The following is a 576716-nucleotide window of genomic DNA, read 5'->3' on the forward strand; positions in this document are numbered from 1 at the left end:
AGATCTGGGACTAGAACCCAGGTCTCCTGAGTTCTAGTCCCAGTCATTACGAATAAGAGTATTTCTGGAAAGCTCTTTATTCAGTTGTGTTCTGCAGAAGATGTAACAACAGAAGAGTGCTAGGATTTCCTCACCCAATGAGAGAATGAAATGTTCTGAAATTCTTAAGTCCCAGTTCCTTACATTTTCATCCTTTCCCTGGTTGTTCTTGCACCAGTTCCTATGTTACCATCGTGTTTCAGACAGGTTAATTCTCCCTGTTTAAGACACACACTGCAGCAACAGGCACCTTAGAAATAACTAAAATTGATTATTATTAGCCGTAAGCCACGGTTGCACCCTTTCAATTCTGGGTCAGTGGGGAAATGGAACAGCCCCTGCTGTAAATCAGGCAGCCTATGGCAGCTCTACAGCCTGGAGCTGCCCAGAATGGCTGTAGCAATGTACACTATGGCCCCTTCCCCAGCACAGCCCCCTACTCTGGGACTTGTGAGGGGGCCTGTGCATGGCAGTCTATGGTTTCCACTGTTCAGTTGCTCTATAGCACAAATTCTCCCCTTTGTGACTAGGCACTGTTGTGTACAGGAGCTGGAACAGAGAGGAGAACCCCTCACAGCATGCTTACGCTTTTTAAAAGCCACATGTGGTAATTTAGCCACAGCCTTCCTCTTCCCGGTGTGTGTTACATCCTCATATGGCTGCCAGTGAAGTCTTTCATTTAGGGTCCAGACTAGTGCAACTCCGGCTGAAATTTGTGGAAAGATTCCATTTGACTTCAATGAATGTTGGATCAGGCCTTTAGATTGTATGTTATACAGGGCAGGCCTTCTATGTATTGTCTGTGAAGAGCCTCACACTACTGTGAGTGTGAAGGAGTAAAAAAATTGTATTTGATTTCTACCCTCCCCTTTTATTTATTGGCTTTTCTATGGCAGTTGGGACCATAGAGTCTGAGGTGCTCAGCCATTGATTTATCCTCAGAACTCCCCCACGAAAAAGGGGAGATTATTCCCATTTTATAGACAGGCAAACTAAACTGCAGGGATATTAAGGTCTATCACAGTAGTGGGTGGGCAAGGTTCTGTGCCTTAAATGTGCAGGAGCTCAGACTAGATGATCATGGTGGTCCCTTCTGACCTTAAAGCCTGTGGGGCTATAAGATCTTTAAAGGTGTCTAACTCCTACTGAATCCAATGGGAGTTAGGCACCTAAATGCCTTTGGAGATCTGGGTCTGAGGAACTCACCGAAGGTCACAGAGGAAGTTTGTGGCAGAACTGGGAATTGAGTCCAACTCTCCTGAGTCCTAATGCAGGGCTTTCATCACAAGACCGTCCTTATTCTTTTACAGTTCTTTTCTAAGCTTGTAAGATTTTATTGTGCTGTAATGTGTTTTCTGTAAGCCTCCTCCTGTTTTCACACAGACTTTTTTCCTTCATATCTAAATCTTTCCCCAGATGAGGGCAAAAAGTCTCACATGAGAACAGTTGCCAACCATCTCTCAGAGAGTTCAGTTTAATTTGGATGATGGCTCAACTTCTATATTAGTTTCCTGGTGCATGTCCTATTTGCCATCATCTGTTCCATAACACGTGTGCTATTATCAAAAACAGACTGTTGATCAAATACATTAAGACTGTTTACAGTTCAAAACACTTTTTTTAAACCTGTCACATATCTTAAACCTTGGTTTCTGTGGGACAATTATATCTCAGAAATGAGCAAAGCATATTACATTTTATCAGGTCATTTGGCATATGCTTTTCTAATCCTTCACTAATCTAGTTTTCTGGAAGGTAGGGCATTGTTAAAGCAAAACAAACCCAACCCAACGACTATAAAATAGTCTTAGCTATCTATTTTAATTGAGCTAAGTCTCTCACAAATTTTTCGTATAGCTAGAAGTATTAATTTCAGTGGTCTTTTTAGGATTCCTCCTTTTGAGATCAGGTTCTATGGGAACAGTTGTCAAGGAAACCCACATCACGTGACTTTTCTAGTAACTAGTTCATTCTGTTAGTCCCCAATATAGACAACACCACTCTTCTGTTTTTATCTTTGTAGTTTATTACAGGTTTTTTCCCTTTGTCTAATGTAGCAAGAGTATAGAGGCTACTTGGCAAAAAGAAAAATCCCTGTTTTGATGATGCTTTAAAAAAAACAAACACACCACATCTAGCTGTTATTTTTCTGTGACTGCATTTTAACAGATGCATCGTCTAACCATTATTTTCATAATCAGTTTCCCTGTTATAAAGCATACCTTTGTAAAATTGTGTTTCACTGTAATAATGAAATCCAAGACAAAACCATGAGAAATTAAACAGGATTGCAAATACTTAGCACTAATATAGGCCACCATTTTCAATAGTGGCCATTTGCTTTCACTGGTAGGTGGCTCAGAACTGGGGTGCCCTGCCCAGTTAGAGACATGTTCGGTCTAATTATCAGAGCTGTGACCTCTGCAACCCAGCTCCCTTTGACTCCACTTAGCATTTGGGCTCTCCACACTTCTGAAAGTAAGCCCTAAGGCTAAGACCTCAAAAGGTATTTTGGTGCCGAAATCCCGTTGAACTCCATGGAAGTTAGATGCCTTGTTAGTCTCTAAGGTGCCACAAGTACTCCTTTTCTTTTTGTAAATACCTTTGAGAATCTGGAAAAGTGTCTGAGTCTCAAAAAAACAAAACCAGTGATTTCTTGATGTCAATGACTTTCAGTGCATTCAGCTCCTAAAGGCTGATCCTGCACCACTGAATTCATCAGGTGCAGATTTCAGCTCCGACTGAGGGTGCTGGGAGTTCAGGGCATTCAGCCCTTTGGAGACCCAGACCTGCAGGATGCTGGACAGAGATCGGCACATGTGAACAACAACAATCCTGTCTATCGGGGGAGGACCTCATTTGTAAGAGCAGTGTGCCAAGGCATCTTGTTTTATATTATTATTACAGCAGAACCAAGAGGACTCAACTGACAGAGGGGCTCCATTGTGTTCGGTGCACACAAATGGACACAAACAGACCACCCCAAAGAATTTACTGTCTAAACAGACAAAAGGCTGGAGGGGATACAATTACAGGTGAAGAGCCTTGTCTAAATCACATAGATGAGCAGAAGCAGAGCAGGATAACAACAGAACAGCCATAGTGGTCAGACCAATGGTCCATCTAGCAGTCTTCTATTATGAAAGAATGTACCTGTATTCATGCCCTACACACTATGGCACAAAAGTACACCTTGTAAGGTATCATTTGAAAACTTATTTTACCAGGACAATAATGACCAGTAAATTGAATGTGGCAACATTGTATGTTTAGTTATAAAATTCCACTGTATGGTATTATTAACAAAATGTTCTAAACCACACAGCTCTGCCCAAACTGAGGTTTGCAAACAAAGGAATGTGTGCTCTGCTTAATTTGCATTTAAGCAGTAAACAGAGTCATTAAGCAGGGAGGGAAACAACAAAGGCTCAAACAGCCAAGAAAAAAGCAGCAGGGAACATCCTTCCACATAGATTGTCTCCTGATGCCCAGCTGGAAATATTTTTCAAGAGGAGGACTAAAACTATAAAAGGAGGAACAAACACCCCAAGTGAACCCTATGTATAGTTGGGATTATGTTTTTGCAATTTGCATTACTTTGCATTTATCAACACTGAAATTCATCTGCCATTTTGTTGCCCAGTCACCCAGTTTTGCGAGATCTCTTTGTAGCTCTTCGCAGTCTGCCTGGGACTTAACTACATTAAGCAGTTTTGTATCATCTGCAAATTTTGCCACCTCACTTTTCACCCCTTTTTTCCAGATCACTCATTTGTTAGAGCCAAGATTTGGATTCGCAGTCCTGAGCTTTATCCACTAAACCATACTGCCTCTCCTATTGGTATTTGCCAAATAGCCAACAGTTATCCTTGATGCTCAGAGACTACTGAACAAGTACTTGATCCTACAACACGGACCCTATACCCACATGGAATCCCCTTGACTTTAATCCTTTTGCAGAGCTGGAGCCTATGGCCACAGAACAAGTTATGAAGAGCGCAAGAATTTGAGGAAGATAGAGAGACTGCTAAAACCAGGCATAGGTCACATAAGAAGGGATCTCTGGCCATTGGAAAGGTAGGTAGCAGCATGGAGCTAGTGTAGTGGGAGAAATTAAGTGCCCAATCTTACAAACTTTTCTCTACGGGGTTATTTATGAGAATAAAGATTTGCAGGATCACACCCTGAGAAAGGCTGGTAGATGTGAACTGTGTTGGGAGATCTGGTGAGGAGTGTCTCCTGGACTGGGTGGGGGATAATGCAAGGGGCTTCTGAGACTGGTAACCCTGCACAATCCTGTGCTATTAACACTGTAGAGCACACCTGACTTCTGACATACTATACTGGGGGGGGGAGGGGAGCTATTTTAGCTAATTCATGTTTGTAACAGGCGTTAATGCATTTGAATACACAAACTAGCAAACCACCAGTATTTGTGGATGAAATAGATCTAACGCACAGTTCCCATGCTATTTTGATAAGGATAATATTGTTGCTGCTATCTGTCCATATTGCTTTATGTCCGTGTCATAAGGCACACAATATTCTTTTACCTTTGTCTGGTGAGATCCAAGAATATATTTGCAACATCTCTGTGCACAGTTATGCTCTGGAGCAGCCCTTTTTCATTAGACGGGGTTTTTTTTACATAAATCTTACAATTTAAAATGCGGTAAGAAATGACAACATGTAACCCCATTAGCCTGATACTAGGAAGTACTGAAATTAAAACAGAAATGAATCCGAAAGATTGGAGAAGCAGTAGTTTACAGTAATTACTAAAACATTTCCTAACTCCTTCTAGGATTCCTCTTGAGACCTGGGAAACATTATTATGTACATACACATACTCCCTTCTAAACTGTCCATTCCCTAGCTTTAAACTTTGAATTACCAGCCCTGGAATGGCTATAGAAGACCATTCCCTCTTTTATATATTTGTTTGCCATATCTTTTCTTAACTATACAATGAAGTGCTGTGCTCAGCTTTGAAAACTTGGAGAAATTCTACACCACTTCCTATTTCTGGGAATTGCATAAATAGTTCACTGTTTTCAAAAGGCAGTCAGTCATAGTTCCCCAAAAAATCATATCATAAGTGAAAGTGTCAAACATAGCTGTTTAGACCCTTCTCTCTGCCTCAGCACCTGGGAAGCTCCTGCAGTACTGTATGCTTCACATGGCTTCCCCCCCCCCCCCCCCAACCGCCTACTTATACAGTATTCAGGGAGATAACAGCGCTAATTTAGCCCCAAGTTTAGGCTTCAGGAAAACAAAATATTCGCATAACCAGTAAAAATGCTGTTTGGAGGTTTTAAAATTCCATGTGAAAGCTTTGTAAACTAATATACTTTCAGATCACACTTTATAACCCAACATTGCAGGACTGAGAACCTGAATTTAAACCCTACTAAAATATGAAAATTACTTGATTGATTTTCCTCACACCAGCTAAACAAACATACTATCAACCTGAAACTTCCCACGCTGACTGACGGTGATTCATCTTATTAGAGTCAGCCAGGCTGACTACTTGTATAAAAGGTTGACAGGATCAAGCTCTTTGGTTACAAAATAGGAGTTAAAAGGAATGCTGTTTTCTTCAGTAACTCCAAGAAGTGCTAGAAGTCAGAGTCTACATCTTTCATGGTGAAACCATGCCCTGTTTTTTTTTTAAAAGGTTTTTCTAATTCATCTACTGCTGCCTCGGTCACATTTCCCTTCTATTGATGATATTTGATCTGTTATCTCAGGATTACTGTCCTCCCTTTCCAACTCACACTTCTCTGATTTTCTTTGTAGCCAGGGGATTGAGTATCAGGGTGGATTAGTTCAGCAGCTAGGGAGTGGATAACACTGTGCAAATGGCTTTCAGGGCAGGCAGTTAAGATAAAATTTTTAACAATGCACGGAAGAGCCAGCTAAGAGCCTCTAAAATCAGCAAGGCAAAGCTGGAATAGCAACCACAGAGGCCCTAACCTGATTTCCCATTCATAGGTGTTGGAACCAGGAGTGCTACCGCACCCCCTGGCTTGAAGTGATTTCCATTATATACAGGGTTTACAGTTTGGTTGAATGGCTCTCAGCACCCTCACTATAAAAATTGTTCCAGCACCCCTGTTCCCATGATTTGAGGAGGCTGAGACATTTTGTATTGCCGAGGCCACAACTCGCAGTGCCATGTGCGCTGCACTTGCGGTTTTTCTTCTCGATAAAACCATGGAAACCCATGCCTTAGGGGTTTTTTAACAAATGAACCAACCTACCCTTACCAGAAGAGCAAAGCCCAAAACAAGGAAAAATGCACCCCCTTTGAGTTGCTCATTATTACTGTTTATTAGATGCAGTGTAGTTGTAGCCAGGTCAGTCCCTGGATAGTAGCGAGACAAGGTGCATGAGGCATAGGCGCCGATGCCGTGGGTGCTCGGGGCTGAAGCACACATGGGGAAAAGTTAGTGGGTGCTCTGCACCCACTAGCAGCCAAGCTCCCCCCCCCCCCCCCCGAGCTTGCCACGTCCCCACTCCTCCTCCTCCTACCTCCCAGCGTTTCTCACCCTGCCACTGTTTGGCAGTGTTAGCATGCTCCAGGAGGGAGGGGGAAGAAAGGCAATGTGGCGCGCTCAGGGGAGGAGGTGGGGCTGGGGCAGAGCAGGGGTCAAGCACTTAGGGGAAAGTGGGGAGGTTGGCGCCTATGGCGTGAGGCAATATATCTTAGTGGATCAAACGTCTCTTGGTGAGAAAGACGAGCTTTCAAGCCACACAGCGAGCGCTCTTCTTCAGGTCTGGGAAAGGTACAGCTAAGTGAATGGTGGAACAGATGATTGTTTAGCATAAGTAGCTGGCACATTTCAATGTAGAATGGTCCCTTAAAATGTGTGTTTGTGCTAAACAATCTGTTCCACCATGCATTTAGCTGTGACGCTCTGTGTACTTTCCCAGACCTGCAACAGAAGTTGTCCAATAAAAGATATTACCTCACTTACCTTGCATCTCTGTTTTATTAGACTTGGCTGGTTTCAGTTTCTCTCAGCATCACATACAGTGGGTGAAATGCTGGCCCCAGTGAAGTCAATGAGAGATCTTTCTTTTGATCAGTAGGTCTGTGGTACAGACCTTAGCGGGTTTGTATTTTTGTTAATCAGTATTTGTATCCATACATCTACTCAGAAGTTTTATCTCACTAGATTTTACAGTCTTTTAGCTGCAGTTCTGTACCCTCACTCCTATGCTATAATCTGTCCTTCTTGTGTACTTTATTACTAGGATTTTCAGTATTCAATCAAGAAAGTTTAGCGTCAAGTACAGATTAAGAGTGATTCCATTAACAATATGCCCCCAGAGAATGCTGCACAAGTGGGTCAGGCCACTGCAAATCAGTTTAGTGCCAGAGTACTCCCTCTGACCACGAGAGTAATGCTACTGTTCTTGCACAAAAACCCTCCATCTTCCATTGCCCAATAGCCCGGAACTTCCAAGCCTTAAAAATATCATGTTGGCACACTTTGGGTATTTGTGATTCTGACCTATGTCTCATTTATTCCTTTGTAATAGATTTACAGTTTAGTGTTTATTTAATGATAATCTAGCCACGCCAATATCCTGTAGCATTTCTCAGGCAGCTATACTGTGTTGAAGGATCTGTTCACATTATGCCAAACAACAATACTTACCTAGTTGAAATAGCAGGGGAATTTACTTATGGAGAATGTGATTACCAGAGTTGGAATTTGGCCTGAATAGCATTCCTACATTCGCAAGTTGTTTAATGAGATTGGTGTTCACCACAGTGGCCAGGATCTCATCTTTCAAAAGACCACCTCTCTCCAGCAGCACAATGCCTTATGATATGTTGGAGGACCCAGGGAAGAGCACCACTTACAGCAGGAGTCAGCAACCTATGGCATAAGTGCCAAAGGCAGCACACGAGATGATTTTGAGTGGCACTTTCACTGCCTGGTCCCCGGCCAGCGGTCCCAGGGGCTCTGTTGCCATCCTGGGGTTCCAGCCACCGGCCCGGAGCTCTGCTCCTGGCCTCAGCCCAGGGCTCTGCAGCTGCCCTGAGCTGTGACCCACTGGCCCCAACCTGGGACAGTGAGGGGTGCAGACAAGGGCAAGAGGGGGCACAGCTCAGCGCCCCCACCTTAAATATTGTTTCAGCATGACTGTACTGGGATATTTTTAGTCCTGATTTGCTGCTTACAGCACTATCTCGTCACGTGGAACAGCGCCTTGCATTTCATGTTGTGTGCACCGTCTGTCATGATTTTCACTCCCCCCCCCCCACTGTAAGTTCAGGGGTACATTTGACGAAAATGTCAGCTCCTAAGAAAGCAAAGTTAGATGTCTGTTCATTTCAGCTTTCTTGGACAGACACATTTGGATTTATTCAAAAGGAGGACTGTGCTGTTTGTGCTTTTTGTTGTGAGTGTTTGTCGCACATCAAGTGTTCGACGACATTTTCAAACGAAGCACAAGAAAACCTTTCTTGACAAAGCAGACAAGACTGAATCAATCAAAAAGGCAGTAGCAGGATATGAGAAGCAAAGCAGTGTTTTTAAATGCTTAAGTACAAGTAAAAATCAAGCCACAGAAGGAAGTTACAAGATTGCACAGTGCATTGCAAAAAACAGAAAGCCGTTTACAGATGGGGAATATATAAAGAAAGTTTCTCTCAGCAGTTCGGAGGTTTTCTTCAATGATTTGCCAAATAAAGATTCGTATCTAGAATAAAAGAACTGCCTGTCTCTGTCAGAACAGTTGAGACATGCATAAGTGAAATGGCAGAAAACATTAATGAAAAGCAGACAACTGCATTAAAAGACACAGCAGTGTTTAGCATTGCAGTTGATGAGAGCGTGGATATAAACAACGTTCCATGTTTGGCAATTGTTGCATGATATTGTGCTTCTGATGAAATCCAAGAGGAACTTTGTTGCCTAAAACCCCTGCATGGCACAACAAAGGGGGAAGATATAGCGGAAACTTTTGTAAACCATTTTGAAGAACAAGGAGTTGACATCAGAAAAATATTGTGTGTGTCAACAGATGGTGCTCCTGCCATGGTCGGAAAACAAAAGGGATTTGTAAAGTTACTTGAAGATCAAATTGGCTGCCCAACAGTCAAATTTTACCATACCATCCATCAAGAAAACCTAAAATTTCTAATTCAGAAGCTTAATGATGTGATGAATACAGTGGTGCAAATTGTGAACGTCCTTGTTGCTCGATCTGCTTTGACTCAGAGTTTCAAGCACTGCTAGACAAGATGGACAGTGATTATAATGACATTCCACTTCACAGCAACATTTGGTGGCTAAGTCATGGCAAGGTTTTGGTACGCTTTGTAAACCGTTTTGATGCAATCAAAGCCTTTTTGTCGGAAAAAGGACAAAACTACGCCGAACTGGATGGTGACAAATGGCGGTGTAAGCTCACGTTTCTAACTGACATCACCGCTCACCTAAATAAGCTGAACCTCTGTCTCCAGGGTGCAGGGCAAATGGTTCTGAATCTTTATGAAACCGGGAAGGCATTTGTTGTAAAACTAGCAGTTTTTTCTCGGGATATTCGAACTTTGACTTTCCGCTACTTCCAACACATAAAAGAGCTATCGATTCTGTGAGTGTCGATGAGATTGGATTGTACATGCAAGAACTGGAATCAGAATTTTGACAGATTTCAAGATTTCCAGTCATTTGGCCCAATGCTTTCTTTTCTAATTAAACCTGAAAAGTTCAACAAAAGCGACTTGGATTTGTCTGTATTTCAGAGGTTGGGTGTTGAAGATTTCGAAATGCAGCTCATTCAGTTAAAAAGCTCAGAATTGTGGGCATCAAAGTTCGGAGATCTGCAGAGTGTACTTAAAGCTACTGAGAGAGATCATGGGGCCTCTATTCTGACCTGCTGGACGTCCCTGCCAGTGAAATTTAACTGTTTGAAGAAAATTGCATTTGCAATGCTTTCAGCATTTGGATCCACATAGCTGTGTGAACAGGTATTTTAACACATGAAACCTGTCCTCTGTCCCTCTCCGAGCTGGTTAACAACTGATCACTCAGAAGTCTCTATGCAGCTTAAAGTATCCAAATACATGCCAGACATTGGAAAACTCAAAAGGAAAAGCAAGGGGAAGAATCACACTAAACTGATAAGATGGGCATTTTAATTTAATTTTAAATGAAGCCTCTTAAACATTTTAAAAACCTTATTTACTTTACATATAATAGTTTAATTATAGAGAGAGGACCTTCTAAAAACATTAAGGTATTACTGGCATGCAAACCTTACATTAGAGTGAATAAATGAAGACTTGGCACACCATTTCTGAAAGGTTGCTGACCTGTAACTTACAGCATCACCATACTACTTCTTGCAATACCCTACATTATCCCTAGAGATAATGTCTCTACCATGAGGGCTGATCTGGTTACAACACTCTCTTGCTTTGGAGCATCCACCCACTTACGGCTCAAGTTCCTTAACTGTGAGTTAAGATTTGTGTGCTTGTGTGACTGTCGTTCCTGTTGAACCAGTAAGAAACCCTGAGACAAGTTAGCCTCAGTCCTTTCAAGACACTAAAAATAAGGCTTTGCTAATCTGTTCCTAAAGCTATTACCTTTTTTGGCAGTTCTCCTGTCAAATAAATTCTCGTCCACTCTGGAATGAAAACTCAAGTCCATCTGACACCACTTAGACTTGAATTCATCCAGGCAACAGAGTAAGAAAGATATTAGTTTAATGGGCTGGAAGAAATCTCAGCTTAGTCAGTAGTCCTTCTCTCTTGCATTCGGCAGAGCTACTTAAACTAGTCTTCTACAAAGGGGTGGGGACTGTGTTACTGGAACATATATTAAACAATGCAAACCAGGACCCACAGGGATTATTAATCGATTAGACAATTTCCAATAGAAATTTGTGCTGTTTCAAGGCTGCTTCAATAGAAGAAATCAAAAATTAGTTTAAGTGACAGTCAAGTAGTTAGTCATATAAGGTCAACTACCTTCCTTCAGGAGACCTCCCAGAGCTTCATCATTTGTGAAGTACAAATGTTTATTAATATTACTAGGTTCTGGTGATATTCGTGCTAGAAGCAGGTATCTAGGTACCCATAGGTTTATTAGTGGTTGAACTGAATTTATATTTGAACATTGGCCTGATATTATTAGAGAGGCATGTTCTAGTGGGGTGAATATAGGACTGACAGCCAGGAACTCTTTACTTCTAATACCAGTTCTAACACAGACTCCCTCTTGACCTTGGGCAGGTCACTTTTAGACCCAGATCCTCAAAAGATATTTAGGCTCATCACTTCCAGTGAAATACCTTGAAGATCTGGGCCTTAGGGCCTTTAAATTAAACCATGTTGGAGGGACTGGTTACAGGATGATTGTCCCCCAGCACACTTAATGCATTGTTCCATGCTGCAGTATGGATAAGACTTGTGTTTCCCTGCAGTCTTGAACCTTGCTACAGAGCTGAATGTGTGTAGAGATATAGGTCCCAATTATACTGCAAGACAGAGCCATATTTTAACCCTATTAGGTTACAAAGGTGGAGGAAGAATAGGAGGTGGAAGAATTGAGGACAGGAATTTTCAGAATTGCTGGAAAAAACAGAGGACAAAAGAAGCTCTGCAAGCTGCAGTTGTTCCCAGAGATCCAGCCAGAAAACTAGAGAGAAAAAAAAAAAAAAAAAAAAAAAAGCAGTTTTATCTACAGGATAGCTGATTAGTGACTGATCTGTTAACTACCTCTACCATAGAAACAGGCTACCCTGTAGGTCGGATACTACTTATTAAAAAAGCTTTGCCAGTGTGTCCATATGACATTGTAGCATTTATTTAGAAATGGTAAGAAAAAAAGCTGCCTTCTAAAGTGTTCCTTGTAAGAGATTTAACTCCCCTTTTAAAACTGGGTGCTGAATCTCTTATTTATTAAGCATTATCTAATCTGGGTCCATAAAGTGTTCTCTTGTATGCCTTTCACAAATGAGAGGCTCTATGCCACCAACAGAGGAAGATAGTGTCTGCACTGAAGCACCTGGACTATGACCAAACTGGCAGTTTTCCAGAGCACTAAAACAAAAAATGTATAAGTTCAGAGCAAGCTGCAACCAGCCATTCACCTCACAGGCACTTCCCAGAACTAGTCACACCCTGCTGGTGCCAGTCAGTCTTTATTGACTTTGAACATCAGAGCTGTGCCCTTGAACAGTGACAGTTTTAAATTAAGAGAAAAGACATTTTTAATCAGGTACTTTCCAAGCTCAACTATAGTTTTATAGGATATTGAAACTTTGCCTGCCTTCCTTTTCTCTGTGATGTTTAAAGTCATTAGTTCACACCAGCTTCTCTCAGTCCTGCTAGAGGAGGATAGGAAAGACATGGAGTGAAAGAGTCTCAGAGTTACAGATTCTACATGTTCTTGGTCAAAAAACAACCCGCAAACTTTTGATCATAAAGTATGAAGTTTTCTTCATAAAGCTGAAAGAGTGTGCGGGAGTGGAGTCCTGAGGGAACCCTGGAAACAAAAATATCACTCTGTACAAATTTCCTTCCTATAATAAAAAGGAAGTCAAATTCTTTGCTTGAAGCACAGCTATGCTGTTGTTCAGTACATCCTCTCTGCTCCAACACCAGGAATTTTTTAAAATATTATCTTAGCGACAGCAGTAGCATGTGACTCAAGCCACATTAGAAAGGAGCCCTATGATTGCCTCTACAAACATATCTATATTGCCCATACAGGAATTATACAAATCAGGACCCATCTTGCAGTGATAATAATCAAGCACTCAAATGCTGGTTTTGAGGTCATGTTCTGGGTTCAGGCACAGGCATGAGGTTCTGATTGCCCTCAAAGGAAGCTCTTACCGACATATCCAAAACCAGAGATGGACTCATGATATACCCTGGATCTAAACTTCGGCTGCGGGTCCAGATGTGAACTTGAATGTGGGTCCATCCCTGTATTAGACTAGAACACAGCCATTTGTATCTTTGCACTAATTGCTCATTAGAGGGTACTGGGGGTGAAGACAACCTAGGTGTGGTCCACACTATAACATCTGCTGCTACTAGCACCAAAGGGGTGGCACCAGAGGTCAACTTTGCAAGAGCACACAAACCCAGACTGGTGGAGTTCTCAACCCCACCAGTCTCCTCCCAAGCTGAACTATGGAGAAAACTGGTCATTCATTTTCCACGTGGCTGACTTTTTATATATTGCACATCTCATCTGAACTGTTCTCTCTCTCATTCAAAATTCTCCCATACTTTTGGATTTCAATTTCCTGTTTGGCCAGCATGGCAAGCTGCAGGTGACCATGCAGAGCTCATCAGCAGAGGTGACCATGATGGAGTCCCAGAATCGCAAAAGAGCTCCAGTATGGACCGAACAGGAGGTACGGGATCTGATCGCTGTATTGGGGAGAGGAATCCGTGCTATCAGAACTACGTTCCAGTTTTCGAAATGCCAAAACATTTGTCAAAATATCCCAGGTCAAGAAAGGACAGAGGCCATAACAGGGACCCGAAGCAGTGCCACGTGAAACTGAAGGAGCTGAGGCAAGCCTACCAGAAAACCAGAGAGGCGAACGGCCGCTCCGGGTCAGAGCCCCAAACATGCCACTTCTATGATGAGCTGCATGCCATTTTAGGGGGTTCAGCCACCACTACCCCAGCCGTGTTGTTTGACTCCTTCAATGGAGATGGAGGCAACACAGAAGCAGGTTTTGGGGACGAGGAAGATGATGATGATGAGGTTGAGGTTGTAGATAGCTCACAGCAAGCAAGCAGAGAAACTGGTTTTCCTGACAGCCAGGAACTGTTTCTCACCCTGGACCTGGAGCCAGTACCCCCCGAACCCACCCAAGGGTGCCTCCCAGACCCGCTAGGCAGAGAAGGGACCTCTGGTGAGTGTACCTTTTAAAATACTATACATAGTTTAAAAGCAAACATGTTTAAATGATTAACTTGCCCTGGCATTCGCGGCTCTCCTGGATGTACTCCCAAAGCCTTTGCAAAAGGTTTCTGGGGAGGGCAGCCTTATTGCATCCTCCATGGTAGGACACTTTACCACTCCAGGCCAGTAACACGTACTCGGGAATCATTGTAGAACAAAGCATTGCAGTGTATGTTTGCTGGCGTTCAAACAACAGCCGTTCTTTATCTCTCTGTGTTATCCTTAGGAGAGTGAGATATCATTCATGGTCACCTGGTTGAAATAGGGTGCTTTTCTTCAGGGGACACTCAGAGGAGCCCATTCCTGCTGGGCTGCTTACCTGTGGCTGAACAGAAATGTTCCCCGCTGTTAGCCACGGGGAGGGGGAGGGTTGAGGGGGTAGCCACGCGGTAGGGGGAGGCAAAATGCGACCTTGGAACGAAAGCACATGTGCTATGTATGTAATGTTAACAGCAAGGTTTACCGTGAAAGAGTGTACCCATTGTTCTATAAAATGTGTCTCTTTAAATACCATTGTCCCTTTTTTTCCTCCACCAGCTGCATGTGTTTCAAGGATCACAAGATCTTCTCCTTCCCAGAGGCTAGCGAAGATTAGAAGGCGAAAAAAAACACACTCGCAATGAAATTTTCTCTGAGCTCATGCTGTCCTCCCACACTGACAGAGCACAGACGAATGCGTGGAGGCAGACAACGTCAGAGTGCAGGAAAGCATAAAATGACCAGGAGGAGAGGTGGCGGGCTGAAGCTGAAAGGTGGCAGCAGCATGATGAGAGGAGGGAGGACTCAATGCTAAGGCTGCTGGAGGATCAAACTAATATGCTCCAGCGTATGGCTGAGCTGCAGGAAAGGCAGCAGGAGCCCAGACCGCCGCTACAACCCCTGTGTAACCAACCGCCCTCCTCCCCAAGTTCCATAGCCTCCTCACCCAGACGCCCAAGAACGCGGTGCGGGAGCCTCCGGCCTCCCAGCCACTCCACCCCAGAGGATTGCCCAAGCAACAGAAGGCTGGCATTCAATAAGTTTTAAAATTTTAAAGTGCTGTGTGGCCTTGTCCTTCCCTCCTCCACCACCCCTCCTGGTGCTTCTCTCCTCCACCACCCTCCTGGGCTACCTTGGTAGTTATCTCCCTATTTGTGTGATGAATGAATAAAGAATGCATGAATGTGAAGCAACAATGACTTTATTGCCTCTGCAAGTGGTGATCGAAGGGAGGAGGGGAGGGTGGTTAGCTTACAGGGAAGTAGAGTGAACCAAGGGGCGGGGGGTTTCATCAAGGAGAAACAAACAGAACTGTCACACCGTAACCTGGCCAGTCATGAAACTGGTTTTCAAAGCTTCTCTGATGCGCACCGCGCCCTCCTGTGCTCTTCTAACCGCCCTGGTGTCTGGCTGTGCGTAACCAGCAGCCAGGCGATTTGCCTCAACCTCCCACCCCGCCATAAACGTCTCCCCCTTACTCTCACAGATATTGTGGAGCACACAGTAAGCAGCAATAACAATGCGAATATTGGTTTTGCTGAGGTCTAACCGAATCAGTAAACTGCACCAGCGCGCTTTTAAACATCCAAATGCACATTCTGTTAGGATATAGATATTCAGGCCTGTCGGTAAAGGCCAGTACTCTAAGAATTTAGGTGTATTCTTATCACTTAGCTAGTTATAGAGGTATAAATGAAAGAATCAAAATCACTGTCTACTGGTGTAAGGTCCTTCTCTTACCGTGACAGGCTGAGGCCCTGTTCTTAGGTTAAGGCCTTTGGCTAAGCAACAGAGGCAGCCATAAGCTGGGAAGTGAACGGTCACATCCTCACATTCCAAACTAGTCACATTGAAAGAAGGTGCTATTGGGCTGTTAGGAATACAATCCTGTCCTGATCATGCCGATCGAAAGGGAAGTGCCTTGAAGATGTAAAAGGAAACTTAGTTTGATAGCATCCGGTCTGGCAAGAACTCACTTATCAATAGCTGAGATGTGAAATCCTCACTTCTGTATTGTTTTGTCATTATAGTTCCCACTTTGCTATTGTTTGTCTGTATAATCTCTGTCTGGTTCTGTGATTGTTCCTGGCTGCTGTATAATTAATTTTGCTGGGTGTAAACTAATTAAGGTGGTGGGATATAATTGGTTACATAATCATGTTACAATATGTAAGGATTGGTTAGTTAAATTTCAGGAAAATGATTGGTTAAGGTATAGCTAAGCAGAACTCAAGTTTTACTATATAGTCTGCAGCCAATCAGGAAGTGAGTGAGTGGGTGGGTGGGTGTGGGGAAAATGGGAACAGGGAATGGGGGTAAGGAAATTGGAATCATGTTTGGCTAAGGGCAGGAATGGGAACAGGTACACAGGTAAGGCTCTGTGGTGCCAGAGCTGGAAAGGGGGACACTAAGGAAGGAAACTGGAATCATGCTTGCTGGAAGTTCACCCCAATAAACATCGAATTGTTTGCACCTTTGGACTTTGGGTATTGTTGCTCTCTGTTCATGCGAGAAGGACCAGGGAAGTAAGTGAGTGAAGGAATAAGCCCCCTAACACATTCTACCACCATTCTGCACTTGCTCAGCCTGTAGTTGAACAGCTCCTGACTACTGTCCCGGCTGCCTGTGTATGGCTTCATGAGCCATGGCATTAAGGGGTAGGCTGGGTCCCCAAGGATAACTATAGGCATTTCAACATCCCCAACGGTTATTTTCTGGTCTGGTAATAAAGTCCCTTCCTGCAGCTTTTGAAACAGACCAGAGTTCCTGAAGATGCGAGCGTCATGTACCTTTCCCGGCCATCCCACGCTGATGTTGGTGAAACATCCCTTGTGATCCACCAGGGCTTGAAGCACTATTGAAAAGTACCCCTTGCGGTTTATGTACTCGCCAGCTTGGTGCTCCAGTGCCAAGATACGGATATGGGTTCCGTCTACGGCCCCACCACAGTTAGGGAATCCCATTGCAGCAAAGCCATCCACTATGACCTGCACATTTCCCAGGGTCACTTCCCTTGATATCAGCAGATCTTTGATTGTGTTGGCTACTTGCATCAAAGCAGCCCCCACAGTAGATTTGCCCACTCCAAATTGATTCCCGACTGACTGGTAGCTGTCTGGCGTTGCAAGCTTCCACAGAGCTATTGCCACTTGCGTCTCAACTGTGAGGGCTGCTCTCCTCTTGGTATTATTGTGCCTCAGGGCAGGGGAAAGCAAGTCATAAAGTTCTATGGAAGTGCTCTTACGCAGGCGAAAGTTTCGCAGCCACTGGGAATCATCCCAGACCTGCAACACTATGCGGTCCCACCAGTCTGTGCTTGTTTCCCAAGCCCAGAATCGGCGTTCCACCGCATGAACCTGCCTTATTAGCACCATGATGCCCACATTGCCAGGGCCCGTGCTTTGAGAGAAGTCTGTGTCCATGTCCTCATCACCGCGCTGACGTCACCTACTCACCCGGTATCGCTTTGCCAGGTTCTGGTGCTGCATAATGCGTGTGGTGTTTAATGTGCTCCTAATTGCCAAAGTGATCTGAGCAGGCTCCATGCTTGCCGTGGCATGGCATCTGCACAGGTAACTCAAGAAAAAAGGCACGAAACGATTGTCTGCTGTTGCTTTCATGGAAGGAGGGAGGGAAGGGGGGCCTGACGATATGTACCCAGAACCACCTGCGACAATGTTTTAGCCTCATCAGGCACTGGGATTTTTACCCAGAATTCAAATGGGCGGCAGAGACTGTGGGATAGCTACCCACAGTGCAACGCTCCAGAAGTTGACGGTTGCCTCGGTACTGTGGACCCACTCTGCCGACTACATGCACTTAGAGCATTTGTGTGGGGACACACACAATCGACTGTATAAAAACGCTTTCTACAAAACCGACTTTTATAAATTCGGCCTAATTTCATAGTGTAGACATACCTTAAGATCAGATATTAGTTAAGGGGAAGGACACAGATATTCCAATACAATACCTATAGATTGAACTGAAGCAAAACTTGTTAGTATTACTTTGAAAAAGCAGCGTCACAAATTGCAGATTACTGGGTCTGAAAAGCAATCAATACTGCAGAAGTCAGAGGGGATGGATTCAGTTTGCATTGTTCTTGCTAGTTGAACAGGGAGATTCTGGATGTGGGTATCACCACTCACGTTTAAGACAGGAATGACAGGACTGTTGAAATGAATAGGAACTGGAAGTAACCTACCAAATAACTGATCGCTCCTCAGGGCAGTTTCCACAAAGTAATTCATCACTGTGATCCATGACTTAAATATCTTTGAACAACATTAATCACAATAGGACTGATCCTGCATCCTTTGAATAGCCATAGGTGCCACTGGAGTCAGGAGAGCTTTGGGTGCAGAGGGAGTACAGCCTAAAACCCCATATCTAATTGCAAAGAAGAATAAATCACTAAAAAGCATTTGGGAGCCTTGGCTGTATGTAACAGTCAGACAGGAAGTCTTCACCTTGAGAGCCCTAATTATGGAAAGTAGCACTGAAAGGGGTGGCTTTCTTGTTACAAAGCATGGGAAGTCAACTCCTCCAAGTTGTAGGCAAGTGCTGCAATTTAGTATTTTGTGTGTGTCACTTAATAGCCATTAAACTGATTGTTCAATTAATCCTACCGTTTTAAATTCCAGAGTTTGCTTTCAACAGTTTCTAATTCCTGCTATTTCTGAACTGCAAGTCCATTCCATTTATTTATTATTTGTATTCCAGTCGTGCCCAGAGGCCTCAGTCAAGAATGTACATGTGGTAGGAAACCAGCTCTGCACCAAGGAGTTTACAATCCAGGGCCCTGACCCTGCAAAGGCTAGTAGTCCCATTGAAGTTAAATTCATGCATAATCCCTTGCAGAGTCAGGGTCTGAAGTGACTGATAGAGGGTGGGAGAAAGGAAGTATTCCCATTTTATACATGGGAACCTGAGGTAAGAAGTAACTTGCCCACAGAGATTGTCACCAAGCCAGGAAGTGAACCAAAATATCCTGAGTTCTAATTCAGTGCCTTAGCCAAAGGGTCCACCTTCCTCTCATTCAGTTCTATTTTATATTATAAACAGGGGCATCTACTGGAAAGCATCATCGCTAACGTGATTGTCCCAATAAAAGGCAGCTCCCCTATTCACTGAATGAGCTGCTGAAACATTGCTGAGGTGGTTTGTGGGGGGTTTTAAAAGGAGTACATTGATACAGCACGCACAGCAGCACTCACACTGGTTACGTGTTTCCATTCCACCCCTTAGGTTTCTTTCATTTAACTTCTTGAAGACTTTCAAAATTGGGTCTGAAATTTTCCAGATTTGGTCCCACCTAGAGATCTGTTATAAATCAGATCAAAAATAGGTTTACAGTTTGAGATAGGGGGAAGCCACCTATGCTTTTCTACTGAGAGATTCTTGCAACCTTTCTTGAAGTACTCTGTAGCCCAAACAGCTAAAGTTAGATAGCTCAAATGTAACAGAGAAACAAGCCACAGTGAGGAGAAGTGCTTTTGAATATCTTGGAGAAGAGTTAGGTTTAATTCAACTGAAGGTATGTCTACACTGCAAAAAGTGTGATCTTAACTAATGTGGATTAGCTAAATGGAGTTAACTTGGGTTAGAACAGCAGTGAAGACACAGCAATTAATATTAACTCAGGTTAGCAGCTGAAGTAAAAGCCTACAGGGATCTTGGGGTTGAACTTGAGCTGCTAACCCATGTTACCATGTTTTCACTGCTATTATAACTCAAGTTAGCTAACCAAAGTGAAGAATGCTTTTTTTTTTTTTTTGGGTGCGGCGGGGGGAAGGTATATGCAGAGTTATGAGCCTTTGGGAAAATAGGTCACATTCGATACACACCTAATACAACTTTTTAGCCTTGTCAGGAGTGCAGACAGGAGAGGCTGTACACACCTGGCTAATTTAGCAGCAGCATTAAAGACTCCTTCCAACAGCCACCACTCTCAGCCAGTCCCCATCTCTTGAAGAAAGGCACCCTTCATTGGGGGTTCACAGGTAAAAGCTTCAGTCTCACCTTGTCATCCACAAGTGCTTCATCCACATCCATCTTCCTCCTTCGTTCCAGTTAAGGGGGCATCTACAGCCCAAAAGCCAAAGGGCTGCTTACATCAGGTTGCCATGAATAGAAGAGTCAGCAAACAAGCTCACCAATGCTAACTTCCAGCTATCCCAGTCCATCAGCTGATATACCTTGAAACCCCTCACATACACCTCCCCAGCAGGGCCCAGCCTACTTCCCGGCTCACCCCAGTGCTTTGGGAGCAAAGCCAATTTGTAAGAACAGGAGCTATACATGAGCCCAGCTGGTCCATCTCCTACCACTCATTGGGCTTACATTAACCCCTTCCTTACCCTCAGGGAGCATGGGCTTCCTACAGCCCCTCACAGACACACTACAATGTTAGGTCCAGGTGCAGAGTGAATAAACTAGGGCCCTGCGGGAGTCCTTACCTCATTCAGTGCATATTTATTTTGTAGGACAGATAGCAAAGGGCTCGCTGCTGTGGCAGGAGCAGGGATAGAGCATTCCAATGGGATTTATCCCAATCTGTCTAAAGCATAGAATTGCTGATTCCTTTAAAACAAAAACCTACCAACCCCACCTCCATAAAACTACACTAAGAACATTAGGGCGAATAGCGAGCAACTCAAGACCAAGGAAATGACAAGGCCTTCAACAGATCTATGTACATGCATCGTACTAAGCATTGATTTAAGCCTTAGCAGGATCAGGACCAAAACAAGGCCTGTCACGCTAGGGTGGTCCCCTGAGAATCCCTTTCAGCCTCAGTCACTCACCACAACAACTCCAGATCACCATCATCACCTTTTATTGGATTCTTCTAGCAGGCCATAGCCTATGGCGTTAGTAGTATATATTTACAGTCCATAGCCAGCTTTCCCACTTGCAACTAGGAAAAGGAATCATACTACCAGTATCTAGGCCTGTCTCTGCCAGGCTTCCTTCATGTCTGTTCGCATAATCCCAGCTGCTGCAAGGGGGGGAATCTTCCCCCTCAATTAGCCCTTCAGCTGTAGCACTATTCAGTTAATTGAGACCCTCTGTCAACTATCTGGCTTTGAATTAGGTCCTAATTACTATAGCCTGGTGGGTATTAGAGACAGGGTGCTGATTTCCCTCCTGATTTAGCACCCCTGTAGCAAGGACCCAGACCTGCAGCTGGTCCTATAGGGTCAGGAGCTCATGCAGAGCTAATTGCAGGACAAGGCAGGGCCTATGTTTGCATTAGACCCGAGCAAAAACTTGATGTTTTTGATTTGGGGGCTAAACCAAAATGTCTGAAAAATAAAAAATGAGTTCTGTTCAAACCAAAAGTGGGGTTGGGTTTTTTCCAGTGTTTCTCAGCAAAACAAAACCCATTTGGTTTTGGATCAAACAAAATATTTCATTTGACCCCCAAACAATTTTTTTTTCAGTTTTTTTGTTTAGTTTTGGGACGTTTGGGGATTATTTTTTTTTTAACCTTTTAAAAAAATAGCTACATTTCAAAATGAAACAACACTTCTGAACTAAAAGTTGAAACAAAACGTTTCAAAATGGCTGAGATGAATCATTTCAACTGTTTCAAAAAACAAATTCTTCTTTTTCTTTTTCAGCCTAAACTATTGACCGAATTTAATCTGAATTCACGAGTCGTGTCCGTGCCTGTCAAAATGAATATTCTGGCAAATGTACTGTTTCCTGAAAAAATGTCCTCAGCTCTACTTTGCATGTGCAATCTTCCCCTGGCCCATTGTTTGTGTGCATTATGATTTGGGGCCTGATTCTGCACTGAGTGCTCAATGGGTGGACCCCTGTGTCCATGCACAGCCCCACGACTTCAATGGGGCACTGTGTACCTACAGAGTCTGCTCTTCCAGAACTCATTGCAGGATCAGGGCCAAAGCAATACAATACAACACCATTTGTTTCCCTTACAAACTTAAGTGAAACTCTCTAGCATCTTGAAAGATGGGCTACATATGCCAGACAAATACAGCCGTGAAAGTCAAGCACACAGAAGACTGTGCTAATACAACGTGTAACACAGACTAAGTAGACAACATAGGCCTTAGCTACACAAGGACAGTTTTTGAAAGCGTTCCTACTCTTGTTTGCGGGTGAACCAAAATTAACAATAGTGGACAACTGCGCCAATATTTCCCTAGTATAGCCAAGGCCTCAGGGTAATGGAGAAAATGTGCAGCTAGTCAAAATCCATGTTAGTTATCTGCATACTTAACTGGTTCATCTCCTGCATGGCCACTAAAGAAGGCTGTGCTGCTGGCTGATAAGAGAATGTGTAGTACACAGGTCCTAATCCTGCAGTGAGCTCCACCTGTCAGGACCTTATTGCAAGACCTGGCCAAAATTAAAGAATAAAACAGATTAGAAAAGTGATCAGAGAACAACTGTCTAGAAATCTAGTGTGAAACACCGTGGCAATAGAATAGGGTAACCCCCAAAGGATGCAAAAATATGTCAAGCTGTTGCTCCTGTATTTAGGGTAGTAGAAAAATCCTGTTTCAGTGCATTATCTAATAGGCCTAAACTTGCAAAAGTGACTGATTTGGGGTGCTCAACCTGAGACACCTGAAGGGGCCCTAAATGCTGAGTAGCTGCCCTCTGAAAATCAGCCCTCTTTCAAACACATCAAATTGGACAACCTGAAGTTGAAGTACCAAAATCATTAGCCCGTTTTGCAAATGCAGGCCACAGTGTGCAATCATGTAATGAAATGAGTCGTTCCTGTATGCAGAGCCCTATTTTGGTGTTGAGTTATTACAGACAATATGAATTATTTCAAGAGCACAGTGAAACCTGCCTCACCAGCTAACCAGTCCCTCTGCCCTAACAGCCTGTAAGAGATTAACTGCATCCTGCCATGTAGCCAATTATATGGCCAAAATAACTGCAATGGCTGTTTTTCCAGTGTTAGACCTACGTGGAGAATGTAGTTGGGTCTACAGAACTCCATTCACCATGGTGTACTTCTGGACAGTGCAAAGTGGGTATATCTGACCACACCAGTTTGGGTTTTCTCTTTAACGTATTTTATTTTCCTATGCGTGCCTGTCACATCCTTCAGCACCCTTTCCCCTCCCAAGGTGTCACTCTGTTAATAAATTGTAATATGTCTGACATATGGCATAGCAGAGGTGTGTACACAATCTGTCTGTTAAGCATAAGGTATTATAAGCGTAATCCTGTCTGCCTGCAGATCTGGGAAAACAGAGCAAGCTGCTGACTGAGAAAGCTGGGAGTTGAACTGCAGACCCACAGAGAGCTATCCTGCTCATGTAAGTCGGCGTAGTTCCACTGAAGTGGCTAAAGAGCTGGCCCGCAGTTTGTGAGCTTGTGAAGAAGTCTGGCTGTCCAAATAGCATCTGGCACAGAGAGGAGATTGTCAGAAAGGATGTTTGTAACAGGGCAGGCTGTTACCATGATCTTGGGTCAGACTGCGCTCTTAGCCACTCGGCTGTATAGCAGGCATAACACTTGAAATCTAGGGAGTTACTGTGGGTTGCTGATGGTGTAACTGAGAGCAGAATCTGGCCCTGTGGCTCTGAACTACATGTGAGGGCCAGATTCTCAGCTTGTGTCAATCAGCATCACTCCAATGAACTCCACCGAATAAGAAGAAAGGGACTAGGTCTTTTGGAAATCAGGCACTCAGCATGAACAGTGTGTGAATACCAGGGGATAGTGGGCTGAATGAAGTCTGTTGGAGGACTAGGGAAAATCAGAGTTCAGGGATATGGTTTGGGTGACTATATTTTAAAACAAAAAACCCCATTGCCATTCCCTCCTAGGTTCTGTCCACTGGCATATTTTCCACCCTGTTCCCTCATACTACTTTTTTGCTCTTCATCCCACCTCTCCTCAAGTCCTACCTTCTTCCTTGCTTCTCCGCTCCAGTCTTCTGCCTCTGGAAAGTCAGCCCTAGCAGGCTGCATCACTGTTTCCACAATGGCTCAACGAGTCTAGTATGATGACTATTACAGGCCCCAGTTTAAGGGTAAGGAATCTGCCACCAAGGGAGGGACTTGGTGGTGTTCTGACTCGGGGGATTTCAGTCTGGTATGATACGTGTAGATACAGCTCGCGCCTACTCCGATTGAGATCAAAGGGAGCTCTGGCATTAGCACCTGTGAAAATCAGGCCGCTTTTATTCAGGAGCCTAAATATCAGAAGCCAGTTGAAATTTGTTCACAGAAATATTTCGGTGACCAAAAAATGGGTCTTCTGATCAAACTGAATGTTTGTCTTAGAAATGCCTTATTTTGATGGAAATTTTCTGGGCTTCTGATGAAAAATGGGAAACTGAAAATATTAACATATATATAAATTTTTTTTACCAAAAGCAGTTTGCAAAAAGCAAAACATTTTCCATTTCTGGTTGAAGATTTTTGTCAAAATCTTTCAAAATTTCCCAGGAACATTTTTGTTTTCCCCAAAAAAATTTCCTGTGAAAATTATTGGTATTTTTCAACCAGCTCTGCTGCATGCTGATTTAGGTGCTTATCTTTAGCCACCGAAATGCAAAGTAAAGAAGAAAGTAAAGCACAAAGAAGTACAAAGCACATTGTTTTGATGTAGTAGCCTTAATTTTTTTTTTTTTTTTTTTTTTTTTACAAAATCATGTTTCTTTGCTGGCTCTCGAATTCACAAAAAGCATCTGTCATTTGCAAAGTCTTAGGTCCTAGTACTGCTGAAATGTGATCTAGTGTGGATCTCTTACATCAGTGCAAAGTACCATTGAATTCAGTTTAACTCCATGCAGTCATAAAGATTCACACCAATACATCTATTTGCAGGATTGGGTCCATAATAGGAAGTAGTGAAGTTTTGCTCTATAGATGTGCTTGGAGAGAAGTGAACTCAACACAGTCCAGGGATAGTACTGGTATAATTTTGAGATCCTTCATTCCAAAGATTAACTGAAAGCTATAAACCCAAGTTTAGCTCTCCATTGAATTCATGTTATTTCCCCAACTGGTAAACCGCAATAACAACAGGACTTTTTATAAAGGGACAAATCATCTATGAGAGGCATATGTATCTCTTCCTTGCCACTCTCCCTCACATACACCTCATCACCTCCAAATCCACCGACCAGCTACATTTTGCACATGTGGGTTCCTGCTCATTTTAGCCACTCTTTGTTGGGCCCAACTGTAAGATTCAAGGAAGCGAGAAAGCAGGTGATGATCTTGTAGCTAAGACCTTGGACAAGGACTCAGGAGATTTGGGTTTTGTTCCTGGCTCTGATACTAATGTCCTGTGCGAACTTGAACAAGTCCAATCCCATAGCTTTGCCTCAGTTTCCCCACCTGTCAAATAGGGATGATGTGAGGATGAATTCATTGTTTTGAGGTGGTAGATATTATGGTAATGGATGGAGCCATGTTCAGACGTAGATGAGACTTCACAAAGGATTGTAGTAATCACTGGCCACAGAGCAGGAGTGTAATATTTTTGATCATTCATTCATAAAACCACCATTTAATGAAAGATCTTCAAATAAGGACCAGGCCACAGGCTAATTCATAGCTGTTTATTGTAAATTATTCAAGAGTTTACATGTCATTAATGGCAAATTAACACTGTTAAACACCTGCTGGATGAAGTACAGAATAAGGACAATTATTTTATATTGGCATCATTTAAAAAAACAAAACTAAAGAAAACTGAAACAAACCCAAAAGAACTGAGTTTGGTTTGAAAATTGTACATCTTTCCTGAAAATAACTTGGCCTGATTCTCATTTATACTAAGACCATCCCTCCCTCCTCCCTTTGCAGTGTAAATGGGCGTGAAAGTGGGCACATGCACGCTGCCAGAAAAGGGCAAAGGGAATCTTAGGCCTGGGCTACACTAGAAAATTAGACCGGTTTAACTATGTTGGTCAGGGGTGTGAAAAATCCACACACCCCAGAACATAGTTAAGCTGACCTAAGCCCCTGTGTAGACAACGCTAGGTTGATAGAAGAATTCTTCCATCGAGCTAGTTAGTGCCTCTCGGGGAGGTGGAGTACCTAACCCCTCCCATCAGCATAGGCCGTGAAGCGGTGCAGCTGTAGCATTTTAAGTGTAGACAAACCCTGTAAATGAGAATCAGGCCCTCTGTCTTCAAAAGTGCTCCAGTGCAGACAATATAAAGCCTTTCTCCTGCACTGGCTACCATCTAATACAAAGGGCTGTAGGTCCCATTAAATCGGACATTACAAGGCAACTGTTAAATCCAGAAGCTACATAACTTTTTTAATAAATATTTTGCTCTGAAACCAATAGAGGCTGCATGCAGTTGTAACATAAGGAAAAACTGTGATCTAAATAAAGGCCAGGTTTTAAAGACCTGATAGTGAAAGCTGGGAAAAAAATTAAGACACCTATTGTGCAGAAGTAGCTAAAATATGCATGCAGCTGTGGTTGTGACCTGTTAGAATATAAATTAGGTCTCCAAACATTTAAATCGAAGCTTTTTTTTGGTTTAAGACATAGTTGAGCAGTATATCATTACGAGTTACAATGTTTATGTGACAATGAACGAATCAGCTAAGCATGGCATCAGTTTGTATTTTGGCTTGTATAGTGTGTAGCTTTTAACACAAAAGCCTGCTTAGCAATAAATGAATTTCATATAAACAAAGACAGTGGAGCAAGGGTCTTGCAACCAGGATAAAGAAAAATAAGGAAACAGATTTTCAGACAAACATCTTTTTTAAAACTGATTTTTCCCCAGTACAGGGGATTTTTTAAACATTCTTTTCTGTTTGTTTTTCAACAGCATATCAGGCCCTATCTGCAACCCCCCTCGCCTCCCCCCCCCCAAAATTATGTCTCAAAGTATGTTTGGTCGACTAGTAAAAACAAAACAAACATTCACCTGGACCGCACTTTGAAAGGATAGTTAACTCCTCCATCTTGCCAGGGTTAACACGAACAAGCATATTACAGTGTACACTGGACTTAAACTAGAATGACTAAAATCAAAGATCTAGGATGTTTAACACTAATATTAAATAATATCCAATATTTTTACACTTAATAGTCTGGGATTTGGACATAAAACAGCTAATACGAAAAGAATTGGGACGAAATTCACCCCTGACATAAAGCCACTAAAGTAAACGGAGTTATCCCAGGGATTAATTTAGCCCATTTTATCTGAAAAAACTATTTTTCCCAAAGAAAAAATGCACACACACACACACACACACACACATACAGACACACACGACAGCATCGATTTACACAGAAATGTTACATTTTCAAGCACTGCCATCACCAGTCCTCTCTTTGCGGGCTAAGATCATCTCCTTGGGAGCCTGTTTTCGGTCAGTAACCAACCCCAACCAAAACATGAAGTCAATGAACCATGTGGTTGGGTTGAATTTCAAGCCAAGCTCGCTGGCTGAATAATCAAATGGAAAGGTGTGATGGTAATTGTGGAAGCCTTCACCTGGAAAAGCAAAAAGAGAGATTTTAAGTGCAGTGGCCAACATACGTCTTGTGATTAGATAGATTAGGGAGATAGATAGAAGATACCCGATCCTGTAACATGTTCTACCCTGGTGCAACCCCACCAGGTGCATCATTGATTTAAAATGCAGAGGGAAAAAGTTGCAGGATCGTGGCCTCATCTATCTATCTCTGGCTTCCCTTTTTGAAAAAGTTGCACCGGTTTCACAAATATTGGGTTTTACATTGATTTAGTTAAACTGGGCAAACTGCGGTGTGGATACTCATCTCAATTTACAGTTGGTTTACATCAGGGGCGGGCAACCTTTTTGGCCCGACGGCCACATCGGGCTGCGAAACTGTATGGAGGGCCAGGTAGGGAAGGCTGTGCCCCCCAAAACAGCCTGGCCCCCGCCCCCTATCCGCCCCCTCCCACTTCCCGCCCTCCTCAGAACACCCGACCCATCCAACCCCCCTTGCTCTTTGTCCCCTGACCGCTCCCTCCCAGGACCCCCCCGCCCCAAACCGCCCCCGCCCCCCGGGATCCCACCCACTATCCAACCCCCCCCCACTCCCTGTCCCCTGACTGTCCCCCGACCCCTATCCACCTCCCCATCCACCAACAGGCCCCCCGGGACTCCCACACCCTATCCAACCTCCCCTGTTCCCTGACCACCCCGCCCCAGAACCTCCGCCCCATCCAACCGCTCCCTGTCCCCTGACTGCCCCCCGGGACTCCCTACCCAACCCCTGCACTGCCACGAGCATGCCACCGCCACCCCCTTACCATGCCACTCAGAGCGGCAGGGGCCTGCAGTGCTGGTGCCCGTGCGGCAGCATGGCTGCGGGGGAGGGGGAACAGCAGAGGAGGGGCCAGGGGCTAGCCTCCCCGGCCAGGAGCTCAGGGACCAGGCTGGATGTGGCCCATGGACGATAGTTTGCCCACCTCTGGTTTACATTGATGTAGCTTAATTCAGTTCACAGGAAGCAACATCTTTATCTATACAAGGTTTCTGTAGCAAATTTGGTCATCACATCAATAAAATGCATTGTGGTTTTGCTTCCCCCATTGAGAAGGGGCAGCAAAGACATTTGACAAACAATCCCCTATTGCTAAACCACATGATGGAAAACAAGAAGGGCCTTGGGTGCCTACTTCACACAAGGTCGGAGTAGAGAGGAAGAGGCAATTAACCCTGAGACAGGCTGCACAGGGAGGCTGGAGAAGAAGAGTCAGGGCTGAATGTTTTTAATGAAGTAAATACTAATGGAAACTGCGTGATCATGGGAGACTTTAACTTCCCAGGTATAGACTGGAGGACGAGTGCTAGTAATAATAATAGGGCTCAGATTTTCCTAGATGCGATAGCTGATGGATTCCTTCATCAAGTAGTTGCTGAACCGACTAGAGGGGATGCCATTTGAGCTAATTCAGTTCAAACTGAACGGAAGGATTAACAAAAATAAATCTGCAACTAGGGTTTTTTATTTCAAAAGCGCTGACTTTCAAAAATTAAGGAAATTAGTTAGGTAAGTGGATTGGACTGGAAGAACTTATGGATCCAAAGGCAGAGGAGGCCTGGGATTACTTTAAATCAAAGCTGCAGAAGCTATCGGAAGCCTGCATCCCAAGAAAGGGGAAAAAATTTATAGGCAGGAGTTGTAGACCAATCTGGGTGAGCAAGCATCTCAGAGAGGTGATTAAGAAAAAGCAGAACGCATACAGGGAGTGGAAGATGGGAGGGATCAGCAAGGAAAGCTACCTTATTGAGGTCAGAACATGCAGGGATAAAGTGAGACAGGCTAAAAGTCAAGTAGAGTTGGACCTTGCAAAGGGAATTAAAACCAATAGTAAAAGGTTCTACAGCCATATAAATAAGAAGAAAACAAAGAAGAAGAAGTGGGACCGCTAAACACTAAGGATGGAGTGGAGGTCAAGGATAATCTAGGCATGGCCCAATATCTAAACAAATACTTTGCCTCAGTCTTTAATAAGGCTAAAGAGGATCTTAGGGATAATGGTAGCATGACAAATGGGAATGAGGATATGGAGGTAGATATTACCACAGCTGAGGTAGAAGCCAGACTTGAACAGCTTAATGGGACTAAATCAGGGGGCCCAGATAATCTTCATCTAAGAATATTAAAGGAATTGGCACATGAAATTGCAAGCCCATTAGCAAGAATTTTTAATGAATCTGTAAACTCAGGGGTTGTACTGTATGATTGGAGAATTGCGAACATAGTTCCTATTTTCAAGAAAGGGAAAAAAAAAGTGACCCGGGTAACTACAGGCCTGTTAGTTTAACATCTGTAGTATGCAAAGTCTTGGAAAAAATTTTGAAGTAGTTAAGGACATTGAGGTCAATGATAAATGGAACAAAATACAACATGGTTTTACAAAAGGTAGATCGTGCCAAACCAACCCGATCTCCTTCTTTGAGAAAGTAACAGGTTTTTTAGACAAAGGAAATGCAGTGGATCTAATTTACCTAGATTTCAGTAAGGTGTTTGATACCGTGCCACATGGGGAATTATTAGTTAAATTGGAAAAGATGGGGATCAATATGAAAACTGAAAGGTGGATAAGGAAATGGTGAACAGGGAGACTACAGCAGGTCCCACTGAAAGGTGAACTGTCAGGCTGGAGGGAGGTTACCAGTGGAGTTCCTCAGGGATCAGTTTTGGGACCAATCTTATTTAATCTTTTTATTACTGACCTTGGTACAAAAAGTGGGAGTGTGCTAATAAAGTTTGCGGATGATACAAAGCTGGGAGGTATTGCTAATTTAGAGAGAGACTGGGATATCATACAGGAAGATTTGGATGACCTTGTAAACTGGAGTAATAGTAACAGGATGAAATTTAATAGTGAGAAGTGTAAGGTTATGCATTTAGGGATTAATAACAAGAATTTTAGTTATAAGCTGGGGACGCATCAATTAGAAGTAACGGAGGAGGAGAAGGACTTTGGAGTATTGGTTGATCATAGGTTGACTATGAGCCACCAATGTGATATGGCCATGAAAAAAGCTAATGCAGTCCTGGGATGCATCAGGCGAGGTATTGCGTTACCTAGGGAGGTGGTGGAATCTCCTTCCCTAGAAGTTTTTAAGGTCAGGCTTGACAAAGCCTTGGCTGGGATGATTTAGTCGGGGATCGGTCCTGCTTTGAGCAGGGGGTTGGACTAGATGACCTCCTGAGGTCCCTTCCAACCCTGATATTCTATTATTCTATTTCCAGTAGAGATAATACCGTTAGTACCGTTATACAAGGCACTGTTGAGACCTCATCTGTAATACTATGTGCAGTTCTGGTCTCCCATGTTTAAGAAGGATGAATTCAAACTGGAACAGGTACAGAGAAGGCTACTGGGATGATCTGAGGAATGGAAAACCTGTCTTATGAAAGGAGACTCAAGGAGCTTGGCTTGTTTAGCCTAACTAAAAGAAGGTTGAGGGGAGATATGATTGCTCTCTATAAATATATCAGAGGGATAAATACTGGAGAGGCAGAGGAATTATTTAAGCTCAGTACCAACGTGGACACAAGAACAAATGGATAGAAACTGGTCATTAGGAAGTTTTGACTTGAAATTAGACGAAGGTTTCTAACCATCAGAGGAGTGAAGTTCTGGAACAGCCTTCCAAGGGAAGCAGTGGGGGCAAAAGACCTATCTGGCTTTAAGATTAAACTCGATAAGTTTATGGAGGAGATGGTATGATGGGATAACATGATTTTGGCAATTAATTAATCTTTAAATATTCATGGTAAATAGGCCCAAAGGCCTGTGATGGGATATGAGATGGGGTGGGATCTGAGTTACTACAGAGAATTCTTTCTTGGGTATCTGGCTGGTGAATCTTGCCCATATGCTCAGGGTTCAGCTGATCCCCATATTTGGGGTCAGGAAGGAATTTTCCTCCAGGGCAGATTGGAAGAGGCCCTGGAGGTTTTTTGCCTTCCTCTGTAGCATAGGGCACAGGTCACTTTCTGGAGGATTCTCTGCTCCTTGAAGTCTTTAAACCACGATTCGAGGACTTCAATAGCTCAGGCATAGGTGAGAGGTTTTTCGCAGGAGTGTGTGGGTGAGATTCTGTGGCCTGCATTGTGCATGAGGTCAGACAAGATGATCCTAATGGTCCCTTCTGACCTTAATATCTATGAATCTATGAAACTTTTAGTTGATGATGAAGCCCAGCTGAGCAAGAGGCAGGCTAAACTGCTCTAAATCCAGGAATTAGAGAATAAGAAGGGGGCTGCAGTAACTTTCTGGGCTTAGAGAGGGAAAGGAACAAATGGGAGGGGGGATTAGAAGCCCTGGGAAGAGAGTACCCAGATGAGGGTAGAGAAGGAGCTGGAAAGAGGTGAAGTAGGAAGCAGCTAAGGGAAACAGCAGCGAGGTCTGGGACAGTGCAGACCTTGCCCACTGGTTGTAGAAGTCCCTGGGCTGGAACCCAGAGTAGGGGGCAGGCCTGGGTTCCCCTACCAGCCACTGAGGAAGTGGCACAGACTGGGCAGTGGAGCAGAAGACTGCTTGAGTCAGTTTGTCCAGTAGGACTTTGAGACCCCGGAAGGGAAAGACTACAGTGACCTGGCCAGAGGACCAAGCCATGAAGAGAGAGCACCCTGAGGGATGGAGGGGCAGTAACCTGACTCCAGAGAGAGAGAAGAGAATGAGACAATGGGGTGAGAAACTGAAGGAGGGGGGCGTCAGATTGGTCATGAGCTAATCCCCAGCTGTGGCCACAGGGAGGTGCCCCCCGTGACAGGAGTGATCCAACGTGATTTTACAAGGACACCCCTGGATGAGAACTATGGAAGAAGTTCCCTTTCGGCCCTATCACAAAATTGGCCTATTCCAAGGCTGTCAGAAATGAACCAGAAGGCCCCACTGTTGAAAACAGCTTGACTGCTAGTGTAGGCAAAACAAATCTCTTTTCAGCTCAACCGAGACTTGAGGCTCAACCATGCCTCTATCGCAAGGCAGCACAAGGTTTTTTGTCTCACACACGCTATAAGCTAAACTGGTTTCAGTATTGGTTCCAGTCTCCCATTCCTGACAAGCTTTGGCAGCATCCAGCCCAGCTATTAGACAGGACATGCTGCCATCAGCCAGAGCCCCACACATGTATCTGAAGCAGAGCATTGAGGGTTGGACTAGGTGACCTTCTGAGGTCTCTTCCAACCCTACTCTTCTATCATTCTGTGAACCCAAAAGAATAAGTTTAGCAATTCTGAGGACAATAGCTCAGGTTCCCCATCAAACAGCTCACTGCTGAACAGATGTTTCAGTTAAGGTAACAGAGAGAAGCGTAGCAGTTCTTTCCTAACAGGGCTTGAGTCATATGCTGGTAGAACTCTTAAGACAGTTATAAGAGAGAGGGTTAAAAACTATGCAGCAGCAGGGAGCCGAGAAAACCTGCAGTGGGAGAGAGTGGAGGAATCAGGCAGAGGTGAGAGCAGAGATAAGCTCCCTGACTTCCTTTCTATTACAGAAAACACTGAACATCCCCTGTGGCAGCTAATAACCCTTCCTATTCATTTCATTGCAGCACTTGTTCAAGGGGAATGTGCCCAGGCCCTGACATTTGCATTCAAGGGTGTCTGACATTCATGCAGTATTTACGTGTGGCAACAGCGCGATTGACTGTCAAAATAGCCACTATACTAGTCTATTCAAATAATAAGGGAAGAGGGTAATCATATGGTATGAGGCTTCAATTAATGCTGGGTTAGCCCCAGGAAGTGGGAAATATCTGTTTTTATTGGTTAGAGTAGCAGGCCAGAGCTTTGGTTTTGGGACACAGATGTGTGCCGTCCAGTAGGCAAAATTATTGTGATTAAAAGGGGAGGAGGAGGAGATAGACTATCACAGGCTCAGAAGCACGGATAGTGGGAAGAGCAGAAGTGAGGTTCAGTTATGTATGATGAATACAGAAGCTAAGATGGTCCGAAGTAGGTACTTCATAGGAGCCTAAATCTACACTTAGCATCTAAGGGTGGAATCTGTAACAACTTCCCAACCCGAGCAACCTCTACATCACCACCTATTACTGTTCTAATTAGGAAGAACTGTCTAAGGAAACGGAAAAAAGAAACCCGATTTCAGACATTTAATGCCTACACACTGTACAAGACCCCTACTGAGGCAGGGACCAGAAGCAGGCAATACAAACTAAAGCTGATGATGAACAATGCAAGATTTTCCGCTAACAAACAACAAACAATATACAACCTCATCAGTGACAAAGTACCCAATATAGTCTGCATCCCCAAGACCTGACTGGATTCAGCAAGCCCTGTGCTCGCGCACCTCATTCCCTCAGGATACCAGGTACATCACAGACCTAGACAGAACAAGGCGGCAGACAGCCCTGCATTCATCTTCTCGGTAAACATCCAACGCAAGAGATGTGCCTCATGTAAGACAACTTCATTTGAATTGATGCATCTGGCAGTCGAAACCAGACCCAAAGCTAACATAGGTTTTATGCTCATTTACAAACCACCACAGATTAAATGATTCACAAAGGAGCTCACCGACCCCTTGTCAGTGATGGTGGTGAAATGCTGCTGACTTGTCATCCTGGGAGATTTCAACACACACATTCGACTAGGCCACAGATGCCAAAGCCCCCTAACTCATCTCCTCACTTGCCACCCTAGGACTTGAACTGCTCACCCCTGATCCAACCCATGCGCTGGTCACACCTTGGACCTATTTTTTGGCCTAGATGTCAAAATGGAGAACATCACAACACAGCCACTGTCTTAGACAGATGATCACCTCATGAAGGCAGTGGTCAGAGACCTTCCAGCACCCAGGCAACAAGAAGGTCCAATGATCCTGATTCAACCACGAAGACTCATGGACTCCAACCAGTTCCAAAGCCTGACAAAGGACAATAGCACTCCATCCACAAGACGAGGGGTTGAGAACCTTGTTACCTTTCTACAGTCAGCCACTGACACACTGGCCCCCACACAGCCCTTTCCTTCACACTGCTCACACTGATCTCCGTGGCTACTGACGCCTTGTGCTGGGTGAAGAGAGAGGGATGGAAATTTGAGCACCAACAGAAGAAAACAAAGGCTGATTTAGAGAGGATGAAACATAAGTTCCTCAAAGCCTAGGCCGAGGCTATATTACAAGCCAAGAGACTCTTCCTATCAGCTTCCACTGTGGCTGCCAAATCCCTCTCCAAGCAGTTATCCAGGATGGTAAACAGCTTCATTAATCCTGAATGAAGACAACCTGCTGTGGAGCAGAGCACCAAGTGCTGTGAAGATCTATCGTCCTACTTCACTGAAAACATCACGCAGCGTTAGGAAGCCTGCTCAAACAGCTGGAATCCACTCCACCTCCACTCACCAACCAAACAGCCCACCTGCATTCCCAGAGTTCATTCATCAAGAAGTTCTTGACACCTTAAAGGAGTCTCAGCCCAAGAGCTGTGAATCCAGCCCATGCCCTTCTTGACTTGTGAAAGAGTCTTGAACAACTGGTGCCACTCCTGACTGAAATGATCAATGCCTCATTCACAGAAGGAAACTTCCCTTCCTCCTTCAAACACACACTAGCCTGACCATTGCTGAAGTAACCCACCCTAAATGCTTCGGTCCTAGCCATCTACCATCCACTGTCAGACCTCTCATTCCAAGCTCATAGACAAGCAAGCAAAAGGTGAACTACAAGCTCATGTAACTGAAGCCAACATGACCTAGACCATCTCATTCTGGATTCAGGCCAGGACAAAACCAAAACTGCCCTAGTGGCACCGTTGGACGATCTCCTCCTGCCAGCGGATAGAGGAGAGACATCCATTCTCATCCTTCTGGATCTCTTGGCAGCATTCCACAATGTTGACTGAGATTCTGTTGTCTCACCTGAGAGAGATGGCAGGGATCCAGGGTAACATGCTAAAATGTCTTAAGCCCTTCCTGGAGGGGTGCATCCAACAAGTAGTGCAGGGAAACTCCACCTCTACTACCAGACTACTCACGTGTGGAGTTCCACAAGGATCAGTTCTCTCTCCAGTCCTTTTCAACATCTACATGCAATCATATTCACATATGACCACAGCACTACACCAAGAGGGCCTAGTGCTTGGATAAGATCAGCTCATGGGTGAAGAACAGCTAGCTGAAGCTGACCTCGAGCAAGACAGAGGTGATGCTAGTGGGCAGAGGAAAGTATCTTGAAGAGCTTGCAGCTATGGTGCAGTCTTCATTGGTTGAAGATAAACTCCCACAATTGGTCAGCTAGGTCCGTGGTCTAGGAGTACTCTTGGGTTCCTTGGAGACACTGAACTCTCAACTAGCAGCATCCATGAGTAACTCTTTTTACCATCTCTCCTTGGCTAGGAAACTCTGTCCCATGTTGGCAGATGAAGACCTGCCCTCAGTTATTTATGCCTTCATCCTCTCTTGGCTGGATTACAGCAATGCAATATACCTGGGCATGAAGCCTTCAGCACTTAGGAAACTCCAGCTAGTTCAGAACACTGTAGCACATCTCAGCAACACGGACTACAAAACCATGAACATATCAAACCTGTCCTCCACTCTCTATGCTGTCTTCCCAGAGATTTGCAAATTAAGTTCAAGGTCTCAGGCCCAGGGTATCTAAAGTTCTGGGATGAAGACTGTGGTCAACAACTACGCTCCTTTGGCACCACGGAACTCTCAACAATAAGGTTAAAGCTCATCGGTGCAGGAGACACAACTTTCTCTGGGGGCCAGTCCAAGCCGATGGAATGAACTCCCGCAAGGAACTAGGGGCCGTAGCAAACCTCATTTTCCTCTCCAAATGCAAGGCACATTTCTCTGGCCTTGTCTTCTCTAATATAAAAAAAACATAGCAACAGGGATATAAAATGCACCCTACCAAAACAAGACACTGCACTGCACAACACTTCTCCCTCTGGGGAGAGGATGAGAGGACAAACAATATATGCCAGATGTGTAGTGATGTTGCTTAATGCATGACTGAAAGGCGCTCAGATACGATGGTGATGAGCATGGTTTAAGAACCACCTGGAATACAATAGGCTTCCATAGAAACAAAGTTAGGCTTTTGAAAATCCCACCCCAAATACATGGTCTGATTTTCAAAAGTGCAGCATACCCAACAGCTCCCACTGGGATGGCCAGATGTTCCTGGGTGCTCAGCATTTCTTGAAATCAGCCCAATTACTTAGGCACCTACATATATGAACCAGGGGAGATTTTCATAGGCACAAAGGGCAGTTAAACACCTTACTCCCATAAGTGCTGGGAGCCTAACTGCCCTTTGTGCCTTTAAGAATCTTCTCTGTAAGCACCTAAGTTGAGGCACATATTTTTGAAAATCTTGGCCAGAAGCAGTGGCTTTATATAGTGGCCACAACGGTTTTGGGGCTTTGCTGCTTGTAAGCTTTGGTTGAATTTCATCCCACTTCTCCCTCAGAGACTGTAATAATTGTTTCATAACTGAGTGCCATGGGAGTGCCTGGTCTGCTGGAGACATGGATTTAGTTGAGCAGCCCTTGTGAGAGAAGAGAGACAGGGCTCAGGTCAGTGTAATAAAACACACAAGGAATCTTTACTTAGGATGCTAGACGCTCATGGCCTGCTGTCTGGCTCACACACTGTGCTGTACAGGATTACTGCAGAGAGACTGCCTAAATCCTGGCCAGGATTAAGCACTCAAGGAATGGATTGCTGACTATCCTATGTGCATGATTCTAGTGGCTGCTCTGTTTGCAGTGAAAGGAAATCCCATTGCTAGCTAGAGCTTGGCAAAGTGCAAAGTAACCCAAGTTAAAGCTTCAGAGAGACATTTTGCCTGGTACTCACCAATGGCTCCTAAAGTGACAAATGCATTCTGCCGGGGGCTGATGTACTTGTCATAGGGTCGATTGCCGTACATGTGAGCCGCGCTGTTGACCAGCCAGGTGACGTTGAGTGAGACGGTGTAACGAAGGATGGAAGCAAGGAAGTAGGAATTCCACAGACTCTCCTCCCAGATGTACCAGGGCACCAGGGTGGGAATCACAAAGCACATTAGCACTACTGAACTCTTATAGTACCTATAAGGAGAAAAACGGACAGGAATAACAGCATTACTGTGACCAGAGCGGGAGCTACATGGTTACTGAACTGGACTAGGATTCAGGATACTTGGGTTCAATTTCTGTCTCTGCGACAGACTCCCTGTGTGGCTTGGGGCAGGTCACTTCATCTCTCTGTGTCTGGATTCCTCATCTGTAAAATGCGAATAATAGAACTTTGTTTGACCGAGTAGTCTATTTAGATGATAAGCTTTTTGGGGCAGGGGCTGACTCTTGCTATGTGTATATACAATGGCTAGCACGATGGGACCCTGAGCTCATTCAAGGTCTCTAAGTGCTACTGTAATACAAAATAATAATAACATTATTATATGAAAAATATATTTTAAAAGAAAATCGGTCATGAAGTTCCTGTAATTCCTCCTTTCCTCTAAGCCTTGCACAGAGCTATTTACTGGGAGATTTATTTTCTTGAATAGAGAAGAACATCTGTATATTTCACAGGCTATTGGGCAGTTTACTCACTTGGTGCTGACCCAGGAGTTTTTACTTATTTCTGATAGTCACATGTGCTCGTGCTGCCTAGTGGACAGAGCACGGGGGTAGCATTAAGGAGCTCTTGGTTTAGTCCCAGCTTTGCCACTGGCTTTCTGCATGACCTTGGGTAAGTCACTTCCCCACTCTGTGCCTCAGTTTCCCCATGTGTAAAAGTGGAGATAAGAGAATCTATGGATAAGAAGCGTTATATAAAAGACAGGTATCATCATTATTATGCCAAAGAAAGTTCACTGGAACAGAACTGCAGCAGATGAGGAGCTCTGCAGATTACCAACTCACTCCAGCAGGGGAAAAATAGTCTAAAATCGAGCTGGTTTTCCAAACTGAAACAAATAGCATCACAGCAGATATTAGCTGCATTCAGCCATTTGGACCTTAATTTGTTTTTGCACAAAAAAATGGTGCTGACATGGCAGCATTAACTAAAGTAAATGCAATCTGCCCTCCATTTTACCTTTGAGTGCAGAGTTCTGCTTTATTAACACAGAGGACATTTTCAAACCATTATTCGGAATACTCAGAAACAGTTGCCAGCAACAATCATGCATTAGGAAGGTAAACAATTTTTCATTCTTAAAAGCTTGTTTCCTCCCTCCCTTGCTCCCCGCCTTTGTGGTTATGTTTCCAACAGCCCGCTCGAAAGAAAAGTGTGAAGATTAATTACTCATGAGCGGTAAGGCCAAAACACTGCTTGTTAAATGTCAGGAGCTTTTCTGTTCCTCCACTAGAATGTTAGTAGTGAAGTGTTTGGTCGTTTTGTTTCAGATCTCTCCTTGCCTATTTGTCAGCTGCTGTCAATAGGCTACATGGAAGATGTGTCAGCTTTTAATGGGAAGTTGCACAGGCTGACTAAAAGAGGAATAATTAAAAGACTTTGCTGAAGGGAAAAAAATTACCATAAAATTGCAGCTGTTTTCTGTCAGAGTGAAAATTGCATTCAACATTAATCTGTCTATGGAGAAAAGACAGGTAACATCAGCTAGGCCGGGGGAAGGCTGAACGCAGCAGGGGAAGCTCCAGATATGCATAACTCGCTTGTTTTGTGTTTCAAGGGGAAAAGGACTAGTGATTCAAGGTCCTATGACAGTCAGAGTATTTAAAGCCATAAATTACAATTGATCAAAACACTGGAGATCAAACTGTACAGCGCAAATCCTCTGTCTGAACACCCCGGAACTTTGGGAAAGTTCCACTTTGGCTGCAAACTTTGCAAATGGGGCCTGACTCTATGAAATGCACCAAAGACCATTTGCCCTGTGTCCCAGTACGGCAATTAAGGTATATCAGCTGGGCTGGACTGTCCAACTATGTTTGTGTCAAATGCACCATTGTCCTACAGCTAGCGAAGATTCTTCTTGAGCCCCATCCATAGGAAACGCTGCTTTTGGAACAGGGATATTGGCGTTCTCTCCCCACTGCTGCATGAAGCACCAAACGACTGCAGCGGCAGAGTGAAGACAGCCATGAAAAAAGGTCCAAAGAGGCTACAGGTCTGTTACAATACATATGAAAGTTCTGTCTAGGCACATTGAGCCATGATTAATTTCCCTAGCAAATCACAACTTGCACTGGCAGCAGTCCCATGCCCTTAGGTCTGCTAATCACTTGAGATTAGCAATAGGATGGACTGAGAACTTTGATGCTAAGGAATTAGCAGAGATTCAATGAGAGGAGAATTATCATGCAGGTTCATGTCTGTCGATATTTTGATATTGAAGCACACTGAGCATGTTGGCCACTGGCACGGTTTTTATTTTCACTTTCACCACTCAGATTGCAAAGGCACAAACTCCTCCATAAAGGAAGAAGAAAATTAGAGGATATGCTCTAGCTCAAGCAGAAGTGAAGGCCAAGAATTATTGGGAGAGGTTCTATGGTCTATGTTACAGATCAGACCAGACCCTAATGGTTCCTTCTTTCTTCAAAATCTATGACTGAAAATTCTGTCATTTAAGTGGGTAACACAGATGTAACTGCAAGAAGATTTTAGCCTTTTAAAAATCTTCTGGTATCTAGGCTGATTTGATTGGGCACCAAGTCCCCATCACGTCACAAACCTCACTGGGCCTGAATTTGCCTACCTGGCTATACAAGCAGGGCCTTAGCCAGCACCCACTCAAGTCAATGGGAGGCCTTCCATTGACTTCAATGGGCAATGTATCATCATCAAAATCTTTTACTTGATTTGTGGTAGCACTTAGGGTCCCTACTCACAGACCACAACTCCACTGTGCTAGGCCTTGTACAAACACAGACCAAAAAGACAATCCATGCCCTGATAAACTTACAATCTAAGCCATGTCTGTGGTCCGCCCACTTCTATATTTTTAATTATTTGTATTATCACATAATACAAAAATAGAGGAGGGATTTTCCTCAAACTTTCCAGTGAAAATCACCCCTTTGCTGAGGCTGCATAGGAGATTTCAGTCCCCACCCCGGGGCATTTTGGAGACAGTTATAGGCACACGTAAAGAAGAGATTATAAAACAGAGGCAGATACAGACCAGGTGTCTGAAGGTGAAACTCCAGTGAAGGCCAGGGGTTCGCACCCATTTACTTTCAATCAAGCCCCCAAATCTATAAGCAGCTGTAACTCTGACCGATCTATTTCTTCCTCAGAATTTCATGAGGAAAAGTAGTTTTCAAAGCCCTGAAATGTGACAACTTGCTCCGACAGTTCAGCCAAGTTTGTACAAGACACACACACAAAGGCGTGGAGGAAACAAAGCTGAATAGTACAAGAGGCAAAAAGAAAGGGAGAGCAGGCTGATAAGTGAAGCAGAATGCTAAACTAAGCCAGGAGGGAGACAAAAAGGTGTGTGTATGAAAGAGAGAAAAGAGTAGGGTTGCCAACTTTCTAATTGCCGAAAACCAAACATCCTTGCCCTGCCCCTTCTCCCAAGGCTCCATCCCTGCCCTGCCCCTTCTCCGAGGCCCCGCCATCACTCACTCCATCCCCTCTCCCTCCACCGCTTGCTCTCCCCTACTCTTGCTCAGTTGCTCATTTTCACCAGGCTGGGGCAGGGGTTGGGGTGCAGAAGTGGGTGAGGGCTCCAGCTAGGAGTGGGGGCCCTAGTATGTGTCTGGGGATGGGGGGTTTGGGATGCAGGAGGGGGATCCAGGCTGGGGGATGGGGCTGAGGGGTTCAGAGTGTGGGAGGGGCTCAGGGCTGGGGCAGGGGGTTAGAGTGTGGGACGCGGTGCGGGCTATGGGAGGGAGTTTGTGTGTGGGAGGGGGTTCCGGGCTGGGTCAGCGGGTTGGGGCGCGGGAGGGGGTTCTGAGCTAGAGCAGGGGGTTGGGGAGCAGGAGGGGGTGAGGGATACAGGCTCCAGGCAGCGCTTACCGCAGGCAGCTCCCAGAAGCAGCCACCATGTCCAGCTCCAAGGCGGAGGCGCGGCCATGGGGGTCTCCATGTGCTGCCCCCGTCCTCAGGTGCTGCCCTCGCAGCTCCCATTGGCCATGGTTCCTGGCCAGTGGGAACTGCGGAGCCAGCACCTGGGGCAGGGGCAGCATGCGGAGCCCCCGTGGCTACCCCCCAGCTGGAGGGACATGTCGCCACGGATCCGGGTAGGGATGCGCCACCGACCAGACATTTAACGGCCTGGTCGGCAGTGCTGACCATATCCACCAGGGTCCCTTTTCAATCGGGTGTTCCAGTCAAAAACCGGATGCCCGGCAACCCTAGAAAGGAAGAGTGAATGGCAGAAAGAGTATAATGTGACAAAGGAGCTGGCAAGCCATGTGGAATGATTCAACAGAGAGAGGAGCAGCAAAGAGGCACAAGAGGTGAGGAGAGAGACAGACAGAAGATAATGCGCCATAAGATGGAGAACAGGCCAAGAAGAGCTGAATAGTCTGAAGACAAAACAAAATGAGGGGCTGGCAAGAGAATTTAAAGGTGCCACAGGCAAGCCTGCTTAGCAGGGTAATGCACGGTGTCCCACAAGGGCTCAGCACTGGAGAATGAGAGGCAATTTATCCTCAGACGGACAGGCAAAGGGAGTCCAGGCTCAGCATCCCTCGGTGCTTAAAATTGTGGGGGGAAGGTTGCAAGGGGTCACACACAGACCTGGCAAAAAGAACAATTATAAAAAACAGGGTGGGTCATTGAGGGGAGCTCTTTGCTGTCTTACCAAAGTTGCTGCTCCCAGATTATGACAGACACCCACCCACCCACCCACACTTTTTTCAGGCCACTTTAAGCACGAGTATCCCTCTGAACTAGGCCTCCTCAGACAGGGCGCCTCTTATTTTAAACCCAAATTTACCCCCATCCATGCTGATCTCACAATATCTCGCTTTCATCACTGCAAAACAGTGGAACCAGAAATGCAGCTGTAGCTGAGGCAACATTATTGTTAGACCTGGTCCAAAATCAAAATAAAGAAAAACATTTCAAAGTTGTTTTTGTTTTGCCAGGATCAAAATGGATCCCATTTTTATTTTTGTGGGGTTTTTTTGTTTGTTTGTTTGTCAAGATGGTTATCAAAATGTTGATAGAAGCTTTTTATTTATCAACAATTTAGGCTTCAGCAAATGAAATGTGTCAAGACATATTTCACCAAAAAAATGCAATTAAAATTTCAATTTAAAAAAAAACACAAAAAGTTTTAGCAAAAAGTTAAAGAATTCAGTCATGGCGACCGTTTTTTGCAAAAATATGTGGTTTAAAACGTCAGCCATTTCACAAGAAAGAAAAGCAGTTACTTGAAATCTTTCAGCCAGCTCTGATGATTACTTGTGCAAAATAAGTGAACCTCCCTTTTCTGCAAACTCCGAGCACAATTGTGTGTGTGTATGTCCTTAACTCTGAGCTTTGGTCCCGTGCTGTGCAGTTAAAGGCCAGCGATTGTTGTACTTTTACGCACACAGAATTGTTCCTTACACCAGGGGGGCTCAACCTTTTTTTTTCCTGAGGCCCCCCAACAGGCTATAAAACCTCCACGGCCCCACCGGTGCCACAACCACTGTTTTTTTGCATATAAAAGCCAGGGCCGGCATTAGGGGGCAGCAAGCAGGACAATCGCTTGGGGCCCCATGCCACTGGGGGCACCATGAAGCTAAGTTGCTCAGGCTTCGGCTTCAGCCCCGGGTAATGGGGCCCAGGACCCTGGGCTGCAGTCCTGTGCAGCAGGCTTTGGCTTTCTGCACTGGGCCCTAGTGAGCCTAAACACCAGCCATGCTTGGTGGACCCCCTGAAACCTGCTTGCAGCTCCCCAGAGGGCCCTGGACACTGCCTGGCACGGAGTAGTTTCATTGCAGTTAATGGAGTTGATTATTCATGGACTAAGGCACGACTCAGTGGGCCAAGTTCTGCTCTCTGTTACAGCAGCGTAGATGTAGAGTAGTTCCATTGAAATTAACGGTTTTACTCCAGATTTACATTAATGCAACTGACAATGGAATTGGACCCAGAGTGAGTCAGGATGTCACATAATCTGGTCCTAAGAAATCCACTAGAGAGGTACAATTCACCATTATTATTACCAATCAGACGTCTTTTGTTTTTCCAGGAAGTAAATAATAACCTTCTGTTCTGACAACAATGTGGTGTTGACATAAACAGGTTTACTTTCCTGAGAAAAAGAAAATGTAAACTCTAAATTCACTAGACTAAATAGTCCAAAACTCAACTGTCAAGTCCAGAGCAATATCACTTGCTAAGGCCTTGGCTACACTTACAGATGTACAGTGCTGTGAGTTAAACCCACCTTCGTACAGCGGAGTAGGGAAAGAGCAGCAGTCTGTCCACACTGCCAGCTGCCAGTGCACCGTCTCGTGGCCACATTTGCAGCTGCATTGGGAGCCGTGCATTGTTGGCAGCTATCCCAGCATTCAAGTGGCTGCAACGTGCTTTTCAAATGGGGGCGGGGGAGAGAGAGTGGGTTTTTGGGGGGGCTGAGAGTGTGTCAGCGTGCTGACTTGTAAGTTCAGACCCTCCTCCCTCCCCTGCCTCTCTCTCACTCACTGACTGAAAGCAAAGGGCAGCTGTTTCTTTTTTTCTCTAGACAAGCTAAGCAGCCGCTCGCCGAAACAGACCCCAAACCCCCGGCACCGCCGCTCTCTCTTCAAGCAACCATTAGCTGTCGGCACTCCAGATGGAGCCCCCCGGCCTGCCTCTCGCTCATTCCAAGCCAACAGGGGCTGTGTTTGTTTTTTTGATAAGCAGCCCTAGAAATGGAGCTTTGAAACGGCAGTTCTGCGTCTGGAGTTCACAACAAAACAAGATTCAGAGTAGCGGCCGTGTTAGTCTGTATTCGCAAAAAGAAAAGGAGGACTTGTGGCACCTTAGAGACTAACAAATAAATAAAATTTAAGCATAAGGTTTCGTGTAGCTCACGAAAGCTTAAGCTCAAATAAATTTGTTAGTCTCTAAGGTGCCACAAGTCCTCCTTTTCTTTTAACAAAACAAGAGAGGACGCTTCAGTTAAAAGGCTTATGGGGAGTTTCCGGAGGTCAATAACGTTACTCCCTGTTTACACTGGAGCTGGAGCACCTCAGCCAATGCGCAACAGCTGTTAATCCTCTCGGGGGGGTGGAGTACCAGGAGCGCTCCAGCCAGGGAGTCAGAGTGCTCTATGTGCTTTGCCAGTGTGGACGGGGAGTAAGATGGAGCGCTCTGGGAGGCTTTACTGCAGTATAACGTGCAAGTGTAGCCAAAGCCTAAGACGATCTTCCCTGCACAGAAATGTACCTTATGCCACAGTTATATAAGCACTACAGAAATGCCTGTCTGAGATGGGAAATGATTCACTCAAGCAAAGGTGAGAAGACAGTTATGGAAGCTCAAACACGCTGCAAAGGAGACTTTGCAAAGTCCTGTGGAATTCTTCACTGCTCTCCAAAAAACAGCTAAAACAACAAGACCAACGCATTGCATCAGTTTCATCCCGGGTCCAGTCCCATTGACCAGGGATTAGTTCAGCCCTTCCTGGGGATTTCTGCAATGCAAAGATAGGCGTGACCACCCTCTCTTCCCAGTAGTGTCCAAAAATAACACTCTGGCTACCAAACAGAATTGATCCTATCCGGCTTTTAAAACCCCTCCTGGTCACACATTCACCACTGAGAATAGTACCTACACCCTGTGCAGTACCTACTCGAAAATATTATAATTTCAATACCGGCTGAAGCATCCAGATCAGTGTCCCCTACCATAGTGATGATAATGGACTGGGGAAGGCTGCAGTCTGGGCTGTACTAACCCAGCGGGCCAAGCTGATGACATCTCATTTTATAAAGGAATTAAGGTACTGGGAGAGGCAGCAGTTCAGCTCGACTGGGCCCTGTGGGTCAGGTTGGTGATCAGCGGATAATTCAGACAGAGGGATTCCTCATTGAGGCTGTTATTGATGATCATGTTTATTGCATTCATTGATATAATCCAATTAAAAGCTCCAGAGGCAGACTTTTCTTTTTTTCCATGTGACTGCATGCCCTGGTGTTTTTGGAAGAGGGGAAGGTAAGAAAAGGCTAGTTTGCTCCGGCAAGGGGGCCTGGAAGTAAGAGCTTGCAGGACTGATGTCCTGGTACCCAACAGGTTACCACTGTGAGGGGTGGGCTCTACTATTTCCAAACAAGTTTAGGGAAGGGCATGTTGGGGAGGAAAGAAAAGGAAAGTATAAAATAATGTATCAAAAATAGACTAAGTGAACTCCCCTCCCCCATCTCCAACCCTCATTCCCCCCAAACCTCCGCTCAGATCCCCCCTTGGGAGTAGTTCCAGAGCTTTCACTTACTTTCTTTGAAACCGCACAACAGGGTCATCCAGCAGGTCAGTGAAATCCAACTTCCTGCCTTTTTCTATGACATCGCGATGCTTGCGGACAAAGAGCCAGCCGATGTGGGAGAAGAAGAAGCCACGACACGCATTGTGGGGGTCAGCGTCCGTCTCTGAGTACTTGTGATGCACCCGGTGGTCTCGACACCACTCAAAAATGTCATTCTGTGCAGACAGCAAGGGAGGGGTGAGAGATGCAGACTTGGCATAATGACTTTGGTAGCACCTTATCTCACACCCCTCCACACACACCCCAACCACACCCTAATATATTTGAACCACAGAATGATTCTCTGTATCCGCTAAGAAAAATAAATCACGTAAGATTAAATCAGGGACTGAAACCACTAGGGGAAACGTGGGTTTATATACACAGAGGGTTGGCACTCTGATAGCCAGACCTGCTGTTTCCTAGAATCATAGAAGATTAGGGTTGGAAGAGACCTCAGGAGGTCATCTAGTCCAACCCCCTGCTCAAAGCAGGACCAAACCCAACTAAATCATCCCAGCCAGGGCTTTGTCAAGCCGAGCCTTAAAAAAACCTCTAAGGATGGAGAATCCACCACCTCCCTAGGGAACCCATTCCAGTACTTCATCACCCTCCTAGTGAAATAGTGTTTCCTAATATCCAACCTAGACCTCCCTCACTGCAACTTGAGACCATTGCTCCTTGTTCTGTCATCTGCCACCCCTGAGAACAGCCTAGCTCCATCCTCTTTGGAATCCCCCTTCAGGTAGTTGAAAGCTGCTATCAAATCCCCCCTCACTCTTCTCTTCCGCAGACTAAATAACCCCAGTTCCCTCAGCCTCTCCTCGTAATCTCCCTAATCATTTTTGTTGCCCTTCACTGGACTCTCTCCAATTTTTCCACATCCTTTCTGTAGTGGGGGGCCCAAAACTAGACGCAATACTCCAGATGTGGCCTCACCATTGCCAAATAGAGGGGAATAATCACTTCCCTCAATCTGCTGGCAATGCTCCTACTAATACAGCCCAATATGCCGTTAGCCTTCTTGGCAACAAGGGCACACTGTTGACTCATATCCAGCTTCTCGTCCACTGTAATCCCCAGGTCCTTTTCTGCAGAACTGCTGCTTAGCCAGTCGGTCCCCAGCCTGTAGCGGTGCATGGCATTCTTCCGTCCCAAGTGAAGGACTCTGCACTTGTCCTTGTTGAACCTCATCAGATTTCTTTTGGCCCAATCCTCTAATTTGTCTAGGTCACTCTGGACCTTATCCCTACCCTCCAGCATATCTACCTCTCCTCCCAGCTTAGTGTCATCTGCGAACTTGCTGAGGGTGCAATCTAGCCCATTTTCCGGATCATTAATGAAGATGTTGAACAAAACCATCCACAGGACTGAGCCCTGGGGCACTCCACTTCATACAGGTTGCCAACTAGACGTTGAGCCATTGATCACTACCCACTGAGCCCAATGATCTAGCCAGCTTTCTATCCACTTTATAGTCCATTAATCCAATCCATACTTCTTTAACTTGCTGGCAAGAATACTGTGGGAGACCGTATCAAAAGCTTTGCTAAAGTCAAGATATATCACATCCACTGCTTTCCCCATATGCACAGAGCCAGTTATCTCATCATAGAAGGCAATCAGGTTGGTCAGGCATGACTTGCCCTTGGTAAATCCATGTTGACTGTTCCTGATCACCTTTCTCTCCTCCAAGTGCTTCAGAATTGATTCCTTGAGGACCTGCTCATGATTTTTCCAGGGACTGAGGTGAGGCTGACCAGTCTGTAGTTCTCCAGATTCTCCTTCTTTCCCTTTTTTAAAGATGGGCACTATATTTGCCTTTTTCCAATCGTCTGGGATCTCCCTTGATCACCACAAGTTTTCAAAGATAATGGCCAATGGCTCTGCAATCACATCAGCCAACTCCCTCACCACCCTCAGATGCATTAGATCTGGACCCATGGACTTGTGCATGTCCAGCTTTTCTAAATAGTGGTGAAAGAACAGGTGAAGGACTGAGGGCTGCTCACCTCCTCCCCATACTGTGCTGCCCAGTGCAGCAGTCTAGGAGCTGACCTTGTTCGTGAAGACCGAGGCAAAAAAAGCATTGAGTACCTCAGCTTTTTCCACATCATGTGTCATTACGTTGCCTCCCCCATTCAGTAAGGGTCCCACACTTTCCCCGACCTTCTTCTTGTTGCTAACATACTTGTAGAAACCCTTCTTGTTACCCTTCGCATCCCTTGCTAGCTGCAACTCCAATTGTGCTTTGGCCTTCCTGATTACACCTCTGCATGCTCGAGCAATATTTTTATACTCCTCCCCAGTCATCTGTCCAAGTTTCCACTTCTTGTAAGCTTCTTTTTTGTGTTTAAGCTCACTGAAGATTTCACCGTTAAGCCAAGCTGGTCACCTGCCATATTTGCTGTTCTTTTTGAACATCTGGATGGTTTGTTCCTGCGCCCTCAGTAAGGCTTCTTTAAAATACAGCCAGCTCTCCTGGACTGCTTTCCCCCTCATATTAGCCTCCCAGGGAATCCTGCCCATCAGTTCTCTGAAGGAGTCAAAGTCTGCTTTTCTAAAGTCCAAGCAGGGCCATCCTCAGGATTTATGGGGCCCTACGTAGTATTATTAAACTGTTGCCCTTACGCCTGATGGCAGCCCAGGCTCACAGCCTGAGGGTTGGGGGCAGGAACAATGCAGCAAAGGATACCGTGACGCTCGGCCCGCCTCACAGCGACGGAAAGTCACAGTTCCCCGCAGAGACCCCGGTACCCTCTCCCTCACGCAGAATGGACATGCAGAAGGTACCTAATTAAAAGCACTAAAAAATGTCAGTTACAGGTTTTTTGATAGGCCCTGAAATTTGTCAGAGATTTATTTGCAAAACTTTGTAGTAAGGGCGAGTCAGCTGTCTTGCTGAATACAACATTAAATATTATGGAATACATGATGCAGCTCTTCTCTGTTTTATATTTTCTTAATCAGTATTTCTAAGCTGATTTTATATTTTAAATGTACTCTTAAGCCTTCATAAAATAATCATTCCAGATTACTACATATTTAACTCACTGAAACAAAGACATTATTTTAAATTAATCAGTCACAGAGGTTTAGTGTGTTCATTACAATGTTCATTGCTTTTAGAAAAAATGAACACTAATTTTCTTTGGGTGATCTCCATAACAATAGACATGTTTATAAAATTTCACCAACTTTAAAAATATGTTTCCAAAGATTTTAGGCATAACAAAGGATTTTATATCTTATAAGGTACTGATTTTGCTGGAGGGTTCTCTTAAAACTAGTTCATCAGATAGTCAGAAGTAAAGAAAGGGAAACTCTTTGTCCAGCTATCTGGAAGGAAAGGGATGTTGTCCCTTAACAGGGGGTGAACGGAGAAAGGGATGGATAGAAAGGATAGGAAGTTTTTTTTACTATAGTAATTACAATTAAAATGTGTATTTTAGATAAGGGTGGTCTTTTGAAGGATTTATTTAAAAACCTATATGTCTGAAGATCCAAGCATTTAAGGCTAAAGATGATTGTGCATCTAAAAAAAATCTATGCAAGGATTTTTTAAGAGATATGATTTTATAATCTTCACCAACTCACTAATGAAATATTTTTAAAGCAAGTTTTAAACTAAGGTCCTATAGACTAACATGTTCTGAGTAAATATTACAGTAATGCATAACTGTTTTTGTCAGTAAATTCAGAAACCGACAGTATATACCTGGGGTTTGGCAAATGCTTGTTAAATGGCTTCATTACCACTTGAATGGCTCTTTAACAGTTTCAGTGTTGTGCTAATAGGGCTGGAAGACTTTTTCACTTTTAAGTTACAGGATCCCCTCCAGAGTAAGAGTCACCAGGCTATAGCAGCCAGCTGTGGGAGCCTGCAGGAAGGGTCAGAACAGGGATAGGAAGAGCCAGGACGGTGGACACCAAGACCCAGTGGGTGCCCCAAATTTTCAGGTGCCCTCCTCAGCCTCGTCCAGAGTCCATATTCTGCTGCTCTTCTTTCTTCCTTTTTTCAGGATCCTGAACTCGACCATCTCCTGGTCACTGCTGCCCAGGTTGCCACCCACTTCTACTTCCCCTCCCAATTCTTCCCTGTTTCTGAGCAGCAGGTCAAGAGGAGCAGGGCCCCAAGTCGGTTCCTCCAGCATTTGCACCAGGAAGTTGTCCCCAACACTCTCCAAAAACTTCCTGGATTGTTGGTGCACTGCTGTATTGCTCTCCCAGCAGATGTCAGGGTGACTGAAGTCCCCCATGAGAACCAGGGCCCATGATCTGGAAATTTCCCATTAGTTGTCCGAAGAAAGCCTCGTCTCCCTGCTCCACCTAGTCTGGTGGTCCATAGCAGACACCCACCACCACATCACCCTTGTTGCTCTCGCCGCTAAACTTCACCCAAAGACTCAACAGGGTTTTCCTCTAGTTTCATACCGGAGCTCTGAGCAGTCACACTGCTCCCTGACATACAGTGCAACTCCCCCACCCCCATGCTTCCTGAACAGGTTATACCTACCCATGACAGTGCTCTAGTCATGTGAGTTACCCCACCAAGTCTCTGTTATTCCAATCACATCATAGTTCCTTGACTGTGCCAGGACTTCCAATTCTTCCTGCTTGTTTTCCAGGCCTCTTGCGTTCGTGTACAGGCACCTAATGTAACTAGCTGATTGCCCTGCTTTCTCAGTATGAATCAGGAGGCCTCCCCTTTGCACCCTGCTCCTTTTGTTTCCTCCCAGTATCACACTCCCCCACTTACCTCTGGGCTAAGGTCACCATTCCCCGGTGAACCTAATTTAAAGCCCTCCTCACTAGGTTAGCAAGTTTTCTTGCCCAGAGGAACCAGCTCTGCAGTGGAAAGAAGGTGACCCTGCAGAAAGGATTTTACGACTCTGCATTCCTGGAGCACTGTGGAGCTCAAGGTGTCCATGTCTCTTTCACCCTTGCTCTAAAATTGGCCCAAAGCCCAAAATTCAGAAATGGTTTCAGCCTCTCCTAAAGTTGCTGGACTCCAGAGTGTTTTCGTAGAGCCCATGATAGAGATGGGGCTTGTTGTGAAGTTTAGATCTGGATTCAAGCTTCCCCAATGGTTGTCTTATTCCAATTTGGGAGTGTTGATTCAGGCCCATCTCCAATCCTAGTAACAAGGACACTAAGGAATTTGTTCAGTGTCAGAAACCAATTTGTTCAGTGTCTGTTGCCTTTATCTGGATACATTTGATACACCAACCACCCATGGTGGCTGGTGCATCAAATGTATCCAGATAAAGGCAACAGACACTGGTGGTGCTGAAATCCAGAGTGTCCATCTTACTGAGTCAAATGAGACACTCAACAAATCTGCCCTAATCTTGTCCTTTTTAGTGATTTCCAAAAAGCCATACTGGAAAGTCACAGCTGCTGCAGGCCCAAATAAGGCATCCCTTTCATCATGGACATTCTTCTTTCCCAGGATGCAGATTTACTGCCCTAGGAAGAAACGAGTGTTTGCGAGACCCAGAGCTGAAAGAAATCAGATTCACCTTCACTGTGGTTACTGGAGCGCATATCCATGAGAGAGCTCAGAGGATGTTTTTTGAAGATGGTTTTTCCTGTGGGTCTCTGAGTCAGCAGCATCTGCCTGGAAACAGGTAATTCTCACTCTAACAAAATCAGACAGCTGTTCTACTGCTGGAGGAGATGCAGTTGGGAGGATGGCTTACTTCTGAGTTCTGGTTTAGTCTGCTCAGCAACAGAGCCAATGTCACTCCACTGTCCACGAACCAAACGATGGTACTATTCATTATAGCTCATCATCATCATCAACTTCTCTAGGGACCAACGCAGCACAGAAAATGGGTCAGATCTTGTGAGGTGTCAATGACCTTCTTCTCCTATTGAACTTATCAGGAGTTCAGCACCCTACAAGAGTGAGCCCAATGTGTGACAATGGACCAAAAAGACCTGGGAGAAGGAACAAACTGCAGTAGCCTATCCCTAGGCCAAAACAAAGCTCCAACAGAATTTTAAACTCCTTAGCTCGCTGTAGCTTCAGCACCAACAAAAAACTGCCCACAGATATGCTGGAAAATTAAGGCTCAGAAAAGGCAAAAATGATTTTCACTCACTGGACTTTTGTCACTAGTTTTATTTTCGTCTTCAGGTCTTTGTGAGAGTGACTTGGGAAGCCAGCTATAATGATGGTTGTTGTTGGAGGGAGAAGGTAGGACGTGTACCTGATTTAGGTATTAGAGTGCCTTTGTTATAGGATCTGGTTCCTTTGTGTGCAAATGGGCTGGGACAAAAACCTTAGATCTAAAAACCCTGAACATTGGATCTCAGGTCAGGGTACAAATTACAGCTCAGGCTCCTGTCTGCTCAAGCTGTCATGAGATATCAAGGTCAGTTAAAAGTCTGATGGCAAAGAATGGCTGTTAACAAGCTTACCTGTCCCATGGTAAGCATAAATTCTATAGCCACAGATTTCAAGAGTGGGTACTTAAAATGAGGCACTTGAAGGGACTGAAATACTTGTAAGTGGTCTGATTTTCAGTGGTCCTGACCATCCAGTGTCTGCAATGACAGCTGCTGGGTGCTGGACATCTCTGAAAAATCAGACCACTTAATTAGGTGCTTAACTATACATTTGGACTCCTAACTTTAGGCCCCCACATTTGAAGATGTTAGTCTGTGCTCTCATCTATAGCAGTGTGTTAAGCAAAGATCATTCAGCAGAGCGGCCTCTTCTTCTTTCCCCCTCTTGGCACAACATGGAAGGCAACACAGCATATGCCCTCCAAAGCAGCAAGTGTTTCAGGAAGGGCAGTAGCATCATCACTGTCAGTTGCAGCAGCTTTCTTTTCAGCAGGAGAACAGAGCAGACGGACAGCTGGGGGTTTCTGTGAAACATCCAGAGTGAGGCAATAACAAAAGACAGCGCGTGCGCTATTATTGTTGAAGAATGCAGGAAGTCCAAGAAGACAACTGCATAGGTCCACAGTTTGTGAACGGAGAAGCTTTTGTTGTCAGAGTTGGTAGACATCACTGCCCTGCATATCAGTTGCTGACTTCTAAGAGACTGTATGGTGTGAATGATCAGTACTGCTGAGGGGGACTGAGCCACAGAACCAAAGAACCCGTCTCCAATCTGTAAATGATGAAAATGTCATCATCCTGAAATTGTACCTGGAAGACTTCCAGGACTGCACATAAATAACTCCTTTTTGACCTCCGTTCCAGCAGAGAATTAAAGAACAAAGAGACACTGGAAAAACCCAAACTCAGCTCGACTATTGTCCCCCACTGTAGCAAAGTGAGACTTAAGTGACATTTGTATGGGAATGTTAACATACCAGTAACCACTGAAGTCCTGATTCCTGTCATGTGACAAGGGTATTAGTTTTATATAACATTAACCCATGTCAGGCGACTGGGACCAGGAAATACAGACAAGTCTCTTTCCAGCATTCCTGTCTGTCACACCTTTATTTCCATGATATCAGAAGAAAACGAAAGCTTTGGTAAAGTGAAGCATATTAAGTCACCGGAACCTCCGTCTGGCTGAGAACTATCGGAGATAGTCGCGCTGCTTCCAAAACTGACAGGAAGCAAGCAACATTGCAGAGAAACCACAGAGAGTGAAACCCTCCATAAAGCTACAAGGGGCAGGTCCAGAGGCACTAGAATTTTACATTACACTCCAGTGGGAGCAGGAAGAGGCCTGAGGACTGCTAGACAAAAATCATTTATAAATGACAAAAAGACACAGGAATGTCACTTGGCAAAAGGCACATTTTCTTTACCAAATGAAACTATTGATCACTATGTTAGAGGCCTATACAATAAAGCTATTTGTGGTTGAGCCAACAATCAGGTCAAAGCAATGTTAGTGCAAGAAATTAACTTGGTTTTTCATAGACCAAAGGATATTTGCAGGGCTGGTGAAAAACGTGCTTTCCCCAAATGAAAGTGTTAGCGAAAAAGAGAAAAAGAGCTGAAGTGCATCTAATTAAAAATGCATCATGACAGAATCGACAGGCAAATAAAACAGCAGAGACCAGAACGGTTTGTAACAAATACAGAGGCAATCACAACGTGACATGTAAAGACGTCAGACACGAGGAGTGTGGTGCCAGACATGTAGTAGCAGCAAACATCAGCACACATTTGAAGTAAATACAAGAGTAAAATACATATACGAACATACAGCTAGAAGACAAAGCTATGAGGAAGATGCAGACCAGATGTCTTTGCTGGGTCTCTTAGAAAGCTTGCAAAGTGAGGTTTTCTAACAGGTTGGTTTGTGACAGAGGAAATAATATGAGCTCAAGTGAAATTCCAGACAGATACTGCAGCTGAGTGCAAGGTAATCAGAGCAAAATGATTAGTGACCATCTGATGCTAAGATCAAAAACGTAGCTCATTTCATACAGTGGGCACAAAATAAACCCATGCGGTAGAGTCACAATGGCACATCTCAGGAAGAGTGGATATCACTCAGCAGGGTTTGACATAGTGAACGAAAGGAGCCAAGGAACAGGTGTGTGAAGTAAATATGACTCAGCTACTGCCCCATTTTTGAAACAAAAAAAGTGACTCAACCTTACGAGAGCTTGAGAAAGTAACTCTAGCTCAGGGGTGGCCAACCTGGGGCTCCGGAGCCACATGCGGCTCTTCAGAAGTTAATATGCGGCTCCTTGTCTAGGCACCGACTCCGGGGCTGGAGCTACAGGCGCCAACTTTCCAATGTGCCGGGGGGGTGCTCACTGCTCAACCCCCTGCTCTGCCCCAGGCCCTGCCCCCACTCCACCCCTTTCCATCCCCTCCCCTCAGCCTGCCGTGCCCTCGCTCCTCTCCCCCAGAGCCTCCTGCATGCCACGAAACAGCTGATCGGGAGGTGCAGGGAGGGAGAGGGAGGCGCTGATCGGCAGGGCTGCTGGTGGGAGGGAGGCATTGGGGGCTGGGGGAGGGGGCAGCTGATGGGCGCCTGCTGACGTATTACTGCGGCTCTTTGTCAATGTACATTGGTAAATTCTGGCTCCTTCTCAGGCTCAGGTTGGCCACCCCTGTCCTAGAATGGATGGTCAAGAGAACCCGCTCAGGTACCTCCAAGCATAAAAATCTACTGGGACTATCGAGATGAAATTGCTGCATCTGATAGGGTTTGTGCAAAAGACATCATGCCACGATAGTACGCAGCGTGAAGTATAATCCACAGTGCCCGTGGAGACGTGCTTATACTGAAATATTAGACATGGCGGGATGCTGTAGCTCCTCCAATGCGATCTGCTGTCCCTGAAGCCAACATAGGGCAATGGTCAGCAGTCATGGCTACCATGATAGTAGTCCTGTGACTGGCTATTAAGGGGAGTAGGGCTCAGCCTGGCCTGTGCCTGATCAGCTACCCCTCCACCCCAGACATTGGATCCTGATTGGTTAGGGATCATCTGGCCCTGCCCAGTTATAAGTCCCATGCAATGCCTGCAAAGGGTTGTGAGAGCTCAGCTGGATGGAGGGGGGTTGTAGAATGGAGGGCTGGTTCCTCTGGTAGGCCCTGGAGAAGGGACTCCCAAGCATGCCTGGGGAAAGACTAAGGAGGGCTGCATGAGGGAGGCTGGCTCCTGTGCCGGGCTCTGGAAGAAGGGAAATTCCCAGAGTGGGGAGAAGCCCTGAGTCACTGCTCTGTAGGAGAATGGGAAAGAGCGGAGAGCTGAGCCAGGAGGAGAAGTAGACCCTTGTGTTTACGTTGCACATGGGGCTAGGGTCTAAATTTGTTACCAGCACCTCACCAGTGGTGCTGAGGGAGACCATTGCCAGCGTGTGTGTGGCTGAGACAAGGTGAGTAGTGCAGTGGCAAGCCACATATGGGTGTTGTGGAGGGCGACCCTGCCACAGGCCCCCCACAGCTGAAGTGAATTAGAACAGCCCTCAGGCTGGTATAACTTCCACTGGGTGACCTGGATGGTACCACTGTAACTAAGTAGGGGTGCAAAGGCAGCACAAAGCCATTTTTAGGCACCCCACTTATCTGGATTTACACTGTACACTCTTCAGCCATCGCTGATAACTGAGGCCAATGTATCCAAGTGTGAAATCTGCAGGAACACAGGAAGCAGAATTCAAAAGAACCACTGAAACCATGACTGTCCTGATCATCTGGATCCGAGGTGGACGCAGGTCTACAGCAATTAAGTGGGGAAGATTTCCTCTGAATAGTGGCCAGCTGCTCCATTGATTCTTTGTTGACTGTTCATTGATTCAGCTTACAAGTTGAACTGTTGTTCAACACACCAAGCAGCAATGTCATGACACTTTGCAGGGCTGCTTTGCATCAGTGGAGTGGCAGAAAACAGCCAGTGCTCATACAGAGAGCGAGGGCAATATGATCAAATCAAACATCTCCTAAACTGCTTTAAACAACAGCTCTGCTGTGCTCTTTGTAATGGGAGGAGAGATTAAGGAGATTAGCGCTATCTAGTTTAGAGAACAGGATGAATAAGAGGCACCATAACAGAGGTATACAAAATAATGAATGGTATAGAGGTCCCTAGGGTGCTGTGATTCACCCTCTCTCATAATGCAAGAAGTAGAAGGTGGCCAATCCAAATGAAAGGAAACAGGCTGAAAACTGATAAAAGGAAATACTTCATAAAGTGTAACTTAACCTGTGGGACTCAATGCCACAAGATGTTATTGAAGCTGACAGATTATTTATATTAGTAATAAGATTATTTACAGTTACACTAAAGAAATACATGTAAGTGATGCTGTGTTGCCGAATAGATAATGCCCTGGACTAGGATTCAGGAGATCCGTGACTTGCCTGCTGTGTGACCTTGAGCAGATCACTTCTTATCCCTGGGCCTCAGTTTCCCCATCTGTAATATGGGGCTAGTGATACCTCCTTTGTAAATCTGCTGTAGAAAACCATGACATGTTGTTTGATTAACCAAGATAAAAAATGCGCCTAAATGATATCATAATCCAATCTTTAGTTGCCTGGTTTTAGGAAGAAACTTTATTATATGGGCACGGTAGCATGTAATTGTCCTCAGAAGCATTGGTACGGAGCACTTTCAGAGACAGGGTACTGGACTACATGGACCATTGCTCTGATCAGGTTTTCCCTTGCACTGGATGGTGCGTACAAATAAAGAGGTGATCACTGCAGCGCTGCTTTCGCACAGTACAGAAACTGGTGGACGTTTGGGTTTACTTGGAATTTTTAATAGTTGGCCTCTCTTCACAGAAGAGACTCTTGTGCTGGCCTGCAGAGAACACTGCACAAAGACCGAAGATCATATCTGACAACCTCATCCCTACCTGAAAAGCCATGGAGTTGGCTGCAGCCAGGAACATCCTCAAAGGCAGCTTGGCTTTGTAGGACCTATGACTCCATAAACGATGTGCACCAGCTGTCACCCCCAGAGCCGTCATTAGGAAACACAAATATGCTGAAAGACAGAAATATATATAAATAGTGCATATCAAGGGTCTGTTTTTATTCTTTTCCTTTGTTAAAAAAATTCCTTCTGCTGTCTAGTCAACCCTACAGGGAGATAGTGTCTCCTAGTGGAGAGGGCACTGGACTGGGAGTCAGGACAACTGGGTTTTCCTCCCAGCTCTGCCAGGTACCTGCTGTGTGACCTGGAGCAAGTCATGTCACCTGTGTCTCTTCTCCCACCCTTTGTCCACATATAATCTAAGCTCTTCTGGGCAGGGACCGTCCACACTGCCTAGCACAAGCAGCTGACGACGTTGGTTGGGACCTCTAGATGCTACTGTAATATAAATGGCATCTAAGAAAAGTGGATTAGTCTGGTGCATTCTGTACTGCACCAGAGGAGCCATTAACTTCCCTTCGTGATGTTACATCGGAAGGGAGGCAGCCACTTTTTTGACGGGCACCATCCTCTGCACCCTTTCCACGTCTTTTGTCGAGTCTAATTTGTCAGCTAATTGAACAGGTGCCATTCATACCTCTGTAGATAAAGGTTCTGTCACAGTTCCCATTACAAAACCCACTATACTCAAGGCTTTATAACTTGGCAATAAAAATCCACTCTCTGCTGAAGCTGGACATTCAAGGACTCTTAGCTTGCAGGCATTTTTTTCTCCCCCTTCAAAACTCTTCTGTATGCATTTTCCACTTCTGGCCCAGGCAGCAACAAAAGGGTCAGTTTTAAAGTTTGATTTTTTTTTTAAGCATCTGAAACAAAAATTAACTTCAGTGTTTTTCCTTTTTTTCTGGGTTAGGGGATTTTTTATTTGCCTCTGGGCCCAGTCAAACTCTGTTTTCTTATAATTTCCATTATGGAAGGAGCATATGGCATTTCCCCACCCATCCTTTGGCTATTTCAATTATAAACTCTTTGGGCAGAGACTATCCACCTAGCACAATGGGGCCCTGATCTTTATTATGGTGTCTAGATGATACTACCATACAAACAACGATAAAAGTAGGAATAAGGCAAGTGCTGAATAAAAATACATCCCTGCCCTGCCAGTCCTGGAACCAAGAGACCAGCTTGCACACTTAACCATTAACATACTGCCTTAAATCACCACCGTACTCTTCCTTTCTCCCTGAGGGGTCAGGCTTAAAGTTAGGCACATAAGTACAGTTGTCAGTGTTTACAAAAATACTTACATGCTCAGCACCTAGCAGGATTGAGCCAAAAGCAGCTCAGGCTCTATGAGTTATAGAAGAGCCCTCGTTCATCATCTTTTCTTCCTTTTTATTTATTTTTTTAATTTAACAAATGTTTCATGTATTTGTGACGAGAAAGCTGCTGCTGTGTACAATATATACACTAATGGACCACAGCAGCAGATTTGTTTTCCAGGTGACAAGAAACATACAAAAAATTTTCATCTGAAATTCCTAATTTCAAAAAGTTAATTTAATTTACAAAAGCACAGTTGTACCCAACTGAAGTCACTTTTTAATAATTGTGTGCAGTGACTATTTCAGACTTCCGAACCAGGAAAGGGCCCTTTCTTGTGTCAGGTTTCAGAGTAGCAGCCGTGTTAGTCTGTATTCGCAAAAAGAAAAGGAGTACTTGTGGCACCTTAGAGACTAACCAATTTATTTGAGCATAAGCTTTCGTGAGCTACAGCTCACTTCATCAGATGCAAAGCTCACGAAAGCTTATGCTCAAATAAATTGGTTAGTCTCTAAGGTGCCACAAGTACTCTTTTTCTTGTGTCAGTTTGAGTCATTCACTCATTTGTCTCCTGATGCCATACGCTTTGATCATCTTGTTATTATCCCCAGTATATCTGAATCCATTTGTAATAAATACTGCATAGATTTTGTTGTTTTGTTTTACAACAAAAGAGAAAAGGCTGTAAGAATAATAATACAGCTGTGCTGCTCATCTTCTGGGAGGAAGCTGGGGAAAAGGCAATTATATACAATCCATACAAATTGGACCAGTGTTCAAAAGCAAAATCCACTTAAACCTTCAAAATTCAAAACTACCCTACTGTCACAATCTATGGCATTTCTGCTCTCTTAAACAGGAGGCACTTATTTCACAAAACAATTTCAAAAGTGTAAACTCAAACAAGCTTCCACACAGCTCCAGGTCCAGCACTGTCTGTGTTGTTTAGCAAGGACCTCACCGTGCTGGGAATACATACATGTATGGTGACTATATATGCCTATTTCAGTCTCTGAATAATTTTATGCAAACAAAAAGAAAACAGATTCCATCTGCACGAGATGTTTTGTATTATTAAGAATTTTAATTTTAATTTGCCCTTTTAACAGAGAATATTAGATGTCAGTATGTCATGCATTTCTTCTCACCTGGAGTAAACACACATGGCTGAGGTTTCCTGTCTATTTGTGTTTATATCATATCAAGCAGCAACCCCTGCAGTGTGGTTGCAAGGAAATGACCTGAAATATTGGTGAAATTGATTAACTGCAAAACATCTACAGTTCCAAACTGCAAAGGTTATGACACAACCTGAAAAAGATTGCAAAAGTATCTATTAACTCTTGTCACGGAGTCCCCGGGTGATGCTCTGGAACTGCTCCCTATGAAGCCAGTCAGGACTCTGGGGAAGTCTCCTTTCTGTGAGCAGACTGTCTTCAGGACACATAGCTCACACAACTTCCACCTTCCTGGGTCTGACCTCGGAGCATTCAGCATCCTCTGCCCCTCCATGCGCTTCCCACAGTGAGTCCGCCCAGGCGGTGTCCTGGGGAAGCCAGAGGGTCCTGCACCCCAACTTCGTAGTCAGACGTGACTCTCAGCCAGCCAGTACAACAGGAGGTTTATTAGATGACAGGAACATGGTCTAAAACAGAGCTTGTAGGTACAGAGAACAGGACCCCTCAGCTGGGTCCATTTTGTGGGGGGCAGTGAGCCAGACAACCAAGTCTGCACTTCACTCCATGTCCCCAGCCAGCCCCCAACTGAAACTCTCTCCAGCCTCTCCTCCTCTGGGCTTTGTCCCTTTCCCAGGCCAGGGGGTCACTAGATTCCTTTGTTCTCCATCCCTTTAGCTCTCACCTTGCAGCAGGGAAGGGCAGGCCACCAGTTGCCAGGAAACAGGGTGTTGGCCATTCTCTGTGTCCAGACCCCTGCACACACCTGCCCTCTAGGGCTCTGCAATGATAATACACCCTTATCCCACCACCTAGATACTTAAGAACTGCATAGGGAAAACTGAGGCACCCCCACACTATTCAGAGGAAACATTAAGAACAGTCCCGCTTTGTCACAACTCTATAATCACAGTGGGTGAAACTGTAACATCAAAAGTTGTGACACTACTCAGGACTCTGGGGCTGTAAGTCATCTTGTTGCCATCTGCCTCCAGTGCAAGATTGTCTTGCCTTTGCCAGGTGGGTGTTAACTCCCTAACACAACCAGCCTGTCAGTCACTCAGGCTGTACCAGCCCAATCTTTGCCCTGCAGGTTGACCATAGATGCATCCCGGTCCCTTCAAAGTGTCTCTTTGTGATGTCCAGTGTCTTTCCCCCATCTAGGACATACTGCATCTGTTTTTTGTCTTTATTCACAGACATGCCACTCCCTCACTGTTGAATCATTCCTTTTCACATCCAAGTGGTTTTGATGTTTATAGCTTACCTTTAATGGCTTTCCATTGACTTTTTGGGTTGTTGGAATGGGGGGACGAGTGAGCAACACATTACATAATCGGCTAGCCAAGGAGGGTTAACAATTCCCTCCTGCTTGACTGGGCCATTACCAAGACATGATTCCCTAGTGACTCACTTTCACTCCAAGACTCTAAGGACATGACTGTCAATATTGTTACATTAGTCCTTAAATATTACACACATTTCACAAAGATTATGAGTATTAATGAGTCACAGGCTTTCAGTAGAGACCAAACATGCTACCCTTGATGGATAACTATCATGAAAGTGGTGTATTAGGTGGAGTGAGTTTGTCAGGTCTGAGATAGGAGCTGCTTGTTAAGAACTCTGAACCCTTTGCCAGTTGGCATGAATGGGCCTGAGTCATGAGAGGAAAATGCAATAAAAACTTAATTTGCCAAAATGTTTGCAGATTCTTGTGCTGATTTTCACCCAGGCAGCCCCACTGAAGTCAAAGGACCAAACAGACTTCAGTGGTATCACACCAACAATGGATTCAGCCCAATTTATTTGCCCATTGTGAGTCATGATCATACTGAATTTGGCCCTAAATTAGTTCCATTTTCCATGTTCCAAACCAACATAAGAGAAAGCAAGCAGAGTTTTGGGGAGGAGGGGATGTTGAACATTGGAGGATAAAATGTGGGGAGCGTTGAGGACTGGACTATGATATTGAGACAATGGCACCCTAGCTGGCTTTCAAACATCCTCTAATGGGGCCTAACCCGAAGTCAACTGAAAAACTCCCCATAGACGGGCTTTGGATCAGGTCCGTGACATGTAAAGCTCTCTCTGGGCAGCAGCAGTCGATAATACCTCAATTGTCTTCTAGACTACAGGGCAATCCTGGATGCATGCTTCTCCTCATCTAGCCTGTGCTCGCTCCGTATGATCCATTGAGGACCAACACTTGTCCAGTGGCCTCTTACCAAGGTTTGGTGGGCGCTGTTTGCAGCACTGATTTGGACCTCTGAGATAGGGTGGCTGCTGCTGTGGTGGCTCAGGGCTCCTTGAAGGCCCTGATTCTGCAAGGTTCTTAAGCATGTGCCTATCTTTAAGGCATTAGCAGTTCTGTTGGCTTCAACACTTAAACTAGGGGTCACCCAATGAAATTAATAGGCAGCAGGTTTAAAACAAACAAGAGGAAGTATTTTTTCCACACAACACACAGTCAGCCTATGGAACTCCTTGCCAGAGGATGTTGTGAAGACCAAGACTATGACAGGGTTCAAAAAAGAACTAGATAAGTTCATGGAGGATAGGTCCGTCAATGGCTATTAGCCAGGATGGGCAAGAATGGTGTCCCTAGTCTCTGCTTGCCAGAAGCTGGGAATGGGCGACAGGGGATGGATCACTTGATGATTACCTTACCTGTTCTGTTCATTCCCTCTGGGGCACCTGGCATTGGCCACTGTCAGAAGACAGGATACTGGGCTAGATGGACCTTTGGTCTGACCCAGTATGGCCGTTCTTTTGTTAAAATCAGACACATGCTTAAGTATATTGCTGAATTCAGCCTGTCTTTTGATTCCTGAGAGGGGGATACAAACGTTAATTGAAACTCCTATCATCCTTCCCACACATCATTGTAATGAGAATAGCTGCAAAGTATCAGGTCAGGAAAGATGATGACGTGATGAAGAGTCCAGACTCTTTAATTCTCACTCTAGGTTCTTTGAAGCTGGCTCTCCAGCCTTGTTCTAATTTTTTGCACAAGGTTTTTTTAAATGAGAGGACTGGGATGCCTATCAAATTAGAAAAATTCATTCCGTTATTTATGACATATCAACTTGACAGCTTATTATCCAAAAAAAGGAGAGCCTGGCACAAGTGTCTCTAAAAGGTGGCCTTCGAAATTGCCCCAAAATGCAATTATGGGAACAAATGTGTGACGAACAGGACATACGGCATATCCAGTTTATACAATAAATAACAATATGTTGCACAGGATCCTGTGGCCCTTGTATCATTGTGAAAAAGATATTGGTCATGGGTGTTTGGTTCAGCCCTTTCTACAAGAGAGGCTAGTCATGACATTTGGATCTAGAGCCAAATTCTGAAATAAAAGCCAAGGCCCTCCACATTTCAAGAGCAGTGGACTTGGTGTTTTTGTTTGGGCCCATCTCTAGCATGTCATTAATGGGGACAGAGGTATTGCTGAAAGCAGCAGCTGCTGGGACCTCCATCTAACACAAGAAGGGCTCCAATGATTGCAGAGGATCAGATCATTTCTGTATCCAAGGGCAGCATCTTAATGGTGCTCAGTTGTACAAAAGTAGAATGAAAGATAACTGGGTTCAGAGGGAATAAGTTCATTACAGTAATGGAGCATTGATTTTCCTTGTCAATTCACTATTTATTTCCCTTTCTGTGATGGGTACGGGGGGGGGGCAGGGGGAGGGAGAGAGAGAGACTATACTGGGCCAGATTCTCAACTGGCATATATTGAAGTAGCTCCATTTAAATCAAACTGTTTGCACCAGCTGGAAATCTGGCCCTAAGACTTTATTTAACACAGGGGTAAACAGCAGCAGGGACCCTGAAGAATGTGTGTTATGCTGAAATGCCACCAAGGACAAGAATTTTAAAGCTGAAAGAATGAGAACATAGTGCTTGTTTGTTGTTTTAATGTGGGAAGTGCCATCAATGTTCTTGGGCACTGTCCATCCCTTTATACAGTGGCTTCCATTCAGATGGTCACCAAAACACTTTAAAAGCTATCAGCCTCGCTCCATTCCCAATTTACACCCAAGTAACTTCAGTAAGATCCAGTGGGTATAAATGAGAGAAGGATTTATCCCTAACATTTTTCAGGAATTACTTTACCCACCACTGGAGTGCAATCACCTCTGGGGCAGAACGTGGTATCTCTGCAGCAGTGACTAGCAAGGCTGCACAGCAGGGAAGGATAGGAAGTGGCCAATGTAGTATCCAACTGAAACTCTGAGGGTCATTTTTAGGTAGTTTCACAGGCAGGGATTTAGCCAGGACCCCAGGCTCTTTTAAGACGTGCCACGGGATCTTTAATGGCCACAGATGGTCAGGACTTCATTTTGACAACTTAAATGACAGACAGATTAAAGAAAAAAAGTGTGCATTAAGGGCATGATCCTGACAGGTGCTCGGAGACCATACCTCCCAGGGACATCTATGGTGGTTGAAGGCTGACAGCACCTCTCCAAGTTGCTCAGCACCTTCCAGGAACAGGCTGTGACAGAGTCCAGTCCTGAGCCAGCTGAACCAATTGGAGATTTCCTATTGGCTTGACTGGGACCGGGATTTGTCCCTACAAAAAGTAGCCCACGGAAAAGCAGCCTTTCTTTCTCCCTTTTCAAGCTCCACAAGGAGCTCTCCAGTGTGCAACCCCCAACCTCCCATCCACAGCGATTAGAACAGCTGACGAGAACTGAAGGGCAAGACCAAGGAACTGTCTGTATTGGGGATACAGGTAGCGATATAGGTGTAGCAGATATGATGGAGCAAATCTAGTCTTACACCCATACAGCGCATCTACTCTGTGGGACTTACAGTGGGGCAGCTACACCAGCATACATATTCCATACATAACCCTGAGAGCTGAAATAGCCCAGCAAAAAGTCCCCAACAGCTCCAGGACCAGAGCAAAAGCAAATCTTTTCAATCAGATGTATTTCATGGTGAGAGTAGACGTGACCCTTGTGGGAAATCAGGTCCTTGCAAATGTTACTTCACCACAGCCATCTCCTGATTTATAAATAGCTAATAAATCATCGCAGATCTACAGTGAGAAGACTCTAATCCCCACCTTTCCTCCGCAGAATAAAATACCAACTCAATTTCAATTAGTTCACCAACTATTTGATTTTAAATGAACTACCTAAAATAATCAGAGTTGCCATAGTAATTATATGAGGAGATAGTGGCCATTTATATTCCTGGCTCGTTTTCAGAGCGAGACTGTCCTGACATATAAAAGGATTAAATTTAGAGCAAACCTCTCCTACTAGCAATTCCCCTATACTCCAGAAGCTCCCTTCTGGATTTGTAATTGACAAGATCACATAAGTAGTAGCCAACAGTAAGGTCATATGCTTGAGTAAGGAAAAGAGCTGGCCACTCCCGAAAACACCTGGAATCAAAAGATCACCAAAACATTAACGCTGTAACCATTTTATTTTAATGGATCTGTTAGTGCCTGGCACATGGTTTAGCTCAAAATGCTGGCCAATGATCATAGTTGCAAGGTGGCCTTTCATGTTTATTTTACTGAGCTAACTTCCGAAATGTCTTGTGCTGATTTACAAAGCAAAGCAAAATATTATATATATATATATATATATATTGTAATATGTAAAAAATATATATATCCCACAAGAATGTGCAAAGTACAGAGAGTGAGCTAGCGCAGCTAGATTTGGTGATACTAGGTTAAACTGGCATTCCCTCTTTGCTCCTCCACACCTCTGCAGCTCGAGCCATCAGGCCAGAAAGGACCAGCGGGATGGAGTCTGACCTCCTGCCTAGCACAGCTCGAGAAGCCTCCCCACGTGGTCCCACCCTGACCTCCTGGCGGAGCCAGCACAGAGCTCGGAGAAAGACTGGCCACGTGCTGGAGAATCCCCCACATCCCAGGCCAGTAGGCCCCTCGCTCTTAAACTGGCATTTTGAGTTTAACCTAGTTTGAGAAAATCCAGTGGTGCGCTCTCTCTCTGCTTCACACGTTATCGCGGGTCACCCCCAGTATTGGAGATTCTGGAATCAGAGCACGGGCGACCATTTTGTGGATGGTGCATAAAACACACGAGAGCACAGCTGCCTCTCCCACAGCTGGACTGCACTGCAGTGCGTGGAGCAGTAAAACACAGTAGGGGATCGGTGCAGGCTGCCCCCGCCACCGCAAAGAAAGATGTGGCACAGGCAGTCTTAAGCTGTCATAAACACGCCTTGGGCCATCCTCTCTCCTGCCTGTGGAAATAAACCCACGTACAGAAGGGAGGATTTATTTTATAAAGATGCACAACTCCCAGGCAAAGCACAGAGTGCTAACTGGGAGGCAGGGCCAGGAGTGGCACTGAATAAGCTGGGAGCATCGCCTGTGAAACAAGCGGAGGCTGATGATCCCTGAGGTTTGCGGAGGACAAGCCAATGAATCTTGGGCCACTACTACTCCAGCCCTGCTGCCAAGGCCAGTCTGCTGCTAGGTAGCCTCCCTACTGACCATGCATGTGTAACACCGACAGACCCTGGCCATCGGCGGGATCAAACCTGGGACCTACAGAGCTTAATGCATGAGCCTCTACTGCATGAACTAAAAGCCAGCTGGCTGTTAGCTAAGGCTATAGAGCAGATTCATAATCTCTCTCTCTCTCTCTGCCACTAGGTGGGACAGAACACCACACCCAAGAGGTGTGTAGGTAACACATGCACATCCCACTCATGGTAAATGCGGAGAAAGCTGGGCTGGGGGAGTGGAGTGACATCCCTGTGGCTCAGATCAGCAGTCACTGATGATGCGTATTGCGCTGTAAATTATCCTGCCATATGAGAGGAACATATGCACTAGGAGCTATATTCTTCCACACAGCTCAGCATCCCCAATCAGGGCCAGAGGTTCGAAAAGCACTCTGCTCCCGTTTAGACACCTAGATAAGTGGCTTGGCACGTTGTGTGCTGAGCACTTGAAAATCCAGGCCCGTGTGGCTCTTCCATCATTCTTCATCCTGCCTGGCAAGGAGATGGCAGGGACAGAGGTGGCTATGTAGAGGATGAGGAGGAGCTGGTGCTGTGAAGCTGCCTTTCACCTCCAAAGGACCCCACCACCAACCCCATTTGTGTGGCACTACTGTGCTTCCTTTCCACGCTGAACCTATGGCCCGTCACCCCAAACCACTTCATTCATCTATCTCCAACAAGACATTTCCTCTATCTAGCAGCCTTCCCAGACCCCTCTCCTTCTCTCACGTGCACTCGGCAGCACATAGCCCTTCTCGCCAGCTGGAGAAGGAAAGAAAGCAATGAATATAAAGCCCTTCCCAAGATGAAGATATGGTCAACGTGAGTTCGTGAAGCACTCCAAGGCATCAACGATACCACTTACTCCATGTGTGTGGGTGGTGACGAAACTTTCCCTTTCTGCAAATCAACAGAAGCTGCCCTCTCGATGCTTCATATGAAAATCAGTGTTTTAAATCTGCCTTACATCCAGCCTGCTTTCTGTTAGAGGACGAGCAGGAGGACCCAGAGGCAGATTGAATAAACGGGCTTCTTTATTGTGGTACATGTTCCCCTAGACACAATTGTTGAGTAAGCACAGAATTAGTTACAGCACACCCTTTTTTATTTAAGTTAGTATGTAAATACCTACATTTACTACAACACCCCTAAACCCCTTATTTAGTAATATCAACACCCATACAATGAATATTAATAGCTATATGCTGAATATAATTATTCCTGCCCCTGTTTACAGCATTAAGCATATTTTACAGACATTTTTACCTTGAAGATACATTTCTTTGCAGTAATTGTAGCCACAAGTTCCCTTAATTAGCAGTTCACAGGGGGGAAAAAAAGGGGGCCATGACCCCAAGCTCGTTTATGTATCTGGGAAAAAAAGGAAGGGTAAAAAACAACACTTTTTTACACAAAGGGTATTCTTTTTAGACAACCATATTCCTTATGCAGCTGCAACACTTATCAATCCTTAACAAACAAAAAACAGGGGGGGGAAATGGCACTTTACTATCAAGGAAAAAAATCGTACTTGTCTGTGCCTCACTCCCTATTGCCATGATAGCACACCAGCAGTTTCCCAGGTCTTTCCTTAACCCTTACATATCCCAACCCTTTCTACTAGTGCTATGCAGATGGCATCCTCATCCTGATCAACGAAAATGATGACTGCGGAATTAACATACAGATTTGCAGAGATCACCGTTACTGCAGAGAATGGGGCTGGGGAATAAAGAAACAAAGATCCAAGACTCCCCTTCTGGAAAACCTGCGTTTCTCTGTAACTACGTGAGACGGGCAGTGCTTCAGATGAATGAACATCAGTGAGCGCTACATATCCCACTGTGTCCTCCTGGCTCTCCTCTCATGCACAGTCCATGTAGAATATCTGCTGTGGTAAGAGTTTGTTTTAAAGAGGTGACAGGCAAATTTGTTACAATTACCACTATTCGAGGACAACATCCAAGTCATGGCACCAAACAGCAAAGGGATCCAGCCCTGGGGGATGAACCTGCCTCGGCATTTTGTTCCCTGTGTTTCACTGAGCTTCGGTTGGGCTTCACTTCTGTGTTCGAGCTCACTTTGGTATTGCCAGGGTCATTTCTCACTTCAGAAGTGTTGGGCTGATGTACAGGGGAGAGTTTACGCTACTTGGCTCAGGGTAACTACTGCTCTGCCGGAGACTTCATCCCACCCATGATTTCATCCCTCTTGGGGGGGTGCAGAGTTATACCAGACCTGAATTATACCATTACAAGGGGGACATTTTTAACTAACAAACAGCCACTGGTTTTCCATGCCCAGTGCAAAAACAACTGGTGTCAAGTTTTCAGAAGAATTGAAGACATGCCACTTCCACCAACTTCCTCAGCACCTCTTATTATTGGGTAAGGTGTTTGAATATGAATATATAGTACTCCAGTTAAACAAACAATGAATTCACACTGCTGTGGCTCTTTTGGGTAATGTTGATTGCTAATTTGGCTCCTGAAATTAGATCAGAGTATCACTGATCTAAAGCAAGCTTAGGTGCTTATCTCCTAATGAAAGTCAATGGGAGTGAGGCACCTAGGTACTTTTGAAAAATCCCACTAGGGGCCCACCTGCATCTTTAGGCACCTAAATACCTTTGTGAATCTGGCCTTTAGTCTCTCTGTGCCTCAGTGCCCTATTTGTAAATGGGGATAACAGCACTGCCCTGCCTCTCAGGGGTGTTGTGATACATGTTCACATTAAACACATTAAAGATAGTGAGGTCCTCAGATATGATAGTGGTGGGTGCTATGTATATAGGCCAAACCCTGCTGGCTTACTCAAGGAGTTGGAGTTTGCCTGAAAAAGTAAATTAAATAAGGGCCTTTAGATTTGAGCCACGCTGGGGAGAACTAATGGAGAAGGTTTTTCAAGGCAGGAGGAACAGGCAATGCCCCATGTTGTATGAAGGTGGACAAGGAGTCTAAAAGGGCTCTCAGGATCTTCTCACTAGTCACAGGACTGATGCTGAGGGGAAGCTAACAACGGAGCAGGATGAAGAGCAAAAGTCAAGGTGTGAGAGTGCTGGGAAGCCAAGGCCTTGACGTTTCAGACCTGGCCTAATCAGTAGCACAGCAGCGAAAGCAGGAGCTTTGAAGCCATCTGACAATAGGTTGTCTCGTGCCAAGATTCAAATCTACATACAGAGGATTTAAAAGGATGTGGGTGGAGGGGAGAAGAGACGCAGGGAAAAGATGTCTGAAAAGAAATCAGAGGAGAGAGTAGGAAACATTCCTATGCCTTAATCAGTGAGCAAAGTTGTTTTGTTCTGTGCAGGAGGCAATGGCCCATGTAGGCAGGCTGAAGAACAGGGGAGGGAAGGGGAATACCCGTGTTGGGGGATGAGGGGGATGAGACAGTTTCCCTTTAGTGCAGTGAAATGAAATGCAGAGCCAGGCAGCTATCAGTGTAATGTTATTAAGGCCAGGGGAAGAGGAGAACGATTCCCCAAGCCATTTCCCGAGAGCTGGCGTTAGCTCAGAGGAGTGCTCGCTTTGATCATGAATTCAAAGCTGCAGGCTGCATCTGGTTCACTCAGTCTTTGGCATGGTGCCATGCCTCAGGCTCTGGCATGGAGGGAAAGTGTGTTACTGTGGCTGTGAACGCAGCCTAACATTCACCCCAGCCTGAAAATTGTGCCCTGTGTCCAACTGCAGCAGATTGTTCTTCTTCCTCCATATGTGTGCCCAGCAAGCCATCCCAAGGGAGACCTCTTCCTAACCCCAGGCTCAGTTAGTAGTTGGCTTGTGCACTGAAGCATAAGAGTCTATATCTGTTCCATGGAACTATAAATGCTCTCATTATTAGTCATATACACATCCAAGCCTAAAAAAAAAAAAAACTGCTGAGCTCTTCGGATCCAATGACATCTTGTGGAAGTGAGTTCCACAGGTTTATAATGCACGTTGGGTGGGGAGAGGGACTGTTTTACTCTGTGTCACAGGATAGCTATTTTTGATAGAATGCCTTCACAAAAGATTAGATTAACTTCCTGGGTGGAAGGGTTTAAAAGTTACTTGCAGTAGGGGCTCAGTTTCCCATTCTCACTGCATATGGGGGGGAAACAGCCCTTGCCTAGGGGCTGTTTCTGTGTGAACACCTGAGTGCTTTTTGCCATGTTGGGTGGTTCTCCAGAGCAGCAGTTTGCTTGGGTCTGTGTAACACTGATCAGTTGTTGGAGGGCGGGATCGAACCTAGAGCCTCCGGAGCTTAGTGCATGAGCCTGTACTGCATGAGCTAAAAGCCAACTGGCTGTTTAATAAATTTGCTCTACAGACTTATCTCTCTCTCTAAGTGGTCTTGGTGCCACTAGATGGGACAGACTCCAGCGGGTATTTGGGTTACATCTGCAGGCCTATGCAAACTCTGGGATTATACAGGCCTGATCTAGGCTAACGGGATTAAGATGGCTCATTTGACCTTGGATATTTGTACTGTTGTGTGTTGGATTAAACCCCATTGGCGATGTAACCATCACCCTTCATTTAAGATAATTGTAAGACACCACTAAACTCCTTTATGGAACCAGGTAACTAAAATAATGGCAGCCTCCAACCAAAACACATGCACCATCCAAAACAAAGGCATATGTGAGGCTGCTCAGGAATTTGAGCTGTATGCGTGAAGGGGCTTCACGGGGTATTGTTTTGAGTCGAGGTGTATGACTGCATCAGAGAGGAGACCAAGACCACAACCACAGAGGCTGAGAGAAAAGCAGCTGAAAGCAAAGGACAAAATCCTGGGAGCATGGCCCGGAGGAAAATCCTATAGAAAGAGCTTTTGAGGCTGAGAGCTGACTGACAGAGGCTTGGTCTGCTGAGCAAAGATACAATTTCCTGTTTGATTCCTGCTGCTCTGTTCAGGAAACCAGGACTTCATATGTTCTAACCAAACAGGATTGTGCCAAAGAAATACCCAAGTCAATCACCAATTCCTTTTTCTGCCTGGAACAACTCACAAGACCCCAAATTTCTGCCTAACTGCTCGGGTCAAAAACAGGATTAATATATTTACAGTGGAGGGGGCAGGTGACAATTCCAGGCTGCTCTTGCTTCACCCCAACGCCAGTTTGCTGCTAGCAGAACATTGTCTTTAAGGGGGGCTCTTCTTCAACTATTTTAACAAAGTTATGGCCTCCGGACCACCCTTTACGGAATCTGGTACCTGTCCACATTGCCCTCTGCAAAGCTTTATAGCATTAGCCCAGCTCTGGCGCTCCATACCCCAGCTGTACGTCACCAGCCACAGAGCTTGTGCGCCATAGCACGCACATGAGGCTCTTCAGCACCTGCTCTTCATTCCTGTCAGGCAGTCGCAGGGTGTTTGTGCTGCTCCATTTGTGTGTGCAAGGAAAGGTTGCAGACCAATCGACTTAGCTACCAGTGCTGCGAGAGCACTCACTGGCGATGCATCCTACCACAAAGTGCAGGGCCTAGTTAGCTCTCCAGCACTCAGCAGCAGGGCAATACAGCAGTGCTGCTATTGTAGGCCTTGCTGTAAGGCCATGGCTCACTCTTACTAGACTCTTCCTTTTCCTCCCTCTCCCCATTTTCCTGACCCCTCACTGATCCCGGAGTGCTGGAATTACCGCATGGGTCCTTGCCAGGGAGGCTTGGGAGAGGGGTTGTGATACACCCCCATATGACCCATCCTGGGGTTGGCTACCCGGGGCTCTCTCAGCAGTTGCTGTGGCTGCAGGCACGATGAGCCTTCCATGCTCATAGAATCCTAGAACTGGAAGGGACCTCGAGAGGTCATCTTGTCCAGTCCCCTGCACTCGTGGCAGGACTAAGTATTATCTAGACCAGGGATAGGCAAACTTTTTGGCCCGAGGGCCACATCGGGGTGCGAAACTGTATGGAGGGCCGGGTAGGGAAGGCTGTGCTCCCCAAACAGCCTGGCCCCTGCCCCCTATTCGCCCCCTCCCACTTCCCACCCCCAACTGTCCCCCTCAGAACCCCCAACCCATCCAACCCCCCCTGCTCCTTGTTCCCTGATGGCCCCCTCCTGGGACCCCCTTTCCCAAACCGCCCCCCCCCGAATCCCACCCGCTATCCAAACCCTCCTGCTCCCTATCCCCTGACTGCCCTGACTCCTATCCACACCTCTGCCCCCTGACAGGCCCCCCAGACTCCCACGCTCTATCCAACCCCCGTCATTCCCCAACCCCTGACCGCCCCAGAACCTCCGCCCCATCCAACCGTCCCCTGCTCCCTGTCCCTTGACTGCCTACTGGGACCCCCCGCCCCTAACTGCCCCCTGCCTCGACTGCCCCCTGGAACCCCCTACCCAACCCCTCCACTGCTATGCACCGCCACCACCACCCCATTACCATGCTGCTCAGAGTGGCAGGAGCTCGCAGCCCTGCTTCCTGCATGGTGGCGTTGCTGCATGGGAGGGGGAACAGTGGGGGAGGGGCTGAGGACTAGCCTCCTGGGCCAGGAGCTCAGGGGCCAGGCAGGACAGTCCCGCGGGCCAGATATGGCCCACAGGCCGTCATTTGCCCACCTCTGATCTAGGCCATCCCTGACAGGTGTTTGTCCAACCTGTTCTTAAAAATCCTCCATGATGGACATTCCACAGCCTCCCTAGGCAATTTATTCCAGCGCTTAACCACCCTGACAGGAAGTTTTTCCTAATGTCCAACCTAAACTGCCTTTGTTGCAAATTTAAGCTCATTGCTTCTTGTCCTATCCTCAGAGGTTAAGAAGAACAACTTTTGTCCCTCCTCCTTGTAATAACCTTTATGTACTTGAAAACGGTTATGTCCCCTCTCAGTCTTCTCTTCTCCAGACTAAACAAACCGATTTTTTTCCAATCTTCCCTCATAGGTCATGTTTTCTAGACCTTTAATCATTTTTGTTGCTCTTCTCTGGACTTTCTCCAATTTGTCCACATCTTTCCTGAAATGTGGCACCCAGAACTGGACACAATACTCCAGTTGAGGCCTAATCAGCGCAGAGTAGAGCGGAAGAATTACTTCTCAGGTCTTGCTTACAATCCTCCTGCTAATACATCCCAGAATGATGTTTGCTTTTTTTGCAACAGTGTTACACTGTTGACTCAGATTTAGCTGGTGATCCACTATGATCCCCAGATCCCTTTCCACAGTACTCCTCCCTAGGCAGTCATTTCCCATTTTGTATGTGTGCAACTGATTGTTCCTTCCTAAGTGGAGTACTTTGCATTTGTCCTTATTGAATTTCATCCTATTTACTTCAGACCATTTCTCCAATTTGTCCAGATCATTTTGAATTTTAATCCTATCCTCTAACGCACTTGCAACCCCTCCCAGATTGATATCATCTACAAACTTTAAGTGCACTCTCTATGCCATTATCTAAATTATGGATGAAGATATTGAACAGAACCAGACCCAGAACTGATCCCTGCGGGACCCCACTCGTTATGCCCTTTCACCATGATTGTGAACCACTGATAACTACTCTCTGGGAATGATTTTCCAACCAGTTATGCACCTGCCTTATTGTGGCTCCATCTAGGTTTTATTTCCCTAGTTTGTTTATGAGAAGATCATGTGAGGCAGTATCAAAAGCCTTCCTAAACTCAAGGTATACCACATCTACCGCTTCCCCCACTATCCACAAGACTTGTTACCCTGTCAAAGAAAGCTACAAGGTTGGTTTGACACATCCATGCTGACTGTTACTTATCACCTTATCTTCTAGGTGTTTGCAAATTGATTTCTTAATTATTTGCTCCATTATCTGTCATCATCATCTATCAGTGAGTCAGTCTTCCTCACAATCATGGCACGTACCAGTTGTCTCCACTTATTGCTGAATACGTACAGGCCACTTTGAGCCCAGATTAGCCAGGGGAACAGTAGCTGGTTTGTTGTGCTTTCATTGTGGTGAAGCAGTTCAGGGGCTGTCTGCCTGTGATTGCATTTCAAAGGCATGGTAGCGTATTTCAGTCAATTAGAATGAGCACCTTTATGCTGAGAGGAGAGACTGCAGGCTCTGTGCAAGCAGCTCTTTGATCTGGAGCGTTTAAACGCTGTGATCTAGTGCTGCCTTTGTTTGGTTTACTTTCAGTCTAGATTTTCAGAGGGGAAAAACAACTGTGAATGTAAGCTACTAGGATTGCAGTTTCAATTGGAATCCTCTGGCCTTCTATTGATTTTATTTCCTCTCTTTTTCTGAGGAATCATGACAGCTCTTTCCACTTCGACAGGGATGTCGGCCTAGGTCCACACATAGGTATCTAAACTGGTAATTAGGTACCTAAAACTACATTACAAAATTTAGATCCTCAAAACCCCTGCCAAGTTGCCACCAAACACCAAATTCTCTAGGCTCCTGAATTTCCCCCAGTAAAGTCCCCGAGGTACCTGCTAGTGGGCATGTGCAGAGCTGCCTGTGTCCTCAGCCGCTCCGCACCTCACTCACATCTAAACCCCGGTAGGATTCTCAAACTAGGCACCCCCCACCTAATTCACCCGCAGGGCCCTATCCGGTAGGCATGCTACAAGCACGCCTAACCCACACAAAAGACAACCGTGGTACCACCCCTTGCACCCCAGTGGTTACAGCACCTGAGATGTGGGAAACTCAAGCAGCATTCTGCCTAAGCAGGTACCCAAACCCAGGTCTACCACCTCCGAGATAAGTGCACTAACCACTGGGCTATAGGGCGAGTCTCTCTCTAGTTCTCCCATTGAAGCTGTTCCACTTTATATAAGCTACTTAAACATTCCTTGGAGCAGGGACTGGAAGCTGGGTTTCCCCTAAGTGCAAGTACGTGAACCACTGGGCTACGGAGTAAATCTAACCTCGCTCTCTAGCCCAAGGTCGGTGACTAAGCCCTTTGAGGGGCAGGGCCTAAGCATTTCCTACTGGCTAGTTTAGGCAGATCCCTGCTCAGCATGCTGGCTTCTGATTTAGGCACCTAATTCACCCAATGCATTGTACAGGAACCTGAGTGTCTCAAGCTGGAGCTGTGGATTCCACTAGCACCTAAACTGATCAGCCACTGCAATGCTGAGCCGACATTCTCTTTGTGGATTTAGCCCTTTGTCTTTCTACAGCAGTTTTAAAAGCTACTATAGTACACAGGCTTGATGCTAATGGAAGAAATTGGTGCTAGATTACTGCAGTGGGGCTCTGGGCTACAGTCCTGCGATTTCATCCTTGTGGATGGAGCTTTATACCCACACGGAGTCAGTGCAAAAGTACAATTAAAAATCGCAGAATTTTGAACCAACTGCAGGATCACATAGGGTTGCCCTAGATGGCTTCTGAACCAAAAGTCCGGTTATCATGGGGTGGGAGGAAGCACCAGATCATGAACCCACGCGAGCCCCTGCTGAGCTGGGGCAGCCTCCTACCTACAGGCAGGCTCTTAGAGAGGATCCAGTGAGCAACAGTGGAAGGTGGTGCAAGCAACAGGGGTGACACCCTGGGGAAGAGGCAGGGCAGAGGCGGGGCTTTCGGAGGGAAAGAGGTGGGACAGGAGTAGGGGTCTTGGAGGGTCCCGTTACCAGCAATTAGAAAGGTAGCAACCCTCGGATCACAGCCTTACTTTATAGAGCGTATTGTATACAAAATGCCTTTATATGGTAGCAGAGGGAGAGGTCCTCCTTAAGAGGCATACCAAGCGAGGAGATCTGAAGATTGGGAAGTGTCTGAGATGGAGAGATGTAAGCCACCGGTTACACACGGCAGAAGCCGAGGGAACATTCTTGCACCAATGGTAGTGACACTGTGTGATGGGCAAAGAGAACAGTGGTTCACAAGGAAAGGGAAGTGGGAGAGGATGAGAGAGAGTTTAATCTCCAGGGTCTTTCCTCATATGCAAACCAGAAGCCGGTGACTTGCCAGGCTCTGAGTTATGTTGTGCACGTGGGCAGATGCTATTTATGGGAATATTCCACAACCAATAGACAAAGTGGTGTTGTTTTAACATTTTTGTTAACGATCTAGAACAAAATTAAATGACATATGAATTACAAACTACAGAAGATGCTGAATTTGGAGGAGTTTTGAACAGCAGGGAGGACAGATAAACGCAAAGGGACCTGGGCAGGATAGGGACATAGATAATGAAGAATAAGATGAGATTCAGTCTGAAAACAAACAGCAAGGTAATGCATCTCTGGGAAAATAACCCCAGACAGGGATATTCAATGGGGAAAAGAAACCGGGGAAGCAGCAGCCTGGAAGAAGGCTGAGGGATGTTTGTTGACAGCAACTAAAATATTCTGAGTTTGCAGTGCGATATGGCAACAAAAAACATCCATGCACTTTTGAGCTGCAGACACAGGGCTATCATATCACACACCTAGAGAAGCAGCATAAACCATATCAGGTGAGTCCTTTAAAAATGGAGCGGATTAGAGGTGAACAGCCTAAAACATTAGGGCCAAATATTTCAGGGGGCTGAGCGCCCATGATCAAGGCTCGATTTTCAAATAAGCTCAGTACATCGGGCATGGGGCTCTTAGAATCATAGAACTGGAAAGGACCTCGAGAGGTCATCTAGTCCAATCCCCTGCACTCAAGCCAGGACTAAGTAATCTGGCGTTGGGTGCCAAGCAGTTGTAAAAACCTGGGGTGAAATTCAGGTTTCACTGAAGTCCAGAGCAAAATTCCTACCGACTCCAGTGGCCCAAGATTTTACCCTGGCCCTTAAGTAGTTGCCTGAATGGAAGCTGAATTCTTTTGAAACAAATCTGGCCTCTTTTATGGGTACTGATCTCCTAAACATCTGACCCTGGGCTCTTTTGAAAATCTGTCCCCACCTTGTCCAGTTAATAGGCATTTACTAATGGCTGAACCTGCACAGTACATAATGAATATTACAGATCAATTGGGATCATTATCTGGTTCTAAGATAAGCTGGATAAAAATGTTAGTGCTTTCACGATTCTACCCTCTGCCAAAATGGACGAGTATCAACTCTGCTGGCTCCTGAAACAGAGGAAATACCTGCACATCCTTCTTAACAGAAGATTACAAAACGCCGCAACAGATAACATCCATCCACGTACTGCCAAAAATCCAACATAACCTAGTTACATCGAGTAAACTGCAATTCTCTCTCCGAGGGGCAAAAACACAAGTTTTAAAAATAGGAGTTGTGAGACAAATCAATTAGGCATTCACAATGTTGCCATTGATAATCTGTAAAACATGCTTTAAAATAATGAGTAATGTCATGTGAACATTCCTGTAAGAAGCCAAGGCTGCATTAACTAGACATCAATCGCCTGCAAGCTCCCTCTCCTGCTGAAAGATATGAGCTTGCAGATAGGATAGGAAGATACGGAATATCAGCACAGGAAAACAGCATCAGAACTGGCTTCCCCCTTCCCATGACAGCTGGATAATAACCCTACTATTACAGTACTACAAAGGGAGTGGATATGATTTTCAAAGCTCCTAAAAGCCACATGAGGCACCAGTCCCATTTTCAACATTGACTTTGGCATTCCTCAGTCCCAATGAGATGAACTGTGTTCTTGGAATTCAAAAGCAACTGCAGTACAGTCCCATTTTCAAAAGTGACTTAGGCACTTCTGAAAGTATTATTTAGACTATGAAATTGAACAACTATCTTTTAGGCCCTGATTCAGTGAAGCACTTAAGCATATGCTTAGCTTTAAGCACATAAGCTCAAGTCAAATTACTTGAAATCCTAGCTAGCCAGAGATTTATTACATTATATTATTTATTATGGAAAAATAAAATAAACACACTTTAATCAAATGGGAAGAAAGACAAGTCTAACAAAAACAAATAAAGGCTTATTAGAGAACTAGAGACCCTCCCTTCCTAATGCTGCACACAATTAGCATCCAAAGCAGCAAAAAGTAGCAGAAAACCAATCAGGGCAGAGGCTAAGGTTTAATTACTGAAGGCATTCACAGGAGCAAGGCAGACATTAGCTTTTCTGAATAAGATAGTTATTTATAGAAGTAACTAAGCTGCATAATTTTAAAATGCCAAGCACACAGTTCAGCTCTTAAGAGAAATGACGTTCCTTGACGCAAATCCAATTAAGTGAATCTTTAAAGCACTGAAATGACTCTAAAGTATAAAGGGTGCGGAGGTGGGAGAATTCACGATGAGCTTTCATTTTGAGGTCACTGCTTTAGGGAGAGTAAGCTATCTGTCCAAAGGAGAGCGTACTCAGGAAGCAGAGAATACTTTTCACATTGGAATCCACAGCACTGATGTATATTCCAGTCTTCGTGCACCTGGCACCTGACAAATCTTTTGGAACGTGCAGTATCATGAAAGTGGACAGGAGTACAGCATGTCTGACGCACAGAGAGAAACTGACAGACATAAACCATCGCTATGTGGCATTAAGCTTGTGGCTAAAGCCAGGAGATACAAAGGTAAGGCTCCCACTCCTGTTTACATCTCATCACTTTGAACCCTGTCACAGTACAGGCAGTACCTTGTGGGAAGGGCCTCAGATCAAAACACACCTGAAGCAGGCTCAGAGCTTTTGCACTAAAACCTCTGGCTTTTATCAGCGGGTAGGAATTTTTTTTTTTAAGTCAAAACTGCTTAAAATAAAATAAAAAATAAAAAGAGAGAATAATTCCTCACAAACGATCTTGCCTTAGGAGCCATTGACAGTCTCTTGTTTCAATTATTACAATAGGCTTTAAAAACAAACCAAGGACCAGGTCATACGCATGGGGGAGATTTAAAACCACACAGTAGGGACAGAGGAGCTGTTATGCCATCACAGAGGTCCAGTGGCTGCTGCACTCACCACTCTGGTTTGAAATAGCCCAAACCTACTGACCTGGAGGGTATGCTGCAAACCATGGGCTTATGGGACACAATGACGGTTGATCTTGGTGTGGTTTTTTTTCTCCCATTGATTACTGTTCTTAAGGGTTAATTGTGATAGGGGAGGGCTGGAATTGGTGAGCTGGATTTGCTTCTGTTTAAAATACAATCCATGTAAACACTCTCCCATTCCCCTTACCCTAAGGGGAGAGGCTGCGAATAATTTTGCCTGCCAGCCTTTGTCTGTCTGATCTATTTAGCCTGTCATTTCTCTGGGGCAGAAACTGTCTTTTGCTATGGTGCTAATGGTGCCAGTCACCACCATGTTCCTTGACTTCTCCCCATCCCCAAACCTTCACCTGTTTTTCATAGAATCATAGAATATCAGGGTTGGAAGGGACCTCAGGAGATCATCTAGCCCAATCCCCTGCTCAAAGCAGGACCAATCCTCCTTACATCCGCATCCTGCAACAAGCTCCATGCAGGCAGAGCCCCACGGGCAGCTTTGCCATTCACTCCAGTGGGAGCAGGATCTGGCCCATTATTTACGTGCATTTCCCACACATACCAAAGGGAGGGGCATACTCCTTAAAAATGAATGCAAATTCTAAGGTGCCTGCTGCAGAGGCCCTTCTCAAGGGCAGACGTGAAGATAAACATCAATTCATTAGCTTGCTGCTGCAGACTGCAACACAGAATGCTGTTCTGTTACTGTGAATGAGAAATATACAGAGCCATCTACCACTGTCATCAGATCCAGTATATTACGCAGCTCCATCCCTAGGAGTCTCTCTCACGCATCCCTGCACAGACCCCTCCACTCCATATAAAGCTTTTCACCTTTGAGGACCCGATTCTCCTTTACACTAGTGCCCTTGCACTGCTCTCGCAGCATCAAGGAGGTTGTTAAAGTGGCTGCCAATGAGAATCGGTCCCCAAATCCTGATGCCCAGCTTCCTACTGAAGCACCTTGCGCGTTCTCCCCTCCCTGTGCAGCTCATGATCGGACACTGAGTTCAATTCTCAAAACCCTGCAATGCACTCAGAGGACAGTGCTGTCTATGGTCGGCGCACGGGCACAGAAGTGAGGGCACCTGTGTTTACTCCCATCTTGGCCACTGAATCTGTGCGACCTTGGTCAAGTTACTGAACTTCAACCTCTCTGTTTCCCCAACCGTTAAATGGAGATCGTAATATTATATACACACCTACCTCACATTGGAGTTGCAAGGGTTAATTAGTGCTTTGAGATCCTCTGGTTAAAAATGAAGACTCCAAAGCGTAATTTAATGCGCAGTTTGAATGCGCAGGTGGCTGTTCCTCAAACAGGGTGTAAATACCTGCTTGTGTGCTAACACTAGGGGGCGCTACCACACACGTGCACAGTGTGAGTTTTAATTCCTGCCGGACAACTTCAGAAGAATGAAAGCGATGACTAGCAAACACCTAAAGTGCATACAACACCGTTTATCCCAAATAGTAATAATACGACCTAGTTCTTACAGAGCACCTTTCCTCCATAGACCTCAAAGCACTTTACACCAGAGGTCGGGATCATTATCCCCACGTCACAAACAGGGAAACTGAGGCACAAAGCGATTTGCCCAGGGTCACCCAGCATGGCAGTGGCAAAGCTGTGAATAGAACCCAGGTCTCCTGAGTACCAGCCTCGTGCTCCACCCATGAGGCAAGACTGCCGAAAAGGATCTCAACACACTGTAAAGACTAGGTGAGATTTTGTGCGGTACCACCTTCAAGGCCCAGTACAAAACTGGCAGCCTGAGCACATACCTGCCAATTCCATGGGACTTTTCATACCAATTATTTATAAATATGCAAAATAGCCCATTAAAATCATCTGGATATTTGCACATAATTTGTACGTGGCCATAAACTGAAAGGTCAATATTCTGCCCCAAACAGTTGCGGGGTCAGGGCACAGAGCTGCCCAAAACCTGGCAGCTGTAGAAGATGGCAAGGGAGAAGAGGGCACTGTCAGGGGAGCAAGGGGAAGCTGGGTTTGTGGGGGGGTGTCTGGGCAAAAGATGGGTGTTGTTGGGGTGGGGGTTGCTGGATGGAGCGGGTGCGTGGAGGTGGCTGGGGGAGGCTGGGTTTGTGGGGGTGTACAGGATGTGTGAAGGGGAGGAGATTAAACAAAATCGGTGGCTGAGGGAAGCAACGAATAGCTCATGGGGGCGGGGGTGAGGCTGGACAGTACCTAGGGTTGGTAGTAGGGTAGCTTGGTGGAGGAAATGGAGACAGTGGCGTTTGTGGGAGGCTGGTGGGTGAAGTGTCTCTGGGCTGGGCGCAGGCTGGCAGGTTTCTGGAGCCAGTACAGGCCATGTCCCTATTGCCTCCTCCACTAGCTGCTGCTCACTTACTCCTGCCAGCTGCATTTTCCCTGCTCAGAGCCGGCAGGGGGAGCAGACACACAGAGGGGCAGCAGAGCCCCACAACTCTAGTAGCCCATTCCTGCAGCCCAGCTCAATGTGGGACATCGAGTCTGGGTGCTGGGAATGCGTGAGTGGTGGCCTGGACATGTGACCCTGGCATGCCTGCAGGGATGGGGAGGACAAAGGCAGCTTTGGGCCCTCTCAACTCTGGGCTCCTTTAGAGATCAAAATGGCCTCTAGACATCTAAGTTACAGCAGCACCATCCTGAGCGGCCTATGGGCAGGAGCACCACCCAGAATCCCCACTCTGCTAGTCGCCCTGGGCCTTTCCCCCCCTGTTCTCAGCATGGCCCCCAGCTTACAGAAGCCCAATGCAATGCCTAGGCTCAGGAAATCTCCCCTTCCCCCCGCCTGCTGGGTGGCTTTTACAGCTCCCTTATGTCACTGCAGCAGCATATACCCACTGGAGCACCAACACAGTTCTGCAAAGTCCCACTCATGAGCAATATGCAAAATTCCTCCCTCGCTTGGTAAGTCAGTTTTTGAAAAAAATATTCAATTTTTTTTTCCTAGGCAGTCATCATGATAAAGGGCAGACAAGTCCTTTTTCTAGCTCGACCAGTACACTTTTGGAACAGTTTCACAGGGCTGCAACACCTGGGTTTTACTGGAAGTCTCACCTCCAAATGATGACAGGCCCCACAGTGCTTGGCTTATGAGATCTGATGCGTTCACAGCCCCAGGCGGTACAGCTGCAGGCTAGATTGCATAAAGGTATTTACATTTTTACCAACACTGTAGGACTCTAACCATTCATTTGAACTGCTAACGCCTCAAGCATTTCAAGGATCAGGAGGTGAGATCCCATGGGCATACGATAACAGATAGAGCAGCTATTTATTTTGCTTCTTATGAATGAAAAAGTTCTTGATACATGTATGACCATAAAAGATTATCTTCCAGCTCTGAATGATGATTTGAAAAAAAGTCAGACGCAGAAGTTACACGTCACCTGTAATGACAAAAGCTACATCATCTGTAACCTTTTACACAAGAGGCCAACTGAACGCAACGTTAGTGCTGTTCTAGGCAGAAATCGTTCCTGTGCTTTACTTTGTTTTGATGGACAGCTGCAATGGCAATTCGTGCATGAGTTTAATAAGAAATTTTAATTTTTTTCAGTTCTAGGAGCTATAGATGGAACTATATAGGTGTCTTGAGTAAACCTCAGTACGATGAATCATTTCAAGAGATTTGTGCCTTAATCACAAGACCATCCTTCCCCACCATTTATGAGAAGCCTAGGTCGTTACACATGTAAATGGTAGGGATGCAATCATTTGAATCTGTAAACACCAGTTTTAGTGTGAAAACGGGGGGGGGGGGGAGTGGTTGTGTGTACATTGTTGTAGATTCACCTGTTGACATATTGCCTCTACTCATAGAGCCAGGGCAAAATTGCTTGCCCATGAGTTTTGAAAATCTCGTCTGTAAAGTTCTTGCTTTTGAATCAGGCTAGAAGAGTTGTATTAAAATTGACTTTTCCAAGGACAAAACAGCATCTCCAAGGTGATGGAGACAACCATATCTTCATTTTGAGCAATTTTTATACCCAAAATTAGGATTTCTTTTTCTAAATTCAAGGGCAGGGTAACCTGTATCCCCCTCAAAAATAAGCTTCTAGACTTTGGGGGTGGTGGGGGGAGTTTATGGCTCATGAAATGTACAGGACTATTTGACCCAGGTGGAGGCAAGAATGGGCTTTTCAGAAGTGCTCAGTATTGGCCTAACTCTGCTCCTGCTGAAGACAATGGAGTGTTTTACCATGGACTTTACTGACGGCAGAGTTAGGCAAACTGTGAATGCTTCTGAAGCTCTCCGTTGACTTTCTTGGGAGCAGAGTTAAGCCAGCATTTTTGAAAATCCACCCAAAATGTACTGACTGAGATCAAACACCAAGTTAGTAGCAGAGCCAAGACTAGAACCTAGATCTCCTCTACCCAAGTCTGATACCCCACCTGCAGCACCAAGCTACCTCCCTCCAGGCTTGTTCTGGCTGGACAGCTCTGGAGCGTGAAATCCTCTACCTGAAGAACAGGTGCACAATGGGTAATATAGTGCAAGCTTCTCCACCCTGTCCTACCAATAAGCCTCACCCACTGACCAGGAAGTAGCCGTTCTTTAGGTGGTATTGGGTAGTTCAGTCTCCAGGCCCCATTTAGTGTTTGGTTTGCTGCTGAAATTGCTGGGGAAAAAAAAAATCAAGTGGGTACTAGTTAACATGATGATTCATGTGATGTACACATCTTTATTTCACATAAGCCATTGCACAGCCACCAAAGAACAGCAAACATTGCTATCAAAGTGACTTTGGACTGAGTTCAGACTAGCAACCAAGAGGCAAAAGGCATTCTATCCTATTTAGCACCCCCTCACTCCCACCTCCTTCCCATGTTTCAAAGGAAAAAGCATATTTGTTTGCAGGCCAAATGCGTGACATCTCAGAACGAAATCGACTGAATCTAAAAGGGGACCTCAAAATTCTTTGAACAGCTCTAAATTAAGCTCTGAGAGATGGAAGTCACAAGCACATCAAAGCAAAACGAGAAGCAGAGTTTCAGACAACAACAGAAGAGGACTCTCCAGCAATTCCTCACCACCACCTCCTTACCATCCTGGGAAGAATTCCAAAGAGAAGCAATCACACGCTTCTTCTACCCCAACAATCACCAGCTAAATGAAATAGAACAGTCTCAGTCTCTGTGCACACAAGCTTTCTGGGATGGTCCACAGATCAAAACCTTTTGGTTGCACATATATAAAAGCTTCTGGCAACTCCCCAGGGCAGGAATAGTAAGATGTCTTAAGTTGAAGACGAGTCATGATTCTAAATTCATAAAGCCAAATGGGGAAAAATCATGGGGACAGAATATTTTCAGTATCCACTGGTTCGGGTTCCTTCTCCACTTTGAAAGAAAATTCCAGGATCTGGGAAGGTGACTTCTGCACCTACTTCTGCATTCCCTGCTGAAAAGGCCCTATGGGAAATGGACACTGGTGCCCAGTTCTAGGGCCAACTCACGTCTTCCACTCAAGAGTCTCGGAGATTTTCATGGGAGTTGGGTGCCTAACTCCCTTAGGCCCCTTTGAAAAGCCCAGCCTTAATAAATACCTACATTTCGCAACACTCATGGAATAAAAACTCATGCCACTGTCCCTAAGGAGGGATGATATTACTTCCCATTTTCCAGACAGGTCAACTTTGACACAGAGGGCCAGATTCTAATCTCAGTTACTACAGTGCAAATCCAAACTAATTCCACTGAAGTCAGTGGAGATGCTCCATATTTCCACCAGCATACCTGGCATCAGAAACTGGCCCAGATGCTGTTAGCGACATACCAAAGGTCCCACAGGAAGCTAGGGACAGAGGCAGAAACCGAATCTTCCTGATCTCTCTCTCTCTCTCTTTTTTTTTTTTGAAGGCTAAACCACACTGGCAACTGGAATTTGCTCCAACAAGTTGAACAATTTAAAGATTTTTGAGGTTACAAAAAGCAAGGCATGACAATTTCCTAATTTCTCTGAAGTTTCCAATGTTCCCTTCTCTCAGTTCAGTAAATAACATTTCATCACATCACTGAAAACACACAGGACACAGATTTTACTGACTCCCCTGTGGGCAACCGCACTTGTCCTTAATCAGTGGTAAAACACCACAGTGACAAGTGCTTTATAAATGCCGATAGATAGGTGAATTAGGTCTTGATACTGGCTCATGCCACGAGCAGTTTTCAAGGGCAGAAGGAAAGACAGTCTTGTGGTTAAGGCATTAGACTGGGACTGTGGAGACCCGCATTTAATTCCCAGCTCTACTAAAGCCTCCGTTTGTGACCTTGGACAAGTAACTTAATATACCTGGTGATTTCAGGCATAATTCTGCATTGCCGTGCTCCATGTGACGTATTTGTGAACGTCCCACTTGCTTTGCATGGGTGCGAATGACTACATAAGGTGGAGGACCCTGGAGAACCAGTTCCATATATGTAAAAAACATTACTTCTTATGTCTGTCTTGTCTTTGTAGACTGTAAGCCTTCCTGGGCAGGGATTGTCTCTTACTAGGTCTAGGTGCAGTGCCTAGCACTACCGTAATCTACTAGGGAAAAATAGAGGTTGGTCTCCAGCCATTATTAGCTTGCCCAGTGCCCCTTGCTCCAGCTTATTTATTTAAAATAGGTGTCTTTGTACACAAATGAAATTTGTAACAAACAAACAAAAACCCCCACCAAAACCAATCCTGGAAAATACACACCCACACACAATCACACACTCTTGAAGTTGCTAAGTGACGGCCATCTACCACATCATATACAGAACCCAAGCGCTTCACAACAAGGAAGTGACTCATTAAAGGAATTATCAAGCTGACACTAGTCACATGATAAATAGAAACACAATGGACTAGAGTCTGTGCTGCATCTTCTGACAGGTGCAGTGCAGAAGGCTAACGGGGGCAGGGGGCGAGGGGTCGCTTTACACCACCTTTGTGCCACATGGATTACACCTGCACCAAGGACGAACACAGGCCCCTCCTTGCCAACAGCTGCTCTGATTTACAGAAGGCTCCCTATGGCTGCCCATGGGCTGCTCCTCCACCCCTGCCCCCCTCAGCACATGCCCTTCCACATCTGACTCCATCCCTGGCATATACCCTGGAGTGGACCATGCTGGGGCGTGTATGAGCCAAGGTGTGGTGCAGAATCTGCCCAGTCATGCTGATCTGTTGTCACTTAGCAACCTAACTGGTTTTTTGTTTTGTTTTTTTAATTCAGGGGTTTTAGGTTTTGAACTATTTTTATGTCTAACAATATAGCACCCAAGTCCTTCCCTCTGTAGGAGGATCCCACACCTAAAACCTGTAAGCCTACCTGTGTATTTTATGTACATACTGCATTTAACTCCCTCGGAAACAGAGCCAACAGTTCAAAAAGTCAGCACTAAGCTGCTTATTCTCATCATCATGGAGAACTTCTGACACAAATGGGGTCTCCCACTTCTCCATCCTTTTGTCCCTTTATCCTAACAGACAAACTTAGCGCAATCTTGCTCATAAAAAATTGAAACTGCAGCCTTTCACCCAGAGCTGAATGTGTATCAAGCACGGCCTATGGTAAATTACACTGAGCAATCCCATGTAAGAAGATCAGAGAACAGAAGAACTCTTTTGTCTTAAACATAAAAGCCAGCCCACAGAAGCAGAGAAAGCTGAAACAGTGAGTGCCGGAGTTAAGTTTGCAGCATGGTTTCAGATATAAACCCACTGTCCCTTGCTCATAACTTTCTGAAGCACTCCTCTTTGAGATAAAATTGTCAAAGCTTGGCTCCTGGTGCACTGCAGTGCGTTATGTGTGGGTGCATGGCTCACTGAAGGATCAGGACCTTGGACTCCGCCAACTGGTGAATTTTAATTTTTTGGGGGCAGAAAATTTTAGCATATGATGTTCAGCCATCTCTGTACACAGAATGCAGGAACGGGCCCAGTTTTGCATGCATAGTAAAAGACACCAGCCAGCCTATGACTGACTTAAGCACATGCTTAAGTCTAATCTATGGTTCAGCAAGGGCCTGATCCAAAGCCAAGTGCAGACAATGGGAGTCTTCAGTGGGCTTTGGATCAGGCCCCAAAACACTGATGTACCTGCTTGACTTTAACTAAATGCTTTCGTTCCATTGACTTCAACGGAGCAGGAGCAGGCCGATGATAAGAAGTATATACTACAGTGAAGGCAACTGATTTAAACTTGTGTAACCCTTCTGCCCGTCAGAGTTGGCAGCAACAAGGGCCGGGTTCAGTATCTAGGGGTTCCATTCCAATACACAATGCAAAACTGACTCGAGCCCCAACCTAGTGACCTGGGACAAATATATACCACCCCCGCTGGGCGCCTCCAAGAGGCAATACTTCCCCTCTCGCAAGCACCTAGTCTGAGTGTAGCAAAAGCCTTTTAATAACAGAGAGAAACAATGTGGCATTATGTTGGGGAAACACCACCAACAGGATTCATAACACAACCCAAAAGCAAAAAACCCACCCCAAGCAATTTGGGGTGTGTCCTTTCCCTTTGGTTCTTGAGTCCAGCAACCCAAAGTCACCCAAAGTCCCAAAAGTCCAACAACCCAAAAGTCTCTGTCCTGGTCAGTGCAGCACCAGAGCTTGAAAGTTTATCTGCAGAGTTTTACCTCCCAATCTGGGTGGAGATGCGGGGGGAGTTTAAGGGGCACCTTACGTGGTCCAAAGCCGATTGCCCCACCTCCCCATGGGGCTCCGCTCCGCCAGCCGTGCCCCATGAGCCACTCCAGCCATCCCACAAACTGCTCCGCTCCACCAGCCGTCCCACGAGCTGCTCCAGCCGTCCCACGAGCCGCTCTGCTCTGCCAGCTGTCCCACAAACTGCTCCGCAGTATATCTTCAGGCTCCCCCACTACTTAACACAACACTCAGTGATTTCAGCTCTTAGTAAGTTTAGCTCTTTTGTGATTTCAGCCTGTAGTAGGGGAGCCTCAGTGCTGGTGCACCATTGGCCCAAAGTGAATTCAGTTCAGCAGCCTGTAACTAGACTCCTAATGGAACCAAAATTAGCTCTGATATTCCACAGTGGAAAGAGGAGGAAGTGCAATTAGCATGTAAGGCCCTCACCAGGGGGCCCGTACCACCATGTATAACTTAGATAATATTTTTACTTCACAGTCCAAGAGACACAGACAAGGTTTTCATCTCAAGGCCAAAAGACAAAAAACATCAAGACACCTAATCATGGCCTTTGATAAATATCCCTTCAATTCACTGAGTTTTGGAACCCATGTCCCTTGCCTAGCAAGTGCTACTTAGTTGATGGTGAGTCCCTCCATTATAACAAAAGGCCAAGTACAGTTCCACTGTCCTTGATTCACATAATCAGGATAATTACAATTTATTCTTCCTGCCCCAATAACAGAGAAACTGGGGATCCCACAGCAGCCAAAGTGACCATTTGGGCAGCTGTGGGCTCATGCTAGGTGGGGTGGGTGTGCCTATGCAAATGAGATCAGCCCCTGAAGTTCTTTTCCACAACTTGACACAACTCACCACCAGATGTCAGGGTGGAGCTCATCCTGACTCTGCTTATACTTGTGTTTAATTTTTTTTAAAAATATCATATTTTTCCATATTGAGAGCCAAATGAGCGCTTGGAAGAAGTTACAACAAATCCAGTAGAGTTGGTTCCACCCCACCTCCCTTGAAGCTGCTCTCCATATAGGGTGCACCTCCTCCATCCCCAAAATGACTTCCCTTCCCTTGAAACAGTTCCTTTCATTGGCGAGGGATACCCCTTTATCCTCAGTATGGCTCATTCTCCCTGAGACAACTTTATAAGTGGGGAGTGCGGGAGAGACACACTGCACATCATGAAATGGCTTCCCAAATAGCTCAGTGCATAGATGACTCTCTCCACTCCCACTCGGCTCTCCTTTCCAAAAAATGGGTAGATGGGTGACTGTTTTTTCTTAACTGTAAAAACCTCATGATTTTAAAGCAGGAGGTTCTCCAACTCCTCACTCAATAACAACTCACCTGAGCATTCACACCCCAGTGATTCTGAGACTTTTCTTAACTGCCTAATTCCCTAGAGAGACAAAATGAGGAAGGGAACATCTTTTATTGGACCAACTTCCTTTGGTGAGAGAGACAAGCTTTCCATCCACACAGAGCTCTCGTTCTTCTGTGTGGCTCAAGAAAGCTTGTCTCTCACCAACAGAAGTTGGTTCAATAAAAGATATTACTCTGGCACCCCAATATTCACCACTGTCATGTAATTAGGATATGTTTTGCACAAAGTATGCCTCGTGAGGTATCATTCTAAAAGTGTTGATCAGCTAGAGATTAATATCTCGTTGGATGGTGTGTACTATCGGCATCTGGGAAGTTACGAAGTTTGGCTATCATGTATGTGTTACTGAAACATGTCACGAGGTTGAAAACATCCACAAGCCGCCTTTCAGGTATAACAGTAAAAAGGCTAAACAATGTGAATGGTTGATTGAGGAAATGCACACAAGCACAAGGATTTCCCCAGGAACTGTGTACAATAGAAACCTCTCAGAGATCGCACTACACAATGAGAACTGTTTGACCCAGGTCGCAGTGAAAGAGCTTTCCAGCAAGTTGGAAGAACATATAAAAGAGGGAAAATGACATCATTATGGGACCTCACTCTCCCTACAACCACACACCTGGAAACACCTGAGGAATAAAGACTGAACTGGGGGAAGTGATGGTCCCAGGCTAACAGGATTTCTAGCCCATGTATGAAACCTGGGAATCCCAAGCTGCAAAGCCAAAGCAGCTTGTGCCTTAAGAATCTGCCAGTCTGTTTATCACTCAGGGTGAGAATTTGCTAATTCATATCCTACCTATCTAGTATGTTAAACTCAGTTTGCATTTTTGTTTATTTGCTAGGTAATCTGCTTTGATCTGTTTGCTATCACTTATAATCACTTAAAATCTATCTTTTTGTAGTTAATAAACTTATTTTATGTTTTAATCCAAATCAGTGTGCATTTGATTAAGGTGTCTGGGGAAAATCTCAGCTTGGTTTCCACAAGCGTGCATGGTCCTCTTCACATTGAGGGAGAGGCAGATCAGGTATTAAACCCACATACTGGCCATATTTGACCAGGGCAGGACAGTACTGCTCTGGAGTCCTAGGCTGAGATGCTGGTGCTTAGGAAGCCTGCCTGTAAGTGCAGCTGGGTGTGTCCCTGCCTGTGTGAATGCTGGGGAAAGTGCAAGCTTGGAGGGCTTTGCAACTTGTCACAGCAGCACAGTGAGAGAGGGAGCCCAGGCTGGTGGGTCAGGGAATTCAGTGGTACTCCAGTTCCAGGTGGTACCCCGGGGAGAACCCATCACAGTTACCTCACCCACCCTGTCTCTCTAATATCCTGGGATCGACATGGCTACAACTACAGTGTGTGGAATGGCAGAGAGGCAGGTTTCTAAGTGCTGTGTAACCAGGATAGTATTAGGGGCCGGGGTGGGGACTCACAAGCTAAATCTGGAAGTGAAGACCACTGACTAGGCAATTGGCCAGTCATTCATTCCAGGAAAGTTCCTTTGATTACTGACTCCATCTAATTTAATTCTGGCCCATTTACAAGCAACATCTGCAAGGTCGGTTATCTGAGGACGGATGGAAAGTGCCCCTTGTTCTAGGATTCCTTTTGTTATTAAGGTTGAGGCTCACTTGGAAAACTAAAATAGAATATAGATTTCCTGATGCCAGCATCTGACAAATATGCTTCTCTCTCATATCCGTCCTGGCGCTGTAAAGCTCTCTGTGATATCCGCTCTGATGCTGTGCTTTAGCTCTCAGGCAGCTACATTAACTTGGTGTGTGCTGGCCAACATGCCTCGGGTAGGTGGGACAGAACGCAGGCCAGGTGCTGCCTCATGTAGCAGAGTCATGTTGACTTGCCAACTTTCCAGTGGAGCAGGGCATTATACAGTTAGCCCGGATGGTAAAAAATAAAATCTACTGATTGATGTTATAATTAAAGATGAGCAATTCGTTGCAATGTTAATTACAAGTGCAATTGTAATTGCAGGGAAGGAAGCTCCAGCACCAGTGCTGAATCCTATTGATTGAAGCAGACTTTTTACATCCCAGTGCTTTGGATGTAGTGGAGGGTAGGCAGCTATTTCCTCCCCCGCAGCATCTGCAAAGTCTAGAAAAGCAGCACAGCTCCAAGCAGCAGGCAGCCTGAATCCACACTGCCTCCACCTGGCGGAGGAGTCAAATATTGCTCCATTTACCATTAGCTGCATGAGAATCTGCTTAATGTGGATAGAGCCGGGTAAAAATACACCCTCTTCTCTGGCTGTGAGTCCCTTTCCAGTCTCACTGCTGGAGGTTCGAGGTACAGGGAATAAGCTTTGGTCAACTCACCCTGCCCCTCATAGCTGGTCAAAGCCAGCGAGGAGAACTTGGGTCCATTATTGATGGGGATTGTTCATGCCTCTTTCCATGAGGGCCACCTGCCTACCATCTTAAAGCAAAAGTGATGGTTAAACCCTTGCTTAAGGGACCACCTCTCGACAGTCCTGACTATTTGCAGCCTCTCTCAATCTTTGCCTCTTTCAGGAAGGTTATTGGGAGTTGGTGGAGAACCACCACCGCTGCACCTACTCTACTGTGTGCTGCCTCTCGCTCTGTTGTTAGCACCTGCTGTGGTGCGGAAATGGACAGAAGGCCAAGGCTGATATTATTAGATTTCTCAGCAGACTTTGGGGCTGTTGACATTACTGAGCCTCTCTTTGAGAACACCTGCTTAATATCACCAAGAAAGAGATGTGCTCTGGTGGTGTAAACACAGTCCTAGGAGACAGGATCGCCCCACCTGGGATACTGCTTCCCTCTCTGGTCTGAGACAACTCACTTAACCGTTTTGCCTCAGTTTCCCCATCTGTAAGATGAGGTATAATAATATCTACTTACCCACTTTACAGTGGTGTTGAAGCTTAATTAGCAAGTGTATGAAAAGCCTATAAAAGTGCCCAAATATTGATACTTGTAACTGGCTGAGGGCACATTTAATGTGCCTCAGGTTTCAGTGGGTAGCCACTAAGTCAAAATGGAGGAGACTCACATGACACCCAGCCATCCCCAGATTCCATTTTGGAGCAGCGAAAACATTTTAAAAACGATCAGTCTCCTTTTTAACCTTGAAAGAGGCACTTTGTCTGCAAGGGTCTACCACAGAACCACATGCCACCGAGCTACCACCAGCTGAGCATGTCTAGTCACACATCACTAAGAGTGCTGGGGAGGAGTCTCAATGCTGCTTGCCAAGCAGGAAGCACCGTCCATTGAGTGGATGAATTAGTTGATGGGCAACAGCGGCTGGGGCACCTAAATTTGTGGGAAGCAAGATTTAAAGAAGGAAAAAGCAAAAAGTCACCATCTCTTCTCTTGCTGTTATAACAATGAGCTCTCTTCCCGCCCTTCCTTTTCTTGCATCATTTAATTACCTTCCCTTGTTTTCCTGCAGAAGCACAGCTAAGAAGGGTTCTGTACATGCCGCAGCATCTGGGGTCAGGGGATTTGTGAAGAGGAAAGGAGGGGGCAGAACACTGAACCGCAAGGCTTGCAGACTAATTATCCCCTGGCCCCCCACACACAACTACCTATTGCAGCGCTGCTTCCCATCTTTTAGTGTCAATAAAGCCTGAAGTGTTGAGTCACAAAGGCGAGGTTCAATATCACATCACCCGCAGCTCCCTGAGCTGCTCTTTTTCTCGGGTCTCCTCCACTAGATCTTTGGCAGGGAGAGGGAGAAAGAGAGTGAGCGCGCACACTCTGGGGGAGGCCTAGAATGTTACTGTCCAGCTGCTGCTGTCCCTACTCTCTAAGGGGGGGGGGGGCATGTGTTTGAGAGATTGGTGCTTGGGCTCCAGGGGAAGGAGCTGAGATTCTCAGAACTGCAGCCAGCTCAGTGGGCACATGGCGGGCACTTGCCATGCCCCCCTTCTCAGAACTGCAAAAGAAAAGCGCCATACTGTGGACCGAGGTCCTCGCTGCAGGAGGATGTTTGCTGTTGGATCTGTGGGGCTGCAGGATTATTAGCGAATGTGTTTCTCCTGCTCATTGCCAAGAGGATATGGTCTTTAAACGAGGCTTCCAAAGGAAAACAAATCATTGTGTGCACTTCGGTGCTTCTTTATGGCGGAGGAAGGCCTCAAAGGCTTGGCTGGGTTCTTTTGAAGTTATTTCTGCTCATTTTTTACGTTAGAAGCTCAGAGCTTGCCTGCCCGGTTTTTACTGCAAGAATCTGTGGATCACTAAAGAGCCAGGCAGACTGCGAGGGACCTTGCAAGTGAAAACTGATAAGAGGCATGATCCCAAACCCACAGAAGTCAATGGAAAGATTCCTATCGACTTCAGTGGGCTTCGAATCAGGTACTAGCTGAGAGGGGAAGTGATTTCATTCATACTGTTGAAAACCCATTTCCAACATCTGTCCAAGCTGCACTTGGCACAGGACCAGAGGTCACGGGCAAAGATGGCTTTATGGTCTTATCTCTTTTTTGCTTATTGTGCGTGGGGATCCCAGCTACATTGGGAGGTGGGCATTCCAGTGTGAGAGAGGTTTAGAACCACTGGTCTAGATGGCCTATAGTAATAGATTATTCCGTCCCTAACTTTAGGGTTCTCATTTCCCCAAACGCTACCCACAGGGATAAAACCAATATAGAGACCTATGAAATTACACACACATGGGGTTTGATCTTGCTCCTGTTAACAAAAAGAGCTTTGCTATTGATTAGAGGGGGAGCAGGAGCAGGCCTTATATCTGTGCGTGTTTGTTAGGCAAAGAGCTGTCACACAGACTTTCAAACTAGACAAAGGTTGAGAAAAACCTAAGTAGTCCTAGTTGTGGGCAAAATTCAGCCCTGGCATAACAGACACTATGGAACTGTGCCCATTTATCACAGGGATGAATTTGGCCCCTTAGTTTTCAGGTTTCAGTTGGCTTCTCTGCTGAGCTCTAGTAGAGATTAGGCCTTTGCAGGCTTTAGTAGTCAAGAAAATTGTGTGGCCCTGGATCAGTCTAGTCTGTGAATAATGAGATTTGCCTTGTGATATGCTTGTAAGTGCACATCCTCACTTCAGGGCCTGACGTAGTATTGCGGGGGACTTCACCTCTCATACACACCTTGGTGGCCACTTCCTTTGCCCTGCAATGGCCAGCCCACATCTTCTCCCACCTCCCGCCCTGGGTCTCCGGGGCTCAGCTCTCTGGCCAAATCACATAACAGTTCCCTCCCCTTGCAGGGTAACTAAAGGTTCCACATAAAGTTAACAAACAATGTCCACACTTAAAGTTCTTCTGCCCTTCTCAGGCTTGATTGAAATCCTCTGCTTCCTGGCCCCTGCAGAGATTTTCTTGAACCATTTCTTCCCCAGCCGGATTCCCCCACTGCTTCCCAGCAACTCCAGGAATGTAGCTCTGAGGAGCCCACTGCTCACTATGAGCCCTATCTCACAGCCCCCAGGAGCCTACCCTGCTCCCTGCGGGTGACTCAGCCTGACTCCCCTTGTTTCTCTCTCTAGAGTTCTCTTCCTTCTACTGCCTTTACATCTCTGTTTCAGCAGTGCTCTTGCTGCTCCACCACCACAGCTGGGCTCAGCCTTTCTAATTAAGTCCCATTACATCCAGCAGGGCTCACTAATTAACCCTTCTGTTGCCAGCTCATCCTTGAGGCTGAGGGATACCTGCCAAATCATGGGCAAGACTGAGCCTAGCTTGGCTCAGAGCGCCAGTCTGCTAGCCCAGGACAATGCTAAGAGATCATGACTGCTTTTAATCAACACTGATTATTGCAGTGGCGTCAGTGACCCTTCTGGGACCTGACTGACAGGAGAAGACCTGCACTGAGACTAAGGGCTGGTCTACACTGAACAGTTACATCGGCATAGCTACGTCTATCAGAGAAGCGAAAAATCCACACCCCTCAGAGACATAATTAAGCCAACATAACCTTTGGTGTGGACAGCACTAAGTCATCAGAAGAATTCTTCCATCGACCTAGCTGGCCTATCTCGGGATTAACTACAGTGATGGGAGAACCCCTGCGGTTGCTATAGTGAGTGTCTACACCAGGGGTTGGCAGCCTTCGGCACGTGGCCCATCAGGGTAATCTGCTGGCGGGCTGCAAGACATTGTGTTTACATTGACCATCCGCCGGCACGGCCCCCCGTAGCTCCCAGTGGCTGCGGTTCGCTGTTCCCGGCCAATGGGAGCTGCAGGAAGCAGCGCGGGCCACAAGCACGTGCTGGCCGGCGCTTCCTACAGCTCCCATTGGCCGGGAACGGTCAACGTAAATGGTCAATGTAAACAAAATTTCTTGCGGCCCGCCAGCGGATTACTCTGCTGGGCCATGTGCCGAAGGTTGCTGACCCTTGGTCTACACTGAGGTACTGCAGGTGTGCTGCTGTAGCGTTTTACGTGTAGATGCAACCTAAGTTCGATTAAACCCTCCTAGTGTACATTTCTGAAGGGTGTGGATAAGTCCTTAAAGTACTATCAGCAGAAAGCATTTGTCACCAGTCCCCTGCCCTCGAGCATGCCTGAAACCCAAAAGCCTGTACAACGGTCATTTGGATCACTTTGCACCGATGGAACCCTGGTAAGATCTTTTTGCAGTGACAGTTAGGGTGATGCGGGGGCAGGTTTAGACAAGTCCCTGTTAAATTGCCATTCTTCACAGACAGAAAGGATTTAAGGTCCTATGTTAGGACTGAGGGGATTTGGGTTAAGCTCTCAGTTCAGGCACAGGTCTTCTGTGACTTTGGACAAATCAATTATCTCCCGAGACTTCAGATCCACATCTGTAAAATAGAAATATTTCTTCTCTCGTCTCCCATTGTGTGTCTTGTCTATTTAGATTATCCCATCCCCCTAGAGTTTACAATCTCTTACTCTGGATATGTTCAGCATCTAGTGTTACAGGAGTGCTCAAAGTCAAAACATACGTATACTGTATAAAGAAAAGGAGGACTTGTGGCACCTTAGAGACTAACCAATTTATTTGAGCATAAGCTTTTGTGAGCTACAGCTCACTTCATCGGATAGTTGGTCGATAAAATGCCAGTAGATGGCACTGAAGAATACACAGCATAGTTCCTGGGTTTTATCAGACCAATACAATACAGCTCGTTGTTGTGCACGGCAAATTGTTTTGCCTCTGCAGCTCTTTACATGGAGTACTATCAGGGCCATATCTTGGTTATGGCCTCTAGGCACTATTCTTATACAAATAATAATGCTGCAGTTATTTTAATCTGTTTTATAGACAGTTCCAAGCAACAGTTTGGCTGCAGACCTGAACTTTCTCAGAGTTCAACAGTGCTCAGCTACTGGGTTTTGGCTCAGATGCTGTTGGGCACGATCACCAGTCAGGCTGAACTCCCAGGCCTGGTCTGCACCGAAAACTAAGATCAACCTAGTTACATCACTCAGGGCTGTGAAAAATGTCACACTCTATGCAACGTAGTTAGGTCGACCTAACCCCCACTCAGCTAGGTTGATGGAGGAATTCTTCCGCCAACTAACTACCACTTCTGAAGGGGGTGGATTTACTACAGTGATGGAAAAACCCCTTTGTGGTGGAGCAGCGCTTGTAGTGTAGACAGAGCCCCAGGCAGCCCAGACTTGAAGTGCACAGGGAGAGCTGGGTGGGAAGGCCTAGTAATGGCATAGACCCTGCTTACAGCGTGTGCTATCCATCCATCCCTTTCAAGAGCACGAACATGCCTCCTAAATATTGTTAAAACAAAAGCAACCTCCCATCTACACAGGCATTATGATGACAGTGGGGTTAGTCTAACGATTCTGGGGTCTAACTACAGAAATAATCACTTGGGCCAAAGTCCAGTTGTCCAGGAAACATTCTTGTGCTGAAAGCTGTTCGGAGTCTGGCACATCCTTAATTGTAAGAAGGGTGCTTGTCTGCCTGCTAGAGCTGCGAGAGGACTGAAGATGGAAGATTTTAGTATCAGCAACCCCAAGTGTTCAAAAATCATGAGTCAGTTGCCCACCCTCCCATGAGATTAACTTAATTATGAGGTTTCAACAATAATAAATGTTGGATTCTCTTTATTAGGTTTCTGGTTTTTAAGGTTGCAGGGTGCACTCAGGTCACATTCCTAAGCTTCTCTCCTTAACTGAAAGGGCTAAAACTGACTTTTAAAAAGAAATTAAAGCTGAGATTCTTATTAATCACATGACTCCAGGAGCTGGGGCTTTAAGTAAAACACCAGATATGGTGAGCGTCCCCATAAAAATGTGAGCGTTGGCAACACTGGATTTTGGAGTGAGAGAGACCCCCAGCTCTCTCTCTTTCTTGGAGATTTTAAATTTGTTCTTATTTTGTTGTTTTCCTTAAATTAAAATAAAAAGCACATAGATGGAACTGTATGGAAAACATAAAAGACAACTGATTGCACACAACAAAGAGCTCAGAGAGAGAAGGACCAACAAAAAGGTCTGTTGGTTAAGAAAATGACAATAGGCACCCTTGCCAGTAATAGAAATATGGGAAGGGTTCCAGTTCAATGACGAGTTGTTTCCATACTCACGTTCAGAGACACACTGGTATTTTCCCGCCAATGGGAGTGCAAAGAAGTGGCTGGGGAGGGAGGTTTTCTAACCCTGGTGGAAAGCAGGGCACGTGTCGCGCACAGAAGACAGAAGCAGAGCAGCCTCCACCATGCTGCCGTCTGGATTTCAGGGGTGGTTTACATACGCAGCTTTGAGCAGGGCTGAGACAGAACGACTAACAGCACACCATCCTATTTCACACCAGGGGAGTCCCTCCTGTTTTCAGGAGCTGGTGCTGGGAATGGGTCCTCAGGCTGCTGCTCCCTGTTTTCTGCTCCTGCTGGGAGAGTGAAGCTCCCCTCCCATCCTAATCTGCTTTATTGCTACTTTTATTTTCCCATTCTTCGCTCCGCTGATTCACTTCACTGGGAGAGCTGGGCACGAATCCTCATGCATCAAACTGAGAGTGCTCCCCCCGCCATTACCTGGGGAAGTTTTCAGGAGATGAAACCGGGGAGACTGGCGCTGTCTCCATCAGCATAGCCATTCTCAGGTAGGCAAAACAGACCCATGAAGGTGCTATTCAGAGGCCATGTGAAAGGTAAAACTCATACCATAGCTAAGGATAAACTCGGTTTACAAGTTCTTTGGGTTGGAGCCCCCATTTCTATATGCTTTACACAAACATTGACTGTCACGGGCAGGATCCCGTCTGGTGCCACAGCCCTCCCCGCACTAGACGGGGCAGGAAGGGGCTGGTGGGGGCAGTGGCTTGCATGCTGCATCCCTTGAAAGGGTAGTGCAGATTCTCCTCCCTCAGTGCACTCCCTGGCTCAGCCACCCAGAAAGCCTCTGGGTAGCCCTCCTGCATCTCCTCTGCTGCTCCTGTGAGCTGTGGTTTACAAGCCCCAATAAAGCTCTCTAGGTGCTGGTCAAAGCAGGGGAAGGGGAAGTACAGATGATCCTAAGTAAACAACTGACACTGGCTTGTCCTTGGCCTAATTTTTCCATTGTCTATTATGTGCAGCTGGATGCATTTCAGTAAGTTACCAATGGAAACTAATCCTGCTGAGTGTTCATTTTGGCTGTAACTGCTGTTTTCTAGGTAGCATGGTGGCCCTCCTTCATCTCTGCTTAGCATGAAGCAGTGACTCACTGATTAACAAGTTAATTGGGAGCAGTGGGAAGCGGATCAGTAGGGGGCCTGGGAGGGAAATCCCAGCCTGTATTGGGAGAGAAGTGGCAGCCCCAGACCACACAGGGAGAGACTAGCTGCATATGGATGTTGCAGGGGAAGGGAACGTAGAAAACAAACAAACCAATGGTATGGAAAACTCTCTGCTTGTGAGACAGCATTAGGAATGTGTCCCACACTAGTGCTGGCCACTGGGGAGTCACAGCTCTGCATACCTCTTACTGCAGTCGCTCCCTGAGGTGTTACATGCACTTTGGACATCATTTACAAAGTGCCTTGGGATGACTTCCTGGGGGGACACAGGGGGACCGCTACAGGCAGTTACCTCTCTGAGGTGCACAGATTCCACTCGCCTGACTTCTCCCTCCAGGGATTTATACCACTCCCACCACCAGAGTATCCAACCACCTCTCACTTAACCTGCTTGTTGTCACTACACCTGTGTGAGGCAGCACTGCCGTATTATCCCCATATTACAGATGGGGAAGTGAGGCACAGACAGACTCATGGTCACACTTTCAAAGGAGCTCAACGTCCAACATAAAAAAATCTGGCCACTTCTTTTGGTGCCTAGCTGGGAGCTGAGCTTTGTCAAAACTCCAGCCTGAAGTGACTTGCCTCAGGTCACGTGTGAAGTCTGTGGCAGAGGAAGGAATTGAACCCAGCTGTCCTGATAACCAGGAGAACCACATCATCCTCCTGCTCAACCGCTCAGGGATTCACTGTGGGTTGTAGGCTCCTTCTCTTTCAGGGGAAAGACAGGCCCTTAGAAAGAGTCCACCTACGTGGCGACTGTCATCTTTTAATGAAGCAAAAAGGTTTCCCATCGAGTTGGGCCTGAATTGCAAAGCTCACATCCAAATCCAGCTCCAAACTATCCTGAAGCTTGGAGAAGTGGCAATTTGGTTCTGGCTCCTCTAGTTGCAATCATCTACAGCACAGCAGGGACGTTTGGCCTGGAAAACTGAGCGTGTGAGGTAGCTGGAGGGCCCTATTCTGCTATCCTTGCTCCACGTGTCTGGAAGATGTTTGACCAGCATGACCCTGGGTCCTACTATGATACAAATATTAATTTGGTTGTGACTCATTATTCATAATAATACAGAAGAGATTCCTCTGAAGATGAGGGGGAAATGTTGGATGGACAGAGTTCTTTTCTCACATGCTTCTGTCAGCTCTTGGCTCCAGTGTTCTGCTCTCCCTACATCATTCTTTGTCAACATAAATGGGGATTTGGTTTCCATAAGGAGAGCAGAATTTCTTAAGTGAGATCTTAGTGCAGGTGTGACAGCAACATTTAGTCTTAGGGTTGCAAACTATGTTCTGAATTCAGATGGACTTGGAAATATGTCCATGTTGGATGGAGTCACTGGCTGGAAAAAAGGAGAGGTGGAGGAGTGAAGGAGGACTTCCAACCACTTCTAAAAGCCTTCCACATGCACCTTCCTACTACCCAGCTAAAACCCTCTACCCACAACCTTTCCTGTGCATAGCACATGCCCTGGGTCTTCATTTTAACAGCCTTCTCCCCATAAGGCACTAGCCCTTCATAGCTTCCTCTACATCAGAACAGAAAACCCACACACCCTCTAAACTGGTACAGCAGAATGTGGAGGATGAGAAGGTCATACCCCAGTTCATTGAGATATTATCTGACACATGTACCAAGCCTTGCTACCCTTCACCAGATGTCTAGCTAAGGTACTTGTATTGCCTCCATTACCCTAGTATCAGTAGTAGCATGTCACTGTCTTTAATTGTTTACCCCCACAACATCCGTGGGAGACAGGGCAGTGCTATTAGCCCCATTGTACAGATGGGGAACAGAGGCTCAGTGACTTGGCCAAGTTCACACAGGGAGTCTGTGGCAGGGCAGGGACTTTAACCTAAGGTAGACCAGACTTGACGTCCATGATATTTCTAAGATTTGGAAAGAAGAAGAAAAGAGGAGGAAAACAAAGCTTAAAAAGAGCTTCCCAGCCCTTCTTTACACACTACAGAGGAACAAATGAAGGATGCAACCAAAATCAATTGCAGGTCACCTTTAGCACTTTTGACAGCAAACCAAAATACTTAGCTAGTCAGCTCCTTGGGACAGGGACCGTCTTTTGGTTCTGTGATAACACAATGAGGTCCTGAATCCAGGACTGGGGCTCCTAGGTGCTCTCACAATACAAATAAATAATAATTTCTCCCTTAGCTCAAACACCCCACAGACGTGTAGCCCTTACGAAAAATGAGACCTTCATTCAGCTGCCAGCAGTAGTGAGGATTTTATCTCCTTGACTAGCCCATAGGCGGCCAGGTAGGCACTCACTCCATCCCGCAGAGGGACAGTGGTAAACCCACATATAAGGCAGAACCTCAAACACTCAATCTATTCTTTTAGCCTCCTTTCAATGGAGGAGATGGGAGGGACAAGATAAAGGAAGCTATATGTTAGGTTCTCTTTCCTAGTGCAAACCTTTGCTTTCTCCTTCTCATCATGGCCAGCTACAGAACAGACAAGAGAAGCCATCCCGTCTCAGAGAGCATAGCTGGGCCTCCTCCTTTATTTTCTCATTGCTTGGCTCTTACAACTCTTGTCTGGTTTTCAAATCTCCCCTCTCCTTACGCTGTGTGCAGCATTCCCAGAAAGATACAGCAGGGGGTGGTTTTCTAAACCGTCCCAAAATAGAAAAGGTAGGTATCTACATTGCAGCAAAAGGGAGGGAGCGAGGGAGGGAGGGAGGGAGAAACAAACCTGTTTTCCACATGGATTTTAATAGAGATCAGCCCTTTCGCTCATCATATTTTTCCTCCACTTAAAAAAGGGCAGAAGAAACGAAAAAATTATCACAGAAAGTAATGGATGTAATTGAAAAAAGTGGCTCCGTTCTGTTTCTACAGCAACTGAAATCCCAGGAATTATGCTAGCGGTATTGTCTAAGGCATGGTCACATTGTTACAGAACAAAAGACTGGGAGATTTTATGAACAATTAGAGCAGATTCTTTTCCCTTTTGAACTTTCGACAGCTCTGCAAAGCCTGACTCTGAAGCACGTTTGATTCCAAAAAGCTGATACAACAACAGCTGAAATAAGCCCGGCTGTCTTCGCCATTTCCACGTGGGGAGACTGGGGAAACTCCCTTGGCTAAGCAGGTAACGCAGGCTCTGGCTGGGCCATGGAAGGGTTTGATCGACTTCTGCAGCAGGCGAGATCTACGTCCAACAGTGCTAGCGTGGGCTTTTGATTTAGATTTGGTATATCCTCCAGTCTCAAAACACAACCACCCCTGGAAAGAGCAGGGCCAGCCATGAAAATGCCCATTTAGAGACTTTGGAAATGTTGCAGAGGGAAGAATAATCTGACTAAACCCAACCCTCTGGGAATTATTAAAAGGAAGCGGGGGGGGAGGGGGATTGCAATCAATGGTAATCAAGGCCACAGGCAGCTGACTCAGCACAGAAACCACAAACGGGTGTCCTAGGTAACAGAGACATAATGAGGCTGCTATGGATTTGTGAGGGATACAGAATCTGTCTTTGAAAGACACAAGCACGGAGAACACCTTCATCTAGAAAGCTTTATATGCGTCAGTGATGCTGTCCTCTGCTAGCAGCGCTCAGTCTCGGCCTGGGATATAGGCCACCTCCTGTGAACCCTGGAGGGGACGGGGGTGTTTCTTTTAAAAGACATAGGACTAACAAGGCCTCTTTGTTGTGTATCCTTTGAACCAATGCTCTGCTGATGGAGCTGGCAGTCCTGGCACCACTTCAGTGGGCAGGTTTTGGGATAATGGATCTGAAGTAGAGATGGGTTACACTGACAAAAAGCCCTCAGGTCAGGTTCAGTACAGCCGAACCCTCCCCTGCCCCAGCCCTCTCTTCCCTCTATTGAAATGGGTGGTTGGGGATAGGGAGGCCTCTATTTAGCGTCTACACTGCAATTAGACACCCGCTGCTGGCCCGTGCCAGCTGACTCGGGCTCAAGGGCTCGGAGCTGTTTAAACTGTGCTGTAGACGTTCAGACTCGGGCTGGAGCTCGGGCTCTAGGACTTGCAAGGGGGAGTGTCCCAGAGCTCGGGCTGCAGCCCAAGCCCAAACATCTACACCACAATTAAATTAGAGCCCCTTAGCCCGAGCCTGTTGGCACAGGCCAGCCGCAGGCGTCTAATTGCAATGTAGACATACCCTGAGAGCCTTCAGACAGCTTGTGTGATGCTCACTGGGGTGGTGTGTGTGTCTTGCTTCCTGCAGCATGTGACCTTTGCTGGGATCTGAGTGGTTAGAAACAGAAAAGGACTATCAGAGCATCAAATACTCATCCCTCCCCTACCTGCGTATGAGGTGAGTGCAAGCACCTCCTCTCCAGAAGGAGGTGCCAGACATTGAACAAATACTACACTTGACTTGTTTTCATCTCCTTTTATTGTCCTGCCAGCCCGAGTGCTCTCAGGAGGCTGAAATCTCTCTACAACTGCTCTTAAAAGCAAACATGGAATTCAGGAAGGAAACAGAGCAACTTCTAATGAACACGGTCTGGATCTAGAGCCTTTATCACTCCCTCCACCTCCCTCCTGCCTGTACCATCCCATGCCACTCCGGCTCACACACTTGTGGCTTTCAAGTAGCACAATCATTTCTTTTAAGGCAGAGGAGTAAAAAGCAAGAGCTGGCAAGTGGGAGCCAGGAGACCTGCATTCCACTCCCTCCTCTGCCACTCACTCTCAGTGTGACAACCTCCCCATGCCTCAGTTTCCCCTTCTGTAGCTCTGGGCTAACAGCGTGCTTAGAGATGCTCTGATGAGAGGTTAGATGGAAGTGCAACGAGCCCTTATAATTGTCATTAAGGAACGCAGCGAGCATCAGCATAGTAGTGAATATATACATGGGGGTGGGGAGGGAGAAGGTTGGGAACCGGAGCGCCCTGGAATTTAGCACCATTCCCTGCATACCATGTGTTATGCAGACCAGCGTGTCAACACACAGCTCCCCCAAACCAAACAGGGAGTGGAAGGGCCCTTGAATAACTCTCCACATTCCCAGCATGCACTAACTCTCTACATCTTTACTTATGGGCCTTGTCCTGGGTGGCGTCAAACCCCTTCATCTCCCACCAGATTCAGCGGCACTTGTGGGAAGCATCAGCAGCAAGTCTCGTGTGTGTTGCAGGGGGCTGGACACTTGGCTGCAGCACGAGCATTTTGGGATTGTGCATTGGCCCCTAATGGGCTTTCTAAAAACAAACAAAACCCAGTGAAGTCCCCCGCGCAGAGGGGTCGACCTGCACCCACTCACTTAGCAGGGGTTGTGTCCTTTGTCTCAGCTAAACCTGGGGGAAAGGGGCTAACAGAAGTGGCTATGCTGACGTACCCATCAGAGTGCATGCAGTTAGGCCGGTTGTAAATCCCGACGCGCAGGAACGAAGATGATTTGGGACGAGTTGCACGAGCCTCAGCATTTCCCGGGCTGCAGCCCTAAGTCATGGCTGCCCCCCAAAGTCCCTGGTGCATGCCACAATGCCCCAGCCGGAGCTGGGGAAAAGGAGCAGAGAGCCCTGTTCAGCGTATCTCCAGCAGGTTTACTTTATGCCAGGGGCACATATGACAGACACACCTGGGGGATTCTTCGGTTAGTGACTCTAGGGATATGTAAGCAGGCAAATAGCATCTACACGTACCAGGCATTAAAAGGGGGAAGAGGCTGGCAGGAGGACTGGGGGGTGGGGTGGGGGAAGTGGAGCCCATAAGGAGAAAAAGTAACAACAGCCTGGACTGTATATAAAACAAAGAATTAAGAGTGGGAAGCATTTTAGGCTGCTGGCATCTGATCCTGCTAGGTACTGAGTGCCCCCAACTCCCACTGACTTCAGTGCAGGTGTGGAGAGCTCAGCCCCTCACAAGATCAGGCCCTTAGGTAAGATTTCATCTCCCCCTCTCCCTTCCATACCCAGTTGTTTCATTGAGAATACTGTGAGCTGTTGGTTCAGAAATGAGTCAAAATTACCAGGATCTGGGAGACAGGGACAGGGACCAGACAAGACCATCTCCTATGGGAAGGTGCTTAAAAACAGCCAATTGATGTCCTCATCGGTTGAGAGGGATGAAGTTTCTAATCTGACTGTTTCGGTTTTCCCACCCCCCCTCCAGCACGGGAACAATACTGATCCTGTTGCTCGTGGGAAAAGTACAGGGTGGTTTATCATCCTTTTGCCCTAGGGTGCAAATCATGCAGCAGAGGAGCTGAACGGCATGATTCAAGCTGAAGGAGGACTTTGAAACATTAGGCTCCAATGTGCGACTTCCCTCCCCCCCCTCTAGTTTTAAAGAACAGTCGCCAACACAGGACTAATCCAGCCTTCAGAAAACAGAAGCAACCCCCCCGGCCCAAGAAAGGAGAGGTCTCCTACAAGGGGATAACAAAGCAGACCCCGATTGTCGGGGAACTCACCCCAGATTAAAGTAAGCAGCTGGGCCTTGGGAATGAGGCAGAGGGAGTACACAGCTCCGATGTGAAGCAGTGTCATTAGGACGACATTCCTCCAGACAATCTGCTGGCTATAGCTGGCATTCCCCTCGCTGCTCTCGGCTTTTGATCCTAACGGGCTTTCTTCTCTCCCACCACAGAAGGGGGTCCTTTTCTCTCCAGCCACTGCACAGTTGGCTCCTGGGCCCGGCATAGCTGAGGAAGCAAGGTCCGAGTGTGCCTATGCACCCAAGCTTGTGCGGTGCCCCACGGACCAGGGTCTGAGAGCGGCTACCAGTCTGACAGCGAAGGTGAGTAGTTGCTTGCTTGGAGGGTTGATGATTTATTTGTTGTAACGGACGAGGATTGTTCTTCTTTTTAGGTTGGGGATTTTTTCCCCTGCCTTCTTTCCCCTTCAGACCAGGTTTAAATAAACCCTACGAATGCAAGTCCTGGAGCACAGCATCTGTTGCTAGCATCTCATCCATGATGCTCCTGCTGTGCCAGAACTGAACTCCGCACAGCAACAGAGGGAAGAAAAAAAAGGGGGGGGAGGGAAAGAGAAAAAAGAGAGTGAAAGACAGACCTGCATAGCTACAGCCAATCAGAATTACATGTGGGGCTCTACAAGAGAGCTGCTCTGGCCGCTGGTGCCACATATTGGCTAGACTGAAAATTCCCCCCCACGCAAACAGAATGCAAACACTGAGAGGGAGGGAGGGAATTGAATCCAAAGCGGTGGCCAGATGCAACTAGCCCTCCCCCAAGGCAGCCAAGCTTTTGTGAGGTTGCTGAGCCCTCTCAATTGCCCCTGGGTGGGTGGGGGAAAAACCCCTCCATGCACCAAATCAGTCTGCACTCATTCAGTACAACTGTGCCTGCTTAATATCAATTGATGTCAAAGGACATATAATTTAACGTCAGTTGAAAATCCCTGCTCTAGACAGGACTGAGGGCCCAATCTGGCTCCCACTGGAAAATCAGGTCCCTTAATGATAATTACTACACATGGTAACACAGGGAGAGGGCAGTTTTTCAGTGGATTGCATTGTTGAGTGATCTATTTGCAGCCTTGCTGCTTGCTATGAATGTACAATAACCAGAGGGTTAACAATGTTACGGGCCATCTGCTGATAAACGGGCCTCCACCTTTACCCTGGGTGTAAGCTCACTGTAAAAACGGTGGGAAAGTGGCTATAAGTGCGTGAGGTGTCACGATAAGCTGTAACAATGCACACTGATGGGAAAAGGAGCCACAGCTGGTGTTAAGATCATGCCTGGTAAACAAGAGACGCGTGGGACCAGAAATCAGTGAACCAAAATTGGTGGTGAAAATTAGGTCTAATTGATGAACCAAATAATGAGGGAATCCATAGCTCCCCTTTGGGGTCCTCATAAAGAGACTTGAAGGGAAAGCTGGCTACCCCAATGCTAGCTGACTGACTGAAAGATGACAGAAGGGGAAGGAGTGAGCTTCACCATCATGGCTGCCACCCCCACTGTCTCCTGGGTCCCCAGCTCCCCTTCATCTTAATCTTGAGAGATGTTCTGGTCGGGCCAGATGACATCACCATCTCCACTAGCTCCAACTAAATCCCAAATACTACCTGGGATGTGAAACTGTGTTGTCCCCCCTACCCAACCCATGTGCCCTTTTCCTTCCTACCTTATTACTTTTCTTTCTTAGCCCTCTCCTTTTTCCTCCTGTCTAATAAGAGCCTGGCTTGGCCAGCCAAGACTGTATATTTAGCATCGCTATTGTAAGTGGTGACCAGAGAGGCAGCTAAATGCAATGCCCTAAACAGCCCACTGCTGGTATGAGTTTGTCAGGTCTCAGAGGTGCTGATCAGACCTTGTGCTGGGTCTGTGCTTTTTCAGCAGTAAGAATCAAAACTGGAAACAGAAGCTGCGTTTTCTGTCTTTCCTGTTCTCTTTTTTCCCCACTTTGGTGTGCGTTTGTCTTCTAGGAAATAGCGTCAGCAGTAACAAGAGCAGCTCCAGCCTCTCCCCGCTAACTTCTTCTCTTTTCCCCAAAAGGACAGTATGTACCATCTCTAATATCCTCTCAGAGGAGTTTCCTGCAAAAAACTCTCTCCAGCTAAATGGAAAGGGAACAAAGAATGTTGTTCAAAAGAAAAGCCTTATTTAATAGTGTGCATTTCAAATGCATTCAAATTGGCTTCTGTTTTCTTCGGCTATCTTTAATAAAAGGTTAAAGGAATTTTTAGTGGTGTCTTAGTGATGGTACCAAGCAAGCTGAGGTCTCTGTATACCAAACCCTGAACCTTGTTTAATGTCACAGGGTCATGCTAATACCTTTGACCTTTTGGGCCCATATATTCCATATAACAGCAACCAGTGATGACAGTTTCCTTTTTTTTTAGTGGAGGGGGGAAGGTGTCTGTGCAAAATGTCTCCACATCGGTTTTATTGTCAGTGGGTGGAAAGTGAAATCCCTTGTTGGGAAATCCCAGTGTATGCCATCAAGTGCTGGGGCAAAGAGATGCCCCCACAGGTGGGTTTGACTGCAGCTAAAAGGAGTGAACCACAGTTGGTGGACATAAGTGTCACTGCATTGAGGCTGCACCAGTCGCACCAGCTGATGCCCATGGCCATCTTTTCTGGGTGGGTCCTGCTCCAAAGTGCAGTGATCTACAGCAGATTTAAGTTGTTGTCCCACTCCTTCCAAAAATCCCCTCGTCTAAAAGGATTGGGCTCTACGCTTCATAATTATTCACAGCTCTGCAGAGAGGCAAAACCAGACCTAGGTCTCTGTGTTGGATCATATTAAAGAAGTTCTGTATTAAAATCACAAATGAGTTTGATTCCCCATAGTTTAAATTCCAGGGTATTACTAATTAAGAGGTCTCTTGGTTTTTGGTACTGTTTCTCTCCCTCTATGTGTGAAACTTGCAAGCTGCTAATTGCGTTAGTACATTCTAAGACAGAGTCTGTTCTCAAAGCAATTCTTTGTAATAACAACTACTCACACAGAGAGAGACTCAAAGCAATACTCTGTAACAACAGAAACAGCACCCAGAGACTCCCTGCCCTTTTGTTGTATTCATCTCACTTTGTTAACAATTGTGATTAAAATAGAGATAGAGGATGTATGTGGATGGATGCTTGGTGTGGATAATAACTGAATGATCAGGGAGGTGCCAGCCTAAGAATCCAGTGTCCATCGGCTGAAGAAGGCGTCAAGTGGAAATAACCAGAGGACCCCCGGAGGGCAGACTGGAATCCACCCAACAGCCTCAAGAATGGGAGAACCAAAGAACAAGATAACATCTGGCAGCACGGAGCCGTCAGGAATGTGCCATCTGCTGATTGATTCAGCAACAGCATGATGAAGCAATTCCCATAGACTGGCATAGGAAGAAATTCCTATAAAAATGGACTCTAGAAACTGAGAACTTTGGGGTCTGATTCTGCAAACCAACTTCCAGGAGCATCAGACAAGGCCCTGCTCCCTCCTCATGTCCAGGCCACCTGGCCAGTGGCTTGGCATGAGCAACTCTAAGGCTGGTAACTATGATAGCAACCTTGCAGAATCTCTCTCTTTCTCTCTCTGTGTGTGTGTGTGAGAGAGAATAAATATGAGATTGAATGGAATGTTATAGCTATAACTAACTGCTTACTATGATTCTTTCTGTATTCACAATAAATGTGGTATTTTGCCTTTTCCCCTTTAATAAGATTGTGCTGGTTTTTATTTTATTGGTATAACATCTGCACAGGGGTGAATTCCACCTGAAGGGCCCAAATCCTGCAGTCTTTGCTCAGGGCCATTATGCCACCTACTTCCATGGATAAGCCAGCAGGAGCAGACCAGAGGGGTAGGGAAACTCAGTGAGGTTGAGGTCATGGGCAATCCTGTAAATCGTCCCCTTGAAAGGCTTGAGGAGGGCGGGAGGGGGGTGTCCAAACGTTCTAGATCACATAGTTCTGCTGCAGTAATAGATAAGAACTATCCTGCATGGACAGCTAACCCTCCTTGTGGTCCGACTGGCTGGGTCCCCCAGCTCCAAGCTGTCATAACTCCACCCATCTGGCTTTCACCAAAGAAATCAGGCAGTTGAGTAGGGGAGGGTGCCATGAAGAGAGACCTCTTCCCTGCTCCTCCCCCAGTCACACCCCATAGGCCCTACTCAGCCACTCCCAAGGAGTACAAGGGTGGGAAGGGTGGACTAGATCTACTAGGCTTTTCCATCTCTAGCTGCTAGAAGCCTGGCTCTTCCTGCCTTAGCCCTTCTCTAGAAAGAGTGCGTACTGCACCCATTGGTGTCAGTCTCCTTAAACTTCTTTTCCTTGGTTGCCCAGGTAATTAGGATTCTTCAAGATCCTTTGGGGGGGATGTGCATCAAAAAGGGGGGTAGCTAAGTCTGAGATGTAACCATAGATATTAAGGTCAGAAAGGACCATTATGATCATCTAGTCTGACCTCCTGCACAATGCAGGCCACAGAATCTCACCCATCCACTCCTGCAATAAACCTCTCACCTATGTCTGAGCTATTGAAGTCCTCAAATCATGGTTTAAAGACTTCAAGGTGCAGAGAATCCTCCAGCAAGTGACCCATGCCCCATGCTACAGAGGAAGGCGAAAAAACCCTCAGGGCTTCTTCCAATCTGCCCTGGAGGAAAATTCCTTCCCGATCCCAAATATGACGATCAGCTGAACCCTGAGCATGTGGGCAAGATTCTTTTAACTAGTTGTCGAGAGGGAGCGTGATTTGCTTCTGGATTTCACGTTGTGCAGTAGGGATTTCTGTTTATAGGTCCCAGTTTAGCTATGTGCATGCCTCTCTTTGAGGACATCCCATTGATATGTACATATAGCCCAAATTAAGACTTGAATAAGACTTGATTTTTTTTTCTCCACATTAGAGAAAATCCTCTTACGTGATTGGCTGATCTGAGGATAAGCAACACCCCTATTAGACTGTGCTCCTGTTCCATTCCTCTTCTTAGTTCTGAAAAGGGCCATGATTCAGCAAGGTATTTAAGTACCTGCCTAACTTTTAAGTATGTGATTAGTCCAATTGACTTCAGCTCAGAGTCAACTACCTAAAAGAGAATTTCCTCTAGATATGGACAGAAATCAAATCTTAATGTGGATTATATCTATAAAAGCTGTGTCCCTTTCCCCTCCCAAGGGCGGGGGGGGGGGGGGAAATCTAGCAACTCCTTTTGTTAGCACCAGCCCCTAATGGTGCCCGAAAAATGCCAAGAATCTTCTCAATTCTTAGTGTCTGAGCTAGGCTTTCACTAAAGCACTTTATTAAGGCTGCTGAAGTTCTGTAAGTATCTTTGTTCTGTAAGCCAACTCCCGCCACCAAAAGTGCCTCTTGAGCATAGGCAGCAGCAGCAGACATTCTGGAATCAGCTAGTAGCATTTACTCTCCTGAAGATAACAAAGAAGCCACTGCTGTAAAAAGAGCACGAAAGGGTACGTCAGCATTCTCCAGTTTTTCCCCTGCCCAAAGCATTATTCTTTCACTTCTCACATGTGCATGCATCTAATCTTCCATCCATTTCTTTGCAACTCGGCCTTGGCCTCTTGTCTCTCGCTGCAACTGTAGCCTCATTTTTGTGTGCCGCAACACTTGGTGCGGGCTGCTGTTTAAAAGGCAGAACCCTGTGGTGTTCTCGATCCCAGAGCAAGATTTGTTAATAGAGTTCACCAGTGTCCAGAGGATGACCCAGATTCACAGAGAACCGGGGAGGGGGGTGGGAGGAGTAGGGTACTGTTAACTCGTGCATGGCTTCATACGCTGCTGGTACAGAGCAAGGGAAGACAGAAAGCCCCGACTCCTGACCAATTTATGGCATTCTGTAGCTATTTAAAAATCAAATGTCAAGATCAAGTAAAATATTTGCCTGCAACTCATTCGTTACATTCTTGAATGGTTCCCTCAATACAAATGAAAAATGTTCTCTGAGTGTGTTTGCAGCACACATTGTCTTCAGTTAATTGTTTTGAGGGGTCACTGGAATTAGTAATTTATCTTGGATTGATGGGTTATTATATTTATTCCTTCAGGGGCTCAAATATTTAGGATGTTCAAGGTCAGCCTTTAGGCTAAGTACAAGTGTACATACATAGTGTCAGTTTAATAGCAGAGACATGCTTTCTGTTTGGGTTGTACCACATCCTCAGAGGGGGACAGACTCGGTGATTTAATGAGTCTCTTCCACCTCTAAGTCCTTTGATCTGAGGCTCCACACTGGTGCACTAACACAGTAATAGTGACATGGCTGCAACCCTCTAATGTAGGTATACTCCACCGTGTGGAGTACACGTCATCTGGTAAATTACAGAGTGAACTGCACTAGTGGAAGGTAATTTTGTGCTGATGCAGGGTAGGGTGACCAGACAGCAAATGTGAAAAATCGGGAAAAGAGGTGTGGGGGGGGGAGTAACAGGAGCCTACATAAGAAAAAGACCTAGAAATCAGAACTGTCCCTATAAAATCAGGACAGCGGGTCACCCTAATGCAGGGCCTCTACAACGGGGGTTTGTGCCCTGGTGACTGCACTGATGCAGTTACATTACTACAAATGTCCTTAATGCAGACAGGATCTTCTAAAAATCAACTAGGTAAGCTTTTCAGCCATCAGTAACATATGGAGGCCAGGGGTGTATCTTAATGAAAAGATCTACAGCAAAACCATTCATACAGACATCAGTTTAGCAAGGTACTCAAGCACACGCCTAACTTTCAGCACATGACTTCAGATGGATGTCAAGTAGTCCTACTGACGTCCATCTGCTTAAGCAGATTAAAGTATATTTCTGTAGCGCGACCTACAACACTAACTCTTTAAATGCCTTCCAGCACAAAATCACATCACACATGCAAAGGGGAAATTTGGAAAGATCACCCAGCAATTTTATTAATTAAAAATGGCAATCCAGCTATCAGGCCCTCACCTCCTTGTTTGTTTGTTCTCTATTCTGTCCTTTGATTTGTTCTTCCTTATAACGCAAGGTCTTGGGAGCAGGAATTTTTACTAGTTTGTTACATTTTAGCCACTATATAAGCACCACATACATCAACTAAACATACAGGAGGACTCTGCTTGTAACAAATGCTATATTGTGATTTTGACGCATTCTTTAATCTTTAGCGGCTTTAAAACTCACTGGGCTGAAGGGGCGGGGGCCGACCTTCTGAGGATGAGCACAAACTCTGAGTTTGCTTTTCTCCCAGTAAAACCTCCTAAATCGGTTAGTGCAGGAGTGAAATTGAAAGAGTGATGTCATGGCTTAGTGGCCCACAAACAGCAAGAGGGATCAATGCCTGCTTTCAGCTGTGGAGTTCTGTGGTGGCCCGAGTGGAGGGGGGGGGGGGGGCTTGTGTCATGGGAGCACAAAGACCAGGGGTGAAATACTGGCCTCAGTGAAGTCAAGGGGCCCAGGATTCCAATCCCAGCATTTTGTCTGATTTGTTGAGGGCCGGATTCCAATACTCTGATTCTTGTTGAAGGGTACCGTAGCTCCTTAAGAGCTCCCATCGAAATAATGCAGTTAGGAGCTTCACAACACCAATAAAGGGGTCAGAATCTTTTCCACAATATCCATGGCTGTTATCTACAGCAGTATATTTTTGGGGAAAATGCAAGGGAAAGGTTTAATCTCTTAAAAAAAAATAATAATCACTCTAAATCATACCAACTGGATTTACACCAGGGGCACAGCTGGCTCTGGGCCACTGGGCTATCGGTGCCTCATTTGGAGCATCACATGCAGAAGAGGGGGAGTTCAAGACTCTGCCTCCAACACCAAAGCAATGTTTGAAGAGCACCTCTCTGTGGCCAATAGCATGCAAAGGATCATGACTAGCCTGGAGGGGAAATTCAAAGACCTGATCATGCAAACATATGAACAGAGACCTACCTTAACAAACACCCTGGAAATGATCTTTTTAAAAGTGAAGAGAAGGCAACAAATGTAAAAAAACAACAAACAAAACAGTAACCCATTGAAGTCTGACATCACAATTAGAAACCGGGGACATGATGCTCTACCTGGTGTGATGGCTAGAAAAGAGTTGCCAAATCTGATCGATTTAATGGTGACGCTCTTAGTGACTGCACGGAATTGGGACATAAGTGGATTAAATTTTTGCAGAGGAAAGCTATAGCATTCTTCCTGCAAACGAGGATAAGGAGGGATGCCAATGGGGGAAAAAAAATAATTGCAGCATTTCCTGGTCTCCAGAGCCAAGGAGCATCCTGAAAGAAAACTGAGAAGAGATTTGAAGTGCAAAGGTTTTCTCAGACAGTAACACGGTCAGATAGAGCCCGGGTATGAGCCCATCACCTCAGGAATGATCTCATGACACCTCTGCTATCTCTAGCCTAGACTGTTTTAAGAGTTTAGTTCTAAACAAAACCAAAAACATTCAAACCTTTTAAAATTACCTTTTGGTTCAGAGGACAAAGACATTCCAATGGAAATGGGAAACGAACCATAACCAACTGGTGGGAGGGGGAGACAAGATTAATAAAAAAATCCCTTTGTGATCCCTGATCCGGCTTCAGAAACAGAGTCAGAAGATTGGTGCTATTTAAAAAATGAGTAAGGGTTAACTCAGCTCCTGTTGGACTGCCTCACTTCACTGTTGTGGCCATACTCTGTCACAGAGCATAGTTTCTAGTTTGTTTACTTTTTCAATACAGTTCAACATGTTCACGCAAGACTACAAATATGTATGGAGTACAAACCTCTTCTGCTATGCTGTGTTCAACATTATTTTCTTGTTAGTTAATATCTTTTATTAATGTATAGATCCGCCTCTTATGCCCTGATTTAGCAAGGAATTTAAGCATGCGTCTAACATTTAGCATGCAAATAAAAGGCCTTGATCCAGCAAAGCATTTAAGCATTTGATGAACGGCTAGCACATAAGTAGTTCTATGAGCTTCGATGGAACCACTCACATGCTTAAAGTTAGGTATGTGCTTATGTGCCTTGCTGAACTGGGGTTTATCTTAGGATGCATTGACTTGTTAACAACCCAGTTAGGAGATGGATTTTGATGCAGGGCACAGAGCATTCACTTTGGGCCAAATTCTGCCATCAGCTATTCACTATCAATTCCCACTGGACTTCCTTGAGGATTGTATGTGTATATCTGATGGCAGAGAGTGGCCCATTGTGCTTCAGTATGTCTTTTACATGCAGGTTAAACAATTACAGAACATATATATGTGGTGAGGGTGACCTGTAAGCTGCCATGGATACTATTTTTGCACTATGCTATTGTTTTTGAAGGTGGAAAGTTAAAACCCAGTAAGCAACCGAATTTAAAGTAAAACTTAGGGGGCTATTCCTCGTGTTTATGTCCACAGCACTTATGCAAGGGCTCGAGTCTCACTGACATCAATGCTTAACTGTAAGCATATGCTTAAGTTCTTTCCTACTCAGCAAGTCATTTAAGCGTGGTCATAAGTTCCACTGATAAAGTGCCAAAGTGCCTTGCTGAATAGGAATGGAATTAAGCATGTACATGCAATTAAGCACAAGTTTACATGTTTTGTTTAATCAGGAACTATAGGATAACACAGCCCTCTTTACCATCTGACCAACAAAAAATGTATTTGTGAACTAACTGCATTGATAGAAGAAGAAACAATATTCACTGAGTCTGTCCAGTCATCAAACATGTCATTAGATTATTTACGTGTTCTCCATCGAAGCAAATGGGAACATTAGAGGCCGTGTGAAACATGAGCACTTCCATCTTGCTGAAAGAAGGGATGCAACAACATGGATCACGAGTGTGCAAATGAGTACCCACATTGTCAATTGCTCATGATCAACCTGATTACATGCACTATAAACAAAGCCACAAGAGAGAGAAAATGAGACCAAAAGGCACTGGGGTTTTCCAGGCCTGCTCCCATTCAAGTCAGTGGGAGTTTTGCTAGAATTGGGCCCCCGGTTTGTAACTATGCTCAAATCAAAAGCAAATGCAAGTTGGTTTCTCTCTCGGAGCAGAGCAGTAGGGCATGATCTAATTAAGAATGCACCTTGATTGCTCATTCCTACCTGCCCTGTATAATACAATGCCCCTTTGGAATAGCGATGCAAGCTTCGTATACCCCACAATGAATAGCACTGTTCTGGTGAAGCACAAAGTCTCTTCCCAGCTGAATGAACTGGGCTGAGGAATATAAAAAAAGCAACCTCCCCCAAAACAACTCAGTGTGAGGTGGGTAAACACTTTGTTTTTAATGTTCAAATGTTAGCTCAACAGAGCTTGAAAAGAGCAATTTTATGAGGTGTACTGGGGCAAAGCACATTTGCTTAGTGTGCTAATTAATTACCAACTAGAGCTCCGGAGGCAACTGAATCAGCAGAGAGTATATAATTAAACCCAGGTCTTTTATAGATGTATTTTAAATGTTCTTCTAGAATTCTCTGTCTGGAAAAATGCAAAGGAGAAGCAAGTGCCTGTTAAAGGGAATGCAGGAAGGTTACAGTATCCAGCCATCATGAAATCTCAGCACAGAGCTGTAAAAAATGTTACAAAGAGAATTATATTGATTTTTCTTTTCTTTTTTTAAATGTATCAGTTGTGATCCTAGCAAGTGATCTTAAAACATTGTTCAAAGACCTATGAACTCACTGAGTGACAGAGAAGGGAACGGAGACAACCAAAGGCCCTGATCCAGCAAAGCACTTAAGCATGCGATTAACTTCAATCACGTGAATAGTCCCCTTTACTTCAAATGTGTCAATGGAACCATTTATGTGCTTTCAAGTTAAGCACATGCTCAAGTGTTCTACTGGATTGGGGCCTAAATTCCCTTTGATGCACTGCATATTATGTATAAAATTACTTTAAAATAAAAAATTAAAAAAAATATTTTCCTTTGTTGGAAGATTACTGAAGTAGCCATGAGTTGTGTGCATTATAGCTCAGGCTGAGGATTGCTTCCATTCTGACTCCTCTGTTTCTGTTGCTAACATTCTCAAGCAAGTAAGTTTGGGATTGAAATTTGCTCAGAAAAGTATTTTTTTGTTTGCTTGTGAAAAGTCTGAGAGGAATTGATTTAGAGATTTTTGAATTATGGTTGCATGAAAAAAAGTCTCTTTCTGATCAGTAATTCTGTTCAGAGATAACAGAATGAATAGGAAAACAAACGGCTTGTTTTGTAGCTTTCATGAAGATCTAACAAAATTAGTAAGTGGGAAATTTTGTGCATGAACATTGGAGTTGTGCTCTCTGGTTCTCTTAATAACCTGGTCTTGGGGTATCTCAAAGATAAGAATGGCGGAGTTAAAAAGACACCCTGTCAAATACCTAATGCTCAGAGATATCACAAGCTCTAATTGCAACTTTTATTTAACTTTTAAAAACAACATAAATGTTGTATTAGATAACACGCACAAACATAGCTCCTGGCAGACTGGATCAGGTCAGCGGTTGATCTGGCCAGTATCCTGTCTTTGACAGTGGTCAGAACCAATGCTTCAGCGAACGGTGCAAGAAACATTGCAATAGACAGCTGCAGGATAACTAGTTCACAGTTTGTTCCTAACTCAAATAGTCAGAGAATGGCTTATGCCCTGAAGATTGAGGGTTTATACCCCGATCAAAACTCTCTTTTTTTAAAACGTTTACTATTCCAAAACTGGATAGTCTTGTTATCCATATAAATGTCCAATTTTTTTTTTAAAAAAACATCAAAAATCTGATAAACTTTTGGCTTTAATGATATATTGTGGTAATGAGTTGCACAGGGTAATTGAAAGAGAAATTAGAAAAAACTAAAAGAGCATAGAGCCTTAAAACTACCTAAAAAGAGACTGGATGCACAGACCTGGGTGAGCTGAGTTAAGGTTGGAAGCTCAATCTTCATGTTGTGCGCTTACATACAGAATGTTACAGGTTAAAACTGTGCTTTGTATCATTATTTGTGAAAATAACACAACATATGACGACAGGTTTCAGAGTAGCAGCCGTGTTAGTCTGTATTCGCAAAAAGAAAGGGAGTACTTGTGGCACCTTAGAGACTGAGAAATTTCTTTGAGCATAAGCTCAAATAAGCTGTAGCTCACGAAAGCTTATGCTCAGATAAATTTGTTAGTCTCTAAGGTGCCACAAGTACTCCTTTTCTTTTTACAACATATAATGAAAACCGACTTCACTTTAGTCCAATTCTAGGGCTTAGTCCTGCCCACAAAGCCTAGTCCAGCCTGAAAGCTTGTCTCTTTCACCAACACAAATGGTCCAATAAAAGATATTACCTCACCCACCTTGTCTCTCTAATATCGTGGGACTGACATGGCTACAACAACACTGCATAGTCCTGCACCAGTAAAGTTTTGTCACTGATTTCAGTGGAACCAGAATCTCACTGCTATGGAGGGAAAGCAAGAGAGATGCAGTAATCATCCTGTTTTAGCATTTAGGCTTGAATGCGATCTGCCCTTGCCTACCCTTTCTCTCTTTCTAATCAATGCTTAATGTGGTTTTGAATTGCTAATCCACATTAGATGTCTTTTCTGCAGAGTCATCCAGGACCAACATATGGTTGAGGAACAGGGAGCGGGGAAATAACTGATGTAGGAGGAACAGTTTCCCTGCTAAATTGTAAGCACAGTGCCAACCAGACTAATCAAATGGAATCATCTTACCGCTTGGGTCACCTGAGGCTCAAAGCACCTCAAGGGAGTTGAGGCTTGCTAGACACACAGTTTTAGAAGACAAATGCAGGCAAAAATCCAAGGACTTAAGCAACCATCCAACTACCAGGAGCCCCTGAGCGGAGGAGGCAAGAATCTGACTGTTCCACATTCTAGAACAGGATCAGGAGAACACCACCCCCATTTGATGGGAAGACATTAAGGATTAAATGGTTCCTCTCCCCTTTTTTCCTCCTAGGGGTCCAGTTTAGAATCTGTTCTTCTGACAGTAGGACCATTGTTACTAAGCAGCATGTAACAAAACCCATATTCCCAGTATGTATGTCAGGGAGCTCTGTTATCCCAAAAGTACTGAATTAAATATCTTATATAAACAGTGGACAGGATGGAAAAGCCATTGTGATTAAAAGATAACCCAAAACATTCCTTTGTAGGCCAGTCTTAGGAAATTCCCCAGGTAAAACACGGTAAACCTATGACAAGGATTTACAAGCAAGAAAGGTTTTTTGCTGAAGTATCCGTTATTTCTATAGTACTGTCAATAGACTCCACCTTACCTCCCGTCTGTTGCAAGGTGGTACTAGAAAATTCTATTAAAACTGCACATGCCAGTGAACTTTTCCCTCCCTATATATATGTAGATTTTGCACTGGCTAGAGAACGCTCTCTTTTCCAGGACAGGCTCCTCTTCTTACAGGACACATCCAGCTATCATAGGACAAGACTCCTCGTGCCAAAGTTTAAACGTTTTATTATTTTTCCCCACAACCTCTGGGATTTATTCTGATCTGACCACGCTGATGTAAATCAGAAGTAACTCCAGTGATATAAATGGGGTTCCAGTGAAATCTGGTTTCAGTGAGAAACAGGCAGCGCTTCATTGGCTTCCTTACACGAAAATGACCCTTTGCGTTTATAAACACCAGAGAGCGGTTTACTTGCTGGACATTCTTTGAAGATGGAAGCAGAAGGTGACTGATGAACTATCACCATGTTGTTTCCCAAACTGTTCTCATTGATAAAGTAGCAGATTTTTCCCATTAAATACATTTCTGTTCTATTTTTAGAAAGCTTGGGTCTCCAGCTTGGAGGACTGCTTAAGTAGAGGCAGGCTACTGACAAAGCCAGAATAGCCGTGCTGGTGATATGGTGACAGGCTAGCCGTGTAGTTTCACAATACCCACAACCGCAACTACAGCCTATGAAACAGAGCCTGTAACATGGGCTAGCCAGACTGGATCTGTGAGACTGTTCCCCACAAGAGGAAATGCCACATGATGCTGAACTGGGACACATCTAATCAGTCCATTTTCAGAGCTGATGGGAAATACTTACTCGACCATATGGTCCAAGAATCCATGGGTGGATGACTGACCAGCTTATTTTTCTCCCGGAGACAAGAAAAAGGATTCCTGAGCCTCATCACTCGGTTCTGGCAGTGCTGCCATATTTCATCTGTCTGCCACTATTCAGCCAATACAATAGCCCACTACAGAAGAATAGGAGGAGGATTATGTAGGTGCCTAATTATGGATTTAGGAACCTCACTTTTGTTGTCTATATTTAAAAGTCTCAGCATCTGATGGAGTGAAACAGTTCTCTACTGCAGCTCCTCAAGAGCAGTTTTGATAGCTTCTATGGGTCTACAGTCTCACAAACACAGGCTGTTGCGGGCATTACCTTTTAATGAGAGAGTCCAGTAATGATGGAATTGTCCTTACCACACTTATTTGCCACTCATGACACGTTTTTCAAATTTTAAAAACTCAAGTACCATTTTAAACAAAGCCAAAAATGGCATCAGTAAAGAACAAACACGCAAGAAACTTACCTGACTTGGTATGGGGCCAGTGGCATGGCAGCGGTCATGTCACAGCATAGTGCACGTCAGAGCACTGCAGACGTGAAAATGGCCACCTATAACTTCTAACATCAGGGGAATGCAAGAAAAGGTTTGCCTTTGTTTATGTGCTGAATGCCCACCTCTCTCTATTAGTTGCCTTAGCAACTTGTAATGATTTCAGATCTTTCAATGCTCTGCTAAGCCCTTCCTTGACATGTGAACACCCTGATGTAAACTTGGAATAGAATTGTCTTAATCCCTCTGTACCAGGACTTCCATAATGCACTCAACACTGAGAAAACATGTCTACGCCTCCCCAAAGTGATGGATAGCTCTCCCCCTGGCTCCAGGTTCAAATCTCAAAGCTTCATGTCATACAGACATGTTTTAATAAATTAACCTTTATTGAAAAGATCACATCAACCTTTATTTTTCTTATTTGCCCCAGTGCAAAATTAAGCTATTTAACATCGAATTGGAATAAACTGAATTGAAGGTAGCTTTAAAAAATGAATGACAAAATACACTTAAAAAGAGGATCAGACACTTTAATCTGGCGGATATGGAGGAATGGCAGGGGAGGTGGAAAGAATGTGTTATAAGGTCTGTCTGATACACAACCTACCAACAGCTTTTACCACACATTTCTGGATTAAAAACCACTGTTTAGTAGTACAACATGCACTTAAAATTGACACTACGAGGTGTAATCCATTAAATATACTGTCTGTAGACAGGAATCATTAGGGATGATAAAAGATTAAAATAAAAAAGCACCCGGGCTCAAATGCCATTCTAAAATGACACAGATCTGCAGGGATAGTGTCGTGCCATTGATCAGAGATCTACTGCAACATGCTATAAGGTCTGGTATTTGGTCCCCTTCTTGCACATGTTTTGCAGAAATGTACTTCTTTGAAAAAGTGACATCACAAGCTCTGCATAGGCAAGGGAGGGTGGTAACGTCAGACCCCCAGCTTATTGGCTTGGGTGAGGACGACTTTCAGTACTGGCATGAAGGCAGATGTCTCGCTGAAGTTGCTGGTGCTGACTATGTGGGTGTGGATGTTCAGTCCCTCTGTGTAGTTACGCGTTTCGATGCTCTTCGCAATGCTGTGCAAGCCGTTGATGATTGCTGGGGAGAGCTGAAATGAAGCCGAGGACACAGAAGGAAGTTCAGCAGAAGGAAAAACATCCAGTACGCCAAAGTCAGAAGACTGAATAGCCAAGGTCAAGCATCAAACCACAGTGCTGCTGTGGAACCTGGGTCATCCCTTGGAAAAGGTGCGGCAAAGAACTAAAGCATTTTGGACCTAAAATAAAGCCTAATGAACTCAATGGCCACCTTCTCATTGACCTCAGCTGACTTTGGTCAAGCCCTTTTACACCAGTGTTTGCTTTTCAGAGTGGAAGAATATTAACTGAATCATCAAAATACCAGAATAAGAAAAAATGCCTACAGAGCTCTTCTGGAATGGGGCAGAGGCTCAAGGCAAACTTGTATTCTGGGACATACAGCCAATTCCACAGATGGCTTTACACCACTATTACACCAGCATCTCCCTGAGTTCAGAGCACCTGTGTTAGTGATGACTACGAACAAGACACATTAATGGCTTTATTGTTATTTATTTACGTACATTAAGGTTTGTCTCCTCTTCTGGAAGCATCCCACGAGCAAGTGTCAACAACAAAAAGATTTATCACGAAAGAAAGAGGGTCTTATGGTTATGCCACTGGGGCTAGTGCTCAGCAGAACTGAGTTCGGTAGTTGGCCAATCCACAAAACTTCCTGTGTGACCTTGGACCACTCACTCAGTCTCCATGTGCCTTAGCTCCCCATCTGTAGACTGGGATGATACTTCCTCTGTCTGATTTATCTATGTAGACGGTAAGCTCTTTGGACCAGGGACTCCTACTATTGTGTGCTTTTAGCACAGTGGGACCCTGATCTCAGTCAGGGCCTCGAGGCACTACCATAATACAAATGCCATATAACTCCACCACATGCATGAAAAGTCTGCACACACTCACAGTGCCAATCATTCTAGGTAATGATTAATATGTGATAATTAAACCTATATCAATGCCATCTTTTCAAGAAAGTCTTAGAAATGCCTACAGCATAAGAACAACCTCTGCATTAGTATTCTACTGAAACGCTGTGCATCTAACCAATGATATAATATATATGAATGCAACATCATATGGAAAAAATATTCAAAGACAAAGTAATAAAAGAACAAAACTACTTACTGTCTGTTCCCTAAGTTTGTCATACAGAAACTCCAGGCGTTTGTTGGCATCATCTAACTTCCTCTTGGTTTGCTGAAGGGGAAAAAAAAGGAAGTGGAGCAGTACTAAGAACACAGTTCTGATTTTATAGTGAGAATATAATTTAGTCACAAGGGGAACTGTATAGCGAATGAACAGCAGCAACTAAGATTCCCTGATTAGCATTGTTTTCAGTAAGACTTTAAGCTTAGAATAAGGAAAAGTTATTTACTTGTTCCCATAATATAAGAACTAGGGGTCACCAAATGAAATTAATGGGCAGCAGGTTTAAAACAAATAAAAGGACGTTCTTCTTCACTCAGCGCACAGTCAACCTGTGGAACTCCTTGCCTGAGGAGGTTGTGAAGGTTAGGACTATAACAGGGTTTAAAAGAGAACTGGATAAATTCATGGAGGTTAAGTCTATTAATGGCTATTAGCCAGGATGGGTAAGAAATGGTGTCCCTAGCCTCTGTTTATCAGAGGGTGGAGATGGATGGCAGGAGAGAGATCCCTTGATCATTACCTGTTAGGTTCACTCCCTCTGGGGCACCTGGCATTGGCCACTGTCGGTAGACAGGATACTGGGCTGGATGGCCCTTTGGTCTGACCCAGTATGGCCATTCTTATGTTCTGTTCTTAAGCTGTTTGCTCAGTACCTTTTGCCATTGATTGAACTACGAAAGACGAAGACTAGGTGATAGTAGAAAGTAGCCAATCCCCACACCTAAGTTTCTGCCTACCTACTGTACTGCAGTAATACAGCACATGTGTAGTTTGTGAAACATCCTCAATGTTTTGGGATTTTAAAAAGTGACATACAAATATATAGTATAAATTTTCTTTTGCAGCTAACTGGGAAAACATGATTTCTGTTAAGTAAAAATAACGCTAAGATCAAAATATCCAGCCCAAGGAATAATTTTGTCCTGAGAGTTCAAGGACTGACAGTAATAAAAGACAAAAAACAAGAAATGAAATTCACTCATTTAAAACTTATTCTGACTGTATTTTAATGGCAAGGCTATTAAGAGTAAAAATAGGAACATGTGTAAACAAATTCTTACTGCAAGCAGGAAAAAACAAACAAACCCCAAGCTACAAAACATCTTTTGTGCCCATTGAGAGTTCTAATTTTGCAAAGACAGAAATTTATGGGTGCAGTGTGATCTTTTCTGCCACAAAAATGATGACATTTTTCTTAGAATAGCAAGTTTTCACCTAAGATAGATTCACGATTCCTGCCCAGGGTGTGGGGTGGAATTTCACTATGTTCCACCAAAAGTGGCACATTCATTAGTGAGATGGTGAATTTTCATCCCACATCATGTTTGTGAACAGCTGTGAATATGAAGTTTTGCACATGACTAATCAAAGTAAAAACTGAGAGCCCTCCAGCTGTAAACAGCACAGCACACACGCCGCTGCTAGTGAAACATGAATGAGGAGAGGCCAGAAGCATTGGAGACACCCAAGTTTGGTGAAGATCTTGGGATTCCTTCTTCCAGTGCAGTCTCAGGACCTTCTAGAATCAATAACTTCATTTACCAGAGAGCATTTCACTGAGTTATTGTATTCAGTAAAGCACTAACAGAGAGAGAATTAAAAGTTATATGGCTGTATTTCAGTAGAGATTTGAAGTGTGATGGATGGTTCAGATAAAGCAAGGTTATTTCAGATGGCAAAAGCTTCAAGGAGAATGTCATTACACAAGCACATTCTAGAGCTAGCGTGGCATAACCCTGCGTGGTATCCAGGGATTTAAAGACAAAAATGATTTCCCAAAATGACATGACAGGGTGAGAAAAGAGCCTCTTAGCGTGACCTCCCACATATAAGATTTTGTACCATTTGCCTCAAATCACTTGACAGCCTGGGTACTATCCTCTTTTTACAGATGGAGGAATTGACGCATAGAAGGATTAAGTGATGAGAATAACACCTGTGTTCAGCAAATGGCACAAAGTCACAACACAAGTCGGCAGCAGAGCTGCAAATAGTTCTACTGACTCCCAGTTCCCTGTTTTAACCACTAGACAACACTGTCTTTCATACCAAGTCCTGTATTTGTACATAGCCTGGTAGAGACTGCCCATGTGCTGATGATATCTATTCCTCAAATATACGGAAGGACTCATGACAGCTTTTCCAGCTACTGTGTCCAGGGAATGTTTGCTCTGCCCAAGAAAATCTGAGAGATTTTTAAAGAATTAAACAAACGACTGGGCTGATGCCCCAGAAAAAGTGACCTTTTCATATGCAGAAAACAAGAAAAAGTGAAGTGGTGTCAGAACGTGAACTGAATTTTCTTCAGGCCATTCTTACGTTTGCTGCCCAGAACGGAGAAAGTAGAATTATGGGAGCAAAAGGCCAGACTTCTTTATTGTATTTGACTTTTGCTCCCATCCCGCTGTAGAGAAAAGCATTGGGCAATCAACTGCTACTGAATAGTCACAAGTAGTATTCTGAAAACTATCAAAAGGAAAATGAAGGGACTCTTTCCCACCTCCCATGAAGACAACCTGTACAGATCTACCAGGAAATGGTTGGGATGAGAAACAAGAGGAGGAGGAAACAGACTATGATACAAGTTGGTATCAAACCAAAACTACATCTCCAGTTTAAATTTTAGATAGCGGTTCAGTAAATATGACACAAAGCCAATTTGTGAACAGTCCACTGAATGCTTACTACAAAGCCATTATTGTATTCCAGCACCAACATGTCAGTTTATATTAATAATGGAAACCTGTGTCTCTGTCACTGGTTAAACACATTCAGCATACAGGAGGCCAATAGCCACTCAATCTTCCTTTCATAACCTACTTACTGTTGGCACAAGCTGAGGAGTAAATATGATTCTTTACAGCTGCAGTGTTATTGACTCAACGCAAATCTCTCTCTTGGAGTCTCACCACTATTTCCATTGCTTACTTAGAAATGTTTGTTTTCTTTGGAATTGGAGTGACAACTCAGGAAATGCACTGAAGCTGTTAAAAAGATCATGGACTGGCACTTGCAGTAAATAAGCCAGGCACAGCTGTTGTACTTTACCGTAATAAACCACAGTAAAATGTTTCTGCAAAAGTAGTAGGGCTCTAGTCTAGTCTCTGTACGTTGCCACTAGAGGGCAGCATGATTAAACACTTGAGCAGATCTGAAATTCCATCCTTTAGAGCAGGGGTTCTCCAACTATTTTTGCTGGGCCTCCCTTTGAAAGTATTTCAGGCTGTGATGACCCCCGCTTCCTCCCCCATACCAAGCCATGCCACTCTTACTTTGGCGCAGCGCTGCCTTCAGAGCTGGGCGCCCAGTCAGCAGCCACCGCTGTCCAACCGCCCAGCTCTGACAGTAGTGCAGAAGTAAAGGTGGCAATATATCGACCCCCCCTACAATAGGCTTACAACCCCCTTTTGAATCAGGACTCCCAGTTTGAGAAACATTGCTTTAGACCGCAGTGGTCACATGGTATGGGAGGACATTGGCACAACCATCTATTACTACAGAGACAAGAGACACTGAATAAACCCAATGATTAAAAACTAAACAATACTTTTCCCCCTCTCCCCTTCTTCTGAAGCCTGTTTGTTATCATGACACACACGTCACCTTGTGACACAGAGGCCCATTGATGCCAATAAGTAAAGGGTTCTCTGAGCTGGGTCAGGAACTCCTAACAGGCCTGACAAACTCACTACACCTAACACATTGCTGCTGTATAGAATACCATGTGAGATCTTAAATGAAAGCCAGGATGATGCTGGCCAAGAATACCATTGTGAAGTGTGTGTACTCATTATATTTAAGAAGTTATGTCAATATGCTGAAAATATGTCCTTACAAGTTTGTGTCCAGATGTTAGTCCCCAGCAAAGGTGAAAAACTGGTTTAGCCAGACAAGGGATGTGTATTTGCATGACTGCTTAGGTTCATATATAGATTAAGCATGGTAAGCCAAACACAATGGGAGCTACACTTGGATTTCAAGTCAACGTATGGATGTGAAATAAACAGACCTGCGGGAAGACACCTTGGAGCCAGCTCCCCAAGAAGGAAATCTCAGGGGTCTCCCCATCTTTGGGGACAAAATAATGAGTTTTGGGAAATATACGGAAAAAACTAAAAGACTTTCTGTCATCTATTGACTGAGGAAACTGCTTAAAGGGCAGGAGGTATTCATGAAAACCAGTATCTGAGCTATGACTAAAACAGCTCTGTTAAAGACTGAATCCTTAGGAGAGAACAGATTCTTTCAAATAGGAAAAGGTGACCATCCATAAGTATAGACCTGGGATTGCATTTTATGTTTTCTTTTATTTGAAATCTATTCTTCTTCTTATCCTTGCTCGCTAGGTCTTAAAATCTTAACCTTCATTTAGAGGTCATAGAATCATAGAATATCAGGGTTGGAAGGAACCTCAGGAGGTCATCTAGTCCAATCCCCTGCTCAAAAGCAGGACCCATCCCCAATTAAATCATCCCAGCCAGGGCTTTGTCAAGCCTGACCTTAAAAACTTCTAAGGAAGGAGATTCCACCACCTCCCTAGGCAACGCATTCCAGTGTTTCACCACCCTCCTAGTGAAAAAGTTTTTCCTAATATCCAACCTAAACCTCCCCCACTGCAACTTGAGACCATTACTCTTTGTCCTGTCCTCTTCCACCACAGAGAATAGTCTAGAACCATCCTCTCTGGAACCACCTCGCAGGTAGTTGAAAGCAGCTATCAAATCCCCCCTCATTCTTCTCTTCTGCAGACTAAACAATCCCAGTTCCCTCAGCCTCTCTCATAAGTCATGTGTTCCAGACCCTTAATCATTTTTGTTGCCCTTCGCTGGACTCTTTCCAATTTATCCACATCCTTCTTGTGGTGTGGGGCCCAAAACTGGACACAGTACTCCAGATGAGGCCTCACCAATGTCGAATAGAGGGGGACGATCACGTCCCTCGATCTGCTCGCTATGCCCCTACTTATACATCCCAAAATGCCATTGGCCTTCTTGGCAACAAGGGCACACTGCTGACTCATATCCAGCTTCTCGTCCACTGTCACCCCTAGGTCCTTTTCCGCAGAACTGCTGCCTAGCCATTCGGTCCCTAGTCTGTAGCTGTGCATTGGGTTCTTCCGTCCTAAGTGCAGGACCCTGCACTTATCCTTATTGAACCTCATCAGATTTCTTTTGGCCCAATCCTCCAATTTGTCTAGGTCCCTCTGTATCCTATCCCTGCCCTCCAGCGTATCTACCACTCCTCCCAGTTTAGTATCATCCGCAAATTTGCTGAGAGTGCAATCCACACCATCCTCCAGATCATTTATGAAGATATTGAACAAAACCGGCCCCAGGACCGACCCCTGGAGCACTCCACTTGACACCGGCTGCCAACTAGACATGGAGCCATTGATCACTACCCATTGAGCCCGACAATCTAGCCAACTTTCTACCCACCTTATAGTGCATTCATCCAGCCCGTACTTCTTTAACTTGCTGACAAGAATACTGTGGGGACAGTGTCAGGTTCGTATTTGTTTTCTCTATAAAGAGATTGCCGTGCTGCGTTGTTATAAAGGATCTGATCCTGAGTTGTTCTAGTCCAGCTGTGCGTACTCTGTGCCTTCAGGGACAGCTTAGCTTGTAATTCCCGTGCGGGCCCAGTGACAAGGGCTAGATATTACGGAGGGGGATGCTGTTAGATGGGGCTCAGGGTGTGATTGTGACTAGCCCGCATAGAGGGGGTGGGGTTGTGGACACCTGGAAGTCAGTGCTTGTCTGGGGCCACAGGCTGTTGGTTTCAGGGAGCTGATCTACAGCAGGCATCAGGCAAAGCTGCTTCATGCTATGGGCAGGTGGTGATGAGGCACCTCACACCCTGAATACCCCTGGGGAGCGTCATACACTTATCAAAAATGGAGGCTTAATATGATCCTTCTGCCCGTCTCTCAGCTCGGATGCACAATAGCCTCAGCGAATACCCACCTCGGCATATGAGGTTTCTTGCTCCAGTTAGAGGAATGGGCTAAACAGACAATGACATGCCAAATCAGATTAGCGTAGCTCCTACCTTAAGGGGGCGGGTTTAGTATGAAGAGAGGCAGAGGAATCCTTTTCTCCTAAACAGAAATAGAGTGGGGATCCCATTGCTCTCCACCCCCGAACCCAGACCAGAGCTCCAGTTCTTCCAGCCAGAAGGGAGCCCAACGATGCCACTAATACCATGAAAGGAATTTGCCCTTGTGGACAGAAGGAATTCCTTCCTGCCTTTCTCCCGGAAGCAGTGCTCTATCTAGGCCTACTTATCCAGCGACAAGGTGACCCAGACCTGGAGCCATGTTTCCCGTGTGGTGGGGCAGATCGTTAGCACTAGGTCACAGAGCTAGTAAAGATTTGAGGTGGAATCCTGCTCCTGCTGAGGTCAATGGGAGTTTTGCCATTAACATCAACGCGGCCAGGATTTCATCACCCTTGATTCTTTGTTTCCCATTTGAAATGCCTGTGGTGCTTTGCTGTGCTGCTGCTGAGCGGCTGCCACGTTCCGTCCCCAGCGTGGCTGCCTCTCCATGGTGCACGTGGGTCTCTGTCTACAGTCTGTGTCTGCTTTATGTCTGTAAAGTGCCGAGGGATCCCTTGGGCCAGAAAGAGTTAAAACGAATGAGAGACTTATCACTGGTTAATGCAGCCACCACGGTGTACATCGAATTAAAATTATAGAGTGCTGCTCCACTAATGGATCACCAATGCAAAGACCTACTGGATCTGTGGCAGACGACAGGCATCTCTGGATCAGAGCTTCAAATGTGGTCTTCAGAATAAGGTGCTCATCAGGAATAGGCTTCTTTGTAATCTTCTCCGCTGGCAATGACTGCACATGCTAAAGAAGAGAAGATGGGGTGTTAAAGTCACTTTGGAAACTCCTCGGGAATTGTAGGTACTCTATCATTGTTTCTTAAACTCATCACAAGTTACTAACAATCTGAGCACGCTCACTCGCTCCTCCCTTCCATGCCTGCGGAGCTGAGATCACTGAAGAGGCAACATTAGCAGTGTCTCAGTTGGGGAATGCATCTGATATCTCTTCTTCAGCAGCAGCTGTGAAAAGCAGGGTAGTCGCAGGGAGAAGCGACTCGATTAGCCTGACTGCCTGGCTCAGGGTAGTAGCAAGTGCAAAGCAGCAGCAACTAGGTGTTTATGGTTATAAAGTGACAACCTTGAATGAAGATGGCGGATACAAACCCCATGATGCTCTTTCAGCTGTGTAAGATCCTGCTACTCATAGTGAGATGAACACCTCCTGGCATTAGTCTTGTTCCGGTTTGGGGAAAGGGGACGAATGCTCTGAGGTTGGAGTTGGTCAATATAAACAAAGGATGGGTGGGAGAAGGACACAGGACGTGCCTGTAATAACTGATTTATAATTTATGTCCAACTGGTTGCTATTGCATTGTTTGTCATGATTACCAGGGGTTAATTCCAGCAGGAGTTCCTGGCATCTCTGCAGGAAAGGGGATGATGGCTTCAGGTTGCCCCATTCACAGATACCAAATGAGACAGGCATCGCTACCTATGACCAGGTTGAGATCAACCGTCAGGAGGGGACCCAGTATGGGAGGTACTAATCTGTAAGCCAATGAAGAGGTCGTCAGGCAGGAAGCTGGAAACAAAGAACCTTCGGACTGACAAACAGAGATTCTAAAGCACGGGGAGGAAGACACAGGGATCATGGGAAGCAAAGTGAACCCCAGCCCCCAGAAGTGGGGGTGCCTGGGAGAATCTAGGTCAGACAGATATGCCTGTAGATTTGTTGTGTTAACCCTCCCGTTCCCTTGTTATGCTTGGCCGTACTATTAAAGTTACACAATACTTTGGTTTGTCAAAGCTGTACTGGGTCTCTATATTCACACTGGTCACAGCTGTGAAAGAAAGGCTGCTGGCAGCCAAATTTAGTCAGGCCTGCTCAGCCATCACGGTTGGTGCACAGGAGGCCGCAGCCCACCCTCTTGTCTGAGAGTGGGAGAATCATGAGATTCCACCCTGGAGACCTAAAGCCTTGAGGCCTAAAGTCTGAAGGGGTTGCATTCAGAGAGACCACTGAAGGGGCAGAGGTGCAGATAGCCTTGAACCGTGAGACGGTTTAGTCGATTTTGCCTTCTCTCTCAGCCTCTCTCTGGATTTGTCTACATGAGAAAGATGTACTGGTTCAACTTAAATTGGCTTTTATACCCATTTAAACCGTGCAAACCCCCATGTGCACATTCTTACTTCAGCTTAAGAGGGGCTTATTTCAGTTTAACAGAAACCAATTCCCAATCGACTTATGCTAAACCAAAACAAGAGTGTACACACAGCCTTTTGAATCAGTTTAGTTAAACCGGTGCAACTTTCTTGTGTCGTTGAAGCCTAAGATGAACAGAGAAAGTTCTCATTCTGTGTCTGTTCCGTGCCTATCACAATGAGTCCCCAATCCTGGATGGGGGGGTTAAGCACTACCGGAATACAAAACAACATCAACTTAATTGCCATTACCTGTATGGCATTGCCAATTGGAGCTCCTGGTGCCCCCTCTGTACTAGTTTTTGAGACAGCTGGAGGCACGACTGCCTGCCCCAGAGGCTGCTGAATAGGCTGGAACGGGTTTTGTAAAATGGGCTGCCCTGATGGAAGATGCGAGGGCTGAAACGCAGCCTGGGCTGCTGGTGGCAGTGAAGCGGGCGGCTGCTGCATCTGGGATTGTGGATCCAGCAGAGGGTTCATTATTGGGGATGTGATGGGAACAGGAGGCATGAAGTGATCAGGTGTCTAAAGAAAATCAAACAAGAAGTTTACCATGCCTTCTCTGCTCATTATTTCCACAAAAAGGGCTGTATTGTACTAACCCTGTCTTTCAAACATGATGTACCTGTAATACAGAAATGTAGGAAACAATCCCTTTCTCCCATCTCCTTATACATTCTGACTTATGACATAAATTGACATAAGTTGTACAAGTGACAGATAACAAGTACATAAAAGGTTTCAGAGTAACAGCCGTGTTAGTCTGTATTCGCAAAAAGAAAGGGAGTACTTGTGGCACCTTAGAGACTAACCAATTTATTTGAGCATAAGCTTTCGTGAACTACAGCTCACTTCATTGGATGCATACTGTGGAAAGTGTAGAAAATCTACTACACTAGATCTTCTACTACTGCTAGATCTTCTACACTTTCCACAGTATGCATCCGATGAGGTGAGCTGTAGTTCACGAAAGCTTATGCTCAAATAAATTGGTTAGTCTCTAAGGTGCCACAAGTACTCCTTTTCTTTTTGCAAGTACATAAAAGGTCTCTGTTCTAAAAATCTTACAATCTAAAACCCCAATCCAGCGAACACTTACACACATGCTTAACTTCAAGCCAAAGGGCTCGTCACCAACTGGAAAAGCATGTGATTAAGTGCGTACAGGATTGGGATCTACAGGCAGTAGTGGGTACCACATAGTAGAAGACACTCTAGAACTCACAGAGTGGCATACAGTCATTACAACGTGGCGTTTTACTTTCAAGAAAACGAAAGTGTAAGTGAGAATGAATCTCAGTTAATAGCAGAAAATTAACTCCCAAATATCCAGATTATTTAATGATAGCATTACTCAGATGGGAAATAGTCTATGAATACTTCATTTCTTATTGCTTTTTAATCTGTGTTTATATTTTAAGATCTTATTTGCAAGAACAGTTTTTTATTCTCATCTGTAAAGCGCCTACCCCACAGCTGGCACTATCCAAACAATACATCTTTCAAATGAGAGTCAAGCCTCTGGTAAACAGATTGCTATTAAGCCCAATTATTAATGCAGTTCAGAACTAGTGCCTAAATGTTTGTATGTACATACGCACAAAAGGCCACAAACGTGAGAGAGAGAGTTTGGGAGAGGAAAGAACAGATGACTAAATGGGATGCTGGCTTCTGTTACAACTACAATAACGTGAAAAACAAACCACAGTTAGACTTTCCACACTTTTTAAGGGTATTAAAGGAAACAACAAGAAAGTCCAAGATGCTAAGTGTAGTTCTGGTTTAATGAAACTGTAATTATGGCTGGTTGCTTGTCATGGCAAAAGACATGTTTTGGTCACAGCAAAAAAAAGCAAAAGTCACAGTTTTAGCTATAAAAAAGAAAATCATGGCCCTCACTGTTTTAATTAATAAATATTAAGTCATTAGTCATGGGAAATTATAAAAAAGGCTTGTTTGGGGGGAAAATGCAAAATATCCTTTATTTTATGATAAAAATTGTTTTAAAACCATTTAACAATATTTAAGTAATAGTTTAAAAACCATTAAGGAACGCATACTCTATTATACTGAAAATACACAGGAAATAAATCAGTGCGTAAATATTCATAATGGAAGCTTGGCTGGTACCAATTCGGGCAGGGTGACAAAGATCATGACTTTTTATTGAAATAACTCCCAAATCCTAAAGATCAGGTTGTGTAACAGAAGCCAGGGTTATGACCAAAACATTCCACAACAACAAATCCAATTAAAAAGACAGCATTTTCTAACCAATTTTTTTATTAATTTATCATCAGGGCGTTATCCAGACTGGTATGCTTCCTCCTCCTCTTTGAGAGTATTAACCCGCTCTAAAAGGTACCCCAGACTGACAGCTTTGGACACCAAAGCCCTGACTTTGTCATGTACAGGAACAGTGCAAGCTTCCTCAACTCCATCCTGCCAATGATGTTTGGTAATCCTGACCTGCACAGACAAACTCCAGGGGTTACTAGTTACTGTAGTTTTGTCTCCATGTACATTCACAACCTTATTCTGTGTGCTCAGACTGCCATGAAGAACTGGACAGATCACCACTATCTGATTTCATGTGGGCCACTACGACAGAATTTTGATCACTGCAAAATGTTCCACAATGAACCCAGAGGCTAGAATTAAAAGGCTCATTCTACCCTAATAAAAGTGTCCTGAGCTCCTCACTCCTGCCGTCTATGCTGGTCATGCTGCATTTTCCCACCCAGACTCTTTGATAAAGGTGAAGTTTTATATCATGGTCTCTCATCGTGACACTTGTCATACCATTAGTAAATACCAGGGGCCAGATCCTCAACTTGTGGACATTGTTGTAGCTAAAGAGAAGGTCAATGGAGCTATGACAACATACGCCAGCTCAGAGTCTGGCCCTAGGGAAAACATTCACAATTCACCTGCTTTTCTGCAAATAACAATGGTCCGTAGTACTTTTGTCCCAAACTGTGACCACCGATTATTAACAACAATTTTCCCAAGAACTCAGCCTCCTTTGGATGCATATTTCAGGGTGTTTACGAATGTATTTCAGGAGATAATATATGCTGAAAATTTACATGTCTTCCTTCCCTTTAAACACAACTTTTATTCACAATGCTATTAAATTGCTGTTTGATGATAACACTTCATTTTTTTCTTCTTCCAGCAATGTTTTTCATAACATTTAGTTAAGATACTGCTTTTTAAAATGCATCGTATGCAGTTTAGTGGGATACCAATCTCATACAATACCTTCTTCTTTGTAATTCTGTTCAAAGCAGGAGGATCATTCCAACCATTTTGAGGTCCTATAACAAAAAAAGGCAACATTAATCATTTGTTAGAATCCTAGAAGTTGGGGAATAGACCTATTTGCCACACTACACCTCCAAATTACTGCTCTAGCAACATCCAAAACTCTTAAGCAAGGCTGGCTCTGTGCCATAGTTGTAAAACTGGTGGTTATGTGACCTGATAACCAAAGTCTTGGTTCTCAGATCTGCTACTGCACCACTAATATTCATGATGGTAGAATAACACATCCCTTGTGCTAAGCAGCAAGCCCTGCAGTTCTTTACACTGAAAGCCCGTTCGCTGTATCTGCCTGAGAGAGGTTACTTTCTTTACAGCTAAGTTAGAATTTGACCTAGTCATCTTGAGCTTCCCCTCCTGTATATAATATAAATCACCTGAATGCATTAAATTAAATTCCTCGTAGACAACATAAAAAACAAACTACCAACCATCCCAAGAGAGCAACATTGCACTGCCAAACCTTCTGAATTTTGGCAATGTTGCAGGCAGAAACACAGTTAGGACCACACAGCCAAAGTATGTTAACATAGTCTCTCAGTTATCTATGAAGGTTTCACTATATCTGTTTGTAACAAAACAAATTAGACCATTTGCCGGGCAATTCTGTTTGCACAACTATGTTAACATTATGATAAAAGTTAATCAACAGTGGGCACCTCAGAGCAGTTTGGAAAAAAGCAGTTCATGGGCACTGAATTCTGCTTAAGACATTTTCTGAGAGTTGCTCCTCTGCTTTTTTGTGACGCATGTTTACACAGCAACAAGATGTGTTCTCCAACAAGAACAGAAGGAAAACAGAGAGGATACTCCAAGTGAAGAATAAACATCAGTAGGACTCTTAAAATCCTAGGTCACATTCACCCGTGCGTGCGCTCAGTCTAGAGATACAAGGCAGTCATAAACCAGGTTTACCCAGCCAGTTAAATAACATTTGTGGTCGTGTTGGGTCACAAAAGCAGAGTAAAGCTGCCTGAGCAGACTGGTGATTCTGGCCCCTTGCATTCAGGCCAATGTCGTAATAACGAGGAAAGAGAAATACAGAATATAGGTTATCTGAGCAGAACTGTTTCTAATAATTTTTTCAGTGGTTTTCATGACAAATCAGCTCATTAAAAGAAAGCGTTTTCTGTGTACTTGCAAAATTTGCAGTACAAAGCTTAGATTAGTGAATTAAAAATTGTTCCAGTATTTCATTATGCACATTTAATAGGGGCCACTGTATTAAAACTCAACATTAATGCTGCTTAAACTGGGGTAATGAGGATTTATTGTTCAAAGCCACAAAAAGCCAAAAGAAAAAAATTCAATGGACTTTTTCACCACAGTGTTTTTGTCTTCGTAAACTATGAATTCATGTTCACACAGTGGACTGTGTTACTTCAGTACAGACTTAGCTGGACTCTAAATTTAACAAGCACTTGAGAGTTTTGTTAAACAAGTTCCATACCCAGCATGCCTGTAATACCTTAAAGGGGCCTATTAAACAATTACTTAAAAACCTTCTTGTTAACCAAAACTCAGTCATATCCCCTGACCAACGAGAACATCAGGTATCATGTCCCCTAGCTAGCTGGCACATCAGTTTTCGTAAGATTTCAGATATGGAGAGCCTGGCTTTTGTAGCACAGACTATGACATCAATTTGTTTTAGCATTACTAATACTGGTAATAATTTTATAGAATTCAGTTAAAATGCATCAACTCATTTCTGTGGTTAAAAATTCCAGTTCTGGTATTATTTATGTTCATTAGGATATTATAAAATTTGATTCAATTAAAATTGTATTGACAAAGAGCGTTGAATTTAGTGTACTATGAGGGTCACATGCATTCCATTAATTTCATATGGTGGCTTAATTGATTTCCATGTTATACTGTAGCTAGTTCACCTTGCAGGGTAGAGGTCTGGTCTTGAGAAGACTGATTTTCTGTAGATAAAATGCAAAAATAACTAAGGCGTTTAAAAAAAGTAAACATACCCTAACCTGTAATTATTTTTCTCATTAGCTATTTCATTTCAGTAAGTGTGCAAAACTTGAATTTTCATCACCTGACAAAAATATCTAATAGAATTAAATAGCCAGTTTAATGACAACATTAATTAGTGCTATATGCTGCCCCATCAACCCTGCAGAATGACTTTCCTCTGCCCTCCCAAAACATGAGTCTGACTCCTTTCCCATTTAGGATGTCATCATTTCAAGTGGCTCCTAATAACTGTTGCAGAATCCTGACTTACTTTTGTTATCAGGCCAACTGAACCAAGAGACTACTCATCAGAGACAAAATTCCCTCATCACAATGGCTTCCACTCAGGAAAGCATTTAAGTATCTGCTCAAAGGGCTAGACTTCAGTAGGACTTCAGCACATGCTTAAGTGCTTTCCTGAATCAAGACCTGTATGATTATTTTGTATTTATACTGTGTGTCAATATCACATTTGTTATGATAGGAGCGTCCCACAGAAATATAAAGCAAGTTCCCTGCCCTAACTGAGCTGACAATCCAAATAACATGACACAGCAAGATATTTTACATCACCTACAAGGAAAAAGGGGAGCACTAGACAGCTATTCTACAGTATATTTAAGATTTGTTAGGCACCATCTGTCATTAACCCTGGTTTTTAGAGATTTATAATCCTTGCACAAACGTCTCACTGGACTGAGACGTGCAGTATCATAACCCCAAAAAAGAAGGAATACTGTGCAACACTAAAAATCACTTCATGCTTAAGATGGATGCCACAGATAGGTTTCTTAAACATCTGCTGTTGTGAAAGTCCAGATGGTTTAAAATGACATTTGAAAGCACTTACTTTCTAATATGATCTTATTGATATTGCTTAGCCTACCAATTTTTACTTTTTCCGTAAAAAAACTAATGGAAAAAACTGCGCGTGGAGTTCTAGCTTTTCTACCTGCATCTTCAAATGTCGCTGGCTTACTGCATATATCCTTTAATCTTAACGCATGAGATTTTTATTTTTATTTATTTATTTTGAATTAATAAAGTTTAAAAAGAAAAACAACCCACATCAAAATGATATTAAGATCCTGGATTACAACATATGAAAGCACAGAAATTCAAAGTCAAGGATCAAACCTCCATTACTAGGCATAACCATCCTGTTTGCTTAAATTAATACACTTTGGTAGACACTAAACATCATGGATTGAATAGAGACACTGGATTTATGGTTTATTACAACAATCTATACTCCACTAACAACCCCCCACCCAGCTGCTCCCTGCCCCCACTTCCTTTCCTCCCTATGACTGGAGGGGTGTTAATGGGCCACTTCACCTTGAATGGTCCCTTGAAATGTGCATTAACTACTTATGCTAAACAATCTGTTCCACCTTGTATTTCGCTGTGACTCCGATAAAGGGCAGGTCTACATACATACAACATGCTGCATCGGCGCAGCTGCGCTGCTAAAGTAAAGATGCTCCTACGCCAACTGCAGAGCTTTTCAACGCAGCACTATACACGGGGGGCGGGGCAGATGAGGTCGGTATCACTACGTCGCTTAGGGTTGTGGATATTTCAGATGCCTAAGCGACGTACTGATATAGGTCTGTAGTGCAGACTTGAAGAAGAGCTCTATGTAAACTTGTCTCTCTCACCAACAGAATTTGGCCTCATAAAAGATATTACCCCATCCACCTCGTCTCTCTGTTTGCACCTAGACATTTGGAGGTATAGCTATGACCTTCACGTTGGCTTTATGTTTTCATGTACTTAATATAATGGTGACATACTGAGAGGCCTTTTTCACTATGCCGTGCAGCTTCTGTGAATAGTGTTGGTGGCTAAGGCACGGTAAGTACAGTCTATTTATCAAGACTACTCTGAGGGGATGGAGTTTGAACAGACTATAGATTGTACTTTCAGCATTAAAAGAGCTTTAAAAAGCAAGTTTTCCCTCTCTGGTTGGTACAGTTTTCTGAGAGAAATGATCTAACAACCTGAGCAGAACAGTCTGTTGAAGGTTCCCTGAAACATCTTTTTTACAAAGTTCCCTCAATTGCAGCAATATGGTTCCCACCTAGCAGCCCATCCCTGTGCAATAGAGCAATTCAGCACTTAAGACGCAATGGGACTAAGCACGTGACTAAAGTTAAGAATGTGCTCAAATGCTCTGGTGAATAGGGATGGACTTAAACACACACTTAAAGGCTTTGGGGCACTGGGGCCTCAGTGCTGAAATCTGCTAATAATCAATTAAAAGAATTTTCAACACCCAAGTTTAAAAGTTTTAAACTTTACACCAGATCTCCCCCCTTACTAGCTACTGGGACAAATTCAGCCGATATTGCTAATGTTGACAGAACTTGATAAAAACAAGTATAGATAACCTTTGAGCAAAAAGTGGAAACTGAAAGTGACCCATTTTACAGTGCTTGTTATTAAGGCTGGAAGCTTCTACAGTGCATAAGTGAGAGCTGTACCCTACTTTGAAAGAGCCATATGGACTATATTGCTTAAACTTTTAACACAAGAAACTTAACAGGTGACAGATCTCTCAACTGCATTCTAGTGACCCATATATAATAGTAAAATGGATTAGAGAGAAAACTGTTAAAGCGGTTTCCTGCTACTTGCATTTTTTGGAAGGTACAGGAGCAGTGCTGTCTGCATTACAGTGTGCTGCTTTGCTTCTGCAAGGCTAGGAAACTTGGAAGCAACTCCCGCTCCACCCGGTACACTAATACCTCCTCCTTGTGGTGTACACCATACTCACACAAAGATGGGGAAGGGTATCCAACTGCCTCATCAAGAAAAGGAAAGGAGAAGGTATTCTGTCCGTTTGTAGAACATATGGGATATTAACAGTCTCAACAGGATGCACCCTTTGGGAAGACACATCCCTACAATGTTAAACAATGCTGCCCAGGCTGACAGGCCCCCAAAACTGACTCCACTCTTCCCTGGACAGAGTGGACATTTTTCTCCTAACGTGTGTGCGTTAATGTAATACTCGTGAAAGGACCTGGAGCCACAGCCCGGGAGACAGCAGTCCTGTTTATCCAGAGAACAGGCACAGTCAGGGTAGGGGCAGAACCAGCTTCAGATAAATGCAAGTAACACCCATGTGCCCCGAGCCACCCTTTCGAGCTCCTCCTGGTCAAGGGTGCCTCATTCCTGACCCAGCTTGACTGCTCAGAGGACAGATCAGCTTCCACATCCATTCAAACCATAACATCTCTGATGAGATGGACAATAATGTGGCCAATTAGTACCAAGTGGATCTGAGCTTTTTGTGTTGGGGACACTTGTCCATTGGAATGGACCAAGACCAAATACACTTCACATCGATCAACAAACAGCGTCAGCCTTTCAGTTGCTACCAACTTGGGTTGGATTCCAGCAGGCAACCTAGAGGCTCTATAGCGCATTAACAATGCTCTGAGCAAACCATTTCCCCACCAGAAAAGACATTTAAAAGAAAGTCCAATGGTTTGGTCTCAGAGCCCATTAACAGGACACTGTCCCTTTAAACAACAGACTCCTTGCCCAAACACAGCCCTGTTTTCCATCTGCTGCATTACTCCCTTATCCCCTTTGCGTTAACAGGGTAGAGCTAAAACAATGTTTAAATCAGAATTCCTCACACTCATGTATACATCAGGACCAGAAATGCTGTTTAAAAGTTATCTGAGGAACAAGTGACATTAATAAAGAGATAGGTCGAGCATCATGCAGGTCACTAAAGCAGCTCAAACTGTAAACAACAGTAAAGGATGCTTGAGTCCCTCTGTTTCTCACCACGCTGGCAGACTCTGTTATCATGCACACTCAAACATGCTCTTGAGTTCTAGCAACAGACACATGCTATTTTTGTTTGTTTGTTTATCTTATAGAAAAAACATGCCATTGAAGTGTTTCTAAATAATTTGTGGTTCTCTTTCAGGGCATTCATAAGCACAGTAATCCCATCACAGCTGATGATTAGGAAAACAGAGCTAATGACTGCATCTCCGTGAGGCTATTCAGTAGAAAGGGCTTCCTATATTAAATCTGATCCAACACTGGGCTTGACCTTCCTTTCATTTATAGATGTGTGTGACTTGGGGATGAAACTACTGAGAAGTTATGCTAGCAAAAATGGTGCGAGTAAGAAGAAAACCAAGCTCACTGCATCCATGATATTTGCTCATTTTTAGGTACTGGTTCACCAACCACGTAGCAATTTTGGCTCTGTCCACACGATAGTTAAAATTGTGCCAGCATCAATTGCACAGGAATACTGTTCTAGCATGGCTCCTCTGACTAGGGCAGACAGAGATTCTTTTTCTGTAGCACAGTGTGACTCTCAGAAGATCTCTGCACACATTGATCAGGGAATCAGAGCTATTATGCTAGCACCGTTTCAGCTGTAGTGGACAAGGCCTTACAGCTGTACTATGCACAGAAAGGATAATGCCATTTTTAGAAACACTGTGCATTAACCCTAAAATGCAGCCAAATTTTATATTATTAATAATTCACCAGAACACACAAACTACAACAACAAAACCTCACATAAGCAAAATAACTCCTTTCAAGCGCAGACCTGTTCTTTGGGATGCAGGAAGCTCATTGGTTGCAGGCAGAGTACCTGTTGGTCCAGTAGACAGTGCATAAGCCACAGAAGTTGCTGGAGCTCCTGGTCTGCCATGCTGGAAGGATGCACCAGAAGGAGGAGTGGGGAAAGAAGAGCCAGGATTCAAGCTTGCTGGAGAGGGTTGAGGTTGTCCTGGGTATAACTGAGAGGGCACGGAATGGGGAGAAGCAGGAGGCATATAGGGAGGGTTAGCGTAGGAGGTTGAAGCAGGAGGAGCAATAGGTTGTTGAGGCTGATAGAATGCTGGTCCCCCCGTTCCAAAAGAATACTGCTGTGTTGGCTGATAAGCTACATAGGGGGAGAAAAGGGAGAGGTTTTGTTAGTAACATTATTAGAATAGGAGAAAGCTACTATCCTCTCCAGTTTTTATGCCCCATTCCCTCTTCCTAGCTACCAAGGATCACAACTTTTCTCCTGATTTCAGTTGAGCAGAACACTTACATTTTAGACTAATTTGATGGCTTAATAAATATAAAAACGCCCCGTCACGTAGGACACCTAACTTGAATAGCAAGCTCAGGCCTCAGATGTTGTGGGCCTTTCTCCAAAAGCCAGCTACAGGGGAGAGTCTTGCTGCTGGTAGGTAATAAGCTAGTATCCTGTTCGTGCAGGTTAAAGGTGCTGGCTTGTCCCTCTCTGTAGTGGAGGGTCAAATTTCACATCAGCTTCCCTTAGTGGCAATGCTCACCTCCTCCCTTCCCAACCCACTTGAAACGGCTTCCTGGCTAGCCAGTTCCCACTCCCACAATGTGGTGCTTGGACTCAGAGGGCCATGTCACCTCACCCTGTTGCTGGAGCCTGGGAGGCAATGGGAATTATGTCCTTTTTCACAAAGACCTTGATTATCAGCAGCTCTCTGCTTCTCTCCCAAAACTCATAAGTGTCAGGCCATTACACAACCCATACACTCAAAATTAACAGGTGACGAAAATTAACAGGTGGTAGAAAGACTGGTGGCTACTTCTGTGGGAGCCTTCTAGATTCGGAAAGTTAGGAGCAACCCACACGATACCCGTCAGGCAGGAAAGTAGGGTCCCCACTTGACAGACAGGGAAACCCATACAGAGGAGATAAATGACATGTTCGCGGTCACAGTTAGTAGCAGAACCAAGGCCAGGACTCAGGTCTCCTCACTGCAAGGCCCGATCTCATCACTAGATGACACAACTCAAACACTGTGCCTGGTTTAATCTTGGTGTTTGTCAATTCTCCTCTGCTGCCATAAGATCCTTTCTCCATATTCTCTCTCACTCCCCGCCTTGTTACTCTTCCACATCCCGTGTTTCTTTTGTTATTGTTTGTTTTAAACAGGCTACTGCAGTTTTCCCTTCCTCATTTATCTTCCATCTTTGTCCTTATCTATGGTCTCTTCCCTGTCCCCTTTTTCTCTCTCTCTCTCACTTCGAGCCAACTCTGCAATAACTGAATTAGGTTAAGTTCCTTCTCAACAAGCAGGCATGCTGCTTGAGAAATACCTGGCTCTGGAGTACTCGTAGGGATCTTTGGCCCTCTGAGCTTTTAGGAAGGGCCAGTCTAGGCCTCAAACTAAGATTTGTTGGTAACCACCTGCTTAACTATAATTTAGCTGTTCAATAGGCAGTGCCACATCATCACTGACAAAATACCCCTCGGTATGGCGAGTGACCAGGAATAAGTAGCAGGAGCTTTCCATGGATTGTTCTCTCACCCAAAGAGTGGGACTGGTTTCCCCATTGCTCTGAACCTCCTGAACAAACTCACTCATGCGAATGTTGTGTAAATAAGTCATTGCTACTTACTCTGTGGGTACGTCTGTCGTGCCCCCGCCTGCGAATACACGTTGTAGCCGGGAGAAGCAGCCTGATGTGGCAACACATTTGGATGAGCAGCCCCTGGTGGCATAATAAAACCTGGGGGTGGAGGATTGTCTCCCTGGGACACAAGAATGCATTAAAGAGAAAGGAGATTAGATTTAATCAGTGCTGCTAACAGGTTGCCAGAGGAGGAGTTGAATGGGATTTCACAATTTCATATTTAAAGGCCTCAAATTGACATCAACAGAAAATAGCCATCACCACTGGCATAACTGTGCTGATCATTCCACCACCTCCATGAGCCAGGCTTCTTGAACAATATAAAGGTGAACCACAACCAAAGTGATGCACTATCCTTTAAACAGGAAATGAAGAAGCAGACATCCTTAGAACTCAAACCCTTCGATTTGATGATGTGTAGCAAGTCACAAAAATCTGACATCTTGATATTTCAACCAAGACACTTTTTAAAGGTTAAACCTGTTATTTCCAACATTAGGGGGAAAAGAGAGAGGAGAGAGAGAGAGACTGACTATTCTTGCAACACTTGCATGATTCCACTGCCAAAAGGAAGCTGTGAAAGTTCTCACTTGAACACAATTTTTTATTAAACACCAGCTAATGCTTTTTCAAGGCTAGCCGTCTGGGTAATATCTGGAAACGTAACAAGAGCTGCATGGAAACAAAAAGTCAGATTGACCTCAGCACCTGTTGCTGTCTCCCAAATGCACCGGAATGCATTAAGCACACAAACTGTATTCGGGGGTATTTATTTAAAGGGAGCACGATCCGCTCAAAGAGGAATAATGAATGTTATACCTGTGTGTCAGAGGGAGAGGCTGCAGAAGGATGGCTGGGAAGGGCAGTAGGAGTTTTGTTACTCCAGGTAGTGACAGTAGGGGCAATTCTAACCTGAATTGAACAAAGAAATACCAATCACGGAAAATAAAATGAAAAAAATAAATAAATAAAAACACCCTAACGGGTATCACATTACCAGATGCAATGCAGCTTATAGGAACTCTGTGAACACACAAAATCAGGCATCCCAGTAGTTCAAAGCAGCCATGAAATCAAGGTAATAAAATAAAAATAAAGACACAGCCTAAATCATTGCACATTCAAAAGCAAACAGAGAAGACAAGAGGTGAAGAGTTTTGGTATCTAAAGGGAACCACAGCAGGAAAATGGAGCACAGAGAAGGTTCTAGCAGTTAGAAAGCAGACTGGTGTTTGAACAGCATTATACATGCCCCTAAAGCAGGTCTGTCAGAGTGTCATAATTACAAAGCCTCCTTTTGTCACACTTTCGTAACTGCTGCAAAAATCCACCCCATGCTGAGGGCTCACACCAAGCAGCGCTTAAACAATAGCCTGTAAATTACAAGGCTTCAATTAAATGGAGGTTGACTGCCTTCATGTAAGTGGGGTTTCTTTAATTTGGGTTCACAAGATCATCTGAGGTGTCTTGTTAAAAAAACAAAATTTGAAATCCGGCTGTCGCACATGCACAATAAGCTTCTTCCCCAGTGTTAGTCTCTTCCCACAACTGGGTCCTCAGAGCTCCCATGGGACACCAGATATCTCCTATGCCCATGTTTTCCATACTTTCCCAAGCCCTTAGCCTGACATTGTAATCACTGTCTTCCTGACCAAGGGTGAATGAGCGGGACTCAGTTGGCTCATCTATACCACATCTTTAACTGGCGAGAGAGGGTGCTGTTGAGCAATGGGAAATACTGCCGTACACTGAATTCACAGTGCCTGCGTTGCATGTCAGAGGAAGGAGACGGGAGGGGAGCCTTAAATCTAGGGCTTTGCATAGTTAGAGTAAAAGCAACAACATGAAGTTACCACCTGGCTCAGGAATGACTTTAATACACCTATTTCTAATAACAGCAGTGGTTTGTTTAGTCTGGAGAAGAGAAGACTGAGAGGGGACAGTTTTCAAGTACATAATACGTTGTTACAAGGAGGAGGGAGAAAAATTGTTCTTCTTAACCTCTGAGGAGAGGACAAGAAACAATGGGCTTAAATTGCAGCAAGGACAGTTTAGGTTGGACATTAGGAAAAACTTCCTAACTGTCAGAGTGGTTAAGCACTGGAATAAATTGCCTGGGGAGGTTGTGGAATCTCCAACATTGGGGATTTTAAGAGCAGGTTGGATAAACACCTGTCAGGGATGGTCTAGATAATACTTAGTCCTGCCTTGAATGCAGGGGACTGGACTAGATGACCTCTCGAGGTCCCTTCCAGTTCTATGATTCTATGTATTTTTTTATATCATGAGCCATTACAACAACAAATATGAACATTTTAATAACTTCCTAAATATGAATGTGCATGATCTGATCAATAACCAGTTTGCAATTTTAAAAAGTTAATTAGATGCTTTTTGCCTACTGAAAAAAAGAGTATTACAATGCAACACAGACGGAGGCCCATAATTAAGCACATGCTTAAAGTTAATCACATGCTTAAGTGTTGGCCTGAATAGGAATGATGGACTTACACGTGTGTTCAAGCGCTCTCCCAAGTTGGAGCCAATGGCAATGAAACTAAAAGTGAAGGCTCAAATACTACATTTTACTTTGCTCTGTCCAATCTACACAATGTTGCATGTCCATCTGTAATACCCCGTTAATATCAAATCCCTGCAGTACCTAAATGCGGAATTGTGTTTTTAACACAAGGAAGCAAGTCAAAAATTTCTTTGCACAGTTCACTTGGAATGTACTTGTTGGTTTGTGTTTAAACCAACAACAAGTGTTGTTGTTGTTTTTTAGTAACAGTTCTCCCATCCCCTTCCTAGCATTTAACACTCTAATGGGTAGAAAACGTGAAACTTCAGTTTGAAGCATTACCAAGACCATCTCATATCTAGGAAAGCTAACATTTTCCATAACAGAATATGAAGGTTATTGCAACTACAATTCACTGGTTACAGGAAGGAAGGTAAGAGAGACACAGAAAGGAAAAGCTGGCTTAATTATTTTTAATAATGTATCTGAAAACAGATCAAGCACAGTGATGTTTGCATCAATCTAATGAAGTCTTTTGACCACTCTGAAAGTTACCTTTTGTAAATTCTACATCCAGGAAATCACCTGGGGTTAAGTCTGCAGTAAAGGCATTCAAAGCCACTGATATACGAAGGAAGACAACAATGCCAAACATCCCTGACCCTTCAGCCTTTCCTCTTCCTTCTGCCCTCAAAAAAAGCAAATAATTTCATTTCCCTGATGCGATGCGATGCAGCATAAACCCCTCCACAGCCAGAATCCAAAAAAGCTGGAAAGATGCAACTACTTGATTTACTTGACGCATCAGATGCCTCAAGGCCGGGAAGTGCGAGCATTTCAGTAAATCCACATCTTCAGGGCCCAGGGTGTGACGGGAAACCAAAAGTGCAGACCTAGTTTCCCGTTTCCATTTTCCTCATTTAAAAACCGTTCCCATAACACTAATACACGCTTCCCGTTCTCAAGGAATTGGCTGAAAGCAGCTGGTGGCACAAAAGCCAGCCAATCAATAATGGCTTGCTAAGGGATTGGCGATCACACTTTAACTAGGAGAACAGCTGAGATGGCGTGTCTCACACCAACCCATGGCAGTAATGGCAAACCTGTTTCCCCCCCTTCTGCCATGTAGTATGATTTGGTACAGCCTTGAGTCCAATCTAGCTCAAAGGTCCCCACCTCCTTTATATCTCATTTGCCTTCCCACCCAACAACTTCCTCCTCTACCCCAGACTCACTCACTCATTCTTTCAGCACACCTCACGCTTTGGTTTTCCAGGCCTCCCTCACAGCACCTCATCCCTGCCCAGGGTGCGGATGCTCTCCTTACACAGCTCCTACTCCACCTGCCTGTTCCCCACACCACGGGGAAGAGATTTTAACCATGAGGCTTTACTGGCCACCCAATCCTCTGGCACAGTCTTCTGTAATGTCCGTCATTTGACTCACAGCATGGGCCAGCAGAATCGGCATCACCTGCCGTGAGTTTGCTATTGCAGCTGTACAGCAATTTCTCTGGCCGATTACAGAGCAACGGGCTGCAGAGTGAAAAGCCAGCCTGTCCTTTGCTGAAGAGATGGTAACTGCATGACAGGACTGCATCCCAAAGGCTGCATGTAGCAGGGGAAAACAAAAATAAAAATATCCCCGAAGATGTAGTGATTTGCACTGAAATACATTTTAAATTAAGGAAAAAAGTATCTCCAAACCTAAGCTGCTTGATCAGATATTTGAGAGGTGTGTCCAAAAGCAGAGTAAAGGAGGCATCTACGTAGATGGCAAGAAAGCACAAAGGAACTGCTGTCCAAAGGGCTTTTAGGCACATCACACACACTTCGGATTCATTGAAGGAAACAAAGTGCACAAGCCATCATCTTCAAACCCCACGCGGTGGGAGCACTGCTTAGCTTGACTGCTGTAAGTCACTTACCTGCTGATAATACTGCTGGGCTGGGCCTTGGGGCATCTGCATTTGTCCAGCCACAGGTCCAGCTCTTCCCTTGGGCATGGGTTCTCTCTCATACGGGGACTTTGGTGCCTCCTGTCCCACTGGAAGTTCTCCCTGGGCTCTGCAAAGTCTGTCCCGCAACAGCACGATCTTTGGCTACAAATAGTAAACCAAAGCAAACACGTAATTACACCAAGTGGAATCTCTGGCATCAAATCAACAGATGGATGGCCACTTACTGATCAGTTAAACTTCAAACGACTGTTCGAAAGAGGATGGGATATTCCACTGAACAGTGGTCTGGTTGGCTGAAGCAAATCTGTTAGTCAGCCAAAAAACAGGCATTCCAGCTGGATCCGGTGCAGGTGACTCTACTGGAAGTGTGGATTGAATCCCAAGTTTGGTACTCTCATTCCCAGGCCGGCAATGGTGGGAATGCCACAGAAATGTGGAGAGAGGGGAAAAGTGGGGCATGAGGGGTGACTGCAGCTACAACCACTGGTGACTGGCTCTGGAGGGCTCTTCTCTAATCCTCACTGGCCAGGAGAATGGCACGCCATGAGCCAAAAAGGGAGAAGAATGAAATGCAATTCTCACAGCTCAGAGAAATAAAAAGAACTTCAATACGTATACAAGAATTAACTGATAGTCCAGTAGCCACCCTGGAAAACCTGTGGAATTCACATTAAGTGGTCATCAGGAGAGGAATTAAACCATTCATTGTTAGAGAGCAAGCATTGTCACTTGGGGTCCACAAAGCAAAGTCTTGGCTTCACCTTGATTTATTTTCCAAAACACCCTGCAACTTTTGAGGCACCAGGACACGATTATACTGAGACCATGTTCCATTCCAGTGATTTTTCCCACCTACGCACAATAATAATCCCTGTCAATGCAGTTCTAAGCGGGAAGAAGAACTCCAAACCACATTGGAACATGACTTCAAGTGACAGTTTTGTACACGATGAGTGCCACGCATATTAATTAATTATCAATTAAAGCTTGTTCATCTAGAAGGGAGCAGAAGGAAAGTGAAGGCCACTTACCTGTTTGGTGTCTGCAGGAAGGAAAGCCAATGCAGTAGCAATGCTGCCCTGGGCAGCCAACAGATTGGCATACTGACTCATCTTCTCAGCCAGAAGAGCCCCGACAGCATCGGCATCCATAGATCGTGTAAACTGCACAGCCTTACGCAGGATTACTACTTTCTCAATGAGGTCCTGGAGGATTATGACAGAGGGAAAAACAACAAGTTCACAGGATCAAGTGAGAGAAAATGGCCACTAACTACAGCATGTCAGTAATAGACTCGAGATCAACCTGGCATACTACACAGGTCTCATTACATTATTTTAAGCAGAGTGAAAATAAAGATTTTCCCAAGGATTATTAGCTCGTGTTCTGTGTAACATTCAGAGCAAGATAATAGAACAGTAATCAGTGACCATCAATTTCAGTGTATTTTAAAATGTACTGACATTAAATAAACCAGCAGTAATCTGGTTACTCCATAAAGAAAAGCTTTTAAAAATTCTTATTTTATGAGATCTAAGGTACCTGTAGATTATCAGCAGCCATTTTTTCATTTTCATTAGTCAACAAAAAATGTTATTTACTGCCGTTACAAACATTTCCTAAAAACATAAAGTAGAGATGGGAAAGACCTGTTAGGTCCTCTAATCCATCTTCTCGCAAATGCAGGATTGTTCCCTAATGTACCATTAATAGTGTTTTGGCAACTCTAGTTTTAATCATCTTAAGCAAAGAGTATTCCACCACTCCCTCTGGGAGACTATTCCACAGTCTCATCGTTCTTACTGACAAGAAACTGTTCTTGATATTCATCATAAATTTTCCATTTCTTGATTCCGTTCCATGACTCCTAGTTAAACCCATGTACCATTCAAAATCATTCTCCTCATCGCTTGCACCACCCTTTAACAACTGTGCCTCTGTATACGCAGCCCAAAACTGCATTGGTCCTTTTTTTCAAAAATGTTAACTACCAAACAGCACTGCAAACTCCATGTTCAATGAAACGTCTATCAACCCTCGCTCTCTGTCTGAAACCTATTCCCCAGTTTCCTCCTTTCCATTGAACAGTTGTGCTTTGGATTATTTTTCCCCCAGATGTACTCATTAGTATTTTTTTTCCCAGTTGCATCCTACCTAGGGTGACCAGATGTCCTGATTTTATAGGGACAGTCCCGATATTCAGGGCTTTGTCTTATATAGGTGCCTATTGCACCGTTCCCCCCCCCCCAGGGGTCCCATTCCAATTTTTCATACTTACTATCTGATCACCCTAATCTCACCGTGTTATTTTCTGTTCACATTTCTTATCTTTCTCTTATTCCTCCATCCTCACTCGTATTTGCAATAGCTCCCAGTTTAGTATAATTTGTTAATTTCATTCATGTGCAGTTTACTCCCTCTTCTAGACCATAAATGAAGATACAGAATTTAAAAAATCCAGACCCACACATGAATCGCAACAGTACACCACTAGTATTGTGTGTTTATTAGACTGTTCTCTAGTTCACTCTTGTTTTTTTCCAAGTAAGTGAATATCTTAATCAATCAGCAAGCTTTTTTTCACCTAGGATTAAAATAATAGTTTCTGGGATTTCCAGCTCTCCTATACCACAGTTCGCTGAGATCTAATATTAGCTCATTTGTGTTTTTTATAGTCTGAGCTGGTGAAGCAAAACAATCAAAATGCAAATTCAAATCTAAGATATTTTTGTAAAAAGGAAATCTTGTTCAGAAGACTTAGAAGTAATTCTAGTTATCTGAAATTTAACTACAAATGCATGATAACATAAAATACAGTTCTAAAATATTTCTGTTTTCTTCAGCCTACTGCAAATATTGACCTATGGCACTGTGTGGCAGTATTACTTCTAAAATTGAAGTCCAAAGCAATTTCATAGGATGGCATCATAAAAAGAAAAAGAAAATATGCAAGAATTCCCTTATTGCAGGGAAATAGATATTGACTTTGCCTTAAAAGGCGCACAACACATATATGTAAGTCCAGAAAATAAATATATCCATGTGCACCTTCAAAAACACCTGTGACTAACTATTCTGGATTTTACTTTTAGGTACTTAGTCCCCAAAGTTTCTAAACCATCTATTCCAAAAGCAAATTTCAAAAGAAATCAAGGTCTCTAATGAACTTAAATGATCTATCAACCCTTGCAAAGAAAGTATATATATTCAGAAATGCAACAGCCTTATTTTTACAAGCTGAGATAAACGTTGAACATGTTTTGCAATATAGTGTCAGCACAGGCCATTTATAACTAATCGTATTTTACTCATTAAAATAACACACCACTTTCATGCTGAAGGATATGCAAGTATCAGAGGGACTGTCAAAATCCTGTATAAAAATAAACTTATTTAAAAGCCAAACCCACATACTTACCAAAAGTACCACACCAAATTATTACAGCATGTCACTCAACACCTTTTTTCACAAAGACACTAACCTGAAGGGACAAGGGGCTGTTTCCATCCTGAGCTTTAGTCCAACACGCAACTAATTTCTCTACATTCCCAGCACAAATATAACACAGACAAGCCTGTGTCTGCAGGAGGTTGTCCCCTTCGTTTTCAAGTCTATTGCCCAACAGATCTAAGAATTACAAATAAAAAGCATTTGAGTCATCTCATAAAATACTTGATAGTTAAAACAAAGTACCACTCAGGATGCTTGGACTAGCTCTGGGTAAGACAATGAAAATTGTTGTGATACTCAAATATATGCCAAAACTCTAAATCTAGCAAAACGTAGAAGAGAAACATTAAAATTGTCATTGTTTTGTGCATATGCACTCGGTCATTTAGGGTGCTCTTGAAAATGTTACCCATCTTGCACAGAGGGAAGGCAGGCATTGTGACACATTCCTGATGCTGCTTGCCCAATGTGGCTCAGTGTTGACCTGAAAAGTCATAGGAACCCAAAGTGTGGGAACCCTCTTCCCTGACACTCATGCTGAAAACAGACTAATTGTGCAACATGTTCATGTGTCCAAAGGGGACAAATGAGGGGGGCTAGTCTGAGCTTGTCTTTCATTTTGGTGTTTTATTTGCACGTGCCTGGCAATCTGATTTGCTAGAACAATATATTTTGGCTTGCATCAATGGCAGTATCCATCACGTGAGTAATGCTAACAAAGTTTAGAACATAAGGCTGGTGTAACCATGGCTAGCCATTGGTTTATTATGCTAATAAGGTGAGGTGAGACAGTGTGGTGTGCAGGAGCGAACACATGGTGTGGGTGGCTGAATTTCCTCCACGTTCATCCCGGATTTCCTACTGACTTGCTGTGTGGCCTTTGTTGAGTCTCAAGGACCTGTTTCTTCATCCACTGACTTCAACAGAAGCAAGAGCAGGCCTTTAACTCCTCTCTGCCTCAGTGTGGGCATCTGTGGAAAGGAGACAGCACTTCCCTCCTCCTACTGCGGTGGGAGAATTAATTTTTACAAGGTGCTTTAACAACTTAAAGTGCTAACATGGTTGTACACAAGAACAGCTACACTCAGTCAGACCAATGGTCCATCAAGCCAGTATCCTGTCTTCCGACACTGGCCAATGCTACATGTTTCAAAGGGAATGAACAGAATGGGGCAATTATCAAGTGATCAATCTTGTCATCCAGGCCCAGCATCTGGCAGTCAGAGGTTTAGGGACACCCAGAGCATGGGGTTGCATCCTTGACCATCTTGGCTAATAGCCATTGATGGACCTATACTCCAGGAACTTATCTAATGCTTTTTTGAATCCTGTTATAGTTTTGGCCTTCACAACATCCCCTGGCACCGAGTTCCACAGGCTGACTGTGTGTTGTGTGAAGGTGTACTTCCTTTTGTGTGTTTTAAACCTGCTGCCTATTAATTTCATTGGATGACCCCGGCTCTTCTGTTATGTGAAGGGGTAAATAACACTTCCATTACCCCCTTTCGTCATCTCTTTTCCAAGATGAACAGTCCCAGATTTTTTAATCTCTCCTCATATGGAAGCTGTTCCATACCCCTCATCATATTTGTTGCCCTTCCCTGTATTTTTTTCCAATGCTAATGTATCTTTTCTGAGATGGGGCAACCTGAACTGCACACAGTATTCAAGATGTGGGGGCATTCCATGGATTTATATAGAGGCGATATAATATTTTCTGTCTTATTATGTAACCCTTTCCTAATGGTTCCTTACATTGTTAGATTTTTTTGACTGCTGCTGCACATTGAGCAGATATTTTCAGAGAACCGTTTTCATGACGACTCCAAGAACACTTTCTTGAGTAGTAACAGCTAATACAGACCTTAACATTCTGTATGTACAGTTGGGATTACATTTTCCAAAGTGCATTACTTTGCATTTATCAACATTGAAATTCATCTGCCATTTTGCTGCCCAGTCACTCAGTTTTGAGATCCCTTTGTAATTCTTCACAGGCAGCTTTGGACTTAACTATCTTGAGTAATGTTGTATCATCTGCAAACTTTGCCACCTCAGTGTTTATCCCTTTTTCCAGATCATTTATGAATATGTTGAACTGCACTGGTACAGATCCTTGGGGGACCCTTTTATTTACCTGTCCATTGTAAAAACTGACCATTTATTCCTACCCTTTGTTTCCTCTTTTAACCAGTTACTAATCCATAAGAGGACCTTTCCGCTTGTCCCATGACTGCTTACTATGCTTAAGAGCCTTTGGTGAGGGACCCTGTCAAAGACTTTCTGAAAGCCCAACTACACAATGTACACTGGATCACCCTTGTCCACATGTTTGTGGATGCCCTCAAAGAATTCTAATAGATGTGCAAAGCATGATTTCCCTTTACAAAAGTCATGTTGCCTCTTCCCTAACATATCCCGTTAATCTATCTGTCTGACAATTCTGCCTCATCTAGTCATGTTTTTGAAACATTTTAATTGGCATCCCGTAAGCAAAGAATATTATATACTGTTTTCTTAGCAGACACAGCTCTCATATTAATGGCCAGCACTGCTGGCTTATAGTAAAAGATAACAGTGGTTGTGCTTTGCTTTGGCCATGAAGAGGCATACCTGTTCTTTCCTTGTAGAAACACCTTTGAATTGTACAATGATTTAGGAATGGATCACCTTTAGGGGTTATGTTTCTTTTATTCCAAAAAATTAAAACAATGAATTTACTGCCTTATGAAAAAAAAGAGTTGGACTGGCATCCCTGGAGACTGAAGAGCCGTCTGCTCACAGAACAGATGCAACAGGGGGAGCTGCATGTTGGACCAGGAACAGGGACAGATTTGGTTGGGTGGGAGATGAAAGATAATCAAATGCTGATTTCAAGTTGATTGTATTCCTTTAAAATTCCAGTGAGTTCCCATAATCCAAAATAAAGGAATTATCCAATAAAGGAACTAATCATGACTAAATTAATTCATATGAAGGAAAATAACTTTGGAGTATTTAAAAGCATAGTTTCACTTAAGTTGAGTAAAATAAATTACATCCATTCTTAAATTTTCTTACCACAGAGAGCTGCAAATTCATCTGGCCTAGCATAAGTCAACACAGCAGCCAGCGCCTCTCTCCAGTTTTGCAAATCACATGACTGAACTATCTCCTTCCAGTTCTTTGTCACAACGGCAGTGATGAGCTGGAAGGAAAGAGAAGGACCAAATGACGTCTTTGTAGAATTCCCATTCCTGACCCCATATCATTTACATCTATGCTGTGTGCCCAACCCCAGCGTATCTGGGACAGATATGTCACCATGACTCTACTCATCTGAAAGATTATGTGAATTCACATTTAGATGGGATCCAGTGAAACTCAGAAACCAGGGCAAAGGCAACACAGCACAGCAAGTATCCTTTTTATAAAATTCACACCACATGATGTGCTGATCAGGGTGCAAATGTCCCAGGGGGAAAAAGAGGGTCTGAACCACAAAGAATAAACAATGGAATCAATCCGATGAAGTGAGCTGTAGCTCACGAAAGCTCATGCTCAAATAAATTGGTTAGTCTCTAAGGTGCCACAAGTACTCCTTTTCTTTTTGCGAATACAGACTAACACGGCTGTTACTCTGAAACCTGTCATACTATAAACATGTATTGAATAAGGTATTTTCTGAAATTTGGTGACACAGTGGTGATTAGCGTTATTGAGTGAGGTATGAATGGGTAGCGTGTAAAGTGTTACATATGTGTGCTGGAAATATGTTCCTAAAATGTGTTCAGACTAAGCAATCTGAGTAGAGCAGATGAACAGGTCTGTCCTAGACCCAGAAATGTGGATTCACCAGCCTGCCAGGGTCAAGCAAAGTACAACAGAAGGTACATTTGTATCTAAGGGAAATAAAGTGACCAAACTAATTAAAAAAGCAAATTGACCAGAGGGTGAAAGAAAGGGCTTGGTGTCTGCAGCCTGAAGAACAAACAGCAGGGGAGAGGAACTTCCTATGCACTTACTTTTCAAAGAATACATTTCTGGGGGTTATTGTCTATAACAAGAAAGGGAGAGAACCCCGAAGGGGCCCATCACTGAGAGGACAAAGGTACAGCATGCTTTGAGCCTGTAAAAGTTGGATTCCCTAGTCTGAAAGGCTAGGAATGCTAGTAATTTGATGTACATACAAAGAACTTACGCAAAGAAAGATTAAGTTTTAGTCACTTTTATTTTATAGCAGGTTTTCTTTTGTTTTATTTGTAACCATACCTGTCTCCTTCTCTTGCTTAGTATCACTTCAATTTCTATTCTTTGTTCATAAACTTATTCTTGTTTTATTACAAAACCATCTCAGTGCTGTTGTATGGAAGTGTGAGTCTTAGCTAACCTAACATGCTGGTGTATGTATTGTCTCTCTGGAGGCAGGGAACTTAATTTCTGTGAGTGCCCAGTGAGAGGGACTGGCCTGTGCAGGGAGACATCTCTGGGGAACTTGAGAGCTGGGGTTCACTGATTGTCACCTACAAGGCAAGGTTTAGGCTGGTGGAGTCCTGAAGCGTTTGCTGGCAAGGCAAACAGGCTGGTGTGTCACGGAGCTGACACATAGCTTATCAGCAGCAATGCTCTCACTCTTACTAAGGCAGAGTGGGAACATGGTGGCTCACAGCTCTGGGTGTCCTGAGCACGATGTCACACGGGTACAGTAATCAGCAAATCAGGGACCCTGCAGAAGCTTTTAAAAATTATTTTACAGTATAAGGTTATCTTTATTTGGTTAAGAATTTAGTTATAAAACTTCTGCACAACACAGGGCAAAGTGAGGGGCGTCACTGATTTTGTTCCTAAACTGCATGCCGACCAAACCTTTTAATTCCATTTTATTAAACTCTACACCCCTAGCAGCATACTTCACTGCAGTTAAAAAAGAATGCCCTACGCAGAGGCAACCCAGACTTGCATCAACAATACTCTGTCCACTAACTAAACAACCCTGCCCTTTGTCCTGTGAGCCAACCTGCCAGGATCTTGATAGTATTCAGTTTTCCCTTCCCTGCCTCCGCTCTGCCCTCCAGTTACTCATCCACTTTAGACAGAATACTGATTTACTCCACAGCTGTGTTGATATTTAGTGAACAAAGGCCTTGTAAGTAACACAGTCAGGCATCAAACAAACAGTTTGCATGACTTTAGAAGAAAAACAAAGGCAAGTAACTAATAAAAATAAAATTTGTGCAATGACAAATGTATCACTCATTTGCTAACACAACACATAGGTAAGGGATTGGTGTTCCACAGAACTGCCTCTCTCCAAAGGATGGATTGCCAAAAGAAGTATTTGAAATACCTGTACTTCTGTTCTTTAAGCCTACTAAAAATATCTAGAAAAGGTCTCAGAGAGGTGGACAGATTTTCCCTCTTCACTCTTACCCCAGACAAAAGAGAACTGCCCTTGCCCCAATCATATCATAGGGAATGGTCAGTAAAGACTCGCTTAGAGACCATGTGTTAGTGCTGATCATGCTTTGCAGCCTTAAGCCCTGAGCCAGAAAAATACTTGAGCAATCTGCTCAACTTTAAGCACAGGAGCAGTCCCATTTGAAGCCACTGCTCCCCGTTAAGCATGTGATTAAGTGCTTTGCTAATTCGGGACCTTAGCATGGGGATAAAAACCTGCTATTTTTAATGTTGCCTCCTCCTACTGCACGGTTAAATGCCGTTCCATGACAAAGGAACAGTGAGAAGCAAAAGCTGAAATACGCGGTCAGTTTCAAAACGCCAACTTTGGTAACAGAATGTCTTGATGGCTGCTCCTCTTGCATGCACCTTCTGCTGACGCTCTGACGTAAGAGACTGGCAGGGGGCAAAGAACTGAAGGAGCATTGCCAACAAGGCAGAAGCTGAAAAGCAGATATAACCAGATGTCCATATCACACTGTCTCATAGATGTCGTGTGATTAGATTAGTCCTGCTATTCTTAGATAACCTTTGTACACAATAGAGCAAAACATCAGCAAAAATGTCTCCTCCAACTGACTGGACAGAAAGTAACATAATAAGTGCTGCAGCTGGAGTAAGTACAGTACTTGCTAAAGATACCAGATAAGACACTGCACATACACTAAACACTGAGTTTTTAGATACTAGATATTTATCCTTGCTCATCAGCGAGGATGCTTTTTACTCAATGTGATCAACAAATGTTAGAAGGATGGGGAGAGAGAGTAGAAATAAGAGTAAAAGCTGCTCTTCATCCCAGCTGATAAGCCTGTTCTCTGCTTAACAATATACAAAACAGAAAAACACCCTTTCACTCACAGATCCAATGAATGAATTTACCCTACCTTCAATTCTCCTAGAAACAAATGTACAAAGATAGCAAGGAAAGTCGTATGTCACCAGAACATAAACAGTTTCAGGAGTCTGCTGAAAGCCTATACACACAAATTTTGTTTTAGTTTTCAGTTGAAAAGCTACATACCCTGGTAATTTTGCTCTGCATCTTAACAAAATACTTTTTCTGCGTCCTCAACAGCAGCTCTTGTCCACCTGCTATGGCCAATATGATGGCATCAGCCATGCGATTATCATGTAAGCAGAGATCAACCGCACTTTCAAAGTTACCAGTCAGCAAAGCCTGGGTAATCAAACCATCAACATCTGCAACAGGAAGAATAATTTAGTTTTGAAACAATTTTACTGCTTCAAAATAAAATAGGCATTAAACATACAGTTATATAGGTGAGTCAAGTAGCAGTTTCTCTCACTCCATGATGCTGGGCTGTTTTCTTCTTAAAGACCTTGATTCAGGAAAAAAATTAAGCACATATTTAAGTTCATTGCTATTCAAGACAACACTTTCGTATGTGCTTAAGTGCTGCCCTCAATAGGATGGATTTCCTGAATCAAGGCCAAAGAGCCTGTAGCATTATCACCTTGTACTATGATCCCAAGAAATCTCAAATCCACTTCGTCAGGCCAAACAAGAACTTGGATAAGAGATCTCCAAGAATTACGTACTTTAGTGTCATAGGAAGTACTGCTGGTATTTCACTAGGCAGCGCTCTTTCTTCTGAGTCAGTACTGAAACTATGACCCAATGTATTTTGTCGGGGATGAACATAAGAATGGCCATACTGGGTCAGACCAAAGGTCCATCCATCCCAGTATCCTGTCTGCTGACAGTGGCCAATGCCAGGTGCCCCAGAGGGATGCTTGAAGTGTTATCTTGTGGATGAGATATACAAGGAAGGCCTTGAACTTCGGTGGTCGCTAAAGATCCCCAGGGAATGTTGGTAACAATGAAGTGTTAACACCCATGTCCCGACCAAATCTGAACTCTGGTAACAATAGGCTGTCTACTAAACCCTTCCTCTAGTTTCGGTGTCAACTGGTACAGGATCCTTCCTAACAGTCTGTCCTAAACTGTTGTGTAGAGTTGCTATATGCAGTTAAAAAGGTGTCAAACTACCCAGAGATGGATGCATTGTAGTGATGGGGAAAGCAATCCCTGTGTAATTCCTTACTTTTCCTAACACAGGTGTTGTAGTACTTTGAGACTGTTGGGTGAAAGCTAATATAGAAGTGAAAATAATTGAAATGCGAGTAAATAACAGACTCTCTGACATTCCCTAGGCAGAAGGCTCCATATAAAGAGAATTTAGGTAATACTACAGTTGTGATAGCTCAATAAGTAAAAATATTTGCAAGTACCATGAAATCAATATAAACAGGTTTTACCTCCACTGACAGAGATGTTAAACGTTTCTTTTCCAGGTGTCAGATCTTCAGACTCCTCTTTTGTTCTCTATTAGAGAGGAAAAGTGCAGTTTTTCAGCCTATGCAAAGATATGGCTAAATAAATCCATGTTTGAAGACATACACCTTATATTGGAGGGCATGGTATGCTTTCTTACTGCCATTCCCCAAGAGGCTACTAACTTAGAATTAAAGAGCATTGTTATGCTCTGTGTTTCTACACAATGCCATTAACTTCTCCTGGCACCTGCACAAAGCAAATCTCTGGGCACTGTGGAAAAGCCCTGAGTGTACCTAGTGATCTACCTAGCAATGTAAATGCACAAACACCACTGCTGACAGATCACTGGTGAGCATTATTAAAACTAGATGCAATTAGGGGAAAAACACTTCAAAAACGTCAGGGTTCACCTCACTGGGAAGAGGCTCATTTAAGTACATTGGCAAGTATTTAGACATTGCGAGCAATTACAAGCCTTGGGATTTCCATGCATGAATGCACAGAATAATAATAATAAAAAAAAACCCCAGAAACTTTCGGTAATCAATCCGCACAGTCCCACTGTGAGGACTGCAGATGATAACATCCTCGTTTTACAGAGAGGGAAACCAAAAAGTTACGTCACCTGCTCAAGGTGTCAGGGTGAGTCAATGTCCAAGCATCTAATTGCTCCAGCATGATGCATCAGGTTGGTATGTACTGCTTTTTAAATAAGCAAATATTTTTTCCCCACAAAAAGGTTGCTCTGTATGTTAATGCTATCTAGCTAACATTTAACTTTACTGCACAGAGATCTGGTGCGTGATCCTGCAAAGTCCTGGGCACCCTGGCTCAATCCTGCAAAGCATTTAACACATACTTGCTCTGGGCATTGAAATGAGACCACTCACACACTGAAAATTAAGCACATGCTTAAAAATGCTATACTGGATAAGGGCCAGAGCATTCAGCAGCCTCTACAACAGAACCCTTTATGATCTTTCACTTAAAAAAAACCCCTCAAGTATCTCAAATCCAATGTGAAAATCTATGCACGACGTGTTAATTTTTTAATTTAAAATAAAATTCATATAGAAATGTGTACTACCCAGTGTGAGTCTCCTTCGAACATGAGTTCTCAACCTTTTCATTGTGTGGACCAAACCTGAGCAGAGAAACTGTTGAATGACTACCTCCCATCTCATTTGCCATTGTGCAAATATGCACAGGTACAATACACACACAAAGAGAACATTAGAAAGACGCACCAGAAAGGAAATGAGCTGTTAAGGCAGTGGGTAAGTGTGTGATAACCTAACATAGTTAATACAGAAGCCAACGCTTACCTTTCCCAAGAACGGCTCTTCAGTAGCGTGGCTATCTTCTTCATCACTTTGTACTGATTGGTCAGATTCTTTAAGAGCCTTTTGCAGAGAATGGAAGATGACATTTGGAAAAAGTTAGCAGGACGGGGAGGGGGTGAGAGAGAGAGAGAGAGAGACACTCAGCTGTGAAGAACACAGATTAAAAGGAACACGAGCCCAACAATATACAAAGCGAGTCTGCCAAGAGCAGAACTCCTTTTGCAGAAATGTAAATGTCTTCACTTCCTCGGTTTTTCCCACTAACTAGAGCCACACTTAGGCCACATCCACACTACAACAGCACAGCTACAGCGCTGCAGATTCGCCATGGTAGCTGCTGTAGGGTAGATGCTTCCTACGCCGACAGAAGGGTTTTTTCCACTGATGCAGACAATCCGCCTCTCTGAGAGATGGTAGCTATGCTGATGGAAGAATTCCTTCATTTACAGTGGGGGTTAGGTCGACCTAACTACTTTGCACAGGGCACAGAGTTCTTCATAGCCCTGAGCAATGCAGCTAGGTCAATATAATTTGTAGGTGTAGACCAGGCCACAGGTTTCAAATTAGCCATCTGAACACATGTAGCCACTTTTTTTTAATTTGACACTAATTGACGGTAGCCAAAAGAGCACGTGCACTATGATGAAACGAAGAGCATTTGTAACAGACTCTGACAAAGGAGAGAGTGTGAGGGAGAGAATGTAGGGCGAGGGTATATTTCACTATCACTTTAGACCATTAAAAAGAAAAAAAATATGCATATTCAATGCAAGCCATTCTTACAAGAAAGCTGTGGGAATCTCAGATTCAGTCCCACATGCTGAAAATTAAACCATTAGGCCAAATCCTTCTCTGTAATGCAGACAGGTATGCTAGGGGAGAAGTACGGCAAGGCGCTGCAGGGGAAGCCCTAATCAGCTCCTGCCACCCCAGCCCCAGTCAGGGGGAGTGGGTTGGGGCTGGGCCACTACTTAGGACTGTCCTGGAAGCTGGCCACACCTGCCAGCCTCATTAACAGGGGCTAAAAGCTTGAGAGGAAGTGAGTTCGGGGGGACGGTGGTGGAGACCAGGAGGGGAGAGTATGCACAGAAGGAGCCAGGAGCCTGTTGGGACTGAGGCCTGTGCTAAGCCAAACCTGTAAATGCTCTGTAAATAATTGGAGCTGGTTGGGGGGGACCGGACACAGGAATAAAGAGCACAGGTGTTGCACCAGCTTGAAGTGGTCCTGACTCATTGGGGAGAGGGGCCAGGAGGCTGACCCCAGCAGGGCACGGTGAGCACCACGTTACAAGAAGGGCCTAGCTTCCAGACCGACTGGTGCACCATATTCACTCTGGGAAGAGTAGGCAGCCCCCTCAATCCGTATCCAGCAATGTACAGCACACACTAGCCAGGGCCACAAACTGCTCCTCTTGACAGGAGCAAAGCATGCTGCCTGGCAGTGTATTCTCTACCTTCTCCCACCCCTACAATCCTGGACCTGGACAGCCCCTAGATTATTGCTGTGGTGAGAGCTCCCTTCCCCAGCTTCCTCATTCCATATGATAAGGGCAGGATTCTCCCTACTGTCTGTCTCCAGAGTGATGAGCACTTAAATGTCACAGATTATATTTCTCCCTGGAACTACCATTAGTGTGAATTACTACTTTAATTAGATTTAACCAGAGGTCACAGCACTTTGTTTTAGCAATTGTTTAAGGGAAGGTAGAAATTGCAATATAAGTAGTGATTGCCTACAAAAACATGACTTGCTGAGAATGTGGGGCTGCAGAGAGAAAGAGAGAAGAGGAGCTGTTTATTTCTGGGCTAGCTAAGAAGGTTATTTACTCTGTGCTTTCCAAGCCATTGTGGTTCTCCTAAGACCAGAGGAGGGAGAGGACATCACAGAAGTCCTTTACTCTCCCCCCACCCCAAATATTGAAAAAGATTTCTTTTTAAATCCATTTTTTATTTTAAAATGATAAAAAACCAGGGTGGCTCTTCCCCCAACACGTTGCAATTCTTTTTGTTAATGATCCAGAGGCTGCAGAGATTGCCTGACAACAGAAAGGATATGGCACCTTTCTACACCCATAGACAACATAAACATTGTAATGGACACTACAAAAGGATTAAAAAAGCAACCAATATGGAGGAACAAAGAAACCCTACAAGACAAGTGTCAAGATTAATTTCTCTCCCTGTAGACAGAGATCCTAAAACAAACACACCATTAACTGCTAACTTGGTGATGAGAAATAAACTAACTAATGATATTCACACAATTCTAGAGCCAGAGATTTCAGGGATTTTTTTTCATATGAACTTTCGCATTTTATGTGGAAATTGTAAATTTGCAACATTCTCATAATCTGAGTCATTCATATGTTCTGGTACAACTACTGAGTTAAAAGAGAAATTATTCTTACCTGGCACATTTTTGTTATATTAATATGGCAAAAAAGATTTTTGTTGTTTTTGTTTGCTTACCTCCTCTAGTTTGCCATCTACAAGACTCTCTTTATTCAGAGCTGAAGTAATCTACAAAATAAATAAGATTTATTAGAGAAGTGGTTTTCTCTCTTACTTTAGGGTATGTAGCAAATGTTAACATCTCGCAGGTCACCATAAGTTGGAGATGAAGAGAAGGCCCTGATTGCATGAGAGTTGAAACCATGCTAGAATGTTGCCCTGATCATTGTGAAGAGGAATTTACTTTGAGACCCATGCTAACCAAACCATGATGGAACTGACCACTTCTAAAGGTTAAAATCTTCTTGGATTTTAGCTTTCTGGGGGCAGAGACTGCGTCTTCCGTTGTGTTGCACAATAGGGCCCCAATCCTGATTGGGGCTTCTGAGTTCTAGTGTAGTAATAAAATAATAATGTTATAACACAGCTCTCAGGGGGAAAAATATCCCTGTCTATAGTGATTAGAGAAACTGGGTTTTGTTAGGATTGTTTCAACCACAGCAGGACAATGTGTCAGGGTAGGATTTTCAAACAGGCGGAAGAGTTCAGACACCTACCTCTCATTGACTTTCAATGTGAAGTGGGTGTCTAAATCCTTTAGGTCCCTTTGAAAATCCCAACCTAATGTATACATAAAGAGTTAAAATACAGACTGGAAAAGCATTAGTCTAGCAGCTGGACAGGATGACTTTTCTAATACCACTAATCTCATCTGATTACTTCTAGTTCTACAGGTTGAATAGTATCCCTAAAGGCTGTTCTAGTCTGGAAATTTAGCTTAATGCACAGGGTTTTTTCTAGACTCTCATTTTTATTTACTTTACTGTAAATACAGCAATGAAAAGTGATATTCCAGAAGTTCCCTTGTGTTGGCCAGAGTGCCAGACCAAAAAATAATAAAATAAATCCGCATGCTACTAGAAGCTTATTTTGGCAAACTGACACCAATTGCTCTTTTTATATTAGGGATAAGGTAAGGAACCTAAAAATGTTAAAGAATAAATTGAGATTCACTGTTTTTTGTTGTCAAGATGTCATTAACTCTAAAATTAGTCAGTCATTCTGTATTTTTTCAACTCAATAGATAACACGGATTCAGTTTAAAGTGCAATTCTTTGCTGAAAACTAGCTATTTTTCAGACATACTTAAGTTTGGAGGTGCTACTGATTACAAAAATGAGTAAAGTGTTTGAACCAATTTAGTCAAAATTAAAGGAAAACAAACTAGACATTTCCTAATAGATGCAACACTGTTCTACTGAAAAAGGTGAAAAACACAGCACTGCAAGATAAAGTAGATGGCTTGAAAAGTAAGCTCAGAAAAGTTCGACCAGAACACCCAGTCAAAAAGGGATCCTGGTGGCTCCGGTCAGGACAGCTGCCCGGGCCGTTGACTGTCCAGTTGGTGGTGTCGGGGCTGGCAGGCTCCCTGCTAGCCTCTGCGCTTCGTGGTTTCCGGGAAAGAGCTGGCATGTCCCCCTTCCGGCTCCTACATGCAGGTGCAGCCAGGGGGCTCCACATGCTAACCTTGCACTCCAACCCCGTGCCCCAGCCCAGAACCTCGTCCCGCACCATGAACCCCTCATTTCTGGCCCCACCCCAGAACCTGCACCCCCCAGCCCAGAGCCCGTACCTCCTCTCACACCCCAACCTCCTGCCTCTGCCCGGAGCTCCCTCCTATACTCCGAATCCCTCGGCTCCAACCCTCAGCCAGGAGCCCGCTCCTGCACCACAAACCCCTCATCACTGGCCCCACCCCAGAGCTCGCACCCCCAGCCAGAGCCCTCACCCCCTCCCACACCCCAGCCCCCTGAGCCAGCCTGGTGAAAATGAGCGACTGAGGGAGGGTGGGGAGAGCAAGCAACAGAGGGAGGGGAGGATGGAGTGAGCAGGGCCTCGGAGAAGGGGCTGGGCAAGTGTGTTCAGTTTTGTGCAAGCAGAAAGTTGGCAGCCCTAACATCAGATTTCAAGGATTCATGTAAGCAGAGACACAGAAAATACTATGAAGATGCAGAGCATTGACACAGAAAACTCATTTTCTATTTCAAAGCACATCAATTCACCTAAAAGATCAATCAAGTCCCATACCACCACACTTACATACACCACTAAATTCCTTACCATTAACACTTATAGACATTTTTGAACTGTCACCTAATCAAAGTACAGGTCTGAGGGTCTGAAGTGCCTTGCTGTCTTCTTGATGACAGGCACCAGACACCAATTTTAAACATGAATGAAATGAATGAAAAACTGTGGGTCTGTAGACTTACCCCTGTATCCTATTTAGGCGACGGTTGTTTCTGGAGACCAGATTTAACTCTGTCACTCCAAGATAAGGATGTTTTTCTTGGTTAGAAAGAGGTGAACTGTACCCAAACAGTGCAAATTGCTAGTTCAAGAGGTGGAGAAAACATCTATCTTTCTGAATGTAAATGGCTTTGATTGATGGCGGGGGGGGGGGGTATTTTTTTGGTGGGGGAGGGGAGGAAGGGGGGTTTCTGTTTCCTAAAAATTATTACCACCCAGATCCAAAAAAAGGATTAATCTTCGTATTTTATGCTAATCTAACACTGAAAAGAGGGTTTAGTTTTTTTAACTATGTACTATACATGTGTAATTGCATTGAATTGCATCTCCACATACATGAGTAATTCCTATTAACAGGGAAAAAATGATGTTCGGATTTTCAAAGCAGTCTAGAGGATAAGACACACATTTATTAAACTGAATAGATGTATCTAAATCCTGCCAACCGCTTTTAAATATTTAACCTGAGTGTCTACAACAAGAGGAGAATCTATACCTTAAAAAATATTGCTACTGCCCTAGAAAGCTCCAGACAGAACTGTCTCCATGGTCTCGTCAGGTGTTTTGTATCTAGACAAAAATTTCACAGATGCTGTGGTTTTTCTGGACCTTCTTGAACAATGAGCACACTGCTGGTGCTTAAATAATAAGTCTTCAAGTTAGTGGTATTTAAATAACCTGAGGGTACTGTTCATAGCAGTGGTCACCAACCGATCGATCGATCGCAAGCTCCGGTGGTGCAGTGTGGTTGCCGCTAAGGCAGGCTCCCCGCCGACTCTGGCCCCACCCTGCTCCCGGAAGTGGCCAGCGCAGCCCTGGAGAGGTGGGACAGGTGTCTCTCTCTGCGCACTGCTCCTGCCTGCAAACACCACTCCTGCAGCTCCCATTGGCCAGGAGTGCTGCGGGGGCAGAGCTTGCAGAGAGGGGCAGTGTGCAGAGCCACGTGCCCCCTCCACAGGGACCGCAGGGGCGTGTAGGCCCCTTCCGAGAGCACTGTGGGGCCAGGGTAGGCAGGGAGCCTGCCTTAGCCTCACTGCACCAGTTGCTGACTGGGAGCCACCAGAGGTAAGTGCTGCCCAGCAGGAGGCCACACCCAGCCCCCTCCTGGAGCCAGCGCCCCATACCCCCTCCTGCACCCCAAACCCCTGCCCCACCCCTGACCTCCTTCCCAGAGCCAGCACCCTATACCTCCTCCTGCACCCAAACTCCCTCCTAGAGCTTGCATCCCCACCCCCTCCTGCATCCCAACCCCCTGCCCCAGGCTTAGCCCAGAGCCCCCTCCCACACTGCAAACCCCTCGGCCCCAGCCCAAAGCCTGCACCCCCTCCCGAACCCCAACCCCCTACCCCAGCCTGGTGAAAGTGCATGAGGGTGGGGGAGAGTGAGGGACGGGGCGGGGGATGGAGTGAGTGGGGCAGGGCCACGGGGAAGAGGCGGTTAGGTCCTGGATTGCCCTTAGATTCAAAAAGTGATCTTGGGCATAAAAAGGTTGGAGACCACTAGTTTATAGGATAGTAATTGAATTACAGTAGTTAACATAGGATAATAACTGCATCCTGGGATAATACAACTTTAACTGAGTTATCAGGAAGCATCCTCAAGATACTACTACTCAGAAAAATGTTCTGTCCTCTCACATGCTCTGTTTTGTTACTGCCATTCCAACTCTCCATCTATATGCCAAATAATATAAGCTCCTCAAACTTCTGATCCTGTCTCTAATATTTTATATTTCCAAATATTCCTCAGTATAAATACTTAATAAATACACAACTTTCAAACAGATTTACCTTTTGCCCTAGGTCTTCCTTCCTGTACCCCAAAAGTTCAAGGTATTTGCCACGAGAATCTTCTTCAAAATTCACCTTAAAAAAAACCCAACAACTCACAGTCAAAAGAAGCATGTTTTGAATCCTAATTTCATTTTCCCCGTTGTAATTTCAACTGACATGCGTAATCATTTATTGGGAATCAATGATTAAGCAAAATGTGTTAAAAAGGGAGAACTTAATTGTGGACTCCGAGGACCTGGGCCTCTGAGTATAGCTATGCCTAGTAACTGGACCTCTTGAATTTCCATTTAGTTCTTATTCTGAAAATACAAAATGTCATAACTAATAACAGAAAGCCTATTATATTTTACCTTACCAAATACTAAAACTGAAATCTCTCATTACCTGGGCTAGTATAAAGACCTACCAACACTAGGCCAAATGGTGTCAAACCTTCCCCAGAATCTGTAGCTCTTTTGCTTCTGCTAGAACAGCTTTAAGAGCAGATACTAAAGCACACCTATTTCAAAGATTCCTTGGCCTGCCATCAGTAATCTCTTTTGACCATGTACATGGATTATTTGATACCATTTTCAGAATCTAATCTCATTCTACTGTACAAACTAGAAATTGCCTCATTATCTTTACACAGTGTCTTCTGTTGAAAATGTTTTACTATGCACTGAGAACCACTTTCAGTATTGGTTTTTAGAGGCTAGGGAATCCTTTAATAATTCAGAAACATCTGAAAAACATTACCTTTAAGAAAGACCACACATTTTTCTCAAAATCAGTCTGGGCAGCTTCTATTTTTTTCTGACAGTAGTTGAAGAAGCCTTCGGACTGCACAGCTTCTTGCAGCTGATCCGAACGTTTCAGAAACTCTTTCTCGGTGACAACTTGACTCACATACACGTGGTGCTGCTGCTGCTCAGCTCCTTGTTGATGAGACTTTATATTCTCAAATGTAACTAGCTTCCCTCCAAACTGTAATTTAATAAATAATGTACCAAATATTACATATATAACGTATTTATACAATGCACACACATTTATACACACACACACACTTTATATATTACTTACACACACATTTTCTCTCTTGATTCATTCTAATGCCCCAATCCTGCAAACACTTACACATGTGAGTAGTCCCACTGAACGCACTGAGACTACACACAAGAGTAAAGTTACTCATTTGCATAAACGTTTGTAGGATCACAGCCTCAGACTGAAAGCTCCCAGGAACATGGACAGTGTATTTGTACATCTCGCACAATAGGGCTCTAATCCTGATTGGGGCTTCTGGTGCTGCTACAACAGGGCTGGACAAACTTTTGGCCCAAGAGCCACATCTGGGTATGGAAATTGTATGGCGGGCCATGAATGCTCACAGAATTGGAGACTCAGGTAAGGGAGGGCGGGGAAGGGCTCCAGCTGGGAGTGTGGGCTCTGGGGTGGGGCTGGGAATGAGGGGTTCAGGGTGCAGAGGGTGCTCTGGGCTGGGACTGAGGGCAGGAGGGGGATCAGGGCTGGGGCATGGGAGAAGGGCAGGGGTGCAGGCTCCGTGTGACGCTTACCTCAAGCGGCTCCCAGAAGCAGTGGCATGTCCCCCCATCCAGCTCCTACACGGAGGCACGGCCAGGCAGCTCTGCGTGCTGCCCTGTCCACAGGTGCTGCCCCTGCAGCTCCCACTGGCCGCAGTTCCCGGCCAATGGGAGCTGCGGGGGCGGCGCGCGGAGCCCCCTGGCTGCCCCTACGCATAGGAGCCAGAGGAGGGACATGCCGCTGCTTCCAGGAGCCACGCGGAGCGGGGCAAGCCCTGTACCCTGCTCCCCGGTGGGAGCTCGAGGGCCGGATTAAAATGTCTGGAGGGCCAGATGTGACCCACCGGGCCGCAGTTTGCCCACCCCACTCCTTTGCTACAATATAATTGTTAAATAATTAAATTATGCATACACATATGGCATGGTAAGTGCTACCTGAAAATATGCCTAAAAATGTGCAACTCTACCTTAGACAGCACACAACTGGCAGATTAGAGCGACAGAAATAAAAGTGGCCAAGAAAAAACCAAGATTTGGATAATAGGAAAAGAAGAAAAAAAGAAGTTAACCAATTTGGCTCTAAATGAAGCCAGTATAATATAAAACAAAAAACCCACACAAATCCAAATTTCTCAGTTAGCTAATAGAGAACTAGGATGAGATAATGGGAATCAACATCCCAAAGTACAGTTAGAAGTATATATGAATTGTTTCCAAAACAACATGAATTATACCCTACTGGAGATGTCACTTTAACCTATGAATCAGATAACACTATGCTGAGACTAGATCAGTATTTTGGCACAGACATCTATTCTGAGTCAGGGTTCACTGAGAGAACAAAAACCTGGCATATTCTAGTTCTCAGTTTAAAACCCTGTAACTTAGAAGTAAGTGAACAATGTACTTATAGAACAGATGGCTCTGCTCTCAAAGTACAGTGGAACCTTGCTAAATCTCACTTGGTTAACCTGTGACTTCAATAATCCTTAAAAAAAAAAGAAAAAGTCAATAAACTTGGCATTCTCACCCTGCTTCTCAGCAAAGACTTAACAGCAGAGAGGTCTCATACACTTCAAAGGTGTTACTAAACATAGAGTGTATTTACTATGAAGGTTTCAGAGTAACAGCCGTGTTACACTTCATGGTAAAAAGAAAAGGAGTACTTGTGGCACCTTAGAGACTAACCAATTTATTTGAGCATAAGCTTTCGTGAGCTACAGCATATGCATCCGATGAAGTGAGCTATAGCTCACGAAAGCTTATGCTCAAATAAATTGGTTAGTCTCTAAGGTGCCACAAGTACTCCTTTTCTTTTTACCATGAAGTGTAGTTCATAACTGAAAACTAAAGTAGACATAGCAAACTATATTAACAAAGTGTATGATGATGCAGCACCTATAAAAATTATTCTGGAACGTATTTATTCGCTTGGCTACCAACTGCAAAACGCAGTACCCCACAGTGGACCTTCCAGTGATTATTGCAAATGAGTGAAGCTCTGTTGTAATGCAATATGGAACCCCTTCTACACTTCTTGCAGAGAATATATCAGAAACGTTATCGCAAAGTCAATTTTGCCACTCAGTAGCCTACAAAGGGCCTCTCACTTACTGAAAACGATGCACCCACAGGCCGTCGGACCCATTTGGGTGGCTTCTTTAATGGTAGAACAGTGCTCTGAGGAGTCGTCTGCTGTGGAAGCTGCAACGGAGGAAGGGGCTGTCCCGTGCCAAATGGATCAAGATTCCCAAAGGAGGATGAGAGCTTTAAAGAGAAAGAAACTGATTGCACATTTCCTGCAGTGTTCAATGTAAGATACATATTTGTACATGATAATTATTCAACAGTCTAGCGTACTACTTCGACTGTCAATGCTTCCGCCATTTTCAAATTTTGTCACATGGAACTAAGTATTTTCCTCTCTAACTTCACATTTTTCAATACCTTGTCTACCTGTTTCTGCCTCAAACCATCTGTGCTCCCTCCCATGATGGAGTAAATGCTGATCCGTCCATCAAAAGAAGCAGCTGAAAGGAGAGCAGGGTTTCTGGGACACCACTGAACGTCAAAGCACCACTGGGTATTTGTGGGAAGCTCATACAACACCTGTGCCAAAAGAGAGTTTGATGAAACAGTATTAACATAACAAACGACACTATAGACGCTAATGTGTCACTAAAGATCCTGTGTCCATACGATGGGCAACTACACTCTGAAACAGGATTATGGTGTCCTGCTTTAAAATCATCTCCATGGGACGAGAGCAAGGAGGGAGTAAAAACTGTGGCTAAAGGCTTTCAAGAGAAAAATGATGGTTTTGTGGTTAAGATGCTGGAATGCAACTCCGGAGATCTGGCTTCTGTGCCCACCTCTGCCACAGACATCCTGTGCAACCCTGGGCTAGTCACTTAGGGTACATTTTTCAGAAAACCCTAAGGGATTTAGGAGCCTAAATCCCATTGGAAATTATGCTAAGTTTCTCAGCTGAGAACCCTTGGCTTCCCACTTTGATTCAACAGAACCATGGTCTGCTGCCCATCAGGGCACAGCAGAAGGCTGGTTGCTTTGGCATGAGGGCATGATTGGAAGAATGAGGTATAGCTGAACCTTCAGAGAAGCCTGTTTACTTATGCTGACTTTCACCATTGTTTTGTGCAGTTTTGGGTCTTTTTGCATTATGGCAACATCCATAGGAAGGTGTTAGGGCACATTTCAAACAGCTAAAGAAAATATATTCATATTTTAAAACTATGTTTCCATGACTCAATGAGTTTCTCTTGTGTCATATAGCAACTATGGGAGCCCTCTGGTGGGCAAAAACCTACCTCTTTACTTCCCATAGATTTTAATCAAAGATTCAAGTCTACTGAATAAAGAATCCCCACCCTTTTAAAAAGTTGTTCAGTTAAAAACCTGGAAGGAATGTAATTATTAAAGCTTCTATTAATTTTCCATCAGTACAATCAGACATTAATTCTTACCACTTCTACAGCAAATACAAAATAGTGTCTGGCTGAAAATGCCTTGTAGCTTAAAAAAAAAAGTGGGGGGAGGGGAGACATATAAATTCCCATCCAACAAAGCAGTGAAACATACTTAACTTCAGTGGGACTACGCACCTGCTTAACTTTAAGCATGTGATTAAGTGCTTTGCCAAATCAGAGCCATAAAGATGTAGGAACAAAAACATCTGTATTAGAGTAGGGTACTGCCATTTAAACGGTAGAGTAAGAAATGACACAATCAATTCTAATTTGATTTCTCCCCCAAATCAGAGTTCTCATGTGTAACTCTGAAGGGATGAAATCAAGTCAAAAACCCATAGCCAGGAAGCCTCAACACCTTCAAAAACGCCTTCCTTAGAGTAGGGGCAAAGAAAGCAGGACCTCTCAAATACCCTACTCTGTTGGGACCAAAGGAGGTAGTGAGCAGGTGTGTGGTCTACAAAGGTTTTCACATGTGCAAGGGAAAGGGTTCAGGGTTCCCACATGCAGGGGTGAAAGTAGGCCGGTACAGCGCACCAGTAAGAAGTGGCTGCCTTACCGGCTCGTACACAGCTGACGTTAAAGTGCTGCCACGGCAGTGCTTTAACGTCGCTGCCCCTTTTGCACCCCCCCAGGGCCGCTGATGGGGTGGGGGAGGACAGCTGCCCCGGAGCCCAGCAATTTAAAAGGGGCCAGGGCTCCTGGCCACCGCCACCGCTACCGCAGCAGCGCCCAGAGCCCTGGGCCCTTTAAATTGCTGCCACAGCCCAGTGCAGCATTGGCTGACGCCCAGCCCCGCCCCTTCCACCCAAGACTGGCCCCCGTACCGGTAAGTATTTTATCTCACTTCCACCCTTGCCCATATGTATCACCGGACTCCAGATTTTTGACTCATGATTTCTTTGGGTTGCAAAGAACAGCAGGTGTGTCAAAAAACACACCTCAAGGAAACCATGGACAAAAAACCAAGAGCCCATAGACAGGTACACTTCACAAAGCTACTTTTAGCAGAGGCAGATGAAATGAATAAAACTGAACTGACAGTGTCCCTTCAGTGAACCCTAAGAGTGAGCAGGTGACAAGTCTTGTCCTGTCCTGGTTTATAATATATATGACTGACAGTAGCAGCTAACACTCGCAGGTTTTAAAGAGGTCACCTTTGTATAAGACTGACCCAATTTTTCTCAGTTGGGTTGCGTGTACAAAATGTTTGGGATCAGAGAACATAGTTTTGGTATGAAGGGGAAAATTGTAAAACAAATATTAACGACTCTTAAAAAAATATTTTGCTCACATCACTGTGTCATCTATGTACAAAGTTGGTATGTTCTCCACAACTCTCCACAACAAATGTAATGCAAAGAATCTTTCTCTGTTTATGACCTTTAAAAATGGGTTGCATACAATACCTCCCCTGTATTAGGGTTAGAGCAGAGAATCTTAGCATCCTTTCCACAGCTGAGTAACAGCTCAGGATCTGCCATACTCCAAGCAATGGTCAAAATACCCCTGTGTGAAAAGCCACAGTAAGAAAATATTAATATAAATGCATGATGATTAACGAGGCACTTTCATTAGCACGCATCTAGATTACCTGGCCACTTCATCATTAAATGCCAAGTCCCTCGCCACCCCCATTATGCTGAGAGAATAGAGAAGGTGCTGCCAACATTTGTTTTATTGGAATAGATTTTTTCCACTTTCCGCACAAGGAGTCATGACAGTGTAGCCACAGACTTAGGGCACAATCCAGCAAAGTACCTGAAAGCCAAATACTATATCAATTGATAAAAAACATGGATATCAAAAGGTAGATTGGGGAATAAAATATCGCACTAATACCTGACTCGGAAAATTGCAGGATAAGAACTGTGAATAATACTTGTGGCAATCTTCTTTTTATTACTAAAGGGTTAACATTAGCAGAGTCAACATCGGCATTTTCAGGGAGTGCTTGCAACACAGTGTTTTGCTGCCCTCCATCCTCAGATGCAGTAAACTCCTGTCCACCATTTTCACACCACTGTACACCAGGTCAGCCAAAAGGTTTTAGGGGAGCGTTAGTGAAAGGATTCACTAGAATACACCCCAAATTTACGCAACTCGTTTTGGATTAGAAAGCATGTATTAGTGTTTGTATGGGTGGGGGATCTTTAGATTCCCCAACCCCTCCGGCAGAAGTAGAGCCCAGCTGCTTCTTCCTTTGCACCCTTGCAATTGGTTTAGATATGTTTAAGTTTTTGAGACTTTCTTCTCAAAGGAAACAGCTAGAAACATACTGTACTTTACAAAAAAAAAATTAAAGCTAGAAACCTTCTTCACAGTTCTAGCTCCTTAAAACCAGTGTGGCCAACTGGCACAGGTTTGCTGAGCACAAAGGCTAGCCGTATCACTAAAGGTCTAGATTAAGCATTACAGTAGCTGCTAAAGCACCTGCCTTGGAGCTTAAAATTGAGATGGCATTTATACCAACTGATAGAGGGTAAAAATACAGTAATGTGTACAAACCAAGATTAGAATGAGGAAATGGCTAAACAATAAAGAAAAGTCAAGATTTACAGACGAGCCGCCATAAATACCTTGTATGGTTTTCCAAAACACGAAGAGGAGAAGAAGCAAATCTAAGATCCCACATCTGAATTACAGGCAACCTGTCATCTTCTGAAGCCAGGACCATCTGTGTAGCCACATCAGGGTGCCATGCCAAGTCTGAGCAGTGCATCTGATAGATAAAGTAGTGTTAGACCACAAGATAATTAAGCAGAGCTATAAAAAAAAGGAACCCTCCAAAACAGAAGCACGGAGAATGCTGGCTTGAGTGTGGCCCTGTTTATTCCCATTTCGTGACTGTATTCTTCCGTAACTAGACCAGTGGCTCTCAACCTTTCCAGACAACTGTTCCCCTTTCAGGAATCTGATTTGTCTTGCGTACCCCAAGCTTCACCTCACTTAAAAACTACTTGCTTACAAAATCAGACACAAAAATACAAAAGTATCACAGTGCACTATTACTGAAAAATTGCTGACGTTCTCATTTTACCATATAACTATAAAATAAATCAATTGAAATATAAATATTGTACTTATATGTCAGTGTATCGTATATAGAGCAGTATAAACAAGTCATTGTCTATACGAAATTTTTGTTTGTACTGACTTCATTAGAGGTTTTTATGTAGACTGTTGTAAAACTAGGCAAATATCTAGATGAGTTGATGTACCCCTTAGAAGACGTCTGCGTACCCTCACGGGCACACATACTCCTGGTTAGGAATCACTGAACTAGACTATAGGCCAGGTTACACCATGATTAGATCCAAATTCTCTCCTCTATTTCAAAGCAAAGAACTGACAAATGGAATAAGCTCCCAGTCCAGCTCCCAAAACATTGATTTAATAACATCTGGAATGCTACTTGAATTTAGTGTTTCAAAGGCTATATCAAAAGGACACTCATGTGGTTTATGTCCAAAACATGTGTTTTAATACAACAAATACAGAAAAACCTTTACATAAATATTTTAATGAAATTTAGAATATATAGATTTTAATTAAAACCACTTGTTAGCATGCAACTAGTCCCTTGCAAACACTACAGCATTGTGCTGGAACTCAAAGGTGAAACAAGCTATGCTGAGAAACTGGCAAAATGCAGATTGTGAAAAGTAAATCAGATTAAGACTGGAAGTCTAAGTTATTATTAGTAACTCAAATAAGCAAGAACTTGTTTGTTAGGTATATTTTTAAACTGTTAGTTCCTCTTAGAGGTTTTAGATGCTTTAAATCATTTATCAATATAAATATTTGCAATCATTGATTAATAATTTCCTTTAATAAACTTGTTCATAAATGTAAGATGCCTAACTATAAACATGAATCTTTAACCAGATACCGCAACTGTGAACCGTATGACTGAAGAAGAGCCCTGTGGAGCTAGAAAGCTTGTCTCTCTCGCCAACAGGAATTGGTCCAATAGAAGATATTACCTCATCCCTCACCCCCTTGTTTTTCTTGTATCCTAGAACAAACATGGCGACAACCATGCTGCAAACAACCAGGGGGTGGTCAGCCTTATGTGGAATATTCACTTGTGCTACTGAGACACAGCCCGTGCACCAGGGTGAGCCCTGGAAGGAATTCTGCTTCAGGGAGCTCTCCATGGGACAAAGAGGATGTTCCCATTTCTACATCCCCAATATCATGCGCCTTCCACAGCAAGGCAGCCTGCTCTTCTGTCCAGTGCACTGGGGATGTTGGTCATTGCCGCTGACACCTCTGGAGTGTCTTGCCAGGGAGCAGTCCGAGCACCTGTGCCTGGCTGCTGTACAGAAGAGTAAGGGAGCTGGAGTTCTTTGCACCCTCCATCTGAGCTGTAAGGCACAAGGTCAACCTCCAGGAGTAGCTTCACTGTGGAAGTAAAACTATTTAAACCTACTGGTAAATGCATCAGCTGCTTTATTCCCTCTCAGACACACACTGTTCCAGATGACAGGACTTCAGCCTATTTTAATAAAATCTTCCCACTGCAGCCATGAATGGGTCAATACTGAATTTATCAGCATCGTGTGCATCACTTACCCAGTGTGACTTCTCACTGCTGAGTAATACATAATGTCCCCTTCTCTTGCCTGAACCCTAAACTTCCTACCAAAATCCTTCCCTGCCAATATTAATTGAATCATTTGCAAAAATTAATTATTTAAAGTAATAATCCACCTTTGGCATATAATTATAGCCCTTTTAAAAATTAACAGATTCTACAGCAGGTAGTATAAAATGGGGACATGTTCCTGTGTCACTTAAGAGTCTAATGAGAATCTGTGCAGTCACTTGTCTTACTATGGTAAAAATACATCTAATAGTTAATCATGATTATTAATACAGGCTCTTGATAGTTTAACATAATAAATTACCCGGTTGCTGTGGTCGCTGACTTTGATGATAGGTTCATTCTTCCTCAGATCCCACACGGTAGCACGACCACTAGGACTGGCAGATGCCAAGATGTGCTGGACTTGCCTGTTCCATGCAATGCAGCTGATGTCTTCTGGAGGCTATTGAAAACAAAACACGTCCCAACATTATCTTTTTTTCCAACAGAGAACTCAATTTTTTTTTTATTAGATAAGTTGGCTAAAACTACGAGTTTTCAAAGCTAATCCTCATAGCCCATGTGTTTGTTTTACCTTCCTGAATAAATAAAATTGACACGAGGAAATTTTATAACCCATGCATTTAAATATACAGTAGCTTTGTCTATGGGCTGGCTATCTGCACCCCTCCTTCCTTTCTGCCTGTGATAAATTTGATGCATTAGCCAGCTATGGAGGAAGACAGAGCAAGTTTGTTGTCTCCAAGAGCTTAATAGTGACCCGTAAAAAAGTATTTAAAAATTGGACTCGTGCCCTTGATTGGTCTTTTGTGACGTATAGAAAAATGAAAGGTGGAGTTTTTTGTTTTTGTTTGGAGTGTTAATTCTTTTCTGCTTATTTTTTTTAACTTTATTAGGATTGTTAAGTCTGGTCTTCCCTGATTATGTTAGAAGATTTCTTGGGTGTCTCAGAGCATGTGCATTACAAGCTCTCACACCTTACTTCAAAGGGCATGGATCTTTAACATGTCTCCAAAATGTTCATTAGTCATTGGACTAATTTGATAACAAAAAACAAGCTAAAACCAGGGTGTTTTAAAACAGCCTGACCACAGATTGCTACTCAACTTTCATTCTCTCAATAACTATTATGTAATAAATTCACTAGTTCTCCAGTCACCATAAAGTCTTTCGTGGTAAATAAAACCTGCTTTTCTACTAACAACTATGTAAACTCACATAGAGAAAAATAAACCTTAAAATACACAATACCACAAGCACCTTTCAGGCCTTCTTTACACAACACAGAGAAGGGGGAAAAAGGACAGAAGACTAACATTTTCTTCTTTTCTCCAGGTCTTCTTTAAACAAAACACATGCTAAATAGCGGTGCTTAGATATTAAGATGATACATTCCATATGAATATCTACAACTGTCACACCTATCGCCTAATAAACTACCACCTATTAATAGCCAGGTTTAAGACCTTATTTTTTAATCTGCATCTTTCACAGCAGCATAAAGATCCTTCAGACTTAAACACACAAAAGAACATGCCAAAGTAGACTACAAAAAACAGCCTCCATGGAGCTGTGAAGGATGTTTAAAGCACGCTGAAAAAACTAGAGAGACTTGGCTTTCTAACACCCATTGGTGAACTGAAATGCAACTCCGTCCATGAAAGTTAGGGACAGGTCAAAAATGACCCATCAGATTTAACTTGCTGCAAAATCTTACCTCATGAAAAGATGAGTCATTACTGGCTAATTCCACAGCTAACTCAAACTTTCATGCCTTTTCTTGTTAAAACTGCCTCTAATGTCAACCCTTGAGAGGTCTCTGCAACTATTATGGTAGAAAATCTCACTTAGGAACCAAACAAAATACAGTACAAGGAATGCACAACAATAGGATTTTGCTCACTCAGACCTGAAAGCGTGACAACTGATAAGTTGTTCTGCTGACACAAGAGTGAAGTGTTGTAACCTCACTGGCAGGTTTGGGTGTGCAAAAGAATTCAGAACTGGACACAAACTGCATGTAAGCACTACAGTCACAATTAACATCATTATAAATGGAGTCATTGTTGGTTACTTGGAACGCAATTTAAGTCTCCAGTAAATTCAGAGTCAATTTTCACAAAACTGGTGTTCATTACAACCTGCCTGTAGTGCTTCATAAAGATTGAAGCCATTAATGAATCATATTCAAAACAAAGCAAAGAAATCTCCACTTTTAGCCTTAACAGTCAATAAATTTACAATCAGAAAAACAAACATCCAATGGGGGTTATTTTATTGTTCAGGAGCAAAATATATACAATATACGTAATATAATAACATACTTGTACGATTCTTATCCCCAATAGAAATCTACATAATTAGTTTAAGGAATGTATCTCACAGTAGCAGATGTTTATCCAGGGCTTAACTACATTCAAGGTAATATTTGTAATATATAAATTAAGTTTTTGAAAACAGAGATTGGTGCTTAGAACTGCTTCAATACTATATGAGATTTCAAATAAATTAAATAATCTGCATATTTTTCAGCATTCTTCAAATCAGTTGACAAACATAACTCCAGTACCTGGGTCTTAGCTCCTGGTGTCATTGGTGTGGCAAAGTTGTTCAAGTCCCAGATATAGATTTCAGACTCATTAGCACCTGATGCTACAAGGTTTGTCTGTAATAGAAAGATGCCAATGGACATTGAGAGTATTTCTGGCATCAGCCTTCACCTTCCCAAATGCTGTGGGTCCAATCTATGGAGCTGTGCCAACTGACATTAGCTCAGAATGTAGCCCTTGTCACAACAAGAGCACTTTAGAGAAGGTACATGAATCCTTAAGATTTCTAATACTATTTATTAGCCAAGACTCCCTATACTCTGCAGCAAGCTGGACCTAAATTCCCAGGGCAGTGTTCTTGGTTTCTGCAGTACTCTTACGCAGAAAATGGACTCACAAAGAATGGGGTTGCACAAAATGACTCCATTGTACTAATGCCCCAAACCTGTAAACAATTAAGCTTGTGCTTAATTCTATTTGTGTTACTAATCCCACTGACTTCAATGGGATCCCAAATGTGAGTAAAGATAAATGCATGAGTAAGCATTCACAGGATCAAGGCCTATAAGAACATTTCCTAGATTAAAAGAAGCATTTGAAACAGTTTTACAGGTGGAAGAGGAATGCCAAGATAATAACAATGGGATCTGAGGAGAATGAACTTGAGGGAAAATAACTATTATATCAATGCATTTTGCTCATACCCTAATGCTGGTTGCAAAACAGGTTCCAACTTCATAATAAACAAGAACAGAAACAATGCAATTTAAACACAGTTCACTGAACTAATTACTGCCTTAGTAAAAACATGTGCCAAAAGAAAAAATGCTACTTAGTAAATCGAAACAAACTGAATTCTCACAGAACAGTCATGGATGAGAAAAGATGCTGTATCTTGAGAGATAAATCCTTATTAGTAATGGAATTAAATTAGCTCTGTGATTAAGTCTTTATTACTTTTAAGAATTGTGTCAAGCCAATGAGTTTCAGGCCCCAACATTTTATCTTTATTTTGCAACAACATACAAAAATGGAAGGGTTACAAAACCTAAAAACTAATATTTAGTAGTTGTTTTTTAAATTTCAGTGAAAACAGTTTTGGGGAGGAATTTCAAAACATCTGTCTGCAACCATGAAAACCCTGAGTAATGCATGAGAACTGAAAAGTGAAACTGACTAGAAAGAAAATGAAAAAATTGTATTTCAATGTCTAAACAGAAAAATACACAAAGTAAATAGCCTAAATGGTGAAAAACAAATCAGATTTTTTAGATTATTTCCAGTCAAATCATGATTAGTATCAAAGATTGTTTTCTTTTTTTAAATATGCAAAAATATCTATACAACTTTCCCGCAAAAATCACAAGAGAAGAGCATTTCCTATAGTATTTTACTAATCCATGACAGTGTATATTGAACAAAAAAAATCTAACCTGGAAAATATTAACGTCCAAAGCTCTTACTGGCCCAGTGTGCTTGTCTTTCTGTGCAATTGTAACTTCACTCTCTCCAGCAATAATTTTAGATGGATCATACAGAATAATATTTCCATTTTCACCACCTGCAATTAGAACTCCAGAAAGACTGCCATCTGAAGCCATTTTATGAGGTCCCCATATCAATTTATGGTACCTATAAGATAAAAAATAAAGAATTTAAGAAGATCCACTGCCGTATCATTATAAGTGCCAGAACATGATCATGTTTTCCCTGATAAAAAACACAAACATTTTATGGGAGGAAGTGCAGGCTGGTCGTAAGATCAAAGGCATGATGAGACTGAGAACTGCTAGCTTCTATTCCTAGCTCTTCCATTCTGCCAAAAATGGGACAGTGGACAGGTCACAACCTATATATGCCTCAGTTCAAGGCTCTAAAGTCAGAATACTTACTTACCTCACAGGGTTTTTTGAGATGATGTTTGCAAAGGACTGTGAGATGATCCCTGATTGAGAATTATAAGCATAGCCAACTACAAGCAATCACATAAATCTCTGATATTGATGAACAGCTGCTTATGCAAGAGGCAAACAGAGAGTGAATGAGAACGGTCTCCTTGACATAAGCCCTATTCCTCAACTGCACTCTTGCAATTAAAATGATTTTTGTACTTCATGCTTATCAAGTGGCAACACTTTTACACAAACAAGAAAGCGTGTTGCCTGGAGTGTAGAATGTTTTATTTAATGTTAAATGAGAGCTTAGAGTATATTTTTAGACTTGAAATATACCCAAGCTAGTACACTGAATCCGTAAGTATCCAGATTTCTTTTTTTTAAACGAAGTTGTTTTATAATAAAACAATATTCCTGTATGTTCAGCCATGCAAAGAGTACATTTCTTCCACATAACCACACACACCCTCTTGTGGCATTGCTCTTACAAAGTGGCCTTAATGCATTTGGAAAGCAAACTAATAAGTTTCTACAAAAAAAAAACAACCCCCAAGAGATAGGGCTTTTTTTTAAAATTACATCAGCACTAACAATGCCACCATTACTCAGTATTATATGCTGAATGCTCCAAGGAGCAAGAAGAGTATATGCAGCACAACTTACTTAAATTTTATCTCTCTAACCTGGTGTTGAGCAGTTCCCAGTTATTATTTATATTAGGATAGCAGCCCAGGTCCCTAATCAGATTCAGGGCCCCATCTTGTTAGATACTGTACAAGGAAGACATAGTTCCTGTTCTGTACAGATTGCAATTTAATCAATTTATAATTTCTAAAAGTTCAGGCAGTTGTGTTTGGTGTAAATCTTTGGAAGACAGTTTTAGACCTGTACATCATTATTTAAAAATGGACTGTGGAGAATGAAATGGAATTAACTTCCATCTACATAATAAGGTGGTGTAAAACATGATCATCATCCCTCAATGGATTTAGATTTTTATATATCTCAGTGTATCCGAGCTACAATACACTATATTTCTGTCATACATATCTTTGATAAAAATACACTAATGCTGACACTACAGCTTATAATTGATGAACAGTTAACAATCTGTAAGTGTTGCACACACATCCACTGAGAGTACTATGGGTCAATGGACGGACTAATGTTTGTGCTGACATTGTATCTGGTATGAAAGATTAATGGATCTAATCCAGGTCAATGGAAAGTTTTCAGATCCGTCTCTACCTCTAAGAAGAGCACCTCTCGCTTTTATTGACATTGTTATGGCCAATTTACAATGAACAGAAGGCACTACAATGCTACTGCAAGTGTCACTAAGATGTCAATAGGATGGCTTTTGGGATTTTTAATACTAATTATATAAGTTATAGCTAAACATACAGCATGAAGTTAGAAGTAATATGGGTCTAAATGAAGCAAAACAATCAGGAACGTTTCTTCCCAATAGCCAGGCGTAAATACTGAACTACATACAGAATGCAAAAATAAAACACACAGGTACATCAAATGAGTCCCCCGCAATACCTAAACACAATAGGATGACACAACATGTGGAAGCTGTAACTGCCCTTTCCTATTTTTAAGAGCACACTTAACACTTTCCCTCTGCTCTCTGGAAATTCCTCAGGGCTCTGACTGTTATCTTCCTTTACAACAAAACAAATCATGTCAAACCAAACTAATATCCTTCTTTGACAAGGTAACAAGCCTTGAGGATTGGGGGAAGAAGTAGATGTGATATAGCTCAACTTTAGTGAAGCTTTTGATACTGTCTCACATGACCTCATAAACAAACTAGAAAATACAGCCTAGATGAACCTGCTATAAAGTGGGTGTGCAACTGGCTGGAAAACGGTACTCAGAGAGTAGTTATCAGTGGTTCACAATCAAGCCGGAAGAGTATATTGCATGGGGCCCTGCAAGGATGAGTCCCGGGTGTAGTCCTATTTAATATCTTTATAAATGATTTAGATAATGGCATACAGAGTACACTAAAGATCACGCAAAACTTGGATTGGACTATTTAGTCACAAGAGACGTTGCAAACCATCTACATCATAGGCTGCAATTCACACTGTCTCTCGCAGACGAAAGGATGCCAACAAAAGAGAGCACACTTATAAATTTTGTGGATGATACAAAGCTAGGAGGGGTTGCAAGCACTCTAGAGGACAGGATTAGAATTCACAATGATCTTGACAAACCGGAAAAATGGTCTGAATTACACAGGATGAAATTCAATAAGGACAAATGCAAAGTATTACACGTAGGAAGGAATGATCAACTGCACAAATGAAAAATGGGCAATGACTGCCTAGGAAGGAGAACTGCAGAAAAGGATTGCGGGTTACAATCTAAGCATGAGTCAACAATGTAATACTGTTGCAAAAGAAGTAATCATCCTTCTAGGATGTATTAGCAGGAATACTATAAGCAAGACATGAGAAGTAATTCTTCCACTCTACTCAGAACTGATAAGGCCTCAACAGGAGTACTATGTCCAGTTCTGGGTGCCACGCTTTGGGAAACGTGAACAAATTGGAGACAGTCCAGAGAAGATCAACAAAAAAAGGTCTAGAAAACATGACCTATGGAGGAAAGATGGAAAAAAACTGGGTTTCTTGAGTCTGAAGAAGAGAAAGCTGAGGGGAGACTTGATAACAATCTTCAAATATGTAAAAAGTTGTTATGAAGAGGAGGGTGATAAATTGTTCTCCTTAACCATTGAGGACAGGAAAAGAAGTAATGGACTAAAATTGCAGCAAGGAAGATTTAAGGTAGACATTAGAAAATAAACTTTCTAACTATAAGGGTAGTTAAGCACCAGAACAAATTACTGAAAGAGACTGTGGGGTTTTTAAGAACAGGTTAGACAAACACCTGTCAGGGATGGTCTAGATAATACCATGAGTACAGGAGACTGGACTAGATGACCTATCAAGTTCCTTTCCAGTCCCACATTTCTATGATTCTGTCACCCAGCGGATACAAGCCGAAGATGTCTGTGACAGAACAGGAACTGAAACCAGGTCTCCAGTGTCCAAGTCTACAACTTTAACCACAAGCCCATCCTTCTTACCTTTCCTAATAACACTGACACAGAGCTAAAGCTTCATACACTGTCCTTTCAGCCCATATCATGGACTGAAGTTGCCACCAAAAATGCATTTTTATAAAGCAGACCATAAATTTGGAACCCCAATTCATACCTGTGCGAGGAGGAGAAAGTTGCACAGGATTTCATATCCAACGAAGGATCAGACAAGTCCAGTTCAAATATTTCCAGAGAAGCATTGGTACTGAAAGTTGCATCCAACTGTTGAGCCGATGTACCTACACAGAAACACACTATGGTATCAGAATGACATAACACAAAGTATGGAATTTCAAATTATGAAAGCATCAAATCATACAAAGGAAATAAAATCTTCAGTGTTTCAGAGGTACACTGAACACTCCCCTGCTGCTGTGTGAAAATCCCACACAAACAACAGAGGAAACTCAGAAAGGCAATAGTTTTGGCAGCCAAAACTACTGAGAAACTGTAAGCCATTGGTAAAGACTGGGTCATGTAATCCTATGATTTAGGAGAGAGAAGCCTTGAAATTAAGTTACCACTGCTGCCGTACATTTAGGGCAAACATGCACGTTTACAAGGTATATGTAGGCTGGGGTTTTGATTTCTAGGGAAAGATACTCCAGAGGTTGAAAAATGATTTCAAGTGGGCACTGCACTGCATTCTCAATTACTATTTCAGCCTTCAGGACATTAATTTTCTATTATAAAGTACAAGTACAGTGAGTATATTATAATCTACGCCATATGCATACAAAGCCCTATGGGTAGGGACCATACTCTTCAACAAGTTACCTGTAGCCAGGTAAATGGGATGTTGTTGGGCAGGACTCCATGCCTGCATAGCAGTACGATCAATCTCCTTTAACTTCATCCTGCTAAAAGAAGATAACTTTTGTAATACAGAAAATCTGGAGGAAATGGCACCAGTACAACAGAACGGAAATGGGCTGTACATGGAACTGTGGGTATGATGTGGCGTTTGTAGGGAACAGGGAAATGGTGAAATATTATTGAAGTTTACAGGAAATTAATACTTGCTAAATATGTTGAATGCATCTCAATAAACCTGGGAAACATAGCAACTGCTGTGAGATTCTGTTCTTAGACCAAATGCCTTTGCTAATAAGAGTTTACATGATATACCTGGATATCTTGCAGCAGCGATTACATTTAAATTAAAATACGGTCCATGTTTCTAAATGCCCAAACTGACATTCATAAAAGGTCATCAGAGCTGAAACTCCTGAAATTTACCACAAAGTCACTACTGAAAACCACCGCACTGGTTTCTAAAATCATGTCAAAGAATTTCCTAATCCAGTTCCTTAGTGATATTTTAGGGACATAGTTAACTTGCATTCTAGCAACCTCAAGAAATTAACATAGTTTCAGGTGCAATACCTGTCCTTGAAGTGTTACTTCTAGCAATAGTTAGTACAAAAAAATTTAAAAGTATCCCTTTAGGTATGTTCCTCTTCCCATGCAGGCTGAGGAAGCATGTATATATAAAAAGATAAGTAATGCGAAATACTCATTTCAGACATCAACAGTTTTTCAGTCACTATCTTCTACCCTATCACCCATGAAAAGGTTATATGGTCCTCATAATAATGACATTCTGAAGTGCCAAGAATTTTCTCATAATTGTGGCTTCCAGTTAACGGTTGGAAAGGAAGTGAAAGTTTAAGTGAAAGCCTGAAATGCTCAACAACTTTGAGTCACACTGTCCTCACAAGTGGATTTATGTAGCTTTTGTGCATGAACAAAAAGTTGTGTGAAGAAGTGCAAAGGTTAATTATTATTATTAGCATGTGATGCAAGATAATTCAGAAAAAAAAAAGCAACTGATAAACTGGTCTTCCAGCTAAAGGTCTGCCGAAAAACACTCAATTTTTTCATCAAATGCCTCCTAAACAGAGCCCAGCACATAGTAATCTAAAAGACTTTGCAACACACAGACATTTTAAACAAAATATAATAATTCAGGCTTGCAAAAATGTACTTACTCAAGGCAGGGACGGCATGGTAATTACCAGAGCTGGTTGTTACCAAGTAAAATCATGTTTTTTACAAACCCAGGTAAAACTAGTTAGTCCCAGTTTAAGGCATTTTCTATTTAAAAAATTGTTTCATTCATCCACATCGCACTGTACTAGCTTAAGTTACATATTCAAACTGTGGTTACATAAGGCAGTAGCTACACAGATTAATTTAGGATTGTACAAATAAAAAGTAAAACTGCATTGGGGTGTAATAATAATAATATAGTCCTCATGATGCTGAACATGGGAATGTCTATATATTTGGGTTTGTATTTTCTCAAGTAAGTTTTATATGTCATATTTCAATATTATATAAACAAAACTCAAAACCATTTGATTATATAAAAACAACAATAATGCACAGTTGCATTAAGCAATCAGAAGCTTGAAGAGTTGCAGACTACCAGTTGTGCTATTACTACAATAGCTAAAACAACGACCTTAATCCATTTGGCCGACAACATTCTGTAGCAGGAGACCAACTTTGATGTAGTGGATAGACTGCGCCTATTCCTCAGTTTTGAATGGATGTAACCAAAGTTTGAAAAGATTTGTCTTATGCTTGCTGAAGTTGCTGGACACTGAAGCAATTCTTTTCCCCACTTTCCTGGTTTAAACCATATTTAGCAGCACTCCCTCCTAAACTAGTTTTTCCTGGAAAACTGCCAACCCTGACCAAAGGTGTATAAAGTATAACTTTTTGCGATAGCTGGACTGGTGAGTTTTGCAAGGTTGCAATGGTAATTTGAAAATTACTTCCAACAGAAAAAAAAGAGTTTGTTCAACCGTTGTAAAATGCTTATAATAATTAATCTAATGTTACACTGACCCAAAAATATATTTTAAAATTGCAGGGCAAATTAACATTAAGGCACAACATATCTTGTCCTCTGATTTTTATTTAATGAGGAACATTTTCTTAAAGAAAGGAGTAGTGGGAACACACACAATGTAAATGTCTTTATCAGCCACACTTACTCTGTGATAATGGGAAGGTTTCAATTAATTCTTTCCTGTACTTGATTTCAATCCTGACACTACAGAATTTCATTCTGACAACACATACCTAGATAATTATACTATGAACAGGGACCATCAAATTTATGGTCCATTTCAGTCAACTTCACAGTCATAGGATTTTAAAAATCGCAAATTTCATGTTTTCAGCTATTTAAACCTGAAATTTCACTGTGTTGTAATTGTAGGGGTCCTGACCCAAAAAGGAGTTGTGTGGGGATTGCAAGGTTATTGTAGCGGGGGTTACGATACTGCTTCCCTTACTTCTGCGCTGCTGGCTGGTGGCGATTGCGCTGCCTTCAAACCTGGGCAGCTGGAGAGTGGCAGCTGCTGTCTGAGAGCCCAGCTCTGAAGGCAGAGCCACTGCCAGCAGCAGCAAGGATAGCATGGTGTGGTATTGCCACCCTTACTTCTGCACTGCTGCTGCTGACAGGGTGCTGACTTCAGAGCTGGGTGCCCGGCCAACAGCCACCCCTCTCCAGCCACCCAGCTCTGAAGGCAGCACAGAAGCAAGGGTGACAATACTGCAACCCCTCCTAAAATAACCTTGTGACCCCTCTGCAGCTCCCTTTTGGGTCAGGACCCCCAATGTGAGAAGGGCTGGTCTCGCCCCATGTAATCTGTATAGTATATGGTAAATGCACACAAAAGACCAGGTTTCATGGTCCGTGATGCGTTTTTCATGGCCGTGAATTTGGTAGAGCCCTAAGTATGAACCCTTCATCTTACATCAAACATGCACATCATAATCAATATCAGGAGTTCTCAGACTGTTGATATAGAAAGGTCTTTTCAACAGAGCTCTTGATAATTTAACAAGCAACACAGTTTTTCTCACTCATCTGAATTTGGTATCCTTTAGGGAAATATTTAACAAAGTTAGTTTGTAGCTGACCTCAAAAATAATTTTAAAAATTAGATCTCTTTATATAACTGGATTTAAAACCATTCTAGTAGGGCACCTTATGCTGAAAGTACCATGTGTATCCTCGTTCTATTTTTAAAACTAAAAAGTAGTCTCAAACAGTTTACAGGTCATGCCACGTGAATCTGGAGTTAGCCGTGTGCTTGAGAACCTCGAGAACTGACCTTGTACAGTCATCCTGAACACAAGGAATACCCGTGCCAAAAATGTTTTTCCCAAACTTGAATGAGGTTTAGATGGGAGTCTGGCTCTGAGCCAAGCAGGCGTGTGCTCCACTGGGCTGAAGAAGTCTGTTGTGTGGAAAGATCCTGACTGGACTTCAAACACTTAAGTAAAAAAGGACAAGACTGCACAATCTCTTGCTGAAACTGCTCAAGGAAAAGGTGATTACTGGGTGTCCACATCAAGTGTGCAGACACCTATGATGTACCTGGGGAATCATAGAGATGCATATTACTGTGTCCAGTTCAGTTTTAGATAAGGATCCTCTTGCATTTGTTCATAACAAGGCTTGCTTTTCCAGAGTTTTTTTGGGATATTAAAAGTGATTTCCTTCTATGATTGATGTACACACAAATCCTACTCTCGTTTTCACATAGCCTATACTTTTACTGTTAAAAAAAGCAATACATGCAGGGTACTTGGCTGCCCACTCTCTGCCAGGACCAACTGGGACCCCTCCCTCATAGGAGAGATCGCTGCCAGGTGGACACTGAGTGACGTATTTAATGACATTCATGAACCAAACACCCTTTTAAAAGAGAACATAACAAAAGAGGGCTCCCCTCCTCTTTATAACATAACAGTAAATTTCATCAATTCTTTAGTACCACAAGATTGGTTGGATGTCAGTCTAAGGCAGAGGTTCTCAAACTGTGGTCCATGGACCACCAGTGGTCCACGGGCTCCATTCAGGTGGTCCGTGGATAGTTCCCTCTAAGGTGCACGCCTGGGCGGCCGCACACAAGAGAATGAAGGGCCACTCATGTAATGAAGGGCCACCCACCCATGCAGGCGTGGCTCCACTTATTTGGTGGCTGGACGCTGGAGAAGATGCACATGTAAGGTGAGGAGGTGGCCTTGGGGGAAATAAGGGGTTGGTGGGAGGGGGCAATGGGATGAGAAGAGGGGGGTGGGGTGAATTTGAGATGTGCAGGGCTGCAGCGGCCAGAGAAAGAGGTGACTTTCCCCAGCTCCAGGGCTGCGGCTGCCGGGGAGAGATGGCCCTCCTTCGCAGTCCCAGGTCAGGGGCTGCTGCAGCAGGGGAGACTAGACATCCGTAGCACTAGAAAGGTAAAACTACTGATATTAAAATATGAGTTGCGTGCTTTTATTTGTAGAACAAAAAAAATGTTAATTATTATTAAAGTTTTTTTATAAAGCACTTTTATCCAAGGGGCTTTACAATAGTTAGCTAATGGTACAAACAACATTTGGAAAGATCATTAAGTGGTCCACCGAGACTCTCAGCATTTTTCAAGTGGTCTGTGAAAAAAAAAGTTTGAGAACCACTGGTCTAAAGAATACATCTGTTTGACAGTATCTGTTTTACACCATAGTAATGACATAGGTTCACTTTGAGTCACAAGGGTATTGGCAAAGGAAAATTTGTATATTGAAAGTCTTGCTGTTGCCATGTTGGCACTACAGCCCCATCTATACTGTCTAGGAAAAACACATTATCGCACTTTTCTAGTGAACTACTCATAAATATAGTTCATTAGAGAAGTTCTAGCATGTGGCCTGATATCCTGAGTGATTCAGCACCTTTCAGGTTCATGATTTTTCCAGATATTTTCTTATACTTTTTACTTATAGCAGGGTAATGTCAGTATATTACAGTACAGAAAGGCTATAAAAGATGCATATATTTTACAAATAAAAATAAAAGCTATTATCTCACTAACAATACTAAATTCACTGACTAAAAGAGTGGAGAAACATATTTTCTTAATGCACATTTATAATTACAAGTATTTTTACAGTAACCATTAAGAACATCTGGGAGCTGCAAATCAAAGAGTCAGGATTGTATTTGGGCTAGTCACTGAAAATATTCCCAAAACTATTTTCCCATTCAGATAAGTTTTGCTACAAAACAGCTGTATGTCCCTGTAATTGTGGTAGGGTCATATTTACATACCTACTAGCTTGGATAATACAAGCAAGATTAAAATCTCAAAATGGTTATTAATATTCTATGAAATGTGATCCTCAGAGCAATTGTGCAATCTTTCTTCTTTGTCTTTCTAGAATCCCTTTTCCTTAACAGCTTTAAGGCTCCATCTACACTATGGTTTCCCTTGCGGTTGGATAATGTGTTTACAGATGGCTTATACAGAAGGTTTTTGCAAACATAATTGCAAGAGGTGTAGATGGAGCATAACATTTTTTTTAAATTAAGGTTAGGTTATAAACCCTAGAAGTACCAAATCCATATTACGAGTGTCTTGGAATAAATTCTGAGACAGAGATTAGCAAAATATATTAAAGAACCTCAGAGGCTACTATGACTAAGGTATGTCTAGTTTCAGAGTAACAGCCGTGTTAGTCTGTATTCGCAAAAATACAGTACTTGTGGCACCTTAGAGACTAACCAATTTATTTGAGCATAAGCTTTCGTGAGCTACAGCTCACTTCATCGGATGCATACTGTGGAAAGTGTAGAAGGTCTTTTATACACACAAAGCATGAAAAAATACCTCCCCCCACCCCACTCTCCTGCTGGTAATAGCTTATCTAAAGTGATCACTCTCCTTACAATGTGTATGATAATTAAGTTGGGGGTGAGGAAACCTGGATTTGTGCTGGAAATGGCCCAACTTGATTATCATACACATTGTAAGGAGAGTGATCACTTTAGATAAGCTATTGCCAGCAGGAGAGTGGGGTGGGGGGGAGGTATTTTTTTCATGCTTTGTGTATAAAAGACCTTCTACACTTTCCACAGTATGCATCCGATGAAGTGAGCTGTAGCTCACGAAAGCTTGTGCTCAAATAAATTGATTAGTCTCTAAGGTGCCACAAACTATGTCTAGTCACTCTTCCAACACCACTGGAGTCCACAGGACTCCCCCACTGCTCCGGGGTAGAGAGGCTGGGGGGAGAGTTTGCCACTTGTCAGCTGACAGCAAGGCAGCTTTCTGCAGTGCTTAATTTGCAACGGAAGAGGAGCCAGGGCACAAGCAATTTTTCTACTTTAATAGCTGACAAGGCAAGCCCAGCAGTGCCGGAGCTATTAAGTGCCAAGCCCAGGGGTGCCGGGGCTGAGCCCTGGCACAAATTAAGCACTGGCTTTTAGGGACTGGCCCAGTAGCTGAGAAAACGCCCGATCCCAGTCCCAGAGCAACACAACTCGAAGCAAGGGCCGGGCCCCACCAGCGAGCTGCAAGCCCCGGAGGAGCGAAGCTGCCCTGCCCAGCCCAGCGCCCGAGGAGCTGGGGGGGCCCTTGGACCCCGGGCCCCAGCCGGCAACCCTGCGGCCCCAGAGCGGGGCGACCCGGCAGCGCCCGGCGGCCCGCTCCCCCTCACCTGGCGGGGCCGGGCTCTCTGCTGCGCCCCACGGCCGCTGCGGCCTCCCGCTGCCGCGCCTCAGCCGCCTGCCCCCGGCCGCAGGCTCCTCCGCGTTCCGCTTCAACGTGGCAGCCGGAGCGCCGCCCTCGTCAGCCCGGCTTCCGGCACCGAGACCCCGCCCGGCCGGCCGGCGCCTTCCGGGCCGCGCAGCTCCACGCCGGAGCCGGGAGAGGGGCCCAGTGCGTGTCCGTAGGGGCGGCACCGGGCCGCTGCAGTTAGTTCTACGAGCCCGGCCACGGCAGCCCGGCTCGTTTCAATAGAGCGGTAACGTGAGAGCCGCTGGATGGCTGCCCGCCCTCCCCCCTCCCAGTACAGGGTTGCGTATCAGCATTGCCCTGACCAAGAGGTGCTGCCACAGCCCCTGGCGTGAACTGGTTTCCGTCATATACAAGGAATACGGTTTGGTTCAATGGCTCTCGCCCCCCCCCCCCCCCCCAGTACAGATGGTTCTAGGCCCCCAGTCTCTGAGAGGCTTTGTCCCTTCTCCTTCCCTTGGTAAGAGCCCCAAAACCTTACACAAGGTAAGGCTCCACCGTACTGGCCACTTACAAGTCTGCAGCCTCACTTTTGTTTCTGATCTATGACCAGATTCCACCGCCAAAATGTTCTGCTACTCAGTACAAGACGCTAGCATTGAAGGCAAAAGGTAAGTTACAGGCAACTGGCCCCCTTCACTGCAGTTTGCCTCCCCAAAGCAGGGTGGCCCAGGGGCCAGACAAGCCCCAGCAAGGGCAAGGCATTTTGATCACCTTTACTGGGGTGAATGACTGGGCTTTGCCATTCTCATGGCAAGGTCACATTTCTTTCTCCATGTTGAGTACTGTATGTGACCACTACTAGTATAATTCCCCAGGTGAAAACAGGGATGATTTCCTAACTAACAGCAGTGTTATAAGGCTTACAGCTCATTCATGTTTGAGGCACTTATTCTACAGCAGTGAGTACCAGAGAATTGATAGAAATAAAGCCAAGACACCACATATTTAAACCAAGGGCAGCATATCATGTTTATTATCAATACAAATGAAGAGGATTTTTATAACAGCCTCCAAAAGCAACCTCCCAAGATTCACAGGTTGTAGTTGAAACAAATGCTTTGAGACTGATTTCTTGCCTTCACCACTACTTTTTCCACTATAAAAAGCATTACATCAGCAACTAAATTACTTTAACCCCCTCAATGAAAAAGAGGAAGCAAATTGAACAATTTTCAAGCATCTTCGTTAAAGATGAAAGAAGAAATTCAGATGGAACATAGGAACTCTTCACAATTACCTGAAAAGTAAAAAAGCGTATTAGATCTTTGACAATATAGATACATGCCTAATTTAGTGCAGATTAACATCTACTTCTCAACATTCTTAGAAGTCCTTCGCTCAGTAAGCCCACAACTTCAGTAAATGTTCCTAAATTCCCCAAACCTGAAGAACAGCTCTGTGTAAGCTTGTCTCTTTCCCCAACAGTAATTGGGGAAGTAATTGGTTGAATAAAAATTACCTCACCCATCTTGTCTACCAAGCTCAGTAACAGTTCAGTAAAGCCCACCATCTATTACAACCACAATTAGGATGTCCTCCCAGTAGTGTTTAAACAATTTTTTGTATTTCTAGAAACAGACTCATGCAATTTATACAGGTTTATTTTAGAGAGCATGCTCATTACTGCCTGGTTCAGTTTATTTTAAAATTATCCCCTTGTCATCTCCAAGACCTGAAGTCTGAATATACAAAATAAACACTTAACATGATGGGTCTAACAAAAATAAAAAATTCTGAATAAAAAATTCAGAATCAGAAACAAGGTCAGATCCAAATTAGTTGCACTGAGGTACTGTAGTACACGCTAATATGCTGCAATACTGAGATACTTACAATACCAGGCATAAACTGAATCAGCAGACAAAGAAATTAACAAAAAAGTGTTAATGCTTACTCACATGTCAACAAGTGCAGTCAGAACAGTCTTAGTTCACCTTTCACAAGTCAAGAGTAATAATTTAATGGCTGGGGAGGGAAAGGACAAGTTCTTTTGTTATATATGCAAACCAAATGAATTCCAGAAGTGTATTATGTTTTTTCTTAAATCTGCAAACTGAACTGACTCTCAATGGTTTTAAATCTAGTTTTGAATTTTTCACCCTGTGTCCTCATCCAGTCAAACACTAATCACAGTGAGTCATGATGTGAACAGCAGTGAAAAGTTTTAATCATTGGACACTAGGCAAAACAAATTAACACAATAAATTAAAAATAACTAACCATGTTCATCTTGCAAATCTTTAAGCCTAGCTTACTATACATGATTTGCCATTTCCCAATCAAGGTCTAAAGTTGATAAAAAAATATACTTTTTTAAAGAAAAAAACAAGCTCATTATTCTCTAACCACATTTAAAATTTGGGAGGCTCTCTAAATCTATTATTTGGAGGCTTTTATTTCAATAGTTTTAAAACATTCCATTTTCACCTTTTATTCTCTTTTTTTGCCCCCCAACAGAACATGCTGAACCATGAACTAACTAACTTTATCTGCTCAGGACAGGAAACAGGCCAGCAGTGGACATAGGCCAAGGAGGAAGATACTTTTGGGGTAGGGCACAAGGGATTCTACCACTGCAACTACTGTTATGGCACAAAAGGAATCAAAAGATCAAAGGCCCTTTTTTCTTTGATGTTTGGTACTTGATCTATATTTAAGTTATTTTGGCAGTTGTGTCAGTCAGGGTGTGAGAAAAACCAAAACCACATCAGAGAAGAGGACTACCTACACCTAAAAATCAGTAAGTTACAGCTTCTTGCAATTCATTGCTAAGTTGCCAAACCTTCTCTTCTACAAGCAGTTTAGACTTTTATGGGAAGTGATGCCCATTCCTCAAGGATGTAGGTAAAATAAAATATTTAGTTCTCATTTTTAAATATTCATTCTTAAATTATTGTTGGATTCACCAATAGTCCTTCAAATTGGAAGTTTAATTACGGAATTCAGCTATAGTTCAAAATCACTTAATGAAACCCTCACCTGAACAATAGCTAAGTAATATGAACTTCCAGATTCCAAGCATGCCTGGCAGATCTTGTCAGTAGAACAATCCTTAAAGGAATAAGAACATACATTTAAACAGTGATTTTTCTTCCCAAAATTACAGCAGTGCAAAAAGTATCAAACATTAGCAGCAACAGTTATTTGCATTAGTAATATTTATTGGCTTTACACAGCCTTCCACTTAAATTATGTCAGCACATTATGTCTGTTTTTAAACCACATATCCTCATCCAAACAGATACTAATCACAGCACATCATGATGTGAACAGCAGTGAAAAGGTTTTAATCATTGGACATGTGTCAAGTAAATATTAAGTGAAAAGTAGCTCTTAGCCACTCCTTGAACCAACACTTCACTTGGCTCTAAAAAGTAGTAGATGGCTGTCACGCGACAAAGGTTTCACTATCTGATAACTAGTTGATGGCGTAGGTCCATTTTCTAATGGGCAGGTTATATACATTAAAAACCAGCACAATAAAACATTGGGTATTCTTCTAGTGTCAAGTGTGGGCAACAAGTTAATGCTCAGAGCAACTCAGTTACACTTGCACCCAGAAAGGTTCCTCCAGTCAAGGCTAAGGCATGCCAATGGTGGAGTGAATCTTGCACCACTATTGTCTGCAAGGTATCTGTTCTGTGGAACTTCAAGTTGGATTAGTTCATTCACAGTTCAGTATTGAGAGCCATCAATATGGCAAGTTCTTGCTGATCTTCCATCTCTCTCCTCCTTTCATCCCCTCATACTACAGGTAGATCAATCAACGGCTACTTTAGCTTTAGAATAGGTGTCAAGGTTCCCTATTTATCACTAGAGAGTGTCTTAAATTCCCAAAAGTTTTACATTTTTATACCAGAGCATGTCAGTAATTCTGAACATGCCCTCACACCAACATTAATCCTTACGTGAGATCTGTAAAACAGCAGTGCTCACTAGCCCAACTGGCTAGTAGAGCTACAGTGAACGTATCTGGTACAGCACAGGAGAAGTTAGCCATCCATGGATTTGTTCCCGTAAAGCCCTTAAGGGTTAGTCTAATTTTGGCTGGTGCACTAATCGAGATACGTAGGGCCTCTTCCCCATAAAGTAGGCAACCCAAGAGCCTCATGCTGAAGTGCTCAGAGGCTGCCGTGCAAGGCTTGAGAGGGAAGGCGTGTCTGCAGACACAACGTGAGCCACCAGGCTCTCTGCCGAACCCAGACAAGTCAAGGCACAAGGACTAACCACGACTCAGAACTTACCCCGGGCCTGGGGGACGCTCCATGCGTGGGGATGGGGGGGGGCGTGTCTCGGCTCAGCGCTCGCAAGCCCCGGCTGTTCCCTGCTGCTAAGGCCCCGGCTACACAGCACGCGAACCCAGACTCAGGTTCGAGCCGCAGGCCCCTTCCGTCCACACAGGAATGAGCCTGGCCGGGCCCGGCTCGCGAAGCCCGCCGGGGGGGGGGGGGCTGGTGTTTGCCCCCCACACGCCGGCCCCCGCTCCGAGGCGCAGCCGCCGGAGGGAAGCGGCACATTTCCAACAGCTCGGCCCCCCCGCTCAGGCAGAGCCCGGCCCCGCCTCGGCCCCAGGCGGCGGGCGCAGAGACGCCACGTGGCGCCCCGCCTGCCTCAGGGCCGCCCCGCCTGGGGCCCACGGTGCTGGCTGGGGCCTGGTCAGCGTCCCCGCGGGCGGCTCCTTCCCCATCGGGAAGCCTGGTCCCCTGCTCCGCGCCAGCGCCACACGCCCCACGGCAGCTAGAGACGGAAAGGAACGAGCGTGGGCCCAGCAACCCGGATACAGCCGCCCCCAGACAGAGAGCGCCGCTCCCATTGGCTCCAAGTACGCTGGGTTTGATTGGCTGCCTCCTCCTGTGCCCTTTCTGATTGGTTCAACTCTCCTTCCTCTTCCTTCCCGAGTTCCGGCTTCCGCTTTGTCATGCGGGGCGGTGTCGCAGCGAGTCCCCGGCGCCGAGGAGGTGTGGTCACAGGAACGTGGGGAGGACAGCGACCAATGAAAGGCTCTCTTCCGCAGCTCCGGGGCTAGCGAACGAAAAAAAAAAAAAAAAAAAAAAAAGAGCGAGAACCAATCGGAAAGGGCAGAGGAGAGGCGCTCACCAATCTGAAGGCGCGTTCCATCAACGCTGGCCGGGACGGGAGCGTGGGGGCTCCTGACTTGGCTGCGCGCGACAGCGGGACGTGGCCGAGGGCGCGCGACAGGGGGGGGCGGCCGGGTGCCGTGCGGCGCGCGGACCATGACCCGCAGCTGCTCCGCTCTGGGCTGCACCACGCGGGACACCGGGCTGAGCCGGAAGCGGGGCATCTCCTTCCACCAGTGAGTGGGGCGGGGGCCCCCTCAGCCGCGATGGGTAGCGCTGAGAGGGGACACCGAGGGGCTCCCCTCAGCCCCGCGCGGACGAGTCAGACCGCCACGCGTGGGCCTCACCAGGGCCGTTCCCGCGCGGTCAGACTCACGAGCCACCTCCGCCCTCACCCAAATCAATGAGTAGCTTAAACATCGAGAGACGGGGGAGGGGCGCCTTCCTCCGCCTTAGGTGGATACCTGGAAGGTATTTTTATAATGGAAAAAGGCGAGATTTTTCTCCTCATCCCTAGACTCCAGGAGCTGGGGCTTGAAAACACCAACCACGACTAGCGTTGGCGGGAGGCGACCTGCCCGCGGGCAATATTTTGAGAACCATGGAGGTGGGAGGGAAGGCTAGAGCCTTAGGATGTGGTCTGAGCCCTGCTGGCATAGAGTGGGGGGATGTGGCCGCTCACCCACACCTGAGTTTTAAAGAGTTAAACAGCCTTGGGATCTACACCTTCCCCACAGAAATCCCTGTAAATCATTGTGACCTCACAGTCGCCTTTCCCTATGTTTTTCTCTCCCCTGCCCCAAAGTGAAAGATTCCCCCCCCCCCCCTGCAATATCACAGCAAATAACAATAAGCATAAATGCTGAAATTGACTCTTAGAGCTGCCAAAAGAATTATAAAACATTCTTGTCTCTTTGGTATATTAAAAAGAAAAATTGTATCCGCTCAATCAGTGGTTGAAAAACAGGGTGATGGTGAAAAACAGGATATATGTTCATAAACATTTTGCCCTGTTTTTCAAATTTTGCCATTTTAACCATTTCAGCAAGCTCTACTGACATTCGGTGTTGGAAGAGACAAAAACATTATTCTTTCTTTTATCGTAATCTTAGAGGGTACATGTATCTATAGAAGATGAAGTATTTTCAGACAGATTTTGTTTTTTAAAATTGTGAGTTGCCTTTTCAATTTTAAACTGAGATTTTATAATTTAACCCAGACTGTTGAGTAATGTTTCAGGCCCCCACAGCCGTCTCTAAAACCTCAGAACTTTCAACTACAGTTACCCACGGACACAGGATTTACCTCTGAAAATTATTATGCTGAAGAGAATTAAAGGGAAATAGAGAGTCCTGGCAGGACCTGATCCTGAAAATATTGTAGCTTTGCTCAAGTGAGTAGTCCCATTTCAGTGGGACTATCATACTTAAACTTACACATGCTTAAGCATTTGCAGAATTGGAGCCATAGGTCCTGAACTACTGATCCCCACAATTATCTGCCCTTACTTAAAATGAGGGCAGGATAAATCCATTATTCTTCTGAGTTTAAATAAAATTGAAATTAATTTTTATTTCAGATGTTGTGGGTGGGAGACAGGAGAGCACATGGGTCTGCTGAGAAAAAGATCTCAGGCTTTTCACTTCTCCATCATAGGCCAGTATGATTTTGAGGCCTTGATCTCACACGTTAACGTTGCATTATTGTTTTTCTTATCTCGGATGCAAAAAAATTAAAGTCCCAGTTTACTAACTGTTTAGTGTCACTTACTAATCATGGGTAACAGTATACATTCACCCAGATTCTTCCCCACTTACTTGCACTGAGTTGTATCTTATTCTATGAATAAATTGACCCTTACTTACATACACGTGTATGTCCATTCTGCTCCTTTAATTCCCATTGACTGCTGTATTGCAGGATCAAACCCTGTTAGTGTGCACTAACTTTCAAAATTCAGCTTTTATGATTTATCTCCATGGGAAAAAGCACTGTTGTATTACCCCAGAACAAAGTTTTCCCAAATTTCAAACCCTCATTAACTTCAGTGAGTAAGGACTCAGAGATTTTTTTTTTTTTACATTCCCAATTGTATTTGCAAATGGTCATAGCTTTGTGAGCTTAAAAATAAAGTAATTCACCTGTAATTTGAGTTCTCTGTGGATATTGACTATGTCGATTCACATTCCAAAAATAAGGAATGTAATATTTTTCAAATCTAGCAATCGTACTTAATTCAGGACTCTTTCCATGCTTTATCCCTAACCCTGCAATTAGACGTGTGCAGGTGGACCATTCCCAAGTCTGCTTGCACCTGGCTGTAGGGAGTCCTAAATCTGAACTTTCAAAATTCAGCTTTTATGATTTATCTCCATGGGAAAAAGCACTGTTGTATTACCCCAGAACAAAGTTTTCCCAAATTTCATCCTCTTGTTTTCCTCCATCCTTCCACCCCCACCCCCCCAAAAATTGCATTTAGGCAGTACCAAGTATATGGTCATTTCAGCCCCAATGCTGAATTTTTCAGAAAGTGAAAGTGTAGGTGAAAAATAGCATCTTTTATAACTGCTATATTTTGAAAAGGGTAGCATGTATGTTTGAAAGAGACCCAGTCAAAACAGAAAGAGGTCAAGGTGGATAGACCAGAGAAGGGAAGATGTCTTGCAGGCCTCCTCCATGTATGGATCTCCATTTGAAGCCCTAATATTTCAGGGTAGATTAACAGTGCATTTGCAGAGTACATTCCGGGGCATCCCACAGAGTGAGATTCAGCAATTAAGCAATCCTAACTGCACAGGATTAGGTGCCTGATCTCAGAAGTGTTCTGAAGTGCTCCTTAATCAATTTAACTAGGGAATTTGTAACTGTAAAATTGTAACTTTTCAAAACGAAAGTCTTTGAATATTAAGGACACTTTTTCTGCTTTTTTACACCCTTTGTAAGTTTGGAATAGTACCATTGCCTTCAATGGAATTACTCAAGATTTACAGCAGTTTAACTGAGTAGAATTTCACTTTGACTGTATTATGAGAGAGCTCTGCTCACATTTCAGGTTTCCTATTGATGACATACAGCGTACGAAATGGATCCATGCTGTTAATCGAGCAGACCCCAAAAGCAAAAAGGTTTGGATTCCAGGACCTGGTGCCATTTTGTGTTCCAGACATTTTGCAGAAGTGGACTTTGAATCATATGGCATGAGAAGAAAACTAAGGAAAGGAGCTGTACCTTCTGTTTTTCTATACAAGGTAGTTAAAAAGAACTTTAAATGCAATTACCATTTTTAATAGATTGGAAACACATTAGAAACCTTAAAGACAAATTCTAAAATTATTTGAAAAATAGAGGTTGCAACTTATGTTGTAAGGCTACAGCAACACAAGTTGAAACGTCTTAGTTTATTTTATGCTGTGTCACAAATACACTGAAAGGGGGATGGGGGAAGGAAAACTTTCTTTATAGAAGCCATTTTGAATAATTTTAAATACATTGCTGGCATTAGTGCTCTTTCAGTTTAAACTTGAATAACCCTCATCCTGCTAACAGCTCTTTTGAAACTGCTGTTGCTTAGAAAGAACCTTGTCTTTTTCCGGTAAACTACCTAAATTTAAGACAATTTTATTCTGATCTATCAAATCTAGGTAACTTGATTCCTGCCATGCCCATGAAAAGTACAGTAAAAAAATACAACCCTCTTGTTACTGTATATGTATATTTTTTCTCATTTATATTTAAATATTTATTCTGGTAGGCTTTCATGCCTATTGGGGTGGTCATTGTTTGAAGGATGAGGCTATAACCATGCTCAGGGGAAGGGTGATCTTTTGGCTAAAGCACAGATACTCATGAATGAAATTTCACAACGCCCCTGTATTGGAAAGCGCTTTGAAATCCCCAGATTGAAGGCATATTATATATATATGCAAAGTGTGGTATAACAGTCTAATATCTATTTAATCGACTGTGGTAATAATATCTCTCTGCACTTAACTTGAAGCCTTTTATAACAAGCATTTCTGATCATTAATGATAGGCAGAATCTGACAGTTGAAATTTTGAATTGCATTGCACCATACCTGTTTCCTTTTCCATCACACCAGCAGTCTCTATATTTTATAGGCTTGTTACACCTTTGTTTTTCCTACATTGCAGCTATCTTCCCAAATTTTAGATCACGTCCTCTATTTTCTGAATTCTTCCCTGGTATGACTCGTGTATCTCTGCCAATTTTATTTATCCCTTTCAGAATTTGAAAAGCCTCTCTTTTATAGTATTAACAAAACTGGCTCTCTTATTCTTTCCTTGTAATTTAGTTCAATGTTTTTCAGACAAACTGAGTCCCAACTCACCAGTGGGTCAGGGGAAGTTTCTAGATGGGTTGCAGGTCCCTAGGCAAACATACACTTCTTCCAGGGTGGAGCAGAAGGAAGGCCATGAGGGAAAGGGATTTGGAGAGCAAACCTGCCCTGCACTCACCCCACATCAGCAGCTCCTGTCCTGCAAGGCTGGTCCCAGATCCCTGTTCTGGGCATTGCAACCTGGCACATGCGGTCACAGTGCAACTTATGTTTGGTCTGGGCGCTCCTCCATCATAAGGGAGGGGTGGCTGGGCCAAATTTGAATGAGTAGCATTGTGGCCTGGCACATGGGATCGCAACACTGGGTCAAACCTGTGTAGCATTGTGATCCCATGTACCACGTTGCAATGCCTGGACTGGGGAGTCGGGTTGTCATAAATATAAAGGGAAGGGTAAACACCTTTAAAATCCCTCCTGGCCAGAGGAAAAACCCTCTCACCTGTAAAGGGTTAAGAAGCTAGGATAACCTTGCTGGCACCTGACCAAAATGACCAATGAGGAGACAAGATACTTTCAAAGCTGGAGGGGGGGAGAAACAAAGGTTCTCTCTCTCTCTGTGATGCTTTGCCGGGAACAGAAAAGGAATGGAGTCTTAGAACTTAGTAAGTAATCTAGTTAGATATGCGTTAGATTCTGTTTTGTTTAAATGGCTGATAAAATAAGCTGTGCTGAATGGAATGTATATTCCTGTTTTTGTGCCTTTTTGTAACTTCAGGTTTTGCCTAGACAGATTCTCTATGTTTTCTGATAGTGATTGTCAGCCTACAGAAAAATCCTTAAAAAAAAAAAACTTAACACCTTTGTCTCCAGGCAAATAGACAGAAAACCCCTCTAGTTGCTCTTAAAAAAAACAAAAAACACTTCTTCAGGTCTGTGAAGACTTGTGAATTTCCCTGCAGGAGGTTATCTACCCTGCCTTTAGGTAGAGAAAACTCCAGCTCACAAAAGACAATTCCCTTTTGCCTCTGCTCTGGCCCCCAAGCAGAGACAAAAAAACCCTCTAACTCCTTTCAGCTGAAAACCTGCTTTCCAGCAGCCCAACGGGGAAAAAAAATTTCCTTTTTAAAATCTGTGCTTCTTGTTCAAAAAAATCTCAAATTGATCTCAAAATGATTTCAAGTTAATCCCACGGCTCCCACCATGTCAAAGTTCCTTCCCCACTCTGAACTCTAGGGTACAGATGTTGGGACCTGCATGAAAACCCCCTAAGCTTATTTTTACCAGCTTAGGTTAAAACTTCCCCAAGGTACTAACAATTTTCCATTTTTTCCTTGGACTTTATTGCTGCCACCACCAAGCGTCTAACAAATATATAAAAGGGAAAGATCCCGCTTGGAAACGTCTTTCCCCCCAAAATCCTCCTGAAACCCTACACCCCCTTTCCTGGGGAAGGCTTGATAAAAATCCTCACCAATTTGCACTGGTGAACACAGACCCAACCCTTGGATCTTAAGAACAAGGAAAAAGCAATCAGGTTCTCAAAAGAAGAATTTTAATTGAAGAAAAAGTAAAAGAATCACCTCTGTAAAATCAGGATGGTACATACTTTACAGGGTAATGAGATTCAAAACATAGAGAATCCGTCTAGGCAAAAACTTAAGTTACAAAAAGGCACAAAAACAGGAATATACATTCCATTCAGCACAGCTTATTTTATCAACCATTTAAAGAAACCAGAATCTAACGCATATCTAGCTAGATTACTTACTAAATTCTAAGACTCCATTCCTTTTCTGTTCCCGGCAAAAGCATCACAGAGAGAGAGAGAACCTTTGTGTCTCTCCCCCTCCAGCTTTGAAAGTATCTTGTCTCCTCATTGGTCATTTTGGTCAGGTGCCAGTGAGGTTATCCTAGCTTCTTAACCCTTTACAGGTGAGAGGGTTTTTCCTCTGGCCAGGAGGGATTTTAAAGGTGTTTACCCTTCCCTTTATATTTAGGACATGGGTACAGTACAGGGCCTGCCACGACAGCGTAAATGTGGGGCAGGCTCGCTCTCTAACCACCACCCCTGCGCCCTGAGGCCTCCCCTTTGTATCCAGACAGGATCAGGGTTGAGGTTCAAGGTGGAGGGTGTATGTATCCAACGATGGGTCACAGGTGGTTCCCTTAGTAAGAGTCTGGGAACCACTGATTTGATTGTTGAGATCTGATGGCATCTTTTTTGTCCTGTGTAGTTTCTTGAGACAATAATATCTTTATGCCAGAAAAACTTGTGTGGTACCCAGCATTCAATTATGAGGGGTGAAAGTCCAAAAAAGACCTTACTTAGAAATATCAACACTTCCTATTTTTCAGTTAATACAACCAAGAATCTGGCTTGCATTGTTTCACTATAGCTGTGCACTTAGTTCTAGAATTTTCCCCCATAATAAGCCCCATATTCTTTTCTGTATTGTAGGATCCTCTGAGTACATATCTTAGAAATAGAAGATCCCAGAAAGCATTAAAGCAGCCACTCTCACGTAATTCTTCTGATGAGGAGGTCATTACTGCGGATCACAACTATAGCTTAAAGAATCCTGCAACAGCTGCTGAGCAACAGACAGAAATGAAAGAAATAGTACAGTTGCCTAAAAAGAAACTTGTTGCAGCACGAAGGGGTCTCTCTTACCGAGAACGAAATGTCTTTAGCGTAATCAATGAGCTTGTAAAGAAGAAGCTGCTCTCTGAAGAAGCTATGAGCCTGCTGCAGGCCCAGTTTTCAGGTATTAAGAGCCTTGGTTAGACAGTAAACTCTTCAGTGCAGAAACTGTACATTTGTTTTTCCAGTGCCTACTGCACTGGGGCCTGGATTTCAGTTGGGGCCTCTAGGCACTAATGTAATATAAAAATAAGAACCACAACCAAAGGCTTTTTCGTGAAGATACTGTATCTCAAATCAGTTACTAAAAGTTACACAATATGGGCCTGTCCTCCAAGGTATTTAAGTCCCTCAACTTGTACTGAGATGAAGATGAGTTGAGGGGTGGCCACCCCTCGTATCTGGGCCCTAGAACAGTGTGTGTGATGTGAGATACTAGGCTTTATTGAATAAACATTCAGCTTAAAGAGATTCAAGCTTGAATCTAAATTCTGTTTAAGTAAGGGAACCTTATATTCCTCTCTCACTTAGAAAGTGTTTAGAAAATTGGCTCTGTTCATTTTGATAATATGGGAGAAAAATCATTTAAATTGCTTTAATCCTAACTGAGTCATGAATAGTAATACCTAGCACTTATATAGCACTTTTCATCTGTAGATCTCAAAGCAACTTTTCCCAGCTAATTCAGGAACAGCACTGACCCTCTCTGGAGCCACATTTTATCCTTTTCCATTAGAAGGATGTTGGCTGCGATGTGGGTCCTGAAAGGCAGTGAAGTGTTAAGGTATGAGGAAAATGGGGATATCTGGGTTGTTGTTAATGTTAAATATTAAGTGCCATCCCTGTCTAGAAGGCAAACAAGTCGGGATAAGACAGAATCCACTGCAACACCCAGAGGAAGAGGCTAGCATAAGTGAGAGAGTTCTGGCAGGGGCATGGAGGATTTCATTCTCTTTCTGTAGGGGAGGGAACTCAGCAATCAGGTCTGAATTTTGTTTTACTGCAACAAGAATACTTGAGAGATGGCACTTGGGCATTAGGCTTGTGCCTTGTCAAACACAACATTCTTTTTTTTTTTTTTTTTTTTTTTTGCTGTGTATCTCGTGCCCTGCCATGTAGAGGTACTTTTCATCTGAATTAAATGATCAAGCTGTTCACGCTTCTTACCAAAGCTGATCTATATTTTTAAAAACAGATTTGCAGTGGGAACCATACAGCTGGAGACAGCTGACTGAGTACTCCACAGAAATGAGGCAGTTTGCCTGTACTCTCCACCTCTATAGTAGTAAAGGCTATGATTATGTAAGAAAGAATTGCCCCCTGCCTCATCCTTCCAGCCTGACAAAGTGAGTATTTATTCTCGTTATCTCAAGTTATATTTCCAGGTTGTCCTATAATAAGTAAGAGATGGAGTGTTCAGAGTAGAGATTTCATAAAAAACAATTCAACATGACACCTATGCTATTGTCTTACATTTTTATTATTTATAACAAAGAAGCTAAACAGAATAGGCTGCAATTGTTACAGGAATATTAACTCATGTCAGAGAATGTTGGTGGGGTGGGGTGGGGTGGCGGGGCGGGGTGAGGCTGTGCAAAACAGTTGCACCATCATAAAGTAACACATCCAAAGATTAAATTTACAGTAGCAGAGGTAGTCACTTGGAAGAATGCAGCGTGCTTCTGACTGACCAGTGGGGAAAGACAGACATCAAGTGCTTGACTTTGATATCTGTATTCATTTCGGCCTATAATAAAAAGGAGGAACAAATACTAAAATGCAATGACTACTTTCATTACTATTATTTACATAGTACCATGGGTATACATGGTACTTTGCAAACACAAAGCATGACCGTGTCTCTGACATGAGGAGTTTACAGTCTAAGATCCATTGACTTCAGTGAGAGGATGACTGGGCCCAATACTAGATAGAGAAACTATAAAGATCAGTCCTGGGAGAGGGAGCAGACTGCACTAGAAGAGATCAGTGCCCACATTTAGAGTGCTGTGTGCAGCACTGATCACGCAGAAGATATTGAAGAGTTAGATGGGGTTCAGAGAAGGGAGATGAGAATGATTACTGGCATGGGAAAAAACAACCAACTACTTTCCTGTAAGGAGAAATTGAAAAAGTTGGGATTGTTCTCCTTAGAAGGGAGAATAATAAGAGGGGACATGCTTAAAAGCATATAAAATTATAAATGTTATAGAGGAAGTAGATTAGATGTGTCATGCAACACAAAAGCAAGGGGACACACAGTACAAATTCAAAACTTATAGAAGGAAATACATATTGTGTACAAATAGATTGTAGAACTCTTTGAGAATTTAGTAAGATTCAAAGAGCTATTGACAGGTCTGATTCAGTATAGCAATTCCTATGTTATGACGGAAGGCCAAGCAAATGTACTAAGTGTGAAGGGGAAATAAGGCAGGAGCTGTTCCAAGCATACAGGACAGCATGAAAAAACATATATATATGAAAGTAATTAGAGGCAATAGAGGAGACATTGGAGAGAATGCCAGAGCATCAGGCAAATGGAGGAGAGGATGAAAGTTGAACTGTAGGAAAGTACTGGTATGTTTCAGGTTGCAAAGTGTGTCATCCAGGTAAGCCTTATTACTTTATAAATGGATGCTATGTATATTAATTTGCATTAAAAATCTGTCAGCACTTTACTAAGTCCTAAAGTCTGTTAATAGTTTCTTTTTTCCCCCTTAGATTATAGCTCCTAATTATTTCTATCTTCTGTCTTCCAGTTGGTTGTCTAATGATGAAGGTAGTCCAGGCTTCAGCAACAGGATTTTCTTTCACCTTCAGCAGAGAGTAGAGCAAGGAGAACAGGCATACCAGTACTGCTCACTGATGATCGAAGGTATGGCTCTCAAGAAACAGCTGGAGTGGGACCCTGTGACTCGACGTCTGATTGGGTTTGTAGACGTAGGTGCAGGAGCACTTGATGCTGATGAAGCGCCACTGGCCTCAGAAGCTGTAGTCCTAATGGCAGTAGGTGTTCTTGGTCACTGGAGAGCTCCCTTGGGTTATTTCCTTGTAAATGGAACCACTGGCCATTTACTAGCTCAGCTGCTTTATCAGACCATCAGCAAGCTGACCAGCATAGGTGTCAGAGTTCTCTCTGTGACGTCTGCGGCCACTGCTCACGGTGTTGAGCTGGCAAAGGCATTGGGCATACGTATTGATGCCAACAACATGCAGTGCACTTTTCAGCATCCTCACAGTGCCACTCATCAGATCACATACTTCTTTGATGCTTGCCATATGCTCCAGTTAATAAGAAACGTGTTTCAGTGCTTTAATAGGATACAGTTCATTAATGAAACAGCACATTGGCAACACATAGTGGACCTAGTGACTCTGCAGGAGAAGGAATTACTGTATATTAGTGACCGATTGTCAGGAAGACCCAGAAATAGTGAAAGCTGTCACTTGAGGGTGAACTACGTAGCACAGCTGTTCAGTGAGAGTGTCACTGGCACGCTGGAATGTCTCCAGTTGTTGGGCCTGCCTTCTTTTCAGAACTGCAGTGGGACCATCAAATTTGTGCGCTTGATGAGCTATCTGTTTGACATTTTTCATGGAAGAAGCTGTTATGGAACGGGATTAAAAGGGCCTTTGTCCTCTGAAAATTATGTCAAGATACATCGCCTCTTAACTGAGGCTAAAAGTGTCTTTGTTGCGTTAACTGACACTTCGGGGAGACACTTTCTGAAAGGTAAACATAAATTAGGATTTCTAGGGTTTTTGCTTAATGCCGAGAGCTTAAAATGGCTTTACACAAACTATGTCTTTCCAAAGAGCATGCCCTTCCGCTACCTCCTGACTTACACATTCAGCCTAGATCATCTGGAATTATTTCTCAGCACCCTCAGACAAGCATGTGCTAGTTGCGATAACCCTACCTGCATGATGTTCCAGACTGCTTATTCTAAACTCCTGACCAAGTATAATTTGGCACCAGGATTACATCAGAATCTTCTTTTAGGTGACATGAACACCTTAGATGTATCTATTGTTCGTAGGACAGATTTGGCCCTTGATACCATTCATTCTCAGTACGATCGGGGTTGTGGGGCAATTCCATCAATGGACTACATTTACTATACTGGCCATATTTCATTTAACTGTACACTGAGTGATGCATTGACAGATCTGTCACTATATGCAGAAAGCATCACCTATACAGCTGGCTGTGTTGCTGAGAAGTTAGCAGCTGCCATAAGATGTGAAGCCTGTGTCACTTCTCTCTTTGCGTCAGATGAAAAAATCCTAAAATGTGGTTCACTGTTGTGCATTAAAAAGATTGGGAGCTGGAGTTTGCCATCAGAGAGCGTGCGTCAGATTGTGAGCATTTCTGAGCAAATCCTAAAAACGCATGCAAGAGTGAAAGACTATAACCTAAGCCTCAAGCAACAGGATATGTATTTAGAACAGAAAATTTTATATGAGTTATCTGAACGGAGTCACCTTTTCTCGGAGTTAAACAATCACCTATTTGAAGGGGAGTTGTGTGTCACCAATCACTACACAATATTGTTAAGGAACATAGTGCAATGTTACTTAAATGTCAGAGCTGACCATGCAAAAGAATGGGGTTTGGAATACTGTTCTGGAAGGCATGGATCGAAGAAGTTGACTAGGAAACATCCATTTTCATCATCATTAAAGACTTATAAATCTATCCAAATCTTTCCTGTGCCATAATTTCTTACTAATTTGTTAAATGATCTCCCCTTGAGTAATGTTTAGATAAGGTCTGATCTATGCAACACAAGTGTCGGAGAACAGGGATGGTGTATTTCAGTTGATCTCTTGGCAATACTGCGTCCAGCGGTGGCTAATAAAGGGGAGTCCTAGGAGGATTAACTGTACTAGGTTCTAGTCATGCCTGGGGTTAGAAGTGGAAAATGAGTTTGATCTCATCCTAAATTCTCATTTATGCAGATTGCACGACCACAACCTATTTTAGAACAACAATGTCTATGAAAGGACTAGATTACGGAAGCTACTGGAAATCCACATTGAGGTTCATTGGCAGTTATGTGGGGAAGCTTGCTGAATACCTACCTATGCTATGCCTGGCTCTGGGTAGGGCTGTTAGCCCCTGACTATGATGAATACAAAGTTTCCTCATACATGTTTAGAAAAGGGGCTGGGGAGAAAGAACTGATGGAGTACTATAGCAGCAGATAACTCCATAGAGCTGTAGAAAAAAAATTAAGCAGCAAAACAGCTTACACAAAGCTATTAAAAAAAAAAAAAGATTTGTACTAGAAACAACATGTTTTACTTGTACTTACTGATTATGTAATCACTCTGCCTTTCACCCTTTAATTCCACTGGCAGCTTATTAGAAAAATAAAGGATTCCAAACTGCTTCCTTTAAGTGCTTAAATCTGAACACGAATTAGGATAACATGAAGTGATGAAAGGACCTTGATTTTGGCTACCCCAATGGGAAAAAAGTCAGTCAGGTAAGAAATAAAACTGATGGAATAGGGTCAGGTGCAGGGGATCTGTCATAGAATGGAATAGATAGAAAAAACAAGACTTGTCATGCATTTCTCTATGCAGGATTCTACAAAATACTATATACAGGGTGGGCCAGATAATCCTTGAAAATATTTAGGAAGTAATTTAATATCTGCAGATATGCTTGCCAGTGTAGGAGGTATCCTGCCTTGGGGAGCTTGCAATCTAAAGACAGAATAACTCAGGACCCAGTAGGAGACTTAGTGCAAAGTGTTGGCGAGAAACTTTTGGTTTGCTTGTTTCCTCCTCTTAATAAAATGTGGGGAAGACGGTCAAAAATGTGTATTTGACTGACAAAGATTAGTGTTTGCAGAGCTCATCAGAGAAGTGAAGGCCCGACCTATTGTTGTTGACCATGCAGAAGGGAGGGAGAAAGAAATGAAAGTGGGTGGAAGACTAGTATTGGTGGGTTAAGAGAGTGAGGAAGGGCAAAATGAGATCCAGGCTCATACAAGGCCTCAAGGGCAACGAAGAGATTAACATTTGATTAGGTGGGTAAGGTGGAAAAGTCCATTTGAAAGAAGCTATACATAGCAGCCCTGGGACTTGGGGGGAAACCGAAGACTCAAGATTTGACAACTGCAGTGTGTCATGTAATAGCCTCCTGCTGCGAATCAGACATATGTTCTTCAGGTTGTGTGTATATTATATTAATATTGTTAACAAATACACAAAATAATAAAAGTGCAGGTTACTGTTTCTCTTTTCTTAACTTTGTTATTAATTCCTCTTTCCAGTAGCTTTCTCTATCTAGCTATTTGACTCCCTCCATTCTGTACTGTTTTGTACTAAACAACAGTTTAAAATTCATCTGCTTATTTCCATCTACTGGGTTCTCATTTCTTCAGTATAATTTTGTTTTTTCCCTTTAAGGTTACAATTCCCCACAAAGAGGAAATTAAGTAATTTGCATTTTAATGGGCCCAATCCTGTGAGATACAGGATACTTTGTAGTCCAGTTGACTTCAGTAGTTTAGGGTGCTCAAGACTTTCCAGGAACAACCCCCACTTAATAGCATTGTAGGCTTGTGGTCCTAATCACTAGCTGGGGACAAATAGTCATGCCAAGCTTAGTTCCTGTCCCTTTCTGCAGGGCTCGTTTATTTCTTTGTGAAGATAATAAACAAGGTGTAAAAGTAACACAAACACCCATTTGGGGAAGGGTAGTTACTGAGCAGGCCCTTCCCCCCATTTGGGGGGTGGGGGTGGTGAATCCACAAGGCCTGCCTACAGCTTCCTGCTCTAGGTATAAGAGTGTGTGCTCCCTAATTTCCCCCACCCTTCCATGGAGCTGGGTCCTCCTTTCTGTTGTTCAGATGAGAACATGGGCCATGCATGAAGTACTGCTCAGCTCCATCAGCTGATTCGCACCACCTGCCTGATGGGCTTCTCTCTGGAGCAGGCAGCTTTGCTTGAGCCATTAAAGAGGTCATCTTCTGTCCTCATTTTAATGAGGATTCCTCCCTGTCACATACCATGTCCTGTACCAACCTGTGGTTGTGGACAACCCAAGACAACAGCTGAAGCCTGAATTACTGCTGTAACAAATGGTGCTGTATTTGTAGCTGCTGATGTTGTTGCTATGGTAAGATCTGCTGCAGCTGCTGTTGCTCTCCCATCCACTTCATGAGAGTTTCAAGATCATGCTTCTCTCTGAGCAATGGCAAGCTATGCCTGCATTGTTCACTACATATAGGCTGGTGGTCCTGATCATCAGCTGAGGACAAATGGCCACACCCAGCTTTCCTCAGGGCTGTGCTTATTCTTCTTACAAAAAAAGAAAGAAAAATGTGCAAAAGTAACACAGACAACCATCTGGTGAAGGGTTCAGACTGGGGGCCTCTGGTAGCTACCAAACAGGCCCTGCCTACAGTCAGCTGCTCTGATTACAGAAGAATGGGGAAACCGAAGGAAGAGAGTGCCCTTTCTCAGGGAGCTGGGCCCCGCCTTTATATTGCTCAGCTGACAGCATGGGTCAATTGAGGTACTGTTCAGCTGCAGCCACTGATTCCCAACACCTGCCTGCTGGGCTTCTCTCTGGAGTAGGATCAGCTGCTCCTTGTCCCTGCCTACTCCAGCCACTAACAGGGCAGATGGCCCTGTTATGAGCATCATGAGAGAAAACAATGGAATTCCTGTTGACTAGATGATGGAAACAGAAAACTCGAGAACTTCATATGTTCACTAAGAAATGGGTAAGGCCTTCAAACATCATGGTGATGGGTGGTGTATGAACAGAAAGATTTCAGCTGAGGACCTCAAAATGCTTTACAAACTTTAATTATCCCTCCCAATAGCTTTGTGAAGTGAGGAAGACACAGTGATTATTTCACTCACCTCTGACATGAAAAGCTAGGGATGAACATAACTATTTAGCAGCACGTGGTAATGTGACTTACACAATAAATTAGGGCTGGAGGTGAAGAATTCACTTCCCCTTTTAGTACTCATGAGTACCCAAACAATCCCAAAAAGTGTTGGAGAAGTCTAGATATGTAAAATACACTTACCCCAGCTAGGAGTTAGTCAGACACCAGTAAAGTGTCTCCTCTGTCTTGCCTAAAGATTCCCCTAGGTGTCTTTAATGATTGCGAGCAGGTATGACCTCCATTTTACACATCATCCAAAATAGAGCATGGCCACTCACACAGTCGCCTTAAACTGTCCTGGGGCACTGATTTCAAGACCGAGTCTAAGAAAGAGAAACATCTACTGAATCACCAGTGTAGATTCCTGTTATAACTAAGTGTTTTTCGGAGGTTTACCCAGACAAACCAATGTAGTTTGTGAGATATGACAGGGTGACACTACAAGGCAGTGTGATTGTGCAGGCCAATTATTAAGTAAGGCCTGAATTAAAAGTTTTGTTTTCCAGAACTCTAAAGGAAGGTGTCCAGAGTTATGTAGCTGTGACTTTACGCATGTTATTGAAAACAATAAGTTGACCTTGAGGTATAGCAATACGTTTTCCAATTCAGTTTCTCCTTGCTTTATTTTAGCTGATTGTACGTTTCCTAATTCTAATGTCTTTTTTTGAGATAGAGTGACCAGAATTGCACAGTGTTCAAGGTGTGGGCATACCATGGATTTATATAGTGGCATTATATTTTCTGTCCTATTATTTATTCCTTTCCTAATGGTTCTGATATTTTACAGAAGGGCAACAAAAATGATTAGGGGTATGGAACAGCTTCCACATGAGGAAAGATAAAAAAGACTGGGGCTTGTCAGCTTGGAAGAAGAGATGACTGAAGAGGGATATGATAGAGGTCTATACAATTATGAATGTTGTGAAGAACATGAATTAGGAAGTGTTATTTACCCCTTTTACATAATACATGAACCAGGGGATAACTAATTAAATGAATAGGCAGCAGGTTTACGAAAAACCAAAAGGAAGTACTTCTTCACACAACGCACAGTCAATCTGAACCTCATTGCCAGAGGAGGTTCAAAGGCTAAAAGCATAACTGGATCCAAAGAAGAATTGGGTAAGTTCATGGAGGTTAGGTCTCTCATAAATATAAAGGGAAGGCTAACCACCTATAAATCCCTCCTGGCCAGAGGAAAAACCCTTTCACCTGTAAAGGGTTAAGAAGCTAAGATAACCTCGCTGGCACCTGACCAAAATGACCAATGAGGAGACAAGATACTTTCAAAGCTGGGGGTGGGGGGGAAGAAACAAAGGGTTTTCTCTCTCTGTCTGTTGCCTTTGCTGGGACCAGAGCAGGAATGCAGGTCAGAACTCCTGTAAAGGATTAATAAGCAATCTAGTTAGATATGCGTTAGATTCTGTTTTGTATAAATGGCTGATAAAATAAGTTGTGCTGAATGGAATGTATATTCCTGTTTTTGTGTCTTTTTGTAACTTCATGTTTTGCTAGAGGGATTCTCTATGTTTTGAATCTGATTACCCTGTAAGGTATCTCCCATCCTGATTTTACAGAGGTGATTCTTTTACTTCAATTAAAATTCTTTTTTTAAGAACCTGACTGCTTTTTCCTTTTTCTTAAGATCCAAGGGTTGGGTCTGTGTTCACTTATACAAATTGGTGAGGATTTTTATCAAGCCTTCCCCAGGAAAGGGGGTGTAGGGCTTGGGGGGAAAGATGTTTCCAAGTGGGCTCTTTCCTGGTTATATTTTGTTAGACGCTTGGTGGTGGCAGCAATAAAGTCCAGGGACAAAAGGTAAAATAGTTAGTACCTTGGGGAAGTTTTAACCTAAGCTGGTAAAAATAAGCTTAGGGGGTTTTTCATGCAGGTCCCCACATCTGTAGCCTAGAGTTCAGAGTGGGGAAGAAACCTTGACAAGGTCCATCAATGGCTATTAGCCAAGATGATCAGGGATGAAACCCCATGCTCTGGGTGCCCCTAAACCTCTGACTGCTAGGCACTAGGACTGGAAGACAGGTTGTGGAGCACTCTATAAATTGCCCTGTTCTGTTCATTCCCTTTGAAACATCTGGCATTGACCACTGTCAGAAGACAGGATACTGAGCTAGAGGGACCATGGCCATTCTTGTGTTCTTACCAAGTGTTATGTATGAGTGGCAGAGCTGTAGCCTAAAAATCATTGTGTATAAAACAGTTTTATAATGTACATTCTTCTACCTTAGAACAAAGAAATATCCTGTGCAGTTTAACAGCTAAGTTGAGGACAGTCTCCCTTGGATGACCTGAACAGTGCTATGGAAACTTACAAATATTTACACTGCTGAGGATACACAACTTTTCGAGACAGTCAGTGAATTTTCTTGCCTTTCCAAGACTCAGTACTAGATGGCAGTGCTGATGCACTTAAAATGCTGCAGGTCCCTTGAAGTACACCAGATGATGCTCCAAAAGGCCCTTTTAGCTTCCTTTGCTGGAAGGGCAAGTGGTTCTGTTGCTGCTTCTGCTGAGTGGCATAGACAGAGCACCATTGTGTTGAACTGCTTGTTAAACTCTGGTGGTCATATGGCCCTATTAAATGATCCATGCAACAGGACACAGTCTCCTCACAACTATCGCATCAGACTAATTTATCCAGCAATACAGTTCACAAAGGAGCCCATTTATTCTACAGTCGTTTTTACAAAGTGAAGAACACCACTCATTGGCTCTGATTTCACGCCAAGAGGCAGAGTGGTTGCCTGGACTTTCCTGACTCCTCATTCAGTTACTTTGTTGTAGTGAAGCTGCCCTTGCATATGGTGCTTTATATAAAACAGTAATGCCCTGTTTAACTGCAGTTTAGTCACTTATTTTGCAAAGCAGGACGATGGTGTGTAACATGTTAACATTAATCTGTTTGCCAAAGCACCTTACTACATTCAGGAGCACAAAGAATCATTCAGCCCATTTTCTAAGGCAGGGTGCAAGTCTGCTAAACAGTGATTATTCCTATGCATGACAAGGACATGGTTAGTCTTTTGTTGCAAATTTTTGCCCTTCTAATGAAGTGTTTGAGTGAGTATTTAATATCTAGAGCTCTCTTTATTAAGCAGTGGCAGAACAGAGCAGTGGGATCCTGACGGGGCATGACAGTCCATTCATATGGATCTGTTTGTTGGATCAAGTACTATGTTTGTTCACTCTCCACAGGGATAGAACCTGGATTTGCTCATGCAGAAGAGTTAACTAAATACAAAAATAACACTTTGGGCCCAATTACCTGGTAGTGCATGTATCTATTTTGGCCCCATTTCAGAGTACTTAAGCACATACTTAAGTCCATCCTTACTCAGAAAAGCATACAAGCACATACATGCTTTGAGAATGTGCTCTAGTCCTATTGAAGTCAATGGGATTTAATCCCATGCTTAATGACAAGGAAGTGCTTTGCTGATTTGGGGCCTTAGTGAATGCAACTTTAGTGACAACCTGGCCCCTAATTAATAAATCAGGTACTTTAATAAAACAGTTAATGTTCTTGCCAGCTCTAAAGGAACAGAGTGCAAAAATTATGTTTACAGAATAGTATAAATGTTTATTTTTCTTTGTGATTTAGCCGACTTTTTACAGAATAGAAAAGTGTATTTTTTGAATTGGTCTAGTAAATATAAATTTAATCTTTCTACTTTCAGGTGTAAACAGAACTAGAAAATGAACCTTTGTCCCCACCCCAGATCTGTTTAAAATAACTGGATGAACTTGACTGTAAATCTTGTTCAGCAGTTCGTTGCAAATGGCTAAGGAAGTACAAAAATGATGTAGTACATACTAAGCGGGGGTGTTTGGAAACAAGCTCAATGTTTCAGAAAGCTTGTTCAAAACAAGTAGAACTGAGAGTATTTGATTGCACCTTCAAAATCTTTACAAGCAATGCCATCATACATAATCTACAAGTGTAATCCAAAATTTCACAAACATTTTCTCCACATTGTATATAAATACACATCACAAAAGGTGCAATTTGGAATAGGACATCGAATATATACAAAATTAACATGGATTTAGTTCTAGACAAAAGAAGGTGTATTGCAATCTGTTTGAAAAATAACTTGATTAGATATTACTTTATCCACTTACACTAATTTACATTTATACAAATCTTACTGGACATACTATATTGAGTTACTAAAAGTAAGATGAATGGCTGAACTATCTACATTTAAAGTTATCGCACTGACATTTTAGAAATCCAGATCCTAATTATTAAAAAAAAAAAAAACTTTTTAATGAATAGTAGATTCCCTTTTCGCAGGTGTGTGTATGTGTATTTGCTACATATACACGAATATTGTTAAAGAATATATACACACAGTTCCACATGGAGAGAATGTAAAATCCCTTTTGGAAAATAAAAGTATCGATCTTGTTCTGATAATTACAGAGAGAATTAAGATACCTAACTAAATAAATACCTGTGAATTTAAACATGGTTATTTCCTTTCATTAAATTTAGAGCTACTTAACCAGGTTTAACAGTTTATAAACGTGCTACACTACCAAAAATGTGATTTGGGACTGTTCGTAGTAAATGCTAGAAAAAGTTCCCATCCTTAAGTGTCTTCTATGCACAACTGTATTTGACCTGATTTGATTCTTTCCCTGTTCCCCACACACAAAAAGGTCAGATGCATCTATTTTTGATGGTGACCTTGAGTCCATACCAGTGTAATTGCATGTCGTGGCTCAAACTGCAATCCTAAATAACACTATTAAAAAAATAAGCCAAATGAGTCTCCAGGATTAGAGAAGGGATATCAAAAAGGTCCACAGCTGTACGCAGAGTCTGATCTTTACACATGTTCTCTGATTAACTTGGATGCAGCTAATTTGAAATCCATCCCACATGAAAACTGTGCTAACAGGAAAACACAAGGGCTGGTTCCCTCACACCCAGTAATCTCAGTTTGTGTGTAAATGTACATAACAAATATCTCATTTTCTGCCAGTTTAAGGGCTCTATCCTATGAGGTGCTAAGGACTGCAAACCCTCTCTGGCTTCAATGAGAAGCTCAGATGCTCAGGACCTTGCAGGATTGAGCCCTAGATGCACAACAGCATCTCGCTGCTTGATGTTTATCTAATGATAAAAGTTGGATGGACAACTTGCTTTTACAGCATTGCTTTTAATTCTTTCTGAATGTATAGCCCATCGTCTGTCCTTCAACTTCCATTTTAGATTATTCAGCAAGCCAGTAATGAAATCTGTCATCATTTAAAAAAAAATTTAAATACTTTCCATTTTAAAAGTTGTGCCCTGAGGCCCAGATTCATCAAGCTTTTTAAGAACATACACAATGCTAACCATGTAAGCTGTCCAAAAAACTCAGCTGCCCACGTTTAACATTTGTGTTTAAGGACCTTGCTGAATTGGGTCTTTAACACTGATCCATTGCCTTCCAGGGTTGTAGAGTGATGTTCTAATTTGGTAGGTTGTCAGTATTGTGAAGATGCTCATTTCTATATATTTCCTTTCAGAATTAATTCCTCCACAGATGTACTGTTTTCTTGGGCTACTACCAAAAAAATTTTCTGCCAGTGTCTGATTCTTCCATATGAACAAAGTGATTCAACTCTATACATTGTAAATAATATATATTATAATAATAATTTATAAAGGCTCTCTGGACAATTTTCTTAGAGAAAGGGGGAAGGAAGAAAACATCTAACTCTTACCAAACCCAAGAAAGTTAAAAGCTGTACAACAGGAAGAAAAATTCACCTTTAGGCATCGTCATAAGTAGAAGAGAATTTAGCTAAAATTTAAAAGAATCTACTCCTAATTATAAAAGATTTTCTTGTTTCAACATTATGCAAGTCAATTTAAAACAAGCACCAAATTAACAATAAAATAGTATTAAATCCTCTGCTGTGAACCAAAGTGTCCCTGTGCCTTAAGTTTCATGTTCAGTCCAATTTACCACGGCTCCTATGCAAGAGTCAGCAGTTCATGGCACAGGGGTCACTTTTGGACTTTCCTGCCGAGTTAATGACTCTCATCAAACAACGTCCAAATTCCTCCAGGATCATGCGCTCCGCCGCTGCTTTTGACTTGCCCATCTTTTCAGCTTGCTCGGCCTGCACAAGCAGGCACTCACAGGTCGCGTCAGCCACCTCCTTGGTTACAAAGGTAAATGGCAATCTGAAATGGAAATAAAAACCTTAACTGTTGTCATCAGTAAGCTACACCACATGCACGATCTACAAAACTCTCTCTGAAGCACTGAAAAGTCAGAAGCTGAAGGAAGCCCTCTAGACAGTCCCTATAGCAATACCTATATATACTTGGACATGTTGTCAAACAAGGAAAATGTTGCTTACCTCTCCATTTTCCCTGTACTATGGTCCATGAATCCAATTATTTAACTTTAGGATTATGCCCTTTCAAACAGAGATAGAGCGCATTCAAAGTTTTAAATCAGGCTGATGTGACCAGAATGAATCTGCTCCACAGTTTCTGGGGTACATCTGAGGTTGCCCCAACCTGAAAATACTGAACAAGCCCTACAGCTAAGCAGGAAGATCACTCCTCAGAGGCAACGCTGACAGTTTTGTTGCTGCTTCCATCTCTGTACATTTTGAGACAGACTGCAGAATGCCATGAAGACCGATAGAGAACGCATAATTTTCCATATAATTTTTAGCTCTAGGAAAACTGCAAATTTACGGATTTAACATTAGGATTTTACCTGTATTGATGCTAAAAACTGAATTAAGAGAATGTTAAAGTTACATGGTTAGAGACACAGAAGTGTGGCAAATTCAAGTTTACACATGTAAATTTAACTCTGTCTCCTTCTCTGTACACATTTTGGTGCGGGTTTTTCATTACTGTTTCTCAAATGCTACAATGTAACACAAATCAGTTTTTCTGTACCACAGATACACGTATATATAGTCTCTTGTAATTGTTTTTTTAAATTTTATTTTACTTGCACTCATTTCAATGTCATAATGATCCAGTGTATCTTGACTGACAAACTTGTTATATAAATTCTCTTCTCTGTAAGGGACGTATTTTAATAGTTTAGGCAGCAGCCATGTACTATACATCTTTTCAGCCAACAGCACTTAGATGCATTCGGGGATGAGACAATTAACTATGAAATTAGCTCAACTGCAAATTTAGACGTCTTAAATATTCCAGAAAGGTTTCACTATTATTGAAGACAGAGAGTAATATGCATTTGTACAGCACCTCGCTCAAAAGAGCCCCAAGTATGATTGAAGGCTCTGAGGGCTATGGTAATACAAATATTAAATAACATTAGCCAACAAAACCTAAAGAATGAATACAAATGTCAAAGACTGAAGTAATCTTAGCTTGCGAAAATCCACCCTAGTAGAGTAGCAAGATATAAACCAGTGTTAAAGCCAAGTCAAGAAAATGGAATGTGTTCACTTACTTCCCCCCTCCACTAGTCAGTGCTGGGGTTGGCCTAGTTAACAGGTCTGAGATTTGGGAGGATAACTTTGTCTTAGCAGCTGTCTGTTGCTGGACTCTTACTTCTGCTGCATCTGCTAAGTGCATCAGAGTCTTTCGTTCTGGGCTTTCTTCAAAGTTTTTACAGCCAACACATTTACATATTGAGGAACACATGATTTTTGCCTAAAAAGAACAAAAGAAAGCATGATTGGCCTAAAATATTATTTTATTCTCCATTGCTGGCTCATACACTTAGTATGCACTGGAGAAATTACAAATAGTTAAAAGTTTTCATTACAGACAGTGCAATGGGCAAGAGTGACATTTAGAAAGGAGAAAAGCCGATGTATTTCTTCAAGGCAAGAAACCCATCTTACCTCATAGCATTCACAATAGTTTTTGAGACAGCCTGATCGTTTGCAGTTGCAGCCTTTGCTGTGCCGCCGGTCTGATTCCCCTTCCTTTCCTTTCCCTATTTTGGGCTTGAAGGCTTCAGGGTTTCTATCAAGGCAGGCCTATCAATGCAGATCCAAAAGGTGTGTCACAGTTCATGGAGGGAGCAAGATCTAGAGCACCAGTGCAGTAAGGACAAACCCAAGACTGTGCTGGAGTAAGTAAGTCACATTCTCCTCCCAACCCAACAGGAAAAGGCGGCCTACTTTCATCCCAGCTATAGAGATGTAAAACAAGAAGCAAACTGTCCAGTTTCAATAGCAGCCTTGCGTACATTGAAATAGATAGAAAAGCATGTCACAATGTGTTTTGCAAACCTTAAAGGAGAGAAACAAAAAACCCCTTACCTTTATTGCTTTTTGCCTATCATTTTCATGGTCCAGGTTGTTATAGCAATTGGTACAGTTGCAGTTATTGCAGAATTCACCATTTGCAAAACAATCACAATACCTGAAATAGGAGATGCAGAAGGGATTTACAAACATGGTATGCAGGCATCACACTAGCTGTGGTAGTAGCCACAGTAAACATTTCTATTACAGTAACTCCTAAAAGCCCCAGTTGGGATTGGGACCCCATTGGGCCAAGTACTGTATAGACATGAATGAGACCATTTCTGGCCCGGAGGACATACAGCATCAGACCCCAAACTAAGGTAAGTGATGGGGGTATAATCTACAAGTAACATGGCCAAGGATCAGCACTGCTTTGGTAGTGGCAAGTTTTGTTGTTTTTGCTGGTTAATTTTTTTATTGGGGTAGGGTGAGAAATGGCAGGAATGGAGGCTGGAGTAAGAGTCAGGGAGTAGGAAAAGGAAGGAAGGGGGCAGTCACAGCTCATCAGCTGACTCGTCATGAGCAATAGGCAGGGTATTGCAGGCTTTGCAGCAGAGGTGAGTCTAAATAGATTTGAAGGAATATGGCTGTATGGATTAGATCAGGGATTTTTCCTACGCATTGGGGTGGGAGGAAGAAATCACAAAGGTGCTTAAGGGAGGAGCTGATTGGATAGCTGTGTATCTTAGGTACTTCTGTGACCTCCGTTACTGTAGTGTCTCAGTATCTCACAAACTTTACAGCATCCCTGTGAGGTAGGGAAGTGCTATATTCCCCCCATCTTTAAAATGGGGATCTGACGCCCAGAGAGAGTAAGGGTCAGCTTATTCACTGATAAATAAATTGAAACCTATGGGAATTAGGTGCCTAACCTGCCTCACAGGTGTACTGCTAGGACTACTCATGTGCAAATGGGAAAGTTTCCCTGGTGCAAATGGCAGCTTGGCCAGCTTACATTAGCGGATGACACCACACTGCACTATCTGGGCACGGATGGCTGCACCTTGAGCAAATCATGCGGTGGACTAGGCCTGAGTTAATTTCTGTATAGTGTTATATAAATGCAAAGTATAGCAGCATCTTTTCTCCCCTTTAGATTTCACAGAACATTTTGGAATCAGAAAGCTGATATCCAGGAGGAAACCTCATGTCTAGCACACATTTGGCTCTCTATAAATAACAATCATGCAGGCTGTGAGATATCTGAAGGAAAACTAAACATACATGATTAGTTCTGTTCTAGTGTGATGAAAAATTTCTAAGCTCAGAAGTATGTTCACGCCCACATTATGAACATGACATGCATTATATTAAAAATAACCTAAAATTGGCAGATGCCAGACAGATTTCCTAATTTGGACTCAGATGGCTGTTATATCCGCTTCTCTAACAGTAGCACAATCACTCTGAATGCCCTCTTCGTCATCCAAGGATTAGGGAGCCGCAAAGTAATTTCAGTACCTCAACTTGATGTTGTACTATGTGGGAAAGTGTGGCATCATCCCAACTGAACGTTAACACATAATTACACCAGATACTGATGCAGGCATTGGAATGGAATGGCAGGAGATGCGACACTAGATGAGGAGGGCTCTGAGTTACCACAGTGAATTCTTTCCCAGGTGTCTAGCTGGTGGGCCTTGCCCACATGCTCAGGGTCTAACTGATTACCATATTTGGGGTCATAAAGGAATTTGGCAGAGGCCCTGGGGGTTTTCATCTTTCTTTGCAGAATGGGGCATGGGTCACTTGGGGGTTTAAACTAGTGTAAATGGTGAATTCTCTGCCACTTGAAGTCTTTGAACTAGGGTTTGAGGACTTCAGTAAATCAGCCAGAGGTTAGGAGTCCATTACAGGAGTGGGTAGGTGAGGTTCTGTGGCCCGCAATATACAGGAGCTCAGACTAGATGATCACAATGGTCCCTTCTGAGACATCACACAGAATGTAAGGAGCCTCAAAGTTTCCATTGGTAAGTTTCTTTTTTCACTAAATGACATTTTAAGGCTTTGTCTACCAGACTATTGTACTTAGTCTCCCACGGATGCAACTCCAGTGGTGGTAGCAACAGTGGAAGCCTTCATGCAGACAGGGTTCAGGTGACCACTGGTACCTCTGTCATCCAGTTGAAATGCCAATGGGCAATCTACCCCAGCATTCCCATAATACTATCACCAGTGAAACCACAAGATTCAGAAACTTAGAAAATTGCTAGGATAGACAGCCTAAAGTTTGTCTCATTAAGTATCATATGCACTTATGGCAGGATGATTTGTGAATGAATTGAGAGCCTTACATTGGAATCCTTTTTATATACAGAACTCACACTTTAGAGTTACTTTAATATTTCTATTTAATTTTGGCAATATACTAAAATATTTGTTAAAGAGAAAATACTTAAAACCAAATACACTTACAATTTCAAACACAGCGATTTTGTACAATTGCATGGCTTCCTGGGGCGGTTTGCAGGTTCGGATGGCATAATTCTGAAAAAGAACCATTTTATTATTGGCTTCTCTCTTTTTTTAAGTTCAGAATGTTGATCCACTGAAATCCCATAAGCCAAACTAGACGTTTCTCCTACAATGTGAGCTTTAAAATATCTATGTCACTGATTACAAAATACAATTAGTAGGTAAAAAATCAAGGAAGAGGTAGGCGATCTGCATGCTATGCTTAAAGAAGAGAAAGAAAGGAGACAAGCTAGGAGGGGACCACATGAGAAGAAAGTGCAACTGAGCGTGCTGCAGCCATTACCCTGAATGAAGACCACTCTCCATGAGGATTGTATCTACACTCGGAGCAGGGTTTTGTGACGCTGTTGTGAATCTAACCAAATCCAGTACCATAGAGGAGAAATAAATTCAGACTATGTCTCTCCCTTCATCCGAGTTATGTGTGAATTAAAAATGATAATGAAATGACAAAGTGACTGTCCTAGGAAAGCAGACAGAGACCTGAGCAAAGGGCAAACAGCGTATGAACCCTGACATTTAGTTTAACATAAAGAGTATTCTGTGTCAGAGATCAGCCTTAACAACCACTGAAAGCTAGGATTTTTCAGTGATCATATCTGGCCAGCTATATTCTGGCCATATGTGGTGACCTTCTGATCCTGACATACCCTCAGAAGCTGAAGACAAAGCCATTTATTGGAGGGGGAGGTGTCAGGCAGGGGTTCAGGATTAGCTCAGACAACATTTGTTTGTTTGTTTTGTATTTTTTAAATCACAGCAAACCCTTTTAATCGTAAGACTTCCAGAAAAAGGCAGGCTCAGCAGAACAGGGTAGAATTTCTAAGCCGGCATGGGAGGAGGGGGAGGCATATCAATTTGAAGTTTCCACTTGCAATGTGTTACCTTGGAACTAAGCCAAGATTAAAAAAAAAAAAAAAAAAAAAAAAAAAAGCCTGAAGTTAGATTCCCAAATTCATATTCAGGCATCTGCATAAATGGCTGGGTTTTCACAAGTGCTCAGCCCTCAGCTGCTCCAATCAACTTCCAGGGAAAGTCCATGACCAGGGCTCCTATGTGCTACTGCAATACATATAATAAATAACCATGGGCCAGCTCTCTGTTCAAACTCCTACTATGGTATTTGGAAAAAAAACAAACCCAAGATTTGACTTTGACCAAGTTTAGTGATGGTAAAAGGTGCTGGATTGACAGCCAGAGAAAAAACAGATGTTCTTTATTTAGCCACAGAACAAGAACAGCACAGACAGCAGCCTTCCCACCCCACCCCACCTTGCTAATTTTTCCTAAAAAACTCTTCAAACAAGGATAGTCTGTCCCAATTAAATACATCACCTACCATATTTTGGGAAGATGTTGTGGCAAGCTTTTAAAACTATTTTCAAAATACTCACCCATTGAATGGTAGCCTTGCTTGGGTCTGGATATTAGATGTCCCAGTAAAACCAGTGTTGCTTGCTATAGATACGTATGATGACTGCTGTAGCTAACAAAACACAAAGTATAAATGTATAAAATTGTAGAAGCCACAGAACATACAATGGGCTTTGAAGTACACAGTTTTTAGTAAGCATTTCTGAAACTGCTACATGCATCATGTACTCTCCTAATCCATGTTTATGAATGGTTTCAAAGTTTCACAAACTCACAAGACCTAAGCAGTTTAAGGGGTACTCTGTATTCAGCAGAAATGTCCTGGTCTGTTTTACATTATGTTTTTGTCCATTTTATCTGCAAACCTTTGGATTGCATTATTTTTAAGCTACTAACGTTATGTAATAACTTTCAGGCAGATGGATGCTAAAATGCTTTACCAATAGCTTGTATATCAGCTATCTATCTACAGGAATGCCTGCGCCCACCAGGTGAAAGCTTGGAGTTACAAATGGTTCTCACCCCTTTAATCAGATCTCTTTTCTTTCTTTACAGAGTGGACCTTGGTGCCTGATCACTGCACCTGTGCTACAAGGGATGAATCAGAGCAGTCACACAAGTCACTGAAGCGACCTGAAAGGTCATAATCCATTCAGAATCAACTTGAACAAAGATAAGAAACCACGGCTGATTTGCACTCCCTTTGACTGTGGTACTGTTAAGCATTTACCGGCATACTTTCTTGTTTCATGCCACGATGAGTTTGGTGCAAGAAATATGAGTAGCAAGACCTAGGCACCCAGGACCTTCTCCTAAGAAGCACACACTACAGGAGCATTCCTCACACATCACAATCCCCTGCAGGTGGCTCGTCTTTGTATTTTTTTTTACTCATTGCTTTCTCAGGGTACATTTATTTTTTCTGCACTGGGCCAGATTTTCAAGAGAGCTCAGCCTCTAACCGCTCCATTTTAGGCATCTAGACGAAGTGGCCACATTTTTCCAAGTGCTCGGCAGCCAACAGTTCCCCTTCTGAGAACAATATGAGCTATTTGGATGCTGAGCACTTCTGAAAATCTGGCCACTTCATTCAGATGCCAGAAAATAGGAGGAGCTCTTTTAAAAATCTGGCCCCAAATGTGAGTGCTGGACACTTCAGAAAATCTGGCCTATTGTCTTTCTTCCATTGCTTCTTTGTACCAACAATAAATATCTTGTACCGTCATTTCCCTCCTGCCATTCATGTAATACTGTGTTGTACCAGATCTTTTTTACCTACATAAAGCAGGCCACTCCAGGAAGAACTGTACAACAAGGTCTCTACCAATTATACACAGCATGACAACAAAAATCCCTGTACATCTTAAAATCATGGATTTAATTCCCGTTCTTTTTCATTCTGATTCTTGACTATGTTTTGGCAACAGACAAGCCGAAGCCCTACACTGAAGGAAGGGATCAAGAACATTAACACCAATGCAGGATGCCTTCTACAATTACTTCTGTAATTTCATCACTTTGCCCCGTGCAAACACCGTACCTGAGTGACGTATTGAGCTGGAAGAACTGCATAGCCTACGTTTCCTGTGCCGGGGGCTGGTGCCAGCACTGTGCCCGGCGGGAGGCTAGTGAGGTTGGGCTGTATCTGTGGCAGTGGAGTAGCTGGCATAATAAGTCTCTGTTGTGGCTGACTAGTAGTAACTAGCTGTGAAGTTGGGTTGATTGGTTTGGGCACCACCTGGAAAGAGAAGAAATCTTTATGACATTGTCAACATACCTTTCTTTCAGAGTAGCAGAACAATCCGTGCAGAACAATTTAAATCGTAATATTTTACCTCCAGAGTCAGAATTTTGACATCTGTTTGCCAGCTGAAATGAGACTACAATATGGATTCCGTGTTGAACTCACCTGTTTGACAGTCTGAGCTGGGACTATTGGGACAGACATCCGCACTGGAGTTGCATTCACCACCACTGGCTTAGCTGGTTAAAAGAAACAATATCACATGTCACACTATATGTACATATTTATAAAGAGTCTCTAGAATTTAATCCTGAAGCAATTTATCACTTCCACATACATAGAATAAACACTTATTTTTGTGTGTAAGATGGTGGGGTTTATTGCCTTTTTTAAATGAATTTTGGTTATGCTTGTGACATTTTATTTGGGTTCCATCCTGTTTATTTTAGTTTTATTTACTGTTCTATGTGTTTTTACATTTTAACTTGTGCACTGAGAGTGGACTTAATTTATAAAGTGATTATTTTATTACAATTTTTTCCAGAAGCTCTTTGAAAATAGAGCTAAACCTGTTATTTGCAGGAAACATAGTACTGCAAGCAATTGCCAGCTGATTCTCTAGATCTCTCTCATTTAGGCCCCAGTCAAGTACTGACACACATGAGAAGCACCGATGAATGATGGTTACTCAAGCGCATAAAGAGAAATGTGTGTTTGGCAGGATCAGGTCCTGGGAGAATACTGGTAGGTCAAAAAAACCTAAGCTTTTTTTAAAACCAGTGTTATTGTAAGGAACAAGGGAATTTTAAAACTGGTTTAACTCTTCACTATTTATGCTGGTTGTCCAAGTGGAAAGAAAGAAATGCAAAAACTAACTGAAAACAGACTAGTCAGTTTCACTCTAATCTATTTCACTTTCAATTTACCATAGTATTAGCACTAGGCTGCAATGTCTGCACTAAAACATTACAGGATTTTATTTTCTATTGGAATTTATACAATACATAGGAACAGTCCCATGGGACCAATTCAAAATAAACGTCTGGCAACTGTTCAAAACAACTGTCTTAAAGTTTGGTCAAAGTTTGTTTTCAACAAAACCTAAATTTAGGGTCAAATTGGATCTTACATTTTCCCCTTAAACAAGACTCTCTAGGCAGCCTTTTCTCCCCTAATTTTGCTCACCAACTCATTCCCCTGGCCCCTTCAATTTATGCCAACACAATGTATTTACTAAATATTCAGTACTTCCACCTAGCAAACTGCACACATTTAAGATCAACAGTTCTTATCAGTCTGTGTGCAGAGCTCCTCTTGGCATTAGTGGCAGTGGTTTGTAAATATGCGCAGGGGAGAACAGGCATGAAATCTTCTGTTTGCTACTGTCCATTCCATCACCACCATCAGAAAATGCATGGTAAAAACAAGGGGTACTTTGCAGTTCTAATCACTGTCTATCAAAGGATCTCAACAGGCCGGGCAAACATTAATTAATCCTCACAACATCCCAGTGTGGCATGTATGGTACTGCCCAGATTTCACATTTGGGCATACTGAGGCAGGGACAGGGTATCAGACTTGCAACAATCCCCCAACAAGCAGATGAGTGGCTGACATTCTTCCCTGGGAACAACAGCATATCAGGCACCCCAGGAGCCAGTCTCTAGGGAATGAGGAGTTCAACATCAGAGCACTTCCAAATGCATCCTGGAGTTGGTAATGGGATACAGAGCCTTTCAAAGCCAGGTGCCTGGTACAAAACTAGCGCGTCTGGCCAGGGCCACAGATTTATATCATTTGACAGTTATTTACCCTTTGTGTGTGTGTGTGTGGGGGGGGGGTTATATTTGTTAGTGCTTAATAAACTAAATTAGACAAATAAAATAGGGTATGAATTGACACCACTGACCTTGCTGAAGAGGCTGTGTGTTGGTACTAGGATTCTGACTGGCTGACTGGGTTGAACTGTTGGCTGTTGTGGCCGTAACAAGTCTGACATAATGGAATTTGCTTCCAGGTACCTGAATCTGCTGAACATTGGGGGCCGTTGCCAAGGGAATTATGGTCTTAAATTGAGATGTACTCACTCCTCCCACAGTGAAGGTCTGTACTGCTGACTTCACAGCCTGTTAAACAACACAGGCAGCACAAAGTTACTTGACAGTGGTACAGAGGTGTCACCATTTCTATCCCTATATTTGCTCGTGAACAATTCATTAACCTGCCCAGTAGCTCTGTGAAGCATGTCACTATTATCAACTAAAACCTGAGGCACAGCAAGGTTAAGTCCCCAGGCCACAGAGGGAGCCGGTAGCAGGGCCAAGGGAGCTCGGTCCCATTCTCAAGCCATTATACCAGACTCCCAAATAACCAGAATCATTTATATAAGCAAAACCAACTGTCCCTCAATCAAGAGCCAATGTCAAATAAACAAAGACTCTACAGCAGACAGTTTGAGAAAGAGCTTTCCCCAAATTACTGTGAATAAAAACAAAATCAATTTTATGATTTTTCAGTCCGTGTGGAAGTGGATGTCCCACACTCGCACTGTCACTCCACCACTCAGCTCTGCATATGTAGAGCATCCCCTTCCACAGCTCAGTACAGGAAGCCTACATGTCACCCTGCAGCCTCCAAATGGAAATGGAACTGAGGCTGTGAACCTTGAGGCTTTGAAGCAGTGGGCAATTGTGTGTGGGCTGGCTAAGGACAAAAAGGAAGTAACGGGAAGTACTGAGAACATGGTAAACAAGTTTAAATCCATGAAATCACTAGCAGAAGCCAGAGCAAAAAACATTTTAAAAAGGGGAGAGGAAGCAGGAAAGGAATTTGGTAGGCAGCATGCACGTGAAATTGCAGTCAAGGACAGCAGTACATTTAGAACATGTGAGACTTCATTATTTCAGGCTTTTCCCAATCTACACACTGAGTAGAGAGCATGTGTTTATTTTAAATATACATATTTGCTGCTCACCTGACTTCCTCAATCACTGCTTATAACTTTTCCATCCTCCCTATCTCTCAAACTCCAAACCTTGACTCCCTTATTTTCTTCCTCTCCTCGCATCCAGGCTCTTACAAAACTTGTTCCTTCTTCCTCCATAATATTTCTAAAATCTGCTCTTTTCTCTTCAGTCCCACGGCCAAAATTTTGATTCATGCCATGAAACTGTCTTGTCTAGATGGGCTATTTCCATTTCTTTTCCAGCCTTGCTGCCTACTCCCTCCTCATCTTCCAACTTTCAGCAGCTACAGTTCTGAGCAGAAGCGAAGTCCAGATCTACTTATATTTCACTGAAAGCATAAACCCACTCGATACATTTTATAAGAAAGTTGTTTCTTGGGGTATTTTTAAAATCTTTTTGTGCTGTAACCTTAATTATCAAGAGCAATGCAGAGTAAACATCATCTGTAATCATAGCTATAGCTAAGGTGTTGTTTCCATAGACAGACCAATGTGGGCAGAGAATTTCCTCTCTTCCTTTCAGAGAGGACCAGTGTCAGAGAACGACTTTGCTACTATATGAAATGTAATGTGTGTTCTTTAAAGGACATGATCCAAATCTCATGGAAGACAGTGGAAACCTTTCATTGTTTCCATGAACTTTGGATCAGACCCTGAATGTTATAACATTCAGGTGACTTAATTATGGTGCATTGATTGCTTGTATCCAAGCAATAACCAACAGTTCATTAAACAAAGGTTTAAAAAGGGAGCAGGATTTGATCTGAGAATGAGATCTAGGGTGTATTTAAGCCCTTAAACAACAATTCAGATTATCAAATATACACATAATGGAGTGAGAAAACAGTCAAGACCAGGCTGAGTCACTGGTATTGTACAGTTTCTCAGGGAGCCCAGAACTATGGGTGACCTTGTTACCCTTCTGCCTTAGCAAAAGAGACTTGTTGGAACTAAACAAACAGACAGGGAGATAGGTTTCAGAGTGGTAGCCGTGTTAGTCTATCAGCAAAAACAACGAGGAGTCCTTGTGGCACCTTAGAGACTAACAAATGTATTTGGGCATAAGCTTCTGTGGGCTAGAACCCACGACCAAACAAACAATCTCCTCCAAAGCGCTGCCAACTTTTACTATGACTATGATCGATCTATCAGGGATCAATTTATCACGTCTTGTCTAGACACGATAAATCGATCCCCAAATTGACACCTGTACTCCACCTCGGCAGAAGGAGTAAATGGAGTCAACAGGGGAGTCGCCACGGTCGACTCACCGCCGTGAAGACGGCCAGGTAAGTGGAACTAAGATACTTCGACTAAGTTGCGTATCTTAGTTCGAACCCACCCACCCACCCCCAGTGTAGCACAGGCCTAAGTCTAGCTGGTGACACTTTATGCACCCTAGTCCCCAAACCTCCTGAAAGAGCATTTCTCTGCAATATCCAGCCCGTCACTGGATGCTCACAGAAATTACCAAGTAGCTCACCGGAGAATTCACGCTTTAGTATTACAACACTGAGAAGAACTTACAAGTAAAACCAAGAATAAAGTTTATTGACAAAGAACAGAGAATTAAGTGATATTAAGCAAAGCTAATAGAAACAGATGTGGTTACAAATAAAACAAAAAATATAACACGCTTCTACAAGAAGAGAACTTAACTTTAGTAAGTTAATCTTACCGAAAACAGTCTCTCACCTAAAACTTTTTCTGGAGTGCTTGCTAGTATTCAGTTATACCAGGAGCCAGATTTTCAAGAGTCACCTACACCCTACAAGAGGTTTCCTCAGAATAAGGATAAACATAATGTCTTTTGCCACTCTTCTTACAAGCCAGTTCACCTTTGAAATGTATCCTTTGAAGCATAACTCCTGACAAAGTCTCTCTCCCACACTGTTTGTTCTTTGGGGTGTAGATGTCAAGCTGTCTATGTTGATCTTCAGTTAATTTGCTTTTCCTATTGCCTCAGTATGCAAATATAATCCCCACTGTCTTTGGCTAAACCTGCTTAATTTACATCAGAGACAGGGGGAGATAAATATCTTCCCCTCCTGGCTGGAAGAAAACCCGTTTTTTTCTTTGGTTACAGACTTAACTTAAAGCATAATATCAGGAAATATCCATAATTTCTCCTATAGTGTTAATACATACATTTCACTTCTAATACATTGGTCATGAATATCATTGTTTTCATATGATACCTTACATAACATTCTTTATAGATAAATGCCATGACAGTAAATGCTTTAGGTGCACTGTGTTTTCAGGTCTGATAGGAGTTGCTGTTACATGACAATGAACCCTTTGCCAATTGACGGTAAGAGCCCCTCACTGTCTCAAGTGTATTCCGCACATAAGCTTACATATAAGGTGGAAAGCTCGTCTCCCTCACTAACAGAAGCTGGTCCAATAAAAGATATTATGTGATCCACCTTGAATCTTTTATATCCTGGGACCCACACAGCTACAACAACACTGCATGCAGTATGTTTCTGGACCGTTACAAGACACCTTGGAAAGGGATGATAGGTAGATGGCTGAATAAAGTGTGATTTCACGTCATGTTAATTGCAACAAAATTAACAGACTATAAACAAATAAAATTAACAAACCTATTACTGTTGTGAAAGGAATCTGAGTAAGGATGAGAGACTTGCCATGCTTATACCTGTTTCCATCACCTCACACTGACTCAGAAATTCCAAGCTTCAAAGTGACACACAGACAGAGCAACAATCTTGGAATTTTATTGTACGGATACCTCATTCACAGAAAGTCATTAGAGTTCAACTGTCACTCCAAAATAACATTCAATGTAGTTAATGATATGATCTTTAATAAAGTCAAGCCATTTTGTTTCCATAAGCACACAACTGCAGAAGATCCATACTCTGAGGTCAGGCAATTAGAACATATGGCCATACACTAGTCCTTTTTAATAAGCAGCCCATAAATTTTGCTAGGCTGAAATACAGTGAGGGATTGCTCATGTGGGATGATCCTAAGCAGACAATTTTCTGCAAGTCAGCAACCAAGTTTACCGCTAAATGAATAAAGTAACTGAGCAGAGGTGGAAGTCATCAGGTTCAGCATATATTGCCGTTTCGTATTTTAGCAACACAGACTTATTGGCAAATTTAAATACCAACAAGAAAAGGCTATTTTCAGAGTAAAGAGAAGCAAAAATGAAGACTCAGTTCTTACATACAAGGAGACCCCTTTGGAAATCTAACTGTGCTGCTTCGCTTAATGTGAAACCCATTTATTTTGCTTTAGAGCTAAACAAAAATGTTCCATTACGTGCCTAGAAGTCACATTTTTACATTGCACAGATGCATGGCTATTTTCAGAAGGGGCTGGTTTTCCTGCAATAAGAAGGTTTTTTCCGGCGATAAAAGACTAAGTTAATATTTAACTCCTGATGAGACCCAAAGGAAGTTCCTTTCCTAGAAAGAGCCAGCATAACATCCAATATACCTAATATCACACTTCATAAGTTTTGCTGGGAATTGTGACCCACCAGACAATGCCAGAACATGCACCCTGTGGCAAAACCACAACAATCCCTCCAACATAAAAAAGCCCACGCCTACACTATACAATCAACATATAGTGTGAAACAAAGTCTTTGGAGGACAATCTATAAACGGATGTCTGAGTCTGACACAAAAACCACAGTCCTTCCTGAAGAGAATATAGAAAAAGCACCAACGAGTCCTTGAAGAGAAAGATTTGAGCCCTTAGCTCATGCTTCAGTAACAGCTTTATTAGGCATGGTATTTGGAAGAAGCATGTAACCATAGCTATTTGTGAATATTTTGGTTCATCTTGGGCAAAGCAATCATTGCCACACTAGGTTTTCCTCTGATGAACTGTGCTATTGGAATATATAGCCACTAGGCTGCGCTGAAGAGGCTGTCTTTCTTAACCTGTTTGCAGTGTTGTTGTGGCCGTGTTGGTCCCAGAAAATTAGAGAGACTAGATGGGTGAGGGAATATCTTTTACTGGACCAATTTCTGTTGACGAGAGAGACAAGCTTTCAAGCTACACAGAGTTCTTATTGGAAAAGGTACTCAGTGTGTCACAACTAAATACAAGGTGGAACAGTTTGTTTAGCATAAGTAATTAACAGGGGAGCATGGATCAGCATTCATGTTGTGCTCCAAGTCAGTACCTGGTCTGGGTCTGGGCAGCTAATGATCCAACCAGCAGACCAAATTCGGTGATGAATCCTGGTCATGTGCCAGAGGAGGCACATTGCACATACTCTAAGAAGAAGTAGTTAACATATTTTAAGGGAGCATTCAAAGTGAAGTGGCCAGTTAACACCTCTGCAGTCATAGGATGGAAAAGCAGGGGTCAGTGGCTTACAGATTTACAATGATTTGTAACCCCCTAAACCACCTTTTTTGTCCTATGACTGCAGAGATGTTTATGGGCCACTTCACCTTGAATGACCTCTTAGAATGTAAAAAGAAAAGGAGTACTTGTGGCACCTTATAGACTAACCAATTTATTTGAGCATGAGCTTTCGTGAGCTACAGCTCATTTCATCCTGATGAATGTGATGAAGTGAGCTGTAGCTCACGAAAGCTCATGCTCAAATAAATTGGTTAGTCTCTAAGGTGCCACAAGTACTCCTTTTCTTTTTGCGAATACAGACTAACACGGCTGTTACTCTGAAACCTCTTAGAATGTGTTAATGACTTAAACAATTTGTTTCATCTTGTATTTAGCTGTGACAGTCTAAGTACCTTGCCCAGACCTGAAGAAGAGTTTGTGTAGCTTAAAAGCTTGTCTCTCTCACCAACAGAACCTGGTCCAATAAAAGACATTCTCACCCACCTTGTGTTTCTTAACCTGGTCAGACACACTGGCCACTCTTGGTAGTGAGATAACCTTGAGAGAGAACTGGTTCACCAAAAGAAACAATTTTTTTTAAGCTGAGCTAGAATGTTTATTGGGGTTGTGTTGTCCCATCTTCCTGTTTATCTTCAGCACTGCATGGTGCTTCGTACTATAAGGATAATTATGGAGTGTCTGAGATGAAATTTAAAAGGGAAAAAATGAAAGGAAAAGGAAAACCACCTAATAGAGGTGTTAGTGATGTCTTGTTATACCACACTGCAAGCCAACAGCCAGCTCTAAAGATAGACAATTGAGCCACCCAGTGTTCGTTCCAGACGTCCAAAAGTATAAAGTCTCTATTATGCATCAGCAAAAACGACGAGGAATCCTTGTGGCACCTTAGAGACGAATACATTTATTTGGGCATAAGCTTTTGTGGCCTAAAACCCACTTCTTCATTTGCTGATACAGACTAACATGGCTACCACTCGGAAACCTATTATGCATCAGAAGCTTGTATTATCTCTAGCTTTTGGAGCAATCAGACAAAGAGATGCTGTTTGGAAATCCCTTATTACCATATATAGTACAACAGACTATCATCTGGCAAACGTATAGCAGTTTGGGGAGATACTCGATTCTTTTCTACAGCATACTCTGCAAGCACAAACTGTGGACAGCTTTCTCCATTTTCAGCTCTGATTCCTTTTGTGAGTGAAATATTTGTTCATCCTAAAAAGGGCATGGGACTGGATGCTGGATGAAGCAAAAAAGATTAAGAGTTTGATTTCACTAGATGTTAGATTCCAGTTCTGGTTTTAAATCAGCTTTTGCACTAGTTTCATGAGTGCCTTTGAGATCAAGGCTCCATGTCCATTGTTCCCAAGTACTCGAGGATTACAATATGTGTGGAACATAATATGCCAAAATGAGAGACCTGCTGTATTTTGACCAAGTGTTCTCAGTGAAAACAGAGTAGCAGCCTTAACTCTTTCCTTACTTGTGTGTGTTTGTCCCTTATTACTTACACAAATTGATCAAGATATTCTGCTGCTAAAATTCAATTTACTCAACCACAATCCAGGCTTCTTTCCAGTCCTTAATAAAATAAGATGCAAACCAGATAATAACATCTGCCTAATAAAGCTCAAGTAGCACAAAGATGAGAGTAACAAATATCTACAGAGATAAATAAGTGAGTTTTGGCAGAAGTGCTGTGTACTGAAGCTATAGGCTCCTGCAATACACAGCCTAAAACTTGGTATGAGTTTTAATCCCCACTATAGGCCCAATTCTGCAGGCTCTTTGGGCGCAGAACTCCCATTGATTTCTACAGGAGTTCATGTGTGAAGCAGCTGTACAATCAGGACTTGTAGTGGGGCAACTTGATAGTGTGTTAATACCAAGTAAAATAAAAGAAAAATTAAACAGAGAAGATATGCAATAGGCACTGAATCAGTTTGCAAAGTTATGAGGGAAAACCTCATCCAAGGATCCCCAAAAGGATCAAACGGGCTCACTCTGCATCTTCTTCGGCTGATTTTCAGCTGATTTTGAACACATTACTCCTTTTCCACTCACAACAAAATGTGGAAGAAGTGTCAGGTTTTCAAAAACAGCCTTTGCTAACACATTGTATTCAACAGCCTGAAAATCCTGAGTTCACTGTCACTGGTTTGGCCTGGTCCAAGACTTCTGTACTTGTGGAAGACACCACAGTTTGAAAGAAGAAACAATTCTGTATAAAGAAATGGAACAGCCTTACAGATTGGGGCTTGATTTGTGGAAAGCAGAGTGCCCACCATCTCCCAGGAGGTTTGGAAAACCTCTGAGATTCAAGCCCTACATTCTGAACTCTTCCTTAAACCCAAGCATCTAGTGAAGGTGCCACATAAGTGCCTCCAAACGGAAAATGATTTGCAGCACCTCCTAGTAACTGCCGTTCTTACTTTTATTTAGCCATATTTCAGTTTCTATCATTCTGATGAGACAAAATAATGCCACATTTGTGCAGTTCTAAGAGGCAGGAAAATAGCCTAAAGCAAATGTAATGCAGTCAAACCAAAAAGAGACAGAGGCTTTCTACAGCTAATCAGTAAAACAAGTTTAAAGTCCTATTTACATATTTATAGATTTAGCTTCTGTTCTTCTCCTATTTAAAAAGCAGCTGATGGACCATTCAATTCCCCAGCTTTGATAAGTCACTGTCTAACTGCCTGGCTTCCCTCTGCATGCTTAGTGATCTCAGATTTAATAGCATTCATTTTGGCTCTTGGGTAGTAAGACTGCTCGCTCCACAGGTGATGCTTCTGGTGTCTGGCAGTCCCCATAAACAAGAACACCCTGTGACAGCTGAGTGCTCTCAGACAGAGAGTGGAAATTGCAGCTGACTCATGGAAGATAAAACTGTACAGTACAAGGAAAGCCAATATATACCTGAGCAGTCGTATGGTTGACTATGGCCTTGCCAGGGGAAGAGGGTGCTGACTGCTGCACTGTGAGGATCTGCTGTCCTAAAGCTACATTCAGAGGAACACCCACCGTCTTCTGAGGGGAGTTCGGAGGCTGCGAGGCCACCGACACCACTGTCAACTGCCAAGCAAAATGAAGAAGCTGATTAAATTCATTCTGCAGTAAACAATTGCACCCTACCAGAGCTTCTTCAGTGCACTGCATACATACACAACACACTTACGCAAAAGGCAAGGTGTTTTACCTTATTAGGGGACTTCAGCGGGGAGATAGCTATTTTATTAGGTGTCTGTTGCGTTGTAGAACTTAAAGAAGGCCCAATAACTCCACTCTCAGAGATGGTTATGGTCTTCGGTGGTGTTCCCGGAGTAGTCTGTGAAAGAACCCTACCTGTAAACAAGAGACACAAGGTCACCCTAATTACTTGCATGTTTGTTTGTGACAGCCTCACAAGCAAAAGGTTTCTTTCCATATCATGGATGCTAGCAGAATGCTAATGCACCTTGACACCACCTCAAAGGGAAAGTTACCTTGATATCATTGGAGCGACACTATATTATTTAGACCATGTTTAACAGGGAGTGACACCAATATTATTTAGATTATGTTTAATGGGCAAGGAAATAGTCAGAGGAAAACCACCTTAAAAGCAAGCACATTGCTTTTGGGAGTTTTCCAAATAAACCTCATGTCTAAATATACCTTGAAAAGTTAAATTTACATTGACATCTTCAATATGTTTCACTGATGATTCCTTACTCCCAGAGCTGAGTTTTAGCTCAATCTTCTCTGCACTACTCTGACATCATGGTGCCCTACACAAAAAGCTAGTTCTGGCAAGAGACTTACTATCACCCTGCCCCAGCCTTCTTGATAAATGCCTGCTGCGCAAACACCCAGAGACTTTCCCATTTTTCAGGAAGACCAGCATACTCAGAAGATGCTTCTGCGTATTCAGTACAACCCACTGAAAGATTAAAAAGCCAATCAACAAAAATGAGCTATTTTAGGACGGTGAGGGGAGGTTTTGTTAGTTTATCTGTAGACATTAGTTGTAAGTTTGTTCCTTCAGGATTTGTTTCTTGTATTTTATGTATCACTGAGCAATGTAAATGTGCTATCCCCAGATCAAAGTGCAACCTGAATAAACATCTGCTCCTAGATGACAGGCAATGGTAACAAGCTTAAACAAGTGGCACCAAAATCTCATTGCTATTTCTATTAGAAAACATGGAGGGTCATAAACCCTTTCACATAGAGCTTGATGCTGGCAAGTGCACTGCTGATTTAGCCCCGCTGCCCTACCAACAGGACACAAAGGATGCAACAGAGCAGAAGTGGTGGAAAGCAGGAGGTGACGCTCATATGGGACTGACTTTATATTGGTAAGAAATATTTCGTAAAATAGGGACACAAGTATCCAACCTCATTGTTAATTCTAGTGGGATTTTTTTCATTTGCATTCACTTTAGGAGGGATATAATTAAGGAGTTTAGGTCCCAAAACTGGCAGTCTGCATGAGGTCATAATCCATTTTTCTTAGATTGCTTTTAGAAAAAAAGAAAATCCAAAGTTAATAGGCCTGTTTTGACAGCTCCACAGAAAAAGTATGAGCTCCTCTGCAGGCTCTACAGCAGGACTGTGATCAAGGTCTCCCAAAGGGAGGCACCAGACTAGCTCAGGGGGTGCATAAGAACTGTGGGAGGGTGGGAAAAAAACCGCACCACTCTAGATCTACACACACCTCTGTGCTTGTGATAGCTGGCTCCTTAAAAGCCTTCTCACCCTGCTCCTGCAGCAGCCCCTGGGAACAGGTCATGTGTAAGAGGAGCAGCTCACGAGCCCAACCTTCTCTTCTCCTAGCAGGCAGCCCAGGCTGACACAGCGACCACTGGGGGCCCACACTGAGTAGCTTAGGGCTACTGTGGCCCAATCTCACTTCCAATGAAGTCAATGGAAACACACCCATTAATTTCAATAGGAGTTAGATCCAGCCCGGGGGCAGTGGTGGGAAATTGGTGGGAAAAAACTGAAATAAAACAAAATAAATAAAATGGAAATAAAAAGGCGAAACGGTGGCAATTGGAGTCAGAATGCAGAGCAAGAAACGATGACACTGGGAAAATTGGTGGGACACCAGTCCACCAGCCTATTGCAAATGGATGCTCCAACGGGAATGGGAACTACTGAGATCAACTGCTCCCCTGTGCTCACATCTTCCATGTACAATAGCATCAAATATTTAAAAAGCCAAGTTACTTTCCCCTGCATTTTTGGTCAAGATGAAAGTATTTGCTCTACAGGCAAGGGACAAAGACAAGAGAAAGAATTAAACAGTAAGATGACAGACACGTCAACAGAGTTCCACAACCCCCTTGAAACAACATTATCCTAGTGAAAAATCCCCTCCCCCAGGAGGATATACACAAGACTAAAAAATTATATAAGTTTAGTAAAAATGTACAATAAAAAAATACAACTTCATTGTTACTAATAGCCCTTAAAGAAACATGATGTTCTTACAAACATGATATAAAAACCTCACCTTCAATACTTGTCAATGTTTCCAGTTTGTTTTTCTGAAGACAGCCGCTTTCCCCTTCTCTGTCTATCCCCTGAGCACCACTCTTGTTTTTCCTTCCTTCCTTCCTAATTGGAAGGCTCACTGTTTACATTTACTTAAAACTTTAGGAAGCTAAAAGCTAGAAGTTGTAAGATCCTCCCAGTCAGCTTAAAAAATATCAGCAAGCACACGTGCCACACCCTCTCTGTGAGTGAAGGCCAAAGACTCTCTCAGCTGGCAAAGCTTGGTGAACACATCTTTAAAAACACTTTTCCCCTTTTCAGAGCAGGAGTTCCACCTATCAGTGATGCTTTTCTTACATGGACTGGGAGAAAGAAGTCCTGATTCTAGCACATTGGTTTAAAAGAAATGAAGTTGAAATACAAATCTTTTCAAAAAAACTAAATTAATTGTCAATTTTGTGTTTCTGTTCCAATACTGCAGTGGAAACAGACTTAGCAGAAATTATAAAATGGCATGTTCTTACATGTAAATTTCTTGCTATGGTCCTGGTCTTAGCTAATTTCCACTCTTTCATATATTATTAGTGAAAATTTAATATGGTTTTGTGCAAGGCTTTTTTTTGGGGGGGGGGGTGTTAAGTTGTATAAATACAATTAATAAACTTCCCAACTAGAAGTTTAAGACCAAATTTTCAGAGAGTGGCGAAAGGAAAGCAGAAGCTACTTTCTTTCAGAAAAACATGGAAACCGGGAAAAGACAGAAATACTACTTAAACTGAAAATCAGGTGCAGCAGTAAGGAACAGAAAGCAAAGCCAGATAAGAAAAGGGTTGTAATTCATATCACATGCAGCTTATATGGATAAAAAGTTAAAAGGAACCTTGCAGAGATAGTTGTGTCTTTTCATGGGCCACTCAAGGCCTCAATCCTGCAAAGATTTATGCATAAAGTTCAGTATGTCATCAGACTTCACAGGACTGGGGCCTACGTGGCTCTCTCAGAAGTTGAAGAACCACCTATTTCCAAGCTCTACAGACTCCTTATCTTTCATATTTGTTTTAAGAGATAATTTACAGCATCTCCTAGATCTTATTTTTATATTTATGTTGGCAATACTCAACACTGAATGTATACATTGTCTCAGTGGTTCTCAAGCTTTTTTCATTTGCAGGACCCTAGAAGATTTCAAATGGCTTTGCGGACCCCTTTGGAAATCTACTGTCTGTATTATATATAGCTGAATTCTGTTCAGTCAGTTTTCAGACTAAGTCTTTCACGGACCCCTTAGATGTGGTCTGCAGACCACAGGCTGAGAACCACTGGTCTAGAAGAGCTGAAAGTACAAAATGGAGAGGGCAAAACCAAGCTGATTATTTCCCAAAGTAGAAAATCATTTCTCGTTATGTTTGTTTATATTTATAGACATTTCTATGAAAGTAAGCACCTATACATGGACACACCATGCAATTTCATTAAAGGGGCACTGTAAGCTTTAAAAAGTCACATTTCTGTCTGAAAATATTGTCTGCAACAAGTAATATTTACAATTACAATAAATGGAAAAGATTAGAGGAAAAAATAATTTACTTTCTTTTTTCAGTTCATTCACTTTACACATTTGCTAGCACTTTCTGCATACTGAATCTGTCAGTCCATTCTGTCTGTGAGGACTTTTTCCACAGAGCATCAGGGAAAAGAAAAGCATCTTAAGAAAAAACAGAAGGTGAACTTATACAAACATAAAAACTGGCAGGGGTACTCCAGGACAGGTGCAAAGACTTTAAGCTATTTTTTAAACTCTAAGACTTCAAGTTGATTGTGTCCCTGCAACTGCTACACAGCATAGGATTTAAAAATAAGGAAGTGTGACCCAACATACCTGCTGATGAACTACATCAGTATACATTTATTGACCTAATTCATTCCCACTGTCTCAGAGACCTCATTCCAGGCTTTAGCCAAAAAAGCCAATGTTATTAATAAGATGCAATTTCCTTCTTACACACGATTGTGTGTTTAACATAATTTCAAAATACTTAGAGTCTTGGATAGCTTTTTTTGAATTGCATAAAAATAAATACTGTATTATCGATATCTGATCTGTTTAGTTTTTATTAGCAATTTTAAAGCTTATTAGCATGCAAATACTTTCACAGCTAGCAATCTGAATGACTGAGGTCTGATATAAAAAACAAAAACATGCAGTTGTGGTATACCATCTTAAGCAGCTACATATTAGCTATAAGTTCTTTTAAACTTGTAAATTCTGAAATTCGATGCACTTCACGTAGCATCAAAAGCTACAGTAAATGAACAGCACGATTTGTATTCAGTATTGCCATTTCATTCCACAGCCCTTGAAAAACAGTACAGCAAAACAAGTCATAAAGAAGTACAACCTGCAATGACTGGCGACACTTGAGTTGTCTGTCCTGTAACCGCTTTGCTATTAATTGGTTTTGCAAAGATCAGCTTGGTGATTACTGGACCAGAAGTTGGTGTTCGGGTCTTCTTAGCAATCTGAAAGAGGGACATAGAGAGAGAGAGAAAAGAATTTTAAAATAACCTCATACTGTTGGGATTTGAAATACAATTTTGCAAGGTTCCTAATAAAGGGGAGGGGACAACACTTATATAGTTGAGCAGAAGTGATTCATCCATAATATTCTGCTGTTGTTTCCCTCCCATTCCAACCCCAATTTTTCCCTAGGGAGAGAATTAGGTTGTCATTGGTGCCATTTGGTCAGCCAGAGAAGTAAACAAAGGTGCAGCATAGCAAAACTATTTCTTTTCCAGATAGAGTAAATCTCTTCCAAAATATGTCTGGTCATAAAAGACCCTCGGGCAGAAGTCCTAAAATTGTTTCCACGCTCACCCAGAGTTTTATTTAAGAAGTTGAAGCATATTTGCGGATACAGAAGTGAGATTTTTAAAAAGTTATAACATTTCAAACAAGGTATTTATTCCTAGTCTGAGTCACTGAAGGAAACTGTGTTTTGGAAGTGTTGGTCCATGTATCCCAACCTGGCAGCACACTTCTACGGCACAGCTGGTGATAGAGAAACCATGTTCAGCATCTGTTGTAAGAAAATGCTATCAATCCCTGGGAACTCTTGACACTTACTTTTAAATAGCTGCAAATTTCTGGACACAGAAACAAAGGGTACTTTTTTCCTGCAGCGAACCTTCCATACCTGTGAAGACTGATTCAAGTCTTCGAAAATATGGCTTGATAAGAGACAGGTAATTTTAGTTGGTTGAGGGAGCTCAGGTCCAACCTAAGATTTATAAACAAGCCTTTCATCTCCCCATCCAATTTATGGAAATCAAAACCTGACCTCCTCAATAGAGCACTAGGTTGTGTTAGTGATCAAATCTGATACCGGTATCCAGCGGGCAAAGAGTTGTGGGTTACTGATTTAGAATTAAGGTATCTTTTTCCAGTAACTAGGATATATTTTAATTTGTTGGCCACAAAAGCTCCCTGCAGCTGTCTGTTACCAGTCAGCAGGTATAAATTGAGGCCCACGGCCTCAGTATGCTAGATATGGAAGTAGGGATGGCTCTACCTTTAGCTTCTGGGCATTGTGTGGGGGCAAGGGTCAGAAGGGCCTATACTCTAAATGAATAGAAGGGGAATTGTGGGGGGGATATGAGGACCCTTTGGAGGAAGAATGGGCTGGTTGCTGGTCCCCAAATACCAACAGGCAGATTGGGTGATAGTGGGAGAGCAGACCACATCTCTGTCCAGTTGTCCCTTAAGTTACAAGGTCATGGTCTAGTTCCTCCTTAGCCTCCCGCCACCGCCCCCCTCCTCCATTTCTGCCAGTGGGATAAAAGAAGCCTACAATCTCACCTTGGGATGAGAAAACATACAAACAGGATGTTCAAAGCCCCTTGGATCTTTCAGCCCACCCCCAAATAGTCATGCAGTGGAAAGAGGCAATGAAGCTGGAGTGTGTCAGTGGTGAAACACCTTGCGGTAAGAATGCCATTTCCATCTTTAAGAATATCCCCTCCTAATTATGTGTTTTTGGAAGTGAGCCAACTTGACTGGAGAAAAATTTTGGCTCACCTACTGTGGCACTCTGACCAAAAGTCAGCCCTGACAATGACCAGTGTGGTAGATTAGAAGTTTATTTTTCCCACTCAGCACCACCAGATTTACACCAGTGTAATTCCAATGACTTGAACAGAGTTGTCACGCCATAAAACTGACAGCAGAGTAGAGAATCAGGCCCTAAACTTGGGATCAAAACCATAATTACATTTCACTCTAGAGTAACCTATGGAGAATAGAATCTGTGAACAATGCAAGAATTTGGATTTGTAACTTATGATTTTATATAGCCACAGTAAAGAGGCTGTTCAGAGGAAGTTATTGCCAAGTGGGCTAGTTTCTGTGATCTCCTATAGAAAACCCTAGTTATATTAATCACTGACTAAAAGCATTCATGATGTTTTGTTTTTAAGAAATGCTGCAGTTTTAAAATTGATCTGCCATCAGCACACCATCAGCTCAGAGACCTTCAAACAAGAACTGGCAGTTGGGTCATTTCAGATCACAGCAGTGTACTCTGTGATACGAGTTATACAGCCAGCACCACTGGAGGAGTCAGGGCTCACATCTAGTGATGGCTGTGGGAGGCATTAGGCCTGTAACTGCCTGGAGGATCATCCTAGCACGTTGGCTGCCGTCCTTTTCAAGGCATTAAGTGTTACCATCTTAACAATGAAACCTCCCTAGTAAAACAAACCATGCCTCTGTCCTCCCTCAGCTGTACTCAGCCAACAGCAGCAAACATAAGATGGATTTAAAATCAGACACAGCTAGAAAACAGATCTAATTTAACAGAAACCATGCACTCCTCTGCACTGCAGTGCAAATTATTCCAGAGAGAAAAGCTCTACCTTATACAGTCTGTGAATCAAGTCCAGCTGTGGCCTGGAGATTTATTCTCCTCATATACTGTACATACTACTCTATGCCTCGGCACTGATTTTCTCTTCAGTTTCAGAAAGTACAGAACCAAAAGATCAAAATATCTTTTAAAAATGTGGAAAGAAAATATAATAGAGTATGCGTCTAAAGCCTTAAAATGGGGCAAAATTTACTATTAGCCCAAATGAAAGTTTGTTAGAACATAAGGAGACAGAAATTAGAAAACAGAAGTTTGAGAGAAAAAAATATTATTCGTACATTATATTTAATTGTTTGGAAAGAGCAGATCTCATCTACATTGCTCATACATTGCAGCGTATAATTGTGTAGCATGTAGGTTTAATGAAAGTTAAGAGTTAGCTCTAATAATAGATACTACCATGATGGGCAGATGTTTAAAATCCGAAAACACATTTATTTTAAAGAGATATTTTTCAGTAAAATTGCTTGAACAATTTAAAAAAGTCTCATAAATGCACACACACCTGTGACGACAAATATCCATCTACTAATAACCCCCTGAAATTGTCTCTGCCCTGTCAGAAATCAGTCTCACCTGCTGTGGACTATTACTGTAATTCAGTCACTGTTACTCTCTGAAGCGACAAGTGATGTCAAAAAGCCAAGCTAGTTCAGCATACAATCCACATCTGGCAGGAACACCTTTGTTTGAGATGACATTCGTTATTACTAATGAATAGCGATTAACCTTGTTTTAAAGCCCTGCCATATATCAGGCTGCTGCTCACGTGAATATATTTTAGGAACACTCAAACTAGAGTTTTGGTGGTTGTTGTTTTTTGCGAAGTAGGAGGTTACAAGCCTGGGTGATGAGGAGATCAGGTCAGGAGATCAGGAGAGGGGGGAACAGGAGGGGATAACTGCTGCAGAAACAGATTGCAACTAATTCTATTTACTTGTGTCTAACAAGAATGTCAATTTTACTCAGCAGCTGCCCAGAGCTCCCAGGTTCTGCAGCTCTAGAGCAGCCCTGCCATGCGGACTTCCCCAGACCAGGAATGAAAGAGCTTCCAGACTCCTGGGACAGTGGGCATCCCAAATACCCAGCTGGCCCAGCAGTCTGGAAGTCCTGGGGTCCCCAGTCCGGGGCAGCCGCGTGGGGGGCTGCCCTGGAGCTGCAGATCCTGGAACTCGGGAGCCCATCCCAGAGCTTCCATACTCCCTGAGGCGGAGCTGGGAATTGAACCCTGGTCAGAGCTGAGGCTTCCAGGGCCTCCAGCTCCACAGCAGGCAGGGAACCAGGCAGGTTTCTGACAGAACCCTGCCTCTGATTCATCTAAGGTTAATCAAACCCAACTTGCTTTCGCAAGAAATTTCAAGTTTGATGAACTAGTATTTTCCGGTGAAGTTTCTGACCAGCCCTACTAGTTTCTTTGAATTGGAGTGTGAAGAATCTTCCCCGCAAGCAGCTCTCCCCGAAGGAAATGTAATGTGGCAATTTCACAAGAGAAATGCACACAGCCCTCCGCTCCTGAGAGAATACAAACAGGCTGCTTTGCAAGTGTCTTTATTTATAGTAAGGGTAAAATTCTGCCCTGGGATGTGCACTCACAGCTCAATGGGAACAGCATGCATGTATCTAAAGGCAGATTTTGCCCTTATCTGTTAGATTAGAATATGCTTATACAAGAATATGCTCGATGATTCTGACCTATACGTGCAAATACAACTAACCTATACACAGTATTCTCTCAGATCAAATCTGGAGGCGTCAGAGAGCAAAGGTGAAGAGAGGTACCACAGCCATTTTTCAGGAAAGATGATTGAGCTTGAAGAAACAGGTTCAGGGAGCAGGGTTTGGAACAGGGACGGGGAGGAGAGAATGGTGGTTTTTAATTTGAAGAGCAGATACCCTTGAGGTGGCTTAAAAGATTTGCTTTGCCAAAATAGCCCTGGCACAGGAGCCTGAAATTTCTATTGCAATCTATTGGCTCTACCAGTTATCACAGCAAGACAAATTCATTTAGGCTAACTTAGCAATTGGAGTGGAGATCGGTCTGGGCATAAGATTAGAAAGAGGCATAAGTAAGGCCAGATCTGCACTCAAAACTTTTGCTAGTATAGTAATGGGGGCTGGGGTGTGATTTTTTTATTATATTTTTATGCTGGCAAAAGCCCTGGTATAGATGCATTTATCAAAAGAGTCCTTTTGCTCGTACAGTTTATTTCAGCTAGAGAACTGGTATAAGTTAGATCATCAAAAGCTCTCTTTTGCCAGTGTAAGTTGCTTCTACACTAGGAAGATTTGCTGGTATAGCTATACCAGCAAACCTTTCCTCACATAGTCAAGGCCCAAGTTTATAAGGCATTTTACTCTCAGTAGTATTGCAGATTCAATATAGCACTAAGAGAGGGACCTGGATTCTATAGAATGTTTTATTAAATTCCAATTAGTTTTGCCTTTTCCAAAGTAATGGGATTGTACCAGTTACTTAAGGTCCAAACTGGAAGACAATGGGGCTGTACTGGTGTAACTGAAGGTCTAACACAGGGGTGGGCAAACTTTTTGGCCCAAGGGCCACATCGGGGTGCAAAACTGGAGGGCCGGGTAGGGAAGGCTGTACCTCCCCAAACAGCCTGGCCCCTGCCCCCTATCCGCTCCCTTCCACTTCCCGCCCCTGACTCCCCCCCCCGCCCTCTATCTACACCCCTGCCCCCTGACAGGCCCCCCAGGACCCCACCCCCTATCCAACCCCCCCCTGCTCCCTGTCCCCAGATTGCCCCTACTCCCCCATCCACATCCCCTCCCCCTGACAGGCCCCCCGGGACTCCCACACCCTATCCAACCCCCCATGTTCCCCATCCCCTGACCCCCCCCCCAGAACTCTGCCCTACCCTGCTTCCTGTCCCCCGACTGCCCCCCGGAACTCCCTGCCCCTTATCCAACCCCCCCCACTCCCCACCCCCTTGCCATGCTGCTCAGAGCAGCAGGAGCTCGCAGCCCCACCGCCCGGACGGAGCCAGCTGCCTGTGCGGCTGTGTGGCTGCGGGGAACGGGGGACAGCAGGGGAGGGTCTGGGGGCTAGCCTCCCTGGCTGGGAGCTGAAGGGCCAGGCAGGACGGTCCCGTAGGCTGGATGTGGCCCGCGGAACGTAGTTTGCCCACCTCTGGTCTAACATGACCTGCAAAACTTTTAATACTGATGATGATGTATGCTAAGAACACAGTTAGATTCTCAGATCCTAGGCTAATTTTAATCAATTCACTTTTCAGAGTCAAACAGCATTTTAAATAAATAAATAAGATAAATTATGAGCTCTTCACAAAGCCTTCCATTGGAGGATCTCAAATGGTTTTACAAATCAATTAATTAAGCCTCACAAAATCCTTGAGGTAGGGGAGTAGCATCACCATTTAACACATGGGGGAACTGAGAAGTTAATCAGAGCCAGAAAGAGAACCTGGATCTCCTGACTCCCTCTGTCACCATTAATCTCCTAGATCAGGATTATCAAACTTTGTAAGTGTGGACAAGATCTTAATAGTGAGATTATCTTTCCCTCACAGAACACCTTCCCTCACATTCATGATCTTGTGGATCATGGATTTCTCTCCCATTTGCAATGACATAACATCCCTGTGATACCTACAGGAATTTCTTACAAGGAAAAAGCAGTATTAGGGAAGTGGTTTGTTGTCTTTGTTGCAATAAGTGCTTTGTTGTTTTTAAAACAGTTAGTCACACTGCTGACTCTTGGTCTGCATTTTTTTCTCCCCAATCCCATCCATTCCCCTCCTCTATATCCCTTGCTTTCCTGTGCTTCCTTGTTTGCCACCTGGTCTTCTTCTCCTCCAGAATGCTTCCCCTATCACTGGTTCGCCTTTGACACTACTACATAAACTTCTCTGAAGAACCAGCTGAAAAAAGACCCAGCATCACATGATCAGCCCTTTTCATTGAGAAACTGACACAGTAGACCACTTTACCCACACTAAGCAATAATCTACCCTTATGGATCTCTTACATATTAAACATGCCTGCAGATGGCATAGCTTTATGGGTGTGTGTGTTTTTTTAATCAAAAACATTAATTGTAGCTTTTGAAAAGCCAAATGCAAACAGTTTCATCTGTTTTATAAAAGAAACCAAAGGGGAAGAGCAAGTTTGTTTTGTAGAGCAGTGATTCTTAAAGCCTTGCAATCAGACATAAATCAATTAATCAGGAAAATCTTCAGGATTCCTTAAGGCAAGAAAATAGCGGAGGACAATCGGAAAGAATCACAGCCTTTCATGTCTCAGATGCCACGGGCAAGAGGAAAATCATAAATGCTACAACCTGAGAGTGCAACATAACTTATGCATTTTTTCCTTTAGCTTTTTTTTAAACTGCCAGCATCAGCCCTACAACTCAAGCCAAATGGCAGGAATTGATCCATTTTTAAATGTTCCTGTGCCAAGTCAGGAGTCACAGCCTCTTTTAAAGATATTCTGCCAACCTTAACATTAACAATGGAAGTAAAAAAGAAATCAGTAGGGAACAGTCAAACATTAAAAATCAACATTAGTCAGGAATTTGATCTTCAGCTTTGATGTGGCTACAAGCACTGAGCAATATGAGAAAAGACTGCACTGGAAAATAACACCGAGATTGTATGGTGCTTTAAAATACATAGTCTCAAATGTTCTGCATGCTATAGTTTGGGTTTGCTTCCTGTGAAATATCCATTTGGGAGTTTAGCACTCTATTTTGTTTGCTTATGGCTCCATCATTTCACAAGCACAGCAAGTATTCTGATTTTTATATAGACTGTTAGTTTTATTCTCCCATCCCCAGCTAACGTTTGTGGGAAGATCTTTTTTCCAGATTCAGCCTGGGTGTGCTTTAGAAATTTAAACAGCAATCAGGAAGAAAGAAAAGAAATAAACTTAATATCCATGCAGAGTTCACTCTTCCTAAAGGTATATGGGATTAACTGAATCACACTCAGTGAAGAATTCTCTCCACTGCAATAAATTCTGATGGCACAGACACATACTCTGCGATAAACCTTAATCTCCCAAAAGGTAGTTGGATGTAAAGAATGTATAATTTAAATACATTCAGCTATGACTGGATACACTAGAAGAAATATTCTATATATACTCACAGTGAATTCTGAGGGTTGCATGTGCACACACATGCAAACACATTTCTATCAACAAAAACGAACCTTCCATATGGGAACAGTTTTCGTTTTAAACAAAAAAGGTTTATTTTTAAAAAAGTTTCATTAATACAACCCCTTTTACCTGTACTGTTTTTAACTGCTGGGTCTGTAATACAGAAGACTGGGCTGCAGTATTGATCAGCTGACTTCCTGGCGTCAAAGAGGAGACTCCAACGACAGGCTTCATCTCTGGCCTCCCTCCAATAGTAACTACTTTGATCTGCTGGGCTGGTACCTTGGAGTCTCCTGCCTGAGCCTGAATTGTGGCCTTCTGAGTCTGGGGTAGCTGGTTGTGGGGTAGCGCTAAGACAATTGGCTGGCCAGACTTTCCCAAAGTTGTCACAATTAGCTTTTGCCCTTCTTGTTTAATAGTTTGATTGCCAAGTTTAAGATCAGTGGCCTTGTTCAGAATAATCTGATTGGCTGAGATCGTGACAGGAGTCTGAGCACCAAGTTTATGGAGGCCACTTTGCAAGGTAGGTTTTACTGTTGCATTAGTGTCAGTTTTTGTAATTGTGGTATTCACTGTAACTTGACTTGAGTGATTGCTGGGCACGGTAGCTGGTTCTGTGGTGGCTGTGGTTGTAGTTGCAGAGTCACTGGCTGAGCTTATGTTCACTATTTCTTCCAGTTCTGTTTCCATAGGAATAGCCTCTCCCATAGGCGATGCCACAATAACAGCCTCAATGCTATCATCTTCCATCAGAGTTATGCCAGTGTCCATTATCTCCTCAGGGAGTAAGCTGTTCACCTCTGGTGACACCACCTCCATTGCAGATGTTCCGGCAGTAAGGCAACGACCCGGCACTGCAACTATATTAAAAAAAAAAAGTAATAAAAGGTCAATTAGTAGGTCATAAATTATTAATCTCCATGACAACATACATTTCTGCAAAGCTTCAGGAATAGTATTACCATAGAGGAAAACATAAGTGCACAAATACTGGAGGTGGAGGAATTTTAGTGGAACTATATTTTCTTGTGAAATTTATCCTTGATTCTTTAATACATTTACTTGAATTTCCTTTTAATCCTAATTTAGATCAGACCTCCTCCAGCAGCATTGCAATACACCCACATCTCCTTGGGCCAGAGAAAGCCAGGGATTAAAATGTAAGAGTTCATGAATGGTTTTAGTGGTCACACATGCCAACATTCATTACCAAGCTGTCATTCCATGGAGTTGTTTGAAGTGGTGAATGTGCTAATAATTAGTTCACTTGTTTACGAGTATTAATTTCAGTGATCTCAGCAACAGCACATGGGAAAGCAGAGCTATTTTAGTGACAAACTTAGTTACCTATTGAACTTGATCACCAACCCATTTGAGAACCAAGCCAATAGTGCTGCTTTTCAAAGCCATGGATGATTTCATGCTTCGGTTGTCCCACGGGGTGGGGGTGGGAGGGAAAGCACAGCTCACTTGTTCTATACTTATTAGAAAAGAAAGAGCCTCAAATTGTGACTGTAATATAAAACATCCAGTGAATAAATGAACTAATCTGCAGGACACAGCAGGGTGGGCTGAATTGATTAGAAAGAAAAGCTAGCTTAAAAACAGAATTAGCAGTGGGTTCTATACATGGGAATCTCAACTTGAAAAACCTTGAAGAAGGGAAAATGAAAATGGCTGAATCTCCTGTAAATATGATACGGAAGCATGAATATTGGACTTCCCATTAAAAAGGTAACATTTTATCAGTCAACAATGATCAGCATTTTAAAATACTTCCTTCACCATTTGCCTCCTTCCATTAGCTTATTTCTTTCACCTTGTAGTGGGTGGGCACACTATGTACCCTCTTATCATTTACAACATTCACCCTGAACCTCAGGGTGTAGCAACCGTAACACCTTGCCCTCGCAAACCTGCGTTTGCACGTTGCAGAGCAAAGTTCAGTGGTGCCGTTTTTACAGCACAGCCATTCATAATTAATGGATTACTGCTGTGGATAGTTTAAAATGCATGGATTAAATGCTGAGGTTGCATTTATTGATAACAATGCCATAGTGTGTCTGAATTTGCACCATTTATGATCAACAACCACACTGACCATAGAATAGCTGTAGAGTATTCACCCAGGAAGTACAGAAGATAGGGAAAAACTGCAGTATGTTATATAATTGATATGCTGACAGGCTGATGATGAAAGCAATTACTGTAACAGGGTCAGAGGTTCCCACTAGTTTTCGTTTATTTTTGTTCATTAGAATATTGTAAGAAAACTATACAAGAAAAAGATGATTAACAAAACATTTTTATGGTGCAGTTCAGAACTTACATGTCATTAACAAAGAGTTTTGCACCAAATACACTTGAAGAATTGAGAATCTTGGGGCAGGTTTACACTACAGATTTACAGTGACTCAGCTGCACAGGTGCAGCTGCGCTGCTGTAGCGCTTCTGGTGAAGACACTCTAAACCGACAGGAGAGAGCTCTCCTGTCAGCTTAATAATTCCACCTCCGTGAGAGGTGGTAGCTATGATGGTGGGAGAAGCTCTCCCGCCGACATAGCACTGTATACACCGGCGCCTAGGTCTGTATAATTACGTCATTCAGGGGTGTGAATAATCCACACCCCTGAGCGATGTAGTTATATCGCAGTAATTTTGTAGTGTAGACCAGAGTTTGGTATTAATTACTTGAGCCAAGTTTTTTTTCTATAATAAATATGATGGGAAATTTGGGATATTTTCATCACAATACTTAGCATTAGAAATTTATTCACAAGGCACAATGGTCACAAGAGAACGTCACTCATTTTGGGGATTATGTTGAAAGATTGATATATACATTTATGTAGCTACTTTTAGGTTTATAAAAACTAGCTGCATGTCTGAAATTAACCAACTGCCTTTGGATTGATGTGAGGAAAATTATTTACTGGTGAAAATTGCATTAATAAATTAGTTTGAAATTACTTTGGCAAAGTCAAAGGAAATGGGGAAGGATCATAGATGTAATTAACTTTGGTATTTTAAAAATTTTGATTTTTTTTTTCGTTTAACTTGTGCAATTTGTTAGAAATTCATCATATATAGAGTAGTGAATGAGGATCAGGATTTAAATTTACTGAGAGGTTTTTATAGCCACATGTAAATACAAGAAGCCAGGCCATCTCCTTGTTTTTTGCATATAAGCAAGGCTCACGGCATTTATCCTTTTTCTCCTATTCCCCTCTCTCTCTTTCTCTTAAAGAGTCATTGCAGCCAAACATGGCAAGTTTGGGTACCTCCAAATATGGAAGTATATTTTATTGTATTAGGGTAGCACCTAGGGGCCCTAGTCCTGGACCAGGCCCCCATTGTGCTGGCGCTGTGGCTATAAAAACCTCTCAGTAAATTTAAATCCTGATCCTCATTCACTACTCTATATATGATGAATTTCTAACAAACTGATATAGCATTACTATAATTTGGTATATACTAACATTTTCACTGGTAAAAATGCAAACCAATAAAGGTAGACAGGATTCTTTTGATGAAAATTACAGGATCAACAGAATAAGCTAATTTCCTCTGTAGCACAAATGAAAAAAAAAATCAAAATTTTTAAAATACCAAAGTTAATTACATCTATGATCCTTCCCCATTTCCTTTGACTTTGCCAAAGTAATTTCGAACTAATTTATTAATGCAATTTTCACAAGTAAATAATTTTCCTCACATCAATCCAAAGGCAGTTGGTTAATTTCAGACGTGCAGCTCGTTTTTATAAACCTAAAAGTAGCTACATAAATGTATATATCAATCTTTCAACATAATCCCCAAAATGAGTGACATTCTCTTGTGACCAGCAGAGCCATTGCCTTGTGCCAAATAAAATGTAACAGCTTTGCCAGATACAACAGCTGGTAGACCCTTAATGCTGAAAAAAAAACAAACCCCTACTTCAACGCAGTGTGCAAATCCTACAGAAGCACTATTTAGAACGGTCTGGGCTGAGGGAATAATGTCAGCATATTGAGCAAAGTACCAAGAAGCCCTTACAGAAGTAAGGGTTTCAGAATCCAAGCCCAAAACCAAGAAAATCTCAGCAAGACCTTTCCCTAACTAGGATATAACACTACCACAACCCCTCAAGAGTAAAAAACAAACCCAGGTGCATTGGGGCCACATCTGCTACTCATGTTCAGAGCAATACGATTCTAGGTTTTACACTAGCCATAAGCAGTGGGACAATACAATACAAGGTTAATTAGAAAAATAATCTTCTTGCAGGATGAGAAGAAAAGGTCATTAAAATCTTTCAGCTCCCAAGAGACAGAAATAGAAAATGAACTGCTCAGAAGTTCTACAACAACTCAAACATGCAGCGATCTCTGTATGTTGTTTGTGCCCTGTAAATCCAAGTCTTCCATAGCTCAATGAAGTTAATGGGAGACTTTCTGTTAACTTCAGTGGATTTAAGATGGTCTCTATTAAATTGGAAAGGAGGAGGACTATCCATGATTTCCTTCTTAGCATTTTGTTTTTTGGATTGATAGTGGACAACCTCATAGATATTGTTGTTCCCTGAAAGCCATTAAATAGCCTTTAAATAAGTCTCTGGAAAATATGTGTGTCCACTATCAGTGAAAGAAATAGAGCAGTATGGAGAACTCCCCTTACAGAGAGATAATGGAAGCATGTCATCCTTTTTTGTAAATGAAAAAACAGAAGAAAAATTAAAAATACTAAAATTTCAGCAGTCTGAAAAGCCCTACCAATTATAGGCTGTGGTCCGGTTTGGGGGTTGTTTGATTTTTTTATTTTTGTAAAATTGTGCGCAATCATTTAGAGCAAACAAAAAAAGTATGTAGAACTGTAATATGGTTAGAAGCATAAAACATGTTTCTTGGTAAATAATTAACTGAGATAACAAAACTGCAGTTAATGAATTTCTGAGAACTGAAGAGAGGCTGTAGCTCCAAAATCAGTGTTGGTGAGGTAAGACGGGAGGGAGAGGGTGAGAGGGAAAAAAAAGGCTCCTCCATGAGTTATGGTCTGCAGGACTCTTTTTTTAAGCTACTAATTTGGGCAGTGTGTGGTACTTAAATATTGAACCGATTGTTGCTGAATAAAATCTTCTGCGGAAGCATAGACAGAGCGCTATGGAAGATTATCTTCTTTACCAAAATAGTAAACCCATACACAAATGTAAAAATAATAAGATCCATGCAGGAAACAATAATAGCATTTACAAACTTATGTCCTGCTTTTGTTTTGAACAATATGCCAACAAAAGACATCAAACAAACAAACAAACAAAAAAAAAACCACACAAAACAAAAACGGGATTTTTTGGAGTACAATTCAAATTCTAGTCAACAGCCATCAAGGTTATAGTGGTACATCTAGAAAGGGTACGAAAGAGAAAGCAGCCTAAATTCCTAACTTGGACCTGCAAAGGAAAAAAAAGTGGAATATAATTTTTTGTTTCCTTGTTATGTATAACAGAGGTCCTAATGGAAATGATTTTCATGTGTTTAAGATTTTTTATATTAGAAATTCAGGTCTTGTATACCCAGGAAGAGTTAATAGGTGAATTGAAAACTACTAAAGTTATGACATTAGAGATACCAAGGACGTAGACTGTTTAAAACTCGATTTCTCTTAACAACTTTCTAACAAGCGATAGAAAGAAAAATCTCTCTTTGTTAAGGATACAACATATTAATCCCTTCAATTAAGGGCTGCGGAAGCTCTGACTCCACTTGAGTCAATCAAGGAATGTGTCATCAAAAACAGAGAAGACAATTTACTTGGCATTCCTGATATTTTTAAGGAAAACAAGGAGAATATACAGCAAGGTAAGGTAAGAACAAGCCTTGTTTTCAAGACAAAAAAACAAAAAAGATGAATAAGGATGTTCAGACTCTTCTTTTACAAACCACAAAGGAACAAGTAAAAACACAAATCCTTTTTCCCCTTCACAGGGGAAAAGAAGAGGGGATTAAGGGACAATAGACCAGTGGAATTAATTGTAACAAACAAATTAAAAACAGACCTGCAAGGCAGCTGGATTTTATGACCGATTCTGTTGAACGTATAATGCAAGAACAGAAAGGAACCCATTCAGATGTCACACTTTACCAAAGTTATTAAGATGGTATCACTGCTACAAGAGCCAAGTATCAAAGTTTTAGATTCTAAAATAATAATTAGGATTACAGTAAACTTCACTAAGAAAAAATTTCTCAACACAAACTATATAAAAATTGCATTTATACAAAGTACTGGGAAGCACCAATAAATGAACCCAAGATACTATACTATTACACAGTTCCTGCACTGACTTAAGGATCAAAAATTCCACCTCCATTTTTTTTTTATAATTCTTGAAACTATATCAACAGTAAACAATTAGGCCCAAGACAAAAGCAATAGTCAAACTAAAGCAGCGTCTGGCCAATGACTACACAGTTGAAACTACAGCCTACTGTTTCCTCGAGGCATAGCTTGAAACCAGAGATTTTGAATATTACAATAAGCTGCATTCAAACTGAAAAATACTTCCCCAAAATCTACTCATCAGTAGCAAGTGCGAACCATCGCCTGGCAAGTATGGCTAAGGCATCAATTTCTCCCTTAATGTAAAGTTTAATTTAAAAAATGAAGTTTTTAGCCCTTCCAAGCCAGCTCCAGGGCATCTATTGCAGCTTTGTGCTTTGCAAGGCAGTAACTGAGTGAGATTAAGAAGAACTGGGAAGATTAAGAATCAGCTGCTGTGACTGAGAACCCTATGGGGCAGCAGTGACAACACCGTCAAGAATGATACCAATTCCTTAGTGTTGCTACTGCTGACTGGGAAAGCTCTGAGCGACGAATCCCTCCAACTCTACCCCCGTAGCACCACAAAGGCGGCTCTGTGGAAGCACTGGCCCCCTCTAAGCACAGGGGGTACTGGAGACATAGCCCTACCCTTTAGAGTAGTTATTGGGAGGGGGAAAGGGAGTTTCTTCTCCCTTCCTGTATCTAGAATGGGTGGAGCTACCTGCTAGTCAGAAACTAAAGACAGTGGACCGGAGAAGGAGTCGGAGACAAGACCCTTGTAGAAATCTGACTACCCTCTCCCCCTGCAGCAGTTGGGAGTGGCAAAAAAGGCCAAGCACTTTGTCAGGATTCAGCCAATCGATGTTTTGTAAACTGTTCATGTCCTGCTCATGACATACAACATTACAATAAGGGGACACAGCACATCTAGAACCTTGATAAAATAAAAAAAGATCAACAGGAGTGACACAAGCATGAATTCTCATCAGCCTTCCTTCCATAGCATATATCTGATTAAAGTAGGTCTATATGGAATATTCCATAGCTGATGTACCGTTCATCAAGTTCTAGATGTGCTGTGTCCCCTTCCTGTCACATTCTAAAACAGACACAAGCTGTTCCTGCTTTGTTCTTTTCTTTCCACTCAACTCTTCATTTTTGGGAAAGGACAGCAATAATACATTGTACAACTGTCAGCAGTCCTATGAAATGCCCAACACTTCCAGGCTACTGAACAGGTTTCTACAAAGCAGCACTCTAAAATGCATGGTTATTTAAAAGATTATAAAACATAGATTACAGGGTTAGACACTGTAACCCACATAAAAGAAAAATCTCATAATTCCTCAAGTGTGACCTCAAATAGTAAAGAACATTTGGAGGGGGCGTAACCTATGCATGGCATGGATGCAAAATATAAAGATGTATTAAATAACATTTCAAAAGAAAAACTTTGAGTTATGGGGATCTAGAGAACTAAGTTGACTCATTAGATCACCTGACCTTTTCAACAGAAAACAAAGCCCCACGGTTGTTACCTAATTCTTCTGTACTGAATGTGCATAATGAGGAGAGATGTGATTGATACATGACATAACAGCTGTGATTCTTCAAAAAAGGAGAGTACTTGGGGCACCTTAGGGACTAACAAATTTATTTGAGCATAAGCTTTCGTGAGCTACAGCTCACTTCGAAGGTGCCACAAGTACTCCTTTTCTTTTTGCGGATACAGACTAACACGGCTGCTACTCTGAAACCTGTGATTCTTCTGCATTTCAAGTCATAGCTACATTTCATCATCCTGACTCTCAAGAGTGCATATATATTTTTGTTGCAGCACCCGCCAAACTTCTCAGAGCTGACTAAATTGTTATTTATGCCTACTTTCAGCAGGAGTGCATCTGGCTCTGCTAAAAGACAGACACGGAATGAGAGAATCAATGGGAAACTCCCCTTGCTGAGTACCAGTGACTGCCCTTTAATAATACTTAACACTAAGACTGTGTCTACACAACAGACTTTACAGCAGCACAGCTGTACTGCTTCAGCTGCGCTGCTGTCAGGTCTCCCATATAGCTGCACTAAGCTGGCGGGAGAGAGCACTCGTACCGGCATAATTAAACCACCCCCAACAAGCAGCAGTAGCTATGTCTCCTGCCTACATAGCACTGTCCAAACCAGCACTTCTGTCGGTGAAACTTGTGTCAGTCAGGAGTGTGGTTTTTTCACACTCCTGACCGACAAAAGTTTTACCAACAAAAGTGCTAGTTTAGACATAGCCATAGTTGGGGCTAAGATTTTGTCACGGATATTTTTAGTAAAAGTCACAGACAGGTCATGGGCAATAAAGAAAAATTCACGGAAGCCCGTGACTTATTCGTGACTATTACTAAAAATATGCATGATAAAGTGGGGAGCTGCAGGCTCCCCACACCACCTGGGGGGGGTTGGCTCAGAGCTCCAGGGCAACCCCCCTGCTCGTGGTAGTTCAGAGCTCCGGGGCACCCCGGCCACCGGCTCAGAGCTCCTGGGCACCCCTGGATACCTGGGGTGTACCTGGGTACCAGGTACGGGTGGCGGGGAACCCTACAGCTCCCAGGCACTGGAGGCTCAAGTCACAGAGGCCGTGACCTTAGTGACAAAATCATAGCCCTAGCCATATAATTACTGTTTGAAGATAGGTTTCAGAGTAGCAGCTGTGTTAGTCTGTATCCGAAAAAAGAAAAGGAGTACTTGTGGCACCTTAGAGACTAACCAATTTATCTGAGCATAAGCTTTCGTGAGCTACAGCTCACTTCATCAGATGCATGCAGTGAAAAATACAGTAGGGTGATTTTATATACACAGAGAACATAAAACAATGGGTGTTACCATACACACTGTAAAGAGAGTGATCATGTAAGGTGTGCTATTACCAGCAGGAGAGAAAAAAATCACTTTTGTAGTGATAATTATGGTGGTCCATTTCCAGCAGTTGACAAGAACGTGTGAGGAACAGTGTGTGTGGGGGGGGGTGAATAGTTTTACTTTGTGTAATGAATATAGCTTTACAGATATAAAGTGCTGTTTACCAAGCTGGTTAATCAACATTTCATAGATCTGAAGAAGAAAAATGCCGCTCACATACATGGCTTTTGGCTGATGAATGGCATGTCCTGATTAGGAAGGCAGCAACAAGTTGTCAGTGGGCAACTTGACAAATAAGGTAACGCTGGGGTTACCAAGAAAACAGATTTCAGAGTAACAGCCGTGTTAGTCTGTATTCGCAAAAAGAAAAGGAGTACTTGTGGCACCTTAGAGACTAACCAATTTATTAGAGCATAAGCTTTCGTGAGTTACAGCTCACTTCATCAGATGCATATCGTGGAAACTGCAGCAGACTTTATATATACAGAGAGAATATGAACCAATACCTCCTCCCACCCCACTGTCCTGCTGGTAATAGCTTATCTAAAGTGATCATCAGGTGGGCCATTTCCAGCACAAATCCAGGTTTTCTCACCCTCCACCCCCCCCCACAAATTCACTCTCCTGCTGGTGATAGCCCATCCAAAGTGACAACTCTTTACACAATGTGCATGACAATCAAGTTGGGCTATTTCCTGCACAAATCCAGGTTTTCTCACATCCCCCCCACCCCCATACACACACAAACTCACTCTCCTGCTGGTAATAGCTCATCCAAACTGACTCTTCAAGTTTAAATCCAAGTTAAACCAGAACATCGGGGTGGGGGGGGGGGGGGGTAGGAAAAAACAAGAGGAAACAGGCTACCCTGCATAATGACTCAGCCACTCCAAGTCTCTATTTAAGCCTAAATTAATAGTATCCAATTTGCAAATGAATTCCAATTCAGCAGTTTCTCGCTGGAATCTGGATTTGAAGTTTTTTTGTTTTAAGATAGCGACCTTCATGTCTGTGATTGCGTGACCAGAGAGATTGAAGTGTTCTCCGACTGGTTTATGAATGTTATAATTCTTGACATCTGATTTGTGTCCATTTATTCTTTTACGTAGAGACTGTCCAGTTTGACCAATGTACATGGCAGAGGGGCATTGCTGGCACATGATGGCATATATCACATTGGTGGATGTGCAGGTGAACGAGCCTCTGATAGTGTGGCTGATGTTGTTAGGCCCTGTGATGGTGTCCCCTGAATAGATATGTGGGCACAATCGGCAACGGGCTTTGTTGCAAGGATAAGTTCCTGGGTTAGTGGTTCTGTTGTGTGGTATGTGGTTGTTGGTGAGTATTTGCTTCAGGTTGCGGGGCTGTCTGTGGGCAAGGACTGGCCTGTCTCCCAAGATTTGTGAGAAAGAAAACAGAGTTACAAATTAGCTTAAATACCCATGTTTCTTTTGTTCTCTCCCTCCCCCTTTTAATTAAAAGAAACGGTTTTAGGCTGCACGATTAAGTTAACATGTAAACCTTATAAACATTTGCCATTTATTACACAAATATTAAATATTACATTCTTCAGAAAGGAATTGGATGCATGCACCATTCACTCCAATAGAATATTTTAAGAATAGTTAGAAGGCTGGATTTTAAATTGGAAACCATATTCTAATTTCACAACAGGCTCTTGTGTAAAAGTCAAAGACTAACAGCTTTTCCTTTACCCCTCTTTTGGTTACATGACAGCTTTTGTCAATTTAATGCCATGCAGTTTCACAGAAACTGAAAAGAAGAACCAGAGATGATGGGCAATATGAATAAACACATGTTGAAAATGTCCATATAGTCAGCCTTATGCTTCTCTACACTCAAATCATCCAATCAAATACCCATTGGACTTCAAAAAAGGACTCTCACCTTAAATTTGACCCAACATTCACCTTTTTTTAAATTGTGAGAACCAACAGAAATTGTTCCACAACTAAAATAACTGTGAAAACAGCTTTTAAATACACAAACATTCCCCTGCAGTGTTTGATACCCAAACATTACATCACTAAAAACCTGAAAGTAAGAACATATAATTGTGAATCCATCTTCATTGATTTTCATTATCCAAAATGAGATAACCATAAAAAGTAAATGTAGAACATAACTGGGGTAAAGTAGATTTAAAATTATTTCATCTTTAATTACCTCAAGGGTAACCAAGGCAAAGAAGTGTATTTGTAATATGATGCTTAAGTTTACAGTGTCCCTTTAGTGCCAAGCCATGGAAGATTTCAGAATGGAGGACAATATCACATTAAAACACACACAGTTTGGAACAAGAAATACTTAAACTGTCATTCTGGGCCTGATACAGAGTGGCAGGGGGCACACACAATTCACACTGATTTTAGATGGGAGTTGCTAGACTCAGCACCTCTCAAGATCAGGCCCTCTGCCAGTAATTTCAGCAGGAGTGCATCTAAGCATTATTGTTACTGTACAAAGGTCCACTGCAATAAACAGAATACTTACGCTACAAATTTTACTGGGACTTTATATAGCATGTTGTGTAATAATTACATCGTATGTTACTGGTGTATCTTAAGAGCACTGCTCCATAAGCAGTTAAACGACATTTTATACTTTACTTTGTAAAGTCTCACTGCAGGGAACAGAATACTTACAACACAGATTTCAATGGGGCACTGCGTTGCCAAAAACAGATAATATTGTATGGAAAAGTACCTCCTAGTAAGAAGATAATTTCCGATGTATCTTATGCAACATATTATTATTCCTTCATTAGCTGAATCCTGCTCTTAAAACCGGAGGAAACGAAACAAAAATAATGGCAACACATTTACATTTGGGGGAGGAAATCTCCAAAAGGCATAAATGGCAATTACATACCGTAAAGGCTGTCACTTGAATTTAACTAATTTATTATATCTAGGAAACTCAGGGTCCTATCCTACTATTCCCAGATCCTCAACAGAGCTCAGGACAAACAGAAGAATCTCAGTACAACACAGGTGAGATGAAGATAAAAAACTTAGTAATTGCAGTAATTTGCAAATAAAAAGGCTCTTTTAGCTGAGGATTGCAAAGTGCTCTACCAAATATGACAACATCCACAGGAGTAATGTAAATATTATACCCATTTTACAGATGGATTAAACTGACGCACGAAAAAGCTAGATAAGATGCCTACAATCATATTGCGAATCATGTGCAAAGCCAGAAGGCCTGACTCCCAAGCCCCTTCTCTAGTCACTAGGAAGAGTTGTCTCCCCTTTATCGTTCATGATGAAATAAAAACAAACTAATATGACCCACAAAGACATTAAACAGTTGGTGCCTAAATAACCTGATGACAGGAATATTACAAATACCTAAAGGATTATATTTAAGTTCCCTAACTGGTACTTGACAAGAGCAGCAGAATCTTCCTTTAACAACCATAGGAGTATTTTTAATACACAGTACAAGGTGCCCCAAAAATTCAGTGCACTAAATAACAGCAGGTATAGGTTTAAAAACAAAATACAAGTAAGATGCCTGCCCATCTCCACATTATGTATGAAATTCATATCAGATCACATGTGAAGGCAAACAGATTATAAGAAAATAAGCGACTAATTACACTTCATTAGCAACTCACTGGCCTCATTGATTTAGATAATGTAATTTTTAAATTAACTTGATTTTAATTAGGAGTCTTCTGATCTTTTATTTTTGTCTGTAACATGTATGCATGTAAACACACACACACACACACACGCACTTCAAGCACAACAGTATTCCAAATCTAAGAATTTTATTTCTGGGATTTTTGAATAGTGTGGAGGTCAAATTTAAGCATTTATTTAAAAAAAGTCAAGGAGCCTTCATATGTCAGAAATGGAACACCAAATATTAATTTTTTAAAAAGAATTCTCTAAGGTCAATCATACATCAGTTATCTTTCTATCATTAGCAACAAACTGCTAAGCATTTTGAAAATTCGCTTTTATCACTAAAAGAGGTGCTACTTCCATAAAGAGACAGATAATGATTGCTGGATTCATAACTACTTATTGCACTGCACATCGCTCTTCTTGTTATTATGCAACTGCAAGTAGTAACACTGAAAATATGTAAAATAAGGTAAGATAACACAGGTGAGATGAAGAAAAGAACTTAATAATTGCAGCTATGTCTTGCCTTTATAATATTGTAAGACAAATGTATTAGAAGGCTCACAAGAAATTTTAATTGCTTTATTTCTTCTGGTGAAATATTTACAGCTTATGATTTTCAGCATCAGGCAAACAGCAGATATAATTTCTTAATTCCAGGAAATTTGAACCTGACTTTCAATTTCATAAGGTCCACTCCTCCTCCTTCTCCCTAGTCCTCTTGTGAAATGGACCAATACAGAAATAAAGGGACCTAAAGCTCAGGGCTACAACGTTTTGAAGCTGCTGTAAAAATGACTTTTGTTTCCTTTTCTTTTTGGGAAACAAAAAACGAATGCAACATTTTCTAATGGTTAGACCAGGGAGCTGGGAATCAGGAGACTTGAGCTTTGTTTCCACCCAGGACTGATTCACTGTGTAACCTTGGACAAGTCACTTAGAAGGACATTGTGGGGTCCAATTTACCCTCAAATACAGGTTTTATAAAGGTGAAGACCAACATCAAATTTTTATTCCGATGGAATTGTTTAAACAAAATACCCTTTGCAGAGCTTGTAACCCAATCCTTTGCTCTTGAATTAAAACCTAAAAGTGATGCTGACTGGAAACAAGACCAATACTGGTATTGGAGACCTGTTTATTTCCAGTGACCATACTCAGAACCAAATTATCTACGCTGTTAGATTTTTTTTTAAATTCTCACTTCATTCTGTAAGAAGTTGTATGTCCATACTTGATACTGTCCCTTTAGATCGGTCTGTGATTCAGTTTCCTTATCTAAGATACTAGGGAAAAGTGAGCCACCTATGCAAAATGCTTTGAGATTCTCAGGACGCTGCCCTTTGCTTTTTCATCTCATTTCCATAAATTAATTTTCTAGATTTATGAGATCTGTATAGGCATTACCACAATCCAACACTTCACATGCCCAGCAGCACATTAGTAGAGTGGATGATGGCTTCTGACATGCCATTTAATACCTATTAATGTTTTACTTGTGGATTTAAAGATAGCCTGAATTTGCAGAACAATTGCATAACCAAAAATAAAGAATTATAGTTTTGATGGACACTGATCACAGAAACTTTCTTATGGATGGACAAAGTTGTCTCTGATTGTTTTTAAATGTTATGTTTGGACCAGAACACGTGGACAGATAAGCTTGCCTTGGTGGACGGTTTGCTTGTAACTGTGTTGAATGGGACAAATAAATATTGGGTTTAGTACATCTTATTGTTGATTGGTTGTTGTGTGTGTGTGATAGCTTATTGACAGAACTCCTTGGTTTTAATGTCAATTATTACTAGCCCAAACTTGAGCAACTGTGACTGTTACACACCATAGCATTTTTGTCTCAGAATAAATTTTGGATGACAATGCAGGACAAAGTTGTCCGTGTGGAATACAATAGAGAGAATTAAAACCTGCCACTCACTCTGCTCAGAGATGAAACTCTGATTATAACTGCTGTCTTTTCTAGCAGGTGGAATAAAGAGCACGCTTCCAAAGGCTCAAATGGTGAGTCCACCAAACATGTCAGCACAGGGTTAAGATCTCTGACTAGAGGGGAACTGTTCACTACACCTTTCAGGAATGTTTTGATAGTGAGAGGGCTGAATGCAGAAGAACTGTCCACTGGCAGATGATACGCTGAGATGGCAGGCACCTACCTTTATAGAAGACAAGGACAGGCTGAGAGATTTTAGGTAGAATAGGTAGCCCAAAACAGTTTACATACACACAGAATGTGGAAATGGATTATCTACTATCCCAAGTAAAAACATTTCCACTAAATACTCCCCTTGCACAGAGCATGTGATGACAGAATTATTCCATGTCTTGTTATGTAAGCTGTGGCACAGTGCAATTCCAAACAGAAATGCAAGACAAGACTGAGTTCTTGAGACAGCAGGGCCACCGATTGTCTGGCCCACGCTGGAAGAAACTCTCTGCGCCATGGTCTAGTCTGGTTTATTTATTTATTTATTTTTAAATTGCAAACAGAACCAAATAAAGCACTGATTTTCTCAGTTGAACAGAAATGCATTTGTGATCCAAGTTTGTCCTCACGTGTTCTGGAACAGAACTGATGACAATTAAAATTGCTGTCTGCCATGAAGAGGTCTAGGAAAGGACAGCTCCACTACCTGAACAGCAGCTCCCCCGCTGTTTCAAGTTCTACTCAGATCATTCCTGCAGCCTGTGACTTAAGCCACTTGCTAACACCAATAGTTTCAACAGGGGAAGGCTCACTTCTCAGAGTGGAAATTCTTACTGCTGATGAGGCCTTAGGCGCTACAGACAGGGCCCTCAATCTGTTTGACACCAATTTTTTCAGCGGGGGTCATCCCTGTCTTCCCTGGCTTTGAAGGCAAAGCCAGCCCTGCTTTGTTCCTTCACAAGGGAAGCCAAGAGTTCCTTCCTTGTTTGTGATCTATGCCCTCCTTCATCAGACATCCTGGTGAGGAAGGCATAGACCACGGGTCGGCAAACTTTCAGAAGTGGTGGGCCGAGTCTTCATTTATTCACTCTAATTTAAGGTTTCACGTGCCAGTAATACATTTTAATGTTTTTAGAAGGTCTCTTTCTATAAGTCTATAATATATAACTAAATTATTGTTGTACGTAAAGTAAATAAAGCTTTTAAAATGTTTAAGAAGCTTCATTTAAAATTAAATTAAAATGCAGAGCTCCCCGGACCGGTGGCCAGGACCCACGCAGTGTGAGTGCCACTGAAAATCAGCTCGCGTGCTGCCTTTGGCACGCATGCCATAGGATGGCTACCCCTGGCATAGACCCTCTGTTGCCTATTGGTGGCAGGTGGCCAAGTGTAAAGGCACCACACAACAAAGGTGGAGGGGGGCAGGAGCACACTGCTTAAATCCATGCTTCTTATCCATTCTTCTTCAATCTTTGGAGGTCCGATCACCCATGACCAAAAAGGATGAAGGAACTTTGTCCAGACAAAGCCTAACTGCAATGGCACAAACTACCTAACGGTTTCTTACTACCTATGATACAATTTGAAAGGTGTAGTTCTTTGCCAAAAGTCCCCTAAAATAGCTACAGGCACATAACTACCTGAAGAGAGCTAGGAAATGAGGTGGCTGGGGCCACACTGCACTTTTATAACCCCTGCATTGAACATTCAATGCAGCTGTCCCAATAGGCACTGCTTTCCAGAAAGTTTCCAAAGCTCAGCAATACAACCTTCAAGAGGGAATACGCAGAAGTATTACGCTCAAATAAATCTGTTTGTCTCTAAGGTGCCACAAGTACTCCTTTTCTTTTTGCAGATACAGACTAACACGGCTGCTACTCTGAAACCTGTTCCTTAAAGCAGTAGTCCTTTTAATGAATATTCTGTGTGTTGTATTGACACAAACCATTTTTCAGTAAAAATCTAGTAAATCAAAAGATGAACTTGTAACCTAGTCCTGGCCAATAGAAATAAGTGAAAAATGTAATGCCACAAAAAGTCTGCAGATTTTTTATATGTATTATTCTCATTGTTACACTTTCAGAGAAATAGATTAAAAGAAAAACATGACAGTAAAAAAAAAAGTGATCATGTGAAACAAATGAGAAAGGATAATTTTATTTCCACAAACCACCAACCAAATAAAAATATGAGACACTTTGTTACAAGTAGAAAAATGTTTGTATTGCCCTAGAGCAGGGGGTCTCAACCTTTTCTTTCTAAGGCCCCACCCAACAGGCTATAAAAATTCTATGGCCCACCTGTGCTACAACTGTTTTTCTCCATATGAAAGCTAGGGCCAGCATTAGGGGGTAGCAAGCAGGGCAACTGCCCAGGACCCCATGCCACAAGGGACCCAGTGAAGCTAAGTTGCTCAGGCTTCGGCTTCAGCTTCGGCCCCAGGTGGCAGGGTTGGAGGCGGCGGGGCTTCAGCTTTCTGCCCTGGACCCCAGTGAGTCTATTGCTGGCCCTGCTTGGCAGACCCCCTGAAACCCCCAGAACCCCTGGCTGAGAACTGCTGTCCTAGAGGACTTTGTTCTTCACTGTGACATGAGAGAAATCATTAAGATCTATCATATACCAAAGCCAAAGCAGGCTATTTCAGGACAAAAAAAATCCCTGCCCCCTATCCTATCCAGTTGCAATACATAGTGAGCAAGGCACCAGTTTTTTTCCTTTAATTATTCCCAAGAACTACTAAACAGAAACTAAACAGATATTTTGCCAAAAGACACCCTTGCATTCACAGACATATGTTAAACAAATGTGACCAGACAAGAATCAGAAAATTCAAAGTTATGGTTCTCTCAAGGCAACTACAACTCATCTCCCTCACTCTTATCTATTATTCTGTACTTCTCTATGTTATTAAATGTATGCCTTTATGTGTAACAGAACTCATATTCAAGTAAGGTACTGCATCTGTACAAGATGGGCAAGGTATACAACAGTGGGAGTCATGACAATTTCATTAGTTTTGTGCATTTAAATTATCAACTATAAAATGTCATCAATATAGGATGTATTAGGCAATATAGGTCTCATATACTTAATTTCTAAAGATGAGAAAACTAGTAAGTCATGTCAGCATTAGTTAGGTTCATTACAGGGGGGTCAGGTGGTTCTCTTCTTCAAAAGCATGGCTTGAAAAATCAGTTTGCCCTCATACCAGTAGGAATCTTTCCCTAATCAGCTATTTCTGCAGAATTAAAGATTTCATTTAAAAAAAAATTAGAGAGACACCAACTTAAAATCTTATATCTGAAAATATTTTTATCTACTACTGTTACAAGTAACGCCTCTAATTACTGTAAGTGAAAGATTACATAAAAAATTTTTTTTCAACTTGCTTACCTTGTGCATTTGACCACTTTGGCATGCTTTGTGTGTGATCAGTTTCACTACCTCCCTTGTATAATCAGTTACCCTCTTTGTGCGAGTCTTTCACACAAATGGGAAAGAAAATGTTTTATAGTTAAATCGGATATTAAAACCATGAAGACTGGCAGTAAGAATTTAGGGAGTAGGTACGATACTGAAAGTACTATAAACTCTTTTTAAAAACTGACTAGATGTCAAGCAGACCGTGATTGGGTGAATCTCTATCACCTGCTAGAGGAGGAGGAGGAGGAGGTGACTGTGGTGGGTGAACCCAATTAGCAACAGGATCCATACCTATTGGGTGAATGCTTTATTGCCTCCTGGCCAAAACTAGATCTGAGCTGTTAGTCAGCTGGACCTTATAAGCAGACTTTGGGAATGATTGCAGAAAAGGCAGTACACTCTTCCAGGAAAGAACCCATTCGACCAAAATAGTTCCCTGGGGTGTGAACCCTAAGGCAAGGCCTAGAAAGAGCATAAGAGAGGCCTATGGAAAGCTGCTGGAGTTCCCAGAAAGAGGAGGCAGTAGGGGAAACCCTGCTAAACAAGGAACAACTGAGGAGGCACTCTGCACGAATGGGTTAGGCACCTGTAGGAGGGAAGCCCAAGGCAGGGCCAGTAAGAGTACTTCAGTGGAGTCTGAGTGGGTGGATGACTCACTAGTTTAGAGGTTTATTTGGATTTTCAGTAGACTTTTTTTGGTCATCCCAGAAGAGATTTAGAACTTTTATGTGACTTGCCCAGAAGGCCAAGCCACAGAAGACCTTGGGAGTCAAGGATGTGCAAAGACACATGGCCTGCAGAGAGTGTTGGAGAAAAAGCTATGGTAACAACACCCTGACTCAAGGGGGTGCATATGTGGTGAGTATGCCATATAACGCAGATGTATCCCTTTACATTACTAGCAACGCTGGTCTTAAAACTACATTACCTTTGCATTAGAAAGTTAACCTGTATTTGGGTCAGGAAGGACTTTACCCCTGGGGTTAGACTGTCAGAGATCCTGTGGATTTTTTGCCTTACTCTGCAGCCTGGGGTATAGGTCACTTGCAGGTTTAAACTAGTGCAAATGGTGGAGTCTGTAACTTTAAGTCTCTTTAAACCATGATTTGAGGACTTCAATAACTCAGCCAGAGGTCAGGAATCTATTACATAGTGGGTGGGTGAGGCTCTGTGGCCTGCAATGGACAGGTCAGATTAGATCAGCAGTTCTCAAATTGTGGGTCACAACCCCATTTTAATGGGATTGTCAGGGCTGGCTAAGACTTGCTGGGGCTCAGGGCCAAAGCCCAAGGGATTGAGCCCAGGCCGTTGGGGCTCAGGCCCTCTGGCTGGGGCGGAAGTCCTTAGGCTTCAGCTTTGACCACTTTCCCCACGACGAGCAGTGGCGCTCAGGCTTTGCGTTCCCCACCCTGGGCGGTAGGACTGGGGTAGGCTCAGGCTTCGGTCTCCCCCTTCTGGGGTCAATAGTAATTTTTGCTGTCAGAAGGGGGATGTGGTGCAATCAAGTTTGAGACCCCTTGGACTAGATCATGATGGTCCCTTCTGACCTTAAAGGGTATGAGTCTATGCAGACAGACTTAATCTGTTGCTGTTGATAGCTTTAATAAGCAGCACTGTTGGATTAACAAGATTCTAGTCATTTTCACTGCTGCTATTCAGAATGCTATGCACAGCAGTGCAAACAAGAATCACATCAGTTTTACACTGCTGATTTGGAAAACTATGAACAGAGGCAGATAAGTTAGTCACAAGAGAGGACAACCCAAAAAACTGTTAATGGAGATCATTTTTTCTCACTTCCCTCAGGAGCTTTTGAGCAGAGGAAAGCAGCAATAAGATGTTCCTCTATGTAGGTACTCATATGGTGCCCAGCCCTGTAGAATCTGAGCTCTTCAAATATCAAACGTATCCTCCCTGAGAAGTAGGAGAGTAATATCCCATTTATTGCAGAAGAGGGAGTAGACACACATGACTAAGTGACTAGCCTGGGTTCACACATCATATCTGAAGGCAGAGCAAAAAATTGAACATTTTCCTCCTGAGTCCCTTAGCCATAAGCTCATCTTTCCAGCTAGAGGGAAGGAGGAGTATCATAAGTCATCAACCATTCAGTAGTTGAAACAGAAGATGGAGCATCTAATCAGGATCTAGGCCCATTTCCATGGAAGAATTCCCAGGACCTTCTATTCCCAGCTTTATCTATCCCTGGCTATCAAGAGGAGGTGAAATATTAAAGCTCTGCTGTGAAGCATCAAGTGTTGACGCTATTAGTAGTTTGATCTGATATGACAAACATGTTCCATGCACTAATAGGGTATTTAAGTATCTAACATCTGCCAAACAAAACAACTTAAGAGTACTGGAGTATTTGATTCTTGCATTCTAACAATCTATGTGCTCACACAACCTTAATAAGCAATGTATAAATACCCAGAAAAATTGTTCGTACGTACAAAGAGTATTTGTGAATATGCTAGTATATTAAATTTAGCAGAAAAAAGGACTCAGTAGGTCAGTGCCCTGTGTACATTACCTATAAGCATCACAAAGGCCATCAGACTCATAGGGCACCTCTTCGTCTGGTTATTAATCTAGACAAAACTAAGTGCAGGGCCATTACCATAGGCCAGCTCTAATACCATCTTAAATCCAGGAGAGGGAAAGTCTCTAACATGAAGAGTTAGGCCATGTACTTATGTTGCTTGTGGAGGGTGTGGGGGGAACCACCCCTCTGAGCGATTGTCAGGGTTCCTTCCCCACTCTGAACTCTAGGGTACAGATGTGGGGACCTGCATGAAAGACCCCCAAGCTTATTCTTACCAGCTTAGGTTAAAACTTTCCCAAGGTACAAACTTTGCCTTGGCCTTGAACCCTATGCTACCACCACCAGGCGTTTTAAACAAAACAGGGAAAGAGACCACTTGGAGACGTCTTTCCCCAAAATATCCCCTTTCCTGGGGAAGGCTTGATGATAATCCTCACCAATTTGTACAGGTAAACACGGACCCAAACCCTTGGATCTTAAGAACAATGAAAAATCAATCAGGTTATTAAAAGAAGAATTTTAATTAAAGAAAAGGTAAAAGAATCACCTCTGTAAAATCAGGATGGTAAATACTTTACAGGGTATTCCGATTCAAAATACGGAGGATGCCCCTCTGGGCAAAACCTTAAAGTTACAGAAAACAGGAATAAATCTCCCTCTTAATACAGGGAAAATTCACATAAAACAAAAGATAAACTAATCTGCCTTGCCTGGCTTACCTATACTGGTTGCAATATTGGAGACTTGGATTAGGGTGGGTTGGAGAAGATGGATTTCTGTCTGGCCTCTCTCAGTCCCAAGAGAGAACAAACACGTAACCAAAGAGCACAAAGGCCTTTCCCCCTCCAAGATTTGAAAGTATCTTGTTCCCTTATTGGTCCTTTGGGTCAGGTGCCAGCCAGGTTAGCTGAGCTTCTTAACCCTTTACAGGTAACAGGATGTTGCCTCTGGCCAGGAGGGATTTTACAGCACTGTATACAGAAAGGTGGTTACCCTTCCCTTTATATTTATGACAGCAATGTAAATTTCGCTGGCAAAGTGGTAGTGTGCACACTGGTATGTTGGCAGGAGAGCTTCTGCCATGTGTGGAGGTGGTTTTATTATGTCAACGGGAGAGCTCTTTCCTGTTGGCATAGAGGGGCTACACGAGCGACCTTACAGCAGTATAGCTGTGCCGCTGTTAGCTTGCTAGTGTAGATGTGGCTTTGAAGTGATAAGGGAAGAAGCACCAAACCTCTAGCAGCTTTTCTCCTCCTCCTCTTGTGGCATTCCACTAATCTTTCATGTTTTACATTCTCTGTATGGAGCAATAGTTTCTGAAACCTAAAGTTCAGAATACCTACAGTACAATCAGTTTCAACTCCTTCAAAGAGTTAATAAGGACAAACCCTTCTAAATAATACTATGTTGCACCATGAGTGGGGAGGAGGGATGATACTTAAGTTTGAAGAAGGCTCAGAATTCAAAACAAGTCTAATGGGTCCCTTTTAACCAGTTGACCCTGCATTTCAGTGTACTGCATTCCAGATACACCTACGCGTCTGCAGATCTATCTAGAGTTCCATCTTTCAGTGGGTTTAAAAAAAACATGGTATATCCATGTACTGAGTGTGTCATGAGATTTTAGAATAAAGTACTTAACATTTCTAAAACAATGTCTTCAAACATGAGAGCAAACAGTTCTTTCATCCTCCCACTGGGTAGCCTTGCAAAATATGAGGGAAACTGCAGCATAGGCAAGATTCATACAAATAATAGACAATGCCCATTCTGTCACAACATGTTCCTCCCAAGGTCTGTGAGAGTGAGGGGCTGTTCTTCAGGATAGGTTGTAGATCCTTGATGATGTGCTGAAGAGGTTTTAGTTGGGGGCTGTAGGTGACTGCTAGTGGCATTCTGTTACTTTCTTTGTTGGGCCTATCCTGTAGAAGGTGACTTCTGGGTACCCTTCTGGCTCTGTTAATCTGTTTCTTCACCACCCAAATGCGCCAAAAAAAAAAAAAAAAAAAAGCCTTTGAACCCAGGAAGGAGCACTTGGGAATTCCTTTCTGTGAGGTACCCTCAAGCCCTTTCACCCCCCTCTTGGGAAGAGCTGAGAAAGAAAGAGCTGAGAAAGAAAACAAGAAAATTAGCTCTGGCCACCAGCTAATTAATCCTAACTGCATATAAAATGAGTCTAAGTGAGCTGTAGCTCATGAAAGCTTATGCTCAAATAAACTTGTTAGTCTCTAAGGTGCCACAAATACTCCTTTTCTTTTTGCGAATACAGACTAACACGGTTGCTACTCTGAAACCTGTAAATTAACTGTTGCCACTCAAGAAAGAGATCTTGGAGTCACTGTGGATAGTTCTCTGAAAACATCCACTTAATGTGCAGCGACAGTCAAAAAAGCGAACTGAATGTTAGGAACCATTAGGAAAGGAATAAACAGAAAATATAACGCCACTATATAAATCTATGGTACGTACACACCTTGAATACTGTGCACAGTTCTGGTCGCCCCATCTCAAAAAAGGTATTAGAACTGGAAAAAGTACAGAGAAGGGCAACAAAAATGCTTAGGGGTATGGAACAGCTTCCATACAAGGAGAGATTAAAAAGATAGGGACTGTTTTGACTAAGGGGAGGATGTGGTAGAGGTCTATAAAATCATGAATAGTGTGGAGAAAGTGAATAGGGAAGTGTTATTTACCCCTTCACATAACGTAACGAGGGGTCGTCCAATAAAATTAATAAGCAGCAGGTTTGAAACAAACCGAAGGAAGTACTTCACACAATGCACGGTCAACCCATGGAACTCCTTGCTGGGGATGTTGTGAAGGCCAAAAGTATAAGTAGGCTCAAAAAAGAATGAGATAAGATCATGGAGAGTAGGTCCATCACTGGCTATTAGCCAAGCTAGTCAGAGACTCAACTAAACTTCTGGCCACCAGAATCTGGAACTGGATGACAGGGGATGGATCACAAGGGAGGAGGGATAGCTCAGGGGTTTGAGCATTGGCCTGCTAAACCCAGGGTTGTGAGTTCAATCCTTGAGGGGGGCATTTAGGGATCTGGGGCAAAAATTGGGGATTGGTCCTGCTTTGAGCAGGGGGTTGGACTAGATGATCTTCTGAGGTCGCTTCCAATCCTGATATTCTATGTTAAAGGCCCTTGGCCTCACTGAGAACAAAGTTCACAACAAGTACAGTAGAACCTCAGTTCTGAACTGACTGGTCAACCACACACCTCATTTGGAACTGGAAGTATGCAATCAGGCAGCAAGGACAAAAAGAAAGAGCTACTGTACAGTACTGTTAAATGTAAACTACTAAAATAAAAGGAAAGTTTTTTAAAAAATTGACAAAGTAAGGAAACTTCTCTGGTGGTTGTTTCATTTAAATTAAGATGGTTAAAACCAGCAATTTTCTTCAGCTTAGTAAAGTTTCAAAGCTGTATTAAATCAATGTGCAGTTGTAAACTTTTGAAAGAACAACCCTAGTATTTTGTTCGGAGTTGCGAACATTTCAGAGCAACAAACAACCTTCGTTCCTGAGCCCAAGGTTCTACTGTATGAGATTTTTAAAAAATAGGATGAATTCTATTTAAATAATGCACAAAATTAAGCCCAAATTTTTTTCAGAAAGTTATAGAAACAGGTAATAAAAGAGGTCTAAGGGCCTGGCTGAACTATCAAATATACTCTGTGTACTCTTATAACAAAACTCCAAACATTTTATACTACCCAGGTAGGACTGTACTCTGGGGCGTGCCCCTCATAAATTCTGAGCAATGGGAATCCTGTTCAGTACCTCTCAGGATCTCTGCTAGAGCTTGGAAGGGTGGCTCTAACCCAGCTAGGTACCACCTACAGAAGCAAAACCAAACAATGCTACAACATGACTCCTAACTCTAAATATGGCAAAGTGAACAGATCTTGAACAAAAATGCCATATGCTATCTGTATGCAGTGGGGTAGCTGTACTGGTCCTATGATATTAGAGACAAAAAATATTATCTCACCCACCTTGTCTGTGAGTGTCTCTCTTTGCTATCTCTACAATATGGATGATATATTTTGATGTTGACTAGGAATTTCTGTTGAACCTCAGCATAAACCTGTGGTGACTAAACACCAGATTATAACCCTGACAGTTACTTTGTATCATTAACCTCATTCACAACTTTAATAGATGTTATTCTTTCAGAACAGTGGTGTATCAACAAAACCACTTGTTTTTTTAAAAAACAAACAGTGAGAAATACTGATACAAACAGTATGGTGCCATAATACTATCTCACTGGCCTTTTACACCTGGTAAAGGGGATGCACATTGTGCGCAGGTGCTTGACTAGGGCTTTAAAGATCAACTGCACTATATAAATAGTATTTGATGATCACAGCAATCCTAGGAGCAGCCAGACTTTATAAAAGGATTTTAGTCTCTATCGCAGTCCACCCAGGATGAATATCAGTGACACCCCCTTCAGAGAAAGCAATTGCTTATTATTTTTAAAGCCCTAATATCCCCACAAGTACTTTAATATACACCCCCCATCCTTTATTTTTATATCTATAAATAAATAAAGCTGGCACAATGAGTCATATTTCTTTCTCCCTGCACGAGGCACCCTGTTGTCTCAAGGCAGGTTGTAGGGGATGACACACCGAGTCATTTGTTGGAACCCCCTTAGATACCACTGCACAGGTCAAGCAGAAGCTCAGTCCTTGGGAGGTGGGTTAGGCCTGAGCAGCAGCTCCCAGTTCTCTCCCCCCTGCACCGCCCGAGCAGGAGTCCCTGCTCTCATTACCTTTCCGGCCAGGCCAGCCCCGTCCCCAGGGCACAAGCCCCAGCCGCTGCGGGGCGGAGCGGGGGGTGTCTCACCGCTCAGGCGAAGCGGCGGCAGGAAGCCAAGCTCCGGCTGGGCAGGGAGGGGCTCGGCGGCTGGTCCCGGAGCACGAGGGGCCGGGGGCGGCCGGCCGGCCGGCCTCTGGCAGCGGCAGGCGGAGCGGGGGGGGAAGCCGCTGGGGCTGTTTTGCTGCCGAGGCTGGTATGTCAGGGGCCGGGATTGGATTTCGAAAGATCCGCCATTTTCACCTCGTCATCACCATCGCATCCCAGCTCGGCACCAAGCGCGGCCCCCGCCCCCGGGAGCCCCGCCCGCCCCGCCCCGCCCCCCGGGAGCCCCGCCCCGCCCCCCGCCGTTATGCCCCGCGCCGGGCCGGGGAGCGCGGAGGGTCCCGGCAGCAGGGGCCAGGACAGGGCGGGGGCGGGGGCAGCGCTCCTCCCACCCCATCCCCCTAGCCCCCCACCAGCCCTCCGCCCTCCGCCCAGGGAGAAAGGGGCGGAGAGTTGCTCGTGAGTGACAAGGAAGTGAGTGACAGACACCAAATGGGGGAAGGGGAAGAGGTAGGAGTTTTAGAAATACAAGTTATTACCGGGATGCGACGCCTGTAACTAGCACAAGGGCAAGAACACAAGCCGCTGTACGGGCTGACCGTGAGACAGCTGCATGCCTTGCTGCGTGAGTTCCTGAACAACACGCCTCACCCTGAATCTCTCCTAGCACCTGTGAATCAGAGAACCAACCTGGCGGCACCTTGGCCAACACGCATAGCTCATGACAAAAATAAAAAGATGGCAGAAAAATAGCAGAGCTCAGCCAAAGATTTTGACACTTAGGGAAAGGGGAAATATTTGACTGCAGGTTACATTTGTTGGAGTTGTTTTCATTTTGAAAACTTCACAGCTGATTAAATTAAGATCCCTCCCCAAAAGTTAAAATTCTAGATGATTGTATGGAAGTACAAAGTAACAGAAAGTGACCCATTCTGACAGTAGACTACTGTACCATGGTATCCAACTATCTGTTTTGTTTTTTCCATTCAACACTTCTAAAACATCAGGGCCATTTTATAAAATGTATCAGGAAATATCAGTCTTGTGAAAAAACATGCCTACAAAATATTATTTTAATAGGCGTATGTTTTTAGTTAGAGCACAACAAGAAGTATGAATAAAAAAATTAATTACTCTCAGGCCAAGAATTCTAGGACTGCCCCTATTTCAGACAAGAAGTGACCAACATACAAGATCCTTCAAAGTCATAGAGTTTAAGCCCAGAGGGAACCATCAGATCACCTATTCTGACCTCCAGTATATCATAGGCTGCCCACACACTAAACCGAACAACCCAAATTAGACTAAAATATTACAGCATACAAGAAACTAAGGGTTGGTCTGCAGTACAGTTAGGTCAACATAAGGCAGTTTACATCAACCTAACTTTGTAAGTGTCTACACTAGAACGTTGCTACTGCGAATGTATGTCACCCATTACACCGAACTATTAACTTCACCTCCATGAGCAGCGTAGAGCTTAGATCGATGCAGTTAGGGCAACACGATGTCTGCACAGACATTACATTACTGACATTGCCTGTTGGCTCTCCACCTGGGTGGGGGCTCTAGGCCACAGAGTTATCATCAAGGATCTACAACCTATCCTGAAGGACAACCCATCACTCTCACAGATCTTGGGAGACAGGCCAGTCCTTGCTTACAGACAGCCCCCCATCCTGAAACAAATACTCACCACCAACCACACAACAGAACCACTAACCCAGGAACCTGTCCTTGCAACAAAGCCCGTTGCCAACTGTGTCCACAGATCTATTCAGGGAACACCATCATTGGGCCTAATCACATCAGCCACACTACCAGAGGCTCGTTCACCTGCACATCTACCACTGTGATACATGCCATCATGTGCCAGCAATGCCCCTCTGCCATGTACATTGGTCAAACTGGACAGTCTCTACGTAAAAGAATAAATGGACACAAAAAAACTTCAAAAACAGACTCCAACGAGAGACTGCTGAATTTGGAATTAATTTGCAAACTGGATACAATTAACTTAGGCTTGAATAGAGAGTGGGAGTGGATGGGTCATTACACAAAGTAAAACTATTTCCCCATGTTTATTTCCCCCAGCCCACCCCCCACTGTTCCTCAGATGTTCTTGTCAACGGCTGGAAATGGCCCACCTTGATTATCACTACAAAAGATCCCGTCCCCCCCACCCACCCCACCCCACCCCACCCCCTGCTCTCCTGCTGGTAATAGCTCATCTTAAGTGGTAACACCCATTGTTTCATGTTCTCTCTATATATAAATCTCCCCACTGTATTTTCCATTGAATGCATCCAATGATGTGCACTGTAGCTCACGGAAGCTTATGCTCAAATAAATTTGTTTGTCTCTAAGGTGCCACAAGTACTCCTTTTCTTTTTGCAAATACAGACTAACACGGCTGCTACTCTGAAACCTAAAGTTATCAGTGGAAGCCTCCTGGTGAGGATGCACACCACTGACAGAGGAGGCATATAATGGACATGAACCATCACAGTAATTACTGCGATTGCTGTATTTTGACCTAACTTAGGTTGACTTTTTTTTGTAGTGTAGACAAGTCCTACACGTATGTAACACAGGCACAGGATAAGAGGGACTGAGGTGCACCAATGCTCAAGGCACCTACAATAGCAGGGAACTGATTAAGTGAGATATACCCAGATAATTTGGATCAAGTGACCTGTACCCATACTACAGCAGAAAGTGAAAAACCTGCAAGGTCACTGGCAATCTGACTTGGGAAAATTCCTTCCCAACCCAACATATGGTAGACACGGAACATGCGAAGTGACACAAGTACTGTTGCATCTGATTCCAACTGGTTTATATTTTCTTCTTTTTGAGAAGTGGGGAGGAATGTGCCAGCAGCTATAAAACTGGCACAGAACTCCTGGACAAAGTTACAACTCAAAGGAAAACTAAACAGCCAAATTATCAATACCTCAGAAATTAAGGCAAATATAATGGTACTATGGAGCAGAATACTCAACCCCAAGGCAGGAATGCTCAGCAATACTTAGAAGCTATTCCCCCCCACCCCCGCAAAGGGTCCCCAAACCATGCAAAAGTGAGGCTACAAAGGTGAAGGAATATTATCAGGGCTTCAACACTGAGTGAGCAGAGAACCTCCTCTCCTCTTTGAATAGGAGGGTGTTGTCAGGTACACCAGTTTCAGGCAAGTCACTGCATTTACCTATTTAATTTCCAGTTATAAATTTGACCTAATTTCAGCCATTATCTAAAAAATGTCTATAGATTCATCTTCCCATAGTGTTGCCATTGTTTTTACTATTCTCAAATTAGAAAAACACTACCATAATAAAGAAGGAGCTGACAATTTGAGATGTGGCATACCATTTTGCACTTCAGAGATGCATATCTAAAATGAACTTTTGCAATGATTCATTATTTATTTCTACTCTACACTGCCCCATGTATAAACTTCCTTATTTATACATTGTGGCATGCAGGGGAAGTGAAAATCCCATGTACATTAATGGATTTGATTTTTTTTTTTTTTTTAAGAAGAGATTGATGTAATAAAGCCCCAAACTGTTAGTCCTGTTTTTCTCTCCTTTTGATCTTTGCTCAAAAAAACCCCATCTCACAGTAAATCTCAGTTCTTTTGAACTCTTGAATTCCTTAAAATTGTCTATGGTTAACAGAGCGACATAAATAAAGCTACTAGTTATTCTACAAGTTACTATAAAATGCCAACATATTTGTCATAACAATTAAACAGTCACACATATCAAATGATTTTATTTTTCACTTTCAGCACCTGCGGTGTCTCTGGAAACTGTTTATTTACAGTAACAAACGGACAAGGAGTAACTAAACCCACACCACGGCACATGCCCCAGTCAGTGGTCACCGTGGCGGGCGCCAACCCGCTGCCGGGGCACAGCTCCGGCCCAGCAGCCTCCCCTGCCAGCGCAGGGGTCAGAGGCCGGCAGCCTCTCCGGGTCGTTGCGCCCCGATCCCAGCACGGAGGCCGCCCATCGAGCCCCCTGCTGCCCACGCAGGGCCGGGGGAAGAGCTGGGGGGGTGGGACGCCCCAGCCCCTGCCCGCCGGAGGTGCCGGGCCCGACGCGCTGAGTGCGCAGGCCGGCCAGGAGAGGCAACGCGGGGCTGCGCCGCGGCGCTGGCCGGGCCTGTGCCGCCCGCCCGGTGTGGCGGGCCGCTGACAGGGGGCGGCCCGCACAGCGCTGCCGTCCGGGGAGAGGCGCCCAGGCGGCGACAGCGGGGAGCGCCCCCCGCCCCGGCCTGTCCCTGTTGCCAAGGCGCGGGCGAGCCCCCCGCCCGGCGCCCCGCGGGGTGGGTGGCCTGGGCGGCGCTACGGAGGGCGACACGCTGGGCTCCCCCTGGCACCCCCTCCCCCTCCGGCTGGTGCGCCCTCCCTTCCTCCCCACCCCGCAGGGGCCCCCCCGCGCTCACACTCACCGGGCTCGCGCTCCCCCCTCCCCCGGGCTCGCGCCGCGGCTGCTCCCTCCTCCTCCCCCCCTGGGCTCGCGCTCCGCTCTCAGCAGCGGCAGCACCAGGGACAGGTTCCGTGTTTGTTCAAAATCACGCGCCCATCGCCATTCCACCGCCACATCCCATAATAATGCGCAGCGACACCCTGGCAACCGACTTCGCGTCACCAAGCAAGCGCGCGAGCGCAACTCCTCCTCCTCCTCCTCCCCTCCCCCTTGTATGCCCGGCGCTTCCTTCCTGCCTGCCGCGGCGCAAGGCGCTTCCGGATGCGTGACCGCATCGCGTCGGCTCGTGACCCCATCACGTGCCGCTGCACCCCAAGGCCGGGCGAGCGACCGCGCTGCGTGGGAGGGGAAGCCGGGGGCAGGCCAGGGCCGGGCTGGGAGACTTAGGGCGGAGTTTGGCTGCCAGGTGTGCATGGCGCCGCTACGTGTGCACTGGGTGGCTACCCGCGGGGAGAGCCCTGGCAGTGGCGGTGCCTTGTAGTGCCTTCACGCCGGTCACCTCCGCTCCTAGCACGCTCTGCTGTACTGCTGCCGTCGCTGATGCCACAGCTCGGCAGAGGAACTGTTTAAGTCAAAACATGGTTTAAAAAAAAGATGGTAGTTCCGCAGTCTGGTTCTGCATCTATAAAATGGGGTAACAGCCTTGTAAGCACTGGGTGAGCCTCTTTCGAGGAAGGGTGTTATGCAAGTGCGAGGTACTGAGGTGCTATGCCGTTTTTTCATGGGCCTCCACGCTCTTGCAAAGGAAATGTACTTATTTTGTTCAGCTTCTGTATCATAGGTACGCTCCACTTATTTGTAGGGTATGGGCAAACAAGGGAATTTCCCTCTCCACTCTAAACATTCAATAACTTATAAGGCAGTGAATGCATTTTTCTCACCTCCTCTGTCGTTTGCATTGTGATTTGCTAAATATGCTACAGCACAATTTACCTTGCTTCACAGCTTTGAGACTAATGGCTTTCCACCTCCACACCCTAGAAATTTCCACAGTAAAGCACAAGAGTGAGAAAATTGGAGTTAATTCAGAAGACTTGAACCAGGAGCAATACTTTCTCTTGCCCATTTGATCTGCATTTAACTGACAAAAGAGACCATGAAAACCATATATACATACACACAAAGGGGAAAATGTGAAATGGCTGCTGTAGAGCATTCTTCACTGTACATCATACAAAATAAACATTAAAGTTTACGGGGGAAAGTATGATATTTTAGAAATAGCATATGACCATGTCATTAATTATTGTAGTGGAGAGAGTGAAATGGTTAAGGTTGCTTGTGCAACTTTGACATTTCCTAAGTTTTAAGTGTGTAACTGTACAAATTTAAAATGTAGTGAAATCCTAGCTGAAACGATATAACCTAATTGATATATTGTTTTTGTCTCCATTAAAACATTTCTCTGCAGTGTTTGTCACCCAAGTGTTAGTGAATGAGTAAAAAAATAAACTCAGTCTATTTTCTTGATCCCAGCTGAAGCCCAATCCTGAAAACAACTGCCTGTGGGCAGCCCTTGGCCTACGTGTTGTCACCCATTTAAATCAATGGAGCACCCAGCACTCTACTTCTATTAAAATAAATGGAGAGGTGGGGGCTCAGCTCTTCTGAAGTTGGACCTCAATTACACATTGGTAAAATAGGGAAAGTATGATTATTAGTCTCCTTTTCCATCTATCATAAACTCTATACAAAAAAAATTAGAAAAGGAAAATAAATACTGCAATGTCTGAAATCTTCTGATAATAACATCTGTATGATAGACATGCTTAGACTAGCATGAAACAGAGCTGACCAGCAAAACAGTTTGGAAGGAAACAGAGTTATAACATCAAGGAGTCCAGTGGCACCTTAAAGACTAACAGATTTATTTGGAAAAAGAAAAGGAGTACTTGTGGCACCTTAGAGACTAACCAATTTATTTGAGCATGAGCTTTCGTGAGCTACAGCTCACTTCATCGGATGCATACCGTGGAAACTGCAGCAGACTTTATATATACACAGAGAATATGAACCAATACCTCCTCCCACCCCACTGTCCTGCTGGTAATAGCTTATCTAAAGTGATCATCAAGTTGGGCCATTTCCAGCACAAATCCAGGTTTTCTCACCCTCACACTTTTTTCGTGTTTTTTTACCCACAAAAGTTTATGCCCAAATAAATCTGTTAGTCTTTAAGGTGCCACCAGACTGTTTGTGTGGATACAGACTAACACGGTTACCCCGATACTTGAGAGCTATAACATGTTCCACTAATCAGGCCCTGGCCCTGAGTCCTTCCTTTACTGACAGAGCGACACCATGAGAAGGAGACAACTCACCCCTTCCCCCCTCTGGTCCATATGAGTGCATTAGACAGGAGACCCTGCTTTTCCAGGCCCAGCAGCTGAACCAGGGCGTGCAACTCTTGGACTGACCCCCTCCTGCCAAGTGGGGTGGGGCCGGGAGGAAGAAATAGCTCAGAGCCAGTAGTCCTGGACCCGGAGAGGGAGAAGGGGGCTGAGGGTCCCCTCCCAAGTAGAGGCTCTGCTGCCTCCTCTCGCGTAGTCCCCCGCCCCGGGTCAGTGTGAGAACCCACTCCAGCCTCCTCGGCAGGCCGCGCGCTTGGCATCGCGCGTCCCGGAGAGGCTGCACCTGGCTGGCAGCAGGCGGCGCTCTGCAGAGGGGAAGAGGGTCATGTGACCCTTCTCGCAGGGACAGGGGCCACTCTAGCCGTCGCTCCTCTATGATACAAAGGGACGAGGCGGGTTCCCTCTCGTCGGTAGCTGGAGGACCGCGTCCCCTCCTTGTCTGTCGGTGCGGGGGAAGATGGCGGCCGCGGTGAGGCAGGAGCTGGCCCAGCTAATGAATTCCAGCGGCTCCCACAAGGACCTGGCGGGGAAGTGAGTGACGGCCGAGCGGCCCGGGGCTGCGGCCAAATCGCCGAGGGGCGGCGGGAGGGAAGAGGGGCTGGGGCTGAGCGGGGCAGGAGAGGGAGTGGGGTTGTGGGGAGAGGGGCAGGAGGAGAGGGGATCGGGAGAGGGACTGTGGGGAGGGGACATCGGGACTGGGGCGGGCGGCTGTGGGGAGAGGGGATCGGGGGGGCTGTAGGGAGAGGGGATCAGGGGGGCTGTGGGGAGAGGGGATCGGGAGAGGGGAGGAGCGAGAGAGGAGGGAGAGGGGATGGGGGGGCTGTGGGGAGAGGGGATCGGGGGAGAGGGGATGGGGGGGCTGTGGGGAGAGGGGATGGGGAGAGGGACGGAGCGAGAGGGGATCAGGAGAGGGGCACGGAGTAGAGGAGGCTGCACTGACATCTGAGGTGGGAGGGGAAGGAGGTATAACAGGTGCTTAAGGACAAGGAAGAGTGTATTGCTTCCCCCTTTAGCGGGGATCCCTGTACCTTACAGACTGGAGAAGCCCCTGATCTACCTTGTGCATTTTTGGCCACACTTTGTGCACAGTCAGTTTCACCCCTGCTTAGTCAGTCACTTTCCATGTTGTTCAGCTGGGTCTAAAGTTACAGTAACGTGAATATTAAACCACGATAATCTGTAAGGAGGATTAAGGGGCAGGTAAGAACCTGGAAATACTTTTATCTCCCTTTGTAAAATGGACAAAAAAAGGTGCTGCCAAGACTTCCTGGGTCAGTGCAGACAAGATCTCAGCTCTGTGTTAAAGATCTTTTAAATGTTAGAGCTTTGGGCTCATTCAAATTTCAAGCACTGTATGTGAGACTGGTTTGGTGTTTCAGGCAACTAAATTCCTGATCTGTCATTGATTCTTGAATTTGACTTGGAAAACACTTGATTTGACTGTGCAGAAACTTTATTTAGTAAAAATATGTGATTTTAAACTACTGCTACGTGAGTGATAGTGCAAAGTGAAAACTGATAGTGAGACTAGACAAAAATATTCTAGTGCTAAATATTCTAGTACAGCTTATTTTTTGGTTGCTGACATGTCAAATCATTAACCCATAAGTTTAAATCAATCTCTCTCATAATTTAGTTCCCACAATATCTGTTCTTCCCAACTGTATCTAAACTGTATGGGTTTGTGTTGATTTACATTGTCAAATTAGCTAATTTCAGGAAACTGTTTAAAAAAAAAGTTTTCTGATAGTCTTAGACTTTAAATTCAAAAGGAACAATATGATCATCTAGTCTGACCTGAATAACATAGGCCATCGAATTTCACTACGTAATTCCTGTGTGACGCTCATAGCTTTCTGTTGAACTAGATCATATGTATCAAAAAGGCATCCAATCTTGATTTAAGAATTTCCTTATGACAATACTAAGGCAATAGGCCTGTTTATCAGATTTAAGGAGAGGTGCTGTAACCTGTACACAACTAAATATATTATAGTATGTAAATATAAATCTTGGAGGATTTAGCCTGGGGTTTTCAAAAGAACCAGGCGCTGAACTCCCACTAAATTTCACTGGGTTTTGGGCACCTATCCTTTAGGCTCTCTTGAAAACCCCAGCCTAAAGAAATATAGCAACTTTAATAGAGAGTATAAAAAACAATCTAAACTGCAAAGTAAGGACCAAAATAGACTGAACAAATGAAAGGATATTAATTGTGGTGATCTTTGTGGTTTTAAATCTATGGACAGATATCGTCAGATACTGGAAAAAGCAATTCAGCTGTCAGGGGTGGAACAACTAGAAGCCTTGAAAGCTTTTGTAGAAGCAAGTAAGTAGGTGTGGAATAGTACTTGTTTTGTTTATGCATTGTTGACTGAAGACCTGTTGGATTACACATTCAGATAAATATAACTTAGGCTATGTGAATGTTTGATGCTCTGTGCATATTCAGTCTTGCATCCGAGTCTGCTTGGAGCACCAATCAATACATTAAAACATTATTAGAAAACAGACTTTAAAATGATTGATTGTAACCTTGTTTTGTAAACTAGATTTCTCCCCCGCCCCCTAGCAAACCTGTCAGTGGTACAGCTCTTGAATACACTCATGGACACTACATAAAAACCTAAAATAGCCGATCTTTGCTGAGGACTAAAGTGATGATTAGTTCCCCCCCCAAAAAATTAAGCTTTTGAGTTAATGTAAAAAGTATCAAAAAAAATGCTCAAGACCTTTATTTTGTCATATTTGGATATCTTAGAACTGTCAAATAATTTTACTAAAATTTCCCCTTATCAATTGTCCAGACTGAGAACAGGCATGATAAAATTTAGCGTGCAGTCTTAATTTGTCCAAGATGTTATAAACTAAGGCTACGTTTTAGTCACAGGTATTTTTAGTAAAAGTCACAGACAGGACATGGGCAGTAAACAAAAATTCACGGCCTGAGACCTGTCTGTGACTTTTACTAAAAATACCTGTGACTAAAACTTGGCGGGGGGGGATGTCTGGGGGCCCCGCAGGTGCTGGGGGGGGGAAGCGCAGGAGGCGGCATGCAGCCCAGGACTCCCACTGTTGCTGGGGGGCTGGGGGGGGCATGTTGGCAGGGCCAGTAGGCTCCCTACCTGGCTCCGCACCTCCCCGCCCCCCAGCAGCAGCAGCGTTTTGGGTGTGGGAGGGGGTTGGGGCACGGGACAGGGTGAGGTGGGCGGTGCTTACCTGGGGGGCTCCCCAGAAGTGGCGACATCCCCCCTCGCTCAGCTGCTGGGCGGAGGCGGACCTGTGAAGCCAGCGCTCTGGGCGGAGGCAGCGCACAGAGCTGCCTGGCCATGCCTCCACCTAGGAGCTGAGCGAGGGGGATGTCATCACTTCCGGGGAGCCCCCTCCAAGGTAAGCGCTGCCCAGAGCCCACCTCACCCCATCTGGTGCCCCAACCCCCTGCCCCCTCCCACACCCAAACTGCTGTTTGGGGAGGCGGTGGCCCAAGCCTGCCCCAGCAGCGGCCGGTGGGACTGGCACAGAGGCTACCTGAACTGCCCCTGAGCCAGGCACACCAGCCACTACATAAGTCATGGAGGTCACAGAATCCATGACCAATTCGCAGCCTTAGTTATAACGTACACACCTGAAAATAGCAGTTTAGAATGAAAGTTCTTTCTAAACCATTGGAAGACATCATATGTTACTTAGCCTTTATCATACCTGAGAACTGTTCTGAGCTATGCAGCAAACAGTGTAGGTTTCTTAGAGAGTAGAATCTAGTTTTCTTAAAATTAAGATTGTTGTTAATGACTTAAAAACCAGGAATAATCAAAATTAGCATTAAAGCTGCTGATTAACTATGGACTGGTGATATCGAAAGCATTGACCTATATTCCTTCTCTTATTTCCTCCTCCTCTTGTGTCTTTGAACTAGTGGTAAATGAGAATGTCAGTCTAGTGATCTCACGTCAATTGCTGACAGATTTCTGTACGCATCTCCCAAATCTTCCCGATAGCACGGCCAAAGAAATCTATCACTTTACCTTGGAAAAGATACAGCCTAGAGTCATTTCATTTGAAGAACAGGTAAGAGAGAATTGAGTGGGTGAGATTCTGTGTCCTGCAATATGCGGGAGGTCAGATTAAATTATTATAATGATCCCTTCTGGTCTTAAAGTCAATAAGATTAATGACTATCATATTTATCTTAAAAAGCTCAAAACAGAGTTTTGAATCCTAAATATTATATTTTCATGTTTTTCAGTAAAAAATGGACATTCATACTCATGATCCAATTTTACATTCTTGTGTACCCAAAACTCCTGTTGAATTCGATGAAGATTTTGGGTGTGCAAAGAATTCCATGTTTGTCCCTTAATCAGGATGTTAAGTAGTTCCTGCACTACTAAAAATGGCTTCCCAGAGCAAGACAATAATCTGGCTATTGGAGAAACCACTGAGATGCAACTTGGAACTCATTGTGCTGCATTTTAGAACAGTAACACAGTGGGCAGGGTATGCGAGGGAAGAGAATTTTTTTTTTAAGTTTGTTTTATTAAAAAATGTTCTCTAAATAAGTTAAGAACTCAAAATTTGTTTATTGGGGAAAATGTTTCCTTGAAATACCAGCTCATCAGGCAGCTAAAGAGTTTAGTTCAATATGTGTTGTCAAGCCTGCTCATTTCTTTCTTTCTAGATACCCTGCAGTATTAGCTGGTAGTATTTGTGTATGGGGAAAAGAAGTTTTTATTTAAATATTATAAAATCTAATATTTGAATTGGAAAACCAGACAATCACTTGCTTTGCTTTACATTTCCATCTGTTTCCATTTTATTATTTTAATCAGCTTTCATCTCAATGCTTATCAAAACAAGCTTACCCATGTTACAATGGTTGTACATGGATTAAGCCTATCACACCAAGCAAATGGATCAATTAATTGTCACAATTCCTCTGTGAGGCCTTGATCCCACATTGTAAATCTCAAGATTGGGAATGAAGTTATACGAGTGCATTCCTACCTCATGGGGGTGATGTGAAGGTTCATTTTTTAGGCCCAGACCTTCAGAAATGGCTAGTAATTTTGGGCGCCTCAATTTTGGAGGGAGTAACTTAGCACCTGTAAAAGGGTATGATTATTCAGAGGGTGGATTCTTAGCCCTTTCCAAAAATCAGTCCCTTTTCAGTGCCTCAATTTGGGAATGCCAAAATTGAAGCACTCAAAACCATTAGTCATTTTTTAAAACTTTGGTCTATGTTTGATAAAAATTTTTAGGTGGAAGGAGTATGCTGTATCATGTGTCCGGTAGCTGGAAAAATACTGTTGATAAATGAGAAGAAGCAGATGGTATGATTGCTAATGGAATATGGATCAGTTTTATAATATGCTTTTGTTTTTTTCCAGGTTGCTTCTATAAGGCAGCATCTTGCATCAATTTATGAGAAAGAAGAAGACTGGAGAAATGCAGCACAAGTGTTGGTGGGGATTCCCTTGGAAACAGGACAAAAGTAAACACTGTGGTTAGACACAATTTTGTCCTGCTGAGTATCCTTCTGTGTTTTTTTTAAATGCTTCCCTAGAGTAAAGTGTGTCTGGTTTTTCTCCGCTTATTTCCCTGAATCTTCAGTAGTGTGGCATGGTGACAATTGTGTAGGTAAATTCAGAATCATCTCCACAGTATCAAAATACTGCTTGGCTCTCAAAGCGCTGACATATATGGAATACCTAGTCATTAGCATCCTTCAAGCAAATGTGATTAATAAAGCTTCACTTCAAAAAACACACTACCCCTTTTCCCTGTTCATCCCTTTCCACCTCCATGTACACATAAGGAGTTGCTATAGGCTTTGCCCAGATTAATGTCCTCTTGTGATTGCAAGGTTGAAATGCTCACACAACTGGATTTCTACATTATATGTGTTTCTGCTCCTTCACAGACAATACAATGTGGATTATAAATTGGAGACTTACCTGAAAATTGCCAGACTGTACCTGGAAGATGATGACCCAGTTCAGGCGGAGGCTTATATTAACCGAGCTTCGCTGCTTCAGAATGAATCAACCAATGAACAGCTACAGATCCATTATAAGGTGGTATAACTTATTTTAGTTTTTCCTTCTAAGAGGGAAAGAATACCACATTGAATTATAGTAGGGTTTTTTGTGGTGTGTGGGGTTTTTTTTTTTTTTTTTTTTTTTGTAGCTTTACATAAGCCTTTGATAAATAGATTTAGGATAGATTGATAAAAAGATTTTTCAAAATGAACTTGTCTCATTGAAAGTCAATGGGAGCCTAAGCTCCTACATGTCTAAGTCACTTTAGATTTCTAGGTTACATAAGCAGTTTTGGAAATGTTATCCCTAGCTTACATCTGAAGAATCAAGATAACAGAAAGGACGAAGAATAACTCGCTTGAATAAACATCAGGAAAAAATAAATTCACCATAATCACTGACACCAAACAACAAGGAATAAAATGAATTATTTTAAAAAAATCATATACTCCTAGAGCAATTTGTCCTCTAGCAAATGTTAGTCTCCTAAATATTACTCCACTGTGGGGTAAAAGCATTGGGGTCAGACTGACCGTATCAAATAGGTGCAGAAAAGCATAGAGTTCTAGAGCATTAAACAACCGGAGCATTACAAGTACAATTTTTTTTAATATGCTAGGCTTGAACTACACAGTCAGCTATGAAATTACAGAGTGAGTATAAGCATGATAAGAGAAATTGGAGGAGAGGGAAGACTGAAAAGCAAAGAAATGCTAAACTCTGAAGAAGAGACACCAAGGAAAAATTAGTTTCTGTACAGCTCTTTAAATTATATAGTGCATCCTGTAAGTGCAAAGTGTACAAAGGGAGACTTGGGTTATGAAACACTTGTACTACATTTTATGTACTACTGTTTTATATTCCTCTTCATTCTTAATAGCTGGGCACTAGCACAATGCTGCGATGTTTGAGATCCAAACACTGAAGGGAAATGTTTCTCTCTTTGGAAACTGATCCCAGCCCACAAAGAAGCTTTATATAAAAATATTTAATAGGTTTTGCAAAACCTATTGCTTGAGTTTATACTGTCTGACAGTTTAAATTAATGAACTGACAGTATTCACATATTAGCTGCTGGTACTCTTTTGGATGAAATATAAAACCAGGGTCCTGACCACTTGTGACGCATTAAAGGTACATGATACTTAACAGAGTTAGTGTTGTTACTCTGATGTCCTGGACAAATTACAAGCTGGATAATTACTTGGATCTGTCTAAATCTCTGCTGCATCTTTTATTGGATATATATTAATCTTCACTTCCTGTCTGTACTGTTGTGTGATATTGCATTGCCCTGTAACAATTGAAATTTTGTTTTAGAATTAGCTGCACCTCTACTGTGAGGCAGGTATTAGTATATATAATTCTATATTTGTTTAAATTGGTAAAGCACTGTGGAATCCTATGATATGAACATTTATGTAAATAATTATGCTCAGTAATAACTCATGAATTTCACATTCAGATTAAGATTCTGCAGTTTCTGTAGAAATCTCACAACAGTCTTTGGAGGACGGATTGCCAGAATATCAAGTCTCTAACTGCAGACTTTATTTAAGCTCTTGCAGAACTTTCCCGAGATGATGGTGTTTTTCTCAGCAGGCTTAAGTGATGCTTATGGAGCCATGCTCTCACTTTGTAATACAGCGGCTAATGTGTATCTCCACTGTACAGTCACTTTCCTATTTAGCTTTTTTCTTACTGAAACATATTCTCTCTTTAGGTGTGCTACGCTCGTGTTCTTGATTACAGAAGGAAGTTCATTGAAGCTGCCCAAAGGTACAATGAGCTCTCTTACAAGAGCATAGTCCATGAAAGTGAGAGACTAGAGGCATTGAAGCATGCTTTGCATTGTACTATCCTAGCATCAGCAGGTAAAATGAATGTCACAGATTTCTGTGTATTTCTGGCCTTTTATATTCCATATAAAAAAAGGATTGTTAATCTTTAGTTGATCTCAGCATAACCTTTTGTATAGCTCTCATCATTCTAAGATGTACTAGTGAGGAATCTAGAAGTATGAAAACAGGTAAGAAGTTGAGGGTTTGATAGCAGGCCAATAACTACGAGTTTTGAGTATTTTTCTCTCTGCGTGCCTAAGTTACAATAATCTTACTTGGATGCACAAAAGAACGAGTAAGTGGGAAAAGCTTAGGCTGTTTTTAAAAAAACACTTTGGAAAAGGTTGCAGTAGGTATTATTATCTAAGGAAATTTTTTCAGTCACTGATCATAAAGTATACCTGGAGACAAACTAAGGGGGAAATGCAGGAAGGATTTTTCAGAAATGAGCCAATGGTTCCTTTTTCTAAGGCCTTTATTTAAAGTAGGCATGTATTCTCCATGAGCAGACCTACCCATCCTTTAATTGCAATGAAATACTAGATGTCTAGACACCATGAGGATGGGCACAGTAGAGGCCTTGACAGTTTTCTATTATAGGTATTTTCTATATGATACACTCCTACCCTTGGAAATGGTATAGGAGTGAACATGACAGCTTCAAAGCATTGTTCTCTCATGAGCACTGTTTTAGTAAAGTGATATTTACAGAATTTATTAAGGAGGTCATTTTGTGGGATTCTTGTTATTTCTCCTAGGACAGCAGCGCTCTCGCATGTTAGCCACTCTTTTCAAGGATGAAAGGTGTCAGCAGCTTGCAGCCTACGGGATCTTGGAGAAAATGTATCTAGACAGGATTATCCGAGGGAATCAGCTGCAAGAGTTTGCTGCCATGCTCATGCCACATCAGAAGGCAACGACAGCTGATGGTACAGACTTCTTTAAAGCACAGTAATACTTATCCAGTATAGATTTGCCTAGTATATGCATAGAAATGTGTATATACTCCAAGTGGCTGCCTTTAGAACTCTACCCTCCTTAATGTATTTTAGTGCTCAGTCTTAGATTCAATTTCTATCTCTGTTTTAACCGGTTGATCTCTTAAAAGAGCGTTCTAGAATCCAGCTTCTCCATCCATCATTAGATTATACACCTCAGTAAATTTCTATTTTAGTCTTTTTTCTAAAGAATATAAAACTCATTTTTCTAATCTTGCTTCATTTTCTGAGACCTTCTCCTCTCAGCTTTTCCAGTTCTTCAGTATATTTGTAAAATGATGCCCATCATTTTTTTACAGTATGATCTATTTTCTACAGACTTATACAAATCTCTTGTTTTGTGAGTTTGATAGGTCTCAGTGTTTGTTTTCCTAGCTGCTGCCAGATAACATGGATCTAAAAACTAAAAATCATCAGCCACTTACCTCCCAAACCGTTCTCTGATCAGTGCTGTGCAGCTTTTGGTAACACAGTTCAGGCTAGAATTTACTAAATGATGTTACATAAACTAAATGACATCAGTGGAGCCTTAAATTCAAATTAGTGTGTTCTCTAGATTAGAGTGGTTAAGTGCAAAGTCCATGAAGAGTATGAAACACTTCATGTGCCAGGCAGGCCTTACCTTTATGGACACCTCTTGCTCTACAGCAAGAAAGAAATACTTTGAAAAAAATCAAACTGAAAAAAAGTTAGAAAACGTTTCTCGTACCAGAGAAGCTGCATGCATCTTTTGAACCCAAAACTCCTTTTTGGCTACATTCTATGCTTATGCTGCCTGGTCCAAAACTGAAAAACATCCTGTTAATTAATATGTCCGTTTAACTGTTGCAGTGTCTCTCCCTCTCTGGATCATAGCTAATTCTGTCACCTATTTGTATTGTGGTAGAGTAAGATCAGGTGCTAGGTACTGCACAAACACGAAGAGGCAGTCCCTACCCTAAAGAGTTAAAATGTGGAGACAAAAGGCAGAAGAAAGGAGAGCAGCAGTATCCCCGTTTCTCAGATGGGGAGAACTGAGGCACAGATTAACTCATTTTTAAGGTCATACATGAAACCTGTATCAGAGTCAGAAAATGAACACAGAGCTCCAGAGTCCTAGTCCAATACCTTAACCACAATTCTACCTCCACTTGAATGTCCTAGAACTGAGCAAGAGAGACTAAAGCCATTCTTCTAAGTTGCTTTCTTTGAACAGATATGTAAACTGTTAGGGTCTTACTGCTCATTTACTTTTGTATGGAGTAATAGTGCTGTAAGGAAGCCAGATATGTTTCAATGCTCTGTACATACAAATTTTTACCAAAGTATTTTTCTTACTCACAGTGCAAGAAAAAGTCCCTTGAAAATTCTTAACAATGATGTGTCATTTTATTCCGTCTCTAAGGGTCCAGTATCTTAGACAGAGCTGTTATTGAACACAACTTATTATCTGCAAGCAAACTATACAACAATATTACCTTTGAAGAACTTGGAGCACTATTAGAGATCCCTGCAGCCAAGGTATCTTCTTTGTTTCCTGTGTGATAATTTTTGAATACTAGAAATGAATTCCATTGGCAAAGTGATATTAACAAGTACTTTTGGTTATAACTTTAAGAAGTTCAGCTTTTCAAGTTTCAGTGCTTAAGTACTCTGCACTGCCTCTAGTCTTTCAATCACAGGGCCAACATGTTCAGAATGCAAAACATTTTACCCATTTTGAGGAATGGGGAGAGAGGGAGAGTACTTAATTTCGCTCAGCAGCAACAAGAAGTGGATTAAGCAGTAGCATTGATTGGTGCTAAAGGGAGTCCACCAGTTCTCTTTGGGCCAGAGGTTGGGCGGCAATAATGCATAGTCTTAAACAATAAAGTAGAGGGGGATGATGTGTAAAGGTCAGGCATTATTTTGCAGCTTCATAAATATGTTGGAAACAAAATGAATATCATTCTCAGATATCTCTCTCTCTCTCTAATTCCTATTTTGCAGGCAGAAAAGATAGCTTCTCAGATGATAACTGAGGGTCGCATGAATGGATTTATCGATCAGATTGATGGAATAGTTCATTTTGAAAGTAAGGGTTTCCTTCTTTTTCATGGTGCAATTCAAAATACATTGGTTGAGCTGTTCTCTACAACATGAGGAAGTTATATTTTTTTAAATGAGGATCTACTACAAGCAAGTGTGCTCGGACTTGCTATTGCCAGCAGATGGCAGTGTCTGTATTGTAGGTAGCAGTTCAGCTATGTCTGCTTCTTACTTACAAAGTCATATTTTACTCTTTTTTTCTAATATTTAAGAGAATGTGTGATTGACTCTAAATTTTGCAGTCTGATATAGCTTTTGTATAGTCTTGTAAATACATGGGAGTAGGAAATTCTCCACTTTTACTTTGTGGTGCAATACCTAATTATGTAATGTACAACCCCCAATCATTTAATCTTTTAAATTTAGAAATAACTATACTGTAGACGTGGTAAATAGACGACAATACTTTGTCACATCATTAAGTGAAATAACAATAAAAATGCTTTTAGTCAAAGTACAGCAGAATTGCAAAGAATCAGTCTGTTTTTGCAAATTATTATTTATTTATTTTTTTTTAGCGCGTGAAGCTCTGCCAACATGGGACAAACAGATTCAGTCACTATGTTTCCAAGTTAACAACCTTCTGGAGAAGATTAGTCAGACAGTACCGGAATGGACAGCACAAGCAATGGAAGCTCAGATGGCTCAGTAAACCTACACTTAGTCTTTTGACTATAATTAATCTCCTTCTGTGCTGTACAGATGAAATCTACTAGGACTATGAAATGACCACCTGAAAATTGTAGTAGTATACAGTCTTATATAAAACTCCTGACATTTTGTCAGAATATGCAACATGGTATCACTGCATGAGAAATATGCTTTGCTGTTTTGAAAGTTGTGGTTTAAAAGTACAGAACGAAGTAAAATCTTAAGATAGATTTGTACTGCACATACTGTTTACTAAATTGTGGACTCATCACTTTCCATTGCTGGTTGTGAAAATGTAAGTGCCATGTTCCTGTGAGTTATGGTTATTCCAATAAAGGGAGGAATGAGCCCATTAGATTCCATTAGAACCCATTAGCCTATCCTATGATGCCTGTGTTTTAACAATCACTTGTATTTCACTCACTAGCAGTTTGAGTATGAAAATGCAACATCATTGTAACCTTCCAAGTTTCCTGTATTGGATTTGCAATTTAGATATCTACTACATCCAGGAAAAGAAACGCCCTTCTCTTACAATTCAGAGAGCAGGAAAATAAGTTAACAATCAGAGTTTATTTTCTCTTATGTTCTGGCAGGATGGAAGCAGAACCAGTGAAATGATCATACCATGGACAAACTAGCATGAGCTAGTTATTGGGAACAGGAGAATCCTCTTTCCAAGACAGCTTAGTACATACAATAAAACTTAACTTTCGCAACTGCTTCTCCACACACATGCACAATAAGAGAGACAAAGACAAATTTGAGGTTGTTACTTTACTTTATTTCAGATAAGTAGTGCTTTCCAACAATCAAATTAAAATGCATACAGCACTTTCTTGAACAGTAAGTACAGCAGGAAATGAGAAGACTTGCTTATGGAAATTATAGGACTCACAACCAATGAATACAGGAACATCTAAAATAGGGGAGAAAAGAGTTACATTCATGGCTGAGATTAATAATACCATTAGTTTTGTTAATACACTGCCTTGAAATTTACTTACGCAATATAAGACTCATTATTGCTTATATATAGTGCATAGCTGTGTATTTTAATGAATCTGTCTCAAATCAAGGAACATGGAGTGGTATGAGGACAGGATTTGACTCTGAGTATTAATGGAAAAAAGATTTAGGTCAGCACTGGGTGCTTTTGAAAATGCCACCCAGGAACTATACTTTCTCCATAATCGACACTATTTAGCTTTGTGCAAACACAAGAATCGCAATCATGTAAAGTTCTGCTACATGGTAATATCCCACAAAGATACATCAAAAGCCTAATCCTGAACAAGTCAGTAAAGTCCTAGCAAACAAATCCCTTTTACAGCTGTGAGCCTACATAGTGAAGATGAAGGAATGGCTATTCACCCCCACCTATTGCAATGCAAGGGCACTGCTAAAGCAGGTCTAGCTGCCTAATTCTTGGAAGGGAAACTAGCTTCCTGCCACAGTCCACTCAACGGTTGAGCCATGTTGGTCCCCTGTAGCACACACCCACCTCTTCTGATTTGTGTTTGACATATTCTGTTTGTTTTGCATTCCTGTGTGGAATTCCACTACAGAATTGCAAGTGCCACCTAGTGTTGAATGCCTGCCACCTGTGGTGTACTAACAAGGCTCTACCCCAGTAATAGATGGTTCTTGCTGCCTGCGGTCTTGCATTCCCAGCCAGGCACTTTGCCCATTGTAAATGATTATACATTTCCTTTTAAATTGGCTTGGTAACTCTCACTCCACTTCTTACTGTGGCTCCTCTTAATACAGAGTCAAGTAAAAGGCTTATATGCTGCTTAGATAAAGCCATATTATAGATGGCTAGCTGGGGCCCAAGAAGACTTCATTTAGATACAGAAAGGGCGGGTTGAGCAGGACTCCGCTCTATATTGGATAGAAATCTGTTCACTGATTGCATATCATTTTGGTTCTACACTAACTTTTCCGTCACCACTACCATTTGTCCTAGAACTAATTGAAACATTGCATCAGAGAAGCCTCTTGATTTATCAAACACTTACAAACCTTACTAGAATATCCCCATTTCCTTCCTTCTGTTAATATCTCTCTTTATTTGACAAAGAGCACACACAGGACACCACAGGATAGTGCAGAAATCAGAGCAGATGGATCCCTGTTGAAACAGAAAAAATATTAAAGACTGTAACTTTAAGAAGTACATCTAACTTTTTGTTGACTTACACACATTGGACTTAAAGTCAGACTAGCATATGGGCTTTCTGTGCTGCCTTTGAGTGGGATGACAGGGCCATTATGGGGAAAATACATTTTAAACATCCTTTCCTTTTCTTGTTACTAAAGTACTATTTGGCCTAAATTCATAGAAACTAAAAGATACCAAACCCTACTTGGTTATCCATAGCCCTGCTTTTTACTGCAGCGAGCAAAAAAAAGAAAAATGTTCCCAGTTGCCTTCTGTAGGAGGCAGAGAGACTGGGTGCTGGTAGCAGGTTACCTCTTAAAAGGGCTGTTTTAGGCACCAAAGAAGTTAATTAGGAAGCAGAGTTATCTAATGGGTGGGGTTTACCCAATAACAACCAGGCTTTAGCAGATGGAAACCAGACTGAGATTAGACTGGAAGCTCCGCTAGATCAAGTCAGCCCACCTCCCTACCTGTGCAGGATTGTTCCTTATAGAGTAACCTCTGGGATTCTGGCCAGTTTCCATTTTTAAATGTTTCCAGTAGTGGGATTTTTCAACCGGTAAACTGGGAGTCTGGTGTCCAGTTGATTTGCATTTAGGGCTGGGATGTATTGTCTGATATTCAGCCAAACTCTTCCTTAACTTCATCCTTTTGCTAGTCCTCGTGCCACTCCTTAACACACTGCTATATTCCTTTCAGATCTTTGCAGTTTTAGTCCCCACTATTATTAACTGTCAAAAACTATACATATTTAGCTCTGAATTTTCCTTAACGGTCAATGCCTCCATGCTCCAAATTTCCTTCCAATTCCTTCCAAATTTCCTTCCTACCTGCATCCTGCATTGAAGATCCAGCAGGGAAAAATATGTTCTAGATAGAGAAACTTTTGCCGTCCTGCTCTGACATAGCTCCAAATTTTTAAAAGATCTTAGCTCCTATATTTAGGCTCCAAAGTGAAGCGGCCAGATTTTGAAGATACTGTTGAGCCCTTTAGAAAATCTGGACAATTCATTTAAGCGCCTAAATAGAAGCTGAGGTTTGTTTGTTTTTTTAATTAGCTTATAATATTTCTTCATAGCTCTCCTAAACCTCCTTGGCTTTGTGTTATTACTGCTCTATTGAATGTGTAATCATACGTGTAATTTCGTGACCAGTATCACCCTGAAGCATTTCAGTGACATGCCTTTCCATGTCTTTCCACCCACAGAACATGTACACGTTTGCAATTTTTTCCCCCCTGGGGACATTAGGCTGAATCTCGTTTTATAATTTCATGGCTATAGTTCTAACCTTCCTCAGTCCCTTCATATTATTCCTCTCTTGTGTTCGTAACACATCCCAATTCAGTGTGATCTATTCATTTAATTTTCATATGTTATCTAATCTTGTTTTTTCATTTCTTAGGCTTTTCTGTTATTTGTGCTTTGGCACAGAAGGAGTTAACTCCAGAAACTACAATATTGTAGCTTGAAAAAACACATACACAACCGCCTTGTTGATTGAACCACACATTTAGAATTCTGTCTACATTCTGCAACACCTTTTCAGCTCATCAAGAGAACCCTTGGTGAAGAGATTCATGCTGAAGGAGTAAGAGCCAAGATTTAGATCAGTAGTTTGGTCTAAATGGCGGTTGATTATCAGGTTAGTATTATGTACAATGTCTGCATTAGAAATTATCCAATATACATTTAATTTAGATGGATATTTAAATGTAACCAATGCCTCATCAGAGGGGGTTCTCTATCTCAGGTGCGTAGCAAATCTCTGCTTTAAAGGGGCATCAATTAATAACGGATAATTGCACTTCTACTTTTCATGAAATTATCTCAAAGTGCTTTACAACAGTACCAAAGGAATGATCTATTTTACAGATGGGGAGAACAAAGGAAGAAGAGCTAAGGGACTTGTGCAAGGTTACACAGTGAGTCGGTGGCAGTTGCAAGTAGAACCGAAGTCTTCAAATGACCAATCCTCCGCTAATTTCTAGACCACAGTGCCCTCAAATCATAAGGGAAGACTCCTAGCAGCCGTGTTCAGATGGGGAGGAATCACACTGGGTGGAAGCTGGCTAATGAAAATGTAGCCAACTGATCTGCTTAGATCAATGACATGTTGCTTTAAGGGCTGTTCTTTGAGCATGAGCAAAACAAAATATTATTAAATAGTAACTAACAGGGATTCCGTATCTTGTCCGGTAGAGAGTCCTCATGGCAACGCTTCCGCCACAACAGCAGCATTCATTCATGTCACTTGCTACTTGACATCCAAGACAATAGAAGCAGAATGCTCCACATAGGCCTGGATAAAGACAAACAAATGAGGCTCACTCAATGTTCTCCCCTTCATTCATGCAGACAGTTAACTTTCACCACCACTTTTAGGAGAGATGTAGAAATGGCTACAAAATCGGAAGGAGAAAGTTAGGGATGTGCCAATGGGCCAGAGCTAGTGCGAAGGAGGCCAAGATCTTTGAAAGACTTTTGAAGGAATAGTGATGTCATATGAATGGCAGCTTGCCCCCCATAATGACTTAAGGCCATTTCTTCACTGCCAAAAATAGTGTGTGTTTACAGTGGGATAACACACATGTTTCAGCTGTCTCAGTGGAGGCGAGGCATTATAGTTTTTACCATGGTGTAACTAAGCGAGGTGATCCGCAGGTGCGGGAGATAGGGTCGCACTTGCATAGCTACATTGCTAAAAGCTATATGAGCACTTTGCCTCCGCTGGGATTTCACAGCAAGATAGCTAACCCATGTCAGTTATCCGGCTGTAAACACACTCCTTTTTTGGTCTGTGACCACGTATTAGTGCAGATGCTTACGAGTTCACTGACCAGTACATGAACTTGGCAAAGTTGTTGCTAGTGCACTAGGCGCTAGATATTTACATAAATATATTCCAGCTACTATAGATACATCCCAATCGAGTACGAGATAACGAATAGGGATGTTTTGCCCAAGATATCAGGAACGAGGGGAAGTAACCAACAGAGGTCATGAAACACGTAGGCTGGAATGTAAGTTGTTTATCCCAGTTGTTTGTCCCAGTCTATAAATGGCAGGGGACGGCAGAAATTCCCACTGCTGACTAAGCTGCTCCTTGCCACGGGGCACTTGTGTTAATGTATCTGTAGCTGCTATGGGATGCTAGTATTGTGACCAGACGGCAATAAACCTGGCCGAGTGCCTTTGTCCCCAAACCAAGCCCGTGGTCTTTCTTTTTGAGTAACATCGTGGCCTGCTGAATTAGCAGGCTGCACTGCGAGTATGGCTCTCCCAGGACAGAAGCACTGAGCAACCTTACCCAGGCACTGACATTCCAGCCTTCTACACTTAGCAACACCTTGCTTTGTGTGTGAGTGGGTGATGTAGCCACCTAGTCACTGGCTCTCAGAGTGGATATGGGAAATCCAACTACAAGCCACTCCTATAAATAAATATAAAACAGACAAATTGGATTCTCCCAATTTAAAGTCAAACCCACCAAAAGACTGGAGATATAATATTAAGCCAAACATCAAGACACCTCAAACCCAAACAAAAATACAATATTTGACTATCCACTTACAGACTCCACAGTCACTGCAGCAATCCATCAACCCGGTCTGCCAGACATTACTTTGTGCAGTAGCCACAGAAAATTGGGGCTGTACAAAGATGACAGGTTGAGAATTCATTTTTAGTTTCACAAGATGAGTTCAGAAGTTTAATTTCTGAAAGGAAAACAATAAAAGGAACGGTTTGAAATAGTCTGTTAGGGACTAGCTGTGTCACAAATAGGGTGTCTAATGTCATTGTGGTGATGTAATTAGAGGAATGTTACCCACATCTCTTTGTGAAATGGCATGTTTCTCACTTCATTGGAAGCAATGCTATCCACTGGATAACTGGCCAAATTGTTGTCGACAGAGATAGACCACGAATTAACTTGGCCCAGTTTCTTCTGTCCAGATTATGACTAGGTGTACATTTTCATCCAAAAAGCCCATCTCTCCCTAACATCACATTGGGGCATACTTCATTCCTGATTCAAAGGAAAGGGTGCCACTAACTAATGGCCAACGTATCTTCCAGCAACACCTAACGGTTCCCTGGTCATCACCCATGTGAGTCCTGGCCTACTCTGGTCATCCGTTCCGTGTGATCCGAGACCATCACAACACAAATACTATGGAGGTTATTGCAGAAATGGAACTCTCGCTCTTCCTGCTGTTCGCAAAGAGGCAGATTAGCTCCAAGAACCAGGATTTTCCTGCTGCAGCCAACAAAATTCTGAGATGTCATTTACTCAGGCAAACTTCTTTTGAGTTCAGTGGTGGTCTGACTAAAATCAGGAATTACTCTGGCACCAACAAACAGCTTTCAGACATTTTGAAACAACAGTGTACATTAGTACATATTGAAAATATAGCTGTCAAAGGCACCCATCAACTTAAAAAAAAATCACTGAAGTCTGAAAATGTTTCAGCTACTATTGTTATATGTAACATCTAAGATGATTATCAGTGAAAGATTAAAGAAAACATTTTTCTGATTTCTCAATTTGTTTACTTTGTACATCTAACTGCAGCCAGTTTTACTGTTTCCCCTGTACAGTCACTCACTCACTTTCCCTTGTTATTTTCTGAATTTTTCACTCCGCAACAGGGGAGAGAAGCACATAAGAATGGACATATGGGGTCAGACCAAAGGTCTGTCTAGCCCAGTATTCTGTCCTCCAACAGTGGCCAATGCCAGGCGCCCCAGAAGGAATGAACAGAACAGGTAATCATCACGTGGTCCTTCTCCTGTTGCCCATTCCCAGCTTCTGGCAAACAGAGGCTAGGGACACCATTCCTGCCAATCCTGGCTAATAGCCATGAATTTATCTAGTTCTTTTTTTTAACTCTGTTAGTCTTGGCCTTCACAACATCCTCTGGCAAAGAATTCTACAGGTTGACTGTGCGTTGCGGTGAAGAAATGCTTCCTTTTGTTTGTTTTAAACCTGCTGCCTATTAATTTCATTTGGTGACCCCCAAGTTCTTGTGCTATGAGAAGGCGTAAGTAACACTTCCTTATTTACTTTCTCCACACCAGTCATGATTTTATAGACCTCCATCATATCCCCCCTTAGTCATCTCTTTTCCAAGCTGAAAAGTCCCAGTCTTATTAATCTCTCTTCATATGGAAGCTATTCCATACCCCTAATCATTTTTGTTGCCCTTTTCTGAACCTGTTCCAATTCCAATATATCTTTTTTGAGACAGGGTGATCACATCTGCTCACAGAATTCCAGTGTAGATGTACCCTGAGGATCCTGGTACTGATGTGATACAAATATATTAAATAACAACAGGATTGGGATGAAGGTACATTTATATTATTCTGTTTTCATTTTTTCCTTGTTCCACATGTGGCAGCACTCTTAGTTCTCCAAAGACAGGACTTTGCCCTTACTTGCACAACTGTAATTTGCTTGGCAACACCCCTTGCCCCTTGGTAACATGATTCCTGGTGTTTGAACCTACATCAGCATCTGGTGTCCTACGCACTAGGTGAAATTTCCTTCAGTAAAGGGCTATCTTATTTCCGTAATGTTTAATTAGAGAAGTATCTTAATTATACCACAATAAAAGATGTGATATGAGAACAGGGCGATAAATTGTGTTCAAGATCCATTTTCGGTAAGCAGCAGATATATGACTGTGAAACCCTCATTTAGCCAATCATCTTTTTATATGTTGTATGATTCACAGGTATTGGGGACATTGAAATGTCAACAGAAACTCATTACTGATTGCCTCACTAATCTGCAAGTGCTAACAGTTAAAAGCAAGCCTGTGTGTTTCTTGTTTCTAAAATAAATAGTTATCAAGCTGTAAAAATAAAACCTCACTTTCTTCCTGATAATTGAACAATAGGTCTTTGAAGAACAAAAGGCCTCCAGTCTGACTATGATTTTAATAACATTGCTTCCTTCTTGCAGATCAGAAACATGACAGACCACTTCCAGTGAAAACACTGTGGGCAAAATTCTGACCTATTGTTCACATATTAACTGGTGTTAACGTGACTGCATGGGTAGAAAATAATAAAAGTATCAAACACACACCATAAACATAAAATCAGGCCTTCATTATGCTGACTCTTACAAGATGCATATACTGCCCCATATACAGTTTCCATGTCACTTAAGCTACAGGTCCATTCACATGCCTTCTCCTCTCTTCACTAAGAGGTATTGCAAAGTTGACACTCTGCCATTACTCGTACTTTACACATCTCGGTGACCGAACAAGATTGCGGGTGAAGAGATCATTGCATCTTTCAAGAGGGCAGAAAATAGGTGAAGGAGGATAGAGCATGCTGAAAACAGCAAGCGACATATGGCTTCTCTTAAAACATGGATAATAATATCAAAGCACATAGGATAGAAAGAACCTTGAATCTTTCTGAAAAATGTTTCACAACCCCAATACCATTAGTAAGATGTATTTTGTCTCCACTGGTCATTTTGAAATATAGGTAGTCAAATTTAAACTGTAGCAAAGTTCATTTTTCCGTAAAATCAGCCTCCAACTGTCTGAGAAATATCGACTTTGATGCATTCATACAGTCTGAACGGTGGCAGGCAAAAAAACAAACAAAAATTACTTTCTGCTACCCACCCTGGGTGCATAATTTTGCCAAATACCTGTTATTAGGATTTACAGCATATTTCATTTTGCCTTAATTGGTTTGTTGAGCAGAAAACAAAACATTCTCATTTTTTACTAACTTCCCTTCCCAGAAATAGCCATCTAAGTAGCTGATAGCTCTTGAAAGTTTTAATATACTGAGCTTTGCCAAACTCAAAGAAATATGCACATACCAGTTGCAGAGCAGTCTTGAAGAGAGAAAGCGTTCCCTTTTCCTGGTTGAACTTCAGCCAAGTCACTTGTATATATTCCATGCGCTACACAAATTGGCAATCTAAACTGATCATGCGGCTTTCCAAGACTGCCGTCATTGGTTACTTGTAATCAAGCAATTTGAGTACAGGATATCTTTTACCATATTTTTAAAGAACTGTCAGCTGTTTTTCCATCATAAAATGATGTACATCAAATACGAAATAAATCTGTTATGCAACACCAAGGATGAAATTTTAATCTTAAAAAATTAAAAGGCATAGTTGAAGTGGAAGAGGGGCCGATGTAAGAGGAAATTTGTTGAAAATGGGGGAGGTCTGTGGCTCAGGAGTACTTTAGGTATACGGGTGGTGGGCCACTGTTTTCCGCAGTTTGTCAGGTCTGTCATCTATTGCCTTGTATTATTGACCACCGTAAAGTATCTATGGTTACAGCGTGTGTAAAAGTGTTATACAAGGAGAGGAAAATTAATTCTTCAGGGCCCCATCCATGTGATGGTAAAAGAAACAAACAAACAATGTGGTTGTTGCTTTGCAGGTACCGCTACAGAACATCACCAAGTATGTAATCCTCCTAATGCTTCTGTTAATGTTAGTTACTTACTCTTTCTGAGGCCCTCCTGAAAAATTATTAGAAAGTTAGGCAAACCAATGGGGGGAAATAATGCTTCATAAAACTGTGGAGGGTTTGTTTGACAAACTCTCGGCCATGCGAAAGCATGAGAGCTCACAAAGAATGGACACAAAGCTGTTTCACTAAAATTAAGATTTATCAGTTGTCAAAGTTTTCACTAAAATTCAGGCCAGCTCTCTTATTTCTATGCCCTTTTTTTTCACGTTAAACGTTGAAAAGTTTATGACAGTTTATTTTTTAAAACCTTGTTTGATGTTGTCATAAATATAAAGGGAAGGGTAAATCCCTTTGAAATCCCTCCTGGCCAGGGGAAAGCTCCTCTCACCTGTAAAGGGTTAAGAAGCTAAAGGTAACCTCGCTGACACCTGACCAAAATGACCAATGAGGAGATAAGATACTTTCAAAAGCTGGGAGGAGGGAGAGAAACAAAGGGTCTGTGTGGCTGTCTATATGCTGTGGTTTTTCTGCCGGGGATAGACCAGGAATGGAGTCTTAGAACTTTTAGTAAGTAATCTAGCTAGGTATGTGTTAGATTATGATTTCTTTAAATGGCTGAGAAAAGAATTGTGCTGATTAGAATAACTATTTCTGTCTGTGTATCTTTTTTGTAACTTAAGGTTTTGCCTAGAGGGGTTCTCTATGTTTTGAATCTAATTACCCTGTAAGATATCTACCATCCTGATTTTACAGGGGGGATTTCTTTATTTCTATTTACTTCTATTTTTATTAAAAGTCTTCTTGTAAGAAAACTGAATGCTTTTTCATTGTTCTCAGATCCAAGGGTTTGGGTCTGTGGTCACCTATGCAAATTGGTGAGGCTTTTTATCCAACATTTCCCAGGAAAGGGGGGGTGCAAGTGTTGGGAGGATTGTTCATTGTTCTTAAGATCCAAGGGTCTGGGTCTGTAGTCACCTAGGCAAATTGGTGAGGCTTTTTACCAAACCTTGTCCAGGAAGTGGGGTGCAAGGTTTTGGGAAGTATTCTGGGGGGAAAGATGCGTCCAAACAGCTCTTCCCCAGTAACCAGTATTAGTTTGGTGGTGGTAGCGGCCAATCCAAGGACGACGGGTGGAATATTTTGTACCTTGGGGAAGTTTTGACCTAAGCTGGTAAAGATAAGCTTAGGAGGTTTTTCATGCAGGTCCCCACATCTGTACCTTAGAGTTCAGAGTGGGGGAGGAACCTTGACAGATGTCCTTTCTTATGTCACTGGATCTTTGATTAAAAGCGGTCTGTTCATCAGTAGGATGTGGAGAAGATGGCAGTTTTAGAAAAACAACTCAGGAAAAGAGGGGAGGGGTATATGGAGTGGATGTAAGAGTTCATCCCTCTTCAGATAACAGTGCTGGGCCCAACAGCTTCGCTCTCTACATGAAGCTACAAAGCTATGGCTTCTCTGTTAAATTTTTTTTTTTTTTGTAAAATGTCTCTGTAAATGAGGGGTTTTATATTGCACTCTCGTATCTGAAACTTTCTTTAAAATCTTCAGATGATGAGCCTACTACACAGTTTTGGCCTATCTTTGTAAATTGCATTTAGAGAAGTTTTTCTTGATTCGTGTTTTTTGCATGCTGGGCGATTTATTTAGACAAAGCTCTAAAAATACGCTAACCTTTTTTCTTTTCTTTTTTTTTTTAAAGTTGGGATAACAATAGCTCTTTGAAACATTGTCCAGCAATTTTTATTCAGAAGACCTCTTTGGTTAAGACAATATTAAAAAATTTTTGGGGGTGGGGGGGTGTTAGATGTTACAGTTTTAAAGGCACTATACACTGTAAAGTTTTATATAAACTGCAGAAAAATTAATTCTCTGGGACCTCTTCAATTGGATGATAAATAAAATGGAAAAAATAATTATTTTGCAGACCACTCTATAAACTATTGCTACAAATGTAAGGATGTTGATGCATTTTGATTCTCACATGACATTTTTAGCCATTGAAAAAAATGTCTGGGCTTGCAGTTTTGGACTGGAGTAGCTATACAATGCTGACATTGGCTTGCACCTTACCATTCTTGTAGGTTTCGTGTTTAATTACTGCTGTTCTTTTAGGGGCCAACTTATGCCTTAGGTTACTACGAAACAACAGTTGTTGCTTTTGACGTACTTCTCTAAAATACCACTAAGCATATAAAGAGAAGCATTTTTGTTCTATTACAAGGTTTTTCATCTTAGTCAGAAATGACCCATCTCACCATTTGGCTCTGGTACGTATGCTAAATCCTCCTGATGCCTTTGTAGGTGTTACTTACTTATAATTTCTGACACCTCACCCCTCTGAGAAACTGAGTAGACAGTTGGAAAAACAAAGGGGCATCAGAGGAATATGTTGCCTCAGGTTTGGGAGAGTTGTCTGTTTACCCATGCTAAACAGACAACTACCAAAGATTCCTCTCAAATCCAGACCAAATCTCTAATCTGCATTGTCTTGTTTTTTCATGTTTCAGAGTAGCAGCTGTGTTAATCTGTATTCGCAAAAATGAATCCGATGAAGTGAGCTGTAGCTCACGAAAACTTATGCTCAAATAAATTGGTTCGTCTCTAAGGTGCCACAAGTACTCCTTTTCTTTTTGTTTTTTCATGTTTCCTTTAAAAGTTACTCTGGGTTACTCTGTGTGGATTTGTGTGTGTAAATGTGTTGGATTATTTTTAATTTCTTTTTTCTATTCATTCAATGGGCAAAAAATAGTTGTTAATGCAAAATATTTACCACTAAAGCACATTAGATATATTGAGTCTTAAGAACATTTTTTTTGTATCTACTGCCTCCCAAATACTAAAAATACAGGTTCCCTTACTACTTCATTGCTGTTTTAATTTTATTTGTTAAAGCCAAGTTTAATCATTTTAATAAATTACATTCCATCTATACCTTAAATGCTGAAACCTTACAGTTTTACTTGAACAAAAAGGACATTGTTTGTTGAAACAGATGTAAAATGTTAAAGATTCTTTTATATAGAATGTTTTAAACTAGGCTTGCATTTTGTCTCCTGCTTGTGTGTATTATCCATTACCCCATTAGATTTCCTTTAGGTTAGGCTGTGTGTGCACGCATTTGTGTTTTACATAATTTAATACTGAAAAACAGATATGAATGTGTTTGTGTGGGTGATTTATCTACAAAATAATATAAAACTAGTCTGAATGTATGTTCTGGATGGTTTGTCTTTTAAACAGTATACAATTTGGTTTGAATGTATGCTTAATTGTTCTGGGAAGGAGGAGAAGGAAGGGGATGGATACATATGTACGTAATATGTAATACGTGTGTGACTGTGTGTGTATATGAGAGAGCTCTTGCAAGTCTTGCATGCACAGCCTTGCTATGTGTCCTTTAGAACAGAATTAATACCTTTTTCTGTATTTTATACAAATTATTTATCTGTGTTACCTAGTGTCATAACTGACATAGCTACCCTGAAGAGTTCAGGAAACAAACCAACAAAAACAACAGTTACTTACCTCTCCAGTAACTGCTGTTCTTCAGGATGTATTGTGGACACATATATTCCACTGCAGGTGTCTATGCGCCCAGTGCACTTGAGTAGGAGAATTTTGACAGGGCGGGGCATGCACCTGCCATGTCTTTGTCCTTGTAGCTGAGGGCATAAAGGGCAGGGCTGCTCCGACTCCCTCTCATTTCCTTTGCACCAGGAAGATGACGACACTTCCAAAGTAGAGAAGAAAGCGAGGTCATAGGAATGTTTATGTACACAACATCTCAAAATACAACAGTTACTGTAAAGGCAATTAACCATTTTTTCTCCTACTAGTGATTGTGCAAATATACATTTTACTGTAGGCGGCTCACTAGTGGATTTCTTGCAGGAAGTGGGAACAGGGAATGAAGTACAGACTTGCTGAAGTCCACATTGGCTGGTTGTAGTGGTCCCTCACTCTCGAGTAGGGAGGGAAGCCACTCTGCCTCACTACTGGCAGACTGCAAATAACAGTCTTTTAGGGGAGAGCTCCAGCCCCCTGGATGGGGTGAAGCATGACAGTCTTTAGACCACAGCCACCAGGCTGGGGCAGACAGTAATTAACAGCCTATAACTAGCAGTCTATCAGGGAGCTCTGTCCCTCTGGGCAGGGCAGAGCCACAAACAGTCTTTAGCCAACAGCCACCTGGCTGGGGCAGACAGCTACAAACAGTCTGTAGATGGGCTCTGGCTCCCTCTGGATGAGGCAGAGGCACAAACAGTTAGGGCTCTTGCAGGGGTGAGCACCGAAGCAGTCTAGGGGCTCAGGCAGGGAGTAAGCACCAATACAGATTTCCTGGCCTATGGTGGGGAGGTTGCTACCCCAGGGGTGAGATGGCAGGGGATAGGGGGATGCAGGCCCGCCTGACTCCACCATGTCCCAGCCAAGGCCCTAACAGTGGCAAAGTGATCTGTCACTGGGTCAGCAGGGAATCCATCTGCAACATGCTGACTCACACTCTGGTAGCAGAACCTAGGGTTACCATATTTGAACATTCAAAAAAGAGGACACTCCACCGGGGTGGGGGGGGGGATTTGCTCGTGCCCCCTGGCCCTGACCCCGCCCGAACTCCATCCCTTCCCCGCCCCCATTCCAACCCCTTCCCCAAATCCCCACCCCGGCCCCGCCTCCTCCCCTGAGCGCGCCGCATTCCCCCTCCTTCCCCCCCTTAGGGAAAGAAGAGGTTAAAAATATTTAGACAAGTTAGATGTACTCAAATGGGCAGGGCCTGATGAAAGTCATCCTAGGGTACTTAAAGAACTAGCTGAAGCAATCTCAGAAGTGCTACCAATCATCCTTGAGAACTCATGGAGGATGGGTGAGGTCCCAGAGGACTGAAGAAGGGAGACTACGTATCTATCTTCAAAAAGGGGAACAAAGAAGAGCTGGGGAATTATAGACCAGTCAGTCTAACTTTGATACCTGGAAAGATACTGAACTAATTATTAAACAATCACTTTGTAAGCACCCAGAGGATAACAGGGTTATAAGGACTAGCCAGCACAGATTTGTCAAGAACAAATCATGCCAGACCAACCTAATTTCCTTCTTTGACTGTGTTTCTGGCCTAGTGGATGGGGGGAGCTATAGATGGGATATATCTTGATTTTAGCTAAGCTTTTGACACAGCTCCACATAATATTCCCACAAGCAAATGAGGAAAAAGCAGTCTAGATGAAATTACTATAAGGTGGGTGCACAACTGGGTGAAAGACTACACTCAAAGTTATCAATGGTTCGCTGTGAGACTTGAAGAGCATATCTAGTAGGGCAGTGGCGCGAAGCCTTTCCAGACTACTGTACCCCTTTTAGGAGTCTGATTTGTCTTGTGTAGCCCCAAGTTTCACCTTACTTAAAAAACTACTTGCTTACAAAATCAGACATAAAAATACAGAAGAGTCACAACACACTATTACTGAAAAATTGGGTACGTTCTCATTTTTACCATATAATCATATAATAAAATAAATCAATTGGAATATAAATATAAATATTATACTTACATTTCAGTGTATAGTATATAGAGCAGTATAAACAAGTCACTGTCTGATGACTCGTACTTTTTTTGTAGCCTGTTGTAAAACTAGGTAAATATCTGGATGTGTTGATGTATCTCCTGGAAGACCTCTACTTACCCCTGGGGGCATGCATACTCCTGGCTGAGAGCCACTGTAGTAGGGTCCTGGGTCCAGTACTATTCAATGATCAAGACAATGGAATGGAGCACACATTTATAAATTTGCAGATGGCACCAAGCTGGGAGGAGAGGATTATAATTGAAAATGACTGTGACAAACTGGAGAATTGGTCTGAAATCAACAAGATGAAATTTCATAAAGATAAGTGCAAAGTACTTCACTTAGGAAGGAAAAAACAAATGCACAACTACAAAATGGAGAATAACTGGCCAGGTGGTAGTACTGCTGAAAACGATCTAGGGGTCTGTGGCGGGATGGTCACCCCATCATGCCTCAGAGGGCTTGAAACAGCCCTAAGAGAGGGCTATAGCCAGAGGAAAGCTAGGCTGATTGGGGGAAGTAGCCACTGGTGGGGCCATGCCCCAGTCAGGCCACAGCTGGCCCTTTTAGAGGGCTGTTAGCCAGGAGCTGAGACAGACACTCTCTCTAGCTACCTGGAGAGAGGAGAACCTGGCTGCCTGGGAAGCTGAGGAGGGTACCTAGGGCAGAGCAGTGCTGGGGAAGGGCAGAGGGAGCTGGGGAGCTCCAGCCTAGCAGAGCCCCAGGCTGCAGGCCAAGGTAAAGGCCCCGAAAGGGTACTAAGACTGCAGAGGAGCAGCCCAGACCTAGACAGAGGCAGCTGGTCTGACCCCGCCCTTGCCAGTGATGACTGGTACAGACTGCAGTCTGCCCCAGGGAGCGGGGGCTAGATGATGACTGACAGTAGCCACTGAGGCAAGGGAGGTGTTGCCGGCACCCAGGGCCGAGAGGCTAAACAATAGCTGGAGTTGGTTCGCTACCTGGTGTGCTACACCCAATAATCACAACGGGGTGGAGAAGCAGAAAAGTTTATTTGCAGCTGCAAAAAGGTACAGGGAGAATAAAATCTCAAATCCTGCACACAGAGCAGGAAGTTACACAGGCTTTTATACATCCTTTTTCCCAGCATACTTATCCAATAGCAAGCTGCCCTAAGTATCCATATAGCCAGCCAATCCAGTTCCAAGCTAGTTCCCTTGTTCTCTGTATCATTTCTTAAACCATACATAAAGCTGCTTTATTCATCATTGTTCTTCCATATCTGCCCTGTTTGGCCTTGCTTAGTTTCAGGCAGCCTGACTCTGCAGCATATTGTTGCAGATCCTCAGCATAACTGCTGCGAGTGCCTCCAGGCGGGGGGCCAAGGACACTTGGGCCTAGTACGCAGAGCTGCTGCGAGTGCCTCCAGGCGGGAGCGGGGGCCAAGGACACTTGGGCCTAGTGCGAGGGGGCTTCATCGACGCTCGTGGTCTTCCATCCCCTCGAGTTACCTAGTGGCCATGCCCCAGTGTCCCTAACAGAGGGATAGGGGGTTGGGGGTTCCCCGGGGAGGGGAGACCCTGATTCGGGGTTACAGGTAGAACCCTGATCTAGAATGGCACCGGGGTCCAGGAGGGACACGGGGGGCCAGTGGCAGGTGAGACACCTGCCTGAAGAGGGCGCTCCAGACTGGAAAGAGCTAATTCCCTGGATGACCGACAGGAGGCGCCACACCGGTGAGTCGTTGCCCTGTCACAGGGTCATAGTGGATCACAAATAAAATACTGTATTTGCGAGAGCTTCAAAATGAACCCAGGACAAAGGTCCATTCCTGCCTATGACTTCTAGATTATGTGGCTTCATGAATGTACGTGAGCCCACATGGCTGCCTTTATCTCAGGTGCTTGCAGGTCTGGTTCCACTCTGTAACATCCAAGCAGGCACTCTCTGGACATGCTGATTTGTGAACCTCAGTGAGTGCTTTCTTCCCTGGATTGGTGGGTGGACCCAGACAATGTCTGTGCCTGAGTTCTCTTCTGCAATCCAGAATCAACAACAATGACTCTTATCACAGATGCCACCACCATGAGTGCTCTTTGAAGACCGAAATACTGAACTTCATATTTCAGAAATGGGGTACACCTATCATACATCTTTTTGGTCGAAGGGTCTTCTCTACACCTTTACTCCAATTCTCTTGATCCCAAGGTTGATCAGAAAGCTAAAACAGGACCAGGCAACATTAATACTGATAGTCTCAGCTTGGCCAAGATTCTGTTGGTATACAGATCTCCAAGACCTCTTGATACAACCTCCAATAACCAGGCCATTGATCAAGGGATTATTGTCCCAGAATCAGGGACACATTCTACATCCCAATCTGTAGAATCTTCATAGAATTATTGACATATAGGGCTGGAAGGGACCTCAAGAAGCCATCAAGTCCAGCTTTCTACACTGAGGCAGGACAAAGTAGACATAGACAATCCCTGAGAGGTTTTTGTCCAACCTGTTCTTAAAAACCTCCAGTGATGAGGATTCCACAGCCTCCTTTGGAAGCCTGTTCCAGAGCTTCAGTACCTTTATAGTTGGAAAGTTTTTCCTAATATCTTACCTAAATCTTCCTTGCTGAATATTAAACCCATTATTTGTTGTCCTACCTTCAGTGGACATAGTGAACAACTGATTACAGCCCTCTTTATAACTGCTCTTAACATATGTGAAGATTGTCCCCCCTCAGTCTTCTTTTCTCAAGATAAAACATGCCGATTTTTTTAACTTTCTGCAGCCTTGCGTGTAGTTATGGGTCACTTTAACTAATTACCCACCTCAAGGCGAGGATCTTCATGACAGTAACTCCTCACTTAAAGTCATCCCAACTAACGTTGTTTTGTTGTTATGTTGCTGATCAATTAGGGAACATGCTTGTTTAAAGTTGTGCAATGCTCCCTTATAACACTGTTTGGCAGCTGCCTGCTTTGTCCACTCCTTGCCGGAAGAGCAGCCCATTGCAGCTAGCTGGTGGGGGCTTGGAACCTGGAACCAGGGTGGACCAACAGCCCCCCATCAGCTCCCCTCTCCCCTAAATTCCCTGTGCAGCAGCTGCCCAGCAGGCTATCAACTGCCAGTTCTGCTGTCCCTCCCCCCACTGCTATGTGCTGTCCCTCCTACCCTCGGCCTTGGAGCTGTTCCCGGGAGCCTCCTGCTTGCTGTGTGTGGGGGAGAGTGGGGCTAATGTCAGGGTGTCCCCCTCCCCCCTGATCCTGCACCCCACTTACCCCATCTCCATGGTGCGGGGGACACACGACAGGGCTCAGGACGGAGGGAGCTTCCTGGCAGCAGCAGCAGCTGCTGTCTCAACTTGCTGATCTACTTAAAAAGGCAAATTACTTAGAGTGGAGCCAGTGTACTTAAAGGGGCAATGCACATCTCTCTCTCTCTCACCCAGTGTGTGTCTCTGTTTCTGTCTGCCATGCTGTCTCCCCTCCCTCCATTTGTGCTGCCTTGTGGAGTGTGAGGCTACATTAACAATAATGTGTTAACCCTTGAGGGCTCAGCCGAGTGCTAGTTCATCATGCTTCCGTCGACGTGCACGGGCTGAAATTGTGGAAAAGCAGCATCACTTGCCCCATAACCTCAGCCACGCTGAACACCAGGCCATCCACAGCCTCAGAAACAACTCTGACACCATAATCAAAAAGGCTGACAAAGGGGATGCAGTCATCATCCTGAATAAGTTGGAATATGAACAAGAGGCTGCTAGGCAGCTCTCTAACTTCACATTCTACAAGCCATTACCCTCTGATCCCACTGAAGGTTACCAACAGAAACTACACCATCTGTTCAAGAAACTCCCTGAAAAAGCACAGGAACAGATCTGTGCAGACACATGCCTAGAACCCTCACCAGGGGTATTCTATCTGCTACCCAAGATCCATAAACCTGGAAATCCTGGACGCCCCATCATCTCAGGCATTGGCACCCTGACAGCAGGATTGTCTGGCTATGTAGACTCCCTCTTCAGGCCCGACACTCCCAGCAATCCCAGCTATCTTCGAAACACCACTGACTTCCTGAGGAAACTACAATCCATTGGTGATCTTCCAGAAAATACCCTCCTGGCCACTATGGACGTAGAAGCCCTCTACACCAACATTCCACACAAAGATGGACTACAAGCCATCAGGAACAGTATTCCCGATACTGTCACAGTAAACCTGGTGGCTGAACTTTGTGACTTTGTCCTCACCCATAACTATTTCACATTCGGGGGCAATGTATACCTTCAAGTCAGCGGCACTTCTATGGGTACCCACATGGTCCCACAGTATGCCAACATTTTTATGGCTGACTTAGAACAACGCTTCCTTAGCTCTCGTCTCCTAACGCCCCAACTCTACTTGCGCTACATTGGTGACATCTTCATCATCTGGAAAAGAAGCCCTTGAGGAATTCCACCATGATTTCAACAATTTCCATCCCACCATCAACCTCAGCCTAGACCAATCCACACAAGCGGTCTATTTCCTGGATACTACTGTGCCTGGAAACCTACCGACTGCTATACTTACCTACATGCCTCCAGAAAGAAAAGGAGTACTTGTGGCACCTTAGAGACTAACAAACTTACCTACATGCCTCCAGCTTCCATCCAGGACACACCACAAGATCAATTGTCTACAGCCAAGCTCTAAGATACAACTGCATTTGCTCCAATCCCTCAGACAGAGACAAACACCTACAAGATCTTTGTTAAGCATTCTTAAAACTACAATACCCACCTGCGGAAGTGAAAGAACAGATTGACAGAGCCAGAAGAGTACCCAGAAGCCACCTACTACAGGACAGGCCCAACAAAGAAAATAACAGAACGCCACTAGCTGTCACCTTCAGCCCCCAACTAAAACCTCTCCAGCTCATCATCAAAGATTTACAACCTATCCTGAAAAATGATCCCTCACTCTCACAGATCTTGGGAGACAGGCCAGTCCTCGCTTACAGACAGCCCCCCAACCTGAAGCGAATACTCACCAGCAACCACACAACAAAAACACTAACCCAGGAACCTATCCTTGTAACAAAGCCCAATGCCAACTCTGTCCACATATTTATTCAAGTGACACCATCATAGGACCTAATCACATTAGCCACACCATCAGGGGCTCATTCACCTGCACATCTACCAATGTGATATATGCCATCATGTGCCAGCAATGCTCCTCTGCCATGTACATTGGCCAAACCGGACAGTCTCTACGCAAAAGAATAAATGGACACAAATCTGACATCAAGAACCATAACATTCAAAAACCGGTAGGAGAACACTTCAACCTCTCTGGCCACTCAGTAAAAGATTTAAGGTGGCAATTTTGCAAAAGAAAAGCTTCAAAAACAGACTCCAAGGAGAAACTGCTGAGCTTGAATTAATATGCAATCTAGATACCATTAACTTGGGTTTGAATAGAGACTCTGAGTGGCTGGGTCATTACACATATTGAATCTATTTCCTTAAGTTAAGTATCCTCACACTTTCTTGTCAACTGTCTAAATGGGCCATCTTGATTATCACTACCAAAGTTTTTTTTCTCCTGATGATAATAGCTTATCTTAACTAATTAGCCTCTCACAGTTAGTATGGTAACTTCCAACTTATCTGTGTGTGTGTGTGTGTGTAATATATATATATATATATACACACACATACACATCTCTTACTATATGTTCCATTCTATGCATCCGATGAAGTGGGCTGGAGCCCACGAAAGCTTACGCTCTAATAAATTTGTTAGTCTCTAAGGTGCCACAAGTACTCCTGTTCATTTAGCAGTACGGCATTCCCTGGGAAATATCCTACCCTCTTCCACCCTCTGACTTCACCACCTCAACCAAGCTTCACAATCATCATAGCTATGTACTGTATTAAATTGTTTGTTTAAAACTTATACTGTGTGTATATACACCTCTACCCCGATATAATGCGGTCTGATATAACGTGAATTCAGATATAATGTGGTAAAGCAGAGCTCCGGGGAGCGGGGCTGCTTTACCTCGTATATCCGAATTCATGTTACCGCAAGTGGTTCCTCTGCGCCCGCCCTTACATGCTGAGCCCCCCCCCCCCAACGTGGTCCTTGGGAGCCAAAAAATCTTACCTTCGTATAGGTGAGACCACGTTATATCGGGGTCGGGAGAGGAACAACTTCCCACCCCAGCTCACCTCTGCTCTGCCTCCACCTCCTCCCCTAAACGCGCCACCGCCGCTCCGCTTCCCCCCCTCCCCTCCCTGCCTTCCTTCCAGGCTTCCTGCGCCAAATAGCTGATTGACGCGGCAAGCCTGGAAGGGCGGGTGGGGGGGAGAAGCGGAGCGGCAGCAGCGCACTCAGGGGAGGAGGTGGAGGCAGAGCAGAGGTGAGCTGGGGTGGGAAGTTGTTCCTCTCCCAACCCTGATATAACGTGGTCTCATCTATAAGAAGGTAAGATTTTTTGGCTCCCAAGGACCACGTTATATCAGGGTGGTGGGGGGGGGGGGTGTACACACACACACACACACAGGGTGTGTATGTATATATATAATATAGTCTTGTCTGGTGAAAAAAATTTCCCTAGAACCTAATCCCCCCATTTACATTAATTCTGATGCGGAAATTGGATTCGCTTAAAGTCACATTTTTCAGGAACATAACTGCAACGTTAAGAGAGGAGTTACTGTTTTGGCAATGGCCAGAAACCTGTCCTGAGATCAGTAAGCAGTCACTGTGGCAGCACTGAGGACTGCTCCCATCAAGCTGATCTTTTGAACTGGACTAAAGTAGACTTTTCTGCATATATTCTGAGTACCAGATGAATGAACAGTGACTGGATTCGAAGAATGCTGTGCTTTACTTACTCCTTTGACTGGCCTCGGACCACCCAGTCATCCAGACAAGGAAAGACCTGGATACCCTAATAGTGGAGAAGGGAAGCTACCACTACATACGTTTGGTAAAAACTCTCTGTGCCAGTGAAGTGCCAAAGAGGAGTACCCTGCATTGGTAGTGAGAGTCTGACCATTAATTTCAGATACTTCCTGTGGCCACATGGAAATCAACATCCTGTGAATCAAGGGCAGAGAACCAGTCTCCGAAGTCCAGGGAGAGCATAACGGAATAAAGTGAAAGCATCCTGAACTTTAGCTTCCTGGTTAATTTCGTTAGCTTTTTCAAGTCCTGCATGGGTGTTAGCCAACCCTCTTCCCCTCTTGTGAAAGAAGGTAGAATTAGCAGGAATAAATTCTTTTGCCTTCATATTGTGGAGATACTTTCTCTATGGCTCCCAAATTCCTGAGGCTGCACAATTTTCCAAGAAAGGCTCCAGAGGCGATCCTGGCAATTACAAGGTGGTAAGCCTAACTTCCATAGCAGGCAAATTGGTTGAAACTATAGCAAAGAATAGAATTAGACACATAGATGAACACAATATATTGGGGAAGAGTCAACAGGACTTTTCTAAAGGGAACTCACCAATATATTAGAATTCTTTGGGGGGGGGGTCAATGAACATGCGGACAAGAGTGATCCAGTGGATATAGTGTACTTGGACTTTCAGAAAGCCTTTGGCAAGGTCCCTCACCAAAGGCTATTAAGCAAAGTAAGCAGTCATGGGATAAGAGGGAAGGTCCTCTTATAGACAGAAAACAAAGGGTAGGAATAAATTATCAGTTTTTGCAATGGGGAGAGGTAAATAGCAGGGGCCCCCACAGATCTGTACTGCAATCAGTGCTATTCAACATATTCATAAAGGATCTGGGAAAAGGGGTAAACAGTGAGGTGGCAGAGTCTGTAGACGATACAAAATTACTCAAGATAACTAAGTCCAAAGCAGACCGCAAAGAGTTACAAAGGGATCTCACAAAACTGGGTGACTGGGCAACAAAATGGCAGATGAAATTCAAATTGTTGATAAATGCAAAGTAATGCACATTGGAAAATGTAATTCCAATCACACATGCAAAAAGATGTTGTCTAAATTAGCTATTACCATTCAAGAAAGATCTTGGAGTCATCGTGGATAGTTCTCTCTCTCTGCTCAATGTGCAGTGGCAGTCAAAAAAGTCAACAGAATGTTAGGAACCATTTGGTAAGGGATAGATAATAAGACAGAAAATATCATAATGCCACTTATATATTTACAGTACACCCACACCTGGAATACGGGTGCAGTTCAGATCACTCCATCTCAGAAAAGATATATTACATATATATAAAATATACATACACATAATATATAAAAAGCTATATTAGCTATATCTGATCTATTGCATACAGATTTTTACAAATCTCTTGTTTTATGATCTTGCTAGATCTCAGTCTTCATTTTCCTAGCTGCTGCTACATAACATGGATCTGAAAACATCAGCTTCCTATCTCCCAAATCCATTCTCTGATCAGTGCAGTGCAGCTTTTGGTCACATACAGTTAAGGCTAGAATTTATAAAATGAACTTCTGTAAACTAACTGATAAGAGTAGAGCCTTTAAGTCAAATGTGTGTAGTCTTGAGATTAGCTTGCTTATGTTCAGAATCCATGAAGAATATGAAAGGTTTCGGATACCAGGCATGCCTTATCTTTATGGACATTCCTGCCATACAGTAAGAAAGAAATGCATTAAAAAAAAGATCAAAAAGAAAAAAAGTTAGAAAATGTTCCTCTTACCAAATAAACTGTATCCATCTTTTGAAGCCCAATGACCTACTTGGTACAATCTATGCTGTCTGGTCCAAAACTGACAAAAATAAAAATAAAAAGCTTGTTAATTAGTATGTGCTTTTAACTGTTGCAGCCTTTCTCCCTCTCTGGCTAATAGCTATCACCTATTTGTATTACAGTAGTGCTCAGAGACTCTAAGGTCAGAGCTCCATGTGCTAGGCACTGCATGTACAAACATAGTAAGAAGCAGTCCCTACCCTGAAGGGCTAAAAAATAATGAGACAAAAGGCAGGAGAGTAGCAGTATCCCCATTTCTCAGATGGCGAGAACTAAGGCACAGATTAACTCTCTTTTCTAAGGTCATACATGAAACCTGTAGCAGAGTCAGAAAATGAACTCCGATCTAGTACAGTACCTTAACCACAAGACCATCTCTGCTTGGATGTCTTAGAAGGGAATTGGAGAGACTGAAGACTTTCTTCTAGGTTGTCTACTTTGAAGAGTTATCTACATTGAGTCAGTTTCTTAGTGCTAGTTCTCTTCTATAAGGACTAATAGTGCTGTAAGGAAACCAGATATGGTTAACTGTGCTGCACATATACAATTTTAACAAAGTATTTTTCTTACTCACTGTGCAAGCAAAAGTCTATTGAAAACTCTTAACTATGAAGTGTCATTTTATTCCATCTCTATCTTGATACTCCAGTATCTTGGCCAGAGCTGTTATTAACCACAACTTGCTATCTGCAAGCAAACTATACAACAATATTACCTTTGAAGAGTTTGGAGCACTATTAGAGAGAGATCCCTGCAGCCATTATTTGTTTCCTGTGGGATAATTTTTGAATGGGAAAAACACATTCCATTGGCAAACAGTGATATTAACAAATATTTTTGACTATAACTTGAAGCAGTTCAGCTCTTCATGTTTCAGTGCTTGAGCAAGAGTGATACAGGGTATTTAATTGGCACTGTTGGACAATTATTTAATACATTAGAACCTCAGAGTTACGAACACCTTAGACATGGAAGTTGTTTGTAACGCTGAAATGTTTGTAATGCTGAGCAAAACATTATGGTTGGTCTTTCAAATGTTTACAAATGAACTTTGACTTAATACAGCTTTGAAACTTTACTATGCAGAAGAAAAATATTGCTTTCCCTTTATTTTTTTAGTAGTTTACTTTTAACACAGTCCTGTACTGTATTTGCTTTTTAATCTTGCTGCTGCCTGATTGTGTACTTCCAGTTCCCAATGAGATGTGTGGTTGACTGGTCAGTTCAGAACTCTGGTGTTCGTAACTCACTCCGAGGTTCTATTACATCAGTTGTTTCATACTATAGCACAGTTTTCAAAGACTAGAGGTTCCTGTTCAAGGTTCTGTACTGCAAGTAAGGTGTCTGTAGGAGACTGAAAGACTATCACGAGGTCAACATGTTCAGAAGGCAAAACATTGAGCCCATTTTGAGGGGTGGGGAGGGAGGAAGAGCACTTATCTTCGCTCAGCAGCAACAAGAAGAAGTGGATTACGCAGTAGCATCAACTGATGCCAAAGGGAGTCCATCTGGGTATGGAGAGCTTTGGTGGCAGTGATGCAGATTCTTAAACAGTAAATTGGGGGGGAGGTGTGTAAGGGTTGGGGATACTTTAACAGCTTCATAAATATATTGAAAACAAAATGACTATAATTTCTCAGATCTGTCTCTTTAATTCCTGATTTGCAGACAGACCACATAGCTTCTCAGATAATAAATGAGGGTCACATGAATGGATTTATCGATCCAATTGATGGAACGGTGCATTTAGAAAATAAGGTTGTCCCTCATTTTTTCATAGTGCAATTCAAAATTAATTGGTTGAGCTGTTCTCTACAGCATAATCAAATTATATTTTAAAATGAGGATCTACTACTGGGGAGCGTTAAGGAACCAGCAGGCTCGATGACCTTAAAACAACTCTTAAGGACATATCAACAGGATACCGAAATGGCAAATAGGGCCATTCCTAGGGTTGCCAGGTGACCGTTTTTTGTTAGAAGTCCAGTCGTCAGCCCAGCAGGGACCCAGAGTGAAGGCAGGCTCCCTGCCTGCCCTAGCTCTGTGTGGCTCCTGGAAGTGGCTGCCAGGTCCTTGTGAGACTCCACACACTGCCCCGTCCCAGTACCAGCTCTGCAGCTCCCATTGTCCAGGAACGAAGACCAATGGGAGCTGTGGGGGGTGGAGCCATCCATTCACCTAGGGGCTGCAGAGACCTGGTGGCTGCTTCCTGGGAGCCACGATAAAGCGCCATCGGGACCCCACAGCCCGAAACTCCTCCTGCACCCCAAACCCCCGCCCCAGCCTGTAGCCCCTCCCAAACCCAAATTCCTTCCTGGAGCCTGCACCCCCCCAACACCTCAACCCCCTGTCCTGAGCCCCCTCCTTCACCCGAAACCCCTCATCCCAGCCCCATCCCAGAGCCAACACCCCCAGCCAGAGCCCACACCCTCTCCTGCACTCCAAACTCTGCCCCAGCCAAATGAAAATGAGTGATGGAGGGGGAAGGGGTGGGGCCTTGAAACATGGGCGGGGCAGGGATGTTTGGTTTTGTGCCATTAGAAAGTTGGCAACCCTACCCATTCCTTGTAGATAGTTATCGAAGCCATGTTAAGTAGACTTGAATCTTTAACATGTTTGCCTGTATTGTTTGAGAATTAAGAATAAATGTTAAGTGAATTTGTCTGTGTTTACACATATCTTGTTAGAAGTTTAACAGTGTGATCTAATTAACCTGTAGATACTAAAATTCTGTTCCTGTCTCATAACACTTCATTACTGTAGTCTACTGAGATGGGGCTTGTGGTATAATAATATTATTGTCCTCATTTCTCTTTGAAACTTGTAATGCCACATAGTGAACTACCCGTGCACTATTTTAGTAATTTGAATGGTTATTGTTTAATGTATTGTTTGAGAAAGGACCCATTGAATGGAGATCAAATGGTCAGCTTGCTTTCATCAAAGCTCACGTGGTGGAATTACCTGTCACCACCTCACCTGCTTCAACTTTAAAGGAAGCTTTGGTCCTGATCCTTTTCATCTCAGATCTGCTTAAACTTTGATAGGGAAAGTCTAAAGCCACAAGACTGAGGTCTCCAGATTTACTCTGGATTTACCCTGGAATTCTCATGGAAGAATGTGAACAAACTCTGCACCTGGACTATCTATAGGACTGTAACCTTTTAAATTGATTCCAGAAAGAAGGATTATACACACATTTGTATGTATATTGAGCTTTTAACTCTTTTTTTCTTAATAGATCTTAGATTTAATTAATAAGGAGTGGCTGTAAGCGTGTATTTTGGTGAGCTCTGAAATATTCATTGATCTGATGGGCAATGGGTCTGGTCCTTTGGGATTGGTAAAACTATAAGTATGGTGAATACGGTTTTCAATAACCCCTCACTGGATTGCCTAAACGGGACTGTATTTGTCTTCTGGTTAACCAGTGTGGTATTAGAGGAGTTGTTTTGTTATTGGCTTGGGGAATCTAATTATAGAATAAATCACCAATCTTGGGGATTGTCTGTCCCAGTTCTTGCAGTCTGCCCTGCGCTGGCATTCTCAGCGTGGCCCACTGGGACACCAGTCACAACTACATAAACCAAATAATGATTTGATTAATCAGTCACTTGTCAGAATGCTCGGCATGGTATCACTGCTTTGCTGTTTTGAAAGTTGTGGTTTAAAAGTACAGGAAGAAGTAAAACCTGCTAACAAGATAGATTTTTGCAGCACATCCTGTTTACTAAACTGCTTTGTGGACTTGTCACTTTCCACTGGTTGTTGTGAAAATGTTCCATGTTCCTACGAGTTGTAATTATTCCAATAAAAAAAAAAAAGAATGAGCCAATTAGATTCAATCCTATGATGCCTTTGTTTAAGCGATCACTTGTAGTACTTCACTTGCTAGCAGTTTGAGTTTCAGTGTATGTAAACTGCAGTATAATTCTAATCTTCCAAGTTTCCTGCATTGGATTTACAGTTTAGACATCTACTACATCCTGGAAGAAAAACACCATTGTCTGAAGATTCAAGGAACAGAAAAATAAGTTAATGATTGGCATTTATTCTGTCTTGTGTTCTCATAGGATGGCAGCAGAAATAGCGATGAGAGAATACAATAGGCCTAGAGCATACGAGCATTAGCACGGTATTAAGAACAGGAGAATACTCTTTTCAAGTTTCAGAGTAGCAGCCGTGTTAGTCTGTATTCGCAAAAAGAAAAGGAGTACTTGTGGCACCTTAGAGACTAACCAATCTATTTGAGCGTAAGCTTTCGTGAGCTACAGCTCACTTCATCGGATGCATAAAAGTGGAAAATGCAGTGAGGATGTTTTTATACACACAGACCATGAAAAAATGGGTGTTTATCACTTCAAAAGGTTTTCTCCCCCCACCCCACTCTTCTGCTGGTAATAGCTTATCTAAAGTGATCAACCTCCTTACAATGTGTATGATAATCAAGGCAAGACAGCTTAGTACATACAGTAATACTTGAGAACCAGTAGTGAAAGTTAACACACATACATGCAAAGACAAAATTGAGGATGTTTCTTTCCTTTGACTTTTTTCACTAAGTTGTGCTTTGCAACAATCAAATTAAAATGCATACAGCACTTTCTTGAACTGTAAGTACAGCAGCCGGTGGAAAGACTCTTGTATATGGAGGCTGTACGACACACAATCAAGAAGTACAGGAACACCTGAAATAGCGGAGAGAAGAGTTTCACTCAAAGCTGAGATTAATAATACCATTGGTTTTGTTAACACACTCTCCTGAAATTTAATTAAGTCTTATGCTGCTTGATTGCTTATCATTGCTTGTAGTGCAGACCTGTGTATTTTAATGAATCTGCCTCAAATGAAGGAGGCTGGAGAGTTATGAGGACAGGATTTGGCTCTGAGTATTAATGGAAAAAAGAATAAATCAAACAGAAGAACTAAGCCTTTTCCTTTTGTTTTCCACTGTCTCTCTGAAATTCAGACTTCCTTCATGTGTTTTCTTTTTCCAGTAAAAGGTGAACAAGTATTTGCCTACAGTTTAAAAGCTCCCAGCATTGGCTTAATTCCTTTCACTGAAGTCAAGGGGAATTTTTCCCCCGACACTAATGAGAGACGATTTAGCTCAGCACTAGATGCTTTTGAAAATGCCACCCAGGAACTACACTTTCTCCATAGTCGACACGATTTAGCTTTGTGCAAACACAAGAATCACAATCATGTAAAGTTCTGCTACATGGTAATATCCCACAAAGATACACCAAAAGCCTAATCCTGAACAAGTCAGTAAAGTCCTAGCAAACAAATCCCTTTTACAGGTGTGAGACTACACAGAGGAGATGACGGAATGGCTATTCACCCCACCTATTGCAATGCAACTGCAAGGGCACTGCTAAAGCAGGTCTAGCTGTCTAATTCTTGGAAGGGAGACTAGGGGATGTGGCAGTTGCTTTCCTATGCAGCTCACTCAACAGTAGAGCCATGTGGGTTCCCTGCAGCAAACACCCACTGGCCCCATTCCTGTTTGCATTTGACATGCTCTGTTCCTTTTGCCAGAGCCAGCCTTATGGGTGGGTGATGTGGGTGACTGCCCAGAACGCCATGGTCGGGGGGTGGTGTGGTCAAGAGGCAAGTAGCGGGGCAGGCCTGGGGCGAGAGACCGTGGAAGGGAGCTTGGGGCAATGGGGCATTTGCGCTTCAGCATCCCGCAATTGCGGGGGTGGGGAGGGGAGCAGCTTATTGAGCACATGCCAAACATTCCGTCTTCCTGGATGCACTCTGTTCCGGAGGCCATGCTGATGGACAATCTCATTGTCCAATCAGTGCTCATCCCCACCCTAAAGTGGTAAAATGTGCACTTCTAGTGGCTGATCCAGGGGTGAAGGGGAGGGAGGAGGTAGCAGGGGCCAGGAGAGATGGGGGTATGGTGGGGGGTCCAGAAGTGACGCGGGGGTGGGGAGCCCGGGGAGCAGAGGAGATGGGTGTGGCTCCCGGGAAGGCAGTGGGGGCTAGTGGCACCATAATACAAGTTTGCCCAGGATGCCATTTCCCCTGAGGCCAGCCCTGCCCTTCACATTTCTGTCCCACTGCAGAATTGCAAGTGCCACTGAATGTGGAATGCCCACCTGCTACCTGTGGTTTACCAACAGGGCTCTCCCCCACTAACAGATGGTCTTTGCTGCTTTCTGGCCTTGCATTCCCTGTCAGGCACTTTGCCCATACTCGTGATGATACTTTTCCTTTTAAATTGGCTTGTGTCACTCAGGTAACTCTCACTCGTTATTACTAGAGCCCTATCAAATTCACTGCCATGAAAAACACGTCATGGACCGTGAAATCTGGTCTTTTGTGTGCTTTTACCCAATACTAGACCTATTGCACTGGGAGGCCAGCATTTCTCAAATGGGCGGTCCTGACCAAAAAGGGAATTTCGGGGGTGTTCACAAGGTTATTTTGGGGGGGAGGGGGGTGGTCATGGTATTGCCACCCTTACTTCTGCACTGCCTTCAGAGCTGGACAGCCAGAGAGTGGCAGCTATTGGCCATGCGCCCAGCTCTGAAGGCAATGCCCTGCCAGCAGCAATGCAAAAGTAAGGGTGGCCATACCATACCAGGCCTCCCTTACTTCTGTGCTGCTGCCTTCAGAGCTGGGCGGCCGGAGAGTGGCGGCTGCTCACTGAGGGCCCAGTTCTGCAGGAAGCAGCACAGAAGTAAGGGTGGCAATACCATACCATGCCACCCTCACTGCTGCGCGGCTGCTTCCGAGCTGGGCTCCCCGCCGGCAGCCACCACTCTCCATTTGCCCAGGTTTGAAGACAGCACCACCACCAGCACAGAAGCAAGGGAAGGAGTACCACAAACTCCCTACAATAACCTTGGGACCGCTTCTTTGGGTCAGGACAACACAGTGATATTTCAGATTTAAATAGCTGAAATCATAAAATTTTATGATTTTTAAAATCTTATGCCCATGAAATTGTCCAAAATGGACCGTGAATTTGGTAGAGCCCTACTTACTGCTGTGGTTCTCTAACACAGAGTCAAGTAAAAGGCTTATCTGCTGCTTCCCTAAATGAATATTATAGATGGCCAACTTGGGGGCCCAAGATAGCTTCAGTTAGTAACATAAAGGGTGGGTAAAGCAGGATCTCCCTTCTATATTAGATACAAATCTGTTCATTGATTGCATTTTCCATCACCTCTACCATTTGTCCTAGAACTAATTGAAACATCACATCAGAGAAGCCTCTTGATTTATCAAACACTTACAAATATGTATTAAATAAGTGACAAACCTTATTAGAATAGCCTTAATTTTTCCCTTTTGTTAATATCTCTCTTTATTTGACAAACAGAACACACAGGGCACCACAGGATAGTGCAGAAATCAGAGCAGATGGATCCCTGTTTAAAAAGAAAATATATTAAAGTCTGTCAACTTAAGATGTACATCTAACTTTTCATTGACTTTATCATATTGAATGGATTTAAACTCAGACTAGAATATAGGCTTTCAGTGCTGCCTTTGACTGGGATGACAGGGCCATTATGGGGAAAGGGGGATGGGGAGATACATTTTAGTTAAACTTCTTTTATCAAAGGATTTTTATCCCAGATTCATAGAAATTAAAAGATATCAAACCCTATTTGTTTATCTAGTCCATAGCCCTGCTTTTTACCCCAGTAAGCCCCTCCCTTTCCACACACACACCCCCAACAAAAAAGTATGTCCAATTACTTGCTGTAGGAGGCAGAGAGGCAGATTACCTCCTAAGACACCAAAGACTTTATTTACAAATTAGGAAGCAGAGTTATCTAATGGGTGGTGTTTACCCAATAACAACCATGCTTTAGCAGATGGAAACCAGACTGAGACTAGAGATTGGAAGCTCTGCTAGATCAAGTCCACTTACCTGTGCAGGATTGTTCCTTATAGAGTAACCTCTGGGGTTCTGTCCGGTTTCCATTTTAAATGTTTCCAGTGGTGGAATTTTTCAACGGGTAAACAGTTTTTTGCATTTAGGGTTAGGATGTATTTTCTGATATTCAGCCAAACTATTCCTTTTCTTAACTTCATCCTTTTGCTAGTCCTCACACCACTCCTTAACACACTGCTCTATACCTTTCAGGTCTTTGCAGTTATAGCCCCCACTGACTGTCAAAAACTGTACATATTTAGCTCTGAATTTTCCTTAACGGTCAATGCCTCCATGCTCCAAATTAGTTTCACTGCTCTTCTCTAATTTCCTTCCAATTCACCTGCATCCTTCAGGTATTGAAGATCTAGCAAGGAAAAAAATATGTTCTAGATAGAGAAACTATTGCCTTCCTGCTCTGACATAGCTCCAAATTTTTAAAAGATCTTAGCTCCGAAGTGAAGTGACCAGGTTTTGAAGCTACTGTTGAGCCCTTTGGAAAATCATTAGGTGCCTAAATAGAAGCTGAGGTTTGGTTTGTTTGTTTTTAATTAGCCTATAACATTTCTGTAGAGATCCCCCAAACCTCCTTGGCTTTGTGTTATTATTGCTCTATTGAATGTGTAATCATACGTGTAATTTCGTGACCAGTATCACCCTGAAGCATTTCAGTGACATGCCTTTCCATGTCTTTCCACCCACAGAACATGTACACGTTTGCAGTTTTTTTTCCCCTAGGGACATTAGGCTGAATCTCATTTTATAATTTCATGGCCATAGTTCTAACCTTCCTCAGTCCCTTCATATTATTCCTCTCTTGTGTTCGTAACACATCCCAATTCAGTGTGATCTATTCATTTAATTTTCATATGTTATCTAATCTTGTTTTTTCATTTCTTAGGCTTTTCTGTTATTTGTGCTTTGGCACAGAAGGAGTTAACTCCAGAAACTACAATATTGTAGCTTGAAAAAACACATACACAACCGCCTTGTTGATTGAACCACACATTTAGAATTCTGTCTACATTCTGCAACACCTTTTCAGCTCATCAAGAGAACCCTTGGCGAAGAGATTCATGCTGAGGGAGTAAGAGCCAAGATTTAGATCAGTAGTTTGGTCTAAATGGCGGTTGATTATCAGGTTAGTATTATGTACAATGTCTGCATTAGAAATTATCCAATATACATTTAATTTAGATGGATATTTAAATGTAACCAATGCCTCATCAGAGGGGGTTCTCTATCTCAGGTGCGTAGCAAATCTCTGCTTTAAAGGGGCATCAATTAATAACGGATAATTGCACTTCTACTTTTCATGAAATTATCTCAAAGTGCTTTACAACAGTACCAAAGGAATGATCTATTTTACAGATGGGGAGAACAAAGGAAGAAGAGCTAAGGGACTTGTGCAAGGTTACACAGTGAGTCGGTGGCAGTTGCAAGTAGAACCGAAGTCTTCAAATGACCAATCCTCCGCTAATTTCTAGACCACAGTGCCCTCAAATCATAAGGGAAGACTCCTAGCAGCCGTGTTCAGATGGGGAGGAATCACACTGGGTGGAAGCTGGCTAATGAAAATGTAGCCAACTGATCTGCTTAGATCAATGACATGTTGCTTTAAGGGCTGTTCTTTGAGCATGAGCAAAACAAAATATTATTAAATAGTAACTAACAGGGATTCCGTATCTTGTCCGGTAGAGAGTCCTCATGGCAACGCTTCCGCCACAACAGCAGCATTCATTCATGTCACTTGCTACTTGACATTCAAGACAACAGAAACAGAATGCTCCACATAGGCCTGGATAAAGACAAACAAATGAGGCTCACTCAATGTTCTCCCCTTCATTCATGCAGACAGTTAACTTTCACCACCACTTTTAGGAGAGATGTAGAAACGGCTAGAAAATCGGAAGGAGAAAGTTAGGGACATGCCAATGGGCCAGAGCTAGTGCGAAGGAGGGGAAGGTCATTGAAAGACCTATATAGTGATGTCTTGTGAGGCTTTAATAGGCAACTCTTCTCTCCCTCCCCCTCATAATGAATGAAGGCCATTTTTTCACTGCCAAAAAAGGTGTGTTTTTATAGTAAATTTGCACACACACGCTTTAGTTGTCTCACTGTAAAATTCTAGTGGAGGCGAGGCATTGTAGTTTTTACCATGGTGTAACTAAGCGAGGTGATCCGCAGGTGCGGGAGATAGAGTTGAACTTGTGCAGATACACCACTAAAAGCTACATGAGCACTTTGCCTCCACTAGGATTTTACAGCAAGATAGCTAACCCATGTCAGTTATCCGGCTGTAAACACACTCCTTTCTGGAGCTATGACCCTCAGCAGATTCGAATTAACTTTCTTTACGTGGGACTGGAGTACAAGTAGTTGCTTTGTGTGAGAACGAGTGGGTGATGTAGCCAACTAGTGACTGGCTCTCAGAGTGGATACAGGAAATACAACTACAAGCCACTCCTTTAAATCAATATAAAATAGACAAACGGGATTCCTCCATCCCCCATTTAAAGTCAGACCCGGTAAAAGACTGGAGATATAATATTAAGCCAAACATCAAGACACCTGAATCCAAAACAAAAATACAATATTTGACTATCCACTTACAGACTCCACAGTCACTGCAGCAATCCATCAACCCGGTCTGCCACAAGCTACTTGGTGCATTAGCCACAGTAAGTTGGGGCTGTACAACGATGACTTGGGGAGAGGCCATGTCTAGTTTCACCAGCTGAGTTCAGAAGTTTACATTCTCAAAGGAGAACAAGAAAAAGGAACGGTTTTGCAAGTTGGTTAGGAATGTTACTCACATTTCTTTGTGAAATGGCACCATGTTTCTCACTTCATTGGAAGAAATGCTGTCCATATGATAACTGGATAATTTTGGTGGACACAGGAGGCCAAATTGTTGTCAATGGAGTTGGACCAGGGATGAATTTAGCCCATTTTCTTAAGTCCAGGTTATGAGAGGGTGTAAATTTTCATTCAAAAGCACATTTCTCCTTAACATCACATTGGGGCATAGTTCATTCCTGATTCAAAGGAAAGAGTGCCACTAACGGGATGGCAACAACATATCTTCCAACAACACCTAATGGTTCCTTGGCCCTCTCCCAGGTGAGTTCTGACCTACTCTGAGCCTACTTAGTTTGTGTGATCTGAGAACATCACAACACAACACACTATGGATGTTATCGCAGAAATGGAAATCTCTCTGTTGCTGCTGTTCTCCAAGAGACCACTCTGAGACCAGAGATTAGCCCCCAAATAAGGATTTTCCTTCTGCAGCTAACCCTCAGCCCAATTCTGAGATCTCACTCAGTCCTTCCCTCAGGCAAACTTCCTTTGACTTCACTGATGATTTGTCAAAGTCAAGAATTATTCTGGCAGCAGTAAACAGCTTGTCAGACATTTTCAGAGAACATTGGGCAAGATTCATGAGGGGGACTTTGGTGCTGCAACACTCATTGTTGAAATACTTAATGTTCAGGCATCCTGCTGCCTCGGGGAATTCACAGCCCAGGCACCCAGATCCTTTTTAGGCTAACAGATGTATTGGAGCATAAGCTTTTGTGGGTGAATACATGATCCACCTGATCCACCCTAAGGAGTGACTTCAATGCAACTTAAGCAAGTGTTTAAAGTTAAGCATGGGCTTAGGGCCAGATTTTAAAGGTATTTTGGCCCTTAAAGATATAGATAGGCGCCTAATGCCCAACTCCCACTGAGGTTATTTGCAATTCTGCACTTGGCACTTTTGAAAATCCCACTGGGCACCTCTCTCATCTTCAGGTGCCTAAACACCTTTAAAATCTGACCTTAAGTGCTTCTTTGAATCAGCGCCTATCAGTCTTCATTCATAGGGAAAGGAAACTAATAATGATCAATATGTGCTGTTTAAACTTAAGAACTCTATCGTGACCCCTTGCTTTTATTTCCAGATGAGCCACTATCAATTATTATAATGTCCCCTTTCTTTGATAATGAAAGAATGATTTCAGTAAATCAACAACAAGTCAACTCAACATTCATTGGTGTCAAAACAATAGTGTCCAAAATCTTGACACATTGGAACAGTTATTGTGAGGCTAGAACAGATTGGATTGCGCATCTGCATTTTGCAAGTGACACTTTTGCACACTTAACACAAGACACTCCCAACCGTGGAATCTTCCATAATAGAGATTTGTATTTTTAGTTTTCTGTGCTCCCTACCAAAACTCTTTAAAAAATGAAAGAAAAAACCCCAAATTATTTGATTTATTGGCTATTAATTATCTTATCTTAAATTATAGTTGGATATAAAAGAAGAAAGACATTGATGATATCTATTAATATCTATTAGCTATATGTAACTTCTGACAAAGTGGGTATTCACCCATGAAAGCTTATGCTCCAATCCGTCTGTTAGTCTAAGGTACCACAGGACTCTTTGCCACTTAAAAACTACTTGCTTACAAAATCAGACACAAAAAATGCAGAAGTGTCACAGTGCACTATGGCTGAAACATGGCTGACTTTCTCATTTTTACCATATCATTATAAAATATGTCAATGTGTGTATAAATATTGTACTTACATTTCAGTGTGATACTTCAGCCTGTCTTTCATTTGTGAGCCTTGTCTGAAGCCCAAGGTCCCAGGCAGTGGGGCTGAAACATGTAACTTAGCTTCACGGGGCCCCCTGTGTCATGGAACCCTGGGCAATTCCCTGCTTGCCACCCCTTTATGCCAGCCCTCCACTTGCAACCCCCCCTAAACCTATCCCTTGACACCCCTCTCGGCGGTGCAACTCCCAGGTTGAGAAACACTGATCTAGATGATTTGAGTACTCACTGGAAGACCTCTGAGTACCCCCAGGGGTACACGTACTTCTGGTTGAGAACCACTGCTCTAACCAATGGGCTAAAAGTTCCTGAGGGGGCACTGCCAACTCCATTTCTTATCAGAAATGGGTTAGGCACCTAGTTCCAAAAGATGGTTCATGGCTGTGAATCCAGAACAAATGGAACGGTCTCTGTCTAGCCTGGACTTAAGCCCCACTCTTCAAAGGGATCTAAGAGCCTAGGCCACCCCACTCTTCTAAGTATTTCCCATTACCTAGATTAGGCAGCTCCCCACGCAGCATTCTGGCTTTCGTAGATCCCATTCTTAGGTGCCTAACGCTCCCTATGCATTGTATAGGGAGCCTAGCATCTAATGCAGGGCAGTGGATTCCACTGGGTGGCTAGGTGCCTAAAGGTAAGTCATTGCAAGGCTCAATGTTGCAATGCCTGAATCCCTTTAGTACAATTCTAAAAAAAGGCATTAAATAACCATCAAATGTATTAAGAATGGAGGAACAAAGACGAGTTATCTATGTCTTATCCTACATTTCCCTCATTTTAAGAAGGAAATATACTTGATATGCAGTTAACACACTTCTAAAGTCTGTTAAACAAATGTACAAAGTATTAATGACAGAGGAATAAAGGAGAAGTGTTATTAGATTTCTATAGCAATCATGCATTTCCTCATTTTTAGAGAAAATTAGGTTTTATGCAGGTAGTACATTTCTAAATAAAGGCTATTAAAGAACTGCACAAAGGCTGCTAACTATTAGTGATAAAGAGAGAAAATATAACCTTAAATTACTTATATTTTGCAAGGAAGGTGCTGGTGTATAGCCATCTTTCAGGGATCTCTAAGAAAGCTTTTTTAAAAGCACAGAAAGTAAAAAAGAGCAGAGCAAAAAGATTCTTACCACAAAGCATCACCATATCAGCCAAGTGGCAAAAACCTCTCTTCTGGGAGCTTAAGATAAAGCAAGCCACATCACCTGAACCAATCAGAAGGTATTCTTTGACTATGTGACCTTTTGCAGACTCATATCTCACATATTAAATTACAGATGTTTTCCTTATCCAATCTGAAGGTTTTTCTAACCGCATGGTCTTTTATGGAATTATTCATTGTTGCATGTTAGAACGTAGATTAAAGATAAAATAATTAAAAGGAACAAGCATGTGATTTCTTTCTCAGACTCCTTTTTTCTTTTTAGCATTAGCTTTCTTTGTTTTTTAATTCTGGACCACAAATAAAGTTTCCTCTTTACACACAACTCCTTCAGTAATTGCCTTTTAAAACTCCTAATAAACACTGTTTGAGTTATATGCCTAACCTTTATTATAATTTCCCATATTGTATTATTTAAAAGTAACCTATTTACATGGTTTGGTTTTATGAATATAGAAAAACAGGGCCCTATACACATCCCTGGAGTGCAGTCTCCTCTCACCTTGGTTACAATGAGGCTTTGGAAAAAAAGCTGCAAATGAACAGCTTGTTTCAAATGAAATTACTTTTGACCTAAATTTGGGATATGGCCTCAAAAAGACTTTATTCTTGTGAAAAATTGCAAATGGAGGTTCCGCCAATAGTGCTTGCATCTCAGACACTATCCCAGCTGATATAAAAGCTTTAAAAAAATGCAGTCTTTGTAGAACGGTGCGATGTGGAACAAATTGCCATAGGGTCAAAAGGAAGACTCAGTAGGTGGGGTAAAACTAAGTTTAGATTCCACAGTGGAACCAGATCTCTGATAGGAGAGTTGTAGCTCATAGGGCTAGCTTTATTATATTCACTGCCTTGCCTTCATTGCATTCTGACTTTATTATATTTAGCAGTAATGCAAGGAACCTACAGGCCTGTATCCAGGGCCGGATTAATCTTTTGTGGGCCCTGCCCCCGCTCTGCCTGCACTCCACCCCCACTCAGCCTCTTCCCCCCAAGGCCCCATCCACACTCCGCCTTGATGCCCTGCCCCTGCTTGGCCTCGTTGCCCTGAGGCCCCGCCCAATGCTCGCACAGGGGGGAGGGTGCAGAGAGGACTTAGGAGGGCGCAAAGAGGAGTGAGTGGCAGGCAGAACCTCAGGGGGAAGAGGCTGAGCGAGAGTGGGGCCTCAGGGCAGAGCATGGGTGAAGTGGGGAGTAGGGCTTCTCAGTGTGGGCCCAGCGCCACTGCACCATTGTAAACCCGGTACTGTCTGTAACCTGTAAGACATTAATTTCATCAGTTAGCATAGTTAGCATAAGGCTTGAGGCCTTTGAACAGAAACTTTAAACAAACAGCCCAGTGGAAAACTTCAAGTGTTGGGGAGTTAAAAATAGTGTGTTCAAGAGTAAATTCTAACAGGAACATGAGTCCAACCACAAGAGTGTCATAGCAACGAATTTACGTACATAAGAGGTGCATGGGTTACATCCGCAGAGCCTTAACCACAAGAGGGCCATGGCAAATCACTGATATACTAACCTATAGGACAGGTATTTTCAAACTGGGGGTCATGACCCTTCAGGGGGGTCATGAGGTTATCATGTGGGGGGGTCACGAGTACATGCACGAAAGACAGCAACTGCTATAAGAGGAACCTATCCAAATTCACGGTTCATTTTGGTCAATTTCACAGTCATAGGTTTCAGAGGGGTAGCCGTGTTAGTCTGTATCAGCAAAAACAACAAGGAGTCCTTGTGGCACTTTAGAGACTAACAAATTTATTTGGGCATAAGCTTTTGTGGACTAGAACACACTTCATCGGATGCATCTGATGTCAAGTCTCACAGTGTTGAACCAGAAAAGGGACATGTCTTGACAGGTACTCAGCAACAATACAAAATCCTCAGAGGAGACCCAAGCCAAAAACCGGCTCTCAGCACCACGTAGATGAAAGCTTTATTCTTCTTCTGTAGCAATCTTGATGTCCTGACAGTTGGTTCGGGAGTAGGGTGACCAGATAGCAAGTATGAGAAATTGGGACAGAGTGTGGGTGGTAATAGGCACCTATATAAGAAAAAGCCTCGAATATCAGGACTGTCCCTATAAAATCAGGACATCTGGTCACCCTGTTCAGGAGGCACCAGGCTAATTAAATGCAGACTCACAAGCTCCAGTGTTTGTATCATGTGAAGGAAGCTAAGAAAACAGATTTTGGTGTAAAGCTCCAAGTGGTGAACTCTAACACTGCAGTAACTATGGTCTGGAGCCAATGGCAGCAACCCACTGCAAGGGCACCTTGTGGTACACTGGTATCATCTTCAAAGCAATATGATCTCGTCCCCAGATGGCAGTACACACAATCTGAGGAAGATTAATAATTAAAACATGGACAGTATTGAGTTTAATGCATGAACTGATATATAACTGACTAGAAACACTAGAAAACAATATATATCTAAAAGAAGCATATGTTAAGGGCATACCAGGTGTAAGTACAACACTTCGCTATGAGCTAGTGGATGTAACCATGTCACCTTTAGTAACCTGGGAAAAGGTCTGTCCTCTAATCAATAGCTCCAGAGTAGCCACATCTATACCAGGAGTAGCAATGGTTACAGTATGGCATAAGTTAGTCCTGCATACAGTATATACATATAGCACCATCCTATAACGTTAGAATTGGGAAAGGTCTCACATTTAATCAAGGATTAGCAGTAGCAAAATTGTATTGGTAAATACTGTTTTTAAAATATGGAACAGGAAGAGACACTTGTTTTAATTCTTGTCAAGTACCACCACTGAGAGCAGTTCAGGTACAGGGTCTGTGACACTCCACCCTAATTAAGACTCTTATTTAACTAAGATTACATCACTGCAAAACCTTGTGTGTCCCGGACACAGCCTCTTTGGTAGCTTGTGTGCAAGTGTGGAGGGTTTGTAAAAGGGTATGAGGTGGCTGTTATATTTTACAAATGTGGTATTCTGTCAGGGAAGTGATCTCAGGGTTTGAGGGTAGTGCAAATGCAGATAGCACCTGTCCATTACAGTGAAAAGGCAGAGTGAGGGTATGCATGTTATGGGCAAGCTGGGGCATTTTTCAAAGAGGGCGGAGTTAAGGCTTCATGGGCATTTACCTTAAATCTCTGTTTCCTGGTGTGAAAGGGGTCAGCTTGCCATTGGAGCATCCCCTCATGGCCAGGCATGGTGTAGCGGCTCTATCCCCATCTGGTGCCCTCCCGCTGACATCTGCTCTGGTTTTACAGTGGTCTGCCTTTTTCCATGGCCCAGCTCTCCAGCCAGGTCATGATTTAAGTCCATCCTTCTGGGGCAGCAAAGTCCAATAGAAAACAGCCTAGTGTCCTCACCAAAGGGTCTTCAGCCACACCTCTGGACCCCGTGGTCCTCACAGCCTTCTCTCTGGGCTTCCCACTCTCTTCATCCCCTGAATCCTCTTAAAAAAATCCCAAAATAAAAGTATACAAACTCCCCAATTTCTACCCTCTTTGGGCTTGACCACTTATCCCTCTCCTGCTGTGTTCCTACACTGAACGCCTCCCAGAACTTTCTCCCTAGCTGTTCAAATCCTGCCCTTTTATCAGGGCTTACTTCTGGAGGCTGTTCCATGCCCAATGGTTGCTTTGTCTCTCTGCTGGCCTCTTGCCAGACTTCCCCACTCCGGAGAGGTTACCAGATCCAACTCTCTCCCTGGGCTTTCTCCTCCCGATCTCTGTAGTCTCAGAGAGCCTGCAGAGTTCCTCCCTCTCTACCTGCAGCCCTTTCCTTTGTCTTTCTTTCTTTTTTTCTTTGGCACAGCAGCAGCAGCATCATACAAAGCTACAGCTGCCAACTTCTTCATTCATTTGCTTTTAGATAGCCAAGCTTTCTCCCTCTCTCTCTCTCCTCCCACCCCCCCCCCCCCCCCCGTAAGGAAACTCAAACAGGCTTTTTTTGCACATTCCATTCCCCCTAGTCCATTTAGGAGAAAATCTTCTATTCCAAGTGTGGTGTTTAGATGTTGCTTGTAATTATTAGAATTGGGAGCACTGGCTGTTGGGGGGTCTGAAAGGACAGGAAACAGGAAGGAGGGGGGAGGAGTTGAAGAGGCTGAGGGAGAGCTACTGAGGGTGCAGCAGCAGCTTGGAAAAGAGGTTTCCACTTTAAAAAATAAAGTCCTGTTGAAGTTTGTTAGTACCTTGCCTGGCTACAACAACATTTTGGCGACGAGGATGGATCTTCTGCCTCTTAACCCACCTGCACCCTTTCTACAAAGCCCAGCTGAGCCTCCAATTGCTTTTACTGCCTGGATCCATATCTGCTTGCAATCAGTGCTACAGAGATTTCTGAAGTAAGAAAGCCTGCTCTGCTAATCCACTGCCTTGGAGCAGAAGGGTAGCATATATTTTATACTTTTCCCCTTACAGACTGTAAATATGAGACTGCACTCAATACATTAAAGAACTTTTTTCTACCAGAAGTGAATGTAGTAGCTAATTGCTTCAGATTTTGCCCGTGTGAGCAGAAACCAGGGGAGACTATAATGCAGTATATTGCTTCCCTGAGGAGTCTGATTGTAACTTGTGACTTTGGGAATATGGCAGATGAGATGATTAGAGACCAGCTCATTGAAAAAACAACCATGCTTTGTGTAAGAGAACGTTTACTTCTAGAACCACAACTTACACTAGAAAAAGCAATAACCATTGCTACCCAGATTGAGTCAGCTACAGCTGAAGCCAAAACAATGAGCAAGGATACAGGAGGCACAGTCCAGGCTGTAACTCCTTTGCAGAAAAGTTCACTATAGCTGCAGACAAACAATTACAAGAGGAAAACTAATGAAAAACCACCAAACCAGGAAATTCAAAATACAGTAAAAGCATGCTTTCGCTGTGGATCCCCACTGTTGGATCATATTAAAGAAGTTCTGTATTAAAATCACAAATGAGTTTGATTCCCCAGAGTTTAAATTCCAGGGTATTACTAATTAAGAGGTCTCTTGGTTTTTGGTACTGTTTCTCTCCCTCTATGTGTGAAACTTGCAAGCTGCTAATTGTGTTAGTGCATTCTAAGACAGAGTCTGTTCTCAAAGCAATTCACAAGAGAGAGAGACTCAAAGCAATACTCTAACAACAGAAACAGCACCCAGAGACTCCCCACCCTTTTGTTGTATTAACCATTGTGATTAAAATAGAGATAGAGGATGTATGTGGATGGATGCTTGGTGTGGATAATAACTGAATGATCAGGGAGGTGCCAGCCTAAGAATCCAGTGTCCATCGGCTGAAGAAGGCGTCAAGTGGAAATAACCAGAGGACCACCCCCCCCCCCCCGGAGGGCAGACTGGAATCCACCCAACAGCCTCAAGAATGGGAGAACCAAAGAACAAGATAACATCTTGGAGCCGTCAGGAATGTGCTATCTGCTGATTGATTCAGCAACAGCATGATGAAGCAATTCCCATAGACTGGCATAGGAAGAAATTCCTATAAAAATGGACTCTAGAAACTGAGAACTTTGGGGTCTGATTCTGCAAACCAACTTCCAGGAGCATCAGATGAGCATCTGACAAGGCCCTGCTCCCTCCTCATGTCCAGGCCACCTGGCCAGTGGCTTGGCATGAGCAACTCTAAGGCTGGTAACTATGATAACAACCTTGCAGAACCTGTGTGTGTGTGTGTGTGTGTGTTTGTATGAATGAATGTGTGAATAAATATGAGATTGAATGGAATGTTATAACTAGAACTAACTGCTTACTAGGATTCTTTCTGTATTCACAATAAATGTGGTATTTTGCCTTTTTCCCTTTAATAAGATCCTGCTGGTTTTTAATTTATTGGTACAACACCACAACACCTTGCAAACTACACAGGATGTCCGGCAAAAGTAGCTCAGTGCAATCATTGCAAAAAGATTGGGCATTTTGTTAAAGTATGTGGCAGCAGCCAGTTCAATCAACAGGTGCAGGCAGTTACAATACCAGATGTTACTGTGCGGAACGTGGACAAAATCACTACTGCACATATTCCAGAACAAATAAAGTGCATGGTAAACATTTCCGCCATACCCTCAGGCAAATCACACTCTATTCAGCTAATGTTGGACACTGGCTCAGCAGTATCTATACTACGTGATTCCATCTATTTGCATTACTTTAAAGATGTGCCTCTTACTGAACCCAAGCTTCATTTGGTGTGCTATTTGAAAAACCATATTCCAGTATGTGGCTGCCTGCCAGCAATAGTTACTTTTGGTGATTGCTGTCTAACTGCAGAGTTCTACATTGTCCACAAAGGCACTCCCATCCTTGGCAGAGATTTATTGGCTGCTTTAAATCTCAGGGTAGTTAATGGACGAATTGATCTTCCTCAGCAAAGCACTCTTGCGGTACACACACCAGTTTCATCTGGGACTCAACACCAGGTTGAGGAGAAACTCGGCTGTGCTTATGGGTTTCTGCATAAAGTTAAAATGCAGAATAATGTGATGCCTGTACGACAGAAATTACAGCACTGTACCATTTTCAGTCAGGGAAACTGTTTCAGAGGAACTTAGAAAACTTGTTCAAGAGGACATTATTGAAGAGATTAACTCCTCGGAATGGGTTTCACCTATAGTAGTGATGCAGACGAAGGGTGGAGGCATTCACCTTTGTGTGGACTTAAGGGAGCCAAATAAAGCTATTGTGATTGACAGCCATCCTCTTCCTCACATAGAAGAAGTATTTGCAGAACTCCGTGGAGCAAAGATGTTTTCTACTCTTGATTTGCAGAGCGCATACCACCAGGTTATGTTGCATGAAGATAGCAGAGACCTCACAGCATCAACATGGAGTTCAGTGCTATTTGGATGATATTATCGTGTTTGGAAATACTTTGGAGGAGCATGACAATAGCCTGCAGTCTGTACTAAACTGCATCAGCAAAGCAGGCCTCAAGCTCAATAGGTCCAAATGCAAATTTAGACAAACTGAACTCTCCTTTCTGGGGCATACAATTTCACAGGCTGGACTAAAACTTGATCCAGCTCATATCCTGGCAATTTCAAATGCTCGTCCTCCAACAGATTTGCAAACCTTACGTTCCTTCTTGGGTCTTACCTCCTGGTATGCAAAATTCATTCCCAATTATGCTTCTGTCATTGAACCATTACGAGAATTACTACAGGGAAGTTCAACCTTATTGTGGACAACGGATGCACAGTTTGGAAACGGTGAAAGGCTTGATTGTACATAGTCCAGTACTTGCACTATTCAGTCCTGCATTGCCCACAATTATAACTACTGATGCTTCTGATTATGGACTTGGGGCTGTTCTCACACAACTGCATGAGGACAACACAGAGAAGACTGTCGTATTTGCTTCAAGGACGCTAAGTAATGCTGAGAGAAAATATTCTCCAGTCGAAAAAGAAGCACTTGCTTGTGTCTGGGCTACTGAAAATCGGAGAACTTACCTGTGGGGCTGCACATTCAAGTTGCGCACAGACCACAGCCTTTTGACGACGTTGCTCACCATGAAAGAACTGGGAAGAGCAGGATATCGTATTGCTAGGTGGTCTGCAAGACTACTCTTTCAATTATGAACTGGAATATACGCCTGGAAACCAAAATGTGGTAGCTGATTGCCTTCCTTGCCCGCCTTTGCCCTCACCAGATGGTCCACCAGAGGATGAGGATGTAGTAGTCGCGCTTATTACAAGCGCTCTTACTGCAGTTACAAGAGAACAATTTCAATCGGCTTTTCAGCGTGTCCAATTCAACAAAAACTACAGGAATTTCTGACAAAGAGATGGCCCAGTAACCCTAAAAACCTTGATCCGGTTTTGCTGCCTTATTTTAGAGTTCAGGGTGAACTTTCTTTGCTCAATGGCTGTGTGCTAGGAGGTACACACTGGCTACTTGTGCCAGAAAAATTACAGTCAACACTCATACACCTGGCACACAATACTCATCAAGGAATTGTCAGAACCAAACAATGACTACAGGATCTATATTGGTGGCCAGGGATGGACTCTCAAACTGAAACACTCATAAAATCCTGTGTCACTTGCCAAATGCATGATAAGACAGCAGTGACATGTACCCCTCCATTACAGACTGTTCCTCTTCCTGAATCTGCATGGGAAAAAGTGGCGATTGACATTGTAGGACCCTTTGATACTGCTCCAATTGACTGTCGTTATGCTATCACCTTAATAGACTATTTCAGTAAATGGCCTGAGGTAGCATTTACATCGCAAAACTCTTCTGCTACAGTAATTAAGTTCCTCTCTTCAGTTTTTAGCAGGGAAGGTAACCCCAAAGAACTGGTTTCAGATAATGGTAGTCAATTTACTTCCTTGGAGTCTGAAACTTTTCTAGCAGAGGGGAACATTTTACACAGAAGGTCATCCCTATACTACCCTCAAGCCAATGGGGAAATCTAACGGTTTAACAGAAGTTTGAAAGAGACTTTGCAAACGGCTAAACTGGAAGGGCAATTGTGGATAAGCTTCACTACTGATTTCTTGCAAGCATACTGGGCTACACGACATGCCACAATGCATAGATCGCCCGCAGAGTCACTGCATGGGAAACAGATGAATACTAAACTGAACGGTGCTGGATTGTTAAAGGCACGACCTGAAGCCCCAACCGAGGATGATGTGAGAAAAACAGTTGAACAGAACCAAGCAAAGTATAAGGCTTTCACAGACAAGCGGCAGGCTGCTAAGGAACCAAAGTTTGAGTGTGGTTCTTTTGTTAGAATACGAAAACCTGGAATTTTACGCAAAGGGGACCACAAATTCACAGCTCCTCTTAAAATCATAGAGAAGAAGGGATCTTAAAGCTATCAACTTTCTGATGGGTGGGTATGGAACACTTCTTATCTTGCACCTGCCTATGCACCAAGAGGAAATTATGCCAACACCCAAGTCTGCACTGGATGACTTCACCGTAGCATCAACACAACAAGACATTGCACTGGAACCAGGGCTTGAGAGATGGCCTGTCAGACCCAGACAACCACCTGTCTGGACTAGAGACTATGTTATGTAGTATGTGTAGTGTTTTTAGTGTAATATTTCTGTCAATAGCATAGTGCCTTGTTTTCTATTTGTTCCTGTGGCTAGAACAACAATGTTTATTGTAATGGGGAGAGTTTCTTAAGAGAGGAGGGAATGTGGTGTTTAGATGTTGCTTGTAATTATTTGAATTGGGAGCACTGGCTGTTGGGGGTCTGAAAGGACAGGAAACAGAAAGGAGGGGAGAGGAGTTGAAGAGGCTGAGGGATAGCTACTGAGGGTGCAGCAGCAGCTTGGAAAAGAGGTTTCCACTTTAAAAAATAAAGTCCTGTTGAAGTTTGTTAGTACCTTGCCTAGCTACTACAACACCAAGCCGACTCACTTTTTCAAAATAAACTTTCTTTCCGTAAAACATTGCCCACAATGCCATAGAACACGAACAGCAGTTGCTTTGGTTTTGCACACATTACACAACCTAGCTGTATGGCATGTCTTTCTATCAAGTTTAACTACCATTTAAGGCACAAGTCCATTTTCCAAAGTCCCTGTTCTTATCATCATAATGCCTGACAAGGAATCAGATAAAATTACAGCTGCAGCCAGTCCCACGTCTCTTATCCAGGTTAGTGCCAACATTATCCCCATGAGTTCAGCCCTCAGAACATCATTTTATAGCCTTTTAGATTTCTGGATTCCAAGACTAGGAACACAGAAGGCTGTTCCCACTCTCCCATGTTGTCGTCTTTTGATCCATCTGTGTAGACTTGGCAAAGCTGGCCCCATTTTTCATAAATTCAGAAATTTCATTGATCATAATATGTCACTTTTCCTTCCCTAATTTATTTCATACAATTCCAAAAATGGGGGAATACCTGTCTAGCTGTAATTTGATTTCCCATGGAGTTCTCTCCATTTTTATTTTTTTATATATCTCCTTTTTCATATACCCATTTATTTACCCTGATAGTCAGAGGAAGTCCATGGCAATCCATACCACTTGGTCCGCTAAGCCCCCGGAAATCCCTATCAATCCGTTGTGTACTTCTGCCCGAAAGGTTAGATGTAACCATTTCATCATTAAATTTATAGGTGCTTCTCTGGTGGCTATTTGCAACACACATGCTGATGTTATTGCACCACATGCTGATTGCAGAGCTTGGGCCTGGAGGAGTTCCAAATTTCTAAGAGTTGTTTTTCCAACCTGAACCAACAGCTTGGCATCTGCATCCTAAAACTGTTCTTATCAATGTTCTCTACATTGTAGCCTAATGGATGAATTGGTGTATTGATTACTGATTAATTACTTAGACCACAATGGTCGATAAAGGTCTGGTCTCCTAAACAGCTAAAGCCTCAGGAAGATTACTACCAATGTTATCAGAATGACAGACCTAGGGAGCACAGGAGATAAACTGCAATTTATCACAAGTTCCTCTATTAATAAATCCACTCAGCAGATAAACAATCCCACAAACACTGAAATACCACCACAGATAGAGAGATAATACAAAGTGTTCAGCACTATGACTGGCATTACTCACATCTCCTGCTGTGGACCCCCGAGTGTCGGTCAGATCTTCCTCATCACCATCCTCATCGTAGTCATCACCACCAGTAGGTGGCATCCTGGCTTTTCCATCTGCCTCAGTCCCAGCCTGCAGCCAGGTCCCTCTCCAAATTTTCTCAGCCAAACTCCCAGCAACCAGCCCCCTGCGCTCAACTTTCTCCCATTATAATCGCACCCCAGCTTCTCCCCAGCCAGGCTTCATCTCTAATTAAGCCACATACTCTCACCTCCTCCCCCCACAGGGGTGTCTCCAAGGAATATAACTGGCCTCTCAGACCATCATTAACCCTTTCAGAGCCTATGTGGGGTACTCCCCTCCAAATAACACCCTATTTTCAGAAGTTAGAGTTTTGCTGAACTCAGCGTTCCAGAAGGGAACAAGCTATTACTGGGCATCCTTCACTTCATGTTAATTAAGTTTTTTGCCATTTAATTTCCTAGTTTTTTAAACAGAGAGAGAAATGTCTGTTGATAGGAGTAAGTGGTAATTTAGACACTTGTAGTTCTCACTTAGGTTTACAGTGGATACTCTACTGTGGATAGGTAATAAACAAAAGACCTAGCTTTTATATAGTGCGTGTCATCAGTCGATCTCAAATAACTCTATATCATTATCCTCATTTTACAGATGGAAAACTGAGGCACACGAAGAGGTGAAATGACTTGCCCAATGTCACCCAGCAGGCCAGTGGCAGAGCGAGGAATGATCCTAGGCCACATGGTTGCAGTGTGATTTCTTACTGCTCCTCCTGCATCTTGTACAATGTGTTATAGTGGAACGGGGATAATGGTCAAGCTTTGAAATCTTTGCAATGTGCAACTGGTAATAGGGTAGGTGAGAGAAATGGCACATGGTAATACCACAGTATAAAATATATAGGAATGATAGAATCAGTTGTGCTGGTGGGGGAGTGGCACTATATGTGAGAGAAAGCTTGGAGTCAAATACAGTAAAAATCTTAAATGAATCAAACTGTACAATGGAATTCCTATGGATAGAAATGCCATGTTTGATTAATAAGAGTATAGCAGTATGAATATATTCCTGGCCACCTAATCAGGATTGTGACAGTGAAATGCTCAACATAATTAGAGAGGCTACAAAAATAGGAAACTCATTAATAAGGGGTGAATTTCAACTATCTCCATATTGACTGGGTATATGTCACCTCAGGATGGGATAAAAAGAGAAAATTTCTAGACACCATTAACGACTGCTTCTTGAAACAGCTAGTCTTGAAACCCACAAGGAGAGAGGTAATTCTTGATTTAGTCCTAGGTGGCGCACAGGATCTGGTCCAAGAGGTGAATATAGCTGAACTGCTCAGTCTAGCGAGTAACGCTGCTTGATGGACCCCCTGAAACTTGTTCCTGGGGGCCCCTGGATGAAAACCACTGTGCTACATGAACCAAATAAAACTTTCAAAGTGACTGTGCTTGGTCTTGCTATAGCCAGCAGATGGCAGAGTCTGTACTGTAAGTAGCAATTTAGCAGGTTTACTTGTTACTTACAAAACTGTGTTTAACAGCTTTTTAAATTTTAAGAGAACTCGTGTGATTGACACTACACAAAATACCTGTGTTGCCTTTTTTTAAACAGTCACTTGTAATACTTCACTCTGACAGTCTGAGCTTCAACGTATGAGAACTGTAATATAATTGTAACCTTCCAAGTTTCCTGTGTTGGATTTGCAATTTAAATATCTAGAACATCCAGGAAAAGAAACAGCCTTTTCTTACAAGTCAGGTAGCAGGAAAATAAGTTAACTATCAGAACTTATTCTGCCTTATGTACTTGTAGGATGGGAGCAGAAATTGTGGGGAGAGTATTCAATAGACCTAGAGTAGGCTAGTATTAGCAAGATATTGGGATCAGAATGCTCTTTCCAAGACAGTTTTGTATGGTAAAACTCGAGAAGCTGTAGTAATGATAAAATTAGCACACATCTTTTCACAATAAGTGAAGCAAAGACAAATTTTGAGGTTGTTTCCTTTATTGATGTTTTCTTACAAATATTACTTTGTAGCAATTACATTAAAATGCCTACAACAGCGCTTTGGTGAACAGTACATACAGCAGGAGATGGGAAGACTTTTGCATATGGAACTCGAGGACACAAATGAATACAGGAACACCTGAAATGGGTGAAAAGAGTTATACACAAGGATGAGATTTATAATATTATTGGTGTTGTTAAGTAAATTACAGGGTAGTGGATTAAGTTTTGCTTGAATGCTTACTGTATACATCTGCCTCAAAGCAAGGATGCTGCAGGGGTGTGAGAGAACAGGATGTGACTTATTGGATATTATTGAAAAAATGAATAAATACAAGAGCTTGGCCTTTTCCTCGGTTTATACGAAGATCTTCAATGTGCCTGAAAATCAGACCCTCTGATTTTGTTTTTTCAATGCAAGGTGAACAAATATTTGTCTACATTTTGGGTGAGGTCTTTAAAAGCTCTCAGCATTTGCTCAACTTTTCACTGAAGTTAATGAGTTTTCCCATTGACATTCAGGAGGAGCAGACTTAGCTCAGTGCTGAGAGATTTGAAAATCCCACCTGTGAGCTACATCTTGACTAGAAGGTGAATAGAACACTCACATTATTGACATGACTGTGATTCTTGTTTTACATAGAGCTGAAGTTCTGATAGATGGTAAAATTACTCGGGGCTAATCCTGAACAAGTGAGTGAAGTCCTACTAAACAAACCACTTTTACTTGCGGACAACACTGCAATGGAGTGGAGCTGAGGGAATGGCTGCTCACTCTACACATTGCTATGCAAGGGCACTGCTCGAGCAGGTGTGTCTGCTTCTTGGAACGAAGCACAGTAGAAACGTGGCAATTGCTTCCTTCTGCAACACACTCAACAGTTGAGTTACGTAGGCTCTCGGTAGAACACACCCACAGGCCCCATTCTTCGTGTTTGACATGCTCTATTCCTTTGTGGAGTCCCACTGCAGATGCCACCTAGTTGTGGACACTCTGCACCTTTGGTTTACCACCAAGACTCTCCCCAAGTAATAGATGGCTCTTGCTGCCTCATGGCCTTGCATTCCCCTGCTCGGCATTTTGTTCGTAAAAACCAATACACTTTTCCTTTCAAATTGGCTTGAGACACTAAGGTAACACTCAATCCTTGTTGCTGTGGTGTCTAACACATGTCAAGTACCTGCTGATTTCCAAAAGCCATATTACAGATGGGTGGCCATCTTGGGCCCAGGAAGACTTCGGTTAAATATACACAGGGTGAGCAAAAGAGAATATTCCCCCTCTATCCTAATCAGACGTGTTCACTAATTGCATATCATTTTAATTGTACACTAACTTTTCTAACACATGAACCATTTGTTCTTCAACTAACTTGAAATGAGACATTGCATTAGAGAAGCCTCTTGATTTATCAAACATGCTTACAAATATAAATAAGTGACAAACCTTGCTAGAATATCCCCATCTCTTTCCTTATGTTAATATCTCTCTTCAGTTGACAAAGAGAACATGGAGCGCAACACACAGCAGTGCAGCAATCACAGAGGAGGGTTCCCTAGTTAAAAAGAATTAAAGTATTACCAGCTGTAGACTTCAGAAGATGTACATCTAACTTTTCAGTCTCTTTAATACATTGAATGGACTTAAAATCAGGTCCGCATGGGCTTTCAATGCTGCCTTTGAGTGATGGGGACATTATGGGGGAAAAAAAATTAAACAACTTTTACCAAAGGATTTTTGTCACAATCACAGATAATAAAAGAGGCCAAGCCTTACTTGGTTATCTAGTCTATGTCCCTGCTATTACAAGCAGAAAAAAAGAAGTGTGCCCACAGCTGGCAAGCAGTTGCCTGCTGTAGAAGGAAAAGAGATTGGGCTGCTGGTACCAAGTTGCCTCTTAAAAGGGCTGGTTTAGGCACTAAACAAGCTATTTACTCACATTCAGAAGCAGATTTAAATAATGGGTGAGGTTTCCCTAATAACACACACACTTTAGCAGCTAGATATCAAATGAGACTAAAGAGTGGAAGCCCTGCTAGGTCAAGATAATCCACATCCCTACCTGTGCAGGATTGTGCCTTACAGAATGTTCTCTGGGGGGTTGTCAGTTTCCATGGTAATGTCTCCAGTAATGGGTTTTCAGCCCTTAAATTGGGACACTTCTCTACAGCCTACTTTCTTTTCACATTAGGAAGTATTTTCAGACACTCACCCTATGTTTTCCTTCTCTTACCTTCATCCTATTAATATTTCTTATACCACACCTTAAAATATTGCTCTACACCTTTCAGACTTTGCAGTTATAATCCCCTGTATTATTGTGTGGCCAAATTATATATATTAGCTCTTAATTTTTCTTAAAAGTCAGTGCCACTAGGCTCCTAATTATTTTCACTGCTGTTCTTGGATTTCCTTCCAGTGTATCTACATTCTTCTGGTATTGAAGATCCCACCAGGAAACAAAATATTGTAGGTGTGGGCTAGCTAGGATCATACAAAAGGACTCTGGCCTTCCTGCTTTGTGACAAAGGGACAGGTTTTAAAAAGATCTTGGCTCCTAAGTAAAGTGGCTACATTATGAATAGTGCTCATCACCCAGAAGCTATTGTGAGCACCTCTGAAAATCTGGATAATTCATTTAAATGCCTAAATAGGAGCTGGGCTTTTTTGAAAAATCCAACCTACTATCTGTACAGATTCCAAAAAAATTTCATTGGCCTTTTGTTGTTGCTATCTTACATTTGTGAGCTTATATCTAATTTGCTGACCAGTTTCACCCCCAAAGTCCATTTCAGTGTTATTCCTTTCCATGTGTTACCACCAACAGAGTATCTGAGTTTTGGATTATTCTTCCCTAGGGACATTAAGCTGAATCTCATTTTTCAATATCCTTTAAAGACATTTTAAGTGTCTTTGGGGGTCTACTGTATTACAAATGCAAAGTTTAGGTATTATTGTATTTTACGTCTTAGGGGAGAGAGATGACCAATGTAAACTTTGGGAAGTGCTGGAAGCTTCAGAAGACTAGACTGAACAATGTGCCAAGCAAGAAAGAACTTTTCGTACAGAGTTAAGTGGGTTTCTTGGGGAATACATGAGGGGAGGTGAATGCAAATTCCCACCTCTGGTTAGGCAAAGATCCGACCTATCGAAGCTACAGAGAGGACCATGGTCTGCTGACGACCTGTTCCCGGAGTCTGAAGCTGTATAAAGGAAAGTCTGAACTATTCATGGTTTGTGCTAGTTCTGAGCTTAGGCTGTTATGAACTTGTGATCACAGGAAAGCCCCTTTGTGGGGTTTGAAAGACTGGCCTTTGTTAGAGTGGGGGTGATCTCTGGTAAGCTTATTAGCTTGCTCGTATGCTCTTCTGTTTTAATAAGGTAAAATCATTACAGAGAAAACCTAAGAATAAGTATGCTTGCTTAGAAGAAGCTGTGTAGTAACTTACAACTGTGGGCAATTACAGCTGTTCATAGTCCCTAGAGAGAAAGCAAAGTGCAGATGCAGACCAATTAGGCAATCTGCATTGCTGGGGATGTCACAATCTAGGCAGGGGACTGTGCGGCCTGGAAATACCCCAGTCAGGAAGGAGAGAGACATGTGTCTCCGCCTAAGAGAGATGACAGCTGGGGAGTGGGAAGCTTAAGAGTGGGTGCCCTTGATGGCCACAGAGGGGGAACACAGGTGCAGTTGCCATGAACTGTAACACTAATGTCATGGCCATAATTCTATCCTTCCCAGGTCCCTTCGTGTCATTCCTCCCCTCACCGGTGTTCATCACACATTCTTTTGAGCCTGGGATAAACAAAGGATTAGATAGGAACTAACAGGGATTCTGTATCTTGTCCGGTAGAGAGTCCTCATGGCAACGCTTGTGCCACAGCAGCAGCATTCACCCATATCTTTTGCAACTTTACATCCCAGACAACAGAAACCGAATGTTCCGCATGCGCCTGCATAAAGACAAAACAAATGGATATTTTCCCCACCGCTCACGCAGTCAGGTAACTTTCACCACCACTTGGAGGAGAGACACAGAAGTGCCTAGACAAAGAGAAGGAGAAAGCTAGGCACGCGCCAGTGGGCCAGAGCCTGCGGAAAGGAAGGTGGGGTCTTTGAAAGACCTCAGCAATGATGTCACATAAAGCTGTTACCTCAGCTGCAGTTCTCTCCCCCACAACAAATTAAGTAGCAGGTGGCAGCCGTACATGACATCACGACTCAGGGCCCCCAAAGAATAGAAAGAGGGGGTCTAATAATCTGATATCTCATAGTGAACTTTAGAGAGGGAAACAAATAGCCGATATTTGAGTTTCACACCCTTATGTTTGATTGGAACACTGGCTGGTTTCATTAGTATATAGAGAAGACTGGGTTTGTGTTTCGTTCATGTAGATCTTTGGTAAATATTTTGATTCTACAATAAACCACGATCTGTGTGTAGGACTGTTCCTCAGAAGAACAAAAGAATAATTGCAGAATAGTGGTAGCAAGTAAATTTAACCATAAATAAAAAAAATATAGATGTCATGTCGTCTGAGGGCTGAAGGTGTAGTGTGAAGGTTTCTCTTTAAAACAAGAATACCTGGTGTGGAGTTCTCCTTTAACATAAGTAGTAGAGATCTGTAGTTTGGAACTGAAAGACCAAAGCTTTAGCTCCGCCTGTGTGTTTTATATGGAGCAGTTGTGTCCGTTATCGGCGCACTATAGATTCATAACCCACTGGTACCAGCCCATTAGACCTGTGGCCCCCGGTTTTCTGACTGGGGCAGAAGTACCAGTATTTGCTCTGTGTGCGCGAATGAATGGGCGAGTGTCTCGCCATCTAGTGGGCGGCTTGCAGTATGCATGTGGGACCATTCACTACAAGCCTGGTTTTTTTTTTTTTTTAATTTAAATAATAGACAACTATTCCCCCACCAACTATTTAAAAGCCACTCCCATTCAGGAACAGAGATAGAACATTAATCCAAAAAACAAGACACCACAAGCCAAAACAAAAATCAGATATTCACTTACAGACTTTACAGTCACTGCAGCAGTCGAATGTATCAGTCTGCCAGGAATTACGTGCAACAGAAGCAATACCAAACTGGGGCTGACTCGTAACAACATGGGATGAGGCCATTTTTAGTTTCACTAAATCAGTTTAGAAGTTTACAGCCTGGAAGAAAAAAAATAAAAGGAACATGTTAAAAAGCTCTGTTAATGATAGCAGAGCTGCACAGTCAGGGTATCTCATTCATTGTGGGGGTGCAATGAGGGGAATGTTACTCACATTGCTTTGTGAAATGGCACCATGTTTCTCACTTCATTAGAAGCAATGCTATAAAGCCTGGATAGTTTTGGTGGACATCTTAGACCAAATTGTAGCCAATGGGGTTAGCCCAGGGACAGCCCAGTTTCTTCAGACCAGGTTATGAATGGGTAAAGTTTCAATCTAAAAGCATATTTTCCCCTAACATCACATTGGGGAGTAGTTAATTCCTGATTCAAAGGAAAGGGTGCCCCTATCTAAATGGCCAACGTATTTTCCAGCAGCATCTCACAGTTGCTTGGCCATCTCCAGGTGACTTCAGGCCTACACTGACCCTACTTGGCATGCGTGATCCGAGACCATCACAAGGCTAAATACTACGGACACCGGGGCAGAAACAGGAATCTCTCCTGCTGCTGTTCTCAAAGACAGGGATTAGCCCTCAAATCAGGGTTTTCTTGCTGCTGCTGACACTTAGCCAAACACTCAGATTTCACGCAGTCCTTTACTCTGGCAAATTCCCTTTGCCTTCCATGGTGGTTTGCCCTAAATCAGCAATCATTCTGGCAACCATAAACAGTTTTTCATACATTTTTAGACAACAGCGTATAGTATTGTACATATGTAGAATATATTGTACCCATTATAAATGTACAGAGGAAAGGCACACCAACTTAACAAATCACCTAAGTCTGAAAATGTTGCATGATGACAGTTACTCAGCTACTATTGTTACACATAACACCTAAGATTACTATCAATGAAAGAGTAAACAAAACATTTTTCTCATATTTTAGTGTGCTTACTTTGTACATTTAATTGTAGTTGGTTTAACTGTTCCCCTGTACAGTCAGACACTCATTTCCCCTTGGTTTTTCTGTGTGTCTTTCACTCAGTAATATAGGGGAGGAGTGCACATTTAAGCAATAAGAAAAAGCGATTGATTGTAAAACAACAGAAAGTAGCGAGGGCTCCGAAACAAGCACTGGTTCAGAAACTACGTTCAATTAATTTTGTAAATCAATTAGTTTTATAGTTAGTGTCCCTTTAGTACATCTGGATTTTATTTGACACCATATCAAAATACATATTTTCTTAGTATGTTTGAATAGCATTTATTACTGGGTTTTCACAAAGGAAAAAATGGTCACTCTCCTTCTCATAACTGCTGTTCTTCAAGAGGTGTTGCATATGTCCATTACACCATAGGTGTGTGCACTGGTGATGGAGAGTTTTCCCTGCTCGTACCCATAGAGGAGGTCCCACCCACAGCCAAGCTCCCTCCCGGTACTTCAAAGTCAGGGTATAAAGGGCAGAGCCATTCCGCCTCCTCCTCTTCCCCCAGTTCCTTTGCACCAGAAGCCAGTGGTAGACTCCGGTGCCAGGGAAGGAGGATGGGTCGTGTAATGGACACATGCAACACAACTCTTGTTCTTTGAAATATGAGAAGGCGAGTAACCATTTTTTCTTTGAGTGCTTGCATGTGTCCGTTATACCAGGTGACTCCCCAAGTATTACCCCAGGACGTGGGGCACGGAGTCTCAACAAAAGAGGAACTGCAGGACCGCCTTTGTGTGTTTGTGTCCTCTCTTGATGCAGCAGACAGTGCATGACGGCTGGTGAAAGTATGAATGGAAGACCCCATTGCTGCTTTACAGAGGTCCATAACTGAGACATGTGCCAGTAATGCTGCTGAGGTCAAATGAGCACTGATCGAGTGTACTCTGAGTTTTGCAGGCAGTGCTACTCCTTTGGCATCACAGAAGATTGTAATGCAGCTGGTGATCCATTTCTAGAGCCTCTGAATGGTAACCCGGTGGTCTCTCATATGTTCTGCATGAGAAACAAGAGCTCAGAAGTAACCTGAAAAGACTTTGTTCTATCTAGGTAAAATGTCCAAGCTTGCTAAACGTCCAAGGTGTGGAGCCTCTGTTTGTCCTTGTGCATACACAGCTTCAGAAAGAAAATTGGCAAGTAGATAGACTGATTCAAGTGGAAATCAGACACCACTATCAAGAGGACCCCCTGCCGTGTTGTCTCACTTAAGCCTTGTCTTTGTAGAACACATCAATGTGTTCACTTCTCCCACCCTCAAGGTGGTGGTGATGGCCACTAGGAAGTTTATCTTTGCTGACAGGTATAGAAATTAGCACAATGTTAAGAGTTTGAAAGGAGGGCCCATTAGCACAGACAACAGTAGATTCAAATCCCGGGAAGGCATTGGTCTCTGATAGATGATTTCTGCCGATCAGAAACCTGGTCATGACTGAGTGATTGAAAACAGTCTTACCATCTACACAAAGGTGAAATGCCAAGATGGCTGCCAGATGTACCAAACAGAACTGCGGGCTAGACCGGACTCCTTAAGGACAGTCGAGAATTGATCGAATCTTTGTCCGAGTTGGGGATGCATTGTGGGAAGCTGCCCACATGGAAAAACATTTCCAGTTTTACTAAGCTAAGTACCTCACGCGGATGGCTTCCTGACATTAAGGAGCACATTCTGGACTGCTGCAGAGCAATGTGCCTCCTCTATATTCAACCACTCATGAACCATGCCATAAGGTGCAGTGCATGCAGATTCAGGTGCAGCACCTGGCCATGATTCTGTATCAGTAGGGCTCTGGTTACTGGTAATCGTAAAGACTCGTGAATGGACAGTTTGCAAAGGTCCGAATGTGACCCAAGCTGAATAGCATGTCTGTCTTGGCCAGGCTGGAGCTATAAGGAACATTCTATCCTGAAAAAAGAAAAGGAGTACTTGTGGCACCTTAGAGACTAATCAATTTATTTGAGCATGAGCTTTCGTGAGCTACAGCTCACTCACGAAAGCTCATGCTCAAATAAATTGGTTAGTCTCTAAGGTGCCACAAGTACTCCTTTTCTTTTTGCGAATACAGACTAACACGGCTGTTACTCTGAATTCTATCCTGAGCTTGCTTGAGCTTGAAAAGGACCCTAGGAATCAGGGACACTGGTGGGTGTGTAGATAGAAGCTCTTTGTTCCATTGAAACAGGACAGCATCTGATATTGATCGTGGGCTGTGACTTTCCTTGGAACAGAAACAGGGACCCTTCTTGTTCTGTCATGTCAAACAGATCTACAGATGGGAACCATCCCCCCCATATTGAACAGCCACGCTAGATCATTCATGTTGAGAGACCACTTATAGACCAAACTGAAAGACTTGCTCTGACGATCTGCCAGGCCATTTTGAAGTCCCAGCAGGTGTGATGGCTTGAGAGTGACTGAGCTCCAAATGCACCCATTGCACAGCTTGACATTCTCCTGTCCAACCTGGGACCCCACTGTTTGTTCACATAAACCAGGGCTGTGGGACTGGCGGTGAGCACCTGGATAGCCTTGCCCTGAACATGAGGCAAGAAAATATTTCAATAATTCAAGGACATTTATGTGCGATGTGGCCTCATGGGTTGTCCACTGTCCTTGAGCCTGAAGATTGCCAGATGTACTCCCCACCCGATAGCTGAGGCATCCATTTACCAGTCATGGTAGGAAGAGGGGGAGAAAGTGGGACTCCCCTGCACAGGTGTTCTTGTCTTACCCACCACGTCAGAGATGATAGTACCCTGTCCCGGATATGCACCAGCTTGTCTAGGTGATAAATATGAGGGTGATAAACTGACTTGAGCCATAGCTGCAAAGCTCTGAAGTTCAGCCTGGCGTGAGGATTGACACATGTACATGCTGTCATATGACCCAAGTCTGAGAGACTCCTCATAGTGGTCTGGGAATGGCTCATGAGCGGGGATGCACAGAAATCTCCTAGTGTGTGAAATCTGGAAAGATGCAGGGAAGCCCTGGCCAAGGTTGAATCCAGGATTGTCCCCAATTAATTCCATCCCCTGCAGAGCCATTAAGGTCGATTTTTCTTTGTTCTGTTTCAGGTCCCGGAAGTTGAACAGACAGGGTTTGGTGTACAGTGGCCCATACCTGGTGTACGTAGTGACTACGAACCAACCAGTCGTCCAGGTGAGGATACATGTGGATATATCCTTTGTGAAGGTAGGCTGCCGCTATTGCCATGCACTTGGTAAAAACTGTAGGTGCTGATGACAGACTGAAGGGCAGAACGGTGAATGGTTGTCTCCTATGATGTACCTCAGAAACCTCCTGTGGCCAGGATGGATCACTACATCGATATAGGTATCCTGTAAGTCAAGGGCAGCATACCAGTCTCCCAGATCCAGGGAAGGGATCATCATAGTCAGGGATATCACATGGAACTTTATCTTCTTGGTGTATTTGTTCAGGTTCCAAACATCCAGTATGGGCCTGAGCGCTCCTCTGGCTTTGAGTATTAAGAAATATCAGGAATAAACTCCCCAACACTGATGACAAAGGGGCACCTCTTCTATCACTTCCAAAGAACGTAGAGCCTGCAATTCTTGCCTTGGCGAGGGGTCTCTGAAGCACAGTTGCCAACTTTCACGTGGTAAATAAGCACCCTGACTTTCACAATAAGCCAAAAATCAAGTTAATCCCATTTCAAAACAAGGCCAAAACAAACCAATCCCTAAGAACCCCAACGCCATATGTGACCAGATCCCCACAGTGTGCAGTCTGGGACTGTGGTGGGCCCGCTGTGCATCTCTGACTCTCTCCCCACTTGCCTCTGCTTGCCCCCCCTTACCCCTACTTGCCAGGAACCGATTAAAAAAAAGAAGCAACAAGCTACAAGCCAAAAACTAGCCAACAAGCAACTCCAAGCCAATTAAGCCAAAAAGAAGCCCAATTTCTGCATTTTCTTCACAGGTTTGGCATGTCTGCCCTGAAGAGGGATTGGGTAGGAGCATGGAGGTGGGCTAGAGAGCAGTCTGGAGAGTGTATCCCAATTCTACCATGACTAGCACCCACTTGTCCAATGTAGGAAATGGGACAATCTGTCCCGGAAAGGTGGAAAGGGCCAGTTGAGATCTGGGTCGGACAGTGCGCTGTCCTCAACATCAGAGTCAAAATGACTGCTTTGAGGTCTGTAGCTTCTGGAATGAAGATGAGGAGGAAGTAGAAGGAAGTGAGGAAGTGGCTTCCTCCTGATCGGCCTTTACCACCTCTTGGACAGGTCAGGCTGGCAGAAGGGGTAGCATTGCTACCTGGACTAATATGGAAGATGATGTTTTGTCCTCTTCATTGCTGGCGTATAAAGGCTTAGAGACTTCGACACCACTCTTGAATCTTTTAGCGTGTGTAACGCCTCCTCTGTTTTAAATGCAACTAGAGCACATGCCTCAAAAGGGAGGTCCTCAGTTGTTGCACAGATCATCCTGGGTGCAGTCCTCTGGGATTCCTGGGGCAGTGCATCGTCACTGCCATCGTCATGGCCCCGGCTGCAGAATCGGCCAGGTCTAAACAAGCCTACAGAGAGGATTGAGACGTGAGGCATCCCGCAGAGACGAGAGACAAGAAGTGCTCTCCAGAGTCCTCTGGAAGCTTGCCAGCAACGGAGCTACTTCCTCCAGGCCCAGACTTAGGGAAAATGGCGCCCTAGGCAAATGTGTATTTGGGTGGTCTTTCTTTGAGTTTAAGTACAGATACGCAGTTCTGTCACACACCTTGAGTTTACTGAAGAAGCTTTTCAGTTACACTAGGGACTCGGTGCACCTACAGCAGAAACCAAGGGGGCGGGGAAGCAGCCTGTATGCTCAGCTCTAGCTTTTTGTAGCACCTGAGCCTCTGGCACTCTGCCATCACTAATACGACATACATCTTTGTGACCGAACAAGATTGCGGGTGAAGAGATCACTGCATCTTTCAAGAGGGCAGAAAATAGGTGAAAGGAGGATAGAGCATCCTGAAAACTGCAAGCAACATATGCCTTCTCTTAAAACATGGATAATTCCAACACACATAGGATAGAAGTTTCCTTGAATTCTTCTGAAATCTGTTTCACAACCACAATACCAATAGTAAGATGTACTTGGTCTCCACTGATCATTTTGAAATATAGGCAGCCAAATTTAAACTGTAGCGAAGTTCATTTTTCAGTAAAATCAGCCTCAAACTTTCTGGGAAATATCAATTTTAATATATTTTTACAATCTGAACAGTGCCAGGCAAAAAGAACCAAACAAAAAAGACTTTCTGCTTTTCAGCTTAGGTGCATAATTTTGTCAAATACCCACTAACAGGATTTACAGCATATTTCATTTTACCTTACTTGGTTTGCTGAGCAGAAAACTAAACATTTACACTTTTTAATAACTTCCCTTCCCAGAAATAATCAACTCAGCAGCTAACAGCTTTTGCAAGTTTTAATACATTGAACTTTGCCAAATTCTCTCTCAAACTAAACAAAGACATATGCACATACCACTTGCAGAGCAGTCTTGGAGAGAGAGATCAAGAGATCGCTTTTCTTGGTCCAACTTCAACCAAGTCCCTTATATATATATATATATATTCCATATCCTACACAAATTGCAACATGTAAATTAACCAGGCGGCTTTCCAAAATTGCTATTGGCTACTTGTCATCAAGGAATTTAATTATAGGATATCACAAATTGACCTGAAAAGAGATTTTGTAAGAACAGTCACCTGTTTTTCATCACAAAATGATGTTTGTTAAATACAAAAGAAATTATGCAATACCAAGGGTAAGCTTTAATCTTGCAAAACTCAGTAACTCAAGTCCCTTGTTACATTTTGAATACAAGGAGTACTTGTGGCACCTTAGAGACTAACCAATTTATTTGAGCATAAGCTTTCGTGAGCTACAGGTTCGTCTCCAAGGTGCCACAAGTACTCCTTTTCTTTTTGTGAATACAAACTAACACGGCTGCTACTCTGAAACCTGTCATTTTGAATACAGATTGTCAATTTTGCATATATACACAAGAAATGTGGTTGAGTTACAGTTATTATAGAAAACGAAACTTAAAATGTCCTGAGTTTGGTGTGATTAAAACCACTGTGAAAATTGGCTTTTTAATTAAAAAAAAGGAAGCAAGGGGTTAAAAAAAAAGTTCCAACAGCGAAAGAACGAAAGAAAATGAATGGGAGAAAGAAAGGGAGAACAGAAGAAATGAGTGCGTAAACATAAAATGATAATCGGTAAAAATTTTGACACAAGTGGACTGATTCTTTATACCATCAGTTTTACACTGGTTTGACTCTACAGCCTGCAGTATTACTCCCAATTTACACTAGTGTAAGTCAATTGAGAACTGGGGCCATAACACTTACATTAAGCGCACATTTGTGATTAAAACAAAAATTAAAATTTCTGGAATAATTGTTACAGTCCAAAAAATAAAGACCGGTGCATTTCAAAATGTTTGTTTACCGTTTTAACACGTCTAGCTCCAGAGCTGCTACACTGTGTAAGTTGAAATTCTGCTGTGGAAGACCAAGATTTGGATTTTCCAATGCTCCTACATGACTTTCACGAGCACCAGTCCAACTGAAAGTCAAGTCAATGGAACTTGTGCTCCTAAATCCTCTAGATAGTTTTGAAAATCCCAACCCAAGTAACCTGATTGTACCTGCAGAACTCCATGGGGGCGTTTACAAAGGAGATGGAATTCATCTTCCATCTCAGAAAGAGGCTGTGGGGCATTAATTCAGCCCCTTGGGAAGATTTCTGCACCGCTACATACACAATCACAGATCCAGTATTCCTAATCCTTGAATACCTTATATATTAGCCTACTCTGACCTAAGACATCTACAATCTCTGGCTGTACAAGGTTTACGTGGTCTAGGGGGGCCTTCAAGCCTCCATACCAAGGATGAATTTCAGACAGTTCAGCACACTGGCACTCTTTATACCAGGGTATCTACATATATACCTGCAGGGTCATCATCTGGGAGATCAAGGAGATTTGTAGAAGTAAAACCATGAACTTCAAGGAGCTTGAGATCTTGCTCCCTCCCCCCGCCACACCCACACCCACCATTACATAGAGAATAGATGGGGACAGAATAGTTGAAGCTGACATTTAGGGTAACTGGGATCTGGTTTGCAAAAATGTATACATATGTTCTCTTACATACTTTTCATTAACTTCCCCCGACCCCCAAACCTTCTCCCTTTGAAGACTGCTTTGAAAATGTAAGTCTACTTAAAATTTTAAATCAATCAGCAGGGCTGAGAGCTCTCACATTTTCCCTAGAGATCACTGGTTATCCATGCCAGTACTGGCCTTTCAGGTTTGTAAGGCCACTCACACCATGGTACCTTAACTACCTAAGCTGCATCTCTCATTACTGTCAAAAGGTACAGGTTTAAAATCATGCAGTAACGTCAAGTTCTCATACCAAGTATAGCTGAAGATACTCCTTCAGCACTCCAATCTGGGGGTGGGGATTATACGTACCACCGGGAGAAGTTAATACACAAAAATCCAATTTTAGGAAAAGAGGGAACATTTTGGATGGGTCTATCCACTTAAAAAACCCCACCCAGCTGGTTTGAAGCTGCAATTTCAAGGATCTTGACATGAACACCTTCAAGCCACCCATCCAGAGTAGACTGCTGTATTTAAAACAATCCTGAGAGTACATGGACATTGTCAAAGACTTCATTTTGGGTTTGCCTACCATTCTTCATATGTGACAGGGTGTGGTCTGTCTTCTTAAGGCGCTAGTCAGATTTGATTTTGTTTTCCTTACGGATTTAGGTCACTCTCCTGTTCGGAGTTTCCTTGTTCAGCGTGGCATTGGTGTGAGTGAAATGGATTGGAATGAGGTGCAACAGGTAGAGGCTTCTTTTGTTTCTTCCTTCTATTAGCTGCGGCAGCAACATGTCCTTTTCTTCTCACAGAGCCAACACAAGTCGAATAGGACATGCACCGACGGACAAGTTATACTGATAATTACTAATGATTTGGAGATGCAACACGTTAATAACGGAGAATCTGGAACTTGGGGAAACTATTTTTAAAAGGCCAGAATCCTCAATAAAATAGAGGCTACCAGAAAGCACTGGTCTAGATTTGGCTAGTAAGCCAAAAGTTTAAACTGGTACTGATAAATAAACAGGGGTTATGTATTTTGTTTTGTCCTTTTCCCCAAGATGAGGATGACAAATGAAATTCTCCACCCGCCTCCAGAATACCAGGGGGGTTTTGTTTGTATTTTAAGGAAAGAACAAACCAACTGAGCCACTCGAACTGTGCTATTACCTTAACGATATTCTTTCAATAGTTTTGTCTTTTCCTCCACCCCCCCCCTTTTTTTTTTGACAACATGGGAGCAAGAGGGAACCAATAGTTCTAAGGAAGCTAAAAGTTAACATAGCTTTCTCTCTCTCCTTATTGGTGACCCAGGATCACCAATGACAACACCACAGCTCTGAGTAGATAGCTTAAAAACCTAAAACCGCAGCTACCCTTTTATAGATGCGCACAATACCTTAATTAGCAACAGTTAATTTAAAGGCAGATCTAAAGTCTCAAAGTCCCTGATATCTAGAGCACACACCACTTAATATTTTAAAAAACACAGAACAAACAGAGGACAAGATAGAATTTACCTAGCTTTAGAAAAAACTTTGCCCAAACAACTAAAAGCCACCAGGAAAAACAAAACTGTCATGAGTTGCTAAAATATACTGAAATACTTGGAGACATGTTATGTATGACTTGATTGAAAAACGCATCCTTAGTGAATAAGATTCTTAATTTGTTTACCTTTTGCTTAAAATATTTTGTTTGTTCAAAGAGTAAGAGAAAATTACTTTGTTTTGAGGAAAAAATAATTAACAAAAGATTGATAAAAGTAAGATGGAAAACTTATAAAAAACAACAGTCAGGCCTAAGCCTGCAATGAACTCAGTGCAAACAGATCCGTGGACCAATGGGCTAGTGGTTTCAATGGGACTCTATGTGGGGGCAGTGGTTTGCCCACAAGAACTTGGTTGAGCATGTGGTGCCTTACTTACAAGAACTGTCAGAGCTCATTACTTCTGGAAACTACACCTGCCTCATCTAAAAGAAATGCCAGGGAAGTGACTCAGCCATTTTCCTGTAATAGGTGTGTCTGCTGTTCCTTATATACAAACTAACTCCAGAAGTTACACAGTACATTCTCTTTAGATAGTTTAATTACTGAGGGAATGACAGGCTGGCTGAGCAACTTCACTTGTAAATCACGGACTACTGAAAGTCACAATCAATGAACTTACTCCTGTGAGAGGCTGACCGCCCTCAACCCTTTGACTTCAACAGAATATGAATGCACCCAGAACCTTGCAGGATACAGCCCTGAATTAAGAGCCAATAAAAGAACTGTTAGACCACCCACTAAATGATGTAATTCATAGTAGAAACAAATAAAAATACTAAGTAGTTCTCACCTACATATTTGTCATCCCATTATTACTTTTACTGTGCCCAAAAGCATGTTAGAGGCTTTACAGAACACAGGGAAAGACAAGTCCTTCCTCCGGAAATCTTACAATCTTCAAGAGTAATAAACACAAAGGTGTGAAAGTAAGACACAATTAGATTTGTAACATCAAACAACTTGAATGGCAATGTATGTTTTTTAATAGTTCTGGGCTATTTTGGGTTTGTTTTTATATACAGCCCATATTCCAATCACTAGTTCTTGCCAGATCAGCTCACTTTGTCTAAGCAACGCTGCAGAAGTTTGTTTTCAAAAGGGATTTAAAAAAAGGAAAAAATTGAGGCCCATGAATAGATTCCAGGAAAGCATTTCCACATGGCTTCGAATGATAGCTGGCCAATCACACAGGGAACTACAGGAGAATTTTCCAAGTCATTCTTCCACTTATTACCCCGAACCAAAATATAAATGCTTCTAAACTTGTCAGGATAAAAAATGCTTTACTGGAGCTATATATTTCATGCAAAAAACTGCTGCAAAAATCAAACCATGAAAGCTTCACACAGCAGGGTTTTATTTTACATTACAAAATTACTACATTTTCACATGACCTCTGAGAAACCTACTGTGAGCGTTACAGACTGCCAGGGCAGTAGCCAATATTTTACAAAAGATTCCTTGTAAGAGGAAGGACAGGGATTTTACAATAAAAGATCATCACAAGCAGCTGAGAAGCTTAGTTGTCAAGACCACTGCTAGTTCAGTCTTTAAAGTGTATTCACAAGGCACACACTAACAATAATCCTGTTTGCTAAAGTACCTTCTTAAAAACAGACTCTTTGGCCAAATACTTTAATTAAACAAAACTAGTAGCAGTTGTGGATAAGGTGCTTTCACTTTTGAATACAGTATCTTTTTAAAATGAAGACTAAATATCAGGGTTGATTGCATTAATTTCTTTGGGATTTTTTCTTTTCCTTAAATTTCCAGTTACAATCCCTATGAAAAGTAGAAGTCCAACTGTGCGGTTAGAGGTAAACTTCTTCCAACAGTCTTCAGGTTTGTGTATGTCCAAAGTGTAAATCTGTGAAAGTACAATATAATGTTCTTTTGTTATTATCTATAGTACCACAAACATGCCAGACACTTCAGAAAAGACACACGTCCCTACCTCAAGGGACTCACAACGAGCTCCACACAGGCTAACTTCGGTGCCTGCACTGGATTAGATACAGACACAGAGGTCTGCCTAAATGCGCTTGACAAATGGATGAAGATATATCAGAAAGGTACAGAGAATGAGTAACATGTATGGATACTAAGGACCAGATTTTTCACGGTATTTAAGCACCAGAAGATACAGACAGTAGGTGCACAGTGTATTATCTGTACCTTTAAAAATCTGGCTCAAAGATTCAATACAAACACACACATAAGAATACACGAGTTCACAGGAAAGGGGTTCTCAAATTGTCATCCAAAGAAAACTCCCAGGAGACCTGCAACAGCAGCTGGAAATAAGGTTTAGCCAGCCTAGTTGCCTCCACTGTGGGCCACTGCTACTTAAAATGATGAGAGAAAACATGAGCTGCCAGTGGGATGTTCAGGGTACAAAACAGGATGATGACCAAGCAACAGAGAAGCAAGTGCAAGAGGAGGGCACGTGGGAAAAGAGATGAAAGAGGACTGAATGAATAGCAAAAGACGACTGCAATTAGCTTTTTGAAAAAGATCATAACAGCTACCAAACTAAAGACAGTTGAATACCTAAATACCTTCCTAATATCACTTCTGCGTATACATTTGCTGTACTGGGCACAGGGACAAATGATCGGTTACGTTGTTCTTGATAACTGTTCTATACTGCCCTCCCCACAGAGTCTTATGTTTTCATTCTCAAATATCCAAGCCTACCTGGTCTGGAGAACAGAAGTTCTCATGCTGTGCCGACTGCCATGTAAGGGAATTCTGGCCATTCAATATTTGCACAATTAGAAAGAGGGAATTTAGTGCTCATGAAAGATGCCAGGCCAGCAGTCAGAGAGAATGAAATCTATCCATAGAATACAGCTCCAGTATCAGATGTGCAAGCTTCTTCACATCACCCCAATGTACCTCACAACCCTGATGTGGGGGAGATCATAGATCAGGCTCCACGCCAATTATATTCTTAGCTTCTTGACTACTAACAAGGCTGCCAGCTGGGATATGGACACTTCTCTATTACCAAGAACTACCTCTACACTTCTATTACCACCAGTTTACTACTGAGACCACCAGCTTATTTTCTACAGACCACTTACAATCACTACAAGCCAGGTCTGGATATGAACTGATGATTCAACTTAAAAATAAGAAATGTGAGTATATAAAAATGACACCTACTCATTTTGTTTATTCTGAGTCCTACCGGCTCATTCCATTGATTTAAGCAAGTTGGATTTTTACTACATTTTACTCATCAGATCACTAAAACCAATATAGGTACGAGACAGAGAACTGGACTGCTTCCTGGCGGGCACTTACACAGAATTGTTAACTAAATTATAATTGTAGGATATTTGCAGTTGTTGATAAAGTGTGAGACAAAAGGAACCCAGACTGCCTTTCAGATCCCAGACTGAGTTTGCAGGGCTTGCAGTTAGAAAACATGTATTCATTTGTAAGCGGTGCCAATTTCATTGAGTTCCTGGGAGACAAAAACAACAATGCCATTTTTCCATGGCTGTTTTTCAGAGCATAACCCCACTTAAAGATTCTGCATCCATTGCCAAGCCATTGGGCCATTTAGTTTCCCCTCATTAAACCTTTATACACCTTTTAATTTAAGCGAATGATCCTAATGTATAGTAGAACCTCAGAGTAACGAACACCAGAGTTACAAACTGACCAGTCAACCACACACCTCATTTGGAACCAGAAGTACACAATTAGGCAGCAGCAGGAGCAGAGGAAAAGAAAAAAGCAAAAATAGTACAGTATTAAACGTAAACTACTAAAAAAAAGAAAGGGGAGGCCACATTTTGCTTCTGCATAGTAAAGTTTCAAAGTTGTATTAAGTCACTATTCAGTTGTGAACTTTTGAAAGAACCGCCATAATGTTCTGTTCAGAGTTACAAACATTTCAGTAACAAACAACTTCCATTCCCGAGGTGTTTGAAACTCTGAGGTTCTACCCTATTATGTACTCTAAGGTACGCATCCAAATGCCATGGTGATGGCTACATTAAACACATTAGGAGAGGACTGCTATATGCTTAGGTATATAAAGACAGACTTGCCTGCAGCTGTTATTGAAAAGCCTTCTTTTTGCTGCAGCAGTCTGAGACAAGATGGCTGAATATTTTAGGTAAACTGATACAGGATTTGTAAACTAGAGCTTCCACTTAGAAAAGAAGTACAAAAATAAGATCAAACCTGGTGAGCTAAGTGAGCACTGATGGTAGCCACAGCTGTGTAATAGAGGAAAGTCTGATCACAGTTTATTCCTGCCACACTCAGACCCACGAGCATTGCAACACTGAAGCCACTGAGCCACTGCTTTGTGTTTTCATTGAACCGTAGTGCTGTTGATTTCACACCAATGACCATGTCATCTTTTTTATCCTAGAATAAAGAAGGTTATTAGAAAAAACATAATACCCCTAGCAATTCACAAGTTGAGAAGTCATGGGTGGGGAAAGTAGTCTTAGGGATGTCATAGAAAATGCTGTGCCTTAAGGCCAAGGTTTTCAAGAACAGGTGTCTAATGTTAGGCTCCTAAATCCATTTTAGGCACCTAAATAAACAGCCTGGTTCTCAAAGCTGCCTAGCATTTGACTGCTGTTATTGACTGTGCCATACCTAGATATACACGGCACTTTAACAGTAAGGGCTCTACTCAGGGACATGCATAAACTAATTTACACAGATAGTACAGTGAGCAGAAAAACATGGGATGACAGGGTAATTAGCGGGGTGAAAACTAGTGGATAAGAGAAAAATCTCTTAAAAGCATTTCTAGGTTTTAAATCTTCTGATTGCAGTGGGAAGATTAGTAGTGCCATGCAAGTCCAAAGTAGTGAGTTTTATATATATAAATACACACACAGTGAGAAAGTTAACAGTCAATGTCATTACTTCACCTGATGTGCATAGATGGTGTCATATATCAACGTCCACATAACTCCAGAGAAGTACAGAGGCAAACACACGGACCAATCACATGAACCTTTGATGGCAGACCACCCAAGTAAGGCTCCCCAATTAAACGTAAGTCCTGTAAGTAACAGAAATAAGAAAAATATACTGAATTATAGGGTTCTAAAATGTAAGAGTCAGGAACAATCTAAATTATATTTTTCATCAACATTTGACACTCAAGCATCTGTGTGGTTTTTGATTTTTAATCCCTACACACTTACAGGATGGGGGACTCTCTCCTGGGAAGCAGTGACTCTGAAAAAGATTTGGGAGTTGTGGGGATAGTCAGCTGAACGTGAGCTCCCAGTGCAACACTGCAGCCCAAGGTCTAGTGCAATCCCTAGATGCATAAGCAGAGGAAATTTGAACAGGACTGGGGAGGTTATTTTAGTTTTGTATTTGGCTCTGGTGAGACCGCTGCTACAGTACTGTGTCCAGTTGTGGTGCCCACAATTCATAAAGGATGTTGATAAATTGGAGAAGGGGTTCAAAGAAGAGCCACAAGAATGATTAAAGGATTAGGAAACATGCCTTACAGTGACAAGCTAAATAGATTGAGCTCCTTGAGCTTAACAAAAAGAAGATTAAGGGGTGACTTGCTTAAAGTCAAGAGACTTAAGGTGGGCGAGGTAATATCTTTTATTGGACCAACTTCTGTTGGTGAGAGAGAGCTCTTCTTCAGGTCTGGGAAACTTACTCAGAGCATCACAGCTAAACAACACACATTGTCTCTCCCACCAACAAAAGCTGCTCCAGTAAAAGCCATCACCTCACCCACCTTGTCTCTTTAATATCCTGGGACCGACATAGCTATAACAACATTGATGACAAGTACCCACATGGGGAACAAGTATTTGATAATAGACTCTTCAATCTGCCAGAGACAGGTATAACGATCCAATGGCTGGAAGCTGACGCTAGACAAATTCAGACTGGAAATCACAACGTACATTTTTAACAGTGAGGGTAATTAACCAATGGAATCATTTATCAAGGGTCATGGTGGATTCTCCCTCACTGAGGATTTTTAAATCAAGATTGGATATTTTTCCAGAAAACATGCCCTACAAATTATTTTGGGGAAGTTTTATGTCCTATGTTATATACAAGGTCAGACTAGATTATCACAATGGTCCATTCTGGTCTTGGAATCTATGAACCCAGAAACACTGAACTCTTACAGGAGGATGGGGGGAAAGGGAGTATTATTCTATTATTTTCTCATGGGAAAAGAAAGGAGTTATATGGGAAAACAGGAGTGCTGATCAAAGTAGGAAACACCACTCATCTCCCTTCTACCAATCCTTGGGTTTCCATGCTCGTCTTGCATCTGCAGCAGAAGGAAAGTGACTAACACTCCAGTCTCTGAAATATTTGGTGAGAACACTGACAAGGACGCTGGCTAACTGCTTCTATTAGGGACAGTAACACAGAAACCATATGGTATCTGAAGGGCAGACAGCTGAGCTGTTATCAGTACATTGCAGCGTGCAATGTTTTCTCTTTTTACTTTTTTTCTTCTTTTTTAAAATTTCAGAAGAGTGCAGTGAGTGTTCAACCAAGAAAAAAACAAAGATAAGCCACATGAATGGTTATAAAATCTTAAATGTTTATCACATTGGGTTTATAACATTTACATACAAATTTTCAACGGAGTAACAATAAATCTAAGTACCACATATCACACAGTATAAATAGCAACACAGTCTTTCTCTAAATTAAATTTGATTTAGCTAACAGACACACACACCCATCTTGCAAACAGTTGTAGATGTGACTAGTCCCAATGAAGTCAGCAGGACTACCCATATATCTCAAGTTAAACATGTTCTTAAATGTCAGGCCTTAAGCTTAATATTTGTTCTTTCTAGAGAACTGTTAAAGAAGAAAAATGGAAGGAGAACAGAGCAGACAACAGTGGTGGTTACTAAAGGTGGTAGATATTAAAAATGATTGCTAAAAGTGGAAAAAATATATGAAACAAAAATTTTAAGGTAGGACACCACACTGGGTCAAGCTGGAATACAGTGCAATGCATCTGTTTACCCGAGTTAATTTAAATGTTTAAGATTGTAATACAGGGTGAAATACATATTTAAGAAAAATTTCCGGAGGCTGGGAGAAAAATGTCCCACATCTCCCACTTGGTACTCAGTTGACAAATGGATTATTTCTCAGCACCAGAGTATGGGGAAAGGAGGAACTACATGAGGGAAAGAAACTCCAAGTATTTTACTAAACGTTTAAGAAATGTGGAACATACCAATGACCTTATTTGTAGTTTCAGGCAACTTCATTGATATTTAAGTTCAACTATTACGATTTTGCCAGAACACTAAAAAAAAAATTACATCTGAAAGAAGAGAAACTAGCAATTTTGAAGCTCACCCAAAACCAACTGTGGCCAATATGTGATTCTCTTCATCAGGGGATAAGTGATCACAAGAGACAGAGAGGCTGCTCCTAGGGCAATACTGTAATGAAAGAAGTTCATTAAGATACTTTATATGGTTTACTTTAAATAATTCTATTGTACTCTCTTTATTCCCTGGTCTAAGAAACAATACTGTGTTGGGTCGCCCTCAAAGTTATATAAGTATGATAGAATTATAATTATGTAGTAGCAAAAATAAAGATAGACAAAAGAGTTCATAGGTATTGTCAAAAGGTATGAACATCAGTTCCATGCTGTTGAATTTCACTCTGTAACAAATGCAAGGCCAAAGTGCTAATTATTTCAGGCCGGTACAGGACGAAGAGTCTGTGCTGGAAAGTGATAAGAACTTTGAGAAAACAATGCTGTTCTTTGAAGCAACACCCTAATGCTCTTCCCCCGCAGGGGCTCCTTGTCATGCCTATGTAAATCTTGGTATCCAAAGAGGGAAAAATAGATAGTGGGACAAAACTTGTTAAATGAATCAAGAGTCATAGATTGTGTTGTTAAGTAAAAGAATGAATGATGAGTGCATGGAATTGAGAGCCTGAAGCAGGGAAATAATTGGTTAGTAAATGGTGCCAGCCTAATCCTAAGAATTTCAACCTTGGTATCGACTGGCCGAAGAATATGCAAAGTGGAGATAACCGGATGACCCACGGAGACCCAAAACGCATCAAGGAAGAACAAGAAGATAACACCGAGCCATCATGGAGCCGTCATGAATGTACCACCTGTTGATTGATGGTCATCTCAATTGTAAATTCAGCATGATAAAGCAACTTCCATAGACTTGTACTGAACCAGAGACCTATAAAAATTGGGTCCATGGAGTGTGCTCTTTGGTTCTATGACCATGCTCCAAGAGCATCGGATGCGCATCTGACAATGACTCGGCTCCACTCTCGTGTCCAGGCCACCTGGCCAGTGACTTGGCACGAGCAACGTCTAGGCTGGTAACTCTAACAACCTTTTTGTAGAACCTGTGTGTGAATGTCTGTGTGTGTGAATGGATCTATATAGACATTGCATATAGGAATATGTTGTTGTATTTACAATAAACGTGGCAATTTGCCATGTCCCTCTTACAAGATCCTGTTGCTATCATTTTTATTAGTGTAACAACTGTAGTATCAGAGGAGTGACGCTGTAGTTAAGACTGAAAGTATTATTTCATTCTAAAACCATGGATTTGGTTGCTTTCTCAAAAAACTGCCTTGTCTGTTGAAATTCATCACACTTAGCTTTAGCCTGGTAGCGAAATAGTGTAAGAATAAAAGATCACATATACATTACCTATAGTAATTTAGACACAGAAGGACACACAAAGCCAAGCTAAGCTGTCCCCCAAGAAAAACGAAGGACTGAAAAGTTGAGATATCTCCAACAGCTATTGGTCGATTTGCTGTTCTTAAAACCTAAAAAAATAATAGTTTCAATACTAAATCCAATAGAGTGAGTTAAAATACACATTATATCTTAATGCAAAGTTCTTAATGCAAAGTAAGGTGGAAAAATTAAGCCCACGAGTCAGGGAATTCAAAAGTTAAGGTTCCGACACCAATATTACCTCTACCACATTTCACATCCTGTATATGGTACATATTTACGAATAAACATTAAAATCTTCTGCTAAAATATGGAGCATTTTAAAAATGAAAGCAGGATTATGTGTAATGAGGCTGAATTAGAGCTACTGTAGAAAGTATAGATTTGAATTTTATTCTTTGTGTGCTCAGTGCAATATTGAGATATTAACTTTTTGCACTGAATATCCCTATTTTAAGAGCAATTTTGTTCAAACATTTTAAGTGTTTCTGTACAAAGATGTCTGTAATAGGGTGCACAGTAGCAGCCGTGTTAGTCTGTATTTGCAAAAAGAAAAAGAGTACTTGTTGCACCTTAGAGACTAACCAATTTATTTGAGCATAAGCTTTCATGAGCTACAGCTCACTGCATCCGATGAAGTGAGCTGTAGGTCACGAAAGCTCATGCTCAAATAAATTGGTTAGTCTCTAAGGTGCCACAAGTACTCTTTTTCTTTTTGTAATAGGGTGGATGATTCTAGGATTATAAATAGTTACAGGGCTCCTTCTGTTAACTCATCTTGAATTTAAATGCTTGAACCCTACATAAGGATGTTGTATAGTCATCCCTGGTCATACTAGCAGATAGATTTAATTAGAAGGCAAAGGAACCTCTTTCAGGGGCAGAGAGGTCAGCAGGGAAAACTCTAGGAGCAACCAAGTTTGGGAAAGTTGAGGCTAAATTTACATTATTTAAATTAATAACACCAAACCCCACCTGGGGTTTGGTTTTATTAAGTTTTACACTTTATACAGAACAAATGTACTCTGAGAGCCAGGTAAGAATGCCACCTGCTTACAGAGCTCTAAACATTTATCAAGTGTTCTTTGTGCACACTTTAAAAATACTAAGTATTTTCCTTTAAGTTTGGCTTGATTTTCCTCTCTCAGTTAAGACTACAATTATGCCAAGTTAGAAATTTATAGATCTGCAGTTTAAGTGAGACACAATAAAAAAATATTTTGGGGGCCATAGAAACTATCTTCGCCTTCATGCAACTCAAAAATGGCTGCACTAATTTAACTCTAACATTCAAGAAAAATTCAGCCATCGGTAAGACAAAGCAAGGGATGTTTTAGTCAGGAAATCAACAAAATGACCACTAACTAGACATACCACCACTGAAACACCCCCAACCCGCTCTGGAAGACAGCTGTCTGAGGTTGTACTTGTAAAATAATGTTCTATATGAATTTTAAACTCCTTACTGTTAATCAAATCACATTCTTGTCAATTTCAAGCAGGTTCATTATTTTGTTGTATTTAGGCCCCAATTGTACAAGTGACTCCATAACGGAAGCAGCTTTTATTACCACACACCAGGAACACAACAGTGTCAAATTATCCAGTCTTCTCTTAGGGCACTTTACAGTGCTGCAACTTTCTCCCTCAGGGGTGTGAAAAAACACCCCACTGAGCGCTGCAGGTTTCAGTGCTATAAAGTGCCAGTGTAGACAGTGCAACAGTGCTGGTAGCTACTCCCCTCGCGGAGGTCGTTTTTTTAGAGCGCTCTGCCGCGACTACACAAGCCACGTTAAAGCGCTGTCACGGCAGCGCTTTAATGTTGCCAGTGAAGACATGCCCTTAGTGTAAAATTATTGAGGAAATTGCAAGTTGACATTACAAAAAGCTCATTTTTATCTAGGGTACATTATTATAGCCACCAGTTTAATTAAGGGAGTATAAAATCACCTAATAATTCTTGGATAGAGAATGGCTAGTGAGGTTAAAAGAAGCATGTCAATTGGTTTTGCTCAGTTTTTAGGAAAATATTACTAGAAGTGGATTTATTTTGATTAAGCTCTGATTACACTGTAACTATCTGATGTACCTTATCCTACATACAAATTATCTAGAAAACAAAACCACTTGCTTTACTACTTGTGGCTCTTTGCTATACAAAAAAGAAAGTCACCTTTACCCTTCAAAGATGAATGGTAAACATCAGATTACTTAGTATATGACTTCTGAACCAGGAGGAAAAAAAAAAAAAGATTACTTGGAAGTAGTCTTAATCAGACAAGCCTGTATTTCTACCAGACAAACAACCAGTTTCTCTTGGTGAAAGACAAAAGAGGGCTTACTTCAATAAAAGGCCAGCAATTTACTTACTCATCAAACATTAAGAGGAGCCTGTCTGTTCTTTTCAAGTCCCTGGGGCTTTCTCTACCTTTTTGTCATAGTCCCGATCCCACATGTCATTAATTGTGCAGCCTGCTCCACGCATCAGGACCGCTCCAGTACCAAACAGTGACAGCATATACCAGTCTGGAAAACAGCCTGGCTCTGCTGCCAAGCCTATACTCCATGTGCACGGCAAATACAACAGCCACGTTCCTAGAAAAATGAATTTGAAAGAGATTAGAAAAAGAGAAATTTTAAATGGAATTACTCTTTAGCATGCCACAAAAGGTAAATAAGTGTTGAATTACTAATTAAAAACTTCTAAAACTGCAACACCAAAGCTAAGAGACGGCTAAGACGGTTATCTGTGCAAGGTGCTGCAGTTCCACAATTTGATTGTGCTCCTTTACTTTTCTTTTTCTTCTTCTTTTTGATTGAAATGTTGAATATAAAGACGCTTTATCTATTTTCCCAATAAAAACAGAAAACTCAACCATGGAGGGAATGCAGTGTTTGAACAGTAGCGATAAAATCAGCCATTACAGAGAACATAAGATGTGATGCATACCTTGTTCCACATCTCTATTGAAACCAAATATTTAACGACCTTTACAATTGTTCACAAGGACATATTCCAAAATGGATTTGTCTCCTGAGTTTATATGAATTGTCTAGCCAATCTGTAAAATATTTTATGTTCCAAATGTCACATGACCCGCTGACTAATTGACAGTTTAACCTGAACAAATAAATTGCAATCCTTCTATCAAGAATAGAGGATACTGGATTTTTGGCTTATTACAACAATCTATAAAACAACCCTTCTTTCCCCCTATCACTGGGGTGTGTTAACGGGCCACTTCACCTTAAAAGGTCTGTTGAAATGTGTGTTAACATGTTAGGCTATGTCTCCACTATGGACCTTACAGCGGTACAGTTGTACAATTGCAGTTGCGAGGCTGTAAGGTGTCCCGTGTAGCCACTCTCCTGACAGCATAATTAAGTCACCCTTAACAAGCTGCAGTAGCTATGTCGGCAGGAGATCATCTCCCGCTGACATAGCTTTGTTCACGCTGGCACTTTTGTTGATGAACCTTTTTTGCACACCCCTGACTGACACAAGTGCTAGTGTAGACATAGCCTTTGTCTAAACTTGTGAGCAAGTTTCCCAGACCTGAAGAAGAGCTCTGTGTAAGGCTGTTGGATCATATTAAAGAAGTTCTGTATTAAAATCACAAATGAGTTTGATTCCCCAGAGTTTAAATTCCAGGGTACTACTAATTAAGAGGTCTCTTGGTTTTTGGTACTGTTTCTCTCCCTCTATGTGTGAAACTTGCAAGCTGCTAATTGTGTTAGTACATTCTAAGACAGAGTCTGTTCTCAAAGCAATTCACAGAGAGAGAGACTCAAAGCAATACTCTAACAACAGAAACAGCACCCAGAGACTCCCCGCCCTTTTGTTGTATTAACAATTGTGATTAAAATAGAGATAGAGGATGTATGTGGATGGATGCTTGGTGTGGATAATAACTGAATGATCAGGGAGGTGCCAGCCTAAGAATCCAGTGTTCATCAGTTGAAGAAGGCGTCAAGTGGAAATAACCAGAGGACACCCCCCCCGGAGGGCAGACTGGAATCCACCCAACAGCCTCAAGAATGGGAGAACCAAAGAACAAGATAACATCTTGGAGCACGGAGCCGTCAAGAATGTGCTATCTGCTGATTGGGAATTGCTTCATCATGCTGTTGCTGAATCACAGACTGGCATAGGAAGAAATTCCTATAAAAATAGAATCTAAAAAGTGAGAACTTTGGGGTCTGATTCTGCAAACTAACTTCCAGGAGCATCAGATGAGCATCTGACAAGGCCCTGCTCCCTCCTCAAGTCCAGACCACCTGGCCAGTGGCTTGGCATGAGCAACTCTAAGGCTGGTAACTATGATAACAACCTTGCAGAACCTGTGTGTGTGTGTGTCTGTATGAATGAATGTGTGAATACATATGAGATTGAATGGAATGTTATAGCTATAACTAACTGCTTACTAGGATTCTTTCTGTATTCACAATAAATGTGGTATTTTGCCTTTTTCCCTTTAATAAGATCCTGCTGGTTTTTATTTTATTGGTATAACAAGGCCAGGTCTACATTACAGACCTATATTGGTATAACTATATTGCTCAGGTGTGTGAAAAATCCACAATCCCTAGTGAGCTAGTTATACCTACCTAATCACCCATATAAAAAGCACTATGTCAACAAAAGAGCTTCTCCCATCAACATAGCTACCATCTCTTGGGGAGGTGAATTAGCTACCCTGACGGCAGAGGCTTCCACATGGCAATCATAGACATAAAAGATCCCAGGGCACTCTATACAGTTTAGAGATTTGTCCTACTGTCCTTGATAAACATTTTCCCCTCCCATAATTGTACAGTGTTGCTGGGCACCAAACTGTCAGCAACTGATCCTTTGAGTGGTGTTGTACTAGATCACCTGTAAACCACATTCAGGACAAAAGGATTGATTAAGTGTTTTATATTACTAGACTTCTGTTGCATGAAGTATTATTATAACATGATTTTTGTAAAACAAACACTGGAATTTCTTTTGTAAAGAAAAGTGCTCTCAAACTCAAAAGGCAGTCTACTTAATGTCTTTTTTGAGACTCAAACAACAAGAAGTTTTAGATTGCGGCAGGATGAATGGTGGTTTTGAAAGTTGTCCACTGAAAAAAATTATCAGGGACTGTACAGACTAGATACACGTATTACAGTCGATAGTTTAGCTTTGCCACAGACAGCCAATCCAGCAGTCTCTTGGCAGGTGAATGCTACTGAAATCCATTTTTATAGCAGCACTTTGCATTTCTATAACTCCTTCCCCCTGAAGGCCCCAGTAATTGCAGCAGCCTTCATTGAGTTCACAGCATCCCTGTGAGACAGAGGCACATCACTCCCCAAGGAGAGGGGGACCAAGGCCTGCTGTAGAACATAAGAATGGCCAGACTGGGTCAGACCAATTCTCCACCTAGCCCAACATCCTGTCGCCCGATAACGGCCGATGCCAGGTGCTTCAGAGGGAAGGAACGAAGAGCAATCGTCCACTGAGCCACCCGTTGACCACGGCTAGCTCCTGGCAATGCGGGGCTTTCCTCAGCCACCGCTGCGGACAGCGCTTGCGCCTGGCTGCTCGGCACCTTGGGCAGCCGGGCCCGCGGGCTCAGGCGGGGCGAGGAGCTGAACCCGGGGCCCCGCCCCGGCTCTGCCCAGCCCACACGCGGGAGCGGAAGGCGGCTGTCTGCTCCGCCCCGCCCCGACTCACCGATGGGCTTGTCCAGCCTCATGAGCCGCAGGTAGGGCTGCAGCGGGCCGGGGGCCGAGCTCACCAGCCCCGCCGCGGAGAAGCTCAGCGGCCGCCTCCCGCTCCCCGCCTCCCAGCCCAGGCCCAGCGGCGGTCCGGGGGCGCCGTGGGGCGGGACAGCGAGCGCGGCGGCGGGGCGGGCGGAGCCGGCTCGGAGGAGGCGGAGGGGCCCGGCGGCAGTTCCGGGGACCCGGCAGAGCCGTGTTACCAGGGTCACCATATTGCCCACTCCCGGCGGCGGCGGCGCGCGCGCGCGCGCAGCCTGATGACGTCAGGTGTCGGGGCGCTCCGTCTCGGCGTCCGTCCCGCCGTGAAGTACTGCGCGTGCGCAGCCGTTTCCCCCTCTGCTGCCCCCGCCTCCACCTCCCGAAGGGCGCGGAGACGCTCAGTCGCCTCGCCTCAAGCTCCTGAGCCCCGCTTGGGCGGCTTCTCCGCCACCCCCGCGGGGCTCGCGGTGTGGGAGCTCCCTCCCTCCCCCCCCCCGACGGCAACGGCGATGCTTCTCCCCGTGGCCATGGGCCTGGCCCCCCCGCATGTCGTGGGTGGCTCGCGCGGGCGGTAGGCGCAAAGCCCTGGCCACGCGCTGCCGCCTAACCGCCCCCCAGGCCTGCCCTGGCTGCCCGCTGTTCTCTGTGTCTCCCCCCCCCCCGTGCTCGGGGGCGGCCTTAGAGCCTACAGCCAATACCTGCCTTCAACAACGCACGGGGACTTGGCGCCTTCCCATGGCGCAGCCCTCTGGGCCCCACGGGCCCTTGGCCATTTTCTCCCCGCACCCCTCCAAGCCGGGACCTGGCGTTTGCCCTGGGAGCCGGGTGCCTGTGCGTGGCCTGGTATTGCAAGAGCTGGCCCTGTACGGAGAAGCCCAGCAATCAGTAACGTTGCGGTAAGGTCACCAGTGGGCAGCACTGAATTCCTGCTCCCTGTGGGGAAGCTGAACCTGTATCTCCCTGCTATGCACCCTACTGCTGTTGGCTTCCTTCATCTCTGAGCTGGATTTTCCCTTGCCATTGCCCTGAATTCTTGGTGTCTCATCCTACGAACTTCCAGGAGTGAAACCTTCTGTCGCTGGCAAAGCCTATGACTGTGCCCACCGCTCATTTCCATTTCTCTAGGGCAGGACAACGAGCATCTCTCCATTCTTAAGCCACCCCTTCCTTCCGTTACAAGTTTGATTCCCAAAAGTCTCCTGGCTACCATTAATCTTTTCAAACCAATGGTCATTTCTTAACCATCTCCTTTTCTCTTACTCTTCACCACCTCTGAGATGCAGAAAAACTGGCCACTACCCCTGACTACCACCAACCGGACCTCCTTTCCCCTCTCTGGCATTCTTGCACGTACACCAGCCCAATCCGCCTTTTCCCTTCTTAGGTGACCACCACCACCATCAGACTGACCCCCTGGCCCATAAACCCTTACATCCATACCTTCCCAGGAGCCCCTGTCTCCCCCACCCTGGTTCCCACTGTTTACTGCTCTGTAATAGCAAGCCTTGGGTCCATCTGTCCTGCTTCCCAATCCCATCTTTCCCACTGCCAAGAGGAGCAGGAGCCTCAGCCGCCATGGTTTGGGCAGGCAGAGGGTCCAGCCCGCAGAGCAGGACCTGGGTGCGGCACTGGCAGCACTCCCAGCCATGTGACGTGTGGTAGTTAGAAGTTTGCAGCACAGCCAGTTGTGCTGCTGCATGTGTGAGTAGCTTATAGGTGAGGACAAAAAAAAAACAACTGCAACCAGCAAGGCAGTAGAAAAACCATCCAAGCCAGTTGGAAACTGGCTAGATAGCAAGCCTGTTACTAATATAACACATCATTATTTATGGAATAACAATTGCCAACACTTCGAAAGAACCTTCTACCTGAAGAACTTGAAGTACACAAACAGTGAGTAAGGCTCACACCAACCCTGTGGAGTAATTATACATAATTATCCTAATTTATAGATGGGGAAATAGAAGCCCAGAGATTAAGGCTGGGATTTACAAAGGTACTTAGGTGTGGCAACACTGAAGGTTATGGTGTCTAGGAAGTCCCAGGAACAACACTGCAGTCCACCATGAAGACTTAAGGGCCGAAGCTCCCTATACAATGAATAGGGATAGGTAGGTGCCTAAGGATGCAATTCACAAAAGCCAGCTTGCTAGGTGGGGAGCTGCTAAACTGGCCAATGGGAGGTGCTAACCTGAGTGGTGTTGGAGATAGATGGCTAAATCCTGGCTGTAAAGAGGCATCTCCCTCTATTTAGCAATCCACAAACAGGAAACAGCTGTCTGGAGTCAGGCAGGTTAGGCACCTCTTGTGGGATCTGTCTGACTTCTCATAAAACAGCCAGAAGAGGAGGTCATAGTGCTCACCTTATAACTTTTAGCCCAGTGGTTGGAGCACTCATGTGGGATGTGGGAAACCCAGTTTCAAGTTCCCCCTCTCTGCCACTGGGGGAGAAAGGATTTGAATAGGGGTCTCCCACCTTGTGGGAGTGCTCTAACCACTGAGCTCTGGGATATTATGATGTGGGGCTCCCTCAATCTCTCCTGCTGAAGCTGCTCCAGTGTGGATTAAATAATGAAAGAGTGATTGGAGCAGGTGGACTGGATTCAGGGTCTCCCATCTTCCAGGTGGGTGCCCTACCCATGGAGTCATTCCCCCTCTCTGGTCTCTGACTATTCCACTGTTGTAAATACTTAAGTCATGTGGCCCAAGAGGAAGGGAAATGAATGACTCTGCAGCCCAGTGGGTAGGGCACCTACCGGGGAGTTTAGGTCATTTAATCTCTTTCAGAAACTTCTCTTGAAGTTTGAAACACAGCAATTAAAAAAAAAAAAAGAGGGCAGGGTATTTTGTACTATTCTACAGCCCCAGAAAGCTGCTTGCCCTTTACCGTTTTTGCCTAAAGCCCTTCACCAACACCCCTGCCCCATCCTTAAATAATTCCTCTCACCCAAGGTATATATTGAAAGATGAGGCTCTTTCTCTTCCCACCCCTAAGCAGTAGCAGTTTCACTAAGTATTGCCTTCCTCACATCTCCCTCGAGCAGTTGTAGGCTAGCCTATTCTCTAATTAGGAGAAAATACAGAGATCCCAGGAGTGACGTCTCTAACCTAGAGTACAAACAGTTACATTGGTATAAGGACTAAATCCGTGGAAAAACAAATTTAGGCCTAGTCTACACTAGAAAATTAGGTCAGCATAACTGCGTCATCACATAGGGGTGTGAAAAATCCATACCCCTGAGCAGCATAGTAAACTGACCCAAGTCCCAGTGGAAACAGCGCTAGGTGAGTGGGCAAATTATTCTGTTGATCTAGCTAACACCTCTCAAGGAGATGGATTACCTGTGCTGATGGAGACCCCTCCTGTCGGCATAGGTAGTGTCTACCCTGAAGCACTATAGCGCTTTAGTTTTATTTTTCTTGTAACTATTTCTGACTTTAATGCCTCATTACTTGTACTCGAAATCCATCTCTTCATAGTTAAATAAATTTGTTTTATTCTTTAATTAAAACTAATCCAGTGTTGTGAATTGTTTGGGTAACTTCATTTAGGGTAGCACTGTTGGGTACTGACCCTTTAGAGGGGCAACGGAGCTAGTATATCTGGATTGTCCAGGAGAGGTCTGGACACCGCAAAATACACACGGCGGCGGGGGAAATTCAAGATGGGGAGTGCATTGGGGTCACATTGCAAATAGTAACCAATGTTGCTGGAAGACAGAGTGTGGCTGATGTCTGCTAACAAGCTGCTGGGGTCAGAGCTGCTAGGCCAGGGCTGTGGCTTTACACAGCACTCAGGGAGTATGCTGGCAGGCTGATTGTGAGCAACCCAAGTTGTAAGCTATAACAGTGAAGCATTGTGAAGCACCCAAGGTTGTATTGCAGGGGTGACACAACTCCTTACTGGTCTGGATTGCACCCCAGAATGTCATATACATTCCCCACTGCAGAGCTAGGGACATCAAACAGTGACAGATATTTTAACAACAAAATTTAGTCTCCATGTGTTTTAAAATTTCTTCTAGCTAAAAAGAAAAGATCAGGAATATGTTTTGAGTCCTAAACTAGCCTGAGGGTGTTTCTTTAAATTAATGACTTGACATTTTAATATTTTGATTTTAACTTTAGTTCATAATATTTTCCTCTGTAGGCCTGGCCTGTAGTCAGTTTCTATATCCACTGTAATATTTTCACATATTCCAAATCTCTATATTGCATTTTTTTTAAAAAGTAATTCTAAAAATGGCATGGGGAGGGAGGGTGTTTGTTTCAATTTCCACATCAGATAGACTCAGTCTACAAAAACAAAGGATATTTCTTTCTAACTAAATGCAAGCCCTGAAAATAGTCAAGCTGGTTCTTTCCTTCTCGCTCACCTCTACCATGGAAGTTTCTGCAGGCCAAATTATGTCTTCTGACAACTCTTCAACCCTGGTGTTGTTATGGAATTTGCACAGATGTAACTGATTGGCATATTATCTCAGAGCTGTTGGCCCTGCAGTTTGAGAGGGAGTAAAAAGCAATACAAATGTACCTTGGTTACTGAAGTCAGCAGATATGACTGTCTACACAGAAAGCTGCATTTTGTTGTACAAGGTAGTGCTATTTTTACATTATGTTTCAGAAAAAACTTTTAAGACCACACCTAGTATATTGTGTTCAGTTCTGGGCTACTCAGTACCAGAGACACTTAAACAAATTGCAGTGAGTTCAGTAAAGAGTAATTAATTAGGGAACTGGAAAGATTGACTACAAGGAAAAGTTAGAGTTATAAATGTTGACTAAGAGGGTGGATATGATAGTTATCTATAATTGATATGAGTAAAAAGTCAGTAAGAGGAAATGTTTGAGCGCAAGGAATATACTGCAAAGGTAGTTAAAGGAACTTAAGAAAATGAAAATTTAGCTGAATATAGTATTAAGAAAAACTTCCTGACTCTGAGTTCTGTTGGACTGTGGAATTGTCCCTCAAAGATTGAACAAAACAACAGAGTATACAATGTAGAGAACAATCATGTATTGAAAGGAGGATGGACTAAATAACCTAATAGGTCTTTTCCATCTCTAATTTCTATGAACTAATACCTACAGAGTTTACATCTAGTCCGAAAACATTTTCTCTGACAAAAATCCATGCTTTTTTGTGTGTGGATCTTTGTGCCTTTGCTGTTTATCTACCAACTGCCACCAAAGATAAAATCTCATTTCAACTTTTCTGCTAAGTGCATTTGGCAACATAAATTAAAAATAATGGGATTTATAAATTAAAATGTGAAGAACTTTAAGTTCTTTAATTACAGTACTTCACTTCAGTTATTTATCAAGGCCTCTTCTTACTGCTACTTATTACTTAATTTAGTAGTATTAATACTATGTGATATTGTTTATGGAATTTTTATATATTCTGGTTTTGATGCCTAATAGATTTAAATCTTATTTTACAGATGACTTGTTTCAGATTATATGTGATAAACATTTTTGGATGTGGGCTGTCACAGCCCTATTTTGGTATTTTACTAATCTCCCTTTACAATCTCCCATTACAATCTGCATTCAGATTACAAAGAACATCATCAGCATTACCAGATCTTGTGATATTTCACGTATTTTAAAGTCCCAGCTCCTGGAGGCAACTAATTACGTGAAGATCTCAGTTTCCTTTAAAAAAGTAAGTTTCAACCTCCCTGTGGGAGGAGAAAAGCCTGAATAAATCACCTGTGTGCACTCTAAAGGCTCAGTAACTGGAAGGCAAAATAAGAAACAAACTTTAAAAAAAAATCTCATGATTTTTGGGGCCTGACTCCTGATTTTTGAATGCTTGGGGTTGACAGTGTTGCACTAGAAATACAGAGAGCACTTGTTATGAATTGAGGAAATTAACTTTGTAGCATAGTTTAAGTAATTGCTCCCTCTTGTGGCTAATTTCACACTATACATTTATAGATTTCATTTTTAACCAAAATCTCGGTGTAGCTCATTGAGCAAGGTGCCTGCCTGATTTGGATAAGAAAGCACTTTACAGTTAACATTTTTGTCATGGGTGCATTTTTACTGCAATAGCTGTACTATGAATATATTACACATGGATAGCTCCTTTCACCCAAGTACTTCTCATTGTTTTTACAAAAGTAGGGAAATATTTATTCCATTATGCAAACAGAGAGACTGAGCCACAGGAAGGTTAAGTAAATTGTTCAAGGCTACACAGTGAGTGGCAGAAGCAAGAATAGAACTCAGGTCTCGATGGCCATTGTGGTGACAAAGCCACTAGACAATTGCTATCTTGCCATTACTACCCATTGCCTCTGCAGCTATTCTGGACACCAGTTTTTGTGGACATTCTCTTCTTACCCCCAAACAAATGTGTTGAGTTCAGTCTCTTTCTATGCAAGAGGTTTACATGTTGATTTAGCGAGAGTCATTTATGACAGGAGGCCTCTTACAAAACAAGCTTCAGGTGACTATGTAGTATCGAGAATCAAATCATCATGACTCTGTGACCTTTGTACTTCTGCAGAAGGCTAAGTGGTCCCTCATGCCACAGCGTCCCTCCCTTTGAGTTTGACAGACCTGACAAGTTCTACAACAGGGGTGGCCAACCTGTGGCTCTGGAGCCGCATGTGGCTCCTTACCTAGGCACTGACTCCGGGGCTGGAGCTATAGATGTTAACTTTCCAATGTGCTGTGGGGTGCTCACTGCTCAACCCCCTGCTCTGCTCCAGGCCCTGCCCCAACTCCACCCCTTCCCCCGAGCCTGCCATGCCCTCGCTCCCCCACCAGAGCCTCCTGTGCACTGCATAACAGCTGATTGTGGTGGGCGGGAGGTATGGGGAGGGAGCAGGAGGCACTGATTGGTGGGGCTGCTGCAGGCAGGAGGCACTGCAGGTTGGAGTGGGGGGAGCTGATGGGGGTAGGGGGCTGCTGACATATTAGTGTGGCTCTCTGGCAATGTACATTGGTAAATTCTGGATCCTTCTCAGGCTCAGGTTGGCTGCCCCTGCTACTTGTTGCAAAGAATCATAGAATATCAGGGTTGGAAGGGACCTCAGGAGATCATCTAGTCCAACCCCCTGCTCAAAGCAGGACCAATCCCCAATTTTTGCCCCAGATCCCTAAATGGCCCCCTCAAGGATTGAACTCACAACCCTGAGTTTAGCAGGCCAATGCTCAAACCACTGAGCTATCCCTGCTCTACAAACTTAACTTTAAATCCATTGAAATTAAAACATCTTATAAAGAACACAGTGATCCACTGGTGGAGTGAATGTCCATTTACAGCAAAATGAAATGAAAGTCTTCAATCACAAGCCTAGTTACAGTGTAATTCTATGGTAAAAAAGATGGTACGATGAGTTCCATTGTTATCCAGTATGTAGATGTAATGGATATTTTTTTAAAGGATTGATATCTCTAGTCATCCACTATTAATCATGTGGAGTTACTATTACTGCATCCAGTCAACAATGTACATTAGATGTTAAGGGCCTGCTGAATCCTTTACATAACCAGAGAAGCAGCATTTATATGAGAAAAGCCTGCTTTGCTCCAATTTAAATCAATGGTCAAACTCCCATTGATTTTAGTGATAGCAGTAGTAGACCGTGTGTGTTTACATGCATAAAATATTGCAGTGCATACATTTTTATGATCCAAGATAGCTAATCTTCAGAAACAGAGTTGCAGTAAATCTGGGCTCAGTAATCAAAGTTCTACTTTGTCACAGAATGCAATTTATCACAAAGATTTCATAAAAATGATAATTTCCTCAAGGTTGGATATTAGTCACAAGTACACTTAGAGCTCTACACCCTCAAATGGATTACACATCAATGCAATGATAGGGTGGAAGCAGACACTCACAATCACTATAATTAGTCTCCATAAATCATTTCACAATGAGTTTGCATACAAGTGCTTTAGATTTTCTGTTTATCATCCTTTCTCCTTTCCTAATTCCTAGTCATATTTCCAGCAATAATCACTGATTGTTCTTGTAGTGCATTTTTGTTTATGCTGTATATTTTGATTTGTCTGTATTGTTGGGTTTGGGGATATGCCTGAGGTCTGAAGATTTATTATTTGAAACTGTGGCAATGATTTTAAAAAAAGCCAAAAGATTAGCCCTTTGTTCATCGTATGGTCCTAATCCTGCACACACACACTAAAATGTTTGTGGGATTGGAACCTAAATTAGCACACACGTTAAATTAACTGTCCAATTAATTTTTTTTAGATTAACAATTACTTAAAGCATTATTTCAGATAGAGCACCATTTAAATAGCATGCATGTTAGAAAATTCCTTTAACAGTTAAGCGTTTTTTCCTGCTTCCCTTTTAATGTTTAGATGGGCCTTTCGGGCAGTCCAGAGAGCAAAACCAAAAATACTCTAGTTCACTTTTTTTCTCTCTGCTCATACTATGACAGACTGATAATAGCCTGGCCAAACTTTATAGAAGTAAGATAAATTTACTGAATTAAGTTAGAACTTATTGAATTAGGTTTAATACCTTTGTGGTCTGTTGTGTTAAGTATCAGTTGTGTATGTGTTATTAGAATTGTATATAACTCCTCTAGGAGGTGGGGGACGCTAATCACATTTCTGCAGTTATCAGCCCTTTGACGCCACCTTCTAGAGAGATGAGGATTCTCTAGGACCAACAGAAAAAGAAAGGATTTCTGGATAAATAACCTGGTTTTAAACAGGTTCAGGACCTTCTTCCTGCTGTGGCAAACAAACTGGACCCCTGTTTCATAGAGTCCCAATCCTTAGGGAGGGGTTAGAAGGAGTTGGCCTACTGAGGCCCCATAAGACTGGATGCTTTGTTCTGAGCTGAAACTGACAAACTTGAAACTACAGTGAAACTCCTTGGGTGGTGTTTTGAAGGACTGCTGCTGCCGAAGCCCACAATAGGGTTGGAGTGATCTCTGGCACAGGTGCCGATTCTGGGGTGCTCTGGGGCTGGAGCACCCACAGGGAAAAAACGGGGGGTGCTGAGCATCCACCAGCAGCCCCCCTATCAGCCTCCCCTCCTCCCGCAGTGCCTTCCCCTCCCTGTGCCTCCCAACTGCTGTGATCAGCTGTTTCGCGGCATGCAGGAGGCCCTGGGGAGGAGTAAGGACACACTGTAATCGGGAAGGCGCGGGAAGAGGCAGAGTGAGGTGGGGCCTGGGGCAGAGCTGGGAGTTGAGCGCCCCCCCCCCCCCCCCACATGTTGGAAAGTCAGCACCTGTGATCTGTGGTAAGCTTTTTGGCATGCATGTAGGTTCCTTTGTAATTCTGAATATGTTTTCACCTTAAGAGTAAAATAGGTTTGCAGAGGAAGAGCTGAATGGTACCTTATAAGTGTGGGCAATTACTTTGTTGTTAGCCTTTGAAGAGAAAGTAAGCAGTCCTGGTTAGGTAGTCTGACTTTTGTAGGAGATACCAGAGTACAGTCAGGGGGCTGTGCAGGCCCAGTCAGGAGGAAACAAGACCATCTCAGTTCGAGAGAGGTGACGGCCAGGCGAGCCGGAAGCCTAGAGTGGATGCCTTTGCTGGATCACAGAAGGGGAATACAGGTGCAGTTGCTCTGAACTGTAACACATACAGCTGCATACTGCTTGCTATTTGTTCATTTTAAGCTCCTCTGCTGTGACTGGTAAATGCTCTCTTTAAGGTCTTACAGAAAAAGCATGCACCATCAGCAAAAAGTAAAATTAGCAAAAAGAGGAAAGAATGTTATAGTAATCTTAGAATTTGTAACAATAAGTACAAAAATTGTAGATGCAAATATGATATTCAATTTGACTATCATTTTATAAGGTACAATAAGAACTTTTGCTGTTCTGTTTTACCTGTCTCCACCCAAAGACATAGGGAAGTCTTCTGGATGCTTTCATCACATGGTCCACTGCTTCCAGTTTCAGAGTCATGCTTTCTCAAAGTTCCCAGCCATTTGATTCTACAGTTTGGATTCACATCCATCTCTATATATCATTTCTCCATTTCACATGAATATACCTGTCAAGGTTCCTTTCCCACTCTGAACTCTTGGGTACAGATGTGGGGACCACATGAAAGACCCCCTAAGCTTATTCTTACCAGCTCAGGTTAAAAACTTCTCCAAAGTACAAACTTTGCCTTGTCCTTGAACTGTATGTGCCACCATCAAGCGTTTTAAACAGAGAACAGGGAAAGAGACCACTTCCCCCAAAATATCCCCCCAACCCCTACACCCCCTTTCCTGCAGAAAGCTTGATAAAAATCCTCACCAATCTGTACAGGTGAACACAGACCCAAACCCTTGGATCTTAAGAACAATGAAAAATCAATCTGGTTCTTAAAAGAAGCATTTTAATTAAAGAAAAGGTAAAAGAATTACCTCTGTAAAATCAGGATAGTAAATACCTTACAGGGTAATCAGATTCAAAACAGAGAATCCCTCTAGGCAAAACCTTAAGTTACAAAAAGACACAAAACCAGGAATATACATTCCATCCAACACAGCTTATTTTACCAGCCATTAAACAAAAGGAAATCTAACGCATTTCTAGCTAGATTACTTACTAACTTAACAGGAGTTGTAAGGCTGCATTCCTGATCTGTTCCCAGCAAAAGCATCACACAGACAGACAAACCCTTTGTCCCCCCCTCCAGATTTGAAAGTATCTTGTCCCCTCACTGGTCATTTTGGGGCAGGTGCCAGCAAGGTTATCTTAGCTTCTTAACCCTTTACAGGTGAAAGGGTTTTGCCTCTGGCCAGGAGGGATTTTATAGCACTGTATACAGAAAGGTGGTTACCCTTCCCTTTATATTTATGACAATACCATAGAAAAGGGAGCTGTCATTTTAAAATCTCTGGTTCCAATGAGCCCAACTCAGAATTTTGCTATCTTTTCAAGAGCAGGAATGTTGTAAGCACCATCCCTAAACAGAGAGGAGGGTGATCACGTAAGGCAGTTAGTTGCTAACTGGTTACCCTGCAGTCGGAGTCTCTAGCTCCATTAATTCTTTCCTGGTTTTTTAAGTCCCCCAGTCATTTTCCTTCACAAGTACCTCTAACATGGACATATACCCAACCTGCTGCATTGTGATTAACAAAGCAGGACCCCAAATTTCAGTGTCTTAAAATTGGAAACTTCTTAGATACACTTTGCCTTCATTTTTTTCATACAATGTAAGGAGAGCCAGTCTCTGTCCCTGCTTCATGCTTAAGGACATACTTTAAGTAGCTGGACTAGGCAAGTTCCTGGGAGCTCATGGGAGATGCCCATCGTCCGGAAAATACTACTTTAAAACACAGAACTTTGATGATTATGTTAACATTTGCTTAACCGAACCATGTCAGGTGTGTGAACCTGAATTCCCCTTCCTCCCAATTCTGGGGATGAGGAGAGAAGCGTGACATGCCAAAGCTGTTTATCTTTCCTGCTGTTCTCTCTCATATACGTCTGAAAAATGCCACGAGTATTAAAACAAAAAAGTAATTTCTTTGAAAATAATTAAAATGGAGACAGGAAAAATTCATGAGCTATGATCTCATGTACGTACCAATTCCTTAGTCTGGATTAAGTTCCTATGGTTTATTATAATGCCATGGGAAAAAAACCATAAAGTAAGATGCTGAGGCAACAACAACGGTAGTGGAAGGGACATGGGCATAATCTAGTTACAGGAGCACAGTGCTGAGAACCTGGGATTCTAATCCAGGCTCTGACATTGAACCCTTTGTAGCCCTGGACACATCATTTAACTTCTTTGCCTCCATGTCCTCACCTGTACAATGGGGCTAATAGTGCTTTCCTATTCATTATATAGTACTCTTTAGAGGGTGTTATAAAGATTAATGACATTGGTAAAGTGTTTTGAGGTTGAAAAGCACTATCCAAGTTCTAAATATCACTAATTGTTACCTCCATAATGATAATTATTTAATAAAGAATGTTTAAAAATATACGTTTCATTTTTAAACATCTCACACTGATTTACATGTTGACATTACAAGCCTTATCTCCATGCTCCCTTGCATTTGTACTATCCCTTGTTTCACATTCATCTGGTTGAAATTGTAAAACCAGTGTTTGTCTGGTGGTGTCTCTTATGATGTTCCACAAAAAATATAAATCACAATAAAAGGTTGTGTGCTTCAGATGAGATTCTTTTATTTTTTATCTCTTGCACTCTCATGGGAAATCATAGAAAAGCAGCTGGAGGAGGTTTGATGAAAAAGAAATCTGACTATAATATAGGATGTACAATTCACAGATGTGAATAAGCTAAAAATGAACCTTCTAAAGAAAACCACAATTACTAAAACGTGATATAAATTACTTTATTAAAAATGTGCACATATAAAAATATCACAACATTAAAGAAAACAATGAGGGCTGTGTTTCCAGTTTTTAAATTGCTTTTCTAAAGAAAACCACAATTACTAAACTGATATAAATTTTATTTAAAATATGCAATATTAAAAAGTCACTATAAACAGGGTTGGCTGTGTTGCTGGTTTTTAAGAACGGTCCTGAAAAGCATGTCGTCAGGCTAAAAAAAGAAATTTTATTACTTGTTTTTCAAAACTTTAGACTGTTACAACTAAGAACTTTACAAATCTAATTTATGTTTCATAATTTATGCTGTCTGTTTACTTCCATCTGAATTTGGAGAATGAATATTTTAAATTGAACACAAATTATCTGGTTTCATTGCAATTTTTAAACAAAATGTCATAACTATATTTCAGTGATTTGTATGTTTTTGATGGTTTTTTAAAAAACAAAATCGAAATTTGGTTCCTTATTTACCTGATTGTATCATTTAAATCGCAAACGGAAAATACAGTAATGTGAAACTTTCTTCCTGATATATCTCAAAATAAGCATTCACAGTTTGCATTGTAGCAGGTTGTATGTTTTAAGAAAATTATGTACAAACAAATATCAAAGACAATATCTGTGCTTTAAGATATATTGCTATTTGTGTTTTGAGATTTATTTATATAAGAATAAATAGTTCCTGAGTAAAGGTATAGGAAGAATGCAGTAAGTTTAAGAGAAGGAAAATGGCTTTGAAAGGTTGCCAAGAGAAGAGGACTCCAGCTGTCATTTACCTCTGCTGGCCCAAAGAATCTTAAGAGATCTCCTGAGCTTTATAGATTTGGAGAGGGCTCACATTTCTGACTGGGAGAAATCAGCTGTCTCCTACAGCCACGTTAGTTATTCTGAGCATGATCCAAAGCCCAGTGAAGTTTTATCTTGGACTTCAATGGGCTTTGAGTCAGACCCTCTGTGCCCTCCCTTCCTCATATGTATACAGTTAGTGAAACTATCCTGCCTGATCATAATTCAGGCCCTTGGTAGTGATATCAGGGGACTTCACGAGGAAGTGTCAATATGCTCAGTGAAGTTGTTTAGAGGTAACTTCTTCCCAAACTGATAACATTCATGAGCCAGGGAAGCAGGTTAAAAGGAGATCATAGTTATCCTGAAAAATCAGTAAAGCAGAGAGAAAAATTTTTATCAGAGTGAAAATCCACACCCCTGAGTGATGCAGTTATACTGACCTAACTCCCCCTGGAGACAGCACTGTGTCTACAGGAGTGTTTCTTAGGGAGGTGGAGTACCTATGTCAATGGGAGAAGCTCTCTTGTTGACATAGGAGGTATTGTCTTCATTAAGCACTACAGTGGCACCGCTGCACTTGTAAGCGTAGACAAGCCTTAAGCTTTTTCCCCTCTCTCTGTTTCCCTCCTTCCATTTAGATAATCCTTCCTTTCTTAGTCTTCCTTTTGCTTGTTTTCTCCATCCCTTACTCCCAAGATAACGAACAGTTGAATAGTGCAGCTGGGCTTTGGACATCCCTTAATGCACAAAAAAGTCAGACGCTCATTACCTGCAGTAACTATTGGCAGCTTTCCCATGATTGTCTCCTGCTCTCCCATCATCTGTGGGCATTAAAGGAACAGTGCGAGTAAAAACACTGGGGGGGGATACATTTTAAAAGAGCCCTCATGAACCTCATCTGCTCTCAGTAAAAGAGGCCGCTATAACAATTGTGCTTAAATTTATATAACCTAGAAGATGAGGGAATATCTAAGTCTTTGGCTGGCAGATCTGCAGACACAATGTAATCAGCTCCTGTGACAGAAGTGTGCTGAGTAGAGAAGGACTTGCTGCTAAATGGACCACTGGGGGCCCAAGAAAGGAAGGAAACAACCTTCCCAAAACGTAGGGAAAAATGTTCTTGCAGGTTTACATCAATATGCTTCATATACACAGTACACAATACGCATTTATGCCCTCTCTTCCCCCAGCTTTTGCTGTTGCTGCCACCCCAGCAGATTTGCAGCAAGTTTGCCAGAGTTAATGCTTACTACAAAAACGTGACCCTCTAGTATCAAACTTGAGTTTTAGCCACTATGCACCTGCAACCGTCCTGTGAGGATGTGTTCAACATTTAAATGCAAGCAATAGCTTTTGCATTTTTTATTACATAAAATCCATATGAAAAGGCTGGAAGGCCAAGAGCACTCCCAGGATGGAGGGGTTTCTTAGTAAGTGCTGGCAATGTTTTGTTGTCCACCATCCTTAAGACATGACCATTCAACTGAACAGACCTGCATGGAGAGAGGTTGTTGGGTTAGTTATGTTTTGTGGACCACCTAACACAAAGCTCACTTGGTGTGACTGGAAGAAAGAAGGAAAGTGCTGACATTAAGGCAGATTTATGTTGCTTTAAGGTAGTTAAACCACTTATACCCCCATCCTTACAGACTGACAAGTGTACAGGATACTGGCAGCATGTCTACTAGATGTATTAAGCTGCCTGCAAGCTACATGTATTTATGTACATGATATATACACACACATTTATGTGGGGTAACTTTAATGAAAACTGAAAAGTAAAAGTTTTTTGTTGTTGAACTGTTCACAATCACAAGTTGGGTGGAGAATGTACTTTGAAAAGCACAGATAAGCTTCTGTTTCTCTTGAAACTGTTAATACACCACTGACACCCAAAGAGGTGCACTCAGACCAGATGATCACAGTGACCTTAGAATCTAAGGAGGTAGATCCTTACCATTTTTATGTGTAAGCAATATTAATTATCGCTGTTAAATACAGAGGGCCTGATTCTAATCTTACTAAAACCAGTGTAAATTAAGAGTAACTACTCTGAAATCATCACAGATAAACCTGTGTTCAAAACCGTTCTGAGATTAGAATCAAACCTAAAATATTGAACTTGGATACAGGCAGCCTTTTGATTCATACATTTTTGTGATGTTCCATCACTCCCATGTTCCATATTAAATGCAGAAACAGATCATCAATAATAGTCATTACATGTCTGCTGAGCTATCATATCAATAACATTTATCAACAGTGCCTGCTGTTAGGAGACCAAATTTTATAAGTAAGCACTTACAAAAAAAACCCAAACATAAAAGTAACTAGTTTTTAATCCTAAAAAATTGAAAATAGAGACCTGTTTTTATAGCTCATCTACATGATAGTGAGGGTACAATTTACAATAAAAGAAAATGTATTCTCACCTGGAAAGTATGTCCTGTTCCCCATGAGGTAATAAAAGGTATTCATCTATATGCTTATTAGATAAGTTATGGGGCAACTGCACATGTTTGGTGACATTATAGAGGTTTAAAAGAAACAGAGTAACATCCCCTTCTTTGTACATTGGGCTGAAAGGGAAGAAGAGAAAAGCACATTAACAGTCACATATTAAAAAATTATAGTACTTGAAAGGAGTTGTATTCACAATTGGGTAGATCACATTCCCTCTTCACCAGAACAATTGTGGTTCCTCTGCCCAGGGAGAGGATAAATGGCCAAACTCCATGTGTGTGTCTGTGCCCTCCGTGCACCAAGAGAGATGAACTGCTCACCGTGTCCCAGAATACAGGGAGACACTGGGGATGGGCTGCTGAATCTGCAGCTATGTCTACACCAATAGCCCCAGTGCCTTAGCCATGAAGGGAGCAATATGGAGGACAAGGAGATGACATAAAAGGTTGCACCTGCAAGTATACTGTTCTCATTTCCTTAGAATTAGTTCTATGGAGGGTAACTCCTGCCAGAGGCAGGATATTGCAGTGGATGGACCCAATGGTGGTGATATTTTTGTAGTACGGTAGCACCTAAAAGCACCAGCTGAAATAAGGGCCCCATTGTGCTAGGCACTGTACACACACACACAGAAGCAGTCCCTGCCCCAGAGAGTTTACAGATTGAACAGGCAAGATAGACCAAAAGGAGGGGGGGGAAGAAAAATTCCTATTTTACAGATGGGAAACTGAGGCACAGTGAGATTTGGTGACTTCCCAAAGTCACACAGAATGTCTGGAGCAGAGCAAAGAATAAAACTCAGATTTCCTGAGTTCCAGCCCAGGGCTTTAACCACACCATCACCTATACCTTCTCATATAATTCACTACAGCAATTCTTATGGACCTAGTTGTTGACAGTTTCATAAGAGACTCCTGAATGTTTTTCTAGAACTCCCCTCCCCATTCTACGTGTTACACTGTGTAATGGCCGATCAATTGCAGGGCCTGATCCAAAGCGCCGTTTAGCCTGTCAGAATGTTTTCATTGGTTACAATGGGCTCATTGTGCATTAGGGCCTCTGTTTTTACTGTATTCATTTGTTCCTGGATGTTGTGTTAAAATGCTTACTTGTGGTTATTCGTGCAATGAAGGTACACTCGAAGCCTCTTCGGATCTGCTCCTTTCAGGCCAACTTTCAGTACCTTGGTACCGACCAGTTTTTTGTACAGCAGAGAAAGCCAATAATCCTGTGTTGCATATAAAACAAAACATTTTTCCATATGGCAAACAAGGTATTCTAGATAAGAGGCAAATTACACTCAGACACTAGAATACAATATCACCATGCTCTGTATTAAGGGTGTCCAAAATGTGACTCTAACAAGGTCCAAATGATAACGAGCCAGGAGCTTGAGGGCTACATCCAGTATGCATGTACCAGGGCAGGCTGCAGCCTCTCATTTTTAATACCTAAGTGCAGACTCCTAAAACCACTAGATCCACCATCCAGTGCTGGATATGGAGCCACGCTGGGCTCACAGTCTGCAGTGGCCGTACCACCCGCCCTCCATTAAATTGAAGAACTTGGCAAGTCACGTTCATCACTTACACTGTATGTTCTCATTGTACATTCACTCTGCTGCCACCCTCAGGTTGTTGGGAGTGTGAATACTCTAACATGCTGGTGACATAGAATGACTAAAAATCCGGTAACTGCACCTGCTCGTGCAGCTTAGAGCGAACGCAGTATATGGTGAGGGACTTTTCTGTTTAATTAAGAGAGCTTTTCTGCTCTCTTTTGCAATGTCTTTCATATCAAATTTGTTCAAGTTCACAACAAATAATGTGACAAAGAAAAATCCTGTCTCCGCTTTGCTGAGTGTAGAAGGTATAGTTAGAGCTATTTTGCTCTCCTCTCTTCATAGGTGGATACAGGAGTCCTTCAAGTGGGAGATGCAGGTCTCGATCCTGCACGATGATAAACACCTGCAGAGTGCCGAGTGCCCTAACCTTCAACTGAAATCAACAGGAGTTGAGCTGCTCTCAGTACTTCACTGGTATGGACCCTCAATTAGCTCTAACTGTGCCCTGTTTAACTTGACCCTTTGAACCGCTAACTCTTTTCCAATAAAGCGGTTTTATAAACATCAAGGGATTGATTCTGAACTCATTCAACTGAGAGAGTCAGGAGTAACTCCACTGAAGTCACTGTAATTATCCTAATGCAAAAATGCTGAGAGAGCAGGATCAGGGTCCCATGTCTTTATATTGCTGCACTGTCCCTTTTTCTAACTTGGTTTGTTTTTTTAAGAGGAGATAGAATACATTGCAACTCTCTTTCTGCTAGAATAGCTCTGTAGTTCTAACATCAGGAGAAACATGGACTTCAGATAAGCTTGGTAAATATGGCTTGGGAAACACATGGGGAAAAGACAAGTTCAATTTTAGCAGACTCGTTTCTTTCCCCATAACCATATTTATGAGGACCATGTGAAGGCTAACTGGTTCCAAAATGAGCCTGTTATAGAAGCTCTCTTTATTTTTAAATTTCCTCTGGATCCTGAAAGGTATTTCCCCTACATAACAAAGGCTGCTATATAGAAAAAAATCTAAATTTTCAGATGAGTGATTCACCAGCAAACCCAGAGAACTGGCTTTATTTATAGTCGTATACATTTCCCACTATCTACTCTAGATTAAAGAAAACCAGAAAGAATACCAACTCTCAAATCCCCCCACAGCCCTGTCCCATGGGGACATCTTACAATGAGCAGGATGCATAGAACAGCATCATACTTATATACACCAGTTTCCATTATAAGCCCTCTTTTCACAAATTTGTAGCAGCCACAACTTGGAAGCAGATTAAGTGTGGGGAAGGTAGGAAAGAAGGATGGGAACGGTTACTCCTCCCCACATCCCTGTATAATTGCCATTAGCACTAATGAGAGTTCTACACTCATAGAAAGAGTAGAACCTTTATAGTTACTCCAAATAAATCTGGCTCCTTATGTTATAAGGAAATGAAAAAGTGTATTCATTTCTGTTGCTTTTTTATCTCAACAATTAGGACTAACAGCTTTGTTCTTAAAAATAATATTCTTATGCTATTAGCTCATAACATAAATAACTAAGTTGAAACATCTCAAATCATTAACACCTGAAAATCATTTACCACTCTTTAGAGAAAACCCCAAACTAAAGCAAGGACTCCTCAGAAGACTTGGGTAAGTTTGTATCTAGATAGAACATTGTGGCTTAGGTCCATCTCTGCTGCTCAAGCACATAATTTTTCCCTTATTTTTCTTTAGCTATTGTGTTCTTAGACTGCATGTGATCCATATTCAGAACTTAATTGATTTTAGATACATGGATACTGTGAGAGAATGTAACCCTGTGATCACGCCACTGTGATCAATTTTGTACAAGGCATGCCTTGTAAGGTATCATTTGAAAACTCACAATTTGCTGGTCAGTATAGTCCTGATAAAATATGTGTGGGAGTTCCCTCTATGATGTTATTAACACATGTTCCACAGCCCTACCCAAACAGAGCTTGGCAAACAGGTCTGTCCTAAACAAAGGAATGTGTGCTCTGCTTAATTTGCATTTAAGTATAAAACAGAGTCATCAAGCAGGAAGGGAAACAAAGGAAGCTCAATCAGGTGAGAAAAAGCCAGCAGGGAACATCCCTCCACATAGATTCTGTCTCCTAGTGCTCAGCTGGAAATGTTTTTCAAGAGACGGACTGAAACTATAAAAAGGAGGGACAAAGACCCCAAGGCACCACTCTCTTTCCCTGCTCATCATATTCACTGTACCTGAAGGGACAAAGAAAGCAATCGTTGGACTCTGGGGGGAGGGTTCCCATCCCACAATTTGGTCAGTAAGACTGCAGTAAGCAACGTTTCTTCAAACGTTGCTTTAATCTTATATAGGTAGTTAAATTAGGTGTTAGTCTTATCTTTATTTTTCTTGTAACCATTTCTGACTTTTATACCTTATTACTTGTACTCACTTAAAATTTCTCTCTTTGTAGTTAATAAACTTGTTTTATTGGTTTATCTAATCCAGTGTGTTTAAATTGAAGTGGCTGGGTAACTCCACTTGGGGTGACAAGTTGCGTGCATATTATTCTCTTAAATGAACCGCCAACTTAATATAATTTGTACTGTCGAGGAGAGGGCTGGGCAGTGCAGGACATACATTTCTGGGGGGGAAATCTGGGATGGGGTTATGCTGGGGTCACCTTACAGCATAACCAAGGCTAGTGAGAGCCAGAGTGTAACCCAAGTGTGGCTGGCAAGCTACAGTTACATACATACACTCAGGGTGTGGCTTGCATGCTAGAAGGCTGGTTGTGAGTGGCCCAGGTGGGAGCTACTTCAGCAAGGCATTGTAAGGCACCCAAGGCTGCAAGGCAGGGATGACACACCTGCTCATTAGTCTGGATTGTACCCTGGTACGTGACAGGAACCTACATGTGAGTCTCTTTAAGGAGGTAAAAATAGCTGGCATCTCTTTCCACCTCACGTTTAACCAGAATACAAATATATACGGTATGTATGATTATTATTAAGGCAATGCTCTTGTATACGCACAGGCAAAGGTTCAAAATTTGCATCCACCAGGTGATAGGTTCCTGCTCCATAGAACACTTGTCTCATCACCACATCAATACCCATTCTGGCTGACAGTCCTAATTTGTCCAACCACCTGCCAGAGAACAGGAGACAAAAAAAGAAAAATGGTAATACAAACATCCCCAACATAAACAGGGGAAAAAACTGCTGATCTAAACTGTTAATGCCATCTCTGCTGCCTTGTACATGAAACGAGAATTAAAATAAAATGATAATGCTAAGCACAAAAAAAACATAAAACTAAGTCAAAGTACAGAAATGACAGGAGCCTCTCTGAAAATCCATTTCACATTCCATTTGACGAGCTGTCTGATTCTACTGTGCTGTTTCCTTAAACTCTCGTCACCATCTTTGTCTTGGGTAAAGAGAGGCGGCCGCCTAGGAGATTAAAAGGCTCAGCATGTGATTTTGTCCTGAGCAGAAGCAATAAGGTTCAGATGGAGCCTCAAATGAAGAGGTCATCTTGTGCTCTAGCCTTTGACTTTCCTCCGTAAAAAAATTCTCCAGATTTTTTGGTTGCTAAAACGTGAACATACGTGAACCAATGCAGTTATGTCTGCCTGAGTCTGCAGACTGACTGAAATTAAACTTCTGAGAAAAGCATAAACACTGTCCTTTCATTTCAATGAACCGTTAACATTGAAATCCAGCGGCAACAATTTAAACATCCGTGTGGTGAGTTATTTCACTGTCGGCCAAAAAAAGAAACACAGACAAACATATGGTGAAGATCTGCTCTTTCAGTTGCATCTCATTTTGGCATCACAAGTGGAGGGAGCGCCAGCTATGGATGAAGCTAGGGACAATACCAGAACTTTTTTCCCAGTATGATCTGTGTTAGTATGCGGAGACCTGTAGTTTCGCTGGGCCACACCTCCAAACTTACCCATGAAGCAGTGACCTGAAAGAATGCTACGATGGTTGCACCACGGCAGTGGTTCTCAAACTTTTGCACTGGTGACCCCTTCCACATAGCAAACCTCTGAGTGTGACCCCCCCCCTTATAAATAAAAAACATTTTTTAATATATTTAACACCATTATAAATGCTGGAGGCAAAGTGGGGTTTGGAGTGGAGGCTGACAGCTCGCAAGCCCCCATGTAATAACCTCGTGACCCCCAGTTTGAGAACCCCTGCACTATGGTCTATAGGCCACACTTATTTTAGCCACCCTTTCTATACAGTGTTAAAAGTCAAGCAAACATTTTCCTGGCCAGCACTTAACATAAAAACATGTCTTTGGCTAGATCCCTCACACAGGGAATGTTCTGGGATCAATTTTCTCTGTTCCTGGGGACTAACTTGCATGAGAGTGACCACTTCAGGTCTGCATGCAGAAGTATTATGGGGCTCCAAAGAAAGCCAGTCCTACTCAGACAGGGAAATGTTGCTGACAAGCTGGACATTTAATGGTGGTCATTTAACTGAAGGAGTTCCAGAAAAACCCAGAGCCCTACAGAAAAAAAACCGAGTACCAGTAACTTTGAATACATGTTGTTCTACTTACATAAAGCCGGCAACGTATGTATTAGACAGTCTGGGAGCTCCACCGCCATAGGCTGAACTTGTTTCTCCTAACCACACCTTTTTACCAGGTACAGTTCCATCAACAATCTAGAGAATGTTGTGTCATTAGGATAAAGAGAGGAAAGTAAGTGCATACATGGCTGTGCCTAAATAAACAGTCACAATTATGCGCTTTAGAACTGATCTCTAGAGAGATCATATGACTTTCAGGGCCTCCTAATATGACCATATTTAATGAGGCAAGGCTCCATAAGATTTCTGATTAACAGGAGTAGGGGAAAGAAATAACGTGTTGTTTTTTTTAAACTCACATATATTAAATAATAGATTCCCAAATCTAAATTAAATCAGGACCAGACTCTGCAACCCTTACTCACACGCAGTATCTTACTATGTAAGTAGTCCTGTTGAAATCAGCAGGAGTACTCTGGGAATAAGGTACTACTTAGTGCAAGTAAGGTGGCGGAATCTGGCCATAAATTTCATTTCTGGGGCTATGATGGCATGAACAAATAACTATAAATTCATTTTCATGGTTTATAATATGTTCAATCTTATGCTTAGTAGATACCAAGGCCTTGAGATCAAACGTTGTTGGCATTTTTGATATTTGTTATATTATTTACAATGAATACGGCATCTAAACATTGAGAGTCTTTAGCTGTATCGCTAGCCAACAATTTCTATTCTGGTTCTTATATGCCCATCACCATGGTTGCGGAGTGCACAGACAATTTAACATAACGTTGTACCTGAAGAACATCTTTTACTGCTGTAATAAAGGTTTCCAGCACTTCAGGGCTCAAGAAATCCTCTCTGGTAGCGCTACGTCCATTTACGTAGTAACTGAAAAGTTAAGAGACACCCCAAGCAAGCAAAAATAAATGACGCAGCCAAGGTTACACTGCCTCTCTTACAAATTACTTCTCCCCATTCACACAGAACCTGAATGTCCTAAAATATTCCAGCAACACTCCCAACTGTAGATGAGTTCTGTATCAAAATCACTTTTCTATGTTAGTTGCTGGCTCTATTATTAAGGCAGACTTTTTGCATAGAGTGAAATATTATTTGTCTATCTAATTAACTTAGGGGGTTCATTTATGTAGAGTTGTATTAATTAGTTTCTTTATTTTACAAACCTTAATCAAAAAGGTTTTTTTGAAGTGTATTACATTTTAAAAATACATTACAGCTCTATAATATTATGTGATAATGACCTGGGATCTTGAACAATATAGACCCAGAGTCAGGAAAGCATCTCTATTCAGGAAAGCACTTAAGCATGTGTTTAAGTCCTATTGGTGACAAGGAGACCTAGGAACATGCTTAAAGTTATGCACATTCTTAAGTGCGTTCCTAAATTAGGGTCCTATTTTATAAAGCTTTGCCCATATGTCAACACTTAAAAACAACATCACTAGAACACATACATGGGAACTGGCAATTCAGATAATATTTCTATGATTTGCACATTGGGTTGGGTCCCAAGGAGAGTTAAGACTATCAGAGGCACATTGTCAAACGTGAATGGGAATTTAACCATGCAGCTGAAGTTGTATTAATGGTAATTGCGTGGGTAATTCTCAGAGTGGAAAAAGTTAGTCTTCAGCCTGAAGGGGTTTTGTTTACACTAAACTTGAACAGGCACAAGGAATGAAGAAAAATGCAGAATGTAAAGCACCAACCCATGTTGCCTAAGGCTCCTGTTACTATCCCTATTTACACACTACATTGGTGGCATTAGTTTGTGCTCTTGGTGATGGTTTCCGGAATTTTCTCTAGACTAGTTTCTCTCTGAGTGGGCTGAATTCTCAGTAAAATGGAAAGGAGTTCTTGTGGCACCATGTACTGCATCCGATGGAGTGAGCTGTAGCTCACGAAAGCTTATGCTCAAATAAATTTGTTAGTCTCTAAGGTGCCACAAGTCCTCCTGTTCTTTTTGTGGATACAGACCAACATGGCTGCTACTCTGAAACCTGAATTCTCAGTCGCACTCACACAGCACAACTGACTTTAACGAGGCAAGCTGGTGCAACAGAGAATATGGCTCAGTTCCAGCACAGATCTCCTACCTACCGGGATGTTTAAAATGGTTGATGACCATGAGGGCAGTGAAGCGATAAGCTAATATATGCTCCTTTTGTGGCAAGGTAGGGCAGGCCAATTTGACTTGGTCCCTAGGTCTCACTGTCTCTAATGACAGACCTCCCCATGGCCGGCGGGAGAGAGGAGCTGCCGCCGAATTACCGCTGCCGCGGGACATGGACTGCCGCCCCTTTCTAGCTGCCGCCCCAAGCACCTGCTTGGAACGCTGGTGCGGCCCTGCTCTCCAGAGCCTCAGCAACAGCTGGACAGGAGCATCCTTTGGCACCCCAGGGCACTCAAACTCAGGTAGACCAGCTGGGTCTTATCCTCAGGGATATGGCTCTCCCCTTTCCTCTCCCTCAGACTTATTATCTCTACTAGCCAAAGCCTGTGTGGCAGCCAAGGGGCAGCTGGATCATGCTTCCACTGGGGCAACAGACAAACTTCCTTGAATTGCAAATGGTGTTTTTGCAATGAACAGCATCCATCCCTAATGCTCCTCTTTTAGTTGTTAAGCGATTTGCATAATTAGTTACCCTGTGGCATTACTCTCGTTTCTGATATGGCTGTTTCATCTGGGACAGTTCCTTGTGCTGTTTAGAGTGAACTATTAGCTAGAAAGTGCAAATTACTAATCAAAGGTGAGTAAGACTCTCTCTTCCTCCTCCTTTATGCCAGCAAAGCCCCGTTCACCTCCAAGTCAGAAAGTCTATTCTGTTACAAGTTCTGTAGCATTTGTGGAGCTTTGAGACAACCTGGGCTGCTGCTCAGTCTGCATATGCCATCGGCTGTGCCTGTCAAAATGCTACATACGCAAAAGCCCACAAGACCTTGTCTGTTGGAACACCACCCTTTCCTGGTCAGAAAACCTGCTTAACTCCCTGCATTGCTTTGAAAAATGTACCTGCTATGACTTCTTGGCTCCCTGTTAACAGGATGGAAGGATCTCTCTTGTGATCATTGCACACGTAGGCTTACTAATCACATGGAGCCCTGTGCACAGCCACAGTGAGTAGACTCTTGGCTATCCTTCCATTATAAAATGCTCAGGAATGCCACTACATCTTTCCACCTCTATTGGAGCTGCACAGCCATTGATTGTCAGTGATATGGGGACTGGATAGTAAAACTGGTGTGGCCAAGAGGCCTGTTTGACAATCCTAACATTTTAAAAATCTCTTCTCTTGATATATACTGTTTATTCAGAACAGGGAAAGGAGAGGTAAAATCATGGGGGAAACTCCATGCACAGCATTGGAGGAGTCATGGGATATATCAGCATGGTGGGAAGGAGAAGAAATAGACTGGCATTTTGGAAAGAGACACAACATTTCCATTCAGGAATTGTCAAAAGTCTGGTACCATAGAGAATCCTCATCAACACCTACCAAGCAAACCTTATAAAAATTAAGAAAAAAAGTCACAATCTGTGTTTACAAATGCTGCCAATTAAACCCTTCACTGGCATTTTAGCACTAATATTTCACCTCCAACTACATTCCACCCTCCCTTCTCACATGCAAAGCCAAGAGACTTGCAGAATAACATTGTTGCAATATGCTGTATTGCTGAATCATTTTGAAATAAGAGGACCCCAGTCAGTCTTTAAGGTCTGATCCTGCAAAACCTGCTTACTACCATGAAACACCCCCCTCCCATGTTCAGTTGGGTTGCAAGCTAGGGCCCTACAAGATTTCTTTTGTTGTTCTTTTTATTAAAAGCAAGATAGGTGTAACACCACATAGGGTTGGTGTAACATCACGCTGCCAGATGAGTAACTGGCAGTGGGGACTGAACCTGGGACTTTTGTTTCTAGGAGCTTGTGGCTCTACTGCATGAGCTAAGACCCCACTTTGTATGCAAATTCATCAACTTCTCTCTGTGTCCTACCCACCACTCGACGGGGACAGAGTTCCACAGTGAGCAGGTGTGTGTTGAACTGCTGTTTCAACTGACGTTTTTCTACTTTCGCCATCATGGTATTCAAAATCAATAAGGTTTCACAAAAATCTGTATCTATTAATACTATAGCAACTGAATAGATACTTAATACTTACTGATGCCAGGTAACGGAATCAATTACTTTACCTCCTGATTTCAGGAAGCTGTCAATAAACAAAAAGAACTCCATTATTTTGTGGGGCTATGAGCACAAAACAGAGTTGCAGAAAACTAATCCTGCCTCTGAGAATGACTAGCTGAGTGAGCTTGAGCCTTTCTGGGCCTCAGTTTACCTCATCTATAAAATGGGGTTAGTAGCATTTACCTACACCAGTGGACTGTTGAGGGTTATTTAATGTTTGTGCAGTACTTTGAGATTCTCACATGCAAGACACTAGTTAAAACTTTTATTTAAACATGATTTAGCGACAACAGCAGAAGTGGACTTGGGGCTTTTTGACTGGTATCAAATGTATAAAATGTATATCAGATGTATAAAAACCTAAAGCACCAGCTTTCCATTATATCAAATGCTGCAATCTCACTGATGCTTCATGTGTTTTAGACACCCTAATGTAAATTTAAAAAAATATTCATAATACCCTGCTCTACCTTCCTCCTTCCCTTGAGTTTGTTTCTAAAATTTGTTGTATGTATTATACTCAATTTATGTCACTTATTTCTGGTAATATTTCACAGTATACTAGATGTACTGAAAAATATTTTGCAAAAATAATGAATAATAAAGCGGTAAGAGACTGCCACAGCATTTCTTATTAAATCATTGCTGAAAGGTGGGGACTCACTTTTCTGGTGCTGACTGAAAGGTGTGTGGGTTAGTGAGTTTCTGCCACCCCTTTAAGGCCAGAGCTTCTGCCATAAATCAGAGTAGCTCCATTTACATCAGCAGAACTGACCCAATTTACACCAGCTGGGATTTAGCCCTTACTCTCTGGCAATGCAGTTATGATTTCAATCTGACTCTGACAGGCAGACAGTTGTTGGCTCTAGTTTTCCATAAAACTAAAACAGAATTCATTCTCAATCAAATCTAATTTTTCGGTATCCTAACACCTTAGGCATGGTCTAACTATGGAATCATCAGACCCCTTAAATTCTCAGTCCTCCCTCCCATACACATCTGCATTCTACGCTCAGCATATTGTCTTCTCCTATCAAGCCTGTGATGGCAGGTTTCTGCTTTGCTACCTCTTCAACAACTTCTGAGTATTTTTCCGTGGTTGACCAACATCAGGGCCATAAAGTTTTGAATTCTTGTAACTGCTGTAGTTTCTCAGAAGGTGATACAGATGAATAAAGTCTTGCCCTAGTTGGGAACCATCAATATAGATGCCAGACTTCTTCCTGAAACTGTTTGGCTCTGAAAAAAAACAAACATATACACACAGACTGTTGGTCAGTAGCGCACCAGAACAAACATATGACTCATTCAAAATGTGCACAGCGGTAACAACCAACCAACTTACAGAAAGTTAGCTACACAATTGGGCAGTCGATAAGCTATGAAAAAAGAGACGGGAGAGACTATTACATCTACAGGAGGCCCTCCCAGGGAAGGATTGTTCCATATAGTACGTTTTCCAGACCTCTGTCTAAATTAGTTTGGATAAGTAACGATGATGATATTTTGCACCTCTGTAGCACCTTTCATCTGAGGATGCCAAAGCACTTTACAAACAGAGAATTGATTTAAAACAATTCAAGCAGTAGGTCTTCCACTGCTTCTCTTAGTCATGATTAAGATCTCACCCATTTTCCCCATAAAATATGCCCTTATTTGGATTTGTATCAAACAGAGCTGTTCCTGAACATTTTTCATTGTAGAAATTAATGGCCATTGCTATGTGGTAGGAAATATTTCCAGTCTCACCTTGCTCTCTCCCATTTCCTGGCCTGCTACGCCTCTCTTCTCAGCCCCAGAGAACCTCCCCCTATCCTGTTATTAGAGACTTGTTTTGCTGTGTTCCACTACTCGTCTCCCTCTTGTCACCTGAATCCAGAGTCCCTTCTCCTGCCCCTTGCCTAGTACAGCCTACTGCTAGCCAACCCATTCCCAAAAATTGGTATACAAATGCTCTTTCCCTCTACTGCATTACCAGAAATCCCCTCCCACTTAGCCAGTGCCCCTTGGTCACTGTTGCTGACACCCTGCTTTTCCTAACCCCAGACCTGCTCCCTGTAATTTGCTTTCTCCCACTGTGGCTCCCTAATGGATTGCAATTATTGATGTTCAGGATAAGAGCACGAGAGCTGCCATCCTGGGTCAGACCAATGGTCTATCTAGCCCAGTATCCTGTCTCCAACAGTGGCCAGTGCCATTATGGATCTCTAGGACTCCAACTGCCACAAAGTGTTACCTGGATATCCCAAAATTGTGATTCATCCCATCTCTAGTTGTGGAACAATCTGACAACTATTAAAATTCCAGCTTTATGGATCAGTTTGCAAAACTGTGAGATGCAGGCACAAAAATCTGCCTTTGTTTGACAGGGTTTCTGCAGGCAAGAGTTTTCTGCAATTTTGCAGCAGTGGAATGTACAAAATACTGTGGCCCCTTTTCGATCCAAGCAGCTACTCGAGGTTTGGGGTCCTGAGGATGGTCCAGTTGTGAGCAGAAATTGGTGAGAGTGGGGTATTTTCTTTGATGCAATCTGGTTTATTTACAAGGAACATACAAAGTCCTGCTTCACCGAATGCAGGAGAAACCAAGAACAAAAGGAGCAATGTCTTAGCTTACAGCCCCAGGCCTCTTTACCCAACAGACTCAAAAGCCCTCTCTCTAGCTTTCTCTAGGGTCACACTATGCTCACGGGATATAGCTTGGTTTTCTTGCTTTTTGCCTCTGCCTCCCTCTCTGTTCTGTCCTCAGTTTCTGTGTATTCCCCCTTCCCTCAAACACACACCCCTATCCAAATACTCAGCAAAAGCATTCTGCCCACTCGGGTCCGGTTTACACTACAGAGTTAGGTCGACCCAAGACATCTTATGTTGACCTAACTATGGAAGCACCTACACTTAAATTTTGCTCCTGCCGACGTAACTGCCCCGCTACGCCATCTTAACTCTACCTGCACGAGCGACATACAGGCAGGGTCAAAGTAGTTAGGTCGACGCAGTGTCAGGATAGACACTGCATTGCTCATGTCGACTGTTAGTGACTTTCAGGAGTCATTGCACGATGCCCTACCCTGACAGTAAAATCGATACAAATGTTCCTGGTGAGGACGTGCACCTCCGACACAAGGAGCAAAGCACAGACACACACACGCAATGTAATTACTGCAGCGGCTGTATGCTGATGTAAGCTAGGTTGGCTTAATTTTGTAGTGTAGATATGGCCTCAGTCCAGACTCCCAGGAAGGTTCACAACCTCTCTGTGTCTCGGGTGAAGGGGGCTTCTGATTAACTCTTCCTTGTGTTAAATGCTGGGCGAGCTTACATCCAATCTCAGAGATTTGTGATCGATGTGGTCACCAGTACCTCTCAGCATAATACCTACTATGACTACCCTAAATCTAACACACACCCCTCTCATGCTCTGCACTTACCATTCCCAAGTTCCCAAGACATGTTGTAATGTTGGGAAGCACAATAATCCAAGAGCAACTGAGCATTTGAACTATCCCACTGCAAGCCACCTTTTCGAAGTAAGGCATTTAGGCCAAAGATCAGATCCAGCTTTGAACACTTTGCAAAGCTATACAGAATGTCCACTGTACTTTCTGTAAGAAGAAAGGAGGGGGGAAAATGAATTATTCTCTTCAAAGTTCTGAAGTACCAATTGACTTAAAACAAATAATCAACACAATGAGTAGGCTGCATATTTGTTCTATTAGTGCTGAAGATGTACGTAGCACTTACAGCCCCAACAATCTTACAGTCTCAAGACCTTATCCTGTAAGATGCTGAGCATCCTCTCAACTCCCATTGCAACTGACAAAATACTAAATCAGAAAACAGACCCCAGTGGCAAAACTTTCAAAGTTGTTGTAGCCACATTGGTCCCAGGATACTAGAGACAAAGTGGGTGAGGTAATACCTTTTATTGGACCACCTCTATTGGTGAAAGAGAGAAGCTTGCAAGCTCCACACAGAGCTCCAGACCTGAAGGAGAGCTCCGAGTGGCTCGAAAGCTTGTCTCTCTCACCAACAGAAGTTGGTCCAATAAAAGGTATTACCTCACCCACCTTGTCTATGTAAACTTTCAAAGACGTTTAGGAGCCCAATGGTCAAAATCTCTTTTGAATATGGGACTTATCTTTTGAAAATTTTGCCCTAGAACTCAAATAGGTTTGCAACATCACAGTTGCAAGTCACAGCACAAGAGTGACCTTCCAATTAACAGGTATTGTCACAAATATCTTACTTGTAATGGTGGTGTTTTTGTATTTTTTCCTGTACTGTTCCTTAAGGAGTATCTTCTCCTGGATGGGCCACTGAGATAGCAGTAGCTCCTCCACAGCAGTAGGAATGGATCTTACTCCACAAATACCTGCAGGCCAAATAAACCCACAACATGTCACAATAATAAACTTTTCATAGGATTGTGCTTAGGTTACAATAAATGGAGGATTGTATTCCACATAAAGAAACATAGTTAAGTTTGTACAGAGCCGCTCATTCATGCATTTCTGTAGGCTGAATCCTCCTGCCGAGTTCAGTACATTAAATGTTATAAAGAAGAATGATTGGGTTGATATTTCCGCCCTCTACAATCAAATAAAGCCAGGTGTCTTATCAACAGCTAAAAATACTTAGCATTTACAGTGACAGCACTCACTGTGTTTCTACTGGTTTTAACATCTTTGCCAGTTCTAACAAAAGTATTCCCATTACAGGAAAGCACTTTAATATGTGCAAAGCACATCTTATCTTTAAAACATTTAGAGTGGAGACTGACTGACCATGTTGGAATATGATGAATTTGGATTATGGGTGGCTATAATTTGGTACATTCTTTGGTTATTGCTGGAGGCAGTTCTCTGAGTTATCATGCTAATGTCTTTAAATCTTGTATGCAAAGCAACTAGACAGACAATGTGCCATTTGAATAAAGAACCAGAGTGCAGGAAGATGGCACGGTCAGCAGCTCTCATTGTACAAAACAGGAAAAACCCATTTCCTGGTTGATGCAGTGAGAACTGCTGATCTCATTATAAGAGGAAAAGGCTTTGGCAGAAGTTCTGAAAATGTTAAGTTTGTTCTTCAGGCAATATTTTTTTTAAAATGACTGAACCCATAAACCACACACCGACACCGTCAGACAGTAAACTGAGGAGGATGTACATTCATAAACACTGCAAGAGAGCAGGACAAAGTACAGGGAATATTTCAATTTAACAACACCCACTAGTAACACTGTACAGATTGCTTTTTCAAGGCTTTTCATTAGCGAACCCAACTTTATAAATTCTCAGTGAAATTCATCAGATGCTAAAACTTGGCATACGCAAGCCATCTGTCCAGAAGCAAAGTGTGGGATATTTTATTTAAAAAAAAATGTATACAGGCTATTTAAATATAAGGGTGGGATTTTCTAGAGCAATCAATGTTGTCCTAACTCTGCTCCCCTTAATTGGGAGTAAACCTTGGAACATCTAGTGAGTTGCTCTCCCCTAAGAGCCTTCTCCAGAGGGACAGCCTTAGTTCATTCCATATCACTGGAAGCTGACAGAGTGGATGACAAACCTGGACATTGATCTTTAAATGTTGCTTTTCAAGTTGCCCTAAGAAAGAAGAAAACCATTGTCTTCAATGGGATCAGAAATAGGCCAAAGAGGAGTGTTTTTGCAAATTACCACAAGAAAATAAAGCAGAATAATCTCCTCTCTTCCACCTAATTATTTTTTTCAGTTAGTGCTTTATTTTTAAGATATAGCTGCAATTTTCTAGCTCCTATAGGTGAAAGCAGAGGCTGGGAACACTGTTCTGATACATCGTATGGAACAGCAACCCAGTAGAAAGGTAGATTTGCCAACTGTTAGGTGGGGATTCTGTCTGTAAAGTAACCGGTTTTCCACCCTGCATCTCAATTGTTATCGCTTGTTTTTTGTACTCTGGTACCAGTCAGAATGCGCTAGGCTTTATTCACACAAATAGGCCCTGCAAGAGCTCATAATGTAAAGAAACCCAAGGAAACAGCTGATGGGGAAAGGGAGACTGCAGACTGTTAAGTACTGGGGCGGTGGTAAGAGAAGAGACAGAACAGAATGGAAGGGGTAGGAGGGAAGATGCTTCTAAAGACCTATGCAGAGAAGAATCTTCTAAACAGCCCTGACCCACTAAGTTGGAGGCTTCACTTAGTTGTAGCTCTAGGGCAGGCTCCACTCACCTGTGCTTTCCTTTCCCAGCAGCTAGGAGTCCTGCAGGACACGGGACATGCCTGTCAACTTCAGGCGAGTCTACTGACAAGTAAGCATGGACTGGAATGCTTCTCCCTGTATTTACTGTATCTGTAGCATGCTTTAAAGCACATTTTAATTAATTTAAATCAAAGACATTTTCATGGTTAACATGTTGCCATCAGTTTTACCTTGATTCACCTGTGGTTCCCAAAAGTCTCTCTCTTCTAAAGTTGAATCCTTCTCTGGATTGAAGATCAGGAAGTCGGTTCTGGTGCCACCAAATCTCAAGAAGCCTGGAGACAAACCTCTTGCTAAAGTGCGCAGTTTGGGAGAGCTGGAGAAGGGAGTATTGAGAAATGGAACAAACATCTTCATCACAGTCAAGCTGACCATAATTAGTTGTAGAGATGGGTCTGATCATCAGAAACATTCAGATCCAGATGTAAATTTTGCAGCCTGTGGCCTCAGGCGGTGTGGGGATTGCAGGAATTCCCCTCCCTTTCCTCTCTTTATACCTCCCCTTAACCATATGTCACTCTTTGCCTCCTTTTACACCCATGGGTTGAGTGTGTTACCTCCAGCACACCCCAATCCATACATCAACCCCCTGCATCATATAGCAGGGCTGCCACTAGATCATAGGGTTAGCAGATTTCTGACTAAGTCATCAATGATTTTGTAGGTCAGGCAGCTGCTCTCCACGGAAAGTCCTCACTTTTGATGAAAATGGTCAATGATATGACTGGGAGTATCCTTTGCAAATGAAGGATTTTTTCTATGTTTTGTTGTAGTTTTCCCCACCTTCCCTCTCCAAAAATTCCAACAATTGGAAAGGATGACAGCACTTTAATGTCATGTTTGAATGCTGGGGGGATTTCATTTGTTCTGCCCCTGCTTCTCTTTTTCTGAAATGAGGAAGCATTGTAACCAGCAGTTTGGAGTACACCAGGGCCTTACCTACATAAGAAAGTTGGGCACTGGTTTAACTTAAAATTACTTTAAAATTTTGATTCCTAGTTGACCTAAGCAACACTGAAGCCAGTCACTCTTAAACCAAAAACAGAGTCCACACAGGGGCTAGCATCAATTTAACTCAACAGATGAAAAAACCTATTTAAATTAAACTGGTCTACACAATTACACACAGATTGCGCAGGTTCTCAGCTGGAGTAACGTGCAGGGAACATGCTCCTTGAGCCCAGCTACTGCAAAGGAGGAAACAAGACTGCCCCTCTTCAGTCTGACCTTGCGGCAGAGACAACAATGTTGTGCTTCACCAATGTTATCTGTTATGGAACAACTGTGCAGGAGATTATCAGACACCAATTACTTCCTCTTTGTGGCAGAGCCTGAATCATGAACTCTCTGATTAGACGTTTGTCGTTCATTCCACTTTCACTTTGCTGTTGAATGTCAGAGAGGTTAGAAGTGTACTAGGCCATGGGCTGGGGAATTATTTCCCCATCTCTGAGGCAGGTTGAAGATACCTGCCCTTCCCTCCCCCACCCCCTTGCTGCTGGGTGCACTGTCAGTAGAAAAAGGATGACTGCCTGAGCAAGTGGCTCCAGGCTCTTATTACCAGAGCTCAGGCAGTGGAAGAGAAGGGCAGACTTTCTTTGCAGCTAACTAGAAGGAAGACTCCCACATCATGGGAGACCATCTCCAGTGGCCAAGCAACAGGAGGGATCCCAAAAGATGGCAAGACCCAAGCCCTGAGAGAAGAAAGTGCTTAGCAAGTCAAATATTAACACATTAATCCTCAACACCCCTGTGAGATGAAGGTAAAACTGAGACCGAGCAAAGGAAAATGCAACAGAGGGGCCAGGAAAAAAAAAAAAGATGAGTGAGGCAGCGTGAGGGGGAGAAAAAGAGAAACAAAGGAATGGGGACTAAGAGTAAGGGGATGTAGAGAACAGAAATGAGACAAGGAGGATGAAAGCAGCTGCAGGAAAGAGGAAGTCAAAAGACAAGGCGAGAGATAAAAGAGACAGAAAACAGACAGGTGGTAAAAAAGAAAAGATTTGTGGATGCAGGAGGAGTGAAAGTGGGAGAGGGGGGCAGGAGCAACATGGAGAATGAGAGCAGAAGGAAAACAGGAGAGAGGAAAAACTCTGGTGAAGATTAAACATGGGTTGGTTTATTTGGTGTATTTCCTTAGAAGGGCTGGGTTGCTGAGCTGGAGGACTGCATTTTCCAGCAGGTGCAGATTCAGCCTCAGGCAGTGACAGAGCCTCCTCCACTTGTTTCACTCCACTTGAAGCAAAAGACATAAGTGGGAGGAGAGTCCAAAGCTGCACCAGGAGTGGGAGGTCAGCTCACTTCATGACCCTGCTCGGTGGAGGAGCTAGAAGGCTGTGAGTTCAGGAGCCTCTCGATCATTGGACTCTGCTTCCTTTGTGTTGTGGTGTTTGGCCCTCATCCGACCCTTGGTAGCTGTACTGTTCTCCTGTCAGTGTACCTCAGCCCTACCTTTTTCTCTGCTCAGTTCTCCTGCTCTCTTTAATTCAGTTTAAAAAAAATCCTGTGGGATTTTGTGCTGATGAAAACGTGCTGTAACTCCAAAAGCTGTTGGAGTTACAGCCCTGCAGGACAAAGCACCTTGTTTATCCTCAGAACAAGTACAGCATGGGCAGCTGTCCTGTGAACGCCCTCCACCCTGTGTTCCTGCCAATGGGTACGTCTACACTGCAACAACACACCCATGACTGGCCCAGGACAGCTGACTCAGGCTCACGGGGCTCAGACTGTGAGGCTATAAAACTGCAGTTTAGATGTCCTTGCTCAGAAGACCCCATTAGGGTCTACTAAAGAGTTTAGTATAAAGAGTGGAGCCTGAACTGACACAGGGCCTTCGTCCTCCTTTTTCATTCAGCAAATAGACAGGATTTTCTGCCCCAGGATACCTCCAAGCCTTGCAGAAGGGCTGGAAAAACACTGGGCTAGTAGGGCCCCACAGGTTGGCTAGGTGACCTCGGCTAAGCTTCTAGCAGGTGGGTAGGAACCGCGGCTGGTTTTCACACGTTTCCTCTGGAATGCTATTCCCTTACGAATAAAGGTGCTTGCTTAGACGGAGCTGGGCGGTAGCTGGCCCCAGGCCGTCCCGCGCCCGGGGAGAGAACGCAAAGCGCAGACGGGGGCTACCACAGGGTAAGGCAGAGGGCTGGGCCGCAGAGAGCCGGGCAGGGTCCCCTGGGCACCTGGCTGGGGTGTGTGTGTATATGTAATGGACGCACCCACCCTGGGACTGGCAGGACCGTTTGGACCCGGGCAGGGGAGAGGACAGACTCTGGCTCCCCTCTGACCTCGCCGGGCTGGCGGCTGCAGACGGGGGGGGGGGGGGGTCACAGCCGCTCCCGCCCCTAGCTGGCCCCGTCTTTCCACCCGGGGGGAGGAAATCGCTGCTCCTCTCCGGGAGGCAGCGGGGAGGGGGGCGGTCACTTACCCCAGGACGGGGACGAACCTGGGGTCCGCGGCCAGGTTGGCATCGATGGTGAGGGAGAGGAAAGCCGGGCTCACCTCCCGCGCCGGCTCGCCGCGCAGCTCGGCGCTCAGCACCGCCGGGCCGGCCGCCGCCGCCGCCCCGGCCAGCAACAGCCAGAGCAGCCGCCGCAGCATCCTCGCCCCGCCGGTCCCGCCCGCCGCTGCCGCCCGCCCGCCGCAGCTCGCCGCTCCCGGCCCGCGGGGCGGCCCCCAGCCCGCCCCCTGGCGCACGTGCGCGGCGGCCGGGCGGAGCCGAGGCAGCCCCACGTGGCGCTCTGCGCTCTCCAGCCTGGGCCTGGCCCCCGGGAGCGGCGCTCTCGTGGCATAAGCGGCTCTCTGCCCCTCGCCCCGCCGATGGGGCTTGCACAAGGGATTGATCCGGGCTCATGGTTCCCCGCAGGCTGTTCTGAACATGCCCGGGACCATGGTGCGGGATGCAGAGGAGGGCTAGGAAGATGCGCTGCCCTTGGGAATCCAGGCCGCTTCCCATCTGAAAACGAAGTTCTTGAGCCAGAGGCCTTTTGAAATAAGCCTGAGTTCGCACCCGCCCCTGCACTGCAGGAATTCAACGCTTCTGGGAGCAAAGGCAGGGAAACCGCAGGCCTCGGGCTGGCACAAGCCTTCAGATGTTCCTAGTCAGCCACCTCCCCGCTGCAGTTCAGCTACAGAGCAAGACCCACCAGAGCAAACTAACCCACGTGTGTTGACAGCCTGGGTCAAATTCATTGCTCTCCCAGCATAAGAAGATTGTTAATGGCTCTCCAGGCTTCGCTGGTCCTTGGGTTAATACTATGGTTCCAAGGGCAGGGAGCCGATTAATGGTGTATGGATACACTGGGCAGGGCAGCAGGGAGACACCCTGTGTTGAATAGCTGCCAGAGTAATTCACATTCTAGTAGTTGATTGGAATGTGGTACGGGTTACCCAACCTTATGAATGAATCAACTGCGTAAGGATTCAGTGAAGTACAGGACAATTATTACAGCAAACACAAAAGTAAAGTCATTAGTACAGGCACAGAAGAGGCAACTACTGTATTTGAGTTTAGTTATGGCCTGTCAGTGTTTGTTTCCAGATCTACCCTTTGCCTTGCTGTGGAAGTGCTCACACAACTCTAAGCAGAGATTCTTTGTACTTTTGCTAGCATTGTTCTCTATATTTCCCTATCTCACCTAGTCACACTATTTACCTTCCAGCTTTTGAGCTGAGTGATTGTCGGATTGCACACTGAATCCAAACGTGGTGGACTTTGGCTATGCAAGTCCTAGACTCTATTGTATCTTTAGTAGCCCACAAAACCTTGATGCTGAAGATAAGCGAAAAGGCTGCCCGACCGGAGCACTAGGGCTCATTATAACAATTTACTGTACTTGTCATTTTCAACTCGCTTTGCAAACTTCTTAATGTTCAAAACTGGGAGATGGGTCTTAGGGCACTAGCCCTTTTTTCTAGATGAAAAAAAGGAAGGCAGAGAGTATGTGATTTGCCCAAGGTTACAGGCATCAATGTCAACCAGGATTAGACCTCCTGTGTGCCTTCATCCCAATCCCATTCTCTGTTCTCCTCTTCTCATTTCCCCAGAGCAAGGGTGGCCAACCTGAGCCTGCGAAGGAGCCAGAATTTACCAATGTACATTGCCAAAGAGCCACAGTAATATGTCAGCAGCCCGCACATCAGCTCCTCCCCCTGCTCCCAGTGCCTCCTGCCCAGCAGCAGCCCCACTGATCATCTGTGTTCTGTGGCATGCAGGAGGCTGGGGGGGGGGGGGAGGAAGGGAGGGAGACGGGAAGTGAGGGCACTGCAGGCTCAGGGGAGGGGGTGGAGTGGGGGCAGGCCTAGGGCAGAGCCAGGGGTTGAGCAGTGAGCACCCCTTGGCACATTGGAAAGTTGGCGCCTGTAGCTCCAACCCCAGAGTCTGTGACTATACAAGGAGCCACCCCTGCCCCAGAGGAACCCACAACTGTATCAGAGGTATTTAGTTTCTTGGAAGGGGTAATCATGATATTGCATATTCTAAGCATTTCACGCTAGTGGTTGTGTGGCCATTACAAGCAACTCTATTTCTTAAAACTAGTGTGAGGTAAAGATAAAACAGTCTAGGAAATTAAATAGCACCAAGAGGAAGTGCAGACTTATCCAGGGAAACGAAGTGGACAATTCTGACCACAGCTAGTTCTGTTTCTTGTAAACTGAAAAAGTATCATGCAAAGCCAGAAAAACGCCTGTATATTAAGGAACTTAAAAGAGTGAAGATTTTCAACCCATGAAAGTCGGGAAATTCCAGTGACATTTCCCACACAGCATTAACTGAGTCACATTGAACTGTATTACAACATACTGCCCTATTTTACAGTTTAGTGGCTGGCTGTGTATTGTACTGTATTCCTGCACAGAAAGCTTTGGCAAGGTGAAACTCAGACTGTAGGCATAGCTCGGATTTATTAGGTCCCCCCCCCCCCCCAACAAGAATTAGAAACCCAGAAAACAGTCAAGGTTGCACTTTTCAAAAGAGCCCCCCAAATTATCTTAAGACTGCCCCAGATGCCAGCTGGCCATCCTCCCTTCATCTACAGGGTATTGAACATGTGCACAACAAAACACTGGTTTTTTAACTAATTTAATTCACACATTGTCAATACCAAATAACCTTTACAAGTTGCATATGAATGTTCCAACTTCACAATTTGAGCATTCGGGGGTCTATACATTTGAATGACAGATAATTGGCTGGCATATGTAATCAGAAGATCTGAAGATCCTTCAATACCTCATAGGACTGGGCCCTTAACGAAGAGCAGGGAATGACTAATCACACTGTTATTTGTCTGATCAAGAGGCAGAAGGACAGCGTGATCGACTGCAGGGGTTCCCAAACTTTTTACTCATGTGACCTACCAGCTGCATTTAATCTTTTATGGGGACCACTATTACATATGTAGTGTGTGTATTTAACTACTATTTGCTATGTTTTAAATCCAGTAACTGTGCAATGGCAATACTGATTTTGTATTAACTTCATAAAAACATTACAGTATTGGACACACTGCTCTCTCTGCCTGATGCCCAAGCCCAGTGGAAGTGGGAGTGCAGGGTAAGGAGTGAGGTGACCCACACCTAGACCCTTCCCGCAACCCACCTTTTGGGAAACAAGTGTAGCGGAAAGAGCACTGAATCAGGACTGGGAGACCTACGTTCTATTCCCAGTGCTGCCACTACCCTGCCATGTGAGCTTGGGCAGGTTATTTCATTTCTCTGTGCTTTGGTTTCCCTTACCACTCATTGTCTGTCTAGACTGTAAGCAATTGGGGTCCGGCATATCTTTTAATGCTTAGCACAATGGGTCCCAGACTTGGTAGGAAATATGTAGGTGCTGGTATAATGCAAAGTAAAAGCAGCATGGTCACTACATCATTCTGGTTAAAGCATTGGAGTTTGCGTCATCGCTGATGCTTCAGACTCCGAGATGGATAAGATCCTCTAACCACCAGCACAACATTCTATTTTTTTATTTTTAAAACACAGTTCTCCTCCAGCAGAAAGTACCAACTGACCTTCTGGCTTGCACAAAACACACACCAGCTGTGACCATGGAAGCCCACAACCAAAACATCCCTACGGTTGCAGTTTGCATAGCTATCTTCTACCCCGCAGCTCCCTCAGCCAGCCCTGCAAAATTCTACTTACCCACTCACTCAGGGTGAGTCAACAATCACGTGTAACAGCAGTGTCGGGGGGAGGGCTTGGGCCTAGGTTAGCCATCTTTCATGACAATTTTGCAAGGCTGATGTTTCTTTTTGAACCTTTTTTGTCCCACAATTTGTAGCTGAGCATCAAATGGGAGTTACTGCAGATTCAGCCCACAGGATTCTGTATGATAGAGTAAGAATAAAATGGAGAAGTGAAACAGACTTGGTGGTTTGTTTTCTATGCTCAGGCTGCAAACTTGAGTGGCCAGGGAAGGTCCTGGTGTAACCTTCTCCTTTCCCATCCCCACCCACTGAAATTTTGCAGCTATGCACTTTCTTAGGGACATGGTGAATTCTCCATTCTCCAAGTAAAAACGAGAGGTCTCTCTAAAAGATATGCTGTAGCTGAAACAGAGGTTATGCGCCTGATGCAGAAGTTAGTGGGTGAGCTGTGTTATGCAGGAGGTCAGACTAGATCATAACAGTCCCTTCTGGCCTTAAAATCCATTAATCTATTCTTGCCTGTCCATGATAGAGAGGACTTCTGGACCACACACCTAACTGGTGCAGTTTAGAATGTCTACCTCTATGAATACCAGAAGCAGTTAGGGGGTCAAAAGGGAGGAAACTCCCCCATTTTTCAAAAATTCAAGGAAGGAACTCTTATTTTAACTGTACTGACTGACCCAGATCTACTCATAATAATTATGGGTAGACAAAAAACCTACTCTCCTCAACCTCCAGCACCATGAGGTGCTCTCTGCTTATAGGAAACTTTTAAACCACCTAATCTAACCTATTTAGCTGAACCACTCTGCACGTAATACAGCTCAAAACGTCTGTATTAAATAGACAAATGGTGGTGATCCATTCTCCCTTCCATCCAAAAAAGCTTCCTCACTACGTTGGAGACCAAGTTAAACATTTTTAATTAAAATGCTGCTGGAAAGGCCATTAAGCATGTTAGTGGCTCTAGCAAAGACTTAAGCATCTTGGAAAGCTGAACAATGACAAAATGTATGATTCTGAGTCTTGATTTTCACAGCCATATTTTGATTAAATGAGTGGTTTGGGTAATTTCCTTTGTTACAGAAAAATTCAACACAATTAAGCTCAGAAACAGCTGAAATTCCAAAGAAAGGCAAATCTTTCCAAGCCTGATTCTAAACCAGCAAGCTGTTCTGGTCATGTACACACAGACAATTCCTGGCTAGACTTACCACATAGCCCCCTGAAACTAGCGGATTGAGTAAGACAATCCTTCACTTAACATGCTGCGTTTGCTTAAACCCAATTTCTCTCCTCCTTCTCTGATTTTTAAACTTTCTTCAGTGTTTATTTGATTCACAATTATGGACAAGAGAGGAACATTTACTGACACTATTCTTTGATTCCCCGTGTTTCACATGGCTTCGTAAAGAGAAGCTGCAGAAAAGTCATCAGAAGCCACAGGCTTGAAGAATAGTTACTTTTAAAAGCTTCCAATTAAAAATAAAGGCAACTTGTGATTTTAAAAATAATTTAGCTATTCATTGTGACGAATGAGTGGCGTTTGCAATACAGGGAAATGTAAGAGTAAAAAAGTCAGATCAAACAGGAAACATTTCATTGCTGTATAGGAAAGTTAGGTTTGTCATGCTGCCAAAGGGTATGACTTTGTTGCCATTCAGTGGAATGTAAATATTCTCCAAGGAATACACAACAACTGGCAACTGTAGATAATCTGGGACCATTACGCAGCTCGAGACATTGAAACATCAGAAGCAGAATAAAAACTAAATGGTCACCTTCTTACAAATCGAGTCACAAAAGGCAACACATTTAACTTGAAGTAGGTGGCTTATAGTCTAGGTAGAATCCATAGCTGACACAACACTTAAAAAAGGTAAAATTAAGGTTTACAATATGAGAGAATGGGCATGCACTAGAAATGCCTTCTCAGAACTAACTCACATGGAACTGGCTTACAAGGCCATAAAAAATACATCTCACTTATAGTGGGTGTGATCAAAACAGCAATTGAAGCCTGGACTCCCCTTTAGAAGAAGCTTTTGTATTAGACCAGTTTTACAGATGGATAAACTGAACTAAAAGGCTTCCCTGAAAATCCCAGTGGCAGAGCTGGGAATCCTGACTCCAGACCCCTGCTTTAGCCATAGGAACATGCTGAATCCCTTTTGTCATGTTCACATGGAAGACAGACCTGCCAGATCCTTTAAATGAAGGAAAAAATCCTTTTACTCTCCTCCAAAGTTTACGAAGCCATTCTGGGGTGAACTTTTTGACAGCAAGATATACCATAATAGGCCATTTATCATCAGTGGGTAATGAACACCCCGTTTTACACCTTGAATTGACTGGCTTGTTTTAATCAAAGACAATAAAGTACAAGCTAGCTGTAATGTAGTGTTCATTTCAACTGCTGACGTCTCAATCACTTCAGTTCTAAAGACAGCAAAGCAAAAGGTCACATCAGAGAATGCCTGTGGGAAACAGGATCATCCATCTGGCACTGCCCAGCCTGCAGAAACAGCAGCAAAAATGACAAATGCCAACCTAAATTTCCCCCAGACTGGGATTTGAGGAATTAAATGCATTTGCTTGTTTCTAACACATATAACCCTTTGTTAGGTCTTTTGAGGAGACCTAGGTTTTGTGGCCTTTTGGGGACCCTTCACATAATCTCTACACCTACCATCATGACTAAACCCCATCTTCTCTGGTAGCAGCATTATCACACCATTTTGTACACCAGAAAACCGACAAAGCAGTGTGCACACAGGGGAGTAAGCGACCCAAATACCACCTGCTGTTAAAGACCCATTTCTCTGCTGTTTAGTTTCATCATGTAGGAAAGATCATATCAAATGTTTACAGTAAGAGTTTACAAATCAATAAAAATAGCCCTTAACAGATCATTAGATTACCATAATAAATTAATACTTCACATAGCTTAGTTACTTATATAGGTTTTCCTAGAACATTAATTACAGTAGTGGAGTAGTGAGGCACCAATGCTGAACCCCTAACAGTGGTCTATGAGCTTTCTCACTGTCCTTGTGAGTGTTATGAGAATCCAAACACTCCCATCCAGCCTTTTGCCCCTCAAGATTTGAGCAAAACCAGGAAGAGCCAAACAAACCTACCAACATTTAGATCCACCAGTCCTGACAAAGGCTGAAGACATGACTAAAAAAATCCTCTATGAAGGTTATGTCTATTGTTCTCTGTTGGAGCTTTCTCCTGATGTACTTAGCCCTGTGATTCCCCCACCCCCCGCTCTTCACATTCTAGGGATTGTTTGAAATATCAATCATCATAAATGAAAACTCCAAACAAACAAATTAATTCTCTATTTGCAACTAGATTTTTTTTTCATATTAGCCCTACTTTGGAGAGACCTGTGAGCAAGAACCATTTTCAGCAATCTCTTTACCAATAGAAAGCACTAGGGATTTCTACACTGGGCACAAGAAACAGCTCTGAATACTTAAGCTATTGTAAATATTACTTCAGCACTTTGGCAATGGCTAGGACTACATATTTATTATTTTTAAATTTAACTTGGCAATGTGTCCTGATGCATCCAAAAAAAGGCATTCTGCTAGGTAGTGAAATGTCTAGCAATGCCTCCTTTGTGTAAATGGAGCTTCCAGGAGCTGAGCTGTCTGTGGTATTTCTGAAGTGTGAAGCTTGAGTTCATGATCAAGCTTTAATAGGGAGTGTATAAAACTGAAGCAGCGCTGACTTAAGTACCTTATACAATAGCGGCAAAAATACTTACCAGAGTTGTAGCACTAGCAACTTGGCTGGTTTAAATGAAGCCCTGCCACAGATACTTTATTCCATGGCTGATTTGGATTTCCTCCATTCAGCAGTCCAATAGTAAATAAAACTCAGTTGATAAACAGCTTTGACCAGAACTGATCAGCCTCTCCCCACCTTCCGGGTTGGGAACATGTTCAAACAAATCAAGACATTACTAAATCTATTACAGTGTGCATTAAACACCCCCCTGATGCAACATAAAATCGTGTTCTATGGACTAAAGGATAGTATGTCCATCCAAGACCATCTACAGACCACAGACATGATTAATGCTGTGGGTGGAAGGGGTTAACAGTAGCAGTAACGTAGAAGAAGAATGTATGTTGGGAAGTCTGTATGGAACAGGAAGTGCCAGCGGATTTTACAGAGAAACTTTTTCGTTTTTAAAGTTATGCTTAAGCTTCACTCCGTGCTGAATACCACCCACAATGCTTTGTGATTTTGTCCATGGCTTCGGAATTGTTCTGAGCCTTGTGTATAATTTGTGTTGTCCAGTAAAAGCTATTATCTACCTTTCCAATACAGAGAAGTCTAACCTATAACAGCTGAACAGAAACAGCCATCTTAACTGACAGCTACCTCTTTGCCAGAGCCGTCTTGGTACAGATACCTTTTTATTAGCATCCTAATGAGTTTGTCTATGGAGTTGTGGGATGTTGATGCAGTTACTGGAAAGTTAGACCCTTGCCTAAAACCTTTCACCTTCCAATTTCAAAATCACCTTAAAGATATTGATAGGTAAGTTCTGGAGAACCTTTATGTTAGACTATGCATGAACACTGTATCTGCAGAGAATGGGATCTGCATTTAGCAACAACAGACTCTGAGGGAGATATTATAGAAACAATCAGAAAGGTTTCTAAACCTTCCCAGGCAAAGTATACGTCAGCACAGACAGTGTGAATTTGATGCTGACCTCATGACAGTTAGGTAGAAGTAGTGCTTAAATTAGGCAGTGTTTGTACAGGTACACAGCTTCTGAATCATGTAACTCCTACTTGAAAACAGACTGAATACATACCACAATTGTGAGGTAGTTTAGTCATACAGATAAATATCTACAAAGGGACTAATAATGGGAATAAACTAATTTTCACGTGTGTCTAAATTAAACGTTTACCCTTGGTCTCTAATGATGGAAGGCTATTCACCGAACAGTCAACTAACATTCTACCCACAATTCCATGCAATTGGAACAAGGCTACCTGCATTTATAGAACTGTGTATCTAGTGCCACTTTTTGATTCTTCCTCCTCAGTTATTCAAGAGATCCAACAATCAGACCATTCAAATGACATCCAGAGTTACAAGAGCATTCTGATTTCAAAATTTACAAAAACTGAGGTATACAAAAAGGGTGTTTTGAATATTTATTATGAGAACAGAAGCTTAAGTTACACATATGTACATTAAAAAGAATTAAAATAATTTTAAGAGCTGAAAATTCATTCCACTGCATCATGGTTTTTTATGGCAAAGTTGTTAGGAGGCCCTCAGATGTATCTGTAGGCACCTTCAACAGTTCTTCAACCTCTTCTTGTAGAGCCTCAGCTTTTTCCCTCAGCAGCATCTGCAGCCACAAATTAAATGATTAGGAGACAGTTCACAAACAGATGCCAGTGCAATTAGCAGTAAGATGAAACACACCTCGTCATTCAAACACAAACTAAGAAGAAGAAATTAGGTTATTAGGAACAAAATTACTATAATATTGACTCAAGAATTGCAAGTCACTAGGAGGATTTTCACATTTAATATATCAATATGGCTTTACTGCTCGCAGAAATCTTCTTTATATAAGCCTATCCATCCTACTTCAGTTTAAGCTTGATATGTCAAATCTAGAAGACTAGAACAAAAATGTCACAGAATGTACAGATCACAATTTTTATTCTGCAGTTCTAAGAAATGAGCATAATTTCTTCTTGTTCTATTAATACAGTTATATAAACAGCCAAATTTAGGCCATTTAAACATTACAGTTTCACAAGGTTTTAAAGTGTTTTTGTTAAGACCATTTCCAACAATAGCCACACTTTTTAAATTGTAAAAACAAACTCTGAAAGGAAGTTAACATTAATATGTTGACCACAAAAGTAAAAACAGCAGATGATGATTTCCTTGCATTAAGCAACAGTTGTATGTCTAATATTAAAACCATAAACATATTATGGAGAATCACAGTAACTCATGAATGTTTTGTGGCATCGCAGTTAGTTTGTTCTTCAGATTTCACAAGTGTCTAAGAATCTAGTGGTAATAATATAACATTATCCAGTGTGATGTATTGTTCTTATTTCTTGGGGCTGTACTTGGAGTCCCTGGCATAAACATATCTTGGAGAGAAATGCCCGATGCAAGCTAAACTGATATAAGCAGTTTTAAATCAGCATGAGTGTCCTCAGTAGAACTTTGTTAAATTGGTGCTAAAACTGTGTAAACCAGCCCTAATTTATACTGATTCTAAGGTCTTCCCTCATATTATAAACTGCTGCTGTTTCACAAGGCTCAATAAATGACTTCCCTCTGCTGACTTGGTTGTAAAAGTAGAACTACTTCCAGTCATTCTGACATTGTTGATGCTTCAACACAAACAAGGACACAAACTAACTGTGAGGAAAAAATTCTGTTGACTAGGAAGAAAAAGCAAATGCTGCTTGTAATTTTTGCTCTGAGATTAGCCATATTTATTATGATTTCTGTTCTCTGTATATTTATCTGTATAACATCCACCATGCTTTACAGACTGATACAAAGCCAAGGTCTTTGCCCGAAGGAGCATGTGTTCTAAACAGATGACAAAGTAAAGAGAGGAATAGGGAGGTAGTAGGACTAAAAGAAATGTGACGACCACCAGTGTGAAGTTAAGCACAGATCTTGTTAGTTCCACAATTTGTGAATAGATTTTTCATGCACATCTTCTATAGTAAGTTGGCAATTTTTTAGGAGGTTGGGGTGAGCGGGCAGGCTATAATTTATAGACCGAAGAAATCTATTCTCCCCAGCCATGAGCACCGCTACAATTTCTGAGGCACTAAACTGCCTCACCAGAGCGGTGCATGTGCAATTGTGATTACTGCATGGGACTAGAAGTCAGGTCACTGATTCCCTGCATGACTCTGGCAAGTCATGCAACTTCTTTGCCTCAGTTTTTCCACTGGTAAAATGAGAATAATACTCCTCCTTCGCCAGCTTGTAAAATCCTTTTAGATCACTGGATGGAAATAATACTTTGCACCTGCATAGCACTTAGCTGCTGTTGAGGCAAAATGGTCAGCAAGGGTCTCCCTCATTCCTTTTATAGCAATATGAAGGAAATACTCTTAGCCTCCCCACAGTGGTATGATTAGGGATCTATTACAGAAAAGCTTCATCTTGAATGAAAATTACAGGCAAAGAGGTTTTATATATTACACACACACACACCCCCCCTGCTTAATACATGGGAGATTTAAGTGGGAAACTCCCACTAGTAAATTTTGCACGTTGATCCTAGCTAGTCACAAATTACCTAAATCAATCTATTGGGGAAAGATTACTAAATGGAAAAATATTTAGTAAACTCAAAGTTTTCACCCAGAGTTCCATGTTTGCCAATATCCCTTTGACAGCTCAAATAGTCAAGTTTTGCTCACCTTTGCGGATGAAACTATTTGTCTGGCTTGACGTCGTGACAAATGCTCTATCATCTTCACCAGTGTTTCTGGATCTGCATTAGCTAGGTGTGCTAGAGTTTTGTATCCTGAATCATACAGCTGTTTTGCTCGAGACTGCAGGCCAAAAATAAAGCAATGTTAGAAATTAGATTAGTAAATAAGAAGTGCAAGGAACTTGTCAGTAAGTCCAAATCTCTGTTCTGACCTCATAGTTCATTCATATATCAGCTAATTTCTGATTACTTCAAATGGCAGAGTGATACTGTATGCATATGAAGTCCAGTCACTGTTACAAAAGTTTACTTAATAATTAAATTTGTTCCTGAAAAGCCATTATTTCCTCTCTACATTCTTGTTCAGCTATTAGTAACCTTTCTGCCTCTTCCACATTATTTCCTCTCAAGAAATGGATCGGTATAGACCTGTCTTTCCTCTTATTGTCATCTCTCTCTCAGCACTCGTCCTCTATTTGAGCTGAGCACATTTGAAAAATCTGGTCACTTCGTTTAGGTGCCTGAATGGAAGCAGCTGAGTGCGGAGTTCTTTTGAAAATCTGGCCCTTAATTTTTGAACCTCTGAGGACTGTCACTGCCATGAAATCAGATGATTAATAGCCACACAGCCTCAGACAATAAGCTCAGAACAGAAAAGGTATTTTAATTTTATAGCACACAAAATGTTTTATTTTTCTTCCAACATCTGAGTAATACCACCCTTGTTTATTTTTGTATTGGGTGCAAAGCTGTGACTATGGACTCTCATATAATGAATGGAGAGGTATAGTACTTAAGGAATAGGATTATTATTTTTATTATTATTTGTTTGGTTTCCTTTTCTCAGGCATTTTATTAGAGCTCATAATGTTATGATGAAAAGAAACAAAAGCAGCCAAAAAGAGACACTTATGAGAAAGATCTTTGTTGCAAAATTAGTTGTGCTAGGTCTTACACAGTTTAAATGAAAACCATCTCCAATCTGACCATGGATGTTATGTTTTTCATACAAAACAAGGTTAACAAAGATTGTTCTATAACTTAAGATATACAAACAGCTGAACCTTAATGCACAAATGCTATCCTCAGGCTTCACTGAACTGCCTTCCAGCTTTTTTTCCCTTCTCTTGCTTAGTTCCATGAATTTTCTTCTATTTATTTGGTTCTAGTTGCTTAAAATTTTCCTCTCGATAAAGAAACCAGCCTTAAAAGATCTAGAGACTTTACAATGTCCTCTAGAGCAGCCATGGACTAGAAACGTTTAGCCATAGGATAACAGGGCAGTGGTTTGCTGACTTCATAGAAGAGTAGCTTGGTAGCTACCTGTAACTACCTTCCATGTAGAAAAGACTGCATTGTACAGTTGTTTTATGCGCTTGATAATGATAGTTTATTTGGGTGGTCCAGAGTACCTCCAGGATAGTGAGTTCAGTCCTACAGGAGCGGTTTTATTTCATTCATTTGAAAATATTTGAGAGAATGGGTACAGACTGCAATGTTTGTCTATCAAGCGCTTATGTGTAACATTGGTTTTAGTAGTGTTTCATTCACAAAATTCCGCAGGAGTCCGGCCTGCATAGCATTGTTGGCCACACACCACATTCAACACCTTTGAAATCAGTTTTGATACCAGTAAGGACACATCTTGGGCAGCAGCCACTAGAAGGCAGCAGTCATATTTTACGCTGACAGCTGTAAAACAAAACTTTGAAAGAACTGTACAGTTCTACTCTACTTCCCTCTGCAGATGACTCCATTTAAAAGAGCAACTGAAGAGGTAAACAGACCCTGTTTCCCCTTTGCATCAAGTTCAGAAACCTTTACAGAGAAAGGGTTGGCCAGCAGAGGGAAACTGATTAGGCTACTAGCTAGTTTCCCTTCCTGGCGAAAAGCACTACTACTACTGAACCTGATAACGGTAGCAGCATTTGTCCACAATATGGTCTAAGTGTGGAGTCATTTAACTTTGAAATGAGGTCAGAGAATGCACATGAAATAGCACTGAGGGCAGTATTTACCAAACAGATTCATTTGATATTTGAACAGCCTCCTTCAGATTAGAGACCAACATAATTCCCTCCTCAAAATGTGGGCTTCATCAGAAAAGTCACTGTAAAAAAAGTGGTAGCTTCCAACTCAAGATAGGTGCACAAAGTAGACTCTCTCTTGACTAGAGTGATGAATTAAATTACTATACCATTTTTTACTCCTATTAATTCCGCAGAGCCACCAGTAGAACAAAAGAGCACATAAGATTCTATTTCAGCTTGAGCATCAGCAGAATTGGTAACCAGTGTACTATTGTGACATTTTTATTGTTGCTGTTGTAGGAGCCAGAAGGAAAAAGCAACCTGAATGCAAAATTTGAGTTTGAGCTTGCAGTTCTTACAGGGAAACAGTTTGTTGATAATTTGTACAGTCAATTGCTTGACCACACTTTGGTTTATTATGAAACATATTCAAGAGACCATATAACCAGTATCAGTCAGATTTACTGCTATAAGCAAATAATATAGTACAGGGAAAAGGTTCAATACAGTACCAGTCTATGGGAAGCCATCTTGAGCAGCATTATAAAAAGGGATTGTGTAGATCAACTGAAACTAGACTTAACCCATCAGCTTTCTACTTTGTTTTTCTGGTACCATGGCATACCCCTTATCTCTTTATTCTGCACACATGGATTCCAGGTACCCAGGGCATGAAGACACCTTCTAAGTTTGTACTAGGGTACCACGTTCACATGCCTCGATCCTGACAGTTTCTCTACCTACTTAAGCCAAAGCTTACTTCAGCAAATGCAAGATGTTATGGGATACTTAGCAGAGTGAAAAGTATTATAGTAAAGGTATAGTCCATTTTAGGCTATATAATTGCAATTATGTTTGTGCTTAATGTATGAAAATATGTATCTGGCACAGACAATATATATTATTAATATGGGATATATATGTAGCTGGCATATATTGGTCAACACTTTTTACTTATAAACTGAACAGATGAATTATGAAAACCACTGAAACACAAAGATGGCCCTCCACATTTAACAGAATAATTTTCTTTTCATCGTAGAACTTGCACCCCAGAAAGATTTAACAAGATCTTAGCAAAATGCTAGATTCTTTATAAAAATGTTTTTTTGGCTTCTTCCACAGGCACTTGGGGACATCATGGTTGAGGTTAGTATAAAAGCTTGGATTTACCATTATCCGGACTCCCAAAGTGGGTACACTAACCTCTAAAACCCCTGCCACCTCCATAAGAGGGATGAGTTCTGCCTTAACACAATAAGTCAGTCGCTTCGTGAGTTCTGTCAGCAGGGCTTTATAAACCCAAAATTCCTCCAACTCCTGCAGAAACAAAGGATATTAAAGTCTGTAAAGTAACGTTACAAGTCTAGTTAAATTCCTGTACTCTGGGCTAGTATTCTGGTTGGAGCATTGCCAAGGCAGCATATGTGTCGCCTTGGAAGAGGGATTATACCATTTGTAGTAATCCTTCTGGCCAGTTCCAAGAGTTGAGTCCAGCATTCCTCAGCTAGCCACCCCAAAGTTGGGCCCTTTTGAAGGATGAGGCAATACTTTAGGGATTAGATGTTCTTTGGAAGTCATTTTGGATTTTCTGAATTTGGAAAGCTGAAGTAGCAGTTGAAGCTGCCAATGCAGCCATGTTTCCAAGAAGTCACCATGCGATTAGATGACCTCTAAAAGGTGACACCATTTTAATGTACAGTAGTAAGTTCTAAAACTCTACAGCAAAAAGTCACCCTTTTCCTCAGACCCTGATGAATACATTTTTATACTTTACATCATGTAAAAGCAAAAATGTCCATTTAAAATATATTACCTCAGAGAAGTGCAGCACACAGGAGGAGAATGAGGCAGCAGAGTTCAGGAGATTTTGCACATATCCTCGAGACATGTTAAATTTTTCTGAAACGTTCCATATGTTGGTCTCTTTCAGGAGGGCATAAAGAACAAAGGACAGGTACAGCCTATTTACGACACCGTTGTCCACATCCTGGGAAGACAGATGCACATGTTCAGTTAGAACTGTGAGCGAAGGTCCAATAGATAAAACTGAAAGAATATCAGAGAAGAACTCTACATTACTAGGGGAACAGACTATCACCAGAATAGGGCTTTTCCATCTCTAAACCTCTCTAATCCTATGAAACAGTCAGATGTAGTAGTGTTGCATTCAAGAATTTGTGAAGTAAGGGAAGAAATAATGGGAAGCATTTTGGTGAAAACAAAGATTAGTTCAGCCTGCTCTGACTCTGTACACCTCAATCTGATTTCTGTTTCTGAAAACTACAATAATTAAGCTGTATGTTTGCCATGGCTAGCATGAGAGTCCTGGATCCTACCGTTTCCATGGCTATACAATAGAATGCACTTTAATAACTTCATACGAGAAAAAATAAATTAACAGGGCATCATTAACTTGAAAAATCATATTTCTGTCTGAAAACTATGCATTTCCTAGCTACAAGTCACCCCTAAAATTACCTTAACTGTGACATTAGAGAACCCCCAATTATTAGCTGCACTATGAAAAACAATTCAATTGACAAGATTACAATTCTACTGTTTTGTCCTTAAATAAAAATAATTTTCAGCCTACCTTTTTGATGGCTTGTCCAGAAGCCTTTTTCGTAATAAAACTTTCAGGGACTCCCACAATAGCTGCTACTTTCTGTTCTACTGAATTTAGCTGGCTGAACTAAAAAGTAAAATTAAAAAACCAACACTGCAGCTCAACACACTTTCTATATTAATCAAATGCAAAATACCTTTAAAATATTATATCTTGTAACTCCAATAAAGATACAACAGTTAAAAGAGAACTTCAAATACATAACATTTTATCCCTTTAAAAATGTCATAAATATATACATTAATACAGATGAACCCCATTTCCCCTTCTGCAACACACCTGCATGTGTACAAAACACACAGACATGGAATCACTTCCCCCTTATCTGTAGTATAGCTATTTAAGTGGGCACAAGCATCGTTACATGATAGTTTTTGAGCTGCAATATCTGTAATTTTGTTTATCACTGGAGATATGCAAGAAGGCAGTGAAAATTTGAGAGAACTCATGTTCAAGCTGACCACTATCAAATTCTAAAACTTTTTAAGCATATAAAAAAAGTTTTCCTTGAATTTTAGTATCTTTGCGTATAGTTTTGATAAAATATATGAGCAATACTAAGTAGAACACCAAAAAAGCCAATTTAAATTAAGTGCTTATCAGATGTCTGGCTCTGTAATCATTCACAGAAGCAAGCTATGGAAAATTTTTGTGTTACTGGAAGTCAGCGACTATTTTCCCTTTTTGCCAGGATAAGAGTTGCCACGCAGAGGTCTTTGGAATGCTTTATTTTACTTTTCCCCTATGTTTAGTACTTTTTATGAAGGATGCTCAAGAAATAAAATGTATTTTTTATAATATGAACAGAGTACAAAATGATCTCTTAGTCTTTTATTAACCACTTCAGCATCAACCAATTTATTTGGTTTTACCCAGAACTCAGTAGTTTCCTTGGCTACACTTTGAACTGCCTCTGACTTCAGACTTTCCAGTTGTATCTTGGCTTTCACATCAGAATGGGATTTATACAAAGCAAACCATAAGCTTTAGGGATTTTAATGTTATCATGGGCATATTACACTTTACGATCACTGTCTAAGGGTATGTCTACACTGCAGCTGGGAGTATACTTCCCAGCACAGGCAGGCAGACACACACATACTAGCTCTGCTTGATCTAGAGCACTAAAAATAGCAGCGTTGCTGGGGTAGCACAGGCAGGATCTCAGGCTAGTTGCCTGTGTACAATTACCTCTGGACCCCCCACCTACCTACTCCGATGGCTAGCCTGAGCCACTGCCTGTGCCACCTTGGCCACAGTGCTATTTTTAGCGTGCTAGGGTGAGTGGATGTAGCTCACCCATCTAGTCGTGCTCGGAAGCACACCCCAGCTGCAGTGCAGACATACACAGAGAGGCTTTACAGTTCAGAGATCAAGCCAGACCCAGGTACAGCTAGAAATCGTAAGATGCCAAACTACATCTTAAAACTACTTAAAACAAAACTACTGTTTTGTGCTGTGTTAAGAAGCAGCTCTGTTATATATCTCAATTCTCCTGGCGAAGAGCTCGTTGGATTACACAGTTCTAATGAGTGAAATAATAAACTGATTTAGCATATAATTACATTTGAGTTTTAATGCTACAGTACTGGTTACAGTTACATTTTGAATCAATATGATTGTTTCCCTTAGTTTCTCTATAATAAATGTTCATGGTATATTAGCTTGTCCCTTTTCTTTAACTTATTAATTTTAGCTGCTAGGTGGCTAGTAGTTCAAAAGGTTTACTCCTGGGGGAATTCTGTGCCACTGCGCAATGCAGAATTTTGCAAAAATTAATGTTGGGCATGCAGAATTTCCTTTTTCCCCCTACAGAAATGGGTGGCAGAGATGTTGGCCACCACCACAGGCCGCAGGACCCAGCAGAGCCCAGATCACAAATAGAAGATAAGCTCAAGGGGAGGGGGAGGGAACTGGAGAGTTCCCAGCAGTTGTAGTTCCCAGCACGCCCTGAAGGAAGGAGGCGGCAGCGCACTGGGAACTCTGTGCAAGCCTGGGACCGAGCGCCAGGTTGTTTTTCCCTCTGGATCCCTGTGCTCTAGGTGGGTAGGGTCTGAGAATAGCTGGGCTCTGGGGGGGTAGAGGGTGTGAGTGTCTGGGATGGTGGGGGGGGAGGAGGGCCCACAGCTTGCCTCTGGGGGGGGTAGAAGGTGTGAGTGTCTGCCCCAAGGTGTACCCACAGCTGGACCCTGGGTGGGAGAAGAGGAGAGTGTCAGGGGAGGGGGAGGAAGAGAGGGAGTAGAGGGTGTGAGTATCTGGGATGAGAGGGGGGGCACTGCTAGGCTTTGGGGTGGGGGGGTAGAAAGTGAGAGAGTCTGGGCCAGGGGCCTCAGCTGGGCTCTGGGAGGGAAAGAAGTGTGAGTTTCTGACCCCCCCTTGCTGGGCTCTGGAGGGAGAGGGGGGCAGAGAAGTAGGAACTGGGTTGTTGTAGGTGTTTCTTTAATTCTCTACTCCTGGGAGAATTTTTGTGTGTGTCTGTATTGTTACAAACATGCTTGCTGACAGGTAATTTGAAATATATTACCAAAATAATTGAAACTGGTGTAATTAGAGAGTGTTATTTTGACAAATACAATTTGCAAAATTTTAAAGTATTGTGCACAAAATTAATTTTTTTGGCGCAGAATTCCCCCAGGAGTAAAGGGTTACAATCCCAAGTGAACTGATAACAGAGGAAACAGCTATATAACCCAACCTATATTTTTCTGTGCAGGACAGCACTTGCTGTATGGGTGGAAGCCGTGTCTTACCTGTCTAAAATAGATCATCCAGTCTGGTCTGCAGTGATCAGTCATGTCATATGGAGTTGTCAGATAGAGAAGGTGAAGGCAGCTCTCAAGAACCAACCCCTCAAGACCTTTCTTCAAGTCTCTGTAGAGAGCATCACAATAGGCCAAGTCTATAGAGCCTAAAATGAATTAGTATAAAGATACCAGTTTATATAACAGTGAGAGTTAAGTATAATATATTGTATCATATGTAATTCTCCCTCTGTTCTTTCTTTAGGGACCTTTAATAAAGCCCCTATTTCAGTAACCAGCAGGGTGCCAAGGACTCCCAAGTCTAATTTGTTAAGTCAAAAAGAAATGTATTTTACTACCCCAAAATTGCAATACTGCATGTGGATGACACCCTGGAGAGTGTTACTACAACAAAGGCCAAATATACTTAGAACTCATTTGTATAACAGAAAAAGCAGTTAAAATGAAGGAAGACACTTGGTCTCTATTTTTAATGGGGGGATATTTGAATATTAGAACTCAGTAGGCAAGACAGGAACATAGGAACTGCCATACTGGATTCGATCAGTGGTCCTTCTAGTTCAGTACCAGATGCTTCAGAAAAAGGTGCAAGAAGGTAGACAAATGTGGGCTAATCAGTCTCCCTTATTATATGACATCCTGACATCAACAATTAGAGATTGGCTTAAATCCCGAAGCATGAGATTTAACATAACTTCCACACTTTTTATTATTGACTATAGCAAGTCTTGAAATTCTTGATATCCATATAAATGTCCAATCCCTTTTTGAATCTTGCTAAATTTTTGGCCTCAACAATTTCCTGTAGCAACAAGTTCTACAGTCTAATTACATGTTGTGTGAAAAAATATCTATCAGTTTTCAGCTTCCCATTTTTAATTTCATTTAATGCCCCTGTGCTCTTGCGTTCTGAGAGAAATCCCTGATCTAAAGTCTCAAAAATTGCATACGCTTACATTATGTCCCCTCTTTTTCATTTATTTTCTACGGTAAACAATCCCAATCTTTTCACTCTCTCTTAATAGGAGTTTCTCCTTTCCCTTGATTATTCTTATTACCACTCTGAACTCTCTCTCATTTAGCAGTATACTTCTTGAGATGGGGAAACGTGCATTGCACACAGTATTCCTGATGGAAGCCACACACTGATTTATACGAAGGCATTATAATATTGTCCATCACATTCCTCATTAATCCTAACATCATTCACTTTTTTGATCAGTAGCTACACACCAAGCAGATATCTTAATCTTCACTGAGCTGTCTACAATGATGCCAAGTCCCTTTCCTGAGTTGATAGAATTAATTTAGAAATCTGAAAAGGTGCACAAGTAATTTACACTTCCCCTGACAATGGGCACTACTTTGCATTTATACACCCTATGTTTGTCATACTATTTCCCAATCACCTAGCTTATTTAGGGTTCTTTGAAGTTTCTCAAAACCTCTCTGGTCCTGATTAATCTAAACCACTTTGTGTCATTTGTAAAACTTGCTACTTCACTACTCACCCCCCTTACCATATGCTTAATATATTAAACAAACATGGCACCTACTTCAGAACCCAAGACACCTTGCTGTTAACTTTTTGCCAAGGTGAAAATTGACCATGTAATCCTACTCTTTGCTTTCCTGTCCTCCTACCCACTTTTTGAGCCATGATAATTCTTTGCCTCTCGTCTCATGACTACATAGCTTCTTTAGCAGCCTTTTGTGCAGGACCTTTTTGAAGTCTAAATAGTTTATGCTCACCACTTTTTCTTTGTCTACTACTTTACTGACAGGTTCAAAGAATTGTGAGACATGATTTTCCTTTAACCAACAGTGCTGGTTACACTCTATTATATCATGATCTTCCAGGTGTTATTTTGATTTTAAATTATTGTTTCAGAAAGGAGGTAAGAGGTTGGATGAAAGTTTTAAGTGAGTGTGAAGAAAAAAAGGCCAGATTTTAAATGTTATTGTGAAAAAAAGTACCATGAAAATGAAGAAAACTCTCTCACCTTTGTAGGTAGCTTGACCCAACTGTGTGATCTCTAGATTACTTTGGGATTTTTGTTCCTTTTCACAGGTCATTTTTCCTTTTAGTAGTCCTTTTTCTATCAGACATCCCAGTGCTTCTCTAGTTATATCTGAGAGGCTCTTTTCTTTAGACAGAAACTGTTGCTGAACACCAAACAGTGTGCCACACATAAAGTGGTAGATCTCTTCAGGGTTTCTTGCAATCTATAACATTTTAGTATGTGATTATTTAAACATAATGTTGCAATCTGAATATTGCTACGCATAGCATGAGAGATAAGTGCCAACCAACAATCTTTGTCTAAGTGAAAACATTATGCTTACTACTGAAGACATAGGGCAACACTTAATTTTATGTTGCTACAGAACTGTGTGATACCTCCAAGTTATACTACAGACATTCTGGCTGTAAGAGATCTGATATAACACTACATGCCACTCTGCTCTAACATTCCAGCTTTTAGTGTATCACTTTTTGGGGCGGGTGGGGGGGCTCTTTAAGGAGTGAGTAATACTAGAACATGTTTAAAACCAATGCAGAAATAGAGCAGAAACCACTTGGGACTTGTCTAAATTAGGAAATTTTATCATCATGTTTCAACATGATTTAACAACTGAATTAGCTAACACAATGATGACCTCATCATCATCATTTGTGTAGACAAGGGCAAGCTATGCTCAGCGCTGTGCAAGCTAGTCATGGTTAAACTCAAGGCCTTAGTGAATACTAATGTAACTGATCTCCATCTTAGTGAAATGTACAGTTATTCTGTATCCACACTCCTAATATCAAAATGCATCTCTAGTTGCTCACAAAAGAATTAAATTGTTACCTTTAATCCAACCAAAGACAGGAGCAGGCTTTGGATTCCCTTAGTGAATTCAAGAAAGAGGTTGCTGTAACAGTTCTCCAAAGGACTGTTTACTAAATTCTGAATCTAAAAAACAAAACAATGGTTATTTACACTTTGCATTCATAAACTCTCCACAGGTGAAAATATTCCATTTTCAACAAATATCTTGAAGGTTTTTTTAAAAAATCAAACTAATAAGAAAATTGCTGGAGATGTCCAAGTTTTAGGATTGACCTCTGGAGATAAACTCTTATGTGAGACACGACATATGCTGCAGAGAAACAACTGGTCTCCAAAGAGATTGGAAAAGGGCTCTGGCTGCCCTCATGATTGCAGAAAAGGGTCCCACAAAAATAATTATTACAAGGAGAGTCAAATAGTTACACAAGAAAAAGACTGCTGCTTTCAAATGAAGAGTTGGGGGCAAACAATTCAAATCCTCTTCTCCCCCCATCAACTTCTTCTGATGACTCAAGCCACCACATTTTTTGAGTAAGTTACCAGATGTTTGTCTTTTTCTTGCACTATAAGAATACTTTCACCAGCACTGTCAATGCCAGCTCGACCAGCTCTGCCAATCATCTGCTTATACTGGTTTTTCTTCAGGAACTCTGTAGCAACATAGGGAGCTCTTAAAATAACCCTAAGAAAAAAGAAGAGACTTTGAAAAAGCTACGTTTTGTAGTAAGAGTACAAAAACATCAGTAAAATTATATTAAACACAAAGCCCTCCCCAAGAGAAAAGTTTTTATTTGCCTCATGATGCAAGTCTCATTGTTAATGAGAATTGTGCATGCCTGTCAAATACAAAACATACCCCAACAGGTCTATTTGAAAATCAAGAGCAATACTGAGCACATGGAAAGAATCTTTGATAAAATATGAACAAGTGCCAAACTGAATTTTGTATCTATCTTATGGACTGTATCAGCTCCAATCACTATAGTAGTATCTAAGCACCTTATTAGTATTAAAAAAAACAAACAAACAAACAAAAAACCAAATAAGCAACTATGCCAGCCTGCATTGCTCAGTCGTTAAATTTTCCAACAAAAACCTTCATGCTTTCTCCCAGGCTGCCATTCACTCTGGAGGAGCTCCCCATAAACATTCGCAAAACTCACTCATCCAAAACACACTTTCTCCAAGATGTCAACAAAAAAACTTGACGACGGGTAGGGCTGCTGGTGTGCTGAGACCACAGCCTTGCACACTGACCAATACTGTCTCATTGTTTCCTTGTATCCTCCCATTTGTCTGTCTGTATCCATCTGTTGTCTCATCCTATACTTGGACTGTAAGTGCCTTGGGGCAGAAGTCTTTTTGTTATGTGTTTGTACAGCATCTAGCACAATGGGGTTCTGGTGCATGACCAGGTGCTACAGTAATACAAATTATAAACAGCACCACAATGTCATCAAGGACTTCTACAGACAACCCACAAGTTGCCTCCCCTGCATCTTTATACTGTAGCATCTCCTACAACTGTCTATATTTTTTAAATATTGATTTGATGCAATATGACATTAACCTCAACAAACAATTTGGACTTCTGTCTACACTCTACAGAGTTTAAGTTTTATTTAAATTGAGAATATAGAGCAACAGGAGAATTATTTAAATTATCGACATGCATATTCCATGAACTGTCAAATAAATGACAAAAATGAGCTTATTTCCAAGCCCTCAAATCTCCTTAAGTAATAACTCTATTTAGAAAGGCTATTTCTAAAGAATTCTACACTGAAATAAAGCCAAAATTGCATTTAGTCACGTTCCAGTTATATTGAATAACAAAAATCTAAATTTAACAAACAAGATTAAACACAAACTTTGTCTTTAGATCACAAAACTCTAATATAAAATACTAAAAAGGAGCCAAATCTGTTTTATACTGCCAGATTATTCAGTAACAAGCCTACAAAAAATTGTGCCCCATCAGATTTACTGAAACACAAACATTGCGCTTTAAATCATGCAATTTAAAGGCTGAGTCAACCTGAATGTAATAACTTACAAAAGTTGTTCAGGTATCAGATGCCTTGAGCCCCCTGCCAAATTTTTCTGGTTTTATAATGACATTTTCCTTTTTTTTTAAATTGTTTCTCTTTTCCCTGGTTGCTGCATGAAAAACCCACACAAGTAGGGAAAAGATTTCCTACAAAATGCTGACAAATGCACAAAGACAACAAATTGGAATTACATTTTTATTCTCTAATCTCTTTCAGTTATAGGTTATTTACTATTGTACATTGATGAGTTAAGACTGCAGGCTATCAATAACCAATTTATCCATGAAAGTGTAATTTATTTTAAAAGCTACTTTTGGATAAGCCCCTTTGTCTGAAGCAGGCAAGAGGACATTCTCCAAGCCAATCAGAATACATAAGGTAACTGATCACACTGAGAAACAATATGTCAATATCCTGCCAAAGTGTACCATTTTCGAATAGTAAGACAAGACCACAATGAGTAATAAATCATAGCATCCTAAATTCAAGAATGTCATTACATTAATTCAATCTTTGTTTTCAATAAATGCATTAGCATTTACACAGCAACAGGTCATTTGGACACACTTCTGTAACCACCACCAGGACCTCAAACATACAGATTGAACAGATGTGCTCTATGCTAGTACATTTTTGTGTTGTCTACACTTTTCAATAATCTCTCCAAATAAAAAGGACTATTTTCAGTGTAATTCCACTTTGAAAACTGTCTAAAAATAACATTGTTTGTTTCCTTATTTACTATCTCAGTGATTTAATAAAAAATTCTCAGTTTATAAGTAAAGTGATGGTTTTCTTAATTGCCAGCTCTATAGATTCTACCTGAAAGCCAAGACGTGTTCTTACTGTCTCATGCACCATCGTAAGTAACAGATTCTGCAACCCAAATTCTGCCCTCAGTTATGCCTGTGCAATCATCTGATTTGGTCCTGCAATTGGAATTTAGTTACAATTCTCTAACTTATACTTGAGTCAAAATAGAATGCATCTTGATTGTTCAGAAGGATTCTTGCTCAGCAGGGTTTCCAAGAGCAAAAAGCAGAAAAACTCATCCTTGAAATCAGCAGATATGACTAACAAACACACAAGGAGAACTACTGAGTAGATTGCAAAAAGAAAAGGAGTACTTGTGGCACCTTAGAGACTAACCAATTTATTATAATAATATAATAAATATTATTTATAATAATAAATTGGTTAGTCTCTAAGGTGCCACAAGTACTCCTTTTCTTTTTGGAAATACAGACTAACACGGCTGTTACTCTGAAACCTACTGAGTAGATTGTGCCACGTTTAATCACTACTCAGAGTGGAACCTCATTAATATAATGTTGACATCTCCAATTTTAGACAAAGCAGGAGTTTTGACAATATAGGGTTTAAATGAATCCTCACAAATACTTTTGCATGACTAACCTTCGAGCTGGCAGGTTGACTCCAGCAGCTAGAGTAGATGTGCAAGTAAGAAGGCACAGGACACCTGCAGAATAAGCCTCTTCTATACGTTTCCTTTCGTCACTGGTAAGGCCGCTGTGATGGTAGGCAATACCAAATGCAATGGTTCGCTTTAGAACAGGACAGAGACTTCCCTTACCAATATTCTTCAAGTCCTTAATAAGATCTTGTTTCTCTTTTTCCCTGTGATTTCTATATTCCCTTGAGGGGGTTGGGGGCAAACAACATAAACACCCTTAACATTTACATTTTGACAATTCAGTAACTACGTTAAAAGAAAAGCATACTTCTAATTTGCTCCTGCACATTCTCCATTCCTACAGCAAGAATATGTTCACCTCAACCACTGAAGTCCGGAAAACATTTTCTAGTGTTTCTAATACTATTATTACCAAAATGAGAATCACCGTTAGTCAGCAGCAAAAAAAAAAAATCAACCTATACTTTCAGTCAAGAAAACAGAAAGGATCAAGAAAATGGTAAATGTTCTATTTCAAATGCACTGAGATGAGTAACGAGAGAATGATACAACCTGCCTACAAGTCTAGTAATAGCACAGATTCTTTTCCTCATAGGCAGCAATCACAATGATGGGAATACCAAGTAGTTAGCGATTTCAATTTTCAGTATTTATTTTGTTAAGGTAATCAGATATACACACTGAAAATGAGTCTAAGTGCCATGTAACTTCCTAGAAACATCATTTCTATAGATTTTTTTGGATTATTATTAGATGAATTATTGCATGAATCTGAGCAGATATTGGTTGTTTCATTGATAATGAAATAAAACGTTAAGATATTCAACTTAAAAAAAAATCCAACTTTTTGTTTGCATCTTACATTCCCAGCATATGTAACCAAACACAAAGAGCTGCTTAACAGGCTACTGTTAGGCATGACAAAGAAGAGAACCACTGAGAGCATGAATGGTAAACAGTGAGTGCTGTAATTTACACAGAACAGCATGAACAAGATGTGAATTCCATTGATGGTCTCTAAAGGAACTTTGCTATTTTTGCTCTTTTTTCTTGTTTATATTTTTTAAACTGATTCTTGAAAAATTGTATTTTAGTGCCTGTTTTTGTTTTAAACCAAAAATGGACTCTGGAACAGGAGCATTCCCTTCAAACTACCCTATAACTCCATTCGCCCAGGGCAAGTTAATTTTTTTTGTTTTTCGTCAGGCAAGTATTTTTTTCATCATCATTGGAAAAGGCAGGTGACTAGTTTTTGTGCTAAAAGAAGTCAACAGTCAAGGCCGATTTGGCATTTCAGGTGTACTCTAAAATAGTAATGAGAGAAACATACTTGTTCAGGTATTTGCATATCATTTCAGCTACATTTTCACAGTTCTTTTTAGTGGAACAAAAGACTAGGCAGGAATAATTTGGAATGACTTCTGTCACCAAGGCAATAAGGTGGTCTGGGTCCATCTTCTGCAGATTACTAGAATACTGAAATAAAAGTGAAAAAAAAGAGTTATCACACACTCTACTTGTGATTACTACATGAATTAAACCGAAGGTCCTGACCCGCAAATCAATTCTGAATCTCCTTTCGCTTTAAAAATGCAGAACTTTAAGGGATGCTCAGTATTTGACTGGAGAGAACAGAAAGGTGTGAATGGAATATTTTGCCTCTTTACTACCATTGGAACTCATTGGTAACACTGGTGCTACCTGTTCTATCGTACTGGTAGTCACTCTATCAATGAAGAAGAGTACTGGTCTAGAGATCAGAAGTTTTTTTGGGGGTGGAGGCACAGTAAAAAGTAGGTAAAGACAACAACGAGTTCGGATTGTTACATTATGGTTGTGGGCATAGCAACCTAGAATCAAGAACAGAGACCCATTACCTTCCTTCCCCCACACTTCACATCTGGGCACTCAAGTATATTAGGCCCCAAATTTGATCTACATTAAGAATAGTTATACCAGACGAAACAAAATTTCCAGAAATCCAGTAGTCATAAGCCAATATGAAAGAGAAGGGTATCTCCTCCTACCACAATGCAGGGGCAATGCCCTAGTGTGAAAGCCTATCACCCATTCCCAGCTGTCGAGAAGAGAGAGGGTGCTGGGATACCTACCTAGGTGGTTTTCCTGGCCCTTGCTCATAGGCTCTATCCTTTTTGTAGCAGCTTCTGGCTAGTTGTCTGAAATTTTCAAGCACCTCACTCCCCCAGTCAGAAGGGAAAATAAGTTCTCTCCCTTCTTCTCTCCTGTACAGCTGGGAATAAAATTAAAATCTAAAAAACACCCCTCATTTTAGTATTTGGCCTTCTAAAGACCACTTTTCCATTGATATTCTACCCCTTTATCATACTGTATATTTATGAACCAATGAGTCCTAATAATACCTTAATTTACCTTAAGTTTTGAATACTGTATACCTAAAGAAATGAAAAGTTTCATACATTTATCTGTATTACCTTGAAATTAAGAAGACGTGAAAAAGTAAGGCCATTCTCTGCTTTGTCGTCAACTTCATAGATACTATCTTGTATTTTAACATACTCCTTTAATTCTACCTAGGTTGGTTTAAAAAAAAGGAAAGAAAAAGAAATGATACATTAACTTTGGTCAAATTACTGTCTGCATCACTACAACTTTAAAACTATGAGATCTCTTGGAAATACATTTCCAAACTTCAAAAAATAAAGGACCATTCTTATCTCTACACCCAAGAGCTGGCATATGGCATTTATTTGCCTGTTCTTTACCTCCAAGAATTCATTACCTCAAGACAATACACACCTTTCCTACCAACTGGTAAAGTACAGCTTGGCTGATGCTGTGAGCTTCAGGGCTAGTGCACAAGCAATTTACTTTCAGTTTTGCATGCTATTTCATCTAATGTTAGTTAGCTTTACTGATTCCCTTCAAGGTAAGTATCTTTCTGAATTGCAACAGTATAAGTTAAATACAGTTTGTATTGTGTGTCACTTCCACTACTGCCACATATCTTTTAGAAAATAAATGTGATTTGTCCCCGGAAATCTAGGCAAGCCGAACAATGAAAGACGTATGTTTTTAATTCTCAAAGCAAAGGAACACTTTTTTAAACATCTAACTGTATACCCTCTTTTCTCTGCCCGGGTAGAGAAAACAAATGAGAAATTTTAGCCCAAAGGTTTTTTGTTTGTTTGTTTTTAAAAGGTAACTGAAGCATCTGATTGAAGGAACTCAGAATACAAGTGCCTTCTCAATCACAAAGAAGGGCTGGTCTACCTATAGATTTTGTACCACCTTAACTGAACTGATTTAGAAACCAATACAGTTAAAGCAGTACAACCTCCACCTGCAGACATAGTTATACTGGTATAAAGGTGCTTATATTTATGGAAATAAGCTGTGCAGATACAAGCACCTTTATACCAGTATAACTATGTCTGCACGGGGAGGTTGTACTGCTTTGAACTAAGTTTCTAAGGGCACGGCTACACTGGAAACTTCAAAGCACTGTCGTGGGAATGCTCCTGCAGCAGTGCTTTGAAGTGCAAGTGTGGTCACATGTGAGCGCCGGGAGAGAGCTCTCTCAGCACTCCTGGTAGTCCACCTCCACGAGGGGATTAGCTCTGAGCACTGGGAGCACGGCTCGGAGTCTGATTTTTCATACCCCTGAGCCATCGAGTTAGAGCGCTATAAAATGTAAGCGTAGACAAGCACTCAATCAGTGTAAGTGGTACAAAAACTGTGTGTTGAAAGCTCAAAGTATGAAACTAGCAATCACTTTTAACTCTAAAAATAAAAATGTTAAGCAATAGTTTTCCCTAGTCTTGAACACGTACTGGTCTAAAATTATTAGCGTAATACTCCGCTTGCAGGAACTGCTGCAGGTCCCCAACATTGTTTAAAGTTGCACTCATTCCAATGATTTGAGTAGTTTCTATAAAATAGAAAATTAAATGTTGAGTAAATTAGAAGACACAAAATGTTAAAAATGTCACAAGATGTATTTATAGCCTTATATAGCACATATAAAAAGCACTGAATTCAGTATCTAGGCAGCTGTTTAAATCATGCCATTATTTTTTTTAAAAAGGCCAACCAAAGGGGCCCACAGACTTTTGTACCTATTTCAGTGCAAGTTATCACAGCACAAGCAAAGTTCTAGTTAACAGTGAACATATTTTAACACAGCAGTTGCCATATCAGAGCCAACTGCTGTAAACCCAACCTAACTCCGTTAATAAAGAAAACTTAAGGGAACAAGAAACTTTACTACCTGTGGAGGAATTAAAGCTCTCACAGTGGTCATTGGGTTAGACCAGAGGTTCTCAAACTGTGGGTCGGGACCCAAAGTGGGACGCAACCCCATTTTACCGGGGTCGCCAGGGCTGGCTTAGACTTGCTGCAGCCTGGGGCCAAAGCCAAAACCTGAGGCCCACAGCCCAGGGCTGAATTTGAAGCCCAAGGGCTTCAGCCCTGGGCAGCAGGGCTCAGATTAAAGGTCCCCTGCATGCGGCTGAAGCTCTTGAGCTTCAGCTTTGGCCCTACCCTCCCCACCCAGGGCGGCGTGGCTTAGACTTTGGCCCTCCCACCCAGTGGGGCTCAGGCAGGCTCAGGCTTCAGTCCCCCATCCTGGGGTCGTGTAGTAATTTTTGTTGTCAGAAGGGGGTCACAGCGACATGAAGTTTGAGAACCCCTGGGTTAGACTTTTATTTAAAGCTTTAATTTGGCAGCTCTCAAGGTTCTCAGTGAAACAGTTTAACTGTTCACCATCACAACAGTCCACTAGCACTCACCTCTCACACGTCAAGAGAAGGATGTATTTTTGAAAACGATGAAGGTAATAGAATTGGAGAGCCACATGACAAAACAGCCCTAGCAATGGTTTTATAACATACAGGGCTCCAGACTCAAGGGCTGAACCAGGCCTAAGAGGCTGCCCAGACCAGCAGCCAATCAGAAAGGGCTGGGGGAGAGCCAATCAGAGCAGGGAAAGAGGCAGCCAATCAGGACAGGGCTACATCCTATATAAAGGCTGCCTAGCAGAGAAGGCAGTCAGTTGCTCTCTGACTAGCAAGGGAGAAGGACTGGCTCCTGAGCTAAAGAGCAACATCTTAGACAAAGCAGTGCTGGGCAGGCTTGGGGAAGCAGAGCAGAACTCTGGCCCAGATACCTGCCAGGCTGTGGCCCTTGCTAAGAGGGGTTGAGAAGGTGCATCGGGCCAAAGGGTGTGGCCCAGGAAAATAGGGAGGCAAGAGGGGAGAGATGGAAGGCAGAAGGAGGCTGCCCCTAGAAAGTCCCTGGGAAAGGACCCAGGGTAGTGGGGGGTCCTGGGTCCCCCCCCGCCTTCCCCCTTTGCACTGTCCCTTGCCATTGAGGAGAGAGGCCGAGACAGACCATGACCTGCCCCTGAGACAAGGGGTTAGACTCTAGGGCTGTGGTTGGCCATGGAGGCAGGGACAAACGGAAGAACGGCTGTTAACAACGCCACCCCGGAAGGGGGTGAGACCAGAGTGGTGGGCACTGCCGGAGGGCAGTGTCCTGAAGTGCATGCAGAGTGTCCTGCAGAGGACACCGCCGAGCAGGGAGCAACGCAGGTCCCAGGACAGCGGAGCGGAGCCAATGGGCAGACTACCATGTGTTTAGGACGCCCCACAGCGGTCAAGAGCTAATTCCCGGAGTGACCAACAGGGGGTGCCAGCGGTGATGAGTGGTGACCCCGTCACACAACCAAACAGATTAAAAAAGAAAAAGCAACAATCAAATTGAAGCCTGGACTGAACAAGAGTCCTTCAGTGTAACAAGAAGCAAGTTTTAAAGGCAGGTGCCCTGGAGCTAGGAGTGTTCTGCTGCTGACCTTAGAAAGCCACCTTCTAGGCAGATGGTCATGATACAAAAGGCCTTAACTATCATTAGACGACAGCAGAGAAGGTGGTGTCTTCTAAATAACTGGGTCCCAGACAATGCATATTTAGATTTCTTGAATTTTACTCAGAACACCCAAGTAGCCTTTAGTGCCACACTTGAAGAGCACATGCTGAATGTTCTCCACCTTTCTCACTGACAAGGCAGGTGGCTGTATTCTGTATCAGATGAAGACTGCAGAGGTCCACCGGCGTACAATTGCATTAGGGGAACAATTACAAAAGACATGGTAATACTGTGGCAAGGTTTGCATCCAAGAAGAGTCTCTGGGCTAGTCACAGACAGATAACAGAAATATCTCACAATGCCCTTTTCCGTGTACTCAGGGAAAAAAAGATCTTCCACAACCCCTGGCCACAAACCACACAGTGAAAGGGCGGTGCTCCCCACCTCCATTCTTTTAGATCAGTGACCCTCTTCCATTTATATAAAAAGAATAAAACATGTAACAATGATAAGCCTATCTGCTTCAAGACCGAGCTGGGTAAGTTTATGTAGGGGATGGTATGATGAGACTGCCTACAATGACATGTAGCTGATCGACAACTGCTACATCTCCAATGGCCAGTGAGGGGACACTAGATGGGGAGGGCTCTGAGTTACTAAAGAGAATTCTTTCCCAGAAGTCTGGCTGCTGGGTCTTGCCCACATGCTCAGGGTCTAACTTATCACAATATTTGGGGCTGGCAAGGAATTTTCCCACAGATCAGATTGGGCAAAGATCTTGGGAGTTTTCACCTTGCTCTGCACCATGAGGCACTGGTCACTTGCAGGTTTAAACTAGTGTAAATGGTGGATTCTCTGTAACTTGGAAATCTTTAAATCATGATTTGAGAATTTCAGTAACTCAGCCAGGGTTAGGGGGTCTATTACATAGTGGGGGTGTGAGGTTCTGTGGCCTGCAATGTGCAGGAGGTCAGACTAGATTATTACGATGGTACCGTCTGACCTTAAAGTCTATGAGTCCATGTAATTTATTTGTTTGTGTGTTTCAAGAGGCTGGCATTGAAGGGTAAGGGTGTGAAAGGAGTGGCGGGAGAGATTTTATTCGGCAGTTTGATCTCAACATAAACCAACACCTTGCAAATTCCCCCGATTGCCTTTTGTGAATCTCTTGGGCCTTATGACCTACCAGTTATGAAACACTGTTCTAGATTAATCCCCTGACACAGCAGCATCCATCCTTCCCAGATTAGTTGCAGACATATCACTTCCATTTAAGTCAAAACAAGCTGAGAAATCACAAACATTAGAAAACCATCTTAGATGAAAAAGGAATAAAGAATTTAATGTTGTCCACATACTGGTGACTATGGGTGTGTCTTCACAGTATGGTCATCTTGAGTTAGCACACCAGTTAACTGCACTTGAGCAACTATTGTTCAAAACAACGAGTTACTGAGTGAGTTGCAAAGTGACTAGATTAGCTGCTGCTGAGTTGTAACTCAAGCTGATGTATCCCCACTGAAGTACTAGCTCAAACTTCAGCAGCATTCAGGCTTCGACCTCCCCCTGCAAGGGAATGTCTACGCCAGGGATCTCAAACTCGAATCACCACAAGGGCCACAAGAGGATTAGTACATTAGCCCGAGGGCTACATCACTGACACCCCCCTCCCTACCCCGGTCCCCACTCCACCCCTTCCATGAGGCCCTGCCCCTGCCCCACCCCTTCCCCACCCCCATTCCAACCCTTTCCCCAAAGTCCCCACCCCAACTCCGCCCCCTCCTTGCCCCTATTCCAACCCCTTCCCCAAATCCCTGTCCCTGCCCCGCCTCCTCCCCGTTCCTCCCACCGGAAAGCGTTAAGTGCAGCCAAACAGCTGTTTGGAGGTGGGAAGTGCCTGGAGGTAGGCAGACGAGCAGGGATGCGGCGTGCTGGGGGGAGAGGGAGAGCTTGATGGCCACAGGAAATAAGTCCGGGGGGTGCGGGAGAGAGTGCAGGGAGCTTGGCGGCCCCCAGGGAATAACCCCACAAGCCGCATGTTTGAGACCCCTGGTCTATGCTGTAGCTGGGACAATGTTTCCCAGCATCGACAGACATGTACTAGCTCTGCTCCAGCTAGCATGCTAAAAATAGCAGCGTAGCTGCAGCAGCATAGGCAGTGGCTTGCGCAAGCCACCCGAGTTCAAGTCCACCTGACTGCCCAGGTGTGTACTTGGGTGGTTAGCCTGAGCTGCCACCCATGCCACACTACTATATTTAGCATACTAGATCCAGCAGACCTAGTGTGTGTGTGTGTCCACCCATGTTGGGAAGCATGTTCCCAGGTGTACTGTAGACATACCCTGAAAGGCCAGCTGTCTTGAGCTTATAGTACCACCTAACTCAAGCTACAGATTTTTGTATGTGGCTGGAAATCAAGTTAAGGGTAACACTAGTTATAACTCAAGCCAACTGTGCCGTGAAGACTCGCCCTATGCAATGGATACTGTTTCACAGTGTTCCCTAAGGTCTTTATATAAACATTTAACAGGAAGGGTCAGATTTCACTCTTGAGGGAAGAGTTCACCCCAAACTGGAATTTCTCAGAGATGAAGGAAGGGGACTACTACAGGGCCACTTCATGAACTCCTGCAAGGCACTACAAAGGGGTAAAAAATAACCGCAGTGATCCATGGTGAAATACACTATTACTCAGTGGAGTTTCTGATATTTTAGAAACCGTGAAACAAAAAATAAATTAAAAGTTGGATTATCTCTCTCAAGTTATACAAGTTGTTACTTTACATGGTATTTTTAAAGTTAACTAGTCATGGTGCAGGAGTTACTTACTGCTGGTGTAGAGAATTTTTGCAAGAATCATTTCCAGTGTAGCTCCACGACTCCCCTCACCAAGCATGTGCAACTTCGGGGAATAATAAAGAGAAGTGAGGCATGGTAAATTAGTTACTGACTTAGCAATATTTCTAAATACAAACCAACATACAAATCAAATCCCAAATATTTTTAATATGGTAAACCTTTTGTCCGATTTCTCTTTAAGTTTGGTGTATTTTGACTCTAAAGCCTCCTCCAATAATGTCATCTCACTATAAAATATTATATATATATTTATTTTTTTAGGAGAATGCGGAAAAAAGTATGTGTTTAACAAGGTTTGCTTTCCATTAAATTAAATGACAACGGTCACAGGGATGGCACTTCCTGGCAGAAAACACTCAGTGCAGTGATCTTTTATTACTACCCAGTTAGAATTTATTTTGTACATCTCTTATCTTGATCAAACTGTGCAACGAGAGGTCTGGGGCCGCTGCGGGGGCCAGAAGCAAGTTTCAGGGAGTTTGACAAGCATGGCTGGCGTTAGACCCAGGACTGAAAGCTGAAGCCCTGCCATGTACGACTCTAGCCAGGCTCAAGTACCACCACCCAGGGCGGAAGACGAAGCATGAGCAACTTACCTTCATGATGCCGTCTGCGGCATGGGGCCCAGGCAATTGCCCTCCTTGCTCCCCCCTAACGATGGCTTTTGCTTTTATATGCAGAAAAACAACTGCTGTGGCACAGCTGGGCCACGTGTGTGTGGGGGGGGGGCGCTCAGAAAGAAAAAAGTTAGGAACCCCTGCTTTAGAAGGCAGTGAAGGCCTTTTGCTAACAGTTAATGACAGTACAGCAATCACTGGCAAAGCAGCAGTTAATTCTCAATGTTTTCGTCACAGAACATTTTATTAAAAAGGGACACCTTCAACTTGAGTAATATTGTTGGTAGTTACATGGGGCTGGATTGACACCTTGTAATCTAGTTTAAGTAAGGGGAAGCACATAGCTACACTATACCAGGAGCAGAGTAGGGACGGAGTTGTGACTCTGGCCTACACTTAAAAATTAGACTGTCCTAGCAATATCACTCAGGGTTGTGAAAAATGCTGTGCCCTGAGCACTGTAATTAGGTCATCCTAACCCTCACGATAGACGTAGCTAGATCGATGAAAGAATAGTTCCATCAACCTAGCTACCAACTTTTGGAGAAGTGGATTAATTATATCTACAGAAAAAACCCTTTCATCGACATAAGAAGCTGCAGCGCCTTAGCTGTACCACTGTAGTGCAGTAGACATATCCTCTGTCAAATCTGAATAGTGCTGTTCCTTTATCTTCTTAGATTAGTTCATGCTACAAATGGACTCTCAGAAAACCATGTGATCAAAAATGGTTTATGCTAGACTGAACATGTTTTTGTGTATAATTAAGGGATCAGTAAAACACATTCAATGTAACCAGTTCAAGATTAATTTAAAGTTTGTTTTATACTAGTATGGGATGAATGCCCCTTGTATCCTATTCTGCAAATGGCTGTGTTTTAGGTAGTTAACATTTGCCAACCATCTTTAAGAAGATTTCTCAGACAAATTAAGAGCCCACTGCTCTATTAAGATACCAGAAAGGAGCAAATCCCAAATGAGCAATAACCCTCAAGACAAATCTTGGATACTCTCCAGCTTGCTAAGCAATGGTTTTCTAATATAGTACCTGTACAATATGCCCATTTGTACAGTATATATACAGTTTTAAATGGTGTATTTTTCTTGTAACTGTTTTGTAAATAAAATAGTAACATATGTATTAGTAACCTGTTGCAAGTTTTATAACAAACCTCATCTACTACAACTAGACCCAGGTCACCAACTCTTCCTGTTTCAATCAAGGAGTTCACTAGGCTGTGTCCTTTCTCTATAGTAGCAATGTACAGTGATTTCTTCATTCTCCTTTTGATTGGAGGAAATCTTCCTTTACTTCCCGCATATTCTTCAACCAAGAAGCCTAGCTCTATTCCAAAACTTGACAAGGCCCAAACCTACAATATAATAAAATGCAAAAAGAACAAATTACATGAAGAGTAAATTAATTTTCACACTTAATGACTTTGATCTTGCAATTAACTCATGCTAATGGAATTTCAGGATTAAGGCCAGAAAATAAGACATTATTTCATGTATACATTATGCAACAATACAGCTGACAATAAGAACTATTACTTGAACAAATGACTACTGCAAAAAGTGAAATCAAAGCATATTAACGACAAAAATATTTTAGTACATAAGCCTTTCAGGTGTTGAGATTTGTCAAACCAGTGACAAAATACTTCATCTGTCCTCCATAAATCACTTATTAGTTCCATTAGACAGCTATGGTTTTTTTTTGCAAGATTATTTAAATGTCAACATGGATTTTAGAGTAGACTTGGATTAGACGGCACTGCAAGCAAGGCACTAACATTCCAACAGCTTGGTGCAAATCCAATTTTTCATAACTCAGTTGAAGTGGATATCCTTAACTATAGACTATGTACATTTCATCACAAAGAGTAGTTTGAGAGCCTCTTAACTGAACTAGAAAATAGAAACATACTTTTCATTTCCAGGCTGATATTTATTCAAGATACACAAGAATATATTCACTAGAAATCTCCTATGGATTAACAGAGGATTTAAAATATTTACAGTCAATTTTCCAACACTGGTAAAAAAAGTGCATGTATAAAAAGTAATATTCATTTCAGAACAAAACAAAAAACCAAAATACTGTTTTCACACCTTTTCTTGGACAATAGCCACATATGGTAGAACCATTAAAACATCTTTCTGCCTGCAGAGTAATTCCTGAAGAATTAAAATTTCAGCTACAAGTGTTTTTCCACCACTGGTTGGCAATGAATATATTAAGTTCTTTCTTTGTTGCAGAGATTCTAACGTTAAGCAAGTGTGCTGCCACTCTGTAAAATTGAAAGAAAAATTATTTTGCCACCTCTCTTCTCACATGCATGCTGATTCAGGATCAAAATACACGTTTTCTGTAAAACTAAAGGGTATGGGCAGATTATTGTCTCAGGCAGCTTTCACTGATAAAGTACTGAACATTTCTGATGATCCAGCCTGCCCATCCTCCTTCTTATAAAAGTGTCCACAGAACAAAATATTTTAATATACCACATACAGATGGCTCCATCCTACATATAGGTATTAAAGCATCTACAGCAACAGCCTGCCATTCAGATTGCCCAGATGGTTAAACAGCTTTCAGAAGGTAGAAATTAAAAACAGCTTCATGGAATGACCACCAGCTGCAGCTGGGCAAAATATTTTTGGTGAATAGTTTTATTTGCCAAAATATAGAATTTTGGTTGAACTTAAACTATTTGTGATTTAGTGTCCAGTCTGCAAAATACAATTTTTTGGTTCACTGAAAAGTAATATTTTGGTGATGTCTTAAAGAACCATTTCATTTTGACATTACCAAAATTTTACCAGATTAGGTCACCCGAACAACCTTAATTCCATCCACGTATTATCACCTGCACACCACTAAAACCCAGTAGACAACCTTGCATTGCAAGGTTGTACATCTTCGAAAATAAGAGTCACAAAACCAACAGCATGTCTCAACAGAAATACTCAATGTGACATTATCTAGACACAAATACAACCCCAAAGTAGTTGGCAAAGCCTATCTCAGATTTCCAAAAGAAGACAGTTCTACCATAAACTGAGAAATTAAGAATGTTTCTATCCTTTAGGGGCCACAGAAGTTGAGGTGCCTTTGGATAAGAACTTCTTAGCCCCTATATTTTCTGTTGATCAGGTAATTCAATCTTATCATAAAACTTAAACACAGGAACATACAGCTTTAAGTAGCTACAACAATGTAACTCCAGCCTTTTTACAAAGCACATGCAAATACCATGAAAAAAAATAAATTCAGAATTTCTTAGCAAGAGTGGTAAATATCAACCATCTCTTCCCCTACATCCTGCCTCAACTACAGTTTTAAGATGACCTTCTCATGCTTTTAAGTCCTCAAAAAAAAGTTTGGTTACACAACGAAAGCTTAGGGTGGATGGGGGACAGAGTTACAGTTTCCATATTTTAATGTTTAAAAAAAAATTAAGAGTAACCTTAAGTTTCCTTGCTTTCCACTTTTTCAGCTACAACATTCTTTGAAAGATTTTTCCTTAGAATTTATGGGTTAATTTTAACTAATTCCAACTCAACAAACTTACTGTCTAGCAACTTAAAACAGAAATTTTGTTTCCACGAGTACATGATGAAAAGGTTGCATCAATCTGCTGGAAATATTATATCCACTGTAACCCAAGAGCAAACAACTGTGATTTTTTTAAACAAAAATTTAATGGATATTACCATAAAGTTTTTCAATCCCTCGGAACTGTATTAAGAGATCTCTAACTTTACTGGGTAACCCATAAAAAGGGCCAATGTCAACAGAAGAAGTTTCAATAGTTTTCTTGGCAACACAAATTTCTTCAGACAGAACAGCTTCTTTGAGCTGTTTAGTTCTAGAAACCTGTGGAGTCTGAGCCTTGGCATTTCCAGTCATAGTATTTTTGAGGTGATCTTTGAGACTCTTTCTTTTACTCATGTTGGACGTGGTGCTTGGGGACAATTCATTATTTATTTTGGTGTGCTCTGCATTATGGTGACAAGACGACTGATTCAACATTTTATCAAGGCAAGAATTCATGTCATTAGCACTCTCTTTTGTACCTGATGATTTTCTAGAATCAACTGAGGTATTATTCATTTCCTCAAAATATAGAAGCTGTGAAGATGGCAAGTCATCTAAAAAACAGTCTCCAGGTTCTAGAGTCCTGTTATCTTGTTCACTTGTGGTCCTCAAATGACTCTCTTCTTCAGTTTTGAAACCAATAATGTTTCCTGCAGCAGAAAAAATTAGTTCCTTGCTTCTGGCATTTTGTAATTGAAGATACCCAAATGCAGGCTCTACAGTAGCTTTTTCTTCCATGTTTTTAGTACATGAAGTCAAGTCAATAGATTGAATACATTCCTGCTCCATATTATCAAACTGAGCTAACAAAGAATCATTTCCAGAAAAGCTGTCATAATCACCAAACATGTCCTCTTCACTGTCATTATTATACTGCAAAAAAAAAAAAAAGAGTATATTTATGAATATTCAACACCAAATGGGAGGCTGACTCACATGCTGACAGATTTATATCTGAAACATCTGACTCAAAACCAAAATGTCAATTTCATGAGTAATTTAAGTGTGCATTTCATTCTATTTGTGAAAGATAATGGTTGGGATTTTCAAAAGCACTAAAGTGACTTGTGGTCCTAAATCACTGAGGCTTGGTCGACACTCAGATTTCATACTGGTACAACTATTTCAGTGCGAGTTATACTGGTATGACACAGCATCAACAAGTTGCATGAAGGTGCCTTATATTGGCATAGCTTATCCCACCCCTTCTCATTCAGAAATGAACAACACTGATATCAGCCACCTGTTCACCAGTGCAACTGTTCATACTCAAGGAGTGCTTTATCTGTACTAATATTGTTGAAGTGAGCCAACTCTTGTATTTAGACAAGTCCTCAGTCACATTTGGTAGCATTTTTTCCAAAACAATATAAAAGATCTTTAAGTGCTTTACAAAGACAGATGTTTTACAGATAGGTGCAATGAGGTACAGAATGAAGGGTAAGTAACAAAGCTGGGAGGGGAAGTGAGTAAGGGTCAGACCAAGGTGAAGCATAAACCTGCATACCTGACAAAGTAACTAGATTAGCACATACAAAAATGCATGTTACCTTGAATAAATCAGCCAATTAACTTGAGTTAACACAGGATCACTAATGCCCTCTATTAGAGAGCTGTCATATGTTTGGGGACAGGAGAAAGTGCACATAAACCTGGACTACAAAGGTAAGAGGTTTGGAAAAGTGCTGCACCTTAATAAGGCTCAAATGAAATGTATACCCCAAATAAAAAACAAACCAAAACAGAATTCCAAAAAAATGCCACCATAGCTAAACAACAGAGTGCAAGAGGTGGTTAGAGGCAAAAGGCATTGTCAAGGCTGAATCCCCACTCGGTCTCTCCGAGTGCAGAAAGTGGGGGCCCTCAAGGATTCTAAAGATTAATGCTTGCACTCCAAGCTTGTATTAAACTCCCAAGGTTACAGCTTTTCTCTGACCTTGGCGTGGTAAAGCTGTCACCAACCAAATGCAAAAAACCCACACATGTACCCAGGAAGAAGCACTTGGGAATTCCTCCCTGTGGGGTACCTTCAAACCCTTTCACCCCCCTCAGGGGAAGAGCTGAGAAAGAAAAAGAAAATTAGCTGTGGCCACCAGCTAATTAAACAACATATGCACAAACCTCTTAGGACACCAAAATCCAATCCTGTTCTTAAAAAAGTTACATTTTTATGAAAAACAAAAAGAAAGAAAATACATCTGGAACTTAGGCTTTTGCTAGATTTTAAAAGAAACTCCAAAGATTAAGCATCCAAAATAGCTTTCTTGGGGGTTCAGCTTAAAAGTTATAAGCAAACAAAAGCATCAGGAGTTAGCTCAGAGGAGATCCACAAGCCAAAATAAAGAATAAACCTGATCACATTTAACTAAACGTTCCTTACCCAAATGATTCCTTCTACATATGGAAGATAAGTTTTGAACCAGGTATGAAAAATTACACATCATTCCTGCTTATAGCATTACTGCTCTGTCCCTGCAGCCCAGAGAACAACAATGGGAAAGTTTATTTCCCATTTTAAAAAGTTCTAGCCTTCCTATTGGCCCTTTTGGTCAGGTGCCCACTCCTTTTCTTTTACCTGTGGGCTTGTTAACCCTTTACAGGTGAAGGAAGCAGAGAACAGCTACCAAGAGGGATTTTACAGCTAACTGGCTGGCTGGGTGTCCATCAAAATGAGCTGCACCCCACTTCATTTATCACAGGCATCCTTTAAAAATTGGAAGTCAACAGCTCTGGAAAGTCAAGTGTAAAAGTAGAATAAGGCAGACCAAGAAAGAATTTGAAGAACAAGTAGCTAAAGACACAAACTAACAGCATTTTTTTTCAGTACATCAGAAGCAGGAAGCCTGCCAAACAGTCAGTAGGTCCACTGGATGATCAAGATGCTAAAGGAGCACTCAAGGAAGAAAAGGCTTTGTCTCCACATTGTGGAGAACCTAAATGAATTCTTTGCATCAGTCTTCACTGCAGAGGACGTGAGGGAGATCCCCAAACCTGAGCCATTCTTTTTAGGTGACAGATCTAAAGAACTGTCCCAGATTGAGATGTCAATACAGGAGGTTTTGGAAAAAATTGATAAATTAAATCACCAGGACTAGATGGTATTCACCCAAGAGTTCTGAAAGAACACAAACGTAAAATTGCCAATCTACTAACCATGGCATGTAAATCAGCCTCTGTACCAAATACTGGAAGGTAGCTAATGTAGTGCTAATTTAAAAAAAAAAAAAAAAAAAAAAAAAAGGCTCTAGAGGCAATCCTAGCAATTACAGGCCAGTAAGTCTAACTTCAGTATCAGGAAAATTGGTTGAAACCATAGTAAAGAACAGAATTATCAAACACACAGATAAACATATTATGTTGGGGGAAGAGTCAACACAGCTTTTGTAAAGGGAAATCATGCCTCACCAATCTATTAGAATTCTTTGAGGCTGTTCACAAACATGTGGCAAGGGTGATCCAGAGGATATGGTATACTCAGACTTTCAGAAAACCTTTGACAAAGTCTCTAACTAAAGGCTCTTAAGCAAAGTAAGCAGACACAGGATAAGAGGGATAGTCCTCTCATGTACTGGTTAAAAGACAGGAAACAAAGGGTAGGAATAAATGGTCAGCTTTAGCAATGGAGAGAGGTAAATAGTGTGGTCCCCCAATAATCTGTACTTGGAACAAGGCTATTCAACATATTCATAAATGATCTGGATAAGGGGGTGAACAAGAAGGTAGCAAAATTTGAAGATGATACAAAATTACTCAAGACAGTTAAGTCCAAAGCTGACTGCAAAGAGTCTACAAAGAGATCTCACTAAATTCGGTGACTGGATGACAAAATGGTAGATAAAAGGTAATGCTGATAGTTAATACTGATGTACAGTAACATGCACTGAAAAAAATAATCCCATGTACAAAATGATGGGGTCTAAACTAGTTGTTACCACTTAAGAAAGGGATACTGGCCTTATTGTGGCCAGTTCTCTGGACACAAATGAGATAGATAATAAAACAAAAAATACCATAATGCCAGTATATAAATCTATGGTATGCCCACACCTTGAATTATATTTGCAACGCTGGTAGCCCCATCTCAAAAAAGATATAGTAGCATTATCAAAGACGCAGAGAAGGGCAACTAAAACAATTAGTCGTGTAGAACAGCTTCCAATGGAGGAGAAATTAAAAAGACTGGGACTTGTCATCTTAGAAAAGAAGCAATTAAGAGGATATGATAGAGATCTATAAAATCATTAATAGTGTGAAGGAAATCAATAGCGAAGTGTTATTAATCCCCTCACTTAACATAAGAACCAGGATCACCCAATAAAATTAATAATGATTTAAAACGGTGGTTCTCAAACTTTTGTACTGGTGATCCTTTTCACATAGTAAGCCTCTGAGTACGACCCCCCCCCTTACAAATTAAAAACACTTTTTTATATATTTAACACCATTACAAATGCTGGAGGGAAAGTGGGGTTTGGGGTAGAGGTTGACAGCTCGCAACCCCCCATGTAATAACCTCACAACCCCCTCAGGGGTCCCAAACCCCAGTTTGAGAACCCCTGATTTAAAACAAACCTAAGTACTTCTTCACAAAACACACAGTCAACCTGTGGAACTTGTTGCCAGGGGATGTTGCAAAGGCCAGAAGAATCACTGGGTTCAAACAAAAAAAAAAAAAGAATTAGGTAAATTCAGGGAGAGCAGCTCTATTGCTGGCTATTAGCCAAGATGGTCAGGGACACAACCCAATGCTCTGGTTGTCCCTAAACCTCTGTCTGTCGAAAGATGGGACTGGATGAGAGGAGGCCTCTTGATAGCTGCCCTGTTCAGTTAACTCCCTCTGAAATATCTAGCATGGGCCACTGACAGGCCACTGGGCAAGAGGGACCGTTGCTCTGACCCCTCCCTGCCAGCTGCCCCACACTGTGGCCTGTGGGGAGCGATGGGCTTGAGACAGCCGCAGTGCCCCTCCCCCGAGCAGAGCGGCCCCACCCGCTTAGTCTCATTCACTCCCATTACGGGGAGATGGGGAGTTATCGCCAGGGAGGGAACCCAGGCGTCCTGCCTGCTCCCCCCGTACCTCGGGGCTGGCGGGGGCGGGCTGAGGCTCCTCCCCGGCCCCAGAGCTCGGCCTCTTCCGGGCTGGAGGGAAGCAGGCGCCGCGGGACCGACTTCGGTCCCGGCTCCTTTCGCGGGCACAGGCAGACCGGCTCCTCCTGCGCACCGCGGGGCCGCCCCCCTCCATCCCTCGGGCGCCGGGCCAGAGCGGTCAGGTCCGGGCCGGCGACGCCAGGCCTCTGGAGCGGGGAAACGCCTCCAGGGGCGCGGGGGGCAACGGCGGCACCATCGCTAGACAGGTGGGGGGAGGGCAGGCTCCTCTCTGCCGCCCGCGAGCGAGGCCTCCTGAAGGGAACAGCCTCCTGCTTCCCAACCGCCAGCCAACCGGAAACCTGCCCCCCCAGTCCCAAACGTCATTTCCGTCCTTTAACCAACCACTAAAAAGAAAAGATACAGAAGAGCGAAGTGATCCCGCGGCGCTCGTGTTCCCATTGGCTGCCTTGTGGCTAGCTGCGCTCTGATTGGGTAGCATATTTACTAGTTGGGCAAAGGACGTTAAGCGCTGTTGGTCGCGCCACAGTGTAGTGACAGGAGGACGGGTGCCGTGAAGGGCCAGGCGGGAGGGAGATGGCGGCCACCCTAGTGGTTTCATCCCGGGGTTGGGGGAGGCTCCAGCAGATCCTGGCAGCTGGTCAAGGAGCCAGCGCCTCCTGCTCTGGTGAGAGGCCTCGGGGGCGGGAGGGCCTGTACGTGCAGCACCTGGGCTGCTGTCCGCGCTCTCTCTGCGGCTTGGGAGCCCCGGCTCCGCCGGCCGGGCCGCAGCCTCGGCAGGGCGGGCGCAATTCTCCCGCCCCCAGTTTCCACCCTCCACGTGACGCGGCCGCAGAGCGCCGACCCCTCTGGGATGGCAACGCCGCGGACGGGGGGCGCGCCCCGGTGGGCTCTGGGGTGTCTCTCCTTTGAAGCCTCGGGGAGTGTCCCCCGGAGCAGGCGTGCGAGGGTGGCCTCGGGGTGTCACCGCCCCTGCCCTGGTCAAGGGGGGGGGGGGGAGGGAGGGTTCGCCTGCCCACTGATGGAGCTAGAGGTTGGTGTTTGCAGGATCCCTGCTGCCAGTAGGTCTCCTGCCTACTTCAGAAATGTTACTGTGAACGCACCTGCAAGACTATTTTAAAATAGGGAAACAAAGAGCAGGGGAAGACGTTGAGAGTTCAGTGAAGGGTCCTCCCGACCCTGTGCCTAATCTCTTAGTGGAAAAACTTCTACAATCGACCCACTTTCCCCCTTGGAAGATGCACAACTTTCAATTTAGGCAGGACATTGTTTTTTTGTTTTGTTTTGAGCCAGTATTTGTAAAGTGATTTAACAGTAACTTTTATTTTGTTCTGGCAACAGTGTTGTGGAGAAGGGGATATAGTTCACAGCAGGAACAGGTGTCCCACAATGAGGATCTGGTAAGAAGGCTTTAACTTGACATATTTTGTAGTTGACTAAGCTTGCAGTGCTGAGAAAAATAGCTCTTGAAAGTATGAGTTTAATCATGGAGGAATTCTGTGCCAAAAAATAAAAAGTTCTGCATATTTTTATTTGTCAAAATAACATAATATAATCATGCCAGTTTCAATTTTAGTAATTTATTTCAAAATACCTGTCTACAAGTATGTCTGTAACAATACAGACAACAACAAAGATTCAGGAAATGCTTTTTGACAAATAGATTCCTTAGTAGGCATATTAATATATAAATTCGAGTAATAAGTTTCTGCATTGTAGTTTAAATGAATTATTTCCTGCACCCCTCAGAAGGAGTGGAAAGGCTTGGGGGAATCAGGGGTAATGGAGGAGCTGAGGAAGAGGGAAGTAATTGCTGGGAAGAAGCCTGGAGGTGAACCTGGAGGGTTGTTGGGTGTGGGTGTGAGAAGTATGGAACAGTCTGCTTTTGGGGTGGGGGGATTGTTAGGGAGTCTCCCCCATGCAGACCCTAGCATCTCCCCCATGCAGACCCCACATCTCCCTGGTCCCCATGTGTCCCTGCACCCCCTCACTCAGCCACCCCTCCTCCTCCCCTTGCCTTAATATAGTCACATTCATCCCTCCATTATGTAAATCCTAGAGGAGCATCCTTCAAGCAAGGAAGGGAACCAGGAAACATACTGCTTCCACCTACTGAATTCTAGCAGTTGTCATGGTGGTGCTACATAGAACCAACTAAAAGCCATTTCTTTTATAAAGTGGGGAGGAGGGAAGAGTTACAATTTTCTATCTTTTTAATATCTGGGAGATGCTCAATACGAAGATGATGAGGTCCATACATACAAGTAAAAAAGTGCCGAGACAAGATCAGTATCTCTACATTTAACTGGGGCTATTAAGCGATTAAAAAATTAATCACGAATTATTGTGCTGTTAAGCAATAATAGAATACCATTTATTTAAATATTTTGGATGTTTTCTACATTTTCAAATATATTGATTTCAATAAACGCAGAATACAAAGTGTACAGTGCTCGCTTCATATTTATTTTTATTACAAATATTTGCATTGTAAATAACAAAAAGTATTTTTCAATTAACCCAATGCCATTACTGTAGTACAATCTCTTTATCATGAAAGATCTTACAAATATAGAAATATGTACAAAAAAATTACTGCATTTAAAAATAAAACAGTGTAAAACTTTAGAGCCTATAAGTCCACTCAGTCCTAGTTCTTGTTCAGCCAATTGCTAAGACAAACAAGTTTGTGTACGTTTACGGGTGATAACGCTGCCCACTTCTTATTTATAATGTCACCAGAAAGACCTTGTAAATAAGACATGTAGTAAAGATTCATGTCCCTTCATGCTTCAACCACCATTCCAGGGGACATGTGTCCATGCTGATGACAGGTTCTGCATGATCACAATCCAAAGCAGTGCAGACCAGTGCATGTTCATTTTCATCATCTGAGTCAGATGCCACCAGCAGAAGGTTCACTTTCTTTTTTGGTGGTTCGGGTTCTGTAGATTCCGCAGCAGAGTGTTGCTCTTTTAAGACTTCTGAAAGCATGCTCCACATCTCGTCCCTCTCAGATTCTGGAAGGGGATTCAGATTCTTAAGTCTTGGGTTGAGTGCTGTAGCTATCTTTAGAAATGTCACGTTAGTACCTTCTTTACATTTTGTCAGATCTGCAGTGAAAGTGTTCTTAAAATGAACAACATGTGCTGAGTTTGAGTAGCAGCCATGTTAGTCTGTATCTGCAAAAAGAAAAAGAGGACTTGTGGCACCTTAGAGACTAACCAATTTATTTGAGCATAAGCTTTCATGAGCTACAGCTCACTTCATCGGATGCATTCAGTGGAAAATACAGTGGGGAGATTTATATACACAGAGAACATGAAACAATGGGTGTTACCATACACATCGTACTGAGAGTCTGTTTGGCAATTCTTCAACAAAAAAACTTCAAAGACTCCAACGAAAGACTGCTGAATTGGAATTAATTTGCAAACTGGATACAATTAACTTAGGCTTGAATAGAGACTGGGAGTGGATGGGTCATTACACAAAGTAAAACTATTTCCCCATGTTCATTCCTCCCCCTCCCGCTGTTCCTCAGACGTTCCTGTTAACTGCTGAAAATGGCCCACCTTGATTATAACTCCAAAAGGTCCCCGTCTCCCCCCCCACTGGTAATAGGTCACCTTACCTGATCACTCTTGTTACACCCACTGTTTCATATTCTCTGTGTATATAAATCTCCCCACTGTATTTTCCACTGAATGCATCCAATGAAGTGAGCTGTAGCTCATGAAAGCTTATGCTCAAATAAATTTGTTAGTCTCTAATGTGCCACAAGTCCTCCTTTTCAACATGTGCTGAGTCATCATCCAAGACTACTGTAATATGAAATATATGGCAGAATGCGGGTAAAATAGAGCTGGAGACATGCAATTCTCCTCCCCCAGAGAGTTCAGTCACAAATTTAATTAATGCATTATTTTTTTAACAAGCGTCATCTGCATGGAAGCATGTTCTCTGGAATGGTGGCCGAAGCATGGCTGTTTAGCATATCTGGCACGTAAATACCTTGCAATGCTGACTACAAAAGTCCTATGTGAATGCCTGTTCTCACTTTCTGGTGACATTGTAAATAAGAAGTGGGCAGCGTTATCTCCTGTAAATATAAACAAACTTGTTTGTCTTAGCAATTGGCTGAACGAGAAGTAGGACTGAGTGGGCTTGTAGGCGCTAAAGTTTTACCTTGTTTTATTTTGAGTGCAGTTATGTAACAAAAAAAAATCTACATTTGTAAGTTGCACTTTCACGATAAAGAGATTGCACTACAGCACTTGTATGAGGCGAACTGAAAAACTAATTTTTACAGTGCAAATATTTGTATTAAAAATAATATAAAGTGAGCACTGTACACTTTGTGTTCTGTTTAATTGAAATCAATATATTTGAAAGGTTAGAAAAACATCCAATTTAATAAATTTCAATTGGTAGTCTATTGTTTAACAATGCAAATAAAGCTGCGATTAATCATGACTAATTTTTTAAATTGCGATTAATTTTTTTGAGTTAATGGCATGAGTTAACTTTGATTAATCAACGCCCTACTTTTAACCTACGGCAGCTTGGGAAGCCAAGGTCTGGGTTTGCAATATGAAACCACTTCTAATGACATGTGCTATTGCTAAGTCTTAAAATCAGGCTTCATTTCAATTTTCCAGAACGTTTTTATTTGTGTTCCAAAGAAATCAAGAAGTAGAATAATAAACTACTACTTATTTCAGCCAATTCAAATGGAAAACCCCTATAAGGATCCTCCTAAAAGATGTGTCTTGTGTGGAATAAATGTAGACTACAAGAATGTACAGGTGAGATTCTTTACCATATGAATTTGTGCAGTGATTGTCTCAGGCAATTGTTTGGTCAATTTTATTTGTGGGGAAGCTGCTATTTAGGCAGGAGGAACCAGGGGAAAATGGGACTAGAAGGATTCAATTCTAGAAATGAAGGGTATGAAGTTGGGGGAGAATGTGAGCACTGCTCCCCACTAGCTTGTTCTCTTTGTACTAGCTGGAGGAAATGCTGCGCCTGCAGAAGCAGAGCTAAATTGACAGTCAATTTCACTTCCTTGCTTCCAGTGGCACTGCTGGGGGGAGTATTTGGGGCACAGGTATGATTTTATGGTATGCAAAACTAGACTGATGCTGTAGGGCTCTCCACAAGGGGCAGTTGGTTAGGACAGTGATCAGCTGAACTATCATTTGCTTTATGAGTGACTAGAAGAATGAAATCTGATGTACAGAATAGTTTGGGCCTCCTATCCTTACTAGAGGAGACACTCACAACAGGGTTGTGTGGGTGAAGCATGACATTCAGAAGAGTGAAGAGCTTAATGTACTAGCTTGTAGGGGAAGTTAGTATTCATTTGGCTGCTAATATTAGTATGTAAAAAACTTACTTTCTTGAGGAAAATTTCAGTTTTGCAAAAGGGCACAGCTGAAAAATTGTTGCCTCTTTGAGACACTTAGGGCTCTGACTTTCAGAAGTGCTGAGCACTCACGACTGGAACGGAGATTAATGGGAGTACTCTGAAAAATCATGCCATAGGATTCTCAAACTGGACCTCCAAAGCTAGTAGATACTTTTGGCCTTAATGCGTGACTCAGTTCCTGATGTGTAAAGTGCAGATGATAGTAACCATAGGAGGTGAGGGGCTAATTAATTTCTTAATATTTGTAAAGAAGTAAGATGAGCTCCACAGAAAAGGTGATCATATTTAGAACATTAATATACATGGTTTTTAAATTCTGGTTTAAAAGCCAGCAAGTTATTCTTGTGATAAGTTCTTTAAGGCAAATAACGTCCTATGCCATAACATAGGGTGCATACAATAGTGTGAAATACCACTTTTTTAAAAAAATTAGTGTTTAAAGTTACTGGTTTGCAAGACTATTTATTAAGCTTTTTGCTTCTTCAATAGCTTCTATCCCAGTTTGTTTCTCCATATACTGGTCGCATTTATGGCAGACATATAACAGGTATGTAAGCTGTAGTCTAATGTCAATTTAACAAGTAATCTTTGTTTATCTTATTACAAGTGTTGACTTAAGGCTAATATTAAAATTTAGCATTTTGAATTTAACCATCATAGTGGTAAGAATTACTGTCCACTGTGAAACCACTGAGTAATGTGATATAACTGGGTATTTTCATGATTAGGAATTCAAACATTTGAATTGTACGCTTTCTACATACTAATAGTTTCTGTAATCTGATTTATCTATTTTCTAGTAAGGTTTTTTTTAAAAAAAAAGTCCCAAGGGAATCCCTAATAACCAACCTCCATCTATTATTTGGATACCTGAAATAAGATGCTAAAAACCTGTCTTTACAGGCTTGTGTGGGAAGAAACAGAAAGAGATTTCAAAAGCCATTAAAAGAGCTCATGTAATTGGTAAGCATAGCTGTAAACTAGTTTTTGTAGACAAAATTATTTTTTTATTTAAACACTTAACACCAGTATTAATTTCTTGCAGGATTTATGCCAGTTGTGTACAAGGATCCAACATTTCTTAATGACCCAAAAATTTGTGATATCAGGCATCCGGAGTAAGTTATGTAAATTGTGCATAAAACAATAAAGTTATTTATAATGTTTATATACTCATTACTATCAGAACCTTTACATCTGTAACAAAATACTAACAATTTTAGAACGGATGCTCCGGTCAGTTATACTCTTACCCAAAATGCTTGGCATTCCTCTACATAACTGCCAGAAAGAAGTTGTGACATATTACACACTATAACAAATAACAGAACTGAGCACTCATTAAGAGAGAAAGTTCTCCATGTTTGCAATAGAGAACTTAAAACCTGTAGGAAACGTCTCAAAACACTTGTGTGCTGTTTTCCTGCATTATAATCTCATTTTAAAATGCAGCAGGACCCTACTCCATACCTTTCTGAGTTTGAAGTAAGGGAAAACATGGAGTTAAACTTGCTCATCATAGGAGCAATTTGCAAGTAAAACCCAAGATATAAATGGTCAGAATGCAAGAGAGCAAGTGATTAGAGTAAGACAGAGCAACCTTTGCTGTTAACATAACATTGTAGCAGACCCAGATACCAAGCTGCTTTGGCACTGTCTATTTCAGCTGCTGCTGAGCAAATCTTAAATGTGGTGGTAGCCTCCTTCAGCAATAGCTTAGCAATAAGTACATATCATCACTTAAAAAGGCAAGGTACAGCACATCTCAACCCTGACAGTTGCAGCAGCTCTTCAGTTTTCAATGTCTGTACTCTACTACTATTCTTCCTACTGTGAGCCCTGAGAGAAAGGGAATGCAGAGTGAGGGAATGTAATCTGGACTCTGCTCTATATTTTTCCAAATAAGATACCTGCATTTTAAAAAACTGTTGTACATGTAAAAATTTTTACAAAAGGATACTTAAATACATTAGTTTAGCCCTACTGTCAATTGATGGAACATAGTAAATGTGTTGGCAGCAGTTTTTTGGTGCAGCAGTAGTCACCCTGAGGAAAATCCTACACCTGGCCCAAAAGGATTAAAAAGTTGGCGATTGTGGATATTCATTAGTGTCTTTAAGTTTCTCCAAAGTTTCCTCCTCTGTTTCAGTACCACTCATTGTAAGCTTTCCTTCTTGGTCTCTGTTGTCTTGGTCCCCTTTAAGTAACTTATGGTGAAGTTGCAATGAGCGTGATTTCTTGAATGGTTTTCGTCCAGCTGTGGTCACGCTAGCTTTACGCTTGGTTATGTGCCTTGTTCCAGCTTCAGGAAAGTCACTGTCTTCTTGCATTAGAGTCAGTTTGTCCATGACATTTATTTTGTGGTCTGTGTTACAGCAGTGTTTAGAAATCTGCCTGCCTTTTAAGGAAACAATGCAGGTCTGAAGTCCAGAATTTGGGAAAAATGTTTGTAAAGCTTGACAAAGGAAAACATTCTCCTTTGGTTCATCTGAAACACACTTGTTCTCTCCTAAATAATAGAAAAAATAAGAATTTCAAACTAGCCTTTTCTAGTATTCCCATCATTAGTGTTCAGTCGCCTTTTTGTTTGAAAGTTTTGGAGTGGCTTAATGTGCAGAATAGTCCTTTTAATTTCTATACATTACCAGCATAGACCTCTCTATACAATACATTGTATAGAGAGGTCTATGCTGGTAATGTATAGAAATTAAAATTGGACTATTATAGAAATTAAAATTGGAATTATGTTCATATACATAAATTAACTTACTATGATTAGCAAACTTTCTCCTTTCAAGAAAAGGTATTAAGTTTCTCTTTTGACTGGTAGTTAGAAAGTGATGGTGGCTAAACACAAATATCCAAACTGTTTTCAGACTCCATTTGCAAAAAATTCAGTGGCTAGCAAATGTTATTTTTTGATACACTGAGAATAATAAGTGCTAGTAATGAGTGGCATTTCATATGTAGTTTAATATCTAGTGGCAAACTTCCAAAATTGCAACTGTAGAGATTACTCACTAATGTAGACTCTAGAATTAATTCCATATTTTAGGGTTTTTAGACCAGACTGAATTTAGTGGGATAAGCAGAGCTGAAATTTCATGTCTTATGGATTCCTCCTAGTTATATTAAGTATTTTTACATGTTCAGTTTTGTCACATAACTCATATTTCCATGGAGAGGCTTGATTATCTTTCTGCATTACCTGAAGTTTGTGTTGGCTCCTTTTTTCTTTTTATTTCTTGTTTTAGTTGGTCCACTTCTGCTAGGAGTTTCTCTACTGATCGTTCGCTGCCCTCTACTTTAGAACATATCTTCTGCAAGAGAAGTCAATTCTACTGAACATTCAATTGTAGTCATTAAGTCAGTCTTATATTGGATTTATTTATTTAAGTGTTCCAGATAAATTTCAAGGCATCCTTAAAAAAAAAAAGTTAACACATTGTACAATGTCTTTTTTTAAAAAAAGAAAAGGTCCAATACTACTAAACAAAACATACAAAGCAACATTGTGGGTATAGTGAACGGTAAAATTACTGAATCAGCAACTACCTGGAAAACACTTAAAAAATCTTGTAGTCCATTCCACCTATAATCCTAGAAGGTTTGCTACAGTATATTCTAGTATTTTATGCAGTCTACTTTTAAACTCAAGAAATGGGACTTCATCTGTTTTCCTTTGGAGGCAAGTTTACTTTCTCCCATCAGGGTTACTCAAAATACCACTTGAAATTTCCCATGTTTTCCTTTGTTTAATTTCATGTTACTACTCCTAGTTCCATCACTTTTAACAACTGAATTCACTTGGTTTTAAAAACATGAACCTAACATTGATTTGTGGCACTCCGCAGGCCTACAGGTAGTACTTCTGTCCAAGTAACTTCAAATGACTATTTCAAGAAAGTGAGGTATTGTATCATGTGCTTTACTGAAGTCCGTAAAAGTTACATGAATGGTGTTCCTTCTTTAACCATTTTTCATCTCAATTTAAAAGGACAGCCAAGTTTCTCTCTAATCCTGTGTATATAGTGCTTAAGATTCAGTTGTTTCTTTTGTGCTTGGAACTTATCCCCTGGATGCGACTTTAGTTATGGTAAAGTTGTCTTTCTCAATATTTAAAAGAAAATTCTTCCCCTAGCCCCTTCCATTCTGATGTCTAAAATCATGATACTACTTTTAAATTTCCAGCAGCTTAGTAAACTACCTTGTTCCCATCTGACTCTGAGGTGCATACTAATTAGCACCTCTAGATGATTCACATTTAGTTTCTCCTGTTTTTAAAAACAGTATTTATAATCCTTATTACTTCCAAATAGCCATACTATCTACTTATTTTTCTCAAGACCAATTTCCAAAAAGTAATGCAAGAGCTCATTAATTTTAAAAACTGTGATTGCAGGCTCATTACCAGATAAGGAGCCAACTTTCTTTCCTTATATTTGCAAAAGTTATTGGACAAATCCCAGACTTCCATGATTTTGTGTTTGGTATTGCCCAGATAGAAGCTTTGATATGAGTCTGTGCTTAATACAAAAATTCTGACATTTGTTTCTTGTACCATAATCATATTGAGGAACTCCTCTTAGAAGATTGAACACAAAGTTTAACTAAAGCTAGTTGTGCTACAAAAAACTTAATAATTTCTCTAACACAGTAGCCAAAACCCAAGTCTTCCATATAGTCTAGTAGGAGTGACTCATAGTCTGCAGTGCAGTCCAGTGATCCCTGTTTGGGAACACACTTTTCTTGTGGGGAATGGAAAACTACTGTGCTTCTTCATTAGGCTTCAAAGCACTGTTAAGATATCTCCCGTTTCCCTTAGGACTAAGTGCCTGAAAGATCATCTTTGAGCAAGCAAGATATAAATTTATCTGGAATTAGGGAAAAGTCTGAAAACCTTGCTGTAAGCTTCCATTGAATAGTAACGTGAAATCATAAGTATCTTACCTATCGCTCTTTTGCTCATTGGAAAAGATATAAACTGCATCAAAGACACTAGAGCTGCCACTCAATAAATTAATTTATCAGTTAACTTTTCAAATATGGATTTGATGTAATCTTCACAACCACAGGGATTGGAAACTTTAAAAAAAAAAACTATGTTGTACTGAAATTCATAGATTATGCCCAGAAAGTTTCCTAAATAGAATTTCCAGCATTTAGGAGCAGACCCATATGCTAATTTGTGAACTTTTCAAGGGTGTGTCACCTTCAGTCTCACTCCAAGCAGTTCATTCACTGCTCTGTTTCCTCTGAGATGTTAACACTTACGTAACCTGGCAGATTAATGTTTCCACCAGTTTTACTGCTTAATCCAGAATTCCCTTTGGAAAGACAGGTGTGGAAGGCATAGATATTTATGGGGAGGAGAAACTAAAAAAGATTGGGAGCAGAGTAGCAGAGGGCACCCTTCTCATTCCAATCCCTTACAGTAGCCAATGAACCCCTCCCCCGCACAAAAAAAGAGGGTGTTGTAGATATCTAAATTTCTAGCTGCCTGAGGAGGAAGGCCAGTATCCTCAGGTATGACTGACTGACATGGCAGACTCAGGCAGAGCATCCTACTTGGAATAACAGCACCTTGCCCCTTTTCAGCAGATGGAAGGAAGGGACTTGACTTCTTTGGTACTACCCTAGGATTTAGCTGGTTGTCTCTTCTGCAACAGTCCATCTTTTGTATCAGGTACATTTTTCAAGCCCTGCATTGAGATCCCAGCAAATAACTCAAGTTCTCCACTGTTTTGGGTCATTGTTTGTAATCATCCAAGCAGTTAACGGAAATGCTAGATTTTGTATGACTTATGTCAACTGTTTTATACCAAGTCTTTCTTCCACCTCCCTTATATTTGCATATTTCTGCACAAGACACCTTGGATCTAATTCTCAGGTACAATAATGCCACTTTACATTATGTTGGCAGTACAAAAGGACCTTGAAGGGGGAACAAATTATATTTACAGTCACTTTAAGGCTTCTTTGTGCTATGTTAGGTTGCCTTAATGTAAATGAGAATCAGGACCTCCAGTGTGAATATTTGACTTGTTTGCAGTGCTACCTTAACATCTACGATCTGACATGTGCTTTTCTGAAAGTTAATGACCTACCTTCAATTCCTCCTGCAAGGTGGCATACAGTTCATTAATCTTGTGAACCTCTTTTAGTGATCCATCTTCATAAAAAAATTCTGACCTTTGGACACAAAAAGAAGCCCATTATAGAATTAAATTTAACTGTGCATGTGAACTGAGTGATGCTTTTGTCCACTAAAGTCTAACGTAGATGTCTACATCAGCTGTAATTCCTTAAGCATAATGGATTTTCAATGAGGAGCAGTAGTGGACTTTTGGCTTTTACTTTTGTGTTTGATTATGAACTGTAGGTCTCTGGACTCCAGTACACCTTTCACGGGGAGATACTTGTTTCTTAACACTTTTATTAAATAAGGATATTTTGTGATTTTTTTATCCTCTCCTCAGATCCAGAATCTGTGGTAAAAGGATTAGCTAACATATACAAGTCAATAACCGAAATACATCTCTGTACAGTGGTCTATAGCAGAGGTTCTCAGACTAAGGGAAACACAGGCATGCAGCATGGAACATACCAGTGGTTCTACACCTTTTTTTTTTTTCCAGGTAGCGCAGGGCTTCTAGTTGCTGCTGCTTGTGCCACTGACAGTAGCCTTAGCTGTTAGGATTGGACTGCAGTTCTGGGTGTCCCCAACAGAAGCAGCTGCAGGGCCTACTGACTCCCGCACAGAGGCTGCTCCCTTCATGTGCAGAGCAGGAATGCTGCACTCTATGTGGACAGGTGAAGCATGGGGGACTGGAGGCAGCTTGATAGCAACAGGGATCTGTTCATTTCATTCTCATGCAGTAGTGAGCTAAGTGTGGGGGCAAGAGGCTGCAAGCCAGGAGAATGTGTGCCCCTTTTCTCCAGCCAACTGCACTCTCTCCCCTGCTTATATGGGGTCAAGGTCTCAGGCAGCCAGACAAGAACAGTCTTCTGGAGAGGGAGCTGGGAGAAGTCAGGGACAACATACTGGGGAAGGAGAGAATAGTCAGAATTGAACCTATTTCAGGAATAGGCCAAGTAGGGGAAGGAACAGCTCAGTGGTTTGAGCATTGGCCTGCTGAACCCAGGGTTGTGAGTTCAATCCTTGAGGCGGCCATTTAGGATCTGGGGCAAAAATAAGGGACAGTACTTGGTCCTGCTGTAAAGGCAAGGGACTGGGCTCTATGACCTTTCAAGGTCCCTTCCAGCTCTATGAGATAAGTATATCTCCATATATTTTTATATTTTAAAGCCCACAGGACGAAGCTGTGCAGAGTAACAGATGCAGGGATAAAGCAGTGCAGGGGGCAGTGCCCAGAGGAAAGCTGCTGAGAGTCCCTTGTGTAGGGGTACGGTAGAACATAAAAATGGCCACACTGGGTCAGACCAAAGGTCCATCTAGCCCAGTATCCTGTTTTCTGACAGTGGCCAATGCCAGGTGCCCAAGAGGGAATGAACGTAACAGGTAATCACCAAGTGATCCATCCCATCACCCATTCCCAGCTTCTGGCAAACAGAGGTTAGGGAAACCATCTCTGTCCATCCTGGCTAACAGCCATTGATGGACCTATTAGGGTATACAGGAGCACAATGCCAAGTTGCTACATGAAACATCTCACCAGCCAGTTGCAAAACCAAACATTAGAGAGAAAGATTTGAGAGTGTCCTTCTATGTGAAGGATGTAGTCTCCATGCTACAGAATATTTCATAGTAAGAACAGTCTAGCAAGTGATTAAAACAGGCTCATGACATATGGGTTGTATTCCCATCTCTTCTACAGACTCGTGAGTGACTTTGGGCAAGTCATTTAACTTCTGTGTCTTTGTTCCCCAACTGTGATATTGGAATAGTCTCTAGTTATCTTTCCAGGTGTGTCAAGATGTTTAATTTGTTAGTAAGTATAATCATTGTCAGATCCTCAGAAGGTGAGAGAGGGCAAAGTAATATTATCATAAAGGAAAAACTCTTATCTGGCCCCACATTTAGCTTTTGTAAAAGCAAGATGTTACAAACCGAACAGAATTATTTCCGTGGACTTTTTAAATTCCATTAGAAATGGTTCAGTTGCTTAGATTTATTTTTTAAATAAACTGTTCTCAAAACAAAAATCCAGCAGCACCAAGAATATGAAAAATCAACTAAATGAAAATGACTTCAACTTCATTGGCCAATCTATAGAACTGCAAAGAACAAAGAGCATTACAGCAAAGTAAACTGGATTTACCGGTAATTTAAATAATTTAAGGTATTATCATTAATGTAGGTAAAGACATTTTGTATACAACATTATTTTGAAGTTGACAGTATCAATTCAATTTGTTATGACAACTGAGCTTGGCCAAAAGTTATGGAAAAGCAATGAATTACAAAACAAAAGTTTACTCAGTGATTGTTATTGTTATTAGGATATAGATATTCAGGTCTGTCTGCAAAGGTCTATACTTTAAGAATTTAGGTGTATTATCATCACTTAGCTAGTTATATAGGTATAAAAGAAAGAATCAAAATCACTGTCTGCCCGTGTAAGGGCCCTCTCTTACTGTGACAGTCTGAGACCCTGTTCTTAGGCTAAGGCCTTTGGCTAAGCAGCAGAGGCAGCCAAAAGCTGGGAAGTGTATGGTCAAATCCTTACATTCCAAACTAGTCACATTGAAATAAGGTGCTATTTGGCTGTTAGGAATACAATCCTGTCCTGATAATGCCCATCACCTCCAGAGAAAGGGAAGAGCCTAGAAGATATAAAGGAAACTTAGTTTGATTGCATCCTGTCTGGCAAGAAGAAAAGGAGTACTTGTGGCACCTTAGAGACTAACATGAGCTGTAGCTCACGAAAGCTTATGCTCAAATAAATTTGTTAGTCTCTAAGGTGCCACAAGTGCTCCTTTTCTTTTTGCGGATACAGACTAACAGGGCTGCTACTCTGACACCTGTCTGGCAAGAACTCACTTATCAATACCTGAGGTGTGAATTCCTCATTTCTTTGTTGTTCTATCACTTTAGTCCCCATTTCCTTATTGTTCGTCTATATAATCTCTGTCTGGTTCTGTGATTGTTTCTGTCTGCTGTATAATTAATTTTGTTGGGTGTAAGCTAATTAAGGTGGTGGGATATAATTGGTTAGATAATCATATTACAATATGTTAGAATTGGTTAGTTAAATTTCAGTAAAACGATTTGTTAAGGTATGGCTAAGCAGAACAAGTTTTACTATATAGTCTGCTGTCAATCAGGAAATAAGGGGGCGGAATGGGAACAGGGAATGGGGGTGGGGGAATTGGAATCATGTTTTGCTAAGGCGGGGAAATGGAACAGGGACACAGGCAAGGCTCTGTGGTGTCAGAGCTGGGAAGGGGGACACTGGGGAAGGAAACTGGAATCATTCTTGCGAGACACTGAGGAAGGAAACTTGAATCATGCTTGCTGGAAGTTCACCCCAATAAACATTGAATTGTTTGCACCTTCGGACTTCAGGTATTGTTGCTCTCTGTTCATGCGAGAAGGACCAGGGCAGTGAGCGGGTGAAGGAATAAGTCCCTAACAGTTATACCTGGCTAGCAAATTAGGGTTGCATCACTTGCTGAAGAGGTTTAAATGGGTTAGAATTTTACCTATGAAGCATTCTATATCTGGATACAAAGAAGCACAGACCCAAAATTGTGAACTGGTCATTGATTTCCATTTAGAGAAGAAGAGTTCAATTACCCTACAAATCGTCTTTGGCACATATTACTTAATACGAAACCTTTCAGTTATGAAGGTTACCTGTTGGGGTGTATCAGATGAGATACTGTAGGTAAAATTTAATACAAATATTGTTTCTCACTCTTTATGATTCTGAAAGTGTCAAACTGCTGGTTCCTTCCCAGTATGTCAGTTTTTGAAATATACAAAATATCATTAGAAGAAACAAGTTAAATATGAAAAAAGTACATCATTCCTACCTGTGTTTTATTACTGCTCTGCCAAAGCCATCAGAAATACAGGAGCCAGACACAGTTCTGTAACCTTGCTGTTCTGCCATACCCAAGTTGGCAACTACTAGAGGAACTTTCTGAAAAAGACTTTTTAAAAAAAGCAAGAACATAAAAATTTATCAGTGTATCTGTGAAAGATAATCTTTATTATAAAACTATGATACAGGTGCAGAATTCCATTTTATTAATTCTCATAGAGGAATAAACTTCAGTCCCAGACAAATTGGTTGGAACTATAGTAAAGAAGAGAATTATTAGACACAGAGAAACACAATATGTTGAGGAAGAGTCAACATGGGTGAGGCATGGTCTCTCTTTACAAAAGCCATCTATTAGAATTCTTTGAGATGGTCAACAAACGTGGACAAGGGTGATCCAATGGATATAGTGTACTTAGACTTTCAGAAAGCCTTTGACAAGATCCCTCAACAAAGGCTCTTAAGCAAAATAAGCAGTCATGGGATAAGAGGGATGATCCTCTCATGGATCAGTAACTGGTTAAAAGAGGAAACAAAGGGTGGGAATAAATGGTCAGTTTTCTTAGTGGACCAGGTAGTGAAACTAACTTTGTTGAGCCACAAATGAAGCATGCCCAGAAGATCTGAGACTCTCTTAGGTGACTCTCGTATAGATTTTTCCCCCTTGGGGGAGACACCAGCTGCTCTGAGTAAAAAGCCTACTTGATGAAGATGTTCACTTTCAGTTTTCTCTAAAGCTCACTGTAGTCAACGAAAAGACTGCCATTGACTTCAATGGGCTTTGAAGCAGGCCCCAAATGCTAAAATTACGTAGCCTATAATTGGAGAGCATGGCCCTACCCCCATCACAATAAGTTTATCATGAACTATTATTCAATGTTTTAAATACTGGAAATGACATTGGTTTCTGTATTTTGGCTCTGACCCTGCAAGTTGTTCCGCAAGGGGAAATTCTTTGTAAAGCCCTACTGAAGTTGGGCTCTCCACGGCTGACGGCATACATAGCTTACAGGATCTGGCTCTTTGTCATGACATCTCAAATTTAACACATGGGTCAAAAGTCCAGTTAAAGTCACATTTCCACAAGTTTTCTCATGTTTAAGGTTACGTTATTATTTTTAAATGTTTTTGTGTATGTAAATTACCAAAAAGAGAATTCATATGTTTCCTTAGGTAATTTACTGGTTTTTTTACTTGAATCTGGTTATTGAAAAAGGTATTTTTAAAGATTAGTTTACTTATTTGTACTATTTAAATTTACACTTATTTTTTGGACAATGAATCAAAATATTTCAGTTAGTTTTGAGGCATTTTTTACTTTTAGGTTCTGATGTGTTAACTGTAGTGTTTGTTTACACCTAAACATTCCCCTTCATTGTATAAAAGCCACACTGTATTCAACTGAAATGTTAAAAAGCCATGAAGACATTTGTATTAGAGATATAGTGTAAGATTAGATTTGGTTCAAAAGCTAGGTTTTGTAAAACCAGGCTTCCACATTTAGTCTCAGGCAGGAACACAGACAAAATCTAGGTAATTAGAAGACTGATGTTTTTATTTAAATTTATTTAAATGGAGACATCATTTTTAAACACATGACCTACAACATTTGCAACTCACACATGCAGCACTGAGATAGTTTATGATACCGTACCTTGCAAGTGAAACAGATTAGAAACTGATTAATCTACTTTCATTGTCCAAGCTGAAATGTAAAATCATACTACGTAAACAGCAAAAACCAAAATATTTGTTTCTTTCAGGTATAATATTTTAAGGTGTCATTTGCAATGCAAGAAAAAAAAGCTGTCATTCAGAACTGAGGCACTCCCTTTAATTTTAGGTTTTGTAAAACTTAAGTTTCAGGACAAAGCTACCTGGCAATGTCTCTCAAGGTTAATTTATACCTTTTTAAATTGGATTTTGGTTAGGACAGTATGGCATCAATTGGTTTGCAAAGAAATCAAGGGAACTCTTTAAACACAAGCAAGAGAGTCTTAAAAATTGAATGATGATTGGTTATGACAATCTGTTTCTAAGCGCTAGCAGGGAAAAGATGCAAAGGAATCAAATGTAAACCATTTCCAGTGTGAGCATGGTTTGTTTCTTATTCATTCTGGGATAAGTGACTTCCATTCTCCTTCAGATCCATATACTTCATGTGATGTTCAAATGGTTGATCTACTGTCAACTGGCTGGATCATGCTTCTTTTACCTTCACCTTTTAACATCATCCACTTATTGCAATGAAGGTTTGGTCAACACAATTGACAGTAGCAAAGCTTTGTTTGTTAAAGATGACCCATAAAAGTGGGGAAAATTGCCTCCTCCTCTTTTCTATTCTTATCATGCAGAAAGGGGGCCTGAAAGTTATTTGTTATTTTTAATATTTTTTTACATTGGAAATTAAGTTGCCTACTCTGTTTTTTCCTGAAAGGCCGTGAGTAGGATTCTGACATCACAGGTATCAAGAAAGGAAACCTCACTGAAAGGGGAAGTGATTCTTATTTAATTCAATTTTAAGCATTCTGAATTTGTGTTTTAAAATAAATGCCAAAATTAATATTTGGAAAAAGATCTTCATCAAAGACTGAACATCCAGCCTCTTAATTAATGATGAAGAAGTCTCCCAAATCCATTCCTTGGGGGGCCTCCAATGAAATCTCAAAATATGAAAGACAAGACCTGATGTTCCTGATATTTTTAAAGATAAAAAAGAAAAATCAGCCTCTTTATAGATTATAAAAGATCAAAAAAGTCCCAAAATAATTTCCACCCTGTGCCAATTACCTTTAAAAAAGGGGAGACAGGCCAATTTGTAATTCAAATAGATAAACAAAACCAACACAAGCTTTCTTAAAAAAATTGAGTTAATTTACTAATTAAATAGTTTTGTGAACTACTGTATTAAGCCAGCTTTTTGAATTTACTTAAACTGCTGTTTATGTTGTTGATGAATGAAGCCATAAGACCAATTTAGAGAGATTGTTGTACTGCTGTTGTATCAAATTGCAACATTTATAAAAAGTGCCAAGAAATAAGATGTCAAAATGTAATGAAAGATAACAGGAAAATTCAACATAATATGTAATAGGAAAAATTTGGTAGGCATTGACATGACAGCTTGAATAAGCTAGATACAAAACCCCCAGATTTGAGCTGGGTAGAAAACAGAGTATCTGTCCGGCAGGAAACTGAGTTTGAGATTTTGGTCTGAATCAGAATAAAATGTCCTTTCCTGTGGAAGGGAATATCCCAATATGGGAACATACCAGTGCCACTGCTGCCTGTCTTTCCTGTCAACCAGCCCTGCTGCCGGTAGGAGGAAAACCCCCAGACTGATGACAGGAAGGCACCCCAAGATCCAGGCAGCCTGGTCTGGGATTCCTGGCTGTCAAGTTCTCCAGGTGAGGCAGGCCACCTGGAGAGCTGACGTGGAGCAGGGGAACCCTGGGAGCCTGGAAACTAGGGATGCAGATGAGCTTGGGAACCAGGGCTCCCAGCCAGCCTCCCAGGCAAGCTGCAAAGGAGATGGTGCTTCTGAGGAGCCAGGAGCCTGAGAACCAGGGCTGCCAAGTCAGATGGACAAAATGGCAGGACCAGGCAGGATTCTGTTGCAGCGGAAACCTGCCTGGTTTCCATCAGAATTTTGTCAAAATATACACATTCCCACAGAACAACTAATTGGCATTTTCCAATGGAAAAATGTTCTGTCAGAAAACTTATGACCCACTCTAATGTAGATGGTTGCTTCTGGTAAGGACTTGAGTTCCCAGATTGTCTAAAAAGAATTGCTAATACTTTAAAGAGCCTTGTGGTTAATTTGATACAAACTAAGAGTGATAAAATCAATACAGGAACTGGCATATGTTGTTCTTTGCCTATGCCAGGTGAACTTTGTCAGAGGCTAAGAACAGTCATTGCTAAAGATTTCTCTACATCTGCTATAAGACTCCTCAAAAAAACAAACAAAACATCTGATGACAGAACATAAAGACTTACAAGATCACTTAATTATATCTTGGGCTGCAAATACTGCTCGGAAAACTTGGAGCTGAGAAAACCAAGGGTTGGGGTCGGAGTGTTCAAATGAAAGAAACTAGAGAGAGAAAAATGTACAGAAAGACGTCCATCCAAATTACAAGGGAGAGGGGAGGATCTACCAGTATAAAGAATCATTTCTAAATCTGTTTTGCTAACTTTGTCTAGTTTACTTGAAGATTGTTTTCATGAAGAAAATCAACAGGTTTCCTAAGTGAATCAGTCAATGTTGGCATTAAAAATAGTAATTTTGGTGAGAAGTACTAGAAAAATGAATAGCATAAGGAAAGTCACAGCATATCTATCATACATCCCTGTGTCCTACTAGAATTAGAGAGAACAACAACCGAGTGGTACTTACCCCTCTTGTGGTCTGTGCAAAGCATGTTCCAATCTGTAAGTGGAACAACTTTCTGTAGTTACACTGGAAGTTAGTAACAGAAAGACAAGACCCTGATTTGATAAGTATGACTGTAAATTCCTGTGAAGAAGTCTCTCTCGAAATGTCATTGTCTGGTCTGTATTACGTCTGAATTTGTACCAGCCTATCACATTCTGGGTAGGAAAAAAAAAAGATTTATCTAATCAGTGTTACCATTCCCTAGAATTACACAACCATATAACAAAACACACACACATGTGAAAAAGTCAGAAGAGTGGTCAGCCCTGAACTGAATTGGAATTCTTTAAGATCGTAGACCCTGATTCAGCAAACAGGCTTGACTTTAAACACACAAGTAGTACCATCCCTATTCAGCAAATCACTTAAACACAAGTAGTTCCATTAGAACTACCCCTGCTTATACGTTCTACTGAGTTGAGGCCTTACTGAAAACATTTCATACCCCTCACGTCCTGAGAATATAAATCTATCAAAACTGGTTCGCTTTCAAAGCTTATGCCCAAACCATTAAGCTTGCTCCAAATTTGGCCCTGTACCAGTACACCTCCCCATCCGACTGCAGTGTCATCCTGTTTATGTATTCTGTTCTGAAGCAAGGGCGTTTGATGAAAAATAAACTATTTGTATTTTAAGTCAGACAAGAGGATGTCAATCTGATTCAGTAAATGAAAGGGCAAACTCTTCCAATGCATGTACTAAAATTCCAATAAACTGAAATCCAGCTATCTGTGTTTCAAGTGAACTGTTTGAACTGAAGAATACTTCTTTGATCCAAATACAGAAGAGGCCATATGATCTCATTGCAACATTTAAATGGTTCACTTGGGAGATGAGGAAAAAAAATCCAACAGCAGCACAGAAGAGGGAATAAGTATTCCCCTAAATAAAAAAGAAAAAAAAAGGATTGCTTTGTGAGGACGAGATTTCAGTACAGTTTAGACTTTTGTCATGGGCTGAAAAGACAACAAAAGGGAATAAGTACCTAAAGTGAAATTATGGAATGAAACATAACTAAAATATGAATCAACATAGCAATTACAGAGTCAGCACAATACCCTGCATAAAACCCCAGAGTATGGATTATTTTTAAAAATAAAATACCTTTTTGCAACCTGATAATATTTTCTTCAGTTCAGGCTCATTCAGTTCACCTGCAGAGTTATAAAAGCTAGAAGAGATCATAAGAAGGATCAGAGAATAAAAGGTTACATTCCAAAGTAAATATTTCTTAAAATAATCTAGCAGCCACCTCATTTCAATCTGATCCAATGTTATTAAAACAAAGTCTAGTGGGAAACACCTTCCCAGTACATCCTGATTTTCTTGTTTACACCTAACAATAATAAAAAAAATTAGGCCTGTCTGAAAGTGATATTGAAATAATGGCATCCGTTATTCACATTCTAAATACAGATATAGGCCCCAATTTAGCAAAGCATTTAAGAACAGTGTGACCAAAAGCACCCCACATTCAGACCCCACACACTAGTGTAATAATTTTTGTGCAAAATATGCCTTTTGAGGTATCATTTAAAAACTAACACCACACTGATAATCAATACTCTTGTGTAATGTTTATATGAAATGCGTATTAACAATTATGAACACAAGATGAAATTATTACTATAATGTGTTTACCAGACAACTCTGGGGAGTGGGTAAACTGGTTTCTCAAAAACAAAGGACAAGCTGATGCCTCTAGCCAGGTATCATCAAAGTTGATTGGCAATCACCTGTCAAGTGGCAAAGAATGGGGGCAGGAACAGATGGATCTGCATTTTAGCAAACAGCAGCATAGAATCTCTTTCACAATGAGACACCATATCTCCATCCTTACAGCTAGAATCAACTTTATCTCGGGGTAACCCTCAGGGAAATGCATTTCAAAGGGTGAGTGGACTATAAAAGTGAGATGCAAAAACACAGCAAGGGTTCTCTCCCTTTCTCTCTTTCACCTAAGACGACAAAGAAACCAGTCCTTTGACTTTGGGGTAGTTCCTGACCTGAGAATTTGGTCAGCAATTAAGGATTTTACCTTGAACCAAGGCTAGCTGGTTAAGTTTTAGCTACTAGAAAGTATTTTATCTTTATTTCTCTTGTGACCATTTCTGACTTTACTTGTACTCACTTAAACTCGATGCAACACATCCCTAAGCCCATGCCACTTGCCACAGCCCCCACTGGCCTGGAACTTCAAACCACAGCCAGTGGGAGCTGCAATCGGCCGAACCTGCGGACACTGCAGGTAAACAAATCATTCCAGCCCGCCAGTGGATTTCCCTGATGGGCTGCGTGCCAAAGGTTGCGGATCCCTGTTTTAATCAATACTAACCTAGTGTTGTGTTTAAACTGAACTGTTTTGGTAACTCCAATTAAAATAACAAACTGTTGCATATTGACTCCTTACAGTGCCAATGGACCTCTAATATCTGAACCGCCCAGGAGAGGGCTGGATAGTGCAGAACACATGTTTTGGGGAAAATTTGTGACTGGGAGTGTGTTGAGGTCACAATAGCTGGTGGAAGCCAGAGTGTGACTTGAGTGTTGCTGACAGGCTGCTGGGGTCAGAGCTATCACTATATGCAGACACTCAGCGTGTGACCTGCGTGCTATTAGGCTGTTCGTAAGCATTCCAGGTTGGGAGCTACAACAGCAAAGCATTGTGAGGCACCCAGGGTTACAGGGACTGCACCCAAAATGTGACACACAGGTTTAAATATTTAAATGGAATAAGGATGGATTTATTACATGCTTAAGGGCTTTCTTGAACCATGGCCACAGAAAGTCAGTAATGGTGTGGTGTGGCATGGCTTGAAGGTTTTAGCAACATGAGTTTGGACTGGGTGTATTGAGTGATGTGGGCTCATCTACATTTTTCTACAGCATTCATCATGGTATATGAATACCTGTAATAATCCCAAATGAATGCCAATAAAACCTTTATACTACCACTGTGATGTATTCTGTATTGGCCACATCATTTTTATTATAAAACATTTTAAGTGTTTGAGGGTTATAACATTTTTTTATTGGGACTATTTTTCGTATCCCTTTGCCTGTGAACCTTGCTACTGTGAGTTCAACTGTACATGCCATAGAGAAACAAAAAAAATGACACTTTTTAAAACGGCTAAAAATGACCTAAAATAGATTTTATATATATCACATTTAATGCCAGTTATCTAAGGATCTTCTACAACTAGAAGCAAGTGAAGTGTAGCTCACTGATAAGTTGACATCCTTTCCTATGGTATAAAGCTTTAATGCTTTCACTTCTATCCCTGATGGGTCATAAGATATCCAACCTTAAAGTGTTACTACCTCGAGCCAGTGTAATTCTGGGCGGAAATTATACACCTGTGGGAAGAAGTTGCTTTTTGTTTTTAAATGAAGCTATTTTTAATGTTAGAGTGAGTCTCAGGAAGATTACATAGTGCGCACAGTGCAGATTGTGGTTCTACAGTTCATAACACGCGTGGTATACAGTATATACATTCATACATGCACACAGATATAAGCATACAGTATACATCTAATAAAAAGTACTTAAAACTAATACAATATTGTACCAAATGGATACATAGGCATTTCGTATCTGTGTCATTTGGAGAAGCTGATACGTCATTCACCACTAGCTATGTTATTTCTTCATTCATAGGACGTGAGCTTAACTGATGTAGAAACCCGTCATTTAATTTTGTACATGTTTAGTCAATGATACTAACCTGAAAAGCTGATAGCATGGAATATGTTTTTGTATATCTGAAAGAAAAACAATATATTACTCTGGCTCCACGTACTCAGCACTCTCATTCTTCTGCAGATTATATTTATAGCCATACCCTCCTGAGAAGTAAAAATTTTATCAAGGGACCTTTAAAACTTAAAACAAACACTAAACTCCAGTATTGACTCACACTGGGTCACAATAGTAGACTCACAATAGTAAGTCTTTAAAAATAATCCTGTGGTTTTTCAAGACTACAGGGAAACCATCTACATGTTTAGGTGTGTTTTTCAATAAACTATTTTTTCCCCTTGTGCTTTGCCAAGCAAGAATCATGGCCAGTTTTTCCCATTTTGTTCTCTTCATTTTTTGAGAACAAGAGTAAAAATAAAACATACACTTAATCAAACTGCCTTGTATTTTTCAGTTAAGGCCCAGATCCATTGAGCATAAGAATATATATCTAATACCAATTAATTGTAATGTTCTTTCTAGTTTTGCACTCAGCATCAGAATTATTCTTACAGTTAAACTTTTATGCAAGAATATAGTTGTTTCATAAATGAAAGTTATTTCTATAGTGCTCACAATAATCTAGATGTTTTCAAATACATAATTCAGTCCAAAGTGACTCTCCTGGTTTTCAACATCCTGCATGGAATTGATCCTGGTTACGTAAGAGAGAGTCTCTCTTGGACTACAGCTGTGTTCCAGTGAAGCACTAGAGCTGTTGGCCACTGGGGTAGGTTCATTACTATAGGATGCAGAACCTTCACAGGAGCTGGATCAAGAATATGGAACTCACTACGAGAAGAAATAAGGACAACTAACCTCTTAACATTCAGAGCTAAATGCAAAACCCTCTTCTTTGCCCAAATCCTCCCACAGTAGTACTCATTGCAGAGGGGAGTACTAGGTCTTACAACAGCACTCACTTTTATAACATTATGTTCAAGTGATTTTTTTCACAGGGTCAGCTTCTCTTATGTTCATTTTTTCTTCTCAAAGGTTCATATAAAATATAAGATGACTTCCCAGCACTTAATACCTCCACAGAAATTTGTTTTTAAATAAACTTCAAGTTGGAAATATCTGAAAGCCTGCTTGATAATAAAACCTGAAGAAGAGCTCTGTGTAAGCTCAAAAGCTTGTCTCTCTCACCAACAGAAGTTGCTCCAATAAAAGATTACCTCACACACCTGGTCTCTCTGATAATAAAACAGTCTTTGACACGTAAGCACGCTTCATCTTCGAGGCACTTAAGTATTAATGAATTAATCCTCACAGCACCTTCTGAGAAAAGCAAATAGCATACCTATTTTACGAATGGAAAAAAGGACCCAAAGTCAACCTGGTCTAAATGAGCTGAACTTCATGGAATTCAAAACCGTTCCAGATTTCATCAGGATTGAATTTGGTCCAAAAGAGGTTAGGTGACTTACTCAAGGCAACAGAAGGAGTCAGAGGCAGAATCTGTTTTTAATGTGACTTCTTGGTACAGAAGATGTATTCAAGAAAATATAAACTCATACTTTTGTTTCCATATATCTAGAACTATTAGATAAAATATTTTGTTACATTCATATTTTCGTAAAAATTTCAAAACGTTAAAGAAGATGAAATATGAAAGATTATCTTACAAAATGATAAATACCACATTTAAATACAGCATTGTGACAACATTCAGTAGTCTTTGTTGCCAGTCTGAGGCCCAGATTCAGTAAGGTACTTAATCATATGCACTGTCCCACTGAAATCAAGAGTAGACTCACCAATTGTATAAACAACTTCAACATCATCCATCTGAGAGTCAGTAATGCTGTTCTTGGCTTCACCTTTCACTTCTCCAAGGAGGAAGCCTTCCTTTGTAAGGGGAGCAAACAGAGGAAAAACATATTAGAAATAATTAGGGCTCTCGATTAATCACAGTTAATGCACGTGATTAACTAAAAAAATTAATCACAATTAAAATAATTAATCGTGATTAATCGCAGTTTTAATTGCACTGTTAAACAACAGAATACCAATTGAAATTTATTAAATATTTTGGATGTTTTTCTACATTTTCATATATATATTGTATTCTGTGTTGTAAATGAAATCAGTGTATATTATTTTTATTACAAATATTTGCACTGTAAAAATGATAAACAAAAGAAATAGTTTTTTTCAATTTACCTCATACAAGTACTGTAGTGCAATTTCTTTGTCATGAAAGTGCAACTCACAACTGTAGATTTTTTTCTGTGACTCAAAAACAAAACAATGTAAAACTTCAGAGCCTACAAGCCCACTCAGTCCTACTTCTTGTTCAGCCAATCGCTAAGACAAAATTTTGTTTACATTTACAGGAGATAATGCTGCCCTCTTCTTATTTACAATATCACCAGAAAGTGAGAACAGGAATTTGCACGGCACTTTTGTAGCTGGCATTGTAAGGTATTTACGTGCCAGATACGCTAAACATTTGCATGTCCATGCTTCGGCCACCATTCCAGAGGATATGCTACCATGCTGATGACATTCGTTAAAAAAACAGTGCATTAATTAAATTTGTGACTGAACTCCTTGGGGTAGAATTGTACATCCCCTGCTCTATTTTACCCACATTCGGCCATACATTTCATGTTATAGCAGCCTTGGATGATGACCCAGTACACGTTATTCATTTTAAGAACACTTTCACTGCAGATTCACAAGAAAACGCAAAGAAGGTACCAATGTGAGACTTCTAAAGATAGCCACAGCACTGGATCCAAGGTTTAAGAATCTGAAGTGCCTTCCAAAATCTGAGAGGGTTGAGGTGTGGACCATGCTTTCAGAAGTCTTAAAAGAGCAACACTCCACTGCGGAAACTACAGAACTCGAACCACCAAACAAGAAAATCAACCTTCTGCTGGTGGCATCTGACTCAGATAATGAAAACGAACATGCGTCGGTCTGCATTGCTGTGGACTGTTATTGAGCAGAACCCGTCGTCAGCATGGATGCATGTGCCCTGGAATGGTGGTTGAAGCATTAAGGGACATATGAATCTTTAGCGCATCTGGTACGTAAATATCTTGCGACATCTGCTATAACAGTGCCACGAGAACGCCTGTTCTCACTTGCAAGTGACATTGTAAACAAGAAGCGGGCAGCATTATCTCCTGCATATGTTTGTCTGAGCGATTGGCTGAACAAGAAGTAGGACTGAGTGGACTTGCAGACTCTAAAGTTTTCCATTTTTTGGAAAGTTTTATTTTTGAATGCAATTTTTCTTTTACATAATTCTAGATTTGTAAATTCAACTTTAATGTTAAAGATATTGCACTACAGTACTTGTATTAGGTGAATTGGAAAAAAAAGAAATAGTATTTTACAGTGCAAATACTTTTAAGCAAAAATAAACATAAAGTGTGCTCTGTACACTTTGCATTCTGTGTTGTAACTGAAATCAATATATATGAAAATGTAGAAAACATCCAAAAATATTTAAATAAATGGTGTTCTATTATTGTTTAATCGTGCAATTAATCACAATTAATTTTTTTAATCGTGCGATTAATCACAATTAATTTTTAATCGCTTGACTGCTCTAGAAATAATGCTTTTATTGACAATGTTAAAAAAAATCTACACTCCATCATCTGGACAACGAGCTGTGGGAGACAGGAGTTCTAAAATTTACAAAAATAATCTATCAAAGCAAACATCTTGAACTTTTAGCACTGTCCTTTATTTTGTGTGGCCTGCAATCATTTCCCCATATGATCTACTGCCACAAACAATAGTGCAGTCAAAGCACAACAGAAAAGCCCACAAGTGGTGGAGCAAAATGACTCTCCCCAAATGCTTACGCTACTTCTCCCTAAGTTCAGCAAAAGCATATAGGAAGGAGAGACAGCAGGAATAAAAGATAAAATAGCAAAAAAGGAAACATTTCACAAGAATAAAAAACTATAAAGGTGTGGGATGGATGGCATTTTGTTTTTAAATGCACAAATATGAGTGCAGAAAAAAATCTGGGGATCTATGTATTCTTTCTTGCTTGCTTTTTACTTCTGTTATGCTTCCTTTTTTAAATAGTTGGAATGGGATGCGGACTTAGTTTTAATGACCACCTGTCAGACTTGGACCTAAAATTTTGGCCAGCTCTTAACAACTATTCTATAACATACTGAAGTGAGCTTTAGCTCACGAAAGCTTATGCTCAAATAAATTGGTTAGTCTCTAAGGTGCCACAAGTACTCCTTTTCTTTATGCAGAAGTAGAAAATGCCACTTTTACACCACACAACACAGTGTCGCTGAGTTACAGTTCTGAAAGACATCAACTTCCTGACATTAGTGTCCTTAAATTCTAAACACTAATGTTGCAATAAAAGAGGTTTTAATACAAAAGATTCGTTTCTAAAAAAAGTTAAAAACTAGATCAAATGTATGTTGCCAAGATAAAAGTGTGTGTGGATCCTGACATCTAGGACTCTAGTTTTAAAATGTAGTTAAAATCATAAATTGCATCAGGCCTGTAAGCAATTTTCCAGTAGCTATAACTTCATTTCCAAACTAATGCCCTGATCTGAAACTACTGTAGATCTGCATGGCCAGATTTGAGCAGAGCCCCACTGAGATCAGTGGAAATCTACATGGGGAGAGGGGTCTGCCAGCATGAAGGAGCTTGCAGGATCAAGGACCAAACTTTTTGTTAAACAAGGCAAAATACACTTATCTTCACTTAGGACCAAGATAATCAAAACCTCTGATATTAAAAACAAATCAAGTTTATCCAAGCACGAAAACAAGAGCCCAGAACATTCCCTAAGACCTGGGCAGAAAAGCATTTCAGGTGTCTTCCTCCCCAGAAATAAAATACATTTCAGCACAAATGTGTAATTTTGGGGGGCGGGGGGGCGGGGGCGGGAAATGGTGCACTTCTGGAAATAACCCTGATCCTGCAATCACATCCATGTAGTTAGATCTTCAGCCTTGTGCACGGGCACAAGAGTCTGCCCATATTGATCAATTTACAGGACCGGAGCCTACCTCTCTTTTATCATTATAACCACATCATTGCTACCACCACCTACGTAAGCGGGGGGCTGCTTTCAAATTGTGGTGACATCTGAAGTGAGGGAGATTTTAAAAGAAGGAGAGTGATGTTGCAAGATACCTCATTGAAACACAGGGAGCAAAACCCTTCCCCTTCACACAGCAAGAGGTGATTTATTTGTAATCAAAACAGTGCCTTGAAATCAATCCCCAAAGGATCTGCTGCCCCTCTGGCACGGCCCTGGCCCTGGGCGGCAGTAGGTCGGGGCACACTTTACACACCGTTATTTACACGCAGAGGGAGGGGGCCGTGGCGCTTCCACGGTAGCCAGCAGGAGAGGGGCTGGAGGGAGCCGGGAGGCATGTAGTGAAAGTGAAACCAGGGGAAGCCACTGACACCCAGCGGCGGCTCCCCCGCCCAGGGGAGACTCAGGGGCAGCGGGGGGGGGTGTGGATGTAAATCTACTTCTTAACCTCAAACAACCGCCCCCCTCCCCCAGGCCGACCCCCAGGCCCCGCCTCCCCTCTCCTCCGGGCCCCAGGCGCTCCCCACGGGGCGAAACCTGCCCCCGCCCGCGGGCCCCCCCCCGGTGCCATTGTCCCCGCCGGGCCCGGGCCCGGGCCCGGGCGAGGCGGTGCTGGCGGCTCACAGTGTCCGAGTCGGTGTTGAGGTGCTGGAAGGCGAGGGCGCCAAAGACGAAGCCGGAGAGCAGGGCCGAGGTGCTCTCCCCCTCCATGCTCCCCGCGGCGGCCTGGGCCTGAGTGGCCGCGGGCCGGAGCAACAATGGCAGCGCTGGGCCGGCGCGTGAGAGACCCCTAGTGCCCAGAGGGGAAATGGCACCCGCCGGCTGGCGCGCGGGGACACACACACACACACACAGCGGGCTCTGCGGGGGCACACGTACACCCACACAATGCTCTGCGGGGGGCACACGTACACACACACAATGCTCTGCGGGGGGCACACGTACACCCACACACACCCACACAATGCTCTGCGGGGGGCACACGTACACACACACAATGCTCTGCGGGGGGCACACGTACACCCACACACACCCACACAATGCTCTGCGGGGGGCACACGTACACACACACAATGCTCTGCGGGGGGCACACGTACACACACACACCCAGAGTGCTCTGCCAGGGTCACACATACACACACTGCATTCTGCCAGGGGCACATGTACACACACAGCACTCTGCCCGGGGCACACGTACACACACACACTGCATTCTGCCAGGGGCACATGTACACACACACACACACACACACAGAGTGCTTTGCTGGGGGCACATGTGCACACCCACAGCACGTTCTACTGGGGGCACACGTACACACACAAAGAGTGCTCTGTTGGGGGCACACAGGCAACCCACACCGCGTTGTACCGGGGGCATACACACACACACACACACACACACAGAGTGCTCTGCTGGGGGCACATGTACACACACACCCAGAGTGCTCTGCCAGGGTCACACACACCCACACTGCATTCTGCCAGGGGCACATGTACACACACAGCACTCTGCCCGGGGCACACGTACACACCCACACTGCATTCTGCTGGGGGCACATGTACACACACACACAGAGGCGCAGATCTTGGGCATCCCCACACACACAGCCAGGGGTGCTGGAATAATGCGTATAGTGTGGGTGCTGAGAGCCATTGAGCCAAACTAATCACTCACTGTGTATAATGGAAACCACTTCAAGCACCCACAGCACCGCTAGTTCTAGCACTTCTGCGCACAGCCCCCTTCTGGGGGCACCCCTCCACACCCAACACACAAGCCCTCTGCTGGGGGCACACCCCCAAGCGCACTCAGAAACCTGCACCATGCTGGGTTGAAATCTCTTAAAAGGCATTTTGGACCAATGATGTGTGGTGTGTAATTGGTTACCTGAGTCACAAGGCATTGTTTCTGCTCTCTGAGTGGACAACTGACATTTTTTTTAACAGGAGAATAATGAACTTTCTAGAACAAATTCTCAGATAAATAATACTTTATATGTATACAGCACCTAACTCAGGGGGACATCAGCATTTGGTTCTGGTCCTGAACTAGAACTGTTACACCTTAGTGTGGCTACGCTCTTAATCCCAGCCTAAACTTAAGCCAGAGCTAGATCTGAACATTACAACCTCAGCCCCTATTTCCTTATTTTATTACTATTAGGAAATAAGACCTTGCATTCCTTGCACACTTGAGCTCTAATCCTTCAAGCTCTTCTGCTCAGGCAGCCTCCTGTGCTCAAATGGAGCTCTGCTGACCTCTGGCAATCCCTGTGGGTGTCATGTTCGTCCTGCATTGATCAGCTTGCAGGATCAGGGCCCTGAAGAGTCATAAAGATCATGCAGAACCCTCACTAGTAAAGAAACTGAACTCTTCTTTCTGAAAGAACATTGGGGGAGGGAATTATAGGATAAAACCAAAATGGTTATTGTCTAACCCTGAGCTAGTTTATTTCCTCAGCTAATATTATTTCCAGGAGTCAGAACTCTGTCCTAGGGAAAGACTTCTGAGGAGGGTGAATGTAATTGCTGTAGACTCCATTAAGAAGTGGGATTTTATATGGTGGGAAAGTGCTATCAGCTGTTTCTGGCACAAGGTGTGACATCCATAGTGATGCAGACAGAGCTGCCCTTTGTTTAGCTGAACGGAGTGATTCTCCCCCATATGTATATTTAACAGGAACGTTTGTTTCATTTCAATATATATCAGATGGATTTCTGACAGGAATTTTCAAAACAGCTTATTTGTCAGCTAGTACTGACCATCCATCTTCTTACCGAAAATTTCAAAATACAGTTAAACACTGTCTGATGCAACTATTATTTTTTAAAAATCTGGCCAACATTTTCTGCATTCATGACCTGGACATATGGAACTTTGGTCAAAATTCTCAAGCCAGGGCACCTAAAATTAGGCTCCTAATTCTGTGTTTATTTGATTAAAAATAAATGACTTTATTTTCTGAGGTGCTGAACACCAACAGTTCCCACTGAAGCCAAGTGAAGTGAAAATCAGGCCATGTTTATTTATGTAGCTGAATATAGGTTTAGATGCCTAACTTTAGGCACCCTCATTTGAAAACCTTAGACCATAAAGAAGTTTCACTGGGTGTGGAGAGGTAGGAGAGCTCCTCACCATCCCAGATCACAAGCATAATGCTGTGTAGCAGGGAAAGTGAAGAAGAGGGTGGCAGCTTCAGACCAATGCCTGACATGCACTTACTTGAGGTTTAGATTATGTCTACACAACAGCTGGGAGGGTGCTTCCCACCACAGGTAGACAGACAGGAGCTAGCTCTGCTCCAGCTAGTGCACTAAAAAGTGTGGCATGGGTGCGACCCCCTGATTTATTATTCTATTTAATTATGGCTCTTCAATTAGTGTACACTCCTCCTTTGTGAGTGAAGATCATTGTGATCAATTGTTGTCAGGAACAGCATTTGGTACAGCCAATCAATCGTGTTCTATATGAAGGTCATGGTATTGGCTGGTTTCTAATCTTACACTATGTTGGATCCCGTGCAATATGATAATTGCTTCACTAATGGGTAGTCATTATTATGTGTGATAATGGATTATTGACATCAATGAGTAACCCCCAGTTATGTATTTGTTTGGCTATAAGGAAGATACTTATGAGTTGAAACGTTAGCCCTATTAGCTGGTATTAAATAAAATAATAATGTATTATAGAAAGCATAGCATATTGAGTTATTTATGTATAAAACTTTATGTATTATTATTTATTTAAACTGTAAGCTTTTTTAGGGCAAAGAACATATTTTTTGTTCTGTTTGTAGAGCACTTGACACAGTGGGGTCCTAGGACATTGCTGGCTCTCCCAGGCGTGGCCACAAAACAAATAACTAATAATAATAATAACTACTATTAATTACTCCATAGAGTATGTATTATTTATATTATTTAATAAAAAGATACTTAACACATAACAAACTGCTCATAATATACTACATTTATTGTACATAATATATAAAAATTAGCCATATGATCTAAATATCTCTTTACTAAATAATATTGTACACAGGTACATATATTCATATGTACAATATTTAGTAAAGAGATTTTTAGATCATATGGCTATATATATATGTGTGTGTGTGTGTCTAAGTGTATGTATATTTATATACACACAGAGATCTTTCTTCTTTTTTTGGATGTGTTTTAACCCCTCCTTTTCTAATTTGTTAGTTTTACAGGCATACCAGCAAACAGCTGCTTAAGGCTATGCTTACCAGTCACCCCACATTTATCAGTGATACAGATGAGGGTGCATTCGGCATACTTTAATTTTTATTGTACTGTACTATAGATATTAAACCAGTATCTGTTGTTTTAAATTATTATATAACCAAAAGGTGGCAGCACTGTGATCATGTTCTACTTACACAATTAATACGAGAGATGCTTGTAACCTTATTAGTATCCATATGAGAAGCTTTTACTTTTTCTAAGTAAAAGCCATGAGAAAGTGATTCCATTTGTTGAACAACAGTATGTTTTCCTTTTCCTGTAGGATATGTAGTGCAAACAGAAATGTGCATTGTTAAGTAACAGATTATGCCACAGAAAAGGCTGTATTAATGACTGGGATCAAGAAATCATAGAAGCATATTTTCTCCTCCAGTTCTGGTGTGCAGTAAAGAGCCAAAATGGTCAGATCCCAAGTGGGGTGGGGTGGGGTGGGTATATAAAGAAAGGCACTATCTCTGCAGCATGCTACAGATATCAGGCCAGATTTTCAAAAAAGCCCAAGATTAGGTATTTAAATAGGAACTGTCTGAACTCTCTTGAAAACCTGCCCTTTGGGTTTCATTTACTTTTCTGTTGCCCCTAAGTGAAGGATCTACATCTTTTAGCTAACAGTAAGGTCTTGATTTTGTCCTCTGATATACAACACACAGTACCTTTTATCTTGGGTAACTGGCAGTAGTGCTTGAAAATTAACCCTTGCACTGATGCAAACTATACAGATGGAAGCCACAGTATGGGTCAGAGGGTGGGTCCAATCCTCACATGCAGTGTGATTCATCCAACCCAGGATAGGAACTGAGGGCAAGTGAAGTCTACACTACTGCGCTACATCGGCACAGCTGCGCCGTTTTAGGGCATCTGCTGTGCCAACAGGAGAGTGCTCACCCATCGACATAATTACTCCACCTCCACAAGAGGCAGACGCTATGTCAGTGGGAGAGCATCTCCCGTCGACATAGTGCCGTGTGGACAGGGGGGTGTCTTTTTCATGAAGTTAATCAGGAATAGTTAATCCACTTTAAATTCGCACACACACCCCCATTGCTGATTAGTTTTGAAGCATAGACGAGCGGAGTGTGTGTGTGTGTGTGTGTGTGTGAGAGAGAGAGAGAGAGAGAGAGAGAGAGAGAGAGGGAGAGCAGAAAATTGCTGTAGAGTGAAAGTGTTACTATAGGAAGTGTCAAATAACACCTTTAAAAAAAGAAAATGTTACTTTTACTCTTTTAATACCTTTAAAAAAAACTTTACCCCATATTTTTGAGGGCGGCAAACAAATAACTAGATCAGGTGGGTGTTTTCCTAAAATTCTGAAACAAAGACAAAAATGTGAAAATATTGAAACATTTTGTTTTTTTCTCAATAAATTTTTCATTTTGAAATATTTTTGTTCATTAATGTTTGTGAGATACTCAGATACTAGGGTGATAAGGGCCACATCTGTACCTTGTGGATAGATCAGAGAAGCAACATGGTTCTCTGTATAGGACACTGGACTGGGAACCAAGACACCTGGCTCCTGTCTCTGCCATTGTGTGCGACCTTGGGCAAGTCATTTTATCTCTCTGCCCCTCCCACCCTTTATCTGTTGAAACAGTAAGTTTTTGGAGGCAGGGACTAACTCACTATGTGTTTGTACAGTGCCTCGTACAATAGGGCCCTGATCTTGGTTGGGCCCTGCCGACAATATTGTAATATAAAGAATAAATAATAGTAGATAAAAAGGAATTTTAAAACTAAGGCTAATGTTAATACTCATGAATTTTAATATTGTTTAGAGGTCAAAGATGGCAGAGCAGTAGACTGTAAAATTCCAGGTACAGCTCAAAGATACAAAGTGAAGCTGAAAACAGACGACTCTCTCTATAAAGCATATCAATTTTTACAGTGAATTATAATCAATACAATAGCAGAGGAAAAGTATGGCCTACAGGTAATCAAAAGATGAATGAATGGAGCATTCCACTGAGTGGTTTACTGGCCACTTGCCATTCTTCAATGGCAGCAGATAAAAAAATATTGTGATAAGTATAATATTTCAGACCACATTTATTTGCAATAAAAAGGTGATATTGACATGGAATTAAACTGCTTGATATTCTGGACCTGTGTGGCCCAACTGACTGGAGACAAATGAAATGCTACTTTTTATTAGATCTGACCTACTAGAAACCAATAACATATAAAAAACTTACCATAAAATAAAAGAGTGGGGCCGTTGCATGAATCTTTTTTCTGAGTCAGTTCAAGATTTCCTTAACTCTGGCAATAAAAATTGCAATTCCCCCCCCCCCATGCATCATCTCTAGAATTATTCTGACACTTGAAAAAACTACAGCCAAAATAATTTATATCGATTTATTAAAACCAAAACATGAGAGGTGAAGTCAATGGGAGTTTTATGTACTCAGCACCTTAGTATTTGGCCCGATAGCACTGTCACAATACGTTGCATGTCTTGTGTTACTTTGTATTGAGATAATGAATTAAAGAACATTTTTACACACAAAAACAGTCTCTTACACGTGATTTGAACTCTCTATTGTGAATTTATAAACAAAATAGACGCTAATTAGTCCACTTTTGTGACTGAGTCAGCAAACATTAATAAATGTAAGCCTTACAAAATCTATGTAAGATAGGTAAGTATGGTTATCCCCAGTTACATGTGGAGAAATTGAGGCAGAGAAACATTCTTGGGATTTACTCAAGATCATACAACAAATCAATGACAGAGGTAGGAATAGAAGGCAGGAGTTCTCTCCCCCAATTATTTTGATGTAATTACTTGGCTACAGCAGAAGCAGCTCGTGGGGCAGCAGAAGGGGACAGTGTCAGGGATCTTGTTGCCCCGGGGCACAGAGCATGTGAGATAGTTTGGCAGTTGGGAAGGGAACATGTGGACGAGGGATCTCTTGCTTATGCCTAGTAAACCTTGCCCTCCCCGAGTCCCAGCAGCATAGAGATCCATTTCCTTCTTGTTAGGGGTTTATATTGCCCTCTTCCTTTGTGCTCTGAGCAGCAAATTCAGCCAACAAGAGAAATCAACTTGCGTGACTCATCTTCACAGGGGAGGGTAGAACAACCAATGCCTTTTTTTCTCTTTAATATCCCACAATAATCTGTCTGGTGTTGATGGGCCTTCCTTGTTGGCCAGGACATGGCACCTTCTGTTGGAGATCAGCACTTCACACTAGTTAATGTTTCTCTCCTGTCTGGTGATTTACACAGTCACAGAGGCTCACAATACAACCACTCACATATTACCTTACAATATAGGATACAGATTAATGCATACATCAGCTCACAAGCGTTCTGTAAAGTCTAAACATTAAATATTCTTCTAATCCTAATAGCTATTGTAACAATATTGACACACGGGATCCAGACTGATTCCAGCTATGTATTTGTCAGTGTTCAGTTGAGACATGCGGTCCTTGGCTTGAGGTGGCACCTGGGCTGCTAGTGTCACAAGTTTTGTGGAGAATTCCAGCTCTGTTTAATTTAGAGGCCAGATCTTCAGTTTGTGAAAATTAGCATAGCCTGATTAACTTCAATGGAGCTATGTAGATTTACTCAAGCCGAGGATCTAGCCATAGGGTTTCAGAGTAGAAAGTCCCTCTTGTTTGCAAAATACGTTTGCTGACTCGAGCTAGGCTTAGCCTAAATGGCAATTAATCCAGAACAGGTTACATAAATGTGCCTTATTCCCTCACAGACTACAGTGGGGACGGATAAAGCAAAATGGTGGAACTAGCTTGAAAATGACTTATTGCCACGTGTTCAGGTTGAAAACAGCTGGGTTTTTTTAAGACAAAGGCCATAGTGCAAGGAAAGCAGTTTCTTTATAAGTCAGCAATTTTTTTTGTAGTTAACAGCCAGTTATTCTTTGATTAGAATGCAAACTATTCACTAAGAGTGAACTTTAGCATAATTTATTGTAGAGCTTTGCCAGCAGCTCTGTAATTATGAGGACACTTTCAAATGACTAGGCATATTTTCCCCTGCTGTACCTGGAGAAAGAGAAGATTCCAAGAGGAATTCAAAAGCAGAATTGATTTCTCTTCACTTCAATATTTATGATCTGCTCATTTAAAAGAAATATCAAGGAGTGGAGGGGGGGGGTGAGGGGCAGGGACACCCCTCCAGGTACTAAAATAGCAGCTTGTGTTTGTATTTTCACCACCTTACTTACAATGCACTTATCCTGTTAAAAGTACACAGAGTGGCTTGTCATGCTTGAGCATGTGACGTCCAGGAGAAAAAACAAAAATCTTTGGCCATCTAAAAATTTCATGGCTGTCATCATGCTTTGGTTGACTGGAACTACATTGCAAGTGGGACAGCAGCAGTACTTCTTGTATTCTGAAAAACAAAGGTGTATGACACTTGAGCTAAAGGAGAATCTCCATTAGCTGCTAGCACTATAGGGGTTATGACTTGCACTTGAGCAGTTCTGATTCCATCATGTCAAGGGCAGTGGTACACACATTAGTCAGGTCATTACAATAGAAAAGGAACATGTTATTTCTGTGTGATGCATTATTGCAACTAATTGTTGTTCTTTTCTGCTGAATTTTTTAAAAAGAAATCTACAGATCATCAGAATTTTTCTTCTATCTCAAAGGTATTAGTAGACTTCAGCCCCTGTATGATTCAGAGGTTTGGAAATGGGGCACAGAGCCTTCCACATATACACCTCTGGTTTGAAACCAATCCAGATTTGGAGAACACATCACAATTTGAAGGGTGCCTGGCAGTCCATCAGAAATAAGTTGGTGGTCTTGTCGAGTGTAGCGGACAAGTCTCCACATCACCAAACCCACTGTGGTGTGTATAGAGACCACTGTGAAGTCCTCGGTGTCCCTGGATTTGTTAATTATAGATATGTATTTTAAATTTTTACTTTAAAAATGATAATGAATCCAGGTGTAATTTTTTCTCAAAGAATTTCTAGTATTAAATAAATCTTCCCACACACAATTTCTTTTTTCCCCATCTAACACTCACAGAAAGTTCTCTGCCAAAAGCTACCTTTGACAATTAGCAACCATTCAAATATAAAAATCAGATAAACTTTCCTGTAGCTGAATTGTTGGACTCCAATATCCACAAGGCAATGTGGAATTTCTAATACAGAAATGTGATCTTGTGGTGAAGGCGTTAGAATCAGAGATCTGGATTCTATTCCCAGTTCTAACATGGACATCAGGTGTGACTTTGGGCATGGTACACTTGGGCTAGCCCCACTTCATGGCAGCAATTAGCAATGTGAGCTGTTTAAGTCTTGAAGGAAGCATGTACTTCAAATACCAAAGTTTCCAACAAACTTTGGTGAAGTGTGAAGGAGCAGGGTGGTGGGTGGGAGGAAAAGAGGGTGTGAGACACAACACAGAAAGCCTGGTAAAAAGTGAGCAGATACTCTTGCTCAGATCCTTGAAGATATTTAGACTCCTCACTTCCATTGATTTATTGAGTTCAGTGAAAGTTAGAAGCCTAAATACCTTTGGGCCTCTGTCTTTTTCATCGTATCAGGTCTTTGTTGAATCCTAGGATGCTAGGAACCACTTGGATTAATGATCTAAGACTTCATGTTAAAGTGATCTTCTGATTTATTGAATGACTTCACACAGCATGGCCAGTCCTTGGGTGCAACTGCACCACAGAAATCGGGCCTGGATAAACCAATATGCACTGGGTGAACTTGCCCCGGGCCCCCATCTCAGGTTTGGTCCAGCCATTCCTCTGTCATGATGGTCAGACCTGAGATGGGGGCCCTGTGCACCTCAGCTAAAGCTGTCCCTGCTCTCTTGCTAACACAAGTACTCCAACGTTGCTAGCACTGGTGGAACTATATCACTAGAGGGAGAATTGTTAATACTCCTCAGTCCTTTTTTGTCCCTCCAGCTCTCCAAATGCCCAAATGTTCCTAAAGCTCAGCCCAAGAGCTGTGCTGCCAGAAGCTTTGCATTTCTTAGGTAGCAGCTCACCTTCTTCTCCTGATTATTTCCTGATAGGTTATTTCCTGATAGCTCTCTGAGCAGAGCCAGTTCTAGGTATGTAACTAACAATTCCTGGGTTTGACCAAAGGGATAGGAATCAGGCAGCCCCATAGCTAGGACATAGGCATGGGGAAGCAGACTGCACGACAAGAGGCGCACTTGTGCTTGCCTTCAGAAGTTCAGGTACTTAGTGAAAAACACAGTCTCAGTCAGAAGCCTTTTACAATTTATTTTCATGAAATAAGAAAAGATAAGATAGATATTTCTATACTTGTTCAAATATTCAAGCATTCAAAAAATTAAAAGATTCAGAAATATAAAAGTATAGATCTTAACATGAAAGTGCAATGTAATGTAAACACTATTCATGAAACTAAAGTTGAAGTCTTCTTGGATAACAGTATCTGAATTCCTCCACAGAGACATCCAGGTTCAGTTTTGAAGTCAAATCACTTTCATATGTCAAGAGAATTAGGTTTCTCTTTCTTTCATGGGTCATGTTCATCCTTCGGTGTGATAATTTTTTTTTCAAACACGAAAACGAATTCTCACAAGCTGCAGCTGATGCCCCAAACAACAGAGACCATTATTTCAAAAATATATGGGAAAGCATACTTTATTTCCCTAGCAGCACCTAGAACTTCTTCAAATTCTTTGCAATTTCTCTTATCTATCAGTGGTTTAAATACAGCCATTTCAGCTTTCTCTGTCTCCATATCTAATCCAAGCAAATCAACTGAAGCTCACAGTAATTCCAATTTCAAGAAGTCTGGCGATCTGGTGGAATAGATTGCTGACAAGCTTTTGTATAACTTGGAGTTCTCAGAAAATCTCCTTTGCAATTCACTACTGGTTTCATCAAACAATTAATGATAAATTTGGGACCTCTGGTGCTCATTTACACTTTGGAACCCTGGTAAGTGCTCAGTAACTATGTAATCTTGAAATTTTAGGGGCAATACCTTTGCTCTTTTGGTGGCACATCTTAATGTTGATGCTGTTGACGCATGTTTCAAACCAGAGTGCTTGGATGAAATCTTCAAGAAAAAAATCTTCAAGCATATTTCTCCCCCCACCCTCCATTTTCTTCACAGCCAACAGTAATCAATTCAACACTGCTGGCAAGGTGCATTAGTTCCTTTTGAAGGTAATTGTTCAGAGAAGCAAACTCTTTCAAAATCAAAAAGAAAAGGAGTACTTGTGGCACCTTAGAGACTAACCAATTTATTTGAGCATGAGCTTTCGTGAGCTACAGCTCACTTCATCCACGGTATGCATCCGATCAAGTGAGCTGTAGCTCACGAAAGCTCATGCTCAAATAAATTGGTTAGTCTCTAAGGTGCCACAAGTTACTCCTTTTCTTTTTGCGAATACAGACTAACACGGCTGTTACTCTGAAATCTTTCAAAATCATTCTCATAACCTCATCTAAGAACAAGAATTGTTTCGATGATTAACTTCCAATAGTGGACAAGTCTCCATATCCATTCACAATGTTTGACAGAATACTCTGAATCACTTCCAAAGTATTGAGGATTATTTCCAAGGTTTTCAGGTGACCAGTCCATCTTGTTTCTATGAGTCTTTGCAGGTGCTTGTCTTTGTACAACACACTCACTTCATGCCTGTAAAAAAAATTGTATAGACTTACAATTTGAGAACATATCTGCCACTGCTGAGCTCTTTCCACACATGTGTGTAACCACCAGATGTAATAGGTGACTCAAGCAGTGTGTGTAAGGTATTTGTTTGTTTAATTTCTGCTGCAAAAGCATTTGTACACCTCCTTTGCACTCTGACATAACTTTGGCACCATCAAAGAAAGCCCATAAAGAATTTTGAAGGTCAAGACCCAAATCTTTCAAAATATGTTGTGTGAGATCTTCAGCAGTGAGGCCATGCAGTTGGACTACTCAAGTAAGTCTCTCCTTGGCTTTGATATCAACAGAATAGCGTAAAACAATGGACACATTTTCAATATTCACAGCATCCATTGTCAAGTTCTTCTGCCTGAAATGTGACACCACCTCACTATTTTTCTCAGTATCTTCAACATATCTTTCAAAACTATCTTCTTCATAATATCAGTTACTTCATTCTGAATTTCAGCAGACGTGTACTTTTCATTTTTCAGAATCGTTCAGAGCATCCTTGAATTTTGGATCTTGTCCTGCAGTAAATTAAAGTAGGTTGATAAAAAGGTTCTTGATGAATCGTTCAGAGTAGATCTAAGTCCTTGAAGTTTATGATATCTTGATCTCCTCTCAGAAACAACTCATTTATCACAGCAAAGTGGATAAGTTTTTGCAAAGGTTTTTAAATAATACCTCTTTCTTTCAATTTGTGAGGATGACACTAAAGCAACAATTATGACACCTGAAAAAGGAAGTTACGATAAAATAAATATCATAATCAAATTCATAAGTCAGGAATGTTACTGAGCACATGAATAAACTGAAATAACAAAATTAGTAAATATTTTGTATGGTGGATCTACCACATCAAGTTTAGGAGCTTTCTTCAAGATAAGGGATATTTGCGTAGGTGCTGAAGAGCCTGTTTTTAAAAGGTCTCCCCCACCTTCTCTCTCTCTTTTCCCCCCTCTCCTTTCTTAGTTTTCCGGGAGGAGAGGTTTCTTTTCAGTTTCAAGTTGTTTGTGTTTTCTCATTAACTTTAATGGTCCACCATTATAGTTTCTGGCTTGTACAATGTTAGGTACTTGGAACTAATCTCCTCTGGTTAGTGAGATGGCCTCCTCTGGTGATTTTTTCACCTTTCTGTAGTGAGGTGGAGCTGAATGTTGCTGCACAAATTATGAGCACAATTTTATATACACAAATGCATAAATTCCTAACCACAGTTTGTGTACATATCTCATAACAATAATCAGGTTCAGAATATTACACGCTTTCATAATGAATCTAACTTGACATATATTTATACACAGTAATATTGTATACAACAGGTTGATTGAATAGCATATTCTTTTGCGTTTACATCCACTGTTCTCTCTTTGGGGCGTTTGGACCCTGATTGTCTCAGAAGTGTAGAAATAGGAAAAAAACCAAAAACAATCCCCCCACTCCAAAATCCTGCAGCTTCTCTTTTCCTTGTTGCAGTCTAGTCAGCCATTGCATTCAAGTGGACTAAGAAGTTTTCATGTTTGATTAAGCCTTTGCCTTGAGAAAGTGCATTTTTCCAATTGCAAAATCCAGATTTGGTAAAAAAAACCATAGTAGCTCCCATTCCATCAGCATTGCCAGGGTGTGTGTACAATCAACAAGGTAAATAAATCGCCTTGTCAGGCTCCACCTCAGCTACAGGGCTGGAGTCAGGATACCTGGGCTCTGTTATGGGCTCAGACATAGATTCACTGTGTATCCTTGAACATGTCACTTAATAATGTTTCTGGGTTTCAGTTTCCCCAGCTGTAAATTGGAAATAATGCTATCTTACTTACCTTCATAATGTGCTTTGATCTGTAGGAATGAAAAGCTCTCTGTATAGACACAAAGTGTTTATGATTTATTCATTCATTCATTATTATGGTGAATCATTATTTTTATTATTATCCCAATAGAGGCAGTTATCCTTAATCTATTCCTTTCCTCTGTTCTCCCTCCTACTGCATTTCTCTTTTCTACCAGGGAGAACGCTATTGCACAGAAAAGTCAGGCTGGGTGGGGGTTGGAGTAATACAAAGTTTATGGTAAAACTGTCTCTCTGCTAAGTGAATTATGGTATGCAAACGTTGGTAGCTTTTCCTGTCTCTTGATTGCAGCAGGAAATATATGTGTGCCAGCCCTCGCCCAGCATGTTTTCTCTTTGTGCTCTTTGCTTAGGAAGCCCTGGGTCAGGTAAGAAGGGAGTGGTTATTGTACTACTCTGGGTAATGACGATTACAAATTACTAGCAGGGTTTAAACCGTGTTTACTTAAGAGTTGAGTGAATTGCCTAGCTAAAGTAACCTGTACGAAGGAAATCTATCCTGTTTTGCTCAGGGCGATACGTTTGCTTCTATCTTGAACAATGGCAAAGTAGCCTAAAGGCTTGTTCTTAAACGGAAAAATTAAACAAAGTTACTGTTCGCGCTGAAGGCTGAATTGTGGGCAGTTATTTTTCAAGAGCCCCTTCTAGACTTTAGGGAATTTACAACTCATGTTCTCCATTATAAACCTGGTCTTCTTTTTTGCTGGTCTTAGCAAACTGTAGCTCTACTAAAAAGAAAAGGAGGACTTGTGGCACCGTAGAGACTAACAAAATTTATTAGAGCTCACGAAAGCTTATGGTCAAATAAATTGGTTAGTCTCTAAGGTGCCACAAGTCCTCCTGTTCTTTTTGCGGATACAAAAACCGGCTGCTACTCTGAAACCTGTAGCTCTCCTGTGGCTGTTTAAACTTTTCTTGCCTGCATCCAATACCTGCTGAGAGACGGGATCCCAGAGAAACCATTTTAACTGAAACGTAACCCTTTTATGCTGTCTGCAATGGTCATATATGAGATGAGATAAGGGAAGTCCTTTTTAAAAAACGCGTGCGGTTGATAAAATTGTATGTCGTCTAATTACTTCCTTTGTTGACTTATGTGGACTGGGGGAAGGGAGGAAAAACTCGTGTTAAATAAGAATATGACTAAAACTGGAAGATACGGGGAGGTGTCGTATCTGAGATGACTTTCAAAGTGCTGGGGATTTCTTTGAAACTGGCTAGATTTTTTTTTTTTTAAGATGATGTGGGTTGTTTTTTTTAATTTTATTTTATTTTTAAAGTGTCCTCTTACTCTTGCCCTCTTCACTGCTGCTGTTGAAAGCAAAATACGTGACCCTGGCCAAAGGAAATGAAACCTTCTGGGGAAGATCCACCAAGGTGTCTCTTTTCTGGGCTTTCCTTTTTGATGTGTCCCCAGTACCAGAGGCGCATACGTGTGCCCCAAGCATTGTGCTCTAGCCGTACGCAATTGAAACGGCTATGATCCCATCCACCTTGGCTCTGCATAAGCCTACTCCGTTACACCTGGGAGAGGAAGCGAGCGACAGGCAAACTGGGTTCCCTTTTCAGTTAGCCATTTTAACCCTTCCAAGTTTATGGGACTCAAGGGGAGCACATCTCCGAGCCCACCATCTCTCATCTTGGTCTGCACCTGGATTTTCCCCTCGCAGGCTGTAGCTGCATGCTATTCATCTCTGGCTTCTTGCACCAGCGGGTCCCATATCTGCCCTCTCCCCCCTCGCATGTGTTCTTTCCCTGCAGAGAGGGTTTGCAGCTGCTGACCGGATCTTGAGCGGAATTAGTTAACGGGGCGGAGCAGGAGAGGGCGGACGACACAAATCTCTCGCTTGGCTCTCAGCGGCCAGCAGCGATCCAGGAAGCGGCGGGAGAGGGTCCCCTCTGGAGCAGGGGTTCTAGCGATCATGGAGGACCTCATCTCTGCTGCAGCCAAGGTCTTGTCCGTCTGGCTCACTGTGGTGATTACACTGATCGTGTTGCCATCGGTGTTCGGAGTGTCGCTGGGGATTTCTGAAGTCTACATGAGAATTTTAGTAAAAACCCTGGAGGTAAGTTGGTGACCTTTAAAACGGTATAGTTAATACACTAGTTAATACAAGGGGGGGGGGCGACCTGGACATGGTTTTTGTTTTTTGGTGGTGGTAAGGGTGTTTCCAGTAAAAGCTCCTAGTCTGCAGCAGTAATTCTGCTGACTTCTGCATAACCACTTCTCCTTGCATGAATCAGTTTCTCTAACTCAAGAGGGTGTGTTCTCTCTCTGGATGAGCCATCTGCCAATGGCTGGCTAGTCAAGACTGGAAAACACTGAGTTCCTGGGAATGCTACATACTTTACAGTCCTAAATAAGGACTAACTTTGCTCCCTGGTGCTATTTAATCTGTCTCACTTTCTATTGGTCCAATGAATGAGCTGATAGTCAAGCTGTGCATACAGGAGATCCTTCCACATGAAGTATAGACAGTGGAGGGGTAAATGCCTGCTTTAAAAGAAACTATCATGAAACTGCACAAATTCAGAATAATTTCATGCCAGTTTCTGAACCAAAAATCCGTTTCCTTGCTAAAATGTTCTGTTGTGTTCTCATCCACACTTGTGATAGCATAATACTAAACTGTGAATGTGAAAACCTGAACAGCCAGTGATTATTCTAAAATCCCACGTGTTAACACCTTGGAACCCCCGTCATGCAATAACATTCTAGGCTGAAATCCAGTCTTTGGATGGAGAAGGGTAAGAACATAATGTACCTTGCACTGCACAGTGCAGTAGCGTTCTGCCTTCCTCTCCTTTTTAACGCCTCTGACCACAGTCATCTGTACCAAGCTGCTTATAAGCTATAGTTTAGGGGACCAGCTATGAATCTTGTATCTACCTCAGTCTTGTTGATCTTTATGCTTGTTGAATGCCCGCATTTTCTAAATAACCTTCTCCTGTTGAATAGCATTGAAGTTAACATATTGCCACAGTTTTTGACCAAATATCACATACAGTGGAGTATAAGCCATGATAGCACAGGCTAAGCAGGAACGTTGTCCATGTGTGCACTACATCACAAGTAGGTTGTCTAACCAATCCTATGCAATGGATAGCTACCCAAGGAGATGCTCAGGGAAAAATCCAGTTTTGATGCTCTATGGAGCACTTTCTCAAGGCTATTCTTAACAAAACACTCTTGCCTCACTTTCTCCAGGTCAGGCGAGAATCTCGGTGGGGTTAGGTGCTTAATTTGTAATGCCTTGCATTTGATGTGGCCCCTTGACCTGAGTACGATGTCACTGTTCAGATTCCACGTGATGTTAATTCCTGGCAGTCCCTGCCATGCTATACTTCAGTCACTTGGCACATAAATACTCATCGTACTGGCAATGATGGCCACATGCACAGCTTTCTTGAGTGCTGAACTTGTGCAACAATTCAGCTTCCCGTCATCTTCTGAGTGGGGTAGGCATGTGAGCTGATCTCCTTCTTTCCCCCTGCCATCTTCCTCCTCTACGGAAATCTACTTCTCCAGGAGAGTGCTGGTTAGGGGTAGGTTGAAGGTGGAATGTGTGTGACGTTCTAGAGGAGCAAAGGGAAAGGAGGCGCTAATGCGGTACCTGCCTTTTTTAAAAAGAAATTAACCAGGATTTACCTGGTTAAACAGTCAGCTGTTTAGCTTGACACTGGTCCTGGGTGAAATCGTGGAAGGACATACTGGGAAGCAACCAGGAAATCATGCTGCCTCTGTTTATGCCAGTCAACATGGGGTTTAATAGAAAATTGATCTTGTTAAACTTGGTGGTGGTCTGTGAGGTTACCAGTTTGGTTGAGATAATCTATTCAGATGCCTTACGGAAGCAGGACTTGGTATCCCACAACGTTCTGATCTTTTTTCTTTCTTTCTTCTTTTTTTTTTTTTTTAAAGTGCTATGCCAAAAAGTAGCACTTATTAAATGGCTTTTTAAAAACTGTCTGATAGATCTTAGAGTAACTTTAAATAAATGGCAAAGAGTCCTGTGGCACCTTTATAGACTATCACATGTATTGGAGCATAAGCTTTGCTTATGACATGCATGCATCCGACAAAGTGGGTATTCACCCACAAAAGCTTATGCTCCAATACGTCTGTTAGTCTATCAGGTGCAACAGGACTCTTTGCTGCTTTTACAGATCCAGACTAACACTGCTACCCCTCTGATACTTTAAATGAGTGATCCAAAAGAGTTATTTCTAGTGGAGGGGACATCCCCACAGGGATCTGTTCTTGGCCCGATGCTATTCAATGTTTTTGTTGAGATGACCCAGGTTGATCTGCCATTTAATGCCCCACTAGTTGTATGGAGCAATCTGAATATCTTGGTAAACTGGCCTTACTTGAGTAATACACATTTTATCTGTTTAAAGCTGTAAGGTGACACCTTTTTAGGAGCTAAGAATGTTCATTGTGCTGATGGAATGAGGGATGGCTGCTTGGAAATCAGTGACCGAAAAGTCATTGAGGTGCTAAGGAGTGCATGAGGGATAAGCAGGTGAATGTGGGCTGGCGATGCTGTGCCAGGGATGAGCAAAGGCTATCTTCATATGTATAAACTGGGGAAGATAGAATAAAACTAGGGAGACATTACCTCTGCATATGGCACTAGTGAAATTATTACTGGAATACTGTGTCCATTTCTGGTGTCATCCTAAAAAGGATGTTGACAAATTAGATGGGGTTCAGCAAAGAGCTATAAAAATTATCTTGCATTTGGAAAACCTGATTTGGAGCGAGAGACTAAGCAGCTCAATCTATTTATTTATCCAAGAGATAGTTTGGAGGTGACTTAATCATGGACAACTTCTAACAGAGTTAGAGTAGAGTCTGCTTCTAGTCTAGCAGACAAAGGCATGACTCTAACCAGTAGCTAGAAGCTGAAGTTAAAGGAACTCAGACTAGAAATAACTCTCAAACCTTTAACACTGAGTCCAGCGGCGTATTAATGCCTAGGCTAACAAATTTGCACAGGCAGCCAGAGTCTGCTTCCCCGGTGCAGGTTTATGCCTTCAGCCTCTGCCCCCGGTCCCACCCCAACTCCACCCATCCCTGCCCCCTCCTTGCCCCTATTGGTCCCCTTCCCCAAATCCTCCTCTCCTGAGCGCACTGTGTTCCCCCTCCTTCGCGAAGCTGTTTCGTGCACAAGCACTGGCAGGGAGCGGGGAGAAGCAGGACCCGGTGGCGCGCTCAGGGGAGGAGGCGGAGCAGAGGTGGGGTGGGGGGGACAGCAAAATCATTAATCCTCCACTGACTAATTGTAATAATCATTAGAACAACTTACCTAGGGATGTGGTCATTTTTGTTTCTTTGTCATGTAATATTTTAAAGATTAGGTGTTGTTTTTTTGGTTTGTTTCTAAAAATCTCAACCAGATGCTATGGGTTTGATGCAGGAAGCACTTCATGAAATTCTGTGGCCTGTGCCATGCAGGACTAGGTCACAATGGTCCCTTCTGGCCTTAAATTCTAGGTAAATTGCACCCTTTCCTTTCTCGGAAACCCAGTAAGGTACAAACAACAAAAATGTGTTATGTATTTGCGTAAGAGGGAGTGGAGGTTGTATAATCTAACTGGTTTAAACATATAAATCTTCATGTGGCTAACAAAACTGGTGAATGAATACATTTTGCTTCCCTAGTCATGGTTTTAGTGAATAATATTGGCCAAAACGTCTGTTTTTTAAAAAACAAAACAAAACTGCTATTTCCTCAGCACTAAAACATTTTGTGAACTCCTGTCAGTTTTGACAAACTGTTTCAGTGGAAACAATTGCTGCCCCTCAAGAGGAAGAAAACAAAATGGAATATTTTGGTATGTTCAAAACCCAACATTTTGAATGTTTGGTTTAAAACAACTTTTTATTTTAAAATGTCATGTTATTGAAAATATTTAAATAGTCAATATCAAAACAAAACATTCCATTTTGTCAAAACAAAAATGTATCATTTGACCAGAAGTGTGTGTGTGTGAGAGAGAATTGCTAGCAAACCAAAAATTCATTATTCACACAGCTCTGCTGGACAGCATCCGCAAATGCCTTTAACTCCTTGTTTTTTATCATTGCACGGCTCTCTAGCAGAGAGAGGTAGGAATTCAGAGCTATGTAGGATAGAACAATTTGTTAAACAGAGTTAAGTGTCTTCCATTTGGATTTTCTTTGTTTGAAATTTCAAAACCTTTTAACTTATTAAATGTAGAAAATACCCTTGATCTCCTATAACTCTCACTCGTGAGGGCTTCTAATAGAGCTGCTTTTTTAAAAAATTATTATTATTATTAAGTCCTAATGTGCCTGTTCTTACTGTATAACTAAAGGTACATGGGCTAATAGCGGATTTCTGTTCCTCCTCCCCGACCAATGCAAAAAACCCTAATTGACTTCACTTTCCGATTCTGTTGCATTAAACAACACTGCCTTGTTTGCAGTGCAGGGGAAACTCTCTCTTTTTAAGAGCCATTTCTTTTGTTCTTGAGATCATCTTCTGCCCTCTTCTTTTCCTCTTTCTTCCCCCTCCCTCCCCCCCAGCATACAAAAGTAGCATAGAAACATCTGGTCTAAATACAACCTGCCTGCATCCCTCTAGGATGGCACCGCGGAACAGATAGCTGAAGCAAGGACCGATGTTTCTAATGCTGTACTTCTGAGAACTTGACTGGTCTTTGCTTCTAATTACTGCTCTTGTCCTTTAACTGCAGATGCTTCTTTGCTCAGTTTTAACCAAGCAACAAGACCTGCTTTTCCTATGCTTGCTCTGCTAGAGTTTCAAATAGCACTGTGTGGAAAGCCTCTAAACTGTTTCTAATAATTTGTGGTCTAGCTTTGTAGCATCTCTCAGTGCTTAGGAAAGCCAAAGTCAAACTGAGCTTAAAAAGGTTTTTTTTTAAATTTTTTTTTTAAAGTGTCTGTGATCTTAGGCAATGGTAACAAAAGTCAGGAAGAACCTTTGTTCACAAAAGGCATTGTCAAGTCTTTCTCAACTAAGATTGACTTTGTCTTGTGATGTACAATATATTCTCTCAGGAATGTGCATATGTGACTTTCATTAGTATGAAGGATAGTTTGGTATGCACTGAATAAAAAATACCTTTCTGAAATAGAATGCTCTGGTTTGGCTAATGCTTTAGGCACAGCTCTAAAAGTATATAGCAGCCTAGCTATAGAAGGGTAGAACTAAATGGGCAGTTTTCACAGATAAGCGGTAAGTAGCAGGATCTCAAAGGATCTGTACAGGGACCAGTGTTGTTCAAGTGGAATCTGTACTGGGACATTGAGGTGGCAAAGTTTGCAACTGATACAAAATTACTCTGGCTAGCTAAGTCCAAAGCAGACTGTGGAGACTTACAAAGGGATCTCACAAAACTACGTGACTGGGCAACAAAATGGCATATGAAATTCAATCTTGATAAATGCCAAGTAATGCACACTGGGGAAAAAAATCCCAACTATCCATACAAAATGAATGGGTCTAAATTAGCTTTTACCACCAAGAAAGACATCTTGACATCTCTTTGAATAGTTCTCTGAAAACATGCCCTCCATGTGCAGCAGCAATAATAATAATAATTAAAAAAAAGAGCTAACAAGGTTAGGAACCATTAGGAAAGGGATCGATAATAAGACAGACAATATCATTATGCCACTGTAAATCTGTGGTACACCCACACCTTGAATACTGCATGGGGTTCTGGTCACCCCGTCTCAAAAAAGTTATATTAGAATTGGAAAAAGTCCAGAAAAGGGCATAAATGATGAGGGATATGGAAAAACTTCCATATGAAGAGAGGTTAAAAAGGCTAGGACTGGTCACTTGGAAAAGAGACAACTAAGGGGGGGTGGGGTATGATAGAGGTCTATAAAATCATGACTGGTGCAGAGAAAGTGAATGAGGAAGAGTTATTTATCCCTTCACAAACCACAAGAACCCTGGTCACCCAATGAAATTAATAGGTAGCAAATTTAAAACATCCATAAGGAAATACTTTTTCACACTATGCACAGTCAACCCGTGGAACTCATTGACATGAGATGTTATGAAGGCCAAAAGGTCTTTTTTTGAACCCAGTGATAGAGAAGTTCATGGAGGATAACTCCATCAATGGCTATTAGCCAAGATGGTCAGGGATGCAACCCCATGTTCTGGGTGTCCCTAAACCTCTGACTGCCAGAAGCTGGGACTGGATGAGAGGGGGTGGATAATTTGATAAATTGCCCTGATTACTCCCTCTGAAGTATCTGGCACTGGCCACTGGTGGAGGACAGCAGTGGTGCTGGAACAATTTTTATAGGCAGGAGGAGCTCAAAGCGGAAACCATGTCTTTGGGTTTCTTACTACTTTAAGACGGGGGTTGCAGCAGCATCCCTAGTTTCAGCACCTATTTAAGACTGGACATGGGGCTATGTGGGCCGTTGGTCTTACTTCATATGGCTGTATTTATGTTTAAAAGTTCACATTATTTCAAATACAGTAGTTCTTTGAAGTGCAGCATTTGCCAGGGATTACATTGTCAGGTCTCCTCCCTAGAGACATTTTGTATCCTTGTGGGATTGTACATAAATTTTAATTTTTAATACAATGAAGTCCTAAATTGGATTAACTTGATTCAGTAAGGTATATCCAGGCTAATGCAGGAAATTGCCGTATCTGTCACATTTCCTTCCTTAGGTGTCACAGTTGATGACTTCCAAAATATTAGCTACCTGAGGCTACACATTTCCAGGTCAGGGGCTGGGAAGTGCTGCCTTGTAGAGTTTCAATGCTTGTGTGGATAGAGCAGACAGCAGATCTGATTTCTGAAAAAACCTGCTTAGCTGCCGTCCCCCCTCCCCCGCCTTTTTTTCTTTTCTTTTTTTTTTTTTTTTGCTCAGCTTCTTGAAACAAGCACAAGAAAGAGGGGAGGAGGGGGGAAGAATGCCAGAAACCATATCAAACTTGCAAAATCTTGCAATATTGCTCATGTTTCAAGAAATACTATTGCACAAAACATTTCCTGGAAACTAGTGACTAGGTAGAGTATTTCCCCTTGTGCCTCAGGTCAAGCTACAACATGGTAGCTTTTTGTTGTAAAGAACCTTGCTCCGTTGTTCATGTGCTGTAAGTGGCTTGGTCTAGTTTATACTGAAAGACTGCAATGAGTGTTTTAACCATGGTTCTGATGTTTGTGACTAGGTAGTGTTACATGGTAGCAGTTTCTCCCCCTCGTAAATACTCCTCCTACCAAGGCATGAATTCAAGAAAATGATGAAATTTCCTTTCTTTTTGTGTGTCCCACCAAGCACATTGCAATCTGATTTTAATCCAGACTCTGCTATGGTATAGCAGATTTTGTGTAGGAAAAGTGGCTATGGAGCTCCCAGATCAGGCTATTTTATAGCAATTTTATGCTCTAAAATAGCATAAAATGACAAATGAAATGTACCCTTTGAGAAGGACAGACAAGCATGTCTTAGCTGTAGATGTTACCTTTTTTACTTTACTTTACACTTCAATTTTTATTTGCCTTGAAGATCGCTGCCTCTCTTGCAAAGCATTGCTGTACATTGTGATGTTGCAAACACTACAGATGCATGTCTCAATATCCTGTGTTTTCGGGATTGCTACTGATTTCTGCTGTGTTGAGACCTATTTGATTCTGCCTTTAATATGGATTTAGCTGTGTCTAAAGTAGTGCAGCAATAACATTAAAACTTTATCAGGAATGCTTCCAAATGAGACACCATCTGCTCCATCTAAACTCTAAATTGGTGACTTTATTGATTCCTATCTTTTCTCATGCAAAACAGGTAGGGATCAAAACTTATCTCTGATCACTACTCTAAGACAACTGGCTGGGGAAAAAACCCAATATACGTACCAAAGTGTGTCTAGCCTGGACCAGAAGTGAAAGATAGAACTTTACATCATGGATGCCACTTACTGTAATTCATATTTTTGCCATTTATTTGAAAAAGGTAATACCTAGAGGCCAAAAGTGGGTCCCGGTCTGACCTATTGCTCTGCACTGTACAGATATAATAGACATTTCCTGCCCCCAGGGCTGGATTAACTCTCCTGTGGGCCTGGGGTTATTAGATTTTGTGGGGCCTCTGTATAAAAGTCTTTTTCCTGGGAGGGAGTTCGGTGCAGGAGGGGGCAGGGGATTGGGGTGCAGGGTCTGGGAGGGAGTTTGTATACAACTCAGTATACAGGGAGAGGGAGGGGGATTCTGATCTGGGGCAGGGGGTCGGGGTGAAGGAGGGGGTGTGAGGTGCAGGCTTTGGCCGGGAGGTGCTTACAATAGGCAGCCTCTGGCTGGCAGCGCAGCAGGGCTCAGGCGGGCTGCTTGCCTGCCGTAGCCCCATGCTGCTCCCATAAGTGGTCAGCTGCTAGCACATCTCTGTGGCCCCTGGGAGGAGGGGGACAGCATGCACTCCGTGCACTGCCCATGCCTGCAAGCGACACCCCTGTAGCTGCAGGGATGGTGCTGGGGGTGGGGGCAGTGTGTGGAGCTGCCGCCGCCTCCTTCCCCTTGCCAGGGGCTACAGAGATGTGCTAGCAGCCAGCGGCTTCTGGGAGCAACGTGGGGCTATGGCCTGCTGGCAGGCAGGCAGCCTGAGCACCTCGCTGCACTGTGAGACTTTTAGCGGCCCAGAGTTGGAGATCGCTGCCTGATTTATTTTTGTGGGGCCCTGCTTGAGCCGTGGCCCTGGGCTGCAGCCCTTAAAGTCCCTGACTTAATCTGGCCCTGCCTGCCCCCAAAAGTTTTGTCTTGGCATAGGATGGAAGGGGTGAGGGAAGAGAAGCTGCATGTGATGGCATGAGCATCTTGGATACCTTCATGCGGTTTCCTGGGAGAGGGAATCCCAGCAGAGGTACAAATGCTGTCTATTAAAACTATTTGAGAGAAGGGATTAAAGCAACATGTAGCTCTATAACTCCATTGGGAGCAAGAGAAAAACAAAGGAAAGTATAGGCTCTCTACTTAATAGGGAAAAAGAGCTAATAACTGATGACATCAAGAAGACTGAGGTGTTCAATGTCTCTTTTGTATCAAACTTGAATAAAAAGGCTGATTGGGACCAGGTCACAGTTAATACAACTGGGGGAAGGAACACATTGCAGAATAGAGGGGGAAAAAATAGGTTCAATATATACAAGTTGGCAGGTCCTGACAAAATTCACCCTAAGAGTACTTCAGCTCGTTCTTGAAGTAATCTCAGAACCATTAGCAATTATCTTTGGAGGACAGGTGAGCTCACAGAGGATTGGAGAAGGGCAAATCTAGTATTGTCTTTAAAAAGTGGAACCGAGAGGACCTCAGGAATTAGACCAATCAGCCTAACTTTGATACCTGAAAAGATACTGGAACAAATTGTTAACCATCACTTTTTAATAACCATGAGGACAATAGGGTTATAAGGAATAGCCACCATGGATTTATCAAGAACAAATCATGCTAAACCAACCTAAGGTCTTTCTTTGACAGGTTTACTGGCCTAGTGGAAGGGGGGGAAGCTGTAGATGTCATGTATCTTGATTTTTAGTAAAGCTTTTGACACAGTCCAACATGATATTGTCATAAGCAATTAGAGAAATGTGGTCCAGATCAAATTCCTATAAACTAGGTGCACAACAGATTGAAAGATCATACTCTGAGTAGCTATCTGCTGTCAAACTAGGAGTATGTATATAAAGGGGTCCCACAGGGTCTGTCTTGGAACTGGTACTAGTCAACATCTTAATTAATGACTTGGAGTGGAGAGTATGCTTATAAAATTTGCAGATGACATCAAGATGGGTGGGGTTGCAAGAACTCAGGACAGATTAGAACTCAAAATGATCTTGACCAATTGGAGAATTGGTCTGGAATCAACCAGATGAAATTCAATAAAGGTAAGTGCAAAGTACTACATTTAAGGGGAACCCCCCCTCAAATGCACGACTACAAAATAGGGAATAACTGTCTAGCTGGCAATGCTGCTGGAAAGGATTTGGGGATGATAGTGGATCAGAAATGGAATATGAGTCAACAGTGTGGTGCAGCTGCAATAAAAGCTAATATCATTCCGGGGTGTATTAACAGTAGTGTCCCATGTAAGATATGGGAGAGAATATCTCGCTCTATTCAGCACAGGTCAGACCTCAGCTGGAGAAGTGTGTTCAGTGTAGGGTACCATACCTTAAGAAGGATGCGGACAATCTGGAGAAGGTCAAGAGGAGAGCAACAAATGATAAAAGGCTTAGAAAACCTGACCTATGAGGAAAGGTTAAAAAAAGGGGCATGTTTCGTTTTGAGAAAAGAAGACTGGGAGGAAGGGGGTGGTAGCTCCCATTAACCTTGGGACTAGGGTTACCAACTGTCTACTCGCACAAAATCAAACTCCCTTATCTCTAGCTTATCTCTGTAGCCATGAGCAATAGAGTATTCCCTCTACACACATCCCCCACTCTAAGCTGAGGTTCTACTGACCTAATATGACTCTGGCAGCTGGGGCATGGCTTATAGCTGCTTGGTCTCTGATCTGCTTGGATGCTGAGGACCACTAATGAAACCTTTTTAAAAAAATCCTGTGGTGATGTGTACTCTTGACTTTGAACTGGCATTCTGTTCTATTAAAGTTGGCAGAGTGAGTCTAGGACGACTGTTTTCCACTGACTCTTGCTGGCAGGATTTTATCTGTACCAAGACACTTAAGAACAGGAACAAAATCAGAGGTGGTGTGTGTGATGGTTTGTCTGTCTAGTGAAGAGAACTTAATGCAGATGGCTTTCAAGGGAAGTACCGCTTACCCTATAGGAAGTTCTTTTAATGGTGAGCAAATGTTACAACATCAAATGCTATCTCTTAAATGCACACTTTTTTTCTCTTGAACAGTGGGCCACAATACGAATCCAGAAAGGAGTCAAACAGGAGCAGGCAAAGGCACTTAAGAACTCTGCTTTCGGTGGTAAGAATTTTGAATGAAGAATGTCTCAGTAATATTAACCTGAGGAAAATGAGGAACAGATTTTAAAATGGGGGGGAATAAGGAGCTACTAATCTTCTTAAATTACTATTGTAGCGCCCAGAGGCCTAAGATCGGGGACCCACTGTAGCTGACACTGTCAGGCACCTAGTAAAATACAGGCTCTGCCCCCAGGGATCTTGCAGCCTAAGGCAGGGACGGCCAACCTGGGGCTCCGGAGCCACATGCAGCTCTTCAGAAGTTACTATGCAGCTCCTTGTGTAGGCACCAACTCGGGGCTGGAGCTACAGGCGCCAACTTTCCAGTGGGCCAGGGAGTGCTCACCGCTCAACCCCTGTCTCTGCCACAGGCCCTGCCCCCACTCCACCCCTTTCCATCCCCTCCCCTGAGCCTGCCGTGCCTCTCCCCCCTCCCCACCTCAGCCTCCTGCATGCCACGAAACAGCTGATTGGGAGGTGCAAGGAGGGAAGGGGAGGTGCTGATGGGGCGGGGCTTCTGGTGGGCGAGAGGTGCTGCGGGGCAGGGGAGAGCTGATTGGGGGGCTGCTGACATATTGCTGTGGCTCTTTGGCAATGTACACTGGTAAATTCTGGCTCCTTCTCAGGCTGGCTACTCCTGAGCTAAGGGTTTGATTCTGCCACTCTTACTTGTGACTGTCTTTAAATGGTTTAGTCACTCTGCACTCGGTTGCAGGGCAGGGTCTAAATATAACATTATTTACATGGAATAGTACTGTACTCCAAGAATAGCACCATTTATTTCAGTAGGCCTGCTTATGTAAGGTATTGCTCAGTGCGAAGGGTGGCAAAACCTAGTTAATAGAGGGAGGCTAAGGGCGGGAGTGAGCATTATGTGCACTTCGCAGATGGGATCTGCGGCGATGTCTACGCTACGGCCCTTTACAGCAGCACAGGTTTCGTGGTGCAGCTGTGCTGCTATAAGGTCTCCCACGTAGCCGCTCTTTGATGGCAGGAACCTGCAGGCATAATTAAACCACCCCCAACAAGTGGCGCTAGCTGCATTGGCAGGAGACTCAATCCTGCCCACATAGCGCTGTCCACACCAGCACTTTTGTTGGTGAAACTGATGTCAGTCAGGGAGGTGTATGGTGTTTTGTTTTTGTTTTTTTGTTTTGTTTCCACACCCCGACTGACAAAAGTGGTAGTGTAGACAGAGCCTGAAGCTCAGAAGTCAAGTGACTTGCCCCAGGCCATGTAGTCTGGCCAAACTGGGAACTGAACTCTGGTATTGATCCCGGTTCAGTGTCCCAACCACAAGGTCATTCTGCCTCTCAGTTAAACACTAGATCACATCAGTAGACAGCTCATGTGTGGCTACGCCTGCTACTGATTTCCTCAAAACATCTTGCGTAAGCAGGACTTCAGCTCTAGTCAGCACTTACACTTTGTCCCTGATCTCCAAGAGGTACCCAGCAATGGCACAGGTCTGTTTGATTATTATTATACCATAATAAAAACGTTGGGCAATGAATATTGCCACTTCTAATGCAACTCTGAACAACTCCTTATGTTGTTCTTGGCTCCCTTTGCACTACATGGACAAAGTTCAAATGTTGCAGTTCAATTTTTATCATCTTATGAAATAAAATAGTAGGGGGTAGGGCTCTGCTTTCTTACAGGAACTGTTGGTACAACTGCCTGCAGGATTTTTCTCAGTTAAGTGAATACAATTGTGGCTTGTGAGCTACTGCTGACCAGGGGTGGGGCTGAACTGGTGCCAAATGCAGGCTAGCTGCAAGTCTGGCCAAAGATGAGTTGTTTTCAGCAGCTCTTCAGGTTTTAGCCACCACCATCTTGGGGTGGTGGTGAACAAAATTGTCCAACGCAAACAGATGCCAGGGGTAGGAAAGATGCTGGGGAGTGGAGAATGAACACTTTAAATATGGTTTGCAGCATTGGGGGAGGAGAAATCTGTGCCCAAGTCACAGTTACATTTCTCTGGCAGTGCAAAGTGGTCTTGGAGTAAGTGTAATTTACACTGGAAGGCTCTATTGTATTGCCAGAGTGGTGTAAAGGGACCTTAATGTAAATGAGATTGGGTCTCTGTTCTATACTTTTCCAAGTGGAGCACTGCTTGCATCTAGTCCTAAGCTGCTATTGTCCTAAGGGACAAAGCATATGTATCTTCCAGAATAACTGAAGCAAGGATGAGAGTACCCACCTGTATCTTCTCTGTGGGGTGACTCTGGAGCTGTGGTGAGGACACGTGGATTAGTTTCTAATGTTCATCCTATCCATGGTTTAGGAAACCCACAGGGAGAGAGCAGACAGGAAGGAAAGAGTCTGCCTTGTTGCATAAGTGTCTGCGTTTTGGGGGTGGCGTGATGAAGAACTGACCTGCTGCATAGTATTTGCAAATCTATGACACACTATTCTGGCAGTCAAACATACGTGGCTCTGATATTGTTAGGTCATTATCTGAGCGGCACAGAGCAGCAAGTAATCCTTTGTGACAACAGGACAACTGTTTAAATCCATTCTCTGTTCAATTATCTAGTGATTTCCTCACATTTCTGTTATTAAGGCATCATACAGAGAGATGAAACCACTATGGAGAAGGAGATCGCGGGCCTGCACAGAGTAGACTTTGAACTCTCCGATGTGTTCTATTTCTCCAAGAAGGGGATTGAAGCTATTGTGGAAGATGAAGTCACCCAAAGGTTTTCTTCAGAGGAACTAGTCTCTTGGAACCTCCTTACAAGGACTAATGTCAACTTCCAGTACATCAGCCTGCGTCTGACTATAGTATGGGTCCTCGGGGTCCTCATCCGCTACTGTCTTCTGCTGCCTCTTCGGTGAGCCAAGTGCTGGGAAGCTAGGTTTTCATGTGTATGTATGTATGTGGTGACACGCTGGGGTTCACCCAGGCCGGTAAGGGGTTCAGCCAACACTTCTTGCAACTCTAAGCACCTAGAATGCTCTGCTGCTGTAGCTCTCAGCCCTGACACCAACAGCCAGCCTACAAGCATGGAGGTCTCACCCAGGCTCCCACCACCCACTTACTCTTTGTAAGGGGAACTCACCAACCTTTCCAGCCCCAAATTCTCCCCCCAAGAACATCTTTCTGCAGCCCCTCTTATTGTAGCATCCACAAAACCTGATCTAGTTTGCTGCTCCTTCAAAGCAATAGTACAGAGAGCAGCTTATTAACTTAGCTGTAGCTGACAATCCTTCCATTTCAGTCAAAGCACTGAGTTCGTTTACGGTAAAAGGCAGACCAGTTTCTTAACAAAAGGGCATAGACTTAAGTCATACCAAGTGTAAGAAATAAAGCTAGAAATGGTGACAAACACACAAATAAAAATACGCTTCTAAAATTAAATTTAATTTCAGAAGGCTACATTCTTGGTCTAAGCAGGTTTCTCACCTATAGTCAATTTCCAGAGACTTTTAGCCATCTTGGATAATCATGGATAACTTTTGGGTTTTCTCCCCTGCTCTTTATAGTCCAGTACACTTTTGAAATGTCGTCGGCTTCTGAAAGGTATCCCCAGATAGAGTTCCTTCCCCCGCTGGGTGTTACATCCACGGAGATGCCACACTGGCACTTTCCTGCTTGTGACTTTCACAATGCAAATGATCTTCTTGCAATCGCAGATACGAATGAATAGCCCACTGTCCTTGGCCACTGTCCTTGGCCATACCTGGCTTGAAGTGTTGGCCCCTTTGTCTGGAAAAACCCTGTTTATCGACTTCCCCTGAGGTGTCTGGTTTAAACATGTTTTAGTCACATTTTCAGCACATCTGTATAACTTGTAGATTTACCGGACATAGGTATATCGTGCAAGAATATTAATGATCAGGGAGGAGTTTTCCAATGATATTACATGACCCCTTTACGATACAGATTATGGCAACAATGTGTTAGGTGCAGTGAGCATGTCGGGTCTGACCAGTAACCCAGTGGTGGGTTACTGAAACGCAGCAGTAACCCACCACTGGGCCTCTGTCACATATGCACGAATGTGAAATGATCACTCTGCAGTTTGAGGTAACTGAGTCCTGCAAGAAACGATGACAAACAGGGCTTTTTAAGTTATCACGCTGCAACCGTTGCTGTGGAGTCTTGCACTGCTCCTTTTACTCCCGTCCCCCATCTTAAAATTGAAACTATTGTAGGGGCTCAGATATTCATCAGATACTCTTCAGCATTCTAATGTTCTCTAGTACATCTAGTTAGATGTTTTTGTGACATGAATTACTGTAATTCCCCTCCAATAGGGATCTTCTTGCTGCAGACAAACAGTCTGGTCTCTTCCTTTTCGTTTTTAGTGTTACCTTGGCTGCCATTGGGATTGTTTCAATGATTGTGGGAACCACCCTTGTAGGGCAGTTGCCAAATAGCAGGTAAGTGTGTGGGTTTTTTCCCCCTTAATTAACCTGTTTGGGTTGGGTGGGGTCCTGGGGTCCCAGGAGGGGGTGGTCAGGGGACAAGGAGTTGGGTGGGCGGGTTGGATAGGTCGGGGGTTCTGAGGAGGGTAGTCAGGGGGCAGGAAGTTGAAGGGGGAATTGGGTGGGGGGGTACAGCCTTCCCTACCCGGCCCTCCATATGCTTGTGGAACGCTGATGTGGACTTCAGGCCAAAAAGTTTGCCCACTCCTGGTGTATGCGGAGAATGTCAACAGTGAAGGATATGGTGGTGAAAACGTGGTACTGCGCTGGTAAGAGGAGAGACTAACAGAGTTCCTGGGAGCAGAGGAGGATGAAGGGGAAAGCAAAAGACAAGCGTGACAGGCAAAATGGGGAAAGTCAGGTGGGGCAAGGAGAGGTGCAGAGGCAACAAACAAGGAAACAATACTTGCTGCAATGGAGAAACTCTGAAGTGTGATTCCAGTCCAAAGAGTGACTGGGAAAGGAAATATTTCTTGTGCATATTCTCCGTTCTCTCTTTAGTGATCAAGGCGGTCTTGAAAAAGTGGTCTTATTTCCCTTGGATGTGCAGGGCCAGCCTGGCTCTGGGCCTTGAGCTGGATTCTAGTACTCCTTTGCAGCACCAACAGAACTGTTAATTAAGTTCCAGTTGTGACACTTGTGCTAACCCACCATTTTAAGGGGATAGCACCTGTGTAACTGAGAATCTATCTTGGCCTGGAGGGCCTCTCATTACTGATGCTTGTCAGAGTCCAGCTTGATTTGTCAGGGTCCAGGTTGACTTTGCAGGGAGGCAAACAACAACAAAACCCCCTCTCCTTACCTTTGAAGTGAGCATGCTCAGTATGGAAATAACTGAGAATGAAACCCCAATGTCACTCTAAACTGCAGTGCTACTCTGAACAGCAGCTAAACACTCCTTCCTTCACTTGTTCCCCTGGTCTCCCTCTCTCTGGTTTCTCCCCAAGCTATCCAGAGGAGCCTGGGAGGTCTCTGCTGTGTATGTTGTCTCTACCAGTGGCATCACCACTTTTTATAGTATGGAAGCACCTCTGGGGAGTCAGTCTTGGTTGGGCTGCCTTTGTGCTGGGGTGTGTGTATATAAAATAAACGCTCTGAGATGGCAGGCTTGTTGGAGTAGAATTATCTCAATAGACAAGACCGAGTGGGAGGTGAAGTGATTTGCCCAGGGTGTTGCGGCAGGTTGGTGGCAGAGCTGGGAATAGGACCGAAGTTCCCAGAATCCCAGTCCACTGCCCTAAACACACTATACTATTGCAGTAAAGTCTTGGCCTAGTCCTTGTAACTGGAACACTTTGCAAGGGCTGAGGAAAACGGCATCTATTATAATTCCCTTGCAAGACTGTTTGGAGGTGTAAGTGTACGTGTCTTTCAGCGCTAAAGATTGGCTAAGCGAACTGGTTCACCTGACGTGCTCCCGGATCCTCGTCAGAGCTCTGTCTGGTACCATCACATACCATAACAAGTGAGTAAGTCTGTGTTGCACTCCACTACTGTAAAGGGCAGAGCCATCCCTTGGGTAGGACGATTCGGGGTGATGGCTCTGGCACCCATGCTTTGGTGGGGCCCCACGGGCTGGTGCGATTGGACAGTCCAGGAAAAGACGAATCTGTCACTTCCGCCCCAGGCCCCACGCCCCTGTAGGGATGGCCCTGGTAAAGAGGATACATAACTCTAGACAAATAGGACAAAGGGGGTAATTTGTTTTTTGGTGATGTCGGTGGTGGTATGTCTCAAAGCGAGGACCTCTTTTAATGAACTTTAATTAGTCTGTATGGAATTAGCATGACTCTGCTACACAGATAGAGTGGCTGAATGATGAAGGTGTTTGCTCAGTGTTTGCTTATTTGCTTATAGTGTGACAACTAAATCTCTTACCAGAAATTATTCTCAAAGCATGGTTCAAATGCTATTTAACACTGTTTACATTAACAGCAGGTCTAGTCTGTAAATGGACAGAATTTGTTCACCAACAATTTTCTGTAGGTTAGAAAATAATCACAACAATATTGTAGCTTGCAGGTGCCTACAAAATTATTGTAACTGCTGCTGTTACTATTCCACTGAAATGCAGTCTCCCAGGAACTAGTGAGACACTTGATATAATCAACAAAGGGAACATAGTTATGTTTTGTACAGTGAAGTGAATGATGCTTCCTGTCATTGCAGGGAAAACAGACCACAGAAAGGAGGTATATGTGTTGCCAACCACACATCTCCAATAGATGTTTTAATCCTGACTAACGATGGATGCTATGCAATGGTATGAGAAGTGAAAACCTCTAAATGTTGTTTTAGACAGTAGCGATCAGGAGGAGGCCGCTAAAGTTTGTGACCTAAACTAGGGTCTCACTTCAGATGTCTGGAATAAATGCTATGTACTAACCCAGTGGATCACCAGCCTCTGATATGGGAAGGATCTCTGACTTCTCGCAGGATTTTCCCCAGAATAAACGTGCATCCTGAGATCCCAGATAAACTCCATGGCTTCTGCCAGGTCATGTATGAGCACTTGGCCCCTTTAGACCAAAGTGTAACTGAGAATCTTGAACCACTGCAGAAGTCACAGAAATGGAATCTGTTGGATCACTTATTAAAAATGCATTTCTTTACACTGCATTGTTAAGATTCAGGTATGTCTACATGGCAGATGAAGGTGTGATTGGGCATATCTACACTAGCTTTAACCTCATGAATTTAGGTAACCGTAGTGGTGAAGATATGGTAGTACAAGCTGGCAGCCCCAGTACAAACCCAATGGGCTACACACTCAGATTGCTAGTCTGCTAGAGCCTATGCCCACTGCATCTTTGCATCTATGTTACTCGTGCTAGCTAGATTAAAGCCTATCCATCCTACAATGACGCCAAAATTTGTGGTGTAGACGTACCCTAAGTTATTGCTCAATGCTCTAGAATTGAGCCTCTGCTCTCAATCCTTTTTTCAGTGTAAGTAAGGAAGGGGGTGTTTGGTCCTTGAGCAAGGTTGTCTCGGGTGTCAAGGTTAAAAGTTGGTGGCCAGTAGAATTGCTGTGAATGCACTGTTCATAAAGTGCACCTGGGAATAACTCGACAGCACAGGTGCCTGACCAGCAATGGCTTGCTCTTCAAATGCAGACTGAGACACTCTGCATTACAATAGAGCAGATAGTGATAAAATGGAGTTAATTCCTGATAGTGACTAAGACTACTTCTGACTTTCATGAAGGGGCCTAGCAGCAGGCCTCCTTCAGCCCCTGTGATCAAGTGCTGGAGGTGTATTTTGGGTGTAGTGCTGAAGGAATGGCTTGTCAAGTAAAACTCCTGCTTCCATCTGATCTGTCTAGCAGATCATCTTATTGCTGTTGTCGTGGAATCTGTGAAGAAGGCTGTGGGAGAGGGATGTTGGCTCTTGTGTGTGTTACTAAAGCTGCCCGCTGTGAGGGTCAAGACCTAACTAAACTGGGTGTTAGTCATTCAAAAGAACAAATCCAGTAACATTCTGCTGCGATAGACTTGTTCTGAGGGAAGACCCTCTCAGGGTCCTGGAGCCCAAGCCCGACAAGTCCATACTGCAATTTTTACAACCCACAACCTGAGCCCAGCGAACCCAAGTCAGTCGCAGATGTTCTATTGCAGTGTAAATATATCCAGTGTGTCCAGCCTGTAAAAAGGCACCCACGAATAATGGCAGGAGCGGACTATCTTTTGTGGTGGCCTGTCCATCCTGCAGCTTAAGACTGACATTCGAGCCTGGCTACAGGTAGTGCTCTAGGGATGAGATGCAGAATAGAAATCTACTTTTGTAGCTGAATTATTGGGATTGTGAAATGCCCAGAAGTAACAGGTTAAGATGGGGGCATCTCCATGTAGCTTGTGATGTGGTAATGGCACAAAGATGGTATGAAATGCTAACTTTCATCTTTAGTAAATGTTAACTTTCCTATGGTAACACTTCAGTGACAGTACCTAAAATCTGTGTAAGTCACTGGTAGACTTACGTACCCTAAATATTTTGCCCAAGAGGTTATAAAAGTAAAGGCAGAGGACAAGGTTTGGGATGGAAAGAGGAAGACTTCTCTTAAGTATTGATGCTAATTGCATTATGAGTAACATCTTTCTGTTCATGCAGTTTTTGCAGAGTTCTTGGTGTGCATGCAAAAGCATGTAAAACTTTCCAAATTTAGATGCGTTAGTACTCAGATATATGCTCACCCTAATATGTATGAGATGACCTAGTGCAAAATAATGAAGAGACCAAGACAGTACGAACTCTAAACTATTTTGTAAAAGCAGAACTTCAAGTGCCTTTAGTAGCCACCATATTGGTTTGAACGTGCTTAAAGGGATTTCTAGCTGTGTGCAGAGACTGTTCATGAGGGTGAGTGGAAACCTGACACGTCAGAAAAATGCAGACTCAAGGGTCTTTTGTGATTTTTTCCTGAAGATGCACAAAAGTAAATGCTTACAAAATAGTTACCTCTTTACTTTTTACTGTCTATATATTCAGGGTTTGAACGGTGGTTGTATAATATTTAAATAGTGCTAAAAGACCAACTATCCAATACTGTATTTTCTAGGTGTCTAGGAAATGAATGCTTTTACTGGATTTCTTTTTCTGTACATTGCAAAGCTCTAGTTTGGGAGATACATAGCTGTATTTTAAATAGGCATTAAGCAGATGGACTTTCATTTTGCCATGAGTTTTGTATAGTAGTCTCTCATTTGGGCTTGCAGGTTGGCCAGGCTCACGGGGGTCTAATGGGACTTATTCAGAGATCCACGGTCAAAGCCTGTCCCCATGTCTGGTTTGAACGCTCAGAAATGAAAGACCGCCACCTAGTGACAAAAAGGTAAGGAATGGGCAATAACTCAGCTGAGTGCTGCTGTAGTTGTGAAAAATGGCATTATTCTAACTATAACAATCCTAGCATCTGGGATCCCTAGTCATGGGCCAGAACCGCATTGTACGAACACAGAACAAAAAGATGGCCCTTACTCCATAGAGCTTACAACCCAAGTATTACACAAGAGACAGACATACAGGCAGGGTGGGGGCAATAAGGAAACGGTAAGTCATTGGTCAGCATGATAGGCAGTGGCCTAACAATCTTGCCCCTTCTGGAGGGTGAAAGGCTAGACTGTAGAAGCACTTTATCTGCAGTGAATATATCTGGCCATCTTGTTCTAAATGCTAAACACCTTGTAGAAACACTGGGAATACCAGGACTCAACCTCCTTCTATGATTGTGTATTACCATAGTCTGGAGTGATGTGGATTGCAGTTGTTTGCAACATGCATGCAGTGAATGGAAAAATTACAGTTGTGGGAGCAATCCTACACTATTTTTCTTTGGGAATATTACTTTGCATCTAATTAGCAACAGAAATGGAACTTGGATGTTACCCACAGATGGGGACGGAATATGCAAGTGTGTGCTTGCAAACGAATGAGATACTGCAGAAATGGGGAAAAATTTTAAAAAGTCATTAAGCACTCTTGGGATCTCTTCCTATAGTAAAATAGTTTGGACAAAAGGTTCTAGTGACAAAGATGTTCCAGTTGCGACTGCACAGGACTTCTGACGTGGAGTTAATCTGATAGCTCTGCTGCCAGGGTCACTTGGTGTGCAGGTACCCAAGTGTCTTGCTGTTTCTTTCCACAATTATAATCTAAATTGTTTTCCCACACGAATGTCAAGGAAAAGCCATATGAAATCCCAAACTGGGACTGTTGGGAGGTAGGAACCGAACTTTTCTCACAAAATATTAATTTTATCATGAAATAGAATTACCTGTGGCTTTTGCTGAAATGTCTTCTAAATTAGAGCCTTCTAAAAACCACAGACTTGCCGGTTTTAGATGAAGTTACCTACAGTACTGAGTTCCTCCTGGAAAGGGCAAGATTTCCTCAAAGAACAGTATAGTCATGTAGCAAAGAAGAACTTTCCCTTAGCGCAGTACAATAGAAATAGTAGTGCTATATTTCAAGTATCTATGAAGTTTGTAGTCTAGCGTCAGGTTTGTTGTAAAGGGCATCGCTCTCCTGACTCCGGAATGGAGTTGTTCCTCCTTAGAGATCTGAGTCTGGTATAGCTGACCTCCCATCATGGGAGGGAAGCTCTCATTAACTGGGGAGAATCATTCTCTCATCCTTCTTTCTCTTCTTGCATACCTTCACTAACTACTTCATTAACAGAAGATAATGGAAGGGTTTTTTTGTTTTTGGTTGGGGGGGGGGGGAGGAGAAGACAGAAGATGAAATCTTTATCCAATCATCCTGATCATAATAACCTTCCAAACAAAAAAAAACTTTCAAACTAAGTTTCTGCCCCGGTTGATTCAAAGGAGCACCTGCTGGTTGGAGCTGGATTCCAATGCCAGGTGTCTGTATCCCATCCTAAATTTTTTGTGTAGAATTTTCAGGGTAGTCTTATAAGGGATAAACTTGTCTTTCACCTTCCTGGCTTCTAAAATGGTAGATTGAAGGGGCATTCCAGAAAGTCTACTCAATCAAGATCAAGGGGTGAGAATTTTGGGCATTATAGATATTTCAGAAATGGAGAAGACCTATGATTAAATAACTAGAACCAAGATTATTTAGCTTTTATCAAACTTGCATATTTTGCTCAGCCTGTTTAAGTATTGCAATCAGTGGGGCTTCCACCACTTGAGTGTGCCACAGCCTAAAGTATCTTACTGCCAAGAAGTTTTTTCCGGATAGACTGCCTAAAACTTAAATTGAACTTTATGCCATTCATCTCTTGCATTAACACTATTTCCTCTCAGTGCGTCAGCCCTTCAAATACTTGTTGTTGGTTTTTAACCCCTCAGTTATTGCTTGTGAATCTTGCAACAGAAGTGCTTCTTCACAAACACCCTTATTGAAAACTTTCCTCTTCTTATCACAGTATATTAGCTACTTATTACTAGAGCTTGCCACAAAAGCACGATATTTCATGGCGGGGGGGGGGGGGGGAATCTTGCTGGCTCTTTCCTACAAATTTTGACTTGCTCTACTTATTGCACTTAAAAATCAGAAGCGTTAATAGAGGCTAAACGTGAACTCACACATGCATGCGCTCTCTCTCAGATCCATGCGCAAGAGAGCTGGAGATGTCCCTTTGAAGTAAGAATAATTGGTGAAATACTGGGTAGGACTAAATATTAAAGGATGTTTGGAGCTGAATCTAGGCTCAAATGATATTCCTGTTATGAATTACAGATGCACAGTGATATGTTGCATCAAACATTGGCTTTTGGTTTCTGTTGAATGTACATACATGACTGGAAACATTAATCCTGTTTCAAACTGTATTGCTTAAACATCCTTCTTTCTGCTTCTACAGACTGAGAGAACATGTAGCAGCTAAGAACAAACTGCCAATCTTAATTTTTCCAGAAGGTAAGAAACTCTCATTCCACTGGATTTAGTTGTCTTCTCAGTGCTTATGTCACTCTTGGTTGTCCTGCTGTGACTCCTATTGCTCAAACAGATCTTGTTCCAAACTTGTAATAGGAAACATCTAGTATCAGGATGCTCCAGCTTCTCCCAGAAATGGTGGGATGAAGGGGAAGAAGGCTGAAAGGGTTTTTCCCACACATGGCTTAATCCTTCTTCTCTGATGCAGAGAGAGCCTGTTGTGTATCATGCATGGCCTCCCTGCTTCTACCTACCTCTCCATCCTCTTCCCCCAAACCTCAACGTTACTCTTCTAGCACTACAGGGAGGGGAGCACTGCCCCACCATTCTCTGACCTCCAATCTTTAGGCCTGGACAAAGCACAGACATTGGAAAGTCCAATTCATTCTTGTTGGAGGTGCTTTTTACTGTTCCCCAGTGGCTGCTTGCTTTGCAAACTGGTATAATCCTGCTGTCTGACTCCATTAGAATACATAACAAAGGTTTTCTGACTGCAAACACTCTGACTTCTCTTTTGTCCAGGCACTTGTATAAACAACACATCAGTAATGATGTTTAAGAAAGGAAGCTTTGAAATAGGAGGGACCATCTATCCAGTTGCAATCAAGGTAAAATACAATAGCAATATGTCTCCAGACACTGCTGTTTACCTGTAGAAAGGTCTGGCTGCTTGGTGGGTGGGTGGGAGATGGACAAGAGTTTGTCTCAGTACAGTTGCCAGTAGAAGCACATGCTCTGCAACTGGCCCTCTGGTGTACTTGGCCATTGGAAAGCAAACAACTGAATACCCATGAATGAAAGTAATTCAGTCTCTTTAGAGTTGCTCTCTTGAAATAAGTGGAAACCTATTGGTGAGTTCTATTGGAGTTTGCCTTACAACGTGGAAGACTGGAGAGAAGTTAGGCAGGGGCTGGTCTGACCAGCCCATGAATTAACAAGTCAATATTTGAAGGAATAGGAAAATGAAGCTTGTAATCCAGGCTAGACTTGACACCCCTGTAAAAATATACATTATCTCCCCATGCTGCACCTCTGGGGGTGGAGGCCAATGTGTAATGGTTACTAATGTCCTCCTATACAGCCTTCTGAGTTAAATGCCATAACATGTGTTTACACCTTGGATCTATATTACTTAAACTTACTATTTTTGCCTTTCTGTAGTATGACCCTCAGTTTGGAGATGCGTTCTGGAACAGCAGCAAATACGACATAGTGAGCTACCTGTTGCGAATAATGACGAGTTGGGCCATTGTGTGCAAAGTCTGGTACATGCCACCGATGGTCAGAGAGGTATTTTTGCATGTGGTTGATTTTGTATAGGATGTAAAATAAGTAGGGCTTAGAGAATCAATCTTAAATTGAGCCTCCTTCAGTGCTCTTAGTAGCATTGTTCAACTTCTTTTTAAATTTTGCATTTCCCAGTGTATTTAAGCATGAAATGTATCTGCAGTATATTAGCTGTTGAAAAAGGAGGCTGTCCCTGTCCATGTAGTGTTGCTCTGGAACTAAATGCTGATGGCACAATGGCTACACAATTACTCATGCTAATATGAGCTGTGCTGCTAAGAATAACACTCGCTGTTTGGAAAATTAGTTTATTATTAAGTCATCAATCTGTCTGAGGGAAACTTTCTCTATCTTGCCATCACTTCAAAAACAGACCTAAAATGTATGCTAGATTTGCCTGGCAAGTGTGTGATTTAAATTTTGCATGGGAAGTGTGTGATCTTCCATTTAGTATCAAGTTGCTGATGAGGAGTGGACTAACATCCTTTGAGGAAAAGGCTAAAAACTAGACATTCGGAGAACAAGCTTAATGTGTCAAAGCTGCTCCACTTCCCTCTCTGACACCCCCCCCCACACACACACCCTTCCCCCTCCCCAAAAAAACCCCAACCGAAAACCCCAAACAAAACCGGACAAAGCCTAATGCTCCGAAAGCAAAAGTTTTCTGGTCACAAACTAAAGAATCTGTAGGACTTGTAGCACAGCTGTGTGTGTGTGTGTGTGTTTTTTTTTTTTTTAAATAAATAAAAATACATAGGTAAATTGACTCTAATTTGCATCCCGTGTAGGAAGGAGAAGATGCTGTCCAGTTTGCCAACAGAGTGAAGTCAGCCATTGCTCATCAAGGAGGACTGACTGAGCTTTCCTGGTATGAGATGTGATTTTCCTTGCACTTAATATGACATTTTTGCATACGTGTCTTTTAAGTCTTAATGGCTATAGAATGTGGTTCAGACTCTCTAAACTGTCTAGGGGACTTGGACACTACTTCACTATATAATTGAAGATGTGTTAATCCCCTAGACAGCTTTGACTGCCTCAACCTTTGTGTTCTTTAACTTAAATGGTCTTAGCCAGGATATGGTAGATAATGAGGAAGTTGGCTATTCAGGCACTTTCATATGAAAGAAGGTTTTCTTAATAATTTATATGATGACAATACAGAGCTCTTGAACAGTGGGTTTCAGCTAAAAGTTTCAAAGCACAATACAGTCTTCCCCATTTGACAAATAGAAACTAAGGCACATAGAGGTAACATTACTGTAGTGAAGAGACGCAGCAGATCAGGAGCAGAGCTGAGACTAGGACCTAGGACTGCAGAGCTCCTATCCATTGAACATCCTGCCTCAGTATGGGTTTATGGTACCCCAAGAGCATGTAATGCTATAAAATAAGTGGATCATGCTGAAAAATCTCCAGAGCGAGGCCCTGATGAGAGCAGTCAAAATGCACAAGTGGATTCAGTGCTCTACAGAGCCAAGAAGGATGGGATATGGAATTTATGTAACATAAGGGACAGATGATGATACTATTCACGCAAGCGATACTGTCTCTGAAGTCAAGATGAAGTTACATGGGTGCATATATTTAAGGGCTTTGGCCTAGATCATCAAAAGCATTTAGTGGCTCAACTCCGACTTCATTTTTTCCCTAATGTTGAAGTCTAACTGCATCCTTTCTGTCTTCTGTGCTCCAGGGATGGAGGTCTGAAAAGGGCCAAAGTCAAAGACACTTTCAAGGAACAGCAGCAGAAAAACTACAGCAAGATGATAGTAAGAAATGGATCAACAGGAAATCTATCAATGGGAGCAGAATCCAACTGAACTCCAGCTTTTCCAACTAAGCTTCCCAGGACTAGCTCTGACAGGAATACTGTGGGTTTTTCATTGAGAAAAACCAAACCTATTCTAATGTGTGTGGATATCCTTTATGTGGATGGGGCAGAACATACAAATGGGGCAGTATTTTGTTATGTATTTTTATTGCAAGCATGATATTCCACTGGATTGCAGCTCCAGGTATCATGGAATAGAACCTGACTTAAAACTGGGGGTGGAGGGGGAGAAAAAATGCAGTTTTAAAAAACAGTACATGACTCTCTTGAATCTCTCTGAAAGGGAAGTGAAAACAGTGAATCTGGTCTGATGCTGTGTGTGCATATAACTCTACTTGCTACAGTCACTCGGAAGTTGGAAACAAATTTGTTTCCTGAACAGCTGCTTTCTCTCTCATCATGCTTGTAGGCTGGCTTTTTTGTTGTACAGTTCTTAACTAATCTTGCGGTTTGAGTGATGCAGGTCTGTTTGTCTCCATTGGTTTGTATTTCTATGTATGTGAAGTAGGGAGGTGGTGAATAACCTAGAATGACAGACACTAAACAGTGGGGAGAGAAGTGGGCAATCAGAACAACATCCTCTTCAAACACAACCAGGACCTTGGATGGCCTCTCACCCTAGAATTGCCTCTAATGGAAACTGATACCTGAGAAGATATTTAGGAGATTCCTCTAGAAACATCTCTGCATACTGGAACTATTCCCTAAACTACTGTGCTTCTTCAGACTGGTACAGTAAAGGGAAGAGATGATTGGGAGCTCCATAACTGAAAATGGATACCTCTGTATTATAGTAGATGCATTTTTATTATAAGTGCAGTAAATTCTTCTTTTTGCATAATGCTAACAGCTTAACAAAAATCGGTGGGGATCAGCTACCACAACACCGCTCATACTTGACTGGGCTAGCAATATCTATTACAAACCAAAACAGAATTCATGTGTCATTTGCAGTAAAAGAAATGGCCTGTTGGGAATGCACATGTACTGCAGCCTTATTGTAATGGGGAAATAAATTCTATATTTCTAATGATTCTCTGGTAATGGTATTTTTCCTTTAACTTGTTCGTTCTGGTTTCTGTTTCTCTTCTGTTGGGCAATGGTTTGCAGTGTGGCTCAGATCCACAAAGGGACATGGGCATGGCAACACCTAGCCACCCAGTGGGATCCATAAACTCTGAACTAGCCACCCGGGATTCCTAGATAATGTCTAGGGAGAAACAGGTGCCTAAAAAAGGGATCCACAAAAGCCAGCCTGCTAGGTGGGGAGGCACCTAAGCTAGTCAATGGCAGATGCTGAAGAGAGGGGTGTGGCCTAGGCCCTGCCCTTCTTAGGGCATTATGCATCCATCTCTGCACAGAATCCACAGATGGGAGTCGGGAGCCTAAGCAGTTTCTTGCAAGGGTGGTAATGGCAGAAGAAGCCTCCCTTTAGTCCCCTCATTAGGGAACTCCCCAGGTTCAATTCTTCCCTGTCCCTCCCCGCCTGACGGGGAGCAGGGAATTTTCCACCTCTCAGGTGAGTGTCCTAACAGCTCGTGTAAGTAAGCATTGCTCTCTGTGGCCCAACGCATCTTATTTATACACAGTGGAACAGCTTCAGCAGGAGAGTCCCATATCTGAATATCCTACAGTCTACTGAATTTTTTTTTTTGGGGGGGTACTCATTCCCTTCTCTCTAGCCATTTTGTGTGGAGTTAGGTACGCTCAGAGCATGCTTCCTGAATTGGGCTGTGCCAGTGCAATAGATGGGGCAATACCTGATTTGAGGCTCCTGCTATATCTTAGGCCCAGAGCCGCAGTAGGATTTAGGCACCTATGTTCCTACTTAACGCACTGTCAGAAAACACAGTGAAAATAGTGGGAGATAAATCACTGAAGTCAAGGTTGACCTCAATGAGAGTTGGATCTGGCTCAAATGAGTATAGTGGCATGCTACAATTCTGGAGTCCAACTATTTTAATCAAACCTCTGCTAACATAGGCCCACTTTTTGCCTTTGATTTAAAAGAACAAAATGACTTAGTGGCCCTTGTATGCAGGGAAAATAAATTGCTTCAACACAATGCGCACTGAACTTGAAACTAGAACAGGAGGGAACCCCAGAGACACTAGACCAATTAACTTACAATTAAATGCAAATAACAATGAGCCTCAGCATGAGAGCCTGTAATAAACTATTAACTCATTTAAAAGAGGGGAAAAAAAAAACAATAAAACCTCTTCCCTCTGCCATGGGAGAACCCATTTAATGCTGAAGAGGTCATTATAAACTGGGGATTTCCTGTATACTTCTAAATATGAAAATTGCTATTCTTTAATTGAAAATTATGGGCCTAAACCTATAGGTACATGAGAGAACCTCTCTCAGGTGAATTCCTTCCACTGAAGTTAGCCATGTTACTGACCTGAGCAGTTTTGTGGGTCTGATTTGAAACTCGCTGAAGGTCTTCCATCAACTTAATTGCATATTGGATTATAGCAGGGGTGGGCAAACTACGGCCTGAGGGCCACATCCAGCCCTTCAGATGTTTTAATCTGCCCCTCGAACTTCCACTCCAGCCAGGCAGCAGGGTCAGGCATTTGTGGCTCTGCATGGCTCCCAGAAGCAGCAGCATGTCCCCCATCCAGCTCCTACAAATAGGGGCAGCCAGGGGGCTCTGCATGCTGCCCCTGCCCCAAGCATGACCCCCACAGCTCCCATTGGCCTGGAACCATGGCCAATGGGAGCTGCAGGGGCAGTGCCTGCGGATTGGGCATCATGCAGAGCTGTCTGGCCATGCCTCCATATAAGAGCCAGAGCGGGGGACATGCTGCTGCTTCTGGTAGCTGCTTGAGGTAAGCACTAACTAGAGCCTGCACCCCAACCCCCTCCTGACCCAGCCCTGATCCCCCTCCTGCCCTGTAAACCCCTCAGTCCCAACCCAGAGCACCCTCCTGCACCCCATCCCTCATCCCCACTTCCATCCTAGAGCCCGCACCCCCAGCCGGAGCCCCCGGCACCCAACCCCCTGCCCCAGCCTGGAGCCTCCTCCCCCACCCTGAACTCCTAATTTATGGCCCCACCCAAGAGCCCGCACCCCAGCCAGAGCCCTCACCCCCTCTCTTCACCCTAACTCCAATTTCGCGAGCATTCATGGCCCACAATAAAACTTCCGTACCCAGATGTGGCCCTCAGGCCAAAGTTTGCCAACCCCTGGATTATTGCCTCCATCTTCCAAAGTGATTAGTAACTTTTAGGGACCAAAGGTGATGTACCTTAAGTGGATATGACTTTTCAGAAAGTGCTAAGCATCCAGGAGCTGAAAACCTAAGTGTCTTAAATTGGCACCCAAACTCACTAATCAAGTTTGAAAATTTAGGCCTAAGTCTTGGCTGAGTGCATCCTAGGATATGGAATAAACATGGCTCATAGATTTTATTAACACAATGGGAAAAGTTGCGTTTGTCTTTTTGAGTGGAGGAATGTGGTATCTCCACTCAAAAACAGCAGAGAAATTTGATTCAAACTCTTGAGGTAAAAAGAACCTTTGGACAGAGACCAAGCATTTAAAAAAAAAAAAAAAATCAGCCCAAAAGGCAAAGTATTCTGGAAAGCTTAGGTGCATATGAAAAAAGGGGCAATAAATGAGATTTGGCTTGGGGATGAGGGATGGAAAGGAAAATCTCTGAGGCTATGGTAATCCCTGTTAAAAAACAAAAGCTTTGAGTAGCTCTGCAATAAGGAGCAAATTTCAGAGTTCATTTTGTATGTTCAGTTTTGAATCTTAAAACTCAGTTTGGTAAACTTGAAGCTTTGTTATTACAAGGACAGCAGAAGCAGCAACCACTCCAAGGTTGTATAAAAGCTTCCCTTGTGAACCCCTGTCTTCTTGCTCCTAACTTTCTGACATTTTTGCTGTATGGAAATTTTGTATGTATGAAATTTTCCTGGCTTGGTATCTACTTGAAAATAATTCTTAATTTGTAGAATTTTTTGGGGGGTGGGTGGGGAAGAGGAGTGGGATAACAACCTCTATTTAATAAAGAAATGTTATAGATGTAGCAGTAGAGGGAACTTAAAGTAGGCTAAGAGTTCAAATTTAGCATTGATGTAGTCTGAGCAGAGGAAGGTTACATTTAAGAATCCTGGAGAAAAACTGGCTGAGATTTGTGTTGTGGTTATGGGGCTAGTTACACCCCTGCCCCTTTCTGCTCTCATAAATTTGCCTAGCTTTATGTCAGTGAGTAGTCCTGCTGAAGTCAATGACAGTGCTCCTATGTGTAAGTGTCTGTGATGGCTGCCATCTTGGCCAGCACACCAATTAAGTGGGACAGAACTGCATTATGAGCTTCTGAAAACAAGCTACTGAAAATTTTTTTGTAGGACTTTTGTGTGTGGGTGTGGAGCTTAACATTTTTTCCCAAGGAAAAATACCTTGTCCATTAATGTCTAATTTAACTGAATATTGTACAGAAGGAATGTGGGATAAACCAAGGGCTCCTGGTACATTTAATAGTCTCTTTTTGTTATTTGTAAAATGAAAAGTGTCTAGGGTAAACTGGTTGCTGTTTGAATCATTTTCTTTCTCTTCCTCCATGGAATGTACTTGATCATGGACAACTTGCCAAGAGTAGCACACTTATTAAAAATATAAATTAGCGCCCCCCCAAAGACTGAAAATATATAAGTGTATCTTATTTGCCACCAGGTGGCAATCAGCTCTTTATTGTTACCCAAGAATGAAAGGCTGCAGGACACCACTACGAAGCAGATAATGCAGAGCTAGAAGCACCCACAAGAACCCCTTTCTAAAACTAAATTTCTTCTTTCTCTTTCTTTCTTTCACTTTATATGGTAAGAGTTGCAATGAATGCTTGATATTACACCCATCAACTCCTTTTCTTTCTCTTATAAGAACTACCAAGGGCGGCCGGAGAGAGAGAATGTGTATGTGAACGCATAGACTCCCTTATTCTGTGGTTATGGGCCCAAAATCTAATGCTGTAGTAGCATTGGGATAAAATCTGTTGAATGGTCAGGGTCAGGTCTACCACCTACTAGAAAGGTCTGTGCAGGATAAATGTGCATGGTCTTATTATAAATGGCAGGAGTTTTAGTAGGAAGGACTCTGCACTCTCTGGAAGGTGTTATTTCAGTAAATGTAAAATGCCTCAACTCATTATTAGTAAACTACTCAGTCTTCTGAGGAAACTTTCCATTCAATATAATCATTCCTCAAACTAATAATAGTCTGTCTCAGGTGATTCTGCATCTGATCAGGCTTGAAACAGTCCTGTCAACTCTCAAACTATACAATATTTGGATTTCAAGCCTCAGTCCCAGCTCCTGGACTCATATGACCATCTGAATATCAGTGCTCATTTTAAAACAATTTTTTTTAGCCCCCATGGAAGTGGAGTAAAACCAAAGGGCTCACAATCCAGAAGGCAAACAAGCACCACACACTTATTTTGTTAAAATACATGATTTTTCAGCTAATCACATGACTTATAGGGGCCTGATTCATAATTTTTAACAGTTGGGGATGTCGGTGCTGAACAGTGTGAGAAGTGCCTGTCCTGTAGCATGGCCAATTCAAAGCATAAATATAAGACATCTCTTGTGATGGACCCACCACTTACATTGGGGAAGTCTGAACAGGAGGGTTTTTGAAGTAGGACAGAGAGAAAGTCCCAACTTCTCCTTTTCCTCTCCTTAGCTCAACCCCCTTTCCTCTTTTTCATACTGTCTGGGGAGCTGGCTGGAGATATTTTGCAGGGTTGGTAGAAGGGGCAGTAGAAACTAGGATAAAACATTAATTTTTGTACAGATGGCAGGATATTGGGGGAAAGACCCAGGCAACATCATGCTTGTTTTCTGGAGACGGACGGTCTCCCTACTGGCACGGCATTTCACACTTCTGTCTCTGGGCCCAGCTGGAATCTAGATGTCTAAAGGCGCATACATTTGAGGTATTTTCTTCTCTCATTAAGTTTCAGCTTTTCCATTCTGACTGCTTCTATAGCCCCTTTCACCACTGTACCTAAACATCTCTCAAATGCTAGTGACTTCATCCTCGCAACACCCCTTTTATTATCCCCACTTTAGAAGTAGGGAGCTGAGTCACAGAGACTAAATAATGACTTGCACAAGGTCACACAAGACTATGGCAGAGCCAGGAAATTAATTATCTTCTGAATCCCCATCCAATAGTTTTACCACAAGGCCATCCCCACACGACCCTAACGGAGGATTGCTTTGAGTTTGCTTTGGACAAAGGGCCTTTATACTCCTATTTTAGTGACAGTCAAATTGGGTTCTGTAATTATTTTCATGTCACGTGAAAGCTTCTCATATAACATAGTGCACTGTAAGTATTGGTCTTTTGGGTTTTTTAATTAATTTGTCCCAGATTTAAAAGAGTTTGACCCTTAATGTGGTTTGTCCTAGGTATATGAAATTGAGACAACTGCTAGATAAACTTGGGCCATTGCCATCTAGTTGGCTTACTCAGTAAGCATAAAGAGAACTGTGGAAATCCTTGAAACAATAGTCTCTCCTTGGAAATTTGTTATGAATAATCCAGTAGTGCTGCAGGAGCCTCTAGGACAGGGTCTAAGTGTCACTGTGTAGTTAGACTTATGAATGAGGCAGTTTCTCTTGCCCTCAGTACTCAACAGATCCACAGAGGTCTCTGACCAAGTCCATCCTCCTTTAAATATCTCACATGTGGTGTTAACCTCCTTTGCAGGCAGATGGTGTGATAGGCTTTGCTTTGTTTGCCTACTTCTTCACAGGACTATCTACAAATCCAATCACAACCACAAACACTACAGCACGCTCCCAGTTCAAGGGTGGGAAAGGGTGTGCACAATTTTCAAGAGGTTTAGAGCCTTCACTAGGCTAAATATTCAAAGATCTGGGTGCTAATTTTTGAACTCTTCTCCATCCCTCTCCCAGTTCTTCACTTTGAGTCCTCTCACTCCTCTCAACCCGATTCTTCCATCCCCCACAGACTCTATAGGGTGTGCAGTTAAGGGTCCCCTTGCCAGCAGTTCACTCCATTGCAGGATCATGGCCTAAAGTTCCACGCTGCTGATGTCCAGAACAGAAGGAATCCAGGCTTGTGACCTGTCAGAGAAGGGTTAAACCTTTCATATGGGGCACAACACACTACAAAGACCTGGGTGATTCATCTACACCCAAGTTTAAATGGTTGTACCAGGCCACTGGGATTATGAATGACTCAAATGGCAAACTGTCCCCAGAGACTTAAGCTACCATGCTGGTTTTATCACAGTTGTGCTGGCTGGCGCTGCCATCTCTGATCAATGCGTCTGCACCTTTATCAGATTCAATCTGATACCATCTTGAATATTTTTTTTGTTTTCCCCTAAATGAACATAATAAAAAAGGCAAAAATGTGACCTCAAGAGGCAGGATACAGACTCCAATGATTGTTCACTGTCTCCATCTTTTTATTAGATTTTCTGTGTTTTTCTTTTTTCTATTTGCTGGATAGAATCCATACAAATGAAATACAGGCTTACTCAGTAAATAATAATGAAAAGGTAAATTCATTTTACAGAGAAGCCAGTGCATGTTAGACATCATCTTGAATGACGGTGATTTTCTTGAACTGATCACCAAGCTATTACAGTCTCTCAAAAATAATATCTGGCTTTTAGGCTCTATGATTGTGCACGCGACCTCTGCTTACCCTTTGGCTCTTAAGAAAAATTGATTTTTTTAAAACATGTGCACAATACATTGCTAAAATTACACTGATATGGTTTAATTTACATTATATTACTGTTCCAAGGGATGATTGCACATGCCGGGGATCTTATTTGTTTTTCACTTTACCTGTGGCCCTCTCTCGCCTATGTTCTACATTTAAAGGGTTATACCATTTCTTGCAATGATAGGCTGTGATTCAAATGAAATAAAGCCTTCTTAGATCTTTTAACAGATCAGGAGTTCTCAACCTGGGGTTGCAAACAGGTGTCAGGGGTCGCTTCCCATACAGCTAAATGGGAAGGGAGGTCTTGCCTATATCCTGGTTACAGATTGAGAATCACCGTAACACTCATTTACTGTAACATTCAATTTCAAGGGATGAACCTTCCGTGCAGAGGGCCTGTCTGTCTTGTTAGCTATGTACCGATATTATATCTTAAACACGTTTAAGAGGTTTGCATTCTGTGTGGGATGGTTTTCTTTAAAAACAAAACAAAACTGGCCATAGTGGACATGGTTGTGACAGAATTTTTTTGTGATCATAATATTTCCATTCCAAAGGCTACTGCCTTGTTCCTTTTTTGTAACTGATGGCTTTAGAAAAATATAACATACCTGACTTCTCAGCACTATTATTTAAGTCTTAAGCACCTGATGTTTTCAAAGATTCTACAGAATCTTGGGTGACATCTCTGACCCCTTTGAAATCTCTGAGAAAACTCCCACTGAAATCAGTGAGGGCAGGATTTCACCCCATATGTTTGTTGACCACCGAGTGGAAAAATAGGCTAACTGGTCTTCCAAATAGTGGCACATTTTGGTTGATTATAGCATTAAAGGAAAAGAAAAAACACACTACCTGTAACTTTTTAGCAAATACATCCAACGTGAAATACGCTGCACTGGAAGTTTTTAAATAGTCACCTTCACGACACTGTAAAACCTTCTTCATCTGAATGGAACATGGGACAGAGAATGTTTGATAGATAAACAGGAGTTCATATTAGAAGAGGACTAATTCATATCTTATGTGCATGAGGGGACATAACCCAATTTATGATAGGGTTTTCAGATAAGAGAGGCTCTATGGCATTTGGGTTTGCATCAAACCGGCCATGTCAGCTGTTGATTATGGCCCCAATTCAGCAAAACACTAAAGCATGTGCTTAAACATTTTCTACTTCAGTGGGACTTGGTTGCATGAGTAAGTGTTTGGCTGAAGAGGAATGGACTTAAATAACTGATAGGTTGAATCAGGGCCTCAGACCATTTAATACGGTTTCATTGTGCTTTTTATATTTGTGTAGCGTTTTCAGAAATGCCCAATTGCCTTTGCAATTCAATAAACGCATTCATGTATACAACCTGACATCTTTCAAAAATAAGGTCCAACCCTTGATAAATAATGATGCCTATTGTGTGGTTTATTTAATACTGCCTGGATTTCTCCTATAGACCAACCAGGCACTGTCTCCTATAGTTTGTTTCATTGTGTGGCAGCAGAACAATAGGAAGGTTAACACTGTGTCATCCTCACTTCATCCCAAGATAATGCATTAGACTAGATGCTTGACAGCACCACAGTATAAAGTGAACGTGATGGCATATAAACCAATATTGGGATCGCTTTAACACAGAACTGCTCTTGTACAAATGTACTGTAATTTGTTTTCTTTTGCTCCACTGCATGCAACAGTTACACTTGATTTCTGTACCCAGTAAAGTCAGCGGCCTGGGCAGGGTTTAATCCTCTCCAAATGATCAAGCCATGATCAAACTCGCACTTGTACACACAGCTCTTATTGCTATGTTTGTGCTCAAGAGAGAGGAAAGGAATTCAGAATCATGGATTCCTACTGGCAACAGAAATCTCTTCCATCTTACACTTAACAATCAGAACTATACCGTGTCAGTGAGCGAGAAATAGAGAATCTCATTTAAAAGGCTTTAGCAACAGGTATTAATTAGCCCTCAAGTTAGCCATATGCAAAGAAGCCAGCAGTAAATTCAGTAGATCCAGGCCAAGCTATTCTATATCTGTCTTGGCTGAGTTACTGTCAAAGTTAAGGCTGGAGTTAGGGTCAGAATTTCAAAGGTATTTGGACACTTTAATGTGTAGATAGGTGCCTAGTGGCTTTTTCAAAAGCACCGAGGCACAAAACTAAGATGCAGATAGGTGCCTCATGTGAGTTAGGTGCTATGACATTTTTGAAAATCCCACAAGGCACCTGTCTGCATCTTTAGGCATTTTTGGAAAGAAACTGGCTGGAGATCAAATTGCTTTCAACATTAACAGTTCTTCAATCTCACCAGGTTCTTGAGCAATGCAGAATAAAACTAAACATGTAAAACTGCCCCAAACACTTGTGTCAGAAAATAATTAATGATCTGTGGGGTGGAGGGTTCATTGCTGAATTCTATTGCTGATTGAAAGATCTCCTAGTATTCTAGTCAATTCAACTTCTTATATTGCACTCAGCACTGTGGTATCTCAGCACCTTCCAGAAGAGCATGCAGCAATGTCACTACTTGCTCCTCTTTCCCTCACCTCCATAAGTACAGAAAAAACCCTAGTGCTTTGTTATGAGGCTTAGTTTGTGCTCACTCTCCTCCTTCTTGATGTCTTTCAGGCAGGCCCCAATCCTAGTCCCACTGAAGTCAATACAAGACTTGCCATGAGCTTCAACAGAAGCAGGATCAAATCTTTCATCCACACTCAAGCTCTGACTGTAGTACCATCCTCCAATAAAACCAAATTCAGAATGAGTTTGTGAAGCAATGAGCCCTTTGTAAAATGCTTTGAGATCTCCTGATGAAAAGTGCTCTATAAGAACTAGGATTTATTATTATGGTTTCAGTGGGTGTATTGGTTCTTGGTCCTGAAGCTATATGAACATCATAGGGACTGCAGTTTTTGTGGCTTGCACCAGTGGGACTGAAAAAATGGCAAAAGATACACATCTTGGCAAAAGATACACATCAGTTGAACTAAACCTGAAGATCATGGGTTCAAGTTAGACAGACTTGAACCTATATTGTGACACTAAGGCCTTGTTTAGACTAGGATTAAAGGTGTGATGTTAGTATGTGTTAGCTAATGTGCTACCTAATATAATTTTTAGAAGTCTTGTGTAGACAAGGGTCACTGTCTTTAACACCTGCTAAACTAGCTGAGCTAAGGCCTGCTGTTACTGCCTTTTATTAGTGTAAATTACTGTATTTATGCCAGAGGCTGAATCTGACGTTATAAAAATTATTTCTGTTAAATTAATTCCACATCATTTTAAACTTCATATATCCCTCATTTAAGGTCTTTATCAGACATTTCATCTCCCAGCTGGACCTTGGCAAGTTGAGAGCTCCCTACATCCTTTTTTTTTCAAAGTTGCAAATGTTATTTATTGATTTTTACATTATTGCAATGTTATAAACCATGTCATATGAAGAAGCAGCACCAGGCAGCCTAGAGTGCATATGAATAAAACAAACAAACAAAAAAAGCTGGTTTACAAGTCAAATCGATTGGCAGATTCTCAAACCAGGAAGTACAAAGCAGAATTTTTACTGCTTTAAATCCTCCCTTGTTCATGGGAGAAACAACATGCCAACATACAGAAAAGTCCTGTACAGTGGGGTAAAATTACTCAGCCCAATTCTTGAGTCTGCTCTGGCTGCTTTCCACTCCTCTGGCACACAGCAGTTGGAAAGCTGAGGATTCCCGTTGTGTAATGAAACTGCACTCCTTTTGCTTCTGAAAGTTAGTATTTTGAGAGAGCTGCCCTTTCTTTTGAGACTGACACCAGCAGAAAAAGTCAAATGCTGCTCTCTGCCCTATAGCAACAGGCTTTACAAGTAGTTTGGATGAAAAAATTCTCCCTTTGACATACCACACCTGCTTAGTATGAAGTTGCTGATAGGCTACTCAGCTTCTACCACAATAGCCAGTTGGCTAGAGGATCAGCCAGGTCTCTTGTAGGTCTCTGACCTGGAGGATTTAGATTGTGTAGTGGCTACAGACTTCCTGGTTTTAATAGACCATCCTGTTCTAAACTCCTTTCAGCCCTTTGGTTATTAATATTACTGTGATGCCACTTAGTCTGGCAAGGAAACCAGGAAGTCTTTAGATCAGTTTTCTCAGGATCTCACTGAAGTGATTATAATGCATCACTAACGTTTGTAAAGGACAATCATGTTCATTTTCCCTCCTCTTGAAATCTTACAAATGTGTCTTTAACCTTTACAGCTCTTCTTGAAAAGCTGATGGATTATTTGAATGAACTTCTACTCTAGAGCACAACAGGAAACAGTGCGGAGAAAAATTTCATTCTACAGTAAGTCAAAGCTCTGTGTTGTATTTGAAAATATTGCTTTATGATGCACAGTCAGCCGTCCAAAACCAATTTCCATTGTAACTGCCTGATCCTTACTAATGCTTCTCAGCCTAGGATTGCTTGTTGAAATAAACTTTTTCCCAATATGCCTTTCTAGGACAGGCCCTTTAAATTTGGAAAAGGGGAACAGCTACAGGCCTTAAGTGGCCATTTTGTAACTGATATCTACTTGCTGTATTTTCCTCTTTTTTTAGCTGATAAGTAGTAGTAATACTTTTATCTCCTGTTGTGCCTTCATTTTCTTATTCTCAAAGGCTTTTCATGAAAGCCACAGACAGTGCCATTCTTGCTAAAAAGTGATGACATTATGACACTGTCACTATGGGGCCCCAGTGGAAGAGAGATTGCAAGTCTCCTCCTGCTTTGCATGCTGGTTCTTTTCTTAAAAAAAAAAAGAAAAGAAAAGAAAGACCTTTACTACTCAGATTCATAGATTCCAAGACCAGAAGGAACCATTATGATCATCTAGTTTGACCTCCTGTATAACACAGGTCATAGAACTTAAGCTTTAAGCATCAACGTTTCACTGTGATGTTCTTCTGATTGTTACACAGTATGAAAGCAGAATTTATTTTTAACTAAAAACCTTTTGTTTTGTTTTGTAATAAACAAAATTCAGACTTGAATCCTGGGGTTACCATGTCTTTCAGATTTCCAACAAAAAATCCCCAACGAACCAACCAATCAAAAAACCCCACACTGATAAATGTTCAGGATCTCATGAGGACATGTGCACAAGGCAGGGATCATAAATGAAATGTATAATAAGAGTGTCCTGAAGTTGGGACTTTCATACACAATGATCCTTCAGTGCCATGTGCGATTTTAGCACTGTTGCATTTATTCTTCAAGGCACCTATACCATCTCAAAGCCTACTGAAGCAGGAAAGAACAATAGGAACAGGGGAACTTCCATACTAGATCAGATCCAAGGTCCACGTAGTTCAATATCCTATCTCTGATAGTGGACACTACTAGATGCTTCAGAGGAAGGTGTAGAAACCCCGCAGCAGGCAGATGTGGAATAATCTGTTCCCCACATTAGAACTCATCCTGATCTCTAATAGTTAGAGATTGGTACAAGACTTGATACATGAGGTTTAATATTCCTTTAACAAAATTTGAAGTAATTAATTTTGATAATGATGGATATTCTTGATATCCATATAAATAACCAATCTCCTTTTGAATCTTATTAATTTTTTCACCTCAACAACTTCCTGTAGCAATGAGTTCCATAGTTTAATTATCCATTGTATTGAAAAAGTCTGTATTTTTATCAGTTTTGAACTTCCAACCAGTTAATTTCATTGCATGTCACTTTGTTCATGTGTTATGGGCCAGGAAGAACAAACACTTCCAATCTGTCTTCTCTAGGCCACTCATTATTTTATGATGTCCCTTCTTATTCATCTTCTTTCTAAGGTGAACAGTCCCAATCTTTTAAATCTCTCTTCATGTGAGAGTTTTTCCAGGCCTTTGACATAGGGGCGAACAAAGTATTTAAAACAAAGAAATAGGATTCGATTAAATATAATGGTGAGACCCCCTCCCCCAACCTACACTTCTCAAATCTTTTCAAGGCACGTCTCTCATTTTATTACCACTATATTAATGGGCCCACTTGAAGGAGCTCACTATGACCAAGGAAACAGAAACAGACAAAAACTGGAGGAGTTAGAAAGGACAATGGAAACCTAAAAGGAATTTTATGTTTCTCTGGCAGTAATTAAAGCAGTACAAAGAAACATGTTAAAAATCATGCTGAGTGGTGGGGAGAGAAAACTCTGAGTAGATACTGTGCAAAAATTGAGATCTAGCTCACAGAACCAGAGTACCAGTTTTTCTTTCACAGATAACACTGTTTTGTATATGCTTTATTGTATGTATAACATGGTTAGCATATGTAATGGTAAATTAGAATGCTGGTACTTCTGTGAAACAGTGTTTAAGCCAAAGTCAGAAGTTTCTTCAGCCATAGTATTCTTCTTTCTATGCAAGAAAATGCTCAGCAGTTAAACCATTGATTATTGGGCTTTAAAATAATATAAACCACAGATATTTTTAAAACCCAATATTGAGCGGGGGGCTTGTAAAACATGAGATTTATATATGATTCACAATTTAAGCTCCTTATATGCAAATACATTCAACAACCCAAACTCCCCTGTTTTTGCAATGAAACCTGAAAATATTTCCCAGAGTTCAGTTACTGTATGTAAATAAAATTTGTCTTATTTTTCTTGACCCAATTCATTGACAGATGGAGGGTACCACTATTCATCATTTGTAATGTTGTAATCAGATTAATTTCCATGGTAAGAAACCGCAATTTCACAAATGCTAGACTGCAGCATCATTGTATGAATCAGGGGAGAAGAAAAAGCTCAGGACAAAGGAGATGGCTTTTGTGTATAGAAAGATATCCTGGTAATCAACATGAAGGGAAAGATAGACTGAAAACATACCTAGATGGTAAGGTCTTTGGGGAAAGGACTGTCTTTTAGTTTTGTATTTGTACAATGCCTGGCACACTGGGGTTGTGGTCTGTGAAGGGGGTGTGTAGGAGCTATCACAATACAAATAAATAGTAAATAAGAAGAATTCAATGGGATTCCAGCAAACAACAACAACAACCCAAAAACCAAAAAATAAACAGGCTGGGGTTTTCAAAAATGTATTAAGAAGTTTGGTGCCCAAATCCCATTACATTTCAGTAGGATTTGTGTGCCAAATTTCCTTAGAGGCCTTTGAAAATCTCAGCTCTAGATATTAGACTATTTTAATGTATTTATTTAAATCTGTCTGTCTATACTATATACCTGGTACTTCTCTGTATATGTTTAGCCTTCATCTTGCAATGAACTCTGCACAGGCAAAGAGGTCCTCCTGTGGGAACTCATTGCAGGAACAGGGCCTTGATTTGCAGCAATGATGCAGTGGGTTCCTGTCAATCATGATACAGACTTTTAATTTTAGGAACAGATTGTGATACGCTTAGGCTTTCCTCTTCTGGAAAGGGCACCGTTTAGCTCACTCTGTTTAAAATTTGATGTTGTTAAACCAGGGCAAACTTCTTATACTGACATACTTAGGCCCGAGTTCATCAAAGCGTGTAAGCATGAGACTTAATCACGTGCTTAAAGTTAGGCAGGTACATGAGAGCTTTGGTGAATATAAATAGTTTGCTGAATTGGGACCTTACACTAGATTATCCCATGCTTAAATTGGTTATCTTGCATTTGTAAATTATCAATTTAAAATAAATCGATATAAGCAAGAGTTAAATGCCTCCATTTTGGGGTTGTACTGGTTTAACTAGGCTAATCAGATCTATGTAGTTTAACTGATGCACTTCTCTAGACAAGATCTCTCCCACAATGAGCAATACCTTCCTCCACAAATAGACCCATTGACTTTAATAGGACTATGCATGAGTACGGTAGCCTTTAATCTGCTTAATTTGTCATGAAAGAGGTACCAGGGCTCAAGCCATTTTTTTACATTCATTTTTTTACATTCCTGCAGCAGGCCCAGAGGTGCCAGGGTTATGAACTGTCAAACCTAGAGGTGCTGGGGCTCAGCCCTGGCACAAATTAAGCGCTGCTTATTCACCTTGAATAGTATCATATTCTGGCCCTTTATTTGTAGTGTAGCATTTTTAATGATGTCACAGAGAAAAGTGCTCAACAGAGACATAAATAGATAAATGTAAGTTTCCTGGCTTGTGTAGTTCTTTATGAAGATGGACTAGAGGCCATTTACAAATTCATAGTGGGATCTGGGGTCTGGTGTGTTAGGTGCATTTGGATCCAGGATTTTGCTTTAGTCCCATCGCTACTATACACTTATCAGATATTCTTACTGTTTCAAGCAGTAACAGCTTGTCCTCCTCACTCCATTACTGATTATAGAACAGCATAATTCCTATTAAAAAGATTCTAAAACAAACCACAATAAAAAAAATTAATAAAGGATTAAATTGGGGGTGACTCCAGATTTTGAGCACTCCAACATTGGAGGGGGTTTTGATTCAGGGTTTTGGTTATTATTATATTGGCACATGGGTACCCCATTATGTTAGATGCTGTACATACACATAGTAACAGACAGACTTTGCTGCCAAATGCTTGCTGTCTAAGGTCCCGATTGTGCAATTTGCTAACTCCAGCTGGGCTCTGTGCACACATAGTGGTACACTCACAAGCAACAGATTGCACTATCAAGGCCTAAATAGACAAATCAGACAAAAGGTGGGAGAACAGGATTACTATTATCCCCCTTTTTCAGATGGAAATCTAAGACAGAGGTCTAAATCCTCACAGATATTTAAGCACCATCAGTGGGAGTTAGGTGCTTAAACACCTTTGAGGATCAAAGATGTAGATGTAGAATCATAGATATAGAATCATATCAGGGCCTGATATAGAATCATAGCAAAGCTTTTGATATGGTCTCCCACAGTATTCTTGCCAGCAAGTTAAAAAAGTATGGATTGGATGAATGGACTATAAGGGGGATAGAAAGCTGGCTAGATTGTCCGGCTCAATGGGTAGTGATCAACAGCTCGATGTCTAGTTGGCAGCCAGAATCAAGCGGAGTGCCCCAAGGGTCAGTCCTGGGGCTGGTTTTGTTCAACATCTTTATTAATGATCTGGATGATGGGATGGATTGTACCCTCAGCAAGTTTGCAGATGATACTAAGCTGGGGGGGAGAGTAGATATGCTGGAGGGTAGGGATTGGGTCCAGAGTGACTTAGACAACTTGGAGGATTGGGCCAAAAGAAATCTGATGAGGTTCAACAAGGACAAGTGCAGAGTCCTGCACTTAGGACAGAAGAATCCCATGCTCTGCTACAGGCTGGGGACTGACTGGCTAAGCGGCAGTTCTGCAGAAAAGGACCTAGGGGTTACAGTGGACGAGAAGCTGGATATGAGTCAACAGTGTGCTCTTATTGCCAAGAAGGCAAACGGCATATTGGGCTGTATTAGTAGGAGCATTGCTAGCAGATGGAGGGAAGTGACTATTCCCTCTATTTGGCACTGGTGAGGCCACATCTGGAGTATTGCGTCCAGTTTTGGGCCCCACACTACAGAAAGGATGTGTACAAATTGGAGAGAGTCCAGTGGAGGGCAACAAAAATGATCAGGGGGCTGGGGCGTATGACTTACGAGGAGAGGCTGAGGAAACTGGGCTTGTTTAGTCTGCAGAAGAGAAGAGTGAGGGGGGGGGGACTTGATAGCAGCCTTCAACTACCTGAAGGGGGATTCCAAAGAGGATGGAGCTTGGCTGTTCTCAGTGATGGCAGATGACAGAACAAGGAGCAACGGTCTCAAGTTGCAGTGGGGGAGGTCTATGTTGGATATTAGGAAACACTATTTCACTAGGAGGGTGGTGAAGCACTGGAATGGGTTACCTAGGGAGGTGGTGGAATCTCCATCCTTAGAGGTTTTTAAGGCCCAGCTTCACAAAGCCCTGGCTGGGATGATTCAGTTGGTGTTGGTCCTGCTTTGAGCAGGGGGTTGGACTAGATGACCTCCTGAGGTCTCTTCCAACCTTAATCTTCTATGATTCTATGATTCTAATTGTAGGACCGGAAGGGACCTTGAGAGGTCATTTAGTCCAGTCCCCTGCTCATGGCAGGGGTAAGTATTATCTAGACCATCCCTGACAGGTGTTTGTCTAACTTGCTCTTAAAAATCTCCAGTAATGGAGATTCCATAACCTCCCCAGGCAATTTGTTCCAGTGCTTAACTACCCTGACAGTTAGGAAGTTTTTCCTAATGTCCATCCTAAACCACCTTTGCTGCAATTTAAGCCCATTGCTTCTTGTTCTATCCTCAGAGGTTAAGGAGAACGATTTTTCTCTCTCCTCCTTGTAACAACTTTTTATGTACTTTAAAATTGTTGTCATGTCCCCTCTCAGTCTTCTCTTCTGCAGACTGAACAAACCCAGTTTTTTCAATCTTCCCTCATAGGTCATGTTTTCTAGATCTTTAATCATTTTTGTTGCTCTTCTCTGGATTTGTTAAGTAACATACCCAAGGTGACACAGGAAGACAGAGGTACAGCCAAGAATCCTGATCTCTTGAGTCCCAGACCAATGTCTAAATGACAAGTCCAGTCTTCCTCTCTGAAAAATGTGCACATATAGTGTCATAGATTCCAAGGCTAGATGGGACCATTGTGATCACCTAGTCTGACCTCCTATATAACACAGGCCAGAGAACTTCCCCGCCCCCAGGTAATTCCTAGAGCAGATCTTTTAGAAAATCATCCAATCTTGCTTTAAAAATTGTCAGTGATGGAGAATCCACCGTGACCTGTGGTAAATTGTTCCAATTGTTAATTACTCTCACTGTCGCAAATGTATTCCTTATTTCCAGTCTGAAGAGTCTAGCTTCAACTTCTAGCCATTGAATCCCATTATATCTTTCTCTGCTAGACTGCAGAGCCAATGATTAAATATTTGTTCCTCATGTAGGTATTTATAGATTGTTATCAAATTAATAAATAGATGGAGCTCCTGGAGTCTACCACTGTAAGGCAGGTTTTCTAATGCTTTAATCAATCTTGTGGCTCTTCTCTAAATTCTCTCCCATTTTTCAGCATCCTTCCCGAATTGTAGACACCAAAGCTGAACACAGCATTCCAGCAGTGGTAGTACCAGTGCCAAATAATCTCTCTATTCCTATTCAAGATTCCCCTGGTTGCATATCCCAGGATCACATTAGCCCATTTGGCCACAGCTTCATAATGGGAGCTCATGTTCAGCTGATTATCTACCAAGATCCCCAAATCTTTTTGAGAGTCACTGCTTCCCAGGATAGAGTTCCCCATGGCCTACATTCTTTGTTACTAAATGTATACATTTACATTTAGCTGTATTAAACTGCATAGTTTGCTTGCACCCAATTTACCAAGCGATCCAGATCACTCTGTATTAGTGACATATCCTCTTAATTATTTACCACTCCCCCAATTTTTGTGTCATTTGCAAACTTTATCAGTGACGATTTTATGTTTTCTTTCAGGTCATCAGTAAAAATATTAAATAGTATGGGAACAAAAACAGATCCCTGTGGAACCGCTAGAAACGCAGCTGCTCAATAATGATTCCCCATTTACAATTACATTTTGAGACCTATTGGTTAGGCAGTAATTGGCTGAAATCCCTTGCTTGCCATGTCATTCTGTGCATCTTAAAGTGCCCTCTTTCCAGATTCTAGCACGATGCCAGGGAGGCTTTGGCTGTTCCAACAGGCTTGCTCTGTTTTCTCTGATGTGTACATTAGCATATAGAATTTTTTATACCTATGGTAAATCTGTATCCTGAAATGTGTTTGAGGGACCAAGCCACTGCATCACCCCCTGATGAAATTCAAGAACAATTGCTCCTGAGAGTAGATGTGATTCCAAAGACAAAGTATCACCTGCTTCTTGTTTATCCACTTTAAATAAATCCAAACTGAGCTGGCGTTTTACAGCACATGCAGCTAGAGGCCAGCACCAGCTCATGTTTGTATCTCTGACTGGCGATATTGGCTACAGCAGTCCCGCAGGCAATAGCTGCTCATTTGTATGGTGCATGATTTGCATACTCTAACGAGATGGGCTATAATTGGTCTTCATTGATTTTGTTTTCATTGAGCTAAAATAGAGTCAGAGCTTCTTAGGCTAGAAGAGCTGATTGATTTGTGGTAGGATTCAGGACTATTCAGTTGAAGAAATAATTAATTATGTCCTTATTTAGTAATCATCAGGGTCCAGGCCTGTTTCTTACTGGCCCAGTGTGTTCAGCTGAATTTTATTTTTTAGACTGAGGCTCTGTTTTTTAGAGCTGTGGATGCAACATACACACCATTATTTTACAGGAAATACATGGACCCACTCTCTTCTATATCCCCTCATAAATACATTTTTCTCACACACCTACTCTTAATCAGACACCCTGCAGTCCTTCTCACCGTTTCCATGTAGAGACTATATTATTACTTGCCTTTTTTGGGTAAAATTTGCCCATCAGATTAAGGGCTATGGAAGATTTCCCCCTGATCCTGGCCACTGAGTCAACAATCATGCTGAAACAGTGGCCACAAACTCTCTTATCGGGGATGCAAAGAAGTTGCTGCACCTGTTCTAACTGCCATAGAGGAGCTGCCCACTTGTTGATTGGGGATGGAGGCTGGCACCTGCCAAATACTGTGCAGTTCCTTGTGCCCATGTGTACTGGCTTTGTGGGATGGGAAAGGCAGGTATTCTCATGGGAAAGGTGGGTCTTTTTGTAAACTCCCGGCTCCTACAGTCATGTGATTATGTGAGCATCCCAGCCTTCATTTAAAAATAAGGCATTTCTAGGCCTTATGGTTGCAAGGAAAAAACTTGCAAATGTGAACTGTGAAGGGCTCAAGCACCAGAAGGCAAACAACCAACCCAGGATTTATTAATTTTTAAACTCTTGTGATTTTTAAGACAGTTTCATGATTTTTGGGAGCCTGACTCATGTTTTTTTGAAAGCAAAAGGTTGGCAATAGTGGAAGAGGGTGAAGTTTCTCTTTTAAACAGAAAGTGACAGAACAAGGGGGATGCTATGGGGGCAGGTCCAGTGGTTAAAGCAGATTGGAACAGAAGAGGGAGCTCTCACTGCACCAGCCAAGGAGAACCCTGCTTACCCAAGCCAAAGGACGGTATACTGCACTCTCTCCCTCTCTGTTATCTTGTACTTTAATCCCTGAGCCAGCAGTTTAGTGAACCTGCTTGTTCTAATGTCTTGATCATCCATAATCTCTCTCTCTCTCTCTCTGTATGTACAATATATGATGTGTTATGCATATATCTATAGTATTTATTGGTAGCATATGGGAGTAGATGTGCCAAACGGCTCCTACAAGTCCTGGGGAGGCTAAATCTTTCAGTACTTTACTTAGGTTTTCATCAATCCTACCTCAGACAAACTCCCATTGTGGTCAGTTGGAGTCAATGGGTGTTTGGCCTATTGTATTCAGGTTCTTATATTGCCCTCATCACCATAATATCTGAGTAAAGAATGAGTAAAAATTGAGGTCAGGTGTCAGGATTTGCCGATTGACAGCACTGATGTTCTATGCAAGGACACTGCAGAATGTGATTTGAAGAAGAATGGCTACTCCATAATTTCTATAAATGCAATGTGTAGCAAGTCATTTTCAAACTTGTCTCACACTGTCATCAGGAAGTTCAGCATAGTGCCAGACGGAACTGGGTGAGTTTATTTTAATTTGTGTGGGGGGGTGGAGAGTGAGAAAACCTGGATTTGTGCTGGAAATGGCCCACCTGATGATCACTTTAGATAAGCTATTACCAGCAGGACAGTGGGGTGGGAGTAGGTATTGTTTCATATTCTCTGTGTATATATAAAGCCTGCTGCAGTTTCCACGATATGCATCTGAGGAAGTGAGCTGTAGCTCACGAAAGCTTATGCTCTAATAAATTGGTTAGTCTCTAAGGTGCCACAAGTACTCCTTTTCTTTTTGCGAATACAGACTAACACGGCTGTTACTCTGAAACTTGTTGAAAAATAACCTTTTTAAAAAAGTGGGGTTAGAGTATTTGTTTTGTTGAAAACAATTGTGCATTTGAAATTTTTTTGGAAAAGTTTTGATGGAAATTTCAAGGAAAAAAGATGCCTTTTGTTGTTTTTTTGTCACGGGCTTTCTTTTTCTTTCATTCACATAGTCAATTTTGATTGGTCAGTTTAGTCACCCAGTAAGAGTTTTTTTCAAAGTTGCAAATAAACTGATTTCAAAACTGAAAAATTATTCAGTTAAAAGAAAAAACTCCCAAGAAAAAATGAAAACACCAAAATGGGTCAGTTTTGGGAAAAAAAATGAAAAATGCTTTAAAAATTTCAAAATTCTTATGATTCTTTAATTTTTCATTTGAGCCCAACCAACATCCCTTCCACACTCCCTCTCTCTTTTGGCAAGAGCAGTTGAATAGATATATCTATTTGGCTTGGAAATTGGAATATGTCAGGGGTTGGTAAACTACGGCCCGCGGGCCAGATCCGGCCCATCAGGGCTTTGGGTCCGGCCCGCGGGATTGCCACTCCCTTGGCACCATGGGGCTAAGGCAGGCTTCCTGCCTGCCCTGGGCCCGTGCCGCTCCCAGAAGCATCTGGTACCACGTCTCTGCGGCCTCTGGGGGAGAGGGGGCAGAGGGCTCCACGTGTTGCCCTCGGCTGCAGACACCGCCTCCCGCAGCTCCCATTGGATGGGAACGGGGAACCGCGGCCAATGGGAACTTCAGGGGAGGTACCTGCAGGCGAGGGCAGTGTGTGGAGCCCTCTGCTCCCTCTCCCCCAGGGGCCGCAGGGACATGGTGCCGGCTGCTTCTGGGAGCTGTGCGGGGCCAGGGCAGGCAGGGCGCCTGCCTTAGCCCTGCTGTGTGCCACTGCCACCCTGGAGCCACTCAAGGTAAGCGGCGCTGGGCTGGAGCCCGCACCCCAAACCCCTCCTGCACCCCGCACCCCAACCCCCTGCCCTGAGCCCCCTAACCCCCTCCCCTGAGCCCCCTGCTGCACCCCACACCCCTCCTGCACCTCAACCCCCTGCCCTGAGCCCCCTCGTACACCCCGCACTCCTCCTGCGCCCCAACCCCTTGCCCTGAGCCCCTTCCTGAACACCGTACCCCCTCCCACACCCCACACTCCCTCCTGCACCCCAACCTCCTGCCCCAGCCCTACATTCATGGCCCTGCATGGAACTTCCACACCCAGATGTGGCCCTCAGGCCAAAAAATTTGCCTACCCCTGGAATATGTTGATTAAATGCTGTGAGAAACCCTTTACAAAGCTGCAACAGATCATGTAAGTGTGCGCACCCATGTGATACGGTGCTGCTGTAACTGAAAGTTGTTGTCCCTTGCTGTGGCTTTCTCAGGAGTGATTCATTTAATTAAATGCTAGTGCTGTCCTCGATAGTGGACGAAGCCATAGGATGGAGGCACGTTTTATGAGCTGTTTCAGCAGAGTTGAAAGCAAGGTTATGATGGCCTTATGCAGCAAAGTTAGCTTCAGCAGATGTGTAATAGTGAATGCGTCCAATAAATTTCCTTCTTATTTTTTGCTTGCAGCAAAATATGGTAATGACATTTGTTAGTTTTGGTAAGGTGGTGAATCTTATTACAACGATTACATTATATACTAATGAATTGACTGTATGCACTCTCTCTGCTGTTGCCAGTAAAACAGAGATCAATACATAAATTGAAATGAGCAAGTGAACAAATGAAACATCTGAGCAAGTGCCTCCCCCATGCAAGCAACCACACTTTATAGTGAAATGATCCTCTATTAGAAGGACTTCCTGTGACTTCCCTGAATGAAACCTTTTGATTCGATGATTGCATTGAAGAATACACAAGTGGATATAAAATACATTTACTATAACAACTCCTTGGACTGGCCCCAAGTTCTTTGTAGTAACTGTCTGCACCATGGCCCTGCCACTGGACCATTGTAGCATTTCTGGTGTAGACATTACTTCACTTAAGCCCTACTTTGGAGCTGAAACCTGCACAAGAGTGAATTTACCCCAGAGTCAGGGCAGGATTACGGCCCGGGCAATATCAGCATGCGCCTAGGGCTCTGGTTCTTGGAATGACATGATAATATTGAAATCTCAGCTTTCATTTTAAAACATTGGTTCTAGTCCTCATGATTGTAAGAAGGGTTGAAGAAGTGACCCAAGTGGAAACGATTTAGTGACAGAATCTGCAGAGAACCTAAAACAATGGCCCTGAGATATGTGAATTGCCTTTTTCATCTCAGTGGGTTAACTATGAAACCCGCTGCTTTGAGAACTCCTGCCAACACTGAGGGACTCAGAGAGGCAGAGCTTTAAGAGAGAATCCCAAGAGAAATGCTGAAAGCCCCACAGTATAAGGCTACATCTACACTACACTTAGTAGCAGCTACACAGAAGGGATTTTCCAGCGCTGTAGTAAATCTACCTCTCTGAGAGGCGGTAGTTAGGTTGATGGAAGAATTCTTCCATCGAACTAGCAATGCCTCCACCGAGGCTTAGGTTGGCCTAAGTGCATCACTCAGGATGTGAGATTTTTCACAGCCGGGAGCAATGTAATCAAGCTGACCTAACTTTGTAATATACACCAGCCCTGAGATTCAAGTGGTGCATTAGCCTTCTTGTTGGCAGGCCCTATGCACAGGAGTGAATTTCACTCCTTTTAAGATCGCCTTAAACTAATTCATTGGATGTCTCAATATAAAGAGGCAAGGGTTAAGATTTTTAGCAAGTGTGCTTTTTAGTTGGGCACTAGAAATCTCTGTCACTTCCTGCCTGATGTCTGAAATGATGAAGGGTCTATTGTCTCATTTAAAGAGATTCTTATATTTTTTCCTTTCTGCCTTAATTTAGAGGTCATGCACCAGGCAGGGCACTTTAAAAAAATCAAATCTTTTTTTGTCTACTGTATTCTGATCCCTATAAAGTCTGCGATAGTTTTGCCTTTGAATTTATTGAAAGCAGGATCTGGCCTTAAATCTTCCTAAACATACATTTTCTGGGAATCCCAAATGCCATGGTTTAAGATGGAACAGTGTAGCAAAGAATGGTCATTTCTACTAGACTGATATCCTCTAAAAATGAGGACTCTACACACAGATATCCTCCAGATAATGAATGAAATCAGTAATCAGTTTTGGAGCAGATGAGCATCTTGGGGGTTGTAAGGATTATTGGACTGCCTACCCTGTAGCTTCAACTATTGCACTGTAAAGATAATGAATGATTAATTGATGTCATATTTTATATTTATGTTAATGGATAGCAATGCTTTGGCCACTCTAACTGCAGTAACAGCTAGGGCATTAGAGAAAGTACTCTGTTCTGACCCGGCAACACAAGGAGAAACATAGGACAAGTAGTGCAATTGTCACCAATATGGTTAAAGAGGAACAGCTTGTCACTGGCAAAACAAGAGTGATCAGAAAAGTGGAACGAGAAATACGGGGTGATGGGCTGAATTAGAGCACTCACATTTGAAATGTTCCGGAGAATCCAATGCCTGGCATCTACTTTGTGAAGAAAGGCAACCTTGCACAGCATTGTGGAAGTCGGAGATTTTCTTTTTTTCTTTCTTCTTCCTCCCCCCACTCCCCACTACAAGCCTTGATTCCAGCTCTCCAGAGGAATATGCCACAACCATGCCAAATATTGTAAGTCCTAATAACACCATACCAAGGTCTCTATATAAACTGATCCTCCTGTGTCTCTTCTAGTTACTTGTTTACAAAGGCATTTATTGCACCAAATCCCAGGTTGACTCCCAACTACAATGGATTGTTAACATCCCCGTGCTACTTTCTGCTTATAGCATTAGCCCACATAACTTCATGTATGTTCTGGGCAACCTCACTGGCTGCTCAGTTGTGTACTTTCCTGTAATTAACCCACTGAAACACAAATAAGTGGTGGTAAAAACAACAGCAGTTCTATGAGAAATTTGAAGTTAAAGATGTAATTAGCTCATATTAGCACATTTTTGAGCAGTAAATTGTTAGATTCTATCAGTGTCAGTGTGATATATAAAACAACTTGATTCTTGCTGAGGTTAGCCACTTGTAGCTGTTCAGCTATAACCTTGTGCAAAATGGTATAGTGTCACAACCACATTTTGTCTAGTACTGTGTCAAAAGGTATCAGGCATTAATTCTACAAAGAGGAAGAAAAAAAATCAACCCCTAAATGTAAATTTAGGAACAAAGTTTAGAGCCACCTTCTTTTGTAAAGCCTCCTGATGGAACAGTAACCTAACAAAGTACAGCATGGAGAACTCTGGAATAGAAGCTTTCTGTCAGGTGCAAAGGTCTGGCATGTTCTACTGTGATACTGCTGCATCTTGTCTCTAATCTGTACTGAGGAAGGGGAAGGCAAAATACCATGGTAAAGATTGTTCCCATGACTGAAACTTTCCACTGGTTCAGACAGACTGAAGTAAAGCTATTTAAATGGCACTTAAAATAATATAATTGAAAACAAGATTGTGGGTGGATGGAGTATAACTTGCCAGTACTTCTACAAACAATCAGGTTGCTGTCTTGGGAAGGACCCATTAATAACACACTTATTATCAGCAGCCAGATGTGTGATAGCTCAATTTTGGAAAAAGGACAAATCCCCCAGCACCATTGTCATCAAGAAATATAGTATGGGAAATCCTTTCAGTGGAAAAAAAGGACAGATAGATCAAGTACATTTTAGGATGTATTGTTACCATTTTTGAAACTTGAACAAAATAAATACACAGGTCATAAGAGGCTGATCAAACACAAACGGGCCTTTCAAAAATAATAAATACAGGTTATGAATAAGATTTGTTAATACGGCAATTCATTTATTTTGATAACCAATAAAATAAAAAGTTTAAATAATTAATAATCATGAATGCTGTACATTTCTGTAGCATTTTCCACCTCAGCATTCCAAAACACTTTATGAACATTAATTAAGCCTAACAAAACCACAACAAGGCACGAAAAGTAGTAGTATGACCCCCATAGACAAAATGGGGAAACTGAGGCAATGAGGTCAAATGACTGGTCTGTGTTCACAGGAAGTCTCTGGCAGAGTCAGGACTAAAAACAAGATCTTTTGAATCCCGGGCTTATGCTTGAAACATATTAACCATTCTTGTTCAGACTATATTTCCAGAAAGTATGAGAGTCTCTTCTGGTTTAATTGGAATTTGAGCAATTAAGGCCCACAGCAAAACTTATGAACAATGGTTGCTGGTTTCAACACTAAATTACAACTTCTCCTTTATGCCATCTTCAGCATTCGAGATGCCCTCAGTAGATAGCAATTACTGCATATTTTATAACAATGTGCGAAAAATCTTTTTGGTCAAAATTCTAATTTATTTCTACTTCAATTAACTTTTTCTTAACTGTGTATCTTGTCTCATAAAATGATGAACGCTTTCCAGTTTATTGAAACAGTTGTTTTATAAAAGAAGAACAATATGCTTGAGCAACTCTTCGTACTGATACATCATCATCAACCTTAATAACGAGTGGGAGGGAAATATAAGGTGGTTTCGACTCCATGGAGAACATTTGTAGATTCTATCTGGAACAGATTTTATTAAAATTGCAACAAACTTTATAAAGCCCAATGTATGGTTCATTAAGGGAACATTACCTTACAATTATGATTAATTAGATTAAATTTATGAAAGTGTGTTGTTTGTTCAAATCAAAAGGGTGGAGGAGAAATGATGGATGATGAAAGAGTGTGATAAATGAAGAAAGCAGCTGAACTAAATTGAATGTGTATTCATCCGTTTTCACTTCATAACTAATGATAAATTGAGCATGTCACATTTAACAATACATGTCTGGGCTTAAGCACAGTCTCAGCTTCTGTACTCTAATGTCTTCTGTCAGGTAGCTAAATTCAAGGGATGTGATATTTTGTCTGGTGAAACCTCCACAGTTCATTATCTATCTGCCCCACCAACTAAAATCACAAATGAAATCTCTCACTCTCTGCTGGAAATAAAATAAGGGAAGTCTTAATTATAAAAGATGTGTACAGGAAGGAGAAAAATCTCCTGATAAAGTTTTAGTTTGAGTGAGAAAAGGATGTGAGTCTAAACATGTACTTTGTACACAAAAATATAGTTTTGGAGAACAGCAAGTCTGAATCTAACACCCTTACACTAAATGCAGTGGGACTATTTGTGGAGTAAAGTGCTACTCTCAGCAAGAGATAAGGAGGGTGTCAGAATCTGGTCCCAGTTGTCAAGAAATTCTGTTGGGCCAAGTGTCTAAGTGTGAATGATTATCCAGGTTTCTGGACTCTGGGAAATGGAGATGGAAATCTCACAATAATGGGCTTTCTTTTGAGACTTCTGTTTCTTCCTGCTTCAAGTCAGGCTAGAAAGAGAAGGAATAACTTTTCTCATGGTATTTTGGCACATTTGCTTCCATGCCTGATCAGAAATAAGATGTCCAGGTAGGCATGAAAATAAATGATAACTTAAAAAAAATCATCTTAACCTCACAAATGTTTGCTTTGGGATCAGTTAAAGTTTTGGGCACTCTCACAAGGCCACTCATCGCCAGGGGACCTCTTCCTGGCTGCTCTGGGGATTAGCTCCTTCCAGCTCCAGGCCCCCTTCTCACAGTGGCATGCCATTTCTCTGCCTCTCTCCCTGGGTCTGCAGCCCCTCTTTCACTCTATGAGCTGCTGCCTCTTTGTGACTCAGCCCTCTGGCCAGTTTACTATCTGTGTTTCCCCCTTCTGTGGAAGTCCTTCAAAGTCTTTCCTCAGCAATCTTAGGCTGTCTTCCCATTCACTGCCCCATGGTGCCATGCCCGCAGTGGCTGGCAGGGGAACCCAGATCTGCTCTCTACTCTGGGTTCTGGCTCAGGGATCTTCTAGTCAGCAGCCTAGGTCTGTTTCCTTCTAGACCTCTCTGCCTTTCATCCTCTCTTTGTATCAGGAGCAGCTGTCTTAAACTGTCTTTCTGTCTCTCACACCTCTGCTCGTATCAGGGCCAGTCTCCTACAGGGGCAACCGTTATTGCCCACATTCTCCACCTCACTATGACAGGGTGTTCCTTCTTCCTGTTTTTGCCGGACGTTGGACATGTTGGGGCTTTCCTGCTTTCTTTCCCTTGGGGCTAGGCTTCTTATCTCCCGCATAGGGGCACTCTCTCAAAGTGTCCCCTTGGCCCACAGACCTAACAATGCCTTACTCAGGTTTCCAGCCTCCTGACCCTGGAGCCCCTCTTCTTGCCCCAGCCTCCCACATTCCTCTTCTGCTGGGCTCCCTCACCCAGTCAGGGAATTACTCAGCCATCCGCTTCTCCTCAGCCGTGACCTGTCAGGTTAATTAGCCCCCTTCTCAGTCTGCATTAACCCTTTCAGGGCAAGTGTGGGGTAAACACCCCTTCACAGATTTCGCATCACCTCTTGTTTTATCCAAACTGGTCCTCCGATTCCTATTTCTAACCTATTTGAACACACTAGATCAAATTTGTCTCTGATGTAAAACTCGACTGAGTTACACCGAGATGAAGTTTGGCCCTAATGCATTGGACATTTGCAGGACTATCTCAGTCAATGACCTGTAAATCTTTGCAACATGCAAATCAGGGAGTACAAAGTGGCTGTGCACAGTGGACCAAGTAAATTAAGTACTAGGCAGAATCCTCTACACACTAAATGGAAGTGTGAAGGGCTGTTTACCTCACACAGGTTGTGAAAGGGTTAATATGGGCCCCAGAGGCCAATTAACCAGCCTAGGTGCACCTGGAGGGAGGGGCCCAGGACTAATTAGAAATAAAGCCCAGCTGGGTGCCTGCAGTTGGAGAGAAAAGGCCCCAGTGGAGGAGTGTTTTCCTCTCTCTCAGAGAAAAGGCCTGGTGAACAGGTTAGGCTCCTGAGGGGACAACACAGATGTGGAGCCTACAAAGAGCAAGGAGATTCTTGAGGGAAGCTTCTAGAATTCCTGAGGAAAGGAGAGGAGGCAGTGGAGGAAAAGCTGCTGGGAAGAAGTGGTTTAAGATAAGCTGTGCAGGGCTTGGGAGTAGGGGCCAAGAAGCAGAAAACTTCAGTGTAGCCCGAGAGGGGCAGAAGAACTATTAGCTTGGATATTTGTTGGGACACGCATTTGGGCCTTTGCCTCAGAAAGTGGCTGGACTTCAAAGAGATCTGGCTAGAGGGCCAGGGTGGTTCTATGGCTGGAACAGGGTGTAAGAAGGTAAGGGGAAACTGAGGCAAAGGCTTGACGCAATGCCACATCTAGTCAGGAGGGGGTGCCTTGGAGCAGCACTTTCACCACAGGAAGTGGCAGGTCTCTTGTAGGCCCCTATCCTGTACCCTTAAGAGCACAGGGTAAACAGGGATAGGCTGTGGACAGAGACTGTGTGTCTCAGGACACAGTGGCTTAGAACTGTGACCGTTAATAGGCTAGTGAAGTTAGCTTAACTATATGCTCCCCTCCTAAGCCTTTCTCTGGTTATAAGGCAGGGATTACTCGATAGCTGCGTAACTGTGCTCTAGGCAATACAGGACCAGGTTCCCCTGTGCTCTGTGTGCTACTCCTAACACATTCTATACGTGTGCTGTGTGTCGGTGAGCCCCTGAAAGCTGGCATTTTATTCAGTGCTGCCCTTTTAAACCCTGCCTAGAAGTAGTCCGAGGAGCAGGAGTTTGCACGAGTGTTCATTCATCTGCCCTGGCCCTTCCCACATGCCATTCCCACAGTTAGATGTATCAGGCAAACAGCGAGGTGCCAGAAGAGGGACAGGGAGGTATGAGGCAAGCAACAGGCCGTGTCTACAATGCCCCCTCTGCCCCAAACCCTGTGGCCGTGAATCTCAGAGCCTGGGTCAACTGACTCAGGCTTGTGCCTCAGGCTACTGAGCTAAAAATAGCAGTACAGATGTTTTTGTTTGGGCTGGAGCTTGGCTTCTGAAACCCACCCCTCTCACTCTAGGTTTCAGAGTCTGGGCTCCAGTCTGCTCAGGAACATCTAAGCTGCTATTCTTAGTCCCCAAGTGTGAGCCAGAGTCAATTGACCTGGGCTCTGAGACTGGCTGCTGCAAATCTTTTTACAGTGTAGATGCACCCATAGAGGCTCGGAGTGGTATTATACTCCATCTTGGATCAGTGATGGGTTTAAAATCTGATACAATTATATTGTTTTAGGGCTAATTATCAGAGTGCCTAGAATTTCTGTGTGTGTGTGTTTTTAAACTGTTTACATTTTTTTAAAAAATATCCTGGCTTGCCAGGGCTAGAAACAAGAACTTTCGCCATTGGAGAGGGGAGATTGAGTGACACCCTTCATCTCCAAACCGTAAAACCAAGTCCTAAGCTCCTCAAAAGTCTTGAGTGAAGGTCTTGTCCTTTCCATGTGCAATACCAGTATATACTGTTGGGTTGGCTTTAGAACCCCAAGGATTGTAAAGTGAGTAGGATTTGGTTTAAATGACAGATTTATTTTTTTTTAGAATTGAACATTTAGACAATTTAACTGACATCCTCTATACATTATCAACTTTGCTTTTCCTGCTTTCCATGAACTTCCCTGCAGTCTGTGGTCTAAAATACGCTCATGGTACTTCCCCTTTGACTTTTCCTCATATATTTTTCCATGTAAACAGAACTTTCTCACAGGCTGGTCTGATACTGTGCAGTGAACTCACCCAGGGACTAAGGACCATGACCAAACTTGCCACCTTCCACTACAAAAGCAAGGCACCTTTCCCTGACCTTGCCTTCTCTAATATGATCACATAGCAACACATATATTGTAAACGAAAACCAACCTCCCTCCCCCCGCCCCATGGAAAAAAAAAACCCTTCCAAAACAGGACACTGCATTGCACAAGCTTCTCTCCCTGGGGAGGGGATGAGAGAACAAACAACACATGATAGTATTGCTTAACCTACTACTGGAAGGCGCTCAGGTACTATCGTGATGAGTGCAGTATAAGAACTCATATAGAACCAAATACACAGCTGCCTGTAATTGTGTATAGGTGAGATGGGGTATGTGTGTCCCCAAGATTTCTTAAGATGTAGTCCACACAATGAAAATTTTTGTGATCCTCGACATTAGTGAAACGTGGATTCTTTTAGTCACTATAAACTGTGATATCTGAACGTGCGATTTGTAAAATGGGGCTAGTCTTTGATGTTGGATAGTACGTGGCAGTGGTGCTGCCTTCTGGAATTGTTACCCACTCTCTTTTGTCTTCAAACACTTGGTCAGTGCAATGCCCTTGCAGATACGTATTGGACAGTCTTCCCCACCTCCTTCCCTGTACTTTTGTAAGCGGGGGAATAGTCCCGCAATTGTGGGGAACTTTCCTGGCTTCTGCACTACCCCTGTGAAGTGAGCTCGCGAAAGGATCTCAGTCCTCGCTCCCACTTCCTTTACCCAGTGGCCTCCTGCCCTTGAGGACTCCCCTTCCACTCTCCTGTCTGGCAGAGTCCTCGTAACCCCAACAAGGCTGTGCCCAGGATTCCTGGGGGGCTCGACCCCCAACCCTGCTACGACAGGGGCTAGGGTGTCCCCACTCCGGGATACTCTCTCTGCACTGGGCACTTCTCTGACCCACTGACCATTACATACAATTTAAAGCAAATGCAATTTGTTTAATCAACAATTAATTTTAAAAAGAATAAGGAAAATGGGAAAGGTTAAAGGAAACACATCAACCCGCTCTGTGGCAGGGAACATCACAAACAGTGTCTCTGGAATATGAGGGCAGTTCAGTCTGTTCCTTGTAAGTCCCAGGCCGCCTTCTCAGGCCCTGGCTGTGCTGCAGGGATGCTGTGGGTTGGACACTTGCTCTTGTGGTGGCCACATGCTCTCAGGCTCCAAGTGGTAGGACCCTTCTTCCCAGCGACAGCCCAGCCATGTCGGGGTTACGATCCAAGCCTGGACTGCAGAGCCTCTTGGCTGAGGTGTCTCCCTGTGTTGGGCCTGCTGCCCAGGGTCCCCCTCGCTCTCCCCAGCTGCTCACCGCACCCAGGTCTGGACTGCTCCAGCCCCAGCTCCACCACTCTGTTTTTGCACTGCTGCTGCTGCTCTGCCTCCAGCTCCCTGGGCTGCTTCCTTGGCCCCTCTGCCTCTGGTTGCTATAGCTCTGCTCCCAGGACAGGCCTGCTGTGCAGGCTCCTTCTGTGACTCTGCTCCTAGCACTGACCTGCTTCGTGGGCTGCTTTTCTGGCCCCTCTGGCTCTGGTTGCTGCAGCTCTGCTCCCAGGGCAGGGTCTGCTCTCTCTGGATCTGGCACAGCTCTGCTCCCCAGCTCAGCTTGCACCCCTGTTTTCTCTTTAGCTCGGCCCCACTCTGTCTGACCCAGGCAATTCCAGCTCACATGGAGGACGGGACCTCCCTGGCCTCCTGACTCTCTGATTACATTGCCCGCCCTGTCATTCAGGCTGACCTGGAGCATTGGCCTCTCCCTATTGGTCCTGATTTCCCATAGACCCTTCTCCTTTTAGTACTGGGAGCTAGCTGACCAAAACACCTCCATTGAATGTTAGTAAGGGGGCAGCAGTCCTCTTACACTTCTATGGGAAAGCCATAAGATCATTTAGCAAACCAAAGTCGTGACTGGAAATATGAAGGGCATGCTCGTGAGGGAATTGAGCTTACATTCTTAAAAGTGTGTAGTGATTTTGAGTGCCTGATCTGAGACACCTCAAATGCACCAGATTTTCAGTGGGAGGGAGTGTTCAGCACTTTTGAATTTTAACATATGTCAAACTGGGCACCCAAAAATTCAGGCACTGAAAACCACTTTTTAAAATGTAGACCTTCATCTTTACAAAGTAATGTCGATATCTCAGATGTCCTCCCCCCGACCCCTGAGAAGAATCAGGAGACACAGAGGAGATGTGGGTTTGGGAATGTTAAAGTGAAATGAAAGTGAGTCATGTTCATTAAAGATGAGCTAGCAGAATGTTTGATATTAGTGGCTGTGTAATGATTAGTACTTCCTGTAATAATGATGATGATGATTCAACTATATGAATTGAACATTCATTCTAAGTTAATTCACATCCTTTTAACTAATAAGTTATTGGGTGGGGGAGGGGGAGGAAAGAGAGAGACCTGATTTTTAGCTCATAATTTAAATGAGCCAAACAAATACTGAGATGACAAATTATTTACCAAGATTTGTACCTCCCAAATTTGGGAAAATCTGGATGCAAATCTGGATCAAAATTTCATGACAAAGACTTATTTCTTATTATTTATTCATACTGCACTGCATTTTAAATGCATGGTAGTCAGACCTTAATCCCATTAGAATTTATATGCATGGTCACTAGTAATTATCCTCCCAATTAACCTGATGATGACAGATTATTTTGCAGATTATCTATTTTTTTAATCAAATGCCATATTGAATTGCAGCAATATAAGGTAAAGTGGGAGGCAAATTATTTAGTGTTGACCCTATCCATTTTGAGCAGAACTCCCAGGGAACATCACAGTCTACCAATATTTGAAGGGTGTAAACAACAAGGGTAAAGAGGAATTATGTAAGAGGAACAGTAGAGTGTAACTGTGAGTAATGACAAGAAAGGATAGTTTGGGCTAAATATCAGGAAAATCTCTTGGCATGTTTTTCTGAAAAATCCAACCCCCTGGAGTTAATAAGACAGGGTTTCTCATGAGATTTCCAGCCCAGTTTCTGATCTTGGCAAGAAGTGCTGCCAGAACAACCTTTCTCATGGTATTTCAACAACCCTAGCTTCTGCTAGAACTTGGCATAAACCACAAAACAAACAGATCACCCTGCAGTGACAACAACAAAACCTATCCGTTCAATCATTCCAAAAAGGCTCACTTCTAAAAATGAGCCAGTGACACATCGGTAGCATCTGCCTCTCCGCACTCCTCTCCCTATTCAGTGCTTTAGCTCAGCAGCCATAGTGGAGCCATCAAAAAAAATGTTGGTCTGGGCAGATACATGTTAGAGGACCAATCCCTGTCCACACACCCTGTAAGCATGAGTCTTATTTATGGAACAGTACCACATTGCAATGTTTGGGTTGCAAACAACACATGGAAATAAGATAATGAACAAATCATAATGATTTTTCATGACTAAAATATTAAATTTATTAAACACTCATAATACATAAACAAATCTCATATTATTCCAGACGTGGAGACTGAGCTAGACATGGATCTGAACCAAAATGCCAGATCTTAACGCCCTCAGAACTTGGCAAATTCCAGATTATGATTTGAACTGTGAGGTTTGGTTTAAACTCCAGTGTCAACTAGCTGGTGCTCGACCATATTCTGATCTCATTGTAAATCCAAAGTCACTCAGTTGATTTCAGTCTCTACTATGACATGCTGTGTTCTCTTCGAAACTCCTCAATGTAGAACTACAAACATGTAGAAATGAGAGAAAGGTTTCAGTAATTTATTCTTGGAATTCTGATCATGTTTGTGACATTCATAGTCCAATTAGCAAACCGCTGAATCACTAGTTTCCTGCTACTTGAATCACTGTAGGTACCTAGTATGTTGTATATTATCCACATGGAAATAAACATATATGTTTATTTGAGACAGAATAACTCAAAGTTGTTTGGAGAATGTTTCCTTTGGGATATCATAAAAGATTCTTGAACATAATAGCACTAAAAGACTACTTGCTATCCTGCTGTTCCTGAGGATATAGAAGGCACAGGGAGCTGTCCAACATTATCAACATCCGATGAAGTGAGCTGTAGCTCATGAAAGCTTATGCTCAAACAAATTTGTTAGTCTCCACACAAGTACTCCTTTTCTTTTTAAGATTAGCATTGGAAATGCTGATTTATTTATTTACAGATAGTTGACTCTAATGTAGTGGCTTTCTGGGAGCTTCCCAGGCAAACTGGAGAAAGCTGGGTCTTCAAAGCTAGATTTAAGTTCTCATTCACAGAGTGTGTGGGAAGCATTCCCTACCAGGCAAGATCAAATCTTAATTTGTGTTTTATCACCAGCTATCTAAATGGAGGAAGGGTGGTTTTGTAGTTAAGACACTGGACTGGGGTTTAGAGAACTACATTCAATTTCAAGTTCTGCCACAAATTTCCTGTCTGACCCTGAGCCCTAATTGATTTTTCTGAAGGTGCTGAGCACCCATAGCTCCCACTTTCATTAGCTGGAGCTGTAGATGATCTGCTTTTCTGAAAGTCAGGCTCCTAAACTCCCCATCTGTAAAATGGGAATAAAAATATTCCTTTTCTCTCATCCATTGTCTGTCTTGTCTATTTGGCTGATAAATTCTTCAGGGCAGAATACTATGTAAATGTACAGTGCCTAATACAGTGGGGACCCAGTCTCCAGTGTGGGCCTCTAGGTTATACTGTAATAAAAGAATAGCAATTATTATTCCTGTGGGTTAGAAACATGAGACTTTGTTGACATTATGATATTGAAAAAGCAGCTCCATATATAGGTTAATAACTAATTTTGCACTGTGTCTAATTTTGCCCACCCTTTTCCCTTTGCTTCCTTAGAAATGTATTTTGAAATATCTCATGAGTGATCTGTAGGCTGAGGAGAGTTTGATGGGGGAGAGGAGAGAGATGTTAATCCAATAAGGTAGTTTCGAGATATAGGGTTTTGAAAAATGACGTATTTCACCTTTTGAGTCTTTTAATCATTTTTGTAAAGGCATATCTCAAAAATGGTGTGCTGTGGACTCTTCACATTTGTTTTATTAATTCATCTTGCATACGATCAAATTAATAGGACTATTTCTGGTAAGGTCAACTGCTAATTTTAGTAATTTCAAAGTGCTAAAATGGTCTCTCAGGTCTTAGTGGACTGTGTCCGCTTAGCTGAAGTTGTGGCTAACTTTGTCCAACTTGTCCTATTGCTCATAAACTTCATCAAAACAAACTCTGATGGAGTTTGTAAGCTTTGATTGTGTATGACTGCATGCATGATGTTTTTAAGCTCTGCCATGTGAAATATTCCAGTACAAGAAGGTTACAAAATCTATCAGCACAGTCTGTGCAGTTTGTAAATTCTCTGAGTTGAACAGTTCTGGTTCAATGAATTAAGCTTTATTGATTCAGCGAGAAGTGTTTAGGTGCCGTCACCAGAACCTCTTAGGTACAAATAATTACAAATTTTGCCCATAAGCTATTTGATTTGAATACAATTATGTCCTTTAAAAAATTGAATAACATGTATAAACATCTGAAATTAGAGCATAATAGATGCTTAATCCCCAAGAAATATAAAAATCGACACCAAATTTTCATGAGTTTTTTAGATATATTCTTAAAGAAATTCCTAGACAGACTTTATGAAGATATTGTTAAGGCTGTAAATAGATATCAAGTAAATAACAAACATTATTGCTGTGCAAGCTGTATTTACAAAAATAATGATTGAAAGCTTGGGTTTGTGCTTTAAAAAGTTATATGATTTTATCATATTCTAGATATGAGTCTACAGCTACTTTCCTGTTCATCACATAAGGGCAACCAACTAAAACACAAACCTTCATTCTCTACAATCATAACAAGAAGTACCAATGTCTTGTTTTTACCTCTCTCTATATAGCTCAGAAACTGGCGTGTCTTGGATTAATCACTACAATATGAGTCAAAGAGCCCTATTATCAAACCAAAGCATATATGAATTAAAATGTACCACATGTCTGTAATACCTTTATATGACATAGATATTGCATTGTGAGATAGGTGAATGATAAGGCAGAGATTAGTGATCAACATTAAGGATGTTTATGGATATTAATTATGAATTACTTGAATATTTTTTCTAACAAAGATGATGTTCTGAAAGTTATAATTAAATCAATATCCATTTACAACCTTAACTGTATCTTAATATAAGTTTTGTGTCAGTGAATCAGCAGTGCACTGTAATCTCTTTACAATGGCATTACTGCCTGTACTGTTTGCTATAATCCTCCTGTGCTGAATGGGAAAATTGCATCTGGCTTTACTTATGAAATTCATGGAGTCCTCAGCTTGAAATTGTCAAAAGAGCTTTTTTTATTCAACCTGGTCATTCATCTATGCACACTGAGCTCCTTGGGGAACCACTTGAAAATGGGATTTTTTCCCCCTCCCTCCTCTCTCTTTCTTTTCCCTGCTGCCCATCCACCTCCCTTTCCCATCCTCATCTAGATACCTATTAGCTCTCTCTTTCAATAACACCGGTTTGGCTGCAATGAAAGTGCTTTTTAATGTAGGAGATGTACTTCAGCCATAACACCGGGGTCACTTTCTGAGTAACATTTTATGGGATTGATTAAACTTTAGCACCATAACTGTTGACTCTAAAGGCGTGGGAAGAGACTCAGAGTGCTAAGCTCTGGATAATTTGTGCTTCACAATTTTTTTAAGTCAAATAGAGATAAGGGTTTAATGCGTTTGAAAAAGCAGCCATCTATTTTTTCCAAGTCTCCTATTGTAAAAGACCCCTAACATTTAAAATGAAATAATGTCTTTTACACTAATGAAGTAAAGTTACAGTAAATAACTGTATATAAAAAGGTGTTCAGTCTTATAGCTAGAATGGGAGAAAAGATTTAACTTGATCCTCCTTTCCTTTAAATGTAAGCACTTCATATTTTCTCACTGCTAGAAAATGAATGAGCAGGTGCTCTTGGCTGAGTTTTCAAGGTTGCAATAACGCGTAGTTCATTGTCATTGACAATCCTTTTCTTGAGACACTATTGGCAGGATGGAGGAAAATGGCTGAGTGGGAAAAATCGCACACAATGCTTTCATCTCCTTAGAATGTTTAACTGAGCTCAGGTTGTACTGCTAAGAAATTGCAGGTTGGGGTGATAGGAGCTATCTGTGCAGGAAGAGGAAGAATAAGAATGGTGAGGTGGTTAAGAGACTGGATAAGAGACTTAGGAGATCCATGGTCAATTCCCAGCTCTGCTATAGATGTCCTGTTTCACCATGGGCAAGTACTTTGTAATCTCTTCATTCGCCATCTGTAAAATGGCAATAATAATACTTTCTTTTTGCTAGCCTTTGGCTTGTCTATTTTTGAATGTTAACTCATCTGGGCAGGAATTGCTTCCTACTAGTTATTTATAATGGGCCTTTCATGATCTTGATTGAGTCCTGTAGGTCTTAAATAATAAAATGCCATTTGTGTTTAACTTAAAGTGCTCAGCCTGGGACAGACACAAGTAAAACCCATGCATCTTCAAGGTGAGCAAGACCTTCCAAATTTGAAAAGCCAAGTTAATTTGGCCATTGTATACAATAATGGGCTGGCTTCAGTGGACTTCTGATTAGTCATTGTAATATTATTATTTTAGAAAATCAATAACATGGTTAAATGTTTCATCCTAACATTTCTTGGAAAGGGTAATTGTACGGCTTAAAAATAGTCCAACTTTAAAAGTCTGAGGGCAAAAGGCATTCAGCAAGCTCTGAGGTTGCTCTCATTGCCTTTGAGGAATCATGCGGACAAACTTTCTCTCTCCACAGGATAGGCAAGAGACATGGCCTCTGAGAGGCACTGGGAAATGCTAGAGATCTTAGGGCATCTGCAGAGAGCTGGGCATTGGTAAAGAAGGCTGGTCCCCCGCTGCTGCTACCAAGACCCCACATTTCTGCTGGCAATGCAACTTCTTTGCCTCTCGACTACACACTGTCAGTACCTCACTTAAGCTGTCCAGCCCCCTCCACTCTTCTAAAGGGTTTGACAGCACTGAGCAGCAAACCCTCTGGGGGGATTTTTCAAAAACGCTCAGTGCTATTGATTTCAATGAGAATTGAGTTATGCCAATGCTTGGTGCTGTTGAAACTCCCACCTTCTGGCATGAATGAAGACTGAATCAGTGTTAATTCCTGTGCTTATTTCTCCATTGATTTTCTGGGAATGATGCTATGTATGCTGGCCATAGCTGCCTCATACCCCCAAACCTATGGAGCCCAAATGCAAGGTGCTGACAAAGAGGAGCTTCCATAGGATCAGGTGGAATGCTTCATTGGTTCCCTTTCTTCTAAAAGACTTTGAACCATTTAGGTGGCTTTTCCTCTGTTCTTATCCTTTCTTTACCTGTAAGCAGAGGGGATAGCCTGGGCCTTTGCATTTTAATAAAGTCAGGTATTTGATGCAAATCCATCTGAGGTGATCGGCAAATGTTTTGACCACAAACAAAAAAAAATAAGCAGTAAGATTTATTTTAAATCCACCTATGGCACGATGCTGACAAGACCCTTGATAGGCAGCTGGTAGGCTGAGACTGCTGCTTATAGCTGTCATGCTGTGACCTGTGCATGGTCATCAGCAGAGCCAAGAATAGAACCTAGGTCTCTTGAGTCCTACTCCACTGCTCTAGCCATTAGGCAACACTGTCTCCCCGATCCACCTGTTGTGTCTCATCTTGTCTTAATCTTAGATTTAAGTAGGGACCATCTTTTTGTTCTATACAGTGTACAGTTATGTACAGTGACTAGCACAACGGGGCCCTAGCTTCTAGGTGCTACTGTAATAATACTAATTAATAATGATGTTTTGATATACACATTGTGCAGTTCTAATGGTTTTGGGATCTCTTGAGGCTGAAGGAGGTTTTTATACACAGTCAGTATTCTGAATCATGGAAAGTAGAAATGAAAAATCCTACTAGTCCATCCAGTCCACCACCTCTGCTATGACAGTGCATCAATTACAATAAGACCCTGGATCTGGGTACTGCTTAACTTTTGGAAGGATATGCAATCTGAAGTATGCTCCAGATTGAATTTTTTCTGTTGGCCACTAGGTATACACATTACTGCACCCCAAAGTGTGGAGAAACCCCAGCCACAAAATATCCAGATTTAAAACCTCAAAGCTCAAAGTGTTTGAATGCAGGGTTTGGCCCAACAGTGACACAGGGAAATTTGGATCCAGATTTGATTTTGGATTCTGAAACCTCTTTTTATCCTGTCCCACTCTCACATACTTCTCCCTGCTACCCAAAATAGTTAATAGATATTTGTCCTGATTCAAGACTCTGGCTCCAATCTCTAATACTTTTGAATCTTGGAATATCTGAACTCTAGGTTCCAGATCCAAAATTTGCAGCTCAGGTCCATCTTTAATTTCAGCAAGTTCAATGGATGAGATGCAGAGACCATTTTTGATTCTTGAAGGCTTAACAGCAAAGGCACTTTGCAAATTCATGGGTGCTGAGTCACCATAGTCAAGGCCCTGATAATCAATTTTTCCCCCTAAATAAAAACTTAATGTGAATAGGAATATGAAAATTTAAGGAACACCTTAGTCACCAAGCAGTCCCATAGCCTTCAGTAGAACAATTCATGGAATAAAGTGCTGAACAACATGAGTAAAGATATCAGAATCTATGCCTTAATGTATTAGCATCACAAACCACTTTCAGTTCACACAATACATTTTTTAAACATTCCTCTCAAGGCAGCATGATGCCAAAGCAGACATTAATCAGCTTTACTCTGCAAATTAAAATAGGAACACTTCTGTAAATTACAACCATTACATTTCCGGCTTAAATTTCCCAACTCCTTTGGGCTAATATTTAAAATACTAAACCCACCCCACTTGTAAAAGTGGTGATTTGCCTCCAAATTCATTTTGTACTTTCTGTTGAAACTGAAGAATTACATTGCCTCTGTGAAATAACTTTCCCTCTTTAGTTGTTCAATTTGATTCAAGGATTTTTGATTAAGCATGCAAGGGTTATGAATAAATAAGAACCAGCAGCCCAGTAATTGGGATATCATTACTATCTAGTAGCACATTTAATCCTCAGCTTCACTGCACCACATAACCTTTTCCTTCCATCCTCCCCCACAATATTGCTAGCACGCAAAAAAAAAGAAGAAAAAAAAGAAAGGCAATGTCACTGCAAGCTTCACAAGTTAGCATTAAAATGAATACTTTTTAATTTCTCCGGATGAGATGGGGCCCTGTGCTCTGGGACAATGCTGATGGATGATGTTTTAATGCAGCTGAAATGTTATTTTTACTGAACCAGGGAAAACTATAAATTTTGCTTCATTGCCACTGATGGCTCTATGCATAAAACTATGGTGGCGCCCATTGCCCATGAATAATCACCTCAGCACGGCAGATGTTACTTTGCGGGGAAAGCAATTCTTATGCCGAAGAATTGTGGAAAGATTAATTGTCTACAGCTGTTTCATGGCCCACAGCAATCTTGATACATTTATGATAAGTTTAAGAGCTCACTAGAGGCAGCTCCTATTCCCTGTTGTGAGGGAAGGGGGGTGAATGGCTTTATTTTGACACCTGGATTCATAGAATCTGTCAGCTCCATTACAGCCTTCATATAAACCCTACTGTTGGCAGTTCTGAAATGATTGTGAGCGAAGATGCAGGAATTATCTATACGTAGATAAAGAAAAGGAGACTGAGAAGAATTATTCAAATTTGTGCAAATGAATTGCTTCCATTTTTCCTTCCTCTGCCAAGTGGAAATTGAACGTGACCCACTCTGACCTCTCTCTATTAAGTGCTGCAAATTGCAGTAAATGCACAGTTCTGAGTGCCCTAATGAGACAAAGCTCCAGCAATGCCTCATTAATAAGGAAAGTTTGACCTTGCTGGTCAGCCCTTCATTCGATATTGAAAAGAAATAGGAAAAAAGAAGGGATGACCTGCTGTAAATTTTGAACAATACCTTTGATTTAGTTTGTATATACTCCCAACAAGGCACTCCTCAACCTTTTTTTCCCCCCTTCCATTCCTACAATACAAGGGAAGAAGTATTTACTTATTAGACTCCCATGTAAATTCATGAAGACAGTGGTGATCTACAGCAGTGGTACATTCTGAGAGCCTAATCTAAATTTTTTAAATTTATTTATATTGTACCAGTTTTAGAAGAAGTTTGGATATATTCTATTCTATTCCTTACACCATGCCCATCACTATGATACCTCAATGCTGTACCTTGATACATGCAATATTAGACATTTGAGGTAGTTTTGCAGACTACACTATGCACTAACTCTAAATTTACAGGTTTCAGAGTGAGTGTCCAAGAGGGTGTTACTGTATTATCCCATCTGAGATATAATTTAAAGCAGATTGTGTTTAATTTACCAATATAACCCAGTAACCCAGGTTTTGCTGAAAATCTGAACACTTTCATTCCTAAAATGGTTTTGGCCTAAAATATTTCACTTTTCAGATTTTTGGTGCTCACCCCCACCCCCAATTTTAATGAAAGTTTATACTGATTTTTTTGCTTTTCAACCTAACCATTACATCACAATATAAAAAGAAAGTAGAACAAAAACGAACATTCTAAACTTATAATTACCATCACATAACAGCAATGATAGATAAATACATGTACAACAATAATTTTTACATATTTAATATACTATAACATAAAATAAATCAAGATTTGACAGCTAATGGGGGGGTGGGGTAAACATAGACAAGCCAGGGAGGGGAAATATGAAAGTAGGAGGAAAAGAAGAAGGGAGTGAAAAAGGATGGGGGCAGGAAATGTGAAGGGTCCATTGGGCCCATAGGTATTTCGTAATCCAATGTTTTTAAAAAAAGGAACTCTGATATCTTCAAATGTGTGTAATTGATTCCTGTGGCAGAAAGTGATTCTTTCTTTGGCTGTTAGGAAACCCCAAAATTTGTTGAAAACATTTTCCATGAAAATTTCAGTTTAATTGGAAAAAAAAACCCATTAAAAACGTTTCACTAGAAATTTTTTGGCCATCTCTAGTTCCTAAGAGTTTTCATTACTTGCTATGCAGTATTTCTTATTCATTATTCATGATTCTCCTGTTTTGAAATATTTTAAGTTATCCAAACAGGAAGTGGAAAGAATGCAATGTGATTTAGATGTTCAGTTATACACCATGAGTTGTCAAAATGAAAAGTAAGTGAACAGCCTATTGGCTGAAATTGGCTTGCGTAAACTGTTCATTGATTTTTACTAGTTTATTTACTATTTATAATTGTTCAAAGTCTGTTCCCAAATGATTTGTGAACCAAAATGATAGCTCTAAATTTGCTGGATAAGTTGCCACAAAAAAATTTGATGTCCCTATTATATATTCATCGGAATCCCTATAAACCACCTCCTTTGGAATTTGCTGGTAACTCAGATGTCCCATAATGATGCATTCTGGAATGTTGTAGCAAAATGGAGCCAGCTGTAGAGCTTACAAGACATAGAAAATATTTCTGCCAAGGTTAAGTTTTTTTTTAAAAAATCCAGCGACACACTTAATGTGTGATCAACTTTTAAAGCAGGAAATTAGCCTTAGCGACTTCAATGGAACGACTTTCCTGATTTAAGTATGTGCTTATGTGCTTTGCTAGATCAGGTCTTTATTTAGATGCTTAAATATGGACAAAAGAGCCTAACTTTAGGTACCTATTTTAGAAAATGTTGGTTTTCTGTGCTTAATGCTTCTAATAGCCTGTTTAGTGAGAATATTTAGAACATACTGATGGCGTATCATTTTGCTTTGCAGGTCACCATTAACAGTCTTTTCCAGGGGCAGAATGCAGTGGTTGTGTTTGCAATGTATCTAGCTCTGACATAAAGTATTTCTAACTCTGGGTTGAAAACATGGCTTAACTTGTTTTATCAATGCATTTATAGTGTTTTAAAAATGCAAGCTTCCTGTAGTGGGCATGCGGAGTGATGCAATTCCCCATCCCACTGGCTAATTCTGATTGTCATCTCATCCCCCAAAAATTAAGCCACAGAAACACCATTGGTTCATGGATGCTTTTCAGTCAGACATACTTTTGTGGCATTAATATGATGGATGCTGATGTCATAGGCCCCAATCATGCAACAGCATACAGGAGGGCATTGGAGTGAATGGGGTTCCACACAGGTGTAAGTCTCCGTCTATGTATATGCTGTTTGGGATCAGGACCTTGAGGAATCTCGAGGAAAAGCTGCTGCCTTAAATCACACTTTATATTTCAGGTTCTTCTGATGTAAAAGAAATATAGATCTCAAGGAATATAATAGGCAGGATGGGAGTTTTTATGAAAATAACTGAGAAGAGAGTTTGGCTTCTTAGGTTTATGATCCAGAATGTTTTGCAGCAATACCATTCTTACCATAGATGTCTGTTAGCAAGATATTTTATAATACAGCCAGTGTATCATAGGTAAACACACAGAACACCCTATCCTGAGAACTGTGTTTTAAAGAGATGCTGCCAATTTATTTAGGCCCCATAATGTGTCTTCCATAAATGGTAAATCCCAGGCAATTTCCATGAAGGGTTCTTGCTATATATTACATACAATAAAACCCTGTATAACTGAAGAGTATCTATAGAATGGATTTTAAAATCAAGGCATTTTCCTGTGTAGGACAGCTATATTTTAGATATATTTTAAGTTTATTAGTGATAATTTTCATAATCCTCTGATCCCTGTACCATGGGACCCATGATAACTGAGGGTATGTCTACACAGCAAAAAAACAAAACAAAATAAAAACAAAATATAAAAAAAAACAATCCATGACAGAGAGTCTCAGAGCTTTGGTCAATTAATTCAGGCTCATGCTACGGGGCTAAAAATAGGCACGTAGACATTTGGGCTTGGGGTGGAGCCCAGGCAGTGAGACCCTTTCTCAGAGCCTGGGCTCCAACCTGAGCCTGAATGTCTACTTGGCTATTTTTAGCCCCATAACATGAACCTGAGTTAATTGACCTAGGCTCTGAGACTTATAGATTCATAGATACTAAGGTCAGAAGGGACCATTATGATCATCTAGTCTGACCTCCTGCACAATGCAGGCCAGAGAATCTCACGCACCCACTCTTGCGAAAAACCTATGTCTGAGCTATTGAAGTCCTCAAATCGTGGTTTAAAGACTTCAAGGAGCAGAGACTCCTCCAGCAAGTGACCCGTGTCCCATGCTACAGAGGAAGGCGAAAAACCTCCAGGGCCTCTTCCAATCTGCCCTGGAGGAAAATTCCTTCCCGACCCCAAATATGGCGATCAGCTAAACCCTGAGCATATGGGCAAGATTCACCAGCCAGATACTACAGAAAATTCTTTCCTTGGTAACTCAGATCCCACCCCATCTAACATCCCATCACAGGCCATTAGGCCTATTTACCATGAATATTTAAAGATCAGTTAATTACCAAAATCATGTTATCCCATCATACCATCTCCTCCATAAACTTATCGAGTTTAATCTTAAAGCCAGATAGATCTTTTGCCCCCACTGCTTCCCTTGGAAGGCTATTCCAAAAGTTCACACCTCTGATGGTTAGAAACCTTTGTCTTATTTCAAGTCTAAAGTTCCCAACGACCAGTTTATATCCATTTGTTCTTATGTCCACATTGGTACTGAGCTTAAATAATTCCTCTCCCTCTCCAGTATTTATCCCTCTGATATATTTATAGAGAGCAATCATATCTCCCCTCAACCTTCTTTTAGTTAGGCTAAACAAGCCATGCTCCTTGAGTCTCCTTTCATAAGACAAGTTTTCCATTCCTCGGATCATCCTAGTAGCCCTTCTCTGTACCTGTTCCAGTTTGAATTCATCCTTCTTAAACATGGGAGACCAGAACTGCACACTGTATTCCAGGTGAGGTCTCACCAGTGCCTTGTATAACGGTACTAAAACCTCCTTATCCCTACTGGAAATACCTCTCCTGATGCATCCCAAGACCGCATTAGCTTTTTTCACAGCCATATCACATTGGTGGCTCATAGTCATCTTATGATCAACCAATACCCCAAGGTCCTTTTCCTCCTCCGTTACTTCTAATTGATGCGTCCCCAGCTTATAACTAAAATTCTTGTTGTTAATCCCTAAATGCATAACCTTACACTTCTCACTATTAAATTTCATCCTATTACTATTACTCCAGTTTACAAGGTCATCCAGATCGTCCTGTATGATATCCCGGTCCTTCTCTAAATTGGCAATACCTCCCAGCTTTGTATCATCCGCAAACTTTATTAGAACACTCCCACTTTTTGTACCAAGGTCAGTAATAAAAAGATTAAATAAGATTGGTCCCAAAACTGATCCTTGAGGAACTCCACTGGTGACCTCCCTCCAGCCTGACAGTAGGACCCGTTGTAGTCTCCCCTTTTAACCACTTCCTTATCCACCTTTCAATTTTCATATTGATCCCCATCTTTTCCAATTTAACTAATAATTCCTCATGTGGCATGGTATCAAACACCTTACTGAAATCTAGGTAAATTAGATCCACTGCATTTCCTTTGTCTAAAAAATCTGTTACTTTCTCAAAGAAGGAGATCAGGTTGGTTTGGCACGATCTATCTTATGTAAAACCATGTTGTATTTTGTCCAATTTACTATTGACTTCAATGTCCTTAACTACTTTCTCCTTCAAAATTTTTTCCAAGACCTTGCATACTACAGATGTCAAACTAACAGGCCTGTAGTTACCCAGATCACTTTTTTTCCCTTTCTTAAAAATAGGAACTATGTTAGCAATTCTCCAATCATACGGTACAACTCCTGAGTTTACAGATTCATTAAAAATTCGGGTGCCAATTCCTTTAATATTCTTGGATGAAGATTATCTGGGCCCCCGATTTAGTCCCATTAAGCTGTTTGAGTTTGGCTTCTACCTCAGCTATGGTAATATCTACCTCCATATCCTCATTCCCATTTGTCATACTACCATTATCCCTAAGATCCTCTTTAGCCTTATTAAAGACTGAAGCAAAGTATTTGTTTAGATATTGGGCCATGCCTAGATTATCCTTAACCTCCACTCCATCCTCAGTGTTTAGCGGTCCCACTTCTTCTTTCTTTGTTTTCTTCTTATTTATATGGCTATAGAACCTTTTACTATTGGTTTTAATTCCCTTTGCAAGGTCCAACTCTACTTGACTTTTAGCGTGTCTCACTTCATCCCTGCATGTTCTTACCTCAATAAGGTAGCTTTCTTTGCTGATCCCTTGCTGCTGTGGGGTTTTTTGTGTGTAGACATACCGTAAGATATACAAACAGAGGGATACAAGCACAGACTCCTAATAAAAAAGGTTAAGAACGTCCAAAACCACTTCTAAAATAGTTCTTCCATGTTAACATATTGACATATGAAGAATATGCAACTGCGTGATATACATATTTACCCGTATTCATTTCCTGGATATTCCACAACTGTGATATTGATATTCCTTAACTAATAGAGGTAGGTGGTTAATATATAATGAATAATTCATCTGATGTATTTAGCCTCTTTTTCTGTTCACAAATTGGGAGCAGTTCATGATTTTCTCAAAAGTATTTGTAATTCAAAATGATTAATTGAATGATTTTTGCAAATTGTTGGCCTGCAGATTGTGAGCAGGTGGTTACAAATATTCAGTATTCAAAAGTCAGGTTGTATTGGTTAGCTTTGATTGCATGCATACATCACATGGTGTGTTTCTGTTCCCTGATTGGATGAGTCAAACTTCACTCTTAAACAAGTTTCCAGTGCAAATATATAGGATAATGAGTTCAAATATTCCCTTCATGTGAATATTCTTCAGCATTTACTTAAAGTTTCTTGTTTCTGACAAGATTCCTGCCAGTAAAATAATTTGTTTGAACATCGAAGGGAAGCACAAAAAGGTTGTGACTGCAGTTGGAGTAAATTTGATTAAAATTTCAAACACATTCGCACACAACTTTTTTATAGTATTCACCCTCTTCTAATAAATGTCAGTTTCTGCTAGATGAGAAAGGTAATGTGCTCCCACTGGTTTCAGCATCTTTTGGGAACAGACCTGTAATGTACTTCAATGCCTGTGAACATTCAATAAAATATTAATTCTCTAAGAAAACAGTCTATAATCTAAAGTGTCTTGTCAATAAAACAGGCTGATGTTCTATAATATTTCATTGTGGAAAATTAAACAATGTTTACTCAGAAACAGGAAAAGTGGAAAAAAATTTAAAATGTTCTTTTGTAGGAGCTGTCACTGAACTAAAATATGACCCATCTGATTTCAGTTAGATTTTTTCACAGCTATAATTAACTTTGTCTTTTGACAACTCCTTCTGAGGCATATATTAATTAAATATGGGATAATGAATAGAGACAACTAGATCACCAGGGTATAAATCAATGAAGGGGTTCTGATGATACCATAAACCACAAGAATGGAGTGTGTGTAGTTAGTAATAACATCAAAAGCTCATGATTGATTTGGAGTTTAGCGATCCTTTCACATTCATTATTATTTTATATAATGCACAGAAAAGAATGGTGCTTCACGCAAAGACAAGAACTCCCCTCCCCCCTGGATTCTTTGATAATGAAAATACTTCCATTGTGCACACTGAAAGAAAAATGTCATGCTCATTGTATGGACAGGGATACTGAGAGCTTATTGTGTAGTGAGACAGGATTAGTGAAGGCTTTACTGTAATTTATTTATATGCCTGTTACAGACAAATTTGGCAGGTGCAAAATAGTGTAGCTGTTTTGACTTCAATGAAGCTATGCTGATTTACCATCAGGCAGGGATCTCACCCCCAAATCACCTTTCATAGATTCTAAAACCCTTTTCTTTAGTTAAGCTAGAATTTTTCAATAACAAAATATAAAATGTAAATATATTTAACTAAACTATATGTATGCTAATAGGCTAAACTTACTGTATGAAGTGGTGATGTAGCTCTGTTGGTTCCAGGATATTAGAGAGACAAGGTCGGTGAGGAAATATCTTTTATTGGCCAACTTCTGTTGGTGAGAGAAACAAGCTTTCAAGCTCACACAGAGCTCTTCTTCAGGTCCTGTGTAAGCTCAAATTTGTCTCTCAACAACAGAAATTAATCCAATAAAAGAAATATTATCTCATTCAGCTTTATATTTACCATGGCAGTATTAAGTCAAACTTGTCAGTTTCTTTATACACACCCATGTACATAGACACCATCCATCACCCAAACTGTGGTGTTGTGCTAATAAAATAGTTACTTTATAAAATTATTCATGGATGTGTGTAGTTTTTTAAAATAGCCATTTTTTGAGCACAGTAATACTCTGGGTTTCACAGTGCATGCTCTCCCAGGTTGTTATTGCTTATTTATTTTCATCTTATAGTTTTTGGAAATGGTAGGGGACCATGAGGCAAGAGTAACATGGAATGTTTTAATTCTTAATTTAGAGTGTTCAGCCTGAGAAGTTCCAAGCTGAAAGATCAATTTATGCTTTTTTTATTCATGCTGTAATGCCTTAAAAGTGTCCGTACTGAAGTGTTTTCAGCAGGCAAATGGGGTATTGCTCAAACTCTCTTTAGTATTTCTTAATAAACCTTTCAAAGGTGTGGTCAGAAATCTCTGGGTTATGGTATGTTTTTGTTTTTCACAAAGTATAATAGGATATCACTGTGCACTTATATATTGTCAACTGTATCCATTTGACCAGTACAACACTGGAATCTTGGTTTGGTATTGTAGCTGATAGCAATGTGGCTTGATTCTAAAGAATGAGTGATAGAGTTATGGCCAGATTTAAAATGCTAGAATTACCCCAGAGATGAATACTGACTCTAAATGCAATAACTCAAATTCCCCATCCCCTACTTTCCAGCTCCCCCACCCATACAATGATTTCCACCAGAGATAGCATTCATTCTATGTCTCTAACTGGTGGGGAGAAAATATCATAGAAAAGAAACTCTGAGAAATGAATCTTTGAGAGTACTGCCCACTTTGGACATGCCTCATGTTCTGGGAATTGCCTGTTTCCATCTTACATTGAGGTCAGCATCTGCTAATCTATTTTATTTTATCAGGTTTGTGAGAGTGAGGATTGGGGAGTAGATGCGTAAGAGTTGGGAAGAGAGATTCTCTTTGAGGAGTTCCAGAAGAGCTAGTTCTCTTGGGTGCCTTGGTTGGCTGGTTGCCCAACTTAAGAGTTTTTATAAGGGCCTAAGGGTGGGTGCTCAGCACTTTCTGAAAATTAGGCCTCTTTCAGGTGTCTCAAATTGGACATCCAAAAACTGAGGCAACCAAAACCACCAGTTACTTTTGAATCTCTCTCTATAATATAAAATTTAAATGAACTATACAAGGCACTGCCAATCAGTAGGTCATATCCTAAATGTCAAATCCTTTTTATCTGCTGAAGCTTTGGACACATTTTAATACTGCAGTGCTAGCATTTTAAGTGTATTTTTGTGAGGCCTCTAGAGAACTGTGGTGGATAGGCATCATATAAATAACCTTTATTGTTATTATCATTATATGTCGCATTCACTCTGTTTTGCTGCCATTAATAAACCATTCAAGCAATGTTGTTGTGATGTATAACATTAGCAGTATGCTCCTTAGGGAAACACATAACTGGGTATTTAATATTCTATCTGTTTCCTGGGCCATCTCTCCACAGGCTACAATGTGTTCAAAGTTCAGTATAAAAAAATGGTTTTTGTATGCAGAGATCAAAACATCCTACTACATGCACTGTTGTAACTCACACAATGTCAAAATTCTGCTAGATTAGATACTACTAAATTAACTAAACTGCTTGTGGCTTTAGGGCTGCAATTTCATGTGCCTCCTCAAATATTGGGTATTGTGGACCAGTTGTCTAAAATCCAGCCTCCCCTTTTGCACTCACAATTAATACCATTGTGCTAACTGTCTGGTGGGTGCAGTCAAACATTTAAAAAACATTAATCGCATACATAAATAACTGCAGGCCCTGGTTCAGGCTGGATTGAAAAGCAGGTTCTACTGGACAGACTTTCTAAAGGATTCAGCACCCAGCTGCTCCCATTCAAAACAATAGGAGCTGTTAGGTGTCAGGCCTTCTGAAAAATCAGGCCCTATATCTGTACAATAGCATGCCTTCACCCTCAACAGTACCCCAGTCTATTCATGGGAATACTGGCTTAAATGATTTTAATCTTCAAAGCTGTCAGTGTCTTTGGCCAGACAGTACATTCTCTTCGCTGAAGACCAAGACTTACTATGATTAGGTGTTTTTTGTGGGTTGGTCATGGCATAAATAGTAAATTTTGCAGATGTTTATGTGGTGACCAACCCACAAAAAATGTGTGATTTCTCTGCAATGTTTCTCAAACTAGGGGCCCAGACCTATAAGGGGATCACAAGCCTATCAGGGGGTTGCGGTATTGCCACCATTACTTCTCCACTGCTGCTAGTGGGTGGTGCTGCCTTTGGAACTGGGCCCTGGGGCAGCCACCGCCGCTCTCTGCTCTGCCTTCAGACCTGGGCCGGAGACCAGATTTCATGGGGGAGTCCAGATTTCATAGTCCATGATGCAATTTTCATGGCCACGAATTTAGTAGATCCCTGACTATGATGGTTGAGTATCTCAGGAGAATGGAAGTATGTCTGGTGGGAAGAGAAGACCCTGCCTTCTTAGTAGCTGATCTATGTCTGTGGAACCACTCCCCAACTTGACACATGAGAGAACACCACATATCAAACACTGCTTTCAGAACAAAATGTAAGACCTATCCTTTAACAGTATCTTTCCCATCATTATAATAAAAACAGTAATAAACCCCATCCGGGGCCGGGGGGAGGGGCGGGGGGGGGCGGGAGAGAGAGGAGGGGGAAGAGTAGGGAAATGACCTTAGAGGTAAAGAGTTTAGTGAGTGTTGGAATTTAAGTAATTGTCTCAGGCACTCTGATATCACGGTGATGCAGTTTGATAGATGTAGACTGATGTCTTCTGTGATATTTTGCATTGCCAGGTACTGTGTGATGGTTTTAAATAATTATTACAAAACCCAACATTTCTTCCATTAGCAACCAGTAATGATAATTTAATGATCAAAGGTTAGATCAGTGGTTCTCAAGCTGGGGTCATGACCACTCTGTCCTTCTGATTCTCCAAATGAAAGATGGGTCCAGGGTGCATCTCAGCTAGATTGGACAGGAATCCTGGAATAAGAATGGCTGAGAATCGTTGGTCTAAATCATGGCATTTTAGCAAAGCCCTGTGTTGGAGACAGTGTTGAGCCATACTGCCCCAAGGGAAGTGTCAGAGGAGCTCCCAGTGCTCCCCAGTGAGTGCAGGGAAGCACATAAAGAGTGACATCCATTTAAACAACACAGCATATACTCCCTCCGCAAGTGGCCAGCCATCTCTGCTGATTGGCATATGGAGGTGCAGATCCATGGCAATCACTTTTGAGGTGCAGGGGATCCCCAAGGGATAGGGTGACTAGAAATCAATTCCTGCACTCCCCTATGCTCTGACTACAGTTCTGCCAAGTCCTTATACGGACTTTGCTCTCTTTTCTGCTATGGTACAGAGTGTGTAAGGACCAGGTAGAACCCAGTCCATATAGATCTTATTTATATATTCTTTTTTGCACATAAATGGTGGTGACATTACCCCTCTCCTCTTCCCCCCCAAAAAATGAAATTTAGCAAATTACCCTTTTTGTAGTCTTTAACCATGAATTACTATGAATCTCTAATAGTTCTGCAGCCCTTCGCTAAGGATGTCTAAATTATCGAAAACAATTTTACCGAGGGAAAAGCGAAAAGGGTAAAGTTCAGGGTTGTCTTTAAGGTCTACATTAATTTGTGTTAAGGATCTCAGATGCATCAATCTCTTTAGTGGCTTGCAAAGCAAAGCCAATGTGACCTTTTCTGTTAATAAATAGAATACAGAAACTAACCACACTTAAAATTACACCTTTAAAAAATATTCATACCCTGGGCACCAGGCCAAGCCCAAACATTTTTGTATAATGATGATGATCCTGAATTCAGAAAAAGAGATATGGAAAAGAGCCCCCAACAGCTCCAGACCTAATGTATTAATTACTTGATGGATGCTTTTGTCTGGGTGGGTAGTATGAGGAGGGAGATTGAGATACCCTGTATACCTGATATGAAGGACAGGGACCTGTGTACAAATTTCACACTTTGGGCACAGTCTTGCTCTTTCTCAGGTGGGGACAGCAGAATGGAAGTGATATTGTGGATTCCAAAGTCATTCTGCCAATACAGGGCAGACTGGACCAGAAAAAGCTCTGCTGAGCATGATACTGCTCCTTTAGACAGAGCAATGTGCACTTCGCTCTACTGCCTGATGATGACAGTATATGCAGAGGACCTTGAGGTCGTAGAGGGCTGGTGGGTATATTAGACTATGAGGGCAATTAATGCTTAAGGAAATGCTGGGCTGGATTCATGCCATGCTTCTACACAGATGTGTTTAGGGACTCTCTTTCACCTTCATGTGTCCTTGCAACAGAGGGTAGGATTTTGCTCTTTGGTTGTATCACTGTATGGCTATGAGAGATAGAACAGTAGGTTATAGACTGGCTTTATTCAGTGATGGCATGAAGAGCAGGGGAAAATCAGGGGTTCTGTTTTATTTTACATATATGTAATATTGCATAGGTTCCAGATAGTATCAATTCATGGAAGAATTAGCCCTTCAAAGTGCCCAGCTTAGTTAGGGAACTCTAGCCTGAACTGACCCTGGCCTAAACTACCTGTGTATGGCTCTTCAGGCCAACTCTGGTGACTCTTTTTGGCTTCAGACTTTTCCCTATTTTTTTCTTTTTCTGCATGTGCTTTTGGTGTCTGTTTTCATGGCTGACACCTCTATAGCAAATAAAAAGGTGGTTAATGAGTAGCATCAATGCAGTAGCCTTTATAGCGTCCTTTTATAGGAAATAAAATGCTACCAACACCACCCACCCATGAAAGGGCATAGAACAAATAAGTTATAGCAACTGATAAAGATTTGCCTGACTTAGCCCAATTTGTGACTTCAGTACAACATTTCTGCCACCATATGGAGCTGTATGAGATTATAAATGACCAGCCTGCCCAGATCCACTCACATGACGGAATCCACATGGATCCAGTGGAATCCCAGAACAACTCTAAAGAAACATTCTACTAAAGAGTGCCCAGGTCTCATTTCCTACAAAGAGGTCAGGAGAATGGAGGAAACCAGCTCTGTGGTCTCCACATTGCAGATATTTTTCTTCTCTATCTTTCCTTTGAGGTTTCACATTTGAATCCAGAGAAAGGTTTTAGTATAATTTGCATACCCATAGATATTAACTCTTTAATATCTTTCCTCCTCAATGACAATGTTCCATCTCATTGCATATACACTTTTTTAGCTTTCTATTTATCTAATTAGATGGCCCACATCATAGTATCTGAAAACCTCACAATCCTTCCAACACCCCTGTAAGGTCTGGTAGTGGGGAAGTGAGTCTAAGGGTATCTTAAGTGTGACTTGCTCAAGGTCACAGAGGACGTCTGTAGCTGAGCCAGGAATTGTACCCAGGCCTCCTGAATTCCAGTCTAGTGCCCTATCTGTTGGAATACGCAGGAATTTCAGTAATGTAAGCACCTATAGAAGAGCAACCTGGTATTGAAAGGACTATGACACCATGAAATGATGTTTTTTAATCTGCTTCAATCCTTTGTCAAGTTTCCCTCACTGAATGGTTGATACCTGCAATTTAACAGATTTACCTTCCTGTTTAACTAAAGATGATTGTGACAATGGACCATCTCCCGATGTAGCTTTGCGCCAATGCAATGTCACTATCTTGGGCAGTGGCATTATGATGGTCTGACAAATGTCATGGTACTATGACCTTATGATGTCACTGTGCTTCTCTTGGTGGATTAGAGGATCTTTTGCTCAAGGTCCCAAGTCACAGCCCCATTCAGTAACAACCCCACCCCCAACGCCTTCCTTACCAGTGTTCTTTCCATGTCATGTGATTGTTATGGTCCAGTTTCTGATGGTGCACTCTGGGTATTGCATGAGGGAAATAACCTACTTTCTGCACTTAGTACGGAAGAACCCAATGCACAGCCACAGACTAGGGACCGAATGGCTAGGCAGAAGTTCTGCGGAAAAGGACCTAGGGGTGACAGTGGACGAGAAGCTGGATATGAGTCAGCAGTGTGCCCTTGTTGCCAAGAAGGCCAATGGCATTTTGGGATGTATAAGTAGGGGCATAGCGAGCAGATCGAGGGACGTGATCGTTCCCCTCTATTTGACATTGGTGAGGCCTCATCTGGAGTACTGTGTCCAGTTTTGGGCCCCACACTACAAGAAGGATGTGGATAAATTGGAGAGAGTCCAGCGAAGGGCAACAAAAATGATTAGGGGTCTGGAACACATGACTTATGAGGAGAGGCTGAGGGAACTGGGATTGTTTAGTCTGCAGAAGAGAAGAATGAGGGGGGATTTGATAGCTGCTTTCAACTACCTGAGAGGTGATTCCACAGAGGATGGTTCTAGACTATTCGCAGTGGTAGAAGAGGACAGGACAAGGAGTAATGGTCTCAAGTTGCAGTGGGGGAGGTTTAGGTTGGATATTAGGAAAAACTTTTTCACTAGGAGGGTGGTGAAACACTGGAATGTGTTACCTAGAGAGGTGGTAGAATCTCCTTCCTTAGAAGTTTTTAAGGTCAGGCTTGACAAAGCCCTGGCTGGGATGATTTAATTGGGGATTGGTCCTGCTGTGAGCAGGGGGTTGGACTAGATGACCTCCTGAGGTCCCTTCCAACCCTGATATTCTATGATTGATTCTATGATTCTTTCAGTAAGTATGGTAGGTAAGAGTGGGATACCACTGAGTAATATATCAGACTTCTTTACTAGTTTTTGACTTTTTCTTTCACCACATTTTTCTAACTTGATTGCAAATCTAATATTTGCTAATGTAATCAAAGAAGCAGCACATGGTAGGTGGTAGGCCAGCATTATCAATGCATATCTAAAAGTGATAACTTACTAACTACTTAGAGTACAAACTCAATAAAAATCCCTCCACCTCCATCTTCCTCCTGGATTCAACTCTCCAAAAACTCTATCAGGAACATAGGTCTTCAATGAGACCTTAAAGTTTTCTTGGGTCTGTCAAGCAGTGAGTGGAGAACATTCAAAGTTTCAAAGCTTGAGATAAGCAAATGGGCATAAATGCTTACCTAAAACCTGTATGAACTATCAGAATTTTTGACAAACTCCACCAGTCATGAACTTTTCTCCTGCCCCGTTACCATGGGACTTCTACACCCCCGGAAGCAGCATTTTATATGGGTGGTTACAGTGCATAACCAAGAAACTGCTGAACTTGTGATTTGCTCTTCAATATCTTTTGTACTTTAGGCTTTAATCCTACAATTTGCAATGTATGGGTGAACTGCTGTGCACACCTCAAGATGCATTGAAGTCACTGGGACTCCACACAGGCTCAGCAGTCTGCCTGTCCCTTGTAACCTACAGCACTGATGAACACAATGTGCTACCATCTCAGGTGCTGTCATTGCTCCGACACAGCTTTTGGCTTTCTTTTCATCCTGGGCATTATTACGGTATTGCATTGTACTATTGCTAATACTTTATTACAGTGAAGCTCTCTTGAAAGGCTAGGATAGATCTGTGCAAAGGGATGCTTTTTGTGCATGAAGACCTCTTAAATGAAGGGTAAATTAAGAAGCCATTTAAAAGAATAAACTTTCATGTACCCAGGGCTAAAGTACAAAAGAAATCATTCCCATATAAAAGAACAGATCAAGTGAATGAAAATGCTTCCTATGTACTGACCTAAAATGTATCTCATGAATGAAGAGCCCTTTACATAGTTTCTGTGAAGAATCAGTCCTGCACTGGAATTAGATGACCTAATACTGGAAGGTCTGTTCCATCTCTAATTTCTATGATTCAGTGACTTGCTGGAAAGAAATTCTATAGCTATCATTTTTCTTCATGCTCCATGGTACCTTGCTCTGTAAGTGGGCCTATTGATTTTGATGGTACTATTAAAGAAGTAAAGTACACACACCATGAACAATGGTGGTAAAATCTAGTTCTGTATCTATCACTCAAATATATAAAATGTATTTTGATATTTGTCATCCAAAATGTGTTTAACAGATTTATACTACACAGCTTCAACAGTGCAGTGGCACATATACATAATTCAAAACATGGTTGGGATGTACAGCTGTTCCCATTCATGACCACTTCACACACATGGTGGGAAAAATAAATACCTGCTTTTCCTAGAAAGATTCACCATGTGTCAAGTTTGCCACTGATGCCATATGGATGAGCAGCAGTACCATTCAGTTTCAAACATGCATATGTATTTTAAAATAAAAAGCATGAACTGTTATGAGTTTAGAACTAGGCCATCAGTTTAAAATAACACTAATAATAAAAGTGGAATGTAGTTATTATTTAGAGTGACTTTCCCAAACATGGAAACAGAACATTTGTACAAAGAGGCCCCATTCTGCATTATGCTCCATGTAGGCAGATTGCTTCATCCA

General features: G+C 42.4%; 12 protein-coding genes and 4 long non-coding RNA genes across 49 annotated transcripts; 6 read left to right on the forward strand and 10 right to left on the reverse strand.

Moving 5' to 3' along the window:
• Positions 1-25534: 25534 nt before the first annotated feature.
• SCD5 (stearoyl-CoA desaturase 5) lies at positions 25535-105784 on the reverse strand. The gene is made up of 5 exons (XM_073340509.1): positions 105133-105784; positions 57142-57272; positions 45811-46016; positions 37296-37528; positions 25535-27456 (listed from the first exon to the last, which is right to left on the reverse strand). Exons 1-5 carry the CDS (start codon positions 105359-105361, stop codon positions 27266-27268), a joined length of 990 nt encoding a protein of 329 aa, XP_073196610.1. The 5' UTR covers positions 105362-105784; the 3' UTR covers positions 25535-27265.
• A 14401-nt stretch (positions 105785-120185) lies between these two features.
• On the reverse strand, positions 120186-189923 carry SEC31A (SEC31 homolog A, COPII coat complex component). Of its 12 annotated transcripts, none has more exons than XM_073340520.1 (29): positions 189676-189923; positions 182953-183032; positions 182291-182414; positions 178596-178794; positions 177183-177278; positions 174915-175055; positions 172581-172723; positions 171411-171510; positions 168962-169123; positions 168629-168781; positions 166227-166454; positions 165486-165560; positions 161404-161454; positions 158917-158994; positions 157573-157639; positions 156314-156492; positions 152914-153040; positions 149885-150030; positions 147434-147607; positions 146370-146543; positions 142741-142833; positions 141907-142039; positions 140078-140416; positions 135408-135446; positions 133456-133511; positions 130444-130716; positions 128672-128791; positions 121910-121981; positions 120186-120798 (listed from the first exon to the last, which is right to left on the reverse strand). In XM_073340520.1, the coding sequence occupies exons 2-29, from the start codon at positions 183029-183031 to the stop codon at positions 120619-120621; spliced, it is 3801 nt and encodes a 1266-aa protein (XP_073196621.1). In that variant the 5' UTR covers position 183032; positions 189676-189923; the 3' UTR covers positions 120186-120618. The 12 variants fall into 12 exon arrangements, with proteins under 12 accessions (XP_073196621.1, XP_073196623.1, XP_073196620.1 ...); XM_073340522.1 differs by having other exon boundaries at positions 140123-140416; positions 182953-183035; XM_073340519.1 differs by having other exon boundaries at positions 182953-183035.
• A 776-nt stretch (positions 189924-190699) lies between these two features.
• Positions 190700-194529, reverse strand: LOC140910178 (uncharacterized). The gene is made up of 4 exons (XR_012158446.1): positions 194000-194529; positions 192735-192806; positions 191654-191720; positions 190700-190992 (listed from the first exon to the last, which is right to left on the reverse strand). It is a non-coding gene; the product is annotated as an uncharacterized lncRNA (long non-coding RNA).
• A 347-nt stretch (positions 194530-194876) lies between these two features.
• Positions 194877-223350, forward strand: THAP9 (THAP domain containing 9). Of its 3 annotated transcripts, none has more exons than XM_073340511.1 (6): positions 194877-195069; positions 197886-198081; positions 201590-201896; positions 202968-203118; positions 204535-204650; positions 222373-223350. In XM_073340511.1, exons 1-6 carry the CDS (start codon positions 194990-194992, stop codon positions 222462-222464), a joined length of 942 nt encoding a protein of 313 aa, XP_073196612.1. In that variant the 5' UTR covers positions 194877-194989; the 3' UTR covers positions 222465-223350. The 3 variants fall into 3 exon arrangements, with proteins under 3 accessions (XP_073196612.1, XP_073196613.1, XP_073196611.1); XM_073340512.1 differs by lacking the exon at positions 222373-223350 and adding an exon at positions 211941-213470 and having other exon boundaries at positions 194879-195069; XM_073340510.1 differs by lacking the exon at positions 222373-223350 and having other exon boundaries at positions 194882-195069; positions 204535-213470.
• On the reverse strand, positions 213267-276736 carry LIN54 (lin-54 DREAM MuvB core complex component). Of its 6 annotated transcripts, none has more exons than XM_073340514.1 (14): positions 276552-276736; positions 246563-247293; positions 238769-238889; positions 234088-234233; positions 233808-233963; positions 225471-225687; positions 223727-223800; positions 223358-223555; positions 221838-221929; positions 220384-220455; positions 217981-218083; positions 217558-217695; positions 217161-217363; positions 213267-215896 (listed from the first exon to the last, which is right to left on the reverse strand). In XM_073340514.1, the coding sequence occupies exons 2-14, from the start codon at positions 247250-247252 to the stop codon at positions 215695-215697; spliced, it is 2412 nt and encodes an 803-aa protein (XP_073196615.1). In that variant the 5' UTR covers positions 247253-247293; positions 276552-276736; the 3' UTR covers positions 213267-215694. The 6 variants fall into 6 exon arrangements, with proteins under 6 accessions (XP_073196615.1, XP_073196617.1, XP_073196618.1 ...); XM_073340516.1 differs by lacking the exon at positions 276552-276736 and adding an exon at positions 272292-272344; XM_073340517.1 differs by lacking the exon at positions 276552-276736 and adding an exon at positions 272005-272285 and having other exon boundaries at positions 221838-221923.
• Positions 276737-279328: 2592 nt separating this feature from the next.
• On the forward strand, positions 279329-299420 carry COPS4 (COP9 signalosome subunit 4). Of its 2 annotated transcripts, XR_012158448.1 has the most exons (11): positions 279329-279471; positions 281190-281269; positions 282857-283008; positions 284328-284431; positions 284861-285014; positions 286702-286852; positions 287578-287748; positions 289202-289317; positions 289786-289870; positions 290403-290830; positions 294104-299420. XR_012158448.1 is itself a non-coding variant. In XM_073340532.1 (10 exons), exons 1-10 carry the CDS (start codon positions 279398-279400, stop codon positions 290534-290536), a joined length of 1221 nt encoding a protein of 406 aa, XP_073196633.1. In that variant the 5' UTR covers positions 279329-279397; the 3' UTR covers positions 290537-290907. The 2 variants fall into 2 exon arrangements, 1 of the variants encoding a protein (XP_073196633.1); XM_073340532.1 differs by lacking the exon at positions 294104-299420 and having other exon boundaries at positions 290403-290907.
• Positions 291298-309065, reverse strand: PLAC8 (placenta associated 8). 4 transcript variants are annotated; one of them, XM_073340535.1, is made up of 7 exons: positions 308965-309065; positions 305714-306019; positions 303693-303897; positions 296273-296417; positions 294876-295000; positions 292561-292669; positions 291298-291454 (listed from the first exon to the last, which is right to left on the reverse strand). In XM_073340535.1, the coding sequence occupies exons 4-6, from the start codon at positions 296379-296381 to the stop codon at positions 292565-292567; spliced, it is 339 nt and encodes a 112-aa protein (XP_073196636.1). In that variant the 5' UTR covers positions 296382-296417; positions 303693-303897; positions 305714-306019; positions 308965-309065; the 3' UTR covers positions 291298-291454; positions 292561-292564. The 4 variants fall into 4 exon arrangements, with proteins under 4 accessions (XP_073196636.1, XP_073196637.1, XP_073196634.1 ...); XM_073340536.1 differs by having other exon boundaries at positions 305714-305966; positions 308965-309063; XM_073340533.1 differs by lacking the exons at positions 303693-303897; positions 305714-306019; positions 308965-309065 and adding an exon at positions 299555-299696 and having other exon boundaries at positions 296273-296351.
• A 12665-nt stretch (positions 309066-321730) lies between these two features.
• LOC140910193 (uncharacterized) lies at positions 321731-324604 on the reverse strand. The gene is made up of 3 exons (XR_012158451.1): positions 324001-324604; positions 322325-323406; positions 321731-321815 (listed from the first exon to the last, which is right to left on the reverse strand). It is a non-coding gene; the product is annotated as an uncharacterized lncRNA (long non-coding RNA).
• Positions 324605-345709: 21105 nt separating this feature from the next.
• Positions 345710-370367, reverse strand: COQ2 (coenzyme Q2, polyprenyltransferase). Of its 2 annotated transcripts, none has more exons than XM_073340550.1 (7): positions 369876-370367; positions 366600-366766; positions 364139-364260; positions 362797-362882; positions 360351-360484; positions 359644-359832; positions 345710-345821 (listed from the first exon to the last, which is right to left on the reverse strand). In XM_073340550.1, exons 1-7 carry the CDS (start codon positions 370132-370134, stop codon positions 345807-345809), a joined length of 972 nt encoding a protein of 323 aa, XP_073196651.1. In that variant the 5' UTR covers positions 370135-370367; the 3' UTR covers positions 345710-345806. The 2 variants fall into 2 exon arrangements, with proteins under 2 accessions (XP_073196651.1, XP_073196650.1); XM_073340549.1 differs by lacking the exon at positions 345710-345821 and adding an exon at positions 356779-357310 and having other exon boundaries at positions 369876-370366.
• Positions 369248-404338, forward strand: LOC140910192 (uncharacterized). Of its 2 annotated transcripts, XR_012158450.1 has the most exons (3): positions 369248-375569; positions 387374-388675; positions 402022-404338. It is a non-coding gene; the product is annotated as an uncharacterized lncRNA (long non-coding RNA). The 2 variants fall into 2 exon arrangements; XR_012158449.1 differs by lacking the exon at positions 402022-404338 and having other exon boundaries at positions 387374-391137.
• Positions 382553-405671, reverse strand: HPSE (heparanase). 2 transcript variants are annotated; one of them, XM_073340546.1, is made up of 12 exons: positions 405473-405671; positions 402201-402346; positions 400035-400160; positions 399217-399390; positions 396857-397028; positions 395764-395811; positions 392371-392464; positions 391599-391705; positions 390050-390164; positions 386577-386695; positions 385437-385583; positions 382553-384497 (listed from the first exon to the last, which is right to left on the reverse strand). In XM_073340546.1, the coding sequence occupies exons 1-12, from the start codon at positions 405625-405627 to the stop codon at positions 384338-384340; spliced, it is 1563 nt and encodes a 520-aa protein (XP_073196647.1). In that variant the 5' UTR covers positions 405628-405671; the 3' UTR covers positions 382553-384337. The 2 variants fall into 2 exon arrangements, with proteins under 2 accessions (XP_073196647.1, XP_073196646.1); XM_073340545.1 differs by having other exon boundaries at positions 405455-405671.
• An 8692-nt stretch (positions 405672-414363) lies between these two features.
• Positions 414364-448803, reverse strand: HELQ (helicase, POLQ like). 6 transcript variants are annotated; one of them, XM_073340538.1, is made up of 19 exons: positions 448401-448486; positions 447896-447973; positions 443440-444196; positions 441835-442013; positions 440892-441092; positions 439073-439145; positions 434212-434309; positions 432853-432951; positions 431730-431875; positions 430381-430620; positions 427454-427595; positions 426932-427036; positions 426080-426302; positions 424065-424222; positions 421282-421380; positions 420502-420675; positions 419892-420005; positions 416642-416776; positions 414364-414576 (listed from the first exon to the last, which is right to left on the reverse strand). In XM_073340538.1, exons 3-19 carry the CDS (start codon positions 444170-444172, stop codon positions 414475-414477), a joined length of 3021 nt encoding a protein of 1006 aa, XP_073196639.1. In that variant the 5' UTR covers positions 444173-444196; positions 447896-447973; positions 448401-448486; the 3' UTR covers positions 414364-414474. The 6 variants fall into 6 exon arrangements, with proteins under 6 accessions (XP_073196639.1, XP_073196642.1, XP_073196638.1 ...); XM_073340541.1 differs by lacking the exon at positions 447896-447973 and having other exon boundaries at positions 443803-444196; positions 448401-448803; XM_073340537.1 differs by lacking the exon at positions 447896-447973 and having other exon boundaries at positions 448401-448803.
• Positions 420694-425452, forward strand: LOC140910194 (uncharacterized). Its single transcript, XR_012158452.1, has 3 exons — positions 420694-420709; positions 423130-423356; positions 424028-425452. It is a non-coding gene; the product is annotated as an uncharacterized lncRNA (long non-coding RNA).
• On the forward strand, positions 448712-455028 carry MRPS18C (mitochondrial ribosomal protein S18C). Of its 3 annotated transcripts, none has more exons than XM_073340551.1 (6): positions 448744-449096; positions 449771-449829; positions 453091-453237; positions 454350-454407; positions 454764-454823; positions 454906-455028. In XM_073340551.1, exons 1-6 carry the CDS (start codon positions 449006-449008, stop codon positions 454980-454982), a joined length of 492 nt encoding a protein of 163 aa, XP_073196652.1. In that variant the 5' UTR covers positions 448744-449005; the 3' UTR covers positions 454983-455028. The 3 variants fall into 3 exon arrangements, with proteins under 3 accessions (XP_073196653.1, XP_073196652.1, XP_073196654.1); XM_073340553.1 differs by having other exon boundaries at positions 448932-449096; positions 453154-453237; XM_073340552.1 differs by lacking the exon at positions 454764-454823 and having other exon boundaries at positions 448712-449096.
• Positions 454845-477890, reverse strand: ABRAXAS1 (abraxas 1, BRCA1 A complex subunit). 2 transcript variants are annotated; one of them, XM_073340547.1, is made up of 9 exons: positions 477722-477890; positions 473814-473904; positions 472040-472076; positions 469416-469482; positions 468273-468466; positions 463860-463979; positions 459968-460052; positions 457069-457180; positions 454845-456369 (listed from the first exon to the last, which is right to left on the reverse strand). In XM_073340547.1, the coding sequence occupies exons 1-9, from the start codon at positions 477806-477808 to the stop codon at positions 455939-455941; spliced, it is 1224 nt and encodes a 407-aa protein (XP_073196648.1). In that variant the 5' UTR covers positions 477809-477890; the 3' UTR covers positions 454845-455938. The 2 variants fall into 2 exon arrangements, with proteins under 2 accessions (XP_073196648.1, XP_073196649.1); XM_073340548.1 differs by having other exon boundaries at positions 473814-473900; positions 477722-477802.
• A 13232-nt stretch (positions 477891-491122) lies between these two features.
• Positions 491123-519769, forward strand: GPAT3 (glycerol-3-phosphate acyltransferase 3). Its single transcript, XM_073340555.1, has 13 exons — positions 491123-491225; positions 492619-492923; positions 503740-503812; positions 506375-506645; positions 508123-508197; positions 509618-509707; positions 510412-510505; positions 512958-513073; positions 515570-515625; positions 516166-516251; positions 516805-516933; positions 517719-517798; positions 518627-519769. Exons 2-13 carry the CDS (start codon positions 492780-492782, stop codon positions 518751-518753), a joined length of 1341 nt encoding a protein of 446 aa, XP_073196656.1. The 5' UTR covers positions 491123-491225; positions 492619-492779; the 3' UTR covers positions 518754-519769.
• Positions 519770-576716: the final 56947 nt, after the last annotated feature.

This window comes from Lepidochelys kempii, chromosome 4 (genome assembly GCF_965140265.1).
Source record: "Lepidochelys kempii isolate rLepKem1 chromosome 4, rLepKem1.hap2, whole genome shotgun sequence".
Taxonomy (NCBI): Eukaryota; Metazoa; Chordata; order Testudines; family Cheloniidae; genus Lepidochelys; species Lepidochelys kempii.

What these genes read in the sequence shown, in the direction of transcription:
- LIN54 (XM_073340514.1), bottom strand. Translation starts at nt 247,252, where the DNA reads ATGGAGGTGGTGTCACCAGAGGTGAACAGCTTACTCCCTGAGGAGATA. An exon ending in AAATCGCTGTGTTTGAAATT is followed by an intron (nt 218,084 to 220,383) that starts GTAAGTGTATTT and finishes CTCCTATTTCAG; the next exon opens with GTATTGTGATTGTTTTGCAA. An exon ending in ACTATTGTGAATGCTATGAG is followed by an intron (nt 217,364 to 217,557) that starts GTAAGATGGGTT and finishes TGTTCTTTTTAG; the next exon opens with GCAAAAATCATGTGTTCCTC.
- SEC31A (XM_073340520.1), bottom strand. Translation starts at nt 183,031, where the DNA reads ATGAAGTTAAAGGAGATTGATCGTACTGCTATGCAGGCATGGAGTCCT. An exon ending in GTTTTGGAAAACCATACAAG is followed by an intron (nt 171,511 to 172,580) that starts GTATTTATGGCG and finishes CTTTTCACACAG; the next exon opens with GGGTATTTTGACCATTGCTT. An exon ending in CCTCTCCCTCTGACACACAG is followed by an intron (nt 142,040 to 142,740) that starts GTATAACATTCA and finishes CTTGTGTCCCAG; the next exon opens with GGAGACAATCCTCCACCCCC.
- GPAT3 (XM_073340555.1), top strand. Translation starts at nt 492,780, where the DNA reads ATGGAGGACCTCATCTCTGCTGCAGCCAAGGTCTTGTCCGTCTGGCTC. An exon ending in TAAGAACTCTGCTTTCGGTG is followed by an intron (nt 503,813 to 506,374) that starts GTAAGAATTTTG and finishes TCTGTTATTAAG; the next exon opens with GCATCATACAGAGAGATGAA. An exon ending in TGCCACCGATGGTCAGAGAG is followed by an intron (nt 516,934 to 517,718) that starts GTATTTTTGCAT and finishes CATCCCGTGTAG; the next exon opens with GAAGGAGAAGATGCTGTCCA.
- COPS4 (XM_073340532.1), top strand. Translation starts at nt 279,398, where the DNA reads ATGGCGGCCGCGGTGAGGCAGGAGCTGGCCCAGCTAATGAATTCCAGC. An exon ending in TAGAGATCCCTGCAGCCAAG is followed by an intron (nt 289,318 to 289,785) that starts GTATCTTCTTTG and finishes CCTATTTTGCAG; the next exon opens with GCAGAAAAGATAGCTTCTCA. An exon ending in TGGAATAGTTCATTTTGAAA is followed by an intron (nt 289,871 to 290,402) that starts GTAAGGGTTTCC and finishes ATTTTTTTTTAG; the next exon opens with CGCGTGAAGCTCTGCCAACA.
- HELQ (XM_073340537.1), bottom strand. Translation starts at nt 448,565, where the DNA reads ATGGAGGGGGGCGGCCCCGCGGTGCGCAGGAGGAGCCGGTCTGCCTGT. An exon ending in AGGGATTGAAAAACTTTATG is followed by an intron (nt 442,014 to 443,439) that starts GTAATATCCATT and finishes TCAATTTTACAG; the next exon opens with AGTGGCAGCACACTTGCTTA. An exon ending in GTCAACCTGCCAGCTCGAAG is followed by an intron (nt 427,596 to 430,380) that starts GTTAGTCATGCA and finishes CTTTTTTCTTAG; the next exon opens with GGTTATTTTAAGAGCTCCCT.
- MRPS18C (XM_073340551.1), top strand. Translation starts at nt 449,006, where the DNA reads ATGGCGGCCACCCTAGTGGTTTCATCCCGGGGTTGGGGGAGGCTCCAG. An exon ending in AGCCAGCGCCTCCTGCTCTG is followed by an intron (nt 449,097 to 449,770) that starts GTGAGAGGCCTC and finishes TTCTGGCAACAG; the next exon opens with TGTTGTGGAGAAGGGGATAT. An exon ending in TAGACTACAAGAATGTACAG is followed by an intron (nt 453,238 to 454,349) that starts GTGAGATTCTTT and finishes CTTCTTCAATAG; the next exon opens with CTTCTATCCCAGTTTGTTTC.
- SCD5 (XM_073340509.1), bottom strand. Translation starts at nt 105,361, where the DNA reads ATGCCGGGCCCAGGAGCCAACTGTGCAGTGGCTGGAGAGAAAAGGACC. An exon ending in GCTGCTTACTTTAATCTGGG is followed by an intron (nt 57,273 to 105,132) that starts GTGAGTTCCCCG and finishes TCTGTCTTTCAG; the next exon opens with CATATTTGTGTTTCCTAATG. An exon ending in GTTGTGCGGTTTCAAAGAAA is followed by an intron (nt 37,529 to 45,810) that starts GTAAGTGAAAGC and finishes TTCTCCTTATAG; the next exon opens with GTACTATAAGAGTTCAGTAG.
- PLAC8 (XM_073340533.1), bottom strand. Translation starts at nt 299,635, where the DNA reads ATGGAATATATACAAGTGACTTGGCTGAAGTTCAACCAGGAAAAGGGA. An exon ending in CTGCAGTGACTGTGGAGTCT is followed by an intron (nt 295,001 to 296,272) that starts GTAAGTGGATAG and finishes GTCTTTATCCAG; the next exon opens with GCCTATGTGGAGCATTCTGC. An exon ending in GGACAAGATACGGAATCCCT is followed by an intron (nt 292,670 to 294,875) that starts GTTAGTTACTAT and finishes CTGTTTCAACAG; the next exon opens with GGATCCATCTGCTCTGATTT.
- COQ2 (XM_073340549.1), bottom strand. Translation starts at nt 370,134, where the DNA reads ATGGTGACCCTGGTAACACGGCTCTGCCGGGTCCCCGGAACTGCCGCC. An exon ending in GAGGCTGGACAAGCCCATCG is followed by an intron (nt 366,767 to 369,875) that starts GTGAGTCGGGGC and finishes TCATTTTTCTAG; the next exon opens with GAACGTGGCTGTTGTATTTG. An exon ending in TTGGCCACAGTTGGTTTTGG is followed by an intron (nt 360,485 to 362,796) that starts GTGAGCTTCAAA and finishes TGTTACTTACAG; the next exon opens with GACTTACGTTTAATTGGGGA.
- HPSE (XM_073340545.1), bottom strand. Translation starts at nt 405,627, where the DNA reads ATGCTGCGGCGGCTGCTCTGGCTGTTGCTGGCCGGGGCGGCGGCGGCG. An exon ending in AGGTTCGTCCCCGTCCTGGG is followed by an intron (nt 402,347 to 405,454) that starts GTAAGTGACCGC and finishes TCCCTTCTCCAG; the next exon opens with CTCTCCCAAACTGCGCACTT. An exon ending in CATTGCACGAATAACCACAA is followed by an intron (nt 385,584 to 386,576) that starts GTAAGCATTTTA and finishes CTTCCCTTTCAG; the next exon opens with CCCAATGTACAAAGAAGGGG.
- ABRAXAS1 (XM_073340547.1), bottom strand. Translation starts at nt 477,808, where the DNA reads ATGGAGGGGGAGAGCACCTCGGCCCTGCTCTCCGGCTTCGTCTTTGGC. An exon ending in TCAACACCGACTCGGACACT is followed by an intron (nt 473,905 to 477,721) that starts GTGAGCCGCCAG and finishes CCCCTTACAAAG; the next exon opens with GAAGGCTTCCTCCTTGGAGA. An exon ending in TATTATCAGGTTGCAAAAAG is followed by an intron (nt 468,467 to 469,415) that starts GTATTTTATTTT and finishes TTTCCTACCCAG; the next exon opens with AATGTGATAGGCTGGTACAA.
- THAP9 (XM_073340510.1), top strand. Translation starts at nt 194,990, where the DNA reads ATGACCCGCAGCTGCTCCGCTCTGGGCTGCACCACGCGGGACACCGGG. An exon ending in CGGGGCATCTCCTTCCACCA is followed by an intron (nt 195,070 to 197,885) that starts GTGAGTGGGGCG and finishes CTCACATTTCAG; the next exon opens with GTTTCCTATTGATGACATAC. An exon ending in GCTGCAGGCCCAGTTTTCAG is followed by an intron (nt 201,897 to 202,967) that starts GTATTAAGAGCC and finishes TTTTAAAAACAG; the next exon opens with ATTTGCAGTGGGAACCATAC.